We start from the raw sequence: 497,314 nt of genomic DNA, 5'->3' as shown, positions 1-497,314 counted from the left end.
TGATGTGATATAAGCATATTCAATACATAACAGACACAGGGCTGAAATTGTAGCGCTGTGGTTGGTCACTTGTTTAGCATGTGTGAGACCCAGGCTCAATTTGCACCTGATCCTACCCTTAGAACAAAATCAAATAGGTCCAAGAACTTAGATTTCTGATGATGCAAATGAGTCAGAGTTCCAATCAATGCTGCAGTGGTTTTGTCTCCCTGCTGGGTACCATAGAACACAGTCACCACTTACTGAACTTGAGTCAGAATGTCTTAAGGATGGAGACGAGTGAACACTGGGTCAAACTCTACATCTCTGGGCACCTTGTCAATGCTCCTCTAGAGCAACCTTGACTAATTTATACAAGCTCTCACTTCTAAGTTGAACTCCATCTCTACGTATTTTTTTTAAATGTGTCTTTTTCCTATTTTATTTAAGCATAAGTTTTATTGTTCTGTCAGTGGAGAAAATTCTGGGTGATATATTGAGTGCTATTTGGCACATCTTCTCAGACACTTCTATTCCAGTGTTAATTAATCTCTAGAACTTTAAGTCTTTTTTGATAGATTCTATTTTATAACCCTTTAATTTGGAGTGAGAGCAGTTAATTATAGTCTCCTCTAATCATTCCTTTTCCCCCTCTATGTTAAATTATTATTACTTTGAAACTTCCGTACTTCAGAAACTTGGGGATGAATTATTGCCTTAGTGTGATGCCTTGCTACTGGAAAGCTATTCCAGATAGTTCCTGTTACCCAGTTCACAAACCATGTAGTTTCACAGGTAGGTAATTAAATTAGCAGTGGGCAGTATGTGATGTCACATACTGTAATCTTAGCACCTGAGAAACTGAAGCAGGAGTATCACACTGTCAAAGTTAGCCTGCTTAGTGAGATTCCTTTTTAAAACCATTTCATGGAGGAGGGGGGAAGGATGAAAGGAAGAAAGAAAGAAAGAAAGAAAGAAAGGAAGACAGACAGGCAGACAGACAAAAGAAAGAAAGAAAGAAAGAAAGAAAGAAAGAAAGAAAGAAGGAAAGAAAGGAATAAAGGAGGGAGGGGGGAGAAAGTGAAGTCATGGTATGACCATACTAACCTCTGTGGAGGCATTGTCTAATCATTCTTTCCACACTTGTCAATTTTCCCTTTGTTCTTGTCTTGTTTTATCTCTCCCAGATCAATGAAGTAGTTTCCAGTCTCCAGGGCTGCCGAAGAATTTTTAGCTTGTAGCCTTTTACAATCATACTCTATGTTCTCTAAGCAATATGGAAATGTCTCTATTTAACAGGATATTACACCAATATAGAATGTATTGAGTGCATGCATAGTATTTGATTTGCAATTTTGTAAAAGAAGAAGGGGTCTCATTTTTTCTGCCTTTGTAGAAGAGAAACTGTAAGTTACACAAAGGTACAAGGTCTTGCTTTTAGGAGGAGACTGTATCTGACCCCCACCCTCTCCGCTCTGCTATGAGGTCACTCTGAAGTCTGCCCACTGTTTAGTATCTTGGGTTCTAGTGGAAACTTAAGGTTTCTTTGGAAAGTTAGTTATGTCAAATGATATTTCCTGAAGCAGAAACAGGTGAAAGGATGTTTTAATATAGCAAATAAATGAACACTTGATGAAGGAATATAAATAAGACCCCTCAGACAATGAGAGATGAGCACCGAGCATTGGTTAAGTTGGCTCTGCCTCAATATTTTTCCTAACCACTCACATGTATTGGTTTACCTTACATAGTGTTGTCGCGCTCAAACTGTAGAAGCACTGCCATTGAGAGAAACTCCCCCAAGAACTGCTTGTGAGGCTCTTGAGGCAGCTTGCTGCTTCAGGGACCTTGCCTCAGGCTGGTTGGCAAGCCTTGCAGTTTCCTCAGGATTGAACTACAGTTGCTGGTTCTTGCCTGGTGTCTGCCTGCTGAAAAGAGTAAACCACAGCTGCCAGTTATTGTGTGGTGTCTGCCTGCCTACAGCATTGGTCTGCAGCTTCTGAGTCATATTTGGTGTTTGCTACAGGACTGAAATAGTGCCAAAGAAGTTCATGCTCGCTCACAAAGAACTGTAGCTGAACAGGTCCACTTCCCTTATATCCTAATAACTTTTTCTCTTCAACTACCTTTTCTGGGTGGTAGGCTACAGAAGAGGTTGAATCCTTATTATTATTATTTTTTTTGGATGTAATAAGCAAAGGTGAGGTTTATTATGGAGATCTATTATGGAGATCTCCGGGCCGACATGTATCCCTTGCAGGAGACAGAGGTGTCGACTTGAATCCTTATTAAAAGTAGGTTGCAAGAAATGTATGCCTGAACTGGGTATTTTCACTGTTAATAGTTCTTCACTGGCAGCAACTTACATAGCTACAGTCAGGACACTTCATGAATCTGCTCAAGTTTCTGGTTTATCAGAAGAGTATACATTTTCCCTTTTTCACTACATTCATTTTCTCAGCATGCTTTCCCTAACACTTGGGGGATCCCCTAACACCTTGACCTCCACTCTTTTTCTAAAGTTCCCTATCAGGTGACTGATCTCCAAGTCAACTTAACTCAAAAGACATGTTATTTTCTTTCTCTTCTTTTACTTCCTCCTTCAGGCAGCAGCCAAGGTTTACAGCTTGCCTGCCATGGGAATTTTCTTCAAATTCTGATAAGCTTAAAAAATCTGCATCACAATCATGTTGAAAATCCTCATAATATGCTTTGTGTGAATCTTGCGTATTTCTTTGAATGTGCCTCTTTGACTTCAAATATATTGTTGAGCACTCTTTGTGATATCACAATAAGGTTTATAGAACTTACCAATACTGGATTATTTGCTTAGGATGGCTAACATGGAATTATGTGGTTACAAGCATTCATATTTCAAGTCTTTTTTTCATGTGCCACTGCACATATATCTTTGCAAATAATATCAGGAGAAAAACGTGTCTACAGAAGACACAGAAGAGATTTCTATAGTGTTAGAAGGCTGGGGTGATTTGGATACTGATGTTTTGCCTTTCTCGGTGTAGCCACTGTCCACAAAGTTTCAATTAGAAACAGCATCATACATCATTTGTCAAAGATGATGGGAGATGCTTTCTGATTGAACAGCTAATCATTGTTGATTGGCAGAATTTTTTTCTGCACATTAGGCTGTGCAAGTCTCTAATGAGTAAATCATGTTTCCTCTCTAGTTTTGGGCAAATGTTTCCTTTTCTCTCAACCAGCATTTTCCCCAATGAATTTGTGTGAGGTGACCCCTCTTCCCCACATTCTGGTAGTCATCAGTACTTTTACTATACTTCATTTTCCCTAATGGTATTTCACCAGTCGGTTCAATGCATTCCTTTCTGCCTTTGTTTACTTATTTGTTGAATTCCCCTTATTAGAATGTATGTTCCATGAAATCAAGTTTCATGTATTGTTCCTTTCCTGCTATGTCTTCAAAGCCCATTGTTCCTGGTATGTGTTAGGGCCAACTATTATTTACAATGAATAGCAGGGTAGAGGGATAACCATTACACTCTACTGTCTGTGCCCAATAAGTACTTACACCACATCTATTAATGTGCTTCAGATTTTCCAATATCTCATCAACCAAGTGGTTTTTATCAAGTGCTTACTTAAATTTAATTCTCTGTAATCCCTTCAATGCTGTAGTATAAACAATGTACTCAGGGCTATCATATTAGTGAATCAATTGGGGAGTGTTAAAGCTAATTCACTTTCATTTGATAAATAGCATCCTAACTTCACCTGCACTCAACTTACCATAAACATTAGGGGGTTCATCATTTCTCAAGTTTTTCTAGATTGTTCTGGGTGGAAGACAGAATCTGCTCATGTGCTTTCTGCTCTTGTCCTTCCCAGTCAAGGTATAATAGAGTGAATAAATAAGCCTTTATTTCACTTTTCCTCTCAGGCCTTGATGCATATTCCAGGACCCCTTTCCATACCCTTTTTTTTTCATTAGTTTTAAACATTGAGAATGGATCTGTAATCAGGAAGACAATTATCAGGTTTCTGTGTGTCCACCTTGGTGTTTCCTTGAGTCTAGACAAGCTGTCCCTTATCTGGTAAGCACTCACCATCACACACAGAAAGAACCACTCTTCCCCAGCTGCTCTTCCTAATGGCGCAGAAGCTTGCTTTCTCAGCCCATTAAGTTTAACCTCAGGCGATTGCCACATTACCAGATAACTCCTCTTCGGTGCTGCCATTTTTTTTTTTTTTTGACACATTGAAGTTGGCTCCCTCATTAGCAACAATGAGCCAGCCAGCAAGTTTTAATTTTTTAAAGTTACTTTGTGCTAGCAGGTTTTACGTTGAAAAAAGGTCCTTTTCTGAATGACAGCCAACATTTTTTCCATTATTTATATGGAAAGACCCTCAGTTACACTTGGCTTTTAAAGTCAGCTTTACAAGGAAATAATCTTAAATTTCATCCTGTATAAAAAATTTTTGGTTCAGTTTCCAGTCAGTGGTTCTTTCGTTTGCAATAAATGATTTGCGTGTACGTCAGGCATATATCAGAATTTCAAAACTGATTGCCTTGTGCGGGAAAGGTTATTGGTTCCACCTTCAACACTACAAAATTAAGTTAGAATATAGATAGATATATAAACACATTATAAATTAAAAACTAAATGGCTTCATCATCAAAAGCACAACTGATGACTTGTTAGTGTGTATTCTGGGATTTCTCACAAACTTTTAATCTTCTTTATGGTGAAGCCAGAAATTAAACGAACCTATGGATGAGACCTTGTGTCACTGGTGTACCACGATTCACTTTAAGCTAAAAACATAGGCTAGCATAAAGTGTTGGATTCACTGTGCTCATTCACACAAATGTGTGACGACACTATACTCTTACTCATTCCTCTCCCCTGCATCCCTCTGCAACTCCCAGGCCCTTCTGTAGTGGTTCCTTTCTCTTTCCCAGTCTATTGCTCACTTGTGGTTGTACGTTACACGTATTGAAACGTTTTGTTATGCCTGCTTATTTCTGAGCTTTTATAATTCAGAAGCTATGAACTTGATACAACAATTATCAGTACAGCCACTGTGTGTCACTGTGTGGATGCTTTACAGCAACCATCTATTCACCGACAATCTTTTTCACACACCCACACACATACAAATAATATACAAACACAAATACCTTGCGTGTTATCCAGCAAACATCTTTTCTCCTCCCCTTTCTCTCATATGTCTTTCTATAATCAGCTATTTCTATGTATTAGAATAAGATCCTCGTTAGGTTGAATTATGAGGTCAAAGGCTATATTTTTAAATTAATATAGTGTTGATATTGTTTCTTCTGGACTTAAATGGGTTAATACTTCCCTTGCCAATTAAAAGTGAGATTTAAATTTTTTATGTTTGTAAGATAATAGATCGCTGATGTTTGTTTTCTAATCTATTGGGTCCTCTCCTCAGCAAATCAATTGCCCTTATTGTCCCTTGTTTCCCTTTCATAACAGACATGATAAGACAGGAAGTTTCTTGTGCTTTTGCTCTTATTACTTGCATACCAATGGGCTGTCCCTCTGAGTGGTGCTGCAATAAAAATGGTTTTTGTATCAAGATATTGCCACATGTGCCTTGAATATGACTTCAAAACTGCATGTAACTGTTTCTGGCTAGTATTTCTATTTGAAAGCCACACCTAGACTGAAGCGAATTGCACCAAAGACTTCTTTAGTTTTTACTGCTGAACAAATGTTTCCACGTGATTTTGCAGTTAGCATTTCTCTCAGGATAACTGCCTGCTCCAATCTCACTCTGTCCTTTTATACATCATTATGGGGCAATTTTTAATTTTGTTTTCCTGGGATCCCTCAGCCTCTCTGAATGAACTTGGCGGAGTGTTTCCTGTTTGAGTAGCAGATGTCAACTGTGTAGAGCCTCCTTCCCCCTCCAGGATGCTTGATTGATTATCTTTTCACTGAAGCCACACCCCACGAAAGCAGCAAAGTCTCATTAGAGGAAAGGGCCAGAACTCTTAGGTGTGGAAACAGTGCAATGTGATAAATAGTGTAAAAAAGAAACCCAGGGGCAAGGAGGGGCAAGGAGCCTTTTCATGCCGGAAAAACTGTGAAATGAACAGTGACACATCAGCTGTCAGGAGGCGGGTCACTGGGGATGTGGTTGACAGGATTCTCTGTCAACTAACTGTGGTCATGAAAAACGGATGTGGGCCCTGCCTCTCCCTTGACACATGAGCTTTGTCTTTCCCAACACCCTCTGGACTTAGCAGCTGATACCCATTTTGAAACTCATTTTACTTCTCGAGGAAGTCACACCATTGCTCTCTACATGGGATGAGCTATTCTTCAGTGTATTAGTGTGCTTCACGGGTGCTGAGTGTCCCTCTCCATGCTTCTGAAGTGATTTTTTTCTGAGGGTTTTGGAATCCCTTTGATTGGCATAGTGTTTCGTTTTTGTTTTTGTTTTTCTACTGTGTTTTTCATAGAAACAAATAGCACCTGATTTAATTATCACTGATATAAAAATAAATTAGTTTAAAACCGAATAGTACAATCAGACTATTTTTTGTAGTCTGGAATAAAGGCTTTTCTTTTTGGAAATTTTCAATTGTCCCTTCATTCATTTTCCAGCATTCTGAGGTCTCTGATCCAGCCCTAGTGAACTTAGCCATGCATTTGAGTTAAACCCTAGAGGAAAGAACACTAGAACTCTCCTACAGACTTTGTTTTCAGCATCGTTTAGCAAACCAATGACACTGCCCATCTAATGGGAATATGCTTAGCTCTCCATGACTCTGCAGTATCAACCTCAGTTATGCCAGCTTCATGTGTAATTGATCTGCTTCTATTCTGTTTTGCCACATATAATGTTTATGTTACATACCTTAGTGAAAATAGAAAATAGTGTTCTCAAGAGTAGAGTATTAAAAAGTTGGAACTTTGGAGGAAATCTCTGGTCTCTGAACTCTTGCTACTCGCCTTGCACTGAGCACTGACGCCTCACAGTTTGGGATGCATTCGTCCATCTGTCTCCTGTCCCTAGGGTCCTCTTTATTTCTTGCTCTGAGGTTCACGCTCAGCCACACACTATCTGTTGGCTTAGCAGCTCACTATTCTTTTTCCTTTCATCAATCAGGTATTCATTAATTTATTATTTTCACTGTGTGTTGATCATCATTCCAAGCAAGAGTTAAAACAGATAAGTAACTGTCTTCTCCCACGTGTAGAAGTGGAGGTGGGGCACCAACAAGCAAAGTAAAAAGAAAATAAGCAAATAAAGGAACTTAGGAAACATTGATTAAAGCAAAGTAAAGAAAGTGTGAGGGTAGAGAGATTACAGTCATAGCAAACTTCTGGCAGGAAGCAAGGGGCTGATATATAAAGTGAAGATATATATATATATATATATATATATATATATATATATAAAGTGAAGTGATATATAAAGAGAGAGGTAGTAAGGGGTGTGACATCTGAGACTAGCACATCAGAGAGGCAAGGCAAGTGACCTACATAGGAAGTACGCAGCACACAGAAAATGCACCTAGCCTCTTAGGTTTGGGTTTTTATGGACAGACACAGGATTAGTCTGTGAAGCAGGAAGAGCTGTTTTTTTTTTGTGGTGTCCTAATCACCCATCCTCTGCCAGTGTCCTGTTAGCTGACCAAATACACAGGGGTCTGGGGACCATGAAAGTCACCTGGTCTCAGCTGGCTCAACAGCTGACTTTAAAGAGAAATCTGAACTTCCCAAACTTTCTGTATTAAAATTGTAAAGAGATGACAAAAATAAAATAAAGAAGGGTAGGACGTGGATACTCACCACATAAGTATTTTTATCCACACCTAAGAAGTAGACGGCACAAACAAAGTACAGAGCCACACACAATTAGAATGAAAATGACTTCTGGATTTATGTCTGTCAGCAATATAGATATTTACAAATAACCCATATGAAAATGTAGAAAAGCACATTACATCTCCACACGCCGTCCACATCAGCTGCGTCAGCTTAGTGACAGTTTTAGCCAATCTGCAGTTCCCCGTACATAGATATTTTGTGCATTACAAAAGAAGTATACATAATTTAAAATAAATTACATTACACCATTTACAAAGTAATATTAACAAAAGATTCACACGGACAGTTACCTCCTTACTCCAACAAAATAAATATTCAGGTAGATAAATTAACAAAAGAGTGCTCACTGAGAGCAATACAATTTAAAGAACAATAGATTATGAATTTGATAAAATTAAATTTTACAGTCGTAGATACTGATAGCTTCAAATTTCTGTGAATAAAAATGGGGCGGAAAAAGTACCAGAAAACAAATCTAAGTGTTTAAAGAAAAACAGCAAACAGATAGTAAAAGAAATAGCCAGTGGGCTTACTGAGGCTCACGAACAGATAAAACATAAATTGTTACCTATAGAAAGAAAAGGAACCCCAAACAACTACAAAACAGAACAATAAAACTTATAGCCATTTAGAGTGTAAGTAGAGTAGGTTTTCGCCCACTGGAAAGGTTGCTTGCTTTAGACATTTCCAGGTTTATGATCTGTCTTGACGGAGCAGAATAAAAAAATGAAAATTTAACACTATTTGTTTAACATTTGTTTTATTCATTTAATATTGTAGATACCCACTTCCCACTATCTCCGTTAAAAAGGAGCGGCTGCACACTTTCTTATCACACTGCAAAGTATCTAGTTGATAAAAAAAAAACAAGCAAACAAACAAACAAACAAACAAAAAAGACAAAGAAGTCACATGTTGTGTCCACACCTCCTGTGGACAACAGCCAGGACATCGGAGGGAAGGACCAGGGGGGATTATCACGTTAGGAGCAGGGAGATTCTGTTCTCAAGCCCAAACTAGACTCAGAGGCCCAGGGATGCTCTGCAGGATTCTTATAGACTTGTCGAGGGGCTCCTGGCCTGCCTCCTCCTCAGTCTTACAAGGGGAATTGGACAAAAGACATTTGAACTAGGAGACACTTACAGATAACAAGACTCCAGCACATTCAGCAAGCATGATTCTGCAAAACCGATTCTGACTCTAAATCTCCCTAGAAATAGGTTCTCTTTTCTGTTCACTACTGATAGATACAGGCTTTTGGGCTGATATGTAAGGTGGTACGTGAATAAAGATTTTAAATGAAAGTCGGGAAATAAGAGGATATCGGCTAATAGCAATGTAAGTACAAGAGTTGACATTTTCATACCAAGGACTTTATTTTTAGTTTTCCTTTGACATGTCATGTGTGTGACTCTTCTTTATTCCTTAGTCATTGCTTTGACAAGTGTATTCCATTCAAATAAAAATATTTATATTCTAACGGATGGTTTTATTTCAGTAGGAATAGTTATATCTTACAGTGATTGATCCTGATTTCCTCAAGTTTTTGTGAAGAAAAACAGGCAGGAAAATGTACCAGAAAGGGAATCTAAATGCTTACTTTTAAAAATAAATACAAAGAGTTTATAGAAAAATATCCAGGGAGCTTATTGAGATCAGAATTAGATAAAACATAAATTATCTTCTATAGAAAGAAAAGGAAGCCAAAATAACTATAAAATAACAATAAAACAGACAGCTAGCTAAAATAGTTAAAGTTGGTTTTTGCCACTGGCAAGGTTGCTTGCTTCACATATTTCCAGGTTTATCGTCTGGCTAGGCTATAATAATGTTGGGTTAATAATTATGCTGCACTTTTCTTTATAAATTTTTGGGCATGTTTAGTGGAGGGTGGTTTGCAGCAAGGCAGACAAGGCTATAATAAACAGAGGAGAATTGGAGAGGTGAGGTGGAGAAAAGTGTCACCCAGGACCAAGGATAGAGTAACTAGAGGAAGTGAACAAGTGTATGGGAAGAGCTTCTCTCCTCCTTTATAACCAATGGCTTCATCTTGAAATACTTAGGAGCCTAACAGTCTGATTAAGCCACAGTGAGCATTGCTACTCTTCACAGCATATCCTGACACTCTGAGTTCCTGTGGAAAAGTTCTAAGCACACGTCTAAAGAATCGATAGTGACGTGTTCCAGTGCAAGTAGCTCTCACAAAGCATGCTCTTCTTCTCTTAGATGTCTCAGTGACCTGGGTATACAAGAGCCATTATTAATTTTTTTTGCCATTATTAATTTTAAGTGCTCTGAAAAATGTCCTCCACGTATAACTTAATAAATTTTAAGTGCTCTGAAAAATGTCCTCCACGTATAACTTAATAAATATGCCTTGTGATAAGTAATCTGTGCTTGATTAGATAACTTAAAGTCATGCTTTCACATGCTCCTTTTCAATTAGCTTAAGCTACATTCAAAAGAATGTGGGCTTGGAAATAGAGCCTTTATTATAGTCAGTGTATTGGACAGGCACCAGTGGAAAGGCAAATCCGTCCCTTTCGGGGGTGGGGGGATCAGCCCTGCGACTTTTCCTAGGACAATCCACCAAATTTTTATAAACATCTGCGTTTGTTCATTCTCTTTAAAATCAAGTAGAGAATCTCCCTTCCTTTCTTCCTTCGTCCATCTCTCTCCTCCTTTCCCTCCCTTTCTGCCTCATTCTTTTCTTCCTGCCCACAGACAGCTTTGGAAAAGAAAAGGGATCATCAAACAGGTTTCCACCATTTCCCTCCTGGGAGTAAAGTTCTGGGAAAATTCCAGTATTTATTTCCCTATAAACTCAATACAGTGATCTGTACATGAATACGATAACCTCCCATTTGCCCTAATTATCCAAGTGAATAAATCCTTTTCCACCTTTCTAACAATAGGCCACACAGTATTCATTTATCCTAATGATGATATCAAATGTCTCTCCAACATGATAATAGTATTTTAATATTAGTTATTCATAAACATTTCCATCTCCACAACATTTTTCAATGTTTGATTTCTTAATTGATTTGATTACCTATGTAGGAGAGTATTGATTTGCTGTCATAATTAATCACATTTTATAAAATACTTCAAGTGTAGCATGGGTTAAAAAAGTCTTATTTTATTTCCTATCTCACGATGGCTAGGTGTTGCCCACACTTCACCAGACTGTTAAAAATTTTCAGCTAACCACAGAGATTGTGATTCAACCTCTTTGGACAGACTGCGTTTGTTTATTCAAAGAGCTCAACTCGAAGATTTGGAGACCGATATTGAGTGTGTGTGTGCAAACTATTACAGTTTCAGAATATCAATATTATTTTCCTTCCTCTTTAATGCTTTACCTCAATTAAATCCTTGGCTATCCTGTTCTCTTTGAAATGACATAATCTCTTACTGCATTACATTTGGCATAAGTAAGAATCATTGTGTTCATATTGAATTGTATATAAAGATTTTTCATTTGGGAGATTACAACATCCTCTTATTCAGAGTTCATTTTTAATCTTGGCAGGAAAAGCTGTCCTAATGGACAGCAGAGGGAGCTCAAACACAGCCTTTGAAGGCAAATACCTCACCAACAAAACCACAGCTCCAGCGATACAGACATGTTTCAGATTAAAAAATAAAATAATAAAATGAAATAAATAAAATCACGTGTTTACTGTGTTTAAAAGACTATCAGAGGCTAATTGTACTAGTTATTTCCAGAAGTATGTAAGTGCCTTTTCACAACACAGACTAGCTTTCCTTTTCAGAGAAAGAGGTGAACTATATTCCACGGTGGCATTTCCCGGGTTTCATCAGTGAACCCAGAGCTGATTTCCCAACAACTCTAAGTTAATGACTATGAATTGTCACCTGTGAAATTAAACACACTCAATAGACAGAGTAAGTGACTAGATGCTAATATAGAGCTGGCTCTAAACCACAGCTAGAGTGTAAGGCAGGTCAGCAAACTAAGACATGTAAATGTAGCTGGCTAGCTTCTTGAGGAAAGAAAATTCTCTCGGAAAACACTATTTTCCAGCTGACTTCCCTGGAAGCATTGCACAGTGGCGGCGTTCTGAATTGAACTAAAGAGCTGACTGAAAACATTTCCTGTTTGGTCTTTTGCATTAAAGGCTTATGACCGTTGCTCTAGATGTTTAAGCAAGCCCTGAACAAGATCATCCACTCTTCTTTTCTTAAATTTTATATTTTAATAAATCACACCAATTCAGAGTTCAACCATGAGAAGGACAAAAGGTCATGACTATGTAATACAGCCTGTAAGACTGAATGCCTACCTCACACTGGAAAAGCAAATCAGGAAGACAGGGAAGCTAACAAATAATTTTGATTTCCTTTTGTTAGAAAAATCATTGATACACTATTTTCTCCATCTACTCAAAATTATGAAGACAACCAGTCCATTTTTCTTTGCTTTTCTTCTTCTTTTTTTAAACAAAGATAACAAATATATAAATCTTGTCATAAACAGCTTCCCAAGAGCAACTGCAACCCAACCAAGGGGTTCTACGTTTTGGAGGTTGGGGGGTTAGGGACTTCAACACTTGAATTATTGCCGTGTTGTCAATTTCATGATGGCTGTAGCAAGAAGGAAGAGTGTAGACAGCAGGTATAATAGCAGATTTGATCCCAATACCATCAAGACTGAACTATTTCTCTTCAGAGGGCAAAAGCTTGCAAATGTCTCCACAGCACTCTTGGCACAGATGTCTTCATCCCATATGAAAAGAGGCAGTTTCTATGGCAATACTGGTTGAGTGCCTATCTTGCTGCACTAATATAGTGCAAAATGTGCCTTCCATGTAGCAAAAAAGATGTAGGCAACCAGTGTGAAATTAGGGAAAGTAGAAATGTATTAACACAGGCATATTTGTTTCCCAGACAATAACCACTATAAAATACCAAACTCCAGGACCCCTTCTTCTAAGACTAGTACCTGTCCAGCCTTCACACATTAGAGAGAGACAAGAGTAAAGTCTTATAAAAGAGTTTGTCTCTAGAATGAAGGCCAATAAAAGCTACCATCGACCACGAACTTGCTAAGTTGTTCAATGGGTTTCCCGCTTAGCATAGACCTTACATCTTCTTCACTGTTAAATGTGGCTTATTAACGAGTATATAAGATGACATCATAATGTGAGTCATTCGATCGAGTATACATGTTGTAATGGTTAAGAGTAGAACTGTAAAGCCTTCAGTATGGACTCTTCATGCTAGAAAGTTCTGTGGGTTAGTGTTGTAAGCGGTCTTGCATCTGGCTTCCCAGTTGGCCAATGTCCTCACTATATTTTAGAGATCAAAGTGGTTGTATTTGTTTGTTTGTTTTTTGTTTTTGCAATTGGGTAGATTTCAGAAAAGGTGCCACAAAACTCTCAGGACACAGCATGCAATCCACTGCATCTCTTAGAATCCTCAGGGCTGACTCTACATGCCAGTGGTACTGTCTTCAATATTCCCAGAGGGAGTAGGGTTTTCTCTTTTTTTCCTAATGATGGTGTTCTTAACAGTTACGGTTAATTATAATTCAGAATTTGAATACTGGCACTCTGGCCTCTGGATGCCTACTATAAAGGGAAAAGGCCAATTCTGGTTGTGTCCAGGAATGGTCAACGTTACATGTCCGCATCTCCATCATATGCTAAGGTTAAAGGTTTGAGGCGGTTGTTCTGCCTTCTTTGGGGTTTCTTTGGCTTTTTGCTGTAGGAAATTCAGGAAAATTTGAAAAAAAGTCAGTCTTTCATTTTAAATGTTGTTTTAAATAAAAGAGCAAAGCAAAACAAAACAGTAGATCTAAATTGCCCACCTACGTTTCCCAGTGCCTTTTAGAATACAACAATCTCTTTGAGCGTTACATTCTGAGAAGGTGTCTTCCGGTATTTAACTCTTTTATAAAAAGCCAAATTCTCCAATTTCTTAGTTGACACAATAGAAGTGATGGTATAGTATATTTTTGGTTTGTCTTAGAACTTTTATTAAAAATGCACATTTACAAATACAGTTAAATAAGATGAAGAATCATCATAACATTTTCCTCTAAGAAAGAGTTTGTATCTATATCTATATCTATATCTATATCTATCTATCTATCTATCTATCTATCTATCTATCTATCTATCTATATATCTCCATCCCCATGGCATTTCTTCATGAGAAAAATTTTGAAAGAATGACCTAGAACAGTCCCGACTCATTTCCACAATTAGATATGGTAGATAGATTTTTAGGTTTTCTAATATTAAAGTTTATTTTTTTTTAATTTGTGTTTGTGTGAATGGAGTGAATGCAGCACATGCATTTCACACACAGGTCGGTCCCTGCGTTACTAGCAACTGAGAGAATTTTCTTTGAAATAACCATCTTACATCTCCCTTAAGATTCTGAAATATTTAAACACTCACCACGCTAGGTAAATCATGGAGACAATGAAGACTAACAGCACAAATGCCCCAGCTGCGACACCATAAACCCAGGTCTTTAGTCTCCCATCTAAGAAGAAAAGATATTAGTTATTAGTTTACATTAGTCTGGATGATATATGACAGGCTCATGATACCTTGGCTCATGAGAAGTTACTCATGATCAGGTCTCTTCAATACTCAACTCATTCTTCCCCAGAACAGTTACCACTAATGTCAAGCAGCTAATGGGGGTTAGGCTGCATTCAAGGGGCATTAGCAATGGAAAGAGTTGAAAAGCAACAAGTGGTGTTTGCATTCAGATGCTGAGTTCCTGTTTGGTTTCTTTACATGACATCCCACCTCAAGCCCAGCATGTGTATTACTCTATGCTCATATGCTTTGGCTTCTCCACCTGCTGCAGGAAGGGCATAGAAAATATTTAAAAAGGTGAAAAACAATGCAGCTTTTGAAAAAGTCATAAAACTCTGACTCAATGCAGATGCATATTTGACCATTCACTTTTGTTTTAACAGTTTTGTAACATATTAACTTTTTCGGTTTGGCCATTACAATCTTTTATCTCGTCTATTCTTAGAGTGTGCTTAGGCAATCAGAGACTTTGCGGAGATAATCACATAGAAATAACAGAGCTAAGGACTTTTGAATGTTTCTTTTCTAATCCTCCTGGGATGTGCAATCACTGTGATAGGCACGATTCTAGTTGAGTTTGGGCTTCTTTGTCCCTGAAGTATTGTGCTCTAAGTAAACTTCAAACGTGTTGCTCAGGATGATGTTGCCTTCTTACTTTGATGCTAACATTAGCATACATTGTCTGGAGCTGACATGGAAGTATGCAGGCAATATGTACACATGAGTAGGTGGGCAATATTCATATCACAATATGGTAAGATGTATGAAAATTAGATGTACACAAAAATCACCCCATGGAGACTTATCCAATATTTGAAAAGCATCAAATATAATGAGTACTAGATGTTTCGTTTATCATTTGCTCATTTGCTGGAAATAAGTACGACTAATCTATGCATTAGTTTCTTTTAAACCTGTACATTTAAAAAGTGGTTTTTCCTTTTCCTTTCCTTTTCTTCCCATCTCTTTTCTTTCCTCTTTTTGTATTGAGTTTAGAATCAAAGGAGCTATTCTATTACTAGTATCTTTTCTGTGAAAATTATTTAACCAATATTCAAAATGTTTGGGGAAATTATTAAACAAAGTGGAGAGAATTATTTAACTTGAAAAGAGATGTTCTCATTTGTGGAGAGCTGGTTGGGTTTTTAGATAAGATCCAAGTTGCTAAGGGCAATTTGGTCTCCTGACTTGAAATGGAGACGTTCTTACATTTTCACAGACAAATCTGCTTTTCAAACTCAATTGTATGTTCACCTAAGAATCTAATAAAAGGAGTGATTATGGATAATGGCAATCACCCAGATATTTAAAACACCTTAAAGTTCAATTTTGGTTCTTTTAAAAGGAAAATGTTTTTACTTAATGGCCACAAATCGAGGCATGGTAACTATGCAAATTTCTTTCTTTATTTCTTGTGTTTCTGATGTAAGTATAAAGTTGGTGATGGCTGGATTTATATGAAATTCCTCCATGGTGGGAGGGAATGAGGCAGAATATGTGTTGCTCATAGAGCAATAGTAGGACATTTTCTGTACCTAGAGACAGCACGTTCTATCCGAGTTAGGAAGAGAAAGAGTGAAAAGTCGAGAGCAGCACTTCTTCAAGCTTGCAGGCTTATTCCTGCATTGGGTTCAAGTTCAATCATTGATAAACTAAGAGTATCTGTTGTAATACGACAATGGCCTAGTCAGCCTCTAAGGGTCATTCCATCAAGCAAGGAAGACTCCATCACTGCCTCTCTCTATTTGGCCCTAGTATGGACTCTAAGGGAACTGGGAACATTAACTTGGACATTGCTGTTTACTGTCCTAGCAGCTGAGCGCTCCTAGCATGGATCTGCATTTCTCATGGCTCATTCCAGCCACTCTGTGTGATTATACTGAAAACTCGAAATGCCTTTATATTCTTATTTATCTCTGTTGTAAGTGGCGACATATTTTTCTAATTATTTTCATTATGACATCATTTTATTCAGTGTGTATTTATTATATTTACAACTTTAGGACTGGGTTTGAGATAAGTAATATCAGTACTATTTTTTTGTTGTTGTTGTTGTTGTTGTAGAAAGTAGTTTCATTTCTATGAATTCAGACCTGGGTACTTGTGTTCACAATAAAAATAAAAAGACATAAAGATAGCTGCAATGTTAAAAATGAGTCCATGGATTAAGAAATAATCATTTATTTGAAACATTCTTGGTTATTTAAAAAATATACTGGGATATTGGTGGAATGTCTAAGTAAAAAATAATGTTGCGTTCAGTGTCTGGCTGCTTCACCTGGCCCAAATGGCTGTAGAAACCATGTCCTGCCCCGTCCTGCTGGGTTACTGGAGGGTTGCGTTGGGTGAACTGCCCGACTGGTTTTCACATCTCTTTTATCTTCCACAGTGGGAATCACCACCACAGGGATAAGTGTGCATTGCTCAAGGGTGCTATTAGAGGACATGACTTCAGTGTACCCTTCTTCACAGCGGCATGCCTTCATCTGCAGGAGATCAGGGAGGGTTACAGTACTCACACAAGGGATCTTGGAAAGGATAACCAAGCTTACTCAGAGAAAACAGCATTAGGAAGCATTTTTAAGAGAATTTACTGCATGTAATTTCTGCCTTAGCTACATTAACTCTGCCGCCCTATGCTAAATTTTTCTTCCTTCCTTCCTTCCTTCCTTCCTTCCTTCCTTCCTTTCTTTCTTTCTTTCTTTCTTTTTTTTTTGAGTCAAAGAACAGATAAAGGGCATCTTTAATTACCACTATTTAGGTAGGCTGCAACCCGAAGCTATTGCCTATATTTTTTGTTTTGGATCTTTTGTTTGAATTATAAAAAATAAGAATTTTAATTGAAAATAAAGTTCCATGAAGGAGATGAGTATATGAGAAAATGGCCACAACTACATCTCAAAATTTCTCCTGTCTAAAGGAAATACAGCAACAAAGAGTGGAGCAGAAACTGAAGGAAAGGTCATCTAGAGACTGCCCCACCACGGGATCCATCCCACACATAGACACCAAACCCAGACAAAGAAGTGCTTGCTGACAGGACCCTCATACATCTGTCTTCTGAGAGGCTCTTCCAGATCCTGACCAATACAGAGGAGGATGTTTGCAGCCAACCATTGTTCTGATCATAGGGGGCCCAGTGGAAAAATTAGGGGAAGGACTGAAGGAGCTGAAGGGGTTGGCAACCCTATAGGAAGAGCAACAGTATCAACCAGCCAGACCTCCCCCCGCCCCCCCAGAACTCCCAGGGACTAAACCACCAACCAAAGAGTACACATTTAGGGACCCATGGCTCCAGCCTCGTATGTAGCAGAGAGGATGGCATCAATGGGAGGGGAGGTCCTTGGGCCTGTGAAGGCTTGATGCCCTGGTGTAGAGGAATGCTAGGGAAATGAGGCAGGACTGGTTGGGTAGGTCAGGGAGTACCCTCATAGAAGGAGGGTAAGGGAGGATGGGAAAAAAATTAAACACATCAAGCATATAAATAAGTAATCATAAAATAGGAGTTGGCTAACCAAGGAAGGTCCATACTAAGTCTTTCTAAAGGTAAATAAGTCAAGTGCATTGAGAACTGCTCAACTAAATTAAAACAAAAAAGGGATGGTTTGAAATCAATGGTTTCTTCCTCCAGTCATGGCTCTTTGGAGACCGGGGGAAGGGGCTGTACCAGAGACAGTGGGATGACAGAAGTGGCTTGTCCCTTTGAATGAATGTGTACATACCTCACTACAGTATGAGTGGGGTTGACTACAGGGTGGGTTACAAGACCTGTCAGCATCAGGCTGGCTCACCACCAAGCAGCCTCCTGCAGAACAGAAAACCACATTTTAACAAACACACTTATCTTTGAAGTTTGAATCCCTTTCGAAATTCCAGGAAGTACTGTATTCGTGAAATGGTTGGCTAACAATTTTATTGGAAACGTTGGACTTTTTACCCAGATAACAGCACTATGGCTTGTACTTCACAAGTGTCCAAGACATATCGCCAAGAGGCTGATTTTGTAGCTGCTATATTTGAAACACTAGTTTCATATAACCTATTTCCAACAGTAGCTGGAATAAAATAGGGCATTTAACCTATTTCTTCAAGCCAAGACCAGCAATTATAAACAAAACAGATTGAATTTTATTCTATAGTTAAATATCTTTTTTGGCTACTCAAAATGGTAGTTTGCACAACCCTTGAAGTAAATTTACAATTTGTTTGACCATTATACAAATGGGTTTATTATAGTGCTTATTTATTTTTGAAAAAAATCACTATTCTTGTTACTTCCAGATATTTTGTGGATGCTGGGAAGTCTTCTGCTTACACTATTTTCCAACTTCTCATTGAAATTAATCCCCCCAATTTATTTCTCACGTGCAATACAAACTGTGAATTGGATGTTACCACAGTTTTGAAGATGGAGACAGTTACCCTAAAGAAGCAATACTGGTGACAAATTGGGACTATTGGTTTCAAACTATATTTACTCAATGCAGCACAACTTTAGCCAAAACAATACTTTTCTTTATTCATTGAGTTCATTGTCTTTTGGACTCAAAGGTTCCCAGAATCTAATCTTATAAATACTTTTTAAAGTGTTCATTCATTCATTCATCATTCATTCATACATTTTAAAACATGCAACAAAATAAATATAATAGTGAAACAAGTGCAGGTTAGTGACTGTGTTAACTACCATCAAATATTTGAAAAGAAAGTTGTCACATGGCTTCCTTATAATGACAATTTATAAGTAAATCTATTGATTTATATAGGTAATGGACTTTACTTTTGTTTTCCTAGAGGAAGTCATCTGAATGGTGGAGGAAGAATGCATTTAGGGTTTGTCATAGGTCATTTACATACTGGTTTCATGGCAACAGAGAAAAAAAAATAATCCTATACAGACTTTGTTGTATTAAAAAGAAATTTAAAATGTGATTTATAGGGATCAGTCAGTCTTTAAATTTTCATTTAGCTTTGCATTAAGTGAATCATCTCATTTGCAGTAGGAAAATAATTGTATTATAAGAAAAGGGCAAATACATATTATTTGCTTCTGTTTTTGAAAAAAATCTTCAATCAAATAGAACCTTTTAGGAAACTATTAAGTTCCTTCAGAATCACTTACAGACTGATGTATATTCATTTCTAGGATCTGAGTTAAGTGAATGGCATTTCTAACACCTGTCTTGTCTCTGCCCTTATTATCCACTCTGCTTAGAATGGAGTTCCGGCTGACTGTTTTTCTTCCCCAAATAATATTCTTGAGATAGCAAAGAGTTTCCTGGTAGGTGTTTTTTCTATTTCATATTATATGTCCACTGGGAGATGCTATTATCAAAGGCTTCTTGGTACAGCTTTTAGTCCCACACAACTCTGTCTTCATAAGAATATAATTTGACATTCTCTTCTGGCTTTCTTAGAGAGGAAGTAAGTAATTAGGTTTCAATAGATCTGGGTCACTTGAAACTCAATATAAAAGTTGATGTTTTCCAAGAAGTGCATTGATCCTGGCGGGTCCTATGATCTCACAATATATATGAAAGTGAAATCACAAGTGGACTTTATTCAGGGGCACCCTGATGCATATGACTTGGTTTTTCTTGTAAAAGAGTTGAAACAAGAGTCCTAAGCTGGCATATGCCCTGGGCAGCTGACAGTCAATACTCGTTCTGACTCTTAAGTGGAGATTCGGGACAACTGAATTATGTTAAAATGATAATTATGGAAACATGTTTTAAAATGCATTTATGTGTCTAAAGTAGAATTATGCTTCTGACCTTGAGTTGTTTTCATGGAATTTTCAGTGCATGCAATATATACTCAACCTGGAATTTCTTTTCTTTTTTCCTGGATTTATCGACAAACCTTAATAAATCTTAATAGTAGATTTGCTAATTTCAGTAGATTATATTTATATATGCATACTCCATTGCTCTGTATCATCCTAAAAGCACGAAAGCAGAAGTAGTGAATGGAATAATTATCATTTCAAATTATCAATTTGTTAATATGTAAATTCCCTAGTGGAAAAATTAGGAAATTACTTATATTAATTTATTAGAGTTAGGTGATATGTCAATTAAATATAATCTGAAGGTAGCATCCAAAGGGGATAGTAAAGAGAGAACTTGAGAAATTTTAATATTTTAAAATAAAATAATTTAGCACCAGTCACCAGACATGTATATACCATACATTTCTTGATTCCAACAATGTGTTAATAACTGAAGTTCCTTCAGTTTTCGACTGCATTATATATTACAGGAATATATTCAGGAAAACCAAGATGCCAGTGTTTTACCTGTTACATTTACACCATCTGACCTTTGACACCAGACTGTTCGAGAAGAGCCCTTCCAAGCACTTGCCATCCACTTGTATTCATAGCATTGTCCATCTGCAGGCATAGAGCAAGCGTTGAGGTGACATTACTCAGAACCACCATGAGAGAGAGTTACTAATGTGTGCATGAAAGCTTTAAGGTGATGCAAAGTCTCCTGCTAAGGGTCACAATGTCAATGGGTTGCTGGGAAGTTGCAAAACAAATTTGATAAAACTGCAGTTATCAACCTAAGTCCCCACCAGTGTGTCACATCTAGTCTGCCACCTGGTCGGACCCTGGATGTGTAATTTAATTCATGGTTTATAGCTAAAGTTTTACAGTTTGGGTTTTTTTAATATTATGGAATATGGAACATATAGACAAATTCAGAGAATAATTAACTGTAAAAATATATTCAACTGATATATCATATCCTTCTAACAAAATGCTACCATTTGGGCATACTTACCTTAGATTTTCATTTGCTTACTGATCAATAAATGAGTCAAGGACTTATTATTGTGTAACAGCATTTCCTGGTGCCATCTCCTAATGTCCCAGCCCATGCACATCATTCTAAAGCAGATGCATGACTTTCTATCTTGGTTTTAGTCTTTTATTATAAATACACAGATGCATATTTTATTTACTATTAATTAATAAAATTAATATTTTACTCAGAATTAGTTATTAGTATATCATATTTTATATATAATTGGGAGCTTATTGTTATAACAGATAAACTGTCTGCATGTGATTTTTTTAATGTAGATATAGTCAATTTTTTTAACTACCACAAAGAATTACATTGTATCAGATATTACAATTTATTGTGTTTTTTGGTCATGTTATTTTAAATCATTAAAATGCCTTATGGCTAACAATTGGCAAATATATTGTTGCTTTAAAATATAAATATTAAGGAGAGCAATCTCTGGTATAACTGTAGACAATGGAACTTTGCTAAATATTCTTCATCTTTTCTACTACAAGGTAAACATTTAAATGCTCAACTGTAGTAGGTTGGTTGCTCTACACAGTCAGGATGACTTAGAATAAAAACTTAATTTATTTTTAACCAGTCTTGAGTGTGTAAAAATCTGTTTTATCTTAATAAAATAAATTCTTTGATAACTAAAATTACCAAATAGTTTAAAGAATGTTTTGGATTTCCTCTGATAGGGCTGACTTGTTACTATTTCAGTCATGTTTTTTTTTTTCTTATTGACACCCATGCCTTTACTCATTGAAATGGGAAGTTGTTAATTTTAAGGAGTGATCATCAAAGAAGCCCAGGCTGTCTTAATGTCTCGCAGAGTGAATGTGCCTGTTCCCTGTTCTACCACATATTTGGCAGAAAGCCTAGATTTGCTCTAAAAATCTCTATCCTATCCTACTAGAGTGATTCTTCATTATTGGTAAGTCATTATGCCTAAATATCAGTATTTATAGTCAGTCATAATAAACATCTATGCACATCTCCTGACCTCTCCTCATCATTGTGTTTTTAAAAAAATGTCTTACCTCAGTTTGTCTTTAATATCCCCAAATTAGTCTTAGGATCTACTTCTCAGATTGTCTTAATAGCCTGTTCAAATCACATGGAATTTATAGGTAAGTATAGGTACAATTCATATTAAGGCATTGGCACCTCTCGTTCATGAAAATGGTCTATTGTACCAATATTTGTGTGCTTTATGCATTTCAGTTAGGGTTCATAACTTTTCAATAGATATCTTACGCCACTATTGATAGATTAAGTTATCGCTCAAGCATAGTTTTTTCTAGTTAAAATTTTATTATTGAATTCTGCTGGTAAAGAAAGGCTAATTTCTAACTAATATGTTAGTTTAAAAAAATCATGTTTCTAAGCTTTCACCTAACCCTCAACTAATAAAGTGAATTAATGTGAACATTTGCTCCCAGGTTTGGCTCACGGATTTTTATTTTTGTATATAGGTACCCATTCACATTTTAGACTGTATTCTATGCAACTATAAAATTCACACATTTCCACTTTCAGGGGTTATGGAATCCGTGCCATAGCTTTTCTGTTACTGTTGCTAAGTTATTACATTTTGAACAACATCATTTGCATTTTTGTGTTTGCTAATAAGACTTTTTTGTTGAATTATAATTTCAAAATCATTTTCTGTTTGTAGAGATGCAACATTCACTCTTCTTCTCCTTAACCAATTTGCTGTGAACCGTTCATTTCATTACGTTGTCATACGAACACACTATGATTTCTGCTGAGTGTCTACTTTTGCTGCCTCATTCAGTGTGGATCTATCCACACAGGCTGCATCTTACTTAATTTTTTCTGGCTTTTAAAATTTAATCAAAATACAATTACATCATTTCTGTTATCCCTCTCCGTCCATGTCCCCTTCCTCCCACTCTTTCTCAAGCTCATGGTCTCTTTTTTCTTTTATTATTATCCTTGAATGTCTGCTTCCTATTACAAAACAAATTTCGTGATTTGAAAATACAGCCTATCTTTGCTCTTTTCCACATATGTAACCATATGAGACCTTTATTTCTCCCCCAAACACTTCTTTCTCCACTCTACATAACTCCCGACAGTGGTTAACCATCTGCGTGCTTTCCAGGTTTTATTTGTGTGTGTACGAGAGGGTTTCTTCTGCAGTTGTGACACTGATTTCTAATTTTGTTTCACTGTCATTTTGTATTAACAATTCTGTTCCCTGCCCTGGGATTTATTTAATTAATTGCAAATTTCGAGCTTCAGTACTTCTTTGCCTGCTCTGTCCCAGGAATTGGAAATATTTTATGTGATTGGTAAATTGGGAAGATTATATTGATAGGGTTGAGAATTTTAATCAATTCTTAGGTTAAATCATCTGGTTCATTAGTTTTTGTTCTATATTTTCTCAGCATCCTAGGTCTCCTCTTCCAGTTTTCAATGTAAGGTGACATTTTCTATACTACTTAGTGTATGTTATGTATTACATTTCTTAACTATTACAGAACAAAGCTAAGAATTTGAGCCTTAAATTTACCACTAGATACCAAGACTTTTATTGTTATCAAGATACCACCATGCTCCAAACTGTGAAATTGTAATGCACTGAAGTTTTGGATATGGAATTTGATGCAAATATTGAGGAAATAGTTCCGTATATGTATATACATAAAAGAAACATGAACATGTATGTCTATGATGCTCTATATCTAATTATTGTGAAGTTAAAATTTCTAATTCTCACCAATGAATTAATTTATCATTTTCTAAGACCACATTAAAGAGTCTAATTTTACTGTGCTTTTGCCGTTCTATCCACTTTTGTCATTTGTTTTAAACAAATGAAAAACATTAAATTTATGTTTGTTCATTGTTGGTATAAATGCACACTCAATGCTCATAATTATCTTAGACTTCTTAGATTTTTAAAGTTAGGAGACATTTTTTAAAATAATATTCCACATTTTAAAGCATGAGTCATTATATGGAAGTCCTTGATGTACTTGGACTTGAGCTTTGTTTAAGAAGATAAGAATGGGTCAATTTTCATTCTTCTATATGCTGACCACCAGTTGAACCAGCACCATTTGTTGAAAAATGCTTTTTTCCACTAGATGGTTTTGACTCCTTTGTCAAAAATCAAGTGGCCAACAGTATGTGGGTTCATTTCTGGGTCTTCAATTCTATTCCATTGTTCTCCTTGCCTGTCTCTGTAACAATACCATGATGTATTTTTTTAATCACTATTGCTCTGTAGTATAGCTTGAGGTCAGGGATGGTGATTCCCCCAGCAGTTCTCTTATTGTTCAGAATGGTTTTTTATATCCTATTTTGTTTTTTTTTGTTTTGTTTTTTGTTTTTGTTTTTTGTTATTCCAGATAAAGTTGCTCTTTCTCTCTGTGAAGAATTGAATTGGAATTTTGATGGAGGTTGCATTTTGTAGATGGCTTTTTACTATGTTAATCCGGCCAATCCATAAGCATGGGAGATCTTTCCATCTTCCGAGGTCTTCTTCAATTTCTTTCTTTAGAGACTTGAAGTTCTTGCCATACAGATCTTTCACTTGCTTGGTTAGAGTCACGCCAAGACATTTCATATTATTTGTGACTATTGTAAGGTGTGTTGTTTCCCTGATTTTTCAAGAACTATCACATAAAACAAGATATGACAAATCTAATAGAAGAGAAAGTGGGAAAGAACCTCGAGCACATTGGCACAGGGGAATATGTCCTGAATAGCACATCAATGGCTTATGCTCTAAGATCAAGAATTGACAAATGGGACCTCATAAAATTGAAAAGCTGTGTAAGGTAGAGAACACTGTCAATAAGACAAAATGGCAATCCACAGATTGGGGAAAGATCTTTACCAATCCTACATCTGATAAAGGACTAACATTTAAAATATACAAAGAACTCAAGAAGTTAGACTCCAGAGAACCAAATAACCCTTTAAGAATGGATTACAGAGCTAAACAGAGAATTCTCAACTGAATTCATTTGAACTGGAATCTCAAATGTCTGAGAAACACTTAAAGAAATGTTCAACATCCTTAATCTGCAGGGAAATGCAGATCAAAACAGCCCTGAGATTCCACCTTACACCTGCTAAGATCAAAAACTCAGGTGAGGATGTGCAGAAAGAGGAACACTCCTCCATTGCTGGTGGGATTGCAGTACACAAGATATGTACTCACTGATAAGTGGATATTAACCAAAACAAAGCTCAGAATACCCAGGGTACAACTTACTGGTCATATGAAACCCAAGAAGAAAGAAAATCGCACCAAAGTGTGGATGCTACAGTCCTACTCCGGTGGAGTGGGGATAATCTTCAGGAGGTAGAGGGAGCGAGGGATCTGGGAGGAGAGGAAAGGGGGTTGTTGAGATATGGGAGTAGATGTGGGAGAACTACAGAAAGTCAGGAATTTGAAAGTAGATGTGTAGCAATAGAGGAAGGGGAACTAGTGGTAGCCCCTAGAAAGTCCCAGATGTTGGGGACCCAAAAGGGTCCCAGGACGTAGTAGAGAGGATATTAGCTGAAATACCCAACAAAGGGGAGAGAGAACCTGTAGAGACCATATCCACTGGATAGGCATGGCCCCTTTTTGAGGGATGGGGCCACCCACCCACCTCAAAAATATTAATCCAGAATTCCTCCAGTCAAAATGAAATGTAGGGACAAAAAGTGGAGCAGAGAAAGGCCACTGCCCCACCTAGGGATCCATCCCATCTGCTGACACCAAACCCAGACACTATTGCTGATGCCAAGAAGTGCTTTTTAACAGAGCCTGGTATAGTTGTATCCTGAGAGACTCTGCTAGTGCCTGACCAATACAGATGTGGATGTAATCAGGAAACCATTGGACTGAGCATAGAGACCCCAGTGAAGAAGTTAGGGCAAGGACTTAGGAGCTAAGAATTTTGCAATTGCATAGGAAGAACAACAATATCAACCAACCAGACCCCCCAAAGCTCCCAAGGACTAAACCACCAACCAAAAAGTACACATGGAGGAACCCATGGCTCGAACTGGATATGAAGCAGAGGATGGCCTTATCCCTTGTCCTGTGGAAGCTCGATGATCCAGGGTAGGGGAATGCACTGAGGTGAGAGCAGGTAGGTAGGGGAGCACCCTCATAGAGGCAGGGGAAGGGGGAGGGAATAGGAGGCTTTTAGAGAGGAAACTGGGAAGTGGGATAACATTTAAAATGTAAATAAATAAAATAACCCATAAAAAATGAAAAAACAAACAGAGTCTTGCACTTTCCCTCTCCCATTATGTGTGTGTGTGTGTGTGTGTTTGTGTGTATGCATGCACACACACATGTAGAGTTTAGAGGCACATACATGAAGATTTCAGGATAACATTGGTTATTGGTTATAACTTTCCACACTGTTTGGGACAAAGTCTGTTTTTGTTTGCAGCTATCTGGCTCTCAAGCTTCTGGAAACTCTTCTAACTTTGCCTACAATCTTTGAGATTCAAATTCATGTCTTCATACTTGCATGGCTAGCACTTTACTCATTAATCATATTCTTAGCCTCTCAGACTTTAACTCTCAACTATAAGTAGAAATCTAACAAATTCAGTCACTCAACACAAATTCAACAGAACTAAATGAATTTATTTCAAATTACAAAGTGGTACAACCACTTTGGAAGTCAATCTGGTGTTTCCTTAGAAAATTGGAACTTCTACCTGAAGACTAAGCCATATCACTCCTGGGTGGGCATATACCCAAAAGATACTCTACCATACCACAAGGACACATGCTCCACTATGTTCATAGCAGCCTTATTTATAGTATCCAGGAGCGAGAAACAACTCAGATGTCTATAAAGGGAAAAATGGGCACAGAAAATATACTTCATTTATACAATGGAATACAATTCAACTATTAAAAATGAGGACATCATGAATTTTCCAGGCAAATGGATGGAACTAGAAATATCATCCTAAGAGAGGTAACACAGACAAAAAAAAAGACATGCACAGTAATAATGCTGATAAGTGAATAATAGCCAAACAGTTCCAAATATCCATGACATAATTCACATATGAAGCTTAACAAGAAGGAAGGCCCAAGTGAGGATGCTTCAGTCCCACTTAGAACAGGAAACAAAATAATCACAAGAGGCAGAAGGAGGGAGGGACCTTGGTCAGAAAGGGGAGGGGTAGGAAAAGGGGGGGGTAGGATCAGGAATTGGAGAATACAGGAGACAAACCCAGAGGGTCTAGAGAATGCAGAGAAATATGCAGCAGTGTGGGGAATCACTAGAACGTTCCAAACACTATGGATGTGGGAGGCTCCCAGGACCCAATGGAAATGACCTTAGGTGAAATGCCCAAGAGCAGGGAGATAGAACCTGAAGAGACCACCTCCAGTAGATAGACATGGCCTCCAGTGGAAGGATGGGGTTACCCACCCACCTCAAAAATTTTTAACACAGAATTGTTCCTGTCTAAAGGAAATGCAGGGACAAAAAATGGAGCAGAGACTGAAGGAAAGGCCATCCAGAGAACACCCCACCTTGGGATCCATCCCAGGTACAAACAGCAAACCCCAAGACTATTGCTGATGCCAAGATGTGCTTGCAGACAGGAGTCTGGTCTGGCTGTCCCCTGAGAGGCTCTACCAGCACCTGACTGAAACAAATGAAGATACTTTCACCCAACCATTGGACTGAGTCTGGTGACCCCAGTTGAAGAGTTAGGGGAAGGGCTGAAGGAGCTGAAGGGGATTTTAATCTTCTAGGAAGAACAACAGTATCAACTAACTGGACCCCTCAGAGTTTCCAGGGACAAAGCCACTAACTAATTAGCATACATGGGCTGCTCCATGGCCCCCCACTACATTTGTAGCAGAGGACTGCCTTGTCTGGCCTAATGGGAGGGGATATACTTGCTCCTGTGGAGGTTTGATGCCCAAGAGAAGGGAGATGCTAGAAGGGTGAGGCAGGAGTGGATGGGTGGGTTGGGGAGCACTGTCTTAGAGGTAATGGGGAGGGGATGGGGGGGAAGTTTGTGGAGTGGAGACCGAGTAGGGGGATAACATTTGAAATATAAATAAATAAAATAATAAATTAAAAAAATTGAAGTACTCACCATCACATGATTTTGTTTCTAACATCTGCTCTGGGCACAGGTGTTGATTCTCCAGTTCTTGTATAATCACTGCTCTGGATCGGACCTGTATTCCACCAAAGCCAAGATCCTCACCATTCACACAGGTCAGCTGACACAGACTCCATGAAGACCAGTCATTCAAATAACAGTCACCTGTACGAAACAGGTTGGTAATTTATACCCATGAGGAACAGTGATGCAGATACCCATTTTGATATTAACCATATATGTTTGTAAGTAGGCATGATATTTGTGAGATTTTGACAAACATAATAATTATTAGTTTATATGTAGTAAATATGTTATTTGAAGTGGGTGGATGGTCTCTGAGTGGCTTACTGTTATAAAACATAAGCTATGATCTGAAGTCTGTCAGGATTATTTTCTAAGAGATAGATAGTGTTTGGTCAAAAGTTAACATGATATTTGTCATTATCACAAACAGGAGCTAGTAAAACCTAACAATACCTAGAGCTTGTCTCCAGGTATTCATGAAGTTAAATTGACTTGAAGTTAAAGGTGAGAGAACCAGTGCTTTTACGTCATTTTTTTCTTCCCAGAGGAGTCTAGCTGAGGTTGGCTAGTGAGAAGTTGACATTAAAATAGAAACTGTCTATTTCTTCTAATCTACATCTCTAATCAACCATATTTCACTGAGAAAAATAGATAGCACACACAAAATGCCAAATACTGTAAATTCATAGCAAATTTCCACACTCTGAATATATATCTGTGCAACCAACATTTAGTCAAGAACAGACCATTGCCAGAATCTCAGACCTCTCATGGAATCATAGAATATATGACATTTGTCAGTTTTTAATCACTTCATGTTTGTAATCACAGTTTTAGCATCATATTGGACAATATCACTATTACCCATGAGAACTGGCTCTATACTATTATTCTGTTAAATAGACGTAGTATTAAAATGACCCCCAACTATTGAATGCTCTCCCCATAGAGCAGTACATCTCTCAACAGAGTTGTGTCTTTTTGAATTAAATGTTTATTAATAAAGACCCATAACTAGTCAAAGTGCAGAGAACAAGAGACTTGGTAGTGCTAAGCCTTAAATAGGATGTATATATTACATCTTTCCTCTCAAAGGAATTAATAAAATATTATTTAAAAATCTAGTACACTTTAAGATGCCGAGTGGGGGTGAAGGACAACTAGGAAAAGTATTTAAGAAAGTTGTAGAAATGCTTATATCTCTGAGATGTCACATTGTGGGTTACTGGGTGTTTACCAGGAAAACCTGGTATGGGTGAAAATTTAAAAAAATACTGATGATGGGGTACATAACTTTACCTAAATGACTACAAACTGAACGGAATTTAGAACTCACTCTTTTGGGTAAGTAGGCTTAATCTCTATAGTTATCTTTATTTTATTTTATCATACATTTGCAGAGAAATCCAATAGTTAAATTTTCTGTAGTCTGTGCATTACATAACCATCATCTTGAAATATCCATGTCAAGCTTCCAAAATTTAATAACAAAATGAAAGTGAAGCACTCTGTGCTAAATACACTTTTATGTTTTGAACAAATCCACTGGAATAATAAATTTACATCATCCCTGCCAAAGATGAAAAATATATTCCTTAATTCATATTCTACTCTTTAAAACTTACTATGTCAAATTCATCTAGCTTTCAAGACACACCGTAGAGGGCTGAGTATGCAGCTCAAGGATATTAGAGATCTTATTCTGTGCAGTAACGTGGTGCTCCTCTGACCCACAGATATTGTAGTGAGTCGTTACTAGAAGCATCACTGAACAAGATGGTTGACGCCCTTCACATTGACTGTATGCATAACCTATTCTTGACTCTGGTGCTGCAAGACATTTGATCATATTGTAAACTCTGACATTGTAAGCTGTTTCTATTTGTGGTCTATGGCTCAGCCATTGACCCTAGAGCTTTCTGTTTACTATAAATAGTACTTGTAGTGTGACCAAACCCTAGCACACACCTTTAATCCAAGAATTAAATAAAGCTAACCTTAGTCCAGAGGTAGAAAAGGTAGCCAGTCTACTGGGAGTAAACATAAATAAACTCTAAAAACGATTTTTTAAGTTGAAGAGTATTTAAGACAGAATGGAGGAGAAAGGGAATATCCCTTCTGGGACACAGGTAGAGTAGGAAGGCCAGCTGGGTACTTTCTCTGCCTCTTGGAGCTAGTTGGTTTTCATTCTAGCATCTGTTTCCTGAGTCTTCACTGGTAAAATCGAATGTCTGGGATTTGTGTTTTTAAACCAACACTCTGGTCCTACGACGATATGCCTCAAATACGAATTCTGTTCATTGTTACCTGGGCAGGGCTGGGTGCAGGTTTCCTCCAGAACTATTTGTTTATTACCATCTATGATGAGCTCGACGTTAGCACAGAACTCTTCGTCCACCGCTTTGCTGAAGTCATCAGCTGAGCCATCACTCACGACACAAGAAATATTCCGTGTCCTGGTTCCTTCTCCACACTGGGCGTCCTGGAATGGAGGGAGAAATAGCTAATTAGAAAAAGAAAAATAATACATTAGAGAGCTCATGGCTTGCAGTCATCTCTGCATCACTGGTTTTGATTTATGAATAGCTAGAGAAGCATTAGAAACCCTAGGGACGATGCCTTTTAGGGCACAAGCTATAAAGCATCCGCTGAACAATTTATTTGCTTCCTAGACAAAGACAGGCAAATAAATTTTCATTAAAATGGATCCGTCTCCAAATGATTTTAAAAGTATAGGACAGGGGATGCTTGTTATCAAAACTAATTAAAGAACTGGGAAATGGCAGAGTCACTTAAATGTTTATGAGGAAACCAACCATCTCTAACTTGAAATCGTCTCTGAAGATGAAGAATGCATTCACACAGCTTCCTGAAATTTGATACCTGAACTTGGCATGGAGACCACTGGCCATATTGCCACCGGTAGCATGGCTTCACTGGGCAAGGCTTGGATTGTTCCATCAGAGAAGGGCAGGGCCTCCCATCACCTTGAAAGGGCTGGGTCACGGTTCGTCTTCGTATCATTTTTCCTTTAAAGATATAAAATGGTGCAACTTCAGCAACTTCATGCCATGGTTGAAAAAATAGATTGGGAGAGGGTATCATAGGTGTCTCTTTTGAGGAGATCCTGGTGCAGGAGAGGGTTGCATGTTTTAGGAAAGAAGACACCTTTCTGTAGCCTACCTTATATAATTTATGGCAAGAGAGATGGTTTGTTTTATGTGGCTTTCCTAGCAGTCTAAAGCTAATTGCAATACAAACTAACCTGTGAGTCCACATGTTTGCGAACATTCTGACCAAGGAGACCAGTCAGAAAGCTGACAGTTCAAAGGGCATTCCACTGTGCAGGAAGTGTTCATTTGCCAGTTCTTTTCCAGCCCAAGCTGAAAGAGGAGAAATAGATACATTTGTATGGGAAGGAGACAAGGCTTTTAGTATTGTCAGTAGGAAAAGGAACCACGGGGGAGGAGTGGGGGGGGAAGAGGAGGGAAGAAAAAAGGATAAAAGTGAACGTAGAGAGAGAGCAGTGGAAAATGTGGTGACTAGAGAGGAGACTGCGGGGAGGCCAAGGGGTGAGAAGAAAGGATAGTGGGAAAGGTGCATGGTGTATCAAAATTATTGGAAACAGAACAATTGTTACAAAAGTATATAAAATGGTTCAATTCATCAAAGTAGGAGTCAGAGGCAAAAGGTGAATTCAGGATCATACCGACTTTATCGGTTATGCATTGTGTTAACATCTTCCATAAATAGCAAAACAATTAATGAGTGGAATTTCCATATGTGAAGAAAAAACAGTATAGATGAGACTCCTTTGTAATATTTGAAAAATAGAAATACTATCAATATATAGATCTGTAATTTTATTTTCTAGATATTATTTATTTTTAGATAGACATGCTGCATTGAATCGCCAGGTGGCGTTAAAGACGAACTACCATTTCAGACAGTACATAGAATGAACTGAAAAAATATGTAAAAAACAGTTTTGGGGCTTGGTATATCTCAGTGATACAGAGCATAATTAATATTTAGAAGATTCTGAATTTAGACTCAAGCACCAAAAATGAATGTATTCATTCATGAATGAATTGACTCTTTTGTTTGTTGGTGATAGAGTTTTGTATGTAGACTAGAGTGCCCTGAAGTACACTTTGTAGCTAATGCTGAACTTGTGATCTTCCTGTTTCAGCTTGAATTACAGACATTGTACTAGCCATACATGAATGGAAATGTTAATGACTTCAAGTTCCTGTCATACAGGTCTTTTACTTGCTTTGTTAGAGCTACACCAAGAAAATTTATATAATGCGTGACTATTTTCAAGGGTGTTTTCACCCTAATTCCTTTCTTATCCTGTTTATCATTTGTGTAACAGAGGGCTACTAGTTTCTGTAATTTAATTTTGTATCCAGCCACTTTGCTGAAGGTGTTTATCAGCCATAGGAGTTTTCTGGTAGAATTTTTTGCTGTCACTTATGTCTATTATCATATCATCTATGAATAGCAATACTTTGACTTCTTTCTTTCCAAATTGCATCCCCTTGATCTTTTGTTTTCTTATTGCTCTTGCTAAAACTTCAAGTACTATATTGAAGAGATAGGGAGAGAATATGTGCTCTGTATCCCTGATTTCTCCAATACTTTTAACAGGAAAGGGTGTTGGATTTTGTCAAAGGCTTTCCCAGCATTTAATGAGTTGATCATGTGGTTATATTCTTTCAATTTTGTTTTATAGTTGTCCGCTATAAAACATTACATTGATGGATTTTCTTTTATTGAGTCACACCTGCCTTCCTGAGATGAAGCCTACTTGATCATGATGGATGATATCATTGATTTGTTCTTTGATTCAGTTTGCAAGTATTTGATTGAGTATTTTTGCATCAATGTTCATGAAGTAAATTAGTCTGAAATTCTCTTTCTTTGTTGAGTTTTTATATGGTTTATGTATCAGCATGACTATGGCTTCATAGAATAAATTTGGCAATGTTCCTTCTGTTTCTATTTTGTGGAATAGTTGGAATTGCTATTAGCTCTTCTTTGAATGTCTGGTAGCATTCGGTGCTAAAAGTATCAGGCCCTGAGCTTTTTGTCTTTGCTTTTGTTTTGTTTTGTTTTGGTTTGGTTTGGTTAAGAGACTTTTAATGACTGCTCTTATTTCTTTAGGGCTTATAGGACTGTTTAAGTAGTTTACCTGATGATTATTTAACTTTGATAATTGGTAATTGTCTAGAAAATCATCTATTTCATTAATATTTCCCAAATTTGTGGAGTATAGGCTTCTCATTGAAGACCAAATGATTCTTTGAATTTTTGCAGTGTCAATTGCTATGTCTCCACTTTCAATTCTGATTTTGTTAATTTGGGTACCATCTCTCTGCCTTGTATCTATCTTGTTGATATTTCTCAAAGAACCAGCTCTTGGTTTTGTTGATTCTTTGTATTGATTTCTTTATTTCTAATTGATTTATTTCAGCCCAGAATTTGATTATTTCCTGATAACTACTTCTCTTGGGTATATTTGCTCAATGGCTCAGGCACTAAGATCAAGAATTAATAAATGAGAACTCATGAAACTGAAAAGCTTCTATAAGGCAACAGATATACTGAATAGGAGAAAATGTCAGCCTACATTTTAGAAAGAGATCTTGACCAACCATACATCTGACAGAGAGCTAATATCCAAAATGTATAATGAACTCAGGAAGTTAGACACCACTGCATGATTTTAGCTCCTTTGTCAAAGATTAAGTGACCATAGGTATGAGGGTTCATTTCTGGGTCTTCAATTCTATTCCACTGATCTACCTGCCTGTCTCTGTACCAATACCATACAGTTTTTTCTTTAATCATTATTGCTCTGTAAACCTGTTTGAGGTCAGGGATGGTGATTCTCCCACAAGTTCTGGAATTGTTGAGAATCATTTTTGCTATCCTGGCTTTTTGTTATTCCAAATAAATTTGCAAGTTGTTCTTTCTAACTTTATGAAGAATTGAGTTGGAATTTTGATGGGGATTGCATTTAATCTGTAGATTGCTTTTGACAAGACAGGCAGTTCTACTATTTTAAGCCTGCCAAACCATGAGCATGGGAGATCTTTCCTTCTCTTAAGATTTTCTTTGATTTTTTTTTCTTCAGAGACATGGAGTTCTTGTCATATAGATCTTTCATTTGCTTGGTTAGAGTCACACCAAGTTATATTATATTATTTGTAACTATGGTGAAGGGTGTCATTTCCCTAATTTCTTTCTCAGTCTGTTTATCATATTATCAACAAATGGTGCTGGTTCAACTGGCCATCAGCATGTAAAAGAATGTAAATTGATCCATTCTTATTGCCTTATACAAAGCTCAAGTCCAAGTAGATCAAGGACCTACATATAAAACCAGATACACTGAAACTAATAGAAGAGAAAGTGTAGAAGTGCCTCGAACTCATGGGCACTGGGGAAAATTACCTGAACAGAACACTAATGGCTTATGCTCTATGATCAAGAATTGACAAATGGGATCTCATAAAATTGCAAAGCTTCTTTAAGGCAAAGAATACTGTCAATAGGACAAAGTGGCAACCAACAGACTGGGAAAAGATCTTTACCAATCCTACATCTGATAGAGGGCTAATATCCAATATATACAAAGAAATTAAGAAGTTAGACTCCAGAGAGCTAAATAATCCTGTTAAAAATGGGGTACAGAGCTAAACAAAGAATTCTCAACTGACAATTATCAAATGGCTGAGAAGCACCTAAAGAAGTGTTCCGCATCCTTAGTCATCAGGGAAATGCAAATCAAAACAACCCTGAGATCCCACCTCATACCATTCAAAATGGGTAAGATCAAAAACTCAGGTGACAGCAGATGCTGGTGAGGATGTGGAGAAAGAGGAAAACTCCTCCCTTGTTGGTGAGATTGCAAGCTTGTACGACCATTCTGGAAATCGGTCTGGCAGTTCTTCAGAAAATTAGACATAGTACTACCTGAGTACCCAGGTATACCACTCCTGGGCATATACCCAAAGGATGCTCCAACATATAACAAGGGTACATGCTCCACTATGTTCAGAGCAGCCTTATTTATAATAGTCAGAAGCTGGAAAGAACCCAGATGTCCTCAACAGAGGAATGGATACAGAAAATATAGTATATTTAAACAATTGAATACTACTCAGCTATTAAAATCAATAATTTCAATAAATTCTTGTTCAAATGAATAGAACTAGAAAATATCATCCTGAGTTAGGTAACTCAATCACAAAAGAATACACATGATATGTACTCACTGATAAGTGGATATTAGCTGAAAACCTTGGACTACCCAAGATACAATTACAGACCACATGAAGCTCAAGAAGAAGAAAGACAAAAGTGTGGATGCTTCAGTACTTCTTAGAAGGGGGAACAAAATACTCACAGGAGGAAATAAAGAGACAAAAAAAGAGAGAAAGAGACAAAATATGCAGTAGATGCTGAAGGAAAGATCAACCAGAGACTGACACACATGGGGATCTATCCCACATTCAGTCACCAAACCCAGTCATTATTTGGGATGCCAAGAGGTACATGCTGACAGGAGCCTGATATTGCTCTCTCCTGAGAGTCTCTGCCAGAGCCTGACAAATACAGAGGAGGATGCTCACAGCCAGCCATTGGACTAAGAATGGGGTCCCCAATGGAGGAGTTCAAGAAAGCACTAAAGTAGCTGAGTGGATTTGCAACCTTAAGGAAGAACAACAATATCAACCAATCAGATACCCCAGAGCTCCCAGGGACTAAACCACCAACCAAAGATTACACATGGAGTGACCCATGGCTCCAGCTGCATATATAGCAGAGAATGTGCCTTGTTGGGCATCAACGGGAGGAGAGGCCCTTGGTCCTGTGAAGGCTCAATTCCCCAGTGTAGGGGAATACCAGGGTGGGGAGGTGGAGGGAGTGGGTGGCTGGGTAGGGAGCACTCTCATGGAGGCAGGGGGATGGGATGGGATAGGGGGTTTCCAGAGGGGAAACTGGGAAAGAAAATGACATTTGAAATGTAAATAAAGAAAATATCTAATTAAAAAGAAAGTAAGAAAAAAGAAGTTAGACACCTACTACCAACCCCAAATAACACAATTTAAAAATGGGGTACAGAGGTAAACAGAATTCTCAACAGAGGGATCTGTAGTGCCTGAGAAACTGAGTTAATGGAATGTCAACATCCTTACTCATCAGGGAAATTCAAATCAAAATCATTCTGAGAGTCTACCTTATACCCATCAGAATGCCTAAGGTAAAAAATTCAAGGGACAGCACACTCTGCCAAGAATGTGGAGCTAAGGGAACAGTTTTCCATTTCCGGTGGGAGTGCAAACTTTTACAACACTCTGGAAATCAATTTGGTGATTTCTCAGAAAAAAGTTCTACCTCTGACACAGCTATAACACTCCTGGATATATACCCAAAAGATGCTCCACCATCCCACAAGGACACTTGTTCAACTCTCTTCATAGCAGCTTTATTCATAATAACTCAAAACTGGAAACAATATAGATGTCCCTCAACTGAAGAATAAATAATTTACATAATGCAATACTACTCAGCTATTAATAAAGACATCATGAATTTTGCAGGAAAATGGATAGAAGTTGAAAATATCCTGAGTGAGATGCTAAATGACATGCAAGTATGTTCTCACTTATAAGTGGATATTAATCAGAAAGTACAGGATAACCACACTACCTACCCATGGACTTAAAGAAGCCAAATAACAAGAAATGGAAATAAAATAGCTATTGGAGGTGAATAGAGGAAGGAAACTGGATGGGAGAGGGGATTGGGAGGGAACTGGGGGCAATGGCAATCAGGTATAGGGTGAGCAGGGGAGAGAATGGAAATCGGCAGTGGACAGGGCATTTTGAGGATGTGCCAGCGATTTGGAATGGGGGAAGGCTCCAGGATGTCTATGGGGCTGAATGTAGCTGAGACTCCTAGCAGTGGGGTATGCTAATCCTGAAGTAGTCACGTGTTGTAGCCAGGCAGGACTTCCAGTGGCGGGAAAAGGACAGCAACCCACCCAGAAAACCTTCTATCCAAAAATCTGTCCTGCCTATGAGATGTGCAGGGACAAAGAACAGAGACAGAGGGAATGGCCAACTAATGACAGGCCTGCATTTAGACCCATTCTATGGGCAAGAACTGATACCTGACAATATTAATGATACTTCGTTATATGCTTCCAGACAGGAAGCCTAACATAACTGTTCTCTGAAGTGGTGGAGACTTAGTTGTGTCGTGATATTTTTCTACAAACTATCTTATGAGAGGATGTATATGAGAGGATATTTTGCTGAAACAGACACGTGGGAGGATGTTTTGCTGAGAACAGTCACATGGTGTTTTTCTGGAAGCTGCCTGGAAAAAAGGTATGTGATGTTTTGCCGGAGACAAGTGATGTCTGAAAAGAGTATTCGTGTAACCCAACAGACAGTGAACTATGCTGTGGCATTGGCTTACCTGGCCTTCTTTGCTAACCATCATTTATTGTGACGTTGTGGAGAGAAATGCACCAAAGAATTTCTCATGATATTACGGCAGCATCAGGCTGATTGGCAGAGCCTCTGTGTCTCTTCTGGATCAAACTGCCATTGCTGATTTATGAATGGTGCTTGTGAATAGGCTGAGCTACCGCTGCTGATTCCTGTGAGCTGAACTGCTGACCTCCTGACAGCAAAGATTGGAGTCACCCCTGAGAACTATTTCTAAACTGGTCTATATCCCCTGTGCCTTATAAACCTTTCCTTTTACTACCTCTTGTGGGTGTTGCACTAGAAGGGAGGTGAAAGCATTTAAATCCCTTATTAAAGTAGGTTTTAAAAAAATCTAAACCTAGAGTCCACCCAGCACCTAATGGAAACAGATGCAGAGAACCACATTAGATGGAGTTTAGAGGGTCTTTAAGAAAAAGTTGGGAAAAGGATTGAGGAACCCAAAGAGAACAGAGACTCCACAGAAAGACCAACTGGATCGACTCGCTTGGATCCTTGGAGGATCTCGAGATTGAAGCACCAACCACAGAGTGAGCATGGGCTGACCCAAGGCCCCCTGCACATATATAGCCGATGTTCAGCTTGGTCTTCATGCTGGTCCCACAACAACTGAAGCATAGGCTGTACCTGAAATTCTGGCCTGTCTGTGGATCCCGTTCCCCTAACTAGATATGCCTAGTCCTGCAGTGACTTGATGTGCTCAGGGGTTGGGAGTAGAGATATAGTTGGGGGTGAAGGAATGTGTGTGTGTGTGTGTGTGTGTGTGTGTGTGTGTGTGTGAGAGAGAGAGAGAGAGAGAGAGAGAGAGAGAGAGAGAGAGACCCAGGGGATGCCCCCTGCCCCCTTCTCAGAGCATAAGGGAAGGAGAAAATGGGGAAAGAATTGCCCTATGTGGGGGTACTAGGAGGAGAGGGTGGCTGATATTGAGATGTAAAGTGAATAAATAAATTAATGAAAAATAAAAAGAAATGTCAGAGAAGTAAGTCATCTTTCTTGAAAGGAAATGTGGGTCCTCAGGAATGTTTTGTATATAAATGTTTTATATAATTTGCTTATAAAGAATTTCTATTCTCAGGTTTATCTCACCAACTCTGCTGTAACTTTTTATTTATTTATTTATTTATTATTTATTTATTTATTTATTCATTTATTTATTGATGTGTGTGGCCTCTCATAATGTCACATTTTATTTGTATTTTGATCCTGTCGTTGTGAGTTGCATGTTATCATTTCAAAGTGCAAGAAACAGTTTGAAATTCACAGGTGATATATTCCATTCCAACACTGAAAGTGAAGTCAAAGGTATGAAGTAACATTAAAATAAAAAGTATTAATATTATAGCAGAGAATAACAGTTTTTATTGGCAATTCTCAGAACTGCCAACCCTTTTTGCTTTATATGAAAAAGTAATTTCAATTTTTAAATAGGCCATCATGAGAATGGATATAGACCATGAAATTAGACAAGAGATCATGGGAAGGGAATAAGATATGTTGAGGAAGGGGAGGGAGAGCGAAGGGGTACAGGTGACATAAACAGCAAAGAAGGCCACTGTAGGTGCAAGAGTACAGGAGGCAAGAAGATCCCAGGAAGGACAAGAAGTGACATAATGAAGCCTAATGTTTGTTATGCTGATATGAAAATCTACAATGTCTTAGTAGCAAATGAGTAAAAAAAATCTGAAAAATACCAAATGGAAAACACACTACATATATGCTAGTGAATTTAATCCTAATTTTCCTCTTTGTTGGGCACTAATGACACATTTCTTTGTGGCCATTAGAGAAGCAGCAAGAGCTACCTACTGCTGCTAAACTGAATACAGGGTTTGCGCAGGGGTTCATGGGTAGGTGGTCTGAGCGTTGTTTACAAAGACAGCACCGTTGTTCCTGGAGCCAGCCGGACTCAGAGGGATGTATAAAATGGTGTGTGCGCTGTTTAATTTCCACAGAGAGCAGCTTAGTTTTCCCTGAAGACAGCATTTGCCAGGGGGCAAGGATCTGATCCTGCAGTTGTTCCTGCAGAATTCACAGGATAAATGAAGCGGTTTAAAAGTCTTGAATGCGTCGGGCTCTACTACTACAGAGGTCTCGTTTCATGTCCTTGTAGGGAGGAAATGTTCCTCGGGGTTTGCCCAAAAGACTACACTAACAGCTTGAACTGGATCACCTTCCACTCTCTGGGAAGTTTGTGTTGGTTGTTAAAATCCCCATGCAGAGAAATGTTATTTACTGTTGGTTATATTGCTTAAGTGGTATTATTTTAAAAACCTGAGTTTAACTTACTTTAATCTAGCATATAAACAGGTTAATTAGTGACACAAGATTTTACAGGGAGGCATTCATTGACTAATCAACATGTCGTTTTCAGAGCATTTGGAAGTCGACTTTTACAATCAGAGATGTGAGCAAGTTAAAGTTACATACACTTTGACAATGGCATTGAGTGGTTTCAAGTAGTTCCACTGGTGGCCTTCCCTTGAGAATTAAGACAATTCTGTTTCAGATCTACTGAAGCTCTTGCGCCTTTTGGTCCGAAAAATGACCCTGTGCATCTCAGAAGCACAGGGAGTCGAAAGACAGGAACATCTTTGCCTTTGTGGTTTGGGAATCAGACAGAAATCACTACCACGCAAGGTGTAGCTTCATGAGGAGAAAGAAAGGCCAATGCCAAGTTTCTCTGCTGCTCAGAAGGCCAGAGCTGAGAGTCACGGAGTTACTTTCCTTTGATTATTAACTATAAACTACAATCTCTGAGCCTTAAAGTTATTAGGGACAGATTTCATTGCTTTGCTGGAGCATTAAGCTCTCTTATCCAGACCTGAGACCTAAGTACTTAGATTCTCACAGCTGGGTATCAGATCTTCATATCAAAATCTGCTATGAAACTGCATGTGATCAATGTTTAGCAACAGAAAGAGTAAATGATGGATCTTGGCAGGTGTCCAAGCTCGGCACCCAATTCACATCAAATTATAAAAGATGATGAATGGTCTGATTAAGATTTATTGCTTTTATTCACCTTGATTGCTTATTGTTTCCTAAGCATTTCTTCTAGAATGGGCTAATTAGCATACCTCAGGGCTCCAAGCAGAACAGAATACAGGAAATTATCTGTGGAAATCAGTAGCGTGGATACTGTCTCTTTTCAAGAGGGCACTAGACAGCCTGTGAAAACAGCTGTTGCCCATGCACCGGGTGGAGCAAATGTCACTTGGCTCCACGTGAATTTCAATTATTAGGGAAGAATTCCTTCAAAGATTTAACACAACACTCACCCACCTCTTCACAGTACTTTAGGTCAACGGATTTTGCCATCACTTCGAACACAGTCCAACATCCTTGTTTTAATGCCGTTCCCACAGACCGCCTTCTCACTTAGCTGACATGTACTCCAGTCTGAATGAAAGGGACCCATCAGAACAGAAGGCGATGCACGTAATAGACTTCAGATGGAACTCTGATGACCTGAATCCCATACCTAATTCACGACTGCTTCCTAAGCCCCTCAATCAATCATCCCACATGCAGAGCATATGGGCCCCAGATTTGAACATATTAGGAGTCAAATGGAATTGCTGCGGTTGCACATAGTGGTGGGGATTATTTTCTGAGGCAGATGTCTACTTGACGATCTTGACAGCCAGCTCCTTAGAGATATTGTAAAAACGGCTTGGCCGTGTGGATCAATACCATTTCAAAAGTTTTTTTCTTAAGAAAAACAGAAATAAAAATGTACTATTATGTATTTTTTATTTCAAAGGAAATAAAACAAAGGAAACATTTTAACGGATGGTACTCTATGTAGTTATTTAACACTATGTAATTCATTTGCATAAGTAAGATTCTTTAAAAAATGCAAACTCATTTATTTCGTAAATAACTTCAGCATATTTATTAAATTCCCTTATTTTGTATATTTTCCGAGAAAAAATTCCTTTATCTTTCTCCAGGTACAATACAGCCTAGAGAACTTTGATTTCCTTTGTGGCATCAAAGCCAACTGCAGAGAAAATTAAGAGACAAAAGCTAGTGTGACTTCTATGTGCCTTTCTTCATTTTCTTGAGCTCATTTCAACATAAAAATTACTAGGGAAAAAAATCCAAGTTACCATCAATGTTGTATCAATCCATATGAACCAATAAAGTATTTTATGCATATGTTTTGATGATACTAAATGAAATCTAAGAAACAAATGCAATTTATCGTAAGTCTATTTTTCTGATATTTATTTTTAAGATTATGGACACTTTGCATCATGTTAATGTTGTTCACAAATGTTCCTGTGTCCCAGAAATTATTGATGTAGATGTAACAATCAAATATCTGATAAAAAGGAAAATATTTTCCATAATCCCCAAATAGGAGGGATCTTTAAAAAGGATTATCTGGAATCTTTATCACATACTTCAAGATTGAGGTTTTGCGAAAGTTTATTCTTTCTATTTTGATGTTTTCTGAAAATAAAATAAAACAGATAACTACTTCTGTCATGTAATGCTGGTTATCTAGTATAAGCTGTGTCTCTAAGTGGCACACCGGTGGAGCTGGCCTAGGCTGAGAACGTCTGGAACTGAAGCCTCAGACCATGTGAAGACCATGATGAAGTGCTTTACCTGTGACATTATAGTCATAGTGGTAGCAGTTTTTGTTCAGGTTACAGGGCTCTTTCTCCACAGCATCAGGGCACGCTCTTCCTTCATCAGCGGGCTGTCTGATGGGATCAGCTGACCTTTGCCTCGAACCACTTGGATTGCAAGGCTTACAAAGAACGATAGGGTTTTTCAGAAAGGTAAACTCAGCCATACAACAGCTAGCATGCTTCTGGAGCTGATTCAGACACTTGATTCATTGATCTAATTTAAATAAAGAGCTAACCTCATTACGATTCAGAGTTCAGAGTTCCCGTATGTAAAATGTAGGCATTGACAGAGTCTGATCCTATCCTAGCTAGATGTTTAAATCATTACCTCACGCCTATAGAAACACATTCATTTGAGCAATTTTAGTAACATAGAATGTTAACCGCTTATGCTATAATGACAAATATATATTTGAATGTATATATGTGTATGCATGCTTGTGTGTGAATATAAATTGTCTTAAACCATTTAAATAAATAATAAGGTGACTTTAATGCATATCCTCATATAAACAATTTAGCATCTCTACAGTGACTGGCTATTATCGTATTGATACATCTTTCTGAAAATCTTTGGCCTCTAAGGATAGAAAGGGACAAACAATTTTGGATTTCTTAGGCCTAAAATAGTTACTGCCTTGTCCTCTGCTCTTGATGTATGTTAGTCACACCACTGAAGGAATATTTACTGTATTGAGAGAATGCAAATTATATAAAGGTCCTGTTACTATGTCCAGAGTATATTGAACTACTCCTGTCTTCTATATCTGCAATCCTTTGAACTTAACAGTTCTTTGCATGCAATAAATGTTTCATTTTTCTAAAACTGATGTCCTGGGTGATGAATCAAGAATGAATTCATGAAGTAGAAAAGGCACACCTTATCAACTAGTTGAGTTTTAGTCTCAATCCAAAATTCCTATTGGAAAATGCTCAAGTAAACAAAATATTTTTCACAAACTCTTTTTTGTTACACATGGTAGAACTTAATATTTTTCAAAGATGGCTTTTTACGGATATCCAAAAGTGAACCCAGATGGGCACATTTCCTGTTTGGTGGTTCCTGGTATTGAAATCTGTGTTAAGGAATTTAAGAAGTAGCCAAATTCAACAGCCCCTGTTTTATAATAGCTGAATATTCTTTTAACAGAATCTCTGATGACAAGAATTCCATCATTGTAAACTGTAGAATGTAGTTCAGCTGCAGAATTAAAACAGAAAGTCATTTCAGACCTTTATGAAGGGGGTACCTTCTCCCTTCTTTTAACATCTGCTCAAGTGATATATTGGTCCTATTTTGCTTCTGGGCATTCAGTTAGTTGCCACTTAACATTTTAACAGTGTTAACACAGAGCTTAAGAAAATAAAAAGCAATTCTCCTTGGAAAACACAGACTCTAAACTTGCCTGAAGTTGTACTTTAATGTCTTAACATTAGACAAATCTTCCCAATTTTTTTTTATCACGTTGCTTTTCACCGTTTTGCAGGATTAAGCTAACTGTGCTGGACAGCTTTACTTCAACTTGACACAGGCTAGACAGTCATCTGAGAGGAGGGACCCTCCATTGAGGAAATGCCTCTGTAAGACTGGGCTGTAGGCAAGCTTGTAGAGTTTTTCTTAATTAGTGATTAATGGGAGGCGGACCCAGCCCATTTTTGTGGGTTCTTCCCTGGGCTGCTGATCTTGTGTTTGGTAAGAAAGCAGGATGAACAAGTCAGAGGGGCATGCCAGTAAGCAGCATTCCTCCATGAGTTCCTACCCTTTGTGAGTTCCTACCCTCACTGTTTTTGATGACGAACTGGTATATGGAAGTGTGAGTATTAGTGAAATAAACCATTCATTCTCAAGTTGCCTTTGGTTATGGTGTTTCAGAACAACAATAGTAACCTTAACTAAGAAACTAACTTTTCCACATACTGTTTCAAGGGATTCCCTTCCTCTAGATGGGTGCTAGGGTCCTCAGTGTTGTTGAAATCTAGAATTCTTCTTGATTTTGAACTCATCTGGACTTCTAGGAGTGAAAAAGCGCTGACTATGTGTGATTGACAGGTTGTGATGGTTATTCTTTGTTGTCCAAGTTCCTACATCTAGAATTAACTAAAATCCAAATGGCTGAACATACCTGTGATGTATTTTCTTTTCTTAATTAAATCATTTGAAGTAGGAAGACCCTGTTCTAATCTTGATCTTTGGAGTGGGAAGATACTCGTTTAATATAGATCTCTTGAGGTAAGAAGATACACCTTTAATCTGGGCTACACCTTTTGCTGGGAGAATATATAAAGAACCAAGAAGGCAACTCTCTGCCTGCTTGTTCCTTCTGTCACTAGCAATTCCACCCTTTCATTGGCATTATAGCCTACATTGGGATTCTGGCATATACTGAATGAAGACAAGTTGAAACATTCAGCCTCTTGAACTGAAGAGCTTCTGGATTTTTGGACTTTCAGTTGACAGCCATTTTTGGACGAGCTGGACCATAGCCTGTAAGCCATTCTAGTACCCCTCCCACCTCCAATCTCTATACACTGCATTCCCCTATGGTAGCTGCTCTCAACCTTCCTAATTCTGCAACCCTTTAATACAATTCTTCATGTTATGGTGACCCACAAGTATAAATTTATTTCTCTTGTATGTTGTAACTATAATTTTGTTACTGTTATGAATCATCATATAAATATCTGATTTGTGACATCCAAAGAAATTGTACTATCGGGTAGAGAACTATTGCTCTAGAGAATCCTGTCTACTACATGGATAAGCTTTTTTTTTTGTAACAGAAATGGCAATAGCCACCCTCTTCTATGAGACAGGAACTAATGAGGAGTGCTTTGGGGAGATGCTCAGGGAAGGTATAGCTTTGGAACATGATCTTTTCTTCTTATGGAAAAATGGATTCTGTAGGACGAAATGAATATTCACAGGTTCTGTTACAAAGCGATTCTATTATAAATAGACACTGCTGAAGTGAGGTTGCTTCTATACTCACCAATGGAGATACTAATAGCCAGTTCACTGAATGGAAACTATGATCATTTGGTTTCTGTTTTTAAATGTCCACACACAACCATCTTAGAAGAATACCTGAGGACCCACCATGTGTAACTGTCTTCCTCCTCAGAGTCTTACTCAAGAATGTTTTCTTCCTAGTGTCAATACTCCTGCTGCAACATTTCTTTGTGTGAAAAAGTGTTCTTACCATTTACATTAAACAGATTCTACAGCAGTCAAGGTATATCAACCTGACATCATTAAAGTACTTTCACAAGAGTTTCATTCTTTCCTTATTTTAACTAAAGAGAATCATTATGATCACTGCAGTTTTAAAGATGCTGTATGATCTCTGAGATCTGCTGAAGGAATCATATGCTGGTTTAGAAGCATGGTTGAGAAGGAGTAAACAGTTTGCAAGAACTCAAGTTGTTGTAGAAACATTGCTGAATTTACATGGCTTACCCATACAAGAAAGTGGCCAAGGAAGCACACTTTTGCTTTGTGTATATGGCTCACAAACATTAAGCAAACTCCATTTTATCCAAATAGTCTATAATCTCACCAAAGAACACTGGGTCCATGGCCCCCACTCGGATATCACACAGTCCTCAGGGCATGGTAGTTTACATTCTCTAGAGCCCAGGGGCATATCTTCTGGGTCACACAGGTAGTCTTCCACATGTTCAGAAGGGCCATCTGCTGTATTCTGCATGCACCTAAGAGAAAATACGCACATCAGCAAAGGAACTAGGCCAAGTAAAATGACAGCCAACAAACAAGATGGTGGTTCTCATTAAGCTATCATCTGATGAACAACATTCTCCCAATGGGAAGAGTTACAAGAAACTATGCCTCCCTACATATAGTTAATATTTTTCCTAAGATTAAAAGAAGAACCTATATTCACATGACTAGTCATAATATTTTAATTGGATAGCTTCAGTGCATTGGTAAATGCTATCCTGTTTCTGTGAAAGGTTAAGCAACTTTTCCACCCAATGAAAATTGGTCCAAAGAGTTTCTCAGAGGAGATGCAGTTGATGACAGATGATGGAGTCTGAGGGACGGTATGATATCAATGTAAAATGTTTCATAAGGTGATTTCCAAGATAAGGCATCTATCAGTTTGCTTTGTCTTTTAAAAAGTAATTTTAGCTGCCAGAAAGTTGACTCAGTGAGTAAAGGCATTTGCAATCAAACCTGGTGACCTGATTTCAATCCCTAAAACTCTCATGATAGAAAAGAAAGATCTAATTCCTGTACATTGTTCTCTGAACACATGGCCACTGTAATGTTTAAACACATATAGACACAGAGACACAGACACACAGACACAAAGATACCTCCCCACATGCACACACAAATAAACAGAGAGACACACACACACATACAACTTCTCTAATTGTGGCTATTTGGATCTTCTATCAGTTTTTTCCTAATTGTTAGGTTTTTTTTATATTAAGACAAATCTAAACCTTTGTTCATACTATTCCATTATGAACAGTCAAGAAATCCTCTTGAGAAGCTAATTAATGTGGCTTCACTTTGCTGTAGTTAATAATCTCTCTGTGAACTTTAGTAGTAGAAGAGAAAACCTTGATCCTTAATTTATAATGTAGGAAAGGTCATTCAAATTAATGTGTCTTTTAAGAGAGTTGCCTATGGGTAGATGAAAAGGAAGATGGGCTCTTGAACCTCTTAGGGCCATTGCAGTGTTTTAAGCAGTTGGCTGAAGCATGTCTCAGTTTTATATATATGTATACCTGTCTTTTCTCATAGATTTACAATGAGGAAGGACATTGTGTCTCTAAAACTATACTATAAAGAATCAATTTTTATAAGGATATCAAATTTAAAAATAAATATTTCTGCCAAGTGAGACACATCAAAAGGCTGGAAAGCTGTCATTAGTTGTATATTGATTGAGTATGCAGTTTAGAAAAATATATAAATACTGAATTCTGTAATGTTCTTAAAAATCATTTCATAAAAATGAATCAATAGATATTTGGTGATTTGAATGTTGAAAAATTATATTACAAATTGCTTTCAAAAAGGTTTTAATTACATAGTGAAATGTCCTATTTTCAGAAGCATTTAAATTGTTCTTCTGACAGTTGTCTGAAGAATACATGGATGGGCCAGTATTTCTCTGTTCAAAAGGTAGAATTGATCACATTCTTAGCAGATACTGATGCAATACAAGGATTAACTTATAAAATTGCCTATTGATCCAAGTTAAGAATAGATGTCCAATACCCTATTAGGTACATGTAACTAGGAGAAAAATCTTTCTTAATTCTGTACTTTATAAATAACTCAAAAATCAAAGTAAATAATAAATCTCAAATCTAGTGCTTGGGAGTAACTTCTTTTTAACAGACTTGATTTGTTCTAAAACAGATTATTATTTTAGATGTACTTTCATTTCATAAAATAGGGAGAAACTGTACCGACCAGGATGTGCATGTGTTTTGCTTGACTTTAACAATAGATTTTGCACCTAGAATTCAAAATAAATATTTGGATCAAGTTGATACCAAAAGAAATAGGTTTTGAATTTCTTTTCTTCACAGCCTTGGTCTTTCTCTGTTTCTAAAGAGCAAGAGTACTTTTTTTGTTGTTGTTGTTTTTGAGAAGACTGAAGTATACTAGAAGCACAGAGGACAGGACCACTTGGAGGTGAAGAGGTGACAGACTCAAGACAGGTACGGGAATAAAAGGTGGACTATCTGTGTGGAAACAACAGCTGCAGTAACCACAACTAAAAACGCCTCTTTTTATTTTTATTGTCATCCTATGCATAAAGTTTATACAAACAATCATGTCATCCACAGCTTGACCTTTTCTTGGCCTAGCCCCCTTGAGTCCCAAGCTTGATTCTTAGCCCTTGGGGAAGCAGAGAATATAGAAAGAAGGAAAGAAAAAAAGAAGGGAAGCAGGGAGAGAAGGAGGAGAAAGGAGAAAGATGGCAGGAGGGAAGGAAATGGGGGAGGAAGGAATTCCTATTAGGAAGAAGCACGTCTACCAGCCACTTTCCTACGTGCCATTCCATCCATTGAGGAGGACTGAAAATAGGTAAATGCAAAGCTGTTCGTTTATGGACGTATCTTTTCTGAAATGTCAGTCCACATGTGTATGGAGGCAGGGCATACTGACCCTAATTAGCAGGGGATAGAGTTTGCGACACGGACCACTCAATCAGGAACAAACAGGCACATCATTACATGATCCTAGGTCATGATCAATACTGACCCCTCTCTCTATTGCATCAGCCTCAATAAGTTACTTTGTTTCAAGTGTGTTTGGCAATGTGGAGGATAACTGCATACAAATCAAAAAGAAGCACGGACACCAATAGTTGAAGAAAAGGTACACCAATAGTTGAAGATAAGGTACACCAATAGTTGAAGAAAAGGTACAACGCACATTCCTTTATTAAAATTTTCATTAACAAAACCAGCAACCGAATGAAGCAAGTTCTTCACATAAGGAAATGAATTTTAAATTTGGAGGGGAAATTTTTAGTTTGGAGGTGTGTGTGTGAAGTGTAAAGAGGCATTATTGTTTCCCCTTTCCATTTTTCTTACACTCATTGTCTTTGTTCCCGCCTTCATCTTTACTCTACCTTCATTATGACCCATAGGAATTGCAAATGGAGACCTCAGATGGATAGTTGAGGCAAACAGAAAATGTTTTGCTTTTTAATCGGAAACAAGGTTACATGTATTTTATATGAGTTTTGTGATATTAATATTAATAAAAAATTTATACTGAGATAGATCAGGAAATACTATTACATAGTTCTAAAATTCATGATAAGCTAAGTTATAGGTGAGAGTACACTGATGGCAAGTTCTGCATTTATTATTATTGTATTTTAGCCCCCATTATGGTATTCTGTGTCTGTGCAGGCCAACAGATTAGCCACATATGGCTGTGCGCAGTTTATAATTATGAATAGTGTGAATGAAGAAATGTATTTAAAACTTTAATCACTTTAAGGTGAAATTGAAATATCCGCACATGACCATAGCTATCCTATCAGGCAGAATAACTCTATTAGAACAAGGGAGAGGCCATAGCTAGCCAGGGGTTCAGGGGAGGCTTCCTGAAGGGGATCAGAGTGTTCAAATATTATCCAGGTTGACATAAGGAAGCAATATGTCAAAGCAGGGGATTTGAAAATACCTTCAGAAATATATTTGGTTTTGTTGTAGGGAAGAAGGCTCAGTAAGTAAATGGTTTGCCTCAAAAGCACAAGAACATGGGTTCAATCCTTGGCACTTATGTGTCAAAATTAGTAGGTTGGACAGCACACATCTGTCATCTAGTACTTAGGAGGCAGGGACAGAAGGGTCCCTGGGAATATTTGGCCTGTTTCATGTTCAATGAGAGAGCCTAGCTCAAAAAGTAAGGAAAATAAAGAATGAGAAAAAATTCAATGTTGATCTCTGGCCTCCAAACACACAGGAATATACACACAAGAAACCTTATATACAGAGAAGCATATTCGGCTTTTAATCGGTCACTGAGTTTTAATAACCACACTCATAAAGCTTGATTTCAATGTGCATTTCCAATGGTTTTCCCTGATATCATACAGACCTAGCAGGTTGCATTTATATACTTAGGAATCTTTATTTCTATCTATATCTGTTTTTTTTTACACATATCCATGTCTGGATATAACAAAAGTTAATGAAAAAAGAGACTGTGGATTTAAAAAAAAAAACCAAGGAGGGGGAGGGGTATTGGGCTGAGGATCTGGAAGGAGGAAATGAGGAGGCATGTAATCATAATCATATTATAATCTCAAAAAACAGTATGATTTTAAAAATCTATTGTAAAATGAAGTTTTTTGGGTCAGGAACTAGAATACCCAAACTGCTGTTTGCAATAGAGGGTCTCAACTTCCAAGAATCCAGATTCCCTAAAACCAAAACTAATGAAAGTTGTCAGGAGAGCAGAGATGAGAGATGTCCCATGTTGTTACCTGTGGAACTGGGAGATCGATGCCAGGTTGCTCCTCCATCATTCTACTAGGTCTTACCTCACTTTTCGGGTCTGCACACCCTCTCCACAGTTGTCTCGCATGTCCACGAAGGTCACCTTGCAGACACTCCATGGCTCTGTGACCCATATGTACTGGTTGCAGTCACTGTGGCAGGGGACGACCTCATACACCTGAAACACACACCTGGTGATCTCAGGCCATGGAATGAGACTAGGGAAGGGCGGATGGAAGATTCTCTATCACCACAAACATCATTCCACTCGTCTGCTTCCATTTCTCCCCCTTATTGTTTGCACACTCAAGTAGGAAGAAAGATAGCATCTTGAGAAGTTTAGTCAAGAAGAGGAAGGTGGGCTGAGCTGCATTCTCTGTCTGCTTTTACAGTGGATCTTCTAATCCACTGGGCCAGAATCAAAACATATTTTCATAAACTGACCTTTAGCACACCAAATTATAAGCTTTTGAGCTATCTATTTGGTTCAAAGTTTTATGTATCTTGAGTTCTTAGCCCAGGGCACTCATGTGCTAGACACTTAGTCGAGATTTATCAAATGAATGAACGAGAGGAATAAATAACACTATACACATATCTGTTTTCCAGACAAATATTATTTAGACAGTTTTACATATAAATGTGTATAGTTGTAAGAATTAGCATTTTTCATGCAAGAAACTGAAATGATGAATACATGGAAATAAGCCTATCTTGAATCTAATCCTCAATCCCTTGAGGTAAGGAAACAAGGTCCTGAATTAGCTTTACATGATATATAGTCCCAGACACAGCTGTCACCATCGAGGCCTGACAGAACACAGCCAACTATCTGCGGTTACTGTACACAAAGCTTTCAGTCCCAAAGGCAGTATTGTGTGTTCGCTTCAGGAATTCTAGAACAATGAAGCCATTGTGCAGTTTTCTCAATGAGGAAAATAAGCAGAAAAAAAATTAAATAGACCACAATCTACTACCACCAAGAATATAACCATTCAAGGAAAATATTTTAAATCAATTCCAGGAATCAGATTTAAGCAGCCATTTGGAGCTATCCTTTTGCACACTTGGAGGATGAAAAACCAAAATAAGAGTAAATCATATGTGATGTCGGAATAATACTGTAGCTAATGATACGGCCAGTATATTCCCATTAGGGAGATGGGTTAAAACAGGACTATCACCAACCAAATGGCTAAACACCACCACACCAGTCCCAGGGAATAGAAGAATCAAATTGAAGGGGCCCTGCTTCTATTTCTAACCCTTTGAGAGATAGATGGTCATTGCCCATTGTTAGGGGATAAATGCAAAGTATTTCATAGACAATTCCAACATCTCCAAATATCCATTTCCAGTGCACCGTACTGCTCTCCTTCAAGCATAAATAAAGGGTACCGTTGCCTCATTAAAGTGCCGTAGGTGAAGGCTAGTCACCTCACCCTCTTTCCTCAGGCCCTATCAATTAAGGAACCATAGTAACTATACTGGGAAATAAAAAGAAAATAGGCAGAAGAAAACCTAGTGGAGAAAATAATAATTTTTTAAAAAATAGAACTCTTAAGAAGTGGAAGATAAGCACGCTCACCTGCGCCTGGAGTGGTGTTTGGCGGGAACAGAGTAAAGGACAAGAAACAGAGAAATATAAAAATATTAGTTATTTTGACAAGAACTTATAGTGTACATTTCAGTTATAAGGACTTTTATTTAAAACATTAATTTAGTAAAAGGTTAGGATGTATTTCTTAGGTTTTAGGAAGGGCAAACCAACCATTTCTCTTGACTTACACATAAGACGAGCAGAAAAACATTACACGACCACCGGAAAGATTGCATGTGCAGGATGACAAGACTTCAAACCCCGAGTGGATCTCAGAGCCCCTGGCACTGCAAACTGAACTGTGATTGCAACTATCTCATGAATCATCGGAAACATGGACTGCTGTCTATAAACTGTCCCACCTACAGTTCCGTATATCCACCATTCTGCTTTAATCCATTCATATACTTTTAGTGAGATAAGGACCTGAGGGCTTAACTTCAGCAAGGAAACGTTCTCAGAGACGATTTTCAACTCAACAAACTGCTGTATTTTTTACCAAGGTATTTTAATTAAAGTAAAAATCTGCATGGTGTACAACTTATAAACAATAACACGGCACTTTGCATATTTTAATTTCTCGAGTATTTTACTGATATTTAAATCCCTCTTCATAAGCTTTATGTAAAACATTTTGCTCAAAATTTGATGCCTAACTACCTGTTTTTTCCTTGATTTAACAGTTATTACTGTTTTGATATACCCCTAATGAATTGAAAACCAATACATTAGTGTGCTTATGAAATTCTGTCTTGAATTTTCTGGGAGATGTAACATTGAAAGGAAAGGATACAGTACAGACGACTTAGCACAGGGTCATTTGTCTTTGGAAACAAAAGTGCTCAGGCAAATGTGACATGCTTTAATTGCACAGTGACTGGTTAGACACACACACACACACACACGGCATATTGAATATATGTACACTTCCTCTTTAATAGGACCATGGGTTATAATTTATCAATATTAAATTTGTTATTGGAAATTCAAGATTTCCGGACTTGTAGACAAGCATTCTCTTCATCCTAGGTATGCTACTCCCATTATTATGCTTCATGTTCACCTGATTACAACTTTGCAAGTGAATTTCTTTTTTTTTTTTCTTTTCTTTTTTTTATTTTTTTTTTTTTTTATTAACTTGAATATTTCTTATATACATTTCGAGTGTTATTCCCTTTCCCGGTTTCCGGGCAAACATCCCCCTCCCCCCTCCCCTTCCTTATGGGTGTTCCCCTCCCAACCCTCCCCCACTTGCTGCCCTCTCCCCAACAGTCTAGTTCACTAGGGGTTCAGTCTTAGCAGGACCCAGGGCTTCCCCTTCCACTGGTGCTCTTACTAGGATATTCATTGCAACCTACGAGGTCAGAGTCCAGGGTCAGTCCATGTATAGTCTTTGGGTAGTGGCTTAGTCCCTGGAAGCTCTGGTTGGTTGGCATTGCTGTGCAAGTGAATTTCTTCTTCGGAAATGAATGCTTGCAGTTTATGAATACAAAATGCCCAACTGCCAGGAGATGGCGATAGAAGAGTATATTATTCTCTCCACACTGGCTAAATGTCTACTTTAGAAGACCAGACAGAGTATTTCCATGTAATTTAATTCTTCACTGTCCTCATATTTACTTACTTAAAAGTTTCTTTTTCATAAGGTATGATTCTGTTGTTCTCAACAATCGTAGCCTAATCAGGAGGAAACTGCTGATAACCACGTGACTAGAGGTTAAAGTGAGAGGCTATGTCCACATGAAACAGCTTTGCATATTTAAATACTCGGCTCATTGGATCATGGCTCAAATTCAAAGTCTAACATCTGCACACACTCTGGAAAATCCATTCTTTGCTAATTTACATGCCGATCAGCTGTGATAACAATTGTCTCTTCTGTTACACTTAAGTTAATCACAATTCTGTCATTAGCCGTTTTACCCTTTATCTCTAGCAGAATACAAATAACAACCACTGACAGCAGTCAGTGAAGTATGCATGTGAGCTCTAACACCTAACACAGCTCCAATGTTACAAAAGGCAATGACTGAATTGCTAGCATACATATACACATACACATACACATACACATACACATACACATACACATACACATACACACACATATATACATATATATGAACTTTGAGACACCCTTTACACTTCTTATTTTATACTAACTAGATTGAAATGAATAAAATAACACCCCCTCTTTTTTAGAGCATATTCACGTCATTTCTTTGTTTTTCCCTTGAGTACTTGGTTACTGAGATCGTTCTATGAGTCTAGGGAAACTGACTCACACAGCACTGACTTCATCACAGCAGTTAGACCCAGTTGTACAGCAGATTAATGCCTTGACATTGCACAAGACTTAGCTGTCATTTCATCTTCATGGGACATATATCTATCTAGATGCACGCAGAATCCTGAATGCCCAGAACATCCAGAGATAGCATGCATAATTTGCGATTTTGCATTTTATTGCGATTTACTCAGGTCTTAGGAGAACAGAATCCATCACATTTCTTTTTCAGGAGCTCTTCTTGAATTCTGTGCATTTTTTTTTGAGAAATAACAGAATAAAACATCCTTGGATATCAGAGCAAAATCTTCCTTAGTGCATTTGATGTTAGTAACAATACCTGGTTGACATGGTCTAGTTTGGGGCAAGGCCTTCCTCCGTTATAAGGCTTTTCCCGCAGCCACTTGGACCGGACCTTCACACCGCTGCCACAGGACTTACTGCAGCGGGACCAGTTAGACCATTCGCTGAGCTTGCAGTCAGAGGGGCAGGGGATGATGCAGGCCTCTTCTATGTAACCTGAGCAGAGGAAATGAAACAGGCAGCGAGTTTGCTACAAGTCACTCTCCGGCGCCCTCGCACCATTCCAGCTCATTTAGAAGGTCCACTTTTGACTAGACAGGAGCATGCGAACACTGAAGTCTGCGTCCTTAGGGACTCAAATTAAATTCTGCAGGAAAATGACACTTCTATACGGCGACGGTGTTAAAATAACCGCTAAGTAGCTGCCATGATCTGCTTAGGATTCATGCCCACAGTGTCTCAACGTCTCTGCTTAGCGACAGCTCTTGTTTAATTGACAGTAGCCTGTCGGGACTAACCATCTCAGTCTCAAAGTTGCCAGAATGCAGTTAAAAATCTAACACAGATTTGCGTGACACTGTATGTGTGAATGCCACACAGAGGCGGGATATGAGTCCTCGCAGCATTCTTCCTCGAGAAAAGTCAGTTCTTCTCAATAAACACTCAAACGAATCCATTTAAATTGGCACCTTTCCTCCCGCTTCCTTGAAAATCAGTTCTGAAGAGGGAAATTGAAGGGTGTTATGTAAGCAACACCTCATGTCTCCATGGTGCTGTAACTATTAAAATCACACCTCATCTTGGGTCCATTTGATCCTCTTGGAATTATAAATGTGTTATTAGGCAGAAACAAATGCAGAGAGAGAACAGACAAGTCTAAAAGCACAGGGAAAGGGATGGTGCCTTCTCATTCCATCAGCTCATGTGCTAAATGAGTAGTGAATGGTTTGATTTGGGAAGTAGGAAAATGTTGGCTTTGATTAGTTCTTCCTTATTAAATTAATATTTCATGGTATCAAATTATCCCTAGATGGAAATGCAAAACTACTCTAGTCAGAGGCTTTCCTCTTTCCGTACTACTTATGTTAGAAAGAAGTCAATAACAGTCTCATTTTTTTATATCAGTGGCACAGACTTTCATATGTAAGTGACCATCATTCTACAGTCTATGAAGGGACAGATAGATTGTAACCCTTTTGAGTTAAAAACATCATATAACATAAAATCGGCTCATGATTCGAAATTTTTGTGTATTTGCCAAGTTGTACAGTATGGTTACCGCCATCTAAATTGTAGAATTTTAAATCAATTTTTAACAAGCTCCTCTTCTGAAACTGTCCATATTATTATCAGTCAACATATATTTTCACCTCCTCTTTAGTTGCCAGCTATGAATTTACTATGGGACTCTATTGTCATTTAATTGATACTTCATATAAATGAAACCATTTAAATGTGAACCATTATGTGTTTCATTATTGTTCTCAGCTTCATTTAGCTTGATATTTCGAGCAGTACTTCATTCTTTAAGGTTGAATAGTATTCCACCACATGGATATACCACACTTGTTTAGCCATTCATCAGTTAACTAACACGTGTTTGTCTTTACACTCTATCATCAATGCCATCAACATTTGCATGCAAGTGTATGTGTACAAGAGTTTTTACCTTTATTTTCAGATATATGCCTAGGAGTAGAATAGTCCTTTCATATAGGAATTCTATGTACTGTATTTAACTTCTCAAGGAAATATCCTTCTTACCAAAAGTAACTGTGCTATTTTACATTTTGCAGCAGTATGTGAATGGTCTAACTTTTCTGAATCCTTGCCGAACTTGTCAGTGTTCACCTTTTAACTTAGTGCCTTGAAAGAAAAGAAAAGCTTTAAATGTTGATAAAGTCCACTTTTTTTTTTAATGTTGCCCCGTGTTTTGGTTTCCTGTTTAGGATGTATTGTATAATTCAAAGTCACAAAAGTTTATATTATTTTTCTCTGAGAGTGCCATAATTTTTAACTTTGGCTTTGGTTACACGTTGCTTATGATTAGAGGGCCCAAATTCATGTCTTGCATGCAGTCGCTGACATCACCCAGAATGCCATGGAGTGACATGGCGTCAGTCATTGAGCCATCCTGGTCCCATTTCTTGGAAGCTTCTGCCCCTAGGGAAGCCTCATTTCTAAATCTGCGCTTTCATTCCATTTATCTCTATCTCTCTTCTTAGCAGTCCCACTCTGACTTGACAAGTACAAGTTTAGAGAAAATTTTGAAATCAGAAAGCAGGAATATTTCAATTTTATTCTTTCTCAATATAGATTTGGTTATTTTTGAATCACTTATAATATCATATGCATTTTAATATAGGTCTTCATTTTCTACAATTAAAGGCATTTGGGATTCCAATGGGAATCACTTCAAGTGTGTTCATTTTAGCTTCTTATCCTGGTAACAGTCCAGGTAATTGGACTTTCTTTCCATTTATTTGGGTCCGTAATTTCTTTTAATGACTCTGCTTGGTGTTTGTGTAGTCTTCAGGTCTTAAATTAATTTTGTTAATTTATTTATATTTTATTTGTATACTTTAAATGGATTTTAAAGTGAGTGATAATTATTGGTTATTTTCAAACGCGAGGAAATCAAATAATCTTTAAATGAAAATGTCATGTTTAGTATGTTACCTTGTTTCCAAATTGTGTTAGGTTGAAGTAATACTAAAATGCTGCCCATATTTTGTATAATACTTTCAAACATTACCTCATAAATTGTTTAGGACTTTTCCAAAGTACAGTCTTCCACTACAGACCTTCTGAAAAGGAGTTTGGCTTTTTAAGAGTTGTGTTCATTCACCTCTCCTTCTGTTTAAACTAAAAATATTATTGAAATAACGATAGATGTATATATAACTTGAAGAAGTCAGATGCAGAATTTCCTTGCATACTTTTCGCAGTTGCTATAGTGTAATTAGAATGCGCTTCCTGATGAGATGCTGACACTGATGCATTCCCCCGAGCTTCTGAGCTTCCTCAGGATTCCTCAGGTGTGTGTGCACTCACCATGTCTAGCACTGACACAAGGTCCACTGAGGTCAGGCCCTGGTAAAGCCAATAAAGTCTGGAGGAGGGACAGTTGTAGCATGCCTTTCTGTTCGTGAGTGTTCATATGTTGTTAGGATTATCCTTGTACATACATTCTATTATCAAATACTGGCTACACAACAATATTTTATATTTGTGCAATTTCATCAAAGACATTTATGAAACTGAGAGTTAGAGTCCTCATTTGAGTGCCATTCTTAATTACAGTCTCTGTTAACTAAAATATTATTCTATTTAGCAAAAATGTTGTTTTAATTAGTAAAACTAGTATTTTATCTAAAAATATTTAGCTTCTTATTAATAAAATAGTGTGTGTTTACTATTTTGACATCTTACAATGCAGAAATCTTTTACTTTTAAGAACTATGTGACCAGAATCACACAGTATTGCAGTTTAGACATGAATTGTCCCCAGAATGTCCTCATGGGTTGGAGTACTGGTTCCAGGTAGTGGAGCCAACTATTCACAAATGATCGTAGTGAGTCGGCTCTACCGTCATCAATGAATCAGTCTAGTGAAGGATTCACAGTTTGAAGTGACGAAAAGTTGGAGCTGGGGTGTAGGTGCTGCATCGAGGGGTGTATTTGCTGTATCTGTCTCTTCGACCCTTTTGGGTTACAATCAGGCGAATACAAAGCCACTCTTCCTTTCTGCCACATTCTGTCTAAGGACAGGTCAGAAACCACAAAGATAGCTGAACAGGCACTCACTGTCAGCTCTAAAACTGAGAGCCAAATAAACCCTTCCTCCTTTGTCCTCATGGGTACCTTTTCACAGCAACCAAGGCTAACTAACTCATAGTGTTTGCTCATTTATAATTGTCTTTTTCACTCCCTATTGCATTGTGAGTCTTCTGCATATTCTATACGCTTTTGGAGATTAGTTTAAATGATGCATTGTATTGTATATAATATGGAATGTGTTATATCTCACTTATTTAGGCTATTGGTTGGTTAGCATTGAAGTAGTTTTAAATAGGAAGGCAATATCAACATATCTGCTATGAATTTTTTATAATATGTATTTTGGTCAGTTGTGTATTCACTTTGATATATGTATTCATAAAAGAGAAACAGATGTGATGGGGCATACATATTATATCACTTTATTGTAAGTGAAGTATGAAAAAAATTTAATAATACAGTCAATTCCTCAGAGAATTGGAAATAGTTCTACCTGGAGACACAGACATACCATTCTTGGGCATATACCCAAAAGATGCTCTACCATGCCACAGGGGCACGTGTTCCACTATGTTCACAGCAGCCTTATCTGTGATAGCCAGAAGCTGGAAACAACCCAGATGTCCCACAATGGAAGAATGGATACAGAAACTGTGGTTCATTTACACAATGGAATGATACTCAGCTATTAAGAATGAGGACATCCTGGGTTTTTCAGGCAAATGGATAGAACTAGAAAATATCATTCTGACTGAGGTAACTCAGACCCAAAATGACATGCATGGTTTGTATTCACTGATAAGTGAATATTAGCCCCAAACCTACAGAATACCACAGAACTGAAGAAGGTTAACAAAATGAAGGGCCCAAATGAGGATGTCTCAATCCCACTTGGAGGGGAGAAGAAAACAATAATGTGAAGGAGAGGAGAAGAAGGAAGGGACCTGGGTAGGAGAGGGGACAGGGAGGGGAAAAGGGAACATATTGGTGGGTGGAGAACTGGAGTGAAGTCCTGAGGGCCATCAGAAAGAATAGAAACAGGCAACTTCGGGAGGTAGGAGGTGGGGAGACCCTCTAACATGTACCAGAGGTCTGGGAGGTGAAAGACTAACAGGACTCAAAGGTAGGGACTTTAGATGACAGTGGGGAGAGTGAAGTCATAGTGGCCACCTCTAGTAGAAAGACAGGGTATCAAGTGGAGGGAAGAGGTTGCCATTCCACAGTCAAAATCTCTGACCCAGAGTTGTTCCTGTGTGAATGAACTGCAGGGAAAGGAAGTCCAGTGGCAGGCCCAAGTTGGGATGCAGCTTCAAGGCCACAGACAGGAGCCTAGCACGGCTACCCTCCGGGAGGCCCAACAAGCAGAGGAAAGAATCAGATGCAGATACTTACACCCGTGTAATGGACAGAAGCCCTGAACCCCTGTGGTTGGAAAGCTGGAAGAGGCTGAGGAAGAGGGAGATCCTATGCGAAAACCAGCGGTCTCAACTAACCTGGACCCCCGGGATATCTCAAACACTGAGCCACCTACTGGACAGCCTATACCAGCTGATATGAGGCCCGCAACACCTATACTGCAGCGTACTGGCTAGTCTGGTCTCGGTGAGCGAAGAAGCACCTAACCCTTGAGAAACTTGAGGCCCCAGGGAGTAGGGAGATCTGGTGGTATGGGGCTAAAGGGTGGGGACTTATTCTTGGAGAAAGGGAACGAGGTATGAGACGAGGAACAAAGAACTGAAGGGATACTTAAAAATCCTGTTTACTAAAATTTTAAGTGTAGTTATTACTTTAATGAGTTGAAGGGATTGATCTTATATTGATTTTAATTGTGGTTTGAGTGGAAAAACGAGGCATGGTCAATGTTTTGGGTAGAAATCTTTCAAAGCCTAGATCCTTTGTTCTATAAAGATTTAACATGGTTGTCTTCAGACTAATTCATTTTATGTTACAGAAGAAGGTATAAAAGTTTTATGTCTGATTTTCCAACAGTATATTCCAGAAAACATTTTTTAAAAAACCTCTATTAATCTTTTGAAGGACATAAATTATAAAATAAGATAAAGAGAACAGCAGCAGCATCTATTTCTCAATCTCTCATTTTTATTTCGCGATGTGTAGCCACATTCAATAATTGCCTGTTGTGTTTCTCTAGCACTATTAAAATCCTTAATGCTGCCAGCGAACTGCCAGATAAGCATTCCCTTGCCTCTTCTACTAAGATCATTTTTGAGGGCAATTAACATCAAACAATCACAGGAGATGGAACATTTCAAGCATTTTAAGGCTAAATAAATTGCTGGAAACTTATTGCAATTTATGGTTTCCGAGGAATGCTAAAGCAAAATAAATGACAATGTTTAGGATGTTAAAACTTTTAGCCATTCAACAGCAATTCTGATACTCAGAAAACCAAGCTGAGACTTCTGATCATATGTTTTGAAGCCTTTATATGTTGTTACTCCTTCTTCAGCTTGAAAAAAAAATCCCACAAAGTACGAGAGGCTTCAATGGGGCGGCCACCGGACAAACTGCCTTTGAGACCTATGCAATCACCTCATTCATTTGAGTTATGAACATGCAGATAAAAGAGCTGTCAACAACCTTCACAATTAGTAAATTATGTTCCTGAAAGGTGCATTGCAGATGATTAAATAATTCATTCTGAAAGCACATAGAACCTATTGGTTAGTATGATTTATAGCTCTGTGAATGAGTCACTCCAGTGCAATCTCTGAAACGTCTGGATTAGTCACACACACACACACACACACACACACACACACACACACACACACACACACATATGACTGCAACCAAATCCAGGGTAATTTAAATAGACTTTTATCAGGGAATGAAAAAACCTGAAAATATTATTTTGTAAATTACATATTTAAAACTGGTAATTTGATAAATTATAGAAAATAAAACTATTATATATATAAAATATAAATATATATATATTTCAATATTTCAATGTTCTACTCAAGCTCAATGAACATTGAGCAATTGGTTATCATAGTGACGCAAGTAGGTATATATAATGAAATGCCATTTTGATTTAATTTGTTAGCTTTAGATACATTTGCAGGTACAGCTCTTCATATTTACTGTGCCTTACACACAGTGTAGAAAATTTCAGCATCATTAGAAGAGCTGAAGGGTTTGTTATGTTACTTCTATGCCATGTCTACTCAATAAAGAAAATACCCAGATTTGTTTAGGTATATCCATGTACAAAGTAGACTTCTGTACAGACTCATATAAAGGATTCTATATGTTTCACAGTTGCTATATAACATAATAAGTACTGAACAGTTTTGTAGTTATATAGAAAAGCTCCCATGGGGCAGGGACATGGCCCAGCAGTATGCAATACTTGCCTCCAAGCTTGAAGACCTAACTTCCAACCCCAGAACCCACATGATAGAAAAGAGAACCCACTCTTATGGTTATCCTTTGACCTTCATTCATGTTTAGATGTGTCTTCCCCTCCACATACACACAGTAAACAAACAAGTAAGTAAACTCATAAGTTAACATGGATGTCATTCATATTTTCACTAGATATAGCTCATAGACAGTCCCTTTGCTCCCTTTCAATGACATTAGAAGCAACGAGAGGTCAAGGGTTAACAGAAAGAAGATTACGATTCAAAGGCAGAAAGCACCAGTAGACAGTTTCTCTAGTCTTTGTTTATTTTTCAGCAGAGTGAATTGTTCTAGGCTGTTGAATTTATTCTAAGCAGTGCAACCTGTTCATCTCAAAAGTTGAAAGCAAATTTGACCATGCAGAGGTCATTAAAGATTACACTGGACATCATAGCCTGAGGAACTCTGTGGAAGCATTTTAAGAACCTTAATTTTCACGCAGAGAGATGAGTTGAGGTGCGGGATAGGATCTGCTGGCTACTTTTATGTCAGTTAGGCACATGCTGGAGTCAGCAGAGAAAAAAGAGCCTCAAATGAGAAAATGTCTCTACTCGATCAGGCTGTAAGTCTGTAAGGCAGTGGTTTTCAACTTTCCCAATGTCGTGAGCTTTTAAGACAGTTCTTCATGTTGGGGTGACCCCACCCATAAAATTATTGTGGCTACTACATAACTGTAATGTTGCTATTATGAATCGTAACTTAAACATCTGTGTTTTCCAATGGTCTGAAGCCACACCTGTGTAAAGGTTGTTCTACCCTCAAAGCTATCAAGAAATGATGCTGTAGTTTCTTAATTAGTGCTTGATGGAGGAGGGTCCAGCCTATTGTAGGTGGTGCCATCCATGGGTTGGTGGCATTGGGTTCTATAAAAAAAATGCAGACTAGTAAACCATGAGGAACAAGCCAGTATGTAGTACTCCTCCATAGCCTCTAAGTCAGCTCCTGGCTCGGGTCCCTGGGTCCCTGACCTGCTTGAATTCCTGTCCTGATGATTTCCTTTGATGATGGACTGTGATGTGAAACATAAGCTATTAACCCTTTTCTCCCCAGGTTGATTTGGTCATGGGTTTCATTGTGGCATTAGAAACAAGTATATATACACAAAAGAGCAAGTATGGTTGCTTTCTTGTCTCTGTAGCAGTAGGGAATTTCCCAAGTGTCTTGTCCATGAGAGGGTTACAGGGAACCCTGAGTGTACAGAGCTGAGTCCACATCGAGCTTAAATTAGCATCTGTACCATTGCTATTTCTCTGTGCTGGGTGTCCCCTGGGATTCCCTGTTTCTCTGACTCTTCAATTTTGAATCGTTTTATCCCAGAAGAGAGGCAGATGTGTACTTTTGAGTGCCTGCATAAAAGCAATACTGTTTGTGTACTGTGTCAAATGAGAAATTAAAAATTCTGAAATGGGTTAAATAAGTTCCCAGAGATGAAAAGATTTTTGGAAATATTAGAACTCCAGTGCAGTTTGTTTATAAAACTCTCTTCACTGACTTTTCTGCTTGATTTACTGGAACATGCTCTTCCTGGGCGACATATATCCATCACGCCAGGACAGTTTCTTCCTCAATGTTGTTTCTAAGTAACCTTGAGTATTAAACCTATGTCCTCCTTAGAATCCCATCAGGACAGTAATAGATTTCAGTTCTATGGTGTGGAGTGTTCACACCAGGTAACCAGAGCCTGCCCTTACCTGAGAAATCTATTCTACCTACTTTTTATGTTTTGAGTTTGAGTCATTAGTAACACACAAACTCTCAGACTGGAATCTATGTAATTTGGATATTCTACCGTTTTCTTCATCTGACATGTTTTTCTCTTCTAAGTTTTGCTGATGAATCTTACTGTTCCCACATTTTTTAATAATAAGCAGCATCACACTTGAAGTACCTGCTCTTGAGATCCTGACCAAGGAGACACTGTCTGGTGTTGACAGTCCTTTTCTTCAGCCATGAAACCTGCATCGGGTTCAAAATCATTTCAGTATTAAGGCTGAAGGAAGCTGATGAAATGGGGATGTTTAGGGCCTTAGCAATAATGACAAATATGAGGTACCACAAGGGTATAACATTATATGAAATCACTTATTAACACACTAAAACTCTATCCAAATTTTGGTAAATGTGTATTGTAAAATACCTTGAATTAATATTAAATTGGTTTTGCTTATAAATTTTAAGGATTTACTTTTCTTAAATATTTATTTATTGGGCAAATTCTGTATGAGTAACTTTGTAGTGACACTTTTGGCAAAATATCAAACTTGAATGGGTATGCTGTGAATCCCATAGGTGCTTGTGAAATCAACTATTAAAGCCATTCGATGCTGCCTAGTCCCTCTGTGTTAGCATCATTTGTTAACATAGTAATCAAAGAGAGAAAGCAGGAATGATATAACACAAATTGCCCTCTTTCAAAAATTAATGATAAGATGAAATTAACATCACACTAATGAAGCTTGTAGAGGAACGATTCAAAGCCTCAGCTTTGATGTACCAGAAAGCAAGTCTAATAAACAAATAAACAAATGAAATGAAAGTATACAATGCAATCTACAAAACATGCAAGCTATCTGAATGCCTGTGTGATGTCACACAGCAATGGGAGGTTAGGGAGGCCCTGGGTCTTGACTATTGAATTGACCAACTAAAATGTGACCAGCACCTTTAAGGTAGTTTGTGCTCTGTTTACAAAAAGAACAGCATATAACTTGAAGCAAAACTCTCACTGCTCCAGCAGAGCTGAAAACGCTGTATCCTTTCAATGCCTTGATAGATATATTGTACATTTTGATGGATATATAGGCATATGTTATTTTTATGATTTTAAGAGTTTTCTTCTTTATGCATGAACAATGTCATGGTAAAATGCTAATGGTGTATTGGGACATACAATTTGGACTGGTTTTATCGATGGGAGTTCATTTAGGGGCCAGCAGATGGCTCAGTGGGTTGAAGAGCCTGCCCTTACCAGGCCCACTGTCATACCCATCGAAACTTTCCATGACTGATTATTAATGTATGCACGTGTGGAGTTATAAACTGTCTTGCCTCTGACAGAGCACCCACGTAAGGTTCTGGAGGGAGTTTCTTTCTGATAGCTCCTGATTCCTCTCTATCCTCAGCACTCTGAGACACATTTGATGCAGGGCGGTACTCCTAAGTCTATGACTTATAGCAAAGGCTACCTGTGATCTGGTTGAAATGCAGATCCTGCCTCTACACATTTGCAGGGAAGTATATTTCTATTGTTACAACAGTTTCTCCATCTTCCCTGAACCACTTTTTGTATAGCTAAGATTTAGATCAACATTCAAATAACAGGGTATCTGCTCCCCTATTTTTATAAATGAAGTATTCCTGGAACACAAATATGTCCATGGGCACATAGTTTGCTTGCAGCCCCTTTCTTTCTACAAATGTACAAGTTGTAACAATGACTATAACTCACAAACTTTAAAATATCTGTTATCTGACCCTTTAGGGAAACATTTAGTTACAAATAATTTAACATAGTACTAAGTCATTGAGTTTCCTCCTGGTCTGTCTGTGTTGCAACTCTTTGATATTTTCAATGGCTGTATTTTATGTTAAGCCACATTCTTAGCAATGAGACTCAGGGAAAAAGTAACCCAATTGTTTACTTGGCATTAACAATGATTTGTCATTATAATTGAATTCAACTTTAGGCTACTTACTGATATAGCAGTATGGCTTATACTGCCTATTCAAAATAGTAAATAAATTTTTCTTGAGAAAATTTAAAGAGAATTGTCTAGAAGGAATGATATGAATTGGAAACGCAAAGACTGTAATAGCTAGCATTTTATTTTGTGTTGGGTAATTTATTTACTTTTCAAATGTTATCCCTTTTCCCAGTTGGTTTCCCCTCCGGAAACCCCCTATCCCATCTCCCCTCCCTGTGCTCCTATGAGGGTTCCCTCTCATCCACCTACCCACTCCTGCCTCCCTGCCCTGGCATAATGCTACACTGGTGCATTGAGCCTTCATGGGACCAAGGGCCTCTCCTCCCATTGATGATAGATAAGGCCATCCTTTATTACATATGTAGCTGGAGACCTGGGTCCCTCTATGTGTATTCTTTGTTTGGTGGTTTAGTACCTGGGTGCTCTGGTGGGAGGGGGTCTGATTGGTTGATATTGTTCTTTCTATGGGATTTCAAATCCCTTCAGTTCCTTCAGTCCTTTCTCTAACTCCTTCACTGGGTTCTCCGGGCTCAGTGCAATAGTTGGCTATGAGCATCCACCTCTGTATTTGTCAGGCTCTGGCAGAGCCTCTCAGGAAACAACTATATCAGTCTCCTGTCAGTAAGCACTTCTTGGCATCCACAATAGTGCCTGGGTTTAGTGTCTGTATATGGGATGTATCCCAAGGTGGGGCAGTCGCTGGATAGCCTTTCCTTCAGTCTCTGCTCCACACTTTATCTCTGTATTTCCTTTAGACAGGAGCAATTTTTAACTGGGTTAAAAACTTGGAGATGATGGAGTGGGCCCATCTCCCAGTGGGGGCCTTGCCTAACCTCTGGATATGGTTGGTCTCTACAGGTTCTCCCTCCCCTTTGTTGGGCATTTTAGCTAATGTCATCCATGTTGGGTCCAGGGAGCCTCTTGTTTTCCTGGCATCTGAAACTTGCTGGTGGCTATTCCCAGTTCCTCATCTCCCATTGCTACATAAGTCTGTTCAAATTCCTGACCTATGTATATCACCCCGTCTCCTCCCATACTTGATCCTGCCTCCCTTTTATCTCCCTCCCCATCCTCTCTTCCTCCCAAGTCCCTCCCAACCTCTACCTCCTGTGTGTATTTTGTCCCCCCCTTCTAAGAAGGACTGAAGCATCCACACTCTGGTCTTCTTCTTGAGCTTCATATGGTCTGTGAATTGTAGCTTAATTATTCTGAGCTTTTAAGCTAATATCCACTTATCAGTGAGTGCATACCATGTGTGTTCTTTTGTGATTGTGTTTCCTCACTCAGTATATTTTCTAGTTCTATCCATTTGTCTGCAAATTTCATGAAGTTATTGTTTTTAATAGATGAGTAGTACTCTGTTGTATAAATGTAACACATTTCTGGATCCCTTTCTCTGTTGAAGGACATCAGGGTTCTTGCCAGCTTCTGGCTATTATAAATAAGGCTGTTATGAACATAGTGGAACATGTGTCCTTGTTACATGTTGGAATATCTTTTGGGTGTATGTCTAGGAGTAGTATAGCTTTTGGGTGTATGTCAGGAAGTACTATATCCAATTATCTGAGGAACTGCCAGAGTGATTTCCAGAGTGGTTGTACCAGCTTGTAATCCCACCAACAACGGAGGAGTGTTTCTTTTTCTCCACATCCTTGCTAGCATTTGCTGTCACCTGAGTTTTTTATCTTAACCATTCTGACTGGTGTGAGGTGGAATTTCAGGGTTGTTTTGATTTGCATTTCCCTGATGACTAAGGTTCTTCAACATGTCTTTAGGTGCTTTGTGACCATTCAACAATCCTCAGTTGAGAATTTTCTGTTTAGCTCTGTACCCTGTTTTTTTTTTAATAGGGTTATTTGATTCTCTGAAGTCTAACTTCTTGAGTTCTTTATATCTATTGGGTGTTAGTTCTCTATTGGATATAAGATTGGTAAAGATGTTTTTACAATCTGTTGGTTGTCCTTTTACATTACCTCTCTACTGGTAAAACACATCTTTCAGGGAAAACAATGGAATAATTACTCCTTACTTTCAAAGAGTCTAATATCTCAAATTCTCAATTAAATTTGGAAACACAATCGGAAAATTCAAGACATCGTGATTACTAATAGAAATCAAAACTTGAGCTGTTATCTAATCGGGCTATTTTGAACAGGGAATTTTAATAATGAAAGACCTTTTTATTATATGGTTATTATTGATATAACTGAACAGGACTGCCCTGTGACTATTATTTTTCCCATGTAATAGACATATTGGAACTTGGACCTTTGGTCATAATTATACTGACATTTTGCAGCATGTGTAGCTGTCATTTATTCTAAGGATCATAGCAAATTTCAAGTATCCATTTGCTTGTCTCTCAGAAATATGCTGCGTGGGTAGATGAAAAGAAAGTGCTAAAGTGCTCCTGATCAACTCTAAGAGCACAGGAATTGGCCCTTTCCACATTGAAAACTTCCTTCTAATATTTCATTCATTTATACATTATCTAAATGTCTACTGTGAATCAGCTCTTCCAGAAACTAAGAATGTATCAGTGAGTACAGGAGTCTAACATGCTCTAGCAAATCTCTATGCATGGTAGATGAAAACACATATAATGAATATACTAGGCAAACTATATGGTATATTTATAGAGTGATACATACCTTATAAATACCAACTGAAGAAAAGTATGAGGAATTTTAGAATGCTGAGTCAGTTCAGAAGTTGCCTGATAAAGTTTTATCATGTTTACTTCTCATGTTTGCTTGAGTAAAATCTTGTATGTATATCTTGCCCTAGTCACGTTACCAATATGACTCTTTAGAATATTAAGGTGAACTAACAATTGTTTTAAGTTTTATAATGGAAAGAACAGAAGTTTATGTAATCTTAAACTACACAATGAGATCTGATCTTATTAAAAGACAAAAAAAAAATCAGATCTGATGATAGGATTATAATTGTAGCTTTTCTCATTCTGGAGTCTATCATCATAAGGAAGCCTAAGCTGCAGTAATAAAACTGTGCTCCAAGTTGAAATTAAAAAGGGTTGGCCACTTGGAAAATAGTCTAAACTAACATCTAATTGAACTGGGGAAAGTCGAATTGCATAACACTGTAATTACTGATAACACAAGCCACAGAGGATGGACAGCAAGGGTTAGAGAGAACTGCCCCAAGGCAAGTAAGAATTGAATAAGAGATTAACTCATTGACTTCATACAATAGGGGTCAACATTATGCTTAAATTGAAGCAGGAAGATAGTTTTTCTCTAAGCTACATAAAACTCCTCATCAATGATCCATCTAGGAAGTGGATTTGGCTGTGAGACGGGAAAGAGCAATGCAGAGCAGGCCCAGAACTGTGTAGATGACTTTGACAATCCACAAACTATCAAACTGATGGAGTAGAACAAAGACAAATGATTGGAAAACAGAAATCTGCCCAACCGGATAAAATGTCCTTAGCCTTTCCTCAGAGCGGGTGTTCGTAAATGCTAAAAAAAACTCACCGGATGCCCTATCACAAATGACAAGAGTTTGAAGAAGATTAGGATTAAGACAGGGCACTGTCATCATTAAAGGGGACAGAGTCACAGAAGAACACAGATGAAATGGTTTTCTTGGTGAAGACTTTTCTAAGCTTTGTTTGAATTCCTCATGGCATTTGTTTGCTATTTGTAATTTTCCTGGAAATGCTGTATTCCCCAGGCTTCAACTTGATCATACTAAGGTAAGACATCTGCCTTTGGATAATTTCAGTGACATTTCTGTTTTACATCTTTTAATTATGTGGCTTAGTTACTTTTACTAGATAGCAAATCGTGATAGACAAAACTTGTTTTCTAGGCACTGGAATTGTATGCAGCTCAGTGGTAAAACACTTACCTTGTGAACACAAAGTCCTGTATATGATCTCCATCACCTCAGAAAACTCACTTTCCTTTCCAGTCCCAAAATATAATTGCTAAAGTTCTCATGCTGCTAAGTAGTCACCAGAGTAAAAGCAGAACTATATGAAAGGCATTCTGAAAGCTCAGGGTAATGTTCAAAGCAAATTATTATCTCAGTAAATCACTACACATAACAAATTAAATGTGAACAAATAATTCAGTCCAATAGAAAATCAACTTAAATGATCTTCACTTTCATATTGAATAACAATCAAAATTTTATACATTATCATTTTAAAATAGGAAAGGCTTCTCTACTTTTAATACCTTCTTATTCAATGCTGTGTATAAAATCTTGTTGCTCTTACAGATATTTTCAGAGTTTAAACTTTCTTTTCTTAACAGTGATTACTCCAAATGCAGAAATATTCCATGTAGCGATGAACTCATATTCTAATCTGAGTAATTTATCTATAGTTTCAGGCTTGAGGATTATTTGGGATTTGAAAAAACAGAACTATGAGACAATGTTAAAATAAAGAGCAAAGTTTTAAGGAGCTCCTCTGTTGGGGAAAGCTTAAGGGAAAGTAAGAAATATGTTGGCATGATGCTTTGAGAGTTTATAAATGTGAAACGGTACTATTAGCTTGCATTGTCTTCTGAACCATATACAAAAACTGGCCTCGCCTTGTCTCAATGGCAGAAGTTATTTCAGCACGGTTGGAGGGTAACTGCTGTGAGTTGCTCCTAGCAATTTATTTTTCCAAAAAAGAACTTTTGGTTATTTCTATAACAAGGTGGGATACCACTGTCTAAATTTTGCAAAGAAAAAAAATTCCATCTGGAATGCAGGCTAACACACTATAAAATTGCATTAAAAAGCAGATATATTAAAGTTTAAAAATGGTAGTGATATATTGGTACTGGTACATTCAGATCAAAACTTAAGGATTCATTGTATACACTGGCTCCCAGTAGTCACTAAATACATACTTTCGACAACTAAATTATTGTCCCTGAGGTTTAGTATACAAAAGAAAAAGGTTTCCTAGAAGTAATTTTTGCTGTCCCCCCAGTCTCTCCTGGACTATGAACAGATGTTTGAGAGTTTTGACTTTCCGTTCGTCTACTTTAATGCCATTCTGGGCATATTGCAAAGTTTGCCAGTTGGGTTGTTAACGTCTCCCTCATTTAAAACTTCAAGCTGCTGTTTGTATTCGAAACTTACATATTTTCAGTCCCTTTCTGTTCACATACTAGTTGGGGGTTCTTGGGTCTGTTGAATGAACAGAGCCTTGATATGTCCCGAGAGAATACTCTTTAACTATTCTTGCCTTCGTGTGTGAGAATGAGGGCTCTACCACATGTCTTCTGAACAATTTAGGACTTATCTGCTAACTCGGAGTCACTACACTGTCTTATGTCCTGTTATATAGAGGGTGGACTGGGGGGTGCACATTATTCTACTTAGAAGACACTTCTGCAAACTTTCCTATATTCTCTATGATACAGGCATATTTATTTTACCTCCACTAACAAAGAGCAATGCGAACACTTCAGGGATATTGGGTTACCATGGCTGTTGCATCGCGATGTTTCAACAAGTCTGCCATTTTGATCGTAGCACGCCATCGCCTGGTAACGGTATCCTTGTCCACATTCCTTGCTGTCGCCTTGTACCTTTACTCCCAACAACACCTCAGCCTTCCCTTCCGGCAAAATGCAGTCTGACCAGTTCCCCACTGGCTGTGCGTTGTATTTGTCACAGGGACAATACTGGGTCTCGATCAGAGGGTACAGATGGGAGTTTTTACATTTTTCCTTCTTTTTACTTTTTCCTGTGGGAGAAAATTATGTTGGAAAATACGTTATTAATTTCTAGCATCCTTAGATTTTTCCCATTCGTATAATCCCTTTCTCTTTCTTTGCTTTTGATTTTATTCAGTAGTCCTATAAATAAGTGATATCTTTTCATTTCTAAGTGCTTTCTAAATAAATTTTTTGCTGATATTCGGTGCTTTGTGCCTTGCACAGTGAAACTTTTCTTATTTTCTCATTTAAAAATAGTCAGCTTTGCATAAAGAATTGCAGTTGCTTTTGACACTCTTTGAAATGCTGAAATCCTCGTGTTTGCCCTGACTCAGGCAACTGCACTAACCTCTTGTTTTTAATACATGCAAAAATGCGAGATGCAGGGAGACACAAACTTCACTGGATTATATTCTGTTCTGCTGACTGCAAAGAGCTGGCAGAGTTTCACGGGATTATAATTCAGAACTGGAGATTTAGGATTAATTTCTTGGCATATTACTTTGAATCTTGCAAACTTTCTGAAGAGTAGTTATTTCGACAAACTTGATGACAAGTACGAACAAGAGAAGTAGAGTATAAAGAAGTAGTACTCAAAAGGAAGATTTGGGTATCAGAATAAAACTTGTGAAATGTTTTGAATCAAAAATTCTCCCTGAAAAGATCCTCATATATAAGTTGCATATGTACTTTAAAATTATATATTTAATTATGCTAGTAATATCATATGAAATATTCATGATATATAATTGTAATTTTGTCATATATAATATATTCCATTTATGTATAAATCATCAATATTTTGTTTGTTTTTTTTCCTTCCCCTCACAATGTGTTCAATTGCATCCTGCTACAGTGTATTCTAAACCATTAAAGCAATTGTGACTTTGTGTTTGAATGCACGTTTCATCCATAGAATTAATGCTCCATTTCTCATTGTAGTAGATGAGCTATGAGCTAAGGTTGTGATCATAAGAACAGGCTGATTTGCTAAAGGGGTAGCCTCTACTCTTTGCTTTTGACAATACAAACTTCCTGGGCCAGGCCCAAAAGGTACATGCTTAAAGAGAACAACTAAAATCTTCTATTATTTGTTCCATAGGGAATAAGTTGCTTTTTCTTTCTTCTGAAATAATATGCTTCTATCACTGCTACCTTGCACTAAAATACATACCTGAATCTACTGAAACATTCAGTGTAATTGTAGTAACAATAAGGACTTTCAAATATACTCACAGAATGCTCTCGATTTGAGTTTTATTGCATTTTTCTGTCATGATAAGAGTTACATTTAGCTTTCCAATTATTCTTACCAACAATAGCACGCTTTCTGGTCCTAACTGCACCGCAGTCTCCGTTGCATGAAGAAAACTTGGACCAGCTGGTAAATTGACAGTCATCTTGGCAGGGGATCTGGCAAGCCTGGGTCAGGGCTGGCACAGGGCCTGCATACTGGAGGCACTCCTGGATGCTAGCCTGCCCTCCATCTTGCTTTCGACAAGTAATGGCTAAAAGAAAAGCATGTGTCTAATTACCCCATAATTTAAAAATTAATAGCATTTTCACAGAGTGAGAAATTCTCTTCTAATTCCCAGTTTACTATAGAAATATGGTTAGAGTACTTCTAAGAATCACAGTAGACACAGGACTCTCTCTCTCTCTCTCTCTCTCTCTCTCTCTCTCTCTCTCTCTTTCGTGTGTGTGTGTGTGTGTGTGTGTGTGTGTGTGTGTGTGTGTGTGTGTGTGTGTACTGTGAGTGCACAATTGGAGGCCAAATTCTGACACTGAGTGCTTTCTTCTATCTTCTATCTCTTTCTGCTTATTTTTGAGACAGGGTCTCTCACAGAAGCTAAGGCTTAACCATGGTCAAAATTGGCTAGTTTATAAGCCACTAGCATCCTCTGGCTTTTCCTGCCTAGTGCTGGGATTATAGTCACCTTCTGCTGCACCCTGCTTTTTATGTGGTTATTGGGAATGAAACTTATATTTGCATGGTTATGCAGCAAGTACTTTACTCTCTGAGCCATCTCCCAAACTTGATATTTTCTTTAAATAAGACATAGCCTTCACTAGCTGGTTTGACACAGGAAAACATGCCACCACACCCACATACTGATATACACAACAGACACACAGATACACACACACACCACACCCACAGACAGACACACACACATACAGATGTACATACTCACACCATACACCCACAGACACAGACACCCACACTTACATATACACACGGACACAACACACATACACACACACACACACACACACACACACAGCAGAACAGAAGCATATACATAGATACATATACTTAGTGACATTTCACTAGATTCTATGAATTATTTAAATTTATTTCACATATGGGTTAGATTTAGAGATTAATCTTAGTAGAGGAGTTATTGTTTATGTTGAACATAGAATATTTGGCATGATGCTTGAATTAAATAAGATGTCTCCAATGTTGTTTTAGGACATAAACCAATCTACATTTTTCTGTCCATGAAGTTCTCAGTGGATGCTCTTTGGGTAATGAGTGGTGGTGGGAGAGTATGTTTATGCAACTTGTTGTACAGCCACAATGGCACAGACAGCACTATTTTCTTTCACACCGAGTGTACTGGTTTGTCTTTTGAGTGGCTGATAGGAGACAGTACCAAAGCAATCAATCACTTCTGACCTCAAGTTCTTCACATTGCAAAAATGTCGACTCTGGATTTAAAATTAAGATTGGAAAGTTTTAACAAGCTTTATTTAGCCCATCACTAATAGAATTCCCATGACTACATTTGGACTCTGCTGATGATCAAACAGCTTTGATTCACATAGTGATTCCTTGAGTTTTATCACATACAAAACACACATAGATAATGTCATCAGTTATGTAACAGATCTTAAAGATCACATGTTGCTTATAGTCTCCCTTCTCCCTCTACCATTTACTCCATTGGTTTTAAAAATAATTTCTTCATTTAACAAGGAAGCCAATGAAACATTTGACCTTTGGTCCTGAATTGAAATCTTCATTAAATTACCTTAAATAGCCCTGTTCAGACTGAGTTATATGTCCTTTTCAGGTTTATGATGGAGGCTGAAAGCGCTCCTGCTTACCAGCTTCCTCAGAATTCTATCATCATGAAATTAAGGGAAGAGGCTGCCATGTTGACGTGAATTAGAGCTGGGATACAGGAGTCCCCAGATAAGGTTAGGCCATACTCCTCTGCACCTGTGAGCTGAAATCCAACTGAACAGTGAGGCCTGTGTAATGGGCATGTAACTGGAAGTAACTGACAGCTGGAGAAAGGGAAAGTGTTTCCTATTAGGAGAGCACAATGTGGGACAAATCTGTAGATGCTCATTTTCTGCTACAAGGACAGTTCTCACGACTCCTATGCTTCCAATGGAGTCTCATTCATATGCTCTAGTTTGGTAGAGCTCAATTGTATAAAAGGAACAGAGGTTCTTAAGTTATGAAGCCATAACCATTGGAATGGGAGGGGGTTCGGAGGAGGGGAGGTGGTGCATTGTGAAAACCAAGTGACAATCAGAGGCCACTCTCAACATGTCTGGGGAGGCTGACATGGTCCTTGTTTATCACAGAAGTCTAAAGTAGTGATGTGTTGGGATGTAAAATACAAGAAGCTGGTTCGTTTTTGGAATGTAGCTTTCTTATTAAACTCTAATGCTCTTGTTTCACTGGATAAGGACTAGGTCCTATGCAGCTCTGATATCAAGCTTCTGGCTGGATGAAAGCTACTGAATTTGGAGGTAATATAATATTTCCTGCAGCAGAAGCACTTGGAATGTTACTCAGGATCTGGATTCTTGGATTCATCCAAGAGGTCTCTGTGCTAGGGTCAAGGAATAACCATTTTTCAAAGCTGCTAGATGTTCAAGGCATAAGAGTTCTGGCTGAGACTAGTGGGTACAATGGTATCCTCTCTGATACTTGGTCACCCTGTCACTACATCAAACTTTGGAAAACACTGGTATGTGGGTCTGAACTCCAAACTTGAGTTATTGTTCTCTTGAGAAAGTATTATGGGGGACTTGTATAGGGACGGATCAAAGTGAACATCCATTTGTATTGAAGGAAAGCCATCTGTAGTATCCACAGGTGAAATGTTCTGGTTTCACAATCCCCTGCACTATGTACTTTTGCACATAGGACCAACCACTTATCCACCATAAACTCAGTGAGTCCCCATATTTAAAAGGAAAACTTGAGAAATGGAATTATTAGTCATTTTACTAGCTTTGATTTTTAGGACCTCCAAGAATTATTAATTTGGGACATAAGGTGTGACCATATTAGAATTCTGAGCTCAGAAGATGGATATGCTGTTTGTAACTAAAATTAAGAACTAAAAATGTTATCTGTGGGATATTTGAAATGAAACAAACATTTGCCTGCTTATCTAACATGTCTCTTTGAAATGGAAATTCAAATATAAAACTTTTGAGAGGACTGCCTGGTCTGGCCTCAGTGGGAGAAGAGGCACCTAACCCTAGAAAGACTTGAGGCCTCAGGGAGTGAGGAGGCCTGCCAAGGGTGGCATTCTCTTGGAGATAGGGGAAAGAGGAATGGGATGAGGAACTGTCAGAGGGTAGACTATCAGAGGGTAAGATGGGACTGTAAAAATTTAAAGTAATAATAATAATAATAACAATAATAATGATGATGATAATAATAATGATAATAAAAGAGGAAGTTATTAAAGTTTCTTGAGAAAGTTAAAGAACCTTGAGTTCTCCATGAGGGCCCTAACCTCTATCTGTCTGTCTGTCTGTCTGTCTGTCTGTCTTTCTTCCTTTCTTTCTTTCTTTCTTTCTTTCTTTCTTTCTTTCTTTCTTTCTCATTGTATTTCAGAATTATTTCATGTAATTCTATCCCCCACACCCCCACCGGACCTCCCCACTCCTTAGAGCTTCAAGTCTCTCCAGGGTTAGGCGCCTTTTCTCCCACTGAGGCCAAACCAGGCAGTTCTTTCAAAAGATTTATGTTTGAGTCTCCATTTTCAGAGAGACAGGTTAGAGCAGCAGGTAAATTTTATTTCATTTCAAACATTACATTGTGATTTGAGAAAGAAAATTAAAATAACTCTGCCACCAATAAATACAATTCTGTATATTAACATGGTTGATAAATACACTACTTACAAAAATCAAAATATTCTTTCCCCATACTCAGACATGGCATAAAAATCTTGTTAGTGCTTCAGTAAGTTGAAATGAAAAACAAGTGTATAAAATTCCCTTCTCTGTTCTCAGAACCTGCTCAGCACTCCACGTTCCTTATCTGAGATTTTCAACAGTGTACTTTTGAAATGAATCACACAATGTTATCCAAACAAGAGCAAGAACACCGTTTGCAAAATATATTGAAACTTTATCATACATCATAGCTTGTTTGTATTCTCTCATAGAGGAAACACAACAATTCAAACATAGGAATGCAATCTAAAATGAACTTCCTGCTACTGGGTGAGGAAAATATAAATGTTTGGACAGGGAGCCATCTGGTCTCTCAGCTTTGTAAACTTTAAAAGTCATTTGTGAGCCACTGAAAAGAGGGTGGTTTTTAATTTTAGCATAAATGGGTCATACCAAGCATGGATTCCTGGCATGTCAGAAAGCTACACATGCTCAAGCAATAGTGACTGTATTAGCATCTATTCGCCTGTATAATGACTATGCAAGTTCTTCTTTGTGTAGCGGCCTTAATAAAAGAAGAATCAAAACAATGCTATCCTAGGGAAAGGTTCTTGGTGACATTAGCAACTGTTACAAAAGTTATTTTAAAGGAAAACCCTAGAGTTAACAGTATGGTGACAATATGTACTTATTTCATTATGAAATATAAAGATTAGATATCACAGCAAGTTTTATGTGTTATAGGATAAAACGGCTGTCGCTGGCTAAAAGCATGAGAGAGGCGAGTGTGATTAACTGTGCACCGAAGATGAATACCCTTAGGCAAGTTTAGTCCATCAAGACTCAGGAAATATAAAGGTAAGAAATCCAGCTTCTTCAGCAAATAAATGCTCTAAGGAAAACAGCTCAAAGAAGGACTAGATCAAAGTAATTTATAAATACCTACTAACTAAAGACAATTTGTAGACCTTAGGGGTAGTGATTTGATAAGATAGTATATAGACATTTTTAACTATGTATAATGATGTGAATGTGTGTGTGTATGTGTGTGTGTATGTGTGTGTCTGTGAGAATGCTTATGTTTGTGAATGCAGGCATGTATACGTGACTGTCCATGTAGAGTTCAGAAAACACCCTCAGGTTGGTCCTTATAGTCCATCTTGCTTGAAGCCCAGTTAGATTTATATTTCTTCATAGATATGTGTATGCCTAATTGGCCTATAAGCTTCCCTGGGTTTTCCTGTTTCTGCCTCCCCTCTCAATGTATAAGCATTCAGGTCCTGTGCATGTGTGGAAGTGACTTAGGTACTGAGACATCTTCCCAGCCTGTGAGTGTAAACATTTGGCTGTAATAGGAGAAAATTGGGCATGGGCTAAAGATTAGACATCATTAAATTATGATTAATTATATTTTGTATGAAAGTCTCATTTTCACGTTATAAAAGGATGGAGTGTCTGTGGGAAATAAATATCTTGTCTAGGGATTGCTCTGAAATGCTTCAGGAAAATTCTTCACACAATGAAGGGAGAGACAGATGACCAAGATGGCACTGTGCCAAAAACCTTTAATGCTGAATAAATGATAGGCACACTGTGAAGACTCACGTCAGTCTTCCCATTTTCATGGCTTTTTAAAGCATCTCCCAAATTCAAACAAACACAAAACTCCCAAACAACAATAAAACCCTAATCCAGACTATGCTTTTAACAGATGAACCCTCAGCCCCATGAGCTGTGGTTTAAATATGAAGATGTGAAAGGTTCAAGGCCTAGCATTGTTGAGTTGACAGCAGATGGAGACAGATACATGTGGATATGGGCATCAGTGTGAAGTTAATAACAGACCTTAGAGCCAGTAAATCTAACAACACAAAAAGTGACTCCTCATCTTCATTTCTGTTGAAAAGGTAGAAAATTGTCTCTTTCTCAGGTTGTAGGGAGTGGGCATTTCAAGTGAGCTGTGGATTGGTCTGCACTGTGTATGGCCATCCTGTCATTCTGTCATGCTAATCAGAGTGAAATATATTGCTAGACCTAAAATGTGCACACAGTTCATTATAGGAAGCAGAATCTCTATCTTGGTGTAGCGAAAGCTTTGAATTATGTGTAATGGAGAGTTCAGGGGGCCCTGAGACCTTATTTACTAAATCGAGCGCTATGAACATGAGGTGTCCTATCTCATCCATTGTGTCTGGTGACACTCAAGGCAGAGCATGCTCAGCTGGTAAGTTTGATTGGACGAGTCATCTTCCTGCAGTTTGATGAGCAAATGGCAATAGCGAGAATGAGATCATGTTAAAAAGGAAAAGGAAAAAGCTTAGCAGGAGTAGGGAGCCTGTTACCAGGCGACCTAATTGCACTTAGATTTAGCCTATAAATAATGCAAAAACACCCCAGTTGTTTCCTAGGTAGATATAATGATCCTGGCCTTTCTTTGTATCAAAGAACTTTTCATTGACACATTTGCTGAATTATGTGTCCTAACCACAATTTGTGGACACGAATTTGGCAGAATGAAAAGAAACACTCCTTAAGGTCTCTCTTTAATAGTTTCCAATGATCCCCACGTCATTGGTGCTCATAATACCTGTGACATATGCCCACCTCTTACTAGGAAAAAAGAGTCAGCTTCCAGAAGAGTAGCTCAGATGAAGGTCAGTTAGACTGGAATGCAGATGTTTGAAGGCTTAGCTAATTGCATGGCCACATGTGGAGCATGCAGGAGCAACTATGGACATGGGATGATGTCACTTGTGTGTTATGAGCTGCTATTAGAACAATGGTAAGTGTGGACAAGCAGTTGCTAACAAGGGAAATGGAGGAAGGTAGTCTTAAGTGGGCCCAGCCTTCAGCTACATCCAAACTTTGTATCCTGAGCCTGGTGGTGACCCTGGACCTTGGTCTGTGCTAACTCTGGCTCCAGGTATGTCATTACTCCACTGTGAGATTATCCAACCATAAAGAATATCAACCTTAAATGTTCCTCAAATTTTCCATTCTCCAGTTTATTAATTGACAAGGGCTAAGCTCTTCAATGGCTTTGTAGTAATGGCTTCAGTCTGTCTTGGGGATTCACTCTTTTCTAGTATCCAATAGGGCCTTGATAGTCTAGTTCAGAGGCAAAAACCTGTCTGTTTTTTATCACTTAAGATGTCACCTAGTCCTTCTGTAGTCCTGGCCACCACATGCTCGGGTGGCTAGAAGAGAACTTGAAGCACTAGAAGACCAAGCCTTTGGTGCCTGTGTAATTATTAACTACCCACTGGTTAAGGGATAACGCCTGGCTAATCGCAGGGAGCCCAGGAATTGGTAATTAATTGGCTGAGAGATCTGAGGAATTGTGATGCTCATGCAGTCAGGAGAAGAAGGCAGGAGATCTAGACTTGGGTTTGGGCTGCCCCAAATTATCATTGTTATGAGCCATATATTTTATTTTTAGTGGAATTCCAGTGCTAACTCTATCCACAAATGTGGTTAGTATTCACTAATATATTCACCTGGTAAAGGAATGACTTGGTCTTCTGATTTTTCTCTCAAGAACAGAAATGTAAACAGGGAGAAAAGACAGCGGAGGCCTCAGTTCTGTGATATGTGTACAGACAAGTAAATGACTTGACAAAGGTGAGGGGGAGCCTTTAAAATCACAAATTCTGCTAATGTTTTTTAAAAAATCTTTTATTTCTCTGTCTTTTTTTTCCTTAAGACATTAGATATTTCACTGTTTTCCTCTCTATTTTTTTAATTGAAAAAACCAAGTCCATTCTTTTTCTCCTGGTATTCCAGTCCCTGAGGGATATCTGCCTGCCTCAAACACATAGCCCTCAACAAAGCAGCCAATACACTGCCCTTAAGTATATAGATTTTACATCGTGCTCTTTTCCTGGGTTTAAATGAATTTCTTTTCTTACTAGGAGTATGGCATTGGTCACTTCTGACTTTTTCCCTCATTTTCCTTTGGTCATTGTATTTATACAGTAATGATACATGCATTACTGATTTGCCTTGAAACACAAATCATGCATGCATTTCTTACCATATAAAATTATGTATATATTTTTATTTTTCAATTGTGTAGCATGTATTTAACAAATAGTTTTTAATGTGGTCATTAATTATATTGAATAACATATTAGGAAATATGTGTTGGTCTTAGGGACTGGTGTTACCCTTACCCTGTTTATACAGCTTTTTGAGAAAGTTTAATATAACGGACTTATAGACCTGTGAATCAGGATAGGGAGTTTAAGACATTGATGATACAGACTGAGTTATATTTCCCTAAAATTCCTAGGCCGAGGCAATAATCCCAATAGAGGGAGTCATGAGATGGAGACTTTGGATCTGAATTAGATCTGTTGATGAGAGAGTGGTTCCTTATGAGGAGATTGATGCTCTTATAAAAGGAGATGATAGGGAGCTTTCCTTCTATGCTCACATCTATCTATCTATCTATCTATCTATCTATCTATCTATCTATCTATCTACCTATTATCATCTATCTATCTATCTATCTATCTATCTATCTATCTATCTATCTATCCATCCATCTATGTATCTATCATCTGTTTGTCTCCCACCTAAGTTAAAGGGAAAATATGCTCTGATGCCAGGGAAAAAAGCCATCACCAGAAATTGAATCGCTTAGTGCTTTGACCCTGTGGCACATTGTTATAGTAACCACAGCACACTAGTGATTGTGTATTTATTTTATAGAGGATTATGCATCTAGTTAAAGAAAGTTTCTGTCTTTATGTTGCTGTGCTGTATAGAAGAGAAATTAGTGTTATACTTTCCTAGTGATATGGAAGCTCGGGTCTTCTGAGAACTGAACCATAACATGACCTTGCAAGAGTTGTGCTGAGAGCTGCATATTCATTGTGCAAAACAAACCCTTTCATTCCTCTCTATGTAATACATCATAAATAAGCCAGGAATTAACATCTAGTTGTGATGTGATCGTTAGAGAACAGAATTGCAAAGAACAGGTTTTGCTTTTTGTCTTCCATATTGTCTCTATTTTCAGGTTTTATCTTTATTTTCTTTCTTTAAGAAATTTAGAGTTAGTTGAGTCAATATTGCATTATGATATTTCCTACATAATACTGTGATTTTATTCTTAAGGGGAGAAATTTTACTAGTATAATAGATTTTAGAGCTGACTCTCTCATAGCTTTAAATGGGTTTCTTTTTTCACTGACGGCCTGAAAGCAAGATAGGACTTCTAGATGCTATTGATTGAAGTAGTATTGATTGACTAGTAGGAGTTGTGACTATAGCAATGATTGCTTACTTCTAACATTAGATTGGGGCCAGTAACTTGTTTCTGTAAAGCTGAGATAGTAGATAATTTTGGCTTTCTGAGACATATTGTCTCTTGTAGCTACTCAACTTTGCCACATAACTTGAAAGCAGCCACAGGCGATACATTAAAAAAAACAGGTGTGGCTGTGTTCTAATACAATGTTAACTGCAAAGAAATAGGCTAAGGACTAGATTTGGTTGACAAATAAGCGTGTACAACATTCTGCTATAGGCAAATCATTTGATAAAGACTGTTCAATAAATATATCTGTTTTCAGAGTCCTAGTATAGTGTTCAAGGGCAGCAGCTATATTTTAATTCATATAATGAAATTTCTGATATAAAAAAGGAAATGTTAAAGTTAGCAAATTATAGAAATATTAATTTAAATATAAATACTTTAGATTAAAAATAACTAAAAACCTTAGAATATAAGTAGGCTAAAGAAAAAGGAAATATACTAATGAAAAAATATTACTATATTTTTATAAAAATACATAGAATATCTTGGCGATCTGAGGTTTCCTATAGTACAGCACATCACTTCATGGAATGTTGGTCAAATAACCATCTACCATTCTATGCCACCTTTATTCTTACAAATCATGTTCAACCTCAGATTAGGCTCTTTCTACCTAGCAACTATACCATGCAAATTATTCCAACCACAACTTCTCAAATTAGCTCTTCACTCAGAGTTAATTTTTTCACCAAAGGTACTATTATGAAGCTGAATTATTGGTTTCAAGAGATTGTGGTTCAACTTTAACTAATTTCTACTATCTACTCTTGTTATCTGTTACAAAATCCTACAAATATCTTCACTATTTTAAGGCCAATATCTGTTTATTTCTGCCCATTTCCTCACTGGATTTCTAATCTAAGTCTTTGATTCTTCCTCCTTTTATTGTTCCGACAGCATCTTAGCCAGAAGCTGGGCCCAAGTGTCTTATCGTTCTAATTTATTCTGCACACGCTGACAGATAAAACACTACTTTCCTTGGGCCTTGCTCTTTTCACTTATTGAACACGGTCTCAAACACTGATCCTGACATTTATACCTCTCTACAAAATCAACCTACACTCCACCTCACAACTCTGTGGCCTCAACCTACCCACTTTTCTATGAGCGGATCACTTTCATTTCTCACCTCAAATGCTTAGCTTATAGAATTGATAACATTGTGCATTCCTCTCTCCTGTCTGCTTATGCTAGTAAAAGGGGACGGGTCAAGAATAAGCCTATCCTTTAAGCCTTCCTTACTCTGTCAGCTTCCAATGATCAAATCCGCAATCAATTGCTTTCAGTCTTTAACTCCAATTTGTGGGGTAGGATTAAATGATCTCATTTCCATAAGAAATGGAAGCTCTATGGATTCAGAATTACCACCCTTTCACAACACAGGTGGCTCTCTCTGCACCGCAGCCTTCTCTATGCTGTCACAAATGAAAGGGTAGCTGGATTAGAAAGCCTGATACACTTAACAACACAGAGGTGCCCATTCTACAGACTTAGCTGACTGAATTTATGCAACACTACTTCAGCTACTAAAGGAAAGCATTTTATTTATTTATTTCAATTTTGCCTGTGTTGATACGGTGTCAGAGATGAAGACGGTGGAGACACTGACAAGCTTATCATGCACAGTTCTGGAATCAGTCCTGAATAGAATATCAATGTAAGGAAACCTTTCTTTCTAGGACCAAAAGATACTTCTCTCCATCTCATACCCCATAGGAACATAAGCTGCAAGGAAAATAAATCGCCACAGGCTGGAATGACAAAGAGATGTCTTTTTGCATTGAAGTTGTTATCCTATAGTTTTTTGTTTTTTTTTTTTGGTTCTTTTTTTTAGAGCTGGGGACCGAACCCAGGGCCCTGCGCTTCCTAGGCAAGCGCTCTACCACTGAGCTAAATCCCCAACCCGTTATCCTATAGTTAATTGCACAGAAACCAGTTGCTATAATGCAACTCTGTGTGTGTGTGTGTGTGTGTGTGTGTGTGTGTGTGTGTGTGTGTGTGTGTGTGTGTGTAGGGATAGGGGGGGGGAGGGAGAGGGAGGGGGAGGAGGGAGGTTGAGCAGTTTTAGTCTGTGCTAAGTTTAGAAAGCTTTGCTTAAAGACTGGGGAGAGAGCAGCACAAACAGGAAGCCTGCAACTGAACACTCAAAAGCCAGGAGAAAGTGGCATTGCGGAAGCCAAAGACAACTTTCTGTTTTGCAGAGGAAGTGGATAAGAGTGATAAATACTAAGAAGTAAGTACTTACTAGGACCAGAATAGAACAGTGACTGTCAAATTTGGACATGAAAAACGTCTATGGTCATTGTAAAAAAACAAAACAAAACAAAACAAACAAACAAAAAAACCCAACAAGGTTTCTGTACAGCTGGTATATCCAAACAGCAAGAGGCCCGTGTTCATGTTGTTGCTTTTGTGCCCCTGTGACATTCTGTGCACAGTCATCGGGGTCATTGACTGCCAGGAAGAAGATGGAATTACCTTTCCCTGAGGACAATGTGAGCCCAGTGCTGCAAGGCTTTTGTGTTTCCAGTCTCAAATGGAGGAAGTGAATCACTCAAGGTCACGTAGCCTTTAACAGTGGAGTTTTGAATTATGAAGGCACTTCACATGTGTGCCTCTTTGTCTCAGTTAGGGCTACTATTGCTGTGATGAAGCATCCTGAGCAAAAACAACTTGGGGAGGAAAAGCTTTATTTGGGTTATGATTTTATATCACTTCATCATCGAAGGAAGTGAGAACAGGAACTAAAGCAGGGTAGGGGCTGGAACAGAGGTTATAAAGGAATGCTGCTTACTTCTGTGATTCTCAAGGCTTACTTAGCCTTCTTTCTTATAGAACCTAGGACCAACCACCAGACCAGGAGAATTCCACACACAGTGGGGTGGACCCTCACATATCAATCAATAATTAAGAGGTCTGCCTACATGCCAATCTGTGGAGGTATTTTCTCAACCAAGGCTCCCTTCTTTCTTATGACTCTAACTTTGTCAGGCTGATATAAAACTAGGCAGCACAACCATACTCAACATTTTCTCTAGTGGTATTCGATAAAATATACCTTCATATTGATATTGAAAGAATACTACATTCGAAGCAGACTTTTTCTTTTCTACCTACAAGGTGACTAGAGGAAGAAAGCTCACCTTGCATTTGTACAAGAATTGGAACTGAAGCTTTTATATCCCGACTTCCAAACCCACCATGCCCTGTACTATTTGCAACTCCATGTAGACCCAGAAATGCACATGAATTCATACTTGGTTCAGAGGAGGAGTTGTTAGTGAATGATAAGGCTTTGCATTACTCAGTTTCTTGAAGAAAGATTGGCGATGGGCAAAGCAACACTCAGTTCTATAATAGCTTCAGCCAGAGTCATTTAGTCATTTATCTAAGGTTTATGGTGGACACGAGATAGACCGACAGTGTCAGACTAGTGACTGCGCATAGCTCCAGACCCATAAACCAAGAGAGGCTATCACTTAGATCTCTCTCTCTCTCTCTCTCTCTCTCTCTCTCTCTCTCTCTCTCTCCTCCCCACACACACACACACACACACACACACACACACACACACACACACACACACACTACACATAGCAGACACAGAGATCCATTCCTTTAGAGTAAAGCCTTGCAGCACTGGGCTCACATTGTCCTCATGGAAAGATAATTCCAAAGGACTGTCTGTCCCTTGGTAAATAAATAATCCTGATCTCTAAACCTAGAGCTTTAAATCTGCATGCTTGTCAGAACCTGTTCCCTCCCCTGTGGTGGGCATTCTTTGCTTCTACTTTAATTTTTATTAAATCAGTGTTTTCACTATGAGTATAAGACTAACATCTTGTCTAGTTCATTGCCTAAGACACAAAGGACCATTCATGATGGGACATTATAGACAACGTCCCCCATAGTAGAAGATTCCCAATAAAGTTATCTAAGTAAAATGGAATCATAAATATCACCATGCACATAATGCAAGTAATAAAATATAATTAGTATTTCAAATCAAGAATTCTTTTAAGAACAATCTAAAAATAGGTTATTTCTAAAAGGAGTTTTTCTCAAGTTTAAAAGTATTTTTTACTGTAAAAACTAGAACTCAATGTCAAGTTTACACAAACTTTTGTATCATCATTAAGAAAATTAACACAAACAAGAGAGGAAAATCACATCTTTACAGGTTAAAGAAAGGTAGAAGCATGTTCTATTACACATTAAGCTATATTTCCAGTATTCTTATTAGCTACTGACAGTGTGTATGAGCAGTAATAATAAAACATCTAAATTCCAAGTGTGTTATTTCCTACATGGGTGTGAACATGAGTCTCCAAGGCTTGAGATTTGAAATGTGATGGCTTCCCACCGCATACTTCTGCAGGAGTCCATGATTTGTACCGTGCCAACTATTTGCACTTCACATACTGCAAGCTTCGAGTAAATAAATACTCAACTTGGAATCCAGTATCAATTATGATCAGGGCCTTGGATAGCCTCTACATTATTAGAAATGTCACCATTGAGAATTTCAAGAAAGCTACACTACATTATATACTGTATGCATGCAAAAATGTGCTGCATATAAATGAGGGTTGTGAATCACACTGATTGTTGAGGTGCCCAGTCAAGTGCTATGAGTCATCATGATTTATACACACACGAAAAAGCTTAGTTATATTACTATCTATGTCATAAACAAACCATGCTTCTGATTTTCTTCCCCCTATTAATTAGGGAAGAATTCGACAGTTATGTGTTATTGCCAAAGAACAACATTTCACAAGCTAAGTTTCTGGTTTCTGGTGTTAGGTAGAAGAGGTCAAAGCTGTTTCTATCTGCTGTCCTCTGCCCAAGCCTGATAGCATGGTGGAGAGGATGGACAGAATATTGGAGAAGTGCAAAGCAAGTCAGCACTGCTGTGCCGTCTCCCACCTCTTGCCTGCCGCCCAGGCCCGCAGCCTTCCTGTGCTCCAGGGACATCCTGTTGAATGCTCCAAGGAACTAACTGGCACCGGCGCCATTTGTGTGTTTTCCACCTATGGGAGAAGGGTAAAATCTCAGTGAGAGGAAGCTGAGGTGGCAGGCAAATCATGCAGTGGTAACAAAAAGCAGGCTCTTCACCCTCCCCAGTCGGTTTTACCTGAGTTGAATTTAGCTATGCACTAAGCCCTTATAAAGGCCACATAATACAGAATTCTTTCTATGGTACTAGAGACAAGACTATATCATTGGCAAGTTCTATAGAAATAAACTCCATAGTGACAAAGGGCACTTGGACTTCTTCTTCACACTACCAAGAGATGCCCCAGCTGGCCCAAGAAGTGTTGCTTTCCACTAAGTAAACTCCAGGCCTGCCAGGAGTCCTCTGTATCGTGCCCTTTGGATGATCACCATAGGGGTAACAGTAAGTCACAATAGCCCATAACAAAAACAAATTCCAAAAATCAATATGTTGGATAAATAGTCAACAATATTCATAATATAAAAATATAGTATCAATATTGGTTGTCTCTAAATTAATGATACATGCATTAATATGGCAAGTTTACCCCTAATTTAATAAGTATGTTGTGATTACACATTTCATTAATTAATTAATAATTAATGTCGTAGTATATGGCGTTTCATTTGTTGTAAGGACTGCAATCATGCACTTCAGCAAGGTTCAGTGAGGAAATTTTTAGTCGAAATATCAAGGAGGCCATATTTCTATAATACATTTTTGAGATTATTTGTAGCTTCGGTGACTTCAACTTTCCAGGAAGTGAAAATAGACAACTAGAGCAAACATCTCATTAGCATTACAGAGGAACGATGTCACTTCCGGAGCCACAGTGCTCACACATAAGAGAAGGAGGTACTCTTGGGAGACAAGGGAGATATTCCTGATTATTCCAGTCTGACAAAGAAATTGCTTCCCAAAGAACATGTGTCTTGTCATTCTTAAGTCCTTCCTCGTTTTCCCCACCTACTAGTGCTACCTCCACAGTTGGGAAATGACAAAATATAATTGCCTCGTGAGAGGTAACTTGAGAAGTGAAGTTCTTGAAATACAGGTGCAGGATGGTGGCCCCAGCAGCGGGCATCCTACTGAGCGGGTGGAAGGAGTACGAGCCCAAAAGATGTGGTCAGGAATTAGCTGTGCTCCACTTACTTCCCTTCCTGCCCTTACCTGTAGCTGTGACATGTGGGAGGGGCCTCGCAGGCCTTTTCTTCATAGAGTGGGTCTGAGCATTCCCTGCCTCCATAGGCTGGCAGCTGAATGATGACGCGCTGTCGAGACTGCTTCCTGGCTCCGGAGTCCCCTGCGATGAAGCAACGTTCTTAACCTCTATACATTGCACTGGTAAGAGAATCTCTCAATACCAAATGGTGTTGAAGAAAATTTCCCGCCTCCACAACGTGTTTTGTGATGTAAAAGAGAGGCCTTATCCCATCTAATACTGTTTACCTCGTAGACCACTTATATTGAAATCCCAACTTATATTTTTAAATGCAAAGAATGAAGAGGAACAGTTCCATAGTCAACTGGTCCTTCCACTGTGAATTTGCAAAATAATTGTTCTTTCACATTATTCTGTCCCCTTGAGAAGTAAAAAGATCTAATTAAATCCTTCCTTTTACTGTAAGTTTATCTTCATATCATCTCATGTAGCCGTGTTTGTCACATGGGACACATACACTGGTCGTGGATCTTCCTTGGGAGAATATATTCACTGTTACAATGCTATTTCTTTGTAATTCTCTTTACTTGAAACGCACAGCTTATTCCAGCTGTTTATTATGCCTGTTAAGCAGCCTACACTCGGGCCACACTCTGAGCAGTGTGCTCTCAGTAGAGAAACAACAGGAGTTTCCAAAGAAAGACTCTTTTAGGGAAGTGTCAAAAATAGCAGTAATTACTGTAAGTAAATAACTCCCAATGATTTCTAAAACTTGGGAGAGGGGAAAGCTTTACCTTCAAGAAAGAAGTTGACAGTATGAATGCATAACTGATTGAATGATGTTCAAATTTGTTTTTTAGATTGTAAGTGCAGATAAAGGTTTATGAGCTTTGATGAACTGTATTTCAACTTTCCATATGCATATCTTTTAAGGGAGAGTAGCTTACATGGCACAATTTCTCTAAGAAAATAATTATGTGGAGAATTATGTCAGCAGATTGTATAATTCTTCCTGCATTCACATGATTTTGCAAGATTGTTAAATATTTCATCCACAGACTACAGGAACAGCGTTTTTTTTTTTTTTTTATAGAGTTTATAGTCTTTAACAACTGAACTTCAATCTGAAAAGGCACAAAACATTTCAAAAGTTATTGTGATTATAAGGTAAAATGACTTGAACATGAAAATTTTCTCATAACAGAATCATTTTTCATGAACTCAAGGTGTCTCTTAACACAAAGGTAGACGTGTGATGGTAGCCATGCTTAGAGAGGACTCCTGTGCCTGACAGAAAAGCTGATCAGGTCCCAGTGATCTCCGAATGACTGTGCTGGAGAACCCCTTTAAAAGCAGCAACAATCCAATGGAGGAGTTAGGGAAAGGACTGAAGGAGCTGCAAAGGTTTGCAACCCCATAGGAAGAACAACAATATCAACCAACCAGATCCTCCAGAGCTCTCAGGGACTGAACCACCAACCAAAGAGTATACATGAGAGGAACCCATGGCTCCACCTGCATATGTAGCAGAGGATGGCCTTATCTGGCATCAATGGGAGGGGAGGCCCTTGGTTCTGTGAATTCTTGATGCCCCAGTGTAGAGGAATGCCAGGGCAGGGAGGTGGGGAGTGGGTGGGTGGTGGGGAGCACCCTCATAGAAGCAGGGAAGGGAGGTTAGAATAGGGGAGATGTGGAGGGAAGACCAGGAAAGAGAATAACATTTGAAATGTAAATAAATAAAATATCCAAGAAAGAAAAGAAGAAAAAAGCAGCAACAACACAGTAGACAGCTGGGCATAAACCTAGAACTACTAAGTTAACATTCTTCATAGCTGGGTTTGAGAGTCTCTTTCAGGAGCTTGTGATGAACAGTTGTAGAAAGGACGTGCACAGATGGCTCTGTGTGCCCTGCTCCAATTTAAGATTCTGGATTATTGTAAATTGTGAGGATTATTCCCATTGTGTGTGGATCATGTTTATAACTACAATAATTATGTTAATGAATAATTGGAATACTGTAGTTAATGGAGTAGGGAATTGGGGACTGGGATGGCTGGCAACCAGGAAGTGAAATACTTGTAACACTGTCATGGATGTTTAATTGCGGCAATTTAAATTCAAATACCAACTCTGGATTTTTGTAAATTTGATATGATTTATCCAGAGAAGATCTAAGAAATGTCAGTCAAAAGTTCATGTTACCCATGCTTCTCTATTATATTGTTCAGAGTACATCTAGCTGCAAGCCCAGGTGATGAACGCCTCTAAGTATTCAGAGATGGGAGTATTTTCATTTCTCTCACTGCTTTTCAGAATCCATTGTGCTTCCATTTTTCATTTTGGTCACTGTAATCACAGAGCTAATTTTCATCTTTATTACAGGAGCATACATTAACTTTGATTTTCTTTTTTGCTATTTCTCTCTGTTCCTTTAGTACTCTCCCACTTTAGTACTTGATTCTGCCTTTTTATTGTTTTGAATCTTTCTTTTATTTTAGTATATGCTTAGGATCAATTATTTTTTTTAAAAGAGTATGAAAAGTAAGTAAACTTCTGATAATTTGGTTAGCATCTGAGGAAGAATTTCTTTATTTTCTTCTTTCCTTTCCTTCATCCCTCTGTCTCTCTCTTAGTTTGTCCTTTTAATTTGGAAAAATATCACTAACATATGGGTCTTGGTTTCCCTGATGATCAAAATATTTAGAGAAGGTCACTCACTCTTAATGCTTTTTTGATTTGCATAAGAAACACAGATACAGAAAGAAGGCCAATGGACTGGGCATTGGTGCACACAATGAGTTCAGCACCAATGGCAGCTTATAAACTAAAGTTCTTAAGGAATTAACTTTCCAGATGTCACCTGGTACATAGGCAAGAATGTTCCAATTCACATATTGCTTTCTTTTTAATCTGTTTCTACTGTCAACACACATATGTTATCTAACATACATGTTTGTAATAGTCTTTGGGTATCTTTTTTATTTAGACTATATATACACATGTATGCTATAAATCAAAATGTTTGGTATTTTTCTTCTTTAATTGGCTGTCCAATGATATTCTATTTATTCTTATTCAAAGTTCAAAGTCTTTTATCTTGTATAGATATGTCATGTCCCGATTAGACTGGAACACTTCAAAGCTGTAGCACTCAGAGAGGAAATTTGATGGTGTTACACAGGAAATAGTATGGCATCCATATTTCTTCTCTGATTATAGCTAAGGGCTTCCTTGTATGCTCACTTTAGGACTTAATAAGGAGATAAACCTTTAGCCGTCTAATCCAAATGGGGAAAAAAGGAAATCATTCAGTAATTTACTTCTTATAAATTAAAGTAGCAAGTTATATCCAAAAATGATTTACATTTTAAAGTGTCCATTTTTCAAAATTCATGAATAATAACAAGTACACACCCATTTGAGGACCAAACTACTCATGAATAATTTCTGATTTTTATTGACATTGTTTTTATTTTCTTCAGTGCATATCATGGGAGAGAAATGAATAAAATTTTAAATGACTTGTTTTATTCTTCCTTGAAATCTGACACATTTTGTCCCATTTTTGGCAATACTACCCTGTAATTTTACATCAGTAAACTGATTTTTAGAGGAAGGACTGACATATATAAAACATACATAGGAAAACACACATAAAATCAGGCTTTACCTGAAAATTTAAATTCAAAAGAAGTACTCCATTCCAGAATTAGGTACTTTTTGTCATTGCCTCTTACTGAACGCAAAGGAAAATTTAATCATGTGCTGAAGTCAGTCACTTGAATTAGGGTTGTTTCATAACAAAATAGTAAAAAATTAGCCTCAGACCTTTGTTTACTTTTCCTCAACGCAGCAAAGGGCTAGCCTAGTCATCTGTGATCCCAGCCTCCTACTGCTCTGTTGCAGCCATCAGCAGGGGAGCAGAAAAGCTTCTTGGGGAGCACAAAGCATCTTCTGCTATTATCTATCGCCCCACTCCTTTTATTTCTTCAATACACATTTTTCAGTTATTACTTTTAAATCTAAGAGCCTAGGTTTATGGTCTTTGAAAATATTTTCTTCTAGGAGAATTAGCACATAGCTTTCACTAAAACTGGATAGAGCTGGTTTACTGTCCAAGTGAGTGAGTCTTTGCCCAGCCAAGTGGATTCCTACCTATATCATCCATCACCAAATGGAGCTTCTTGTTTCCATGGCATTCTTACACAGAGGGGTCATTCTCACTTCAGGAGCTTCAAGAAGGAAATGTCACCTCGTGGCAACTTGAGTTTTAGCTTAGAAAAATTATATATACATATATATATATATATATATATATATATATATATATATAAGATCAAGTGATCAATGTACTTAAGCCCACCATACCTCACTTATACCCATCTCTCAAGTGTTCCTTCTTTATCATTTGGATCCACCACATGCCCACAGTCATACCCTACTACAATTTCTCATTCTCTTCTCTCTCTGATGTTTTTATCCATACATTCATTTGGAATACTGGTCTCTCATCTTCAATTTCTTCATTAAAATCAACACTTCATTTGATAGAAGCTAGTTAGCTGCATTTAGCTAGCTATTCCTCATTCTTTCTCCTTTCTTAAACCTTTACAATTCTCCAGCTAGCCTAAGCTTCTGACATTAACCTCATCTACCTTCTACTCACCTTGTAGCAGCAATGTTCAAGATTAGTCACCTTGACATAGCCTTCCTTACAATCCTTTCTCTTTCTACCTCTGCTACCATTTTTGTTTCTTTAATTATAACAAGATTATTCCATCTAGACGACACTATATTGAAAATTATTATGCCCCCACTCACTTCCTGGTCTTCACTGTATCTTACATCCGTTACTTAGTCTTCTGTTAAGGCAGTGTTATTACTATCTGTACTTCCAAATTATCATTTAAAATATTTTATATACTGAACATTTTCCCAACTTGACAGTTCACCTAATATTTATCTTAATAAAATACTTCAAGTTCGGTGGGGCTGACATGTATGTTTTATAGCACTTTGACATGATCTACTGTTGATTTTATGACCTTATTTCCATCTTAACTCAACCAATATTATCAAAGTACTCAAAGCTCTCCTATGCATTCTCTCTATTTTCTTGGGCACTGTCTTGGAACAGTCTTGACCCTGCTCAAAGCCAATTATTTTCTTTTAATTTTTTCACATTAAGGTTGCTAAATATGAATTAAGGCACACTGACAGCTGTGCCTGAGGGATCTCTTTTTAAGTGTGGCTAAATAAGAATTGGATATTGTCTAGACATCCTACCATCAATCATTAGCTTGTTTGCTTTGTCGTTTTTCAAAGTGAAGTTACTTCTCTTCTTTACTCTCTATTTTCTTCGACCGAGCCTCATGCTCAGTGGTGATTCTTTATACAAATTAAATGATTAGAAAACTAGTTATCTCACACATCTCATACCTCCAGGATGTGATCTTGTTAATTGGCAAAACCTTTTATTTGGAAACAAGCGTGGTATTTTATAGTTGCTTGGAAAACATTACAAGAGTGAAAGATGAACGATTGCTTCTAATGCAGCATTGAAGCCTTGAAAATAATCAACGGATTATGAAACTCATAATTATTAGTATTCAGTTCAAACTTTCTATGAAAGTTTTATTCTGTGGTGATTAATTGCTTTTACCAGAAGTTTCTCAGAAAGACTGCTTTGAACACACCAAACTGAAGCATTTGCCACATAGTAAGCACATGTAATGGTGCCGTACTCATGCTACAAGATCATGCAACTATTATAGGCCAAGCCGAACCTGAACCTAAACAAAACTGAACACAAGGTTTTCCATGTAATGTAGTATGGTGTAATGTAATGTAGAACTTTATCACTGAGGTAATGAATAGCACCAATGTCATTGGAGATCACAGCTTATAAAGTATATCACTTAAAAAAGATGAAACCAATAATTTCAGATTTTATGTGATGTTTAGGAAAATAAAGAAATAAGATCTTAAAATCTGATTTTAAAAAATCAGAAAATGCCATTGCTTCTTATAAAATTCATGCCAATGACATTTTTCTCTCTTTTTTGCAGTTAAATTGATATTTATTGAACCATTAACATTTTTACAAAAGCTAGTGTGAATGGAAGTTACAGCTCACATGTCAGAATGGTAAATGTGCTTGACTTTCAACCGCCCACTAACAACAAACAAACAAACAAACAAAAAACAAAAAACAAAAACAAACCAAAACAAAGCAAAACAAAACAAAAAACATGTGCTATATATCTTTCATCCCAGCCTCTGGGAAGTAAGACCAGGAACATCAAAACTCTAAGATCATCCTTACCTATTAGTATGTTCAAGGCCAACATGAACTAAGTGACTCTCTCCAAAAATAGACAAACACAACAAATTAATGTCAATCATCCTTTCTCCCCCAAAGATAATAAAGAATTAAAAATAAATGAACTTCTCTGTTAACAGTTTAATTTGATGTAATATTTTAATACTACTCTACAAAACACAGAAGAAAATTTCCTAGATGTGGTAGTATGCACCTGTAATTCCAGAAACTGACAGGAAGGAAGGAAGATTCCAAGGCCGGAAGATTCCAAGAACCATACCAGCCTGCCTTACAGACTGAGGTCCTATCACTCAAGCGCAGACAAAATTCCCTAAACTTATATTTCAGCTAGGCACAATGATATTTTGTGAAATAATCAGTTATGGCATTCAGAAAATTAAGTGGTTTAAAATAAAATTCAGCAAGTTAAAAAGGTCATTGAGCTAGAAATTAACTCTTAATTGCAAATCTCCCACGATAGTCACGAAGCAGAAATACAAGGAAAGCCTGGAGACGGCACATGTTGAGAGAGCACACGGGAAAACAGGAGACGATGTTTTCCACATGGAGAGAAATTGTGCTGTTACTGTGTAAATGGGAAAGAAGGTGTGAAATTTTTCTCAGTGGGAAAGCCAACAAAACATGTCCTGAAGGGTAATGAAAGATTTATCAGGGGATCTTCCATGATAATAAAAAGTCTTTGAACATCACAAAAGCCAAAAACCAAACCTGCCAGGGAACAAATAGTCTTGGAAATGCCTCATGGCACATTAAGTGTTGGCAGGGAGACAGCTTGGCCATTTTTCTCTTTGCTTTATTCCCATCCTTAGGCCACATAATTGAATCCTTAGCAAACTTGGTTTCAGGCTATTTCTTGCCTGTAAGTAGTTTAGAAGTCATGTGTCCTGTGGGCACTGGAAACTCTTGAAACTTCAGAAGACCAGTATATATTCTTTCAGGATTTATGAAAGATAAGGTTTATTAATAAGATCTAGAATCATTTCAATCTGAGGCATATAATGAAACTTCAAGGGAGTTTCTGGCTTGAAACTTACTGCCTGCCAGGTAGTCTAACATGGTATTATTTCTAGGGAGAAATCCAAATGTTTTGACATTCATGAAAAGCCAGGACAAGGCTCTGTAGAAGAATCACAAAAAGAAGTCAGACATCCTGCTGAATAGAGGTTCTGGGTGAAGAACTTCCAGAATCAGTACTCCATACCTTCTCTGCATGAAGAGGGACATGGTGTCCAGTCACTGTATGGGGTCATGATACAATCCTTCCTACAAGGAAGCAAGCAAGGTCTCACTGTTTCAGGCCGAAGGCTTTCAGGACACCTGGAACAAACAAAGAAATTATTCAGCCTTTAGCAAGCCACAAAACCAAGTATCTTAATTTTCTTCCAATTTTCATTGCTGTATGAAATCACAGTCAGCTCAGGAGCTTCTGTTACTCAACTTTCAAAGCTGCTTTTAAGGAGCACCACTCAGCTAAGTTAATTCTCTCCAATCATATCTGGCCTTAAACTATTCATATAAATATGTAAATTTAGCGACATTCATGCTATCGAGAAGAAACATAATTACCATATCCTTCTCTTTCGGATAATCTCTCTACTAGTAAATAATGTATGTTCTAATATACATAATAAAATTATAATAATAATTTTATTATTATTAATAATAATAATAATAATTAAAGTAGTATTATAATCCTACATATGTGTGCATGTGTGTATATAGAATGCATGTGGGCATGGACATATGACAATGGTTAGTTGGTGGTTCTGGGATTGAGCATAGCCTATTGAACTTGTGTGTGTTCTCTCTCTCTCTCTCTCTCTCATTCTCTACTTTTTTTTAATGTCACTGGATCCTACTATGTAACCCTGGCTGGCCTGAAACTCACTATGAAGACTAGGCTGGCCTCAAACTCTCAAGAGATTCACCAGCCTCTGCTTCCTGAGTACTTGGATTGCAGGTGGCTGCCATTGGATTCAGTTGCCTTAGATTTAGTTGCATTGGATTAGTTACCTTTAAAGAACCAAATTGTAAGTTAAATAGTTAACACCATTTGTCTCCAATAATTTCTTTTTAGCATTTTACTGACACTTCATTTTCAACATATTCTATAATTAGTTTCCTACATGTCCTTTCTCACACACACACACATATGATGCTCTATACTGTTGTAAAAATGTGACTCTTTAAAACAATGGGCAGGAAAAATAGTTAAGTATGAATCACAGAAATGGATTTTTTTTTTTTTTTACAATTCATAAGACTGGACTTATAATTTAATTTGAAAACATCCTATGAAAAAAACACTTCATATAATCCAAAGAATTCTTTTGGGATTATGGAGCTACTGGTCAGTAATTATTATTGAAAGCAATTCTTTTAAATGAGGCATTTTATAACTTTAGCAACGGGAGGCCATTACTCAACTGCGAGCTCTTCAAATATGTAGCCCGAAATAAATCAATGGAATTTACAATGTTGTCATTGACCCTCCACATATTCTTTTAGTTTGGAAATAGCCACAGCAAGATACTTGGCTAACTGTGGAGAGCAAAATTACCAACAACAAAGTCACTAAATGAACACACGAAGATAAATTATACAGCCTAGACTGCATCCAATAAAATGAATTCTGACTTCCTTTGGTGAGGCAATTGTTTCAGTCAACATGCGGCTGTTCCCTGGAACTGTTTGTATTTAGCATGTGTGGTTTAAATCAAAGAATTGATTCCTCCCTCCTCCCAATCTTATTCAAGGTCAAATTAAACAGATGCGATGGGAGTTGAAGTTTGTTACTTGGGAGGATAGATAAGATCAATAACATTGATTTTGCCATCTCCCAGTAATCTATTTTATTAAGAAGAGTTTAAAACAAGGTTCCTATTTGCATTTTTGTTTCAAATGGCTTGCATTGGAAAGCAGTCACTGAATTTAACCTACTATTTAAGGAGAAGGGCAATAACATTTTCTTTGGAACTTAAATGTATTTGATTTAATTTCCCACAGTTTTAAGGGCAAAGGAAACCGACATGATTTAACAAATCTATGTGTGCGCTCAGATCATTGAAAAACAGCTGTAGCCACATAGCAAGGTTTTTGCTGCATTACTCTGGTGATCTGATATGAGGCATCAGGGCACACTTCTTACTGGATGACCTTGTAAGACTGGATCCATCAGACTCTTTCACACAGAGGTCCTTGTTCGCATATACACCCTTCACCCAGGGACAGTATTTTATTTTGTAGCAGCTCTAAGTTGCAACGTTTGAAAGGCCATTATCTTGCAAACAGAGAGAGGAAGCCTTTTGCAAATCGGTATAATATTGCTCATCCTGTCTGGTCTAGTGAGCACTTCTATCTCTCTTCTAATCTCAGCAAGAACCAGCCTCCTCCAGGACGTGGAACTTTCACCCCTGCTGCGGCTAGCACCATTGCATTTTAATATATTGCAAATTAATTTCCTGAGTCAAATTAATAACAACCTGAGTGTAATTTCCATTAACATATTGGTTTGGGGCTTACCATATGAAGTGTGAAGAATGGTCTCTTTGGCATATACTTTCTAATATAGTCTCAAATATCAAATGATATAAATAACTATACCGCGGAGCTAAGTATCTCTAATATCTGGAATGCTAGCAAGATAAAAGTGCTTAATGGGTCTCTTGTTTATACCCCTGGGGTTTTCCATATGTCAGATAAATTATTTTCACCCCCTTGGAAAATTTCCTAAAACAAAACCCGAAGATCCGTCTGGAAGAGGCCAGATAGGGAGAAGGGTATGTAATGGGATTGTGGAGAGGCTAAAAGAGGATAAGAAGAAGCAAGGGTAACCTGGGGGCTTTATATGCATCCACAACATCGCCAAAGAGCTCCAGTCACTGAAGAAAATAGAAAAGGAAGCGGTTTTCATTCTTAAACAGCCTTTCCAAAGGTTTATTAAGTGACTAGATCAAAGGATTTTTCCTCATATAATCTTTTCAGCTGACTTTGAAAATCAAAGCCACCTGCCTAATAATTTGAAAAACACAAAACCACAGTCAGACTTAGGCCAAACATGCTGGTTTTACTGTCTATGTTCCACATGGCTTAGGACGTTTTAGTTATTAAGAAAGTTAACTGTTTCAAAAATTGAATAGGTCATTCCCCCTGAAAAGAATATTTTTTGAAAATTTATTAATTTTTTTCCCATGAATTGATTATTACCTTCATGCCATCACTTGTTTTTTGCTTATTGTTATCATTAGGTACTCTTAACACCTCAAGTCTGATTGGTTTTCTTGTTGTTGTTTTGTTTTCTCCTTTCCACCAGCAAAATGGTCTCTTTGTTACCATCTGCTTAACCCATAGGAAACTGATGGGTTTTCTACGTCTCCTAACAGCTATCTTGTCCCAAGGCTCTCCGTTAAAAGTAAACGGTTACAAGCTTTACCACAGACAAATATGTTCGGTCTTATACCAGTGATATAGTATTGTGTGGGCGAATGAAAGGCTGATCTTAGATGGCTTTTACTCAGTTAAACAGATTGTCAGCCTCCAAGCCTAGGGATATGGAGGGAGGTCACAGATGACCTCCACTGCTAGGACTTTGTATCCTGTCATTATTGATCAGACAAGCCTAGAGCAAGCACCTCTTTCTTTACCTCAATAGCTTAATAAAAGCAGACTTGCTACAATAGATTTGGAAGTGAGGAACAGATAGAAAGTTTTCTACAGAATTTATGGATGCCAGATACAAGGCCCAGAAGTAGTTACAGCTTTATCAGCAACGAACACTGAAAGCAAACAGATCTTTTTATGAGGAGAGGTATGACAAGCATCAGAAGACACCATTTAATGAAACAAGCAGAGCCCAAACAGCCCTCTGCATGGCTGACCACAGGATTTACCACTGCCATTCTCAAGTCCTTACTTCTTGGGTCCCACTTGGCCCACGTTGACTCGCACGCAGATGACTTTCCGGGTCTGCATGCCCACAGAACATGAGGACTCCCCATTCCATGTTGTGGTTGTATTGAAGGATGACACTGATGTGTCCTCTATACACTGACCCCAGGGACCAGTTTGCCAGTGGTACACAGTGCAAGGATGCTCATTGCAGCTGCGCACCTCTTGCAAAGCACTGCTGTTAGGGCAGCGAATTCCACCTACAAAAATGGACAATGACAACAGATTAGACAATGGAAAGGCAACAGGAACTAAACCATTCTCTTACTTGCTAAGCAGGTAGCTTGGAACCAGCACACTACAAAAAAACCAAATTATTTTTTTTCAAGATCTAGCTTAAAATACAAAGCATACAGTGTACATACTAGATATTCAAGATAATTTAGGACCTTAAGGAGAAGCCATCGTTCTTCAGAGAAACCCAGCATCAGGTGCAAGGAAGCCCACACTATTGCTAACCATCAGAGACAGACAACTTCCTGCTGTGGATACGAATCTCTGACTGTGTTTGCAAGTACCATCTTCTAAACTGAATGTCTTCATCCAGGGTTTCCAATACTGCTTACTTGAATGTATTAGAGTTTCCGTGATAGCAAGTGAGTCTGTTAAAATTGGGTAACAGCTTAGGATCTTCTGGAGTATTACTGAAAAAGCGATAGGGTTAGTAATATTTGTTCAACTTTACGATGTCATTGGGTGTGCAGTGTCCCCTTATTTTATGTGTTCCAATAAAAACCAAATGGTCTAAAATTAAATTATTAAACAATACTTTCCGTTTAGCTCTAATTTTTTATATTTATTTAAACAGCTTTCTATGTCTTAAGTCCATGTTTGTTTTTGTATTATGCTTTTGCAAACGTTACCAGAAAAATAGTTTTAAACTTCTCTATTCAAAGTTCAGATCTTTTCAGTCAGTTTGAACTCATTCACATTAAAATCTGTATTCTTTATTATATCATCATTTGTGACATCAAAGGTATTGGTGATAGGAGATATTTTTAATTAAAATTATTACATTTATTTGTGTGAGCGCATGGATAAGTGCATTGGTAGGGACATGCACATGCCATGGGATGTGGATAGGTCAAAGAAAACCTGAAAAGTCAGTTCTCTTTTTCCACCATGTGGGTCCCAGATTAAACTCAGGTCATGAGACTTGGGGGCAAGTACCTTTACCTACTTAGCCATCTTACATGTCTAACACAGTATTTTATAAAAATTTGTCCAAGGTCCTGGAGAGATATTTCAGCCATTAAGAGCATATACTGGTATTGGAGAAGATCCGAATTTGGTTCTCAGTCCCTATAATCAAGCAGCTCACACCTGAGTATAATTCAGATGCAGGGAATCCAGTGTCTTAGGATAGACATCACTTGCATGCAAACCACCTGTCCAAGCCCATACATATAACACATGCAAAAGATGTCCATTGCAATTGACAGAATTCTCCTCCAGTACAATAAACCTTCCTGTAGATTTTGATGCTGTTACATTCGTTTCCTGTTAGTCCTGGGGGAAGGGACCCATGACCTTCTCCACATGCTAGGCAAGGCTTCTATCATGGAGACACATCTCTAGTCCTGTTGGATTCTTAACGGCACCACAAGGTATATTAAAAGTCTTAATCAAATAACTAGCATTGCCTTTGTCTAGAGTGTCATTGAGCTGGTTTTGATCGTCTCCTCTTTGGCATATCTGAGACTTATGTATAGCCAGTACAGCAATGCTCACGATCACTTGCAAGTACATCATAACTTTTGCTTAGCTGCTGCGTTTCAAGAATGCAGTTAAGGTACAGAAAAATGATGCTGAGGATGTTAAAGCTAAGGTAGACAGACACATCTTTAATTAGTTGACCTTGGTGTAAAGGTTAACATTCTGGATTCATTTAGGTGCCATGCCTACTGCATGAACTCAAGAGGTGGATTCTCAATTTGAATTTACAACTGTCACGTGAATAAAAATTACTGGGTGTTTAAACCCAAGCATGTGAAATGATGTGATCATTGCATTAATAAGAAATTTAGGAAGGTAATGTATTCTTTTAACTAATTATGAAAATAGGAAGAGATGTATTGTTAAAGGCATGGATTAGAGAATGTCATGACTCCCTTTATTGATGATTTGATTCTAGCAGCAATACCAGAGATGCCCTCCAGGGATGACAGAGCTAAATTTGCAGACTTCCTTCTGATCAGCGGTTTAATCAATTGGCAGTTTGTTAATAACAATTTAGAGCCATTTATACATTGTTGAATATGGCTCCAACATCAGACTAGCCTGTCCTGAATATTTTCATTAGTGTCCCTGCTTCCTGAAGGTGAAGACATCTGTCACACTTCATACGCTGTCTGCTATCATACAGCTGGGTGACCCTAGCCCAGGAGTTGAATACACTGAATTCTAAACCATGCTAATTGGATTGGGGAGAAATAAGTCAGTATGCCTAGAGATCCTTCCTCCGGGTGCTGAATGTATTTAACATTAACAAATGCACCTAATCATACACACATTGTTATATGCTATATTATTATATATAATATACTCTATATGATTATATACAATTATTCAACAGTTCCTTTATATGTAATAGTAAAATTGCTGATCAAACATTAAATTTCTGTACCTACACTGTTTTCATTGTGAGAATAAGTACCCTGTTGAAACCGATTTTAAAGCTCTGAATTGCTTTTGACACTTGAATTGACTGGTTGACTTTGGAGGAAAAATGATAAGAGGAAAAAAAAAAACCCAACAAACTTCTACACCATCAGCATAACATGTCGAGAAACTGCAAGATAGCTGTTAAGTTTATAGACATAAAGGCTATTTATTTTCTCTCCCTAATCCACATTAAAGCCACATCAGCAGTTTGAATCTGATGTAGGATCCTCGCACAGACAGGCCCCAGTGTGGTCTTAATTATTACAATATTGCAAGTTTGAAAATATAATTTGGAGAAGCAGTCATTGTAGCATCACTGTGTTGTTTGGAGAACAATTTTATGTTAGAAAAGTTGATAAATATAATGTTGAAAATATCTATTATTTATGGGAAGATGTAATATTCCCTTTGGGAGCATTTCCATAGCTATAAAGAAATTATAAAATATGAACTATGAAAAAATTAGTTATAAGTGTGAAAATGTCCTCTTACATGTAAACTGCTTTACACTAAAACTGCTACTTAGATCTTCTGTCATTGTGTCAATGGGAAAGGCTTTACTGAACATGAAAGAAATTCCATTATATAAATAAATCTTCAGAAGCTGAGGTGGGAGGAACTGTGAGAGGCAAAGTTTGAGAAAAAAATTTATTTTTAATAAAAGGAAAGAAAGAAACTTTTGTGTTCATATAAATGTGCCAGCTATTAATAGAACTGCTATATTAAAATGAGATGCATTGGGCTAGGGAGACGACTCCACAGATGTGGATACTTTGTTAATGTGAGGCCTTGAATTCAAATTACAGAACTGATATTATATACTGTGCTTGGCTGCATGATTCAGCAACTTCAGCACTGTGAGGCAAGAAACAGAGACAAGAGGGTGGCTAGGGCTGGCTGCCTGGCCACCAGCCCAGCCCCAGCTTTATCAAGAGACCATCTCAAGAGGAGGGCAACCCTGTAGAAGGGCAAGCCTGTAGGAGGACCAGCAGTCTCGATTAACCTGGATCTCTTAGACACTGGATCACCAACCGGACAGCATACACCAGCTGAGATGAGGACCCCAACACATATACACAGAGGGCTCCAGGGTCTGGGTTCAGTCAGAGAAGATGCACCTAACCCTCAAGAGACTGGAGGCCTCAGGAAGTTTAGAGGTCTGGTGGGAGGGGCATCCTTGTGGAGACAGGGAGGGGGAAATGGAGGGAGAGTGGGGAGGAGGTATGGGATGCGGAACCCTCGGAGTGTGGACCAGGAGGGGAATAAATCTGGAGTGTAAAAATAAATAAATAAATAATAAAAAGTATTAAAAACAGTGATAATGTAGGAGACCTGACATCCTCTTTACGTCTCCATGTACATGTACAACCTCTCTCTCTCTCTCTCTCTCTCTCTCTCTCTCTCTCTCTCTCTCTCTCTCACACACACACACACACACACACACACACACACACACACACACACACACACACACGGAAAACATCAAATTATGTGCAAATATCTTTGTATACACACCACACACATATGCTGTATATGTACAGAAAAAAATCAGAATATATTAAGTAAAACATAACTGTTCCTACCCACATCACTCTTGCAAAAGCTTTCTTATAATGCATGTTGTCAGAGTCATGGGGTTGCTGTTTCTGGTACTGATGTATTTACAACTGATATGATAAATTTTAAAAGAGTCCTATTCAATATGGTAATGGGATATTTATATATGGAGTGTAATGTACAATATTTAAGTGTGGTGTTTCTTAGGACACCAGAAAGATTAGAAACAGTTCACCACAGTCAAGGATTCTGTGATGGATGAGGAAAAGAAGTAGGAGGGGTAGAGTGAGTGAGCTAAACATACACATGAGGAAAATTCTATGTGGAACATCAGAATTATGTTAAGATGTATGTGATATGATAAAGATAGAAAGAAGTAAGAATCATTGTGTTTTAGTGACTTAAAAAATCTGGAAGAAGGAGGCATTTGATGAACTAAGAAGAGCTAGAAATGTAAAAGCAAAGTTTCTGAGGTAAGAAAGAAGAGATCATTTTGTCTAAGCAAAAGTAAAAACAAATGTAAAAGAATTCACCCAGATATGACCTTGGGAAGGTGATGCTGACATGTTAGTCAGAGTGTAGTATTCATATGAGAAAGTAAATGGATTCAATGTAAGGAAAGGGATGGGGTATATGATAGAAAGAAGTGACATCTGTGCTCCTACTGTCACCTGCCTTTGCAGCCAAAGCCCTCTCTTGGCAGACCACTGCTGAGATCAAGATGTCCACAGCACACCTTAAGAGAACTGAATCCTAAAGAGCGTTAGCAGAAATATGAAGAAGTGTTCTTATTGTGCAGCTTTCTCATGCCCTCTGAAGCAAGAGGATGGGGAAGTGCTACCATCTACATAGACATCAACTAGCATTCATATCTACACATATCCCGGATCTGTGGTTTTTTAACTCTCTAAGAAACACAGCTGCTCTGTGGCTCTAATAATCAAAATCACTAAACTGTAAAGCATGAACATATTACAGTTCAGAAAATAGAACTGTTACTTCTTTCAAGTTTTTGACTATAAAATATGATTTCCGAGAGCTCCTAATTATTTGAGAAAATTGGCATAATTCTGTTTCAATCTGCATCTATTCTCTGCATATAACAGATATAAAGGCACACTGACATTCGGGTAAGGAAGTTATATCAGGTCATTTTGAACTTTGCAAACAAATATTTTCTCACTTTTCACTCATTGAGAATACATGTGCATCATTTTTAGTTTTAGAAATGAAGTGTGTTGAAGTTTTAATTAAATAGAAAAAATCTGACCCCTGAAAGGTCTCATGTCCCTTCTTATGTGTGTATACATATGTGTGTATGTATTCATATGTGTGCAGGTGCATGTATGTGTAGAAGCCAGGGGTCAACACCACGTTCTAGTCTTCCAGAGCAGTCTACCTTGTGTTTGTGACAAGCTCTTGCTGAGACTGATGCTCAATGCTTAGGCGATGCTGGCCATTTAGTAGGCCATGGATACCCATCTGTCTCTGCTGCCCTAGCTCTGGAAATACCGGCATACTCCGCAATGCCTAGATTCTGTTGCATGAGTGTTGGGAATGTCCCTCATCTTTGCACGACAAACACTTTTACTTTTCCACTGAGCTCTCCTTAGCAACCTGGCTTAAGTTAAAGAATTCTAGTAAACTTTTTCCTGTACTCATGACTAGGGGCTTCCAATTGTGATTTGGTTTCCTGATATTTCACTATGAATAATTTTAACACATTCTTGTGTAATGCTGATACTATGTCATATAATGTTATCTAATATTGTATAGTAAAATATATACACGTTATTTTCTTTTAAATTCGTTGGAATTAACTTCATAAATGTAGCACAGAATTAACAATTACTTTCCTTGGCCATTTGTAAGAAGTTGATGAATGAGGGTCAGTACTCTAAACAATTTGGTGTATATTTCCTGTAACGTACCCTCTCTCCCGCCACAATACATAAACACATCTAGTACCCTTAGCCCCATCCAAACTTCCAACTATCCCCAAGTAAGAATTTAACTCAGAATCAAGTATCACTTTTAGGTATCTTGTTAATAGTTTGTCTCCGCTAATTGGAACTATTTCTTCTCCATTTTCCTAATTTTTATAGACAATTCTGAAGATTTCGTGTTCAGTGTTTTTAATTATATAACAATTTTTGATGCTTTGTAAGATTCCATGCATGCAATTCTGACAAGGAATGCCAGAAGTGATCCCATGTGGTCATTGCAGAACATTGAGGGGATGAGATTTTGAATTGCTTCATTATTCACAATTACTTGCATAACTAGATTAAGCAAGATTTCTTTTTTAAAGGCTTATCTCTTTTTAATTTATATGTGTGTGCCTGTGTGTGTGCTTATCATAGTGTATATTGGTGCCTGTGGGTCCAGGGGGAGTTTCAGTTTCTCTCCAGCTGGAATTATGGTAGTTACTAACTGCCAAACTGTCTCTCCAGTTCCCCTTACTACAGCAGGATTCCCTCAAGATGAGACACCAGGAGATGGGACTCCCTCTCCCTAAGTGGAAGCAATTACTCCAGGGCAGAAAGTAGGCTGTCTCATAAATAAAAGCAATCATCTCTGGATGGTGATAGTGGTGGGGCTTCTCCAAATAAGGGCTTTCTCAGAATCTTACCATAGCAGACTGGGATCCTAGTAAACCAGACTAAAGTCTACTCGAGGGTTTAATTATGTGTACCTCTTGACTAGCTACAACTCTTGCCCTATGTAACCTATTTATGCTACCAACCAGAAAGAAATGGCTAACAGTTAGGTCCCTTGTCTTCTTGGCATAGCTACATTTAATAAGTATCCTATATAATCCTTCCCTTTTTCTGAATGTAATGTATTGTAGTTAGCAGGTCATGCTTGATAAGTCTCAAAATATAATTTTCTTCTGAAGGTTTCTATTTTGTTTTGTTGTTTGGATTCCTTGAAGATAAGCTCACCCTCTGGCCTAAAATTTCAGTGAGTTATGGTGATCATAAAATAGAATTAGACATCAACACCTGGGCTGGAAATAGAGCTCAAGGCTGAAGACAAAGCTGTGTCCCTATCCCCAGCATACATGCCTGACTTTTTGCTATATTATGACTGCCACACTTATGCACTCACCCTGCACATAGATGTTCTTAGAAAATTATATAATCTCATATCTAAATACTATGTATTAATTTTGTTTTTCTACAAAATTTTCCATAAAAAACCTGTAACACATTCTAATTTTGGTAGACTAATAAAATACCTATTTGTGTAAAATATCACTGATAAGAAAACATAATTTTAGACTTCTGTACATGTATTTTTCTCAGAAAGAAAATAAAAACCACTCTTAAAAATTAAGTATTGTAACAATTTCATTTCCCATGAAATAAAATGTTATTTTCACACCCAGGAAACAACAGGTACTAAAATCATTTAATTGGCAGATGAGATCTTCATTAAGTGTCTCACCGTCACACTGGTTTTTGTAAATGTCATTGAGAGAGACACAGAGTAAGATGTTCACTTACAGAAATTTCAGTCTGCGTTCTACTTGTTTAGATCCATGCACTTACAGTACACTACCCAAATATCTACAGCTAGCCAGGGTGACTGGCTTCTGATGCAGCTACTAGACTTAATTAAAAATTATGGAAGCCCCACCCTTTCATATTAAGTGGGTGATACGTATCAAATACTAACCATGAATTTCTTCCTTTCAAGACCTTTCAGTGTGAACTGGCTCATCTACAGACATAATGATCTGATGCAGTTTTGCAGACTCAGCAAAATCCTGGCTACGTGGCTCTGGGGTGAAAAGTCACTCATTACTAGTCACAGAGCACACGTCTGCAGAGTATAATGGGTTTACAGGAAGCAGGGTGACCACAGATCTAATTTTAATGGAACCCAAGATGTAATCTGAGCTGATGGAGTTTGAAGTGTGAAGGTAGGATTGTTCTGGAGAATGCAGAAAATTTTTTTCTCTAATGTGTCTATTTTTTAAAGATTTTTAAAAATTTTTTCCTTGCATTATATTTGTAGTGGGAAATACTTGAGGACATTGTAAAAATTAAGAATTTTTACCAAAAAAATTACTTATTATACATTATATGTTGCACTTGCGTATTGAAGTCAAGGTAATTACATAATATTCACAGTTATGTAAAGTAATAGCAAGTATGATTAAATAAGATTAGGAGCCACATCACCAAAACACTTGAAAACAACAACAAAAAGGGGCACAAATGACATACACTCTATCAATTAAAAACAATTAATTTCAAGGATTAATAGGTGTGTATGCTTTCTGTAAAGAGAATTTGTGATCTCTCAGTCCTCAATGTGAATAAAGGTCATTTAGTGTGGGGTGTTGCAGTGCCACAAGTACACTGCTGAAAGGAGGTGTGCCCTGGTAGGAAAGAATGTGGCTCCTGTGTTCTTCCCCTTCCTCTCTTACTTTGCAGAAAGACAAGAGTGTGACATTGTCTCACGAAGTCATGCAGAGGACGGATTAGCATTTGCATTAGTCACCTCAGAGGAGACTACTGTCTGTAGTTCTTGGAAATAAAGCTTACAGGTGAGTGTGATCTGTGACAAACATGCCTTACACCTTTAGGATGAATTCAAGCTGGAGTCGTGTGGATCTCAGAGCCTGTGCTCAAGAATACAGATGGTAGAAAACGTACACAGTGTCAGACAAGCAATAGATTGCATGCTAAAAGTTAAAATGACTTTCTTATTGCACATAAATGGTAATTTTATGAGACATTATACTGTCAAAGGAAAAAAACAACTAGTGGAATAGATAAAAAACAATGAAATGTTTGGATTTTTTTGAACCCATTTCTCAGTGTTTTGGGTTTTCTTTGTTTTTCCTTTGTACACAACTGGTAAAAGGGGGAAAAAGAAAATGCTTAAAAAAAAAAAACCTTTGTCCTCTATTAAAGATCCATTTTCAAGATTAATTTTTAATAATAGAACCAAATCACATAGAGAGGTATTAAATGTCATTCACTGCTGGATTTCTGTCAACTCATTTTCATAAAATGTTATCTTCTACAGGCTACCCATGGAAAATGGCCATATGTTTCCAGAAAACAGTCACATCTGAGGATGGAGTCCTTACCTTCTTCTCCTGCATAGGCCAGAATGGACCGAGCTCGGATTTGTTTTCCTTCTGTGGTTTTCCCAGAGCAGGTGTGTGAACAGGAGGACCACGTGGACCATGCACTGAGCACACAGTCCTTCGGGCATGGGGCATCACAGGCCACAGGGATAGGAAAGATTGCATCCCGGCATAGCTGTCTGTCCACTTCTTCTCCTGGGAAACACATGACCACCAACAGTTTATCTTTATTAAGCCTACTTACATGAATGATTGAAAAAAAGCAGGTGTCCAGTAAAATTAGACTACTTCCCATTAACTCTTAATTAAAAAATGAAATGAAAAGAAGGCATGGTTGTCATAGTGAAATGTTAAAGGTATAGAAAAGTGTAAACATAAAAACAGACACATAAATGCCCAAATAAATGATTTTTTTTAAAATTTTCAGAAGCATGGACATAGAAGTCAATATGATTATTGAAATTATAGTACCTTCCCACAAGTGAGTTTTATAATTATAATATTAATGTGCAATGAAGAACATCATGAAATTATGTTGACCTTCTGATTTCCTGCTCAGTTCTGAACTATGATTTACAAACAGTGGTAGAAGGCTACATACTATGTGTCAATGTTTTGTGATCCAACTCACAGATATGTCTACAAATGCTTTTGAGTCTGCCGGTGTTCTCTTTTTGGGAAATTACTTTTTCGATTGGAAGTGGCTAGGAAGTGTAAATGATAGAATACAATCACCATACCTTGCTTAAGATGGCCATACAGGGAGAGGGGAGAATGGAGATAAGACAGAGAATGAGCAAAAGTAAGAAGGTGCATCAAACTGCCTCAAAGTCATCGGCAGTCTCTGTGGGTGTTCAGGTAAAGAGCTACTTGCTTTACAGTACAAAAAAATTTTCTCTCTTGCAGGGAAGAGAGAGGCAAAGATTAAAACAGAGACTGAAGGAACACCCATTCAGAGCCTGCCCCACATGTGGCCCATACATACACAGCCACCCAATTAGACAAGATGGATGAAGCAAAGAAGTGCAGACCGATAGGAGCCGGATGCAGATGCTCCTGAGAGACACAGCCAGAATACAGCAAATACAGAGGCGAATGCCAGCAGCAAACCACTGAACTGAGAATAGGACCCCGTTGAAGGAATCAGAGAAAGAACTGGAAGAGCTTGAAGGGGGAGATATGTACAACAATGCCAAGCAACCAGAGCTTCCAGGGACTAAGCCACTACCTAAAGACTATACATGGACTGACCCTGGACTCTGACCTCATAGGTAGCAATGAATATCCTAGTAAGAGCACCAGTGGAAGGAGAAGCCCTGGGTCCTGCTAAGACTGAACCCCCCAGTGAACTAGACTGTTGGGGGGAGGGCGGCAATGGGGGGAGGGTGGGAAGGGGAACACCCATAAGGAAGGGGAGGGGGGAGGGGGATGTTTGCCCGGAAACTGGGAAAGGAAATAACACTCGAAATGTATATAAGAAATATTCAAGTTAATAAAAAAAAATACTCTCTCTTTTTGTCCCCCCATATTTATGTCTTATTGAAAAACTGACATCTGTCATTTGGATAGGAAATATTCCCACAGGCTTATGATTGAATGATTAATCCCCAGCAGGGGAGCTACTTTAGGAAATGGTATCTGGATCGAGGAACTGTGTGACCTGGGGAGGGGGATGTCTTATGAGCTGTAAGGTCTCTGCGGTTCTTCTCTGTTTCCTGTCCACTATGAAGTGGAAAGCCCCTTTCTCCTTGTGACATGGTATTTAGTCTCATCTTCTGCCCCGAATCAGTGGAACCAAGGAGCATAGAGTTCAATCACTAACACTGTGAACCCAAAGAATTAATTCTGCTCTTCAAGACCTTTTGTTACATGTTTTATACACATGGATGAGACAAGTTACTAACACAATGTTTATTTAACATTTGATAAATGAAATGAGATGAGAAAAGGCTGGAGAAAAGGAAAATATTACTGCTAATAAAGAACAAAGGAAGCAAGGAAACTGAAAAACAATGGGGTAAAAGGAGAAGAGGATACAAGTTTGGACTCTGACTTGATTACAAACTGTGATCCTGAGTTAGGAATGTTTCTGTCATTTGCCATAGACTCTACTGGCAATCCAAATCAATTTATAAAAATCATATCTGTTGCATTAGACCTCGAGGGAGGGAAGGTTACTGACCAGACCACTCTTGACAACTATTATGCAAACAGATCCAAGCTAATTTTCTCTAGTTGAAAATAAGGAGTGCTGTTATACTGCACACTCTTTCAGTCACATATTTGAAAAACAAGACAGAAAATCAGAAGTCAATTAAAAATGTGCTAACATTTTAATAACTACTACTTCAAATGGCATTTATGTGTTAATAGCCACTAGTATATAAGGTCTTCAATCATTGGACTTCTTCACTAGTAGGAGAGGTCCATTAAAATTACAACTGACGAAACAGGCTCATTCTGCCTTTATGACTCTGATTTCAGAAATACTGCTATTACTAGCTGTGGAGTTCGACATATATCCCACTAGACAATATGGTTAATAGATATGTTGGCAGTAAGTAGGCTCAAAAATCATTATTTTGAATAAGGCAGTTAATATTTTATAATTTATAAGGGAGCAATAATAATGGCTCCCTTTTTTTCTGTTAAACTGAGCTTTTCTTAGATTGAGGGGGCATTTTTTTTATTGTAACATCTCTCTGTTTACTTTCCCCTCTATTTTTTCTAATGTCCTATAGAATGACAGAAAACTTTGAAACAGAAGCTGATAGTGTGATAATTTTATATCTTATCTAATAGTTTCCAATCATTCTCACTCAGAAAAATATAATTTGCAGCAATTTGGTGTTTGTGTCAATAATACTATTACAATGGGTGCCCTGGCTTGAGGGACAGGTTTCTGTTTGCTAGAGTATAAACGAAAGGGGTCAACAAAATGTCCCTTCTCATGTGTCACGTTGATCTTACCTTGTATCAGCCAGTATACTCATCATGATTTTTTTAGGGAGGGTTTTTGAAAAATTTTTCTCCTCTAAATATATTATTCTACCCAAACAGCATAACTTTTTCTTTGTTGGCACGATAATAATCATTGCAATTTCTGAGACTCCCTGATGATATCCAGCACTTTCTTCTGCTTTGCCAGGTAATCAGTTATCTTACCTCTTGGGCATCGCTGTCTCACATTCATAATGAAGCTTTTGTGTGAATAGTTTGAAGATTTCATGCTTACATGTAATGTGTTTTCATAAACATCACTTATTCCCTCTTCCAAGACTCCTTTCCTATGTCAGTCACCACCACCTTTTCCTCCCAACTTCATGTGTGTCACTGTTTACAATGAGTGAGTCTAGTGATTTCAGAATGTAGGGCCAACTACTGAAGCATGAGTAGCCTATCGGGAACCAAGTCATTCGAAGAAAACTGACTCTCACCTGGCAACCAGCACTTGCAAAAAGCTTCTCAGCTATGGGTGGAACACTATGATCGGCTCTCTCATCTGTGTGGACACTCGTGCTGTATTGATTCTATGCAGGACATATGTATGCAGTCATAGCCTCTGGGGAATACTGAAGTCTTAAGCTCCATTATGGATTTGATTTAATGCCACCTGTATCAAGTTAATCTGGTCCCCAAAATTGCACGAGAATCTGTACATTCAATGTTGGAAATTGAAGGAACCCTGCCCCAGTTGGTTTTGATTGGAAAATAAAATTGCCGGGGACCAATGACTGGGCGGGAAGACAGAGGTAGGACTTTTAGAATTCCCAGGCAAGGAACAGAGGTAGCAAAAGGAGAGATAGCTGCTATGTTTGGAAAGGAAGAGAGACACCAGGCCTGAAAGCACAGAAGTCAAAGAGAGACCCATCATGTAGGTGCCAGAGACTGCAGCTGATGGGGGTTGTAGGTCTGGGTCAGAGGCAGCAAAGATGGAATATAGATTTTAGTAAGTAATAACTCGGGAATATCAGAGAAGAGTACACACTACCCACAAGGAGGTTAGGAAATGGCTCAGCCATTGGGTTATTTAAGGCATATCCAAATATAAAGCGCTCTCTCTCTCTCTCTCTCTCTCTCTCTCTCTCTCTCTCTCTCTCTCTGTGTGTGTGTGTGTGTGTGTGTGTGTGTGTGTGTGTGTGTGTGTGTGTGTGTGTGTGTGTGTGTGTGTGTGTTTATGTCTGTGTTTCAGGAATCCAGAACATTGGGGCAGGTAGCAAGAAGCACACTGCTACCAGGAAAACATTATTTGGGTTCAACTACCCTAGTCACAATAGTTATTTTCTTCTTTCTCTTTATAAACAGAGCTCACTGCAAGGACTTTGCAATTTCTTTTTACTTCTGTGATAGTGTGAATGAAAATATATCCCACTGTCTCAGACATTGGAGAATTATTACTGACGGTGCTATTCGGGAAGTTTAGGAGGTGTGGTCTTGCTACAGGAATCACATCACTTGGGACAGGCTTTGAGATTTTAAAGATTCACACCATTTGTGGTTTTCTCTCTCTGCTGCATGCTTAAGGGTTAAAAATGAGCCTTCAGGTACCTGTGTCTGCCACCATGCTCTTTTTCTATCCTCATGGACTGTAACACACCAGAACTATAAGGATAAATAAACTTTCTGTTTTTATAAATTGCCTTGGTCATGGTGTTTTTTACAGCAATAGAAGTAACTAGCACTATTTTGTATGAAAAAATTTGTTTGTTTTTGCGGAGGATAACTGCCAAACTACAGCCTTCAATTTAATTTTTTCTTAAAGCAGTTTTCATTGACCATATACATTCATAATAATTGGCATATTTTTATCATGATTTTAATCACTGCAAAAGCCTACTGCAACATAGCCCTTTTACAATTAAATAATGCCATAATCTTTATCACTTACTAACAGTCATTTTGTATTTGTGTGTGTATGTCATGGTATGGGTATGGGTGAGGAGGAAAAATATCTTGTTGGAGCAGGCTTTCCCATTCTACTATGTGGATCTTGGGGTTCTAAATTCAAGTCTTTAAGCTTAAGTCATTAAGTGATTCACTTTGAAGAATATAGTGGATTTTTAATTCAGTAACATAGCTGCTCTGACAAGGGACTACATCTAAACTCCTAGGTCTCTGTGATCCAGATGGAATAAAGACATACCCTTAGTAAATACTTTTAAGGCAAAATTAGTTTATAGAAGGAAAAAAAATACATGATTATCTCATTAGATGCTGATTAAATGTTTGACAAAATTTAACACCCCTTCATGGAAAGAGCAGGAATTCAAGGCCCATACCTAATCATAGTAAAAGCCATATACAGCAAACCAGTAGCCAACATCAAAACAAATGAAGAGAAACTTGAAGCAATTTCACTAAAATCAGGGATTAGACAAGGCTGCCCACTCTCCCTACTTATTCAATATAGTACTCAAAGTCCTAGCCAGAGCAATCAGATAACAAAAGGAGGTCAAAGGATACAAATTGGAAAGGAAGAAGTCAAAATACCACTATTTGCAGAGGATATGATAGTACACTTAAGTGATCCCAAAAATTATACCAGAGAACTCCTAAACCTGATAAACAACTTCAGCAAAGTGTCTGGATAAAAAATTAACTTAAACAAATCAATAGCCTTCCTCTACTCAAAGGATAAACAGGCTGAGAAAGAAATTAGGGAAATGACACCCTTCACAATAGTTACAAATAATATAAAATACCTTGGTATAACTCTAACCCAGCAAGTGAATGTCCTGTATAACAAGAACTTCAAGTCTCTGAAGAAAGAAATTGAAGAAGACCTCAGAAGATAGAAACACCTCCCATGCTCATGGATTTGCAGGATTAATATAATAAAAATGGCTATCTTAATGAAAGCAATCTACAGATTCACTGCAATCCCCATCAAAATTCCAATTCAATTCTTCACATAGTTAGGAAGAGCAATTTGCAAATTCATTTGGAATAACAAATATCCCAAGAGAGAGAAAAGTATCATCAACAATAAAAGAACTTCTGGGAGGAATCACCTTCCCTGATCTCAATCTATATTACAGAGCAATTGTGATAAAAATAGCATGGTATTGGTACAGAGACAGGTAGGTAGATTAATGGAATAGAATTGAAGATGCAGAAATGAACCCACACAACTAAAGTCACTTGATCTTTAGCAAAGAAGCTAAAACTATCCAATGGAAAAATGACAGCATTTTAAAAAAATGGTGTTGGTTTAACTAGACATCATCATGTAGAAGAAAGCAAATAGATCTATTCTTATCTCCTCATTACACAGTTCATGTTCAAGTGGATCAAGGACCTCCACATAAAACCAGATACACTGAAACTAATAGACGAGAATGTGGGAAAGAGCCTCAAACACATAGGAACAGGGGAAATTTTCCTGAAGAGAACACCTATGGCTTATGCTCTAAGATCAAGAATTGGCAAATGGGATCCATAAAATTGCAAGGCTTCTGTAAGGCAAAAGACACTGTCCATATTACAAAATGACAACCAACAGATTGGGAAAAGATCTTTACCAATCCTACATCTGATTAAGGGGTAATATTTAATACATATAAAAATTTATACTCTAGAGAATCAGATAATCCTATTTAAAAATGGGAACAGAGCTAAACAAAGAATTTTCAGCTGAGGAATGCTGAATAGTCAAGAAGCGCCTAAAGAAATTGTTGGTTTGATTGCAAGCTGGTACAACCACTCTGAAAATCAGTCTGGAGGTTCCTCAGAAAATTGGACATAGTACTACATCTGAGGACCCTGCTATATCACTCCTGGGCATACACTCAAAAGATGCTCCAACATATAACAAGGACACCTGCTCCACTATGCTCAAAGGAAAAAGATGGAAATAGCCATGTTTGAAAGTGATGTCTAATTGAGGGGCAGACAACTTGACAAAGCAGAGAAAGATTTGTCAGAGTTGGGATATGCCTAACAAGAGCATTGGTAAAAGAAGGCACTTAAGAACTGCAAAAGAAGAGAAAGACAGTTCAGAGCAGTTCACTTCAGTGTAGTTCAGCTGAGTTCAGCAATGCCGTGGAGTTCAGCTGTGTTTGAGTTCAGTCAGTTAAGTTGGAGTGTAGTTGAGTTTGGAGCAGTCGGTTGGGAGTCAGTCAATCAGTAGAGACAGTGCAGTGGCTCACAGCAGTTGAATTGATGGCCGTTTTTGTTAGGAAAGTTTTATAGGGACAGGTTGCAGGTAAAGACCGAATGATACAGAGATCCAGAAGGAGCCAGAAGATTAGAGCAGACTACATGAGCAAGTTTGAGGTCAAACAGAACAATTCAGTCACAAGGAGAAGTGAGTTTAAGTCAGGCAATTTGGAAAGGAATTTGAACCAGAACAGTTGATATGTAGCGGTAACAAACCTTTAAGCTATGAACTAAGTACTGTAAAATATATCCTCTCTTTCTTTTCACCAGAATGCACTTACAACAGACCCTTAGGTAATTTACATGCACACAAAATCTAAGAAATGTTGTACTAGAACTTTCTTATGTCTGATGTCTTCTGGCTTGAGCAGAGTCAGGCTTCCTCTTGAAAGGGCAATTGCATAAATTGAAATTCATACTTCTTAACCCTTGTTTCTTTAGGAGACATCCTTTATACTCCTCTTTCACATGGAAAACATACACAAGTGACAACTGTGCCTTTACAAGTCATTGTTAGATGTTTGTTTTGTGTAACGAATGCTGTATGTATTCACCTCAGCCAATTCTCAGACTAGCATTCAGACACACTAATCAATATCTTTTTAAAACTTATCTTTAAACTTAATTTTTAGTGGCAAATATGAATCCAGGACTTAATATATGCTAAAAACATGCTGTGATATGAAGCTATACTACCAGATCAAATCTTATTTTTTACTTCAAAGGAAATTGAGAATTATCAATCCTTGAGTACTTTTCTCAGCAGAAGTTTCACTAAAGAAGCAGAGATGGTAACCAATATCCCAGTCTCTTGTAATTGTAGCCGATTAAGAACTAAAACACTAAAACAGTTGATAGATGAGCTTTGCCTCTAAAGAAGTCCAGAAAATGGCACTCCTAAGTTATTTCCCAAAAAAGTGATGCCTGGTACTTGCCATACACTGCCACTGAACAAGCAATAATGAACTCGTAAGTGTTGAGAATCATTAAAGTCTTTGTCTTTGTTTTGATGAATGCTTTAACCCAATTTGGCTAATTGGAACCCACAGGAGCTGTGTTCTTTCAAAGCCAAATCCCCAACCTCTAGGGTTAAGTCATGTAGGAATCACTAGTTAAAAAAAAATAAATTAATTAAAAAGAACCAAGGCAAGTAGTAGTAAAATGTATTTGTTTGTAACCAGCAGTGTCATTCCTGAAGCACTTTGTGAGTCCTTGAACTGTCAATTTTCCTTTACCTGTGAGAAGTATGTTGGAAATAAGGTCACATATGAATAGCAAAAATAGAAAACTTCTCTTTCATCATCTTAGAACTTCTTTCTTATTTATGGTGTTTACTTGCTTGGATAAGAACTATTTTGCATGATATAGCTACAGAGATTATTTTGATATAAATATGCACATAACCAAAGATCAGCTTAGTATACACACATCTGGACAAGAAATAGAAAGTTTTGTACTGAGATCTTTGGAAATGCACATTTTTCATCCTTGGGATCCCCTAGCTAGGGCACATTTAGACATTCCCTATGGAACAGCAGTCTTGGAAGCACTGCTTGTCTGAGTTAGGATCCTTTTCATTACAGGTGCTAACGTCTGATGATGCCTCTGTGGCAGATGAAACTGGACACGTTGCCTGTATAAGTCAGTGTATTTGCTTCTCCTTGGTGGGTTTGAAGACAGATTCCTAATGAGATTCTTATAATGACATTAAAGCCAATTCCTATTCTTTGTGTAGCAAATAAACTCATGTATTGAGACAGATTTAACATATAAATACATTAAGAAAGGTGGTTTGCATTTATACAACATTTTTTAATACATCTACAAAGTTGAGAATTTTTAAAGCTTGCAAGCTCATACATTTTTTTAAGGAAATATAGAGAATGAACTAAAATTTAAATTTAGATCATTAACCTATACTTTAGTAATTTAAATGTGTCTGTGTGATCTCATGCAAGGAATTGACCCAATAAATTGAATTGATGAACTTATTAATTTTTGTAAACAAAGATTGAGATGAAAATAATAAAGTTAGTATCTACCCATTTATTTTTTTAAATCATAAGTGATGTTTAGCGTATGATTCATATTGAACAAGATAGAAACTGTAGACAAGATAAAGTGGACAGGAGGGAAGCCATATAGAACTCAGCCCTTGACAAAGACCTATAGGAGGCTGTTAAGCAATGCAGGGATTGGAGAAATAAACTTCCTCATGGATGAGCACAATTGTCCAATACTAAATTTTCAATCAATATCTATATCTATATCTATATCTATATCTATATCTTTATCTATATCTATATCTATATCTATATCTATCTATACATATGTAACATTATACAAACAGAGGAGGTATGTATAAATATATACACATACAAATGTAACAATAGTTTAAAAAACAGAGGCAATGAATTTGAAAGAGAGAAAGGTGGGCTATATGGGAGGGTTTGGAAGGATGAAAGAAAACTGAGAAATGATGTAAGTGTGTTATAATCTCAAAAATAAAAGAAAAAGAATGTTTTTATAATTGAACATTTTATCCTTTTCATAAACCAAAAAAAAAAGTGTACTTTGACATCTTTAGGTACATCTCCAAATCCTTCATGTTCAGTCTGTTTCATGAGCTTCCAAAGTATCTGTTTTATTCTACTGCACTTCTTACCATTAGTAAAATATTTCAGTGTCTGCTTGATGAAATTATGCTCAAAATTAATGATGTTTCCCATGGATATAAAACAAAGGAAGAATTGAAATCCAGCATGGAATTTCTTCCTTTGTTAAAACATGTACCGGAAACTTATTGCATTAATTTTGCAAGGTCTTAAATAAAATATAAAATATTAAAAGTGTTAAAATCAAGACTGCAAATATTAAACTCTAAGCCCAAAATTAACTATATTTAAATATAAAGTATGCACGTGCTAGCACAGCTACCTAAATACCGACTGAATTATTATGATTTGTCTTTTTATTTCTTAAAATTATTTTTTGCATGTATGGTATTTTGTTTACATGTATGCCTGTGTACCACATGCATGCCTAGTACCCATAGACACAGAGGGCTTTTGCTCCACGCACTGGAGTGACACAGTTGTGAGCCAGCATGTGGGAACTGAACCTGGGTTCTCTGACAGAGCAGTGCATGCTATCTTTATGGTCCCAATTCTAATTTATTCTTAATTATAAGTAAATATAGGTTTGGTGTAAATACTTTGGGTTACAGTAGTGTTCTATGTGAAGCATAATACTCAAAATTAAGATCTACCAATAAAAGGAAGCTGTGATGAGAACTGAAATGAGAAACAGGAAAGAGATCCTTTTAGACAGAATAAAACTAGCTACTGATATTAAGCAAAATCTGTGTTGAGTCCCTACTATAATTTTTGAGAATTAGATTTATTCTAGCAGGCCTAGACAAACTCTATGATAACCTTAAGAAAAATCATTATGTTATCTTTTATGTTGTTCAAAAATTGTTATAAAAATCAAATTGACATTGTGAGTATACGAGTTTACATATTTATTTCTTAACCAACAAAAGAAATCTTTTTCAGAAAATTCTTTCATGTAACCTTAAACTTTAAAACCCACTGTAAAATACTGGGTTCAGAATTAGGTGACTGAGGAACTTTTTAAATTGTATATTTGCTCACCTATACCTCAATTTGACTACGAGAACCTTCTATCTAGAAGTTTCTCTAATTCTGCGTCTTTAGATCTGACTGAATCTTTGGTTCAGACATTGACACGTTGGAGTTTCATGGCAAATGCGTGTGAAATGAGAAGACATAGTTCTGAAGTCCTGTCATACATATCTTTTCTAACAGACATACACACTCCCTACTGGTTTCTGTCCCTTTCCAAATTCTGGTTTCACTAGGACCTGGCAAATTAGGCCTTAACATATACTTCCTCAGATTAAACTGCTGCTTTCTTCTAGATTCTAAGTCCCTTAGGACCTTCTTTTGCCAGTTGTGAGAGGACAGAGACCCAGTTCCATACTGCCATCCTCAGTAGACTGAGGAGTTTACCTAGAGTTTAAGACCTTGACTGAAGCTAGAACAGGAGTTGTGACTTCAATATTGAAGGGACATTCAGGATAAACCATTTTCAGAAGCAGGGTTAGATTTGTCAGTGATATTTTAATATTGACCTGAACATGAGAATTAGAGGAAAAATAATGCTCAGAAGAAAAGAAGACACACACACGCACACACACAAACACACACCAAGTGTCTGCGCACTTATTTCAGATCAAATTCCCCTGATTGATTTCATAGCAGTCAAATACAGAATTTTGATAGGGTTTGGAGTTTATCTTATTTCTGGGTGGCTGTAGAGGGGCATGTCTGTAGTTGATCAAGTAAATGTATGGTCTCCATGTATAGGAAAGAAGGTGTCTTTTCTATATAAAGTTTTGTGCAAGCTGCTCTGGTGATGTCTGGGGAAGGGAAGCAGGCTGTACACACAGTCGCTGACTCAAGTTCATTGGTACTGGCTCATTAGTACTTTGATGTAGATATCTCTGTATGAAAGGAATTCTACTTCTATGGCAGCATCCTTCATAGCAAACATTAATTGTGCTGAACTCTTGCTTTTGATTAGGAAATCATACCCTAGATGAGGGATCCTTTGCTTGTCTTTCTAGCTAACCTCACTTGCTGTTTGAGCATTTATTTTAAAACACAACTATGAATTCTTTCTCTCCCTCAGTGAAATCTGTGTGATTCTCCTAGCTGTTTGCTAGTATTGAAACCTGAAATGTATCTTTCTCATAGGGCTGAGAAACATCCTCCCTAAATGTGCGCTGGTGCGCTGGTCTCCCACATCCATGAGATGGGGGTGGGGGGTGTCTAACTTCCTTGTGGGGTGGAGTGCAAATACTGATGGCCCATAGAGCAAAGAGGAACTCAGGAACAGTTCATTCTGAGAGTCAGATTCCATTATCAAAACTCTGCAGGGCTCTCTGGTACCTTCCCATTAGCCCACCCTCACACTTAAAACATTCTTAGTGTTTTGTTTCTGCCAGTTTGACTTCAGCCTCTCCCCACTGTAACTGTATAAAAGATACTTCTTTTTTCCCTTTTTATTCATCTCCCATATATTACATCCCACTGCAGTTTCCCCTCCCTCCCTCCATAAATCTCTCTCCTCCACTTCCCCTTTCATCCAGATCCACCCACTTCCACCTCCCCTCAGATAAGAACAGGCCTCCCAGGGACATCAACCAAACACAGCATAACAAGCTAGAATAAGACCAGGCACATTCTTATATCAAGGTTGGAGGCAGCCCTGTAGGAGGAAAAGGGCCCCGAAGACAAGCAAAAGAGTCAGAGACAGCCCCTGCTTCCACTCTTAGGAATCCCATAAGAACAAGACACAGGACCAAAACATATATGCATGTCAGACCACACAGGCTCTCTGATGTCAGTGACCCATTTGAATCCCAGTCAGTTGATTCTGTGGACTGTGTTTCTTGTGACGTCCTGGATCTCTCTGGAACCTCCAGTTCTTCTCTGTCTTCTGTAGGGCTCCAAAGCCCTGCCTGATATTTGGCTGTGGGACTCTGTATCTGCTCTCAATATTGATACAATTTTTACTTGACAACTTTTTCATGTAATTCATGATAACCAAAATATCTCTAGCTTCCTTTTTATCTAGTTATATACTCACCTGTTGACATTTAAATATCATTAACCAACATAGTTTTCTACAAATATTACATTAATCAATTTCTCTTCCAACTTTGCTTTCTGCCCTCAGTTTCAAACGATGATATCCTCTCTGTCACTTTTCTCAATTTTGTTATTATTTCAAATCCCTGCCAAGACCAACTGAAAAGAAGTCAAGCATTTTTGAATCTAATGGTCCCAATCCTGTGTTGTCCTCAACTTTGTAATCTAGGCTTCATTGGGATCATTCCAACCTTTATCGGCTTTCTTTTTAAGTTAGAATCTATCCTAACCAAGTATAGTAAATAACATGACTTATGAATAAATGATGAGTGCTGAGGCCTTCCTAAATGGAATTTTAACTGATTTTCCTTGTTCTTTGAATTTCAGTCCTTATGATGTCATTTGGTCCTTGAGTAAGCAAGATTTAACAATCATTGCTGACCTGGCTAAGAACTCTTGTGCAAAGAAGAAAAACAGGCATGCTTGAGATCTGTAAGTTCTGACATAATTGTCTTTTGACTTTTGCTACTGTTTAATGTCAACTGCATTGCTAGAATTTTAGTGTATGCTGAGTGTTTTCTTCATTTCATATCTATTAACAGAAGTTAGTACTTGATTTTGACTTTTCATACTGTGATTGTGTCTTTCTGAATGCCCTTTTACTTTATTTGCAGAGATTAAAATCTATACTGACTCGAGTTTATAGAAAACAACCCCACACCACTATAAAATTCAAATAGTAATTTTATTTCTGACAAGAGGTGAGATCAGTTTTATTTGTGTTTCAATGTTCAGATTTTTCTTGACATTTTTGCTTTTAAGAGTTTTTGAGAGTATAATATAATCATGTCACTCTTTCTTTCTCTTTCCCTCCAAATCCTCCCATATACTACTGTGTGTTCTCTTTCAAACATATAGATTCTTGAATTGCTTTTACACACACACACACACACACACACACACATACACACACACACACACGAAATAAATTTTTTCAATATACAAATACAACCTGCTCAGTCCATGTATTGCTACTTATATGTATATGATTTTAGGAATGGACATTTGGTATTGGATAGCCAATTGCTATATTCTCCTTTGGAAGGACTATATTGTCTAGTTGTTTTTAATTCTTTGTTTAGTGCTGAAGCTTCATGATGGTAGGTTCTCCATGTTCCATTCTTTAACTACCCATGTGTAGTTGGGTAAGTTTCCTGTACCAAGCAACATTTTCCTCCATTTTGAACATGCATAAAGGTGGTCTACTCAGTTTTTGAGTTAATTTTATATACAGGCACTTTGGTGAAGGTGTTTATGAGGTGTGGGAGTTCTCTGGTAGAATTTGGGGGGGTTGCTTACATATACTAACATATCATCCACAAACTGTGATACTGTGACTTCTTCCTTTCCGACATTGATCTTCTTTAGTTGCCTTATTTGGATATTCTCTTTGCCTTTAGATAGTTGGCTGCTGATACAGAAAGACATATATGATATGTGTTCACTTATAAGTGTACATTAGCCATAAAGTACAGGATAACCATTCTACAATTCATAGGCACAAAGAGACTAGGTATAGAGGATGTGTGACTCTTACTCAGAAGGGAAAATGAAAGAGTCATCTAAAGTGGACAGAAAGAGGAAACTGGGTAGAAGAGGTGAGGAGGGAAGCAGGGAGGATGATGAGGTGTGGGAGAAGTGGAGTGAGAGAGATCTGGGAATGAGAATGAAAATCTGGGTGGGCAGCATCTCCAGTGACTAGCTAGAGACCTGGAATGGGAGATCATACAGGGAGTCTATGGGGGTGACCGTATCTTAGATTCTGACCAGTAGGGGATATCAAGACTGAAATGGCCACTTCTTGTAGCCAGGCAGGATTTTCAGAGTAGGGAGGAGGCATCAATTCACCCACAAAACCTTCAACACAAAATTTGTCTTGCCTGCAAGGTGTTCAAGGATAAAGATGAAACAGCAACTGAGGGAACAGCCATGCAGTGACGGCCTCAATTCAAGACTCATCCATGGGAGAGAGCTAACCTCTGACACTATAAAGCATACTCTGCTGTGCTTGCACACAGGAACCTAACATACATGTTTCCAGAGAGGCTTCATCCTGCAGCATATGGAGGCAGATGCAAAGACCCACAGCCCAGGGAATCTTGTGGAGGAGTGGGGGACAGAGTGAGCAAGTTGGAAGGATCAAGGACACCACAAGAACACCCACATAGTCAAATAAGTTGCACACAGCAAACTTTCACACAGTTGGGAAACCTTGTTTGATGTAATAGTAGTGTGATTACTTTTATCGCCTGTTCAAAGAGGAGATGCTATCCCTCCTACAGTGGGGATGGAGAAAGCCCATTCTTAGTTCCACTGTGTTCTAATTAATGTAGACTAACATGCTAAACATATTTTTGTAATTCTGCTCACAAGTAGACTTGGATAAACGTACTTTACTGATAAATTCCATTGTCCTGGACTTGTAGTATAAGCTGATTTTTCATCATTAGTTTTGCAAAAAAATAAAATAGTAAGTAAATGAAGAAAATGCTAATGTCACACAGAGTCATTTTTGAGAATAACTTGGATTTGTGGTATAACTATCTTGGATTTACTTACTTACTTACTTACTTACTTCCTGTGTTGGGGACATAACAACTAAGCCTCTGAGCTCATGTTTTACCAGCCATCACTGGTTGAAAGTGATACTGTAAGTTGGGATAATTCTTTCACAGTGATCAAAAGAAGCATAAAAACACTGGCTAACTATAATGTCCCACAGTATATTATCTATGGACCAGATAATTAACTTGGAATGTTAGAAGCTGGATGAGATGACATAGCTGTGCAGAACTAAAGTCAATTATTGTGCTCTCTAGGGCATCTTCTAGATAGGAAAGTCTGTATATCTTGACTTGCTCCAATATGGCTGCACTGAACTCATCAACAAGAATTATAGCCCCAAATAAGAGAAGTAATATATTATGGACATCTTTAAGAGAAATCAATAAAATTGCTAAAAGAGGTCACATTTATTATAACCTATTGGCTTAATAAACCTATCTTTAAAACCTTGTGTTCAAAAGTAATTGCATTATAGAATTTAATTTCCTTGTGATGACACACAAATTCCTGGTTATTTTTTATTACCTCTCTTTCCATCACACTAAGACACCTTGTAGATGCTCCACCAGTTAGAACCAAAGCAGGATCCTTTGTGGATGAGGGATTATGGAGTGACTACTTTTCCCCTCTTACTAAAAATATTCTTTTTTCATAACTCTATCCTTTTTATTCCTTCCAATTCCTGCCTACCTCACCTCCAATCTAAATACAGAGTGGTTACTTTTTAAGGTTTTAGTTGCCATGCTTTTTTGCTGTTGTTGTTAAAGACTCTTACACTTTTTATGTTCCTGAAAGTGATAATCAGTTTTCCCATCACACTGCCATGTCTATATCACAGAATGACTCTCTGTTCTTCTCCTGATCAAGAATGTATTCATGCCTGCTATATTCTAAAATATTCTACAGTAACCTCCTTGGTATAATCTTTCTAGTGAGTCTATTTTCCTATCTCTATATTTCTAGAGAACAATGCTAAGTAGGTCCTACAGCTTAGAAAACAAATACCATTATAATCCTTTATGGTTAAGTTTTCAGGATCAATCACTTAAATAATCATTACCTTCTTTTTTCTATATTTCTTTTGGATACATTTTCCATGGCTACAAAAACAATATATATAAAACATATATTTAGTTATATATGTAATTATAATTAAATTAAATATATACATATTAAATTAACATAATACATATGGTGGGACCCCGGTGCTCGGCGGCTCTGGGAAAAGGCAGCACAGGCCCTCCTGGTTAGTTCCCTCACGGAGAGCTCAAAAGCAGCCACCCATGAGCAACTTGATCCACGGGACCACAGGTAAGACCAACTTTTCAGCTCCAAGCGACCTGCTTGGTGGACTCAGGATACATAGAGGCAAAAATTCCTCTGAGACCAGACACTTCTGGTTTTTAGCTGGATCCCAACCTTGCTGATCCTGGCCAACAGCTCACTTCTCCCAAACCCTTTGGGAGAGAGAACTCACCACCCGGAAAGGAGGGCACTCCTGGGACTGCAGAGCGGGAGAGACTGCCAAAACTGCCCACCCCTGCCCACATCCTTGGCCCATGAGGAAACTGTATAGGGCCTCTGGGAACCAGAAGATAGGGGAATTCAAGCAGCAGGTCCCCTGCAGTCCAGACACGGCCCTGACCTGAAGGAAACCAGTCAACAGTTCTCTGCACCCAAATCCCATGGGAGGGAGAGCTAAAACTTCAGAGGGGCAGACACGCCTGGGAAACCAGAAGAGACTACACTCTGCCCACATTTCTGACTCCAGAGGAAAACACCTAACACAATCTGGGACCCCGGTGCACGGGGGCTCCAGGAAAAGGCAGTGCAGGCCCTCCTCATTGCCACCCTCACAGAGAGCTCAAAAGCAGTCCCCCACAAGCAACTTGCACCATGGGACCACAGGTAAGACCAACTTTTCTGCTCCAAGCGACCTGCCTGATCAACTCAGGACACAGGCCCACAGGAACAGCTGAAGACCAGTAGACAGGAAAGACTACACGCCCAAAGGCAGAACACTCTGTTCCCATAACTGGCTGAAAGAAAACAGGAAAACAGGTCTACAGCATTCCTGACACACAGCCCTATAGGATGGTCTAGCCACTGTCAGAAATAGCAGAACAAAGTAACATCAGAGACAATCTGATGACGAGAGGCAAGCGCAGGAACCCAAGCAACAGAAACCAAGACTACATGGCATCATCAGAGCCCAATTCTCCCACCAAAGCAAACACTGAATATCCAAACACACCAGAAAAGCAAGATCTAGATTTAAAATCATATTTGATCTTGATGCTGGAGGACTTCAAGAAAGACATGAAGAACTCACTTAGAGAAATGCAGGAAAACATAAATAAACAAGTAGAAGCCTATAGAGAGGAATCACAAAATTCCCTGAAAGAATTCCAGGAAAACACAATTAAACAGGTGAAGGAATTAAAAATTGAAATAAAAGCAATGAAGAAAGAACACAGGGAAACAACCCTGGATATATAAAACCAAAGGAAGAGACAAGAGGCCATAGGTACAAGCATCACCAACAGAATACAAGAGATAGAAGAGAGAATCTCAGGCGCAGAAGATTCCATAGAAATCATCGACACAACTGTCAAAGATAATGTAAAACAGAAAAAACTACTGGTCCAAAACATACAGGAAATTCAGGACTCAATGAGAAGATCAAAGCTAAAGATAATATGTATAGAAGAGAGTGAAGACTCACAGCTCAAAGGACCAGTAAATATCTTCAACAAAATCCTAGAAGAAAACTTCCTTAACTTAAAGAAAGAGATGCCCATAAGCATACAAGAAGCCTACAGAACTCCAAATAGATTGGACAAGAAAAGAAACTCCTCCCGTCACATAATAGTCAAAACACCAAACGCTCAAAATAAAGAAAGAATATTAAAAGCAGTAAGGGAAAAAGGTCAAGTAACATATAAAGGCAGACCTATCAGAATCACACCAGACTTCTCGTCAGAGACTATGAAAGCCAGAAGATCCTGGACAGATGTCATACAGACCCTAAGAGAACACAAATGCCAACCCAGGTCACTGTATCCTGCAAAACTCTGAAATAACATAGATGGAGAAATCAAGATATTCCATGACAAAACCAAATTTACACAATATCTTTCTACAAATCCAGCGCTACAAAAGATAATAAATGGTAAAGCCCAACATAAGGAGACAAGCTACACCCTAGAAAAAGCAAGAAACTAATCGTCTTGGCAACAAAACAAAGAGAAGAAAAGCACACAAACATCTCACATCGAAATATGAATATAACAGGAAGCAACAATCACTATTCCTTAATATCTCTCAATGTCAATGGTCTCACCTCTCCAATAAAAAGACATAGATTAACAAAGTGGATACACAATGAGGACCCTGCATTCTGCTGCCTACAGGAAACACACCTCAGAGACGAAGACAGACACTACCTCAGAGTGAAAGGATGGAAAACAACTTTCCAAGCATATGGTCTGAAAAAGCAAGCTGGAGTAGTCATTCTAATATCGAATAAAATTGATTTTCAACTAAAAGTCATCAAGAAGATAAGGAAGGACACTTCATAATCACCAAAGGAAAAATCCACGAAGATGACCTCTCAATCCTAAATATCTATGCTCCAAATACAAGGGCACCTATATACGTAAAAGAAACCTTACTAAAGCTCAAAACACACATTGCACCTCACACAATAATAGTAGGAGATTTCAACACCCAACTCTCATCAATGGACAGATCATGGAAACAGAAATTAAACAGAGACGTAGACAGACTAAGAGAAGTCATGAGCCAAATGGACTTAACGGATATTTATAGAACGTTCTACCCTAAAGCAAAAGGATATACCTTCTTCTCAGCTCCTCATGGTACTTTCTCCAAAATTGACCATATAATTGGTCAAAAAACAGGCCTCAATAGATACAGAAAGATAGAAATAATCCCATGCATCCTCTCAGACCACCATGGGCTAAAGCTGTTCTTCAATAACAATAAGGGAAGAACGCCCACATATATATGGAGGTTGAACAATGCTCTACTCAATGATAACCTGGTCAAGGAAGAAATAAAGAAATGAAAGACTTCTTCAAATTTAATGAAAATGAAGGTACAACATACCCAAACTTATGGGACACAATGAAAGCTGTGCTAAGAGGAAAACTCATAGCTCTGAGTGCCTACAGAAAGAAACAGGAGAGAGCATATATCAGCAGCTTGACAGTACACCTAAAAGCTCTAGAATACAAAGAAGCAAATACACACCTGAGGAGTAGATTGCAGGAAATAATTAAACTCAAAGCTGAAATTAACCAAGTAGAAACTTAAAGAACTATCAAAGAATAAACAAAACCAGGAGGTGGTTCTTTGAGAAAATAAACAAAGTAGATATACCCTTAGCTAGACTAACCAGAGGGCAGTCAGTGTATCCAAATTAACAAAATCAGAAATAAAAGGGAGACATAACAACAGAATCTGAGAAAATTAAAAAAATTATCAGATCCTATTAAAAATAGCCTATACTCAACCAAAATGGAAAATGTGGAGAAAATGAATAGTTTTCAAAACAGATACCAGGTACCAAAGTTTAATCGGGATCAGATAAACCATCTAAACTATTCCAAAATGCCTAAAGGAATAGAAGTAGTCATTAAAAGTCTCCCAGTCAAAAAAAATGCCCAGCACCGGATGGCTTTAGTGCAGAATTCTATTAGACCTTCAAAGAAGACCTAATATCAATATTCTTCAAACTATTCCACAAAATAGAAACAAAAAGAATACTATCCTATTCTATGAAGCCACAGCTAAACTGATATGAAAACCTCACAAAGACCCAGCACAGAGAACTTCAAATTTCCTTCATGAATATCGATGCAAAAATACTCAATAAATTTCTCACAAACTGAATCCAAGAACACATCAAAATGATCATCCATCATGATCAAGTAGGCTTTATCCCAGGGATGCTGGGATGGTTCAATATGTGGAAATCCATCAATGTAATCCAGTATATAAACAAACTCAGAGAAAAAACCACATGATCATTTCATTGGATGCTGAGAAAGCATTTGACAAAATACAACACCCCTTCATGATAAAAGTCCTGGAAAGATTAGGAATTCAAGGCCCATACCTAAACATAGTAAAAGCAATATGCAGCAAACCAGTAGCTAACATCAAACTAAGTGGAGAGAAACTTGAAGAATCCCACAAAAGTTTGAGTTTTCTATGAATATATTCATACATCTATAAAGAAAGACTTGGTTAGCCTACACAAATTGGAGCTCAGAAGCAACTCAACACATATCAGAATAAAAGGACAGTAAAAGTAAATATTCTATGTATTGAAGAAAATTTTCTAGCTTACATATTCAAATCTGTTAAGAAATTCTTAGATATTCCTATCTTCTAGATCTAACAGAAAACTGCAGTTGAGTGGATGAAGTTTATGAGTTTTTATTTTTACAGGATTCATAAATGATTTTCACACACTGATCAATGGATTCTACTTTTGCTATTCACTACTGATTAAATTATATATATATATATATATATATATATATATATATATATATATATATACCAGTTATTATTTTAACCCAAATTATTATGATCATTTTTATAATTAGAATATTTATATATAAAAATTAATTGAAAGAAGATAATTTTAACTCAGATGTCCATTTTAACTTATTTCAGATAATGATTTTATAAATCTTTTCTGCTGCTCTTAAGTCCTGAGTTGAAGAGACACTCAACAGAGACATTAGGAAAACAGTCTGGGCTCTTATTTCATGGTCTATAAATAGAAACTATATTAAAGTTTAAAAACAATGGCATCATAGTAGGTTTATTTGGGAGAAATATCGTTTAGATTATAAAATATTTTAGTGGGTGTTGGGAAGATTTAGTCATGAATCAGTAAAGTATGTATGCTGTCCTGTGTCTACACACACACACACACACACACACACACACACACACACTCTCTCTCTCTTTTGATTTAATTTTTTTCTAAATATAGCTTCATTTCAAATCTGAGAGAAAATAAGATATGTCTTAGAGGAGGATTTTGCTCTTGTGGAAGATAGCAAATTCTAAGTTTGGATAGAGTACTTTAAAATACTAAAACGTTTTATGATATACTTATGGGAATCCTAATTTCTTCTGTGTGCTCAGTTACAGAGATAAATATGATTTTTACTTTTAAAAATAAACCAGTTGTTTATTTTTATCTGATTTGAATGGCCAATGTTCTCTCTTCAATACTATGGATAAAACTGGGTATAAATATCATTTCTAAGGTGATGGACATCATTTAAAATTAATCCTCACAAGAAAAATTATATCATTGTTTACAAGTCCAATTTTCTTAGCTAACTAATTACTCTTATAATGACCAAAAAACCTTCATCTCAATCTTCTTCAACATGAAATTCTAAGCACCATCTCAGAACAATCTGTTACCAGAGTAGTTCTTGTAGTTCTAAATCTACTGGTTATATAATGGTAGTTATTGTGGGTGAAAAACTTTTTACAGTGAAGTCTTATTTTGTTTAAACAGAAATCTGCTACAGCAAATCAGGAGAAAATTATTTGGGGGAGTCATTCTGGCTTATTTGGAAGAAAACATCCAAGACAGTATTTCTTTTCCTAAGTTACCATATATGGAGAGGCAGATGTAGGATTTCCTGCCCTCTTAATGATCTTCACAGTGTATGTTCTCTCCATTCACAACCTGATAATCTCTAGGTACAACCATTTAGTAGGTACTTGGACAAAATTGGAAAAATATAAAGATATTTAACTTAAAATTTTATACTAGATCATTTTCTAAAATATTATTTTTTCTTATCAGGTATGGCTTACTTTCGAAATGAATCAATTTAATGTGGCATAATGCAATTTGGAAATCATCAATACTATGACTTTGGGAAATGAGATCACCACACAGACAACTTTTTACAAATGGATATTTAATTTCTTTAGGAGTTTATTCTTCCGTGGAATGTAATTAATCTTGACATTTCAGTAAAGCTTTCAAGAGCAATTTGACCTTTGATACAGTTGTTTTTGCAAACCTATAGCTTGACAAATTGACAGAAATACTGCATTCATGTTAAAAGTTAAAAGCCAAACAAAAACCTGATTTAAAAACCATAGCTAAGTCAGATGACACCTCTTCCTTTAATTTAATCATTCGTTTTATTTTTAGTACCTGGCATATATGTGATAGCGTGCATCAGACTTTTCACAACCACAAGTTTAGGGCAAAGGCAATCAGAAGGTAAATAAACTCTAGCAAGGCCCTGAGCCATCTGTACATAAGATAAATGTTAATAGTCATAACTCAATATGCAATTAAAGAAAAGAGAAATAGAATTCACATGTGAATAGTCTTGCTAAAAAATAGATGGGTTGTTGAGGAATTCCTTATGACATTCACTTTCAAACTAATAGCACTTTCATCCCCAATTGTGTGGTAATTGCCAGAAAGCATCAATGAAAATAACTTCAAATCAATTTAAACATGTTCAGCTGTAAAACTATATCTTCGAGCATTGTGTGCCAGGATATTGCTCTTCAAAACCACTGGAAAAAAAAATCAAAGCCACTATGACCCAGAGAAACATTAAGAGTTGTTTGGCTTATGAGCACCTGAAATTAATGGACTAGAGGCTAGAGAGAGCTCATGTGATCACATGCAGGGAGAATATGTAGGCAGAATGAGCTCCAGAGATAATATGTTAATACTTTTGAAGTCTTTATCCTTAGGGTAGGTATAATAAGATAACTGCACTTCGATTTGGATGGACTTGAAAATAAAAAAGGGTTTGGAAAGTTAGAATTTTAGGCAAACAAGGTTATTGGGAAGTCAAAGGCAAAGATAATAGATGCCTAAATATGAGAACACTAGTATGTAGTCTTGTAATAGACTATTTAACTGTGAATTTTAGAGTTCAAAGTATGAAGAAAAACCATGTTCGTTTATCATTACTGTAAGTTTCTCCATTTCCATTCTAGAGGAGATTAATATAAAATAATACTATAGCACGAATAATTGCTGGCCTATTTTGTTTACTACTGTGTACTTGGCAGTAAGTGTTTTGTGGCTTTGACTGATATAATTTTCCAATAACCCAATGAGGCTAGATACAATGATTATTTTCACCTTTACTGACAAAGTACTGCCTTTCTTAACATAGGAAACTTGTTAGACTTGTGTGACTGTTGTGGGAATATATTACTGTAGAGAAAGAAGAAAGAAAAGATGCAAAAGATTGTTTAGCTTAAGGATTATAGAAGGCTAATATCCAATATATACAAAGAACTTAAGAAGTTAGACTCCAGAGAACCAAATAACCCTATCAAAAAACGACTACAGAGCTCAACTGGAGAATATCAAATGGCTGACAAGCAGCTAAAGAAATGTTGAACATTCTTAGTCCTCAGGGAAATGCAAATCAAAACAACCCTGTGATTCCACCTCACACCAGTCAGAATGGCTAAGATCAAAAGTACAGGTAACAACAGCTGGTAATTATGTGAAGAAAGAGGAACACTCCGCCATTGTTGGTGGGATTGCAGACTGGTATAACCACTCTGGAAAGTTGTCTGGTGGTTCCTTAGAAAATTGGACATAATATTACCTGAGGACCCAGTTATACCACTCCTGGGCATATACCCAAAAGATGCTCCAACATATAACAAGGACACATGCTCAAATATGTTCATAGCAACCTAATTTATGATAGCCAGAATCTGGAAAGAACCAAGATGTCCTTCAACAGTGGATACAGAAAACATGGTACAATTATACAATGGAGTACTACTCAGCTATTAAAAACAATGACTTCATGAAATTGTTAGGCAAATGGATGGAGCTAGAAAATTTCATCCTAAGTGAGTTAACCCAGTCACAAAAGAACACACATGGTATGCACTCATTGATAAGTGGATATTAGCCCAAAAGCTTAGAATACCCAAAATACAATTCATATATACCTTATGAATCTCAAGAAACAGAAGACCAAAATGTGTATACTTCATTCCTTCTTAGAAGGGAGAACAAAATTCTCAGGGGAGGAAATATAGGGACAAAGTATGGAGTAGGGACTGAAGAAAACGCCATCCAGAGACTGCCCCACCTGGGAATCCATCCCATACACAGACACCAAAACCAGACACTATTGCAGAAGCTAGGAAGTGATTGCTCACATGAGCCTGTTATAGCTGACTCCTGAGAGGCTCTGCCACTGTTTGACAAATACAGAGGTGGATGCTCACAGCCAATTATTGGACTAAGCATAGAGGCCCCAATGGAGGAGTTAAAGGGCTGAAGGAGCTGAAGGGGTTTGCAACTCCTTAGGAAGAACAATAATATCAACCAACCAGACAGCCCAGAGGGAGTAAACCACCAACCAAAGAGGGACCCATGGCTCCACCTGCATATGTAGCAGAGGATGGCATTGTCTGGCATAAGTAGGAGAGGCCCTTGGTCCTGTGAAGGCTTGATGCCCCAGTGTAGAGGAATGCCAGGGTGGTGAGGTGGGGTGGGTGTTCAAGAGGAACACCGTCACTGAAGCAGGGGGAGGAGGAATAGTATAGGGGTTTCTGGAAGGAAAACTTGGGAAGGGAATGACATTTGAAATGTAAATACATAAAATATCCAATAAAAAAAAGAAAGGAAGAAAAATGTTATTATTTCTATCTCAAAGGATTGGAAAACATGTAGATGGGTGGTTCTCAACTTATGGGTCACACCCCCCCACAGGGTCAGATATTTATATCACTATTTATGACAGTAGCAAAATTACACTTATGGCATAGCAAAGAATAATTCTATGGATGGAGGTCACTATAACATGAGGAACTATATTAAAGGGCTATAGCATTATGAAAGTTGAGAACTACTGCTCCAGATTGAGAAGAGGAGATAGATTTTTAAAGGGAAGGACAATGGACACTCTAATAGATATAGACAGGTTCATTTCACTCAAAAGTGTCCAAGTGGGAGATGAACAGAATATTGGAGAGGGGACGGCATTCAGAGTCCATACAGAAGTAGAGTGTCTCTTCTCAACTTCAGAGGTCTAAGAGAACCCAGGAAACTTCTAACCAATAACTCGTGGTAGAGAAAAACAAAACAGCAAATGAGCAGCAGATCTGGCTTTTGATTTTGTCATATGCTGAAGATTTATTTTTTTATTATTTTTAATATTAATGCATTAAAGCTCATTAAATAAATTAAAAAACATGTAACAACAAAAGAGAAACAGTCTATGTTACACCCAGTCAATGGCAGGGCACTCATTTAGAGAATTATGGACCCAGTAGTAGAAAATGATTGTCCTAAGGATTGCCATCATGGTAGACTGTATTATACTGTACCAGTGAGGAAACATGCCATGCACCTCAGGGATGCAGGCATATCTCAGACGCCATTGTCACATTAAGTGTGCCCGTTACAGTCTCATCCAGGTCAATGGCTGTTAAGTAGCTTTAACTGGTTTATCCTAGCTTAGGAAGAATTTATGAAGCTTAGAGGCTGACAAAAAATATACACCGAGAAGAATAATTGTTTGTTCTGAATTCAGAGGATTAAATTAGTTGATAAAACAAGATAATAATGAATATATTGTGACTCATGTTATCAATTATTCTATTTATACTCTCCAACCATTTTATGTTAAGGTTTACGAAGTCCAAGTGTCCATTTGCAACATTTTTCATGAGAATCTAATGTCCTTTCCCTTGTTTCAACTTAAAGCAGTAATATATTTAATGTACTTTGAAAATCTCAATTATAATTTATGTTTCTAAAAATTAGCATTTTATTACCAGGGCACATTTATTTTTAGTTCAAAAGAGTTGAATGGCATTCTTAAAAGATACAAATGGTTCTTATATTTGAATTAATCATAAAAGGCTTTCCAAAAAATAGAAACACTTAAAAGTGTGCATTTATATATGCATTTAAAAATAAATGATTAAATGCATTACACTATATAACATAAAGGTTACATAGGTTCAGAAGAATAATCCATTCAGGAGAGTCTGCTCAGTGAAAAGTTACAGAAAATTTCATATGCTTAAACGTGAGGTGAGGATTCCAAATAACTAGAAAATGAGTCCTGTGGGGGGAGGAAGTGAGCAGGATATAAAGTGAATAAATAACAAATACTTGTCATTTATCCCATTATTACATTGCAAGGACAAGTACTTTGGCTTGATTTATTTACCCTGGGGCTTTTTATCCATGTATTTTTCCTGCTGGTAGTGACTTGGCATGATAAGAGATTGGACTTATAAGATGGAGAACCTTCAAGCACTTCACTAAGACTCAAGAATTTTGAAGCAAACAGAAACTATACGGAAAAACATAATCTAAAAGAAGTCAAGCCAACCAGGAGCAATGATGCCCAGCAGAGACTAAGAATTGGATTGTTTCCAGTTTTGAAATTTTTCTGTTAATTAAATGCTTTCTTAAGGAGAATGTGGTCTCCTTCTAATTAAAAACTCATGTTACTACAATGTGGCTATTATTATTTGACCAAGTCTTCTACTCAGCAGCAAAACAATAATTTTAGAGATAATTTCTGTCATTTAATTCTTTACTGCAACTGTTCATCAAACCCCCTGTAATATAAAGTATTTCTCCACTGCTAAAAGGCTCTCTCTGATCTGAGTCTTAGTCACTTCTGTAGTTTTGTTCTAAGCACAAAGGCTTTTATATAGATAAACACCATGACCAAAAGCAACATAGGGAAAGAAAGATTGCTTACATGTTACATGTTCCATCATTGAAGGAAGACAAAAAGAACATTAAGGCAAAATCTTGTAGGCAGGAAATTAATCAGAGACCATGGATGAATGCTATTGACTTGATTTTGGTAGCTTGCTCAGCCTGCCTTCTAATACAACCTAGGATCATCTGTCCAAGCATGGCAGTACTCCCAGTGCCAACATCAATTAATAATCAAGAAAATGGCCCAAATTGACCATAGGCCAATCTGAAAAAAAAACTAACCAACACAACTGACTTGGTAAGATTTGTCCATTGATACAGCAGTGGCACAGATGTTATAGGGGTAAACAATCCTGTTATAAGTAGACCTAAGGCCTGTTTTGTAGGACAAAGTACATACTTCGTATTAGAAAACAGACCAAGGACCCATGAATAGCTCACAGGCCTCAGGGGTGAGACTAATCTTATTTTGATAAATGCATATAATATTAAATTGGCCTCAAAATTTATATATCTGTACCCACAGATTAGTGTAGCTTTCATACATTATGGTAATGGCTCACAACTGGTTAAAGCATAAAAAATAAATTCTGTGAAACTGTTATCAGCCACAAAGGAGGAGCTATCTACAACATACAAATACACATAGACACACAGACACACAGACACACACACACACAGACACACACACACACACACACACACACTGTGCACTATGGTTCAAGGGCTATTGTGAAAAGGGGGTAGAAGGTGATAAGGTGTGTGTCAGGTGGTGGAAAACAGTATCTCTTGGACATGAGAGAACCATTGCACTCATGACCTCATGGTAGCTGAGGTTGTCTCTACAAGATCAAGCTGGTCAATATTCAGTCATGAAGAAGGAAATGACTTACAAGTCTCCCCAACAACTGAGGAGCTAAGGATAGTTGATGAGGAGGAAGGTCAGTACTCTTTGTGGGTGTGACCACTGATAGGGAGACCATTTTGCAATGCATGGCCCTATACTCCCAGAATTATAAGAGCAGCACAAATTGAACTTGATAAGTTATTAAATATTAAAAAGTAGACATAAAGTTCAGAGGTAATAGGAAAGTGTAGAGGATCTGGATGTGTGGAGGTTAAAATGATCAAAATATATTTTATGAATTTCTCAAAAAATCAATTAAAATTTAATATCAAATATTTAAATATTATGAAAGCCCTTATTTCACATATACATTGTTATTTTAGGTCTTTGGTAATTCCCAATCACAGTAAAAGGAAGGACGTTAATTTGCCAACAAATGGAACCCAAATACACATAAGTGTAAGCATTCTAATTACTCAAAGTAGTGGTTACCTGCACTGAACTGCATAGGACTAGCCATGTCAACAGTGAGTAATGGGAGAGGGTAGGTGTGAGGTCTCATGAAGCCTTAATCTTCACTGGTGAACTGTTGGCTATTAGATTCTGAGAGAGGAGCAATCATCATCTTCAGATGTTTACCATTGTCGAGTCCACTGGGCTCCAGTGGATGGCTCCATACAGGGACATCTGTTGATTTGCTACTCATATCCTAGGGATGGCCATGAAAACAGAGTCATGACTCCAGAGTCATGGGCTCCAACTCCATATCCTATAAAGGGGGCTTCTCCTGGCCAGTGACTATGCCTGATTGCAGAAATAACTTTGCTCAGTACCAAAGACAATATATAGCTTTAGTGTGAAATCATATAAGCAATAATTTAGCTTTAAAAACTTCAAAAAGACTATTTACTGATAATTTACTAAATCTCTATAAACTTCTTTTACAGGTAAGCTTAATTTAAAGTATAATCTTGACAAAACAAAATGTAAAAAATAAATTAAAACAGGATATATTTAATAATTACTTGAGTAATTTCATGTGTGTTTAATAATCAATTTGAAATTGAAGATATAATTGTTCTGTTATATCAGTTCCACCTTTAGTATAAAAGGACAAATCCATTTTATTTTATGCCACTAGCTTTTACCAAAATTGTAGTTCTGACCATGTACATAAATTCTTCAAATGATTTAAATGAGTGAAATGTAGAACCACACAGTATAACATTTTCCCACTGAAATCATTATTCTGAGAGGCAGACTCTATGCTGTTTAATCCATCCATGAAGTCAACAGCTTAAGCAACAGAAGATAGAAATGCTTTCATTTCATTATTAAAAACAAAACAAAACAAAACAAAAAAACAAACAAACAAACAAACTTGTGGCTTCAAGTCTCTCCAGGGTTAGCTGTTTCTTCTCTACTGAGATCAGACCAGACATTCTTTACTGCATTTGTGTTGGGGACCTCATATCAGCTAGTGTATGTTGCCTGGCCAGGGAGTGGGGAGGTTTGGTAGGGTTGGGGAAAGGAGGGTGGGGACATCCTCTTGGAGACAAGGAGAGAGGAAGTATGGGATGAGGAACAGCCAGAGGGCAGACTGAGAAGGGGTTAGTGACTGAACTGTAAAAAAATGATTTAAAAAAAAACTGTAATCAATGTTTTAAAATCTCTTGTACAATAAAAGTTGAAAACATCTTTTTCATCCATTGGTGGTTTGAAGGAGAAATGTCCCCCAAGAGCTCATGTATTTGAACATGAGGTTATAGGTACAGAGAGAAAGTAACTGGGATTGGGAATTTATAGCCTTACCCCTCTTTGATTCCCTAATTCTGCCTCTCAACTTCCTGTTCTAGCTGCCTTCTTCTATGCCTTCTATGCCATTATGCTGATTTCTTGGCACCATTAGCCAAAATAAATTCTTTTTTGAACACATTGTTTTTGGTCCTGGTATTTTACCACAACTACCAATAAATAATACATCTCTCAAAATAAAAGTACACTTTTAAGAAGTAAAAGCACTGAATTTAATGACAGTTTTTAATTTAATTTAATTTAAGAAAAAAAAAAGCACAGGAAATCATATAAGAACAGCTATTAATCCTTAAATATTCTGGTCTCACCTTTTGGCAGTCACTTTATTTTAAGCCTCTCCTTAGTTGTTCTGTAGATTTGAGTTGTCGGTATGCAACTATATTAGGTTAAGCACAGCTTCATAAACATCTAACTTAATGGATTTTAAAGATGTATACACTATCTTCCAGTCTATATTCTCTCTGATAATTAGATGATCTATAAGGAACTTAGACATTTGTAATGGAGAAACTAGTACAGTTTTTAAACAATAAAATTTTATGACACAGTAAAGGACACAGAGTGCAGTGCAGTTCATGGACAGAAAAGACAGACACATTATGTCTATGAAAGTGAAAGGGAAGAAGACATCGGAGGTAGAAGTGTCTCATGGGCAACAGGGGCAGAGCTAGATGAACCACTCTGGCCATATTTTCTAAGCTCTTATTTAAAAACTGTTGATACCTACTTCTTAACTTTTTTTTATCTTGTCTGTCAAGTCAGAAAGACAGATAGTGAACAAGAAAATACAGTATGTGGAAGGTTTCATAGATGTCATGATAGAGATGCAAGAAAAATCAGTACTGGGATGCAATGGGGGAAGGCACTAGGATTTGACTGTGGAAGGATTCATGGAGCGGATGCTGTTCAGTGTGCATGAAACATGGAATTTCACAGAGATACAAGGAGGAGAACAAAAGTCGATGAAGAATCAGGTCTGCAGATTATGTGATGAGCTTTACCTATGTATTTACAGGGATGTTCGACATATATTGGGTACATCATAGGACCTGAAAGACTGGAATTCTTTCTTTAAAAGTAAAGCAGTGGGAAGTAAAGTTTAGACAGAGACTGAAGGAACGCCCATTCAGAGCCTGCCCCACATGCGGCCCATACATACACAGCCACCAAACTAGATAAATTGGATGAAGCAAAGAAGTACAGCCTGACAGGAACCGGATATAGATCTCTCCTGAGAGACAGCCAGAATACAGCAAATACATAGGTGAATGCCAGCAGCAAACCACTGAACTGAGAACGGGACCCCCATTGAAGGATTTGGACAAAGGATTGAAAGAGCTTGAAGGGGCTTGAGACCCCATGTGAACAACAATACCAACCAACCAGAGCTTCTAGGGACTAAGCCACTACCCAAAGACTATGCATGGACTGACCCTGGGCTCCAACTGCACAGGTAGCATTGAATAGCCTAGTAGGGGCACCAGTGGAAGGGGAAGCCCTTGGTCCTGCCAAGACTGAACCCCCAGTGAACATGATTGTTGTGGGGAGGGCAGTAATGAGGAGAGGGTGGGGAGGGGAAGCCCATATAGAAGGAGAGGGGGAGGAGTTAGGGGGATGTTGGCCTGGAAACCAGGAAAGGGACTAACAATTGAAATGTAAAGAAGAAATACCCAATTTAATAAAGACAGAGGAAAAAAAAAGTAAAGCAGTTACTATCCCAGTAGAATCAAGGGAGACAACCAGAAAACTATAAAAACATGTATATATCTTTCTGAAATTCAATGTTTTCTATTCGTGTGCTGTATATTCAGAACTCGAGGTCCTTTGGAAAATTAGCACTTAATTGAACATGCCAACTAGTTTCAAGAAATCTACAATCCAGAGGACAAGAAATGATGTGAAAATAGGTTATCATATTTGTACCTCTGGATATAAATAAAATAAACACTGGGAACTGGTTTAGGGAAAGATTTTAGTCACAGGCTTTTCTGACTCTTCTGCTTTCATCATTACTATACATTATTTACTATTCTATGTGATTAAAATACCATGACCAAAGACAACTTATGGGAAGAAGAGTTTATTTGGTCTATGGGTCTGGACATAGACGTCTTATGTTCCTAGTGGCAGGGGAGGCATTATAACAGATAACTGGAGTGGAAAACTGAGATGTCATCTCCACTTTACACAGAAAGTAGGGAGAGAAAATAGGAAGTCAGGGGAAGTCGTAAACTCTCAATGTTTTCTGCCAGAAACATGTTTCTTTCTGTATGTCTTCACAGTCTGAAAGTCCCAAGACTTCCTCAAACAGTGACACCAGCCAAGAACCAAGTACAGCAACAGGTTTGTATAATTTTGGGAAGTTTAAATTCACACGATTACTGTTTTTAACATGCTTTGCATGGATTTAATACAATGCAGCTTTCTTTTTTATTATGTACATAAAAGTAGGGTCCCTATGTCATTAGTCTTTAGAATGTTCATTTTGTTAGACAATAACAAACTTGCTTTTATCCAATGGATTTAAAGAGTCCACTTGCTCCAAAGGCTCACCAACTCTTGGTTTTGCTAATGATTCAATTTTAACTACCCCAGTGAATATATGTTGAAATTTTGGATTTAGTACATTCATTCATATATATATGTATATGTATATATATGTATATGTATATATATATATATACATACATGTGTGTGTACTTATTTTAAAATATCTCGTCTTAGAATTCTAAATTTTCTACTGTATTGTAGCACTATTCATATATTCTTTGTGTGCATGCATTGGCAAGAATGAACATATGTTTTGAGGCTGGAGGATAACTTCAGGTACTATAAGTACCAACTACCTTGTTACTGTTGTTTTATTTTGTTTTGTTTTGTTTTGTTTTGTTTTGTTTTGAGACAGTTTTTCACTGGCTTAGAATTTTCTGAGTCAGTAATTTAAACTCCAGGAATCCTCTTGTTATCATGGCCTTTCCAGAATGCATCCCAAATATTCATCATCTTCTTAACTCTTCAGCATGTCCACCGTTTTTATAAATATTCCCCAGGCTTTTAAATTTTTTTTCTGAGCAGTAGGATTGGTCCTACTTTTTAGTCTTCCTTTCATTATCATTATTAGGAGTCTTGTTGAGTATGACATTCTTAAGCTATTTAAGCTCTGAACTCCCCATTTATTTTTCTATAAAAACAGAATTAAATTATCACCCTTAAATTTTTCCAAGCAACGAAGGGTAGAACCAAAGTTCTTCAAGTTTTTCAACAAACTACAGTCACATGAAACTTTCAGAAGAAACTGGATCTCTAGCTATATTTTATTCTTCAGAATACAAAGGGCTTCACGTTCTTTTGTCCTTTCCAGCTATTTTGAATCTTTGGGCTTCCTTTAAGGGCCTCCTCTTACTTTTTAATGTATTATATTCTTTGCATAATTGAACCCATTGAACCAGTATGGATCATAATGTCAAATATTCCTGACCACCATAGTTGAAGGGGATCATTAACTCTGAACATGAGTTACATTTACTATGTGCTGTGTGAGAATCTGCAGAGATAAGAGTTAATGGACCTGTTTTTTTTTAATAGCTGTACAATGTATATGTTTATTAATTTTATGAATCTTGATCTTTACATAATAGAATTAACTCCTCTGGAGATCTGCTTTAAGGGTTAAAAATGATTGATATCCTAGCTGAACATAGCAAAGAAAATTTACAAACAAAAATCTTTCGCTATTGGTAGTATGACTCTTTTAAGGTAAATTATTTATTTTCAGACAACTTCATTTCATATAGTTTATATGTTTTTACTCATTGTCATGTTTGCCCATTAGTGTTTTAAGTCCTTTATTATCATAGCAATCACACAAAGATATTTGTATAGACTACAATATGCTGTAAACAATAAGTATTTGTAAATGATTTTTATTGAATCACATTAATATATGAATATGCAATATTTCCAAAGTAGACAGTAATTATTAACTTTAGTAAAAAGTGACAATTTTATTTTAAATCTGACATGATCTGCCCTCCAACTTTCATTCATAAATGTGGTTCTATGTGAGATCTGTAAAATCAGTGACTATAAGCTTATCGATCACACTTTCCCACATAAGACCTCTTCTGTACATAATACGATCAAATGTTATTTTGGCATAAAAGAAAAAATAAGACTGATGACAGGTAGAGGTCTCAGTAGGGTGGAGGATCAATTTTAGTCATGGAAACAGCAGGAATCAATATGCAGACCATCAGTCAACAAATACACTGAAAGATTTTATAGGGAGAGAGAATGCTGACTGTGCTATTAGAAAATGGTAACTGACAGATATTGCTCTTCAAATGTCATCATTTAATATCCCTGTATTTCTACTACAGAATTATCAAAACATAACCAATGAACCCGGTATGGAGAACACAAGAAGTTACTATACATTTTGATTTTCCATAATGCTGAACATATTTAACCACAAGCACATACAAAGATTACTGAAGACAAGTCCTCAGCCCAAATTTGTCTTTCTGTCTTCCTACGAGTACTCCAAGTCATCTTCAATTCTCTTAGACCCTCTAAGAGCTTACATGGCCATTATATCCACACAGCCTCATGCTCTCTAAGAATCATATGCAAACACTAAAGTTTCAAAAGCTCATATTGGCCACACGACTTCTAAGACAGATATTTCTAGAGACACTGAATCCAAAAGTTTAAGGCACATGCATAAAGGTGCTTTGTTGTTGTTGCTCTGTTTTTGAATATGTGTTTAATAGCATAACACTCTATTTATAATGTTTTCTTCAACTCATATGTTTGTGTTGATTTGTCTCAAAATGCATTTTATATACATATGGGGATTTAATGCATTCTTCAGTTCACAGGTTATCTGATTTTTCATAATTATATTTAATGTGACTTAATATGAATCTATATTTCAGAGGTAGAGACAGAGAAATTATTTGTTTAAATTGAACCTTCTTTGGTTTGCAAGTACCTCAAAAACCTTAACTCTCAGCTTTTTAGTAGTCAATACAATGGGAGATTAATTACAGAATTTATCATAGCTATTTTCAAGAAAAGTAAAACTGTTCTTGAGTATAAAACACTATCATATTTAATACCAGAAATTCTATTATAGAGATATTCTATAATGTAATGAATAAATGTTATCATAATTTTCAATGTACTTTCTGTACAAGTAGCTTTAGAACAGACACAATTAAGAAAAATACTATTCATTGCGAAGATGGTTGTTTATGGGAATTCAGAATATTCTTTCTTATGGAAATATTATGTCTAATCTTTATATTCACAAATAAAAATTCTTCCTGACATAAGGTCGAATGGCATTTCTAATATATTTTAGTATTCCTAAAAATTTTAGGACCCAAATCCAGACAAATATGTCCAAAATTAAGGGAGGTAGAATTAGCCTGAGAAGAATCTTCGTAGAAGGGCCTTCTATGATATAGAGTGAAAGCTCAATGATAAGAAAGAGCCATTCACCAGAATGAGCTCATTCACAACACCAATCCTCTAACTCTCAGACAGAATTCTCAGAGGTCCATAAATCATAGCCTGTTTCCCATTCTTTCCTTAGAAAGTGCATGTTTCCCCACAGGCTACTGGGCATGCACCCAGCAGAAGTAGGTCACTCTTGCTAATAAGTAACTATCAGAGATCAATATATCTTAAAATATTCATGAGTAAATATTCACTGCATTGATTTATATAACGTTCTATATACTCTCATGTCTGAAGATAAAATTTAATAAAAACATACTGTTTTCCAATATTTTGCTCATGCATCTATAAGCTTTTCTCTCCTCCCATGACTCTTAATTTTGTTTTCTCTTCTATTAAAATGATTGAGAGTCCAAAATTGGCTTACATTTTATTAAGGGTGTTCACATTACAAATTTTAAATAAAATGTAAAATAAGGATGTGTTCACAGTTTAAGCATTGAAGACAATAATGAAATAACATCAAAGTTGTCCAAAGAAGAAAAAAAGCATTCTTTAAAATCCTATCATCTCATTGCCTTAAGTTTTCTTGTGAGAAGCTACATAATGCTTGTCATGATTTTGATTTAGAATTTGTTTCCACCATAGTAGAAAACATTTTAAAATGAAGGTATCACTTTTTAAATAGGCAAATAATATCCTACTGTACAAACATACTAGATTTTCACTACCCATTCATCAGTTGGCAGACATCTAGTCTGTTCCCATTTCTAGTAACTGTGAATAGAATAGGATCAGCAGGAATCTCTACTATAGGACATACTGTTCTTTGGACATAGGTCCAAGAGTACTATAGCTGAAGTGTGTGTACATCTAATTTCAGCATTCTTAAGTTCTAAATTGATGTCTAAATGGCTCACCAGTGGCATACCACTAGCAGTAAATGAGCATTCCCTTTTCCCAACATTCACCCCAACATTTGTCATCATTTATCTATTTATTTACTGGTTTTACCTTAGCCATTCTAAGTTGGGTAAGATGAAATTTCACGGTAGTCTTAGTTTTCATTTCCCATAAAGCTTAGGATGTTGTCCATTTTTAAGTGTTTTTCAGTCATTTGTCTTTGTCCTCCATCTTTCAAACATTCTCTGTTGAGTTCCATGACACATTTTTAAAATTGGGTTATTTGATTTTAACTTTTATAGTCTAGATTGATCTTTTGTTTAGTGTATAAGTAGTGTGGCAGTTTTTTGAATAGGAATGAATTCAGATTTCAATGCTTATGGAGTCACATGAGGCTGTGTGGCCTTTTTGGAGTAACTGTGGCTTTGTTGGAGAAAGTATGTTATTGGGAGTGGGCTTCTGAATTTCAAGTGTTCAAGTTAGGCCCAGTCTCTCTCTCTGTCTCTCTCTGTCTCTCTGTCTCTGTCTCTCTGTCTCTCTGTCTCTCTCTCTCCCTCTCTCTTTGATAGGGAAGTACAACTCTCAGCTACCTCTTTGCAACCTTGTCTGCCGGTATGTCACCATGCTTTCTTCTGTGATGATAATGGATTATGCTTTTGAAATTTTAATTCAGCATGAATTGAATGTTTTCTGTTATTAAGTTGCTGTTGTCATGATGTTTCTTTCCAGCAATAGAGCATTGACTAAGACAGGTGGTAAGAATATTTTCCTTTTGTAGGATGCCACTTCCCTCGAGCAATTGTACCATTGCTGTGCAGGACTTCTGTAGTTTCATGAGATTCTGTTTATTATTTATTATTTATTGATCTTAACGCCCATGATATTTGGATTCTGTTCAAAAAGCTTTTTGAAGTATAAAGTTTTGCTATTTGCAAGTAAATGAATGGAGCTGAAAACAATCCTCCTGAATACAGTAAACAAGATCCAGAAAGATAAATCCTACATGTTTTCTCTCAGTTGTGCATGTGAGTTTTAAATCTTCAGATATGCGTGCTTCATTTGGGATGCCCATAGAGGTCTGGAAATTGTGAAGGGCCCATTGGAAGAGGCTTTCTAGGGAAGGGAGATAAAATGCATCGCTATAAAGAGTTAAAGAGGAATAAGGTAACAGAAAGGGATGAATTGGGGAAAGGGTGCAAGGACAGGGTGTAGGAGAAAATACAGAGAAGAATGGGCAATATTAAATATATTTTGGAAAAAGTCATATGAAAACTACCTTAGAAGCTCCCTAAAATATGCATAATCACATACATAAAAAGAGTTGAAATGGAGTTACATAACAATGAGGAACGATGCCCCTATTAGACATTGGAGCCTAAGAAATAAAAAGCCCACCGTAAGGAATGGGGTATTTCTTTTGGTGTTGATGGCCACTGACCATCTTGTAGACCCCCAAACATTACAAGATATTCATTGCTTATTCTAAAAAGTTGAGTGAAGAGGCCACATACTTGAGTCACAGAATATAGAGAAATCAAGCTGGTATAGATCTGGATGCTTCATATCTGCTGATTTAGTTGACAATGCTAGGTTCTATGAATGCTATTGAGGGAGAAAAGTCATGAACAATCTTTCTCAGCTTTTAACCATGAAGGCCACAATAATGACCAGCCTGGCAAAATGTCCATGGTTGCAATAGTAGCACAAATGCTCTGATAATAATAACCTGCTTTCTTTCTTTAATTTTATTTTTCTTGGTTATATTATGTATTTACATATCAAATATTATTATCTTCCCCCCTCTCCAATATCACCTTCCCACTCCCCCTACTTTTGTGAGGATGTTCCTATTCCTACTCACTTACTCCAATCTCAGCATTATCCTACATTGGGGAAATGATTCTTTACAGGGTCAAGGGTTTTCCCTCCTGTTGATGCTGGACAGTGCTGTCCTATGTGGCATATGTGGTTGGAGCCATGGGCCCCTTCAAATGTACTCATTGGTAGGTGGCTCCCTGGGATCTCTGTTGGGGTCTGGCTGGTTGATATTGTTGTTCTTCCTATGGTGTTGCAAAGCCCTTCAGTTCCTTCAGTCTTTTCTCTAACTCCTCCATTGCAGTACCCTTGTTCAGTCTAATAGTTAGCTGCAACCATCCTCATCTGTATCAGTAGGGCTCTGGCAGAGCCTCTCAGGAGACACCCAAATCTGGCTCTTGTCAGCAGTCACTTCTTGGCATCAGAAATAGTGGCTGGGTTTGGTGGCTGCATATGGGATAGATTCCCAGTTGTGGCAGTCTCTGGATGATCTTTCCTTCAGTCCCTGCTCCACTCTTTTTCCCTGTATTTTCTCTTGTGAATATTTTGTTCTCCCTTCTAATAAGGAATGAAGCATCCACATTTTGGTCTTCCTTCTTCTTGGAAGACCAAAATCACCACCAGACTGATTTCCAGAGTAGTTGTACCAGCTAGCAAACTCACCAACAATGGAGGAGGGTTTCTATTTTTCCACATCCTTGCCAGCATCTACTGTCACCTGAGTCTTTGATCTTAGCTGTTTATCCAGATACACCGAAACTAATAGAAGAGAAAGTGGGGAAGAGCCTCCAACACATAAGCACAGGGGAAATTTTCCTGAACTGAACACCAATGGCTTATGTTCTAAGATCAAGAATTGACGAATGGGACCTCATAAAATTGCAAAGCTTCTATAAGTCAAAGGACACTGCCAATATGACAAAATGGTAACCAACAGATTGGGAAAAGATCTTTACCAATCCTACATCTGATAGAGGGATAATATCTAATATATACAAAGAACTCAGATGTTAGACTCCAAAGAATCAAATAATCCTATTAAAAATGGGATACAGAGCTAAACAAAGAATTCTCAACTGAGGAATACTGAATGGCTGAGAAGCATCTAAAGAAATGTTCAACATCCTTAGTCATCAGTGAAATGCAAATCAAAACAACCCTAAAAATAACTTGCTTTCTGATTGCATTTAAGGTCTGCTCTATGACAAAACTCATTCCTGGCCTCATTATTAGGCAAAATATTTATAGCTAAAAGGGCACAGGCCCTGGGGGGCAGGCCTACTACTATTATTATACTTAATGGACATGGTATTAAGACATCTCCTGATGATTTAACAATATAGTCATAGATTATATATCACTTAGCTTTCATGAAAATAGAGTATATTTGCACAAAATGGTGATTAACATAGGGATCCACAACTGAAGAAAGTACACAGAATTAAAAATTATAACATGGTCAACTTTAAATGGTACATTTACACCAAATACCTTCATTACAAGGCTCAGGGGTTATCAAGGAAAAGAGGCTACATATAAAAGCCCGACACAGCAGGACAGCTGCACATGTGAACTCACAGCAGTTGTGACACATCTATAAAGACTGGAATCTCAAGCAAGACCAAATTCCAGCATGGAGAGGGTGGTAGGCATGAAATACTCCCTAACTAAGAAGCTATTATTAGCTTCTGGGAGAAAAGACAATGTAGCTTAGTTAAGTTGCCCACCACATACCAGTAGAAAGATACATATCCAAGAATATATAGTCAGCAAAAATTGGACTGGATGGGTTTTAATAAAAGGAAAGTAGATATGAGAAAAGTTGGAAAAGGGCAAGAATATAATCAAACCACATTTTATGAAATTCTTAAGAATTAATAAAAGCATATACAATAAAGATATCAATACATTGCAAATATTTAACTTAAAAGAGCAACACATATCCACTGTTTCTTTTGTCATTCTTTCATTATTCTTTTCCTGATAATCTGCATTAAATCTGCTAAGGAGATGGCCTTTTAAGGTTTCTATTGCTGTGAGAAAATGTCACAACCAAAACTAAGATAAGGACAAAGGGGTTTCTTTCACCTCACAGATTGTAGTCCATCATTGAGAAAGTCAAGAAAGCTGGGGACAGGAACTGATATAGAGGTTATGGAGGAGTGCTGTTTACTGGCTTGTTCTTCATGGCTTGTGTAGCCTGCTTTCTTATAGAGCCCTAGACCTCAAGGTCACTGGTAACCACACCAAGAATGAGCTTAGCTTTTCCACAAACCATCAGTAAAGAAAGTGCTCTAGTCTTACCTATAGGCCAATGGGGGTATGGTTCTCAACTGAGGTCCCCTCTTCTCAAACAACTATAGCTCATGCCAACTTGACATAAAAGAAAACAGTGCAGTTAGGAGTGAATGAGGTATTTTCTAAATATCTTTGGAGTTTGAACTCTAAAAAAAAATAAAAATATATCAATAGTGGCCAAACTCAGCTTGACTCTCTCAGTGCCTGAACTACAGAGAAGAGTTACAGAAAATGATGTTTTATTCATAATAATAAATATTTTAACATAAACATACTTTTAGAATATTTGACCACATATGAATATATTAACTTCAGTTCTATATAAATTCTCTACTTTGGTGGATGGAGATTCACAAAGTTCAATATGTTATTGGAAAATTATTAAGTAGCATGTTTATAGCTAAAAACTATTTGTTTCTTAACCTATGACAATAAATTTTAAGGTATAATAGTTTTAATTTTGCTTTTAGAAAAATAATTACTAAATAAAAACCTTTATATAAAGCAAGTATTGCAAAAATTATAAAATCTCATCCATTTTCTTGCAGCTTCATAAAATTTTAATAACACAATTAAGTAAAACAACAAATTAAGGAAAAAAAGATTATAAGTGATAAAAACATTATTTTTCTCTAAATTAATTTAAGATTTCCAAAACTCTGTTAAAAGAATTACAAAAACATGAATTTGCAACTTGAGACAACAAACCTAATTACTGAAATTTTGAATGTCATAAATAGGGAAAAAAGAAAAGCCTTATTAATATAGAATCTAAGGATCAAACTGTTCTCTGGTTGTACTTAAAGGATAGACAAAAAGATGGAATTTGTATAAAAGACAGACCAGGAAGCTAGAATATTCTGTGACATCTTAAATATGTAATATTTAATGTAGCTAAAGTGTTTCTAAAATCATTCAATAACCCAGAAGGATTTATTGACTATAACAACCACAGAAGTAAAATCAAAGAGAATGCAACATGACTGCTATTAAGAGACTGTATGTTTTGGTAGAGTTCATAAGACATGTAGACGAAAATTGTTCTAGAAAGAAAGAATTATTAGTGACAAGTATAATCACTGATAAAGAATATTCTTAGTAAATCCCAGAGCAAAATACCATACATTAACTGGGTGAGAGTGGTGAACTTTTGTTGTTGTTGGTCTTGTTATTTTTGTTTTATTTTTTCAAAAGGTAAGATGTGTTTAAATAATTTATGAAGGGTTCACAACAGATGAGAAAAGAAGAAAGAAAGATTTACCAAGAAAGGGACTTGATGTGAGATAGGGGATCAAGACAAAGACAGCCGTCAGGCCCAGAGTAGAATGCAGAAGTCCAGAGTAGGAGCAGCTGGGACAGAAGCAGAAGGCCCAATGGAGCCTGCTGAGCAGACTATAACTCCAGGAAGAGTTGATTTTATTCTTTTGCAACAGGGCTCTCCTACATGGAGGACAAACATGTCAGGACCCTGCTTGGGAAAGACAAGTGGACACAATATAGAGGCACAAACAACAATTCCAGGTGTTGTGATTTCAATGGCTGGACTACATAAGTGACAGTTTATTGGTAGGGTTCTGAACTGCATTTAGTGGCTGTGAGAGCAAAGCGTCAGGAGCAGATATAGGAGAGATTTTTCTGAAGGCAGGACCAAGGCCTTGACAGCAGATAGTACAGAACACAGAGGAGAGGAGGAGTCAAAGTTGGATTGAAGAGTTTAAGCCTAGATGACTTAGAGAAAGCTAGTGACTTTAGCAGAAATCAGGACAAAGAAGAACATTTAGACCAATTCTAGGTTCATAATGTGGTCTTGAGAAGAGTGCTTCTCTTAACCACTGACACATTCCTTAGCAAACATGTAACACTAAGATTATAAAGTATTTTCTCTCACAACTACTTCATGTGGCACAAAATTAAGAGATCACTGCAAGAACATTTTGTGTACCAAAAATAAAATACAAATAGATTCAATCTTTATTGTTATTTATACTGTATGCTATCACCATTTGTAATCACAAGAAAATAACCTTTGTATAGAACTAAAAGATTGTTACCTACATGAATTTATTTCTATTGTTCCTTCCCTTTTCTTGTATTTTTTTTCATCTTCTTCTGGGAACACTTTATCCTGCTGTTCCCCTAACATACACTACAGATTGTCTTTGAGAATATACAATTTGGGATTGTGATTCTTTTAGTAGACTTTGTTGAGTAGTGGCTTGTGTTTGTATGGATTGAATTTTATTTTCAGCACTAAATCAACCAAACCAATGAACCATAAAATCCTCACTTAGGGCCTTTCTTCCTTAATTTAGATTTCTAAGAATGGTATAGCTATCTCATAGATGAGATTTATCACTCTAAGGATCATGATAATTTACAGCTTCTTCTTTCCTATGCCTGTTCTCCTTGTTGAGTTGTCTGTAACACAGGCACCGGCTCTTTACTTTCTAAATATTCGTTACATTACTCTCAAATTTTCAGGAGTGCTGGTTTGGTACTCAGAATCTGGTTCTCAATGGCAAACTGCCAGTGTGTTGAAATCCATGGCATCTTGCATGTACTATGATGTATATATTCTACAGTCTTGCTGAGCAAGTCACCAAAATAAAAGCTGAACTTCAGCAGATGTTGACCGTGTTTTCTTCTATAACAACTGGGTTCTGTGTCTTCTTAACTGTTTAGGCTGGCACAACGTTAATTGTACTGTTTTAGAAAAAGTCTGGACTCTACTTACTAACAATAACACTATTTATGCATTTCAGGGAACCTTAAGTAGAAACCAATCCTCTTCAGAGGAATAATCATCTGATTTGGATGGGATGATAAATAAATAGTAAAATACTCAGGATAAATACATATTCAAAGTGTGCAATGGAATGAATTGGGTTTGGAAAGGGTTGTTATCTTATAGATGTCTAACCAGCCCATAAACAGTTCTCCAGAGGCTGCACTCTACAAGACACTTGGAACAGTTCTCAGAGCTCCGCTTATATGTGTAGGAAGTCAGAGCAATAATGGGAGTCACTCTAGGTCAAAAGAACTACTGCCATTCTCTTATGTGATAAAGGGTAGACCTGGAAAGAAATAAACACACATTCAAGGCTGCGGTTACCGCACACCTCGAATCAATAAGAAATAAAATTTAGTAAAAGAGGAGCTCAAAAAAAGAATGGTTTTTGATCTCTTTTTTGACTCTGACAAGTGATTACAGGATTATTTTTTTAACAGAGACAGCAGGGAGACTGCACTGCCTTTTGTCATCTTCACAAGGATAAACACTTCTGTTTTCTGAGGACTGACAGGCACATTGTTTATAGAGATTATCATGTTTTCACATTTAATATTAACGTTTCTATTGACAAAGCTACATTTTAAGCCATCATCAAATCCACTTTTAAAAGGCTTTTTGTTTGTTTTGTTTTGTTTTTATTAAATTAGAACCAGAGGATAATATACTGGAGATGAAGGCAAGGCGTCTTTTATGACTCACATGTGACTGTCATTTGTCATTTTCCCCTGATTGCAATAAATGGATCATATTGCATTCAGTTTACTTGAATGGCTCCACATTGTTTAATTTAAACCCATACTACTACGATATACTTTAAGTATATCAGAGTATTCAAAAACCTAAATACCATAACATTTTCAGCTCAAATTGAAAATATAAAAATATATTTTTAAAAAATAAAACTGTGTGAGCAGTCAGCAAATTATCATTGTCAATAACGAATAACTCCAAGAAGGAACTCACCACTTCTATATAATAGAACTGATATAATATATTATATAAAAGTTTTATGAAACATAAAAAATTAAAATGATATAGTTTTTGATATTACACATATGCTTGTAATGTGAAACTTTCCCAATAGATTCTTGAGTTTCAACACTCAGTCCCTGCTGGTGGAAGCATTTTTGGAGTGATACTCTTAAAAGTTAGAAATACAAAGCACAGTCTGAGAAAGAAATTAGGGAAATAGCATCCTTCACAATAGTTCCAAATAACATAAAATATTTTGGTGTGACTTTAACCAACAAGTGAAAGATTTGTATGACAAGAACTCAAAGTCTCTGAAGAAAGAATTTGAAGAAGATTTTTTTTTTTTTTGGTTCTTTTTTTCGGAGCTGGGGACCGAACCCAGGGCCTTGCGCTTCCTAGGCAAGTGCTCTATCACTGAGCTAAATCCCCAACCCCTGAAGAAGATTTAAGAAGATGGAAAGACCTTCCATGTTCATGGATTGGCAGGATTAATATAGTAAAAATGGCCATTTTCCCAAAAAGCAATCTACAGATTCAATGCAACCCATCAAAATCCCAACTCATTTCTTTATAGAATATAAAGAGCACTTTGCAAATTCATTTGTAATAATAAAAAAACTGAGGATAGCGAAAACTATACTCAACAATAAAAGAACTTCTGGAGGAATCACCATCCCTGACCTCAATCTATATTACAGAACAATAGTCATAAAACTGTGTGGTAATGGTACAGAGACAGGCAGATACATCAGTGGAATAGAATTGAAGACCCAGAAATGAACCCACACTTATGGTCACTTGATCTTTGACAAAGGAGCTAAATCCACCCAATGGAAAAAGATAGCATTTTCAACAAATGATGCTGATTTAACTGGAGGACAGCATGTAGAAGATTGCAAATCGATCCATTCATATTGCCCTGTACAAAGCTTAAGTCCAAGTCGATCAAGGACCTCCATATCAAACCACATACACCCAAACAAACAGAAAAAGTGGGAAGAGTCTTGATCACATGGGCACAGGGGAAAATTTCCTGAGCAGAACACCAATGGCTTATGGTCTAAGATCAAGAATCGACAAATGGGAACTCATTAAGCTGCAAAGCTTCTGTAAGGCAAAGGACACTGTCATTAGGACAAAATGGCAAACAACAGATTGGAAAAAGATCTTTACAAATCCTACATCTGATAGAGGGCTAATATCCAAAATATACAAAGGACTCAAGAAGTTAGACTCCAGAGAACCAAATAACCCTATTAAAAATGGGGTGCAGAGCTAAACAAAGAATTCTCAGCTGAGGAATATCGAATGGCTGAGAAGTACCTAAAGAAATGCTCAACATCCTTAGTCATCAGAGAAATGCAAATCAAAACAACCCTGAGAATCCACCTCTCACCAGTCAGAATGGCTGAGATAAAAAAAAAACTCAGGTAATAGCAGATGCTGGTGAGGATGTGGAGAAAGAGGAATACTCCTCCATTGGTGGTGGGATTACAAACTGGTACAACCATTCTGGAAATCAGTCTGTAAGTTCCTCAGAAGATTGGACATTCCACTACCTGAGGTCCCAGCTATACCTCTCTTGGGAATATACCCAAAAGACACTCCAACATACAACAAAGACACATGCTCCACTATGTTCATAGCAGTCGTATTTATAATAGCCAGAAACTGGTAAGAACCCAGAAGCCCTTCAACAGAGGAATGGATACAGAAAATGTGGTACATCTACACAATGGAATACTACTCACCTATCAAAAACAATGACTTCATAAAATTTATAGACAAATGGATTGAACTAGAAAATATCATCCTGAGTGAGGTAACCCAATCACAGAAAAACACACATGGTATGCACTTATTGATAAGTGGATATTGGCCCAAAAGCTCAAATTACCCAAGATACAATCCACAGACCACATGAAGCTCAAGAAGATTAACCAAAATGCAGATGCTTCAGTCCTTCTTAAAAGGAGGAATAAAAACATTCATAGAAGGGAATAGGGAGGTAGAGTTTGGAGCAGAGACTGAAGGAATTGGCCATTTAGAGGCTGCCCCACATGTGTCCCATATATAAACAGCCACCAAGACTAGATAAGATTGATGAAGATAAGAGGCATATGCTGACAGGAACCAGACATAGATGTCTCCTAAGAGACATAGCCAGAGCATGTCAAATACAGAGGCGAATGCTAGCAGCAAACCACTGAACTGACAACAGGACCCTCGTTGGAGGAATTAGAGAAGAGATTGAAAGAACTGAAAGGGCTTGCAACCCCATCAGAACTACAATTGACTGACCCATGGCTCCAACTGTATATGTAGCAGAGGAAGGACTTGTTGGGAAGAAGAAGCCCTTGGTTGTGCCAAGGTTGGACCCCCAGTGTAGAGGAATGTTGTGGGGGAGGGAAGGGGGAGGACAGGGAGGGCAACACCCTTATAGAAGAAGAGGAGGGGGATGGGATAGGGGGCTTATTGACGGGAAATTGGGAAAGGGATAACATTTGAAATGTAAATAAAAAAAATCCAAAAATAAAAAGTTGGAAATGGGCCATTACAGATATTTTTTTAACCTCTCATCACTTCCTGTCCAATTTCTGCTTCTTGAATAAGGACAGAGTATGGCTAGCCACATGATGGAGAAGATCCACCCTTAAACCGTGAGCCAAAATAATTTCCTGAGGTTTTTGACACAGTAATTTCACAGCATATTTAGTCTTATTATATCAGCATATACATTTTTGTTATTTTGTCTTTTTTTTTCTTTTTTGGAGCTGAGGACCAAACCCAGGGCCTTGTGCTTGCTAGGCAAGAGCTCTACCACTGAGCTAAATTCCCAACCCCAGCATATACATTCTTATGTGGCTGCCATAGATGTATAGATATAGACATTCATTAGTATTTTTACCTATGTTATTTTACAACATGGGCATTCTACTGAATAAATTAGAAGTTGGCTATGCATTGTTTGCCTTTATTTATTAGCTTCAAGTTAATTTGAGACATCCCTTCCATTGATTATAACAACTTATAAAAGATTTTTCTTATGAAGCACAGAGTCTGAAACATATGGCTGTAGATCTCTGCTTTATAAACTGAATATGTGATGTTGAAGCAAGAGAGTAGCAGCATGACTGAGGGAAAATAATCCCAATGCAATGAAAACATTGGCACTGTTCCTTGATTAATTGTTTTTATTGCTAAAGTTTTTGGTTTTTATTTTTTTTGTTTGTTTTTCTGTTTTGTTTTGTTTTCTAGAGGAGGATCAAGACCATTTATTCCAACTTCCCTTTTGCCCGTCTATGGATGGAATTCTGTTTATGCATAACTTGATATGAATAACTCCAAACACTCAAACACTTCTGATTTACATAAAATGCTGTGGAAATTCTATCTTCCTTTGTAACTCTTGCCCCCCACAGAAACTCATTCACACATCTGCATGGGGATTATGATACATCTGAATACTTGTAGCTTATTATATCTTATGGAAGATACTAAATGTTTTCATACAGATCCAATTTTAGCCTAAAATATGTTAGCCTCCTTAAGAGTTTGTGTTCTTTTGGTTAACATGAGTCATCTCGGTGTGTGTGTGTGTGTGTGTGTGTGTGTGTGTGTGTGTGTGTAGCACAGTTTCACAGTTTACATGTAAGATGTCTCTTAAAGACCCATGAGGCATGATTCTAGAGTGGTGTTGTCAGAGTCTGTTTTTTTTTTTTTTTTTTTGGCCATGCCTTAGTGGAGTATGTTAGGGCACTGAACACAGGGATGGGGATAGGGCTCTCTCTCTCTCTCTCTCTCTCTCTCTCTCTCTCTCTCTCTCTCTCTCTCTCTCTGCCTAACTGCCTACTTTTATCCTGTTATGTAGCACCTCCATCAGAGGTAATGGGTTCTGTGAATAAACATTGTGAGCCAATATAAGCTTTTCTGTTTATAAGTTGATTATTTTACATATCTTATTATAAAAGAAAGTTGACTGACAGAGCTCACAAGTGGGCCTACATTCAGTGTTATAAAAACAGGGATCTAGAAAACCGACTGTGAAAAGTTATCATCAAAGTCATCAAAGGATAAAGTTCTGTTAGCAAAAGTCTTCAAAATTCAGAAACTTAAAAAAAAACCCAAGCAAACAAAAAAACCAACTGGCATCCCATTTATTTTTTATCCTCTTGAAAAGGCAGTCTTTATTTGCTCCAGTGTACTGAGACTTGAGAGTAATGGAATTTGAAGGCATGTCCAGATGTTAATAAGGTGTGCAATCTGATGCCAAGGTTTATCTGACATCTGACAGGCAAAGCTGGAATTTGTAATGAGGGCAATACCAACAATTTATATAAAGGAAAATTGAGAGTAATTTCTTTAAATGAGTTGGTGTCTAGGGGTAAAGGAAAGAAATTAGTGATGGTCCGGAGGTTTATTGACAGCCTATTACGTGGAGATAGTCCTAAGAAATAGGCAAGCAAAGTAATAAGGTACTATCCAACAGCGACTAGCAGGGCTACCATGGAGACAGACTGCTTTCCAAATGGCACAACGTGTACAATGTTCGAGAAAAGGAGGGATGCTGTGGACAGATAGCAGGGTGAGATGACGGAGAGCATTCTGCTATTACAAAATTGCTTTGAACTTCACAAAAGAGCCATCAGGATGCCAGTAAGAGATTGTAAAACAGCCAAACTGTAATAGAGCAAGGGAAGGATTCGCCGTAAGCATCCTAATGGCAGCATAAAGAACACTTGATCCCATGACAGCAGTGTCTCCGGTAACTTCCCTGGTTCTCAATTATAATAATTCTTTCAGATCCGCATCCTGGATGGCACTATTAGAACTCCCATCCAAGACACTATCTTTTCTCATCTGGACTAAGGTTACGGCCCCTCCTTCTTTCTTTTTTTCTCATTAAAGCTCAGTCTGAACAGAGCCACATGAGTGATTGTTAGAGAAGATGTCAATGGCTACTTTGTTCAGACTCAGGAAATTCCTATCTTATGAAGAAAGCCTTGGAATGTTTCTTGCCTCTGCAATATCTCTAAATCCACCCCGCAAGCCATCTCCCACTAAATAACTTCACCAACAGCACACCGAGTACTTGGCTGTTTCTCGGATAGCCAAAGCATTTGTTATCTCAAGGTGTTGCAGTGGAGGTTTTTACTGTTCTGTGCCTCTGCTACCTCCCTCATGGAACTGGTCTCCCTAGCTACTTTATGTACCCGTCACCCATCTTCACTCTATCAACAGGATTGCCATTCTGTTAACCAGGCTGGTAAAAACAGAGAAGAAATCTGTGGTAGAATTAAGGAAAGGCTGGAAGAAGCTAAGGAGGAGAGCCACCAGTGGTCTCAACCAGCCCGGACCCTGAGATTTCTCAGACACTGGGCCACCAACCAGGTAGCATACACCAGCTAATATGAGGCTCCCGACACATATACAGTAGAGGACGGCCTGGTTTACTCTCAGTGAGAGAAGATGCACCTAACCCGTGAGAGACTTGAGGCTCCAGGGAGTGAAGAGACTTGGTGGGGTGTGGGAGGGGCAGTGTGTGTGTGGGATATCCTCTTGGAGATGAGGAGATGAGAGAGAAGGAATGAGATAGGAAACTCTTGGAAGGCAAACCAGAGGGGGCAGGGTGGATAATGACTGTTCGGAATGTAAAAAAGATCAAAGATTAGAAAGAGAAAGAAAGAAAGAAAGAAAGAAAGAAAGAAAGGAAAGGAGAAAGAAAGAAAGAAAGAAAGGAAGGAGGGGAGAGGAGGGAAGAGAGAGAGAGAGAGAGAGAGAGAGAGAGAGAGAGAGAGAGAGAGAGAGAGAGAGAGAAGAAAGACAATAAACAATGTTGGCCGACAGTGGATTTAAAATGCCAGGAGTAGTTGAGTGTGGCTCCTGGTGGAAAGAAGTTGTAGAGGCCTGTTTTGATGGGCTTTTTAAAGGTATTTAGGCAACATTTAAGGAAAGGGCAGTTTGTAGAAACAGAGCAAGCTGTCTGTGGTGACCACTAATTCAAATGAGTAACTCCCATCAAAATATGCAATGTTCACAATTCCCTTGGTCTGATTAGCCTTAAGACACTTTTGATCACATGATTAAGGGCAGGGGTATTAAATTGACCTTTGAAGAATTCCAGAGGCTAAATAGTAAGTGGCTTGTTAGCTGAGTCAGTGAAATCACAAGGGGACAGGTATGACAGAAGAAACATTATCATAATCCAAGGAGCAAAGGAGAGGGTGGGTAAATATGGACTGAGATACATGTCTCAGGTTTTTAACAAATTTTTTTTTTTTTTTTTTTTTTTCTCAGAGCTGGGGACCGAACCCAGGCTTGCGCTTCCTAGGCAAGCGCTCTACCACTGAGCTAAATCCCCAACCCCTAACTAACAAATTCTTGTCTTAACTTTTTCTAGTCTGTCTATTCTGGTGTAAGATGGCCAGATATAAAAAAAAAATGGCTGTTTTGGCTGTTACCACTGCATATGACAATGTGGGGCTCTGTCCTCTCTTGAATTTGGCATTGAGAATAATAGCTAGTAGTCAAGTGGAGATTTTATGTGACTGGGTGATAAATAATGAAATATTAAGTTTTATGGAGAGTCTTTGCCTAATTTACTCTACTTAAAAAATTCTTCATATGTTCCTCCTGTTAGCTACAACATTGTATTTCAAAGTCCATTGGCTCAGTTCTATTTTTTTTAAAAAGGAAATTAACTTTTGTTAAAAGCATATCAAAACTTTCCTGAGAGACAGAGCCAGAACATGTCAAATATAGAGGCGAATGCCAGCAGCAACCCACTGAACTGAGACAAGGACCCCCGATGGACGAATTAGAGAAAGGACTGAAAGAGCTGACGGGGCTTGCAACTCCATCAGAACAACAATGCCAACCAACCAGAGCTCTCAGGGACTAAACCACTATCCAAAGACTATACATGGACTGACCCTGGGCTCCAACTGCATAGGTTGGGGCACCAGTGGCAGGGGAAGCCCTTGGTCCTGCCAAGGTGGACCCCCAGTGTAGGTGATTGTTCGGGGGTGGTAATGGTGGGTGGATGGGGAGGAGAAACGGATATAGAAGGGGAGAGGTTAGGGGGCTGATGGACAGGAAACTGGGAAAGGGAATAACATTTGATATGTAAATAAGAAATACCCAATTTAATAAAAATGAAAGAAAAAAAGCAAATCAAAATATAACTCACATTTGTAAAACTGACACCAGATTTTAAAATATATATTTTAGAATTGTCGTTAATACACAGCAACACTGAAAAATAGCCTGTTTTCCTAAATTTTCTAAAATGATACAATGACTTTTATCTTCAGTAAATTAAAGAATTTCAGCCCAATTATAAAATAAAAAAAAAATCCAACCAACCAATAGTGTTAGCTGATCCTAATTGCAAGTAAGAGATCTCAGACTTAAACAGAGTACCCAATGTAATTATACTCAAAATAGATGAAATGACATAGCATTCTTCTGGAAGGGAACTTCTTGGTACATTTATTACTTAAATTATGGAGGTACGATTTGGTTAGAGATTGGGTACTTGCATTTACAAGATCAGCTTTTCCATATAATGGCCATATAATTTGTGATAAATTGATTTCAGTGCCAGTAAATGATGGATCATATGGAGAAATAGCATTATCAGCTTGCTGTGTAGAAAAGTACATTAGTCTCAACTCAAGAGTTCTCACCAAAGTTACATAAGTAAATGCACCTTAGATAAAGTTTAGTTAATTACTGGCCTGTCTCTCATTCTTGTATATCATGATACTCTTGCCTATCATTGGTAATGATTCTGATAAAATGTAAAGCAAAAGGATTTTCTGTGATAGAAAGAAACAAAACATTTATGAATATAACTTTTAACCTAAGACCTTAAAGTTATTCTAACATTTAAAAACAATCATCTAAATGCTTGCCTGAATCTTCAGGATTATAACCCTCCAAAAGTTCCCTTAACCTCTAAAAATAAAATAGAATTATTTAAATTCCACAGAGGAACCCAGTAACCCAGACTCTCTTGAAAGCTAAAGGGCTACTATTAATAATGACCCAAAGGAATCAGTCACCTCTTCATGCCAAATTAATAGTTGTAATTAGCTCTGGCCTGCTGAAGTTTTTTGTCTGTCTTCTTTTGAGTTTTTCCTGATGCATTTGCTTCTGGACTCATCTCTTATCATTACTTACTACTATCAAATTGCCTACATTACTCTGACAGATGTAACATGAAATTCTCCTATTTTATTTTGAAGAACAAATGAGCTTGTTTTAGTGCTGCTATTATGAAGGGACAGTCCCACACCTGTCAGCCAAAATGAACTACTGAACTGTTCTGCTAATGTGGAATCAGATACTACATCCCCATGACCAGTCCATTTAAGGCTAGAAGATATTCTCTTCATCATCTCTGTTTCATTCAGTTTAGATAATATTTCTGTGCTTTTGCTTATCACAGAATCTTCCTGAATAATGGACTGTGTCCATGGTCACAGCTGATCTTCTAGAATCTCTTTCATTGGATCTTTTTGTCTATCTCAGATTCTCCTGCTAAAGTCTCATTCTTCACTTTCTGAGGATGGCTTTTGGCATAATGAGGATAACTTGTGGGACCCATGTTCTTCCTTCCAGGTTAGGTGATTGATGCAAAAATCATCGTAGGGAAAATCATCTCTTTTCCTTCTATAATTATAGTCTTCAAAGTTTAATTTACACTGATGAGTTTCAGCAAATGGAATTCAATGCAGAGATCAGATTTCACTGTGCAGAAAAGTTTCTGCATCATTCCTATACCTCTATCCCTTAGATTCTCACATTTAGAAGGGTGAATCTTGTTCTACGTCTGGATATTTGAATTTCTGAAGAGATCTACTATTCTTTACACTATATGTGAACCTCTTGGTCTTAAAAATTGGCACAGTGTGCTCTAGATTGTACATATAATTAATTGTCTTTGGGAATTCTGGAAATTGATATGTGTTACATAGATTGTGACTACATGACTAATACCCTGAACTCCCAACTCCAGTGAGCTTCACTAAGGCAGTCATCAATGGAGAAACCAAAAGCTTTCTATGATTCTACCTGGATAGGACTTCTGGAAGTTTATGCATGGGTTCTATCTGATTTAGCCCCATGTGCACTTTTCTGTTGTTCATGGCAATTGAACACAGTTGTGGGTACAATTGTATACTTGGGCCTGAGGTTCTCAGTGGATCATTGAACCTAGAAATGGTTTGAGGAATCATAAATCTACACTATTCAGTAATAGTTAATCATTTTCAACTTTAATTGAATGTGACACACCAAAGAGGCAAACTAAACATTGTATATGTGAAGGCAGATGTTCAGAGAGGACATACTAGAGAAGAGTCATCATTGGTCTGGTAACCACTGTCTTATAGGCTGAACTCAAGATGAAATGAAAAGGAAAGCTGAAAAAAGTCAACTAGTTAAGAGTTCTCTTTCCATTTCTTGGCCAACAGGATGACAGATGCACTTCTCCACCATATCCTTCCTACCATGAGGACCTGATGCCTCTGAAACTATAAACCAAAATAAATATTTCTCTTGAGCTATTTTCTAATGTATTTTGTCATAGCAATAAGAATTGATGAATTACAACTCACAGACCATATGAAACTCAAGAAGAAAGAAGACCAAAGTGTGGATGCTTCAGTCCTACCTAGAAGGGGAAACAAAATAATCATCAGAGATAGAGGGAAGGAGGGACTTGGGAGGGAGAGAGGAGGAAGAGGGAAAAAGGGGGCTGGATCAGGTATGGGAGGAGACAGGGGAGAAATGCAGGTCAGAAAGTTGAATGGAGGTGTATAGCAGTGGGGGATGGGGAACTGGTGGTAGTCACTAGAAAATCCCAGATGTCAGGAAAGCAAGAGGCCCCCAGGAACCAATAGGTATGACATTAGATGAGATACCCAACAAAGGGGAAAAAAAACCTGTAGAGACCATATCCAGAGGTTAGGCATGCCCTCCTCATTGAGGGATGGGGCCACCCACCTAATCTCAAAAATATTAACCCAGAATTGCTCCTGTCTAAATGAAACACAGGGACGAAGAGTAGAGCAGAGACTGACGGAAAGGCCATCCAGAGACTGCCCCACCATCCCATTGGCAGACACCAAATTCAGACACTATTGTGGATATATGCCTGCTATAGTTGTCCTCTGAGAGGCTCTGCCAGAGCCTGACCAATACAGATGGAGATTTTTGCAGCCAACAATAGGACTAAACATGGTGATCTCAATGGAGGAATTAGGGGAAGGACTGAAGGAGATGAAGGGTTTTGCAACCACATTGGAAGAACAAAAATATCAATCAATTAGACCCCCAGAGCTCCCAGAGACTAAACCAACAACCAAAGAGTACACCTAGAGGCACCCACGGTTCTAGCTACATATGTAGCAGATGATGGTGTAGTGGTTTGCCCTGAAGTTAACTGTATTTTGATGCTAATTCCACTGCCCCAAGGACAGCTGCCTAGTCACTACTCAGAAGTCAGATGACTTCACCAGAACCACCTCCCCATTGAATTTGTAAAGTACAGGTGAGGGGCAGGTACAGGAGAGAAGGAGGCCTGTCATTGGAGGAGAAGGAAGGATGGGCGGAAGAGAAGTTTAAAGGAGGAGGAGGAGGCTAGGAGAGAGAGGAGGAGACAGGAGACAACGGAGAGAGGGGAGAAGCCATGGCAGGTGATGTTAAGATTCTGCTCTGTGTATTTACAGGTTGTTATCAATGTTCCTAAGGGATGGATGGTACCGGGCTTTGTATGTTTAAGATTCTGCTCTGTGTATTTACAGGTTGTTATCAATGTTCCTAAGGGATGGATGGTACCGGGCTTTGTATGTTTAAGTGGGCAATTATATCTTACCAATTGGGTCAAAGATTATTGTGTTGTGTGTTCTTTAATGTGTAGATTTAAGTAATGTAATGGAGTGTGGGGCCACTGGTCTGGGCCACCCTGAAGTTGGGATGTGTTTCTGCCAAGATATCTAGCAGATATCTTGGGTGCTGCTGTGCGAACCTAGCGGGATAAAAGACAACTACTCTTTTTTATTTTTATATTTTTACAACAACATAATGGCCTTGTCTGGCATCAATGGGGAGGCCCTTGGTCCTGTGGAGGCTCAATGTCCCAGCGAGGGAGAATGTTAGGGTGGTGAGGCAGGAGTGGGTGGGAGGGTGGGTGGTGGAGCACCCTCTTAGAGGCAGAGGGAGGACTGAGAGGGAATAGGGGGTTTTTGTAGTGGAAACAGGTAAGGGGGATAACATTTGAAGTGTAAAACTATAAAATAACCAATAAAAAGAATTGACTGTGATACCTTTTCTACTTTACTTATTTATTCTTATTCTCATACTGTTTTTTTTTTCTTGGAAGATGTTCTAAATAAACTCAAGACATCCTATTCTTTTGATCAACTCAATTCTAGAAGAACCCATGGTGCTTCTGAGTCAATTAAACTATTATTTTGGACCCTGATCTCTAGCATTTTTATTCATAGAAACCTTGGTCAATTTTTGTCCCTCCAACTAGTATGTATTCCATCCAAACAATTTTAAATAAACGTGTACACGTGAATAAATTGGTGCAATGTTAATCATTTTCAGTGTGTATATAATAGTTTTTGAATGTTTAAAATAAAATAATACATTGTCTCATCTGTTCCACCCTGGGTCCTACTGGAGGCAAAAATGTTCAGTAGTTAGATGTTCATTCTTGTGTTTACCTCAAGATAATGAAACGGTTTATGCTTGTATTCTTCTTGTTACTAACTATATAGGATTAATGAATAATGGTATGCAGTACTCAGAGAAAATATTGCATCTTCTCTTCCCTCTACTTAGATGGGAATAAGCACACGTCCAGTTACAGGGGGGAAGATTAAGCAGTTACTGGCCAGGTCACTGATAAAAATTATAAAGTGTAGGCATTTTTAGTTAATGATACTTTTAATGTTAAATCGAAATAGTTCCCCAAACAAGCAGCATTTTCACTGTTGATGTTTGCCTCACACTAACCCCAACAAACTATTACTTTCAACCCTAATAGTTACTATTTCCATTCTTAAATAAAATAAAAGGATGGTGGTGGGGTATGCAGATGAGACTCCTCACCACCTTGCACCTTGGCAGAAGAGGAAGCCAAGAAAGGCTAGATGGCAGAGCCTGGGAAGAAACCTCAAAGCTGGTCCCCACTGCTTCTCTTCCTTTAGCTTTGTTCCATCTCTAAACAGGCCACAATCTCACCAAACATATCCACCAAATAGAGATCAAGTGCTCAAGCCCATGGAACTAGGAGTTTTCCTTTTTTTTCTTTTTTCTTTTTTTTTTTTTTTTTATAAACACTCTAGATTGTATTCCTCTCCTGGTCCAAGTCTGATTTTTCCACATCCCATACCTCTCCCCAGCACCTGTCTTCACAAGAATGTCACCACCCATCCCATAAGACCTCTAAACTCCCTGGGGCCTCCAGTCTCTTGAGGGTTAGGTGCATCTTCTCTGACTGAACCCAGACCAGGCAGCGCTCTGCTGTATATGTGTTGGAGGCCTCATCTCAGCATGCTGCCTGCTTGGTGATCCAGTGTCTGAGAGATCTCAGGGGTCCAGGTTAATTGAGACTGCTGGTCATTTTTATATACACACCACAGACTTTCCTCAGCATTCTGAAAATGGAGTCAGGGGGCTATAGCACTGAGTCTTTGGGTGAAATAGTCATTCCATTCAAGGATGATAAAGCAAACTCTGTCAAGTCCTAGTAAGTGATTCTCCCTGTGCTCACAACTGCATCAGTAGTGGCTGTGAAGCGAGGAACCACACTGACAAACTTTTCTTATACAATTGTAAGACAGTATTTTTAGAGAAACAACGTATAGGGTTGGAGTGTACTTCAGCAGCCTAGACTCACAAATATACTTCTTGACTTCCTACAATTATGAATCAGTTATGAGAGTGGATTGTGTATCATTAATCAAATATAATTTACTAATAAGAGTAAATTAAGAATGACAGCAACAAATTCACCAGCATTTGAAACTGATGTGTAGAGGAATTTTAATCCAACAAGATGGCTACTCTGGGATCATATCCAGAGACTTTCTTGTTCTATATGATCTGGATGGGATAAAGATGTGCCTTGGATTACAATATGGTCTGGCTGGTATACAGACACATCCTGAGTCTTTAATCCTTTAATCCCTGACAATTCAAGGTAAGGTTATTTTATAAAAGGAATCAGCCATGATTGAAAATGATATCTATCTAATTGAGGAGCAGATAAAATAACCAGTCAGAGAAAGATTTGACAGAATGAATCAGAGATAGGATATGCCCAATTCATATAAGAATAGCATAGGAAAGACAGGCTACTTAAGGGAGCAGTACAGAGACTGGTTGTTGGGGGTGGGCTAGGGGAGGAGTCGATGCAGGTAGACAAAACAAGCCAAAGAATGAGAAGAAGCCAGATTAGAACAGATTGACAGTTAGTTTGAAGACAAACAGATCAATTCAGTCAGGGGCTGAGAGAAGCCAGTTTGAGTGTTTTAGCTTAGAGAGTTGTTTGAGCCACAACAGCTGAGTTGAACCAGCCAGGGTTCAGAAAGAACTAGAAAGGTTGAGCGTATTTATCAGTAAGCCTCTGAGAAGACAATTCCATCTGTAGAATAAAAGTTACTTCTACCCTGCTCCTTAGTTTTAACAGTTTATAAAAGATTAAGCAAGAACACTGAATTTGGGTCACTCATGTGGAATAATGTCAATGTTATGAAACAAGAGCCCCGGAAAAAAATTATTGATGCCACAATTTACTTCATTTTCCATTGGATAATAATGAAATAATATTTTGCTCATAGGTTCATGCTATAATTTCTCCAAATACAATTTCTCCAAACTCCTGCTTATTTTATTTATTTGCTATTTTGAGACAATACTTAGGCTTAGATCATGCTAAAACTTGAACTTGGAACTTGCTACATAGCTCAAACTGGTTTAAACTTTTCAGGTTCCTCTCAGCCTCTAAATATTTGAACTACAGGCATAAATAGACCACCATGTGCCTATCTGCAGTTTAGTGGCCTTTGTTCTGCCTCTAACCCACCGATTTGGAAACAACACCCTCTTAGTTAATCAAATTTATATATTTAAGTAAAATACACGTGTATCACGAACAAAGGAGGAATTTTGATATTCTCAAAGTTATCATACCCTCTAAGGTGATGCCTTTTTCTACACGTGAAGAAGGGCATCTAATTGTGCTAGAGAGCTGGCATTGAGTTCACTCAAGATTTTCAGTTTGGATCACACATCAAATCTTAATCTCTTCTCAGATTGTCCTGTGCTCTCTTCCCTGTGAAATTCATCCCTGTTTGCCAGAGAATTTACATAAAACCTTGACCCTTCTCACAACCTTTCCCCAACCCTGTTCCTTACAAGACAATTGGATTAAAAAACAGGAGCAGAATCCCTAACGGTCTCTGGAAGCCTACACAAGAATAGTTTAGAACAAAACATACCAATACCTCAGATGTTTTTGTGTCCTTAACAAAGTTGTGAAATTAGTGAGGAATGTGGGACCAGAAAATACTTTTTAAATATTTTCCAGATTCACCGTCTCTAATTCATGTCCCTAGTTGAACTTTAACTCAATTATAAAACAAAATCTATAGCTGCAGTCTCAGCCTAGAGGGAAAGTCTGAACTACTAATCAATGCTAATTCCTCGGGCCTAATTTAATTACAAAGCAACATTTGGTGCACTTACTAGGTGACCACACAATGAAATGGGAGCAGTGTTTACAGAGCTCCAGCTTGCTCATGTACAGCTATGAGTCAGTCATGTACAAAGCTTGGATTTATACAAAAGATTTTCTCAAATTTGTACACTCGTCTAGCTAAGTCAGTCAAAGTATGATGTTACACCTTTGACAAATGAGTATTGGTGATGGTGTGTACAAGGCCGATGTACTGGTAGATGATATGTCCTCATAAAGAAAAGTGTAGACAACTGGACATTATATGCTTACTTCCTAGCTGGTTTAATTCACATGCCTTACGAGATATCAATTTGTGTTAGGTCATAACAAACAGTATTTTGTAGTATAATTGGACTTGTCTAACATAGCTTTGTTTTTAACATATATTCCATAGAAAGAAAAAAAATCTGACCACTTATGATACTAAAACTTTTCAGCTGACAAAATTAAAATTAATCACAGAGGTTATTTAAATAGGTGGTCCCTCCCTTATATTTTCTGTTTTCATAATATCCATTGAGATATTTGCATGAAGCAAGAGATCTGAATATTTTGTGGATGGCTAAATGAGGACAGAAATTTGATGATAATTTACTTCTGTTTGAGATTTTTGCTTCAGTAAAATACCCACTTTGAAACACTTGGGACTAGAATACCTTCCTAGGAATTTAAACGTGTAAGAAAATGTATTTGAACCGAGAAATGAAATTAAGAAATAGTACCAAAAAGAGAGTTTAATATCACTCTATTTGACTGTCAACAACTAAGCATATAATGTACACTCAGTCTAAATTACATTTGAGGTGTGAGTTCCCAGTCATACTTCGAGAGGCAAAGGTTATTATTTTTTTTCTTTTTTTTTTTTCCTGTATGCCACTATCAGAATGCCAATCACTGCTTCCTTTCTTTTGTGCTTTAGAGCAGAACAGGGGAAAGTTAAAGGTAGGTTTCAGCAGAGCTTATTATAGCTCCATAAAAGAAAACAGAGGACATAAATTCATCTTGAAAGATCCGAAGTAGCAATCTCCTTCTCCACGGTTCAATGTCAGGGCCAGCTCAGATTCTACTCAGTGTTATCCTGAGTGGCTCCTGTAGACCCCGGACAGGATGACAACCTGTGTTTAAAAGGTGAAAGGCTAATTTCTCAGTGATAGTGATGGCTTTTTTTCCCACCTCAGAGAATTCTTCTTACTACTGAGCAGTGACTGAGCCGCAGGAGGAGACAATTCTGCTTGCTGGAAGAAAGTAGGATGGAAGGGATTATGCCGGCTGCCAGATGTTGCAGTGCCTCTAAGGAGGCACCAGGATGCTTCTGCACACGCTGCAGACAGCAGAAACTGTCAGACCATGGGACCCTAGGGTTCAATGCTCATACTTCACTGAGATGCAGAGTCACAGGATTTGAGAGTGAGCAGGACCCTGAAAGATGATCCATCAAGAGGGCTTAGACTGTGACAGCAAGAGTGTGGCTCAGGAAGTGCTGAGCATACACAGAAAGGCCTCCCAAACAGAAGTACCATTCTTAGGAAGGATGTACATTTTTTATATCAGCTATCACATCCGGACAGGATACCTTCCTAAACAAGAATGAAGTGTAAAATACACGGTTATACTGTGGTTGATGATCTCTGTAGTCAACAACCCTATACTGGTTCACCTACACCTCTGGAAGGGAGGAGACACTGACTTCAGGCCACTGTGCTGTGATAAGCCTTGTTGTGTGGGGGCTCAGAAACTAAATTAGATCACTAAGACAGATCAAGAAGGAATGAAAGAGTTCTGGAGTCATGCCATCAACCCCTTTGCTAATTAACATTTAAGAGTCAAGTGTGTGAAATAATATTACTTTACAAATTGTCCATTCTTTTTCTAAATGTGTTCTTTGAAACATTCTCATGCTGATGTTAGTATATCTGAACACACCTCATCTCTTCTACCTACTCTGGGCTCCAACCTCATAGGTAGCAAGGAATAGCCTAGTAAGAGCACCAGTGGAAGGGGAAGCCCTTGGTCCTGCCAAGACTGAACCCCCAGTGAACGGGATTGTTGGGGGGAGGGTGGTAATGGGGGGAGGATGGGGAGGGGAACACCAATATAGAAGGAGAAGGGGAGGGGTTAGGGGGATGTTGGGCTGGAAACCGGGAAAGGGAATAACAATTGAAATGTAAATAAGAAATACCCAATTTAATAAAGATGGAGAAAAAAACTGGAAAAAAAATCAGGGGTATGGAGCCTATGGAATGATACTCACAATTGTTATGGGACTTCCACAAGTCTTGGTATGTATGTTCACACATATACATATGGAACACAGAAAAGAAACTGAAAAGGAAGGAATTTTGGGTGACAACTATACATGAGAGGAAAGTAAATATGAATAGCCATTTGATAAGTGAGCATTAAAACAAGATTCACTACCGATTGCCAAAGAATAAGTATGGAAAAAGTGGACATGGATTCCATTTTGAAGATAGTACTGTAAGTGTACAGTTTGTAGGGTGCTATCAATATTGGGAAATAATTCTTCAATGTGAAAAGTTAATATGCACCTTAGTCTATGCTTAGCTTTCAGTTAATGATGAAATCCCCATAGTTAAGCTAGCCGAACATCAGGAGAAAATTAGAGTATTCACCTGAGAAATCAAGAATGTTAACTGAAAGCATCAGGGATGTTATAAGGTTAACAGATTTGAAAAAGAGGGAGTCATCACAGGCTGGTTTTAATTTCTGTTCAGAACCAAGAAAGTTATGAAATGATAAATGGAGAGACTACCAATGTCCCACATTGGTAAATACACTCCTAACAGGCTTTCCAGAATCCTCGGGACATATGCAGACCAAAGGGTGTGGTGTCCTTCAAGAGCTTCAACAGTGTGCTTCCATGAGACTATACTAAAGTAAGGGGAATTAGAACAAATGTGCTCCTTCTCATGGTGCTCATTCACCATGAGTAATAAAATCCTTTGTCTCTGAGTCAAGCACTTCCTGTCTTCTGCCAGAATTGGTGAAACTTGGGGCAGGAGAATTTGAAGGCTTTCATACAAGAGACATTTCCAAACTTTTATTAGTTCTTGACAGAGAGGTGTGCAAATCAATTGCTACATAGTTTATGACAATAAGAATAGAAGCAGGGGAAATGCCCAATGGAAGAAGGTTGTGTTTTAAAGTTGTAGAATATAGAAACAGCAATTAAGTACAGAAACTGTGGTACATTTACATAATGGAGTACTACTCAACTATTAAAAACAATGACTTCATGAAATTCTCTGACAAATGGATGGAGTTAGAAAATATCATCCTAGGGGTTGGGGATTTAGCTCAGCAGTAGAGCGTTTGCCTAGCGAGCGCAAGGCCCTGGGTTCAGTCCCCAGCTCTGAAAAAAAAAAAAAAGAAAATATCATCCTGAGTAAGGTAACCCAGTCACAAAAGAGCATACATGATATGCACTCACTGATAAGTGGATAATGGCCCAAAATCTCAGCATATCCAAGATACAATTTACAGAACACATAAAGCTCAAGAAGGAAGACCAAAGTGTAGATGCTTCTCTTAGGAGGGAGAACAAAATACTCAAGGGAGGAAATACGGAGACAAAGTGTGCCGCGGAGACTGAAGGAAAGGCCATCCAGAGACTGCCTCACCTGGGGATCTGTTCCAGATACAAACACCAAACTCAGATACTATGGCAGATGCTAAGAAGTGCTTGCTGACAGGAGCTTGATATAGCTGTCTCCTGAGAGGCTGCCAGAGCCTGACAAATACAGAAGCCAATACTCCCAGCCAACCATTGGACTAAGCACGGCATTCCCAATGGAGGAGTTAGAGAAAAGACTGGAAGAACTGAAGGTGTTTCCAACCCCATAGGAAGAACAACAATATCAAACGACCAGACCCCTGAGAGCTCCCAGAGACTAAACCACCAACCAAAGAGTACAAGTGGAGGGACTCATGGCTTCAGCTGCATATATATCAGAACATGGCCTTGACAGACATCAGTGGGAGGAGAGGCCCTTGGTCCTGTGAATGCTCAATACCCCAGTGTAGGGGAATGTCAGGATCGGGAGACAGAAGTGGATGGGTGAGTGAGGGAGCACCCTCTTAGAAGCAGGGTGAGGGAGGATGACCTAGGGGTTTCCAGTGGTGAAGCTGGGAAAGGGGATAACATTTGAAATGTAAATAAATAAAATATCCAATAAAAAAGGGGAAAAAGGAAAAAAGATGAGAATAATTAATAAATGATATTTAGTATAATGGCTGCAATTATCACAACATCCTATGATTGGTGGCAATAGTATATGATTTAGTTTAACATTTATATTAAATCAAAAAGGAATTTTAAGTTTGTTCTGTTTAAACAATTAATGCCAGCAATTGAAAGGGAGCCATGGTCTCACAGGTGGCATAAAGGAATTCCAGTTCATTGTAGGAGAAACGTGGGCTGCAGTGTAATTGCTATCCATGGACTACATGGAAAGATTACAGAGACAGAGTGAATGACAGTGGGATTTTGGTTTTATTTAGAACACTCTCATCCAAAAAACAATAAAATAGGAATTAAATACAAAAAAAAAAAAAAAAACAAAGTGAAAAGGACTCTGTTTATCCACAGTGGAATGCGCTAAGAAGATTCACGAGATGCACAATGGAATTTCTCATCCATGAAGAATACTAGAATTATACTGTTTTTATGAAAATGCAACAACTGAAAATAATTGTGTTGTGTGAATTATGTCAATCACAGGAAGACAAATATCACGTTTTATCTTATTTGTGATTTCTAACTTTTTATAGAGATCAATCAAATCTTATATGTCTATTTGAGGTGAAAACAGGAATGAGACAGCGTAGGTGAGCCAAGGAGACTGACAGCTGGAGAGAAGAGGAGAAAGGTTGCTGAGGAGTAAATGTGCCGACCATGACCTGACAAAATTTAAACAATGGATAACAAATATACAAATCTATAATTAAATATTATTAATAAAATCACAAAATAAAATCAATATTCTGGGTAATCACTGTACTCAACAACAATGCATGAGAGAGACAGAGAGACAGACAGAGAGACAGAGAGAGACAGAGAGACAGAGAGAGAGAGACAGAGACAGAGAGAGACAGAGAGAGAGACAGAGAGAGACAGAGAGACAGAGAGAGAGAGAGAGAGACAGAGAGACAGAGAGACAGAGAGACAGAGAGAGACAGACAGAGAGAGACAGAGAGACAGAGAGAGACAGAGAGACAGAGACCGAGAGATTTGCTTTTAACATAAGGTAAAATCACATCCTCCAGATTGAGTAGCGTTTCCCTGAACTGCGATGAAGCATGCGTCTTACCATCACTGTTGATGCATACAACCTCTTGAACTTGAGTGCCAGGCCCACAGGCTTTTCCATTATCTGGTTCACAGTCTCCGAGTCTCACTGATTTCCAGTCATAGCAGGATGGCTCTTCACAGGGAATGGCTTCCAATAAGTGAGGGCAGTTTCCAGTTGCCCCAGAGCCTCCAGTAGGCTCATTAGTAATGCGCCGCTTCCTTAATTTGAATCCTGAGTCATTGGGGAAGGAAAAGATGGACTGTTAATGCCATAGTTTTAATATTTCAGAATGATGATTTAAACCCCAGAGTGAAGGCTGGACAAAAGTAGAGGGTAGAAGTTATGTGCAAATTAAAAACCAGTGTATATATTCCCAAATTTAAACTTAATATGAGCCATTTATTGCAAGAAGAAAAAAAGGAAGGAAGAAAGGAAGGAAGGAAGGGAAGGAAGGAAGGAAGGGAGGGAGGCAGGGAGGGAGGGAGGAAGGAAGGAAGGAAGGACAGAAGAAAGGAAGGAAGGAAGGACAGAAGGAAGGGTCAAGAAGAGTGAAAATAGTTTATGGATCAATTATACCCCACAGAGGACTTTTAATCCAGCAACCTGGCTGTTGTGGCAAGAGATCATATCTGAAAAACTTCTAGTCCTATATGACTTGGCCAGAATACAGACACACCTTGGATTACAGAATGATCTGGTTTGTATACAAACATGCCTTTATTGTACATCTTTAATTCCTGACAATGAAGGTAAGATTAATTTCTAAAACAAAACAGCCACATTTGAAAGTGACATCTAATTGAGGGGCAGTCAAAGGGACAAATCAGAGAATGATTTGACAAAGTCACTCCCAACTCACATGAGAACAGCAAAAGAAAGGAAAGAGAGAGAGAGAGAGAGAGAGAGAGAGAGAGAGAGAGAGAGAGAGAGCATGAGGTGTGGCAGAGACAATTTTACCAGGACAGTTTGAAAAAGAAGGGTTGCAGAGAGAACAAGCTAGACACAGGTGAAGACAGAACAAGACAGAGAGTGAGAAGGAGCCAGAATATTAGGATATTTTGCCAAACTTAATATGAGTTCAAGCAGAACAATTCAATAAAAGCTGAGAAGCTGAACTAAACCGGCTTGGAAGATTAGATTGTATGGATCCTAGAAGCTTCTAGGCCTATATCTAGGAATAGTTAGAAGAAAGAAATAAACCTCATTCTCAGCCCAAGTATTGACACACCTTGGGTATGGCTCTCATCTCATCCGTTCATCTGAGGAAATACAGCAACATTTACAACACCCCTCCGTCCCTTTATATCACTGCGTTTCTCCACACCATATTCGTTGTCTCTTGCTTTTTAAAGCTCCCTTCCACTGGCCATGGTCCCTTACTAATTTCCCAATCTTTATGATAGGCAAACATACATTCCAATAGACAAACACATGATTCCAATCTAACACCCAAAAATGAGAGGAAAAAATGCCACATTTGTTTTTCTGAGTCTGCGTTACTTCACTTAGAATCAAGGATTAAATGTTGGAAGGAATGGATAGGATATGCAGAGATTAGGGGAGGAATAGATGAACTCAAAGACCTTTTGAAAAAGTCACACGGTAACCAAGTAATGTACCATTCTTTAAAAATACATATATACATTCATATATTAAAAGAGTTTACGGGCTGGAGAGATGGCTCAGCGGTTAAGAGCACTGACCGTTCTTCCAGAGGTCCTGAGTTCAATTCCCAGCAATCTCATGGTGACTCACATCCATCTGTAATGGGAACTGATGCCCTCTTCTGGTATGTCTGAAGAGAGCATGTGTATATTCACATACACAAAATAAATAAATCTTAAAAAAAGTTAAATTATGTTATCTTATATTGAAGGGTATTCCAACTAGACACCACATGCTACGTAAAGACAAAAAAAAAAAAAAAAAAAAAAAAAAAGCAAGTCCAAGTGTAGGAATACAGGAATAGGCTAAGGTAGAATGAGTCCTATAGACTTTCAAACATTACAGATTATTACCAGTGCTCTTGGGTATCATGCAGAACTTGATGGCAAAACATTTTTGGTAATGACACCACTATGTAAGTGAATCAGAGAACTGGAAAAAAATCTAAGCTCATATCAACCTGGAAGGTTTAACCCTATTTAAACTTCCTTAATGCTAGGAGGTACAATGCAAAGGACCCAAAAAGAATTAGTAACCATTTATTTTACCATACGTGAACCCTGAAAGCTAAAGTAATGACTAGCCTTACAAGACATATCTATCTACTGTCCATAGTAGCATGGATATCACGGGAGTAGCCAACTACTTTCTGACTGGATTTCAGGCTAATTCCACAAACTGGACGCCATACTTGACAAGTCACCAGGTCCAGGAATCTGAAACAATGAAGAACCTAGGCCTTATGGAAAAACCTGAAACTGCTCTTCTGCTAAGTGGACACAAAATTAAAACAACTCCTAGTGACTTATCACTACACATAATAGAATAGGGAATCTCTAAACTCTCAACAGAGAAGCTTCTGCAGAGAATAGTGATTGACAAAAACACTCATAACAGGTCAAAGTACAGAAAAAGAGAATGATAGATGCTCAGTCCTAAGCCATCTTCCCCCAGCTCACAGACCTTTGTGATACAGGAGCGAGAGGGAGTGAATGAGTGTTAAGAAAACAATATTTCCCAAACATAACATGACAATTGTTCATATAAAATTATGGTAGTTTTGATAGTATACATGAGACTTACAAAGTTGCCTCAATGGCGGGTATTCTAAGCAGGTCATGTCAACATTACATACCTTTTTTGCCTTGCTGGTCATTACAGTTTTCATAAGTACATGGTCCCCAGGCAGACCAAGGTGAAACCTCACATTCAATTGGACAAGGAACGTGGCACAACTGTGTGGTGTTAGGAACAGGGCCAGTGCATAATTTTGAGTCCACTGGTTTTGAAGCTGTTTGGAGAAAAATATAGATATTGCTTATGAACGAGGCAAAAACAGATGTTATGCTCAACAACATGACTCTTATGTGTAAACAGAGGAGAGAATGTGTGACCGAGCCATTAGCTTACTCAGCTATCAAAAACAATGACTTTATGAAATTCGTGGGCAAATGGTTGGAACTGGAAAATATCATCCTGAGTGAGCTAACCCAATCACAGAAAGACATACGTGGTATGCACTCATTGATAAGTGGCTATTAGCCCAAATGCTTGAATTACCCTAGATGCCTAGAACAAATGAAACTCAAGACGGAGGATCAAAATGTGAATGCTTCACTCCTTCTTTAAAAGGGGAACAAGAATACCCTTGGCAGGGAAGAGAGAGGCAAAGATTAAAACAGAGACTGAAGGAACACCATTCAGAGCCTGCCCCACATGTGGCCCATACATATACAGCCACCCAATTAGACAAGATGGATGAAGCAAAGAAGTGCAGACCGACAGGAGCTGGATGTAGATCGATCCTGAGAGACACAGCCAGAATACAGCAAATACAGAGGCGAATGCCAGCAGCAAACCACTGAACTGAGAATAGGACCCCGTTGAAGGAATCAGAGAAAGAACTGGAAGAGCTTGAAGGGCTGAGACCCCATATGTACAACAATGCCAAGCAACCAGAGCTTCCAGGGACTAAGCCACTACCTAAAGACTATACATGGACTGACCCTGGACTCTGACCTCATAGGTAGCAATGAATATCCTAGTAAGAGCACCAGTGGAAGGGGAAGCCCTGGGTCCTGCTAAAACTGAACCCCCAGTGAACTGGACTGTAGCGGGGAGGGCGGCAATGGGGGGAGGGTGGGGAGCGGAACACCCATAAGGAAGGGGAGGGGGGAGGGGGATGTTTCCCGGAAACCGGGAAAGGGAATAACACTCGAAATGTATATAAGAAATACTCAAGTTAATAAAAAAAATTAAAAAAAAAGAAATACTCAAGCTAATAAAAAAATTAATAAAAGAAAAAAAAAGATTTCTTTGCTACATCCCAAGAGTAAAGGCATCGTCAAACAAAACTGGACTAGATGTCTGATACATTGCTTGGGCCGTGAAGTTAGTAAACTGAATGTATCTCTCCTAATTAGCAAAATAATCCTTCAGATGAGCCCTGAACAGCTATAGTCAAATTCTAGACAGAATGCTGCCTTAGAGCACTGGCATGGCAGGAAGAAGACATACCTTTACTAAACAAACAAACAAACAAACAACAACAACAACAACAACAACAAAAACATTGAGGGACTTCTGGTAGAATAAAATCCTGTCCACTTTGCTCTACTAGTTTGATAAGTGCTATTTGGATGTATAGGGAAAGATGATCAAACTGTGTGACTCTTTATTTCCAGATTCAAGAATAATTCAATGACATGCATATATTGTGCCCATCGTATTATATGGATATCTGCTAAAGAATCCAACTTACAATTGTTTGTGCTCACTCATAAGTTGGTCAATAAAGTATGAGTTGTATGCCCTTTGGTCTGTTTATTTTTCCATGTTTTTGATGACTACTGATTATTTTTGCATACACATATATTCAATAGATAATGTGATGACATATTCAGTGTACTGACTGGTTAGGATGAATGATCCAGGAAGATAGAAAAAGCTCTATAGACAGAAGATTATCTATGTGTTTATTATCCATCATCTATTCCTCCATCACTGACTGCTTTCCATTAACAGCTATAATTACCTCTGTTTAAAAAAATATTTTGGCTGCCTCTTCCTTTTAGAAAATAACTCTGGGAATGTGGATAGCCCACACTTGTAGACTACAGAACTTAAATAAGAGGTGCTGTGTAGTTTTCATTCCTGTAGGGGAATGCTGTTGAGTTTCTATGTATGATTGCATCTAGATACTCATATGGGACTAAAATAATTGAATCTATATATCTAACTTTTAAATAAAAGCACTGAAAATGGACATGTGTTTAAAAGCTGTAAGAAAGGTTATAAGTACTGCTGTGCTGCAGAAGTTTCTGTACATAGGAAGACATCTAAAGGAAATGAATTCTCTAGGCTACATGACTCCTCTCATGACTACACCAGATGTTCAGAAAAATATGTCACATTTTATATTTGGTTTTTGTTTTGTTTTGTTTTGTTCCAGAAGTGCTACTCTTCCATCCCCTGTACACACTACAGTGGAAATGATTGACAGGCACTTTAGCTTTGGTCAATATGAAGCACAGAAAAAAATTCTTGCTCAACTCTAGGCAAGTTGTAAGTGTATTATAACAGCGGCCAAAGCCAAGGATGATAGATTTTATTGCTTTCTAACAGGGAAGGTGTTCAGCATGTCAGTGGTAGAAAACAAAGAAATAAGTGTTTCATTTCTCAGGATATAAAAATTCTAGACAGTAATGATGCATATTTTGCAGAAACTGAACCTTTTGGAGGAGATCAATATACAGAAAAGTGTGTGTTATGAAGTCCAAGTCACTGAGAATGAAAATCCTTGTTTGAAAATATTTCACACGAAAAAACTTTAGACTAGATCTTATATTTCACAGAGAACTTAACAGCTTATCCATCATCCCCCTTAAAGTTGTGGAGAAAAAAAAAAGCCTCTGAAACCTTAGGTCTATTACATAATATTGAAAATAATAGCTTCTAAAGATGAAGTGTACTAGTCATATAATTCTGAGAAAAATAAGTCTAATAAATTTATTTTATACAAAAACTTGAAAACGTTAAGGATGTTAAAATTGCATTCTTTTGATATTATAATATAATTATTTCATCTTCTTCCTTTTTCTTCTCTTTGACCTGTCCCATAAGTGTCTCCTTTCTCTCTTTCAAATTCATGGTCTCTTTTTTCAAAAAAAAATAAATAAATAAATAAAGCATACATGGGCTGTTCCAAGGCCCATAGCATATATGTAGCAGAAGACTGACTGCTTTGTCTACCTTCAGTGGGAGAGGAATCCTGTAGAGACTTAATGTTTCAAGGAATGGGGGTGCCTCTCAGTGGCAAAGGGGATAGGGATGGGGTAAAGAATTGTGGGAGAAGGAACTGGGAGCAAGGGACAACCTTTGGGATATAAATAATTAATTAATTAATTTTAAAACATACTTTTAAAAATCTACCTAAAATTAAAAAAAAATCTATGAAGTAAAGGAATGTGAAGGAAGCGTGGGATACCATGAAAAGACTTTGAGCAGGCCTTTGACTTCTAGGAATAAATGAAAGAGAAGAATCCTAGATCAATGGCACAAAGCAGATCTTGAGCAAAATTGTAGAAGACATACGTAAACTAAGAAAAGATACACTTATACAAACACAAAGAGGCACACTCTGCACCAAACGGAAAACAGCACAAAGGAAACTATCTACAGCACACCATAGTTATAACTCAAAGTATATAGAATAAAGAGTATTGAAAACTATAAAAGAAATACACATGTGTGCATGTGCATGCAAGTGTACACACACACACTCGTGCACACACACACACACACACACACACACACACACACACAGTCATATAAAGGAAAATTGCATTAAGTTAACAGTTGATTTTTCGATGAAATCCAGGATAGCCTGAAGGAATGCATTCCAAGTTCTGAACAAGCAAGATAATCTGCCATCATGGAAGAAGCTAGAAAAGCACTCCATGATATAAAGAGCCGTAAAACATTGATATCCAGCATACCCTAAAAACCATTCTAAATACAACACAGGAAGCAAGTCTCAGGGCTGTAGAGAGGAATAGATATAGCAAACAGACAGAAGAAAGAAAGTAAATAAAGCCAAAAAGCTATAATTACTGAAATGCAAAGTAGCATTGAGAACACAAACAACAATAACAAAACATAGTAACAGCGATCAGCAGCTACCTTTCAATAACAGCTTTAAATTTAATTGCCTCGATTCTCCAATCAAAGGACACAGGCTGGATAAATGGATCAAGAAACAAATTTCATGTATCTATTAGCCTTGATTTTCATTCAAGCTATCTGTGGTGGACCAAAGACTCCTCTTTGGAGAGTGTTCATGCTGCTAGGATAACCATTAGAATAGTGTTGAGATCATAAATCAGGTGTTTGTAAATGTTTCTCAGTTACTTGTTTCATTAGAGTACTTAATGCTAGGCTAATCAGTTGAGTGCTACTCTCTTAGGAATTACTGAATTTTTAAAAATCTGCCTTTTGATTGGTCTACTGTAGCGTGATCATGGATACATTTCAAAACATATACATGGTTCTTCTATAACACTACAATACAGAAGTTTTGTGTCCTGATTTAAAGAAGAATGTTCTTTTCCTGTCTTTATCAGCTACAGAATCTAGTTTTAATGTCACAATTATGGAAGAGAAGAAAATGAGAGTGCGTGACAAAGAAGCTGGCATATTCAACACCAAGAATGCTACTTTATTTTATTTATTGTTTGGGTTTTACAAGATTAAGTCACATACTATAATCACAAGCCAGCCAGGATGAACTTGAACTCTGGGAATTGTCCTGCTTTGACCTTTGGATTATCATAGGTTAACAATGGTGTCTTTAAAGGTAGAAGAGGACGTCTGAGTCTATGGAAGAGCTAGACCACACTGCTGCTGCTCGGCTACCACAAGGCAGCCCCAGAAGAATGACATCCCAAACTATCAGACGGAGAGCATCCCAGTTAGGACTCCTTGGTCCCCTTGGCTCCAGCCTTCACTGAAGAGCTGGAATGCTAGATGAAACTGGTCCTTTCCTACTTCTCACAGGCTCTTCCATCATACAGGAGTTGTCTCTTGCCTTGGTCTGTCCGATTCTTTCAACACTGTGGCATTATCCTCTGAGAAAATAAAAATGTCTTTAAGGACCTAGCCTCTGGATAACCTCTTTCTTTACTTGAAGTACCCATGGGGTGTTTTTTTTCCCATTTCCATTGGTCACTTTGGGGAAAAGTCAATAGAAAAGCCGCAGCAAGTAACTGTGGTCATGTCCTGATTCATGAGACAGAATTGTACAATATATTTAAGTACTTATAAAAACAAAAGAAGGTATTTTTTTCTCACTGACCCTGTTTCATAAAAGAACACTTACAAACATAGTTTTTCAAAACACACATTTCTACAGCACTGTCAATCATTGTTAGTATTTAAACCTCACACATTCTGTCAGCAGCTTGACTAGTGCCTCCCAATCCTACTACCCAGATGTACCATCTGTTGCTGCTCTGAAAATATAATTTTTCCTGCTTTTCCCTCTTTAAAACAGGACACAATGTAGAACAGCACACATAAAAACTCCCACTGAAATCTTCCAACACATCCTATTGACTCAAATTTCTACTTATAATGGCCCTAACTGAGAGCAAGGTGTTAATAGATACTTTAAATTAAGATAATAAGCTTGCAACATGCATGCTATCCATAAAATGACAGAGCATTAGAATTTAGAATTTTGATGAAGTACAACCTCCTTAAAGTAAGTGTTGAGAAAAAAAAATGAATACCCAGTCAAACCAGATTTACAACCAGCTTGGCACACTGGTTGATCTACCTCCAATGCAGCTACTCAAAGGACAGTGTATTTCAGTCTGCTCAGGCTACTAGAAGAAACTTCCACAAATGAGGTGACTTAAGAAACAATGTGACATGTGCCCATACTTTAAAGGATGCTCTTTTGGTTGATAGAGTATCAGTTGTGGAGGACAGAGATACACACAGGTATATTTGTTAAAAGTCTTTCCAACATGGGATAAGTGGCTTAGTCCCAAGGCTGATAGTAGCATAGAACAAAGATATAATGTAGAGGCAGGAGGATTTCCTTAGCAATTATGATAAAGAGAGGCAAGACAAGAACAGCACCAGAGATTTTCGTTCAAGTATCTCACACAGAGATGAATGACTGGCACTGGCTAATTTCTGTTTTCACTTGACTACCTGGACTGAGGTGAGTCTGCATCTCTCCTTCCAGTCAGTGGACTCTGCTCTATACCACAGTTCATACAGCAATCATACTGACTTCCTAGCTGGCTTTTGTTGTATCTTTGTTTCCACCTCTTCAGTAGCTCACAACTGAACTGGCAGTTGAATTCAAATACTACATTTCATTTTTCAACAACAGGAAATGCCATTCTCCTATGTTTCTCCTTTGCTAGGCTGCAGCATGAGAAGTGCTAATGTTTACTCCTCTCACAATTGGGTTTGTCAAATCGGCACAGGCTTCTTCAAAAAAAAATTGCAGTAAAACACTACAACCATCTCAGCTCTAAATATGCATTTCTTGAAAATAAACAACAAGTGTTGCTAAGACAATACCATCACGTGGTAGTGTAGCTTTTTGAAATGCAAGAAAATCATGAGACGCAGTCATGATTCTAATGATTCATGCTCACATTTGCAACAGTAGTCGTTCAGTTTTTATTACTCGAGGCAATTGCTGGGTAGGAGAAAAGAAAGAAGCACACTCCTAGGAATCATATTCCAAAAACACAGGTTCACTATTGTTGGATGAAAAACATCCCAGGAAAGATCTAGGGATGGGGACATTGAAAATGTTCTTCAGATGATCCCTATGCAGTAATACTCACACTGTTCTTTCCAAACAGTTTGAGAACTGCAGCTAAATTGAGTCACAGGATTCTTTAAAGCTCTTACCTATTGGAAAATACCATACACATTTCAGAGCAGCTGTATGCACACCAGTGAAAAAACGGCTTACCATTGTCTTTGGCTACAAGACTCCAAAGATAGCTCCCTAAGGGGGTCTATTGCTTCTTTCTACTGGTGAAAGATTTATAGATATTTTTTGGATTCCTAAATCCCCATATTTATTTACCGCAGTATATAAACTGAGTCCTTGGATCTATAGTGTATTCAGCCTAATACAACTGCTTAGAGGGATGAGGCTAGCAATTCTAAACCATTTAGCACTGCAGAGCTCACAGCTTGCTGGAAATCTTCCTAAAGGATGATCCCTTCCCCCTTCTTTGTTTGCTGGTACAACCTCATCTCAGACAAAAAATAAAAATAAAAATAGTCTACTGAGGAAAGGGAGAGAGAGGAAACAGAGCTCCCTAAAGCCATTGTTCTTGACTATCCCTATGGACTAGCTCTAGCATGTTGGTTTTTAGGTGTTTCCAGTCCTAAGTCTCCATGTAAAAGCTAACAATCCTTTGGGGGCCCGTAAGTCACAGAACTCAAGGAAGAAATTGCATTGTTGTGTGAGTCCCTGGATGGCACTTCCTGTGATATAGACATTCTTAGTCTTGCTGTACACTGAATCAGCTGGAGATGTTTTAAAACTACTGATGCCCAAATTCCTCTCTTAGACACACTGTTTAAGCTAATAGTTTAGAAAGAGGCCTGAACAGCAGGACTTGTAAGGGTTTTTCAAATGATTTAAATGAAAATGTAAATTACCAAGCATTGCTCTTTGTCATAACTACTGCACATAGTCTGAACCCGGCTCATTCTAGACCTGTTTTACATTTTCCGCTCCTCTCTCAAATCATTACTATTTCTGTTTTTTCAAATGTCCTTGTTTTAATCTATTTCTGATGAGATTATCTATTATAACTTATCAATAGTCTCTACAATTTATTGTGAAAAACTTTACCTTTTTACATAGCTCTGTGCCTTTCATGTTAATGTTTTAGTTGACATCAAGCCTGTCATCATTCAAAACTCACCTGTTCTTTGACCATTGCTTTTCATTTTCATTTTGTGTTATAATAGTAGAATTCACACACACACACACACACACACACACACACACACACACATGCAAGATGCACACTCACACATTTGTCTTTAGTATTGGGGATTTAACCTAGGACCTTGCATATGCCAGAAAGATAGTGTACTCTGAGCAGTAATTTTACCCTTTGTCTTAACTTGTAAAATTTGAGACAGGGTCTCACTAAATTGCCCTGGCTTGTGCTAGTCTCACTCTATAACCCTGGAAGGTTTTCAACTTCCAATTGTCCTTTTGCAGCAGGCCTGTTTTATTGTAATGATATTTAAGTATCATAATTATCTCTAAAACTTCATTTGCAGTTTAACAACTTTAGTTTTAGTCTCTATTACTATTATTATTATTATCATGATCATTATATATTTCAAGTTCAGTGTTTTCATGTATTTAAAATTGCTTCTCCTCTGATACTAACAATGAGAGTGTCTGTGTCAAGCTCCATGACACCCTCAGCTCTTAGACCTCTCACTTATTCCTAAAGCAATCCTGGGAGTTTTCAAATATCTCACAGAGAAATGGAATGGCTGGGATTTCTAGTGTCTCATGTCGCTCAAAGTTAAAATGACAGCTCCATATTTAATATTGATTATACTAGTATGTCTGCATAGTAACTCACCGGGGTTATGGGGCAGAATAGACTGCCTTATTAAGGAACTGGGTACTATATCATGTGAAAAGAAGCCCTGAGAAAATATTGAGAGATGCATCCACAACCAACAGTTTGGTATCAAAAGCATTTAGCTAATTTTTATTTTGCGACCATTTCTGAGTCCATTCTTGGAAGTCTCATAGCACTCTCTCTTGGGCATGGGTTTTCTCAGCTTGTTTCTCAGGTCAGGGAAATTATTCTACAATGGGCTCAGCTGCACTGCAGATGGGAAGCCACATTAATTTATCAGGACTTAGGACTGACCACCTGGCACCAAACAAATTTGAGGAGCTACTAATTTAAAATGGGAAGTGAGTTTCTCCTTAAGACTCTATGATTTAGTTCCGCTGAGTGAAGCTCTCTGCAACAGAGGAGGAGGGGGAAGTTAGAGATCCATAAGAAATTAGTAATATTCTGAGCAGACTAGAGAACTAGAGCCCTACCCTCTCAGTTCTGTAGGCTCAGCTCTCACAGGGAACATGCCTCTCCTCCAAGGAAGATACTTGTGAATGGTATCTGCATTCTTGTTGAAGGATAATGTATTCTCCATCACTGGCTTTGCCTGATATTTCAGATCATATTAAAGGATGATTAGGTGTGTGTCTGACATGATTCCCATTGTAGGATGTGACTCTGTCATGTAAATTTCACTGATATTTTTTCATAGAAAAATATAATAAATTACCTAAGATCACATGACTTACACATTCTATTGTCACTCACTGTGCTCCTTAGTACTTCATAATAAATGTTTTTAGCTGCCATTTCTTTCAAGAAGTCAGCTTGCCATAGTCTATAATAAAAAAATATTTTCACTGGATAGAGAATTCTGACTCTTGATTTTTTGTTTTTGTTTTGTTTTCGTTTGTTTTCAGACATCCCATTGTTTCAAGGTTCACATTTTCTCTGACAAAATTTCAACCCTCATTTGTTACCTCCATTCACATGTATGAAGTGCCCTTGATTTTTTCTTTTTTGTTACTAGACTGCTGTACCATACACCCCGTTATTGTATGCTTTGGTATGCTTCCTTCTTGAGACATGCTGAGTTTCACAGATCTGTAAGCTGATTTTTTTCCTCACAAATTTAATAAAGTTTGAATGCTATTTATTCTAACATGTTTTCTGCCAGACCAGTCTCCCTTTAAAATATCACTACCAAGTATTCCTCATCCAAATGGTCCAATAGTCAGTGACTGTCTTTTTTCTTTGTCCCCTTCACTATCTTGTCTCTTTCCTTTAGATTGGATGGTACCTATTTCTCTGTCTTCGATAATCAATAATTTTTTTGTTTATTGAAACATGGTAATTTCTAGTTTCTTTCACATCACTTAGATTTATATCTGCTTTTCAATCCCCAGTCCTTAACCCGACTCTGTGTTTGTTTGTTGGAGACTTGGAACATCGTGTCTGTTCACATTCCTAAGTGCCTCCTCATACCCCCCACATACTCATACTTCTAAATGATTTTGCCAAGACAAGCTTTCAGCAGGTGTTTCTAAAAGTTCTTGTTTACTTGTTCTAGTCCGTGTTTTGTTGCTCTTGTTGTTTTGTATTGGGGATGTTTTGTCTTTATAAGGTTTTATATTAAGCTTATTGGCACATTAAATTATGGGAAGATCCTAGTGATTGTTTCAAGGTCAAGTTCATTCATTTTAGGCCTAATCTCTTTCAAATTTGACCTTAACTGAGATAGTATGGTCCTTATTTATTTACTTACTTATTTTTACACTCCAGATTTTATTCTCTTCCTGGTCCAACTCCCACTGTTCCACATCCCATACCTCCTCCCCTCCCAAGTCCACAGAACCCAAAAATGTCAACAAGCTGAAGGGCCCAAGTGAGGATAACTCAGTCCCCCTTGGGAGGGAGAAGAAAGCAACTACAAGGGAGGAGGGAGGGAGGGAAGGAGGGACAGAAGAAGGAAAGGGGATGGGGGTGAGGGGAGAGGAGAACATGGTCTGGTATTGGGTGGGGGAAAAGACTGAAGCCCTGAGGGCCAGCAGAAAAAATGCAAACAGACAAATTCAGGAGGACCTGGGAAGTGAGAGATCCTCAGGACTCAAAGGGATGACCCTAGATGAAATTCCCTACAGTGGGGAGAGGGAACTTATTGAACCCACCTCCAGCAGAAAGAGAGGGCATCAAGTGAGGGATGGCGTTGTTATCCCACAGACAAAACTCTGACCCATAATTCTTCCTGTCTGAAAAAAAATGCAGGGATGGAGAAGAGCCTGAGGAAAAGAAGGTCCAGTAACAGGGCCAAAGTGGGATCCAGCTCTAGGGGAGGCCCCAAGGCCTGACACTATTACTGAAGCTATCGGGCATTCACGAAAAGGAACCTTCCATGATTGCTCTCTGAAGGACTCAACAAGCAGCTGAAAGAGTCAGATGCAGATTTGTGCACCCAACCAATGGACAGAAGCTGCTGACCCCTGTGGTTGAATTAGGGGAAAGCTGGAGGAAGCTGAGGAGGAGGGCAACCTTGTAGGAGGACCAGCAGTCTCAATTATTCTGGACCCCCATGATCTCTCAGACACAGGTCCTTTCTTTAATCTGAGTGACTCAGCAAGTATCCTTCACCTTTTCTTAGCCCAAACTCTGATATCTTTAGCACTGGACTGACTGTATCTTTGTTCTTAGTTTTGCAGACAAAGGTCACCACCATTGTGCCTCAAGGATTTCTTCCTATACATACACAGCTATGCTCTGACTGAGGACTTATTGAGAGTCACTTATAGACAACTGGATTCTGCTTCAGATCCTCTTGTTCTGAGTTCTGGCCTGATATTTCCCCCAGCCACTTCAGCAGCACAAAATGTAGTATTTTTTTCCTTCTTTGCCTAACTGACCCTTACACAACACTTACCTTTCATCTCTTCTCTGTGGTAGTAAAGAACCTCCAGGAAAACACCAGTGAAGTTGTGAAGCTCTGCTCACGATGTGTACAATATTTGCTGCTTATTTTTTTGGTATATAAAATAGCTATTTTTCTTATTTCATGAAATTTCAGAGTATTTATTGGATTGGTTCCAGTTACATAATTTTGGCAGGAAACAGAAGCCAAAGATGTTTGTTGTGCTGATCTTTTTGAATATTTACTGCTAGATTTCATGTAATGTTACATGTTTTAGGTCTTCTGTCTCTAGCTATCATTAAAAGGCATTCTGGTAAAGATTAGCTGGTAATCATATTTATAGATACTTTGACTTCATTTCTGTGTGTACCTTTTGCTTTAGTAGCCCTATTTTAATCCCCTGTACAATTCACATGGTTCTATGTTATTTTCTTGTTTATTCATTTAGAATCCAGTTCAATCAAGATCATGTGGTGACAGAGAATTTTGTTTGTGCTGTTAACATCTGTTTTCAATATGCAGCATCGTGCCTATAATTTACAGAGCACTCAACAGCAGATGAAGACATGAGAAGACGAACACATGAACTGAATGTAATGTTACAGGACCGTCAAAGGCATAACTTTAAGAGATCTTTGGCTTTCACACTAAATTAGGATTTTTTTTTTAATGGCACACATTCTAAAATTAGTATCTGGAGAGGAAGTGGGGTTTTTTGTTGTTGTTGTTGTTGTTATTGTTGTTGTTGTTTTTAGTTTCAAATTGGCTAGCTATTAGTGATCCCCAGTCTGAAGCACGGCAGTTAAAAAGGTAGGTTCAGACTTCCTTGATTGACACTCAGGGATATAACTTACTAACTCCTCTTATATCTCGACATTCCATAGTAATAATGGTACTTACTTCTTAGGTTTATGGTCTAATTAGCACACAGAAGAGTATTTTACATACTAAAAGCACAGAGAAGAGTATTTACATACTAAAAGCACAGAGCATCCGTCTTATCTCCTTCCTCCCTGCCAGTATTACATCAATGAAAAGTAAAAGTCCTCAAATCTATTATGATTGTTACCAGCCACAGCAAAATTATAAAGCATACCAGGGGAACCCAGAATTAACACTAATGTCATTTCTTAGAATTGACAAGTTAGCGTTCTTACATGGTCTTGGGGATAAAATGATGAACAAACATATATTTATGTAACTAAATTAGTTTGCTTTAAGTCTGACTCCCGAATCCATGCTTTTACATCATGGGTTCTAGCTCTAAGCTTATAATAGAGAATATAAAAATTATTATAATAATTGTGAAGATCACTGTGCCCATAAGATAACAAGAACTAGTATGGAGGAAAAGCACCAGTTTCTGGTTTGAGGGTCAGAGAGAAATTTGCCTGTTGTCCTTTCTGAAGAGGGCATTGCAAGCACAGTGAGTTAGTGCCTTGTGCACATCTGACTGGGCAAACTTTTTATGGGTCCCTGGACTGATGCATGTGTGGAAGAGAGATGGTATTTTATGCAAGCTCATGGCTTTGTAAAGTCTTAGAACTTTCAAGTACGAGTGCTAATCCTCTAATTCCCCTTGTGGCCCGTGCTCCACTTGTGTGCTTAGTGGAGGCCTATGTATCATCTAGGCCATATCATGTTGAACCCACTCATTTGCCCTCCTTGACTTATACTTTCTTGCTATTTTATTAGCAATGCTGTAGAAATTGTTTCGAAGAGGCCTTTCTAATAAAATTAATTGTAATATTTATTATATTAAGCCTAAATAATAAAAATGTATTATATCTTAGTATATTTGCTGTAAAATTAACAAAAATAATATTGAAAACTGCATCTTTATTTTCTATTTATTTGTGTGTGCGTGCGTGTGTGTGTGTGTGTGTGTGTGTGTGTGTGTGTGTGTGTGTGTTCCAGAATGAGGTTTTATTCTGCAATTTCATTTCATCTCTTCGAAGGCCAGAAGAAAGCATCAGTTTCCATAGGCCTGTGGTTACAGGATGCGAGCTACCTGATATAGGTACCGGAAACAGAAGCCAGATCCCTTGGAAGAACAATGAGCTGGCCTAATCACTGAGCCATCTCTCTAGCCCAAGAAACAATTTCTTATAACAGAAATGAAGAAAAAATCAGGCAAAATTTAAGGTACTTTTTTTTTTTTAATTTTCAACCCTTGTAATTTTGCCTTGCGTTTTATTTTTAAGAGTGTAATTTCATTTCATATCTTCAGTTTATTTCTTTCCATTCCCCCTCCAAACTCTCTCATATCCTATTCATAATCTCTTTTTTATTGTTTTTGCAGAGTTATATGTATTTGTATATACATATATATCCTTAAATGATCGAGTCTGTGTAACATTTCTTTGTATGTTTTCAGGGCTGAACATTTGGCACTCAAGAACAAATTGCTGTGTGCTTCCCTGGGAGGACAACAGCTTTTCTGCTCCCAGCTTTTCTCAGGAAACCACAGCCAATCAGAATGCAGAGTTGTGGAGCCAAGCCCCAGTGAATACATCTACAAAACAGCCTGCACCTAAAGCTTAAGGAAACAGACTAGTAGGCAAAAAGATTGTAAGAGCGAGAGAATCTGGAACTTGGTACCATCTGAAGCTACACCAATGAAGTCTCATTAACATGACGTTCAACTAAAGCAGAACAAGGATGGGACAAATGAACACGACAAACTGGATGGGAAAAAAGTCCAAGAGACTTCTCATCCCTGCACCAAGAACTAAAGGCAACTGAGTTAAGGCACTTTTAAAAGCCAACTCAATGAGAAAGCTCTCAAGGCCAGTCTTGAATCTCGTGGTGTTTATTTGAGCCAAGATATCAGAACTTATGAAACTGCTGTTTCTAATTTTAAGAATAATCAGTTACAGTAATTTTATATTATTAAAAGGAAAATTTGCCTTGATGCATTTTACTACATCACCTGGTGTGAACTGCTTTTCATGCTAGACTTCACACTAACAGAATCAAGCCCCCTTTTACTAGTTATGAATCGTGGTTTCCCTAAGAGCAATATGCTAAAGATAGAACAATAATAGTCTTCAGTAAGATATGTAGATTTTTTTTTATAGTAGACCCTCTTCATGAGAAAATAACTCATTGATGGCTTAAGAGTGAGTTAAACCCATCAAGCAGAATTTGTAGACAGATTAAAAAGAAATCTCCTGATGGTGGGCTTTCCAATGCCCACTGTGCTCCACTTCCTTATATGGAAATAAATACAGAAATGGGAGGTGATATGGTTTTAAGTGTTGCTGAATGAGTAGTTTTAGACAAAGGAAAATGTCAAGAGAAGATACTTAACTAGTAGGCAAATTCAAATGGGTGTCACATGATTCTGTAAATTTCTTGAATTAGATAACAATTTCTAGTTATAAACATATTAATTTTGAGAAGTTATGAACAGCTAATTAGCTTTGTACATTTACATGGAATCAGATTCACAGGCAAGAAAATATTTTTGAATAGTGGTTATATTTAGTTATAAAAAAAGCTGGCTTGGAGTCTGGGCTTTGTCATTTCTTATTTCAGAATGTCAGGGAAAAATGTTTTCTAATTAACCATCTAGTCATATAATTATGGAAACACACCCTCTACCACAGCAAATGGGTGACTTTGCCTTCTTTGTTATTATAGATTTTTAGAGGCTAGAAAGAAGTCACCATCTTCTTCATTGAAATGGAACCTTTATTTTCAAAGTACACTTGATATACATCAAGGAGTTAGCACAAAATGAATTCAAGTCATCGGCACGTAACAGACCTAGGAGAAACACGTGAATTAGTTATTTTCCAGATATTTTCCATTCTTTCAACTATAACTTTCTATTAATAAGAGTTAAGGTTTACAGTCATAATGCTTCCTGGATACAGAGATTTTAGAACCCCAAGGGTTTTGTGTGACAGAACGTGTGGGCTAAAGGTGAAGATAATCTTTCCAGAGCAACCAAATAATCCAATTACAAACATTTCTTTTATGACTGTTTGGCAATGCTGTGTTCCTTAAACTTCTCAAACAGTGACTCACAAAGGAAGGAAAACTGCAATTATTCTGTCTCCAACAACTACAAAAGTAAAATTAGCTGTATTTCCTTTTTGCTTTAGAATAATAGTGTGAAAGCTTTGGAAAAGCTTTCCTTACTTTCATAAGAAAGGAGTAATTTTATATATAATGTAATCGTATGTCAACATATTTACAACATATTATAAAGTCTCTCTGCATAATACATCTGTCACTGGGTTTCTCAAGGCCAACATACAATTACTGTTTTATTTTATGCAAAGATTTGGAGCAAAACTCTTATTTTAAAATTTTTCTCCTTTTCTCAACTAAATCAGATAAGCAAACATATGAATGAAAAACAATATCTATTTTCCATGTAATAAAATCACATCCTGACGGTAGACATTAAATATGTTATACCCATTTAGTCTTGTCAGAAGAAAGAGAAACAAATGAAGGAGTGGCCAGGGAGTCAAATAGTTTGACTCCGGATGATACTCTGCAAATTGGATGTCCAGTAAGTCCACATGCTCTAACTGAAGAAAGCTCGCCACCTTTTTCAAACCCATTTCCAAATGACAGAACAGCAAAAGCACCCAGACATTGATGGAGAAATATGGGTGACAATAGAGAAGGATAATGGAGAGAAAGCAATACGCCCTCTCTTGGAAGCTTAACATCTTAAGAGTTTGAAATGAATACCCATGAAGTAATTGCAAAAGAATGTAATTACATAGAGTGAAATGATATTTTTGCAGAACCATAAGAAGGTTATAGACTTTGAATAAAGGAAGATGATCGAAGATCATATAGTTATTAAAGTGGGAACAGACAGTTAAACAATCAGGAAAGTGGGTAAAGGCATTGTAAATGATGAAAGAATAATAGATGTAATCTGTGTTTCAGGGACCTCATCTTCAAGAGAGCTTATGTTCTTTCTTGTGGGTATAAACAGAACAGACTATTACACTGAGGCCATGCAGCTTTGCTGAGTCCAAAGATATAAGAAGATAAAGAAGTCCATCAAATGCATATCATTATAAAATATGTTAATATTCAAAAGTCATGCATTGTCTTCAATAGTTAATTTTTAATTAATAAACCAATGCCATCATACTCGTATACAATGCACTGTGTCCACACATATGTATTAAAAATGACTCTGTGTAATAGTGGCCATTTTACTGGGCTCCAGACTAATAATATAATAATATGGATCCTTGCGTTTTGAATGGGGCTTTTTTGTGTGTGTGCAATAAATGGTGAAACCTTTCCAAGATGAATCTGTTGTCATGGCTTCCTCTCCCCATTGCTATTCTCCCTAGTTTATTTCCCTTTTTATTGCCCATTGCTTTTAGAAGGAATAAATATTAATGAGTTCCACAATGTAGTTTGTACTCCTCGGTTAACACTGGAGAGAGTACCTACTCCCTATTGAGTAATCATTAGCAAGGCAGTGAACAGCTAGTGCCAGCCACAAACCATTTCTTTTACATCCTTACATCACAGGAGTGTGCCTCTGAAAGAAATGCTATTCATTCTCCAGTGCACATCCCTGAGAGCTAGTTTCAGGACTCCTTCTGGTGCTATCAGTCATCTACAACACACGCCAGAAAATAATGCTTAAGGGTTACAAAAGGAATACAAAGCAGCCCCAGTTGATCAAGTCATGGAAGGAGAAATTTGATCCCCCATCTTTCTCCTATTAATGAAAAGTCCTGTACTAACAGCTGTGGGTTCTTTCCATCTCAGGAAATAGGGCTGGTGTACAATGAAAACACATTGTCATCCCCAAATTTCCCAGCAACATATAACAGATTTTTATAGAAGAGTCAAATGATGTGAAACAGAATTCAGTGAGTACAGATTAGACAGCCTCACCTCTGAAAACAAGCAGTTGACTCTTTCTAACCCTGCTTTCTCTCTTGTAAGAAGCATAGGGTGAAGGCTTTTCTGGACATATATATTTGTTCTCTTGTTTTTCATCTTAGTGATTCTCTTGTACATGCAATTGTGATTGTCCATGTACAAAGGCCCATAGAAGTGTTAGAATTAAAGCAAGATTCATTGAGACACACATCAGAAGTTTAAGGTTAGGTCCTTCACATGCTGGGTCTCTCCACCTCTGTAAATCCTTAGTGGCTTCAATCACTGTTTTCTTAAATGACTAGAAAACCATATACATTATACTAGTTTTGGAACTCAGTCCTGGGTTCTCCTCCACATTCTCAATCCTTCCCAATTCTTAGCCATTAGTTTTCAAAAGTGAATCATTATTATGGTTACCATAATCCAACACACAAAAAAGTCAGTGAGCAACTTCGGGGATTTGCATTTTCTTTAAGTATACAGGTGATTCTTGAACTCTACCTTGAGGGTTTAAGCAGTTGAGAGCAATCATTTACCTGATAAATAAGTCCTTGCATGGGTTAACATTGATTATCAACTTGACAAGATATAGAATTAGCTCAGAGAGCTCTCTGGGTTAGTTTTTTTTTTTTTTTTGAGTGTTTATGTAGATAGTTAATATTCTCTGTGAGGATAGTTTTAGTTGAGATGTGAAGATCCACCTTAACTCTAGGAGGTACCTATTCATGGGCAAGAGTTCTGTACTGGATAAAAAATAGAAGGCTATTTCCTGACTGGAAGCAGTGTGTTCAGCAGCCTCATGCTTCAATTGCCATGCCTTCTAACCATTTTGGGCCTCACCTCAAACTATATAGTAGAGTAAATCTTTTCTCCCTTGAGTTGTTTCTGTATAGGTATTTTATCACAGCAAAGAAATTAACTAATGTGGACTCTCTTTTGGAAGGTTAGGCTGCAGTGCAGCACTCCAAGAACTTACATGCAAAGACCTAAACGGGCATGCCAATAGAGACTTCCCATGTGAAACCTGTGAAGTTCTGAACTTCAAGTAGATAAAGCTGCAAATGCAACAGTATCAAGATTTAAGATTTCTGAGGACAAGGACTAAGTCTGTTTTTGAAAAATTCTATCGTCACCATGTCAAACTTTGGCGTGACTGAAGAGCTGTATCCCTTTTGTTGTCTCATTGCCCCAGCTAAGACTTCTAGTGCTGTATTGATTAGGTAGGGAGAGAGTCGAAGGCCTTTCTAGTCCCTGATTTTAGTGGTATTGCTTCAAATTTCTATCCATTTAGCTTGATGTTGGCCACTCATTGGCTGTAGATTGCTTTGGGGCCTTGAATTCCTGAACTTTCCAAGTCTTTTAGCATGAAGAGGTGTTAAATTTTGTCAAATGCTTTCTCAGCATCTAATAAGATGAGCATGTTTTTTTTTTCCTTTGAGTTTGTTTATATACTGGATTACTTTGATGGATTTTCATATATTGAACCATCTGTGGATCCCTGGGATAAAGCCTACTTGATCATGATGGATGATCATTTTGATGTGTTCTTGGAATCAATTTACAAGAATTGTATTGAGTATATTTGTACCCATATTCACAAGGGAAATTGGTCTGAAGTTCTCTTTCTTTGTTGGATTCTGTGTAGTTTATATGTAGGCATAATTGTGGCTTCATAGGACAAATTGGGTAGTGTTTCTTCTGTTTCTGTTTTGTGGAATAGTTAGAAGAGTATTGGTATTAGGTCTTTTTTGAAGGTCTGATAGAATCTGCACTAAATCCATCTATCTGGTTCTTGGCTTTTTTAGATTGGGAGACTTTTAATGACTGCTTCTATTTCTTTATGGGATATGGCACTGTTTAGATGGTTTATCTGATCCTGATTTAACTCTGGTACCTGGTATCTGTCTAGATAATTGTCCATTTCCTCCAATTTTTCCAGTTTTGTTGAGTAAAAGCTTTCATAGAAGGATCTGATGAATTTTTCAATCTCCTCCGATTCTGTTGTTATGTCTTCATTTTCACTTCTGATTTTGTTAATTTGGATACTGTTTCTGTACCTATACACTCATTGATAAGTGGATATTAGCCCAAAAGCTCAGAATACCTAAGATACAATTCATAGATCATATGAAGCTCAAGAAGAAGGAAGACCAAAGTGTGGATCTTTCAGTCATGCTTAAAAGGGGGAACAAAATACAGGAGGAAATATGGAGACAAATTGTAGAGCAGAGACTGAAGGAAAAGCCATCCAAAGACTGTCCCATTTGGATCCATCCTATATATAGTCAGCAAACCCAGAAAATATTGCAGATGATAAGAAGTACATGCTGATAGGAGCCTCATAGACCTGTCTCCTGAGAGGCTCTGACAGAGACTGACAAATACAGAGGTGGATGCTCGTAGCTAACCATTAGACTGAGAACAGGGTCCCCAATGGAGAAGGTAGAGAAAGGACTGAAGGAGTTGAAGGGATTGAAACCTCACAGGAAGAACAATAATATAAACCAACCAGATCCTCCAGAGCTCCCAGGAACTAAACCATCAACTAAAGAGTACACATGGAGAGACAATAAATCTAGCTGCATATATAGCAGAGGATGGCCTTGTTGGGCATCAATGGGAGGAGAGGCCCTTCATCCTGTGAGGGCTTGATGCCTCAATGTAGGGGAATGCCAGAGTGGGGAGGCAGGAAGGAGTGGGTGGGTGGGTGAGTGTGCAGGAGAGCACCCTCATAGAAGCAGGGGGAGCAGGGATGGGATGGGGAGTTGTAGGATGGGAAATCAGGAAAGGGTATAAAATTTGAAATGTAAATAAAAATTTAATAATAGAAAAGAAAATTAGTATAGTGTTCAACTACAATCTATTGAACATATGAAAGAATGCCAAGAAATAAAACCTGAACTGTTGACTGCATGTAGGTGCAGAAAAGAAATACTTGAGAGAACAGACATGGAATGAGTTCAAGGTCAAGTACCCAATTCCACCTGCTTCTTCCCTGAATTAGCAAATGCTTTTTGAATCAAGAACACAATTAGCTAAGCGTCCTAATAAATATGATCAATCATCATAAATCTTATAACTATTATTTTATAGTGAGTGTTAGGGATTTAAATTTAGGCGTTTATAAATATTGCAATAAACTCACATTGCTGAAAATAATGTATTTTCCTAGCTTCTTAACAAATAAAATTATCACCTAATATGTATTATACTTATATCTTAATGTTTTCCATATATTCTGTTACAGAATCATGGGCAATATTGTTCAAGAAGCATGTGAATATAACTACTTTTTAATGTCTCTATAATTTTGTGACCAGTGGCATTTATACTTTTATTAGTAAATTGAAGCTTGAAACAGGATGAGAGAGTGGAACAGGTAGGAGATGGTTATAATATTTTGCTGTTTCATTCCTTTAATTTAAAAGAGTTACTCACTTGAAAGCACCATTAGACTATAATTCTATTGAGTCTTATATTTGCAAATATAATATTGTACTCTAGAGATACTGCTCAAAATTTTGGGAAATTATGACCATTAAAGAACATCATTTAACTGATCTAGTCATTTATTCTTCTAATTATGTTATTTCCTTAGTAGATAAAACTTTCAGTTGGACTTTCTAAACAAACATAGCATCATTAATTACATTACTAAATATAATGCATTATTTGATCTATTTTGCAGCAGTAGTAGTTATGGCATCATTAATCCAGGACCCCAACCAACAAATACTTCTCAAATTATTCTAAACAGTAGAACAAAAATGAATTATTTTCAAGCACCTTCCACGAAGCTACTATTGCTTTCAGGCCAAAGTCTCATAAAAAGCATATCAGCAACAAAGAAAAATTACAAATACTCAAGAGCTGAATATCAGCATATCACACACAGACAGACAGACAGACAGACAGACACACACACACACACACACACAGATAGAGAGAGAGAGAAAGCCACAATCAAGTTGGCTTTACTAGGAAGTTATTAGGACAGTTTGACATATACACATAATCTGATAATATTTCATATACTAAAAATGAATGTAAAGACAAAAAATCACATACATATTTTGATAGGTGTAGGAAAGGACTTTGAGAAAAATTCAACATGCTCTCATGACAAAAGTTCTGGAGAGAATGGGATTACAGGAAATATACCTCACCTTAATAAAGACTACATATGACAAACACATAAAAACCATCATCTTAAATAAAGAAAAATGTGAAAGAATACCAGGACGGGGACAGGAATGTCTACTATTCCACTCTAGATACAGTTATGGAAGCCTTAGAAAAGTATGAAAGCAAGAGAAGGAAATTAAAGAGATACAAACAGGAAAAGAATAAGTCATATTATCCCTCTTTGCAAACGTATTAAACACAGTATACAAAATCAATTCCCAGAAATTTTCGAGAAATGATTTACACTTTTAGCAGTGGCAGTATACAAAATCAAAGTATGTACCAATAATAAACGTACTGAGAAAGAGATGACAGAAACACTATTTATAGTAGCTGAAAAAAAATTCTAGGAACAACTGTGACCATGAAGTGAAAGACCTCTACATTGAAAACTTTAAATCTCTGAAGAAAGATGAGGAAAACACTAGAAGATGGAAAGGCCACCCATGTTCATGGACTTGCAGAATTACTATTGGGAAAAGGATCATCCTACCAAAGGTAATTTACATATTCAGAATAATGTGGACGTCCATGATATTCTTCACAGAATTAGAAATGTGTGGTCGTGGTTGGTGCACTTACTGTAGATGTCTTGTGCTGTCTTTAGGCATGTTCTTTAATGATTTTAACCTTTGCTTTTATCCCCCTAGGTGGTACCATTTGTTATCTTATTTCCCTGATGTTGTTTCTCCACCAAGGACTCCCAAGGTGACCATCAGTTTGGAAGTGAAACTAGCCTGAGTACAGGCTTATCACTATGCTCCTTCGGACAAGGTCATGTTCCCAACTTGAGGTTAAGGCTGACCTGCTATGCTGTTAGCTCCCTGAAAGGGAAGCTGGGATTCCAGAAGCACTCAGAGCTCTAACCTCATTAGATGACACAGCAGCTGTGCTATTTCTGGGTCATGCTGCTTCTCCATTTCACTGCCCCTAAGTCACCATTATGCATAACCCTCAAACTACCCCATTTCCCACCCTAGAACAACCACTGAAAGCATCAGCATATTTTTGCTGGTTTGTTCTGGGAATTCCTTAATCAAGGCTTTGCATTGGCCCTTAAAAGCATTTGAAATGACATTGTATCTTGGGTGCCTAAGTAGTTTTGAAAAGATGATTTCCAGATAATGTAGTCAGTCATCCTGCTGGAAATGGAATTCAAGAGCTACTTATAAGAATGTGCATTCAGGAAAATAAAGTTAAATGACACGGAGAAGAATACAAGGAAAGGTAGAGACAAAATCCCAGGTTTTGGGGTTCTAAGTTTCCTTTGAAGGTCACCTCAAAGATGAAAGTACTTAATACAGTCAAGCCAGCTACTATAACTCCGAGAGAGAGAATAAATGTGTTTTTAAATGTTCAACTACTTTTCAAACAAAGACAGAATTTTAAGTGCCCAAACTGGTCAAAACACATTAACATTGATTCATCATTTGATCGAACAACTCTATTCAAATTCAGAGATGGCATTAGTTCTCCTTGATAAGCGATGGGCAGACCGAGTGTGACTGTGATAGAGGGTTTTAAAGAGAAAACTCCATGAGCAGTCATTTTTCATACAAATTGTATCATTTTACAGCCGTGGCTGTAAATGCGCTGAGCACGTGACCTAAGCCAGAGGCATGGTGTCATTGTTTGCATGTTTAGCTGACTTCGGAACGTCTCCAACACAGGTTTCCTTGGATTGCATTTTTGTTTGACTACTTCCTGAAATCTCACACATGGGCTCTTCCTCCCATAAAAAGTCCCAAAAGTCCCCTCCAGGTAAAATACTAACCTCCTTAATTTAATTCCCACCAGGTGAGTTCTTATGTGCATTTATCCCTCCCTTTGGATGAACAGTTTCAGCATCTCAGTTCTCTTTCTGTATTCATGAGGGGAGGGCAGAGAGTGGCAATCCCGTTTCTGTTCCCTCCAGAGGACTCACTGGCAAGAATAATCTGACTTTTCAGAGTTTACTTGTGTTTACACTATCCTAGAACTACATTGCACCTTGTCCACAGTGCAACTCTGGTTCCAAAAGGTAGACAGCACGCCTTTTATTTCTATTTCAGTACACCACATTAGGCTTACTCAAGCACAAAGCAGAATGCAAAAAAAATTATGAATGTTTAATTTCTCTCAATAAAAGTGTTCGTTGTCAAACTTTATATATCAGTGATTATTCTTTCCTGTAATCTACACCTCCAATGATATTATATTAACTTCCATGACACATGAGACCATTGGAAGAATCCCTGCGTTATTGTACTTAAAATCAATTTATTCCCATGCATCCAATGATCAGTGTCCAGTGAGAAATATTTTTAACAGCTGTCTAAAATACGCTTGCCTACCTCCTTACACTTTCTAACCTGTCAGCCTCCAACTAGGGTCAATTTTGCCTTGGTACCATTAAATGCTGGCCACCATTTAAAGCTGCCTGGAATCCTTATCAGATGGGTGAACAGAAAATGTCAGGGTTTCCATATCTAATTCTCAGTGTGGAGCTTGCCAAGTTTTTCCTCTAAAGGTATACAGCAGTCTTTTTGCTGGATGTTGTAAGAGAAAGGTTTTCAAATTTTCAAGAGTTACCTACCACCAGCAGCAGCACATGGATTAAATGTAGGTACTCACAATTTTCATTTGGATACAGTTTTTCCTATGGCTCATAGATGCTACCACTAGCTTTCACAATATTCTGATGATAATTTGAGTACTACAGTGTATTATATGAAACATTTGGGTATATTAATCATTTATGTTTTAATTTTCTGGAAATTAAAGCTGGCAGAATTTTTTTCTGACAGTGTGGTTTGATTCACTTAAAAATGATACATATAACAATGGATGAAGTGATAAAGGTCCTGTTTCCATGACAATATGTTTGTTAGCATTCCATTTCATATTGAGACCTGCCAAAATAATAAAGGAAGTTTATGTGAACTTCATATCAGACTTTCTTTGTGTGTGTGTGTGTGTGTGTGTGTATGTGTATGTATGTACATAAAGATTATTTTTGACTCAAATGATTCTATTTGAACTGATCTTAAAAACAACTTGTTACTTGTGAAAACAGCTCTCCTATAAAACACAGTGTGAATCTACAAAAGAAAGTATGGAATTTGTGATTTGAAACATGTGCAATATAGATTGCTTAGGGCTTGAACTGTTCATGATAGTACAATCAAGTTTTCTTGAGATTATTGTATTCTAATGGAGCTTGGTTGTAGGGGGTAATTTAAGATCAATCTCCCCCCCCCTCTCTCTCAATGAGATCTGTCCTTTTCACATCTATTGAAGGAGAACAGGCTATGAACAATCATCCCAGAGGACAGCCTAATTGTCTGCCAGTCAACTCATTTGTAGTCCACATGCATTACCCTTGGGATGCTGCTTTACTGGATCATTTTCAAGGGAAAAGTCACATGTTCTATGTTTTGAGGAAGAAAAATAGTAACTTTTAAGAAGAACCAGCTGTTTTACAGAAAAAAAAGAAACAAAACTCAGGGAGGTTTATTAATATTCTTAGTATATAAAGAATACACATTCCTAAATAACTAACACCAGAGAGTCATAAATATTCATTTTAGCTGAAGTCATTAATTTTGTATCTATTGACCTTCCTTTGGCATTTGCTATTTTCTAACTGATACATCTTAACAATAATACTCTTTGTGTTCCTGTCGGTCTTTTGGTTTAATAATGATACTCTGTGTTCCTGTTTGTTACTCTTGTTTCTCTTCAGTACTGAAGCAGGAAGCCATGTGAGGGACTCTGAAACAAATGATTTAAAACATAACCAATTGCTATTTAGAATTCTCAAGATCTTTTGAAATTAATAACCTAAAAGACATAATGGACATACAGAAACTAAGATCTGATCTACATTGAGCAATGAAATTATACTACTCTGAAAAATTGCTGTAACAAATCTACCTAAAAGTTTTAAAAAGGCGGCCATTAAAGTGGCCAAGAAAATATTAATGTACTAACATTTGTGTTTTATGCTACCATCTTATAACCTAAAGGTACATGGGTAGTAAAATATTTCCTAGGCTATATTCACAAATGAGCTGACTTGCTGAGAAAAGTTGCTGGATGCTGAATTAAATTTTAAAAGTTGCAAAACTTCAGTGCTTATCTTTGGTCACTGACAAGGCTTCTTTTTGCCGAGGCAGGGGAGCCACTCTTGGTTTGAAAAAGCATGTATTTCTCTGTCTGTGTTTTCCTTGACGTTTTTCTTGATTATTCTCGTCCAGAATTCTTCCCTAAATATTCTAGTTTTTGTTTTTGTTTTTTCCATTTCTCAACCTACACACTTTGGAAGAAGGTCTCTTCTATTCACAGTTGTCAAATATACTGTGCTCTGTGTGTCCCTTGGTTCTGACTTTCCTTCATTGCTGTGCCTTAATACACACTCTATTCTCTTTTCCTGAAGAAACTCCTATGCTCCCCAGCCTCTCTATCTCTTCTCTAAGTAGCTTGTTAGTCATTATTCTGCTCAGGTGCCATTGTCACTAGTTTTTCCAAAACACAGTTTTCAGGTTATCGCAGTGTATTCTAACTATTGTTTTGTATACCATTCTGATGAATTTAACAATTTTATGACATGAAATCTATATTCGTATATTTATGTTCACTATCTTGTATATCTTTGGATCTTCAGTGATATCCAGTTTGTTGATATCCAATAAGAAATGTTGAATTGGTGGGCCGAAGAGATGACTCAGTGGTTAACAGCACTGACTGCTCTTTCAGAGGTCTAGAGTTCAAATCCCATCAAACCACATTGTGGCTCACAACCATCTGTAATGAGATCTGATGCCCTCTTCTGCTGTGTCTGAAGATAGCTACAGTGTACTTATATATAATAAATAAATAAATCATTTTTTAAATAAAGAAAGTTGAATTGATTAGTCCTAGAAGTTTTGTCTGTACTCAGATAATGGGCGTGGAAGAACTGTTTAAAAGTTCTCAGTATAAACTTGAGCCTAGAATGATGGGGCTTCAATGTCAGCCAGGCCATTTTGAATACACTTGCTCTTTTGCATACATATCCATCCAGCCCTTAAACTGAAATTAAAAATAATAACAATAATAAAATGAGGGCGAGCCCTATAGTTATCTGAGCATATAAATAAAAGTATTTGTAATGTAGTCAGGAATTATTCTGGTTTATTAAAGTTGTGGTTGGAGGCTCTCCTCCAAGATCAATTTCTTCACTAGCCTCAAATATTTGGCAGGATTCCAGTACAAGTCATGGGCATTCTTGTGTCTAAAGTTCAGAGATCATAGCAGAAGAGTAAGTGGGAAGTTTGTAAGAGTCAGAGGAAGAAAATTTTGCTGTGAAAAATTGTCTCCTAGAGAGGCCAGAGAAACTTCACCCAGGAAATCCCATCTATACAGCTGACTAAACAGGTCCTGAACAAGGACAGGATCAGTGGGCATGCTAACATAGAAGGGAGATATACCACTGACGATTCACCCTAGACAATGAACTCCAGGTAAGTAAAGTCAAGAGCAAGAGAAATAGTGTTCTATAGGGAAGAACCCCCAAACACTGTTCAGCTCTGAAACCATATGTATCCAAGTAACATTATATAACCTGAGCATGTTTTATTTATATAGTTGGGAGGCAGAGAGAGAGAGAGAGAGAGAGAGAGAGAGAGAGAGAGATGCTTATATGCTCAGTCTGTATAATATAATATACAAATAACAAATTGCATATACAACATGTAACAAAATAGCATCAATAAAAACTCAATATATATAATTTTTAGTATCCTCATTAGCTTATTCTTAATCATACTTTATAAAAGTGAGAATTTTTCAAAATGTTGTTTGTAAACTTCCTATCCATTATTTTTATTTTATATATTTGTGCTATATGTGTATACTTACAAAATCAATTTCATGTTAGTTTTATAACTAATTATTCCTTCTAAATGCTGATCAGGAAACTTATACTATTGTTTTAAATAGACCTGTCTATGAATTAAGCCTGGCTAAATCCAGAGCTGTATTACGTTTCTTACATACTCTGATATAGGTTACTCTTTAGCTGGCTTGGACTCCAACCACAATGTGAATATTAGGGGCTCTCCTACTCCCATGGTCTGTCTACCTTCCTCAAGGGAATATACCTGCTCACTCTTTATGAGTCAGCCATTTAAGGAGTATCACCTACCTTCTTTGTCCTTCTGTGTATTTATATGGGAGAGCAAGATGTCATTGGTTTGTATGCAGTATATTTCCCGGGTCTGGACACCACCCCCACAGAGGGCTGTCTGGTTGGCACGCCTCTTGTCCTGCTGACTAAGCAAAGGGTCCACGTGGCACTCTGTCCATTCCGTAGTTCTCCATCCATACCTAGATGAGGAGAATGCCGCGGTGGCAAAGGTGTTTATTCAGGAAAATTGTTTCTCCACTCTTTTCTGGTTTTCCTCTGAAACAAACTCACAAAACCTTTTCCTCTGGATCCAGTATAGACCCCCCAGTCTGATGAAGACTGATTCAGTTCCAGTTACTTCATTGTCCTCAGTTGGGCCCTCTTTAGAGGGGTTAAATGCAGAGCAAGCCTGTTTTAATTGCAACTACTGGAAGTTACTTATCAATATTTTATGAAATAAGAACATAACGCTGAAAACATTAAATTTTATGTGCAATTAAACTGAACTCAAGCTCGCCCTTTCTTGATGCTTATAAACAAAGGAAGGCTGTATCTGAGAACGCCAAACATTCTAAGTGATGATGAGCCCAAACACTTGTTTTGCTTTTAATAAAATGCATGAAAATTGTGTATTATATATCGGAGCAAAGTCATAATTGCATGCTAGGATTTAAAAATATAACAGCAATTCAGAACTTTCTCGTTACTGTCAGGAATCAGAGCATTTTCATGCACATGCTCTGTAGAGCCCAGAACTCCGGATGAATACCAGGGAATGATGGGAAGAGCTGACTATGCCATTAGTAGAGCAACACTGATTTTCAGAGCTCCACTCAAGATTATGATGTGAAAGGAATATTGAGCTTGTCAGCCTTACTTTCCCTAGAAGGAGACATACAGGGAAGCATTTCCTCATGTCACCAACAATAGAAAATGATGGCATTTCCCAACCTCTAGGAAAACAGATACCTTAAAAGCCCAGAGGAAATGGTTCAAGTAGCACTTTGTCAGTTTAACCCAGGCACTTCCCCATGGATCAGATTAATAGCTAACATAGATATAAATGGATGTGCTTATCTCAATTAGACAGAAAGGTTAAAGGTGCCCTCAGATGTCTGTTCCGGGTGCTTGGCTCTGTCAATGGTGAGTAATTTGCCTGTGAAGATGAGATTGCTTCCCATTTTCATTTTTATAGGTGGGGTTTTGATACTGTAGAGTTGTGGGATGGAGACATCAAGAAAGGGCACTCACTTGTTTAAGAAGAAAGGGCATTTCTAGAAACATGGATCATTGATGGTTGGTTATAGGAATAGGGGACAGACAAAGTAAAAGCAAAGAACTAGTTCCCTGTGGGAGTTAGAAGGAAATTAAAAGAAAAAAAAACCTAGAAGGTGTTCCAGTTTAAATCATTTAAGGAGTCCTGCAATACAAACAGACTTTCACTAATATAAGTAGCTGATATATTCTAAGGAAAGTGCTTCTTTAGGAAATAGAGAAGATAAAGACCACCAACAATATCTGCTTAATTTATTAGTGGTACATGAAAATTGAAAAGATTAAAAAGTGAGGCGCCACTGTTAGACAAAAACAAAAAACAAAAACAAAAACAAACAAAGAAACTGCTGGGAGAAACAACATCCTAGAACTCTGGACAGGGTCCTTCAACTCCTAAATAAGAAGAACCAACATAGTCAGTAGTACCTCCAGGATTTGTTAGTTCCTTGTTGTATGGGCAGACTGGATTATTCCAAAGTGCGGTAGAAGGCTTCATGTAAACAATGGTTATATTGGTATCATGTCTGGGTATACTAAGGGCATTGATTTGACTCTTCAGTGGTTTTTGAAATTTAAACTGTATTCATGTCTCTTGAATCTATGAACAGTTGAGATAAACACCCAGTGGAGTGTGCATGCTAAGATGTTTTAAGTTACTTTATAATATTCTATATTCAAAAAAGAAATTTTGTTAAGATAATTCATTGTAATATCTTGGAAGTAGTATGTTTAGGGAAAAATGAGATTAGAGTGGCAAATATTTCAGAACTAGTCTTATTTCATCTGAAGCCAATGAACATTTATTAAGCATTATGCACTATGATATGTGTAGGCGGTGAAACAAAAAACAAATGAAAAACAAAACATCCCCAAATTCCCACACCTGAAAGCCACTTACGTTGATATAGTTTTTTTCTTAATTAAAATTGTTACATTCAATACTGAATTTTAGCAAGTCATAGGAATCTATGATTTAAAAGCTTGGAGGTTGACAAACAGTGGACCAAAGGCAAAGTTAACGTGTCTCTTGCTTCTGTCAATAAAGTTTTATTGGGACATGTATGTACTCACATACTGCCTATATTTCTACTCATGGTACTGAATCTTTGCAACAGAGACATGTGCAGCCTGCCCAGTCTAAAATCTTCATCGTGTGTCATCAACTAAAACAATCACCAATTGACATTATAGACTACACTAAGAGAATTGCTGTTAAACCTTTAGCCTTTATGAAGATTTGGAATGCAGTTGTTAAACATGCTTTCATTCTGACACTTTGTAACAGATAAAGTATGTAGTGAAATACTCTAGTTTTCTGCTTACAACATGCAAGAAAACTCACCATTTCCATACTATTGAGTCTGAACTAATATTTAAATCAAAATAGTGATATAACAAGTATTAAATATTTATCACATCGGATAGCTGAAGGGAAATGGCATTTAAGCACACCAAATTCTTCCTTCTACTCACGTAGCACAGAGGACAGCTCCATCTCCTTGAGACAAACAGGGCTCTTTCTCCTCAAGCTCCGGACATTCCTTCTCACTTCCAATTGGAAACTGTTTGATGGTCCTTGTCCTTACTCGAGTGCCTGTAGGGGATGTGACATCGTGGCATGTTTTTGAACATGGGCTCCACTCCGACCACTCAGACACCTGGCACTCTTTGGTGATCACACAGGACTGGAAGGTCATGGGAAGTCTCTCTTGTTGGCAAAAGCTGTAACAAAGCATTGATATTTTCACCTTAGTCTCGCAGGCAGGTAGAGACTCCAGAAGAAAATCGGATTGGACGGTTTAATTCCTATGAAGACACACGATTTACTGTATCACTGCAAATATGCTAACATTTGTAAAGTATGGTGGAGAAATAAGCTGAACATTAATATTTGCCTTGCTTCCTTTGTGTGTGTGTGCGTGTGCGTGTGCGTGTGCGTGTGCGTGTGCGTGTGTGTGTGTGTGAGAGAGAGAGAGAGAGAGAGAGAGAGAGAGAGAGAGAGAGAGAGAGAGGTTGGTTGTAAAATCACTCACAAGACATCGAACAAAAGGGACACAGAGAAATCGAGCAATGCTGAGTTTACCACATTGATTACTATTCATTCTCAGTTTGATTTAGAAAAGGAGAACTGTTAATATATCTTACTTTTGATTCTACTCTAATAATTTAAATAAGCATGTCTGCTTAGATTCATATTTTTGGAGTATAAAACATAATTAAATATGTTCCTTAGCATAATTTTGTCAGTTATGACTTACAGTTATAATACCTGCTTATACGAGTAAATCAAACTCCCTGATTTCTACAGTTTTAAGTTTCACTTTTTATGGGTCTAGGTATGTGTGTATGTACGTATGGTGTGGGCAGCATCCTATAGAGGGTGTCTGGTTCTTGGTAGCTGGGGTTGAAGATAGTTGCTAGTTCCTTGATGTAGGCTCTGAGCTGTGAACATGGAAGAGCATCAAGTGTTTTTAACCAAAAAGCAATCACCAACCTCTCTAATGAATGTGAAATACTTGTGAATATCCTGATTAAATACATAATAAATAATAAAGATATTCGTTTACTTACCTACATGTTATAGAATATGCTCTGTAGGTCTCTTTAATGACTACCAATAAAATATTTGTGTTCAAATTCTTGTCTTTTTTTATTCTCCTTGAATCTGAGACATATTTGATTCAAATTGAAATAGCAAATAAGGCAAAAGATGACATTATGAATGTCAACAGCTAAGGGTCCAAATGGCTTGAGCTTTCCTGGAATTGTACTTAGCTGGACTCTTGTCCAGATTCAATACATTCACAGAGGAAACCTGGTCGTGGTGATAGTTGTCTGAACTGATGGGAAAATTCACTGATCATTCCCTCTCCTTCAGGTTCCATATTAATTTGTTTCAATTGCCCACAGAGGGAGGCAGGTCCAGTGTACTACAACAACTTACATCCTGTTGACTTAATCCTACCACCATGAATATTTTTTGAAAACTATATTCCCAGAAGCCAATTAAAGCTGAAAACATCAAAGTCCATTTGTTGAACTTGAAAAGAGTGAGCAAAAGAAAATCATCGGAGATTGGTTAAAAAGAGGTCTGTGAGTTTCTCTACAACAGAGCAATGCCCAGATGTGCTCAAATGTTGTGTACGTACAGGCATTAATGGTGTCCTTAGATATAACACTAATTACTGAATTTTCTTTGTGATGAGTAAATTTTCATCCTCACGTTGGGAGTTACTTCTGAGAGTCAAGCAAAAATAAATGACCAAATAATGTCCCCTATAACCCCATTTTTACAAAATGTATGTAATTTATTTTATTTCTTCTTAGATTGATTACCTTTCTTGATACTATTTCCTTTACATTAACATGAATTGTCTTCTGTATAATGCTTTAAAAGTTCACAGTCTATGTTCAATGGAAAAATAAATACTCTCTTTTAATCTTTTCTAGATAATTTGACCAACGGTTTACTGTCTACTTTACAATTACTTTGGTTACCTGATGCAAACTGATGTGTCAACTATGTTACTATGTCACATCGCATGTGATAAAATGAGCCTTTTAGGAAAATTCACCCAATTTTCAGAAATATGAATACAAGGTAGACAGTCACAGTTCTGGCAATTAGTGCATGTGATAGCCCTCAGAACAGACAAACCCTTATGAAATGATTGGAGACTAAGACTATGAGATTTTATCAAGGAGACACTGACTTCAGTGCTCCATGAAGTTTTTCGGTGTTCCATGAAGCTTTTGTGAAGCTTATATATATATATGTGTGTGTATGTATGTATGTATGTAAATAGGTATATTATCCATATAATATATGCCTGCATCTCAACTTTGGGTTTCATCCCACCAGATGAGGAACGTGACAACTAGGGTTGTTCCATTTCCTGTTTCCTATCTTTCTAAGTGCATTTAGAACACTGGCTGTTGGTGGTACTATCCTTCACATTGTCAGTTTGAACACTAAGTTTAAAGCTGAACTCATATACTTAATTTGATAATTTCTCTACCCCTCTTTATGTGTCATTAACTTCATCTTACACAGAAACATCCTGACAGAAGTTAGACAGCTTGCAAAGGTTCTGCTACCCCAAAATTGTGGTATGGAATTTGAACTTTTTTCTAAAATCAGAGCTCTTTCCTTAGCCATCCCATTCTCAGACACTCCTCATAGCTGTCTTTTTTTTAATTTTTAGATATATTTATTAATTATGTATAAGTACACTGTAGCTGTCTTCAGACACACCAGAAGAGGGCATCAGATCCCCTTACAGATGGTTGTGTGCCACCAGGTGGTTGCTGGGATTTGAACTCAGGACCTCTGGAAGAGCAGTCAATGCTCTTAACCACCAAGCCATCTCTCCAGCCCCCCTTTTTAAAGAGATTTATTTATTTCATGTATATGGTTACTCTGTCAGTCTCTTCAGACACACCAGAAGAGGGCATTACAGATGATTGTAAGCCACCAAGTGTTTGCTGGGAATTGAACTCAGGACCTCTGGAAGAGCAGTAAGTGCTCTTAACCTCTGAGCCATCTTCCTAGCCCCGCCCCCTTTTTAAAGATTTATTTATTTAATGTATATAAGTACACTGTAACTGTCTTCAGGCACACCAGAAGGGGTCATCAGATTCCATTACAGATGGTTGTGAGCCACCATGTGGTTGCTCAGAAACACCTCATAGCTTTAACTGGCTCTAAATCATAAGATTTTAGCAGTTACTGCTTTAGCTGAGGCAGATGCCAAAGTTAAACTGTGAACAAACTGGAATCTGGGCTTCAAAATCCCATGCTTGTGCCAACTATATGCTTTACAAGTGTTTTGTTTACTCTACAGTAACTTAGTAGTAACTACTAAAATCCCAAACAAACACAATTCCCAAACCCATGGTCACAGCAATGATAGTAGTTAAACTCAATGAATCTGGGGGGGAGGGAGGGGAGGGGGGAGGGGGGGGGAGGGGGAGGGAGGAGGAGAGGAGAGAAGGAGAAGGAGAAGGAGAAGGAGAAGAAGAAGAGAGAAGAAGAGAAGAAGAAGAAGAAGAAGAAGAAGAAAGAAGAAGAAGAAGAAGAAGAAGAAGAAGAAGAAGAAGAAGAAAAAGAAGAAGAAAAAGAAGAGAGAAGCACAAATGTTCGAGGGGTGGGAGTAGAGGTGGCATGCTAGGAATAGGAGGGAAGGTAGAGGACAGGGGTTATAGTAATCAGAATATCAGAATGCACTGTATACATCCATGGATTTGCCAAGAACCAATTTAATTAAGGAGCTATCGCAAGTTAAAAACGATTTTCTAATAAATGTTATTTTCAATGTAAGCCTCAAATGCAAGAAAATTAAACAAATACAAGATGATATTTAATAGTGAGTACTATTTCTAGGTAGGGCACATACAAAGTGTGTGTGTGTGTGTGTGTGTGTGTGTGTGTGTGTGTGTGTGTGAGACTTTCTATAATGCCTCAAATTTCTAAAAGTACAATTGAAGAAGCCGTAACACTGTGATTCAGAAACACAAAGACAGAATGATAGTAATTAAGTTAGAATCACTTAAGTCTATGAGGAGAGGCACACAAGGTTACTTGAAGTAGTAGGTGAATGCTACAGTGAATATTAATCATATATTATAGGTGTAGGGGAAGTGCAGATTCCCTAACTGGGATTGTGCCAATAAAGAAGGTGAGAGCTTATTGTTGGGCAAACTGTCAAGTAGGATTTGCAGGTCCCAAGATAGGGAGAAGGGACACAAGGAAGGAGATAGGGGCTTCTTGCCAGGCTTAGGATGGAGAGGCACGAACAACCATGTAAGGCCTCCGGGCACCTAGGGCATGCAGCCTCCACTGTGGGTGGGGACCAAGAAGGTTTGCAGGAGCTAGCTGTTAGCTGATAAGATTAGGGCAGGAGATTCTTTGCCCAGCAATTGTCTTATCTGGCTGGTTTTAAAATCACAACACTGTCTAGTGTTTTTCTTCTGAAGAGCTAAGGCGGGCAGGAGAAAGAGAGAAGATGGAGTGGTTGATGGCAGTTTGGTGAAGCTAGCCTGGAGAAAGAGGTAGCCCATGGAGCAGGGTCAGCAGCTCCCTGCCTTCTCAGGTTGGGGTTTGGTTGAGTGACATCCTGGGCTAAACCAGAGAGAGAAAATGGAACCATCAGAGCGCAGGCTGTAGCAGTGAGCAAGGAGATAGCATGCTTTTTAAAAATTACATGTAACGTATAGGTTTTCAGATTGAGGTACATTTAATTGATAGAATCTGTCATGAAATAACATATTGGACAAGAAAACAGATTGAGTTCTTGGCCATATAATAGAGAGTTAGTAATAGAGAAAGAGTCTACATTAGAGATCCCCATGGGGTCTCACCCCTTGGAGCTTGGAATTCCACAGATGATAGGGAGGAAAGATTGTAGGAATCAGACGATATGGAAGACCCCTGGTAGGACGTGGTCCACTGACTCAACTAAGCAGGACTAAGTGAGCACAAAGAGACTGACATTGACAAGCATGAGGTCTGGATGGGTCTGCACCTGGTCCTCTGTGTGTGCCTGCTATGGCAGTTAGCCCAGTGCTTCTGTGGGACTCCTAACAGTGGGAGTGGGTGTGTCTCTGGTTCTTTTGCCTGCTCTTGGGACTCTTTCCCTCTTATTGCATTGCCTTGTCTAGCCTAGATAAGAGGACTTTCTCCTTGTCTTATTGTATCTTCTTTTGCTCTAGTTGGCTATTGTTTCATTGAGGTCTGTTATTTGCTGTGAAGTAAAGAGAAAGGAGTGTATATAAAGAAAAAATAGCAGTGTGGAGGAGTGGTGGGAGGGGAAACTGGTCAGAATGCAATATATAATAGAGGAAATTATTAAAAAGAAAGCTTTGCACTCATTCACGCTTATGGCAGACGTACCTTTTGTTTTCAGAGAGCCGTCTGTACTGATTTCCATACTGACCTCCCTGACTTGTGCACTAGCTACAGTCATTGAGATACCATACCACTCCCTGTCATATACACGAAGGGCTGAAATCGTACCCTGCAGATACTTACTCAGCCATGTTTGTTTATTCTCATTCTAGCAACCATAGCCAGGGAGTGGGAGCGACCTAAATGTGCTTCAGTTGATAAATGGATAATAGAAACGTGGTAAATTACAAAACTATTTAGCTACAAATAAAACGGAAACCATGAAAATTTCCAGTAAAGGAATGGAGAACTGAACTGGAAACTGCCAGTGCGTGAGGGTAACCCAGACCCAGAATGACAAATGCCACCTATGGTCTATTGTTTTTGTTTGTTTGTTTCTCCTAGTTCAGATTCTCCTTGAATCTGTAGACTTGAGCATATATCCTAAAGTATTCCCAAACTAGGAAATTACAAAGGGACCTCTGCATGAGGAGAAGAGAAAGAGTTCCAGGGAGGGTAGGTGTCTTAGAGGTCTAGGGAGAGGACAGGTGTTATGAAGCAGATAATAGAGTTAATGAGGGAGGACTTTTAACTGGGAGAAAAGGGTAATACAGGGGGAGATGAGAGGTCTCGATAAATAATACTAAAGATCCTTGAAAACCCATAGAGAAATATTGTTTTATTCTTTTAAAAAGTGAAGTTATACCACCTAAGATGGATGTAACATTTAATAAAAATCCCCAGTACCAGTCATGGAAAATCTCATGAATGTTTGGTTGGAGAATTACAAAACCTCTCAAAACAGTATAGGCTATTGTCATTGCTCTTAGCTGCCCTCCAAAACTTGAAGGCAAGGACTTCCTGCTGCAGACACCACACTTTGGTCATGGTAAGTTAACTGATCGATGTGACAGTGACTTTAATTGCCTTTTTGAGGACTGATGCTTACAACATTGGATGGATGATGCAAGTTGCCAAGGGAAAGAAGCAATTGGCAGTCCTATTCAAACAAAAACCTGTGAAAAACATCAATAATTGTATTGGCATGATATACTCAATTGTGAAGTAATGGCACTTTTATTTTGGGGGTAACCAAGAATTATCTACTTGCAGCCAAGGCTGTTCAACAGGAAGGAGTTCATAATTTCTGTTTCCTCAATAACCCTTCATATAATCACGGGCAAGTGGATCTCTCATTCCTCACCAAGAGATGTTTATTTTTGCAATGAACAAAGACTATTACCGAGATCCACAACTCTACAAACCATACAGAACTAGTGACACTGGGGTGTCCAGCTCCAAGTAATATACCTGAGAAGTTACTCCCATACTCATGCCTCACAGAGGAGTAGAGGGAATGATTGTAAAAGCCAGAACACATAAAACAGCTGCTCAGTGATAGTGTCCCCTAGACTTGAAAGAAAATGCATACCCAGTAAATCTCCACATGCTTAAAGAAGACAGGCATAATGACAGCCAGTTGATATGTCAAGATGTATAGGAAAAATCTACATAGTCACACTCATAGATGAATCAGAGTATATAATATATAATATATATATATATGCCACACTAAATAGGCTTACATTTGTGTGTGTGTGTGTGTGTGTGTGTGTGTGTGTGTGTGTGTGTGTGTATTTAAAAATGAACACCTATGGGTGAGCATTCCATTAAAAGATTTGAAACAAAGCATTTGGGTTTTACACAATGCCAAGCAGCAAGGCGTAAGAATGAAACACAATATAAATTCAAGACAGAGACTATCCGTACTAATATTCATAATAAATGCAACAAATACTTGCTGTCTTTCACATACTACTCTAACCTTTGTGTTTGAGAACTGCATAAAAGACTAAATAATTTTATGCTCAAAAAAAACCTTATCAGAAAATAGTTGTTGGTTACAGATGAGTAAGCTGTGGACAGGGTTCATAGGAAGGTTTGTGTTTTGTTTTGTTTTGGTTGTTTTCACACACACACACACACACACACACACACACACACACATCTGAGTTCTTTCTTAGAAAGTAGACAGGTCAAAAGATGTGAAAATGAGGTTGTCTATCTCTGCGTGCCTATAGCAAATTCTGTACTGTGCTCAAGCTTCCTAGAATATGTCATATACTCCTCCTAACTGTAAGGAAGAGTTCCACACCACCATCTGCTTGTCTGCCTGTGATCTATCTCTCTATATATCAACCTACTTCTAATCTATTTTTAAGAGTTATTTTAAAGGATTTTATAAATGTATTGTTGTTTTAGAATTGTTCCTGTCTAAAAGAACTGCAGGGGCAAAATGGAGAGGAGACTTCATTTTGAGAGGGAAAGGAAGTCCAGAGAACAGACCAACTTGGAATCTATCTCAAAGGGGGCTCCAGGCCTGACACCATTACTGATGGAACGGTGCCATTACAGCCAGAACACTAGCATGGTTGTCCTCTGAGAGGCCCAACAAACAGCTGCAGATACTTACACCCAACCAATGGACTGAAGTAAGGAACCCCTGGGGTTGAATTAGGGAAAGGTTGGAAGAAGCTGAAGAGGGGGGCGACCCCATTGGAAGACCAGTAGTCTCAACTAACCCGGACCCTGAAATCTCCCAGACACTGAGTCACCAACAAGGCAGTATAGATGAGCTGGTCTGAGGCCCCGACTTATACAGCAGAAGACTGCCTGGTCTGACCTCAGTGGGAGAAGACACACTTAACCCTCAATAGGCTTGAGGCTCCAGAAAGTGGGGACACCTGGTGGTGGTTTGGGGGAACATCCTCTTGGAGACGGGAGGGAGGAGGAATGCAATAAGGAGCTGCGGGAGTTGGACCAGGAGGGGAGCAATTACTGGACTGTAAAAGAATTAAAAGTAATTGAAAAAAATACTTCAGCCAGAGCTGGGAAAATAGCTCAGTGTGTAATTTGGTTGCCTTGAATTTTATCCATATAAACTTATGTTTTTAAAGTATCAGATATGGTGGCACATGCATGGGATGGCAGAGATTAGGAGTTCTGTGGTCCTAGCTCGCCAGCCACTCTAACTTACTGGACAAATTTAAGACCACTGAGAGACCCTGTCCCAGTGAAAGGTGGATGGCACCTTCGGATGAGGAATGCCACATGAGGGTGCACTCTAAGATTCACATATGCATGCATGCATGTGCTTGTGCTCCTGCACACATTTGCAGCTGTACAGATATGAACAGGCATGCTGCATTTCAGTCATTAAGACTTTAGTTAACATAGGCATCATACAAAACACCTGCATGTCTTTTCCCCCTAGATTTATTTGGGTATAATTTATTTTATAGATCTGGTAATAGAGTCTTTATGTCTCCTCCATATCATATGGCTAGAAAGCAGTGGTGCCTATGAAGATAGATATTTCTGCTGAAAGCATTTACAGGGGTGTTAGCAACAATAGCACACACTAAAATATTATGAACTATGAAAGAAAGGGAATTAGAAACTATGACCTGGTGGACTGCAGGAGTTAAAAGGAGGGAAAGAATCAGTAAAATCCTAGAAGCATTTAGTTTTGAGTCTGGCAAATATGTCGACTCTGAAAGAAGAGCCCGTTTTCTAGCAGCTCATGAATATCTCAGCATTCATTGCCTTACTTGATGTAGATAAATCTAGAATGCTTCCAGTAGGAAGTCTTGTCCAAGGGATTCATCCAGAATTAAGGATCAGGGCTTTGCTGAAAGTCTTAAACGCCATATGAAGCTATTATGTATGTGTGTATGTATGTATGTATGTATGTATGTATGTATGTATGTATGTATGCATGTATGTAAACTGAATCACAGGAACATCCATGATAAGTAGATTATTTATCTTTCATTCTAGGGCACTCCTTGCTCTATCTTGGCCAGTGAGTGCTGAAATCTTCCAGATCAAAGGATAGATATATTTGGGTTCCTTCTGTTTCTCGAAGAGCATGTACCTGTGGGAAGTAAGATGTGGAGAAGTGATGCTTTGGGCAAGGAGGCTACAGTCACTGACACAGCTTTCTCTCATTTGTGTGGTGTTCTTAGGATAACCAGATGGCCAGGACTGATTGGAACCAAACTCTAGCTTGGAGAGAGAAGCAGATGTGACTCAGGACCCCTCTTACTGGAGAGTGAAACCAGATAAACATTGAAAACTGACAAGCAAGGAGTATTTGTATTAAAAGACTTCCTCACCAGATAAAGAGCAAAGACCCTCCTCAGTCTGACAAATGCTATCATGCCTTTACTTTCATCTTTCTTAATTCACACTATATCCACGAGATTTTGAGGCTATTTAAACCTCTGCTTCTAAAACCAACTTTGTAGCCCATTTAGTGATTGACTATTGTGCTCATAAAAACTACCTTCTTCTGAGGGCAGCACATTAAGGTTTCCGAAATGCCACTGCCACTCTTTTTATTCCTAAACAGAAACCTCCAACACTCTCATTTTCTTAACATTGAGTTCAGACATTCCCATCTGGTACCAAAGGCCCTGAGTCATCAGATGATAAAGTTAATTTTTCTCTGGTGACTCCAAGAGCCTGAGGTTCTGCTTGTTCCCTTCACTGTCCACTGAATAAAAGTAGCAGAGACTCTGGGTCTCCCTTTCCTACCTGCCACGCCCTTTGCCTCTAAGCAAAGTCTGATGATCTTAGTGTTGAAGATGAATTTTAGAAATTCACCAAGCATGTCCATATTGTCCCTCATCCAAATAGCACCTGCAGAGATTATCTTCCTCCAGGTAAGTAGACGAAACTAATAGACTGGAAACTTGGAATCATACACTACTTGTAAACAAACAAACAGACAAGCAAATAAACAAACAAAAAGCATGTGCCCTTAGAGGAAGAGGATAGCAAAGCCTGAGTACCTGAATTTAAATCCTCAAGCCTCATATAGACACAGATAGGTAGCACATGTTTATAATTCTCGTGCTTCTTCAGCAAGATGGAAGGTGAAGGCCTAGGAATCCCAGGAGCCCATGGGGTCGATAATCTGGCATGTGTAAAAGAATAATGACAAAGAGGTCCTATCTCAAATAAGAAACGTAGAGGCTGAGGATAGAGGTTGCCCTATGACCTCCAAATACATGCTATGTCTTATTGTATATATCTGCACTCACAGAAATGGACATAAATGTGCACACACATGAATATGCATGTGTGCACCCACATAAATGTATATGGTGCACAAACATATAAAAAAGCATTTTTTATGAGCAAGCAAAATACATGTCTGTATTTATGCCACCAAAACCTGTATTCGTGAATGCCTCAGCTCTGAAATTGCTTTCTACTACCACTCCTCTTTCGCTCTGTCTCTCTCCTCTCTCTGCCTCCCTCTTTCCTATTTATATCTACAGATCTGAATATATTAAAATTATTTTATATTATAGTTCCTAATATTGAAAAAATGAGAAAGATAAAGAGGCTAAGGTTAATGTTAGATGATCTCATAAGGCCAGAACTCTAGCAAAACATGGCAGTCTATAGCCCTGTAAGTGGAAGTAGGGTTTGGTTCTCCATTTGGGCTGCGGACCAACACACCATTGCCTTGAATGTGAACTTTTTATTCAGTAGAGTTCTAAGATTCCTTCAAACTGACTGAAGTAGAATCTGAATTTTAAGAAAATCCTCATGAGATGTACTGTTGTTTTAGAATCAATAGAGATGCTTTACCTATATTTACTCCAGAAGCCTAACTCAGCCAATATGTAGCCCTGGCAACAGAATCTGTGCCGAGGTAGCTCTACCCTCTTATGAATATTCAAATCTGAATAGATCTCACACTGAAGAAGTTTGTTAGCAGATGGGTAATTTAACCAAAATCATTTAAGAATCTGGAGCAGAGAGCTATGCAAGGTTTCGCAAGCATCCTTCAGCACTCAGAATTGTACTGGCATTTCTCTGGTTTATGAGGTTTTCTGTGCCTACAGGAAAGTTGTGCTGTTTTAGCACCAGCTGTTCTATGAAATGGATGTGCTGCCTCTTGCTCCTGCCCTCGGCTCCGAAGCCAAGCCCAGGACTGGCCAGTGTAGCTGTTGGAGTCCCCGTTACATTCAGCCTTCAGACACCTGGATGCAAGTACCTTGGAGAAACATCAGTTCTAGCTCTCTGACTTCACCATGCAGAAATTCCATTGGAAATGTTGATCGGCAAAATGTGTTCCACACATGAAAGCAAGAGATTTTTACAGGATTCCTGTATCAGTTGAAAATATGGTGCTAAGGCCATCCTGTAGAAATTAGTAGATGCAACTTCCTATTGCATAGTCAGTAGACTCAACTGACTAGGAAGGTCTAGTAAGCCGACCATAGTATGAACTGCTACTGGGCATACTAGACAAAGTAGAACCGTGTTATTTTATCAGTAGGAAATGAAACAAAAATAAAATCCTGAACTCTGACCTTTTGGCACAGGTAGTTTGCAAAGCTCTGAACTGGAGGAGTTGGGTTCCTGACTATCAATCTATCTGTAACACCCTCCCCAAACCAGGTAATTCCTGACTCCTTGAGAATTACTATTTGTGAGCAGTCTCTAACTGTTCATAAATATGAATCATTTGACATTTAGGGATATGTGACCTATGAACAATATAGAAATGCCAGTTTTAACCCTTTTAGATTTAGTCTGTAGCAAGCCCTTAAAATATTCCTATTCTATTAGAGATCAAGTTTTCCTTCTGAAAATTCATTGGCATCTCTTAGTTCACTGAAGGGTTTTCTATACAGGAGGAATTGTACATAGTTATCACATAATATTAGCAAATATTATTATAGGTACAATGCGAAAAATATAATTTGAAATAAATATTTTAAAAATTCATTCAATTTCTGTTATACAAAATGCCTAGGCTTGAAGTCTTTGTCATGTTAGACTGCTCATTCATGGTGTCACATAAAATGTCATGTCTATGAATGAATACTTTATTATTGCCCAGCAAAGTATAAAAAGTAGGGAAAGAAAAGAAAGTAGTATGCATTTCTAGGTAGATACACTTTTCTCTTGTACCAAGAATGGCAACTGGCTACTATCCCTGCAATCCTACCTCTTAAGTTCATAGCTATAGATTTCATCATTATACTCAGATTTTATGCTATAACACAATGCTAATAAGTCATGCATTCTTTTGTAATAGACTTTTCAATACCAATTGGCAGAAGTTTTCTCAGATTCTCCTGATTCCCAAATTGTAGTATGTCAGAAATTGATGAATGCTGTGTTCAAAGTCAAGAGACCAAAGACCACCCTAACCTGCTGGTCCTGTGCTACACAGCCCCGATTAGCTAATGAAGACCCCACCCGAACTTCCTTTTTATATGGTGAAATTATGGTACTAAAAGATCAACAGCTTCTTCTTCAGGAAAACGCCAAATGGCGGTGACACCAGTGCAGCAGGAGGGCCCGGAGGACCCAGGGGCCCAGGATTAGGAGGCCACAGCGGCTTCCGCGGAGGATTCTGCAGGGGCCGCGGCCGAGGCCGTGGCCGTGGTGGAGGCTGCGGGCTCCTGGAGGTAAAGCCGAAGACAAGGAGTAAATCCCCATCACCAAGCTGGGCCGCCTGGTTAAGGACATGAATATCAAGTCCTTGGAGGAGATCTTCCTGTTCTCCCTGCCTATTAGGGAGTCTGAGATTATTGACTTTTTCCTGGGTTCATCCCTAAAGGATGAGGTTCTGAAAATCATGCCAGTGCAGAAGCAGACTCGGGCTGGCCAGCGGACCAGGTTCAAGGCTTTTGTCCCTATTGGGGACTACAATGGCCATGTTGGTCTTGGTGTTAAGTTCTCCAAGGAGGTTGCCACTCTGCCATCCTAGGAGTCATCATCCTGGCCAAGCTTTCTCTCGTCCCAGTGCGGAGAGGTTACTGGGGGAACAAGCCACACTGTGCCATACAAGTTGACAGGCCGCTGTGGCTCTGAGCTGGTGCGCCTCATCCCTGTCCCCAGAGGCACTGGCATTTTCTCTGCTCCTGTGCCCAAGAAGCTACTGATGATGGCCGGTATAGATGACTGCTACACTTCAGCCAGGGGCTGCACTGCCACCCTGGGCAACGTTGCCAAGGCCACCTTTGACCAAAACCTACAGCTACCTGACCCCTGACCTCTGGAAAGGGACTGTGTTCACCAAGTCTCCTTATCAGGAATTATCAACAAAGTTTCTTTCTTCAATAAGCTTATGTGCCCTGAGCTTTTATAACATAGCCAGTCAATATAAATTCTGATTAGTTTATAGTTTATATGAAATGTTGCTTAGAGAATTTGTTCACTTTTAAGTATATTCAAGTTGAAATTCTGTCTTCATGGTGAAATTATGTTTGCTGCAATGTATAATTTTTGTATCAAATTGAATCAACACTTTTACAAGTTTCTTGAATTTTATTATCAAGTGTCTGTTTCTTTAACAGAATTAACAGAACAGACATAATGATTTCTGTGGTAGCAAATGCTTGCACATTAAAACTCTTTTTCTAAATAAGACAGAGGTCTTTGCCTTGCTTCCATATCTGAAAATCTTTTGTTGAGATGTTTGGGAATATTGCCAGCTGATGTCACCTGCCATCTGGAATGATCATATGTTCCCCATTAACACTGAGGGCCACACTCCTGGTCAGCAGCTGAATTCGAGGAGAGCAGCATGATGTGTGTTTAGTAATGGGATAAATTGCTACAGCAATGAGGCATTACTGAACGAGCCAATGCTCGATCTCCCATTCTTTCACACACAGGACATGCTTGCATGCAGCTGCTTCCATTGCCCCATGCTGGTACAGTCAGTACACCACAGTGGCATTTTATGGCAAACTCCCAAATCCACTACAAGTGAAAGACTGTAGCCTGTTTTCAGAAATAGGGTGAACAACTCCCTTTAAGTCAGTGTAATGATACAAAATGATACTGTTAATTTTGGCAGTTCTCATCCTTTAGCAGTTAGTAATTTTGCCTGTAAGAATTCTGTTTCTACAACGACAAGTACCAGAGCTTCCAGGGACTAAGCCACTACCCAAAGACTATGCATGGACTGACCCTGGACTCTGACCTCATAGGTAGCATTGAATATCCTAGTAAGATCACCAGTGTAAGGGGAAGCCCTGGGTCCTGCTAAGACTGAACCCCCAGTGAATGTGATTGTTAGGGGCAGGGCGGTAATGGGGGGAGGATGGGGAGGGGAACACCCATAAAGAAGGGGAAGGGGAGGGGTTAGGGGGATGTTGGCCTGGAAACTGGGAAAGGGAATAACATTCAAAATGTAAATAAGAAATACTCAAGTTAATAATAAAAAAAAAAGTTGATAAGATGAAAAAAAAGAATTCTGTTTCTAATGTTTGAACTAATCAAGAAGCATAAGAAACTATGGGGATAGTTTAAGTATTAAGTATTTAAAAGTAGGATTAGCAAATATTTATTCAAAAATTTGATGGTCACATAATTTTCATGACAAATGGCATAGAAAGGGTATCATATCTCTGAGTTAAGAAAAAGAAGTTAGAGGCAAGAAAATTTTATGACAAGGGTAATGACATCAAATTCTTCTTTGCATTGGCTGGGACGGGGTTCATTTTTTTATTGATTAGACAACTTTGGAACACAGGTGTTTATTCCATTTTTATTACTATAGAAACCCAATCATAAAATGCAATTCATCATTCATAACATTTTAAGAAATCAGATGCAATTATTGAAAAATAATCTCACATTTTCTTAATTTTAAGCACAAATAGGATAATATTTACCCTGTCTCTTCTTTATAATTAATTTTTCAGACTCAGAGAAAAACACCCATTGACAAGACCTAACCTAAAAGAACTGTAGACATGATACCTGTTTCTTTGTATGCCTCCCTGTGTCTGCATGTGCCCCCGTGTGCCTGAAGGTCAGTGTAGGGTTTCTTCTTCTACAGCTTTCTACCTTATCACTTGAGTCAGAGTTTCTCACCAAAGTGGGCCCCATGGACTGGCTCAGTCCCCTTAGCAGTAGTGGCTTACTCCAAGATCTTTCTGTTTCCACCTGCTCCAGTTCCCAACACTGCAGTTACAGACTCACGTGATCTACCTGGCTTTTTCCAAGGGTGCTGTGGTTCTGAACTAAGTACCCTATGCTTGAGTAGTAATTCCTTTACTCAGTGATCCATCATCCCAGCCCCATATGCTGGTTGGTTTTTATAAACTTGACACACATGTAAACATATATTGAAAGAGGGAATCTCAATGAGTAGTTGCCTCCATCATATTGATCTACAAGAAAGTCTGTGGGTATTTTATTGATTAATGATTGGTATAGGTGGTACTTCCTTGGGGCAGATGCGCCTGGGTTACATAACAAAGGAGAATGAGCAAGTCATGGGGACCAAGCCAGTAAGCAGTGTCTTACATAGGCTTTGCTTCAGTTCCTGCCTTGAAATTTTGTTATGGTTTTTCTCAACAATGAATTAAAACTTGTAAGGCAAATAAACTCTTTCCTTCCCTGTCTGATTTTGGTCACAGTATTTTTATCACAGCAGTATAAAACTAAAAGAATATGCTCATCATTCTTATCTCTATTACTGTAAACACATTGACTCCCAAATAGTTTCTGGCATCATTCCATAAAATCTTCCCTGTTTTGGTTTTCTCATTCCTCATGATCCTTCCTTGTTAAACTACCACTGTGCAAGTTAGTAGCAGAGCATTGCAAAACTGACAGGATGCGCTGGTTTAATGCACCTGGAAATCTCCATTTTCACGTTTAAAATCAGGAACAGATGTTCTGTCTTCTGGTGGGTTTTGAGGGCGCTACCTCATATTGCTCAGGAAAAATGGCAGTTCTGACATGTCTATACACACTCCTTCAAGTCATCCATTTGGAAACCTGTAATGGAGGCCTTAGATTGTAATGCCTCCAGTCAGAATCCTTCCACCTGACTTTCATGGATAACTCTCTCTGTCTCACAAGTACAGAATGTTGCTGGCATGAGCATTCTCCTGTTGATGACCTGCTTGTTTCTCTACAGCCCCCAATTCCCTCCTTTCCTCTTGCTACATAAATCTGTCAATCGCTTGATAATACCTATGGAGTTCTCATTAAAGCCCAATTTTAATAAGAGAACATGTAAGGTGTTGAACGTAAATTACAACCATTGGAGAATGTGTATGCTTACTGCAATTGTCCACATAGGATAGTTTAGCAAACTGACAGATACCATTTACTCTTTACACAAAGTGTGGAGTGTGCATCTGAAATTATATTTCAGAATATCATCAGTTAGTTTTCTTAGTGTTTATACCCTTGGAATTTCATTTTATTGTGTAATTTCAGCGCTGTGTAGCTTTCCAAATTAATGTCTTAATGAATGTAATGTAAAGTGGATTATTCTTTTTGCCACCAAATACTTCTATGACGATGCCCACTATTCCAGTGGCTCAAAAATTATAGTACTTAAATTATTTGATAGGTCAACATTTTGTGTAATTAATAATACATAAGATTTTTTAAAAAACACGTTACCTCTCCTAATACAGAAAAGTCCTCAGGTCATCAAATAATTCCCATTATTCTAACTCTGCATGTGAAGTAGTATTTATTCTACCATTGGCTTTTCTGCTCTTGCAAAGATTTCAATGTGGTCTTATTATTCATTAGCTTATTTTTGCTTCAATATAGGGAATAAATATACAGCGATGCTCAGTTAATAGACTGCATAAGGCAGACAAACAAGAAGGAGTCTTCATGACTGTTGTAGGTGGAGGTAATAAAATGTATTTTATTTGTAATAAAAGTGGAGACAAGGCTTGAAATTGAAGCATACCAAGAGTTCTTGAGAAACAGAGAGCACTTTCAAACAGCTTGCCCAACCCTCAATATCCCTTTAATAACTTTGTGAAATATGCAAATAGGACGGAAAACATAATATACTCAGTTCTTTCTACACTGAGAGAAATAGGAAACCTAAATCATTTGAAAGAAGATAATTCTGTTTGCCATTCTCTAATACATTCTCAAAGGATTCAGAAGGCTCAGAACTGAAATTCAGAAGTAGGATTTAAAAATCAACATCTTTAGATAAATTGTAATAAAGAGGACAAATGAAAAGCCATTTCAGCTGTATGGAAATCCCCGCTAGGACATTTGTTCCATTTGACGGAAGTTCCCTACTGTTGGTAATATATTTAGCCAATTGCTTCTTTCCCCTATGCTCCAATATGTGCACTTTGTAATCTCAAATGTATTTTTATAATGGAAAGGATCTCTTTTTTTTTCAATTACAGTTACATAGAAGAACATGCTTAAGGGAGACTAATAATGACAGCAGGCCTGATTCACTCTTTAAAGTCCTGTTTGACATATGTAAGTTTTTATTTTTAAATTGAGGAGTAATCTGGCCTTAAGTAATCATAAATGTGAACATCATGTTTCACCTTTCAGTACACATCTGTCAAAACTGGAAAGATAATTTTAATTAAAGTTTTTTCTTTATTAAATATTTTAAGTGTTATAGTGCATCTAACTAAGTTGACATTTAAGTACAAGGAAAACTAAAGCAAATTTTTACTTCAGAGAAAAAGGTAATGTGTGAATTATATGCTTTTGACATTTTAAAATATATAGATCTTCATTTCGGGGAGGGCAAATCAATTATGATATTATATTTTTATCATGCCATATAGTCTATTATAACTGAATAACAAAGCTATTCTTAAAAGTGAATTAACTCTAATATTAATGTGTATTAAAGCTAAATGTCTTTTTATTACTTGCAAAAATAATTACTATACATTAAATATTTATACAATAATAAATATTAATGATCAAATTCATTAATATTAATTATATCTATCATCATTGATTTAATGCCCTACTCAGGAGTAAACATTTGCCTACAACACTACGATGTACTTCTCATATATTTGCTTTATAAATGTATTGACTTAATAATGTTTAATATAATTTATCTGGTTTTTTACTTTAAGAACTAATGTAATATACATAAACATAGGTCAATCCAGGATATATTACTATGACTAGCTATAAGGTTTAACAAAGAAACACATATGTATGTGCATATTTTGTCCAAGTTTACCAAATTATTGCTTTGGACTGTGTAGCCATAAATTTCCCACATCTTTGTGTTCCTTGAGAAGCTTGAGGCCTTCAGGAAATACCTCAATCTCCTGCTGTTATCTCTTGAATTGCCAGAGGGAAAGGTACCAAATTATTTCCATTTAACAACTCTCTAAACAATTCCATATTGCCTTTCTTTACCACAATGTGGTCTCCATGAAGGATCCTTCACTATAGGGGATTCTGGTTGTGTAAGATGTGCACTTCAGGTTTTGAAGAGGATGACAACATTCTCCCAGCATCAAAACATTCGTAGAGCAGCTCTGATTCACCCAGATTCCTAAATCTCAGGCAGCAGACAGCCTCCAAGGAGAGGTCCCTCCCAAGGACCTCCCTTGGGGCTTGTGGTAGGAACAACAGCTTTTCTCACAAAAAGTACTTCACGAGTCAATTTCTAGTGTTTCCTTTGGCCTTCATAGTATTCCAATAAACACGGGAATCACTATCTATCAAACAAATGCCCAAATGTCTCTACTTATGCTTTACATATGTATTTCCTAGAGACATGCGCAAATCTGTCTTAAAAAAAAACTTAGATGAGATATTTATTTGAGTATATACATGTCAGTCATCATTGGGAAGAGGTGCAGAAATTACTGTAATTGGGTCATATTTTCAACTTTTCTGGTGAGGTGAGAATGGAACCTAGAAACCATGTGCAGGATACACTAAGGTTCTAATACCAGGCTATGTAGCCTGTTGAATGTTCTCAATTCCAGCACCACACATTTTAACAATAGCACCAAAGTGTCCTTCAATGAGACAATGTTAATTTATAATTCCTTTTTCAGTGTATGAGTCCCATTATTAAGTTGTAACCCATAACTTATATTATAAATCATTATGTAGCTTTAAGATACACAAACATACACATACACACACACACACACATACACACACACACACCCCTTGAGTAAACTAGAAGAGGGACAATACCTAGATCTTCATTGTTTTAATTATATTTAGCTGATTATTACCAATGGCGAAAATCTTTTAAGCCAATTGTCCTTTTGTATTTTCTCCTTGTGATCACATAGGATGGGGGGTTTTCCCATTCCTTCCTTTCAGGCACCTCTACAAACTGCCAGGCATCAGGGGTTCTATACAGATCAATATTTATCCCCCTCGATATTTTTAAAGTTGTATGTCTGGCAATGAACTCATAATTAGAGTAGCAATATAGAGAGTCTAGGGTAAACTGAGTTTTAGAAGTGAGGATCAGATCTGATATAAAAGCAAAGAGCCACACAGCAAGGGGTCTGGATGGCCCATAATTCAGACATTCAGGCATTACTCTTCAATGACAAGACCTTGTTTCGCTAGGCCCTACTAGGGAGACATGATGTTTACTGAAACTCTCTGAGTATTACAGGAAATACATGTGTATTTGCCTGGGTTTTGTTAGAGTGTGTTTGTTTGGAGACAGAATCATTTAAGAAGGTCTCTCTCTCTCTCTCTCTCTCTCTCTCTCTCTCTCTCTCTCTCTCTCTCTCTCTCTCTCTCTCTCTCTGGTTTAGTGTGGCCTCAAACTCACTATCCTTCTTAGCCTTGGAGTGACTGGATTATAAGAGAAGTGAAGTAACACCATACCAAAATTCTTTAGCTGTTTGAATAGCATCCACTAAGTAAACTGTATAAATTGGCATCACTGACTGAAAGTAAAAATAAAACAAATACAATTTTAGTTCATCCTAGTTTTCGTGTACCAGATTTCCACTTAGCTGGCACATGTCCTTAGAACAATTACAAACAAGTCCTAGGTAGGATTTTGTGCAGTTGCATCTTGGAAGCCTAGCACTCTCCTGTGATGGACATCAGTCAATCTTTATATTCTCCAATCATCTCATTGCATGCTCCTGGAAGTGGTAGCTAGGTTTGTAATTATGAGGATACAGTATGAGCTTCATTTCAATTCGATGGCTACAAACATCTTGAGTTCCACCATCAGAATAGTTGTTGTAAGTTCTGAATTATGCAAATCACCGCAGACTAAGGTTTAGTTTTACAAACAATGATGGACTAGAAATTTAATCCAGGCCCTACAAGGGGTAGCAGTTTAATCTCACTGGGATAGATAATTATTTTCTATTCTTCTACCATTTTTCTGGCAACATCATCTCTAAAAATTTAAACAAGGTCTAATCACAGACATGGTATACAGTTGCAATCTATCCTTATCCTGAATAGGAAATGTTTTTGGTTTTTTGTTTATTTTGTTGTTGTTGTTGTTTACAACAAAAGGATAAAAGCAACGGGGTAACTGTGTCAATACCAGTTGATCCTTGAAGACATACCATGACACAGACTAATTAAATTTATGGAAAGATAAAGAAATCAAGGGAAGTTTCAGTAAACTTGTTACCTAGGAAATGCTCAGTGATGTTGAGAGCAGCAAATGGTGCTAAATATCTCAGTGGAAAACAAATTCTTGGAATTGAAAGATAGGATCGAAGTGTACACTCCATGATCCACTTAGAAAATCTGGTTGCATATTTCAATGACTTCGTAAATTCTGCCGTTAAAAAATTCAAGTTTTCAACACATGGTGCTTTTGCCACAACATAGAATTTCTAGTGCCTTGGAAGCTATAAAAACCAACATGTTATTTCTGGTCCTTTGTGCTGATAAATCAACTGCAGTGAAAGAGGCCAGGGTATTTGATGTTGATTGCTTGGCACCAAGACACTTCTGGTCCTTGGACTATTGTCACCTGGATTGTAAAAGCAAGACCACAGCCTCAAGCTAATAGAACATTACATATGTCCACTACATCAAGGACACTGACAAGGTCATATTCTAGCTGCAGGCTAACAGGAAATTGAATATATACTAAGAATATAATTATATTGCCATTAGAGTCTTGCAAACAGTTAAAGAAACTGGGATGTTGCTAACTTTCTTTGTAAGTCTAATAAATTTTTGTGCATTTACTTGTTGTATTAATCCCATTAATTTTTCATTTTGATTACCCTTATTATATATCATAATTATGATATACACTGTAATGTGTATTTTAATTGATTGCGGATTACAGTTTAATTCAAGGAGAAACAAATGCCATCAAGAGATGAAAACCAGTGAAAATGAGACTTTGTGGGGAAGGCTGAATATATTTTCCTTTGTATTATAGACAGTGAATTTTAAAGAGCACATTGCTAGTCCTGATACTGAAATATCAGAGTGTCACAATAGTATAATTATTAAATATCCAAAGGAAGGCACTAATCAAGCTAAATGTCATACTCCACTCAACCTTCTTAGAGTAAGACTTTCTGTTGAAGAGAGGATAGAGACTAGAAAGATGAAGGCTTTGAAGCTCCACAAAGCGTGGTTTACAGCCTAAGTTCTTCCCACACAGAGCTTAGAGGGTCTAAGGCAGTAGAAATTGCGTGTGGCTTGGAGTGGATAGAAACATGCAGCTCAGGGATGTAGTCATCCTAAGTTTGTATCAAGAGTTTTGGGGTTTAGTTTTGTGTTCAGTTAGAGACCATTTAGAGCTTTCTAGGTATTGAGTGGTGAGTGGGGAAGCTTTGTATATTTGTGGGAACTTTCCTGTGGTAGAATAAGACAGCTGTCCAGCTTTATTTCTTTTTGGAATCCAAGCTTGTGTCTGAGGTTTGTGCAGGAGTTCTGTACTCTGTTTACCTACAAAAGCAAATCTTTCTGTTTTATATTAACTGTTGTAGGTGCATATAACTAATAATGACTCAATGGCTTTCTAATTCATTCACTACAGCTCAAAGCAGTGTTTTGGCAAACTTTGTCCTACACATTCTGATATATAATGTATTCATTTTCTATTTATAAATGAACTTCCAGTTTTTAGCTTGTTCCTGTCCTTAGCACACGCATGTATTCACTTTGTTTGTTTGCTTGCTTGCTTTTTTGTGTGTTTATTATATGTGCACACATAGCACTCATGTGGACGTCAGAAAACAAATTTGAGGGAGTTGATTCTCTCCTTTGACCACATGGAATCCTTGAATCAAACTGAGATCATTAGACTTGATGCCTGGATTGCCTGCTGTAGTGGTTTAAATGTGCTTCGCCCATGATAAATAGCACTATTCGGAGGTCTGTCCTTATTGGAGGAGGTGTAGCCTTGCTAGAGGATGTGTCACTGCAGAGGCAGGACTTTGAGTTTCATATATATGCTCAAGCCTGGCCTGTATGATTCAGAGTCACCTTTTGGCTGCCTCCATATCAAGGTGTTGAAATCTAGGTTCCTCCAGAATCAAGTCATCTTTCCCACTGCCATGCTTCTCGCCACTGTGATGATACTGGACTGACCCTCTGAAACTGTAAGCCAGCCCCAATTAAATGTTTTCCTTTGTAAAAGTTGCCTTGGTCATGGTATCTCTTTTCAGCAATTAAATCCAAACTAAGACATCTGTTAAATTTTTTGCCATCTTAAGAATATGTACTTTTGATGATCAACACTTGATAGTTCCTAATAAAAAACAACTATAGTAATACAGTCAGCCTGAAATAAGTATAGGAATGGTCATTTGAATATTGATTTCTCTGTTCTCAAGACTATAGCCACAATAATTTCTAATATTGTATACTGTGGTTCCCTCTATTATAATAGTTTATTGGAGAAAATAATTCATAAATTAAATATTATTTAAGTTTTATGTTATTTTCTAAACTATTATTAAATGAATCACTCCTGAGACTATACAGCCAGAATTAAATTGAATGCCAGCAGCAAACCACTGAACTGAGAATAGGACCTCCGTTGAAGGAATCAGAGAAAGAACTGGAAAGCTTGAAGGGGCTCAGAGATTATGTACAACAATGCCAAGCAACAGAGCTTTAAGCCACTACCTAAAGACTATTGGACTGACCCTGGACTCTGACCTCATAACAATGAATATCTAGTAAAGCACCAGTGGAAGGGGAAGCCCTGGGTCCTGCTAAGACTGAACCCCCAGTGAACTAGACTGTCGGGGGGAGGGCGGCAATGGGGGGAGGGTGGGGAGGGGAACACCCATAAGGAAGGGGGGAGGGGGATGTTGCCGGAGGCAGGAAGGAATCTACGAAATGTATATAAAAATATTCAAGTTAAAAAAAAAAAAAAAAAAAAAAAATAAAAGTACATAGATGGTATTTAATCTACAGTACTATACAGAGTAGAATTATGAAATTATATAAACCTTGGGCATACTAGTCTGAAGCAGTGTCCTGAGCAGACATTGGGCCCTGGCTCTATACCCACTCCCACAACAAATACAGGAAGTCTGAATTGCAGGTGATCTAACACACCCAGAAACGGAGGATCACAGGATCACAGAGGAAGCTCAACACCCAGGAGATTGGACACAACCAGGATCTCAGAATCACAGGATACCAGATTCACAGGATCACAGAGATAGCTGGACTCTGAGTAGTTCTGACACAACAGGATCACAGAAGGGACAGGCTGTAGTCAGAGACAGCAAGGGTAGGTAACACTGGAGATAACTAGATGGCAAGTGGCAAGCAGAACATAAACAACAGAAAACAAGGCTACTTGGCATCATCAGAACCCAGTTCTCTCACTAAACTAAGTCCCGGATACCCCCATCACACCGGAGAAACAAGATTTGGATTAAAAATCACATCTCATGATGATGATAGAAGACTTTAAGAAGGACATAAATAATTCCCTTAAAGAAATACAGGACAACAAAGATAAACAAGTAGAAGACCTTAAAGAGGAAATGCTAAAATCCCTTAAAGAAAGAAACACAATCAAACAGGTGAAGGAATTCAATAAAACCATCAAGGATCTAAAATGGAAATAGAAACAATTTTAAAAAAAGCACAAAGAGAGACAATCCTAGAGATAGAAGACCTAGGAAATAGATCAGGAATCATATACACAAGCATCACCAATAGAATATAAGAGATAGAAGAGAGAATCTCAGGGGCAGAAGATTCCATAGGAAACACTGACACAACCATCAAAGAAAATGTAAAATGCACAAAGCTCCTAACCCAAAACATCCAGGAAATCCAGGACTCAATGAGAAGATCAAACCTAAGGATAACAGGTATAGAAGAGAACAAAGATTCCCAGTTTAAAGGGCAAGTAAAGATCTTCAACAAAATTATAGAAGAAAACTTTCCTAACCTAAAAAAGATATACCTATAAACATACAAAAATCCTACAGAACTCCAAATAGATTGGCACAGGAGAGAAATTCCTCCTGTCACATGATAGTCAAAACACCAAACATACAAAAACTTTACTAAAGCTCAAAGCACACATTGCACCTCACACAATAATAGTGGGAGATTTCCACACCCCAATCTCTTCAATGTATCGATCATGGAAACAGAAACTACACAGAGACACAGTAAAACTAAGAAATTAAGAGCCAAATGGATTTAATAGATATGTACAGAACAGTTCATCCTAAAACAAAATAATATAACTTTTTCTCAGCACCTCATGGTACATTCTCCAAAACTGGCCATATAATTGGTCAAAAATAGGCCTCAACACATACAAGAACATAGAAATAATCCCTTGCATCCTATCAGATCACCATGTAAAATGGCTTGTCTTCAATAACAACAAAAACAAGAGAAAGCCCACAAACACATGAAATATGAACAATGCTTTGCTCAATGGTAACTTAGCCAAGGAGAAAATAAAGAAAAAAAATTAAAGGTGTTTTAGAATTTAATGAAAATGTATGTACACCACACCAAAACTTATGGGACACAATGAAAGCAGTGCTAAGAGAAAAACTCATGGCTCTGAGTGCCTCCAACAAAAAACTGGAGAGAGCATACATTAGCAGCTTGACAGCACACATGAAAGCTCTAGAACAAAAAGAAGCAAATACACCCAAGAGGAGTAGAAGGCAGAAAATAATTAAACCCACACTGAAATCAACCAAGTAGAATAAAAAAGAACCAAAGAATCAACAAAACCAGGAGCTCATTCATTGAGAAAATCAACAAGATAGCCAGACTAACCATAGAGGACAGAGACAGTATCCATATTAACAAAATCAGAGATGAAAAGGGAAACAACAACAGAAACTGAGAAAATTAAAAAATCATCAGATCCTACTACAAAAGTCTATACTCAACAAATCTGGAAAATCTGGAGGAAATGGACAATTTTCTAAACAAATACCAGGTACCAAAGTTAAACCAGGATCAGATAAACCATCTAAATATCCCCTTAATCCCTAAAGAAATAGGAGCAGTCATTGAAAGTCTCCCGACCAAGAAACGCTCAGGACCAGATGGGTTTAGTGCAGAATTCTATCAGACCTTCAATGAAGATTTAATACCAATACGCTCTAAACTATTCCACAAAACAGAAACAGACGGAGCACTACCAAATTCCTTCTATGAAGCCACAGTTACTCTTACACCTAAACCACAGAAAGACCCAACAAAGAAAGAGAACTTTAGACCAATTTACCTCATGACCAATTTACCTCATGAATATTGATGCAAAAGTACTCAATAAAATTCTCACAAACAGAATCTAAGAACACATCACAATGGTCATCAATTATGACAAAGTAGGCTTCATCCCAAGGATGCAGGGATGGTTCAATATATGTAAATACAACAATGTAATCCACTATATAAACAAACTAAAAGAAGAAAAAATCCCCTCATGATCATCTCATTAGATGCTGAGAAAGCCTTTGACAAAATTCAAAAGTCTTGGAAAGATCAGGAATTCAAGGCCATACCTAAACATAGTAAAAGCAATATATCGCAAACCCGTGGCAAACATCAAACTAAATGGAGAGAAGCTTGAAACAATCCCACTAAAACCAGGGACTAGACAAGGCTGCTCATTCTCTGACTACGTATTCAATATAGTACTGGAAATCCTAACCAGAGCAATTAGACAACCAAAGGACGTCAAAGAGATACAAATTGTAAAGGAAGAAGTCAAAATATCACTATTTGCAGGTGATATGATAGGATACTTCAATGACCCCAAAATTCCACCAGAGAACTCCTAAGCCTGAGAAACAACTTCAGCAAAGTGGCTGAATATAAAACTCACTCAAACAAATCAGTAGCCTGACTTTACTCAAAGGATAAGCAGGCTGAGAAAGAAATTAAGGAAATGACACCTTTCACAATAGTCACACACAATATAAAATACCTTTGTGTGACTCTAACCAAGCAACTAATAGATCTGTATGACAAAAACTCAAGTCACTGAAGAAAGAAATTGAAGAAGATCTCAGAAGATGGAAAGATCTCCCATGCTCATGAATTGGCAGGATTAATATAGTAAAGATGGCCATTTCGCTGAAAGCAATCTACAGATTCAATGCAAAATTCCTGCTCAATTCTTTATAGAGCTAAAAAGAGAAATTTGCAAATTCATTTAGAATAACAAATCTCCCAGGATCGCAAAACTATTCTCAACAACAACAAAAAAGAAAAAACAGAAAAGAAAAGAAATAGAAAAGAGAAGAGAAGAGAAGAAAAGAAAAGAAAAGAAAAAAGAACTTCTGGGGGCATTACCATCCCTGACCTCAAGCAGTATTACAGAGCAATAATGATAAAAATTATATAGTATTTGTACAGAGACAGACAGGTAGATCATTGGAATACAATTGAAGATCCGGAAATGAACTCACACACCTATGGTCACTTGATCTTTGACAAAGGAGCTAAAACCATTCAGTGGAAAAAAGATAGCATTTTCAACAAATGGTGCTGGTTCAACTGGAGGTCAGCATATAGAAGAATTCAAATTGATCCATTCTTATCACCTTGTACAAAGTTCAAGTCCAAGTGTATTAAGAAACTCCACATCAAATCAGATACAATGAAAGAACAAGTGGGGAAGTGCCTCAAATACATGGACACTGGGGAATTTTTCCTGAACAAAACACCAATGACTTATGCTCTAAGATTAAGAATCAACAAAGGGGACTTCATAAAACAGCAAAGCTTCAGTAAGGCAAAGGACACTGTCAATGGACAAAATGCTTATCAACAGATTGAGAAAAGATCTTACCAATCTTACATCTGATACGAGGGCTAATATCCAATATATACAAAGAACTCAAGAAGTTATACTCAAGAGAATCAAATAATCCTTTTAAAAAATGGGGTACAGGGCTAAACAAAGAATTCTCAACAGGAATATCAAATGGCTCAAAGCACCTAAAGAAATATTCAACATCCTTAGTCATCAGGGAAATGCAAATCAAAACAACCCTGAGATTCCACCTCACACCAGTTAGAAATGTTAAGATCAAAAATTCAGGTGATAGCAGATACTATAAAGGATGTGGTGGAAGAGAAATACTTCTCCATGTTTGAAGGGATTGTAATCTTGTAAAACCACTCTGGAAATCAGTTTGGCAGTTCCTCAGAAAATTGGACATATTACTACCTGAGAGCCCAGCTATACCTGGGCATATACCCAAATGACTCTCCAACATATAATCAGGACACGTGCTTCACTACATTCACAGCAGCCTTATTTATAATAGCCAGAAGTTAGAATGAACCCAGATGTCCTTCAACAGAGGAATGGATACAGAAAATGTGGTACAATTACACCATGGAGTGCTACTGAGCTATTAAAATTAATGACTTCATTAAATTCTTAGGCAAGTGGATGGAACTAGAAAATATTATCCTGAATGAAGTAACCCAAACTTGAAAGAACACACATGATATGTACTCAGTGATAAGTGGATATTTGCCCAAAAGCTCAGAATACCCAAGTTAAAATTACAGATCACATGAAGGTCAAAAAGAAGGGCAAAAGTGAGGATGCTTCAGTCCTTCTTAGAAGGGGGAACAAAATACTCACAGGAAGAAATAGAGAAACAAAATGTGGAACAGAGCCTGAAGTAAAGACCATCCAGAGACTGCCACATATGGGGATCCATCCCACATGCAGTCACCAAAGTCAGTCCCTACTGGGGATGCAAGAGGTGAATGCTGACAGGAGCCTAACATAGCTGTCTCCTGAAAGTCTCTGCCAGAACTTGACAAATACAGAGGAGGATGCTCACAGCCAAGCATTGGACTAAGAACAGGTTCCCCAATGGAGGAGTTAGAGAAAGGATTGAAGGAGCTGAAGGGGTTTGCAACCTCATAAGAACAACAATACCAACCAACCAGAGCTCCCAGGGTCCCAGGGACTAACAAACCTCCAAACACATGGACAGACTCTTGGCCCCCTTCTGAGTATGTAGCAGCAGATGGGTTTTGTGGGGCATCAATGAGTGGAGAGGCCCTTGGTCCTGTGAAGGCTAGTAGAGGAGAATGCCAGGCGGGCAAGGCAGGTGGGAGTGGGTGGACGCATGGGAGCATCCTCATGGAGGCAGGGGTTAAGTGGATGGGCTAGGGGGTTCTGGGGGGGAAAGGAGATAGCATTTGAAATGTAAATAAAGAAAATATCCAGTAAAAGAAAAGTAAAAAATCTTGGGTTATAGCTCAGTGGTTCATAGCACTTGCTCTTTCACAGGAATCGGGTCAGTTTCCATCACCCACATAACAGGTAATTATTCTTGGTAACTCCACATAGTATGGTAGCCTATTCATCTCTCCACAGGCACCCAAGGAATGTGGTGCATAGTGATATAGGCAGGCAAAATACCAGTTCACATACAAAAAATATTGGCACTAAATTCTTGTATGTGCTGATGTCATGTTACTATTTTTTGAGCAAATACTCTACATTTTTTAACTGCTTTGTAGTGTTTTGATATTAAACCATAATTTCAAGTAGACATTTTCTGATTCATTAAGCATACTAGTTTCTACAGGTTTTTTTTTTTTGGTTAAAGTTGTCATTTGTTTGTTGTCACTGGTTTTACTTTTCTCTGCATTTTAAGGAAATGTATAAATACAAATTGTACCTGGTATGTAGTTCAAAGTCATTGTCTGTATTTGTTCTTTTCCTTACGCTAATTTGTGCATATATGTGTGTGTATCTCAGATATATATATATATATATATATATCTCAGAATCAGGGTAAGAAGAGGCATGTTTTAGCATTATGACTGACAGGCATATGCTCTGACAGTTTTGATCTAAGAATACCTTATTTATTTATTTATTTATTTATTTATTTATTTATTTATTCATTTATTTATTTAGGTTTCACCATCCAGACAAGTAATTTATCATCGGGCTGTATCTATCTCTACAGTGATTTTTACTTTTTAGTTTGAGGATTTGAGGCAGTCTTTCTGAGTCACTCAGGCTGGCTTTGAACTAATTCTGTACCATAGGCAGGATTGAATTTGGAACCGTGGTGCCTCAGCCTCTAGTATCTATCTGGGATTGCAGGCCTGACTCCTAATTCCTCTCTGAAGTGCTTTGTTTTATCCAGTCTACAAAAATAAAGTATAGTCCAGGTAGCACTTGTATTCCTCTCTTGATTGTTTTCAAACATGGAGGAGAGTCCAAGGATTTGAGTCCAGCAGCATCTCTCATGTGGTGTACTTTCTCTCCCTCTCTTAAATTCTACAAAGTACTTACTTTTATATTTTTGACTCTGCTCTCTTAATTTCCTGTGCATAACTCCTTTCAATATTCTACTCACTGTGTCTCAGAGAAACTTAGGAAGGTATTTTATTCCTTTAACTGATTTTCTTGAAATGATTCACTATAGCACTATTTTGCACCATAAGACAACAAAAAATTAAATAATAAAAATACATGGAAACTATGAAGTCACTCATCATTTTGGCATTAGATCACTGTTTAACAAGCCTCTGTGAACTATTTATACAGATGCTCTCAGTACCTTACTAGACAGACATTTGAAGAAGAAACAAACACCTGTGCAATACACAGTCACACACAAAGATGCACCTACACACACACACACAACATACATGTCACTTTGAAAATAGATTTTTTATGTAATATATTTTGATTATGATTTTTTTCTCCCTCAAATCCTCCCAGACTTTCCCCACTTAGCTACCCAGCCAAATCCAACTCTTCCTTCCTTCCTTCCTTTCTTCCTTTCTTCCTTCCTTCCCTCCCTCCCTCCCTCCCCCCCTCCCTCCCTCCCTCCCTTCTTTCTTTCTTTCTTTCTTTCTTTCTTTCTTTCTTTCTTTCTTTCTTTCTTTTCTTTTCCTTCTCTCTCTCTAGGATAAAAATAGCCACCCAAAATTAATAATAAAAAAATAAAATTAGCACAAAGAAAAATAAACAAACCAGACAAAGGGAAAGTAAGTAACCAATAGAATTCTCAAAAACAAAAAACAAAATCAAATACACTGAAAGTCATAACATATCTGCAAAAGACCTTTAAGGGAAAGGACAAAGTCCTGACAAAGTATTATGAGACAAAGAACATCTGGAAATGTTGTTCAGTTCTTTTTTGTTGGCCATCTTCTACTGGGCATGCGGCCTGGACTTAAGAATGGATTGTATAGCTAGTGAAACTCTGTTGTAAAAAACTAAATTTTCATTTGTGAGAGGTTATCAATTAGAGATATCTTCTGGCTTAGGGATTGGGGCTTGTGTCTTTTTCCAATCTCAGCCCTAGGACCCCATCTGGCCAGATCTGTGCATGCCCAGTGCATGCTGCCATAGTCTCGATGAATTCATATGCGCACGGGTCCTGTTATATTCAGAATGCCTTGTTTCCTTCGTATCCTCAATCCTCTCTGTCTCTCACACCCTTTCTTCTTCCTTTTCAGGGCTTTCCCTGAATATTAAGGGGAATGAATTTATGGAGACATCTCAGTTAGGCCTGACTGTTCCAAGGTCCTCATTATTTGCACATTGTCCAGTTGTAAGTCTCTGTATTAGTTCCCTTCTACTGCAGGAGGAACCTTCTAGGATGAGGGTGAGTGAGACATGGTCTATGGATGTTGAAGGGTGTCATTTGGAGTCATTTAGCAGGTATGTTCTTTTAGTAGAACAGTTGTACTTAGTTTTCCTCTAGATCCCTGGCATATGTAGACAGGTCCTTGGCACCTGAGGGTGTCGGGAATGGGTTTTACCTCATGAAGTGGGTCTTAAATCCAATCAGATATTGGTTAGTTAGTAGCTCATGCTTCGTGCCACTATTGAGTGATTGTCCTGAAGGACGGTTACCATCGTAGACTGGAGAATTTTTAGCTGGGTTGGTTTTTCCCTTTCTCCTTTGATAGTGTGTAGAGTATCTTCCAGTACAATGAACCCTAGTTGGTAGGGGTGATGCCTTTAGGTAGGGACCAGCTCAACTGCTCCATGTTCAATGAACTTTTTAAGTGTTGTCTTCAGCAAGATGATGTTACCATCATTTTGACACACACACACTTTAAATTCATGTGTTTCTGTTTTTATTTTAGATGATGGGATACATGAATGAATTTTTGTTTCCAACCAATATAGGAATCCCTTTCCCAGTGATTGGAAATTTTTGTATACTTTGTTTTTCTTTCTCTCAGTATTCCCTTCGTGTGTGTAAACATGTGGTTTTCATTAAAGAATCAATTATTTTTAAATCGGAGTTGTGCTAACAACCCCATAGCATTATTGGAAACACACTAATTATAGCTATACTAAGTGAGTGCCAGCAGGTATCTGGAATTGATAATAAGTTTTGAACATACTTATGGTTGCAAAGGACACTTACACTGCACCCTAGTATTCTATTTACCAACATTCCTTCCTAAATTCCTTTCTTCTTACATTATATTTACCTTTGTTGTATGTTAGTATTTATCTAATTAGGAAGTGATCCAGGAGAGAAAAACCATGTTTTTGTTCAAATGTTTAACTTGCTGTTCTTTAAGTAATAGCCCATGTAAAGGATCAAGAGTTAAATGAAAATTGCCATTATTAAGGTTCTCTTAGCAATTAAAGGACAAGTACACATATAGTTTGTATCCTATTTGAAGACCAATAGGTCTTCTTTCTAGATCTAGGCAACTAATGGAGCACAAATTCTAAACTGTTAATACTTTATACATCCCTAAACAGGATCCAATGTGCATGGATTCTGTAACAATCAATGTTACATGGCCTCTTGCCCTTGATTATTTATAATAGACTAATATGCACTTACAGATAAAGTAAATTCAAATACTCTAAGCATTTACATACTATTTGAAATTAAAGAACTCAAATATTATACCATTTCTAAATAATTTGATTTTGATCAGCTTTCAAAACTCTTATCCTAATAGTTAAAACTAATTACTTCAGTATACTTAATACGACCTCTGCAAAACAAAATTTCTGACTATTGCTCCAGCTGAATGCTTATGCAAGTAAAATATGATGCAAACAAAGTTGCTGACACAAATATTTAAAAGGACACTGACAACTGATGGGAATTTAGTAAATAGTTTTGGAATTAAAAGAAATCTCGGCCTAGGAACACATTTAATAATTACCTTTATATCAAAATGGAAAAACGTAGAAAATTAAGTTTTAACATGAGAAAAATTAAGCATCTACTTTAAAGTTACATTATTTTACAGTACACATGACCAAGAAATAGAAATTATTAAGATTATGATGGGAATAAATAATTTTATCAAATATTACTTATACCAACTATAAATAAAAGCATGAGTTTTCTTATATTTGTAAACCCTATTGATCACTGGGCAGAAATGTGCTGAAGGCATGGTAGCAAATGCCTGAAATCTCATTGATGAGGCAGGAAGATCAGGAGATCAAGAGAAGCCTGACTATTCAGTGAGTTCAATGCGAACTTGGGCTACATAGGACAAAAGTGCAAAGGAGTATGGGGAGGGGACACTTACCATTGCCCACAGTAGAGTCATTGTAGAAAATGCACGGTAATGTGCATGGACAGAAAAATAACTCCGCCTCAGAAGGTGATATTCCAAGTAAGGAGAGTCGATCCTTTTCAAGTTCTACAGTGCTGACAAATAGACGAAGCAAAGACTAAGGAAAATGAAGCTATTCCTCACATACACAGGCGAGGTCTACTGGATTAAATGTGTAAGCTTAATAATAAACAACAAAATGCAAATCTTTCAAGAAATCCAAGAGGCTTGACTAGATGTATATCACTTGGAATGTACTGTACATCAGCTGCAGTGCAGAAGCCACGGCCGAAAGCAAACATATTTTCTGACATTTAAAATTTAAAAATTGTATGAGTCATCTCATTAATGATACAGCTGATAGTCTCAATGTTTATTATAGAGGGTTAGTTATTATGAAATAATCTGAATTACTCTAAAATGTAATGTTACAAAGAGAAACAAAGATCACAATATTTTGCTTCTTATCTACATACACACATATAAAGAACAGGACAATCCACATAGAAGTGAAAAAGAGTGAGTGACCAGGACATTGACTAAGCATAAACACATTTGTCCCGCAAGCCTGGTGAATATCATTTGGATCCCCAGCACTCAGGTAAATTCTGGATTAGTGTAGCAGCCCAGCACTGAAGACAGACACAGGGGATTCTCAGAGCAAGCTGAACAGTGTGACTCTCCAAATTAGTTTGATCTGAGTTTATCAAGATATCCTACTTCAATAAAGGTAGAGGGTGATTATGGAAGATATCAGTGTTCCACAAATGCACACACACCCATGAGAACACGAGTACCTCCAGAACATTCACACAATAATAATAAATTATTTAATGACTAAATGCTCTCACTTGCTATAAAAAAAAACAAAAATTGAAGTTAAGATGCGATGTCATTAGACATGCATCAGACAGTCAACAAAAGCTTCTGCTTAGAGAAATAAGACAAAACATATTTTTTACTTTGGTAAAGGAAATATCAGGTGTACAAACTTGGAGAAAGCATTGAGAAATGTCTGTTAAAATTTAATTTGATCCAGATGCTCCACACCTCTGAATATACTCTATATTGTTAAAATGGACCCTATTGCTAAAGACACTACATAGCCGTGTAGTCAAGCTGCTACAGACCTATAAGCTTAGACCTTACAGGGCTTCACGGTGTTGGAAATTGATATTCACACACACAGAGAAGAAAAGTGATGATCCCCTTACCCAGCTTTGAATGTAGTGATCTGTAATAATGAATGACATGGCAAGATATGCCCCCTCTTCCCCTGGTGCAAGACCCCAACCTTACATGAAGAACAAGAGCAAGTTAATGGTACCTCAGAGAGGGAGAATTTATATTCTCAAGAACCAGCTTACTGATAAGCTATTCAATCACAATGCCCCATCCTAAAGACACATGAACATGAGCAACACTGAAGGGCTTCAGCAAGTTGCCATATACAAACATATATATATATATATGTATGTATATTTTTGATATTCTTGAATATCACAAACCCCACAAACACGACCTTTGAATATACTTGCCATGATAGGATGACTTTTGCACACAAAAATAGAACAGAGATAACTCTTAAATAATATTTTGGATATTTCTAAACTTTAAAACAGCTTTTCTGTGAGTAAAATCAGAAATTCTGTGACTTGGGCAGATAAAAATAATATATGCATAGTAAATAAATAATTGATTAATAAAAAAGAACACTACTGAAGTTACTTGATAATATTGAAATTTTCTTTTAATGTTAATAAAACTTTTTGATATTCAAAAATATATAGTTATAAGTATATTTTTACTGCAAATCTCATTTTAGCATATTAAAGATATATAAGGCTAAGAAAGATTTTTAATTTAAGTATATGCACACTGGTTCTGATTCAATAGATATTACTCTGACCATTTGAAAGATTTATAAAGTCTAAGAAGCTGTTATTATGCCCTCCTCTTTCCTACTTTTTTCAACACAATCTTTGATCTTTAGCATCTAATTATTTTAAAAACTATCTTTTATTTTCATTTGTTTTGCGTAGCAATTCTCAATTTCACAGCCGTTTTGCAAGCATAGATTTTTGTATTCTAATAATAATCCTGTTACATGTGCAACATTGGGATAGCATTTCATTTTGGAGTTAAGAAATTAGTGGTAGAGCTCTTACTTGAATCTAGGCTATCTGATTCTGTCTGTTATGCAAGTAGCACGAGACCATTCCTCTAGTGTCCAATAGGTTTTAGTTTCCAAGCACTTTTGAGAAAGGACACTACACTCTTTCAGACTAAGCAGAAAAGTTTACCTTAAAAAGCACCACCAGGGAGCCACTTGCCCTAATTTCTCTTTTTAACATTCCTACATAATGTGAGGAGTCATATATTATTGTTATGACTAGATTATATAACTATTTTGTTAGTTTAAAGAGTCAATCCACTCCCATGAGCAAAATGAAAGCCCAGTACAATTTTTAATCTATAGAGACAGTCTCTAAAGTGACACAGAATATATACTACACAAAATGGGAACTATTCCCCCACGTAGAGAGAGTAAAGAAAACTGGAATCATAATATTCTACTTGTTCTTTCAACCCATAGGGATACATACGAATTTGTATGCAAGATACTGCTAGATTTAGAGTATACAAATCATTTGGGAGAAAATCATCAAAATCAATGTCATTCAAAGATTTTTTCAAAGAAAAGATTAGTACTAATGAGTGCTTATTATTTATTTATTGAATACACACATGAACATGATGAATAACCTATGAAAGAAGAAGATATGAATTCTCTCATCACAACTGTCAGGTTTTTTTTCTATTCCACTTTCAAGTAAGACTGAGGTATACACAAAACTTTAAAAAAAATTGAAGCCGGATAATAAATTTGGGTGTGAAAAACTTGAAGTGAATATTTCAGCTCTGTATTTGTGTAAGAAAATTATCCAAGTTACATTTTTACTCCATTTTATATGTATTAGAAACAAATGTCAGGACATTTTTCATTTTGACATGACTGTTTTCATACAGGGCATTTCTTGTTGAAAGAACTTGCTTTGTTTATTCCAGAACACTACACTAGGCATGCCTATGTCGGCATTCCAACCCTTTACAGTACAGAGGCTTTCTTGTACTGAGCAGAGCACAGTCATTTTGTTTATGTGAAGTCATTCTTAACCCAGCAAGTACTACTCAAAAATGCTTCCAGCATAACAGCCTTTTAGAAACCAGTGTCTGTGCACATGCAATTGTAATCAAAATGAAAGAAGGTAGCTCTCAAACATAAAATCTCTCACATAATGAAGTTATGTGAAATTAGAAAAGTAAAGAACACAGCACAGTAAAATTATGAAAAAAAAAAGCCAATGGCTGAATAACAATTTTAAAAGGCAATTAAATAAAAAAATACACATACATGAAACTGTAATGTAACTCGTTAGTAAACCCTGCAAGCTAGTGCATTCTTTATTAGATTATACAAATAGAGCTTTATAATGATTTATTTAATTCCTTCTCCTATGGGAATTATGTATTTTTTTTCTTTCCTTTTGAAATGTTTCCTCCCATTTAAAAACCCTTATTGATTTATTTGTCAGAGGAAAACTCATTACTACTGATGTGGTGCTAGCCAAATTCCAGCAAATAATTGAAAACAATGGGTGAGAACCCTTTTACTGCCAAAGAGCTACAAGGTCACTACCCCAATCACAGTCTGCTCTGCTGGAGGGAGTGCCTATTCCCATAGGAAACTTGTTCTTGCACCACCTCAAGTAAGAGACTCAAACAGAACAACCAACTGTGAGGTACCAATAAAGCCAGCAAGAAAGGTGAGGAAGGAAACTTATTTAGTTTGTGTGGGGTGGAGAGGATTATGCATGGATACTGCTGACCTGATTCATTAAGACTCCACACCCCTTCCTGTAACTTAGATCAACTACTTAAAATGCTTCCCACAGTTTTCTCTTGTTTACTTGTCCTGTCCCTGAGTCCTTCTCACACAAGAACAGTCTATGCTATATTTTTTACTTAAAATTTATAAAAGAATAGATCTTAGTCTTAACACATAAAATAATATTAGTAATGCCAGTGTTACAATAAAAAAGATCAGAAAAAAACTGCTGTGAGGTGACAAGTGTAACTTTATAGCTTTGATGGTTTCATAAATATATTCTGATCACTAAACTCAGCCAACTGTATAGAGTTGAAAATTTCTTAAGGACATGATCATCTTCTGAGAGAAGTATCATTAGTTAATTAGTTGGTCATCTGTAGCCATTAGAGAATATATTTATAAGAACCTAGATAGTATAACCTATTTATACCTGTTATTCTGTATTGTTTTGCCTTTATATGGTTGTATTGTTTTGCCCTTATATGATTGGCAGTATAGTGTGTTTACCTTAGTACCGTGATAAACACATGAGCAAAACAATGTTCTTACGTTTCTTCATCCACAACATCACTGGCTTGTAAGGAGTTTTATGTTCCATTATATTTTTAGTGTAATCAGCAAATCCCTGTTATGTAGTAAATAATTATATATTACATATGAATTGTTTTTATATGTCAATTGTACCTTACTAAAGTGAATTAAAAATACTCAGAGGAAGTGAAACACAGAAGTTTAAGGGAGGTAGAAATATTCTGGCTGTGATATAGTCTTTCTTTAGAATTGGGAAGTGACCCAATTGGGATGTTCACTTTGATAGTCTGAATGTGCTAGGAGTTACAGGTAGACACTCATAAGAGGAGAACTTAGTTTGTCTTTAATTAACTGCAAGTAAGTAGCATTTGTGAGAAGCTATCCTAATGGATTCAAGATGTGGAATCAGGGTAGGTGTGAGTGACGTTGTGAATAAAAGTACTTGCCATTAAAACTTGGGCACAAGCTGGATAATGTGAATTCACTGTGGAAGAAGAGAACTCAGTCTCAAAAGCCCTTTGACCTCCATATGCATGTATGTTCCTAACATATAAACATCATATATATGTAAATAGATAGATGAGAGATGAGAGATAGGTAGATAGATAACCAGTTTGAAATTGTAAAAACACAAGTAAAAGAAAATACAAATAAGAGTGTTTATAATATATGAAGATTAAGATAAACGAACAAATACCAAGAAAGCACCAGTGTGTATTTATGATGTTAATGATGGTACACTTCCTAGTATTAACAGGAAAATTTAATTTTAACAATGTGATGGTGATTGCTTGGTGTTCACCAGGCTCCATAATATTGAGATTTGAGATATATTCAAAATGGTGTCTCATGAAATAAACATAAGCCTATAGTCTCTTAATTGAATACAATGTACCTTTTGGCAACATTCTTTTACATGTTTTATAAGCTTAAAGAATTACCGTTTACCATAGTTCTCAGTTGATGCCTTGTAATTTACTAAGAGGTTCAAGCTTTAAAAATGGAAAGACTCCTTTAAATTTCAGGGAGTCAGTGTGTACTGGACATGAATACTCATTATTTTAGTTGAGTGGAAACTGCAGTGCGGTTAATATTGTATCTTTCTTCTTTTTTTTCTTTTCTTTTTTTTTTCGAGCTGGGGATCAAACCCAGGGCCTTGCGCTTGCTAGGCAAGTGCTCTACCACTGAGCTAAGTCCCCAACCCTGTATCTTTCTTCTAAGTAACAGTTTACCTGGGCCTATACAGATTATAACCATTAATACATATGAGTAGACTTGTTCTTAAATGTCCTTATATATAAAGTATGGGTCAGCTACTCATTTGTTTGCTAGTTATTTTTTTAATGAATGATATCAAATTAAAGAAAAGAACAGTAGAATGAGTTTGAGCAAAAAGAGGATTACATGGTTATCTATAAATTTAATCACATATTTTAAGAGAAATGCATCATAATTAACAAATGATGTTAACTGGGAACTTGCACACAGAAAAGCAGATAGCCTGCCTTATAACTTTGATCACAATAGGTATCTTGGACCCAGTACTAGTTAAGTGGAGACTATGTGCTTCTAGCATTTGTTTCCACCATTTGGGAAATCTAGTCTTTTGGACTGAATGCAAACACCATGGCAGAGGAACATGAATGGGCATGTGTTTCCTTCTAACTAATTATAGACAAGTAGGTGCTTTACTTATTTCCTTCTATTATACTCTGGGAACGGGCAAACAGAATGAGAATGTAGACCAGCACAATGACTCTGGACCAACTTTATAAAGAGGTGCAAAAAGCTAATTTACTCAGATTCAAAGTTGTTATTTCTCAGGGGAAAAGTTGTTGGGATTATTTGTAATGGTCGCAGTTCATGAATTGAAACATGTCAATAGTTATTGAGAATTATAATAAGCTTTCTTAGTAACTGCACCTCTCTCTCCCAACACCCTCTCTCAATAAATCACTAAAATGGTTTGACTTATAACTCAAGTAAGGTATTGGGGAGATAAAATTTGGTTCAATTCTTGCTGAACATCTAGTGGGGCCTTAGATTATCCTAAAACGCATCTGAAAACAGCGGGCATAGTAGTGTACATTTGTAATCATAGTGTTGGGAAGGAAAAGACAGATGGATCCTCGGGACGTATGGCTAGGCAATTTAGCTTAATTAGCAATCTCCAACCCAATGAGACATTCTGTCTCATAAATCAAGGTGACAATACCTGAGGAAGGACACCTAAGGTTGATCTTCTAGCTTGCACATGAATGCACACATGCACATGCTTACATTCACATACAAGTGCATGTGCATACACACACACACACACACACACAGTAAAAGAACCTTGTTAAATGCAAAATAAATCGGTAATGATTTCAAGTTATTTTCTAATCTCTTTACCTTAAAGCTTAATTATTCTGATTTTTTATACATACAGCATGCTTTTATAACTGCCTGTTTGTATCATATCAATAAATCACACACACACACACACACACACACACACACACACACACACACAGACACACACACACCCCTTCAGACATGCTCACGCCTCATTACTAATAAATTTTGAGATATTTACACCCAGGGGATATAAAGTCCAAACATTTAAGCTTCATTTCTCAAGCTCTATAGGTTTCAGCATGTGCTAACTCTTCTACACATTGCAACCTAGATTGACATGTGAACAGCCTGTGACATAACACTCCTACATGATGAGTTGACGTTGGCCTCCAGATGTCAGAGCTGTTGGGTTTTTTGTTGTTGTTTCCATATTCTTTCTGCATTACCCCTTCAAATCTGTACAACCCTACTCAGCATTAATAATTGATGTGTTTATAAAATGATAAAGAGAGGATATGTCCCAGGTTTTGGCACCAATTTTATATTTATAAAAAGATAAAGAAAGGGGGGATATGTTCCATGGAGGTCTGAGAAAAGGGGGTGCTTCAGCAGGCCCATGTGGAGACATCCCTTCCTCCTGAGGGAAGAGCCACAAGATTGTATAGTATAGTAGTATAGAATAGAATTTATTCAGGGCATGGGGAGGGGAGCAGGATAGTAGGGGCAGAGAGAGAGAGAGAGAGAGAGAGAGAGAGAGAGAGAGAGAGAGAGAGAGAGAGAGAGAGAGAGAGAGAAATAGGAGGAGAGAGAATAGAGGTAAGCCATGAGCACATGGAGAGAATGGGGGAGGAGAATGGGGAGAGAAGGGACAAAGGGGCAAGAGAGAGCAAGAGGAAGCAGGAGCAAAAGAGTGAGGAGGGGGCAAGCAGCACTTTTTATAGTATCAGGCATACCTGGCTGTTGCCAGGTAACTATGGGGCAGAGCAACGGTGGCCGTTGCCAAGTAACTGTAGGGGTGGAGCTCCAACAGTATGCTAACCATAATAGCATCCCTTTGGACAGGATTCTGGATCTTATTGACTTCCTTTCATGAGGAGCTCACTACTTCCTGGTTGCTCTCTGCCAGCCTGCCCTTTACTTTGGCACCTCAACGTACTGTTGGTTCTTTAGGGTCAGATTGGTTATTATGAAAAAATAGTATCCTAGAATTGGATTTTGCTTAGTTTTTCTGATGTGGGACAGTGTTCCTTTTTGTGCTTCTGACATTTTACTCTTATGTGTAGCTGTCACTTAGTAAGGCAGCAGAAAACAAGTTTCAAGCTCATACTTATTAATCTGAAAAGTTGAACAAAATTATTATTTACAAAAGAGAAATTGCCTAGTAGTGATGAAGCACGTTAGAGGTGGGCACCAGGAAAATTATGGACCTAGAGCTGAGGAGAGCTTTGCCTTTGTTAGAGAAATCTGGCCATGGCTGAATTCCAACTTTTCTTTTCTTCTTTTCTTTTATTTTCTGGAATACTATTACCTCTTCCTTTGGTAGAATCTGAGAAAGAAGAGGTCAAGGAGCCTCCGGAATATTCTGCTCACAGACCCTTACACACAGAAGCTAGTGAGAATGCCTGGGGCTGGACCTTTCATAACTCTGGCATAACTTTCCTCATAGCACTTACCTTCTGAGAGGAATATGGCTTTCTTGTTCGCTATCTACTCGCTAAGGAGAAGAAATAGCCACAGTGAGTATTTCTCGGCATAATCTGGAGGAAGCCAAGGCATGCTTAAAAGATGTGCAAAGGACTCTCTGACAGGCCTGTCAACACTGGATACTATTAGAAAATTGTAAATGTAAAAGCCTGATATGTATGCCTGAGAAGTAGTCATTTTATAAATGGATTCCAAATAACCAAAGGAGTCAATGCTGCCTTAAATAGCAGGTAATTTTCTCCCTTCTTTTTTAGTAAGGGCAGAATTAAATTTGCAATTTCATCAGTTCTCACAATCTTAGTGTGGGAAAGGGCGTCAGTAGCCAGATAGTGACAGTGGATCAAGTTAGGGAAACTGCACAGGCACAGCCAAGGCTGTTGTGCTGGGACACCATATTCACTGCTTCGAAATGTACCCTGCTTCAGGATGAACTGATCAGTAGCCCATGCTGAAAATGAACGAGCTTTCTTCTAAGAAAGATATATACAAGATTTCATGTCTAAGATATTAGACACTTTTTTGGAAGGCTCATTGGGAATTACAAAACTTGGAAGGCTTTTAGAAATTGTACTGTACTCTCCTTCCTATCCCCCATGTACAGTTTTATAGAAATATTACTCCATTCTGGAAAATGTACACGGCTTGTTTATCACTGCTTTGAATACCATTGAATTGAGGCCACAGATTTGTCTATGCTTATATAACATTTTTCTTCTTTAGGAAATTTCTTACTATTATTGTGTGTGCACACACACAGAGAAGAGTGGGTAGTGGTAAAGAGAGGATGACAGGATGTGAATGGCACTGCCTAAAGAAATCTGGGGACAACTGAGATAAATCAACTATTTTCCTTCATTTTTTTTATGTGTGTTCTAGGGACCAAACTCACCTGGACAAGCTTGTCTAGAAACACCTTTACTCACTGAATTATTTCACCAACTTTGCATTTTTTTTGTTTGTTTGGTTGCTTTTTTTTAGTTTTTAGGGTTCTTTTTGTTGTTTGTTTTTATCCAATCATCTATTACTTTAAGTCCTCTAGTTGTTTTGATGAGTTCATAGACTATGGCCAAGCCTTTAGCTTTATACTTATGTTTACTAGTTAAAATCAATTAATTAATGGGGTTTGTTTGCTTGCTTGCTTGCTTGAGACAGAGTCTCTCTATATAACCCCGCTATCTTGAATTCTCTACAGACATCAGGCCTCAAACTCACAGAGATCAGCCTATCTGCTCCCTGAGGGCTGGGATTAAAGGCATTCAGCACCATGCACATTTTACATTCACCATGCACAGTTTCATATCACAACTCTAGAAAGCGATCCTGAAAACAAGTACTGGATCTGTTAATAACTGGTATTTTAAAGTAAAAGAAGAATCAAACACAAAGACATTGATTTTGTTGAACAGCAATATAACTTTCTAATTAACAATTAAAGATAGCAGAGATTGTGTTACAAAATTTCTGAATAAAAAAAAAAGAAGAAGAAACAATAAGTAGAAAGCCATCTGGCATGTGGTGACTTATTTTCTAGATAGAAAAACAAGAATAAAATTGATTACAGAAATCAGAGACTTATAGGTCAGCATGTCAGTATTTCTATATGTTACTATATTATTCTGTTCTTTATATGTTCACCGTTTGTATTTTTACGTGTTTGCTTGTTGCAATTTTCCCAATGCTGGTTAGATCTACCTCTTTTGATTTAACCATCCTGAATCCTTTTCCAACTCAAATTCATTCTGTATTCCCTCAGGAATCTCACGGGCTGAATTTCCCACAGCTCTTGGCAATGTTTCCAATGGGCTTGTAATTACAACTAATTGCCTTTGTTAGAAAATGTGACAAAACAAAGTGAATTTAAGTGGAAGGTATTTTCAAAAGTCCCCAAGTACTTCCACTAACTGTGTCTTGTTGTACTTACAGCACACTTCCTAGGGGTTCCTGAAATGTGTGCCTTTAGTATGCAGATGAGAGTCTTTCGTTCAGCAAGCAACACTCTGGAGTGAAGTGGCTCTTGGAGAATTGTCAGATTCGGACTGAGCTCACTGAGCTGGCCACCTGCCATTATGCCTCTCCCTACCATCATTTTAATGTCCTAGGCTGCAGTCTGAACAGTGACTTCCCTTCCAGTTTTGGGCCACATTGTTCTTTAATAGTTTTGGTTTTCTACAGAAATGCTTGACATACTATCTCATCCAATTTCATCGATTCCTACCCCAAATAAGATTCTATTGAAACCAAGCTAAACGTCACTGTTGCAGAGGAAGAAATGTGTGTTCTTGCAAGCATAGCAATCCTTATCAATGGATTGTCACAACCTTAATCTTTACCACTGTATAGAATCTGATATGCTCAACCAGTTGTTTTAAATATAAATATATTTAAAATTACGAAGGTTCCCAGATATCCAGTTCCCATGATATCTCAGTAAAATGACATTTGCATATATGTTTTCCTAAGGATATAGAGACTTTATGACAAGTGAATTGATTATTAATTTCTACTTAGAATTATCATATATAATGTTTGACAGCTTGACAGCCTAAAGGTGAGTTTCCTTATTCAAGCACAACCTTTAACAATATTTAAACAAAACTCAAAATGTTTGAACAATCCTTTTTACAATGCCAGTCCTTACTATCTATATCAAGAAAATGCCATTCTGTTCAGCACAGGAGAAACTTGAAGTCATAAAATTGATGCTATAAAGGATTTGCTAGGAAACTTGCTTAGGAAACATTAAGCTATATAGAGTAGTATTTAGCTAAAGAGCACAGCCTCCAATATGAGTAAAAGATAAGTAGTGTGCTAACCAGGCTTGGGAAAAGATCTTTACCAATCCTACATCCAATAGAGGGCTAATATCCAATATATACAAAGAACTTAAGAAGTTTGACTCCAGAGAATCAAATAACCCTATTAAAGAGCTAAACAAAGAATTCTCAACTGAGGAATGTCAAATGGCTGAGAAACACATAAAGAAATGTTCAACATCTTTAGTCATCAGGGAAATGCAAATCAAAACAACACTGAGATTCCACCTCATATCAGTCAGAATGGCTAAGATCAAAAACTCAGGTGATAGCAGATGCTGGTAAGGATGTGGAAAAAGATGAACACTCCTCCATTTTTGGGTTTGCAAGTTGGTACAACCACTTTGGAAATCAGTCTCTTGGTTCCTCAGAAAATTGCACATAGTACTACCTGAGGACCAGCTATACCACTCCTGGGCATATACCCAAAAGATGCTCCAACATATAACAAAGACACGTGCTCCACTACGTTCATGGCAGCCTTATTTATAAGAGCCAGAAGCTGGAAAGAACCCAGATGCCCTTCAACAGAGGAATGGATACAGAAAATGTGGTACATTCACACAGCTATCTAAAACAATGACTTCATGAAAATCCTTAGGCAAATGAATGGAACTAGAAAATATGATCCTGAACCCATTCACAAAAGAATATACATGGTATGCACTCATTGCTAATTGGATATTAACCCAAAAGCTTGGAATACCCAAGATACAATTTACAGACCATCTGAAGTTCAAGAAGAAGGAAGACCAAATGTGGATGCACCAGTCATTCTTAGAATGGGAACAAAATACTGATGGGAAGAAATACAGGGACGATGAGTGGAGCAGAGACTGAAGGAAAGAAAGGCCACCCAGAGACTGCCCCACCTGGGGATCCATCCCATATGCAGCCAACAAACCCAGTCACTATTGCTGATGCCAAGAAGTGCTTGCTGACAGGAACCTGAAATGGATGACTCCTGAGAGGTTCTGCCAGAGCCTTACTGATTCAGATTAAGATGCTCACAGCTAACCATCAGACTCAGCATGGGGTCCCCATTGGAAGACTTAGAGAAAAATTGATGTAGCAGAGGATGGCATTGTCATGGCATTGGAGAGAGCCCTTGGTCCTATGAAGGCTCTTTTCCCCAGTGTAGAGGAATGTCAAGGTGATGAGGTAGGAGTGGGTGGGTGGAAGGGAGAGCATCCTCGTAGAAGCAGGGGAAGGGGGGATGAGAGAGGGGAAAACCCGGAAAGGAGATAACATTTGAAATGTAAAGACATAAACTAACGAATAAAAAAAGAAGAAAAAAGAAACTGAGAAAGAAATTTGTTCTCAAGAGGCACCTTCAATTATGCTCCCTTCCCATAACAAAAGGAAACAACCTTGACTTGTGACCAGCCATTAGGCCCATCCTGGTATCAAGGAAAGTGCCTCTAAGGGGAATCTCAAGTGGGCAGTTCAGGGTCACAACCACCATTAAGTTTTGGCCTGCCATTAAGTCCCTTGTACTCAGGAAAAGCATTATTCTGACAGGTTGCAAGATGACCCTACATAACAACTATTAAAAAAGAAAAAGAAAAAAACATTAGTACATATGAGAAATATTTCTGACAATTATGTTTGCTGTGTAAATTGTCCATTTTCCTACATGGAGAGATTTGCTACTATATAAATGTTCAAAGTGTAACTTCAGGATGGGACAGGAAAGATTTAAGGATGATAATGGGTGTGGAATGCTTAAGCCTAAAGTGTATGCATATAAGTCAGTAAAGCCTATTTGAAGCCGGCTCTACTTTGAGCATTAGCCAAAGACAGATCACGCAATTTTAAAAAGCTTTTCCCATTATTAATCTCTAAGTGTGCAGAGTGAACTCTGATCAGGAAACCATATTATTTCTATAACACCTTGACGCCTCGGAGAATTCAGGCATCTCTGGAGGTCTGAAGTATGCATGGAGGGGCAAGACACAATAGCTGTCCAAGTTTCTTATCTCTGTCAACTCAAAGTTGCCCTAGAGGCTCATTCAGTTGCTCAGTGGAAGCCTTGCCACTAAGATAACTACTACTCACCAGGGATAAAGGATTGGAGTCATGAGAGTTAAGAACCAAATGGGAAGCAGATTGAAATGTGTCCGTATGGAGGTTCAAATGCACACACATATCTAAAATGAACCTGGTGAATGTAGGCCAGGGAAGCAGACACAATCAGCAACGTAAACAGGATTGGGAAGAAGACGCTCTGAAGGGGCAATGTGAGTTACTGGGCAGCTGAAATGAAATGTATGAATTAAAGGCGGGGAAGAGTGGCAAGTAGGCTCAAAACAGCAAGAAGGACTGCAGGTAGATAAGTGGTAGAGTGCTTGCCCAGCAGAAGCACATCCCAAGGGTCAGAATCTGGTACTGTAAAATGATGACCTAAAATAAGAGGCAGCCAGAACAATAGTATTATGAGAGAAAGTTTTTGTCTTTGATGAACGGATCATGCTTTTTTTTATTTACTTGTTTACTTAAGCTATAAACTCTTCCAAAAAGTTTTCTCACCTATATCTGAAAATCCACAGCCAACAAGTCAATTAACAGGTGAGGGAAAGATGGAGAGCATGGGAAAAATAAACCAGTGGATTATCTGAGAAAGCAGCAGTCATGCCACATAATCTGTTAGGTTCCCAACCTCCAAAGTAAACAGGAAGTGATGATTTTTCCAAGATTTCCAAGGGCAAGAAGAAATGGTCTCCAGTTGCTCAACAACAGCATATGGGTTGAGTCATTGGGTGACATTTATCTTATGGTTTTAATCAAGAGGACAGACTGCATGATAAAGGAGATGGCACGCCCAATGTCAATGCTACAATAAACAGGATATAAAACTCTGAGTGATGATGCTATAATCGCTTAGGTTCCGTCCAAATCAAAACTTCATAAGTATGCCAGGAAAGGCAATTATGCAAATGATGCAGATAAGCCACTCCCAGAGAGTCTGGCTTCTCTCAGAGCAAAATTTAGCCAGTCCAGGGAACATCATATTCTTCCTATCAACCTCAATTAATACCATTTTCACAACAGATGAATCATACATGAGGTAGCATCTCATAATGTAGTCATTACGTACCAGAAGATAATCTGCCAAATGATTTCCATCTAGGAATTGCTGCCAATTAATTACATTTTCAAAGCTAGGCCACTCCTGGTTAAATACCTTCTACTTTCTTATTTCCTGCTGCTTTCCTATTTGCTTCTCTGGAGAGAGTTACTTTGTTTTATAAAATGCGAGAGAATATTATTCTTAGGTATGGTTCCCTAGGTAGTTGTTAAAAGCAGGTTTTGTTTATAGGGTAATTCTGAAAAGGCACTTGGAGAGATTACAAGTGTGCCTTAGTCTATTAACTCACTCAGATAAATATCTGTATTCAAAAATCCCAAAGCACCGAGCTCCAAATAATTTTACTTCCTTTTCTGATAGGGAAGGAAAAAAACCGCTAAAAGAAGCAGTGTTGCTCTTTGAGCTGCTGGGAACTGAACTTTGGGCCTCACAGATGCTGGATGAGTGGTCTACCATGGACCCATGTGTCCTTTCCCGAGAAGTTGTATTTTGTCATCGAGAATCATTCTCTATGGGCTAGGAAACCTTTAAATAGGGCGGAGTCTGCACATGGACAAAATAAAACCACCACCAAGAGATCTACCAAAGACTTGCACTAAGGAATATCTGTCACATGTATACTCCAGGAGTAAGTACAGTGAGTTTGAAGTCCCTGTTGTTCCTGTAGATAGGAGATAGGTATGTTACTGGGAATTAGACTTTACCTGAGGTCCGCAGACTTCCCAGTCCTGTTTAAGCACATCACGTCCCTGGTCTGATACCCAATCTGGATGTCCCAGTATCTGTTCTCCTGTCTGTTTTGTCTGTTTCTGTTTCTCTTCTTCTTGATGAGCTCACGGGCCTCTGGATCCTTCACAGTTTTTCCTCTCTCCTTCTCTCTCTCCTTGTTTTTGCCACGACGCCTGGCTTGCCTGGCTTGACGTGAGTGTGGTACTGAGCATGCACTCCAGGGCCCTACCTGCAAGCTATACAGGCTCTCCTCTGCCTCACAGGGGTTGGACTGGCATACCTGGAACTCAGTGAGGTTGGGACAGCCAGAGCCTCCAAACTGTGGTGGTGCAACCACGTGCCTAGTGCGGTGCTGCAGGCCGCTGCCACAGGTCCTGGAGCACTCAGACCAGGACGAGAACTCAGACACGATGCAATCTTGCTGACAAGGGATGAGGCAGGCCTGTTCCAGGAGGGGCTTGGGTTCAAAGTACTCGCAGATGATGTCCTCTGCGGGAATGTCCTTGTCCTTCTGGATGCACGTTATCTCTCTCACCTGGATGCCTTCCTCCCCCTTTACACATTCTCGTGCTTTCTCCAGGCTTTTTGAAATCACAGGCTGACACTGATTCCAGGGTCCCAGCCTCCAGTCGTACAACTCTTTGTGCCAGTCACACACTTTGAAGCAGTTTTGCTGGTTACTGGGTCTTACAGCCTGCTTGCAGTTCGTATGTAACGTTGTCCAGCCTTCCGAATGAGCGCACCACACAGCCCGAGTCTGGATGCCGCCCGGTCCACAGTCATCTCCCATGCACCGTCCCCAGGGACCTATAAAACAGCACACAAGTTAGCAGGGCTGCAGGAAGAAAGTGACATACCATTCCCATTTTAGAAAGACGTCTCTAGTCTTAGTACATTAACTTCCCGACGTCTTATAAAGTAGGTCTCTGAACGAGACGACTGGAAAAGTAACGCTTGTCCCTGAGTACTTTTACAAGAGCGAACTGTGTCAAGGAGTCTATATAAGGTAACAGCTGGGGCAATTTCACTTCAGGCCCTTTTGGGATTACTAAAAGTTTGCTTTGATTCATTTCCTTCATTTCAGGTGGATAGAGATTGCGTTGCTCATAAAGGGCATCAGAAACTAGTCACAGTGAAAACCCATTACTCTTGCCTCACACCCTGAACTCTGCTTTAGTAAGTGGTAAAGAAAATAGCCCCTCATGAAAGCCTTTTCCTCCAGGCTTTCTCTGCCTGCACAATTAACTGTTTTGCAGAAAATGCTCTCCCTCACCTTCTTTTTTATTGTCGCAGGCTACGTTAGAAGAAGTCTAATGGCTGTGTACAGTGTTGCTGATAGAATTTAAAGTGGAACGGCATGGTAACTAAAACTGAGAAATCAAAAACCTTTTTTTTAAAAGGGCACTTGATGTAAATAAAAAAGAAGCCTAAGTGAACTATAGAGATGAGTAAAGACATTTAATAAGATTAAAAAAAAAAAAAAAAAAGCTTCTCATAGTCTGACCTTTGTGTTACTTTGATTTCTTTCAATTAATTCATTAAATATGAATAAGTTGGTATTTTATGGGACACTTGAGTCAATGGTTTGAGAGTGAAAGGTGTTTGCTATTCTAGAACATTTTTAAAGTAATCAAGGTTTTTCCTCTTCTTTCCTTCTTTCTTTCTTTCTTTCTTTCTTTCTTTCTTTTTCTTTCTCTCTTCCTATTGTAAATAGATTCTTCTCTCACACAATACATCAACCACAATTTCCAGACTTTGTCCTCTTTCCATTCCTCCCAGCTTGTGCAACACATCCCTGTCCCCATATCCACTCCTTCCCCCATTTTCTTTTCAGAAAAAAGCAGACCTCCAAGAGACAACTACCAAATGTGACAAAATAGGATCCGAAAAGATGAGATGAAAACCCTCATATTGGGGTTGGACAAGGAAACCCAATAGGAGGAAAAGAATCCCGAGAGCAGGCAAAAGTACCAGAGACACCTGCTCCCACAGAAACACTGAGCTAGCGGCCATGACTTACATACAGAGGACCTGGTGCACACCCATGCAGGCATCGTCTTTGCTGCTTGTCTCCGTGAGCCTACATGGGCCCTGCTAAGTTGCTTTGGTGGGGCAAGTTCTCCTGATGTCAACTCCTCTGACTCCTTCATTCTTCCTTACCCTCCAGGTTCCTATAGGTTCAGGCTCAGAGGTCTGATGGGACCTCCAATTTAGACTCTCTGCACAATGTCTGGCTATGGCTTTCTATACCCACTGCCATCTGCTGCCCAAGGAAGCCTCTGAGCTGATGACTGGAAAAGGTACCAAGTATACGTGTCTTATCTATTTCTTTTTCTAAGACAATTCAAACTGTTTCCAAGGCGTTTACAAAATCGAGTGTATTAAATTGAAAATACACTTTAGAATTGTGAATAAACACAAAGATCACACAAACACATGATTTTCAAAATGTCGTCATGATGATGGGTACTTATTTGATGACCCTTGATTGTCAGCAACAAGTCCTGAGAAGGTAAGTTTCACATGGTCATAGGGTCCCCTGGGACAGACAGACAGACAGACAGACAGACACACACACACACACACACACACACACACACACACACACACACAGCTGCCACCCTTTTCCCTCAGTCCTACTTCCATAAGAAAAGGTCTGGCTTCACATTTATTTTTATCCACCTCTAGATTATGCATAACATTTTGTCTGCAAGATGCTGAAGAAAGAAGAAAGAGTAAAATCCATTAAGCCAGGCAAAGGACTCATTCTGTGCCTCAGGAAAACAGGATGGGAAACGGGGCTGGTTCTCCAAATTCACATCTTGAATTAACAATAAAACCAGTTGCATTTTAAACCTAGCTCTTCTGACACTTGGACTCCAATAAAGCCTAAGTCTAGAACTTTGGGTTAAGATGCTACCTTTTGTGCAAAACAGCATTAATCTACAGGAGAAAACATACAAATAATGATTTTATAGTATCTATATGTTTATATAACAAAAAAGATGTTTAGTGATGTTGTCCTTCTTACAAGTGACACAATAAAATTGTAAACAGAAGAGGGAGAATTATCTGAAATATTGGGCTAGTCATCTTTTCACTTAAAATAGTACTAGATTTGGTCTACTCAAAATATTATTTCATTAAATTCATATGTAAAATTGTGTAAGTACTTAATAAATTCCAGAAAATAGAGTTTCTTGATGTTGAGGTTAATGCTTTGTAAACAAAAAAAAGACAGTGAATTTGTTGAAAATGTCAACATAAAGTACCTAATAAATGACATTTTAATCCTATTTTTACTTTGTCTCTGTATATTTTCCTACAATACTTTTGATGATTTCTTCATGTCAACATAAAGTAGCTAATAAATGATATTTTAATCCTATTTTTACTTTGTCTCTGTATATTTTCCTACAATACTTTTGATGATTTCTTCATGTGTACATAAAGTACCTAATAAATGACATTTTAATCCTATTTTTATTTTGTCTCTGTATATTTTCCTACAATACTTTTGATGATTTCTTATAGACTTGCAAAATATTCCATCTGAGAATCTTAAAACTAAAGATGCATCTTAATAAAAAAGACTTTATAGAATGTATAACACTTTAAAATTAATTCCACATAGCTTTAATTTTAGTTTCCTCTGTCCATTGTGTGTGAACAAAACTGTTATCCTATTTCCCACAGGAAGGCACAGTTATATTAGATTCAAGGCTAAACTACATGCTGCTCAGTGGGTATTTTAAAGCTTGGGTGCCTTGTGCTAATTTAGAATCTCAATCCAAAGATAATTTATCTCTTTCTCTTCCTCTTTCCTTCCTTCCTTTCTTTTCTTTCTTTCTTTCTTTCTTTCTTTCTTTCTTTCTTTCTCCCTTCCTTTCTTTTTTCTTTCTTTTTTTTCTTGAGACAGAGTTTCTTTGTGTAGCACTGGCTGTCCTGGAACTCACTTTTTAGACCAGGCTAGCCCCAAACTCACTAGAGATTAGCCTGTCTCTGCCTCCCAAGTGCTGCGATTAAAGGCATGTGCTATAACACCTGGTTGAGAATTTCTTGATGAGCCATTCCATCCTTGACAATAATCATGAGACTAGACCAATTATGAATGTTTAGCATTTTAATCTCAGAATAAAGCCAAAAGAATTTTATAGAAAATGTTCATAGTGTTGACCTACTGTAAAGACCAGTTAATTGGTTCTACATTCCTTTTCATGAAGAGACATGAATAAAACTTGATTCCCCTCAGACAGTACATCAATGAAAGACCAGGAAAATGGTTTCGCCTAAGGCTAGTTTGAATTCACTAACAGAAGTATACGTGGATCACTCACAAAAAGCTTTATCACTGCAAACCTCCACCAAATTACATCTCTAGAATTCTTTGCCCAGCTTGCAGACTGCTCCTCAAAAAAGCAGGTTTCCTCTTGCTAGCCCTCATTTACAGCTCACATAAGATTGGTCACAGGCTATGGTCCTAGAACAGAATAATAACAGTAAGTTTTCTCCAAGGCCCATGATCGATCTAGTCTTAGGTTCTTAGGCACATTAGTAGTGTCAGATACTTGTTCTGTCTAGTGAAATTCTAATTAGAAAGTGGTTAGTTATTCCAATAACACTTGATACTATTATTCTGCCAAAGGAACATAGCAACAAAATGACTCTTAGTGACATACTGCTATACCCATAGATCAGTATATCACTCAGCTCTCGTTAGAGAAGTTTCTTCTTACAATGAATGACCCGCAGCTACACAAGGTGAAGCCACTGAGAGAGTTTGAAGCACAAAGTGCTAAATTGGATGATTGGATGTCTGCTTCAAGCTCCCCTCTCAAGGTTTAAGGTCTATGTGGAAGAGAAATCAGAGAGATTGTAGTAACCAGAAGGAATGGATGGCTCCAAGATAACAGTGACTTGCAAACACAACAGAACTGATACACGTATGAGCTCACAAAGACTGTGCCAGTACACATAAGGGGCCCTAGCACAGAGTAAGTAAACACAAGCCCCCACCTGTAAGTAGCTATCAGCAAGATACACAATGACAAAAGCAAAATCAGGTTTCTCCAATGGAGTCTCCTTGTTTTTATAAACCACACATTAGGTTAAGCCCATGCTCATGGGTAGTTGACCAGCCCAAAATGGCCTAAATGCTCTTTTGCCGTTTTTATCTTATTTTGCTCTGTTTGGACATTTCGTGTCTAATAGTTTTTTGCTTATTTATTTTGATTTTTGTTTTTGTGTTTCTGTGGGGGTGGGCTGTGTGTATGCTTCCTGGCTTTGCTGTTTCGTTTTATTTTTGTCTTGTCTGTTGAAAGAGAACTAGAGTAAGAGAAAGTGAGGGAGTGAGGGAGGGAGGGAGGGAGTAAGAGAGATGGAGAGAGAGAGATAATATAAAGTTGGATAAGTAGGTGGTGAGGATGTGGGATAGGAAAACATGATCAAAATTTATAATATGACTTATTTTTAATTAAAAAAGCTTTTTAAAATGAAAAATAGCAGTTCTGCGAGCATTATAACTTTCTGAGCTTTTAGATCATGTTTCATTACTTTCTTGAGCTGTATACTTCTCCCTCTATTGCCCAGGAGTGTTTCAACTCATAAGAGATACCTACACAATTGTCAATGAAAATAAATTATTGAACAACTGAATTTTAAAAATTTTCTAGTTGATGCTTTGGTGCACAGAAACATATGACATAATTTATTGTGAGTATAACTTACTGGAAAAGTAAGAACAGTTTTGACTGATACTCTTCTGTTAAATTTTTAATTAAATTTTTCCATTGTACATATTTATTGTATATGGTCCACTGGTACATCGGGACATTCATATAAACATACAATGTGTCTTTGATTTTATTTTTTGGATGTATTTAGTATCATACATATATATGGATCATCTTTCACATGTGTTTGATTATATTTATGAATGTAAACTTTGCACTGACACTAATTTAATTGGCAACTTATTGTATGTGATAGTTTGTATCTCTTTCTCATGATACTTCAGTCACTAGACAAAAGAACATTACGAATTCAAATATGGTTCACATCCAGGACAGGTTCTTACTAACTGACTCTTCACAGATAACACTGTTCAGTTTTACATATTCACACTGTAAGAACTAGACAATAGCATATTCCATGAAAATGCCACAGAGACCTATAATGAAACTAAGGAAAAACTGCAAAAGCAGAGGTGGCAACACAGTCATTATTAATGGAGCTCATCCACCTTGCAGGCTCTAACTGCTGTCTTATCTTTTCATTGCACCTTGGGTATTGCATTGTGTCCAATTAAGTACTCTCACGAAAGATCAGATTTTTCACCACAGTATACCCAATGACTGGCTGTCTACTTATGCCCTCCAAGCAGTCTTGAAATAATCACACACTGCCTAGGATGAAGACCACATCTAAAATTGCTCTTGACAACCAAGCATAGTTAACCCAATTAGCTGCTCTGTTCCTAAGAGCACACATGGTTTAAAATATAGCTTGAAAACACAGTATGCAAATTCTGTTAAGGGAAACACAAAGTTCACTGCCATGCATGATGTGAGACAGTGGCACACAGCATCAAACATCTCCACACAAAGGTTAAGAGTCAGCCCCACAGCTTACATTACCACGAGTGAGAAGACATGGAGAGGAGGTGCTATCTGTCTGTGTTTTCTAACAAGAACAAAGAGGATTTCCCGTGGGTTGAAATCTGCTTCATTTCTTTTTGTTCGTGATAATTTAGAGAAAGTTGGAATCTAATTGGAAAGTGAATAATAAACAGCTGTCTCCTTTAAGGCTTGGATACTATCACTTTATGAATAGAAATGTCTCCCTGTGTACAGATTTGTAGGACTGTGTTTATTCTCTATCAGGCAAAATCTGTCTAGAATGTAGGTCAATAAATATGTGTAAAACACCAAGCTTGACAGATTTTATGCAAATCTGGAGAGAAACATCAGTTGTCTTATTCTACCAAAAATAACTTTTTATTCTCAAAGCATTTATGTCATTAATACTTACAAAACAATTGGAATTCCAAGTAGAATGTATGTAAATTAAGTAACGCTGAGACAAAAATATTACGTGAATGGTACTTGGCTTGATTTCCATGCACCTAGGATATAAAATATAACTGTACACCAATTTTGAAAAAATTCAGAAAAAATAGATTATTTTACTTTACTAGAGTGAATTTTATAATGCATCTTTTTCCTTCATGTAATTCATATCTCTCTACTTCATTTGACAAAAGATGAAGTACCAAATTCAAAATTAGCAGTTGTCTTAACAATTTCAGCGCTTCCTTGTTCTAAGATTGTTGATTTATGTGTCAAGGGCATTAGAACAGTAAAAGATTGAGTCCATAAAAGGCCATGTTATTGACAGGTGGCCAGCAACTGTTTTAAAGAGTCTTATAAAAGATAAACACTATTAAAGGAGCATGAGAAAATTATGCAAACTACTTCCCATTCTTGTTTGCTATAAACCTCTTAAATGAGGCTGGTTTGTATTTGGCTAAATACATCTGCATCTTCCCAATGAGACAATGTGTCTTCCCTCCTGAAGGTGACCCTAGACTGGCACATCCTGCTTAGCACAAGATCAAAGAGCATTTCCTAAGCTTTGTTAAGCACCAATTCCCATGTCTTGTTGGCTATAAAATATTATGTTTTAAAATTTACTGATAGCAAAAGTGTATCCATTTGGTTTTTACTAAAGCAGAGCATGTAAAACAAAGTAGAAGGAATTGCTGTTAAACAGAATGTCTTTCTCAATCCTAAATAACTTCATATGTTGTCAACCTACTGGACAATCACATACATCTATATATCTATAGAGGATTGGGATACATTTGTTTTATAATCAGCATTTACATTTCATAATACTATATAAAATAATTTCATTTCATTATATACAGACAGATTTAACTACTCGCAGTCACTTAATCTCCTTCTCTAGGTTTATACCTAAGCTATGTTTATGTAATACTTTGCTCCTTCACTATCTCATGGTTCAGTTGATATTCTCCCAAGGGACAGCTATTTTCCAATCATTTTGGTATTAGAAAGAATACTAAGATAAGTGTGTGATAGGGTAGACATACCATTTGGCTCTAAGCTTTGCAATTTCCATCTCTTCTACATGATGGGCCCAAGGAATGTGCACCAATTAGCTCTGCAAATGGCAATTTATGAAGACATCCCTCTCTCTTCTCTTGATAACTGTTGCTCCAAATGTGGATTCCTGCTGGCAGAGTTCTATGTTTATTTCACCTTCTACCCACACTTGGTTTATTTTCACTCTAGTCATTTGAGTACTGCTATTTCCAAAAAAAAAAAGGCCCCAAGATGTCTTTGAGATTGCCAGGATCTTCTTCAGAGCAGAAACACAATCTTGTTTCCCCTGTGTTCAGTGAAACATGCCAAAAGGTTTGTTCTAAAGAACAGTTGTTTGTGCTACAACTGTCTGTCTTGAAATATTTTCATAGCCATAAATGCACGTGTCCTCTGTGTATATGTTATGACTGTTAGCTTGCTGTTTTGGTGGAAGTCTTAAATGAAAGAGTAAGGGGACTTCTTACTCTTTTGTCTGCTCTTGGGAGTCTTTTTCTCCTATTGGGTTGCCTTATGCAGCCTTAGAATGAGGGCTTTGGCCTTGTCTTATTGTATCTTATTTTGTGCTGTTTGGTTGTTGTCTCTATGAGAAAACAGAGGAGCAGTAGATCTGAGGGAGAGAGAAAGTGGCAGAGAGCTGGGAGGAGTGAAGGGAGAGAAAACTATGGTTAGGATGCATCGTATAAGTACATTTTCTTTAAAAAAGAGGAAAAGGAGGAAGAAGAGGAGGAGGAGGAAGAGGAGAAGGAACAGGAAGAGGAAGAGGAGGAGGGAGAAGAGGAGGAAGAGAGGAAAGAACAGGAGGAAAGCTCATTGCTTCTTTAACTTGAATTTTAATTTTATTAAATTTAATTTAAAGTATAACTCTCAAATGACAAATCAGTTTGGTGGATAAGGAGCGATTACCGTGGAAGTCAATTGTGCTTTCATCTTCAATAAGTAATTAAACTCTCATAAAAATTATAAGAGTATCAAATTAAGTGTTCAAAATTGGAACACACTTAAATCTGATGAGAAAAGGAATGAAAACCAGAAGCTAGGAAATGTTTAACAATTACTAAATACAATAACCTATTTTTAGGATCTACCATGTTTGATCCTACTTGAGAAAATTACTTAGTCTTCTGGCTCTGGGCTGTACTTTGATAAAATATACTAGAAAATGAATTATGTCATTTATTCCCACCATCTCATGAAAATGAAATATCATTACAAGGAAGTAAGTACCTTTTTCTCACGCAAAAGATTCACATTTCTATGTGACAATATTTTAAACATCCTCTTGCCTCCACTTTCCAAGTTTTTTATTACAGGAATTTGTAGTTATGCCAAAGAAATGACAGTTTTGTTAATCTACTCTCTGTTAAAGCAAATAAGAAGGTCAAAGCATTTGGCAATTAAAAAAATAAAAGTCATGTTGCAAATTGATTCTTTTCAATAAAATTTATAGAAGTTCATCCAATCACTGCATCCCAAATGCTCATTGTAGCAGTTTTTGCACTGAGTACACACACACACACACACACACACACACACACACACACACACACACACACACTGGGGTAGAGGACATGGTAGGTGAGAGGAGTGCAGGAAGAGGAAACTGTGGTCTCAATGTATTTCATGGGAGAATATTTTGTTTTTAAAAATGAAATATGCAAAATATTATGAGCATCCACAGTATAAATTCCTGATAATTTAGTGATTATTAATGAAAATTTAAAAGCATATGCTCTCTTCTATTGATTGAAAGTAGAACTTGAAGCAAAGCATAGCTTGTTTTAGCATTATTCTATGGCTGAGGAATAAGGCACAGAGTAAAACTGGAAAGGGGCATTAAGAGAAAGTCAGTACAAACATGCGCCATCAAATTTTCCACTATAGGTGATTAGTTTTGATGCCACAGATTTTCTTCAGGAATGCTTTATGAAATGCATTATAGAACTGTCTGTCAGTCCAGAAGACAGAAGAACTAAGAGTCCTACTTGGACTCTTCTATTAGTTACTGTCCTTAATACCTAACTTAAGGAAGACAGAGTTTATTTGGGTTCACAGATTGAGGATACAGTCTGTCATGGTTGGGAAGGCATAACACCTGCTGGTGCCATGACACCTCTGGTCACACAGTCAAGAAACAGAAAGTCATACATTCTGGTGCTCAGTTTGCTTCTTTTCTTTATATTTTTTATAAAAGTGTAGCCCATGGAATTGAACTGACCATACCAGTGATGAATTTTTCTATTTCATTTAACCCAGTGTAGAAAATACATATTACATATGTCTTACAGACATATATTATTGTTCCCTAGATCATTAAATATTCTATGCAGTTGACTAGCACAACTCCTATTGCTGTCTGCTCAATTTGAAGTAGCACATAGGAAATGACTGATTTTTTTTGTTCTTTCATCATTCAGGAACATTCATTATGCTTTTTAAACCAAAACCAACTGTAGGCTCACTTTCAAACTGGTAATCAGCAAGGCATACATCTTCCCACTGGAGCTGCCTTCCAATATCATAGAATTTAAGATTTGGGTAATCTCAAAGTGGCTATTGGAAAATTATGCTTGTAATGTCAATAATGTTTCACCCTCCCTCTCGTGTGTGTGTATGTGTGTGTGTGTGTGTGTGTGTGTGTGTGTGTGTTCGTATGTGGATCACATGTGTGCTCTATTTTTTATATAAGTACCTATAAATGTATGTGTATTTAGAGGCCAGAGGTAAATTCTGGCTTTTCCTTCATCTCGGTTTCCTCTGGGTATCTTTATCCATCACTTTCCACCTCAGTTTTTTTGATGGAGTCTAACACTGAACCTGAAGCTAACTAGTGTAGCTAGGATAGCTGACCAATGATTCCCATAGACTGTCCTATCTCCACTCTTGTGCCTGATATATACATGGATACTGGAGATAAACCTCAGATATTTATGCTCAAGCAGTAAGCACTTTATGGACTGAGTTATCTCCTCAGACAGACCCATAAAGTTTAATCCATGTACATCTAATTTAATAGTAGAGCGTTGGCCTTGTGCTAGGTCCCTCAATCGTCTTCTTGCCTAGTATGCTCCCCCCAGCCCTCAGAAATACTTAGGCTACCCACAGTCCTTCTCCAGATGAGACTAGTGTCCTTGGCACTGGCTCCTCATCTCACTCAGGCCTATGCCAAAGATGTAAAATTTGGTACAGATCCTCAAGCCTTAATGTTTCAAGGTGTAGTCTTTATAGTTCATGCTGTAGCTGTCTGTCTGGCATCAAAGGGAAGAACAGTGGTCATTGGATAGATTGGGAAAGTCCCAGGTATCAAATGATTGGGTCCCTGTTGCAAAGTCAATTGATTTAAAGGATAAATATAAAAATATCAAAGCTAAACTTGTTCACAATGTTGCCAATAACACAAATGAAGACACAGGGATGGCAGTACCACTGCTGATGTTCTGGCCTGTTCTACTGCCAAAGGGGGCTTTGACAAGTCCAGCAAAGGGGCTAATCCAGTACAAATCCAGAGAAAAGTGACGTTGGCTTTTGATGCTGTAATTGCTGAACTTAATCAGTCTAAACCTGTGACAACGCCCGAAGAAATTGCTCAGGTTGTAACAAGTCCTGCAAATGGAGACAAAGACATTGAAAACATCTTTTCTGATGCAATGAAAAAGGTGGGAAGAAAGGGTATTAATACAGGGAAGAATGGAATGATGAACTAGAAATTATTGAAGCATGAAGTTTGGTAGAGGATGTATTTCGCTGTATCTTATTAATACATCAAAAAGTCAAAAATGTTAATTCCAAGATGCCTATATTCTTCTCTTGAGTGGAAAGAAAATTTCTAATGCCCAGCCCATGGTACAAGCTCTTGAAATTGCCAATGCTCATCCAAATGCCTTGGTGATAATCACTGAAGATGTTGACAGAGACATTCTAAGCATGCTGGTTTTGAACAGGCTCAAAGTGCCTTCAGGTTGTAGCAGTCAAAGCTGCAGGGTTTGTGGACAATAGAAGGAACCAGCGTAAAGATATCACTATTGCTACGTGAAGAAGAAGAGTTGAATCTAAATCTTGGAGATGTTCAAGCTCATGACTTAGGAAAAGTTGAAGAGATCAGTGTTACCAAAGATGACACCATGCTTTTGAAAGGCGACGAAGCTCTAGTTGATAAAACATATTCACTCAGCAGCTAGACATCTCAACTAGGGAATATGAAAAGGAAAAGCTGAATGAGTGACTTGTTAAACTTTCAGATGGAGTACCTGTGCTGAAGCTTGGAGGGACAAGTGATGTAGAAGTGGATGAGAAGAATGGCAGAATTACAGATGTTCTCAGTTTCATAAGAGCAGCTGTTGAAGAAGGCATTGTTCTAGGAGGAGGCTGTGTCTGCTTCTATGCATCCCAGCCTTCCATTCATTAAAACCTGCTAATTAAGATCAGAAAAATGCAGGTGTTGAAGGAGATTTCATAGTTGAGAAAATTCTGCAGATTTCCTCAGAAGTTGGTTATGATGCCTTTTTTTTTTTTTTTTTTTTTTTTGAGATTTGGTGAATATGGTGGAAAACAGAATCATTGATCCAACAAAGATTGTGAGAATTGCTATACTGGATGCTGCTGGGGTGGTCTCCTTGCTAATTGCAACCAAAGCTGTAATGACAGAAATTCCTAAAGAAGAGACGGACCCTGGAATGGGTACAGTGGGTGGAATGGAATGGAATGGGGTATGGGAGGTGGCATGTTGTAATGCCTAGAATAGTGCTTTGCCCTTACCAATGAAATGTGACAGAAAGCTCAAGGCAGGTTCTTCAGTGATAACTTCAGAGAAGTCACCTGAAGCATGTGACTGAAGAAAAGGGTAGCTGATCACTGTCAACATCAGTACTGGTTTCCCTTGACAGTGCATAATGGTTTATGGCTGACATTTCTGATTGTGGATGCAAGAGTCTGCTTTACGTCACTGAGGCATCTCTACTGTTCTGTTAGCATCAGCACTGTAGCGCTGTGTCACCATATGAAGCAGCCTATCTGTGGAGGGTGGGAATGATTGCCTACAAAGTAGACAAATATTCAACTATGTCGCAATCTTTGTGTAATAAAATTTTGTTTAAAATTAAAAAATAATAGTCAAATGTCATTTTGTTCAGTGCATCCTGTATAAGTCTCTTCAATGGTACAAATTTGCTGACCTTATTTCTTTAATACATTATATTACTATTGTAATTAAGGGATCTATTTTTTTTAGATAATGAGATGGGTAGGAATTCTAGCGTTCTTTTTTCTTTTTACTCTCACACATATTCTTTTGAATTAAGTAATACTATACACACATAAGATACAAGGCCAAGTGGTCAGGTATCCTCCAAGTCCTCTAGTCACATGCTGGTAAAGACACTGCTGACACAAGAGGCAAAACAATATCCATGATAAATGTCAATTTGGATGACAACATTTTGCTGTCTCGTTGTTGGTAGAAACCATGCGATACAATCAACTGTCTGGCTACTACATAGAGATGTAATGAGAACAGTGCCCTCACAGTGTGTCCATTTATAGCAACATCACTGACATTATAATATCTATTAGAATCATGTTGCCATAAGCAAAAAAAATGCAAGCATAAAATCATCATGTTAGAATGAAGTAGATAGTGGGAAGAATCTGTAATAAAAAGAACTTTGAGAAGACATTTGGAAGATACCTAATGGTCCTATAGTTAGCTTCCAGTAAAGTCTTAAAAGAAAATGTTACTCAGAGCTTGGTAATAGTTGCTTTTAACAGGGCAAACTTTATATGAACCCATATATTCGAACTACCATAAATCAGTATAAAAGAAGGTAAAATAGATGATACTCTTGCTTAAGGGAAGAGAAATATAGAAGATTATTGAGTGATAAATGCAAGACTTCAGTTTGTCATGATGAAACCATTGTGAACATAAAAAGTGATAATGGTAAGGTAACACAATGAATCATAATACTCAAGACTTATTCATTCACACATGATAAAATGGTAAATATGTGCTATGTACATTTTATATAAACTTTTACTATGTGTGTGTATTATTGCAATAAGCACTAGATCACACTTTACATTCGTATTTACAATTCTTTGAAATCTACAGAAAGTCTCATGACATAGCAATGTATGTGTAAGTTTCTAGAGGGTGAATGCCAAGTTTGAAACCTTAGTGAATTCTAAAGTTCTTTAAACCTCAAAGCAATTATTTGAGACCCTCCAGCAAAACGGAAGGTCTAGTTACAAATTTAATAGATTTTTCTTTTTCTTCTTGAACACAGGAAGAGTCACTGTGCAACTCAGATATGCAACAACTATCATCTCACTCTGGTGCTCAGTATTTTAAGTAGGTAGTCATGAAAAATAATATACCCTAACTTCATTTTCTGATGATGTTCCAGTGCCAATTGCACGTCTGTAGAGCCATAATAGAGTTTTAACCAATAATTCAAAATTGTAGTCATGATTTCTACGGAAGAGAACATAAAACTCCAATGCTAGTGAGTGCCCTTAGACTTTTATGTTTTCATTACACACTTAGAAACATTTTTATTACTTGCTCCTTTGGGATAGTCTAACCCACACTTGAATTAGCAAATGTCTACATAGCTGTTACATTTCATGTGTTATAAAACTAATATACTGGCATATATAAAGTTTTTATATATATTTGCATTCAATAAATCACTCCTATAAAGCAGGACCAATTTTTCCTTAAAGTTATATATTAAGTAATAAGGATGAGGAGTAAAAAAAATCAGTGAATTACATTATCCCCTTATCGGTCATTAGACAAAGTCTCCTTTCACTACCAAGAACTGTTACAAAGAACAAATATAAAAGCTTCTCGAAGACTGACTATTCACACTGACATATGAATTTATGATATAGTAAATAAAACTTTTGTTATTACATTAATCAATGGCCATATCCATTGCAGTGTATTTTTATAATATCCACATAATTTCTATTACCATGTGTTAAAAGTTTTAATAATATAAGTAAATGATTAAGTATCTGGCACATGAAATTTTCAGCATATTATCTGGTAGATAAATGAGGTTTGTAGATGCAATTTTTATATTATCTGTATGTGCAATTAACTTGGCTGAGCCTAATTAATTTTCCAAATTCTACGTGACAAGGAAATTGAATGTAGTTTCAAGTAATAACTTGTATCATTAGGGACTTGAAAATATCTGCTAGAAGTTAAATTGATATTCCTATGGTGGGTAAAAGACAAGCAAAATTTCTAAGATTAATTACTAGTTCAAACTATAGGATGAAAGGAAAACTAATAAATGTTATGCTAAAGATCTGAATGCAAATACTTCAAGTTATCAAAGAATTGGTTGAGGAAGATTGCAATTTTGAATAGAATATTCTTACCTTACTTAGTATCAAAATAGACAAGCATTTTAATATTGTTCTATGAAGATACTATTCTGAGTTTATATACATATTTTGATACTTCAGTCTACAATTACTTTATCTATATTTTAATGAAGATCTTACAAAACATTTAAGATTTATTTTACTTTTATCCTATAGTTTTTTTTTTATTTTTTGTCTAAAGCAGGAGACATTGGTCAGTTAAACATCGCTTAAGACCAAAATTATATATGTATATATCCTGATTATAGTCTCTTCTTCCTCTAATCCTACCAGTTTCCACTCACCTTTCTTTCCATCTAGATCTACACTCTCTATGACTCATTAGAAAAGAAGAGGCTGAGTATACTGCATTGTGTAGATGTACCACACTTTCTGTATCCATTCTTCTGTTGAAGGACATCTGGGTTCCTTCCAATTTCTGGCTATTATAAAAAATGGTGATATAAACATAGTGGAGCATGTGTCCTTGTTATATGTTGGGGCATCTTTTGGGTATATGCCCAGGAGTGGGATAGCTGGGTCCTCAGGTAGTACTATGTCCAATTATCATAGGAACCACCAGACTGATTTCCAGAGTGGTTGTACCAGCTTGCAGTCCCACCAACAATGGAGGAGTGTTCCTCTTTCTCCACATCCTCGCCAGCATCTGTTGTCACCTGAGTTTTTCATCTTAGCCATTCTGAGTGGTGTGAAGTGTTGTTTTGATTTGCATTTCCCATGTGACTAAGGATTATGAATATTTCTTTAGGTGCTACTCAGGCATTCGGTATTCTTCGGTTGAGATTTCTTTGTTTATCTCTGTACCTCATTTTTAATAGGATTATTTGATTCTTTGGACTCTAACTTCTTGACTTCTTTGTATATATTAGATATTAGTCCTGTATCTGATATAAGATTGGTAAAGACCTTTTCCCAATCTGTTGGTTGCTGTTTTGTCCTATTAACAGGACAATGTCCTTTGCCTTACATAAGCTTTGCAATTTTATGAGGATTAATTTGTTGGTTCTTGATCTTAGAACAAAAGCAATTGGTCTCTGTCCAGGAAATTTTCCCCCTGTGCCTATGTGTTCAAGGCTTTTCCCCACTTTTTCTTCTATTATTTTTAGTGTTTCTGGTTTTATTTGGAGGTCTTTGATCCATTTGGACTTGAACTTTGTACAAGGAGATAAGAATGGGTCAATCAGCACTCTTCAACATTTTGACATTCAGTTCAACCAGCACCATTTATTGAAAATGCTGTCTTTTTTTCCATTGGATGGTTTTAACTCCTTTATCAAAGATCAAGTGACCTTAGGTGTGTTGGTTCATTTCTCAGTCTCCACATATATTCCATTGCTCTACCTGCTTGTCTCTGTACCATGCAGTTTTTATCACTATTGCTCTTATTACTGCATGAGGTCGGGGATGGTGATTCCCCCAGATGTTCTTTTATTGTTGAGAATAATTTTAGCTACTCTGGGTTTTTGGTTATTACAAATGAATCTAATTCTATGAAGAATTGAGTTGGAATTTTGATGGGGATTGCATTGAATCTGTAGGCCATTTTTACTTCCAATCCATGAACATGGGAGATTTTTTCCATCTTCTGAGATCTTCTTTGATTTCTTTCTTCAGAAACTTGAAGTTCTTGTCATAGAGATCTCTCATTTGCTTAGTTAGAATTACACCCAGGTATTTTATATTATTTTTGGCTATTGTGAAGGGTGTCACTTATTTAATTTCTTTCTCAGTCTTTTTATTCTTTGAGTAGAGGAAGGCTACTGATTTGTTTGAGTTAATTTTATATCCAGCCACTTTGCTGAAGTTGTTTATCAGCTGTAGGAGTTCTCTGGTGGAATTTTTGGGGTCATATCATCTGCGCATGATGATATATTGTCTTTGACTACATGAAATTCTTAGGCAAATGAATGGAACTAGAAAATATCATCTTGAGTGGGGCAACCCAGTCACAAAGGAACACACATGTTATCCACTCACTGATAAGTGGATATTATCCCAAAAGCTTGGAATACCTAAGAAAAAATACACAGATAATATGAAGCTCAAGAGGAAGGAAGAGCAAAATGTGGATGCTTCATCCTTTCTTAGAAGGGAGAACAAAATACTTACAGGAGGAAATACAGGGAAAAAGAGTAGAGCAGGGAGTAAAGAAAAGGTTAGACAGAGACTGCCCCTGCTGGGGATCCATTCCATAGGCAGCCACCAAACCCAGTTACTATTGTTGATGCCAAGAAGTGCTTGCTGATAGGAGGCAGATATGGGTGTTTCCTAAGAGGCTCTATCAGAGCCCTAAAGATACAGGTGAATATGGTTGCAGCTAACCATTTTACTGATCAAGGGAACCCCAATGGAGGAGTTAGAGAAAAGACTGAAGGAGCTTCAGGGGGTTTTAACCCCATAGGAAGAACAACAATATCAAACAACCAAATCCCACCAAAGCTCCCAGGAACTAAACCACCAACCAATGAGTACACATGGAGGGATCCATGGCTCCAGTCACATATGTAGCAGAGGATGTCATTGTCCAGCATAAATATCAGAAAAAGCCCTTGATCCTGTGAAGACTCATTTCCCCATTTTAGGGAAATGCCAGGGCGTTGAGGTTGGAGTGGGTGTGTGGAAGTGCAGAAGCAGGAGGAGGTGGGATGGGATATGGGGGGGGAAAGGGATAACATTTGGAATGTAAATACATAAAATATCCAAGAAAAATAAAATTAAAAAAAAAAGAAAAGAACAGGCTTCTTAGAGATAATACTAAAACATAACAATAAAATATTATAGATAAAACATAAACTGTCACATTGAATTTAATTTGACTCAGACAAAATAACAAGAGGAAAAGAGCCCAAGAGAAGGCCAAGAATCAGAGACCCACTCATTAGCTCACTTAAAAAAATCCCTTAAAAACACTAAATTGGATGCTCTAATACGTACACCCGGAGGATCTGGTACAGACCCATGAATTTCCTGAACCTTCTGTTTCAGTCTCTGTGAATTCATAAAGCTTTGTTCTGAGAGGGAGAGGAAAGAGAGAGAGAGAGAGAGAGAGAGAGAGAGAGAGAGAGAGAGAGAGAGAGATTTGAGTTCCAATCATTTGGTTGCATATTTCTCTTCATTTTCATTACTAAAATATACAAAGAACTCAAGAAGTTAGACTTCAGGGAGACAAATAACCCTATTAAAAATGGGGTTCAGAGCTAAACAAAGAATTCACAGCTAAGGAATGCCAAATGGCTGAGAAACACCTAAAGAAATGTTCAACATCTTTAGTCATAAGGGAATTGCAAATCAAAACAACCCTGAGATTTCACCTCACACCTGTGAGAATGGCTAAGATCAAAAGTTCAGGTGATAGCAAACGCTGGTGAGGATGTGGAAAAAGAGGAACACTCCTCCATTGTTGGTGGGATTGCAGACTGCTACAAGCATTCTGGAAATCAGTCTGGAGGTTCCTTAGAAAATTGGACATTGAACTACCTGAGGACCCAGCTATACCTCTCTTGGGCATATACGCAAAAGATGCCCCAACATATAAAAATGTTCATAGCAGCCTTGTTTATAATAGCCAGAAGCTGGAAAGAACCCAGATGCCCTTCAACAGAGGAATGGATACAGAAAATGTGGTACATCTACACAATGGAATATTACTCAGCTATCAAAAACAATGACTTCATGAAATTCATAGGCAAATGGAGGGAACTGGAAAATATCATGCTGAGTGAGGTAACCCAATCACACATGGTATGCACTCATTGATAAGTGGATATTAGCCCTAATGCTTGAATTACCCTAGATGCACAGAACACATGAAACTCAAGAAGGATGACCAAAATGTGAATGCTTCACTCCTTCTTTAAAGGGGGAACAAGAATACCCTTGGCAGGGAATAGGGAGGCAAAGATTAAAACAGAGGCAGAAGGAACACCCATTCAGAGCCTGCCCCACATGTGGCCCATACAAATACAGCCACCAAACTAGATAAGATGGATGAATGGAAAGAAGTGCAGGCTGACAGGAACCAGATGTAGATCTCTCCTGAGAGACACAGCCAGAATACAGCAAATTCATAGGCAAATGCCAGCATTAAACCACTGAACTGAGAACGGGACTCCCGTTGAAGGATTCAGAGAAAGACCTGGAAGGAAGAGCTTGAAGGGGCTCGAGACCCCATATGAACAACAATGCCAAGCAACCAGAGCTTCCAGGGACTAAGCCACTACCAAAAGACTATACATGGACTGACCCTGAGCTCCAACCTCATAGGTAGCAATGAATAGCCTAGTAAAAGCACCAGTGGAAGGGGAAGCCCTTGGTCCTGCTAAGACTGAACCCCCAGTGAAAGTGATTGTTTCAGGGAGGGTGGTAATGGGGGGAGGATGGGGAGGGGAACACTCATATAGAAGGGGAGGAGGAGGGGTTAAGGGGATGTTGGCCTGGAAATGAAAAAGGGAATAACAATTGACATGTAAATAAGAAATACCCAAGTTAATAAAGATGAAAAAACAAACAAACAAACAAACAAAAAACCAAAAAAAAAAAAAAAAGAAGTATTCCTCTAAAGGCTTAAAGCACAGTGTTTGGAAATTAAAAAATAAATACACTTGTTCAGTTATAACAATATCAGTTTAAAGAGAACTATCCATTCTAAATAGTTTAGAATGCAATTAATTAATTATGATCCACAACTTAATGTATGTATTTAGAATGTCAAGACACAAGTATTGCCAGTGCAAATTTAGTCAAATTGTTTGATTTACTTATCACCTTTCTGAGATGAGAAATATCTGAAATTGAAGAGGAGATAGAGTTCTTTTGCTCAGGTCATAATGTTATCCTTATTAGAAAATTTTAGTAGAAGAAATAAAGTTTATTTTATCAACATTTACAGAGTGCAACAATGAATATAACGAAAATTATGGTGGTGGCACAGTCCTATAATATGCACATATTCGAGGTGGGGGAGGTCTGAGAGAGTCTTAATTTCCAAACCAATTTATCTACATAGGAATATCATCATCTCAAACAAAACAAAATCTACATGTACCATAAAGTGGAAAGAATTAGTTGTTAGTAAGTAAATCTCAGCAAACGTGGGGGTAAATTTTGTTACTTAAGTGGTAAAAACACCATGCACTAAATTTTACATAATGTCCTGTAGTCGTTTTAGAGCAGCGATAAGAAGAAATGGACCATTGGAATACAGTCTTCTAAATGTCCTTTACCATACAGCTCGATTTAATGTAGTCTTTAAAAGCAGGAGGATGGGCTTTATGACTATATCCAGGGTGGGAAGGAACTGGAGGAAGACAAAAGCCATTTGATTTAGGCAGGTTTGTGGACACAAAGGGCTCTGATTGAAAGGTAGAAATGGCAGTCATGGACATTGAGGATTTGTTGACCTCACAATGTTGAATCACAACAGTGAGTGTAGAGTCCTAGATAGACATTGAGAACATAAACCAAATGATAGAAGGTAAGACGCTGAACTGAGAAATGGAAGAGAGAATAGGAAACCCAAATCCGTGAGCTGTAGCAAACCTGGTAAACCATGTAAATTGCAGGTTAGAATTGGGCATCTTAGGATGTCCTTAATGTCCCATAGTAGTGAGCTTGCCTATTCTCAGTGTGTGGTTTGCTTTCAGTAAGGTCTCTAATGTGACCTGTCCTAAATGCTTTCACATGCATCTCCACCGTGCCCTTCACTGTTCATTATTTCATCCCTTTCTGTAGGAAGATTTGAAGCCAGTCAAAGACCCACATGCTGTCATGTTCCTCATGCAGTTTCCACTGAAGTGTAAATGTATCGATAAAAAGGATACCAAAATGCATGTAATATGTAATTGGTCCTGTTCACTAGTAAATATTTGGTGAGCTCTAAGAGGTCGTATAAGATTCCTAACTAAAAGTAGAATTTTGACATTCCTTCTATTAGAAAGGTCCTAGTGAGTACAGGGCATGGGTGAAAAGAGCAAGGTCACTTAGCACTCCCAATGTGACAGTAATGAAAGCAACACTAGATATTGTAGTCATATTGACAGCATCAATGAAGCACAGTCAATGGGTCCAGTATGAAATATGCATTAAGTATAGGGTTAATTAGTGAGAAAAATGAATTCATAGGTCAATGAAACTTGTAAAATTAATCACAGATTCCAGGAGCTACTCAGAGACATTAGTTATTAGGTAATTAAACTGTAAATCATGGCTACTGTTTTTTACATAGGTCCACCACCTATTGTTGAGAATAGTAATTTATCAGAGATTAACATTGCTGTCCTAGTGGCTTCCTTTGCTCAGAGCTTGTCACCAGGAAGACTTGTGTCTCTCACATATATTTTATTTTAGACTTGTTTGTCACTTGCTAATATGCTTGTGACCATATGACTGTATGGAGCGATGGAATTCAAATTATCTCTCCTCTTTGCTCTGATGGTGTTAATGGCCTGCTCATTATTTCTGTGGCATTTTCTTTGGTGTCACAAGTTCTGCCTGAGAGTGTTTTACATTTTCATAATTGCTCCCCGACTGAAAACATCTTGGCTTTTCCGTGTGACAAACATCACCTCTAAGCTGTGAAATTCATTGCTCTCAAAGGAAATCTCAACTGCTTGGAGGGCTCTCCTCATTTTTCCAAAGGTTGAATGTTTTAATCCTGAGATAAACAAAGTTTCATAATTTTATATTATGAAATACTCTAATCTTATGATTTCTCATGGATTCATGACAAAAAGGATTACAGGAGCTCTATTCATAACGGAACTTATTTCCCAACCCTAACCACAGATCCCACAATAGAGAATAAGGTTTACTTATAGCAAAAAGAAAATGAGCAAGGTTTACTCATTATATTTTGGAATTCCAAACTGAATTCAAAGCATTACCTATGCTTAGAAGGACAAGTGAAATACGGGGGTGTTCAGTAGGATTAGAAAGTTTTACAATGGTGGGTAGGTAGGTAGGTAGGTAGGTAGGTAGGCAGGCAGGTAGGAAGGTGGTAGGTAGGTAGGTGAGGTAGGTGAGGTAGGTAGGTGAAGTAGGTAGGTAGGTGAGGTAGGTAGGTAGGTAGGTGAGGTAGGTAGGTAGGTAGGTAGGAAGGTGGTAGGTAGGTAGGCATTAGTGGGCTTGGACTGAATTTTTGGAAACACTCCTTAAAATGACATGGTGCTTGCTACATGTGATCGCATTAAAATATTAAAAACATATCTGTCATTGATAATTTGCTTTTCAGTTACTACCTGTATTTTGCAGGTTGTATACACATTTGAACATGAGAGATTTAACTCTATGTGGCCATCCCTTTCACTCTAGTGGGAAAGCCCAATGTTAAAACGCATCCATGGAACTTGAATCATATGCGGAATTACAAAATTCCAAGTCACTCATGAACTTTTATCCACTTGCTCTGCTCGGAGAAGTCAAAGGAATCCTACCAGCAGGCAGAGCTCTCATGTCAGTTTGCACACTGATATTTGAGAAGCATCAATAATTTATGCCAACTACTCTACTAAAGGAATTATTTTTGTCAGAATGGATGAAAGGCATATGCTTTTAGATGTAAAGGGTTAATATAGAAAGGCTTAGTATAAAATTTATCAATTTATTTTCGCTCTCAACAAGCGGAGAATGTCCAGTGACTACTGATCAGGCCCTGTGGAAACGCCAGATATTCCCTGGAGCTCAGTGGGAAAGGGTCTTATTGCTCTCATGCTATGCAGTACCTGCTTCTAAATGGATGGCCAGTGAAAGTGCAGAAAAGTAAGAGTGTGCTCATCTACAGTAACAATTAAAGCAAGAGACCACAGCGTAGTGAAGCTAATATAAATTAGATAGGAATCTACTGCATAGTTTAAAACTTCACATCTTATTAAAATCAGTGTGTAAAGTTTGCTGGGGTGAAAATAAGATTTAGTGGTTAAGAATACTGGTGACCCCATTGAAGGAATCAGAGAAAGAACTGGAAGAGCTTGAAGGGGCTCGAGACCCCATATAAACAACAATGCCAAGCAACCAGAGCTTCCAGGGACTAAGCCACTACCTAAAGACTATACATGGACTGACCCTGGACTCTGATCTCATAGGTAGCAATGAATATCCTAGTAAGAGCACCAGTGGAAGGGGAAGCTCTGGGTCCTGCTAAGACTGAACCCCCAGTGAACTAGATTGTTGGGGGGAGGACGGCAATGGGGGGAGGATGGGGAGGGGAATACCCATAAAGAAGGGGAAGGGGGAGGGGGATGTTTGCCTGGAAACCGGGAAAGGGAATAACACTCGAAATGTAAATAAGAAATACTCAAGTTAAAATAAATAAATAAATAAATAAACAAACAAACATTATAAAAAAAAGAATACTGGTGACATTTGTAGAGGATTCAGATTCAGGTCCCAGAATATACATGGTGGCTCATGGATGACTCCTGGCTTCCATAGGCACCAGGCATGTACATGCAGGCAAACACTCATGCATAGAAAATAAAAATAAATAATTATTAAAAATAAATATTGAAAATAAAGGAATAATATGCTGCATACTTTTATACATACAAATATTATGTCGTGACATGGAACAATAACTGTTACGCCTAAATAAGAACAGGTAAGGGATTGTAGACAGATATTCAAGAGCATAACCATATGCACATGTATGATATATTGACATATATGATATACATTTATCATAACTGCCGAGTAACTAAAATATAATTCAAGAAACTCTTCCATTCCTGCCCTGACAGATTCACTTCTGTCAGATCAGCTTTCCTACACAGAGACCCTAGACATAAAATGCCAGAGACATATTAATGCAGCATAGACCGGAAGAGCTGAAATCCCAGTCATGTATGAAGGCAGAGTAGTGAGTGACTCTGACACCTGTCTTAACCTGTACTCTTGAGTCATTCACCTGTTCTTAAACTGTGGCCCAAGCGTGAGCAATGTAGCTGTTGTCAGTGGTATAAGGCTTGGAAGAAATTATGTGGTCCAGTATCAACCAGAGTAAAACAACCAGGGTTAGCGCTTATGCTAACAGCTAGCTATGGGTACACGGAAATCATCATCTTTTATAAAATCTAAAAGAATAATGACTCATGGTAAATGTATATTTAAATGAATGTTGCATTGAGTTGCTTTCACTGAGTCCAAACCCTGTCTACAATCCTTTCCTTGTCCCTTTATTCATTCTACTTAGTACTTTGGTAGTCTCTGGATTCAACCCTTAGTTTAAATTATTCTTATTCATGTTTTATTGATTTCAGTACCTGACATGGGCTTACAAAAAAGATTTGACATTTTAAAAATATTAGACATATCCCAAAAGAGGAGCAAGAATTTAGGTGTTAAAATAGAATATAGACAAGAGCATCTTCAAAGGTTATACATGTATGTTGTCTCCCATAATGTCAAAACATAACCCATAATAGTCAGACCAGTGTACAGAGAGAAGCCTAGCTGCCAGAGGAATTTAGGGTAGTGTCAGGGCTCAGGTTTTACTCTGTCTTTCTCTTTGGATCAGTGGCTAAACCCTGGAAAACACACCAGCTTTCTTAGAAGAGAAGATAATGGAACAGTCATGTATGTTCCATTCCCAGGGATGTTGCTATGTTTTTAATTGATCAAATATTCAGTATTGTTTTCTTTTGAAAGAAAAAACCTAGAAATACCAACTCTTATTTGAGTTTTCGTTTCTCAGCAGCAAGCACAAAGCAGAAACCTAACTGGCAAGAGAAATTGTGTGCAGCTAACCATGGTAACTTCTCTGCAATCTGCTGTGCACACAGACATGAACAGTGAAAGAAACATGCTTCTAAAGCATGTCTTTACTCTCCCACCAAGCTCAGCAGAATAGATTTTCAAGTAAACAATTACACAGTTAAAAGATTTTTCCACAGCTCAGGGAACGGTCGCCACTACCCATCACTGAGACCAGAAGCAATCCTTTCTTTTGGACACCACCCATGGATCACCTTGGGAGTCTCTTATCTCTGTCACATTTTCACTCTTTCTCTTATCTGTTCTTTCAGGGCTCGAATGGAATCAATAAGACAGTGTCACTTTCTAATGAGAAGGATGCTAATCAAAGAAACAGGAAAAGGTGATGTAAGTATTAAATTGGTCTGCGACTTCTAGCAGAATTTCACAATGCAGGAGCCAAAGGCACCAATTTACAGGTAGAGCAGCTTCAAAGGCTTTGTGATGTCAATCAGAGTCTATGTAGCTGTTTCTTGATGGCCTACGTGTGTTGAGATCTCCAATAGAATATGAAAAGAACCCCCACTCCCCCACCCTAGTTCTTTCTGCATAAATAAGGGCACAGGGTGAAGCCTATTTCCAAGAAGGAAATGAGAATGCTAGAAGAACCAGCCTGCCCATCTTGTTATTATGCCTGGCACCAAAGGATTTTTTTTTTTAATTTCCACTGAAAATGTTCCTGCCCATTAATGTTAATTACCAATAATTTTTAGACCCTGCCAGCTGCAGAACAGCTTTGCAGGCGTACAAATTCAATAAATATGGTATGGGTAGAGCTAATAAGTGGTGGGGTTGAGACCTAAAACCTTAGAGAAAAATAAGGCTTTCATAGTGTCCTTAATTGAACCTCCACCGATAGGTGTACCACACTTACCGCACTGAAATACTATTGTCATAGCCTCTCAGGGCTCTTCTGTGTCGTGACTATTACAGGCTTCCCTGATATTTTTACATGAGTAGTCTGCAGCATTTATCTCCTTGGGTAATCTCTAATTGCACATAACACACATTTTACCAGAGAGAAAACTCTATGAACTGGAGCGTCCGTGGATGAAAGCATAGCACGAGAGTCTGAAAGTTGCAGGCTTAAGACCATATTTTGTGCCACCTAAAGCCTGTATGATTCTCTCTGGAGAGAGAAAAGGAAAAGGAAACAAAGAGAGGAAAGAGAACAGGAAAAGAGAGGGCAGCAAAAGAGGTTACGACAAATCTACCTGTGCTCTAAGGTATACAAGCTTAAACAACAACAACAACAACAACAATAGCAATGGAAAAGTATCAGCTTTAAAGGACAGCATGTGGGGACATATGATCACATGACCATGGGCCACCGTCCTTCTGACCTCTTTAGAAAGTATTTGTGCCAGAGAAGTGCTTTACTATTCTCTAGGAAACTCTTCTCTAATTTAGCAGAATCAGGGCAAACAGGTTATTTTCTGTATTGATTCCCAATTAGTTGTTTGCACTTCAAAAGATTGTAAGGAATAAATGAAAAACAAAAGATGACAATATTTTTGCAATTTGTCCTGGGAAATGCTTATAGGTCTTCAATAAATGTCAAGTATTAATTTTCCTTGGTCTTGAGCTGCATGGGGATTGGGTTTTGTTTTTTCTTCCTATTAAAGAAGCTGAGGACAGCCGAACACCTCGTAGGGTAGTATTGTTATTATGAATTCATTCTCAAAAACCACAGTGGCTGTTGAGCGGTGAATAAAAAGTGTATTCCCTTAAAATGGCTAACCAAATTTAAATGTTTCAAAAATGTATGTTAAGAATATAACAAAATATACTAAAAAGCATATAAAATAAACATTTCTTTTTTAAAAAATAACGACTAATACTTCATTTTATAGTAACAAAAAATCATTAAAGAAGTAATCAAGGTTTTGAATTTCATACTGGTGGCTGCATTTAAAATCACTTTTTGGATATTGTACAAAACAAACAAAGTGTACACTCCCACTATTGAAGTCTGGATATTTCCTTATTTAAAAATCTCAGGTCCACTAAGTGCAGATATGTGTGAACTTGCATGGATTGTTCATTAAAAATTATATAAGACATCCCAGACTTTATTGACATTTCTATGCCTTTATGGACTCAATATTTTCTTAACCTACAACTAAAACGTTTCAATGTTCTCTTTCTCATGGTTCTTACTTCTAATAGTTGTTTGAATCGCTCACACGTTGTTTTCCTTTATAACAATATTCTGAGAATGGAAGTCACAAGCATTAACTTGTATGAGGAGTGAAGCCAGGCAGAAAGGCAGCAAGCAGCTGCATGCTGTAAACTGTGGCTTCTCAGAAGATTCTCCTTAGGGGCCTAGAGCTTAGCTGACAGTCAGTGTGACAGACGAGATGCGTATTTTGTTATCAGTATTCCATCCATGTTCAAATGCAGAAAATTGAGGGTTATGCAAAATTACTGATATTTTCATAATTCAGTGTGACTTATTTTTAAAGATGGGCAGATTCACCTTAAGAGAAAAAGCAGAAAGGAATTGCTTATCTGCTTCATTGAAAGTAACTATTTGAAAAAGTGCCCGGGTTGACATTAAACACAATTATACTAATTTTCCCAAACACTGTACATGAATGATAATTGTTACAGGAATGCACTCTAATGCTTAGGAGTCAGAAGGGGTTTCGGAGAGTAACGAGCCAAATGCTTTGCTTATAAGGTAAAATGAGATAGCATTTCCAAGGCAAGGCTGAGTTCTGATAGCAAATGAGATCAAGAGCTAAATATTGTTTAGTTCAGTGAAGCACTCTTTTTGTCTTGGAGTGTGATCTGCGGTGTTCTTCCAAAAGAAATGGAACCATTGACTTTTGGTATCAATGTCCGTCTGCATAATTACAAGAGAGTGGATGAATGAGTTAAGCACACAGTGAACATGTGAAAGACACCACAGTGGTGTCTTTTACACAGTGGCCTTCCCTGGAGAAACTCACAGTCTTACAGTGTCAGTAAATGTTAAGTCCTAAAATAGATGGATAGAGAAAAGTAGGAACGTGGAAGAGTTGCATATTTCATTAAAAGCCGGTACGTGGTTTATTTAAAGCCAATGAATCTTCCCAGTGCTGGTTATTATGCACAGGGTTCATGCATGAACATCTTTCCCTGTGCCTCATCATCTACCTGACCAACCAGAGACGATCAGTTTCACAGAAGTACTGAGAAATAGGACTTTTAAATGGCCATGTCTTGGGCAACAGCTAGGGTATGGCTTTTTGCACTTTGCATAATGTCAGGGTTTGACACTGTCTCCATTTCACGTGATTTATTACTTAGTACTTCATCATTCCTAGCCCACAAACTATTAATATTTCAGGAATCGGAGATTCTCCACTACACGAATGTTTTCTCAAGCAATGTGAAACAGAGGTATGAATATAGGAATTCATTGATTTTGAACAGGTTATCCTGAAGATAAGTAATTCACACAGGTATCTAACCTCATCAGAGGGAAAGAAGATAAGACTCGCATTACTGGTCTCCACCAAAAGGAAAAATCTCTTAGTATGATTATATATAAGAACTTAAGGAAGTGAGTTATGAGTCAACATTTTGTCATTTGTTTAAGATTGCTTTTTCTTTGAGATGGCATGCCATTTGCTAGAGATACAGGGCCAAGGTGATCACCATGCCCTTGAGGAAAAGTCTACCTGGTGGACATAAAATAGTATGAGGCAAGTATGGTACGAATGCCAATAAAGTAAGGAACGGTGAGGAATTAAAGAGTGGAGGCCACTTTGCTCATTGGTGATAATTATTGAGTATATAAAGTCAAATATTTGGGTTTTTAAACTTTTATAAACTGAGGTTTGGAGACTTAAAATTGGTATTAATTATTAACAAGTTGGTTAATGTTTAATAGAAATGATCCATGCATAACAAGAAGCTAATGTTTCTGTTTGAGACACACAATATTTATGTTGATATGGTTCTACAGATAGTGAAAAAATACAAGTGGTCTTTTTATATCATAACTGTTCCTTCTGAAACTTTCTTGAGCTTCCAAGGTTTTTCACCTCTTTGGGATCCTCAGGACCATTTTATTCCATAGACACCTCTCTGAACTTCTTACTAGGTACTGTTGTATGCTGTATGCATGAATACGTATGTAAACACATGGGTGAGAAATAGAAACAATGCCATCCCCATAGCATAATACACAAGAAAGGCAAATATTGATGGGAAAGTACTTGAGGCAGAGGCAGAAAGCATAGACATCAGAAAGCAGAGACCTTTGGATTAACGTGTGGCTGAAGAGACTACAGCATGAGACATAGGGAATGGGAGATGAACTGGAAGCCTACGTCTACTGAAGGTTCTGAGACGCCCAAGAGGCTGCTCTAAGGCCTCAATCTTCAGGTTCTGTTGTCCAGACAGGTCAGGGCACTGTGCAATCTTCACTGAGCAGGCAGAGAGGAAAAGCTTACAGACATGTAATTGTGGAATAGGTGACACATCATCTAGTGAGCACACAACCTGTTTAGATCCTGAGTTCTAAAGTTCTATGGATATAAATAAGCCTAATGCTTGCATCGCTTTGATAAACAAACTAATAGACAAACAAATACAATTACACATCAATGGGTTACAATAAGCGGATGTTTGCTTGTGCCAGGTGTAAAAACACACATGTAACACTGTCCTCCTGGAGACAAACTGACTTTAACCGAAAGACGTGATAGCCCAGGTAGACATTTCCAGACCTCTGATAATTCAACAAAAGGAATCCAGCAGAGGGACTCACATCAAAGCACTGTAGACAGTCTCGATTTACTCTCTAACAGTTTATATTTCAAGTCCTTGCTTTAGTACCCTTCCCAGAAATTCAGTCACATCCTTTTGGTTTCAGATCATCATGGTCTAAAATAACCTGGTTTTAATTCTTAAACTCTCCCTACATTTTTCTAGCTCTCTCCTGCTGTGATATTAGTCTAATACCGTTTACCAAACACACCGTTTTCTAAATAGACCAGCAAGTGACACAGCACTGACCTTGACTGGTGTGACTCCCTGGCCCTGTTAAAGCAATGTATTTTCCAAAGGATTTAACAAGTTTGCTGGTGCTTCAGGTTTGATGAGAAGTGTTATGGTGTAGCTCTCGAGGCTACGGAGATAATGGTGAGCACTCCTGTCATGTCCGTGGAATTCCTGAGGGCTACAAAAGAGCATTAACAGACCTTCAAGGGCGAACAGTGGGAACGGAGCTAACAAATGTTTTTACTTGCTTTCCTGATCCTGTTAGCACTAGTGAAATCAATCTTCAAAGTGAGAGGGAAGCTTAATGGCCAGCTTCTGATTGTGCTCCCGGCTGTCAATGCGTTTGTTTTCTAAGACATTACAAACTCCTAGGAAATAAGCAATTTTGCTTCTCAGTTTTACGAGTTATTCAGAGCTATAAATAGTTCATTTAGAAATCAACACTTCTATATTCAATTGGTAAGAACAACAGAATATTTTTATAGCCATGAGCTCTTTGAAGTTTATAAGAAATCCTCTCCCTGAGAACATCCTTTAGAACTGGCCTGAGTTCATTTATTATTCACCATAATTTGCAGCTGGTGGAGTTGCTGTGCAATCCATTTGCAGTGTTTATGCTTCCTTCAAAAGAAAATCACATACAACAGTTCTTTTTGTTGATTTTTTTTTAAGGTATGGCATTATTTTTGTTTCTAGCCAGCTGAAATGATATAACATTTAAAGTATTAAAAACAGAAAGGAGGGTCAATTAAGCAGACATTTGGGGCTATTGCAAGCATTTCTAGGGCAAAAAAAAAATGTTCTGCACACATTTCTTTCTTGAGAGTTACCTGTGCAATCAAATTAGGATGATTAACTTTTTCCATAGCAGGTTCTGGTTTTTTTCATTTTGTGGTTATCTAATTACCAGTCCCAAAGGGCATTACGAACAGCTATATAGGGTGTGGGAAAATTCGGTATTTAGGATGAACATTTATTCTCACATATTCTGTTTCATTTTCATTTTTAAAGCATAAATATTGCCAATTCTAATTGATGACATCATGTAGAATGATGGATACTCTTTGATTCCTAACCTTTATATATGTACTCTTGCTTCAGTTCATTAAATATCTCAGGTCTTCTAAAACACCAGATTTCAAGTGGGCTGAAGGTTGGTTCATTTCTTCATTAAATTGCTAAGCACAGATTGTGGTGTTTCTACTTTTCTTTATATTTTTTTACACATCTAAGGGAAGTTGTGTGCTAAATTCTGGATATAATTCCTTACTTTATTTTTTGCCAAGTTTCTATTGCTTTTATTGTTTTCTATTAAAGAGCAGGTAATTACTGCTCAGTTCAAACTTGTTGAAATTGTTAGCCTGCCACTAGATGTACTGTTCCTTACACTATTAAAACCCTCTCATGGATTCACTCTGTATTCTTGTATTTTTAATATATTTGCATATTTATGTCTGCACTACATTATATGACTTGTACAAGAGAATAAATATTAAAATCCACTTTTAGTATATACTAGTTCTCCTTTTTGTAATTTTGCTTAGAATTTCCGTATGATATGAGAAGGTCACACTTATGTAATGGAGGTTATATTACTTATTGACTAAATCATCAGGCCTACAGTGCTTTCTAGTGTGAGAAGTTCCTTGGGTGGAAGCAAACTCATTAACTATTGTTCTAGAATCTACTCCTTTGTTTCTTTGTGTTTTTAATTGAGTTAGGAAACTGACATGTGAACAGTCTTTTTTGACAAGTAGTCAAATAATTTCTAGCTTCACTGAAATAAAATCATAATAAAATGATTTGTTATAAGACCCGACAGTTGTCAAATATTCGTATTTTCTATAGGACTCTGGAATAATTTAACCATAAAATAAGTAAAAGCCTCTGGCTAAATAAAGAGGCACTCTTTCCTTTTGCTATAGGCTCTGAAATAGCTTTTGATAGTGGCTATCACTTAAAATTCACAGGGTACATGGTCAGAGAAGGAGTAGAAAGATTGTGAGAACCAGACAAACAGGAAATCAGCTATGAGAGGGTGTCTCCTAGAAATGAAGGTTCACCCTAGGTATCTCATTACATGGCTGCTTAAGCAAGAATTTAACATTGAGAATACCAATAGGCATGCTACCTCGGAAAGGGGAGTCGCATCGAGCCATGCCCTCGACACACAAGTACAGGCAAATAAAGGACACTGAGAATGGGAAGCGTAATCTCCGAGGGACAAACCCTCTGATTAGTTGTCTGAAAAGAACTTTTCACCCCTTGTCTCGTGTGTGTGTGTGTGTGTGTGTGTGTGTGTGTGTGTGTGTGTGTAACCATAAAACTTAAAGAGAGGCCAACAATGTGAACTGAAGTGAAGGAGTTGGGGAAGTGAGAGAAGTTGGAGAAAGAAAAGGAAATGGAGTGGAATGACATAATATTTTACTATTGATGATAAAAAGCTATATTTTGCTCTTGATAAATTCTGCATTGAATTTTATATTTAAAATGATAAAGAAAACGTTAGTGTTTTGATTGTTGAAGGTTTTCATACCCTACTTACATTTTTACAAGGAAGTGCTTTGCCAGAGTCACTAGAGGTTTTGGTCCTATTATATACAAAATTCTCCAATTTGAAAAAAATATATAGTTTTATATATACTTATAAACTTACAATGAGTGATAGTGTGTGTGTGTATATATAACAAATAAAGGAATAGAATTAATTTTCACAATAAGTAAAGAAAGGTTTGATATAATTCATCCTAAAACTAGTCATTTTAGTTGTGTAAGCATGAATAACGGCATACTCACCATACTAACTTCTGACCTTAGTGATTTATAGGTAATATCTGATTGTAAAAAGACACATACACACACACACACCAGAGAGGGGGAAAGAGAGAGAGAGAGAGAGAGAGAGAGAGAGAGAGAGAGAGAAACACAGAGAAAGGCAGAGAAACAGGAGAAACAGAGACAGGGAGACAGGGAGACAGGGAGACATAGAAACAGACAGAGAGACAAAATGCTTATAGTCCCATTTCTAAATATGAATAATGGTAAAAGTTCTTTGTAGTAAAAGAAATCTTTTTTTTCTGTTACAGGAAAGGGAAGCTGGGATTTGACTTTGATGTTCAGAAGAGCTATTCCACTTTCAAGTGTCTTTTTCAATTCAGCCTTCACAGAGCTGTTGAGTGTATTGCTGTCCTCTTTGTGTAATATTTTGGCAAGCGAAAGAGCCTAGATGCCAGTCATTCAAACACTCCTATCCCATTGATGCTAACATCCGCTAGGCTGCTGGCTATGGAGTGGACAATGAAAATGACTGGACGCTTTCTAGGCATCAGAGCAGAGATTTGCTGGGAGTTTGTTTCATCTCAGAACTTCTGAATATCCTTGATGAGTAGACTTCAGCCAGCAGACCTCTGGAACTTTCTAGATGTTGGGACTGAAGCATCACTATTATTTCATCATTTCTCAGGAATTTCAAAGTACATTCTGGTTTGGAACTTAATGCCTCCTAATGGATTAGAAGCAGGCCTTGTCATTCCTTTAGCCCCGTGAGACGATTCCCATGGAGAGCCTTTAAGGGAGAGGATTTAACCCAGATCATGACAAATACAGATGCAGATGCTCCCAGTCAACCATTGAACTGAGAACAGGGTCCCCAGTGGAGGAGTTAGAAAAAGGATTGAAGGAGCTGAAGGGTTGCAACTCCATAAGAACAACAATACTAACCAACCAGAGCTCCCAGGGACTAAACCACCATCCAAAGAGCACACATAGACAGACCTATGGCTCCAACTAACAGAGGATGGCCTTGTTGGGTATCAATGGGAGGAGAAGCCCTTGGTCCTGCCAAGGCTGGACCCCTAAGTATAGAGAAATGTTAAGGTGGGGTAGTAGAAAAGGGGTGGGGGAAACACCCTCATAGAAGAGGGGAAGGAGAGGATGGGATAGGGAGCTTACGGATAGGACACTGGGAAAGGGGATAACATTTGGAATGTAAATAAAAAACATCCAATAAAAACTTAAATGAAGAATGACATTTCAAGTATAGAGTAAAGAATGCAAATACTTGGAATAGGAGGATGTGGGTGTATAAAAGGAAGAATGCAGGGATAGTGAAAGGAAATCAAACTGGGCAGCTAATAATCTGAAATTACAGAAGAAAATAATAGTTTTCAGTGGCTGCACTTCTACTGGACTGAGTGAACACAAGAAAATATGTGCAGAACATCTAAGATCTATACGAAATGGGATACATGTAAGAGCTTAAATTACCAAAAGATATGACAGACTGCATTGGGATTTATGTGGATGAAGTATAGGGACAGATTCAAATGATTTTTTCTCCTTTTTCTATATCTCCTCTCAAGGGAACCTTTTGCAAACTTCTGTATTGAATTAGACTATGGGTGATGGCAGGGTGAGATCTGGACTAGATTGGGGCTGCTTCAGAGAAGGTGAAGCTCCAGTGCCTGGGAGGAATCTCCTTATTTGACAAACTGTCTGTCCAGCAATTATGATCAAATTAGAGCTGCAGGAATGATAAGTATTATGTAAGGTCAAAGCACTCGCTGCTTCACTGACTGCTTTAGATATCATAGCGTGAAATAAAATGCTTTTCTCTTAAGTGACACTTCCTGTAATTGACTAAAGTAGAGGAGTGATTATCAGTAGAAAAAATTATCACTTTTAAACAGCGGATAATATGGGGAGTAGAAATGACCTTTGTGACCTTTGTCATAGTCTATGGGGCAAAGGTTTCAAAAGGTTCTTGAAAGAAAGAACAATCTCTCTCTCTCTCTCTCTCTCTCTCTCTCTCCCTCTCCCTCCCTCTCCCCTCTCTCTCCTGCTCTCCCCTTCTATTGTCTCTCCACTAAAAATAAAACCATAGCTTTAAAAAAATTATGTTGTAAATATGCAGTGACCACAGATTATCATCTTCTTTTCCTTGCTTCTTCAGTCATGTTACTTTAGCAAATGGAAATGCCTTCCCCAATTGCAATTTTCCTTCAGGCAAGAAGGTTAACCCATGGTTTTGAAAACCTGTAAGAGGCAAGACCTTTAGAAATCAATAGTAAATGGAGTGCAGATAAGCCTTCTACGACGAGGCCCATTCCAATTAAGGAAAACCTCATCCATTTGGAGGGACTAAGAAAACACTGTCAAAGCTGGACCGAAATGACTGAAATTCCCTGCCAAGTCAGGCTCTGGGGGGTTATATCTGCCCACATTTAATTCAAAGCTTTGATTGCTACTAGAATGATGCCAAGCTATAAATTTGATTCTATTTTAAAGAAAATGTTATGGCTGGATTAACTGCAGAGTATTCACATTAAATAGCAAATATAGTCTTAAATTCTTAATACGACCATATAGTTCTAGAATAAAAAATGTCATGATTTATTCAACTTCAATTCCTGAAGACTTACCAATTTTTAATCCAGTTTCCACAGCATAAATCACATGTTTGTTACACTAGATGACCAAATACCTTCCTTCCTGTCTTTTTGATTATCTTTAATAAAGTTAATCAAAACTAACCAAGTAATGAATAGATAAACAAGGAATATACTTGCATTGGTGATACAGTGAGATATTCCAATTTATTTTTTGATGTATTTGTTTTTTGTTAAATGTGCATGACTGATTGATATTTTGTGATATATATATATAATATCTATAAGATAGTTACTCAAACGATTTCTAGAAACCTAGAAACCTAGGTGTAATGTGAATTACACTCTATCCCACTGGTATTTTATTTTCTTCTTGGTCATTGGTACTCTGTAATAGAAGGGAGTTACTCTAACATTGTGGAAGGTATTAGATGGAATCTAACTTGTTTTGTAGATGCAAGCTCCTCTGAGTCCTTTGGGGTTCTATATCATAAAGGTTAATTTGTACTACACTAACAACAGCTTATGCTTTCTTATTTTTACTCCTTCGGAAAACTCACACAACTTCCTTATAAGAATATTGTCATTGTTACAGGTGAGGATACAAGGGGAAAAACAACAGTAGCAGGTAGGTGGAGAAGACTGAAAGACAAGACCAAGAAGCCTTTAAACACACACACACGCACACACACACACACACACACACACACACACACACACACACACGTATATATACTTAGGAAAGTTTAAACATATAATATTTTAGAAGTAAAAGTAAGGAAAAACCTGTATTCTTTTCTTAAATGCTTTGAAAATGAACTGGGGAAGATCTTGAGTGTCTTCAGACACTAGCTTACAATATTTCCTTCATTGATTTTTCGTTTTCTTTCAAATTCAGAGTAGAATTTAAGAAATAAAAAAAAGTTTTAAAGTACATAGTTGTCTGAAAAGAAATCAATAAGAAATAGCAAAGTCACAAAGCATAGAACTTTCAATCTATTTCTTATACATTCATCATATTTTTGGCAGAAATATACAAAGGAACAATATGTAGACTTGAAAGAAATGTCCACCTTGTGCTACTCTTTAACCTGTGTGGTCAGGATGTTTCTAAGAAGGAAGCTAATACAAGTACATTCATTTGGCACATTCCTTGAAACTGAATACAACACTAGAGTTAACACCAAGGACACAATAATGAACAAATCCCATGATTATGGGGGTCTCAAGAACCATTCAAATAGCGAGACGCTTTTATGCGATAATTCATAAAAAAGTTAACAGAAAAATGCAGCAGCAGTGACTAATGTCAATAATGTTGTGTGATGTTGTAAGAGAGAACAATGGTAAATTTAATAAGATTTCAGGGCATCAGTGGAGAGTTAACTGATGATATGCGATCAGGTTAAATAGACGATAAAAAGAAGTGCATTGGGAACAACAACCAGAAAAGGCTACCTTGGTCCATAAGGATATACTTCTTTGACATTCATACAAATTGATATTCTACGATGCTTTCTAAAACTGTAATATATAAATGTTATAACGCTCTGTAACACTTCACATGTAATTCAAAGTATATTTTTTAATGAGTAACTTGCTGACCTGATCATTACATTGAGTAATTTAGAAAATCATTGGCGGATATTACACTTCATGTATTAGTGAAAGTTTGACATGAAAATAATATTAAAATAGGAAAACTACCATTTCTTCTAAAATTAAAGGCTTATCATTAGTATCAGAACATGCGATTATTCGAGATGGCATATCCTAGAGGAGCACTCAGAAGCAGTAAGTCAAAAGTGAACTTGTTAGACCCACACATGTCACTGAAAGACAGAACTAGAAAACAAGAGGAGCAGCTAAGTTGCGGTTACAACTTAGACTAGAAAGATCATTCAATATACTGTCAGTCAAGGGCAATGAATTCCAGCTCAGGATGGGTTGTGGGAGGTCTAAAACAGAAGTCAATATCTTCTATGAATGTTGTAGAAGCTAGGAGGCGCCCAGTGTGTTCTTTCATAAATAATTCTCAGTCACTTCCCATAGCAAAATAGGACAGTCTTATTTTAGGCCACTGGTTTAAAAACAGTATTTTCTCATTTTAGCAAAATGAGCGAGAAAGATCTATACTTAAAAGGAGGTTCAAGGGGTAACGTCGCTTGCATCACAAGCCTGATGATCTCAACTCAATTGCTGGGACCTACTGGGGAAGAGAGAACCGATTACCAAATATTGTTTACTAGCATCCATACCTGCACTATGGTATGGTATGTGTGTGCTTACACACATGTACACACACACACACACACACACACACAAACACGAACACACAAACACACACACACACCACACAAAACCAATGGAATAAAAACTTAACACATATGAAATTAACCCATAACACTCGGCAAGGGTTGAATGTATACAATATATGAAAGAAAGCTTTATAGGAAGATGGCTAAGGTGTTGGGGAAAATCTCTCAGGGCCACCAGCATGCTAGTCAATAAATGTGATGATGAGTTACACTCCAGCCCCTAGCACCACTTCTTTTGAAATTGCTCTGGTCAACAGTTCAGTGAACTACACCCTTGTCATCTTTTCCTAACCTCGTCACAAAAACACCGTCAGCATTTGCTAGGACAACATGAAAGACTCATTGCTATGAGACAGTATAAAGAAAGCACGTCAATTGATATCGGCATCTTTCAGAACAGCCTTGAAAATCCTGGAACTATGTTTTCAGTATAGATTTCCTGACGTAAGAATGAGACCATGTGCATTGAAGATCCTACATGATATCTAAACTTGCAGGAAATCTTATATTTCAAGCAACAATTTAAGACCAGCAGTTGAAATACTTCAGAAGCAGATACTTTTGATCAAGTCTATGACTCCCCAGAGTGCTCTTAAGCCTTTCTGTGAGTCATCTCTTCAAGTACGCACATATCTTGAAAATAAAAGGAATCTCAACCAATAACGAATTTTCTAGGAGAACATGCCATTGAAATCTTGAATGCATTCCTCATGACTCGCCATGCTAGTGCTTATGCCTGAGTAAGAAAGAATTTTAGGTCAAGAAAGACCTCTCAATAGTTAATAGCACTTGCTGTTCTTGTAGGGGACTTGAGTTTGCTTCCCAGTACCCACACTGCAGCTCACAGCTTGCTGTAAATTCCAAAGGATCCAACACTCCTTTCTAGCCTCTGTAGGAACCAGACATGAGTATAGCATACATATGTACATTCATTTATACACACAGGCACACATATATATTTATATATATCTAGTATGTATTAACATTATATATATTTACATGTATAATAAAAATATATTAAAAGATAATGTTAAGTAAATTTTGGTTAGAATTATTTCCCTGTCTCTGTCTTTATTCTCTGTTATTTTTATTAGAAAAACACAGCTAATAACTGCAGAGTCACTTTAGCTAATTATATATACATATACATATACACATGTATATGCAAATGCATAAACTTATGCCTATACCTATGCCTATGCCTAAGCATACACACTCACACACATATATGCAAATCTTGTTTATTTCTCTAAGCCTCATTCCAAATTACTGGTGATATCATCCGTTTATTTATTTTTGTACTATCCACTCTTGGGATATTATTTTCAATAAGTTACTGTATGTCTGCATGTATTACAAGCATTGAAGAAGAAAGGTAACTGGAATCAGCTGTTCTCAGGCCACTAAAAGCCACCATTTGGCCTCTGCAACCAACTGATCGCCACTGAACACAAACAATACATGGATAAAGTTTCCTTAAGTTTCTTTCTTACATGTCAGTCAACAGAATACAAGCTTTATTATCCCCACTCTGGGGTTTCCTTGTTACATTGAATACTTCTATAGTTCAGGCCCAGCACTTATACAAGACAGCAATGAAGTGTGTTCTCACCAACTCAAATGAACCAGATAAGATTTCACAAGCCAAAAGTCATATAGCATCGACCCATTCATTGGGGTTGTCACATGCAGTTTATAGAGATCAGAAAAGATTTGGGTTCTAGACCGTATCGTGGAAAGTGACTATGAATAACATTTAAATTCAACTAATGTATTCTTCCTATCCCAGCATTTTTACCCAACGATCCTAACATGTTAGAGTCTATGTCTTATAAGTCTAAATTCACTTAGAAGTCTTTTCAAGGAATTAGGATTCTAAACACTTTCTGGGGGACTATTTGACATAATTCTTACATATTATGATGACATAATTCATCCTACAATATAAACTTAACGTTCAAAAGTTGAATATTTACTGGCTATGTGCCAGAACTCTTCACCTGTCTGATTCAATATAGAAAAGGATCTTTCATTTAAATATTATTACTCATATTTTACACATGAGAAATAAAGAGCTAGTGAGGCCACTAAAATTCTCATAATCATATGTGCAACACTCAAATGGAATATGACATTAACTCTGCTCTACTGGACTTCAAGGTTCATAGATTCACAGCATGGAGTTAAGTTTCCTGTCTTTCTCTTGCTGATCATAACACACCTTGATTAATGTGAAATAGTGACAAAGAGCTGAGATGCCAGAAATAGAGTGAATGTTTTAGAATTTATGAAAACTTATGGCAAACATGTAACAAATGCACTCCTTGTTCTTTATTCAGCTCCCCTGATGACTGGAGTAGGCTGTCCCTGAATCTGTCGCCTGACTGTGGATCCTGTCCCCTTAACTGAGCTGCCTTGTTCTGCCTCAGTGGGCGAGGATGCCCCTAGTCCTTCAGTGTCTTGATGAGTCAGAGTGGGCTGATTTCCAGGGCGTCTCCCCATTTCCTGGATGAGAAGGAGATGGAGGAATTGGGGAAGGAGTGAGGTGGAGATGGGGAGGAGAGGGTGGGCTTATATTGGGATGTAAAGTGAATAAATAAATTTATATATAAAAGAAAATGTGAACATGTTTAGTGTAGAATGAGCAATGTATTGATTTATTCAATTAACACTCATGAATACCAATAATAGGCAGTGTCTGCAGTGGATATTGGAATTCAAAATACATTGTGTCCTCCATCTCCATCGCCTGTCTGACTGTTCCTAAGATACCCTGAGTCACAGTAATAAAAGGACAGGTAGAAATGGATTCTGAAAGATAAGCTAAATAATTTGAAGTTCATCTTAAGAATGGTGGCAAACTAATGACATTTTAAACTTAGAGTGCTCTCCTGACAAAAAAAATCCATATTTTAGGGAGACCTTTCAGCCTCAGAAAAGAGATAAAGCAGGCATTGATTTATGACAAGGGGACCAGGAGGCTGCTGTGTTTATCATGCAAATGAGAATGACAGATTGAAAAGAGTTCCAATGGAGTAGGTACCAGCTGAGTGGAACAAGCATGAAGGCCTGTGAGCCCCTGAGGAAGATTTTCATCTGCCATTTGGTGAACGTGGAGGTCAGTGACCAGGCAACGAAATAGCTCAATGCGTTTTTCCAGAAGACAAAGCCTGCATTCGCGATGTAGATGCTTGACCCTTGAGCAGGTGGAGTGAATAAAAGGAGGACCTAGAAGTGGTCTCTGGGTATCTGGACCTATGCAGCTGCCCAGGCAGTGAGTACATCAGGAAAGGGGGATGGATAGCTTTGCAACAAAAATACAGGAATGCATCGGTGGCTTTTCTTTTCTTGGTGCCCAAATGTCTGGCATCAGTAACCTGAAGGAGGAAATGTTTACTTTGGTTAACGGTTCCAGTGGGTTCAGGCACTGTGGTAGGAAGGCTGTGCTGGAGTTGTCACAGTAGATCAGAAAGCAGAGGAAAGGGAGATTGCAGGCTTCACTGGCTTTCTCATTCGCCCTTTTCTTCTCTGTGCTTGGCCATGAGCAAAGGAATGGCATCATTCATATTTAGGATGGGTTTTGTCTCCCATTTCACTGTCTTTTGAAACACCCCCTGGAGAAACACTCAGAAGTAAGCATACTCATCTCCCAGCTGTTCTTAACCCAGAAAAGTTAGTAATCAACCGACCTATCACAATGGTAAATACTAACAAATTGAAAAATATTAGACAATTATGCGCATCCACTAAATGTTTAGAATGGATACCTGAAAGAAGCAAAAGTCTAGTCAAGGTAAGGGAGAACTTGTGAGGTCTGCTCAAACCAGGAAGCAAGGAGGTGTTGTCCTAGTGTAACAATTTTGCAGTACGGAAATAGAAAGAGCTATCGTCTTCTCTGTGTGTTAAACAAGATTCCATCTTAGACAGCAAGGCTTGAGAAGTTACAGCCTTACAGACGCTGGGAAACTGATCTAAGTCAGTGAAGGGAGAGAGCACATATCCTGTCTACAGTGGCATGAGTCCAGCTCCAGTTGATTTTGGTTCTCACAGAATATGCTTCCACTGTTATGGTTTGAGCCAAAAGTATAATAAACCTTCATCTAAGAATTTTGTGTGTAAAATCCAGTTTTTAAATGAAGGTGGTAGGTTTAGAACTTTGGAATTTGGCCAGGACAAGTTGTTGGCCATTCCTGTGGATTTAATAGTCATTCTGATGCTATTCCTAACTAGGAATTTTATTAAGTTTTATTCAAACTATTAGCAAAGAAATATGATAATCCTCGGTGTTAAAGACTATACTAATGTAACATTTTTTCTGTGTTTGAGTATTGCCCCTTGTTATCTTCATGCTCTTTAACTTATGCTTGCTGCTTGCTGCTGTCCTTTCAAATACAAATTTCTTAATGATAATGATGATTGATATAATTATATGTGTATGATATTCTGTGTAATTTTATAATTGGTGTAGGCTAAAATATTTCTTGAATGACTCTAAAGATAAATAACAGAATATGTAATAAGATAAACAGTTGATATTAAAAATCAAAGAAAAGGATGTGAAGAAGTTCTGTTTCTTATTTACTTATTAGATTCTATCAAAGATAGAAATCGTTATTGATGCTTTACAGTTTAATAAGTGCTCCTGTATGTCTACTCAGTAAATAGCCTAAAAATGAATCTTCAAGACGAGAAAGGCATTGTTTTCAATCTCCTACCTAGTTAATGACCTACATATACGGATGCAGGGACTGTGCATTTGGGAAGACCTTAGGAAAGGTCACCTAGTTTCTTACTTAAGTGTCGTAGTAGAAAAGGAAGTAAGAAAATTCCTCCACTCACAAGAGTACCAATTAGGTGCATTGAAGTCAGTAACGCACACTGCATTACTGTAAAGTTCTCCAGCATTGGATACTCAATTACTTACTTCCATGTTACTGTATGCATTCTCTCTCAACATATGGGAATTGTTGATTGTGCTATGATTTAATTCTATTTTTGTAAATGACTTTATAATATTAATTAATATTAACTTTCTATAGACAGAATCAGTTTTGTAAGACGGCTTGCATGCCTGTTTCCACGTGATGTCAGTTGTTTTAAAATTTCACATATAATGGCATGCAAGGATTTCTTCCGCATATTTCAGAATCAGAAAGCATAAAAAAAGTCAGTTGCAGATAACAGTGGGCTGATTTATTTTTTTTAATTTGGAAAATAGTTTGTGGTAGCTGGAAGCTTCTTGGTTTTAGAGAATGGAAGGAATGAATCTAAAAAGTGGTTTTTGCTTTTACTTTCCACCCTTTCAAGCTGCATGGGTTGGCAGATCAACGACATTGTATTTCACTTCAACTTTCACGTAATTTATTTGCGGCCGCAAATAGACAAGATCCTGCAGGGAGGTCCTGCAAGTCTGTAAGGTTACCTCTTACTGTATTTTCCATTTCACTACAGCTGACAGATGTGACAAGGTAGCAAGTCGCCAGGCAACTCCCCCACCTGGGCCTGCAGCAGCAACTCCCACAGCTGCTCTGAAGAAAGACTGCAAATTATTCCACATTCAGGTTAAATTATTTCAAGTTAATTTGCACTTGAAGTTCTCTCTCCAAAGACACCTTTATTCCTCTCTGCATCGAGAGGAGCTGTTCTGAGAGGATTCTATTTAGGTTCAAAACAACACTTAATCTTCCAACTTAGAAAGGAAGTGGAAAGATGGGGGGATTTGCTCATTTCAGAAATAGTACTATAAAGTCAGAACAATGTTAATTATAGAAACTAACAGCTCTAATGAATTCAAATAATTACCTGAAAATGGAGAATCGGGTCAGGTTTTCTTTTCGTTTTCAGCCCAAGTGTATTCTTTATGTTACGTGAAAGGCTTTGAAATGTAATCATATCTGTATATAGGTGCTTTGAAATGTTACTGAATTTGTTGATGCTTTGTGCCTTTGTGCATATAAAATTCCAGAATACCAAAACATTGCCCTGGGGGCAGATAGCTAATTAAGAGTCATAAAACTCCAATATAGAAAGTTTGGAGCAAGAAAGTAGATGGTCCCTCCTCGTATCAAGAAGATACGGTGACCTTTGAGTTGACTTCTGGGCATGGAATCACATTCTCCTCTCTCTCTCTCTCTCTCTCTCTCTCTCTCTCTCTCTCTCTCTCACACACACACACACACACACACATGAATTGGCATTCATCACTCATTTAAAAATGGTGTCTCACACAGAGACAAGAGAAAGGTAAGCATATAAATACTTTAAATTTTTCAACTCTTATCCTAAGATTATGTGTACATATAGGTATATTTGATTTCTTTCCCTGAAAAAAGCTACAAAAGAAGAATGCCGTTCTAGTAACCAAAAAGCAAAAATAAAACAAAACAAAAACTACCTCTTAAAATCTTATTTAAAAAAACAAACTTTGTGTCTTTTGGGATACGCACATTTTTAATGACATTAATGATTGTCTTGAGTTTTATGATTTTACACTGCTAATTCTGAAGTTCTTTATACTTAAAGCATAGCTGAAACATAAATCACAAGTCAACATAAATAATGCTTAGACAATTATTAAAATTTGAGTGTTTTAATTAGCTTGAAAGTAATTGTGATTAATTATTTCCACAGTTGAACAAATTTGCTTTTTGGGTATTTTTCACCGTGTGAAGTTCATCGCCTATAGAAACCCCCCTAATAAACACAGATTTCATAGTTCATCTTTTTACAGGCTTATTCTGGCTTTCTATTTTCTAATCAAGATTAGTGTCAAAATTTTGCTTTAATTGGAGCCCTCCCAACTATAACATATACTCATTTCTGTGAAGAAGCTTTTGCTATTATTCATCCATCATTTTACTAATAAATTAATGAATTATTTGATCGACATTCATGTGACTTCAAGAGCACAAATGATTGTTTTTCTATATTACATTTAGCATATAAGACAATCTATTTATACTCCCTTGGACTGGAGTGAAACCTGTCGTAAGTAAATAAACAAATAAATAATCATTAAACCTTTAAATCGTCTTCCAACTTACACTCAGTTAAAAAATCCAATAGTTTTGCTCTGTGTTAACATACTTTCTCCAGAGAGACAACTTCAGCTTCCCACCTACAATGCTGAAGTATGATAGTTACCACAGAACTGACTGCTAGTTCCCATGTCAGCAGAATATTATTAAATTAGACTATAATTTGCACTGATGGGAGTGTCAGGGTACTGCACACAAGGAATACATATAGATGGTTGCTGTGCCTGCCCTGAATAAAAAATCTACACCAAATCTCTTTTATGTAAAGATAGCATTACAACAGTGTAAAAGAGTGTGTATAATATAATAAATCAGGTTGGATCTTGTCAGTAGTGTCTTCTATCAGGTTACACACAGGTTTCTTGTTAGATCAGCTCCTGAAAAGTATCCAACATGGGTTGCAAAGAAGGAAGCTGATTTAATAGAATGCTCTCTTTTGTCCAATAATAGAACAAAAACCCGGTTAATGAAATTTAACTAATACTCAAAACATTTGGTATTGGAGTACTGGATCTGCCTTACTACTTCTGGAAAGTAGTAGCATGTTTTGAAACCCTGTTTTCCTCTAATAAACAATATCCATTCTATAAGAAGACATTCATATGTAACAAAAAGATTATTAGTTCCAGTGAACAATTAGGACATATAGCCAAACAAAAAACAAATCAAGTAACAAAGTAGCAAGGACTTCACATATAAAGTCTTAGGAAACCTCATGGTAAAAGCACATTTGGCACATTTTCATTTCTGTTTATACACAGCAATCTTTGAAAATAGATAAGGAACAAATCAGTTTCTCAATCAATTCTGAAAATTGCAATAATTTATTTTGATCTTAATAACAATCTTTTATATAGCTTGTATGCTCTGGATTTCATGACTGTTTGCTCTGGCTGTCTTATCTGTCTAACAAGTCATGCTGCATTCATGATTGCCCAAGGAAAAAATAACAGACCTCATCTACAAGTCATTTCAGTTTCCACTTGGAAAAAAATGTCAATTTTAAAGAACTCTCTCTATTTAAATTTATCTGCCTTGGTTGTTTGCAAAGCCTTCTGTAAAGAAATGTGGTATTTGAGTTTATTAATTTTATTTTACATGAAGATGAAAATATATTCCTGGTTCATGGAATTGATTTTGAAAACTTTCTTCTCATAGTTCTGATTACTTGTAAAGGTGTGTTTGCAGAACTTGATAGAGTACAATTTGCTTTCAGTTTTCTGCATGTAAAAAGACTTTATAGGGTCTTTCTTAATTGGAGTTTGCTTGATCTGCATTCAGTTAAAGATATAAGTAAACACAATACATGCAAAGCAACTAATTTGATGATGATATTTAGACCACATACCATCCAACACATATTTTATCAGATCTTCCATATACCATTCAGCTGAAGCAACATTTATATATTATTTGTGCAGTTCTTCCTTCCATGATTTGCAAATCGATTTCCTCTTACTGTACACTCCATTTGTTTCATCTTTAGAACACTGTAAGCTATTTGTATCACTGTCACACATTCAGAGGATAGATAATAGTATGAAATAAAAAGATTCCCAACCCTTGCTTTCTTTTTTCCTGAGCCTCAACTGGACAGGTGTATCCAATACTAATTCTCCCTTAGTTCAGTATATTTCCAAATAATAGTATACAACTCTGTCATGCTAGTGAAAAATTGTTAACAGGCACATCCCAGCTTATGAAGTCTAGGTTGGAAACTGACATTCAGCATCTCTAAGAACCTCCTCTGTAATAAAACTTCGCTGGTTTCCAAGCCAATAACATCCTCATGATGCTAAGTAGGCTAGAGAGAGATGTCTCGTCTCAGCCAGCCTGGGTCTTTCCTCTAAAGATTCAGGGACACCTCATATTATTTTCCCTCTTCAGGTGACCACCCATGTCAATTTACTTACCATGGTCACCTTATTTTTCCTAGGCCACATCTCTGACCCCAGTCTACAAGTGCTTTTGGGTGTGAAATCTGTCCCAGTGTTTTAGCCTGTCTTCTAATTCCATTGAGCTTTCTAGCATGTACCCTCAGTAACTTTCTGACTATATTTAACTTTTAATTGCTGTTTAACAAATCACTGTAAAGATCATACCCAGTTACCAGTACTTTTTTCTATAGTTAGAAGTTGGTACTATGCTGTTGAGTTCACTGCTCAAGGTATAAGAAGGCTGTAAATAAGACATTGACTCAATTAAGTGTGATAATGTGAGGAACCTGGGGGAAAATGCCTCATGACACATATTCGGAATGCAGACAGAGTCAAAGTCTTTGATTATATAACCATAGTTCTTCCTTTCTAGTGTGTACCAGTATTGAATGGTTTGTAGTCATCTCATCTGCTTATCTATTTCATCTAAGTGCTAATACCTCTTCAATCCTTCCTCTGGCCAATATTCTTTGTTCTCTTTCCTGCGTCCATCCTAAAAAATCACCAGTGGGAACCTCAACCCTCTCAGATGAGAATGGGAGTAATCGGGGGAAGGACAGTGTGTGTGTGTGTGTGTGTGTGTGTGTGTGTGTGTGTGTGTGTGTGTGTGTGTGTGTGTGTGTGTGTGTGTAGGGGAGACTAGGAAAAGAGAGGGACAGTGATTGGCATGTAAAATGAATAAATGAATAACTAAGTTAATGGAAAAACCCTTACATGATTCTGTCAAGCAAAACTACTAGGAAAATCTTATCTGTGTTAATTAACCTGAAATTTTAATTATATATATATAATATAATGTATATATATATATATATATATATATATATAAATTTATATCCAGCAGTCTACAGTCCAGTGTTTGATTGAATAGCCAGGAGCTCGGTTTCTCGGGGGGTCATGGTTTCTGACTATGCAAAAGGAATGTTGTTTGTACTCGTTCCACCAATAAATGGTGATAAGTAGCCAGCTCAGAAGACCTGTGTAATAGTGCAAGTTCAAAGGTAGAACCATCTAGATGTCAATATGGTTCATGCTGTGTACTCAGCATGTGTTAAGTATAATGTAATCATAATCATTGATCTTTAGCTTGCTAAAATATTTGGTTGCTCTTTTTTCTTCAAATGTCCTCCTGCCTCTGGTGCTAGGTTAAGTTAATATGATTGATCTGGATTTTTAGGGAGACACTCAAAATTTTCTTGGCTTAACTCTCTGGGAACTCTCTGAAGAAGAAATTCTATTGAATATTCCATGTGTGAACATGCAGGAAGCAAATACTCTACAGAGAGGATTGCAACACTCAGCTAGTCATTTTCTCAGGGCCAGCATAGGGTATTAAAATAACCCATGAGCCAATATCAAAATTCCCCAAGTGTGCTAGCATATGGACCATCCTTTGCCATTATCACAGCTTCTGAGTTGTGTCTGAAGCCCACTGAAACTAGAAGGCACTTACTTAAACTTTATGGTTACAGATATAGGCACACGTCTACCTTGTTGCACAAATGACTTCCAATTCACAAACTCAAACCTCTGTACATTATATAGTATCCATATGTTACATGATCTAATGACTTGGGATATTTTATTTGCATGTTTTATATTCAGTAAGTAGCAGGGGTGGTAGTAATCCTTTTGTCAGTGTAGATCGAAAGGCATAGTATTGCTTTACCCATTTATTAAAGCGAAAAGTGTAACTGTTCTTCGGGAATTAGTATTTGACAGTATTGTAAGATATTTGCATTTCATAAGTCTTTATAAAGATTCATTATTATATACTATTGTAGTATGTGGCATAATGTCTTGTATGAAATATGCATATAAAACAATTTGGTTCAGGGACTACAAAAATCAAAATATGAATTATAGTATCTGATTGTACTTGACCTTCTCTTTTCCTTTGATTTCAATACACCCATTATATATTCTTAACTCACTGATCAAATATGCTCAGTGGACAACAGAACCTATTGAAATGCAATGAGTGAATCTCTGTATGTCATATCACTTCAGAAAGATATGCAAAGCTAGAAGATCAGAGAAGCTTCTGTTAAAGGAGCTCCTCCAGTGCAGTGAGAAAGGAAACAATTTCTCACACTGAAACTGCAATTAATTGGGGTATAATTGGCAACAGACACAGATTTTGAGTTGAAAACAAAACAGGTTTCAGAATGCATTAGATTATCACTTAATTAGTGGTATCTTTGAAGCATAAACCAATCTTTATTCTAATTCTATACACAGAGCAAGTATTAAAATGAGACGAACAAAGCCCTGAAAGACTCTCCCAACAGTTATTTAATAGAAAGAAGAGAATGATGATGGGGTTTCACCTACAGATTATTTGAACTTTTAATGTAACTCTAAAACAGAGCTAGAAATAATGGCTTCTGCTACAGGCAACATTATTTCTAATATTCTGAGACTGTCTCAAATCCAAAAATATTCTAATTAAATATGCAGTTAAAAGAAGAAATGCAGTATTAGAAAAAAGATAGCAGGTCATGATATTATACATAAGTATTTTTACTATATATGAATTAAATCGTAGAAAGTAAATCATAACATCAAATAAATTAGATGTTTTTACAGAGTAGGTAATCAGGACACAAACAGAATATATGAAAACAATCACTGCTTAGTGAATTACTCAGACAAGCAATGGGGAGGAGCAGAAATCGGCTATATATAATTAAGATACCCAAGATATGTGAAGAGTATCCATGGCTGAGTAATAGCTATGTTTGGACCTCATAATGGAGACTTTTTCACTTGAGACCTTTTGGAAACATTTCTAAACAATAAATTTCAGAAGCTGAGGCTAATCGAGGTGATAAATTAAATGTGTTATGTATATCTTTTATTTCTCTTTTGTAGCTAATTCTTTCTTGGAAAAGCATTTTTAGCATGTCTGCTCATGGCCCTTGGAGGGAAGATTAAGAAACGGTCCTCCTCTGGAGCATAGTTTGCCAAGGTGTATGGTTGCTTGGGAACCACATGACATGGCCCTAAAGAGAATGAAACATGTCTGGGCTCAATGAAATCTCCAAAGTAAAGGTAGACTGTTAGCTGGTGATTGGCCTAGCCTTTATTTAATGGCCAGCTTTTATAAAGAACGAGTCATCAGTTGATACCTTAGAACCAAGAGCACTGAGAACCCCAAACTCAAGTTACAACCCGAGATGTTATAAAATATCCAGATTTTCACCCTGCCATATTTAGATGCAATACTCTAAATGTAACACAAAACTTCATCTTGATCGTGCTCAATTAGTAAGAGTCTTAGAGCCAGTTAAATAATCTAAAATTGGGTTTAATGTACACACACAGATGAGTAAGGACAAAATAAATAATTCAAAAACATTATTATGCATTATACTAATTTGACAAATACATGGTGAAAGTAACCAAGGCTCAGGGCTCCTCATACTTCTAGAAGTTGTCTCAGTCACATCTGCTGACGTTAGCAGTCACTGTCACAGTGTGTCTGCTTGTGCCTCACTGTCCTATCTGTCACCATGTCTCACTATAAGTAACATTGCTCTTCCACATGCATCATACCAAAAAGACACAGAAATCTATGCTCACATAGAAAGACTAATGCATGTGAGGAGATTGCCCACAGGGTATTTGTTTGTTAAAAATTTTGTTGTTTCATTTTGCTACAGGTTCTCTAAGCTGGTATACTTTGGAAATGATTCTTTTTTTTCCTACAAAAAGATGCTCTGGAGTGTGTTGTCCCAATAGAAATGTTTTTTACATTTGTCCATGGGACTACTAAAGATTGGACAAGTGATAATTTTAGGCTTTAAAAAATTTTAGTGAGTTTTTTTGTTTGTATAAAGTGTGTGTGTCCACATGGATGTGTGAGAGGGAATGTATGAGTGTTTGTGTGAGAGAGAATGTGTGTGAGAGAGTATGTGTGAGAGAGAGAAAAAGAGTGTGTGTGTCAGAGAGAGAGATAGAATGTGAAAGAGACAGAGAGAGATAGTGTGTGTGTGTATAAGCATGTGAGTGTGTGTGTGTATAAGCATGTGAGTGTGTGTGTAAGCATGTGTGTGCATGTGTGTATAAGCATGTGAGTGTGTGTGTAAGCATGTGTGTGTATAAGCATGTGAGTATGTGTGTATAAGCATGTGAGTGTATGTGTGTCTAAGCATGTGTATGTATGTGTGTGTATAAGCATGTGAGTGTGTGTGTATGTGTGTGTGTGTGTGTGTAGGCATGTGTGTGTGGGTAGAAGCTGACATCTGTTGTTCTTTGCTATCACTTTCAACATCATTATTTTCTGAAGTAAGCCTTTCTTCTCTCCCTCTCCCCTCCCTCTCCCTCTCCCTCTCCCTCTCCCTCTCCCCTCCCCTCTCCCTCTCTTTCTCCCTCTCTCCCTCTCCCTCTCCCTCTCCCTCTCCCTCTCATCTCATTGGTTGGCTACAGTGAAGCCTCCAAAGTTCCTGGAATGAGCCCTCTCCTGCGCCAATGTTAACATTACAGTAGCATGACTAGGCTCAGCATTTCCAGTGGACATTAGAGGTCAAACTTGGATCTACAAGCTAACGTGGCAGGCACTTTACCAACTAGAACAGCCCCTTAGCCCACCCCCAAGCAAATATTGCTGATGATTCAATTCCTCCATATCGCTCCAGGATCATAAAGAATTCCCACTACAAAGCCATCTTTCAGCTAGCCTTCGGCTCAGATAGAGTGAAGAAAATGAGCACATAATATTTGACAGCTGTCTAAATGCTTACCATTGTGAATATTGCCCTTTTGGGTACTGAGGTCTCTATGACGTGGGTTACAGTGTTAATTACATTAATTCATTTTGCGGCTATATTAATCTTGTTCTCAAATGCTATTTTAGTAACACACAAAAGGATATTTGAAGCAGGAAATATACTTTGAATTGACACATAGTAATAAAAAAACCTACTTCCATCAGAAAGTGTGTGTTTGCAATGCAAAGATACTCTCAATGCTTTAGCAGTTACATACCACTGTCATTAGCAAGCTGTATCGGTTAAGATGGGACACCATGCTTGCTTCTCTTCAGCAATCCTGATAGTTGAGATGATTTCCTTCATAAATCTTGCTATCGCTTACATTATCAAAATTACAGAACAGTTGTGCATTTAAATTATCAACTGCTTAGCAGGAACGCATTTGCTTCTTAAATCAAGTGCATCGATATCCACTTGCAATAATCCAGAGCAGATAAAACGTGCTCTAATCACTCTCAGCGATTAAGCTTGAGGTTTACAGAAAATCATTAAAATGTATCCATCAGTGTCTAAAGAAGCAATGAGTTATCCTTCACAGGCTTGCCATTACCTCAGCATTGCAGATACCACACATGCCATCACCTCAGGGTCTGCACAAGAGCACCTCATTGACATAGCATTTCCTCACTAAATAAAAAGCATAGGAAATCAAAGTGCAACCTAGAGAAAACTTCTGCAAAGAATGTTCCGCTGGCTGGAATATAAGAATTGTCCAAACAACTCGGTTGAAGAAGTAGTGTGAGCTAGGACAGTGAAACATTCCTTTCTGCCCTTGTGCGCAAAGCCTGCACATTGGAACAGACTTCTGAGTTCTCATGTACAGTCATGAGTGTGTCCGTTTGCTTTTATTGTGCTACTTTGAATTGATGCCCACATGGAGTCACACAGGGAGGGCCATCCCAGTATTTGTCTTTGCTGGTGTTTCTGCTCCCCTGCTTTCATTACTGCCTCTCAGTTATGAAACTATTAAAGTTTTACAGAGCTTCTGTTTACCCTGACACCCTGTGTTGTATGCCAAGTGTGCTGGCTGCTTGCCCCACCAGTATGTATAAGATGGTTGGATAGAGGAATGGTGGAAACCCCTGGGCATGTTATTAGAAGAGGAGCCCCCGCTGACTCCTGTTTCGCCATTTGTTAGCTCAAATCGATACATTCTATCATTATAATCTCTGCAAAACCCTCCAATGTGTGTGCCTGGCAGGCAAGCCCATCAGAGAGACTAGGATCTTCCCCAGACAAGGGAGAGCTCATATTTTTATTTTTAATTAATATAAAACACACATCCAAACCAGAGACGTTGATACCCAGAGGAGTCTCTTCTAAAGCCCTCAGCAGCATGTGGTACACTATCGCTTCCACGTCTGCATCTTTCAATACTGATTTGATATTCCTTTGAAATTCATTTGGCTTGAGCCAAAATAACCCTCGAAAATGAAAAAGCAGATGGAGTGAAAATATTTTATTCAAGAATCTCTCTGGTTGATACTGATTTATTTCTTAGCAGAATGACAAAAGTTTGAATCTGCACACTTTATTTCTTACCCACTCATTTCCAGTATACCAGTAAACTCTCTAAGAACATGAAGAAAAATTAGCTGAGGGGCACCGAGGTGTTGCTTATGTGCCTTGTAATTTCCCCTGTATATTTTTCACCCCTCTTCTGCAGTCTAAAGAGCCATCTTAGTACATTGCCCAATCTCGCTTTCTTAATCTGTGACAAGCCTGTATCAAAGCCTAAAGGTAAAGACAGTAAGCATTTTGTAGAAAGCCAAGATAATTAGGGACAATATTTACCATGTATAAGATGATGGTGAACTTTTATAACTATTCCTCTATGATACTTAACAATATTTGTTATTGATCGGTGAGATTTGAATAATTGTAGTTAGGATTACTTCATATTTTATTAATATCAGATGGACTTCTCTGAGGGTTTCCACAGCTGTGAAAACATGTCCATGTGTTTAAAACCAACACAATACTGATCAGGAGCCACAAACACATACATACTGCTTGCAGAGTCTATTATATTTCTTACGCTGTTGAAGGTTTAACAGAAAGCGTCTCTGTCTAAAGAACATTTGATGCCATCTACAACTGAGGAGAACAAAGTACACAGTAACATAAAGCCAGGAGGCATTGGAAACAAGCCACTTAGTCCCCAGGAAGACGATCCACTCGGTGACCACAGGAAGGCTTTTGAGTAAATCCCATCTCAATTGCACCCTAGCCCTGGGTTTCTCTGAACTATATTTTCTCCACTCTACCTTCAAAATACCTGCTTCCTCTGACTTAGAAAGCCTAACTCAGTGGAAAGTACTACTATGCCTTGCCACACTGTGATATTATGAAATACTAGTCATGGCATCATGTGTTATGGTCCACTAGGCTGCCGTAAGCTACCACCACAATCATTAACAAATAGTTATGGTTGACCAACTAATATAAAATCCTTACGAAATTTAAACACACCATAGTGGTTTGAATGAAAATAGTTCCCAAAAGCTCATAGGAGTGCCACTCTTAGGAAGTGTGACCTGGTATTAAGTGTGGCCTTGTTGAAGGAGGTGTGTTACTGAAGTGGGCTTTCAGGTTTCAAAAGTTCAAGCTAGTCTCGGTGTCTGTCTCTCTTCCTGATGCCAGATGTAAAACTCCAGGATCCGTTTTGAACACCACAGCGGCCTGTACACCACCATGCCTGCTGCCACAGGCAGTCATAGCCTAAACCTCTAAACTTGTAAGTCAGTCCCAATTACGAATGTTTTACTTTGTAAGAGTTGCTGTGGTCATGGTGTCTCTAAGATACACACAGAATATAACTTAACAGAATATTCAGATGTCTAAACATTTCATGTGGGCAGACATACTGATTATGAATGTAGGAAATGACCTAAATCTAAGCAATATATAATCTTATGCCACTGGAACTTTTATGAAATGTTATCAAGAAAATTGCGAAGAATTTGAATAATTTCAACTTATGTTCAATTCAGTAGACACTGCACTATACTGCATATCGAGTTCTGAAGGTAAATGAACAATGGCATCTAAGCTAAACTACAACACATGGATTTAGAATGTTCGAGATTTTTTTTCAAAATTATTTGATTACCTGATTCTCTGCCCTCTCTCATGTTACAGAGGATCAATGTGAAATTGATCTTATTCTTCCTCACGATGCTCTGAGTCGTTGAATACACAATGCACATTGCTTAAATGAATGATTCTTTTTTAACTATATGAATTTATACCCAAAGGTCATTGCTATCACTGGGTCAGCCGGAGATAGCAAAAGGTTTAGTCATGGTTTACACACTGCAGGAACTGTGGGGCCGCGAGACTTCCTGATTTATCAGTCTCAGAATTTGGCCTGGTAAAGGCCTTATGGTGAGTTGAATCACTTGTGATTCAGATTTAATCTTATAGCTATAATTCATAGCTGTGATGGAAGAAACCAGGAGGAATTTCATTTCTCTCATACTCCATTGCTGTCTCTGTTGCTCTGTTTTTCAGTCAGTACTTTCCGCATTTTAAAACATAAAAATCAGGGTTTGGGCAGACAAATATGCAATAGTTTATTCTAGCATTAACTATGGAATATTAAATAGTTAAAGGAAGTCAGGACTTAGAGTTTATAGAAAATACTTTGTTTTTTTTTTTTCAACAGAAAAGAAAATAGATGGGAGGTGAATGATGGCTGGGAATTAATTTTAGAAATAGCAACTTGTTATAAATGGAATGCACTCAGTTAAAGCTTGATCCCTTTCTAAAGGACAGTTAAGCTGAAGGTTCTCTGTGTTCTCCATGGAATCAAAACCAATATGTATGCCTAAGTGCACAAAGGTGGAGTCAAGTTTGCAGAGCATTAACTTTTAAAGGCCTGGTCAAAGACATGTGCTATGCATATATCTTCAATGCTACTGTGCTTAACTATCTTGTGACTTCGTTAGTCCTACAAGCTGACTCTGTAGAAGACACTTCTTTTTGGTCAAGATATACACATGTCAGAAAACACAGAAATTTGTTACATGGATAACACAGTGTTTTAAAACATTGCCAAACACCAAAATCTCACAGATTTTTATCAAAATATAAATTGATGGGTCCCATATGAAATACTTCTGATTGAATAAGTCTGGGATAAGGCCCAGAAATCTACCTATAGCCAGTTTTCATGCAAACCTGTGGTAGGCAAAAAAAATCCTGAGCAACCCTGCACAAAGGACAAGAAACATTTATACAGCAAGAGAGAAAGAATAGAAAAGTAGATAAGGTACTTGAGCAATGTTTCTTGGAGACCTTTAATATAGTCAAGGTAAAGTCACTGCCCAGTCACTTTTCTAAGTTTAAACACAAGCACTTCCAATTTCTCACATATAACGAAACCACACAGGGAATCTGAATAGATTCTCAGTAACTGACTTTGTTTAATCTACTCATCAAAGGTAGGTCTCAGAAGTAAAATTGAGTGAAAGGTTACATAAATCTCCCATCTACAAAAGAATGCAGCAGTATTTGTAAGTTGGGGTTCCAAAGAGGGAAAAGGCATAATTAGGGGGTAGCTGCATCTGGGATAGGTATCCCCTACTGGATTTCTTCATGATGAATTAACAAGCTCTTTCTGAGTTCTAATGGAAAGAGAAACTAAACACTGACCTACTTCTCAAGAAAGCATGACTGATCAAGTCTGGCAAAATGCTCTGAGGTGGAAAAGCACTTGATTTCACCTAAGAAGCCAAAAAGTATTTTTGAATTTACTAAATTTCTGTTACCTACACACATTTATATTCCATTGTGTGTTTTGGACTACTGGAAATTTATTCAAGACATAAGAAAAGTGGCAAGAAAGGATAAGAGATAACAGAGTTTGAGTAAATTACAGGACCATCATTTAATATTGTCTTTGAAGAGGATACGTCTGTGTATTGCTTTACATAGTCTCATAATGTGTTTGGTGTTGGCATTCCTTCTAGGCTCTGCCCAACCATTACCTGGAAACAGCTAGGTAGGCCTGGCTTGCTATAGAAAGAACTGTGTTACCAGCTAACATCTGCCCTCCCCCCTCCCCTCCCCCTCCTCCCCTCACCTCCCCCTCCCCCCTCCTCCCCTCCCCTCCCTCACTCCCCCTCACCTCCACCCTCTCTCCCCTCACCTCCTCTCCCCTCCCTCCCCTCCCCCCTTCCCCCCCCCCCTCCCTCACCTCCTCTTCTCTCCCTCCCCTCTTCTGTCCTTCTCCCCTCCCCACTCCTCCCTCCCTCCCCTCCCCTCCCTCCCTCCTTTCCCCTCCCCTCTCTGTCCTCTACTACCCCTTCTCAACTCCCTTCCCATGCCACCAGAGCTTATAGAAGATCAGAGGTGTATTCTGGTATCATCTGCGTGGGATTTAAAGACTCTATACCCTGTACCCCTGCTCACGTTTACATGACATCCTTCCTAGGTGAAGTTTCTGAAATGTTGCTTCATTCTTAAATATGACCTTTATCGGCTCATAAATCATAAAATCACTTTATATCTCAATTTTCACATCTATTTGCTTTTCTCTACTAACCCACAACTACCCATCATGTTTTAGCATCCTGCATTTCTTCTTCATGAAATTAACATTTTTATTGACCAGGAGATAAGATTGTCATTAGTTATATGAGATAATAAATGTAAAGGTACGACATTTTGCAAAATGTAGCTTCCATACACCATGTTTTTCTAATGAAATAAAAAATAAGAACTTGCTATGAAAGAGTAAGAATTAGCAGAAGACAGCTCTATAATTCTAATGACAAAAGTCGTGGCAGTTTCACCCACAGTAACCACTTAGAACAAGAGAAAGGATGTCAAATGCCAACCAGCATTCTAGTCTCCTAGGTAAGATAAAAACCTTTGCATCTCCATCAATAAAAGCTTCAAGGTCTTTGCATCTCCATCAATAAAAGCTTCAAGGCCAATTTTCCAGTGTTTGTTCCCATTATTTGGCTCCTTGGTCACTAGAAATAGTTGGCTTTCATAGTTATCTATGACAGAGTAGAACAAACAGGTTCCAGTTGAAACATTCCTCGTTCCTAAGAAGTCACCATGGGAAGGCAAATGTTCGAAAGAAGCCTCCAACAGGAGACCATGTCAATTATAAACCCAGGAAAACTGTTGAACCTGTGTCCATGCTTCATGTCTCTAGGTCATCTCTCAGCCAGATACAAAGAACATAGTTTTTCAAAGAGAACAATAGCAGTGTCATCAAAATGACAGCTTCATTCACCATACCCCTGTGACCAGATTCTATTCAGCAAATATCAAATTCCACAATGCAGTGTGATTAGCTACAGAATCCTCTATTAGTTTCTAATCCTGGGAAACCAACAGATAATCTTTCCAATATGTTGGTTGGGATTGTTGATCACCCAAGCCTTACCCAGCATTCACTCAAAACATGTGCTTCTAGAAAAGATCAATATTTTGAGATATAATCAGTAGTCTAAACATCACCTTTTAGGTATTTTCCCATAAATATCAATAGTTCATTTTCTATAATCCAAAACATTAGAAATGTTTAGCAATCCATGACCTGGATGAATTTAATGAGCCACAGACTAAGCAGAGTCTCAAATTTCTCTCTCAATCTTTGACTTTGTCTTTCTTAAGATAGCCTTATCTAATGCATTTGTTACTTACATAGCTTCTACCTGGTTCTATCCTCAAGTTTTACTTTCAGGTAAAGGTTCATACATGACCGGTGTAGGTAGAAGATTACTTTAAATATAAGTTGTCCCTGTAAATTGTCTAGAGTCCTCCAATATCTCTATATTTCCTAGCATGCAAGTCATAAGAAAGGGCATAATTCATGTAAGGCGCAGAAATACTCTATCCCCACTGAATGCACGTTTCATATGACTATTCTAAGCCTAGGATGAAATGTGACATAGACTTATGTCAGAATGTCCATAGAATTACATTTCTAATTGCTTCTAAAGATTTTTTTTATCTATTTGAGCCCAGTCAGTGATATGAAAAGTATTATTGAATTAACACGTAATTTTCTTATTTCTTCCCAACAGAATGTCTCAATCTATTTCCCCAAAGGCAGAAGTCTTTATCAACATACTTCTCGACAGCACTTTGCTGTTAAGTCAGTTAGAAGCTAGATGAAGAAGGACAAAGACCAACTCTTAGAACTTATCGACTGACATCCATTTCTTGCTTATTATTTATATAATATTTTGTTAACCAGGAGGTTAAATCTCTCCTGCATTCTGCACTTTATCTAATATGTAAGATGTATTTTCTTAACAGCAAAAACAAATATTACAGCTTGTCCAAAATTAGTCAGATTATCTATTTTAATATAGCAGTTAACTAAATTTGTCAAAAAACCATATGTATTCTTGTACACTTATTATATTTTCAGGGTACACGGTTTCCTCTCTCCCTCTCCCTTCGCTAACTCTCCTTCGCTCTCTCTGAAGAGCGTGTATTTGGTTGTTTCTGTAGTTGTTCTATGGTTGCATAGAAAGAAAACTTGCTTGAATAACTTAACTCTTTCCAATCAATATACATTGGCTCAGGAGTCCGATGCACTCATTAGTCAGGCAAAGTAAAGCAAGCATTCACAACTGTGTTTGAAAGAAATAGATCGCTGTACTGAAGCCATACAAATTAAATTCCATTTTAGGAAAATCCAATTGTTTCCTTTTAGAAGTAGAGAAAGACCTTATTATGTCAGCCAAGACTCCTGTTCTGAAGGGATGGAGAGAATCATGCTGTAACAGGTAGAAGATAATTCTACAAGGATACTCCAAAGAAATGTAAAAGTGATGTGATTTGCTAAAACAGTGTAATAAAACAATTTTACAAATAGATAAAAAGAATCTTAAGGATTGATTTAAAATGATTTTAAGTGTTCCATTTTAAGTGAATTTCAACTGCTCAAGTGGTGAAATTGGTTAGAGTGATGTATGAAAACTTTAATTTGTCTCTTGACTTCTTTATCAGAGAAAATTTAAAGCTATTATATCATTTTAAGGCTTCTGTTTAAAACTAAGAACCATTTAGGTTAAAAAAAGCAATTATTACTTCTGCTGTTTAGCTAGGATACAATAAACTTGAAACAAAGAATATAGCAATTTTCTACAGAACGTCCATTCTGCAGTACTGTCTCTAAGGTAGCAATGGTGTGTTATAGCTTATATGCCATACTCCCTGTAATGTATGCTTTTAATTTTCAGTTTTACACACATAAAATCAACCAGGAGGAAGTCTCTCTGAGGGATTTTCTAGATTCTCTTGGTCTTTGGTCTGTCTGACTATGTTGAGGTAGGAGGTTGAGGAAGACCAACTGGCTACCGGGGACACCATTACTGGGCTGTGCTGGCCACACATCCTTTACCACTCTTTATTTCTGATTGTGGGTATCACATGACCAGTTCCCATTGGCTCCTCATAGCAGGCATGACATCCCTGCTATAAAGTTCTATGTGAGTCAAATAATCCCTTTCTCCATGCTACTTTTGTTTGAGTATTTTGAATCCCTGCAACAAGAAAACAATGAACAAACAAGCAAGCAAACAACCCAAAACCTGAGATTCCAAGGTTTGTAAAAGAAAACAAACAAACAAAAATAATAATTATAGACATGCCCTAATGCCAGAACTAGTTTCGAAATATATATTGTTTGGAAGTCATATAAAATTTTTGTTTCTATAACCCTATGAAAATAAGCAACATATTCATTAAAATAAATAAAAATAAACAAATGAATAAATATAAAACCCAGGGAGGAACCTTGTACCCCTGGGTAGCAAAAGTATAATGCCTAAGACTCAAGAACCAGGAGAACTCATCGGAACTTCATAAGCTGCCAATGAGAGACCAAATGCTCTGACTGCTGGACCACTGGGTATCAAGGAAAGCCAACCTTCGTTTCACATAATTGTTTAGTTGTATCTTGTGCTTTGTAATTTCTGTTGTTAAAATTTTCATTAGCGTCGTCATTTGCATCTATGGGTTGCATATACCTGAGGGTGTAGGAACAAATCTTCTTACACTTTCTCTTCTCCTAATGCCTCTGACTGTTTCAGACTCCAGAAGCCTTCTTGTTTCACCCTCTTGGTCAAGCACAGAAAGATAGTCATGAATCGATAAACGAGAAATAATATATTGTACATATTGGGATACTACTGAAAATTGCAGTCAGTGATGGCTAAACAGAGCCACAATGGTGAATCCCACCCTGTGGTCCTGCACACAACCAAGTTCCGTGAGGCTTCATGTACTCCTTTATACTTTTTTCAGCAGTCCCTGAGTTTTGGACATTGGTAACTGAGAACTCATCAGTTGCCCTGATTAATCATAATCATCCTATTCTTCAAAACCAAATCAAACTATGTATGTAAACAATTACCTACCTACTTACCCCGCCTCTTACACACACACACACACACACACACACACACACACACACCATATAGTGTATGCCAATTCACATATAATCATAGAATTTGAGCTTTTGTTCTTCATATTAGAAATAGTATTATTCTCATAATGAAAACACAACGGTTAAATATTTGCAGACTGAATCATGGCATAATTTATAGCTTTTAAAATATTCTATGGGACTAGCAAGTAATACATCCAAGCTTGTGTTGACAAACACAAGTGTGATAAATATCTACCTTTGTTTTCTTTAGCCATTCATCTGCAGCTCGATTGCTGCAATCAATAGATCCTTATATAGTAGTAAACTACTGAATGTATTTAACCAGGATAAGGAATTGACCAAAGAATTAACTGATAAGAAATCTTCACATAGTACATCTCCCTGTAAAGAGTGATGGAGAGACTCCCTGTAAAGAGAGTCCCTTCATGGGGGTTTGAAGAGATATCTCAGCCCTTCAGAGTGCTTATTGCTCTTCTGGAGGACTTTGATTTTGTTCCCAGTACCCATGCCTGGCACCACACAGCTGCTTGTAACTCTAAATCCACAGTATCTGACACCTTCCTTTAACCTGTACACAAATGGTACACAAAACCTCAGGTAGGCACAAGTCCACATACATATCAAATGAATGAAAAGTCAGTACATAGATTTTTATGTGTGACTTATAGCGCCCTAAAGCAGCTTAAAAGTGATGTATCACCTGGACTTGACCTTAATTTTGTTCAGATAATCTAAATAAATATAGAGTTTAACAATTTATAACTTCAGATTTCAATGTAAATTCCTTTTAATGGTTAGTTTTTTTTAATGTTACTCTTTTCATTCATCAATAATTTGCACATCTTAAGTTTTTTCAATGACACTTGACCATCATCAAAGTGACTTTGATGTTCCCGTGTATCACCAGGTTTCCTAAGGCTGTTGTCACTTGTAATAGTCCTAATGGGTGTGTTTTCCACTTTTTCAAGACTATTCTTTAGATCTAGGACTATATCGTAGCCTGCATAACAAAGTATGGCTGTTCTACATTTTCATCCTATATCTTTACCTTTAAACCTCTATTCTAGAAAGTCCATACATTGATTTTAATCACACTCATTCTTCTCTATCATCATAACCTTAAAACCAAGGATAAAACCATGTCTCTTCAGTATATATCAAACACATATGTAAACATGGTAGTTGTTAGGTAGATTTTCATTGAAAGCATGAGCTCTGCTTTCTCCTTGACTGTTTTTTTAATTATCCTTTACAAACATATTTGGGTTTTTTTTCATTAATTTATTCTCTTTACAACCTGATATCACCCCCTCCTCCCAGTCCCCACTTACACAGCTCCTCTCCCCATCCTCCCTTTCTCAGAGGAGAACGGGGGAGGGGGGTCCGCCTTGGGTTTCATCCCACCTTGGCACATCAAGTCACTGCAGGGCTAGGCACATCTTCTCCCACTGAGGCCAGACAAGGCAGCCAATTAGGGGAAAGGGATTCACTGACAGGCAACAGATTCAAGGACAGGCCCTGATACAGTTATTTGGAGGGTTGGATGGGAAGGGGAACACCCTTATAGAAGAAGGGGAGGAGGATCGGCTAGAGGGCTTATGTCTGGGAAACCCAGAAAGGGAATAACATTTGAAATGTAAATAAAAAAAATCCAATTTAAAAAAAAAGGAAAGAAAAAATTGATGTGTTAATATTATAATGACAACATGTATGAATAATGTGATGTATCTTGTCTTTCAAAAATAATAAATATTGAACTATCAAAAAAAGACCAAACGATACACATATCCAGGGGTCCAATGACCAGCCAATTCTTGCTCTTTGGTTGGTGGTTCGTATCTCCGGAAGACCCCAAGGTTCTAGGCAAGTTGATTGGGTTGAACTTCCTGTTCTTAACTGTTTGATCTTCATACCCTATTGAATAAAGTTAAATCACATGTCCATAACCACAGTCACTGCCTCGTATCTGGATTAAATTCATTTGCTTGAGTATGCTTTCACCATTTCCCTCTGGCATGATTAGAGGAGATCAGCTCGGGGTTGCCTGGGAAACCCATTGAGTATTCAGACAAGCACTACTGACTCAGCACACGATGGCAAACTTTAATACATCTGTCACAACTGCCCAAGAGGTCCTACTCTGTCCTCCCACTCAGCTTGCACAACCATTCTTTGCCAAGAAAATGTCAAAAATTTCCACAAATCATTTCCCTTCTTGACCTTTATCCTTAGCATCTGCATATATCTTATAATCCATTGACTAAATAGTCATCAGATAAAATTCCTCACTTTTCAGTGTTGAGCTGAAAAATTTGCTGCAAACCTCCACACAATGACAATCTCTCTAGCTGTCAAATGTGCTTTCTCGGGAATTTGAATAAGCTGTATGCAACATTCCTCTGGTCTTCATCACTTTTTCTTACTTTCTCCATAAGTTTTAAAATGTGATCAAGGCAATTTCTCTCCCTCCTTTCTCTGTCTCCCTGTCTCTCTGTTTCAGTGATCTGTCTCTCTCTCTCTCTCTCTCTCTCTCTCTCAGTCTCTCTCTCTCTCTCAATCTCTCTCTCTCTCTCTCTCTCTCTCTCTCTCTCTCTCATTTCTCCTTCCCATTATTTTTTGCTTTTGTTTTTTAAAACGAATTCTTGCCATGTACCCTACACTAACTTGAACTCACAATGTAGGCCAGGTAGATATCATAGTAATAGTAGCCATTATTCCTGAATGCTGAGATTACTGCTATGTACTTCACAACATTTGCTTATGAAGCAAAATAACCTCTTTTCTTGATATAACCTAGTTCTTCGTTCACCAAGTTCTGACTGTTTACTGTATAACAGCTACCCTATAAACTCCATTGAAATGAAGACTAGTTTGTTATAAGGAGGATGATAATAAATTACATTAAAGTACATTAAAATATATGTTAGTATGTAATAAATACTTAGAAAAATAGACAAAGAAAATAGATAATGTCATTTTTAAATGTCTTTTGGGTGGTTGGTTAGTGTTAGTTTTATTTACAGTTATACTCAAAGTGCGTGAGGATGTTTAGTAGAAAAAGAAGCTACCTCTGTGCTATATTGAAAGGATTTCACAAGAGCACATAACAATGCCAAGAACAATATTTAATTGTTTCAGAGCAACAATATTCTGAAGAGTAAGTGGGATTTCTGTGCCTCCTTCTTAACAAGTAGATCCATGGGATTGAAAAAGAAGAACAAGATTAATACAAAGTTAGATTAGACAGAAAGTAATTGGTTCAGATCATAGACACATTGGAGATCACTGTGAAGACTTCTGGGTTTGAGTGAGAAAAGGTACTGGAGGGTTCTGCGCACTCTAGCTGATGCACTGTGAATGGGTTCTCGATTTAACAAAGTTACGATCAAGAACAATTACGAGGTGTTTGGCAAAGCATAGAGAGAAGATGGCAGCTCCAAGCAAAGATGAAAGAATACAAGTGGCGATGATCTCAATATAATCAGATATTGAACCCAAGTGACTTGTAAAGGAATTAAAATAAGATATGTGATATAGAGGGAGACTGTTTGCACAAGGGTGTGGAAGACTGAAAGTGCCATTTAAGAGGAGGTGACATAAGAAGGATGTTGAATACTACATTGAAGTCATAATACAACACTGTCTAGTACAGAGTTCAATATTTGTAGCCAAGTAGACCATAAGCTATACCAATATTAGAAAGTCTCATTTCCAATTTTTCCTCTGATCTATTTTGGGATAGACGGCAGACAGCTTTTTACTGACTAAATGCTAAGTAAAGCACATAATATATATATATATATATATATATATATATATGTATATATATATATATATATCAGTAATTATACATATAATGCATTTAATATGTTAGTTAAGCATATGGTTACTTCTGAGTAAAGGGTTTTTAACTTCCTAGAAACATTTAATAATATCGGTCTTTAAGATGGAAATTGTTTTTACATTTTAAGAAAAATAGTTGTTTTAAGAAAGCTGTCATAAATACCTGAATGCCCACACTGGTGTGCAAAACCAAGGTTAGTGTACACAAGTATATGTAAGGGTGAAAACCCAGCCTCATATGGACCTTGAGGATGGTCATCAATGGTAGCTTGAAATGTTCCTCCCAAGCTAAACCAAGGAAAGTGGCTGTTGTCTGGCCACTTTGCAACTTTTTAACCTTGAAGGGAACCTTTCTGGCAGGCCACCTGTAAAAGAAAAAATGTAGTAGGAAGACTAGACAGAAGAGGTAGGAGGTAGTGATTGTGGTCATGTTACATAAAGGTATAGCGGAAAGAGTCTGCACAAGGAGTGTGTTCTAGTGTCCATGCCAATAGGATGCCTGGCAAAGGAACTCTTCCAAATGCAGAGCAAACAACAGCATGAAAAGCAAGCTGCTTAACCTTTCAACAGTTCTTTATAAAACGTGAAATCACAGTGACGTATTATACACCGACGTTAGACCCATAGTGAGATGAATGTTTTTAAGTGCGGTTATATATCATCCCTTTTCTCTCCTGGAATAAAATGGTGGGGATTTTACAGCATTTAATCTGCCAAATACTGAAGCTTAAACAGAATAGGTAAAACTAATAATTAAAAATGAATCCCAGTCTTTAATTTCTAGATATAGCTAAGATTTTGCTTAACTGTGCGTGCAAAGAAGAAATATATTGGAAATTAACCTTAAACTCGAGGTCTATTTGCTATAACTCAGACATAAGAATAAATTTCTTCAAGCCTTGGTGGCATTTCCTGTGAGGAGACCTGCAGATATATTTTCAGAAATACTTTTTTCTGACATGTTCTTGCTATTTAAATTTTAAATGACATCATCCTTAACTTGTTTAGTTTTAGGAATCTCTTATGAAATGTTCTAGTCGTTCACTGTATTAAGAAAGTTTGCCTTAGTTTAGAATCTGGATTGGAAAGTAAAATATCAGTAGAGCTATATTAAAACAGAAATTAATTTTTAAGATTTATGATTGAAGTTTGTATGTTTTATTGGAATTAAAATTTAAACTTTATTTACTGTTACATTATTTCTCTTATTTTTGAGATTATAATATAATTATCCTAATTTCCTCTCCCCTTTCTTCCCTCCAGATCCTCCCATAAGGAAGAATCTACTATAGATTTGAGATAGTCTTACTTTTACAAATGGAACTGGTCACAAGAGTTTTCCCATTTAACAAACACAAAATCGATACATATGCACCTACTTAATACTCCTGTATCCTCCTGCCACTCTATAAATTTTGTGAGTGGAACTTGCTTTCCCTGAACTTTACAATTAGCAATAGTGGTAGAATTAGATTCATGAATTAGTGCAAGTTATAAGGTTCATACTCAAGTACGAAGGTCATTAAAATGTGTCCATTTGTGAATCTCAAGATATTATTTATAAAAGGTTGTTAATTAAGGTTATGAATTACACAGTATGTACATGTTATAGTATAGTGAACAGTGTTCAGAAAACAAATATTTATCAGTGTCCACAGAATCAAGGTTCTCTTAATTGAATTCATGTAGCTATCAACAAGGGTTTGACCACACTTTAACATCATTAAAAATAGTATTTATAGCCAGACATGGTGGCTCAAGCCTTTAATCCTGGCTCTCAGGAGGAAGACACGGGCATTTCTTTTAGAATTTTGAGGCCATTGTGGTCTACGTAGGACATTCTAGGCTAGTCAAGGGTACATAGTAAAACTCCCTCTCCAAAATAAACACAGTAATAATATGTAAAAAAAAATTTGTGAAATACTTTGTACAGACAAAACCAAGAGTTAAAAAGTTTCACAGTTACACTGTCAAATAACCTACTTTTGGCAAAGTTGTGTGTCATTGAATAATATAGTTGCTTTGGCAGCTAGAGGCAGAGTTCAAAAGGGAGCTGTGAATAAAATATCATATTTTATAATCCTAATAGAAAATGAACTTTTCTATTAATAATTTGACAATGACAATCCATCACGCCTCACCTCATCTGCAACTTCTGCCACACATCATAATTTTAGGTCTCAGAAACAGTGATGAGGTGCAGCTGTAAAACACACTGATTTAAAATGAAAGGTTCATTAGTCACATAATAGGAGCTGTGCAATGAAATCCAGGATTTCCCTTTTGTCTGCTTCTCACTACCCAATCTGTTTTGGCCTGAGGTCTGCATGCAGACAGATGCCCAGAATTGATTTTTTTTTTCTTTTTTGCACCCTAATGACTCCCTTTCCACCTTTTTGCGTTCAGTTGATGGAGGCGGATGGTGATTGTGCCGATAGCCTAAATGGGTTGTGACTCCCTCATGGTGGACCTGAATCAAGGATCTGTGCGATGTGAACGAAAGCTTTCTCCACATTGGCTCTCATCCGTGTGGACCACATGGACCCTGGTCAGTGTGCAAGTATGCTGAAGTTATAGTTTCCCTTTGCACTGTCTTCCATATCCCGAAGAAATAACACTGACTTGGGAATCGTAAAGCACATGCACTCCATGCCTGAAGGGTCTCATGTTTTCTAGATCACTGTTTCCGACATCTAAGAATAATTCCCCATGTCCATCCTAGCCTCTGCTTTGTAATGAGAAAACAGTGGTTTGGGGCATTGGCGCTGAGCACAGCCATGACACACCATGGCTGAGCAGCAAGGTTCCAAGGCTCATTTCCGAGGGTCCCAAATCATTTCTGCATCTCCTTCTGCGCTCTGAAGGCAAGTGTTATTTCACAATGTAAGTACTGCATTTCTAATGAAATGCAGCCTACCACGCCGAATCAAAAAAGAGAGTAATCTGTCACCAAGCCAGGAAGGAGATTGGAAAGGGGACAGGTTCATGAGGTTGCCACTGAGATTTTTGGCAAAATCATTAGATATCCCACTTTTACTAACTTGAATTCATTGTGTGTTCCTTTCTTAGGAACTCTTTGTTTTACTTCCTTTCTGCTACTTTCTTTCAGGCCGTTTGATTTTCATTTCTATTACTACCAGCAATGTCCTATCTTGGCCTCTTTTCCACTGTCAATAAATCTTAGATACCAATATTCATAGTAAAAGAATGAAGAGGGCAGAGTATAGTGTTGTTATATATTGACAATAAGTTAGTAAGCACAGCATCTCTAGAATCATAGTTTAAATACATACAATCACTTTGCTTTCTGGAAACTTTTGGCCTCAGAATATTAACATAATCAATATGTATAACTAATGCCAAATTAACAGGATGAGCAGGTAGGCAACATCAAATGAGACTCTGTCACTAATGTGAAAGGCTGTCAACATACCTTACTGACTTACCGAGAACTTAGTTTGGTATTTCCATTCTATGAACAGCAGAACACTTCTCAACACTTACAAGTATTCCAGTGACTACAGGGTGTGTTCATTAGTGAGGATACGATCTTAAGGGATTATATCTGTCAGTTTGAGTTTATATAGTAGTGTAGAATTAATAGTTACAGTGTATGTAGCCCTTTTAATCTCATCACTGAAGTGTCTGAGTAATTTTATGTCATTTTTAAAGATTTATTTTTACTGATTGTGTTTATGCCTTTGTGTGTGTGTGTGTGTGTGTGTGTGCGCGCGCGCACATGTACATGCGTGTGCATGTGTGTCTGTATGTGCATCTATTTCTGTATGTGCACATGTACACCCATGCTTAGGCATGAGTGCAGATGCTCTTAGAGTTGAGAAAAAAAGAATGTTGGATTACGTACAGCTAAAGTTGCAGGCCCTTATGAAACCTCTGATGTGGATGCTGAGAATGGGCTTGGGTTATTTGCAGGAAGAATATACATTTTTGCCTGTTAAGATAGCCCCTGCTTCATTTCAGGGTATTTAAATGTAATTTTTATTTGTCTCTTAGAAAACTCTTAAGTGATATAGTTCATTATTTCTGGCTGTCTTTAAATTAGGAGTGAGTTTCCTAAGGCGTGTGCCATATCTATAGATCATGTAAGGTCTGGTAACTCAGTGTTTGGATTAGAGGAGTCAAATTCCTCAGCAGCTTGGGAACTGCTGATTCTGACTGGCACCCGTGACATCAGAAACTGAGAAATAGTTTCAAGGTATTTCAGGTGAGTTGGTTTTAGATTTGGTTTTTTGAGTGAGGTCACCGTATGCTACAAAAGAGGTCCTGAAGAAGCCTACAGTCTTGATGGCCTTAGATTGCATGGCTCTCCTCCCACAGATTACCTGCTGGATGTTGAGATTGCATGTGGACATCATCACTCCTAGCTTTCTTAGACATTTTTCATCTAGAAGTAAGTACATGAAGGGTTAACAGTACCCAGTGCACTGGTTGGCACTGGACATCTCATTCAGTCCTTTGGGTACAGACACTATTTGAGGGAAGGTCAAGATTTGTTTAATGTGAAGACAGGCTCAGTCTTCTCTTGTGTTCCCCATCTTTAATGGTTTATAATTCTCTTGTGTATTTATACAGATGTGTCAAGATTAGAAAATATAAGGCATCACATAGTACTTTGAAATCCAAAGCTTGAAAAGTGTGGGGAAACAACCTTTAAAAGAGAAGGAAGAATAACAAGTTAACAAGAGGCTGGCAGAATTGATTCTCCATAATTTTGTCCAAGTCATTTTTTCAGCTATAGTATGAAGTATAAATATGAATAAATATTTTCCCTAGATGACTAGATGATGAAAACTATTTCACCAAAAAGGAATCATTGAGAATATCATTATAATTAACCTTCAGAAATACTTCAAAAAACGAAAAAGTAGACAGTGATCAATCATAAATTCCATCATTACATATTCTATAATGATGTAAATATCAATTACACGATAATATGTTTTGATGTTTTCTTCTACATTAATCACTTTAATAGAATTTAAGGGCACATTGTAAAGTTTTTTCTTATGACCAAAAATTATAAATTCTCAGACATTCCACACAATGTTACTCAGCAGAAGGCATGAAAAAAAGTAAGTATATGTATCTATCCGATGCTGTACTCTAATCAAATGAGGTCCTGAAGTGTATGTATTTTTCTGTGTGAAAACAGAATTCACTATCTTATTTTAAAGTGATTAACATAAGAATTTTAGTAATTGTAAAAGCTGAGGAAACCATATGTGAAAATGTCTTCCAATTGGTATGCCAGGAAAATGATTGACATTACTAAAGACAGATGCACGATGAAAGAACGTTATGATTTACAATATGGAGAACAGTCTTAGCACATCTTCTGCTATTGGTGAGGGAATCTGTTTTGCTGTTATGATTTTTCAGACCTGGGCAATATTCTTATATCGAGTTTACCTGTTTTGTTGTGGAATCCTTATATACTTATAATAGATTGAATCAAATTTTAAGTTTAACTGAAATTCGAAAGAGTACATTGCAATATTTTATTGTAAAATGCTTATGAAAATTTTAGTAAAAGTTAGGGCACATAATTTAGGAAACTTAATATATAATATCTAAATTCGTGCTGAAAAATTGAGTAGGCTACAGAGTTGATCCACAGCAGTCCACAGCTAGCTGCTCTTTCAGAGGTTGGAGGTTCGATTCCCAGAACACAGTTGTCTGTAACTCTAGTCTCAGGGGATTTGAAGCCCTCTTTTGACTTCCACAGGTACCAAACATGCATGTGATGGTTGCTTTCAGGCAAACATTACACTAAAACAAAATAATAAAATAAATATTTTTAAAAAGAGTAATCTATTCCTTAAGTGTCTTTAGAAATTCTCTAAAAGATCTTGTTTTATCCACAAAAGGGATTACATTATTTATTGAGCAGCAAATATACATATTTACTCCTTTGAAAACATGAACATATATTTTCATTTCAGTAGAGGACAACTCACACACATTCTTGGCAATTCCTTTAGAATGCAAGTCTTAAATTTGCCATCCGTTTCTTCAAGTGTGGAAAAAGCCTAATCTTAAAATGTAAATAGAAGAACTGCAGTCCAGAGTGTAAAACAGAATAATGAAAACCAAGTGGAGTCAGCCATGCAGCACACTTCACCGTGCACCGCAGAGTGAGTGAAACCATGTTAAACACAAAATTAATTCTTATTCATGAGTTTAACTCGAAAGGGATTATTCCTCCAACCTTGTATTTCAGTGCCCTTTCATCTTTCAAGACATTCATAGTACCTTTTAATGTAAAATACATTTCTATTTTGCCCATAGCATATCATTTTTGAATAAAACAGAAAACAAAACATGCATACTAGTAGTGTTGACCTTTCAATTACTAAAACAGCAACAAAAGTAAATGTGCTCACAAGTCACCTACAGTGTACTGTAAATTATCCTTCTCTGTGGAGTCAAGTGTACATGTAGGAGGCTATGAAAGTGATCTTATGGTAGGATAGGCAAATAGGGTTGAGGGCAAGTGGACCATGATTGAAAGTCTATGAACTATTTTCAAAGTTCACAACCTATAGTATATACACAGATTCCTTTAAAAGGGCAATTTAAAAATAAAAGCATATAGATGAAGGTGAAGACACATTTAATGTAAAAATGTAACATGCAGTGAGTATAAAAGCAGTCAACAGAACTGGTTAATGTTACTCCCCAGGATTGTGAATTAATACCTGTAGGACACTATACAGAGAGTCACTCAGGATATTCCATTGCTTAGTTACCAGTTAGCAATTCAATCTGTCACATGTCCTCAATATTGAGGCACCTGATTTCTCTGCAGGGCAACAGTTGGTGTTTCAAGTAGGATGGATAGCTATAGAAGAAATTGAGTGACCAGAGTGCGACATGTATCCACGTGTGATAGGTGAAGTCACACCACTTCCCATTCAGTCAATGTCGGTCTTACTATTATCCGCACTGATGAAATATCACTTGATAGCTTCAAAAGGGAGGATTTTTGACTTATCTACTCTGGTTAGTAAATCTTTATGATGATGGTAGGGAACATTTGAGATCAAAATTTACAATTCATGTATACATAAAATATATGCAAAATATCATGACATATGTTTCAATATAATGGAATTTTAAAAAGCACTGGTCACTTTATCTGACCCTATATTTTATTTTATATGGGTCTTGGAGGTAGAGAAAAATAGTGATGAGATTGATCATTTCAGTAATGATGCAATGAATTTCATAGTGGAAATACACCCTCCAAAGCACAAGCAGCAGCTTCACAGAAGGCAGGAAGTCAAGACTAAAGCCCCAAGTCCTTTAGTAGGTCAGTGCTGAGAGATCAACAGCCTTGAGCAACAAGGCATGTGGCCAAGAGCAGTCAAGCAGACACAGTTCTAGGTAGGGTACAAATTGAGCTTACAGATATCACAAGCAGTCTCTTTTTTTCTCATGCAAAGTATTTGTGACACGTGATATTCAAAGATGTTTTTCAGTACAAAGTAAGTCATGTGTTGTCAAAATGAAGTTTAGTGCACCATTCCTGATCCCCAGACTTACCTCATCTGTAGCCCCTATCCCTGTGCTGTTCCTGTTTCTGACTTTTATATTGGTTTTTCTTTTAGTAATTTCCTTTCAGCTTCCCAAAGGCAGATTTCTCAGAGCTCTCTGGCTTTCCCTACTGACCTCTGTCTTTATCTCTGCTTTCAAAACTCTCTCTTGCATTCTGATTTTGACCTCTTCTTGATTAGCTGTCCTATCCTCTTAGCTTCAATACTGTAAAATCTTTTTATGAACATAATATTTTTATTGATTATTGAGAGTTTGATAGAAATGTATCCCAATTACACTTGCCTCCCATTCCTCCCTGGTCCACCCACCCACTGAGAAATGTTTCAATTTATGCTATTGTGAGTAAGAAAGTCACGACATGGCCTCATTTAATAACTTTCAACTTAAAATTTTGCCCTGTCCCAAATCATTCACACTGCACAAGCAAGTTAATTATTTCAACTATGCAGCCCATTAATCACTTGAACAAATCTATCTGGCTCGCTCTCTTATAGAATAAAGAAAAAATTACAGCAGCAAAAACTAAGTGTATCTACAGTGTCATCTAAAACATCACTTTCCTGATCTTTATATACCTCACAGTCCAAGAAGTCATCCGTGGTGACATAACTGAGCCTCATGCATGTGGATCGAAGTGCCTCTCTCCTCACCCTAAAATAGCCACCTAGTTATTGTGATAATTAGCTGCTCAGTGTAATCAGGGCTGCCCTAACAACCTTTTGCTCCTGCCTAGTCCAGTGTGGCCTCTTCCTCATAATATTGAATTACGTTACTTTTGTCTCTCTCTTAGAGCACTGACAATGATCTATCTTTTGCTGCAAGTATTTGGTAAGATAGTATTTCTTTTTTAAATAATATATGTTCCCTACGAAGGAAATTGCTTCCACAGACAGGGATTGCAATCAAGTTTTCATTCTCACTCAGACAAGAACACAGTGTCTTACAACGCTTCCTGAAATATATGAGTGCAAAGATGGGGAGAAAGTACGTGAAGAATGTATGTAATAAGTTATTTTATGCTTGATTGTGGAGTAATTTTATAGAACTTTTTGTCAGTGACTATTATTGCTTAGAGGGCCAGATCCAATTAATTGTTGAAAGCTGGACATTCTCACTTTCATAAGTTCCAAAGACTTTCTGTAAAAATAGAAAGAAAGAAAGAGAGAGAGAGAGAGAGAGAAAGAGAGAGAGAGAGAGAGAGAGAGAGAGAGAGAGAAAGGAAGAAAGAGAGAAAGAAAGAAAGAATGAATGAATGAATGAATGAATGAAAGAAAGAAAAACATTCTGTTTTTAAATAATCCTTGCCCATGTTCACATAGCCTGCCCCAAATACCTTCTACCTGTTGGTTGAACCTTCTATGCTTTTGCTCACTGAAATGTTTCTGGATCATTTCTTAGAAAGGTTTTTCGTAGCTTTTACAGACAGCTATGCAATACATTTTTCAGAAAACATTTCTGGACTTCAAAGACACTGAACTTTTGCCAGTCAGGATAACAACGTGCCTCGAGATTGCTTATGATTATGTACTTAAATAAAGTAATTAATTAATAAGTTTTTAAGAAAAAGACTATGTGCTTAGCCTGCTCTACTACGACCTGCTGATTGTTTTTAAGTTTAATTAGCTTTGAAGAAAACAATGTAACCAACCTTTGGATTTCCCATGCAATTGGCTTTTATAATATAAGTGCATGAATTTAATTTTCAATTATGTGTTCTTTCATGCCTCTGAGTCAGAATAATGTAGGTGTGTATTGTGGTAAAGATTTGCCAACAGGTTGAAAGCAACCTGAAACAATAATTCCTTATAATTAATGGAAGCAATGTGGAGACATAGGTGATAATATCTGTTTACAGTTTGGAGTACTATTCTAGGTCAAAAAGGAATCAATAAAGTAACTTCCTTTCTCAGTGCTCTGTTGATTTCTGAATTAAGGTCACATTCATTTCTTTCCCATAGCTTGTTTCCCTTCATGTTCAATAAATACAGAGCAAAGGCCTGTGTTAGGAACAGGTAACATACAACAGACAGGCACCATGGAAAGGACCATTCCCCCAGCACAATGGACCACAGGAATAGATAACACAAACAAAACAGACACAATTTCAGACAGCCAAGCAACAGACAGGAAAGCAACCACACACTTTTGACAGATAGACAGATAGAAGATACAGGGAAGGAAGTGAAGAATTCAAATTCTGGCTCACTCTTGGACAAACTATTCCAAAATAGAGTTTGTTTTAATTCTTTAATGCAATATTGGTACAGAGAGAAATATGGCTTACTTCTCTTCATTCATTCATTCATTCATATATATGGATATATATATATATATATTAAATTGTCATATCATAGCAAGAGAACTTTCTATAGAAAATGACAGGTAGTGAGAATTGAACTTAGGGCCTTACACTAAGCAAGGGCTATCTAATATTCCTTTACTGGAGAATTTTCTATACATAGATTAAAGGGATAGGGACAATGTGTAAGTTGATCATCCTGCAGGCACATGGGATATAGATTAGCACCCTGAAACTACTTGTCCTTTGCTATGAACATATAAGAAACTAAAGTAAAAGTGCTCTAACATGATGCTAAAATTATTATCATTCATTATTGTGAAGATAATAGAAATGTAATTCATAGGAAGGAATTAATAAGAGAATAATTTATTATATAATCATGTTTATTGCACATCCTAATCATTTTAAGAGTTGAAAAATAAATGTCAATATTAAAATATTCTGAGTAAGAATAAAACAAATGCTAGAAAATCATATTTATTTATGACACCCAAATGCCAGGGTATTTCACATTCTTATATTTTATCAAAAGATTATAATATTTGAACTTACAAATATATTCACATAGTAAATATAGATCTAAAAGCTAACAATGTATCTTTACATGTATAACTTACGTTTTTTCATAAGTTAAATGAGCTGCGAATGCTGTACTTAGGTGCTTTTAATATGAATATGTAGAGAGTAAATAATAGTTTCATTTGGCTAAAGACATAGAAAGTTTAAGATACGTTAAATAACAGACACTAACAATACTAGGACCACATATATATTAAAGTAAACAATTTTCCCATATAATAGCTAAAATATTTGATCAAATACAGTTAAGAATACAGTGCAGAACTCTGTTAAGCTTTCATTTTGAGGGCTGGTCAGTTGTATACTGATGATTTAATGAAAGGGCGCTGGGTGCTCTTTTTATTACATTTTTACATGAGAAAGGAAGAGCTAAGGATACCAACAACCCTTCCATATGTATTTGTAAGCCCAGAAATGATAAACCGTGAAGGTACTTTGACTTTCAAACAAGGTTGAAAATGACTCCGAAAATATTGCAGCATCTACTTCATTTTGCAAGGAGACTTTTGAATTTTTTTTAATATGAGAATATCAGAGAACAGGAGAGGTCAGTTCACACAGCTAAGAGTGGCTGCTTGCAGACAGAAGCTGTCTTCAGTGCGGCAGTCATGGGGGATGGTACTGAGGACACTTCTTTTGAGATTTATGTAAATGAAGAGTTGAGCTCTTGGCAGGTGGTGACTCCTGGGGAAGGTCAGAGCACACAGGAGGGTTGGGATTCAGAATAGAGAGTCTGTGGAAGACTTTCTGTGCTCTGTCTTCAAACATGTCAGTGCTATATTTATATATATTGTGTATCTTTATATAATAGTCTGTATATATATATTAAGCCTGTGTGTGTGTGTGTGTGTGTGTGTCTGTGTATATATATACATACATACAGTTTAGTCTGTCAATGGAAAAATCTCCATAAGTTTTTTATGTGTGTGTACATATATGTATATACTATACATATATATGTAAATATATAATTTACCATTACAATAAAGTTGGAAATGATTGTATCTTTTAAGAATGTTACAGTAAGGACAGCCAACATGATTATTGAACAGTACTTTGTACTTAATAACATATAGAAAATTGAAGCTGTCTTCTATGACTCATCATGGTAAGTATAATGGCATTAGAAAAACGAATTAAGCCGTGTAAATTTCAGTTTGAGTGCCCACAGAACTTTATGTATCTACCAACATTTATATATGTTATTTGTTTATATGCATAGCTAATAGTAAATGTTCCTTAATGTTTCTGTTAAGAGTCTTAGACTCTTGAATATTGGTATCTGTGGTCACTAAATATTATACCCATAATAAAAGTTCACATAGTATTTTAGGATTCATATAACATAATATCATCTCAACAATCACTATTATTAGTATTGTCCCAAAAGAACATAGCCAAGGATATATAAGCAATGTTTTATTCTTTTTTAAAAATAAGAATATGCTTTAGTAGACAATCGTATTGGTTTTAGAGCTAAATAATTCTGCAATTACTTTTTGTACTTTGATAACTTTCTTAATTTTTCTGTGTCTTAGTCTTCACTCTAAATGTTAAGGACCTATTTGTTAAGAAGAAACATGCCCTCAAATTTAATGTACAGATGTTCTAGTCCCTGGCACCTGTGATTTTCAGGAATCCCTTCAACAAAAGAAGAAGGCAAGAGATAAGGTCACGGAGATTCGAGAATGTTTTGGTATTGCACATTTAAGTAGTGATAACAGTTGTTGGAAAGCAATATAATACTAATGCATACATTAGACAGATGCTGAGAGTGAATAAGTCAAGATAATATATTTTCTGCTAGATCCTTCTATCTCCTTGATAGTGGCATGGAAAACACCACTTCTTTCAGAAGACAAGAGTTATTCTAGTCCAAGGCAATTTATCCCAAATAGAAAGAAGGACATTCCCACCCTTTCAACATTTGTCTCCCTTCTGCTTCAGTTCACAGATGTACCTCTGATGCTTACGTCCTCTACAACTCCAAAATATGAATATAAGGACAAGCAAACATAGAGGGAGACAATCATGAGGCACAAGCAAGAATGGGACAGCTGAGATTTGTGCACATTGCTCTCCTAACCTCAGTGAGCAGAGGGAGTGAGTGATCAATGAATTCAGAGCCAGGGTCAGGGAGAAGAAATCTGACATGCGCCTGACAGCAGTATGATAGATCTTCCTTGTTCTTCTAATCACACACCCGTGATTATGCTTGGATAAAGCAGGCTAAATGCTCTTCCATGACTGAAACTCTACGGTTGCAGAGTTTGGTTCTCTTGATTAGAATAGAAAATGTATAGGGTTCAGCAATTGTTTTCTACTAATTCACAAGTACCTGTCACATGGTATACAGAAGAAAAGTACCTGCTGAATGACTAAACTGCTTTCATTTGCTATAATGGTTTTATATAAGACCATACTAGAAGAAAAGGTATTTCCATTTATTAAGTGGCAATCTCAGAAATTTTGTTCACCTCAACCTGCGATCTATGTACTGTGCTAGCTGTGTAAGCAGATCATAGCCTTCCCTCCTGATAGTATGAAATGCTTTTTTTCTCAGTTTGGTAGACTATTTTGGATTGTGGTTTTGACTAAGAAAAGATCATGTTTTTTGGGGGGAGAGAGGAATCATTTATTCTTTATATATGAATATAGGCAGCCACATTCGAGATCAATGTTTGTTTCTTCTCAGCACAGGTAGATTGTTTTAGATACTTACCCTCCCCCCCACATCCCCACCCCCCGCCAAAAATCATCTGTGGTAGTGATCTGAAGCTGCTAGTGCTAGCTACCAGGAGTCAAATTTAATCTTCATGAATTTGTCAACCACTTTTTAAGTGCATTATGTAAAAAATAAACTTGCATGAACTTACATTGTTTTTTATTAGATATATTTCTTGACTTACATATCATACATTATTCCCCTTCCCGGTTTCCTGTCCATAAGCCCCCATTCCCTCCCTCCCCCTCCCCATACAAGTATTCCTCCTACACATCCCCCTTTTTGCCCCCCCATATTCCCCTGCACTGGGGGTCCAACCTTGGCAGTACCAAGGGCTTCCCCTTCCCCTGGTGTCCCAATAAGGCTATTCTCTGCTACATATGCAGTTGGAGCCCTGGGTCAGTCCATACATAGTCTTTCGGTAGTAGTTTAGTCCCTGGAAGATCTGGTTGGTTGACATTGTTGCTTTTATGGTGTTGCAAACTCCTTCAACTCTTTCAATATTTCCTCTAATTTCCCCCAAGGGAGTTCTTTTCTCAGTTTGGTGGTTTGCTGCTAGCATTGACCTCTGTATTGGACATGCTCTGGATGTGTCTCTCAAGAGAGATCTTTATCCAGTCCCTTTCTGCATGCATTTCTTAGCTTCATCAAACTTATCTAGTTTTGTTGGCTGTATATATATATGGGCCACATGTGTGTCAGTCTCTGAATGGTCATTCTTTGAGTCGCTGCTCTAAACTTTGCTTCCATATTCCCTCCTATGAATATTTTCCCCCTTTTACGAAGGAGTGGGAGTATCTGCATTTTGGTCATCCTTCTTCTTGAACTTCCTGTGATCTACAGATTGCATCTCGAGTAATTTGAGCTTTTTGGCTAATATCCACTTATCAATGAGTGCATAACAAGTATGTTTTTCTGTGATCAAGTAACCTCACTCAGGATGATATTTTCTAGTTCATTCCATTTGCCTATGAATTTCATAAAGTCATTGTTTTTGATAGCTGAGCAGTACTCCATTGTGTAGATGTGCCACATTTTTTAATCCATTCCTCTGTTGAAGGGCATCTGGGTTCTTTCCAGCTTCTGGCTATTATAAATAAGGCTGCTATGAACATAGTAGAACATGTGTCTTTGTTGTATGTTGGAGCATCTTTTGGGTATATACCCAAGAGCAGTATAGCTGGGTCCTCAGGCAGTGTAATGGCCAATTTTCTGAGGAACCTCCAGACTGATTTCCAGAGTGGTTGTATCAGTTTGCAACCCCACCAACAATGGAGGAGTGTTCCTCTTTCTCCACATCCTAGCCAGCATCTGCTGTCACCTGAGTTTTTGATCTTAGCCATTCTCACTGGTGTGAGGTGGAATCTCAGGGTGGTTTTGATTTGCATTTCCCTGAGGACTAAGGATGTTGAACATTTCTTTAGGTGCTTTTTGGCCATATGATAATCCACAGCTGAGAATGTTTTCTTTAGCTCTGTACCCCATTTTTAATAGGGTTATTTGGCTCTCTGGAATCTAACCTCTTGAGTTCTTTGTATATTTTGGATATATCTGTTGTAGTATTGGTAAAGATCTTTTCCCAATCTGTTGGTTGCCATTTTGTCCTAATGACAGTGTCTTTTGCTTTTCAAAAGCTTTTCAGTTTTATGAGGTCCCATTTGTCGAGTCTTGATCTTAGAGCATAAGCCATTGGTGTTGTGTTCAGGAAATTTTTCCCAGTGCCCATGTGTTCCAGATGCTTCCCTAGTTTTTCTTCTATTAATTTGAGTGTATCTGGTTTGATGTGGAGGTCCTTGATCCACTTAGACTTAAGCTTTGTACATGGAGCTAAGAATGGATTGATTTGCATTCTTCTACATGCTGACCTCCAGTTAAACCAGAACAATTTGTTGAAAATGTTATCTTTCTTCATTGGATGGTTTTAGCTCCTTTGTCAAAGATCAAGTGACTATAGGTGTGTGGGTTCATTGCTAAGAAAAGCCAAGTTTTGAATGTATCTTTAGTCATCATTCTGTATTCTTTATTTTCCACCATCAATAGGTATTGAAACAAAATTCATGATTAATTTTACAAGACCACGCACATTCACATACCATACATACATGTATAGTGTGTGTGTGTGTGTGTGTGTGTGTGTGTGTAGACTGAAAAACTGAATATTGCAAGTAAGCTTATCAGTGATTTCTTTCTTTTACTTGTTAATATTTTACATAAGAGGTAAAATATTATACAGACATGTGCAGATAAATTCTGTTTCTTTAAGAATTACAAGTTATGAGCATTCCGTGGCCCAAAGAAACCTGAAAATATTTTTTTAATTATAAGGCTAAAATTTGTAGGAAGACAAACAGAGGGTAGACAATTAGGTACACGTGCCTGTACAAATCAATTTTTCAGCAACTACGTTGGTAACAGAAACAAAACTGAAAATTTGCATACAAATTCCAAATTATTTATGTCGCTATTTTTCTTATTTTCTTATTTTTTTATAAAACCACCTTAAACTTTTAAGAAGTCTACTTACTACCTCCAGTGCAATATACACAATATTCCTAGTGATTCTTACCATAAAAACAACTGTCTCGATTTTGTATTGAGTAATGCTGGTATGGTTGTTTTAAATAAATGTACAGGTGTTTAATCAAAGACTCAAATTTGAATTTCCTAAACTCATATTACTTTTTTTTCTGGAATTCTAATGGACTGAGGCTCTGCCAGAGCATGACAAATACAGAGGTGAATGCTCACAGCCAACCATTGAACTGAGAACAGGGTCCCCATTGGAGGATTTGGAGAAAGGATTGAAGGAGCTGAAGGGGTTTGCAACCCCATAAGAACAACCATAGCAACCAACTACAGATCCCAGGGTCTAAACCACCACCTAAGAGTACACATGGACAAACCCATGGCTCCAGCTGCATAGGTAGCAAAGGATGGCCTTGTTGGGCATCAGTGGGAGGAGAAGCCCTTGGTCCTGCCAAGGCTGGACCTCCCAAAGGAATGTCAGGGTGGGGAGGCAGGAAGGGGTAGTTGGGTGGGTGGGGGAACACCCTCATAGAAGCAGGGGAAGGGGGTTGGGATAAGGGGTTTATGGACAGGAAACCGGGAGAGGGGATAACATTTGAAATATAAATAAAAAACATCCAATTAAAAAACTGGAAAAAAGAAATATCAAACTCAAATTTCACTACTGTTTCATGAATCTCAGCAGTTTCAGTAGAAGCTATCACACGAAGAGGCAATATAAGAATGAATGTAATTTAAAGAAATATTTAACCACAATCAAGTGTTTGAATATAGTAATTAAAGTAAGAAATAAGATGCTAAATAAATAACCCTCATTTTTAAGTTGCCCTTTTCTTTTCACTGGTTAGTTCAGCAAAAATCATATCCTTGGGCTATTAGTTCCACATTTTCCTGTCTCTTCCAAGGGAAATAAATTGTGAGGTCATCACTGCTTTCCTTCCTAGAATATAGCTCCAGTAGTGATATAAAAACCCTCAATTCAAACCGTTAGGACAGACAACAGCTGATGTCTTATTGTCATGTTTTCTGGGAATCCTTCTTTATGTTGTCAGTTGATGAAGCAATCACCTGGGTGCCCCAGAAACTCTGTGTCATTTCCAAGAAATCCTCACAGAGCATTTGCATCCTTTCAACTGAGAAAGGATGTGCATGTTATCTGCACTCATGGCGACTGTCAAAGAAAGGGGCCTGCCATTATGGAGGATCCCTGCTGCTGCCACCCTGAGTGATTTATAACCTTCACCTCTCAAGTGGAGGAGGCCAGATCAGCCAGAGGAAACCATTCATTTAAAGGTGGCATTTCTCCTTCCACAGACAGCACTTTAAAATATAGTCATTCATACTTAATTAAAGGCTGTCTTTGTAGCATGATAGTCCTGTTCATTGAGGTTTACAATGCAACCTGGTCCTCCGTAATATAATTATTCAATGATATTACCATCAAGGTTAGAAGTATGCTGCAGCAGTAAGAGTCTACTCTGTAGAATTCTGCTCAAAGGAAAAAGGTTAATTTGATGGATAAAGATTGAAGAGCCTTATGGTTTTATTGCCTTTCTAAGGTCTAATTTATACTCAGTGACATTTGTTTACCTATTCTCTTTCATTAACATTTATGAAAGCATACACGTATTTTACAGCCCTAATGAATGAGATATTTAGCAATGCTTTGGGGGCTTCTGTTATCTTTACAAGACAGCTCAGTTGTAAATCGTCGTGGTGTTTAGAATGTAACCCCAAATCTGATCTTAGCAGTACTGTTCGCTTGTCACTGAGATGAAATGAACAGCAATTGAAAATAAATTTATCACACATGGAGTCTATTTATCTAAGTCTGAAACAAATTTGCATTATACATGTTGGTTGGGTGTCCAATCATTATTAGAAGAACTCCAATAGAGAGCAATGTTTTCTTTTCCTTGAGAACATCAAATAGTTGAAAATTCCATTCAATTTTTGGTATTCCAGTTCACTATTCATTGAGGTTTCAAATTTGTCTTTCCGATTAATGCATTGGCATGCACTTCTCTTAATATGTGGTAGGTTTTTCTGAGAACTCATTTCCTTCAGAATGTATTGTCTGGACCCTTTGTCATCATCTCATGTGGAGACAATGAGGAAAAGCACATGAAAACACTTCAAATATTGTTGGTAGAGTGAGGAATGCCCAAATGTGTGCACTGTGATGAGGAATAATTTTTTTTAAAAAAACTATCCCTTTATCAGTTTGTCATATTCCAGCTGTCTACAGAGAATTGCACAGCTTTTTAGTTTTTAAAACTTGAAATCATAGACAAAAATAAGGAATGATTGTAGAGCATCCCAACATTAAAGAAATTAACTGTTATCCTGAATTTTTGACTCAATCCACAGGGCCCTCCCCAGATGCTACCCCTTAAAATGCACTCCAGTTGCCAGACACTGAGCAGGAACGAGAAGGACAATGTCAAGATGTCAGGATCCATGGTGATTGTTGGACGACTTTCTGATAGAAATGCTAGATCCTTAAGGAACCAGGAAATAATCTATGTACCTTTCGGTTGACCATTCCATGATGGAAGTTTGTAGATAAATGTTTTATTTTTGCTTCAATATTAGATTTTTCCATATATGTGAAGTTTTCATACACAGTTCGTGTGTTTGAGTTCCTCATCTCTGAGACCTTCATCTCTCCAGCCATTTCCACCACACCCTTTTGCATACAGTGTGCCCCTGTTCTCTAACCTCTTATAGAACAGTTTTTCCATTTTCTAGTCTCGGGGGCTTCTTTGTAGGTTCTCAGGTTTGCCCATATTTTTTCATCCTGAATATAGATATGAGAGTCAATGGATAAGAGATGTGTATAAGAGCCTAGGTTACCTCACTAATGCTTTTCAGTTCCATCCATTTTCTTGCAGATTTCACTTTTCTCTATTGTCGAAGAAAATTCATACAGATCATTGTTCATAACATGTTTTCATTATGTACTCTTAAGTTTATTAACAGTAGCAGGAAGATGGAAGCAGCCTCCATGTCCACTGGCATATGTTGATAAATATTAATATGGCTGTCCTCCTAATTTAATTCTAAAAACAGAGCTCTTTTTATTCTTTATGTAACTGGTTTTTACAAATTTTAAAATAAGCATTCTTTCCCATGGAAAGTTTCAGACAGGTGTACGAACATACACAGGAATAAAATTAAAGAGAACCTTCTTGTCCTTGCATCAAAGGGTTGAATAATAGACACTCATTTATATACTCTCAATTAAAATATGTAGATGAACATATGTTTGAATCAATTTTATGATACAAGGCTTAATTGTACTTTTAATTAACTGCATGCTACACTCTCTTGGTATTTTAAATCATTACATTTATCTTAGATTTTGTATAAAATGTTTAAAATAAAGAGTTGCAAAGATTATACATAAAATCCCTTTAAAACCTTCACACAATGTCCCCTCCCTAATATTGACATATTACGTTGCCTTGTTACATCCATCAGAACAAAGCAGCTGACACTGATATATTATAATTTTCTGACTTTCTTTGCAATTCTACATTATGCAATGTTCCTCTTGCACAAACCATTCAGAATCCCCTCTGTCCATAACCATTTCAGGCTTCAGGATCTGTAGAGTTGAGCCAGTTTCTCACACATTCTTTATTTTTAAATTTTTTGTCTGTCTTGAATAGCAATAAATTCTTGCACTTTTTATAAATTATTAAATTTGATCTGTTTAGTATTTTTTTCATTGCTAGTCTGTATGGCTTTGGTTTTATGAACAAATATATCAGAATCAGAAGATTCTCATCACAGCATATGAAAAGAGTATTGATTGACATGGTAACACTAGTAGTATTCATCTAGATATGACACTACCAGGCTTGTCACAGGTCTCCACTGTATGGTTGTTGCTTCACCTTTCCACACTCCATTAATTTGATAGGAATCAGTCATAAAATGTAGACTATATTCTGGACATAACTTAAATGTTATCTTAGAGGAGGACAGGTATCTAATGGATTGTTTTGAATTTTGTGTAAAACGTGTGTCCCTTCTCCTGTTTCATTTTGAAACAATATGAAATTAGTGAGTATAATGCTGTCTTAGTCCTCATAAGCATGTCATTTATTCATAATAACTGATCCACCAACTCACAAATGCAGAAGGAAAGCTATTGTGATAGTTTGAGTTTCTTGTTATCAAGGAGATGGATATTTTAGTTTTTAGGTGGTGAGTTTTATACTTTAGGGCATAGAGATTGTGTTGAAAACTGAGAATCTAAAATCTTCTCAAGAGGACTACTATTAGTGACAGAACTCATGGATACTTGAGTTAGGTGTTTTTGTACTGCTTTGTAGCTTTTGTACTGTGTATCATCATCTTTACTAATTGCTCTTTTTTCAAAGATGCTCTGTGACATGTTAGGCATGAACATAAAAATATGTTTCTAGCTTGTTTCTCTGAGACCGAGTTTACTCTGATTGATTACAAAGTTTAATGTATCCTTTTAAAGCATGTTTCAATAAAGAAATAAATGAATAAATAAATAAATCGGAAAGTAAATAAAGTAAACAAATAGGAAAGACAAACACAGAGAAATCAAATAAAACTTTTAAACTGGCTCTAAAATGTATATTATTAAACCAATTAGGTATTGTTAGTGGATGATAGTTTATTGTTGATCAGTTTGGTATTTGTGGCACAGAGTTTTTATTATTTAAGTTCATAACTTTGATGTCTAGCACATCTCAAGGCTGTTTTGGAGTATTGCTAATGTTTGTATGAAAGACAGAAAGACAGTCTCTCCATGTAAGTGGATGGTTATCTAGCATGAGTGGATACACACACAAAGTAGGGAGCCACTTGACAATATACATGTGCGGCTGATGGGCAAAAAAGCAGGAGGAGTAATTCTCTGTGGACGTTACATAAGAAGAGTTTTCAAGAAATTTAAATTCTTCGGATCCTCCTTAAGAGGTGCAGTAACCTTGACTATGTGTCTGTGTGAGGGGGTGGGATATATAAAAATGCAAAGCCAGTAACAAAACAGAGCACCATTTGGGCAACATGTTTCCCCTACTACGAAAATATGTTTGGATTCCTCAGATAAGTAGTTGGAGAGAAACAGCAGGGGGAAGGGAAAGTATCAGTTCTGTAGGAAGAAACCTGCCCAACAACCTACAGATCCAGCGGGTGAGATTGCTGAAAATAACTAGAACTTGTATGTTTTTAAGGAATAGCTCAGTTAGTGTGGTACAAGAAAATGTGTAGCTAAGAAGAAGTAGTAGGCATGATTATAGCAATGGAAATAGAGGTGGGTGGGTTATTTACTGCGTTGCTTAGAAAACAAATTTGATATGATGAGGAGAATTGATTAAATTAGAACAATGAAGGACGAATTTCCCTTTGGGCAAGCTTGATTAGAAGAGAGTAAAAATGAAGCTTAATTTGGATAATGAAGGTGACTCAGGCTTACTCATGGAAATCGAAGATGAAGCTATTTTCACATTATGAAAGGTAATTTGTTCTTGGAAGATTCAAGGCAACTACACACATGAGGAAGTTTGAAAATATTTGTCATGGAAATTTTTAGCTCATAAATAGGTTAAATTTACAACTAGATATTTGTAATATTTCTCTAATTCTTAATTCCCCTTATTCAAAAAAAAAAAAAAACTCAAGAACGCTGTCTAAGGAAATCATCAAAAGACATGTAAATTATTTCCAGATTATTTAAGCTATAAGCTTTCAAAGTGTGCACACACTTAGAGTCAAGGATGTAAGTTATAGTTACTTATAGTCCTATATAAAATAAAAAGTATAGCTTCCTTACAGGAGCAAATATGCATTCTTTTACTATTACTAAAAGATAAAACTTTTTGAAAACATGTGTTACTTGTAGAGTGTCAAAGGGCAATACAGATGTGTGAAAACTATCAATGGCTAAGTTATATAAATGTATCTTTAAAGTCACAGATATGTATATGCAATATATAATTATTTATGTAGTCACACATATATTTTCCAGGGTTGCCATGTGAATATTAAACATCTAGATTTTAGCAAAACATTTAGAGCACATACAAAGAAACTGAAAAATTTGAAGCCACTATGCAGAAGCAACCAATAGAATCTCACTTCAAAGAACCCACACAGCGGTGTGATTAGACACACAATTTAAATCTTCTAATTATCTTCAAAGAAATCATAGGATCAAAGTGTAGAGAAACCAATATGGCACATAAGAACATCAGAATATTTATGAAGAAACCAAAATGTCCAATACAACCAAGAAGAATTCCTTAGAAGGTGTTGGGCTTTGTAGCCCATGTTGCGATACATAGGAAGAGACGTGATGCCAGCACACGTTGTAGTAATCAGTTGAATAAGGAAGGCACAATAGAGGAAACATAGCAGTGAGCTTTGAGGCGCATATCACTGGAAGAATCACTTCACTACTCTACCATTCCAGTGTCGAAGCTCTGCTTCTGGGAAGGTGGCTCTTTGGGAAAAGCTTTTCCTCATGTGCTTGCTTCTCCTTTTATGCTTCAGATCACATACTTAGTCCCATCTCGAAGTTCTTGTTTAACCAAATCCTTGTCAAGTGTCAGAAACTTGTATCAACTGCTGTGTCTTAAAAGCATTTATTATTACTTCAGACACAAAACGAGTGACGATGGGGTTAAATTGGTTTAAAACTCGACTAGGAAGTACAAAGTACAATGCCCGGCACAGCTTAAATCCAGTCATGTTGGCACGTGACTGTAATGCCAGCACTGAGGAGAGGGAGACAGGAGGATCAGCTCAGTCATTCTTGGCTGCATGATGAATTTAAGGCCAGCCTAGTCCCTGTCTCACAACATGCATCACCTCTTATTTCCTAGGACGTGATTATCTTCAGAGATGCTGTAGATGTGTCTTTGACATTTCCCCATTGTTTTAGGCAGTGCCTGTCAATCTAACTTAGAAACCGAAAACTCTGTAACCGTAGAACTAAATTCAAATAATACCTTGAGAGCACGAATTACACAATTCCCTCTGATTTTTAACAGGGGCCTCATTTGCCTTTAGGAAGCTATTTAGTAATATTTTAAGACATGTGTCACTGTCAGGAGACTGGGAGACAAATCTTATGAGTGGAAGGGCTGGGATGCCCCCAGAGCTTTAGATAAACACACATAACATACATGGCAAAAACACTCCAAAGCAAATGAATATTTAGTCAAATAAATCCAAAATTGGGAAAGGATCATTTAGGGACATAGTGTTCAAAAATTACATGTTTATCTGAATACTTATAAGTCATTTTTCAAAACAAAAAAACTACATTGAATTATACAAACACCAGCTAAAAACCTGAACATAGATCGTTAAGTGACAGAGAAAAACTAAATGTGACTTCTCATGTGGTTGGGTCATTTGAGTTCTCAAGTCTTCCATGAGTCAACTGAGATGAGAAGGAACATGGCATGCCTGACTGACTGGGAAGGGTACACTCGTGACAGGTGAAAAGGATGGGACTTGAAAGAGCTTCGTGCTCTTTAGAAAGTTAGTGGCCTTGTCTGTTGCAGGGACTGGTGGGGAAAGATTTGACTAGGTTTGCATCATAAGTCTGAAGCTATTTATGTCAGTCTAATCGAAAGGGTTTGGACCCAAAATGCCAATTAGAAGGATCACCTGTCATATACAGTTTCTTGGCTCTAATAACCTCCTGTGTAGTGTTTGCTAGGATTAGCCCATGGGAAGTGTGACCGTGAAATCAACAATGTACAAAGTCCCACATGTGTGGCCGCTGGAGGATGTCAGTGGTGCCTGCGGCCCACATCAGAAGCTCAGTAGGAAAGAATTATGCAGCAAATCTCCATGCCACGCACAATGGCTTTCAATAAGAAGTTCCTGCTGTGCTTATTGGTCTACCACTTTTTGCAATCCAATTGAAAGAACAAAATGTAATAAATAAAGGGGAAGAGAATTTTACTTTCTGGAAACCAAGTTCTAGTCCCTCATTTTCCTTATTCCTCCTCCTGAGGCTGATGACCAAGGTCCAGCTATAAAAATATTGAAGTTTAACAATCCAAAACCCCCATTTGCTAACTTAATTAAGATTCCCAATTAGAGTTAAATAACTAATCCCTTTACCTTTATAAACCACAATTGGGCTATGGGCCCCATCTACTCTATCAAAAGGCAGTCCTTTGTCCCCTCAGGGACAAATACCCCTTTCCCCTCTCCCTTATTCTCTTCCCCTTTTCTCTTGTCCTCTGACTCCTGTCTTTGGCTCTTATTCCCTGCCCTCTGTCCCTCTGGTGCAAATAAATCTCATTTGTGCTGAGAACTCGGTCTTTGTCCTGAGCTGATACTGATCCTTTTCATTATACACATATTTCCTTCCACATATATGGTTGCCAGCATAACCTTGAGGAAGCCCATCCTTTCCTTTATAGTCTCCACCACAGACTCTCATTATTCAGAAAGCTATTCATCAGTTCCATGTGGATGATTTTCAAGGTCATTTTGTGAGACCCAACTGTTCTATGTACTTCCTGAATCACCCATATTACCTGCAAAATACTCACATGGTTTTGGTATGGCAGCACAGGAATCAAGCCACAGATCTCATTCATGCTAGGCAAGCATTGCCAATGAGTTAAATAACTGCTTTTCGCTCTATTTTGATATGTATCTCGAATTTAATAAACACTTTAAAAAACAAAACAATTTCCTCAATAAACCTATTCTCCCAATCTTTCTTTTCTCGTAAAGTAGAATTCCATTTTCTGTTACTTTTATGCTTTTATTATTTTCTTCCCTTGAACAGCGAGTCTAGTGGAATGTTTTAAAGCCTCTTTAAAATAAAGTTAGTCGAAGAGATGGCTCAGTGGTTAAGAGCATGGACTGTTCTTCCTGAGGTCCTGAGTTCAGTTCCCAGCAACCACATGGTGGCTCAACCATCTGTAATGGGATCTGATGTCCTCTTCTCATGTGTTTGAAGACAGTGACCATATAGTCACATATATAAAATAAAATAAGTAGTAAAAAAGTATAATAAAATGTAGCAATTTATGCCTTCAAAGCTAGCTTTGCTATGCAGTAAGCATTATTTTAAGTGCACAATTCATCAGTGTCTAAAAGTAAAGATAGTTACTATTTTTGGGAGATTGCTATGTAAGAGTCTATATAAGTCTGTGTAAGAGTCATTATAAGATTCTGTGTAAGAATGTAAAGATTTTATGTAAGAGAAATCCAAGAAACCTGAAAATAATTTTATACACTTGCCCAGATTTTTGCCAGTACCCATCCCTGTTTTAGCATGTCAAAAAAATCCTTCACTTTGATGTTAGAATCACAATATTGTTGGGTGTCTGAGAAGCTTAGGTGTGATTTTAACATACACTGTATGTTTAGAACTTTATTTACAAGTCTAGAAAAATGAATGTGATGAAAATAGGGATGGTAGAAGGTTGACATACATAGCAATCATGAATGGGAAGTTCTAATCATGCCCATGAGCAAAAAAAATCATGAAATTAGATAAATATTAGGAGGGAAAGTGGGGAAGAGCCTTGAACACATGGGCACAGGGGAAAATTTCCTGAACAGAGCACCAATGGCTTATGCTCTGAGATCAAGAATCGACAAATGGGACCTTGTAAAATTGCAAAGCTTCTGTAAGGTAAAGGGCACTGTCAATAGGACAAGATGACAACCAACAGATTGGGAAAAAATCTTTATGAATCCTATATTGATGAAGGGATAATATCCAATATATATAATAAACTCAAGAAGTTAGACTCCATAGAACCAAATAACCCAATTTAAAAATAAGGTGCAGAGCTAAATAAAAAATTCTCAACTGAGGAATATCAAATGGCTGTGAAACACCTAAAGAAGTGTTCAACATTCTTAGTCATCAGGGAAATGCAAATCAAAACAACCCTGAGATTCCACCTCCCAACAGTCAGAATGGCTAACATCAAAAACTCAAGTGACAGCAGATGCTGGCAAGGATGTGGAGAAAGAGGAACACTCTTCCATTGTTGGTGGGATTGCAAACTGGTACAACCTCTCTGGAAATCAGCCTGGAGGTTCCTCAGAAAATTGGACATAGTACTACCTGACGACCCAGCTATACCACTCCTGGGCATATACCCAAAGGATCTTCCAACATAAAACAAGGACACATGCTCCACTACGTTCATAACAGCCTTATTTATAATAGCCAGAGCTGGAAAGAACCCATCCCTCAATAAAGGAATGGATACAGAAAATGTGGTACATTTACACAATTGAGTATTACTCAGCTGTTAACAATAATGACTACATGAAATTCTTAGGCAAATGGATGGAACTAGAAAATATCATTCAGAGTGAGGTAACTAAGTCACAAAAGAACGCACCCGGTATGTACTCACTGATAAGTTGATAAGTGGATATTAGGCTAAAAGCTCAGATTACTCACAATACAATTCACAGACCATGAAGCTCAAGAAGAAAGACCAAAGTGGGGATGCTTCAGTCTTTTATTTGAGAGGCAACAAAGTACTCACAAGAGGTAGAGTATGGCAGGGACTTGGGAGGAAGAGAAGAAGGGGAGGGGAAAAAGACCAGGATATGGGAGGAGACAAGGATTATATACAGAGGGTCAGGAGATTGAACAGAGGTGTATAGCAATGGGAGATGGGAAACTGAGGGTAGCTACTAGAAAGTCCCAGATGCCAGAAAAGCAAGCGGCTCCCAGGACCCAATGGGATGACATTAGTTGAAATACCCAACAAAAGAGAGGGAGAACCAAACCTGCAGAGACTTTATCCAGAGGCTAGGCAAGGTCCCTGATTAGGGGTTGGTGCCACACACTCATTTCCAAATTTTAATACAGAATTCCTCCTGCCTTAAAGAAATTTGGGAACAAAATGTGGAACAAAGGCCAAAGGAAATGCCATCCAGAGACTGACTCACCTAGGGATCCATCCCATATACAGACACCAAACCCAATCACTATTGCAGATGCCAAGAAGTGGCTTGCTGACAGGAGCCTGTTATAACTGTCTCCTGAGAAGCTTTGCCAGAGTTTGACAATTAACAGATGTGGATGCTCACAACCAACCACTGTACTGAACATGAGGACCCCAATGAAGGAGTTAGAGGAAAGACTGAAGGAACTGAAGGGGTTTGTAACCCCGTAGGAAGAACAATTTCAACAAACCAGATTACCCCACCTCCAGAGCTTCCAGGGACTAAACCACCAACCAAAGAGCACACATGGATGGACCTATGGCTCCAGCCGCATATGTAGCAGAGGATGGCCTTGTCTGGAAACAATGGTCCTGTGAAGGCTCCATTCCTCAGAGTAGGGGAATGCCAGGATAGTGAGGTGGGAGTGGGTGGGTTGGTGGGGGAACACCCTCATAGAAGCAGGGAGAGTGGGGAAAGATAGGGTGGTCACAGAGGGGAAACTGGGAAAGGCGATAACATTTGAAATGTAAATACATAAAATATCCAATAATTTAAAAAAAAAGAACTTAGGTAAATACTAAAGACCAGACTGAAAGGGGAAAGACCAGACTGGAGGTGGGGGATAGTAAAAGGCTGTGGAAAGAGCAGAGTGACATAGCTGAAATAATAAGTCCTATGGTATGTTGTATGGATTTGAATAGTTGAATCAATCCATCAACTACAGTTTTATGCATTGTACCACTGCTGTATGGCAAGATATCCCTGGCACTTTGAACATGGAGTGCCCAAGCACAAAGATCCTTATCTCCAATGATTTTCATTTTAATTGTGGAAAAAATGCCAGTGAAAATATACCAACATAATGTAAGGAAATAATAAAAAAGAAGAAATATAGAGTTCAGGTGTAGAAAGTGGTAGGAAAAGATATTTGAGGTGGGATGGCTGCTAATAAAGGCAGAGGGATAAACACTTGTGGGAATATACGGATGGAACTGTACCTTGCTTTTGGTAGCTATCAAGGAGATCAGATAGGGCTGGGTACAAAAACAGATGTTCCCCTGCCAGATGAGATTAGAGAGGCAGCCATGGTCAAATCCCAAAGTCTTAAAAATCAGTTCAAGAAATTTAAATTTCGTTTTCAGAAAAGTCAGAAATAGCTGAGAATCCTCAAAGATGATTGAGTTTTATTTTAGAGAACAGTGTTTGTTCCCTTTTGACAATAAACTCTGATGTAGGGACATGAGTTTAGAAGAGAGGTCAAGAAGAGACCAAGGAAGTCACACTATAATAAAGAAATGAAGGTGATATTATGTCAGCTTCAAAGAGGAACACTTAAACTGCCTCCCCAGACCATAGAAAATGTGAAAGAGATCCCCCTTGACCTGTGTCTTCAAAGGCTAACAGAAAATTTACAAATATCCCTGTAAAGACACAAAGTCCAAATGTGGATCTTTTTAGTGTGTATATTAAACTTGTAAAAGCTGTTCTGGGTAATGGCTAACATTTAGGAGTAAAAAAGATGCTAGCACACCTTATATCCTAATGCACTAAGGGCTCAGATTCAGTTGTCATCAACTGTCAATGTGAAGAAATTTTGTTTGAAAAATATTCTGAGAGATTTTATGCATAAAAACACTAATGGAATATCTTAGAATCTGGATTTTACCAAGACTAGATGCAGACAGCCAAGACAGGGATTGCCTCCCTTGCATAACCCATGTGAAACTGAGGGAATTCAAGAGAGGAACATACCAACGAACAGGGAATAATGGAAGTGCTTTGGGAAAGGAAGAGACACTTTCAGTATTCCGATCAATTAGTATGGAAAATGGGAAGTCTTCAGTGTACTTATAAAAGAGGTATAAGTAATATTAGAAATAGCAGATTCAAGAACAAAGAAAACCAATACATAGCAAATAAATCATAAAGACAATGAGATATGACTAAATATGACAAACGTGGTTTTGTTTGTTTCTCCTGGTTCTTTAAGCTCTGAAATAAACTACTAATGGCCATGTTAGGGAGAAGTGCAACCATAGCAACTGTACAGGGAGAATGCGGAACTAAAGGCGAATAGTGAAGGAGGAAGTTCAGCGATGACTGTTAGCAGTGGAAGGGAATATGAATGCTACCCTTGACATTGAGCATCAGGAGGGAGACCTCTACTCTAGTGACTAAGGTCTAAATACTTGCCTATGTTTAATGAGATTTCAGTTAATATATTACTTTCCTAACAGTGAATTACAAATAACATTATGTCTATCAGGAAATAAAACATAAATAACAGTTTGATAAAAAGTAAAACAAAGTTACTCATATTTTACTTTTAGACTTACTTGGTATTTTCAACCTATATTTATAGTTGCAAAGATTAAAGTGACATTAAACCACATATCCCTATTTATTATTTTTTCAAATATAGTTCCAAAGGAAGCATTAACATATTAAGCATATCCCAAGGTTCCAAAATACCAAATAACATTATTAGAGAGTAGAGAATGTTTTTTTAGGCCATTCTTATTTCTTCCTTTAAGATTTATTTTATTTTTCTTTTATGTGTATGACTGTTTACCTGAATGTATGTAAGTGCATCATGTGCGTGCCTGATGTTTATGGAACTCAAAGAGGACATCAAGTTGTCCTCTGCTATTTTAGCAGGCAGTTGTGAGCTACCCTGGAAGTTATAGGAACGAAATCTGGGTCCTTTAGTACAGCAGGTGCTTTCACAGCTGAGCAACACTCCAACCCAGATCACTCTCCTTTTTTTTTTTTTTTTTTTTTTTTTTTTTTTTTCGGAGCTGGGGGATCGAACCCAGGGCCTCGCGCTTCCTAGGCAAGCGCTCTACCACTGAACTAAATCCCCCAACCCAATCACTCTCACTTTTAGAGAACTGGTAAACCATTAGCAGTTAGAATGGAACGAAAAAATGACAAATCTATCATTGTTTATAACACAATCTTAGTAGCATCGTGACGTGTAATTATTAAAATAAAACAAAATTTGAAATCAAAGGAATTTTTCTTCTTTCAAATTCTTTGCTCAGACATGAAAATTATCCAATGCCAGCATGCCTTTGACACGTGGTTATATAACATGTGGCTGTGAGAAAAATGTCAGGCAATATACAGATTGTTGGACTCTAGGCATTGTCAGGACAGAAACTACAGGTGAAAAGGTTACACTAGTGATTAAATGTAACTACTCTGTAATTTCAGCTACTTTCACAGATTTTCTATGGTTTCTTATTTAATTATAATTCAACACTTTCCTTATTAACTTACTGCACCAAAACTCCTTTCATAATTTAGAATTCTGAATAGTCATTGAATTCAAATACATTTTTACTAAATAGTGCAACATTTCCAAATTCCTTTTCCAGAAAACATATTAGCAGTTCTGTAATGTAGCAAGAATAGCCATGTATCTGAACAAGCTAAAACAAACGTATCTGTGAATATTGCACAAAATATTATCAATATTAGCACACTTTGGCAAAGACTCTGATGTCCATGTATAAGAGAATAATGGTTTATTTACAAAATTCTATAAACAGGAATAAAGTACTGATATTCATAATACCTGCATGGATATATTGCATTGGATTTAGATGTAGGAGACCACAGACTATCTGAGGTTTTATTATTATTATTATTATTATTATTATTATTACATTCAAATAATGGCACACAGAAAAAAGACAAAACTGATTCAAAGCAATAGTTTCCAAACTATTGTCTAAGAGGATGGTGCAAACTCATCAAAGTTGACTTCATGGTTCAATGTCAAAGAAGGAAAACCAATGGGCCCATGAGCTTCTGATTAGAAAGAAAATCCATAGTCTTAGCCATAAATGGGGATGAATTCACTTTCTACTTTCAATGTTCAGAGAGTGTTTCAAAGAACAATTTGATAAGAGCCTCTGAATGTTATCAGACTCATATGTAATGTTGCACATTGACATGATATGTTTTTACTATGAGATTCAATACATAGACATAACTAAAGGATTAATATGGGTCGATGTCTATATTAAGGTGAGGACAGGCACAAGATGAGGCAAGGCCTGTGTCTGGGCAGTGAAAAAGAGAGGTGGGTGCAGAATTATTGAGAGAAGAGAGATAGGAGAAGAAAGAAGAGAAGATGAAGGAGGAGAAGGATGACCCACCCATGTGTGGCTTTCAATAGTCACAGGTAACTCTGAATATCTTATAAGGGGTAGATAATTATAGGACAAATTGTCTTATATAGGTGGACAGTTTATATCAATATCAATGGGCTCTGAGTTTATTGTGTGGATGTTTTATGTGGTGAAAATTTACTTATATAAATCTGATTGATAAATTATAGGCCTCTAGTATTTTGATTTTAGTGGGTTGCTGGGAATATGAACAGAGTTCACAGCAAGAGAGTCGTGAGATAGGCGGTCACTGCATGGGTCTAGCCATGGAGGTGGAGAGGCCTCTGGGACAGAGAGTAGCAGGAAGTAGCATGACATTGTACCTAAAACCATTCATAACTGTTTATTATTTACACACACACACACACACACACACACACACATACACACACACACACACACACATCTAAATACGTGTCCTATATATGTTTAAATGTTTCTATATTTGTATGATTAGGCGTTAATCTTTTCCTTTCTGTCTCCACCCCAGATTCAGTTCAGCCAGATGACAACCTGCAGGGTCCCCTATTGAATGCCCAGAAACTGTCCTTACTTCTGAGGGGCTGTAGACCATGATGTCTGAGAACAAATATAGACAAGAGAATTTCTCTTATTTGTCATCAGGGACCTTATTATGTTTCTATAAAATAGCTATAAGTAAAGGACCAAGACTCAATAAAATGAAGATTTCAAAGTTAAACAAAATAGTGTTAGTGAAATTAAATTAATCAATAAATGTTATAGACAATTTTGAAGAGAAAAATTATAATAGAGAAGGTATTCTTTCATGTGCAGATACACAATGCTTTTCTCCATAATACTTATTTTATTTATGTTTTTTTTTGCCAGAGCTGTAGAGTCTTATTATCTAAAATCTACCTTCCCTCCTGAAGATGTTATATACGATGTCTTGCCCTGCTTTCCTGTTTCTATATTTATATTTGTAATTTATCAAAGAGAAATTAAAATAGTATTTGTGTCAAACAGGAAAATATTGCCTGAAGTTATTTTAGTAGTTCTGGCAAACTTTAGTGGGAAATTTTGTGCTTTTTACTTATTGAGTATTGCCTTCCAACACCAAATGTATGAGGATTTTATTTATCTCTGGTTAGCAGAGTGTGTAAGCTTCTTAAAGCTGTAGTATGAAGTAGGTCTCACTACTAAGTAATGCTACAGTGCTTTACTCCCAATAAATGCACAAAAAACATTCAATTATATAGCTTCCAACATAATGTTACTCTAAGTATAAAGCACTATTAAGATATTGGGAAAATAATTATAAGTAAAATGGTATAGACACTCCACGAGAACTTTGGAATAAATTTATTCAAAAGTTGTTGGTATCTATCACATGTGCTTGAATGTATAAGCATAGTGATTAATCAGGTACCAAATGGAAGGGTAGATATGCCACAGACTCAGCTTCAATCTAATCGTCAAAGCTTAAGCATTGACAGATGTAGTACAACTGCTGTCATAATGGCAGTATGCCCTTCCGTAATACTGTCCCCAAAGGAAGACAGCATCACTACCATTATCTATCAATTGAAGAAATTCAGGAACTAATTGCTATGTCAAAATTACAGACCTCATCCTACAAATGTTGATATTTTAAATACAGCTCTTTTAACATTGAGCTCATTGTTTAGGTACCATGAAAATTTATTAATAAATGAAAATTAAGGGAGACAAAAACATTTTTTTGGTTTTTGTAGAAATTCAGATTTCAAATTCCTATTATGTTTATTCTAGTCCACCACATAATTTTTTCCTAAATGTGGAAATAATCAACAACTATATAGCTATATAGAATAGGAAAAACAGGTACAAATTGTACATATGTTGAGTTGTTTATACTTTAAACGTATAAGTAGCTTTGAAAACCTAATGGTGTGAGGCGGGAATTTCTGATTTCTTCTGACCCTCAGTTGTCATATGGCCTCAGTTCCCATCATCCTGCCACTGTAATATTTCATTAGACATGGACAAAACATTAACATTGCTGTGTTTGTTCACAAGGCAGGCGGAACACTATGTTGCACTACAGTCTATAGTTTGCTAAGCAGTGGCCCAGAATTCTGTTTATATGAGTGTTCATCTGCTGCTAATGATTCAGGACCTGGGAGAAGTATACAAGTCACCTCTGGAGGTGTGGTTCAAGCTCAGGTGTCAAAGAATTCCTAAGACAATTCAAGAAACGATTTCAGGAAATACGAGTTTCAAAAGAAAAGAATAATCACTACTGAAAGTTAATTTGAAAATTGTAGAGATGGGTTTGTAAGGACAAGAAATAAAGGAATTCTAAGATCCCAAGGATGTGCGAATGTTTGAAAATATATCAGTACATTTTTAAAGTATGCTGAAATAAAAGGAAATAAAATCACTACAGTGTTTAAAAATATGCCATAAGATGATCACACACAAGGAGAAAATAATGAAAAGGCATGCCATATCCTGGAGACATTCTCTGTAGACACTACATAAAAAAAAGAGCTATGAGAAGAAAACATGACTCAGGATTTTTTACCCCTCCCCCAGGAATAACAATTTTATTTTTCCTTTTTGTTTGTTTCTTTTTTGTTCTTTTATTGGATATATTTAATTTATATTTTAAATGTTATCCCCTTTTCTGGTTTTCCCTCTAGAAACCCACTGTCCCGTCTTCCCTCCCCCGACTTCTATGAGGGTGCTCCCTCATCTGCCCACCCACTCCCTCCCACCTCCCTGCCCTGGCATTCCTCTACACTGGAGCATCAAGACTTGACAGGGCCAAGGGCCTCTCCTCCCACTGAGGCCTGACAAGGCCTTCCTCTGCTACATATGCAGATATAGCCATAAGTCCATCCCAGGTCCATCTTGGGATGGTGACTTAGTCTCTGGGAGCCCGGGCGGGGGGGTGGTCTGGTTTGTAGATATTGTTATTTCTTATAGGATTGCAAACCCCTTCAGCTCCTTCAGCTCCTTCAGTCCTTTTTCTAACTCCTCCACTGGGGACCGAGTTCTCATTCAATGGTTACCTATGAGCATCTGCTTCTGTATTTGTCAGGCTCTAGCAGAGTCTCTCAGGAGACAGCTATATCAGACTCCTGTCAGCATGCACTTCTTGGCATCTACAATAGTGTCTGGGTTTGGTGTCTATATATGGAATGGACCTCCAGGTTGTTCAGTCTCTGGATAGCCTTTCCTCAGTCTTTGCTTCACACTTTGTCTCCAAATTTCCTCCTGTGAGTGTTTCTGTTCTCCCTTCTAAGAAGGTCTGAAGCATTCATACTTTGGTCTTTCTTCTTCTTGAGCTAAGTGTGGCTTGTGAATTGTATATTGAGTATTCCAAGCTTTTGGGCTAATATCCACTTTTCAGTGAGTGCAAACCATGTGTGTTCTTTCTCATTGCATTACCTCACTCAGGATGATATTTTGAGAACTTATCCACTATGTCACTTCTTAGACTCCAAAACCTAAATGAATCATCATGATAAAGTGTATAATGAAGATCTTATACAAGGTTGGAGAAGTAATAACTACCTATGGGTAAATGTCAGGTATGACTCTTTCTCTCTCTCTCTCTCTCTCTCTCTCTCTCTCTCTATATATATATATATATATATATATATGTATGTATATATATATTATATGTATATATAATATATACACACACATATATATGTATATACATATATACATATATATGATTTGATTTATTTTAGGAAGATAAAGGCTTTAGAGCTTGTTTCTATAATGTACTTAGTTATTTTTATTTTCACTTAATTTATTATTGTTGTCTATGTGAATGTGTGTGTTGTGTTACATGGGCATGTGTGTTGAGGCATGCATTTAGAGGTCAAAGAACAACCTGTGGAGTCAGATCTCTCACCTACACTTGTATCACTGGGTAGCAAGCAACTTTATCCCCTGAGTCACATCCCTGGCCCTTCTAATAAATATTTCTGAAAAAAATATCTTTATCACTAATTAATGGAATTTATAGTGGTTTATTGCCACTGGTCTAATGCTTTGCAATCAGTGAATGAACTGATATTAAAAATAAAAGTTCCAAACTAGAAAATCAAGAAATTAATTGATAAATACTTGTGAGAGTTCCATATCCACAAGTAGAATATTTTGCAGACAAATAAACAAAATGTTTGTGATAAACAAGATCCTTCCATGATATTTATTAGTTATTTTGACATTATCACAGTGACTAATTCTGTAGCAGATAAAAGAGAAGAGATCAAAAATAATTCCTCAATTATATTCAAATGGCAGATCTGCAACTGGTAATGGCTAATCATCTTTATGTGAATGTTGCTAGATCAAAGTAATAGTCAACAAATGTAAACATTGAGAAATCTTATGAATGTTGTGAAACTCTTGTTCCATGAATTTCCAAAAAAATTGTACAACATCAGTCCCTGGGAAGACAATTATACTACGACAGCCTCTAGGCTCACACAATTATGAGATTTGTAAAATTCCCCTTCATGGATGGTTTATAGTAAATCTTGTTATGACTTTCATGGAATACCTTTGGTTTCAGCACACATTGTGCTAAAAACATCATCCAGGACGCAATGTAAAACCTGACAGTTAAAATAATGACAATTAACTAGAACTAGCACACACAATTTAAATTTATCCTATGCTATGGACACATGTTGTTAATATAATACCATCTATACACTCAGCGCATATAGTGCTAACGTGTTACTTACCTGCTGGTTAATTCTCTACCAGCTTTAGTTTAGTAGATAGAAACTACTCAACTGAGTAATGATAATTTAATATAAAATTTTCCAAGTGGTTAGATTGAAAAACAATAAATATATCAACCGTAAAATGATTAAAAGATCAAATAAAAAACAAAAACTGGAAGGTAGGAATTAAGATTCAATTATTGTTTCAAAAACTTGAAAAAAACCAATGGCTTCAAACAATTTTTAAAGATATTTATTCTGAAAACAAAAACAAAAACAACCAATAAAACATTATCTTGCAATTTTCCCTAATGACCCACACTTACCAGCAGCGACACAGATGTAAAAGTCAAGTTATTTTTAAAGGAAAAGAGACCTAAAGTCTACTAATCAAAGGTATGTGATATAATGTTGTCCTAGCATTATAGATCTGATCATAGTGTAGCATCTTTGTACTCATAAAGAAATGTATTTTCCTAGAACTTAGGTCATAAAGATATTTTATCAAGGATCTTTTTCAGTAAAAAGGTATTATCTCACTGAATACAGAAAGAGCTTCCACCAGGCAGCCATATTAACATAAGAAAGGTTTGTGCAGAGCTTCCCATCACTAACATCTACAGCTGAAAGCCTTTTGAGGGTCTCAAATTGGCCATTTCTAAGAGACCTTCACTTTTGCAAAGGACACATTTTAAATGTGTTTGGGTAACAGAATTGTTTTATTAGCATCAAAACAACTAAATCCTGGAGGAAAAATAAAAACAAAAACATTTTCGTATAGCACCTAAGTTTATTGTAAATTGTTTTAACATTAAATCAATTATCCATGAAAATAAACGTTAAGATAAAATTCTTAGTGGTAAACGGGCATCAGAAGCAGACAGGTGGAGACACTGTTTTCTCAACTGGATGAATGCCTTCTTAAAGAGCTAACCTCAATTATATTAAGTTCCCTGTTTTCAACTTGTTTAATTTGTTCTCTTAAATAAAATGGAGATCTTGAGTCATCCTATGCTATGCTAGCTAAAATGAACTGAGTTAGATGCTCTCTCCTCTATGTTTACCAATAACAATATATTTAAGTGAGTCATATATATATATATATACATATATTTACATTTGAATAGATATGTATAAATAAATGTGTACATGTCCATATTTTTTACACAGAATTAAAACATAAAATACAACAACATACCTAACAATGGTCAAGCCAAAAAGATAAATTTGTGAATATGTGGATAATTAAAGAATGTTAGCAATTATAATTTAAATAATAAACATTTCAGGTCACTTTTTACCTATTTTTTTAACTTACTTTTCTTCATTGATTATTGCTGGTCATTAAACATAGATTCTACATTTCAAGGAAATTGTATTTAAATGATTGTGTTAGCTCTTATCAAAAGTCTCATAAGGTGCACATTTTGTTGGGACTTAGCTGTGACATGTTATACAAAAATGTATCAAATCCACCAATACCCTAAAATTTGCTTTGTAGATGGAGTCATCACAATAGTATCATGAGTAATATTAACTGTGGATGAGTATGTCAGAGTCTATCAAACTTTTAAAAAAATTGAAACTGATTAACCATTCATACTATTGTTAACTTTGATCCCTGTCTGTAAAAGATCTTCCTCCTAATTAAAAAGCACACCAACATAGTAGATAAATCCTATGGACAGTTTTAAAGACATAACCAATAACTTCTTGTTCTGAGAAATCTTAAGTACTACAGCAACATTATTCAGTCAGACCTTTAACTGGATATTGTATATGAAGGAGGGAAGTATGGACTTACAAGATAAGTGTTTGAAAACCTGGACATCTTTGTTATTAAACACCATTCGAAAATAAGTGTCATTTACATATACTAAATAAGATAAGTGGATACAGAAATAAATAGAAAGGGAAGGACTTATAGTTACATAATTTCTCATATAAACATGAGAGAAGAATAGGACACTTCCAGATTTGGGTTAAAATTATAATTTTCAGTGATTAAGGGCTGAACTAATGCAGTAAATTAATTAATATAGGAACTAGAAGAGACTTGAGAAAGACAGTTTTTCAGCTCCAACCTTCTGGAAAATATGGCATTTCTAATAAAGCAATTAAAGTAAAGTGAAGTAAATTTTCCTAACTCATTAAGTCAAATGGAAAAGCTATAAAAATAGAATAAGGATTTCAAGAGGGCAATTTGTCAAACCCTAATGTACCACGTAATGGCTTGAAAGTATGTAATACTACAGAAAGTCAGTAATGACCCTAAAAGGTGAGAGAGATAGGAGACATTGCTAAACACTGAGGACTATGTCAGATAAATAATGTATATCTTTCTTTAAAGAATGGAAAATAGAAAAATATCCACCAGAAATTAAACTTCATTTTTATAACATGCACATATATGGGTGGGTGGAAGAGTACCCTCATAGAAACAGGAAGAGATGTGGGATGGGGTAGGGAGTTTGTGGAGGGGAAACTGGAAAAAGGGATACATTTAAAATGTAAATAAATAAAATATCCAATAAAAAGTAAATGTAATAACAATAATACTAATAATATAACACTAAATAAAATATGTACGTAAGCTATAGGAAAATATATTTTAGCAAACAAAAGAGTTGAAGCTTTTTAACTTCAATTTTACTACAAAGGATTAACCTAAGCTTTACGTCCTTATTTTCCAGCCTTACAGAATGGACTTTTCATGTGCTTATCTAAACTTGTCTTATTTCTGAGGCTTCCCAATAAAATTATGAATTCACTTTAAAGTTACAAAGGCCCAGAAAGACTTGGTAGAATCAGTGTTTCATTCCAGTCAGTAACTGAAAGAATATCACATTCCATCATTCCTCCAACTGACCAAATGACTTTTGATAACAGCAAATGAAACAGGTTGGAAACTATTGATATGTGGTTTGTATCACCGATGTAGAGGAAGAACTCTAGCCATCAGGACTTTAATTTGATTTTGAGATTTTTGCAGGACTATATGCCTTTCATTGGCTTTTTTGCCTCTCAAGGGAAGGCTGTGTCCCTTGTACAGCCTTACAGCAGTATTTTGGCATATTCTCTCATCACATTCCCTAACTGGCTATATTTCTACACTTTTGTCCCTCCTATCTGTACATGCGAGAAACAAGTACAGCTCTATTGGAAAGTAATTCTGATTTTCCTTAGAAATATCCAGAACCGGCACAGTTTAATAAACATGGATAATTTTCCAGGTTTGTGTTCCCATCTTTAAAATATATTATTTTCATTTTATTACAATAATAGTTAATATTGTAGTGCTGGAATATATGATACTCTCATTCTTCATGCACAGTGTGTTTTTAGTGAGCTGGTGTCTGGGTAAGGAGCTAAAAGATAAAAATAATGCCACTACTTTTGTATGGAAGGACACTGAATTTTAAGGAGTTTATGAGCTTCTGCCCCTTGACTTTCTGTTATTACTATTGTGTGGTGAGCCAGTTCAAGATAAATGGTGCATATTTTTATCTATGACAGTCTATTTAACAATCACAATATTTCCGATAACTTAGATAAATTGACCAGTCACTTAACATGAAGTAAGGCCAACATCAGTTACGCCAAAGGTCACTCAATCCAGTTTTGCTCTATATTAAATTGCCATCAGATCTGAACGGTGATTTCATCAATAACACATCTACCTTGGATGTTCCAAACTTTAGAAATCAACTACTTGCCTCCAGGGACAAATGAAAGAGATAAATAAGATACAACTTTCCAAGGCAAATTTACAGGTTATTGAATCCCAGATTATAACTCCCCCAAGATCCTCATTGATCATTTAAACAAAAGATAGCTTCAGAAGGAACTGTGTTGGTTCAAACATTTGTCCTAATAGAGATCACTCGAGCAACTGCCAATGTGGACTCTCCTCACACAGATTTGACCCTCTCTGCCTATTCAAGCAATTAATATATGGAAAAAGCAAAAAGGATATACATGCATCTCTGCCACCTAGGTCTATTAGAATAAAGGGTGACCTACAGGACAAACGACCTGGATTCTCTCAGAGATTAAGTACCATGAAGAACAAAAGAAAAAAGACACATAATGGGGAGAATAAGAATTGTTTAGGGAATGCATTAACTGGGTCTTCTTTTACACAAGATTGACGATAAGTATTGCAAAAATCCTTCAGGGAAATCTAGAAATTGTTTTGAAATGGTGGCTATTGTCCTAGGTACCATGTGACAATATGGCGGTGTAAGAGATCTTTGTTTCTGGAAAGAATAAAGTGAAATATTCAGAGGCAATGATCTATGGGTAACTTGGTTATGCATGTGTGTGTGTGTGTGTGTGTGTGTGTGTGTGTGTGTGTGTGTGTGTACCTGCGGGGACAGAAAAAACAAAACAAAATAAAACTGGAGTGAAGGAGGACACACTGCATATTCTTTCAACATTTTGTAAGTTTAAGATAACTCTATTTTTATACAATTAGATCATGTTATTCCTTTGCTCAAAATCCTCAACTGGCATCACATTTGTTGGGATTCAAAGTGTCCATCTCTTCATGGCTATGTGATCAAAAACTTTGTCCCCTCCAGCTGCTCTGCTATTTCCTCACATATGCATGGTTCTTTCCTGATACTGGAGCACTATTAATCTACACTGTCAATGCTTTTATTAACTACATGTCAAAGAAATCAACTCTGAATCCTCTGCATAAAATTGTAACATAATACAGCCATTCCGTTTCCACGTGATTTTAAAACTTATATTTGGTTATATGTATTATACTTTTATCTTCAGCTTTATAATAAAGCCAGAGGGAAATCTTTATAGAATATTTGTTCACTGACAGCTCTTCATAAGATCCTTGAACAAAATACAGTCTTAATTAATTCCTGTTGAAAATTTGCTGAGTGAAGAATGCCTGCCTTATAGTTACAGAATGGAATATGTAATTTCAAATGCTTGTGAAGAAATAGAGTCAAAGAAAGAAACAACTCAACATGAGAGGAAAAAGAACAAAAAAGATTCAACAGTGAGTTAAATTGAGTGATGACTTTTAAGATATTATAGGTATGTGCTTACTTTAGAATACAATAAAATGAAAAAAACAGTTAATAAGTATTCAGAGAGGTGTGTCCATGTATGCATATGCATGTATGTATGAGAGTGTGTTATCAATGTGTATGTGTGTGTGTGTGTGTGCGTGTGTGTGTGTAAACTTTGCTAGAATTTCTGTATTATGTTTTACATTGGAACTTAATAAAGAAGATACATTCTATTTCCTTTGCTTCCATTCCTCCTCAACTATCCCACCATTATTTCCTGTAAATTCCCTATGTTCCTTTTTAAAATAATTTTTAATATAGTTTCACTGTATTCTTTCTTCTTCAACTTCTCAATGCTCCCCATCACTTTACCAACCCAACTTCATGTTCTCTTACTCTCTGTGTGACACTAAAACTCTAAGTTGAAAACATAAGTACCACACAAGAGGAGTAAGGAAAAACTCTGAACAGGACTCTACTTGGCAAGAGATAAGGTAAACAATTGACAACAGGGATCTGGAAGCCTAAAATATAAGCTTCTGAACAGCTAAGAAAATAACAGTTCAGTGAAAATGCCCATAGGATAAGACCATCTTTGCCAGCTATATAGGGGGCAGAGGAGTAAAATCCAGGATATACGAAGAACTCAAAATGTAGAGTCAAGAAAACAAATGGCCTAATTACAATATATGATAGGGATCTTAATGGAGAAGTAAGATGAACATTTTTATTTCAACAGAAGAAATAAAAATGGCCAAGAAGTACCTCAAAAAGCTTTCACCATCCTCATCAGGTTAGGAAAATGCAAACTAAGACAATTTTGAGATTTCACCTTACCCTAATTAGGATGTCCAAGATCAACAAAATAAGCGACAGAAATACTGGTGAGTTTGTGGTAAAGAGAAACCCTCATTCCTTGTTGGTGAGAATGCAAATTGGTGTACTACTCTGGAGATAAGTATGGGGAAAATCTCAAAATTCTACGGCTAAATCTACCATGCGACCCAGCGCTACAACTCCTTGGCATATATCCAAAAGACTGGACGGATGCTCACTCGGTAATAATCATTACTGCCCTATTCACAATGGTTAATAAATTGAAACTACTTAAATGTACTTCAACAGACTAATGTATAATGAAAATATGATACAGATACACAATAAAGCACTATTTGGTTGTAAAGAAAAATAAAATCATTAAGTTTTTGACAAATGGATGGACCTAGAAAAATTATATTAAATGAGGTAACTCAGACAAGAAAATTAAATGTAGAGGTGACCTGCATTTACATTGTATTAAGGTATGTCTCAGTATACTAGAGTCTGTATATTAGGTTGTTAATTACTAAACTGGCAGCTAAATGCCAACATATTCTGGTATTATCATTACTCTGACTCATTATGGAATCCTGTTTTGTAAATCCTAAAGAAAAGGTTACACTGTTCTCTATCCCAACACTGCTTAAAAGTTGTGTCAGATATATCTCCCTGGTAATTGGTTGATATAAAGAGCTCTGGGCCAATAGCTAGGGCAGGAAGTGGAAGGCAAGACTTCTGGATAGAGAAAGGGACTCTGGGAAGAGGAAAGAGGAAGGTCCTTTTGTCAGGAGACAAAAAAGAAGACATGACTATGGACCTGAAGGTATAGCTAGCCACATGGAGGAATGGAACTAGTTGAAAGTCTACCCAGTAAGGCCCTAAGCTTTGAAATATTGGAAGGTTTCGGTGTCTTTATTTTTGGTTGGCAGGTCACTAGGGCCCTATAACAGTTAAATGTTTCTCTCTCATTTGTGGTTCCTAGCTCCAAATTTTCATATGGAATTATACAACAGTAGTGACCATAAAAACCAGGAAAGTATAAAGGGACCATAGTTGGTGATGGGGAAGCATAGCAGGACACTTCATACAGGAAATTTGGAGTTTCAAATGGAAAAAGAAGAAGGGGATTTACATGGGGAGGATGGAAAGATATCAGAACAGAGGGGGGACAGGGAAAAATAGCACCAACCTTGTTTAAGGCTTTGAGTTATCACATTATTTTCTATTTAATTTTGTTATACACAGAACTAATAAGGTGTATGCATACACACTCATATATAAATATACACATGCATATTTGTGTACATATATGTATGTGCACATGTGTCTCTGTGTGTGTGCCTGTGTATGACTTATGCTGACTGTACTTCTTTTCACAAGAATCCTCGTCTAACAAGAACTCTAGTACCATACATGAAGCACCTCCTCCTTTCAAATATTTGGCCAAAGGAGTTGAGGTGGCTGCCAAAACAATATGAATTATTGATATAGACGCCGGTTACCTCCTAGGGGTGGAGAGTGGGCCCAGGTTGCTGAAGACATAACACAATTAAGACATAAGACTCAGATGACTCAATGGCTGGCTTCCACGGTTGTAGGAAACTCTATGCAAGCTACCAAAGGGGAGAAGCAATTAAGCGTTCCTATCCAGCTCCATCACAAGGTGTGCAATACAGATGTCCCAGTTAGAACCAATCACATCACAGTCCTGTATTTATGGAGTTGACCAGTATTGGGGCCTGTTTTAAGGTTCCTACTGCTAACAATAATATTTCCTGCTGAGGGTGGGAGATTAAGTAATCTGTAGGTTTACTAGCTTAATTATAAATCAGAGATACTTCTATTAGAATACCTTTTAACTTTGCCCTCATTGAGTCATTATTATCTACAATAAGTGCAATAATTACTATTTTCAAATATCATTAAACATTATAGTTAAATAATGTGAATAGTCAATGTTCTTGAAAATGATTGTTTCACTTCTCACTTAAATTGTGCTCTGCTTTTATTGTTGTATTTCATGTTAATATGAAAATTCATGACCTATGTCAAGAGACATGCTAGAACATGGCTCTGAAGGCAGTGATCTAAATAGTCACTACAGTTTTCCATGTGTTCATGGCTTTAAAAGTTGGGTTGATACTTAATTCTGTGATCTTCACACAGATCTTAAAAAGAATGGCAAACAATAATATTTTATCATGACTTACTTATACCTATGTAAAAGTTTAAATTTTTTATACTCAAAGTCTTATTTCATCGATTACAGCATGATCCTATTGATTTTAACCAATTAATAATGTTAATTAATGTTTTACTAGGAAAAAAAGAAATAAAAATTTTGTTTTCCTAATAGAGAAATCCATAATTTCTGAGAACTGCATTTTAATTATATAGTAAGCTGGAATATGTTTTAAACCTGGGTTTGCTTAAAATTGGATCTTAAAAAATTATTTTAGATACAACATTACACAATGAATTTTCTAATCTCAAGAAGATACTCTAAAGAGCAAGGTCACTTTGACAGCGTGCCACATTTACCTGGGTTCCCTAGGAAGAGGAGCAATTTTGTCAGGTGGGAGCTGACAAATGATAGCGTCCACGTGACTTGTGAACTTTATCATGACTGACATCCCAGAACTCTCGCTTCAACCCCAAGGACAAAACACAGCACAAAACTGCACAAAACTGAACATAACCAAGACTTACTGTGACCTGCATGTTATTACTTCCACTGAAAAATACCAAGCATTTATGTACACTGAAAAGAAATGCTAAAGCAAAGTCTATAATGTAGCCTAATTATTTATGTCTCCAAATAATATATCTTACATACCCAAAATTATTTATGCCATTCTTTATAATATTTTCTTCATTTTTTAAATGTCAAAGATAGTAGTTGAATGTAAAGGAATAAACCCATTACTATTGAGTCAGTTTGTCTAGTGAAATTTTAAAATGTATGCATTAAAATTAATGAAACAAGTATCTCTTAACACTTGTGTTTTTAATATCTTTTGACTAGTATTTCTTTCATATGTGAGAAATTATATAAAGTATTTAAACAAACATTGGCTATTAAAAGTTCTAGATCACACTGAATATGATAGAAAATTTTATGACAGAAAACATCTGGTAGACATATATATATAACTATTACTCCTCAATTATAAAGCACAGCATTGTAAATACTAGGCAAATTTGAATTTTATAAACAAAAAATCAACAAATATATGGTTTAATAAATTAACAATAATCAAAGCATTTCAATTTAATATTTATTAAAAATATTAAATAACGGTATTGTCATTTAGACGTTGGAGATGTTATATCTAGTAAAATATTTGGTATTTGAAAATCTTAGTGTATATTCAATATAAAAAGCCCATTTAAATATTGAAAAACATGATTGTCATCTGATCACAATTTATGAATAATGACATGTAGAAGCCTAATTATAATGGTTGCCATTATTTTCAGGTTCCTTAATGAAATGCCAATACAGATATCAGTAACTTTCCTTTGCCCAGAGAAACGAGAGAGTCTAAAGTTTATCGTGAAGGAAATTTAGAAATATCCAAGAACATTTCAAAGAATTCCAACAATAAAGCCACATCAGGTTATTTCATAAATAGTAAAGACAATAAACTGCAAAAACTAAATGATATTACTCATGAAAAACTTAAGAATGTTATTAATAAGATAGTCTAAAGAAATCCAGTGTATGCGGGAATTTGGTATCTATTTACAATAAAGACACCATTGGATATTAGTGTGAAAAGAGTGAATCTTCTTGAGATGTTAAGGATGCATCAGAGTAGCAGAACCAGCTACACTGGACATGAATCTAGCAGTTGAGTAGGAAGTCGAAACTTAAACAGTTACTGGAGAAATTGCTAATAACCGTGATAGACAGTGAGAATTTCTATACCGATTACAGAATTAATAAATCATTACCCAAAAGAGAGAAATCACATGTTTGAACACAAAGAGTTTTGGCTTTCCAAAAGAAATAATCAGAAGGAAACAGCACTAAGCAGTGATCATTAATGTCATTGACAGAGAAGTAAATATCCTGCAGGAAAAACGGAGCAGGGGGATTGGAGAGATCGTTCATTAAATGCCTCTCAGGTGCAAGTTAATGAGCGAAACTTGTTAAACTTTTACCTAACAATAATTAGCGTGTTAATAGTATTTTAACAATAAAACCACACAGATTTCAATAATAGTATTAATCAGTGTTGGAGAGTCTGATTGTGACAATTTAACACTGGAAGTAAGAATATGCGTTAGAATGGGAAGTTTGTAAAACAATTAGCAAGAAATGCTGTAGAGCTTTCAAAAGTGAAAAAAATCTATTTTGTGTAATAAGACGGATCAGCACATGAAGTGAAATAATCGTGTCAGTAACAGAGATATGGTATGATTTCACTAATCTAAAAGTAGACAAATCTTAGAAGCAAAGAACAGAATGGTTGCTGCCAGGCACTGGGAAGAAGGAGATATGTGAAGTTATTTTGTTCATCCTGGTTTGTCCTAAAAGCATCCACAGTTAATAAAAGGTCCAACATAGCATTGTGCACTTGAAGTGTACCTATAGCTAGAAGTTATGTGGAACATTGTGTGTCACACACAAACATACACACAAACTTTGGAGGTAATACATATTTATTTTATTTTAGGATTGTGGTACTAGTGGCATGGTATGTGCATAGATGTTCAAAATAGAGTATGCATTTATTATGGGGAATCTGTACTTGGAGGTATATTGTAAGAGAATATAAGTTGAAGATCATTTTTTTTTTCTATTCTTTTTTTCGGAGTTGGGGACCGAACCCAGGGCCTTGCGCTTGCTAGGCAAGCACTCTATCCACTGAGCCAAATCCCCAACCCCTGAAGATCATTTATTAAATTTTATTTATAACAAAAGTTATCAACCAATGTGATGTGGTAAATATTTTAAATATTCTGAAAAAAATATGAGGTAAAAGAAATGTGAAGTTGAAACTCTTAAAAAGTAATAAGTATAGTTAGGATGAAAAAAATAGAAGAATGGCCAGGCAAGGAACACAACTATTTTTCTAACATTAAAAATAGGATGATCATATGATTCAACAATCCTACCTCTGGGTACATACCTTTAAGAATTGAATAAGCTCAGATACTTTCAGTCCTGTGTTCCCAGCATCATTACTCCAAATAAACAAAAGGCAGAAATATGTGACTTACATACTGGTGGGTGAAAAATGGATAAATAGGAAAATACATTCCATATAGTATTATTTAGTGTAGAAAGGAGTTTGAGCACATATTGCAATGTAAATAAACCTGAAAGGCATTATACTAAGTGAAAAAAGGAAGGAAAAGGAAGGAAGGAAGGAAGGAAGGAAGGAAGGAAAAAAAGAAAAACCATCAAAAACATAAGTAAAGATGAATCTATCTTCTTGAGGTAAAGTAATCAAAAAAAAAAAAAGAAAAGAAAAGAAAAGAAAAAGATTAACTCAGAATAGTGATTGACAGGGATTGGGCTCAGAAAAGGTTGGAGATTTATTGTTTAACTCCTATAATGTTTCAATTCTATAGAACGAACATTTCTGAAGATGGCTGATGTTATTGGTTCACAGAATTGTGAGTAGGCACAATACACAGAGCCATACACAAAAGCTGCCTTGCCTGGTGCCCCATGCGCCTAATGTGTCACCGTGGCAAACAAAACTGTATAATCAGATATTTGAAGGAAGATTTAGTTATGGAAACCTTGTCTTTAAGAAAACTATAATAGCATGGGAAGATGGCTCAGTGTGTGTACCGCTTGCCACCAGGGCATGATGACCTGAGTTCAGAATCTAGAACTCACAGGTCTTAGGACTTTGTTGTTTCTTTCAGTTTTTGTAATAAAATCCTGCCACAAAAACAACTTAAGGTGAGAATTGTTTATTCTGGATCATGGTTCAAGGGTACCTTATGTAGTGGGAACGTCAATTTGCAAGATTCTAAAGCAGCTGGTCATGTCACATTGATGAATGAATGCTACTGCTCAGTTCTCTTTCTCCATTTAAATGGTCCAGAATCGAAGACAGGGAATGCCACCACCCATAGTGGGGAGGTCTTCCAAACTCAATTAACACAATTATGAAAACCCCCCACTGGCATCCTAAGAGGCCCATCTCCAAGTGATTCTAGTTTATCACTGACAATTAATACTAACCATAATGATGGTAAAGCAGACAAGCCGGTGAGCATCTGTATTCCCAGCACTCCTCTGACGAGATGGAAGAAGGTAGGAGAGTCCCTGAAAGCCTTGAGGCCAATTAACTGAGGTAACAATGGCAAAGCACAGTTCCTGTGTCAAATAAGGTGGTAGGTAAGGACTGACAGTGAGATTGTCCTATGACTTCAGTATGTGTGCTGTGGCATATGTGGGCCTGCATCCACACACACACACACACACACACACACACACACACACACACACACACACACACAGACACACACACACACACACACACACACACACACACACACACACACAGACACACACACACACACACACACACAGACACACACACACACACACACACACACACAGACACACACACACACACACACACACACAGACACACACACACATACACAGATACACATCATCTATACATATACACAAAAGGTAAAAAATGAAGAAATTAATAAAAATAAGATTATAGTAGTAATTTGTATTGCATGTACTTTGCCACAGTTCAAAACAGAGAAAGGAATCAAAATAAATGTCTCATAAAATAAAATTAAAAACAACTGTGAACATTTAAAGAAATGAAACATTTTCATATTTTCTAAATTTGTCTGCAAATGCCACCACAATATAATAATGATTCAGTGTTTTTAAGTTAAATCAACAATGTCTGCCTTCTAAAACACAAGCAGATAGCCGAGCAGGCTCCTTTGTGAATCTTGTCTGATGGGGAAGCAGATGTTTCCTGGCTGGCCCAGGGGAGCTACAATTTCAGGGAGGCAAACCACACCTGGTTCTCTGGGTAAGTGTCTACTTGGTGTTGAGGGGCTGTCTCCAGTCCATCAAAGATCTGAAACATGAAAGTTGGGACATATGTTTCATTTTCTCCTCCAGAGCAGCAGACGCATTTGTGGAAGTGGCTGCTCTCACTTACGAAATTTTGCCCTGGAGACTCAATCTGCATAGAAAAATCAGTCTCAATCATGGGACACAGCAATCTGCTGGGGTTACAGTGCCCGGAAGGAGAATGTTGAAGGCTTTATAATTTTTAAGAATTCCCAAAGAGAGAGAGAGAAAAAAACAATAAATGAGCCCTTGCTTTATAATCTGGTCAATTTTCTCAGTCTTATTTGTTAATAGAGATGGTGCTCCCTTACAATCAATCTCATTTCCTGTCCCATGACTTTGTACACGATCCACTTTAAATTCATGATGCACCGGATGGAACACCTCAGCTGCTTTGTGTCTTACCTTTTCCCATTTGGCAGCCAGATATATTCATAAAATGAGATTTTTATCATACAGCTTCTCAAGAACAATTTGCAATTTTTTTAAAAGAAAAAAAAAACCTTTTGAAGACACTGAATCTACTGGATGATTTGAAAAAGCACAAAAGTGTCTGAAGAGAGCTAAGCATGAATTCTGACCGCCAGTGGAACTGTCTATCAAAAAAAAAATCTTAACAACTGAAGAGTTTGAAGTGGTCTGTGGAAATTTGAAGTTTTGAAGTGGGATGGCTAGTCATCTCTCATTATGCCTCAAATAAATATGAAGCACTTCAATCCTGGCCAGCTTTGCGCACAAGACGATAGACTTTGTTCTTGATTTAACCCTAAGACGTAACTGCTGCACATTAGTCCCTGTAGGCATTCCTTTTGGTGGATACCCTCAATGTTACAAGAAGCGTTACCAGATATGTTTTACCATTCTCAGCACTGAATGGGATGCAGTGTTTATTTATGATGACAGAAAGTCATCAGCAAAACGTAAGGTTAGAAATGCAAAGTGAAATCTGAAGTGCCCAGGTCAATTTCTTAAAAGAAAAAAATTTCTTTTACAATATGTGGTGTCATAGTTACATTGACCAGCAGTGGGGACATTTGGAGCCATGCGAGGACAGTTTGGAGGGATTCACTGTAGTATTCTATATGAGAAGACCAAAATGGGATAAGGATCGTGTACCCATCCCCACAGAAAGAACACAAGACCCGAAGAGAGAGGAAAAACTGTCAGAAAAAAATAAAGGAAAAAGGTTTGATTTTACTGGAATGTTATACAAAAGCTGTGCTTTATATGTAGATTAAATTATACCCCCCCACACACACATGAACATGTATCCATGGAGCAGTTTCAGCCAGAATCCATGAGTAAGTACATTTTGCTATGATTCAGTCTTTCCCTCTTTTATTAGATTCTTCCCCTTTAATGAGGATTCATAAAAGGACAAAAGATCTTATTTTTGTGTGTGTATGTGGGTGTGTGTGTGTGAGTGAGTGATTAATATTTATATAAAACAGTAGTCCAGTTGTCAAATTTTCCACCATTTATAGATCATGGATATAAGCAAGACTCTAGTGATGTTAATTTTTACAAACCCAGTTCAACTAACATGGATTGCAAGCTGACATAACCATCCTGGAAATCAGACTAATGGTTCCTCAGAAAATTGGACGTAGTGCTTGCTACCTGAGGACCCAGCTATACCACTCCTGAGCATGTACCCAAAAGGTTCTCCAACATATAAGAAGGACACATGCTCCACTATGCTCATAGCAGCCTTATTTATAATAGCCAGAAGCTGGAAAGAACCCAGATGCCCTTCGACAGAGAAATGGATACAGAAAATGTGGTACATTTACACAATGGAATACTACTCAGCTATTAAAACAATGACGTCATGAATTCTTAGGCAAATGGATGGAACTAGAAATATCATCCCGAGTGAAGTAACTCGGTTACAAAAGAACACACTTGGTATGCACCACTGGTAAGTGGATATTAGCCCAAAAGCTCGGAATACCCTAGATACAATTTATAGACCACATGAAATTCAAGACCAAAGTGCAAATGCTTCAGTCCTTCTTAGAAGGGGGAACAAAATACACATAGGAGGAAATATAGGGAACAAAGAGAGGAGCAGAGACTGAAGGAAAGGCCATCCAGAGACTGCCCCACCTGGGGATCCATCCCATATGCAGTCACGAAACCCAGTCACTATTGGGGATGCCAAGAAGGGCTTGCTGACAGGCTTGATAAGGATGCCCCTGAGAGGCTCTGCCAGAGCCTTACTGATACAGATTAAGATGCTTGCAGCTAACCATCAGACTAAGCAGGGGACCCCAGTGAAGGAGTTAGGGGACTGAAGGAACTGAAGGGGTTTGCAACTCCACAGGAATAACAATATCAACCAACCAGACCCCCACCCCAGGAGCTCCCAGGGACTAAACCACCAACCAAAGAGTACACATGGAGGGGGGGGGGACCCATGGCTTCAGCTGCCTATGTAGCAGAGGATGGCATTGTCTGGCATCAATGGGAGGAGAAGCCCTTGGTCCTGTGAAGGCTCATTTCCCCAGTGTAGGAGAATGCTAGGGTGTTGAAATGGGGGTGGGCCGGTGGCCGGGGGAATGGGCTAAGGGGGAACCAGGAAAGGGAATAACATTTGAAATGTAAATACATAAAATATCAAATAAGAAAAGATGGAGGAATTGTGCTTTTGATAACTTTGAACCCAGTATATTTTTTCTATTATAATTCATATCTCACTGCAATATGTTTCTTTTTAAAATGTACACAATACTACATTTATACCAATGTGTTAGATATAACAGTTTAGGGGCATAGTTTTAACAGGCTTTGAAAAAGCATTTGGAAATCAGAATTCACCAAATGGATTCTTATTATTATTTTATTTTAGTGTGTATTTTAATAAGCCATGTGCATGCCCAATGGCTTCAGAGTCCAGAAGGGGGTCAGATCCCCTGAAACGAAAGTTAAAGTCAGGTTTTAACTAAACCCCTGAGCAATCTGTATCACCAACACTAAATATCTGATTTAGGTATACCTGGAGTGAGAATAAAAATTCTCACTACAAAATGTTTCTTTAAAAACATAGAAATGGTATAGGAATATGTTTTTGTTTTAATACCTGGTGTGAGACATGGGGTTGTTTTAGATTGTCCACAGCAGCTGACTGTGCTTTACAGTGTGCTCTGGCAGAGGTGTGATCTTTTTGCCAGCTGCACATAGCTCCTGCAAGTGTATGACATTTGCAATTCCGGAGACTATGTGGAGGGTATAAAAATGCTTGAGCCCTGAGCAGGATGATGGCTCCTGCTTTGCCTGCTGTTGCTGCTGCTCCTGCCCCTCCTGCTGCTACTGCTATTGTTGGTTACTGGTGGCTGGTGGCTCGTGGCTGGTGGCTGGTGGCTGGTGGCTGGTGGCTGGTGGCTGGTGGCTGGTGGCTGGTTGTTGCTTGGAGATATCCTGACAACGAAGATCAATCTTGTCCCAACGAACTAAACTGCTGGTTTATATAAACGCCCCTAATCAGCAGGAAGTAGTGTAATGAGATTGACGGCCCCCTTTCCCCTCTAGCCTTCTTTTTCTTTTACCTAGTGTTGAGGTTTAGGAAGGGAGAAGGGTGGAGAAAGGGTGGCAGAGAAGGGAACCCATAAAGTATCCGAAGTCCAGATAAATGTAAGCACTCATGGGAAGAGACATAAGAAATCCAATTGAGATAGCAACCGCATATTCTAAGAAAATTTGTCATAGGTTCAGTTTCCTTTCTATTTTCAAAATATATTAATATGGGATGTGACTCACAAGAAGGCTTAAGAGCCCCCTGAGGAGACATAGACTTGATCAAAAGTATCTTTTCTTCTGAAGTACTTCAGCTACTGCTCTTAAATTATGGTTTAAAGTGTAACATTCCCCACAAGTTTTGATAGCACATAGGATTCTTTATGCACACAGTTTAATACTTATATCCGGAAATCTCTACTGAAAATGCAGTTCCTTTCCCAAAGAAGCCTTTATCAATTTAAGCATGCTTTCTCTCAACATGTTCTCAGCATGTTCTCACAACAAATACTGAAGTTTCTCAATGGAGGGGTTAGGAAAGACGATACTAGTGTGGCTCACTGAACTGTAGGCTAGAACACTTTCAAACAAGAGTAGCACTAGGGGCTAGAATGTAACTCATCAGCACTTTGATTGGCTAGCATTCAGGTGACCCTAAAATACTTTCCCCAACACTTGGGCCACCTTCCCTAAGTAGCTTTTTCTTATACGTTTAATTACATATACCTTTTAAATTGTATTGTATTTAGTAATCTCCCTCTCTCTCTCTCTCTCTCTCTCGTGTGTGTGTGTGTGTGTGTGCATGTGTGTGTGCGTGCGCACATGTGCACATGTACATGCATGTGTGCTCACACAGGGAAATGCACTTGCCTAATGCACATGTAGAGGCAAGAGGATAACTTGTGGTAAGTGGTCTTCTCAGAATCACAAACTTTTTTTTTTTGTTCTTTTTTTTTTTTCGGAGCTGGGGACCGAACCCAGGGCCTTGCGCTTCCTAGGTAAGCGCTCTACCACTGAGCTAAATCCCCAGCCCCCACAAACTTTTTGATATGGAAGTACTGTAAAATATATTTTAGGTTAAATCTATAAACAGTGTGAAGAGAACAGTGAAAGTAAAGGATTTCCTGAAGATGAACCCAATGGTCAAGATCAAAGAAAAGTATTTTCCTCACTGAACCTGTTTATTTCAATTAGGAATTTCGAGTTAGGAAATTCTTTCTCCCCCCCCCTTTTTTTTGTTTTGCTTTGTTTTAAAGATTTATTTTTATTTTTTATTTATTTTTTAATTTGATATTTTTAAATTTACATTTTAAGTGTTATCCTCTTTCCTGGTTTCCTATCCATAAAACCCTTTATCCCATCCCTCCTCTCCCTTCATCTATAAGGGTATTCCTCCACCCATCCACACACCCCTTCCCACCTCCCCACCCTGACATTTCCCAAAACTGGTGGGGTCCAGCCTTGACAGCACCAAGGGCTTCTCCTCCCATTGGTGCCCAACAAGGCCATCCTCTGCTTTTCTATAACTTACTACTAAGATGTAGCCCATTCACCTCTCAGAAATGCCCACTTCCATTCAGGGGCATCTCTCTCTGTCTCTGCCTGTCTCTGTCTCTGTCTCTCTGTCTCTCTGTCTCTGTCTCTGTCTCTCTGTCTCTGTCTCTCTGTCTCTCTCTCTGTCTCTGTCTCTCTCTCTGTCTGTCTGTCTGTCTCTCTCTCTCTCCCTCCTTCTCCCTCTTTCTTTATCCCTCTCTCCCTCTATGTCTCCTCCCCCAAGTCTTTCATTTTCCACTTTTCCCTCCCTCTCTTTCATCCCTCTTCCTTATCTCCCTCCCTCACTTCTCCACTCACTTTAATAGTCTCCAACATTAATTAATTTGAAATTATGCTTTCTAGCTCTGTTTTTCCTCCATGTTGCTCACTCCTCTCTGGGTACTTCTCTGAACTTACTTGTCTGATCATACATCATAGTGGTATGAATGAAAACTAGACTCGGTATTGACACTGCTTGTCTTTATGTGTTTCACTATTTTTAAAGGACACTTTCTTTCTATAAGCAGACACAGAAGAGTTGTTTGTATCCGTAGCTCATCTATTCACTTTTCCTGGCACCTGGTGCCATCGTCCACCTCTCACCACAGAAAGGTCTATTTCTGTTCCATATGAATGGTCTTCATCCTCTTTTGAATATTATTTAAATTTTAACTTAATATTTATATTTCAATTATATTACTAGAGAACATTTATAACTTTATGTTTATAATTTGAATATTAACTTTCATAATGATTTCCCTTTTAGTCTCTTTCCTTTCCAAGACATCAAATATTGAGCTACAAAATTATTATAAGACACAACTAAATAATTTATGAACATAATCTACATATAAAAAATTGAAAGCAAAACCTTTGGCTAGCATAACATTTTATCATATCTATCACAGTCTAAGTATTTGTACCGAAACAGCAGGTAACTCATCATTGCCTTTGTTTATACTTCTACAACAAATTATCATAGGTTGATTTCACAATAAACATGCACTTTGTATAGTTCAGAAATCTGAGAAATAAACTTTCAAGGCTTCTGTGAATATGGCTTCCAGATTTAACTCTACTTTTCTCAGATCCTGGTTTTCAGTGTGAGTGTCTTAGTTGGTGTTCAATTGCTGTAAAGAGACACCATGACCAAGGCAAATTGTATAAAAGAAAATATTTAACAAAGTTTAACATCTAACTAAGCATTTACAATTTCAGAAGTTAACTCATTACCATCCTCAAAGTCCACCTCCAGTTATAAATTTTCCCTGAAAAGACTACATCTCCTAATCCTCATAATCTTGTCAAAGAGTTCTACTCCCTGGTACTAGGCATGCAAATATATCAGCAAAGGGGGCCCTTTCTCATTCAAATCACCATATTTCTCCCTGGCTCCTAAAGGCTTGTACCCATACCATAGTGAAAAAAAAAAATGCATTTAGTCAAACTTTAAATGTCACCCACAGTCTTTCACAGTTTCAGTATTGCTAAGTCTCTTCCTAGATCAAGGCAATCTTTTTTAACTGAAACCCCCGTTAGAAACAAAGAGGAGATCGTGTCCTGGCAACATACAATGGCATAGAGTATGCATTATCATTCCAAAAGTGGGGAAAGGGAGCATAATGAGGAAATACTGAGTCAAAACCAGTCCAAAAGCCAGCAGGGTAAACTCCAAATTTTGCATCTCCGTGTCTGATGTCAAAGTACTTCTCAGATCTCCAACTCCTTTTAGTTTTGTTGACGACAACATACATTTTCTCTTGGGCAGGTGCCACACCCAGCTTTCCTTGGCAGGTATCCCATGGTTCTGCCACGCCCAACATCTTAGGATCTCCAACCCAACCCACTTCCTCTCCCCAGCTTCCCACAAGTGCTTATGATTCTTCATGAAGAAATGGTTTTCTGGCCTCAAGGGCTTTTTTAGCCATGAAGGAGATTCTAACACCTTTTTTGTATTCTTGACTCTAAAGCCAGAACCACATGGCCAAAGCTGTCTTCAAAGTTCTTCCGCTTAGTATGGCTGAAACTTGCCCCTCTCATTCAAATACATGTGCATCAACTTTCTGGTTTTGATGGTTTCCTCCAGAGCTTAAGATTTTCTTTAATTCCTTTTCAAAAGTTGAAGCTGGGTGCAATGTTGCCCTGAGGACACCACTCCCTTAGCATCAAACATTTTTTATTAAACTTTATGTCCTTGAGCACTGGATTTGACTTCAACATTGTATTTCCTGGTGTTCCTTTTATCCTCAAACTGTACGTTTTGTGTTTTTACTTGCTCAGCTTCCTCCTCTTTTCATTGTAGATCTGGATGAGAGTGACCACTAGTAACCACATGACACAGTCAATATTGTTCTGCCAATGCCATTAATCCAAATGCCAATGGATAGACCATTTTGAAACCACTACGTTGAAAATAAAAGTCCAATGAAATAAAAATTGGGTTTCATAATGTTGTAATGATTCATGTGTTTTCTATGATTATGATCGATATTAGCAAAACCCAGGTGTATCCTTAATTAAAAGGACCTGTCCTGTCATGTATTTTTCTTGTTTGTAGCATCACTGAATATCCGCTTTTCAATGTGCAAAACTAAACAACAAAATGAAATTTAGAATTTGACTCCTTATTGATTAAAAAACAACCCAACTCCTCCTTTTGAGAAATTGCTTCTAATGAGTTCCAACTGGAAAACCTTCCTTCAAAATTAAAATACTAGCATGTGTTTTAAAAATATAAAACACCAGAACATTTTAATTTCTAGTCTATGCAGTTTGAGTCTGACAATCCTTACTTCAGGATTCTTTTCTGTGTGCTGTAGGATGCCCAGCAATATCCCAGGCATCCGCCCGCTGAGTGCCTGTAGTGCTACTCCTAAAAAGGCGAGGGTAAAAGTGACTTATTGAAATTAACAAGGAAGCCAGGGCAGGAGGCAAAATCACACGTGATGATAAAACAGCCGCAGGTATAAATACACAAGCTAAACCATTTTACCCAAAATAATGTTTTTTTGACAAGTACCAATGTTCCCATCTGCTCTGAACCATTTCAATTCTAAGAAAGAAAAGAAAATCCAGAACCTTCTGTTTAAATTTTTCTGATTAAAAAATTTTTGATGCTAATCTGTATGGTTCTGAAAATCTGACAGATTGCCACAAATTGTTAGTCCATGTTGCAAATCATTAGGAAAAACTGATTTTTAGATACAAGTCTGTGATATAATTCTTATTGCAGAACATACAAAGAAAGGCTTATCTCTTACAAACATACACACACTCATACACAAGTACATAGTTGCTCATGTACATATGTGTATATATATATATGTATATATATATATATATATATATAACATATAAACATACATATCCTCATTCATACACACAGGAAGCAGGAGAGGAACAGCAAAAGCATCCATTCATTCCTAACATCTTTTAGAGTTGGTGTCTGCATGAATTGTAGCTTCATTTAGGAAAGAAGAAAATCAATGACTCATAAGTTATAGGAATGACTGGACAGTGCAGCGTTCAAGGCTCCCTATTAAATTTCCAAAAGTGAGTGAACTGTGATCATCTATTTAATTAACCAAATCTCGTTTATGTTGAAGAAACTTTGTGAGTCTTCTGTTTAGCGGCATTAAAGATACCTCAGCTGTGATATTTCTCTCTCTCTCTCTCTCTCTCTCTCTCTCTCTCTCTCTCTCTCTCTCTCTCATATGTGTGTGTGTGTGTGTGTGTGTGTGTGTGTGTGTGTGATGCTCTTGTTTACAGAAATCAAATGGGATGGACTTTTCTACTATTAAGGATTTCTCTCACACGATAAGGCATTATGGCATTCTTTGCTACAATGAATGCTGAAATGTTTTTTTTTTCCACTTTAGTCACCTCATTGATAACTATTTTACTGGAATATTGATAGTGAAAAGAAAAGCGTCCTGTGCTATTTTGTTTTGTTGGGCCTGTTTAGAAGCATTAGTTCTTACAATGATGTGTGCATATTTATTTTCTGATGAGGAAGCAGGGTACAGGGGTAAGAAACCGATGTACTGCAGGGGGCAGTCAATAATGCCTTCATAATGTACCCATGACTGGAAACAATTAAAGTCTAATCCCACTAGGGAAATGTCTAAAGCCGGTGCAAATACACAATCCAGTCATCCTGAGAACAAGCCTGTGCAAGTTAGATAAGAGGTTAACCAAGAAAACCTCATCTGTACATAGGTAGCTCTTTTGTCAAAACCCTTTGTTAAACATGTGTAAAACTACAACCTGATTCTTTGCATTATATCAGAAACTAATATTCCTGGACGTTTCCCAACTGTTCCATCACACATGAGCTCTAGAGAGAGGGCCTTCATCTTCAAAACACCCTGGCTTCATTGTTGTATATGTTGTATTGTGGTTTTGAAACCTCTTTGGGAGCCAGGTCTGTTGGTTTATACCTGTAATCCCATCAGTTTAGAAGCTGAGGAAGTGGGGATTATTGTGAACCCTGGACAAGCCTAGAATATGGAGTGATATTGTATCTCAAACAAACAAATACAAAACAAGAACTATGAGAAGGCACACTCTATAAGGAAACTCCAGCCCTATCATGATTTGGAATATGCCATCTATTTATAAATATTAACTATTTATAATTATAATTTATAACATATAAAATTTATATATAATAAATATTATATATTATATAATTTACATAATTTATAAATATTAGAATTTCTATAAAAGGATAGGAGACCAAAATAGGAGACTTAGGTGGACAGGAAGCAAAGGACAAAGTGGGAGAAGTAAAGAGAATGGAGAAAAGTCTCAAATTATATATTAATTTTTTAAGAAAAATTTGTTTTTCTTTAAGTATCTGCAACTCAAAACAATAAATTGCCACCCTCTTCAGGTCAGCCTGCTCCAATCTCCTCTCTCTCTCTCTCTCTCTCTCTCTCTCTCTCTCTCTCTCTCTCCTTACATTATCCTTTGCTTTGCCAAATAAACTTCTGTTTGAATTTTGTGTGTCCTTCATCTGAATTCTTTCCTTTGAGAAGACAAGAATGAAAAGGAAAGCTCTGGTGACAATGGCTACCGTTTAAGGTCTCTCCAAGTGGCATTAATCTCCTGACATTTGTAATTTAGGGTGTACTCAGGTTAAGCGGCTTATAATCCAATAGGCATTTTCAGGGAGAGTAAATACATGCAGAGATTGACAGCTTTAGATTAATAATCTAGTAAGCTAAATGGGAAGTCTGATGGGGCATGGACATCACCTGCTTCATTACACTTCCTATTAAGCAACAAAACCAAAAGTATAAAGGTAGTCCTGCCTTTCATGTTGTCACCGTTTGAATGTAAAATGTCTTTCGTAGACTTGTGCGTCACACACTTGGTCCTCTAGTAGTGCTGTTTTGGAAGACTAAGAAACTTGTAGACAGGGTCCTAGCTGGTGGGAAGGGGAGGTATTGGTTATATCTCAGCCTGTGTTTGAGAGCTAAGAGCTCTGCTTCCTGTTTGTGGACATGTGAACAAGTAGCCTCCAACATCTCCTGCCATGAACAAGAGCTACTGTACTAGGATGAATGCCTCAAGATGAAACTGAGCTGAACTAAACCTCCCCTGATGACATATATAAGCTGCTCTGCTACAGTTTGCATTAAAGGAGCTATTGCTGAACCCTATTAATCCTACTCAAATAGATCTGCCCCATGTGGGGTGGGAGTGTCCCTCTTCCTCTCCTCCTCAGTCCCTCACTTGGGAATCCTAAAAGTCCCGCCTCTGTCTTCCCTCCCCAGCCATTGACTGTTGCCATCTTTATTTACCAATCAGAACCAATTTGGGGCAGGGTCCCTCAGTCTTAAATGAAGAACACTGCAATTAGCCTGAGAATCCAAGCAGCAACAAGGAGCTAGTTGAAATTTATTTCTAGGGGAAAATCTTTGCTCTCCCTACAAAAACATACTTTTCTCTTAAGAGAATATGAATGAAATTAGAAATAAAAAATACATTCCTGCTTGGTTCAAACATTTACTAATTACCAATACATGGGTCATATAATTTATTCCAATTAGCTAAGTGTTGATGATGACTACATTTCATTTAAAATTTCTTTTGAAACAGTCTTTAAATGTCAATTTTATTTCCTCAGATGTAGTGATAAGATGAGAGCTACACCCAAGCTGTGAGGATACATGGCTTGAGCTGAGCACCGAGTATTTCCTTCTCTATTCTAACTATTCCTAGGCCAAGACTGAAAAGTTCTATCCTCCATACAATCTAATCTTCTGACTGATTCAATCTGGCTTCACTTGGTTTCTCACTGAATTGCTCTGCCTGGCCTCATACTAACTTTAGCAATATGTTGTAATCTTCTGGCCCTTCTCATTCTCTAGCTCCAGTCTTCAGCTGTGTCTAGTTTTTCTCTCTGCAACCTGTCCCAGTAAAACTGCCATATACATGCACACACACACACACACACACACACACAAACACACAAACACACACACACACACACACGCCACCTATTACTACACGCCCATTTTTAAACTCTTGCTGCTCTTAAGTAGCCTCTGTTCCTCTGCTGTTTTGTGAGTTGGGTGTATCCTATATATGACTTATTCTGTCAAACATGTCTTTGATTCATCACCTTGTCTGCCCCTCAACTAGATATAATTTTCAGACATGACAATTTCTTTCTACAAACTAACCTTACCTTCATTTTTAGGTATTAAAGGTGTATATTACGTTTATATTCCAGCCCCATCATACTATAATCCAGGGCATGTCTGCATTCCAGATGAATGTGACCCCTTTCCAGAAAAGCCATGTTGGTAGACTAAAATTCCTCTACACACTTCTTTTATATCTGCTTTCCCCCTATCTTTCGCCCAGGTTTAACCTTCACTATTAATTGTTCTTCCACCACACTCATTCTTTTACTGATTTATGTAAGCCATCACACTTTCATTCCTCTACATTCAAGACATATATAACCAGCCATGAAAACCATACCATTGCACACTTATACAGATTATCATTGTGCCATGTCTACTTTCACAGTCGCGAAGACTAAGTGTATCCTGAACTCCTCCTCTGCTGTCAGTATCGGCCTACCAAGTAACAATAGAGAAAATAATAGACTAATTGTTCATTCTACAAAATAATGCTCTAAAACTCAGATGTGCTCCTTGGCTAATTTATAATCTTTAATTCATCTTCCACTAAATCTTCAAGACATTTTTCTACTCCCACTTGAATTTCATTTCCCATTTCAATTTAAAGTAATTTCTTTTAAACTGGTTTGGCATGATGGAATAACTCTGCATAAATATTCCAACCTTCTTTTTCTTTTCTTCCCAGAGAATAATTTGTTTTGCTAATTGTTATCCTTTTTGAGTTTCTCATTGTTCCTTCTATAATAGATTCTTCATTTTGTGCTCAAATACCTTACTTCTTTACAATCATTCTTTTTCTAGCCCTAGACAGTGGCAGACAATAGCCTAACCAGGCAAAACCCACCTGAAGACTCTTTCTCTCTTTTCTCTCTCTTTTACCAAAGCAACAAAATGGATAACTCAATTCTGCATCCTACCTGCAGTCAGGAACAGCTGTGATACATAACTTTGCCCAATAAAGCATGGCAAACAAACAAACAAACACTGAGAAGATATTCTCTCATAAAATAAAGGAGGAGCTTAGTTAGGAGACGTAACTTTTGTTGTCCCCCCCCCAACCCCCTCACCTTCTGCCCCTTTACTTCTTCTGCCTAGAACATGGTTATTAAGTCTGTCAAGGCAGCAACTCTCTTAGGATAGTTTTGGGTTAAAATGAGAATCTAAAGCTTCCAATGAAGTTAAGGCTAAGCTACCTTAGTAGGAGATTTTGCAGCATCAGAACTCACCCAGACATCTTTCTAATAAAACAACAACCATCTTTTAAAAAGCAGTGTATAAGCAGAGCTTAGTGTAACCTGGCTGTGGTATCTTGAAGATGAGTAGATATTAATAGAACCCTTCTTTGATCTCCTTCTAACTAAAACATTCTATAATCCAATGCATGCATGTTATCTCCATTTTCCTCAGTCATTCACAGTCATTAAGTAGTGGTCATGAGATAGTGTTCTTCAGGCAAATTAGTAACAAAAGATACAGGGCTTGGCTCTACAGCTTCTACAAAGTTTGTTTTAGTTACTAACACTTGATCCTAGTTACTTTTTCATTGATGTTCAAAAGAACATAATCAAGCCAACTTATTAAATAAAGCATTTATTTGGGATCATGGTTTGGGAGGGCATCAGGTTAGGAAGCATGCGTGCCAGTAGATAGGTAGGTAGGCATGATTTGAAGCATTAGTAAGGGCTTACAGCTGATCCACAGTCATCAGGCAGGAAGAGAGAGGCTCACTAGAAATGATATGACTGTTTTAAACCTCAAAGTGCACTCCTAGTGACATCCTCTTCCAACAAGGCCAGGCCTATTAGTCCTTCCCCAATCATTCCTCCAACAGTAGGTAAGAGGTAGGGGTGGGGCAATCATTCAAATATAAAAGTCTATGGCGGCCATCCTCATACAAATCACTGCATACTTCAAATTTAGAAAATTAAAGCTTTTTAATTTCAGAAATAATTTAAGAAATGGATAAGAGAATATTGATCTGACCTATGGTCCCAAAATATAATAATGCCAACCTCATATTGGAATTGTATATTATCTGTGTTTAATATAAAACAAGAAATTCAAGAAAGAAAAAAACAGCTTCTTGGGTAAATGCTTTTGAGAAAAGTGGATATCTACATTCAAAAAGAGAAATAAAAATGAACATTCCAAGTAAGGTAAAAATGTAAAATATAAAGCATTAAGATGCCTACATAATAAGAGAAGAAAATCTTAATAATATTTCATTAAAATCACTTTTGAGATACAACATTAAAGATAAAACCTGTGGAAAAATAACTGGCAATCCTGACTTCACTACAATAAGTTTCTCTCCTTTTGCTGTTAATAAACTCTGGAAGGTAGTGTGGCAGTCTCTTATACAACTAATCAGACTCAGTCATTAAGCCCTGCAATCTTGGGCTTCATGTTTCTAGTGCCTCCTGGAATTGCAACTAAATATCCTAAATTTCTGAAAAATTATAATATCCAAAGCTAAAATCACCACCAACCTACATAGTTTGCTTACAAAGTTGGTTTCCTTTGTTTTCCATTTTCCTCTGATGTGTACTTATATCTTATAATATGGATTCTCAGGATAATCTTTGCGTTGAATAATCTACATATTCCTATGAATCCACCTTCTCTGTGAGAGGGATGTCTTTCCTTTTCTATGTGAGTGATACAGCTAGTTTTACTTCTACATTTCTGCCCTATGATATTCATATATTCATTCCTCTCTCCACACAGTTTGTGTGTGTGTGTGTGTGTGTGTGTGTGTGTGTGTGTGTGTGTGTGTGTGTGTTTATCCTCCATGTGGAGGAAGAAAATCTTGGGCATGGTATTCTTTCAAGCACTATACAACTTTTTCCGGGAAAAAAATGCTTTCTCAAGGACCAAGAACTCTCTAAATAGGCTAGCCTGCCTGTCCAGGAATTCTCAAAGATCCACTGTTATTTACAGCCCTAGAACTATGATGCTTAGGTTTTTGATTGTTCGTTTGGGAGTGGTGTTGGTATGGGGGATAAAATTTGATTCCTAGGACTTGTAATATAAGCACTTTACGGACCATAATATCTCCTCAGTCCTCTGTCACATTGTTTTCTTTTTTTCTTTTCCAAAAGTATAGAATAGAGTGTGATTAGGGCATGTGAAGGAGAGTTGGGAAGGGAGTAGAGACAGAGAAAGACAGAGAGAAGCAGAGACAGAGGGAGAGAGAGTAGAAGAGGAGAGGAGAGCTCGGCCATGAACCTGTGGAGAGAGAAGGAAGAGGGGACAAGGAGAGAAAGGCAGAGAGGGAAGAGAGTAACAGACATTGTTTTCTTTAAAGCATAATTTTTATACTTTTACTTCTCAATTCAAATATGTTGACTACATTCTCACGACCTAATCTTCTCTGAAATAACCATCTTTATAATCTGACTTATTCAGATTTATACTTATGAACTATTCAATATTTTCTGCTCATGCCCCATTTTCTCCCTGAGAGCCATTTGGTTTTATTTACTGCCAGCAAAATCCCTTCCCTTCAGCTGCTACCCAAGCTGTTTATACCCGTGCCTGTTATTAAGATCCTAGAATAGTTTTTTTTTAATATAAAAAATTACCAGAATGCACACAGTGAGGCAAGATCTTTCTTATACGTTTCCAAATGAGTCATTCAATAGAGTTAAAGGATAATGCCCAACTATAAGTTCTGAAGTTTCAGGGTCAGGCTGCTCAACCTACTACTTATGTGGAGACATTTTAAAATCTTTTGTTGATCACATTATACACTCACCACACACACACACACACACACACAGACACACGCACAGGGAGAGAGAGAGAGAGAGAGAGAGAGAGAGAGAGAGAGAGAGAGAGAGAGATAGAGAGAGAGATACACACACATATAGATATATATATGACAGTAACATAAGTAGACATTTGATGCTCTTCCAGATTAATTAAATCAATTCATATACTCTTGTAGTGATTCACTGTGTAAATACAAAATAAGCACCAGAGGATAAGTGGGCAATAACTGTTAGCTGTTATTTTTATTGTATTCTAGGGAGGAAAAATCTGTCAAGAAAAGCATAGTAACATAAACAAATAGCTCTCAAATAGCAGTAAGTACCATAAGGAATGCTATGCCAAGGGAGATAATAGGAAATAATTCTAGGCGAGGAGGCTATTAAGTAGAAGGTCTCTCTGAACAGGTAACATTGCAGCTGACTCCTGCATTACCAACTAGCCTCAATCCCCCAGAGAGACGAAGGAATACACTCTCCAGCACAGGGAAGTACGTGCAGGAGCCTTAAGTGGTGTCACTGAACCACATATAGGCCATCATGCTGAGTACAGAGAGGACACTGGAGAAATTAGATAAGATGAGTAATTGACCCTTCGGGTAGGATATAGCTTTTACTCCCAGGGAGCAGGGAAGCCATTGGAGAACTTTAAGTGGGGCACACCATGATGACTGACTGTTATGTAGGGAACAGAGTAGAAAGGGAAAGACGATAGAACAGGCTACTGACGTTAGTCAGATTCATGATCGACTGCTCTCTTTTGTTTTGTTTTAAGAAAATACATTTATCTAATATAAATGATACTGGAAATGTATGTGCACATTTAATAGGTTTTCTTTTTCCTTTTTATTGTGGAACAAATGACCTACTCTCCTAACAAAGTTTAAAATGTGATGCAGCACATGTCAGGAAATCTATTCATCTTGTTTAGTTGACACTTCACATTGGCTGAATATCAACGTCACCATGTTTTGCAACCAAACCAAAAGGTATCTTCCCTTTGGAGACTCGTCTTATTCCTCTCTACTGGACACCCCTGGGGCAAAGCGAGGCTCAATGGTTTGTATCACTTCTTCCAATGTGTGCCTTGTAAGCTTTCCTTGCTGTCAGGACATGTGTGCTTTGAACTACAACATCTACAATTTGTGTTATAATAATTTGCTGGAAAAAAGCTGTTGGTGATCATTTATTGTAAACAAATATCAGATGCTACAAATAATTAAAAAAACACTTAGGTATTTAACATTGCATGTCTGTCAAGATCTATTTGAAAGTTAATCTTATGAGGATAAAGGGAGAAGAGGATAAAGGGAGACACAAATATGTACTAAAATAACTTTTTGGGGTTAAAAGGATAAATTATCATTTTATTGACATAAATCAGAGGCAAAATAAAAGCACATACTATTTAAGCTTAAAGTACTGAATGTTTTAGAAAGAAGATAACTGAATTGTGGTTAACAATCAGACTGAACAACACCTCCACTGATGTATTATATGGAAAATTTAAGAAAATGAAAAGGACATGATTTTGATTTTCGTTGCGTGTTTAGTCACCAGTCTCTTAGGGTTATTTTGCTCTGATGATACAGTATGAAACAAAATCAATGTCGAGAGGAAAGGGTTTACTCATCTTACATATCCTGAGTCACAGTCCAGGATGGAAACCAACACAGGAACTCAACCTGCTGCTGGGAGCCTGGAAGCAAGAGCTGAAGCAGAGGCCGTGGAGGAGTGCTGCTCACTGGCTTGCTCTCGGAGCTTGTTCAGCCTGGTTTCTTACAGAAACTAGGACCAGCAGTCCTAGGTTAACACAACCTATAATGGGCTGGGCCCTCCCTCAACAATAACTAATTTAGAAAATGCCTTACATTTGCATCTTATGGAGGCATTTTCTCAGTTGAGGCTCTCTCATTTCCAATGGCTCTACCCTGCTTCAAGGTGACATACAACTATCCGGAACAACCAGCAAGATTGAAAAATAAAACAAATAAAGCATTGTTCAAGGGAATTGAGTCGTAAGCGGATACACCCTGAGTTGCAAAATTTAGGCAGGAGGAACAATGGGCACATTGTGTGGAATGCTGGTGGAGTTTTGGAGCAGACATCCTGTTCTTTACCTTGCATAGAATGATTTCATGCTGAAACTTTAAAGATTCGTATGTTATATCATTAAAAGCCTTAGTACAAGACGCAACTACAGTTTGTATAAAATAGGATCTTAATACAGAAGTAATATTTCTGTAAGAAAAAATTTAAAACTACATTAAAGTGACATATATTACTTAAAAGCTATTGCTGGGGACTATTAGCTTGATATATATGCACATCATTATATTGTATACATCACATATATTATATATAATATATAATATATCTATATATGTGTATATCATTAAACTGGATAAACGTTTCCTAATAGTTTTAAAACTTTATTTTTATTTTGTGTATGACATGTGAGCATTTGTGTGTGTGTGCGTGTGCGTGTGCGTGTGCGTGTGTGTGTGTGTGTGTGTGTGTGTGTGTGTGTGGTGAGAGAGAGACAGACAAACACAGAGACACAGAGAGACAGACACAGACACAGACAAAGACACAGACACAGACACAGACACAGACACAGATAATTCATTGGGGTAATTTTTCTACCATGTGCGTCACAGGAATTGAACTCAGGTCCCTACTTCTGAATTTAGCTGGCCAGCTAGAATAGTCAACACATAATTGAAGATCACCTAAAGTCTTGAAGCTTACATGGCTTTCAGGAACCCACTCCGCAAGGTCATTTCTGATTTTCACCAGGAGCTACCATCCAGTTGCCTTAGCAACTGGCATTTGTTAACTCTAGATAGTTTTGAAATGTTGAAATGGTTTTCTGGCATTCTGACAAGCATCTTATTGTCCCCATCTCATTATCTTTCCCCTCATTGTCTTTGAGGAGTTTATGGAGTCCAGGTATCAGTGTGCCCCAGTGCACAGAGAGGATTAGTGAGAAGTTACAGCTTCCAATGGTGCATTAACTGTCTTTTCAGTTTTTCTGTAAGGTGCCTTATACAGTGAGTTCTCTAAATAAGGTTTCATGGGAAATTAACAGTTAAGGTATTCCTTGTAGTCTTCCATTCAAGAATCTTACTTTAGGAAAAATAAAGTATTACTAACAGTCTAGTTTTTATTTAATTTTATATTTTGATGCACATGGTCTGTGGTGCCTCATGAGGTCAGGTTGATGTCAGTGGGCCATGGTCCTGCTGGGTGGTGGGGTGGGCATACAGAAGTGGGTGAAGGGTTGGGGATTTAGCTCAGTGGTAGAGCGCTTGCCTAGGAAGCATAAGGCCTAGGTTCGGTCCCCAGCTCCAAAAAAAAAAAGAACAAAAAAAAAAAAAAAAAAAAGAAGAAGTGGGTGAAATGTGCTGACACCTGAGACTACACTGATATCCATAGTCCATGATGCTGCTGGTACCCATGTCTCGGTCTATGGTCCTGCTGCAGCTGGGGTGTGGGGGGCATTTGATGTCTGTGGCCTGTCTTATAACCCTACAGAGAGAACTCTGCTGGGAACATACAGAGTTCCGTGGCACGTTCTGAAGCTGGGGGTTATTCGGGTGTTCATGGTCCACGCTGTCTCCAGACACCATAAGGAAGCCCATGAGTCTTTCTGTGGAAGACAGGGAGTCTTCTTTGGCAACGATGTTGATGACCGCAGACTGATAACCCCCATTTCCATACCCGTAAAGGGGATTAGCAACCTAGATGGAAAGCCATTGAAGAGAACTCTAAAAAAAATGTGATAGGAATACTGAGGTATAGCAAACCACAACTGCAGTGGGGCTACTGGTTAGGGTGGGGCTCAGGAACCTCACTTGTCCTTAGGGGACTGACCACTGGGAATTTGACCATGTTCCAGTGACTTCGTAGATAGTACAGATTAGACTTTTAAAAAGTCTTTTGGGGTAGGGGGCAAAGGATTGGGTGGACCTAGGAAGTAGAGGCGATAGTGATACACTGTATGAGGTCCTCAAATAACCAGTAAAAGTATTATGTTGAAAGAAACCATAAAATGGGAATTTAATGGTTGAGTCATTAAATTAGATAACAGTACCTTCAAAAGTCAAGTGCAAATGCTACTACACTGAACTTTGCAGGTAAAAAATATGTCATATACAAACATATGCATATTGTCTTTGAACTATTAAACTAGCCTTAAGAGCATGGCCTCCAATGTTTAATACTTCTGTCTGCATCCGTTTCATCATATATTTAAAATTTTTTTTTCAAAAACAGGAAAACAAACAACAGAAATAAAATCAAGAACATGTGCATGTTTTTTCTCCATCAGGCCATTAAGTTACCCATCAAAACCTAACCTAAATTCCAAGATATCATGGCAACAAGGGAAAAAAACACATTTTCCATCAACAATAGATGTCAAATAATAAGATAAATGAAGAAAATTGAACAAAAAGAAGTTTCTAAGTGAATGGAATTTTATTTTCATGAATTTCACTGTATTTAGATGCATTTCATTGTATTAAATTAGTTGACACAAAGGTCAGAAGATAAAAAAAAGTTAAGATACATGGACAAAAGTGCCTACCTCATTTTTGACCATATAAATATAATGATGATCAACAGAGGTAGATAAGAACTGTGACTTCTCATAGAAGCTGAACACTGAGTAGCATTTCACAGCTTACACAGCTAATTGGTAGGTTGGTACAATTTAATTGGGAATTTTTTTTATTAAGTCAAATTGAACAACAATCCCTTGGCCTAAATTCAAATCCATATCAAGTCTTAACTCAGGAACCATGCTCATTAGCATTGTCTTTTTAAACAGATAGAGAGGAAAGTACACTCCTTTATATACATCTGCTCCGCCTACTGCTCAACTACTATTTTTATCAGGCAACATGATACAGGATTTAATTCAGGTCAATCACTCACTAATCCACAGCACGATGGAAAAAGCAGCATTGCCGAGGGGTCTGCATCAGTAGTTAAGCTTGCTTAATTTTCTAGTGTGCTGTAATACTTAAGAATCAACAATGAGAGGCTGATCCCCACAAAACCACTCAAAGCCTGTTTCTTTTGGCTAGAAAGATACTTTTCAATGGCAATCCCAGCTCTCTTCCACAGTACCACTTCACATGCCATTTTGGCTTCTTCCAAAGTCGATCAAATTCTATTTATCAGAGCACTGTGAACCTAGAGTTCTCTTCCTTTTCAATTAATATATATGTAGAAACAGACAAATGGGATAGAAACACAATTTCATTCTTATAAGCATTAATAACAATTGAATTAATTATATATCTCATAAACACTGTCATTGGCTTTTAGAGCCTTTAGGCCTTTAAACAAATAGTAATTTATATGACATTCATTGAATACTTGTAGAACAAGAAGTTAGAAGATTTGTGGTAAGCTCTTCTTCACATGGATTATAATTTGATAGCATGCTATTGGACTTTTGGTTTATAAATGCTGCTTTTGTAAAATGCTATAGGCTTTTTAGAACATTAGGGATCTGCTCTCTCATTTCAAATAATTACAGTACTCTGGAGAAAATTAATTATATTTTCAAATTTTAAAATAATACATTGTCCTAGTTTGCTTGGGAAACTTGGGAAAGAAAGGATTTAATTTTTTACAGGTTAAAGTCTGTCACTGAGGGTAGCCAGGAAAGGAGTTCAAGGCAGGAAGCTGGATTCTGGAACTGATACAGAGACCATGGAGGAATGCTGCCTACTGACTTGCTCTCACAGGCTTGCTCCACTACTGTTCTTGTAGAATTCAGGACCACATGTCCAGAGCTGACATGGCCCACAGTATGCTTGGTCTTCTAAGCATTGGTCAAGAAACCCAGACATGTCCAAAGGCCAATACGATGGAGGTTATTTGTCAGTTACCGATCCCTCCTTCTAGGTAACTAGTTTGTGTCAAGGTGGCAAAAACAAACAAGCAAGTGCATACATACAAACAAGTATATACATGTACCACACATATACATATTTGTAATTTTATGGAGAAAATAAAAATATATTAAATCACAGGAAGATTTTAATAACCTTGAGCTCTTTTCCCACCAGCGATAGTGAGCCACTTACAGCTCTTCCAAAAAATTTAAAAGGATGATGCTATCCTATACATAGGAAATCACACAGTTAAGTTGGCAGCATATAAATAACAGATGGTTTTAGATGATTTTTCTGTAGTTGGGCAGATGAAAACAAAATTTAACAGCTATCATCATCTGTAAACTCCACTCGTTATAACTTACGGCTTATGCTTTACAAGTTAGTCCTGAAAATAAGGATCTGTTTATACTTCAAACAGAGTATGTTATTCCATGAAATGAGCAAACATTTACAAATAAATACCCTAGTGGTTTCCCCTTACTTGTTACATTTCCAGTCTGCTTCCTAACAGGGATGAAGACCAAAAGTCATTGAAACTGCCACAAAGGTACAATGAACTGCTGGAACAAGTGTTCCAGATGCTGGGGCTACAGTTCCACAGTAAAATGTCTGCCTAGTCTGAATGTTTGAATTTGATCCCCAGCACTGCCAAATAAAACCCAGCAGAGACAGGTCCTGGGCAATACAACATTTTGGAAGACAAGAGTACAACTAAAGGGTTAAAAAAATATCTAACTGAAGAGATGGCAAATAACTGAGTAAATCTGACCAACCTCAAATTTTATGTATGTCCAATAATTTGAAAGTAAAATTAAATCATTATAAAATGTACTACTCTTTATTATGTTCAGATACCATAAAAATCTGCCAAAGCAACTTTCTTATTCCCTTAAACTGTATTGAAAATGTATCTATACTAAGGATTTGTAAAATAGCATCAGTACCTACAAAGGTTTGATAATGTCCTCACATTGGCAAACAGGGACAAGCTCCTCCATTTATCTCGGTATTTAGAGCATGGAGTCCATAAATGCATTGTTTTGGCATATCTTTGAATGTAATTCTGGATTACACCTTTTCTTCATATACTTTCATGTTTTCATTGTTACTGTAGCAGGGCCTTAGTAGATCTTACTAGGCCCTGCGACCTTAGCACAACTGGGGAAAATACTATTCAGGCAGTAAAACTCAGCATACAGACAGCACAATCTGTCAAAACTAAATAACCTAATAACTAAAATCTAAAAACTAGAACGCTACTGTATTGAGTTCTTGTTAACTGAACATGCTCTGCTTTGTTTCGTTTGTTTTTCTATGCTTTAAAGCCAGAACAAGTTTGTTTGTTGGTTTGGTGTAGCTGCTTGTATTCTTATGCTAATTACATCCCCCAACCTCCATCAAAAAAATCTTGTTTATAGTGTCACACACACACACACACACACACACACACACACACACACACACACACACTGAAGGACCCCTCCACAGTTGGTTTTGATGGGTAAATAAAGATGTCAACATCCAATGGTTGGCCAGGGCAGATGGAGGCAGAACTTTTAGGATTCACGGGCTGGGAACACAGGAGGAAAAAGGAGAAGTGGGGGAAAGAGGCCATGTCTGAGTGGTGCAGGACAGAGAACATAGCCACCATGTAGGAGTCAGCGGATTGCGGTCCAAGAGGGCTGCCTGCCTGGGTCTAGGGCAACAAAGATGAAATATAGATTTTACTAAGTAATAACTTGGAGAAATTGGAGGATGGATTAGCTATGTAGAGGTTACAAAGTGGCCCAACCATTGAGGTGTTTAAGACATATCAAAATATAAAGGCTGAATGTTTGTGTATTTCATTCGAGGACCCAGAACATTGGAATGGGTATGGAGGAGCACCACCACAGCCAGAGAGTTCATTTGAGTAGCATTAATTACAGTTTGGGGTGTGTGTGTGTGTGTGTGTGTGTGTGTGTGTGTGTGCGTGCGTGCACGCACGTTCACTTAAAAGCTCACTCTGAGAAAGGATAGGGGCTGAACTGGTATCTGGAACACTCAGTTTAGTCTCCAGCGGATGATGATTTTCTACTGGCTTAAACCCTTGTCTGAACAATCTTCTCTGGTGAATACACCACAATACCTAAGCCAAAAGGTATCATTTTATATAAGATATATTCATTAAATGTTCAATATATAGTAAAATAAAATATTTTTCAAATTTTCTTCTTAAAGAGTACACTGCATGTGTCTTTCACTAACTCAAAAAATTCAAATTAACTTTGTAGAATTCATGCAAAAATCCACAGTAATTTGGATTATATGCACCATACTTTCATATGAATTTGGAGGGGAAGTTTTGTTTCTGTGGCACATCCCACCCTGGATCCACTGTATTTTACTGCTGTATTAAGTTCTATTATTATTATTATTATTATTATTATTATTATTATTATTATTATTAAGGATTTTCAACAAAATTGAATAGATTTTATCATTAAATTCCTGCTTTGCTCTGAATTATTCCCATACATAATATTTATGGCTATTTATTTTATCTTATAGCTTTTGAACAAAGAGTTTATTTTCCATTTTTATTTACATAATTATTGTAAAAATAACAAAGGCAATGTTGTCTCCAAATAACAATGATAATAACAACAATAATAACTAAAGTTGAATAACCATTTTAATGTGTAGCATATAACATTTTTGATGGTTAATTTGTAATTTATTTAATTAATTTATATGTTGGTTTTAAAAGAAACAAATTATGTCCACAAAATATGTACAAAATACATGTTATTGATAGATACCCATAAACTGATATAGATTTATATGTATTTATTTTCAACCAAGCTACTTATTAAAATCTTATTAATATTTACATTTTTACTGGCTATTTTAAGAACTAGAGAGATACCAGGTGGTAGTGGCCTTTAATACCAGCACTCAGGATGGATCTCTGGAGTTCAAAGCCAACCTGTTCCATGGAGTGAGTTCCAGAAGAGTTATGGCTACACAAAGAAACCCTGTCTCAGAAACAAAACAAAGAGCTGTTGGGGTTTGCAATCCCATAAGAACAACAGTATCAATCAAACAGAGCTCCCAGGGACTAAACCACTACCCAGAGAATACACATGGACATACCCATGTCTCCAGCTGCATATGTAGCAGAGGATGACCTTGTTGGGCACCAATGGGAGGAGAAGCTCTTAGTCCTGCCAAAGCTAAATGCCCCAGTGTAAGGGAATGTCAGAGCTAGGAGGTGGGAAGGGGTGGGTGGATGTGTGGGGGAGCACCCTCATAGAAGCAGTGGGAGGGGGAATGGAATGGGGGTTTATGGACAGGAAACCAGGAAAGGGGATAACATTTGAAATGTAAATAAAAATTATCTACTAAAAAAAAAAAACAAAATAAAAATACATAAAAGAATTACAGAGATGCATTCATGGAATTTGTGATATGCATTAGAAAATAAGATGATACTGTTGAATGAGGGGTATGTTACTAACAATATTGTTGAACGAGGAGGTATGGGAATAACAAATATGAATGCTGGTGCGATGAAGCCTCCAGTGTCTGGAGGGGAGGGGCAACAGAAAGGAAATGTTAGCCTAGGATACCTAGAAAGCACTATCTCAAAATAACAATAACAATAGCATCACGAGTAAAATCAATAACAGCTAACTGTGAATAACAATTCCAACATATGCCAGAGAATTCTAAATCCCAAAATAAAAATCCCTTTCAAATGAATAAATTTTCAGTCAATAACATTTAGGTCAAAATGTAGACTTCCTACAAAACACAAGAACACTCTCAATTACAAACTAAAAGCCATTAAAAAACAACTCATTGATAGTTAGACACATACGTATGTGTGTCTATAAGTGTGCAGGTCATATAATTTAGTAGGAATGCAGAACTTTGTTAACAAATTTAATAAATTTGTACTTTATAATACTGAGGTTAATTTGGATAATACTTTAAAAATAATATGCAATTTTCTGCTCATTTAATTTCCACATCATAGTGCTTTCTTAATGTTATTCTCTAATAGTAGCTGCTTATAGATTTCACACTATTTAAAATGCTGGATTATTTTATACATATTGATTATGCATCCTATATTTTACATAGATACAGACTATACTTTCCAAAGTCTTGTCAACCTCAAAATTTATTAGTTTACTATGACTAACCTAAAAAATCAACAGTTATCTAGTACTACTCCCTCATTAAGAGTCCAATACTTTTAATAAGTTAGCACAGAAAGCTGAACTCAGCCCTCTACACTTCCAACCTAACTGAATGAAACAAAAACAAGACCCACGATTAATGCCTAGGCAAAGGATACCAGGCAGAGTCAGAGACACTTGACAGAAATAGCACACATTAAGATGAGAAGTCTGTGCAACACTGGACAATATTTTTTCTACAAAGATGGCCAGAAAAAAAACTATGATTGCCAGCCATCTTTTACTATAATCACAAATTTGCCTTTTTAGTATTCATTGGTTTTTGTAGCACCAAAACATGCACAGAAATGTATATGCATTTCATGTGTTTTGATGGATATTCTTGCTTCTAGAACCCATTGCCAGCAATATTGAGGTGATCTGAGCAATGGCTTTATGCATTTTTGAAATGTAGAGGATGGAGATGAGAATTTTGAGTACAAAATTCTGTCTTCCTGTGAAGTTGGCACGAAAGCTGGTAAATCAGATGAGCAGCTTTAAATCTTTGCATTAGCTTTGTCAAATCAAAATTAATAAAATGTCTATGTGATAAGAAAACAGCTCTGTAAAACAGCGCTGTACGAATTGTGACTGAAAAGAAGCAAAAAAGGTTGGGTCTTTTCTTTCTCATTCATTTCTCTATTTACTTAATGTACATATTTTAACTTAAACTTGATTCTAACCAACTATTATGTAAAATTCAGAAATTTTTTTAAGAATTTATTTAAAGAATAAATAAGATATATTGTTTTTATTTAGATTGGTTTTAAGCTATGTCATGCGCCAAAACGACTGAGTTCATAAATGCATCAGGACGCTAATGTCCACTTAGTGAAGCTGTTACAGCTTGCATAGTAAAATAATCTCAAGTGAATTTAGTAAGAAAATGAGGATGATTTATTCCAAAAGTTTTGATCTTCTTAAATCATTATCATCTTAAATCAGATTTCTGGTTCTTATTCTAAAATATTCAACTGCATTGTTTAATGGCAACAAAGAAGCACACATGAATTTTGGTTCTGTCTTTTCTACTAAAAGCACATGGACACACAATTTTATGTTTTAACTTAATTTTGTAATTTAACTACAATTTACTTGTGTAAAGTGTAGAAATATTATTTTTAGAAGTGGATATTATTAAAGGCAAAACTCCAGTCAGTTCATTACAAATCTTAAAGCTAAGATTGCATAGAATTGTAAATTTTTGTTGTAACTCTGTCTAAAGGAACCACTTGGCCCAGAGGAACATGCAGAGTAACTGCATGTACAGTGGGATATTATTCATCCTTGAACATGAAAGATTTCATCTTATACACACTCAAAAACATATACATGGTTATGCTAATTGCCTTAAGGATGCCAATCTTTGAGTCAACTAACATATGGCATAGAAAAGAGTCACAATCTAAGGCAGAAAGTAAAGTCCTTGTTGATAAAGATAGAATGAAAGGGAAGTGGTGAATGGAGTTTCAATGGCTAGAAACTTACTGTAATTCAAGGTAACTATGTCTAGACTTCAGCCCTATAACATCAAGTGGAGGGTTCATGTAATAACATAAAGAGCTTTGCTACTATATTACCAGGATCACCTTTCCTCAGGTGAGGAAGGAGCTCCAGGTTTGCAGTATTCTTTCTCTTGGTAACAAGGAATTTGAGACCCACACTCACTATCTCTGTGTTCAGGGCTTTCAGACTGTGAACCTGAGCGTTGGCCTGTATGTCCTCTAATGAGAGAAAAGGCAAGTGAGGACTCAGCAGGAAAGGGTTCAGGGTATGTGGGAGAATTAGTCGTAAATATAAATTAAATAGATAGAAGACAAGGGGAGAGGAAGAAAGACTGGGTTAAAAAGAATTGAGTGATAATTTGTAAAAATAAATTAAATATATATTATATATTTATATATAATGTGACATATATAACATATAACACACACACACACACACACACACACACATAGTTCTTTGGCAATCTGCTGTTGCGAGTAAATCCTCCAGTGATTAAAGCTCAGTGATGAGACTTGGGGCTGCAGCTCAGGGATTAATTTCTTGGCTAACAGGCAGGAAGTCCTGTGTTCCATTTTCCCACATGCAAAGAGCAAAGAAAGAAAATACAGACCAACCATGAGAAGAGAGTCTTGTGAAAAATACAGATGCTACTGAAAACAATCATGCAGATATTAAAGTACATCTGTGACAAAGAGAAAAGTAGAAGAAATGAAGAGAATACTAAGATAGTAAGATGGGGAGAGGACAGTAAGCATTTTCTTGAGATGATGTGAAGGAAGCATTGTTCAGATCGTTGAGACAGAACATGGTTGCTAGCCTGAGGGTGTCTTTAAATGCCTCTTTCCTCATACCGGCTGGCTGGGAGTTGTGACTCTAAAAGGCATTAAGCTTTAGGCTTGAAATCTCCATCAATATTTTATGGTAAGGAAAGTAATGCTTAGAAAAATTAAATACATAAGCAGAATTCCAAGCAAGTGCTACACTTAAGAGTAGAACTTCCTCCAACCAGGTTCAATCTCGTGTTTTCTTCTCTATTTAGTCAAAAATGTGTTTCAGGCTATAAATTAACCTAACATTCTCTTCAGAATTGACAAGGCAGAAGCAGAAGAGAAGGGGGTAGGCTTGTAACACTGGAAAGGAGGAAAACAGATAAAGGGATAGGGACTGGAGTGTGTCTCCTTAAGCGATGTTAGACTTTGAGCTTAAGTGCGTTTCTGGTAGCAGTTATGTCAGAGCTGTGAAGACTCTTCCTTCCCTGCATGGCCAACTGTAGGCTGGGAAGATGCTAGCTGGAACTTTTAATCCACTGTAGCCTTTCCCTCTCTCTCCCTCTCCTCCTTCCTCTCCTTACTCATCTTTTATTCTTTTTGTCCCTTCTCCTTCTTTTTTTCTTTTTTCCCACTTCTTCCTATTTTATTTTATTCACATCTTTCTGGTATTTTTGCCTTTTGAACATGGAGTATATGTAGCCTAGCCAGCTCTAAAACTTGGGATTCTCCTGCCTCCTGTACACTGGAATTAACCCAACCCTGCTCAGTGTAGAGATTTGCTCAACTACTGTTACACATTATAATCATCTGAAGTGTGTGTGTGTGTGTGTGTAGATAGATAGATAGATAGATAGATAGATAGATCGATAGATAGATAGATAGATACATATCACCAGGTCTGTTTCTCTGTTTCTTTAGAGGTGCACAGGGTCCAGATATCCGTACTCTTTACAGTGTCCTCAATATCTTTAAAGCATGCAGGACTAAAAGCCAATATTCTATGATACACCCCAAAATATAGATTAAGATGTCTTAATACATCCAGTTGTGGACTAGAAAGATGAGAATTCCTCTTTGTAGACTCTGTACTCATAACAGTTTGTAGGATGGTTAAATTATCTAGTCCATGAGACAACTAGAGATTTTTGATGTTATTAAGATTATTGGTTTACATTTTATTCTTCGAAAGTAGAAATGAATAGACTAAATGATTCTGTTTTGTCACTAAAGATTGTTTTATTATTAAGTAGAATGGTATTTCTTAGGTTCGATATTTGCAAAATGGGGACTTTGAATATACATTTTCTTCCAGTCAAAATATATAGACTTTTCTTTGTGAAGATTTATGGGCTTAAATAAATATTCAAGATGAAAGAGTATCTATCTTATTTTTAAATGGTCCAGACTCAGGTGTACTTACGATGAACTTCAAAACCATCAGTTGCCCACCAACCAATAAAACAAAGGTCTTAATCTGAATGAACATTCCAAAAACAAGGTAAATGTAAATGTCAAACCCAAAATGAGTGAAATACAGGTTTTTAAATGTCTTCTCTGACAGCTGTTAAATTTGATTCGTGGAAAGTGACATAGTATTTAATCTCTGTCCATTAAATTTACCAAAACAGCAACTATTCCTGATAAATTATATTTTTATGATACCTTGTAACATTTCGGTAGTTCCTAAGGCATCACATTTTCCTTTTCTACAAATGAAAAGGTTATTCGGTTTATGGAATTTTTAGTGCTTTACATAAGTGACTCTTAAAGCCTTCTATTATCTGTTTAGTGGGTACTTGATGCTCTTTGGTATCCATCCACGAGGCCTCTCCGTGCTCCTCTACAGGCTGGTTACACAGCTCCCCAGCCTTTTGGATATTGAAAGCTGAAGTGTTCCATGACTCTCTAATAAGCAAGCCTTAGCCCTACAGTTGCAGGCACTATGTCTAGTTCACCATTCTTCAACTCTCAATATTTTCACCTACTTCTGAAAAGTAGGTAAATGCCAGTGAATGGTTAGAATTTAAGTATATTTATTACTATTTCAGAAATTAATTGTAAAAATAGAAGTTATCAATGCCGTATATATTAGTACCTGATCCCAGTTACCAAAATTCTAGTTTAAACATTGTTCTTTATTTACTGTTTTGAGTACAGATAGAAGTAGCATGAGAGTAGGAGGGGCTGAAGTGGTGCTGCTGCCTTGGAGGGGATGGATGTAGGAAATGGAGAAAGGAACGTGATGTAATTCTATCTCACTTGAAAACAGCAAAACGGGTAATACATTTTCACATATATTTTGTTTTTAAATGGGAATTGGGGCAATTAGAACTGCTCTTTTTAAGGAAGACTGAACGTTGCTATATGAGAAATGATTATGAAATAAATTGGTTCTTGAAAAAATATATCAAGTCCCTCAGTATTTCTATTCAGAAATGGCTGGTTGTAATCTGCTCATAGTCAACATTATTTATGTATCACTGTTTCTAAAATATGGCTCAGCTATAGCCTGCATAGATCTCAATATTTCATGTGTTTTGACTGCAGCTAATAAATTATTTTGTAGAAGAATATTATGAATTATAATTGTCCTGTGGGATGATTGCAGATTTTGCAAGGGCAAAACATCAACTATTCAGTGATTGATCCTTTTTATTTTAACCTTCAAGAATTAAATGCAGCTTTGTCTTCTTTTTTGACCTCTAACACTTAAATTTTGCACTTTCTCTGCGAGAAGTGGAACATATTTGATATTTGTCAGCAAATCAGGATGTACCCTGTGATCAGCTGAATAATTCATGCATGCTTTCTCCACAGTGCTAAACAATATCCTGCAGGTCTCCCTCTATTTGTGATACCGCATTTTTACAAATATTTATTTTTAATTGTGCATAAATCTCAACTTATACAACAAAATTTTCTTTATTTCTATGAAGAATAAAGTTTGTAGGTAAAAATAGTTTTAAGAACTAATTTTACATGATATGTTCACATTTAATATTTATTTTAAAACAGCCAGAAATTAAAACAGTCCATGGAAAATATATATAGTTTATTGAAATGGATCACCCAACATCCCACAATCTGAAGAAGTCAAAACTATTGCGATCCATGAACAACATTATTCTACAAAATTTTAAAATAGCTGTTTGTAGAGGAATTTTAATCCAGAAATGTGGCTGCTATGTCAAGGGATTAAGCCAAAGACCTTGAACTGGTCTGAATGCACACACACCTTGGATTACCATCTGATTTGTTTGGAATTCAGGCAAGCCCTTAGTAACATCTTTAATCCCAAATAATAACAGAAAAGTTGGTTTATAGACGTGGCCATGTGTGAAAGTGATATCTAAATGAGGGACAAAGTGAAGAATCAGAGAAAGAATTTGACAGAATGAGTCAGAAATACAATGTGCCCAATTCTCAGAAGAACAGACAGAAAAAAAAGAGGCTATTTTATATCAGGGCAGAGTGAGTAAGGGGGAGGGCAGTTCAATGGAGTTCAAGCAATGCAGTGGAGTAGAATATAGTTCAGTATAGTTCAGTTCAATGCAGTTGAGTTCAGGTAAGTTTGTGCAGTTCTAGTCCACTTCTGCAGTCAGTGCTGTAAGTGAAGTGAAGTTCATGGAGTTCAGAGACAGATTTTACAAGCAGAGCAATTCAGTGAGAAATCAAGAGAAACCAGTTTGAATCAGTCAGCTTAAAAAAGAGTTTCCAGCCAAAACAGTCGAACAAACCATCCAGAATTCAGAAAAAAACTAGAAAGGGTTAGCTTATTCAGCAGTAAGCCTCTGTGATAATTGGATCTGGCAAATAAAAATTGCTTTCACAGCTATTGGTGTAAATTTTTGAGTACAGCATTAGGAGAATGAGATCATTTTTATTTCCTGAGCTATGTGTGCATTTTTTATGTTTGGTATTTTATGATTACTAATGACAAGGACCCTTGCAGCCATTGCAAGTTCTTGTTTACCCCAAAATGACCAGACAAAAGCAATGCTCTTGAGCTGTAGTTTGGACATTTTTGCACGTAAAGTTGTACAAGATTAATCCTGCAGCACATAATCCTGCAGCACAGTGGCCACATAAATATCATCTCCTAGGACCTGTAAAGGAGTGGGGTTAGAAAACAATTAGAGGAAAATTTATTTGCACTGATGCTTACAATTGCCAATTAACTCCTCATCAAGATAGTGTCCTGTAATAGGGCAGAGAGATAAAAAGGAGTGAGAAACACACACCCACACCCACACACACACACACATACACACACACACACACACAAGATGTACCACTTACTTTAAGTATCAGAAGAGATTTATTATAGTACTTATCAAGGAAAGCTCCTCTTTCTTACATGTGTAAATGATATGGAAAGAGAACTAAAAGAAAAACAAATAGGGCATGAGAGGGAAAACAAATTCCTGGCCTTCTCATTTAAAAATGTAGTCAACCGTGAACTAAATGAGAGTAATAATAAGTACTCTACTTTTAGCTTCATGCAAACTGAAACTTAAGTAAAGCATTTAAATATGACAAGAATGATATAAGCATTAACTTATGTATGAAATTAATGGAGTATGTGTTTTATTTTTCTGGAAAATAGTTTTTAAAACTTGGCCTTATACAGTCACTCTAGAATATAGTCTGGTATAAGTTTTGTATCAGTGAATACATTGTTAAAATGTACAAATCTGAATACATATATATAAATATGTGTATTTATATATGATTTGTTAAAGTAAATATATATAATATAGATATGCTTTCATATATGTATTTCATATATTTACTTTAAAGCATTTTATGATACCTTAAAGCATTGTATATAAAGCATATAAATATGTGTATAAAGAATGTGTGTGTGTGTGTGTGTGTGTGTGTGTGTGTGTGTGTGCGCACGCGTATACTTTAAAGAATCTTCTTTTTATAAGCCTACTTTCCTGGATCTCACCTAGTTCCAGTAATTTCAAACTTCACATCAAAACACATAATAGTAAAAAAACATTGTTAGAGCAATAGTGACACTCTTTCCACACACCTTACACGAGTACCATTAACAAAGAACCTGCCTTAGGGCTCTGCAGAACCTCTTTCTGCTTTCTGAGCTACTATGATTATATTCAGGTTTTATCTTCTTTAGGGAATTTAGAAAGAGATGTGAAATGAAGTGTCTTGAATTTTCTAGCATGAGAAGACATGCTAGAAAAAGGATTTAAGCTTTTGTGTCCAGTTCTAGTTTTATAAATAGATATCTTCATTCCTTATTAATGTAATTATATATTCAATAATAATGTAATAATCTGTACTAAATGTTGAACAAGTTCATTCATCACTTTATTGCATCCTATGAAAAACCTCAGACATGCACAAGGAGAAAGAACTACAGAAGTTTAAGCCACAGAAACTTGTCTATAAGAGGGAAATAAGATGCAAAGTCGGTATTAAACAATGGCAAGTACACAATCCATATGTTAATAAGACTTTTGCTTTTTCTAAAATGGACTGCTTAAAAGAATTGGGGAAGTTGTGCCCTTGGCTCATTCTAAGGTCTAAAGCAGATGCTTACAGTGCAGTTCTCATGTGTTATACTAATTTGTTTTCTCACTAGATCTTCCAAAGAGTATCTGTATGAAGGAGTAAAATGGATGTGGTAACAGCTGAAAGGTACAGCTATTAAGAAACTTTAGCTATTGGATGCATCCAGGATCATGCAGAAGAAAATGTTTCTGGAACAGTGGATATCGTGGAGAAGTTAAACAGCAAGGAACCGAGGACATTAGACAAACAGTGGACCAGGAAAGAAATAAGTATCTGAAGCTTGACTATCTCCATGGAAACACTAAAATGCTGAGCAGGAAGTAGAAAATGGCACAGACTATAGCTGCTAAGATAAACATATCAGCTTTAGGAATTTAAACGAGATGTGAAGCAGAAGAATTCTGGAGGCCTGGTGAGAAGCCCAGGAGAGACATGTTTCGCACACAGGCAGGAAAAGGGACATTCGGAGTGGAGAAAACATTTTGGCACTTTGTGTTCCTTTACACAACAGCTCTTCCTCTTTCAAATCTAAGATTTTTGCTGTCATTTAGAGCCCAGGACAAATTGTAAATGTCTCTGTTAGGACTGTCTTGGTCCCCAGCCCAAAGTAATACATCACTCCCTTCAGTATCCTGAGAGCACTTCAAACATGCCTTCCTGATAGCCCCAATTATCCTGATTTATGGTTGTTATGCCTCTGCATCTCTTTCAAAGACATGAGCTCATCAGTGAAAGGGAGTGAGACCAAATCCTGTGTCCATATGTCCCCATAACCAGTAGTATGCAGCCCAGAGTTCAGTCAGAGTTATGTGCCATAAATACATGGGTGTAGAAAACACCACACTAATGCTAGTACCAACATCATATTTCCAGCATTAAAATAGCATCGAGGTGCTAGGGTAAAAGACAAAACAGCACTTTGTCTTCAGGTTTTGTAATCTTTCTAACGTAGATGAATTAAAATGACATAACAATGGGAAATATGCAAGTGCACGCACTGGCAAAACCATGGAAGACATGAGGCTCCAACAAATGCTTTTAGTCTCAGCCCCCAAAATCTGGCTATGAGTGAAGCTTTGATTGGAAGGAACCATTCATAAAAATATTGATGTTGCTTTTCTCATCTGAATTCATGACCTGAGCAGACCTTGGGTGGTAGTTCCACACCTTTTCCCACAACACGCAAAGGAAGCCCAACACCCAGGTGCTCAAACACACCTAGGATCAGAATTGAGAACGATACAACATCGGTCCCAACACTGGGAATGATTGAGTCCCCGGGGATTCAGGGACGCAGGAATCCCTGCCCAGCCAGAAGCGTGAGTCCCTTCCAGTCTGAACTTGTGCCCTGAGCAGACCCTTTGCAGAGTTCCTGCAACTATTCCCACAACATCCAGAGGAAGCCTGTCACCCAGGTGCTCTAACACACCCAGGAACACAGGATCACAGGTACATGGGATCACAGGATCACAGGTGGTCATCAGGACTAGGAGCACAGGATAACGAGAAAGCTTGACTCCCAGGAGATCAGACACACCCAAGAGCACTGGAGCTCTGACACACTCAAGGTCACAGTTGAGACCACAACTTCTTCCCCAACAACCAGCATAATTGGGACCTATATAGGAACCAGGGAAATACAAACCCCCACCCACCTCAAGGCCTGGGTTCCTTTCAGCTTTTATCTGTGCTCAGAGCAAACTCAGGGCTCTGCCCTCTCTCCACTCATTCTTGCAACACGCAGAGAAAGTTTGACTCACAGGAGCTCTAACACACTCAGGATCCCAAGATCCCAGGACCCCAGGATCCCAGAATCATAAAGACACTTGGAGTCTTAGGAGTTCTGACACAATCAGGATCACAAGAAGGGCAGGCTCCAGTCAAGACAACTAGGTCAGGCACTAGAGATAACCAGGTGGCTAGGAAAGCACAGAAAAAAAAAAAAAAAAAAAAAAAAAACAGAAACCAAGGCTACTTGGCATCATCAGTACACAGTGCTCCCACTACAGCAAATCCTGGATACCCCATCACACATGAAAAGCAAGATTCAGGGATAAAATCACATCTCATGATGGTGATAGGGGACTTTAAGAAGGACATGGAAAACTCCCTTAAAGAAATACAGGAGAACACAACCAAACAGGTAAAGGAATTGAATAAAACCATTCAGGATCTAATAATGGAAATAGAAGCAATAAAGAAATCACAAAAGGAGACAACCCTGGAGATAGAAAACCTAGGAAAGAGATCAGGAACCACAGATGCAAGCATCACCAACAGAATACAAGAGCTAAAAGAGAGAATCTCAGGTACAGAAGATACCATTGGAAACAGTGATACAACAGTCAAAGAAAATGTAAAACACAAAAAACTCCTAGCCCAAAATATCCAGGAAATCCAGGAAACAATGTGATTACCAAACGTAAGAATAATAGGCATAGAAGAGAGTGAAGATTCTCGACTTAAAGGGCCAGTAAATATCTTCAATAAAATTATAGAAGAAAACTTCCCTAACCTAAAGAAAGAGATACCCATGAACATACAAGAAGTCTACAGAACTCCAAATAGACTGGACCAGAAAAGAAATTCATCCCATCACATAATAGTAAAACCACCCAAAGCACAAAACAAAGAAAGAATACTAAAAGCAGTAAGGGAAAAAAGTCAAGTAACATATAAAGGCAGACCTATAATAATTACACCAGACTTTTCAATACAGACCATGAAAGCTAGAAGATCTTGGACAGATGTCATTCAGAAACCTAAGAGAACACAAATGCCAGCCCAGGCTACTGTACTCTCAATTACAAAGCTCTCAATTACCATAGATGGAGAAACCAAAATATTCCATGACAAAGACAAATTTACACAATATCTTTCCACAAATCCAGCACTACAAATAATGATAAGTGAAATTTTCCAACACAAGGAGGGAAACTACACCCTTAGAAAAGCAAGAAAGTAATCTTCTTGCAACAAACCCAAAAGAAGATAGCCACAGAAACATAATTCTTTCTCTAACAACAAAAATTACAGGAAACAACAATTACTACTTCTTAATATCTCTTAACATCAGAGGACTCAATTCCCCAATAAAAGGACATAGACTAACAGACAGGATACATAAAAAGGACCCAGCATTTTGCCGCTTAAAGAAATGCACCTCAGAGACAAAGACAGACACTACCTCAGAGTAAAAGTCTGGAAAGAAATTTTCCAAGTAAATGTTTCCAAGAAACAAGCTGGAGTAGCCAATCTACTATCGAGTAAAATTAACTTTCAATCAAATGTTATCAAGAAGGATAAGGAAGGGCGCTTCATACTCATCAAAGGAAAAATCCACAAAGATGAACTGTCAATTCTGAATATCTATGCTCCAAATGCAGGGGAACCTACATTCATAAATGAAACTTTACTAAAGCTCAAAGCATACATTGCACCACACGCAATAAGAGTTGGAGACTTCAATACCCCACTCTCATCAAAGGACAGATCATGGAAACAGAAACTAGACAGAGACACAGGAAAACTAACAGAAGTTATGAACCAAATGGATTTGACAGATAACTATAGGACATTTCATCCTAAAACAAAAGAATATACCTGGTTCTCAGCACCTCATGGTACCTTCTCCAAAATTGACCATATAATCGGCCAAAAAAACAGGCCTCAACAGATATAAGACAATTGAAATAAACCCATGCATCCTGTCACAACTCCGTGGATTAAGGCTGGTCTTCAATAATAACAAGAACATCAGAAAGCCCACATACACACGGAAGCTGAGCAATGCTCTACTCAATGATAACTTGATCAAGGAAGAAATAATGAAAATGAATGCACAACATACCCAAACTTATTAGACACAATGTAAGCAGTTCTAAGAGAAAAATTCATAGCTCTGAGTGCCTCCAAAAAGTAACTGGAGAGAGCATACATCAGCAGCTTGACAGCACACCTGAAAGCTCCAGAACAAAAGGAAACAAATACACTCAAGAGGAGTAGAAGGCAGGAAATAATCAAACTCAGGACTGAAATCAACCAAGTAGAAACAAAAAGGACAAATAAATCAATAAAACCAGGATTTGGTTCTTTGAAAAACAATCAATAAAATAGATAAACCCATAACCTGACTAAACAGAGGACAAAGCAAGACTATCCACATTAACAAAATCAGGAATGAAAAGGGAGATATAACAACAGAAACTGGGACATTCAAAAAATCATCAGATCCTACTATAAAAGCCTATACTTAACAAAGGTGGAAAATCTGGAGGAAATGGACACATTTCTGGACAGATACCAGGTACCAAAGTTAAATCAGTATCAGATAAAACATCTCAACAGTCCCATAACCCCTAAAGAAATAAAAGCAGTTATTAAAAGTCTACCAACTAGCAAAAGCCCAGGAACAGATGAGTATAGTGGAAAATTCTATCAGACCTTCAAAGAAGACCTAATAACAATACACTTCAAAATATTCCACAAAATAAAGACAGAAGGAATACTACTCAATTTGTTCTATGAAGCCACAATTACACTTATACCTAAACCACACAAAAACCCAACAAAGAACGAGAACTTCAGACCAATATCCCTTATGAACATTGATGCAAAAATACTCAATAAAATTCTTGCAAACCGAACCCAAGAACACATCAAAATGACCATTCATCATGATCAAGTAGGCTTTATCCAAAGGATGCAGGGATGGTTTAAAATATGGAAATCCATCAACATAATCCACTATAAAACCAAATCAAAGAAAAAATAAATAAAACCACATGATCATCTCACTAAATGCTGAGAAAGCATTTGACAAAATTAAACACCCCTTCATGTTAAAAGTCTTGGAAAGATCAGGAATTCAAGGCCCATACCTAAGCATAGTAAAAGCCATATACAACAAACCAGTAGCCAACATCAAATTTAATGGAGAGAAACTTGAAGCAATCCCACTAAAATCAGGGACTAGACAAGGCTGTCCACTCTCTCCCTACCTATTCAGTATAGTACTTGAATGCCTAGCTTGTGCAATTACAAAACAAAAAGACCTCAAAGGGACACATATTGGAAACGAAGAAATCAAAATATCACTATTTGCAAATGATATGATAGTATATTTAAGTGACCCCAAAAATTCCACCAGAGAACTCCTACAGCTGAAAAACTTCAGCAATTGACTGGATATAAAATTAACTCTATTCAAATGATAAACAGGCTGAAAAGGAAATTAAGGAAACAACACCCTTCACAATAGTCACAAATAACATAAAATACCTTGGTGTGACTCTAACCAAGCAAGTAAAAGATTTGTATGACAAGAACTTCAAGTCTCTGAAGAAAGAAATCGAAGATCTCAGAGATTGAAAGATCTCCGATGTTCATAGATTGGCAGGATTAATATAGTAAAAATGGCCATTTTGTCAAAAGCAATCTACAGATTCAATGCAACCACCATCAAAATTCTCACTCAATTCTTCATAGAGTTGGAAAGAGCAATTTGCAAATTCAGTTGGAATAACAAAAAACTATTCTCAACAATAAAAGAACTTCTGGGGGAATCACCATCCCTGATCTCAAGCTGTATTACAGATCAATAGTGATAAAAAAAAAACAAAACAAAACTATATGGTATTGGTACAGAAACAGACAAGTAGATCAATGGAATAGAATTGAATCCGGAGAAATGAACCCACACACCTATGATCACTTGGTCTTTGACAAAGGAGCTAAAACAATCCAGTGGAAAAAAGACAGCATATTCAACAAATGGTGCTGATTCAACTGGAGCTCAGCATGTAGAAGAATGCAAATCTTCTACAGGACCTCCACATAAAACCAGATACACTGAAGTTAATAGAAGAGAAAGTGGGGAGGAGCCTTGAACACATGGACACAGGGGAACATTTCCTGAACAGAACACCAGTGGCATATGCTCTGACATCAAGAATTGACAAATGTGCCCTCATAAAATTGCAAAACTTCTGTAAGGCAAAGGACATTGTCAATAGGACAAAAAAGAAACCAACAGATTAGGAAAAGTTCTTTACCAATCCTACATCTGACTGAGGACTAATATCTAATATATACAGGGAACTCAAGAAGTTAGACTCCAGAGAATCAAATATCCCTCTTAAAAAGTGGAGACAGAGTTAAACAAATAATTTTCAACTAAAGAATTTTGAATGGTCGAGAAGCACTTAAAGAAATGTTCAACATCCTTAGGGAAATGCAAATCAAAACAACCCTGAGATTCTACCTCACACCAATTAGAATGGCTAAGATAAAAAAACTCAGGCGATAACAGATGCTGGTGAGGATGTGGAGAAAGAGGAACACTCCTCCATTGTTGGTGGGATTGTAAGCTGATACAACCACTCTGGAAATCAATATGGAGCTTCCTCAGAAAATTGCACATGGCACTACCTGAGCACCCAGCTGTATCAATCACTCCTGTGCATAAACCCAAAAGATGCTCCAACATATAGCAAGGACACATGCTCCACTATGTTCATAGCAGCCTTATTTATAATAGCCAGAAGCTGCAAATAACCCAGATGTCCCTCAAGAGAGAAATGGATACAGAAAATGTGGTACATTTACACAATGGAATACTATTCAGCTATTAAAAACAATGACTTCATGAAATTCTTAGGCAAATGTATTAAACTAGAAAATATAATCCTGAGTTAGGTAACCCAGTCACAAAAGAACACACATGGTATGCACTCACTGATAAGTGGATATTAGCCCGAAAGCTTGGAATAACCAAGATACAATCCACAGACCACATGAAGCTCAAGAAGTTAGAAGACCAAAGAGGGCATGTTTTGGTTCTTCTTAGAAGGGAGAACAAAATGTTCACAGGAGGAAATACAGAGACAAAGTGTAGAGCAGAGAATGATGGGGAAGGTCATCCAGAGATGGCCCCAACTGGGGATCCATCCCATATACTGTCACCAAACACAGACAATATGGTGGTTGCCAAGAAGTGCTTCCTGACAGCCTGATATAGTTGTCTCCTGTGAGGCTTTGACAAATACAGAAGCAGTGGCTTTCAGCCAACAACTGAACTGAGAACAGGAGCCCAGTTAGAGAACAGACTGAAGGAACTGAAAGGGTTTTCAACCCCATGTGAAGAACAACAATATCAACTAACCAGACCCCCCCCAGAGCTCCCAGAGACTAAACCACCAACCAAAGAGTACACATGGAAGGACCCATGACTCCAGCCACGTGGCATCAATGAGAGGAGAATACCTTGGCCCTATGAAGGCTCAATGTCCCCTTGTAAGGGAAAGCCAGAGTGGGGAGATGGGAGAGAGTGGCTGGGTTGGGGAACACTCTCCTAGAGGCAAGGGGAGGGAAGAAGGGATGGAGGTACTCCAGAAGGGAAATCAAGAAAGGGGATAGCATTTGAAATGTAAATAAAGAAAATATCCAACAAAAAATAAGTTTGTTTATTTGAAATATATTAATGAGAAAAGGAAAAAAGGAATGTTGATGTTTTAAAATAGGCCTTAAATTTTAATTAACCTAGGAAAACAAAGATTCATCAAATCTTGCTCATTTCCGCATTTTGTTAACTACAAATTGCTCTCAGAACTTCGTCCCAATTTCATGAGAGCAATACATGCTTGTTCATTAGCGAGGAGTCTGGTGCACTTCAAACTTCAGAAGACTTTCAGATTGCATGATGGGACATATAATGTTAGTGTTAAGTGCATTGTATTGGTTTTTTATTTAAAACTTGGTGTTTTTTGTGTAATGTTTCTTCTGTCTTTTAACGAATCTTTGATTTAAAAGTTATGATTCCTGTACACATTAATCAACAGGTTCTCCCTGCTTCCTCCATCATATATGTATATATATATATATATAAATATATATGTGTGTGTGTGTGTGTATGTGTGTGTGTGTATACACAAATCTTACAACACACATGTGTGTTGCACAAAAATAATAATAAACACTCCACATTTGTTCTAAGTTAAAAATTGTTGTCTTGATATTTAGGCAATAAAATGGTGCATTTAGAAGTCATTTCTATGGTACATCATCAAGAAATATTTAATATTAGTCCAGTGTTTAAAATGAACCAAGCACAGATCTGATTTCAAATTTAAAACTGTATTTCCCTGGTTAGAAAAAAAACTACAGAATTCTGAATGCTGAAGGACTCACGTACATCTCTTTCATTACATGTCCTGAGATTTAGAGTATATCTAGAACTTTTTAAACTATGAGAGACAGAACGAGACTGTTTCCAAAGCCTATATACAGTAATGCTTGCAAAGGATTTCATTTGAATAAATTTACACTCGCTCTTTTACCTGCAATAATAAAATTTAGCTCATTTCACAGCTGCATTCCATATAGCAGTCCACAATGAATATATCAGCTTAGATGTCTTCAGACTTCTATAATGATGCTGTAAAGTTTTCATTTTGTCTCGTTCTGGGAAGAAAGGAGAAAGAAAACTGCAGCTGGAATGCAAGTCTCTCAGTGTAGGATGCTGCGGATGTGGATGTCAGCAGTTCTATTGTTGATGAGTGCTGTTCAATAAATTATATCAGTTTACACACTTAGAAGATTCCCTGAAAGTAAAGGCACGGTACGATATTGTGTGGAACAGAGGCAGATGGCCAGATGAGAGAAGCTGGAGACGGAGGGAAAGAAGATCATAGCAAGGAGAAAAGTTCGAGGAAAAAGTGAAGGAAGCATAGAAAAGGAAGAGATGGCATGAGGGAAAGGGGCTAGGAGGAAGAAGAGGGAGGAGGGGCTATATGGCACGTCTGGGGAGACAAACAGCTGAGAAAAGACTTAAGATGCTCAGCGTTTATTGCTGTGTTGCACGTTCAAGAATGGCCACAATATAAACAGTAGCAAGATCGTGATGATGAATATCAAATTATGACTTGAAATGAGATGTAGATTCATTGTTTCTTGAAAGAGTATGATGATATGTTTGTATTTGGTAAGTGGGCAATTGATTGTTTAGATTGGATGTGTTATTACTCTGCCATTACCAAAAGATATAAGCACAAATGATATTCATTTCTCAGCATACTGGATAGTTGAAGTAATTATAAAACCACAGTTTGCGATGATTTAGCAAGGGTTTCTATGCTTATCTAGAGTTTTACCACCATATTTCTTTTATAACATTATCTACACTATAAAATGCTAATTTAATTTGATAAACTTACTTCTCATATAACTGGAGAATACTTTTCGCTTGAATTCTACAGGTAAAATTGCTTTACAGATAGTTTTTATTTTTTCAAAATCAAAGTATAATGACATTTATTTTCTCCTTCCCATTCTTCCCTTCAACTCCTTCCATTAGTTCTCTGTTTCTCTCAAATTCATGACTTTTTTTCTTTTTTTGGGATATTTTTTTATTTACATTTCTAATGTTATCCCCTTTCTTTGTTTCCCATCCATGACCCCTCTATCCCATGTCCCCTACCCCTCTTCTATGAGGGTGTTCCCTCTTCCCGACCACCCACCACTAAATTCATGGTTCTTATTCTTTGCTCTGTGCATGTGTGTCTGTGTGTGTGAATATGTATTACTAAGTATATAATGATAACCTGCTGCGTCCACGTAATGTCATTTGTATGTGCATCATTTCAGGGCTGACCAATTTTGTGTGAGTCATAAAATATAGCAAGGGATATTAGTAAAAAGGTGGCTTAGGCCAATTCTCAAGCTCTGTTAAATATGCTTACTCTTTCCTTAAAGGAGAGAAATATTAAATATGGGTTTGTTTTAAAGAAAATGTATATCATATTCATTAATATAAAAATTCAAAAGAACAGGTAGATTGAAATATCTCTTCTGGAATGGGGATCCTTAAGGCTAAGAAAGCACATAAATCTTTCCTCCGAGGTTATAGTACTAATAATAACAACCAATAGGGAGAGACTCCGTCCTGTCCAGCTGCCTGAAGAACAAAACCATATGTAGACAAACAAACAAACAAACCAAAATATCACTGGTAATGTTCACAAGAGACCCAAAGTAGAAGTGTCCATCAATAAATTGATAAATAAAATATGGTTGGTTTATAAAATGAATAGTAGAGAGCAATATAAAGAACTGATATGTTGATATATATAACAACATAAATGAACTCTGACCCCAGAGAACATGATTCTGTTTATGCAAAATGTCAACAATTAACAAATCTATAGAAAAACAACAACAGCAACGTTGTATTTGCCTGGGCCATGAGTTAATGACTAGACAATACAAAATTTATTTAGGATATTAATGAGAGTGATTCAGAATTATGATAGCTATGCATGTACCATCCTGTGAATATACTAAAAGGCATTAAATTGTCTTTTTTCTTAAATGAATGATTGCATGGTAAAAACTTATGGCCAACATGGCTATTGAAAATGTCACTGTAGTAAAGATTCCGACTAGATATCATATGGTCACAAAGGAAATCCATCTTGTATCAAATAACAAGGCACATGGGTTCATTTCCCATTATATTGTCACATTTTTTGTAAAAGATTTTCCATTAACTTAGCTTTTAGATGATGCTATCAAAATAGAAAATTACCGCAAGTGGAAGGATTTTGAAAACTTTTGTTATAGCCAGGAATCACAGCTCTACCGTGTTTGATCTGCCAAGGTAGAGACGCCACCTTGTCTGATGTGATATTAATTCTGTTTGTGGAACTTTCATGGCTGAAGTGCTTCAAAGTCAGCTCTCTTGCAACACAAGCCAAGGGAGCTGAAGAAGCTCTATTAAATTTTGCCTTAAGAGACAAGCAAAGTGATGTATCTTAGCTGCCGTCAAGGCTTTCTTGATGAATTATTCGATTCCATAAATTCAAATCTGTTTTGATGACTCTTCCCTTAGAGATATTCAGTTACTACTGCAAACTGTCGGAAGCTGTTTTATAGAGCAGTTGAGCCCAGAGGTCTGGCTACATTTCTGTAATAATCTATGCCAGCTTAGAAGCCAGGGATGAAAGGAAGGAAGGAGGGAAAGAAGGAAGGAAGGAAGGAAGGAAGGAAGGAAATTACAAAGTAATATCCTTGGTGAACATAGATTCCTCAGTGAAATATTTGCAAATTGAATACAGACATACTTCAATGACCAATTATCCATCACGACCAATCCGCTTTGACGCAAAGATGTTTCAAAATACACAAGTTGATAAATGTAATAAACCATGTAAATTAACTCAAAGACTAGCTACACAAAAGACCTTTGAAAAATCTAACATACGTTCATGATAAAGGTCCTAGAAAGTCACTAGAATTGTAAAAATGAAAAACTCAATACAATATAAGCTATGTACAAGAAACGTACCCAAACATCCTCCTAAATTTAGAAAAACTTGAAGCAATTTCACTAAAATCAGTAATCAAACAGAACTGTCCACTATCCCCTCTCTTTTCCAATACACTGCTTCAAGATTGAGCTGGGATAGTAAGGCAAAAAAAAAGACTATTAAAGGGATACAAACAGGAAAAGGAAATGTCCTAGTTTCAGGTGATATGCTATTAAACATAAGGTATCTCAAACTTTTTACCTAGAAAACCCCAAGAAATGACTGACAATTTTAGTAATATGGCAAGATACAGAATTAACTTGTAAAAATCATAAGATTTTAATATATCAACAGAATTCAAAAGTAAAAAAACCATAGATATAATCCCACGTGTAGTGGCCTCAAAATTTTATTAAAAATAACCTAACCTGGGGGAGGATGGGAGGGAACACCCATAAAGAAGGGGGGAGGGTTAGGGGATGTTGGCCTGGAACCGGGAAAGGGAATAACACCGAAATGTAAATAGAAATACTCAAGTTAATAAAAAAAAAACTGATCCATATACCAAAAAAAAAATAACCTAACCAAGAAAGATCTATATGATTAAAATAAATCACTGAAGAAAGATATAGAGAAATATACTAGAAAATGGATCCATATATCCGATATATCGGTCTGGCACAAAAACTAACTCTAAAACAAAAGGTCTAAATGTGAAAAAAGAAAGAAAGAAAGAAAGAAAGAAAGAAAGAAAGAGAGAAAGAAAGAAAGAAAGAAAGAAAGAAAGAAAGAAAGAAAGAAAGGAAGGAAGGAAGGAAGGAAGAAAGGAAGGAAGGAAGAGAGAAGATGACGATGATGACGATGGAGGAGGAGGAGGGGGAGGAGGAGGAGGACGAGGAGGAGGAGGCGGAGGAGGAGGAGAAGGAGGAGGAGGAGGAGGAGGAGAAGAAGGAGGAGAAGGAGAAGGAAAAGGAGAAGGCGGCTGCAATATCCTACAGGATATCAGTATAGCAAAGTATTTCCTGATAGGACTCCATTTGCACAGGAATTTAGACCAAAATTAAGAAGTGGGACTTCACAAAACTAAAACACTCTGCACAGATATAGAAGCAATCAATTGGGTAAAGAGGAAACCCACATGATATGAGAGAATCTTTGCTATCTATATGTCTGATAGGGGATTACTATGTAGAATATATGAAGAACTCAAGAAAAGAAAGTCAAACAACCCATGATATTTTTTTTAAAATTAGGCTTCAGATCTAAACAAAGAATTCTCAAAAGAAGAAATAATTGTGGAAGAGTGGGAAGGAAAATCACAAGACTCAGAGCCACAGGAACTCTGCTGTGATATTGTACCTGCTAGAAATGTCAGAGAATACACACTCACAAAGTCTTGTCAGCATGACACAAGCAACAACTACAGCCATAGATGCACTACAGTGGAGGACTAAAATCTTTTGGTACCCCAACCCTAGGCAAGAATTTCAGGCAGCTAAGCTGAAAGCAGGAGAAACAATTTTCCCCAAGCAAGAACCCACCTACCTCCCTCCCCAGAGTTAGTTATTCAATGCTAAGGATCAGCTCTGAAACCACATACATACAAGTAACATGTGGATTGTGCAGGCCATATTTAGATATGTGTATGAAACAACAAATAAACAGAGAATGATTTAAGAAGGTTATATGGAAAAATTGGCTGGAGGAAAGGAATTGAAGAAAATTATGTGATTATACTTTGGCTTCAAATATTAAAAGGTTAATATTTAAAAGTATGTGTAATGTGGCTTTACTAACGGCAGTGTTTATTTGTCTTGCAAAGATTCCAAGAGAAATGATAGAAGTTCATTTAGAATAACAATCATAAGGGGTTGGGGATTTAGCTCACTGGTAGAGCACTTGCCTAGCAAGTGCAAGGCCCTGGGTTCGGTCCCTAGCTCCGAAAAAAAGAAAAGAAAAAAGAAAAAAAATCAAATTTAGAATAACAATCATTAAATGTATAAGTACTCTTGGCTTAAAATTTACAAGTATATACCCTCACTCCTGGCAATGTTGTATTACATGCATACATACTTGTTCCCATAAACCAAAGAACAGAAAGCCAAGCCCCAAATCCTTAGAATCAGATCTAACTTCGTACAATCGGCCTATGCTTCACCCACCAAACACTTACCAACACATCTCCCTACAACCAATACACTCCTTTCTATATATCAGTTTATTTGCATATTTTGTGTGTAAAAGAGAGTATTGTGTCACCATTCGTGTGTGGCAGAGAAATGATGCTTACTCCTTTTACTTTACACATGCCAAGATTCAAACCTATGACTGCAGAATCCTTTATTTGCTGAGCCATCTTTCTGGCTTTCATTTGCTCCTTTGTATAAGTTTTTAAGGTAGAGTCTCTTTCTCTGTGCTGGCTTTGAACTTGCAACCCTCCTGATACAGGTTCCTTATTATCTGCCTTGCAGACAGGCATGATGTCTCCTAGCTTCCATCCCTTTTGCTTTCTCAGTGTCCTTCTCCGCATGTAATTCTATCTCTTCTAGCTTATATCTACTTGTACACTATTCATCTTTCAAGCTTGTGCCTCTTGTACTGTGTGCCTCCGTCTGTGCTCTATAGCTATTCAAACTTAATGGAGCACTCCAGAGACAGATTCACATGCTTCTCAAGTCTGCTCTACAGTGCCTGGTACTGAGCATGCCACAAAGTACACACTGAGCACCTACCAGCTTTACCTAGATGAACCTCGTCAGTACAAACTGAAGAGGAAAGAAACCCAGCTAGTTCTATAATTGGAGTGTCTGCACCATAACTATCTCCTCTAGAGAGCAAGACTGCATAATCTACCTTATTCTGCCTTGGTTTCTTACCGATGTCTTCACGATGTTGTAATCAATGTTAACTATTTGTGACATAAACACATTGTTGATATGACTCTAGACAGATACTACTAAATGAAAAGTCTTCCTTAAAAATATGTGCAGACACTGCAGTTAATAGTCATTGATCAGACACTGGGATAGCAAACACAGGAAGATGGTTAGACATAAGTATCTTAAATTAGAACTCTTATGTTGGTGGGAGGTGGTTTCAGGACTCGAATAGTAAGTGCTTTCATAGAGTTTGTGCTTGAGTAGAAAAACAAGCAGAAAGCACACTAAAATAAAATCAAAACAAAATTGCATATAATTAATATTTTAGCAAAAAGTATGAATAATTAAATAACATTTTTAAGCCAGTACTATCAATAGCACATATAAAACCGCATTTCAGGAGATATAATTTTCTAACGGCAGATAAATAATTAATTTCTGTGTGGTGATTTAGCCATAAGTGTTGGCATTTGTGCAGACATGTCTGTATCTATACATATAGGCACACACACACACACACACACACACACACACACACATATATATATATATATATCAACATTTTTGCAATGGTATTATTATTGTAATTCTACCATGAATTTAAAATGCTTTACATAGTTTGGAAAATGTATAGGTAAATATCTTTTAATGAGCAAGAAACAAACAGTTGCATAGCTAGCTCCCCTCCCAGCAGTGAAGAAATAGCTTTACTTGGAAGTTGACAAACCATCCAGACTAAGGTATAAAAGTAGTCTAATTCTAAATGTGACCTAAATATATAGACACATATACACATTGCACGTTGAGAAATGAAGCCTTCTCTTCTTCTTCGCACATCCCAGAGTTAAAACATCTTGCCCAGAATATTCTCAGGTGTTTCTACACTAGATCATTTTGAAACTGCACAGTCACACTTAAAAATCACACCTCCAGCATTTCCAGCATGGCGAGGATGTGTGCAACATCAAGGAACAGCATCAAGGCACAATATCTCTATCCATTGCATAATCTTGCTAAAAGCTGTTGTACTTTTTGCCCAGCATCAGTCAGGAAAAAAATGATCAGATCTAGGAAGGCTCAGGAGATACACGTAGATCCATACAGGAAGAACCAAAATGAAGAAGGAAAGATGCTGGCTGTTGACTCTTTCCCAGTCAGGAGGTACTATCAGCTCACGCTGGGACTACTGCCAGGCAGCAGATAAGTATTTTATGAGTAATTACCAAGCACTGTTTAAGTCCTGTACAAGTTTATCTTATTATCTTTAAAGTGTGTGGAGAAGTAGAGATTGATTCATAACTACTTTGTAGCTAGAGAACAAGATGTAAAGAGAGATTAGAAGTCACAGCTCTAAAATTTTGAGCAACTCAAAAATACCTGGTCTGAAATTCTCTTCTCAAACGTCTCACTTTATTAACTATGGGCAGATGTAAGTAGATAATTACATGAGGAATTAGTGCTGCCTTCATTCTAACTGTGGATTGAGTTGCTCAGCACTCATGTCTTTTACTTTCAGGGACAGAATCTGGGACAGTGGGTAGGTGACATTTACTATTACATTCTCCATCTGCTCTCAGAAGCTTAGCAAGGGCTGGCCTGCTTGGTGTTTGGATGGTAAATTGTTTGGGAATACTGGGTACTATAGAGTTACCAGGTGCTGTGGTGGACACCATTAATCCAAGAACTCTGGAGCCAGCAATCAATCGGGAGACAAAAGCAGGCAGATCACTGTGAGTTCAAGGCCAGCTAGGCCTACATAGACACTAAATCTCCAAAAAAAATTAAAAGCAACCCTAATAGTCACTATTATTGTTCTGATGTAACCACATTCATTTACAAGACCCAAATATTCTGTTATTGCTAATGATAGCATGATCCAAGGAAGAACATGTATAGCATAAGGACTGCATAAATTAAGTTATTATGTCTGTATAATCAATATATGTCTCTGATGTGAAAGGACTTGGTTTTCCATCCAGGTTGTGACAACTTTAAATGCTCTACTTTGATAGTAGGCTATGTTTTTCCATTTATGTACACAAAATATGCGCTGAACAGCCATTGTTCAAATGACTTCTTGTGGGTACTCACTCCAACGTGCCAATGGATAAATCTACTCATCTCTCTGCCTTAACTTCTATGTTCCCTAGTCACCTGACTATGGCATCAACATGCTATGCTACTACACCCAGGAGTTCAAAAGGATATTTTACCTCCATGCTTTCCTATCTCATAACTTCTAGAAGAGAAGGGAAAGTAGATATACAACTTTGTTAGAAACTGTTCTACTGCTGTGAAAAGACACCGTGACCAAGGCAACTCATAAAAGGAAGCATTTCTCTAGGAGAGTGTGGATTCAAGAATAGTAAAGTCTGTAATCACTATGATAGTATATTATTATCATCACAGGGAGTACGTCAGCAAAGCACGGTACTGGAAAATATGTGAGAGTTTTATATCTTGATTGGTAGGTAGCAGACACACACACACACACACGCACAGAGAGAGAGAGAGAGAGAGAGAGAGAGAGAGAGAGAGAGAGAGAGAGAGAGAGAGAGAGAGAGAAGGAGGGGGAGACTTGGTCTGTGGAAGGCTATTGAAACCGCAAAACTCACTCCCAGACACACCTTCCTCCACAGGTTCATAGCTCCTAATCCTTCCAAACATTTTTTGAATTGGAGACTAAGCATGCAAATATGTGAGCCCATTCTTTTTTCTAACCACCACAACTATGTGACCTTTTAACCAGACCAGAGCCACTTAAATACAAGCTGCATAGGGACCTAGAGGTAGAGAAACAACATAATTGAACCATATATGGAGGATAGTTTTATAATTTCTTATAAAAATAAATATATTGATACATATGACGAACAACATGGTCCTTAGTAACCAAAGTATGTTGAGACAGAGACGCACAGGAACATATTTAGAGTCATACTTAGCAGCACTTGTGAGCAAACACAGAATCCTCCAGTAGGTAAACTGGTAACATATATAAACAGTACTAAAATGCGCTATCAGGCCATGAAAAGACTTGGGGGAATCAGAAATGGATATTAAAAGGCAAAGAAGCCAGTATACATACACATAGCATGATTTCAGCTATTTAACACTGAAAAACTCCAAGTATGAAAACAGTGATATCAGTGATGCCCAGAGACTCAGGGGCAGCATATGAGGAATATATAAACTAAACAGAGAAATTCATGTCAGTGAAATTTTCGTATAAAAGACCTTAGTGGTATATCATAAATCTTTATGCATATGTCTAAAAACATGTAATGTACAACACAAAGAGTGAGTGTTAATCGAAACCATGGACATTAGTTAAGAATAATGTGTCAGTAATAAATTGTAACTAATACAGAACACTGAATCAGGGTTTTAATAATAGGGGAAATATGGAGAGATGGTGCGTTAATGGAAATAATAAATTCTACATATTTTTCCTTTTTTCAAAGGAAGGACATGGTACACTGGAAACTGCAGGGGTTTGAAATGTTTATTCAAATGATTGCCTACAAAGTTATGCAAATGAACCCATAAAGCTGGAGCAATACTACACTACACAGAAAGCATTTTAAGAATGTGGGTCTGACACTCCTTGGTGAGGAGCTTGAGGACTGCTGGGAGAGGCAGAATCATTCTTTCACAGGGCAGCCATTTGGTTGTCCATGCTCCAGAGCATGACCTCACAGCCATGCACTTACGGGCAGCACTAGTTGAACTTACTGAATAGCAATGAGAATAAACAAGAATGGGAAGAAGAGAAGGAGGAGAAAAGGTGGAAGAGGAAATAGGCAGACGACGTCTTTGGGAATCAAAAGAGAGTTGAAGGGGAAACACAGGTTAGACAATATCATTTTTGACTGTTGACGTGCAGGAAACTCAGAAAGAAGGCTTTTTTAAGAAGGAGAGTGCCAGTCTCTTGATCAGTTCCTGAGGATCATGACGAAATGAAGTACAAAAGGTTGTATCATACAACTTTGGGCTTGTATTGAGAATATTCATATGATCTCCAATAAGTATCAATTTAATAAACTACTTAGACCTCTATCCAAGTAGCTTCTTTTTCTAGATTTATTTTTATTTTTCCTTTAATATCAGCAGATAAATGGATGAGACCAGTAGAATCCTTGTACATTACCTCTGCCATTTTAGGGGAACTAAGGATAAAGAATAAGGAGCACCTTAATTAGTGGACCCAGTTGGACACTTTTGGTTTAGCATCTGTTAAAAGTTCACAGGTACCTTCCCACTTCAGAACATCTGTTATCACTCGAATACAAAAGGTTATAACATTCAAATAACCAAAATAATCAGGTAGAGTCTCCGTTAAAACACTACTATATGACCTCAGTCCATGTGCATGTCATTCTACAAGGATACGTTCCTTGTAATTCATGGTATTTTTAATTTCATCAGGATAAGATAAATAGTGTACTTACAGGAAAAATGGGTGATTTAGAGAGAACTCACATACATTGCCAGACTTGAATAGGGTTACAAAATTGTGTTGTTTGTTATGCAGAATAGCAGCAATAAAAACTATCACTACTGAACTTCTGAAAGAAATCAAGTACTTTACTGGTACTTAATAAATGCTACAATACTTAACCTTAGAAAATATATGCTATGAAACCATTGTGGAGATAAAAATTAAAACTTCAGAAACATAAAATAATTTTCATAAGTAGCAGAAATAGAAATAGAATATTTTCAACCCATTCTGACCAGGACTGAGTATCACTGGTGTCTCCAGTTTATGAGAAAACTGAATCATGGTCCAAACAAAGGCAACTTTCCAGCATAACTGAACTTAGACTGATACAAAGAAGAGATAATTTTCTACAGACATTAACAAGAGATTTTATTTTCAATTATGTATAACTATCAGTAAAAGGAAAATAATGATTGTTTTAAAAATTGAATAAAGGTACAATTTTCATACAATTAATTGGGTAAGGATGCTGTGACTATTAGTAACAGCATAGTTATGTAGCATGAAGCTAATGTGAGAAACAATATTCTTTAGAGGCAATCATACTTGAAAACAACCCAGTTCCGAATAATGGGTAGTATTTTTCATGTTCCTCAGATCTTAATATGATCCCCTTATAATAAAAGTATATTTAATGAGTTTATAATGACTTTATTGAGAGTAAACCTCCATGATTAATTTGGTGATAGCCTGATGATCTTAAAGAGTCAAGCACATTTTGGTCAGTTTGGTAGCTCTTCTATCTTGGAATTGTCAGGTGGTTTTGATTAATCAAAATTATTGTGGGAACAGTTTTACAAGTTAAAAGAGTACAAGTAACACACAACCATTGAATAGTTCTTCACCTAGCTTGATATTACCTGTAATAGTTTATATTCAAATTTTTGAAATGTCTCGTACTTTTTCACTATTATTTAATAATACATATCTACCAAATGAGTGCCTGTGGGACCGTGAAAGGCAGACTGGTTCCTTGTTTAGCTAAGGCTGGAAACTCTGGTGACACTGACGAGATGGTAGGTGCCTCACCTGATCCCTGGGCACCAGGCCTCGTCACTAGCTGCAATTTGCCATATATTTGTGGCCTTCATTCAGGTTGTAGCCTTCAGTCAGGTAAGGGCAACGCCCCAAACCCCTCCACAGGTAGAGGATGTGACCTGTGGTCATGCAGGCTCAAGATAGATCTCCATTTTAACGAGGTAGCTAAAGGCCTGGAGGACTTAGCCAAAAAACTCTCCAGATATACCTCTCTGCAAAAAATATGTAACCTCAGGCTCACCCTGAGAAGTGGGGTATGGTTTTACTCATCCACTTTCTGCCATGACATTAAATACCTTAAAGCCATGGACTGCCTCTTTTCATTGGGATCCGCCGTGGTGAACCATGGAGAAGGCCTTTGCCGACAGAGCTGCTGCCTAATCTTCAATAGATGACCGCTATGCTCTAAGTTTAGGATATCGTAGCCACAGCCACCATCAAGCCAAGCTCAAGTCTTTCGCAGTAAACAAAGAACTCCCATAGAGGGACCAGCAGAGCTACCCTCTTCTTTTCCCCCTAGCCCTGGGCTAGATCCAGGCCACAGGCCCCTACTCCGTTCTCAGCTCTCCCAAGGCTCCCAGGGCCTGAATGCCCAAGAGACTGAGAGCCAGAAGACCTGACCTCCTTGCAGGCACAGAACCCCTGAGCCTGCTTACCCTCCCCTCCCCCAGAGCATTAGACCATGGCTTCTGTACAGCCCGACACACCCACTCGTATTTGCCCGGTGATAGGCTGGCCTCCCAATGGCCCAGCAGATGCGGCACCCATAACCTTACAAGTGCCTATAGATAATTTTCTTATAACTTTTCTGACAATACTTTCTCAATTTTTGTTTTTACTACTTTCTGACATTACCCCTTAAAATGTAACATTCTTTGTGACGCATCATTTTTTTTTAACCTTTCAACATTTGTCTTCATGATAACCACTTATGAAGCAAAAATCGTAATTGAGTCCGAGTTTTACAATTCACTCTATCTCGGTCTTCTAATTACCTATTAGGTTTTGTTGTTGTTTTGTTTTGTTTTTTGCATTAGCTCTATTCATTGGATCATTGTACCTCAAGCTCAATGTGTCTGAATTAAACTGATGTTCTTCCCTACACTCAGGAATCTGGTGTTTCTTCCTTGTCTGCTTCTATCTTGGTTCTTGAGTGCTAAAATGATGGATACCTAGAAAACTTTACAAATGACGTCAAATCTGGGCCAACATGTATGGCTTGCAAAACAAAGCACTTCTCCATGCTTTCCTGTAACTTCTATAGTGCTTGCATTGTTTTCTTTTACTTATTGGACCAACACCCGTTAGATGCGCCTATCTCCTTCCTCAACAAAAAATACATCATCTTCTTAGAGATTCCAATGATTCCTACCTGCTTGTATGTTAAGCTCTAAAAGATTTCCCACAGCTCTAGAGTTTTCTTAGAATCCCAGCTGACTTGATTGATATTAAATATTTTTCCATTGAGTGTTTGGCCTTGAGCTTCACTCTCACTGGTACTTTCAAGATTTAGGAATATTGCTGTATGTCTTCATGTTTTATATTCTTTCTTTCTTCGATGCTTCACTATGCTCTTGGCAAAGAGCCAAGATCAAAAGCAAGTAGTAACTCTTTGTCGAGCACACCCTCAACTGTTTTATCAGCTATGGGAATCTCTGCTATCATTGTATAATATTCATGAGTATGGTATTCCATGAATTATTGTGTCCTGTTTAGTTTTGAGTTGGTCAAGCGTGAGTTGGACAAGCCCAAAGATGGCAACATCACATTCAGCCTCTACTTAAAGTCAGAGCTGACTGTAAATCTTTAACAGCTTTGCTTTGTGAAGTGACCTAAAACTATAACATCATATATCAATCATATACCATCCATTATGTGTCCTAAATCTGATGTCTGTATATGAAAATCGCAAGTGTTTGAATTTGTGAATATATTTGTATTTAATTATGTGTGTGCTTGAATATGTATGTATGTAAATAAAACTTAGTAGCTGGGTAGATCTTTAGATATTATTTTCTCTAATCAATGAACTAGGCATCTTGTGACGTCCCCAGAGTGGACAGCATGTTATTGACAGTAAAAGCTACTGTCCCATATCTTTGTCCGGTGAAACTTCCATTTTAATGATGTCATCATTCATGATATTTTCTGTAAACAGTAGAAAAGCAAGAGCCCCTCACTGGAGCAGATGTCCTCAGCTTCTCCATTCTCCTCTTCCCAATCTCTTCCTTCCCCTTGTCTCCCTCTGCATCTCCTTTCCCTCTGCCTCTCCCTCTCTCTTTGCTCTTGCTCTTAAATTAAATTTGCTTCCCATCAAATGATACATACTTACAATTCTATCACAGTTACTGTTCCTTCATAAATATCCCAGTTCCTTTGAGAACTGTTCTCAACTCCTTTTATTCATACTGTACTCAACTCATAGTAACATCTCCCTTCCTTTCAGTGGATAAACGCATGAAGAAATTATTATTTTGCTCAGCAGGTTAAATGGTCTACTATTTCCCACCAAACAAGGAATCATTGTAAAATACATAGTACCACCACCCTCACCACACCAGCTTCTTTGATTTCACCATACCATGTCCAGATCATGTCAACAGCAAGTACAATCACACTGTAGGCAGCAAAGGATGGAGGGGTCAGAACTCCGGTGAATTATCCTTAGAGCAGGCTAAAGCTGAACCTGGTGCTTTAATCAAGGTCTAATTGGCTTGTGTTCCCGCTATGACATTAATATTGACATGTATTGGCACCTGGGAGGCAGCACAGTGAATGCTCTCTATGTTCTTTTCCTTCAGAATTACAACTTGGCTCATGTTCCTTTGATAGCACAAATTTCCACTAGCCCAGCTCTGTTTTCCCGAGGATTTATCTGAGAAGCTTTCTAAACTCCCAACTATTACCCCATTGCTGTACATTTGGGGGAAAAAAAATCCGAAACTTTCAATTCTTTGTTTAAAATCAAACAAATTAATTTGATTTTTGTCTGCAGTCACCCAACCAGCTGATCTTCAAAGTCTTACCAAGTTAGCGAAAATGACTTTGCTTTGACTAATCCGTGCCTGTCTTTGTACATGTACGAGCGTGCACGTGCATGTCGTGCGATTTTTCCAAGGTGAAGTGTGTTTTGTCTTTAAGTGATTGTATGTTTAATGCTTCACTAAAATGCTGCCTGGACGTATGAATCCTCTTTAAACCTTCAGTCATCAGTGTGATTCTGGTGTAAATGGATCTGCCTCCCCAGCAGGGAGGTGGGAGGACTGAAGCCAGGAGACCCACTCTGCCTGAATTGCGATCTGGACACTTTTCCTTTCTACCTCGTTCCTATCTTAATATTTAGGCATCGCCCGGGAACTCTCAAGTCATCCTCTGTTATAAGCAGCGAGAATACCTCCTTCACTTTTCTCCTGTGAGTGTATGAAGTTTCCGGCTGGCTCTGGAATTCCATCTCCCATAGAGGGCAGAGAGAGCATCCACACAGCCGTTGGGTAGAGAGCGGAGCCTCGAGCCCTAGGGTTTTGTTGTTTTCCTGCCTGTTCTGCCTCTACAGCGCTTTGCATGGAGACTCTGAGGAGCAGTGAGTTGCTACCTTTCTTGTTTAGTCCGAAAACAATGCGAAAAGACTTCTTTCCCGGAAGGAAAAGTTTCTAAACCCACATGTTAATCACTCCACAGAGTAAAAAAAAAAATCACTTTGAATCGCTCGTTACAAATTGCACTGCCCAGTTTCCCCTAAGGGTTCCTGAGAGCCCCTTTGCTTTTTACTATTAGTTCTGTCCTCACAGGTCTTGTCCGCAGTGTCCCACACACCACAAAGCTACACTTAACACACTTACATATATATATATATACTGTTTACCTGTTCATTGTTAGAATGTCATTTTAGAAAGTCTAAGGACTGGAAACCCAGATATTAAAAATACTTCACTTTGTAATGAAAGTACAGCGCTGCCCTCATTCACTACCGAGTGTCAAGAGAAACAATCACTCCAGTGACTCACTGTTGCCTCTTAGTTATGTTGTTCTTTCCTAATGGCATAGGACGTGACCTAATTCGCTTGCAGGGATCATACTTTTGACCTGAGGATCCCGGCATAATCAGGATCAGCTGGAAACACAGAGGCTCCTTCAGGAACCCCTAGCTCCCTCTGGATCTTAGCCCCAGATTTAGAGACAGAGAAAAGGACAACTCTGTCCCACTTACCCGTCTTCCACAGATAGAGGGTGGGCACCTCGGTGTCTCCCTGCGCCGCAGCCCCGCGGGCTCCAGAGCTCAGCAGGAGTAGCAGGAGCAGGGGCAGCCGCAGCAGTTGCAGGACGCCCCGGCTCGGGGACGCCAGGCGCTCGGCTCGCAGCCCCATGCTGTCCGCAGCCGCTCCAGCCTCCGGAGCCACAGCACTCTCGCGGGGGACGGTCCTTCCTTCTCCACCAGCAGAGAACGTAAAGCTCTCGCTGCTCCTATTGTTCGCTCCAGATGAAAAGCAGCCAAAGAGCAACTAACACTAGGGAACAATAGCATCAGCCGCGACCGTGGACGCCACCGCCGCCGCCGCTGGCTGGCGGGGATGCTGGCGGGGATGCTGCCGCCGCTGCCATGGCGCGCAGACTGGCAGGTCCTAGCGGCGAGGGACACAGCCGGCCGCAGGGGGCCCCAGCTGACAGAGCCGGCCCAGAGCTCTAAGAGGAGCAGCCCCCGCCGCCAGCTGTAGGGAGGGGAGGGGAGAGAGAGCTGAGAGGAGCCAAAGGGACCCGAGGGGACCACAGGCGGGTGTGGGGGGTACCGAGGGCACAGGGCCAGCACCCAGACCCCACGCGCCCGCCCCGAGAACTCCCCGGCACATGGTGCGCTGAAATATGTTCGCAAGGATACACCAATAAAAGGCATCATCACAGGGCAGGCTTCAGGATGACAAATAACTGACATTGAAATTCATCGTCACCCAAGGAGTCAAATGCTGATCTAGTGGCGTGTTATTCTCCCTGCATATTTACACAAAGCATCAGCGTTGGTCATTTATTTTGAAGCTGTGCTTTCTGAATTACTTTATGAGAGGAGCGGTATTTATGAACCTGTGAGGGAACAGATCAGGGATCACTATCAAAAGGCACTTGAGCACTTTCTTCCGTGTTTTTCTTTTTCTTTTAAACTTCAGCCCAGCCTCAGTAACAATGTGACGGTGGTTAATGTGTGTTAAATCAACACATTGCCTTGTTACTGCCTTTGAAAGAGATTCCGTACTTTAAAAAGTGTCCCGGTTGCTGTCTAATTGCATGGGTAAGAATGTACACACACAGCTAGTAGGATTCTATTTCAATGGTGAAGTACATAAAAGTTCCATTCCTTTCTCTTCCCATCTCTATTGAAAACACACTAAGAAATATCAGAGGTGGGGAGAAAAATTAAAGCACAAATGAGTCAGTAACAGTAGTTGGCTATCACCCAGCTAATAACTATTTTTACTTAAATTTCATTCCTGAGACTGATAGCTTCTAATTCTTTCTTTTAAAATGCTTTTTAGCACAACCAAAATAAGGAACCACATGGCTTGTTCCTTTTGTTCTCTATTTTATTAGATCAGTACTAACACAAGAATGTGCAGTCAGATAAGCTTTGTTCCTTCCCCCTCACAATAACAGTCGTTTTTATTAATCCATTTCCTTGTAACGCTTAAATAGTATCAAGGCAGTTAGCCAATTAAAACAAAGCAAAAACAACAACACAAAAATCCCCCCAGCAACCAAAAGCTAAGGATAACTCTTGTCATTTGGTTGCCAGTCTTACACCAAATACAATACAATTTAAAAAGCAGAAAAAAACTTCTCTTGGTGACTTCACCCCCAAGGACCCAGTAACCCACGAGTCTGAAATGAGAAAGCTACAGTTTCTTAGGGAGGAAACCTTCCATAAGGCTCCCTGGGGATGCTTGTCATTTTGCTGAGCTTTCCAGACACAGTCCTTCTGCATGCATTAGATTAAAAGCAGGTTTGATCAAATAATTCCCAGGTCCTGCCTGTTTAAGTATTCTGACATCAGAGGAAATTAGCTGCATTCATGGTTGCAAATTTGGTCTTTGTTTACTTTTCACTCTGTTAGGCCTCTAAGAGGGAATTAAAAGCTCAGAGAGCCCTGGCCCCGTGCTTGTGATTAGAGGCAATAAGCCAGTGTGGCTTACTGTTTCTACACTGGTGAAAAATAGGCAATGATCAAAAGATTATAGGTTGATAGTGATACAAAGGAAGGCTGATCCTAACTAATATATGCCTCCCTGAAGGAGCAAGTCCTTCAGTGTTCTCACTGCCAAAGAAGAAATAGACCTGCCATTGCCTCCTGGGTTCTGTCCTCTCAGAAATGGCTTCTTGCTGCAATGCCACTCTGCATGGAAGCCTTTTCCTTCCCCTTCTGTTTGTATTTCTCAGTTGTTGTTAATGCCTCAACCCTGAAGTTCTTTAACTTCACATTGTACATTCTGTGTTATTAATGCCCACTCATAGCATTCTTCATAGGCCCCAAGTCAATTCACCAGGTGGAGGCTCATTATATTACAGAATTCAGAGGGTAGAGGGAGGCAAATCGGAATCCTTAACGTGCAAGTTGTCCACCTACCTCCCAAAAGCAATCATATGTCACACTCTATAACTTAATGTCAAAAGAAAAATGAGATTTCATTGTCTTATTTATCCAGTATTGCATAATAATTACTTATCCATTCCAGAGATTAAACATGACAGCTCTAATATCAAGGCTAACTTCTAAATCTGCATCTGTTGTCATTTTAAAACATACAAGAAGGATAGAACATGTTGTGCAAAAGTGTTGAAATTTGTCCTCAGTTGTCTCTTTTAATGGCTACTTAAACCAAGCTTAGGACACACACACACACACACACACACACACACACACACACACACACCCTTCATATACACATAGTCATGTTCCCAAGTAGTAAAGCCATCTCTAAACAGTATTACAGAAACTACGTCATAGGAACATTTGTCTCCACCAGTGCCACATTTCTGTTCATAACAGTATCTCTACTGCACTTGAAGACAAACTTGTTTGGGTCTCTGAAAAGTCAAAATTAAGTGTACTTTCAGATACACATCCTGGCAACAAAAAAAGGACTACTCACTTGGATAAACTATCAGTGAACCTGACAAATGTCAAGAGATAGTAAGAAATACCAACCTTTGTTTTATAGAATGATATAAATAATACACAAATGTTTAATGATATGATGTCAAAATACAATCTAGAGAAGTCTCAAGCATGCAGATTAAATTGACCACCTTGTATAGCTTCCCATGAAGTAAATCATTCATCATTTTTCATGAACTATTCAAATATTAATGACCCAGGGCTATAAAAGTCTTTGAAACCAACAGAGGATAAATGTAAGATACTTAGAAATGGCACAATTCTGACCCTGTCACTTTCTATGTAAGGCAAACTTAATTGCCCATTGCTCTGTGCTATCATTTCAAAACTCTACTATATGATGCTATGAACATTCATATATACACACATTCATACATATATATATATACATATTTATTGGGAGATAATCATTTAAAATACTTTGAAGCGGCAATGAATTTCAGTATCTGTATGTAAAAGCAATTATCAAAATTGTTCATTTGATGGAAAAAGATTTCATTTTGACATAATTTTATTAATGTAATTAAGTGATACAGTAAGAAAATTATTTATTGATAAAACACTACATAGAGAAATATATAAAATGCTGATTCTGAAATAAATATCTTAAATATATTTCTCCACATAATCGCAACTTAATTCTAACAACCAAAACTCAAAGGAATTCTATTTATGCATCCTCTAGGTGTCATACTTAACCAAGATTTGTGTTCAACAAAATTTATTTTAGGCTTCTTTCCTTCAATCCTCCTCTGCTATACCCTTCAAATTACAACGTACAAAACATTTCACATTTGATCTCTGTGCTAAGTAGCCATGTATCTTACCTCTTAAATTTCGACTCATATCCAACCTCAATTTTCCTCCTGATTCCTTTATACTTATAAACAGTGTACTATATTGGCTTAAAATTGGTTGGTTGATTAACTGGTTTTCTGATTTAGAGTTTAATATTGCGATAACAGAAAATAATTTAAAAGTTTGACAAAAATATTGTTGTATATTCTCCATGTTATTAATAACTGCGATGGTTTGAATATGCTTGGCCTAGGGAGTGACACTAATTGGAGGTGTGCCTTGTTGGACGAAGAGTGTCACTGTAGTGGGTGGCACCCTCTTCCTAACTATTTAGAAGCCAATCTACTCCTAAAGACCCCCACGTGAAGAGGTAGAATTCTCAGTTCCTCCTGCACCATGCCTGCCTGGACAATGCTATGCTCCCATCTTGATGATAATGGACTGAACCTCTGAACCTGTAAGCCAGTCCCAATTAAATATTACCCTTAAAAGAGTTGCCTTGGTCATGGCAACTGTTCACAGCAGTAAGACCCCAACTAAGACAATAACTGAGTCTTTTAGAAACAAAGGAGATCTTATTTTGTGTATCTAGTCAAAGTACCATGATTTCATTTTGGACCCTTCAAACTTTAGAAATGGATTATTCATAATAGGTCTTAGACTCGGGGAGTATTCCACATGAGGCAGATTATAGCAGCCCATACATTTAAGTAATCTACCAATGATGACTAGAGAGAATGTTCTTAGAGAGCTGAGCATGCTGGCAAAATGCAATGATTTTGATATTTGAGAAATATAGAACAACCTATAAAGACAACAACATTGACCAGGTACCACTACTGTATTGATATCATCATAGTATCATCCAGAAGGATAATGAAAAAGCCTTTGCCTTTAATGAACATCAAAAAAGAGAGTGAAACTTGTAGAACAGAAGCTAAAATATAAGCATTTCTCTTCTTCAGAGATATAATAGAAAAATCGCAAAGACAAAACTGAAAAAAATAAAAATTATGGAAAATCAAAAATAATGGAAAGATTTTCTGAGTCAAGTCTGCTGTAGCAAGGCTAGAGTCCTACTCAGGAAAACCCGTGACCTGTTTCTGTTTCCCAGTGGCCAGAAAGTGAACACCTTACTCTGACATGCGTTTGCACCATAGCTCATCACAGGCTCAAAAGCAATTTGGGAAATCCGACCAAAACTATGGAGAAAAATAGGCCTTTCTCCCTTTCAGTTGGCTACCGTAAGTATGTAATAACAGCAATGGTAGGCTGACATATCCAATTCTCTCAAAACAATTTGCCTATAAGATTATCACTTTTCTCACTATGTCATCATTGTCAAATGTAAGGTGGCCACAAATGGTATGATCTAATTCTATTCTCTGATAAAAATATAAACCTTAGGCCCATACCATATTCTCTGAAACAAATTATAAAATACATTAAATTATTTCAGGGGGATTTTTCAACTTCTACAAATTGCTGACAAGGATTTAAAAAAGGATGGCAGCAAATGTATAGTAAGTATGAAGAGTAGTAATGAGAAACAGGATTTGTAAGCATAGGATGGTCCCCTAACTTAATTAGTCTGCATAAGTTATTTTCATGTGTGTTTTGGGCTTTTTAGTACAAGAAGATTGTATAAGCTTTGTGAAATTTTTCCCTAAGCATTTATTTATTTTAGATTAAAAAATACTTTTTTGACTTTGATTTCATTTATTTTATTACTGGAATGTAAGAACAGAATTAATTTTTACATACTGGTGATGTGTGCTGCTATTTATTTTTATTTAATAATTTTATTTCTCCTTGGAGAATTTCATACATATTAAATCGCTATCCCTGAACTCAAGCAGTATTACAGAGCAATAGTGATAAAAACTGCATGGTATTGGTACAGAGACAGACAGATAGACCAGTGGAATAGAATTGAAGACCCAGAAATGAACCTACACACCTATGGGCACTTGATTTTTGACAAAGGAGCCAAAACCATCCAAGGGAAAAAAGATAGCATTTTTGGCAAATGGTGCTGGTTCAACTTGAGGTCAGCATGTAGAAGAATGCAGATCCATCCACTCTTATCACCCTGTATAAAGCTTAAGTCCAAGTGGATCAAGGACCTCTACATCAAACCAGATACACTCAAAATAATAGAAGAAAAAGTAGGGAAGCATCTCGAACACATGGGCACTGGAGAAAATTTCCTGAACAAAACACCAATGTCTTATGCTCTAAGATCAAGAATCGACAAATGGGAAAAAGAATCTCATAAAACTGCAAAGCTTCTGTAAGGCTAAGGACACTGTTGTTAGGACAAAGTGAAAACCAACAGATTGGGAAAAGATCTTTATCAATCCTACAACTGATAGAGGGCTTATATCCAAAATATACAAAGAATTCAAGAAGTTAGACTGCAGGGAGACAAATAACCCTACTAAAAAATAGGGTTCAGAACTACACAAAGAATTCACAGCTGAGGAATGCCAAATGGCTGAGAAACACCTAAAGAAATGTTCAAAATCTTTAGTCATAAGGGAAATGCAAATCAAAACAACCCTGAGATTTCACCTCACACCAGTGAGAATGGCTAAGATCAAAAACTCAGGTGACAGCAAATGCTGGCGAGGATGTGGAGAAAGAGGAACACTCCTCCATTGTTGGTGGGATTGCATACTGGTACAACCATTCTGGAAATTATTCTGGAGATCTCTCAGAAAATTGGACATTGAACTACCTGAGGACCCAGCTATACCTCTATTGGGCATATACCCAAAAGATGTCCCAACATATAACAAAGACACATGCTCCACTATGTTCATAGCAGCCTTATTTATTATACCCAGAAGGTAGAAAGAACCCAGATGCCCTTCAAGAGAGGAATGGATACAGAAAATGTGGTACATCTACACAATGGAATACTGCTCTGCTATCAAAAACAACGACTTTATGAAATTCATAGGCAAATGGATGGAACTGGAAAATATCATCCTGAGTGAGGTAACCCAATCACAGAAAAACACACATGGTATGCACTCATTGATAAGTGGCTATTAGCCCAAATGCTTGAATTACCCTAGATGCATAGAACACATGTAACTCAAGAAGGATGACCAAAATGCGAATGCTTCACTCCTTCTTTAAAAGAGGAACAAGAATACCCTTGGGAGGGAATAGCGAGGCATAGTTTAGAACAAAGGCAGAAGGAACACCCATTCAGAGCCTGCCCCACATGTGGCCCATACATATACAGCCACCCAATTAGATAAGATGGATGAAGCAAAGAAGTGCAGGCTGACAGGAACCGATGTAGATCTCTCCTGAGAGACACAGCCAGAATCCAGCAAATATATTGGCGAATGCCAGGAGCAAACAACTGAACTGAGAATGGGACCCCGTTGAAGGAATCTTAGGAAAGGACTGAAAGAAGCTTGAAGGGGCTTGAGACCCCATATGCAACAATGCCAACCAACCAGAGCTTCAGGGACAAGCCACTACCCAAAGACTATGCATGGACGACTCTGGGCTCCAACCTCATAGGTAGCAATGAATAGCTTAGTAGGAGCACCAGTGGAAGGGGAAGCCCTTGGTCCTGCCAAGACTGAACCCCCAGTGAACGTGATTGTTGGGGGGAGGGTGGTAATGGGGGGAGGATGGGGAGGGGAACACCCATAAAGAAGGGGAGGTGGATAAGTTAGGGGGATGTTGGCCCAGAAACCGGAAAGGGGAAGAACAATCAAAATGTAAATAAGAAATACTCAAGTTAATAAAGATGGGAAAAAACAAAACCAAAAAAAAAAAAAAAAAAAAACTATTTTGACGATTTCCACACCTAACTTCTCTGACTTCCCCTAAAACGGTCTTTCTTCAGGGTTTTCCACCATTGTTTTTACCTGTTTTGGTGTATAAATAGATCAACCTTCGGTTAAATTCATTCCTAAAATTTTATTTCTTTTTATGTTATAATAAGGTTGTTTTGTTCATTCTTGCCTAACATTGTTGATTGAAGATGCTGTCCTGATGTTTTTATCCTTCAGTTTCCCTGAATTTACTGGTTTTAATGTTCTTTGATAGAATCCTTATGGTTTTTTATGTATAGAATCCCATTGTTTGAACAGATAATTTGACTCTACCTTTCTAGTCTAGGCCTTTTTGTTTTTATTTTGAATGCAATTACTTTAGTTGGAACTTTCACTGAAGTATTGAGTAAAGGTGAAGAGAGCTGGCATCTTTACTTAATCCTGATACTTAGTGCAAAAGCTTTTAGTTTTCCCACATTGATTAATTATACTGCCTCTCTCTCTCTCCTCTCTCTCTCTCTCTCCTCCTCCTCCTCCCTCCCTCCTCCCTCCTCTCTCTCCTCTCTCTCCTCTCTCTCTCTCTCTCTCTCTCTCTCTGTGTGTGTGTGTGTGTGTGTGTGTGTGTGTTGATCAATTGCCTTTAGTGTGTTGAAGTAATCTGTTTTATCCAGAATTCTTGCCATGAATGAATGTTGGACATTGTCTAATATTTCTTTCATATCTACTAAAGTGATCTGTGGTTTTTATATTTGGCTGTTATTAGTCTCTGATGTTGCATTATATGAGTTGGAATACACTGAGTTAAGCTTTAACTTTAAACATGTTCATATACTCTGGTTTCTCTTAAGTATAAATGTTAAAGACATGTTCATGGTGTCTAATCTTTTTGATATGATGATTTGATTTGATACTGAATTTCTGAGGATTTTACATATGTGTTCACCAATGATTTGACCTTGCATTTTTTATGATATTGTCATCTCAGTGTCTGGTTCCATAAAATAAGTTTGGGTGTGTTTTCAGTTTTAAATGTCAGAAGTCAGTATTTTCTTTTGTTGCTGCTAAACATTTTTTTTCCACTTATTACTTGGTCTTGTCTCTGTTTTCTGACTATTATAAATGATGTTACTTTTTAATATAAGTCGCACCTCAAAGAGTTTTGATGTTTCTATTCCCCCCCTTTTGTTTTGGTTTTTTTTTTTTTTTTTTTTTGGTTCTTTTTTCGGAGCTGGGGATGAACCCAGGGCCTTGCGCCTTCCTAAAAAGCGCTCTACCACTGAACTAAATCCCCAACCCCATTCCCCCCCTTTTAAACCATCTTTTATACCTTCTTTTATAATTATAGAATGCCACCTTAATTTTTGGGCCTTTTAAGGTAACTTTTGTGTAAGTCTCTTTCTTGGAAGCTGACCTAGGGACCACAGTGTATATCTTACCTTTTCCCAATCTACTTTAGAATAATGGTTACAAAACTGGCACAAAACACACTTTTCCCTACAGCTTTTTTCTTCTCCTTTCTGTGTAGTCTACGTGTTGTTAACCCAGCAAAGTAACGACATAAATATTCTTATCCAAACTCCTATATCTCTTAGAGAAGTTAAAAATAAACATACATAAATTTAGACAGTTGTTTCTATTTTCTCGAAATATTTGTCACTTTCAGCAGCCATCATTTCTTCCTGCTGATTGCAGTTACTGTCTGGTTTCTCTCCAGCTTACAGACTTTCTTGATAGTTATGTAGGTAAGATCTGTGAGGCACAGAGCCACTCAGACTTTATCTAGTGAGCTCTTTGTGTCACCTAATCCTCTAAGAATGGACCTCCTTAATAATAATAATAATAATAATAATAATAATAATAATAATAGTAACAACAGTAATAGTAATAATAGTAATAACACTGGGTTAAAACTTTTCTTTCAAAACTTTTAATATCCCACTGTCTTCTAAGAATCATTGTTCCTAGTTGGAAATTATCTGTTGGCATTAATGTAGTTTCTTCGAAGTTGATGATTCATTTTTCTTGTATTTTTCATGCTCTTCTTTACTTGTCTTTTTATAGTTTTATGACTTATTCATCTGAATATGGGATAGTGTTTATCACATCTGTGGAACTCTGTTCATTTTCTCTATGTCATTTTGATTGCATTACACCTACTAATTTATGTTCAGGTATGATGATCAACTTTTCTTCACTCAAGGGACTATATCAACTGTTGGGTTGCTATCCCAACTTGTGGTCCCTGTGGCTATTGCTGAAGGGAAGAGGGGGGCAAAATAATTCTATTAAATATTTCTACTCTCTTTCTCTGTATACCTTTTGCGAACTTGATATGGTCACCATTTATCACATGGCAAACTGAAAAATTTGTCTCTGTGCAGAACCATTTCAAAAATACATTTCAACAATACATAGCATTAATACTGTCCCATATTAAGATAAGTATTGTGTCTCTAAAAGGCTTGTATTTTTTGTTTACTTACCCAAAACATCATAACTATCATTTTCTAAGGTCAAATTATTAAGTCTACAGATAATTTGAATTTGTAGAGGAATTATAATTCAGCAATATGGTTGCTCTGACAGAGGATCACATCCAAAAATATAATCAGATGAGAATGCCCTGGATTAAAGGATAATTTGGCTGGAATACTGACATGCCCTTAGTGTATACCTTTAATCCCTAACAATAAAAGTAAAATTATTTTGTAGAAGGAAGCAGCTATGTTTGAAAATTACATCTAATTGATAGACAGACAAAATGATGAATCAGAGAAAGATTTGACAGAATGAGTCTGAAATATGATATGCTAAACTCACATGAGAATAGCAAAGAAAGAGAGACTGCTTAGGAGAAGTGAGAGAGAAAAGGGGTTGGGGGTGCATGGTGGGTGGTATGTGTATATGGAAGTTTTACTGTGACAGTTTTACAGAGACAGGATACAGAGAGAAGAAGCAAGACACAGGCGATGACAGAATTAGTCAAATAATAAGAAGGAGCCAGAAGATTAGAACACACTGCCAAAGTTATTATGAAGCTAGGCAGAACAATTTAGTCAGAAGCCAAGAAAAGCCAGATTGAGTCAGTCAGCTTGAAAGATTAGATTGTATGGAGTCTAGAAGCTTCCAGATCTAAACTTAAGAATAGCTAGAACATAGAAGGTTGCTCTGGGCTCAACCTAATCTGTATATTCACAAAGCTAGGTTATGGCTATTGTGAAGAAGAAATAAATGAGACATTTACAAGAATTAAAAAATCACTGAAGTAGAAAAGTTAAAAGACAAAGATCAAATTGGCAACTCTGACCAATTAGAAAGCAAATTCACGAATGAAAATGATCCAAGTAATCACAGTGTAGGACGGGAAAGACCATGTATAGTCAAGGTGCATTGATGCACTTTATGCTACATATCTCTTTTAAAATGCTATTTTCAGAGCCAGGTTTTCATTTTTAAAAAGTCATCAAATATCACATAATAATTCCTCAGAAAGCATTCTTATGATAGAGAGTGTGAATTGCTTCCACTGGCTATTTGACACAAAAGCACTGTCTTTAGAGTTTAAGATGCCTCTGCTTTCTGACCTTCCTTCATATATATTTTTGCTTTGACTCTGACATTTGTAAAGTGTCAGAGTCTCAACACTGTTGAGATATTTAAAACAGATAATCCTGATCGAAATTTGTATTATTTTAATTCCTTTTAACATTATATTTTGTTCTCATTTTCTTTCTTCTTCAAAGAAAAAAGTCATAGTGTTTGGAGTTCATGGCTTTCACATAATAATTAATTGTGAGTTGATATTTTATTCCTACTTTAATTTGTCTTCGACTTGTACAATCAACTGCAAGTAGAAGCCATAATAACTGGAGTTCATTGATTCCACATGTGCAGTGACAGCTAAAGCTATCACTATCTGAAGGATTAGGTGATAAAAACAAAACTTTATGAGGACACAAAATATGTGTGACACAGAACTTTAATAATTTTCCAAAATGATCAGTGATCTGGAACATTGAAATAATTCAAAGACAGGACTTTTCCATAAAAATAACAAATCTAGCCTTGCACAATTATCTGCCCAAATTAATTAAGAAGTGTCCCTTCCCTTGAAAAAAATATTAAAAAGCTATTATGTGAAAGATACTGGAAATTTTATAAAATAATTTTGATGTTTTGCTAATATGTACTTCCCTTTACTTCCAACAGAAAGACTGTCCATTGTAGTCTGGCATAGTAGGTGTTGAAGTGAGCTCATCTGTTCGATACAGCTTGTCATTCACGAGTGTAAGCTACATTTGTTCCTGTAGACAATAACATGCTTACATCTCACAAATGCCATTGTGTACTGTAATTTAATTTTGAAAACTGTATTTATGCTAAATTCACAATTTGGCAATGAAAACCTAAAGATCTGACATTTTGAGGAGGAAAGAAAACCAGAAATGTCAGTAAATTAGCTCAATTCATTGTACCACCCTGTGGTGACAGCAGCCGTCACTTGCAGTTTTCTCGAACTGCTAGTACTTGTCGGTTACTGAAAACAATATGAAAAGCTTTCTCATTAATTGCTGCTGACAGTTCTGTTACTTTCAAAAGTTTTTCCCTCGAGATGCAAATGCCAACCTGTCTTCATATATGACAATGGCATCGTTTGGCTCTTTAAAAACAAAATAATTTTTTCTCATGTCTCCATTCATAACATAGGTTCGTTTGTTTTTTTTTTGCAGTATTTCCAAGAAGATCAGAAGAATGTGTAGAAAGATTGTTCACCTGTCTCTTGCTTGAGTGAAAGCTTCTATGATGGCTGAATAACAGGCCCGCATTCTATTCCGTGGGATTCAAGTTGAAAGGATATGATGAGCATGGCAGCTACTATGAGATGGTAAGAGAATCAGCCTCTCAAATCTTCACTAAAAGGAAGGCTAATAAGTGCATCACACATTCACTTGCTAAACTGTTGTGAGCACTCAATAGAAGGAGCTGCGAGCTGAGACAAAACACCTTTCTCAGCATGTATCCTTAGAGAAACAGTGGTAGAAACCATTTTGCAGCTGTTTGCCTCTTCTGAAATTATTAAAAATTTAGCAAAGGTTAAACTAATAATTTAACATTCACTAGATCATCATGTATACCCCCAATCTAGTGCTATGTTCTTTCCAATGATGGTTGAGTCATGACATGACTGTGGACCACTTGATAATACCTGCGCACTTATTTCGTTCTCATCATGTCTTCCGAATCAGACTGGAAATGAAAGTGAGTTCATTCATTCAACAATAATAAAATATTTACTAAGAGCTTCTGTGGCAGCCAGGGTGCCAGGCTGTAGAGGTGGTGATGTCAACACCACGTTCCGCTCACTGCTTTTGACAATGCCGAGCTTTGAAGCTCTAATGTAAAAACGTCCATGCTCGCTACACTGCAGGAGCCTTGATGGGCAAAGCTATGTAAACAGCGATCAAATGTAATGGGATCGGTGAAAATACAGCCACGGCTAAGAAAAACGTTCCCTTATATGTTCTACTTTGGCATGTACAAAATTAATAGTCGCCATTATCTTCAATCAATAGCTTCTGGAGTAAATAAACTGCTCTAGGTAGGCAGCCCCCATAGAGTGTCATGAGCGGAAACTTAGGGTCCTTGATGCTACCACCACTGATGTCTGAATCCTGCTAGCTCCACTCCCGGCAGCGGAAGATGATAGACAGAAAAAGTTGCTCTGTCTCCTGCATAATAAGCAAGGGAGAAAACCCTATAGTCCATCTTAATTTGGGCAGATTTCTTTGAAAGGAGGTGTTGGCGCAGACAACAGAAAGCATCCTTAACAGTGGCTGATGTGGAAGAAAACAAAAAAATGAAACCAAAATATGAAAAAGGATAAGATGGCTATTCTTTGATTTTTTTTTCCGATTTATTTTTCTTCCCCTTTAGGGATTTGAAGTTCTTGTTGTACAGATCGTTCACTTGCTTGGTAAGAGTTAAACCAAGATATTTCTTCACAATATGGCTATTGTGACTTGTTGTTTCCCTAATTTTTTTCTCACTTGCTTGCCATTTGTATAAAGGAAGGCTACTGATTTGTTTGAGTTAATTTCATATCCAGCCACTTTGCTGAAGTTGTTTATCAGTTGTTTGAGTTCTCTGGTTGGTCCTGTGGAAACCTGTTGCCCCAGTGAAGGGGATGCTAGGGGGTGAGGCAGGAGTGGGTGGCTGGCTGGGGGAGTACCCTTGTAGAGGGAAAGGGGATGTGAGGGAGGTTGTGGAGGGGAGACCAGGAAGGGGGACAACATTTGAAATATAAATAAATAAATATAATCAATAAAAATGGTTATTTTTAGTTGTTGACTTGAATACATCTAGAATTAACTAAAACCCAAATGACCAGACACATCTGTGAGGGATTATTTTCATTATTTGATGTGACGTCACATGATAAAGAACTCAAGGAAAGAAATCATAAATATCTATACAAACACATTCTTAAGAAGACACAACAGAAACCCTCTTGATAATCTAATCCTCATATTTTCAACTGGTCTTGTGGTCTCAGCTGTATTTATAACCATCTTCTTCTACTATACATTGTGTGTTTCCTTTGTCAATTTATTCATAGATGCTAGGAGCAAAAGACCAACATCACCATTTTATTTATGTCTTCAGAAGTTGTCAAAGGTTTTATGTGCAAAGTCAGCAAATCTGTTCCTTCTCACAATTAGTGAATCAGGATAACCAAATGCATTTCTCTCCTTAGGTTTGTAAAATAGTTTCTGTCATCAGCTTTCACTACTTTCTGAACTTTCGGGAGAAGTTTCACAAACTTGAGAGGCTTTGGTAGCGGTAGGTGTTGAAAAGCTAAAAATTTATTCCAGATACTTAAAATATTCATCCTTATGCTTACATTTCCCCAGGTCTGGATACTAAAGGAATATCCTCTGATGAACCATGCCATGTATTCTAAATTTATAATGGTTTGCAGTTGGCAAGTGATATCTCTATCATGTGAGGCATAACTATGACACAGTTGTTGTTTTCATTTGGAAATTAAACATGCTATAAGGAGATATGATTGTGTGTCACATTGACAAGGGGTGGACTTACGATTTCTATTCTTTGTTGTCAACTTAACTATATCTGGGATTAATTGAAACCCAAATGGCTAGAGATAACTGTGAAGCACTTTTTTTTCTTTTCATTAAATCATTTGAAGTGGGAAGAACCACTTCTGATCTAGATTATTGAGATAAAAGAATAAACCTTTAATCCAGTTTTTTTGAGGGAAGATCTGCCTTCAATGGATTGTTGCTGGTAGCCTATAGAAACGACATGGACTCTCTCTCTCTCTCTCTCTCTCTCTCTCTCTCTCTCTCTCTCTCTCTCTCTCTCTCTCTCTTCTCTCTGTCTCTCTCTCTGTCTCTCTGTCTCTCTCTCTCTCTGTCTCTCTCTCTGTCTCTCTCTCTGTCTCTCTCTCTCTCTCTCTCTCTCTCTCTCTCTCTCTCTCTCTCTCTTTCATTTGCCCCTTACTTTCACACTTACTATGAGTCTGTTCCTTCACTTGCATTTCAATCTACTTATTCAGGATGACATCTTGTACTGAAGATTAGCTAAAAGAGAAATCCAGCCTCATGGACTGAACTGGATTCCTGGATTTCCATTCATATCAGTGTTGTTTTAGCTTGACCACAGCCCTGCAAGTCATTCTAATAAATCCTCTTTCTATATATAGAAGAATTTATTCTATAAATTCTGCAGAGAAGCCTGACTAATATAGGGCATGACTCAGTTTAAATGACGAGATATTTCACTTCAGTAGCTTTCAACACACGCATGCTAAAACATATTTCACATACAATTATGGTGGCTCTCTCTGAATTGTGGATCCATTTTAAGATTTTGAGGAATAAACACAGACTGTTAAATGGGTAAGACATTGTGGTAAACATTAGCAAAAATGAATCTTTTTAATGAAAGGAGAGTTGATATGTTTCATCTTCTTAGATCTGTAAGTGTAGAATACCATCCGTTTTAAAAACCACTTTTTTATTTTCTCATAAAATCTTCATAATCAAATGTTCAATATGGTGACACTGTGAAGTACTTTGTTTTTTCATGTCACAATAGAAAAGTGAACTTTGCGCATGCCACACTGGACTGTTAAGATGCTGTTCAGTCACTTGAAGGAAGACTCTACCACATGATAAACCTTATGCTCGTCTGTAAGCAGAAAGTACTTAAAATATAGAGTAAACATTTGCATGTTGCCTCTGTGAATTATGGTTTCTGCAACATTTCTTTGAGCATTTTTCACTGTTGTCACATTGCAAAAGTGAGATCATATTCTTTGTGTGCACTTCATTATCCCATTTGATTGGGTTTTAATTCCAGCAACATACAGCGAAGGCTGATGTGCCTTTTGCAATTTGAAACAGTGATTGCATGCTGCGAATAATTAGCTTCACTAAGGCAGAACAAATGATTTCTTTGCAAAACATCAAGTCTGTGTTTCAACAGAGATAATCACAGAGCATCCCAGTTATCTTGGGTCTTCTCTTATGGTGTTTACTTTGCATTTAATTAAATTTTTTGTAATTTTAGTTCACTAAATTATAGAAGATTAGAGATCTAAAATGTTACTTTTTGAAATCTATATGCGTAGAAACACAATCTTTTGAAAGGATTCGTTTGATTTGTCCATTTCAATTAAAATGTCTAGTTTACATAGTTCCCCTACCAAACATATATTTCCAAGCATAATTCAGTTGTTGGCTGCAGATAACAGAGTGGTAGTAGGTTTTCCTTGCTCAATTTGCCCTAGAAATTTGAATATCTAATTTGGCTAATCTCAACCTGTATAAAAAAGACAAGTAAGTAGATCTGCCTACGCATGTTTTAATAAGATACCATGACTACAGTTATTAAATTAAGTAATTCCTTTTTATCAGAGAAAAATCTACTGAGTAATAGAAATCACAGAGATGGATATAATTTCTTAGAGTGAAAAAAAACGCACTTCTCTAAAACCAGTAAAACTAAGAAGTTAATTCAATTACCTATAATTTAGATGATATCCTTGGTTAGTTAATGGTTATTGTAGCACCTGAAGTGGAAGCATTAATCAGAGCTCAATGGGCAACATGAAGGTCAATAGTGCACACCACTCTGAAATTAAGCCCATACCCCCTATTCCAATGTGGCTGCAGGAATCTTGTGCTGTCATTGTTATTGCATCGCACAGACCCATTCCAAGCCCAACAATGCTACACAGCAGTGGTTTCACAAAGGCAGTGCTGTGTAAAAGGCCTTTGACATCTCTGCCTTTGATGTACATGTAAATTAATCCTTGTAAATATCGCTAACGTGATTAAATAAGCATAAGATGCTAAAGATTTAAGTGTGCGGCATTGCTATTATGCCTGCAGCTTCACTTACAGACAGACAGGAAACCATTTTCAAGTTCAGTTTTATCTGTTAGCTGCAGCTGTGGTCCCAAATGCTAGCAAATATCTTTCGTCTGATTGTGAGGAATGTTTCTGGGTTCTAGGTCATTGTCCTCGTTCCCTCAATTTTAGATGAATAAGATCATCATCACTAGGAAGTCTGAGACATTTTTGGAAACTGAAAATTGTGACTTCAGAATCATCTTAGCCCAGTTTAGAAATGCAAAGTAGCCTTATTATACGAAAGCTCTTAAGTCCACAGGAACATTAGTAAATACAAATCAACAATGGGCATAACCTGGAACCTAAGGCACAATGGTAAAAGTCTGAATGTACAGATGCAAACTTTTTTTCACTTTCCTCTCTTAGTATTGGGACTATTGGGTACTGTATTCTTTATATACTCAAACCCTCAAAGTTTTCCAAATTAATTTTCTCCAGAAATGCTGTCAGTTGGGCTCATAGTATTCCACCCAGAGATATTTAACGCACTAACTCATATGTTACTGTGATTTAGATGCAGAAATGCAGAACTCATTTTTCCCTCGTGAAAGATTGCTAGTGAAGTATTTCCCCCGTGCCTGAAAGGCATTTAACTATAACATATTTTATTTCATTATTAAATTCCACAAATGCTTCTGTTGGTTAGATAGGATTCGAATATACACATATATTCTTTAATGAATGAATTCAAGAGGGGTTCTTTGAAGTGCATTCCTAATGTAGGAAGTACTAGTTTTTGTTGCAAATCAGGTTTGGTTGCCTTAGCAACACATTTGTTTTCAAACTTCAAAGAGAATCAGACCCTCTGAAGGAAATATAATTGGACAACTATGAAAATTTACTCAGAAGATCATGATACTAAAATAGCTCTATCAGTAGTTGCCAAGCAGTGATACTGGTAACAAGTTATTGAGATTTTATAATAAAGGGTGACAGATACTGTGTAGACATGCTTAAATGTCAACAAAATAAATTGCTTTCTTCATGTGCAGTGATATAATATGGATTTGATTATGCCTCAATGAAGAGACTAAGTATAAGATACAATCATGATTTTATACTCAATAAAATAATATATGTCACCAACTCTTTGTAGGCAGGGAGAGAAAGAGAGAACCTTAGTCTGAAATGTACTCCGAACCCACCAGTGTATAACTTTATGAATTACACTATACCACACATTCCACTTTCCCCATGGTTAAAAACTTATTTTAAATAAAGCAATTAAAAAAATCATACTGACCAAGAAAAACAGCCTAATATAATCCTGAAGAAAAGACATGGCGCGCTAGGAAGGAGCTAGCCTGGTGTTATCAGTGCCTTCTTTCCTTAAGCCTAGTGAGTCTTGTATCAAACAGGTCCTCAGAAAAGATGGCCTTCTATTATCTCATGTTTTCTCCCATGAAGCCATTAGTTCTAATGAGTGAGATCTAATTGGCTTATTGGAGCTTTGTTATTATTTAAGAATAGAGGCAACACCTTGAGATAATTCATATTATACTTTTATCTCTGCGAATCTATTTTAAATTGATTATAATTAAAGTGGATCTATTAGTATATAATGTAGAGTTGCTGAATTTTTCGTGTACATCGGTGCAATACTAAAACAATATAATAATAATGAATACTATGATCAGAAATTAAAAGTACAAGAACTTTCCCAGCTAGATAGTTAGATAGAGTTTAAAATACAGTGTTGGCACACTAAGTTATTTGACAGAGCTACAGAATGACATAATATTATGATTTAGAAGTCACGCACAAAAATGGAAAAGGAGCTGAATGTTCTGATTTATATTTTAATTTATTTAGTACAAGTATATATGTGCATGCATATACACATGTCTGTGCAGGTGTTTGTCCTTATTCTTAAACATACGGCAGCTAGAGATCAATGTTTTCATCTTTTATTGCAAATTCTCCCACTGAACCCATTATTATGTTTTGGCTTGACTTGCTAGAGGGCCCCATGCACCATGTGTCTGCCTCCGCTGTGCTGTTGTTATAGGTATACGCCACCATACCTAGCTTTCTATGTGGGTGCTGGGGATACAAACTCAGATACTCATGACTGCTTCGTCAATACAATACTCATGAAACCATCTCCCCTACCCCAGGACAGACCCTAGCTGTTCCATAGAAATAACTGGTTACAAACAGTCAATATAATATTGAAAAAAAGCTTGTCTTTTATATGTAAAAGAAACATTTTTGAATGAATGTGGCAAGGTCACCAGGAGAATGGGTGAAAGGGGGAGCTTGCAGACTCCCTTTCAACAAGAGTCTTAAAGCAAACTAAAATTCAGGCAATGACTTCCAGCAGGATGAAAGGGTATTTTAATTAGTGAGTCAAAGGGAAGAAAAAATGCTTAAAAATAGAAAGAACCATAAGAAAAGGGAAGACATTAACTTTTTCAATGATACTTTATTAAATACTCTTTGCAGTTCAAAACATTATGAATAGTTTTACCAAATACATACAACCTGAAAAAAAAAAACTCAAAAATTTAAGGAAATAAAAAAAAAAACAATATTTGTGAAGAAAAGGTAGATTGGAAACATAGAATGAAGATATAGTAAGGGATCGTTTTTTAGATTACACACACACACACACACACACACACACACACACACACACACACACAAGTACCCCAACGTATTGAATTTAAATTTCCCAGATATAGCATTACCGGTGGCTGTGGACTGCCCAGTCTACATACTGGGAAGCAAATCAGGGTCCGGTACAAGAGCAATGTGTGCTTTCACAAGCTAGGTAATCTCTCACAGCATAACAGCTACACCAAGCTGTTTTAATTTCTTGACTGGCTGGTTTTGAAGCATTTAGGAGAAATGACACTGAGATATTAGGATTGAGACCATTAATATGAAGAGAACAGTCAGGAACTTTTAGCAGCAATAAGAAAAGTATTAAATGGTATGCTCACCTCAGACCATGGCAGTTCAATTTCCCTGGCTAAGCAGCCTGTGTAAACATCCTAGAAGACCTGGACCATGGCCTTCTTCTTGGAACTCTGATAGGCAATGTGTGAAAAGACTTTAAGTTTCCACTCTGTCAAGTCACAAAGTTTACAAACTATAGCTTACAACACAGCCACCAAGAATCTTGTCCTTTAGTAAATGAAAGTCTTTCAATCAGTGCTTTCAGTCTATGGAGATTTTAATGTTTCTATGAACATTTGCTCTACCAAATAATATTCTATCACAAAATTATTGAGAGTTTGTATAATATTCTTGGGCTGCTTTGATTTTAGTGCTGATAGGATGGACACTCAGTTTTATTTTGTAGTGAATAATGATTCTTGAGTGATTTAAATGATCCACAGCCAATATTGGACTAAATATCACAGTTGGGTTCAGCTTGTCTCTCAACATCACCAGTAAATTCTTTTTTTTTTTCTTTATTGGATATTTTCTTTACTTACATTTCAAATGTTATTCCCTTTCCCGATTTCTCCTCTGGAGTCCCTGTATCCATTCCCCCTCCCCCTGCCTCTATGAGAGTGTTCCCACCCACCCACCCACTCTCTCCCATCTCCCTGCCTTGGCTTTCTCCTACACAGAGCAGGAGGGGCTCGAGCCTTCACAGGGCCAAGAGCCTGTCCTCCCACTGATGCCCAATAAGGCCATCCTCTGCTACATATGTGGATGGAGCCATGGGTTGGTGGCTTAGTCTCTGGAAGCTCTGGTGTGTTCTTCCTATGGGGTTGAAAAACCCCTTCAGCTCCTTTAAAAAATGAAAAGAAACTAGAATAAAAATAAATTTGGTTGCAAATACATTTAAATGTATCCATGTAAGTATGACTCTGCACATGGATTCACAAATTTAGTGAAGACAAGTATGGACCTTACAAAGCTCGTTTGCAGGAGATTGCCTACAGGCCTTTTCAGGTTTATTGCTGCTCAAGGGGAAAAGGTCCAGGAAACCCATCTGGTTGCATCCAATATAGATATGCGAATTTTATCTCATGCGTTTGCAAGAAAACTTGTGGCACAATATAATCTGCATTTCAGTTGTAAGATACATTTGTGATGTAATAAAATATCCTCCATTTTACCTCACATTATTTTATAAAATTTACTGTTGCCTTTAATTTATAAACTATATTGTTTTATATTAAACTATCTAATAGGTTTCTTAGTCAAAGACACATATATCATAGAATCCATCATCTCTAACACAGAAGGTAAAATCTTAAATAGTGATTATTTGGGAACATATATTTTTCAGAGAATCACACAAAAAGTATTTTCAACAGCAAAAATTTAATTATTCACAGTTGTACTTGTTGATTAATGTGATAGACAGTCAAGCTTCAAAATAAATGTTGAAATTTTTAATTGATGATACTTCTTCACTGAGGGACATTATATTCAACTAAGAATTTTTATCAATTTATTCAATGACCTCTAAAAAGGAACTATTAAGGTCGATTTTCTGTCATATATCAGACAAATATCTCATTGACAAGTTGGCAATTGCCTACATTCATGATTATTTATAACACATATATTTGGATATGAAGAATAAAGTAGAAACAATAGATTCTGTTTTTGATTTCATGTCAATGTTTATATTTCCATTCTAATACTTTGACAATATTGTGTTTACATGGAAGGTCAAGGTTTTAGGTACACAAGCTACTACCTAACGTCGACTCTAAATATGGTGTTACTTTTCCTGTTGAAATTGTGTCACATTCATGCACTTCTTTCTTATCCAACACAAGCATAGGAGTTCCATTGTGGTCAGGTGTAACAGGAAGAGATGCAGAACAACACTAGGACATAAATGTCCGGCCCTCAGACTAGATGATGAATCTGAAAACTGTTAAATTGTGAAAGTCGCACATGGAAAAAGCTTGTAAACATTTTTACAGTATGTAGTAGAGAATTCACTTAAGATCAAAATTAGTCCAGTTTGAAAAAAAAATCAAAATGTTACGCGCTTGGAGGTTGTCATATGATAAGATCTGGATCTGGGTTTGAATTCTCAGCACCCATGTACAAAGCTGTTGTACATGCATGTACCCAACCACTGAGGGGTAGAGACAGGAGTTCCTGACAACATGCCGGCCGGTCAGCCTTAGTGAAACAGTTCAGTGAGAGCACTTGTGTCAAGGCAGTAAGGTAAAAATGAGCAGAGAAACACACTCAGTGTTCTTCTCTGACCTCCTCATGTGCATACATGGATACGTGCACACACACACATACTCACAACATATAAAAACAAACAAACAAATTATCAAAATATGGGCTTCTGCACAATCATGTTATCCTTTCCTCCATGCTATATTCTGTTAGCTTGACCCTAGAATCAACTAACCTCAGCATATTTTCCTTTTATTATTAAACCTCGAATACCCACCTATGACATATTGTCTATGCCTCTATCAAATTATAATTTTTACAGAAATATATCTGTTTTCCTCCTATTAACTCATGTTTCTTACTTCCCCTTTGTCTTCAGAGAAATATCTCAACATCATTCCCATTTTCGTCATTGTTCCATTGCGTTCAGTGTCCTGTCATCTGCTTTGGGAGTACACGCCACTTTTATCTCCCTTTTTCACAGACTGAGCTCCCACTTTGGCACTGTGGCTCTGAAAGTGTATTGTTCAATGTCAAGCCCCATTTGCTTGGCTAATGACACTCATGCAGAATCCCCTGTCTGTAAAACCTACAAGTTGACCATGAAGACAAATGCTGACGTTAATAAGAATGTTAAGGTTAAAAGAATGAGGCTGGGACCACTTCAACTCATAAATAAATGAGCTTGTAGTTGGGCATAACACAACCAAGGGCACCGGGTAAGAGGAAGAACTGAGTTCTGAGCCAGTATGAACACATATACAAGGCACTGTTGCCACTTCTTTCTTCTAATACAGATAATGATAACAGAGTAGATGATGGATGAGATTGTTTCTGATAAGAAGTTTCTGCCTCTTTCAGAGAGGAGGCTACAGGTTCCTTAGAAAATTGGACATAATACTACCTGCAGACCTAGCTATACCACTCCTGGGCATATACCCAAAAGATACTCTAACATATAACAAGGACATATGCTCCACTATGTTTATAGTAGCCTTATTTATAATAACTAGAAGCTTTAAAGAACCCAGATGTCCTTCCACAGAGGAATGGATATAGAAAATGTGGTATGTCTACACAATGGAGTACTACTCAGCTATTAAAAACAATGACTCCATGAAATTCACAGGCAAATGGATGGAACTAGAAAATAGCAACCTGAGTGAGGTAACCCAGTCATAAATACACACACACACACACACACACACACACACACACACACACACACACACACACACCCTCACATGGTATATACTCACTGGTAAGTAGATATTAGCTCAAAAGCTCAAATTACCCAAGATATAGTCCACAGACCACATAAAGCTCCAGAAGAAGGACGATCAAAGTGTAGATGCTTCAGTCCTTCTTAGTAGAGGGAACAAAAATATTCATAAGAGGAGATATGGAGACAAGGTTTGAAGCACAGACTGAAGGAATGGCCATTCAGAGCCTGCCCCAACTGGGGATCCAGCCCATATACATTCAGCCACCAAACCCAGACAATATTGATGAAGCCAAGAAGTGCATGCTGACAGGAGCCTGATAGAGCTGTCTCCTGAGAGGTTCTGCCAGAGCGTTCTGCCAGACAAATACAAGGGCGAATGCTTGCTGCCATCCATTGAACTGAGAGTGGGGTCCCCATTGGAGGAGTTAGAGAACAGATTGAAGGAGCTGAAGGGGTTTGCAACCCCTTAGGAACAACACTACCAACCAATCAGAGCTCCCAGGGACTAAACCATCATCCAAAGAGTACCCATGGACATACCCATGGCTCTAGCTGCATATGAAGCAGAGGATGGCCTTGTTGGCTACCAAGGGTGTAGAAGCCTCCTGCCAAGGCTGGAACCCCCAGTGTAGGGGAATGTGGGGGGGTAGTGGGAAGAGGTAGGGGTGTAGGAGGAGGAAAGGGGATAACATTTGAAATGCAAATAAAAATATCCAATAAAAAAGCAAATATATTAAAAGTATTAAATGTAAATTGCAACATCATGTATGCAAAATATAAACAAATTGTGTTATTTATATATAAAGAAGGAGAAACCATTAACTCTGAAATGCATAAAGATGGTGCTTCGGTCACACCTAACTGGGTTAATAGTGTACCTTCTATTGACTCAGTTTATTAATGCTAACCTGGAGAACTAACCATTCTTAATAGATGTTACCTCTTTGTCTAGCCTCTGCCATAGTCCTATGGAAACCCTTAGACAGAGCAGTTCATTGCTGTTTTTCTCTAATGCTAATGCCTCCTGCTCTCGAGAGTTTCTCTAATTTTTTCTAAATCTCACCTCTCTACTATTTTCCTTAACAGAGCTTGCTTAGTATTGTTTGTTTGTTTGTTTGTTTTTGTTTTGTTTTCTCTTTTCTTGTAACCCATGAATTTACAGGTCTTTCATTTTTCATGAGCTGAACAAGAAATTAAAAGCCACTGTCTCAGGCTGGCTTTTGGTCATGAGCAGGTTTCTCATACCTTAAGTTCCCAAGTCCAGTACTCTTGGGCAGAGATGTTTCATATCAGTCTCAAAAAGTTCATATATATTGCCATTTATTTTTATAGCATAACTTACCCTTATTGCCTTCTTTATCTGAAATTTCTCCCTTGTACTATACAACTCATTTCAAGAAATTATTTTCTTCTTAATCTTTAGATAGTGTAGTTCTGCTGTATCGCCCATATAAGATCATGTTCTGTTCAGCTTCTATGTACGCTTATTGTACTTAATGTTTGGTAATAGTGAGACTGACCTCTTGCAGTTGGAGTCTCTTTTTTTCCATTTTGCACCTCTCTCAGGAGATTATTTGCACATATTAACCATGCTGAATATTTGCTACAATGAGTTGGATTCGCTTTGAGTGTGGCTGATTAATCAGGTCAGGCCAGAAGTTCTGGAGTTCCCAAAATAATCCAGTTTGTTTTTGCATTTCTAACTTTTTCCATTTGCTTTTTCTCTGTTTAATTGATACTTCTGTTATACCCTTGCAGTCTGAGATTCACAGAGTAGCAATGCTCTGACTTCACTGTTTTCAAAATGAATTTACTAAACTATTTCTTCTGTGGGCAGAGGATCAGATCAAAAATCATTGGACTGTATTATAGCTTTTTAAATTAAATAACATTATACTTTTTGTTTATCTCTAGGAGTGGATGTAATAGCATATATTTAAATTGTTAATAAACTAATTAAACTATGTTTATAAGCATGGATGAGTTTCAAATCCATAATGTTGGGTGAAGACAGAAAGAGATTCAGGTAGGATCATTTGATAAAAAAATCTTATGAAACATGAAATGACATACGATATTTAAAGTACATGTAATTCAGTACTACATACTTAGTAAAATTATTAAAATATAAATGGAAATTATACAAAGAGATTTTGAGGTGTTGGTTATATCTATCAAAGCAGACATTTGTATAGGAAACACTTTATCATAGCTATAAGACTTTTTCTATTTTAAAAGTTTTGAGAAGATAAGTTGCATTAGATATGTAGATATGTAGTGACTGCCAATTTTTCTTTAAATTTATTTTCAAAAGTTTTTATACTTAAAGAAATGGACCTATTTTTATGTAGCGAAATTAAGGTTTTCTGGAACTTTAATTGACAACGCAGAGGAAAGCTTGTCTGGCTCTTTAACGATGAATCAATTTACAAATAAAGCAATCAATATACACTTTACAACATCTCAAATAGTAAGCGTATCATCAAAGGTGTGGTTTTTATTGATGTGATGAAACACCCCACACAAAAGCAACTTGTTGAAAACATTTCACCTTCAAGAAGTCTACCCTGGAAGATGTCCACAATGGCTGGACTTCAGAACTGTCCCCTGTAGGCAGGAGCAGAAGCAATGGAGGAGTTTGCCTCCTGTGGCTAGGCTACCTCAGTCCTTTTGTTTATACACCTCAGAACCATCTGCCCAGATGTGGCGCCTTCGTGGAATACTTTTTTCCCATCCTCATTCATTTGTCTAAATGCTTATTTATATCAGTAGGTCTTAGGATTTTTATTATTATTATTATTATTATTATTAATGCAATAAGATACTATGATCAAGTCAACTTATAAAAGAAAGAGTTAATTTGGGCTCACAGTTTCAGAGAGTGAGGCCATGACCATCAGGATAGGAAGGATGGTAGGCACAGCGCTGGAACAGTGGCGGAAAGCTTACATCTTTATTCACAAGTCTGAGAAAAGGAGAATGACACGGAGAATGGCAAGGGTTTTTTGAAACCTTCAAGTCTACCTTTAGGACACACTTCTTCCAACAGTGCCCTAATTCTTCCTAAACAGTTCCACCAACAGGGGACTGAGTATTCAAACATAGGAGCCTATAGGGGACATTCTCATTCAAAGCACCACAGTATGAGTAGGAGTAATGTCATGGTGTTTATTTCACACTTTGAATTATAGTTCAAATCAATCTGTTCGACCACTCAAAAGTTCTGGTGTGGCCATTGAGACCTGTTGGTTAACTCACGTGCTCTTTTATAAATGTTATATACTATTGGATATTTTGTTTTATTAAACTTTAAGTATTTAGGAAAATGATATTATAATTAATATAATTCATAATATATAAATAATATAATTCACTAAATAAGTTTATCAGTTAGATGCAGTCTAATAATTTTTGAAATTTTTGTTTTTAATTAAAATACTACATCAGTTCTTCCTTCCCATGACTCTTGACTCAATCTCACACTCATGGTCTATTTTAATTTAATTATTATTATTTTCTGTAGACACATATAGGTATATAAGCAAATAAATTTATAAATGTAACCTGATGAGTCCACTTAATGTTACGTGTATGCATATGTTATTAGGGATGAGAACTTGGTACTGGATAACTAATTAGGGGACTCAGCCCTGGGGAAGACTAATTTTCTCTCTCTCTGCAGTTCTTAACTGTTTGCAGATCTCTATCTAAAGAAAAGAGATTTCCTGTGAGATTTTCCCTAGCCATGATGAGATACTGATTGGTGTTTTCATTGTTCAGGTTTTGCTTAGGGAGCCATATTGTTAGGATTTCCTGAGTGTAGCTTCTCTGACTACATAGAAGTCAAAATCTCACAAGAGGCTTCCTGTAACTCTGGCTTTTACAATCCTTCCATTTCTTCCAGTAAGTTCTCTAAGTCTTCGGTGAAAGAGTAATGTTGTAGATGTCAGTTGTTCTCTGCAATGTGAAACATGTTCAGTTCCTGTAATGGTGTCCACTGAAAACAGTTTCTTAAGATGAAGGGTGGGAACTGACTTACCTGTGTGTGTAAAAAAAATTATCTTAAAGGCCCTAGGAATTATACTGGCAGGCAAGTGACTCTAATAGGTTCTTCTCTAAGTTCTATGGTTTCACTAGCCGTAGGTCATCAGCAGATGTTATGTAAAAGTCCATAGCTGTTGGTTGAATCTGAAAGACAAGTGTCACTATTGAACTCTTAAAGGTATCATATCTAGCTAGTCATTGTTATGATTAATAGGTGTCACAGCGGAATATGACTATTAATTGCTTCCTTCCCTTGGCAGCCTTCACAGCACCATCTCATGCTATGAAAGTTAGTCTTCAAATAGCTGGTGTCCCAGTTAGCGCCCGATTGATCCTGAGTCCTCTGTGCAAAGAGCTTGGTGTCTTTAACAATACCGTAAGGACTTACCCTCACCTTCAATTTCTGGGAGGTACCAAGAGCAATAGCAATAGCCTGTATTGTTTTGAGAGTTGCCTGAACCTCTCTGACCTAGAACTCCAAACATTTTCTCATGATTAGCACTGGAATTTTGCTTGACATTCTATTTCTATGGCTCCTGGGATGACAATTATTATCCTAAGTGGCATAGCTTTGTGAGTGTGTGTGTGAGTGTGTGTGTGTGTGTGTGTGTGTGTGTGTGTGTTTGTATGAGAGAGAGAGAGAGGTGTATATCTCTGTGTGTGTGTGATAGTAGATTCCCCATGTCTTTTTCAAACATTCTTAGTGTTATTTATCCCTCCTCTCTCCCTCCCCCCTTTCCTCTCCTTCTTTTCCCAATTTAAAGCCCTTTCAGGTTTCCCATGTCCTCATTCACTTCACATGCATCTCCCTTCCCTCTATCCAGTCTCCCTCCCCTTTTCCTTCTATTAATTTTTGACATGTAAATATATTCATGTAAGTATATTTTCCTTGTTAAACTACTTCATAACCTGGATGCACATGAACACCTTAGCATTTAACTCCGAAAATTAAGAAATTGACTTATCTGTGCCTTTTCACATTAATATATTTAGAGGGATTCCACAATACTATATGATTACAAAATTATGAAGTTGTATTCAAATTTATCATTTGTGCAAAAATGAAAAAAGACAGTATTGTGAGTTTTTCATTATTTTCTTTCTGTCTAGACCCAAGTGAAATTCCTCCTCAGTCTTTAAAACAGTCTCTTATCTACTCCTACAATTTTGGGCTTCATTCTTATCCTCATATTTGCCTGTTTGTGTGTGAAAAAAGAATTCAAGCTTCTACGGTCTAGATCAGTCTGGGAAGGACAGCTAAAGTCTTTTGTTTAATTTCACATTGGTTAATGTTGCTCCTTAGTGACTTCCTTACCCATTCTAAAGAGCTTGCAAAGGTTACAGATGTGACTCTGTTGTTAAGTGTTTGTCTAGCATGCACCAAACCCTGGCACCCCACAGACATGGGCTAGGATGGACCACTCCTGAAATCAAAGTAGTAAGTCAGAGGAAGGGTTAAAATTTCAAGCTTATCTTTGGCCACATAGAGCGTTTGAGGCTAGTCTGCTGCATGAGAATCTTGACACTCCCTGAACCCTCACCCTCAACAAAAACAGGAAATGTTCACAGGAATTGCAAACCAGTGGTTTACCTGCTCAATTTTCATCTGCATGTTGCAATCACAACTATAAATCTTTGTATTGCCTTATGGCCTTGAAGGAGTTGATTTTTTTTTTTTAATTTTCTTTGAGACTGCGGGTACAAACAATATAATTCAATGCCTGTGCTTGGGCTTTTGATTTTGTTTTCAAGATGCTTTTAGTTTCATCCCTCAACATTTTCCTAAAACAGTATTTGATTCAAGGGCAATCAATAGACTGCAGGGAGATGCAATACTTCACGCGCTTAAATAGAGGAGTAAAAGATACAGCATGTTTCTTCACTCTTGTTCGAATGTCATTTGTCTCAATTATTTCCATCTTGTAGGGTGGGGAAAGGACCTTTAACATTGTCAGCAAGGGCTGCTAAATAGAGAGTAGTCACGACTTCTCAAATTCGCATCGTAATTTTTAACCTATTATGCTAAGCAAAAATAAATTGCATTGGCATTAAAACTCTGGGATTAAAGCAAATAAATGAGGGAAAACAAGTCACCTTTCAGTGATCTATACTGACGTGTATTCCCAGTCAAACACTTAGAACACATGACCTCAGTATCGATGTAAACACACAGAACTGATAGAAAACATGCACCCACAATTCTCTAAAGTAACTACAGCTTAGTGTTACCATGTTGGGATAGGGGCTCCTTTCAAGATTATAGACATAGATATAAACCATATAAACACTGCCTACATCACTGAAAATATCCATGTTTCCCAAATTTTTTATCTGTATACTTTTAAAGGATTTCTCAGTTTTCCATGAATCAATATTTAAAGTAAAGCTTAGAAAGTCCATCTTGGATTTGGATCCTAATTCCCAATCCTTGTATACCTTAAAGAGGAGTGTGCACATCTGGAAGCGAGGTGGGACCAATGGGTTCTCGGGTGATAACGTTCAGCCAGGCTTAAGATGTACAAGAATACTAAAGCAGCCAACACCTCCCACGTGTTTTCACATCCTTTAAATGTCCCAAGGGACTTCATTTTGCAGGCAGCACCAGTGATCCCAGGGGTTGACTATACCGCATGCTGGTGCCTTAGGAAGTGACATAAAAGTCTTGCTGTTTCCGTGATTATCTCATCCCTCACAGCCCTAACGGTGTCCCTGGGCCATAATTACACAGTCTCTTTTTTCTTAGCATGTGAAACACCTTTGTAAAATAGCTATTATGCTTCTCTTCCTCTGCAGTTTACTTTAAATAAATGGCTAGAATGTAAGAGGAGATTATTAGTGCAAATTAACCTGACTCTCTCTTATCAGTTTGACACACTATGGCTGTATGTATTACCGTGTTGTGGTAATTGCTTATTATAGTTTATTCAATATACATCCATTACATGGACCTTGAACTTTGTATCTTCATCCCTCTAGATTTCTAGAATGACAAACACGGAGTACTTAACCTGCTCTTCTAAGGCTAACAACAGTTAAAAAAGCTTCTTAAATTTTATTCTTCTTAATGTATGAACCACACTGACATTGTCTAGTCTATAATTTAGTGCTCATCATGAAAACCATACACTTTTTTAATCTTCTGGAGTATGAAGTTTTTTTCCCTTTTACAGAAGATATTAGAGTATATTTCAGCAACTGACTCTCACTACTGGTTTTAACTTAATGAGAGATTTTGCTGTTGTTTTTTTTTCTTTTTTGTTCGTTTGTTTTAATGAAACTATTCCCTCTTGATAACTAGTTTTAATCTGCAGCTGAAGCCTCAGAAAACATTGTTTCCACAGGACTTTGGGGGAGCACCTCTTGTTTCTCTGTCAAAGGCTGCTTTACATGATTCGTTTCCACTGTTTAAAGATGTGGGTTTCAGAGTTATCAGCTGCAGAAAGCAGCAGACTCATGAAAATGCTACACAAACCAGGGCACACCAAGCTCTGAAATTGTATCTCCCCTCAAAGGATCTTACCAGAAATTAAAGTATATTAAATAAAGCAATGAACATTTGAGAAAAAAGGGCATATCTGTGGGACAGGTTTCCAAATGTTAATTATGGCATAAAGTTGCGTACATTTGAAATGAAGATTTAGATCATCTCCCAGTAAAACATCATCACAGAAACTGTGACAAATTCTTACCTGATGACTGGTTATCACATTGTTCTGCTTTTCTGTTCTTTGAACAGAAGCGACAATTTCCTGCTTTCCCTTGGGAAATTTTTTGATGGATATTTATGTAGAGACAATATTTTTCTTTATATCTAAGCAAGCAATTATGCATGGCTAATGGATAATGTTAGGTCTGTTTTTAGAGTTTTACATGTTACATCATAAATGAAAACCTTTCAATTTAATGGCCAGCAATCAAAAAGCAAATAGTTCATTGGGTGTTTTTTTTTTATTATTTAAATTCAAAATTACAAAACTCTCTGAGATAAATTGCCTTGTAAAACCTTGATTAAATTATGTAGGCACAGCTGTATATAGATGCTCAAGTCCAGTAAATATTTGCAATCCATTATACTCTCTGCTTTGGTGATTAACAGTCCATAAAGCGATTTTAAGCAAAGCTTTCGGTTTAATCTTTGCGGGTTCTGCAGCCTAGGAGGCTACACTGGAGCAGTCTGTTATGGATGGAAGGCAATGGAGCAATCACAGTTTCTGAACTACGACAGTGAATTTTTAAAAACCCTGAGGAATTGCAGGCTAATTTACTCCATCTGTGGTACACAGTGAGAGAAACAGGAGCCAGGGTGTACAGGACTTGAGTCATTGCATGTAATGACTCTGCCGGGCTTGGAGGGCCAGGACACAACAACATTAGCAGAATATGCCTTAGGGCTTTAGTATCTTACACAGAGTCAGGCTATTCACAAACTGACCAACTGATCTCTCTAGAGGACCAATCTGTTCTTATTTTCAACTGTCCGTTATGTATTTTATACCCCTTTACCAAAACATGTTAAAACGTATTTTGTTTTTAACATCGCTTTATTTAGTTGTTTTAGCTAGGAGACTTGATGAGGGGTTCTCTGAAGGTATCATGTGAAGGGGTTCTGACCTTCTCACATGACACGGTTCAGGTTGATTTCATCCGACTGGATCAAAACTTCTCTAGAAATTGATATCAGGTAGCCCAGTATAATTTAGAATAAAAATTTCCTGTTGTAATCCAATCCTGGATGTACAAAAGTGTAATTACATTGAAACTCAGCTCAGGGTACATATATGTCATTTCTTTTAAGAAGGCAGGCTGTAGAGACAGGCTATCTGTATAACTTCACTTGATCTTAGCCAAAGGGCCAAGAAGCGATGCTATCTGTGTAACTTAAGATCCTAGGGAAAACTCTGGACAGGGGACAGTCATACAGATTGGGCAGAGGTCATCTGGGCATCAGCTATCTCTGGTCCTGGTTGTGGGAGCTTCAGGAGCCCCTGGCTACAAGGATCACTTAGATTACTAGCCACCTCTGGCCCTGGTTGCAGGAGCTTTATATGGCCTGGCCCAACAGCTATGGCTGCTCACCACGCTATTGAGCACTTCCAATTGCCAGCCTTGTGGAAGAACAGGTTTGGTATTTTCCAATTTGGAAGACATTCCTGGGTGTTTAACATTCTGGTTTCTCTGGGGATCTGCTATGCTCCACTATTTTCCAATGTAATTTTACAAGACAAAAAGCCTTATGCAGAATAAAGTGACATTGCATAGGTGTAGTAAGAGGAATCTGTAGAGCTGTGTAATGGTAATGGCCAACATTTACAACCAGAAAACAACTGAGAGAAGAACAATGGACAGCCATAGTAGCAGTGAAATGTTTCCTGGTTATTTCCAGTCTTTTGACAATCTGAAGAGGGAAATGTTTTTGGAGCCACATATGGTGAGGTGAGAGGGGTTCCTTAGTGGGCCCATGCTGAGACATCCCTTCCCCCTGAGGTACCAGCCATATGATGACAATAGTACGGAATGAAATTTATCTAGGGCATGGGAAGGGGAGTTGAGAAGGAGAGAGAGAGAGAGACAGAGACAGAGACAGAGACAAAGAGAGAGAGAGAGACAGAGAGAGTCAGAGACAGAGACAGAAGACAGAGAGACAGAGACATACACACAGAGAAAGAGAGAGAGAGAGAGAGAGAGAGAGAGAGAGAGAAGCTGGCAAGAAACACCTGGAGGGGGGGAAGGGGGAAATGGATAAGGGTGGGGGCAGAGAGATAAGGGGCAGAGAGAGTAAGAGAGTGGAGAGGCCAAACAGCCCCTTTTATAGGAAGCTTACCTGCCAGGTAACTGTTGGGTGGAGCCTTGAAGGATTGCTAATAATTCGTGTAGCTCAGTGGTTATATGATAGTCACCCAACTGAAGCCCATATCTAGGGTCCAGATGGCTCCTGGGTTTGGCTCACTCATCCTTAGCAAGGCATTTGACATCATAACCAAATCAGAGTTCCTTTACTAACATGGGCAGGTTAGTGCTGCCCTCATTAAAGCTGAACTAGAAGAATTTTGAGTGTTTTTAGATTCGAGGCTCATTTAGTGCTTTATTCACAATTAAATCTGCTTAACTATTCAGTCAATTGAAAGAAGCCTTTAAAAAAAGGAAAGACAATAGATAAATGACCAAAGAAATTTCCAGTTCAAAATTGTTGTATTGACATGCCATTTTACAGCCTGTTCTTTTTCTATTCATTGATCCTATCTGTGCTCTCAACCTGTGTGAACATGTATCCCACACTGACATTTGCTATAACTATTTAAAGTTTAGTCCTACAAATAGTCCCAGAAGCTAATCCAAATATTTCCTTTTATTTATTGATTTATCTATTAAATCCTTCATAGTCCATGAATCTGAGAAGATATGGGTGGTGTGTTAAATAAGTATAAGAGATTATTTTTCATTAATTGAAGAAATTAAGTCAAATGACAATCAGGATAGGAAACCTGATAGATTTTAGCATCATTTTCTTTTCGTTTGTGACAGAAAGACATGAAAAGTGTTTGCAAGTATTTGGAGATCTAAGACTGTTTCTGTTAATATTTACAAAATCAGTTTTCTTGTTGTTATAAAATATAATACAGATTGCAGGGGAGGGGGCAGTACATGGTGGGCCCAGGCCAAGATAACTCCCTGAGAAATCACACCATGTAACAAATTTGATATAAGGAAGGTTTATTTGTGGGAAGGGATGAGAGTGAGTGAAGGCCTGAGGAAGGGATAGGGGCAGACAGATAGGAACAAAGCCATGAGGGCAGAGAAGGGCACACAGAGGACAGGAAAAAAGGAGAAAATGGAGAGATAGAGACAATGGAGACAATGGGAACAGAGAAAGAGAGAAAAAAGAGAAAGAGGGAGAGACAGAGAGGTAGAGAGACAGAGAGAACTGGAGTGTCAAGCAATTCTTTTATATGCTTTTATATGTGGCAGATGATGCCATAAGGCATTGCTGGGTCCCTGGGCGGAGACTGATGGAATAGCCTGTAAGTCAATACTTGTTACTGTATTATAATGGAGAGTTCATTGGTCAAATTTAAAAATATGCTATCAAGTAACCAAAATAAGTATAAGAGATACCACATAAAACTATTCTTTGAAATTTCTTTTATTATAATCTGAGACCATAGAGTCACAACATGATGCCAGTTATATCAAAGCCAATAACTTCTACTACTCCAGTTATTGATGGAGAAAGAATGACATCAAAATGAATGTCTTTTTCTAATTGTACTCCCAATCATATCAAATAATTAAACTTTAAGAGGAACCATAAATATACTGGAACAAAACACCACTTTTTGTGAAACAAATTTTCTACACATAATACAAAAGAAATTAACTGAGAAAAATTCATAAATATAATTGTGATTTCAAACATATACCAAGAAAATCATGATAAACAAAATTGCAAGATATATGGCAAAATAAGTGAATTTAGGGCCAACATACATTATAGGGCAGTGCTTAACATTTTGAAAATTTAAAGAGGTTTACAAATAACTCTTTACTAGTAGTAAGTGGACAAAGAAGTTGGGGGAAAATGTTTGCATTTATTAACTACCAGAAGTGTTGGAAATCATACAAAATTAGTGGATGAATATGGCACCATGGCATGTGACACCTGTAAATCATGATTTCTTTCGTGAAGCTAGAATACAACATGAGTGAGGAGTGGAAAAGTCAGATAAACAATGTAATAAATGTAAATAATGTCTAGCTTAATGAGTGCAGAAATGGGGAAGGAGAGGGGTCCTTGGTGAGATCAGGCTTTCTGTGCCACCACTTTATAATCATGGGTCCTCCCTGTCACTTGAACAATACACCAGTTCTCAGAAAGTGTCATAATGTTGCCAATCTTCCTGCAAGAGTGCAGAGCCTGAAACCAGAGCAAATACTTTGTCCACTGGAGAAGAGGCCATGTGCATGGTGGGAAATGTAGCGATATAGGCCAGCTCCAGCCCTGTGGTAACTCAGGACTAGACTTTTCTGGAAAACTAAGTTTGTAGGAAATATGCTTTTTTAGGTAAGCTTGACAGCATGAACATGCTTTGAAAGTTCCCTCTTGACCTTAAATAATACACTGGCTAATTATACCTTTATTATAAATAGCTAGGTTCATGTAGAAATATTGTAAAACCCCCAGTGTGGGAAGGCTCTCACTCAAGTCTCCGGATGGCGCGACCCATCAAGAACTCACAAGAGACTGTCTTTGCTGTAATCACACAAGGTTTATTGATAGGAACAAGTGCACTAGGGTCGAGACTCACATCCCACGCAGGGGTAGAGGAGTTCGAACCCAAGTAGCTGGGAGAAGGGGTATTTAAAGGAAGAAACTACAACCCAAGGGGGTAGGGAGGGCATTGTTGGAAAATGTCGAGGATATCAGTGAAAAATCACAAGGGGAAACTCCCTGTTTTTCAAGATCGTTCTCAAGATTTTAATCTAACTTTTATGGTCAGTCACTTCCTGGAGCAGAGTTGCTGAATCGGCTGGTGTAATCATCAGTTCTATGGTCAGGCAAGTTCCTGGAACAGAGTCACTGAACTGGCTAACCTACAGTTTTGACTCTCCTCTGTTTGTTAGGGGGTCTGAATTTTTCCTGGTCCTTTAATATAGCCTATTAGAGCAGATTTCAATACACAACACTTAGGTCATTTGCAGTAATTTATATTTAAACAAGCATTAAGTTTCAAAATAAAATGTGTGATAGGCATTTAAGAATATAGAGAAAAAATTAAATCTGATTTCTTACAGTATATATATAATGATATATATATAATGATATATATATCATTTTTGTGGGTGTTCTACAATTTATATATTCTACTGTTGAAAAATTAAGGTTAGAAGGTCAAAATAATTAAAAATAAAGTGAAGATATGAATAAATTAATCCAGAGATCATTAAAATATGAAGAGCTCAACATGCTGTGTGAGAAGAACTGTGTGAGAAAAGTTAGAATCAAGAGTTGAATTTGTCCTTTAATTATGTTGCAGCAAAAGCAGGGAAACTAATGTATTATATATTCCATTTATTTTATGAAATGAACAAAGAGTCAAATAAAATTTAATGATTATATATATATATGTGTGTGTGTCTCATATATATGGGTATGTATGATTTGAAAGTTACTTAAAAGTTGCTGAAAAGAATCAATTAAAACAGCTGATTTTGTGTGGAAACGTATCTATTAAGAGAGGCTTATGAAAATATGAGAGAACTCTCAGGTCTACAATAGTGACAATAGTCGCATAAAATCTCAGAATATCATACATCTTTTTACTCATGCTAGCATAATTTTTATGCTACCAACATTGAATTAGTATTAGTCAAGTCAAATGTACAAGTGTGATGCTCTGCATGCCAAGGGCTCCCCACGGAGATCTCTGGTCTGACTAGGTGCATGAGTTCAGGTGGGGAACAACTTTCTGCTGTTTCTCTTTCTCCTTTCTACCACTGATGCTTCAGTTGCTCTGGCCACGCTGAGCCAGCAGGAGACTGACTAGCCAGTGAAGGTGGAGGGGAGCTTCTGGCAGCGATATCAGGAAAGCAGATCTCTTCCCCAAGCGGCGGTGTTACAGCTTTTATGACAAAAACTCTCAGACGATGGAGTAATTCCTGTACACCTTTAATCCTTCTGAACACGATTCTTAAATACAGTTTTTGGATGGGTCAGTGTCTGACAGCAGGTGTTTCCTATTGGTTTACCCTGAGAGCTTGGGAATACCTCATCTACATATTTGGAGGTGTGATCCTACTTCTATGATCTGTCTTGAGTCTACGTGACCTATGGTCACATCCTTGGGTTTGGGGTGTTGCTCTACGTGACTAATCTGTCTCAAACCTTTCTTGGGTGTGTGTGGGGGGGGCTGCAGGTATGGGAGAAGACCCTGATCTCCTGTGAAACTGGGAATGCACCTGTCATCCCTTTTAGGGTTCCCCGAGGATTTGACCTATCTCAACCAGGAATCAAGGTACCTTTCACAGCCCTACATACAAGCATTAGAAGAAACAAGTCAAGGTTCTCATTCACGTCAAAGGAAAAAATTCTAGGAATCAGAAGCTCTCCAGGTGTGAAGCAAATCCCGTGTTCTCAACGGTATGCCTCTGAGAAGGTGACCTGATAGTTTCAGAGCCAGCCATGCTCACCAGCAGGCAGAATTACTTAAAATTATCTATTTTTAAACATTTTAGTTTGAGAGGAATTATTTAAACACTTCATATTTTCTTCACACTAATTAGTAGGATTTTTACTTTTTATTATTAATTAATTGTTTTATTTATTTACATACCAAGTGGTGCCTCATTCCAGGTCATCTCCCCTCATACAGTTATTCTCCAAGTGAGGTTTCTTTTTTTTTAACCTCTTGTATCCACTTTCAGGAGGTTTTGAGGCTAAAACCATTAAAGTGTTTGCAATAAAATAATTAGAATGGATGATCACAGCTAATGATAGGAGCCAATTTTGCCAGGAAAGAGAATTAGTTTGAAATGTTATAATTCAAATATTAAAACCTAGCAAGAAATTGGTTTACAGAGAGTATAATTGTCCCTATAAAGTTGCAATAGCCTGTTTTAATTAACTGCATAGTAACTGAGTGTCTTGGTGATCCTGAACTAAATATTGCATTGCCTTTCACTTGTGGATGTGACCAGCACAACTGAGGTTTCCACACTTTCATGGGCCATTCCATGAACCCAGGGATGAACAAGTATCTATTATTGTAGTCTTTGCAGGAATGAATTACTGTTCTTTAAGAAGTAATAAAACACTGGAATTACTAGAGCTGGAAAAGACAAACTTATTTCTCTCATTCCTTTCATTTCCATGTGTCCTATGGATGGAAAGATTAAAATAAGCTTGGAGATTTAGGGAACAACTCAAGAATGAATAACAACTACGAAATGAATGTGCTGAATAACATGTGGCAACTGTGTGAGAATATCTGGATGATTTCCAAAGAAGAATAAATTAATTTGCCTGTTGTTAGTAATCCTATCTGTGGATGGTAACACCAAAATTCAAACAAGAGGAAGCTCTTCAAAACTGATACTAAACTTTTTGAAATGCAATCGTAATTATTCAAAGAAAGTGAAGAAATGATAAAAAGGGTTAGCTATTTATAAATAAATTAATAAATCATAATTTCATATAAATTAATTTACTTATGACTAATTGTAGTGGAAAACTCAATAATTGAATATGATTCTATCACCACATCCCTTTATAATAATGAAAGTTTTGAAAGATTATTAACATTTTGTATGGAAGTTGTAGCTAATGATACGTAAACGGTAAATATCTTATGGACGAAATGTTTTTTAATGGAATTTTTGCAGTTAAGGGCCACTACTAACAACCAATGAGCCTCTCGTTTATACCAGTAATCATTCATATTTTCAGAAAATTAAAGCTTCAAAAAGAATGAACATTCATTTACACATTGGTAATCAACATCCTCTTAAAGCAGGATTTCAGTCCAGAACAGACTTAGTCATTCGTGACGAGACACTGTGAGCAAGGAAACATAAAGAAGGAGGAATTTATTTGGAACTTACAGTTTCAGAGAGTTAAAGTCCATGAGGATCATGGCATAGCAGGAAGCAGACAACCAGGTGCTAGCCAGAGCTAAATGGCAATGGTATAGGCTTTTGAAACCTGGAACCCAACCCCTCACGAGTGTGCCTCCTTCAAGGTTGCACTTCCCAAACAGTTGATCTCAAAGAGCTCCAGCAACTGTGGACCAAGTAGTCAAATATATGTGTCTATGGGAGCTGCTCTCAGCACAGGTGCTGAGAACATTACCAATGAGCATTACCTACCAAGTACCAGGCTTTGCTCTCAAGCACTAAACAGAAATGACTCATTTCCGTGCTCTCTAGAAATCAAAACAGACAGATGCTTATTACTGTAATGTTATAGATAACCACGGAGAGGCTGAAGAATGTTCAGTAACTTCCAGAAGGATCCATATGTAAGAAGGAGAGCTTGGGTTTCTGGGAGTCAAATAAGCAGCTATACTGAATTTGCCCTTGATAAGGGAACTAGAGCCAAATTTATTTTGAACTACTGTTAAAATTGAATCATTACTGAACATTAGTTTCAGAATTTCCATTGTGAACAGTAGAATTTGTTGGCTTTGCCCTGTAACTTCCTGAAATTCATCCCTAGTCAATGAGAGGCATATATAGTATCCCAAGCATTGGTCCATTCGAACTTCAAAAATGATAACAAGACACATCCAAGATGTGGCACAAAACTGAAATTTCCTATTTGTAATGAAACTAAGTAGATGTAGAAATTGGCATGAATATACCCATGACAAATAATAATTGAAATAAGGAGATACCTCATTTTTTGTTCAGTTTTTCAGTCAATTCCAGGACACTTACACTTCTGCAAAATGTGGGCAATATACTCTGAATGACGACTTACCTCCCACTCTGAGAGATTGGGTGTACTGAAATTTATTGCTGAGTGAAATAAATCCATTCCTTATTTGGCTTATCAAGACATTTGGCTATATCAAGTTTGAAAACAATACTACTTAGCTATTTCTTTGTTACCTTGTACATTTATAGGTGTTCAGTCCTTACTTATATCTTCTAAATTTTATTATTGTGAATAAGAGTGAAGATACTGGCTTGAAGAAAAATAATGTAGTGCTCTATTCAAAGGAGGGATTTAAGATAATTTGACAGTGAGGGACTAGACAGGACACGCAAAGCACTTAGTTTTTCTGAGGCTAACTGCCCAGTTCTAATTAGGCCATGGACACATGGGTCTCCACTTATTTTCATGCCTCCTTTGAAGCCCAGGAGATAAGAGAAGAGGGATCATGGAATCCAAGCAAACCATCTGGGAAGCAGGAGACCACAGCGTAATTAGCACTTAAAATTTATGCCAGGAGTTACAGCTTCTATTTTTATATTACCTCTTCTTAGAATCTCAAAGGTTTAGTAAAAATGTATTTTTATATTTATCCTCCATTTAAATATTATATTACAACATTATATTTACCAAAAAGGTATTTGAAGAAAAATTATCTACAGTTTTTATGAAAACATTACCTTACAAAAATCATTTTGTCAGAAATATGCCTTAAATTTTGGCTATTGAAAGTAAGTTTTATTTTGAACAAATCATGAAAATTGTATTTATATAAGGTAGCCATATTAAAATTTAAACATGCCGTCTTGACTGATTTTGGTAGCTTAAGTATAGTATTGATCATATTTTAGAATAATTTAACATATCTGATTGTATAGCTTAAATATATTCTTGATAAGAGATTGGTGATCAGGTATGGAAAGGGAAGTAAAATTGTTATCGTTTTGATCAAAGTAAGAATTCTTTTCTAAACTAAGAGGCAGATAAAAATTCTAAGAAGCTAGATTCGATTATTTTGTTACCATTAAAATCTAAATGTTTTTAAGACAACAATGAAAAATGTTGCCACCAAATGCAAGAAATTGCTCAAAAGCTGCATTAGTTAAGTCGATAACTTTCAGGTCAGTATTACCTCTGAAAAGAGTTTAGGGAAGGAATTAGGTGTCTGGTCAGAATGCATTGTGTGAAATGATCAAAGAACTGATAAAATCGTTTTAAAGGCTATAGTAGTAAAAAATATCTCCTTGTTTTTATACCTGCAAATAACAACTGAACTTTGAAAGGATCACTGAAAATATGTATTTTCTTTAACTTATTCAGGATACTTGAATGAGAAAGAATACAGCCACCCATGGAGATCAGGTAAGTGCAATCATTAAACAATATTTCAGAATATTTAACCTTCAACAAATAAGAATTAAAATAACACCTTCTATCTTTGATCTTTTTCTGTAAAATTCTTTGTTGTGCCATCTGCCCCCAGCCAGCTAACAAATGTTGCTGTCTCAACAGAGATGACCAATTACCTAGAAGGAAATCCCAAAACATGAATTAGTCTAGTCTGCCATTGTTATCTTCCACATTTAATGAATCAACTATGTCATTACTCATCTTGACTGACTTAAGCTTTTTAAAAATACTTTATACATGTACTTTTACATAAAAGGGTGTGTTTTATTTGTTTGTTTGTTTCTGGATTACAGGAAGTCAAAGGGTGATATATTTAAATGTATGCACAGAAGTCTGAGAGAAATAAAAACAAAAAAACTATATCATGAAATAGCTAATATAGGAAATAATTATACATTTGTAGCATTGGAAAAAGGATTTTAGCTTTATACATTTGCTAATAAAAATAAGATATTGATACAAACTGAGTTGATTCAACATAGTCAATTTGTTTTTATTGTTTATACTTAAAATTTCCTCTATGAGGTCGTACGAATATCTCATGAGCAGATAGCAGCATAATGGAATATTAAGATAGGATTTTTTTTAAATTTTAGCATTTTGAAATAACATTAAATGGGACTGAAAAGAAACTATTACAATGTCTAAAGGACAAAGTCCCTTTGTTTTTAAATGTAGAGCTCTGGAACTTGAGTATGTGAAAACTCTGGACCTTTCCAATTTGAATAAATAACAAAAAGGAAGAAACTTATTTAAAGAAGTTGTGATTTCTTCTGATCAGGTACAACTTGAGATTACATGTTGACCTACCCTTTTTATTTTTATGTGAGTCCTTTGTAATTTTTCAGACTGAATAAAATAATTAAAGGGCATAAAAGAAAGGATATGACTGCTCCTAGATATGGTGGAGGTTTATTGCAGATATGTGAGAGAGCACAGCCAGAGGCAGACACATCTGGGAGAGTTCAGAGTGCTCCTGGCCCTGAACCATGTGAGGAGAGGGAAGGAAGGGAAGGGAGAGAGGGGAACCAAGTACAGCAGCCAGGAGACCAGAGGTACAAAAAAAGCAAAGGGGAGGCAGAAAAGAGGAACAGAGAGAGGCAAAGAGAGTAGGTAATCAAATGTATGGATTATGTAGGAAGAGCCTCTAGATCGGGACAGCCCAGCCCATGGGCTGGCATGTTCAGGGTATTTAGCAATAGGGTATTCCAGCCATACCCAGTGACAGGTAAGGATTGTGGGGTGGTAGGAGAACCTGGAGGCCATGTCTGCTTTAATATGGTAAACTGGCACTATAGCCACATCTTTTGAGTTTGAAACTTAATAATACTGTAACTAAAATATCTCTCCCTTTCTCTTTCTCCCTCCTTAATTTTACTTTCGTATTTTCATTCTTTAATACACATATCCTGGAGTAAACGAACCCACAATGATATCCCTTGCTCCAGGAAATGGACCCTGGTGGAAACTGGGATCCTGTTTCCATTCTGCAATGTTTCCTCACAGTTGATAAAAATTACAGGAAAACAGAGGACACATAGAGCCTCAAACAGTTCCCTCAACTAGATTAAAGTCTTGTGAACATATAAAGAAAACAGAGCTACAGTTGTTTGCACCAAGTTAGCCCTGGTGAGATATGTTGCCTGCGGGTGTCAGCGCTGGTAGTGTTCATGACTAAGAGCTTTGAAATTATACCCATGACCTCTTTTTTTTTTTTTTTTTCATTAAAAAAGAAAGGTCGTGGAATGAGGAAAGCTGAGTTGGAAACATAAAATTAATAGATTTTTCAGTTTATACATAACATAAACTTGTAAAAGTCAATGCCAAGATTCCTAGTATATTTTGGCTCTTAAGTATAGTATATCTTGGTTCATGGTAAGCTATTTAAAATCCAGGAAATAAGAAAACGGCAGGCATACTCAGTGAAGCAACAAAACAATTTTCAGAAGAGTAGAAAATTTCAGCAGGCACAAGAAGAGAATTATTTTGAACATTAAAATATTTGTATCTTCATGTTTTGTCCTTTTTGGCAAAGAAAACTTGAGGTAGATTGTTTAACACACATAAAAAATAAGCAAACTGCCTTTGATGAATATTGCAGAACTTATTTAGATTCATCTTCTTTTCCTGATGGACATTATATTTTCTGCATAAAAAGAAAGATAGACACCTTTGGGATCACCTGCCACACTTTGCATCTCTGCGTGGAAGAACATGCTATTTTAAGGTATGCTACTATCCTCTGCAAACTCATAGGACATCATAGCCCTGTCACTCAGACACAGACCTGTGGATCACTCTGGTAAGTAAATTATTGATTTTATGAAATTTTTCTGTAATCTGAATACAGCAGATCAATTACAATCAGAAACTATCATTTTCTCTCTTATGAACATATATGTTAATAACATAGGGAGAGTATATATTTACCTATTACATATTATGTTGCATATTGTATACATTATTTTATATACATATACATTGGGCTAAAATTATTCTGAAGTTACAATTCTCGGTTTTATATAATGGGGGGAATGAGAGAAGAAAAAAGGGAGGAAGAGAGGGAGGGAGAGAGAAAATTTAAAGACAATATACCTAGTAAATATAAACATGAGCCATCCTGATACAACTTCTAATGCAAAATCCCAAAAATGTATTGTTGTATTTCTGCAATCCTAGAACTCAGGAGGCTGGGGTAGGAAGTGGGGTTGAAATACAAGCCAGGCACAGATAGATACCTTATGAAACATTGTCCAAAAAACTAAGCAGATACCATGTATTCTAAATTGTGGTTCCTTTGTCTACTTAAGTGAAAGGTTCTGCTTGGCTCTAATCTCTTATATGGGAAAAGAAATCCTAACATTCAAAAAAGAAAAGAAAAATGTTTCACTTCTTTTAGCAAATCCTCTTCCTAAAGGATTTGAACTGATTGCTTGTTAGGGATCTACAAGATCTAACTGAAAATTGAGAAGTTTGCTCACAGTGTGTTTCCTGCTCTCTCTCTTTGTCTGATATATTAGATTTTGGGCTCCAAGTTGAGAAAAACTCACCAAGTTTTCTATTTCCTGAAAGCCATCTGCATTTAGGATTGGTTTAAATTCATTATCTAAAGTCCCCATTAGTATCATGCTGTTCCATTATGTGTGGTTGCACGTTTTGTAAGTTGAATAGATTTAAGGGTTTTATTCCTATTATCCAACCTTTTTTACATGTAGACACTTCATACATCTACCTACACTTACTTATACTTTATGCATGTCCTTTAATACTATATTTTCTGTTGTTGTATTTGTATTGTTGAATATAATATTTTAAAAATTCTGCCAATTGTCATATAGCTTATTTTCTCCTTCAGATTATATTGCTGCTATCTTTATACGTTTCTGAAAATGATTGGTGCCTTTAAATAATTACAAATTTTCAGAGTCAAGGGCTCAGTGTTATCTTTTGCTTGAGAGTTCAGGGATGATTCTCTATATACCCATTTACAATATTAAGATTTCCAATGCTAAATTATTAATAAACTTATACATTGTATCTATCAAATTACTTTTTTTTCACAAAACAGTTTTTGATAGCTCCAGAAATTGTTTATCTTTTGAAATTGATCTAGCCTTAATTTTTTGTTTTTGAAACAGGTCTTAAATTTCGCAAGTATCTCTGTGGCCTTTTTTCTTCATTTTAAAAGCATATACAACTTTTAATTTAAAAACCACATTCATTACTCCATCATTCCTAAGTATATACTATTGTAGGAGAAGTCAGATGCCAGTCTTATTTATGTATATTTTTAAGTAATTTCAGTCATTTCTCTAAATAATGTAGGCAATTTCTCAATCACTGTAGTTTAGAACTATAGTAATTTAGCACATCCAAATTCAAAGTATTTTCATTATTGACTTCCTTAATTTTATTTCCCATTGCTGTTATTAAAGAATAAATACCCTACCAAAGGGAACTTAAAGGAGAAAAAGTTTATTTGTTTCCCAGTTCCTGGTTACAGTCCATCATTGAGAGAAGCCAATGCATCAGAAACATGAAGCAACTAATCACAGTACATAGTCAAGAACAGAGAACTGTGCATTAGTGCATGCATATTATAGTAGCTTGCTTTCTTCACTTTTGTGCAGTGCTGGATTCCATGGAGGTATATATCACCCACAATGGGAAGGTCATCTTACCTGATAGAGACAACCAAGCGAATTACCCGTAGACATGGCCAGAGGCTGGTCTCCCATCCCACTGTCAGATGATTCTAAAGTGTTATGAGTTATATATTGCCTCAGTAATGCTGCATATGCACAAAATTAACTTTAATTCTGTCTTTCATGTCAATCAATCAGATGTTTCTTTTTCCATGGCTGGCTTAGTCACTGTTCTATTGCTGTAAAGACACACCATGACCATGGTGACCCTTTTAAAAGAAAACATTTCATTGGAGCTTGGTTAAAGTTTCAGAAGTTTATTAGCATGGCACCATGCAGGCAGAAATGGTGTCACAGAAAGAGCTGAGAGTTCTACATCTCAATGCATAGGCAGCTGGAAAAGACAGGCTCAGGGACTAGCTTGAGCTTTTGAAATCCCAAAGCTCATCCTCAGAGACATATTTCCTCAATAAGGCCACACCTAGTCCAAAAAAATCACACCTCCTAATCCCTCTAAAGAAGTGCCACTCTCTAATGACCAATAATTCAAAGATGTAAGGCCATGGGGGGCTGTTCTCATTAAAATTAACACAATTTTTTAAAGCATTTTGAGAAAACATCTTCAATTTTCATTTTCCTAATTTATAATAATAATTTTATTTTTAAAATGACTCAGTGTGACATCCTTCTGGTGTTTTATTTCTGTCCTCCTGACTGTCCCTCCTTGACTCTTTCTGTTGTCTTTCCATGCACATTTTATTTATTTTAAAGCTTTATTCACTTATCATATACATAGATTCTGTCTGCATATATGCTTGTATGCCAACTGAGAGTGCCAGGTCTTACTATAGATGATTATTTGCCACCATGTGGTTGCTGGGAATTGAACTCAGCACCTCTGGAAGAGCAGTCAGTGCTCACTATCTCTGAGTCATCTTTCCAGCCACTTGACACTTTATTTTAAATAGTATCTATTATACAGTTTCGAGAACTCTTTTCTCGTGTGTAGGTGCATCCACTTCTTCATTTTTATTTTTTTGTGGCTATGTATCATTTTACATTGTGATTCATAAAGATGTTTTTCAAGGACATTATGTATTTTCATATCATATGTATTACCCTATATTATCTTGTTTCTTCCCTCTTCTCTCTCTCCTACTAGTCTCCCCCATCCCCCCAAAACAATTTTGTCTTCTTGCTCTCATGTCATATATGGATCTCTATAAACTCTGGTATCAAAGAGAGATGAAAGTATGTATGTATTTCTTTTGAGCATGTCAGATACAATGTCATCTTCTCCATTATGGTTTCTTTGCAATAATTTCCAAGTAATATTCAGATGTTTTCTTCTCTTTACTACTCTGAGGATGGATAGAAGAGAAAGTCGTTCATCCTTTACACTGGGATCGTTCTTCTGAATCAAAATCCAAAGTTTTAACATTTCTTACTCTTTCAGATTTCCATTTCAACATCTTTATCCTCTTGAGGTGTAAAATTTCATATCACATAAAATCTAATAGCTTTCTCCCTTAAAAACAATTGTGTGTGTTGGTGGGGGGGGGAGTAGGGTGTATACATGTTTGTGGGGGGGTATATGCATGTGTTGGGGCTGTGCTTGTTAATGTTTACATGTGCATATGCCAAAGGTCAGTGTCATCAGATGTTTCCTTCTATGACTCTCCACATTATTTTCTTGAGAGAGAATCTCTCATAGAATTTGTACTTCACCAGCTTGGTAAATTAGACTGGAATTTTCTAGTCCACTATTACTCCTGATAGCACTGGACTAACAGATCTAGATTTTTATGTGACTCGGATCTGAACACAGATTCTCATCGTTTCATAGCAAGAACTTTGCCCACAGGAGTATATTCCAAATTCCACCCTATCCCCTTTAATAGTACTGAATTTGCTATAAAGTATTGATACTGTTTATAGACCAGTTGCCCTCTCCACTTATCTCCTTTTAAGTCATTTTCTTAGAGTGGCAATATATTCATTCAAATATAGAGAGATGACAGCTAGATAAATGGGTAGAAAACACTGAGACTTCTAATTAACTCATAAATTAATTGTAGAAGTGATAGGGAATAAATACCAAATTTTCTGCTTTGTTCATGTTCTAAGCTTCTTAATTCAATGCATTCTGTCTCTTTTCTCTGTCTCTCTCTGTCTCTCTGTCTCTCTGTCTCTCTCTCTCTGTCTCTCTGTCTCTCTGTCTCTCTCTGTCTCTCTCTGTCTCTCTCTCTCTCTGTCTCTCTCTCTCTCTCTCTCTCTCTCTCTCTCTCTCTTTTCTCTTAAAACCCAGAAACGACAACAACAAAATCAAAACAGGCAATCTGAAAAAAGTAAAACAAACACTAAAAAAGGTAAGGCAAGAAATATCAAACCAAAATAAAAAGTATACACACACACACACACACACACAAACACACACACACACACACACGCACACACGCACACACACAGATTCTATTTTGTGTTGACCAACTACTTCTTGGTGTGGTGCTTGTCCTGGAGAATGTTTTATAAACCCATCGACAGACACTCTATTGGGGAAATTAATTACTCCTTTCTTAGAAGGTATGAATTGCAAATAGTCTTGCCTAGGTGTGGGACTTTGTGTTTATTTCTCCTTCTTAGCACCGGAATTTTTAAAAAATAAATAAATAAACAAACTTTTAAAATAAGGCGTCACTTCACTCTTTTTTATGTATTTCATTACTCTGATTTTCTATATTAGTTCAAGAGAAAGCAAATACAAGCAAAGTGATTGGAGAACAGCTTAATTTGTAAAGAAATACATATTATTTTTAGTTCAGTACTTTCGTTCAAAATACTTTGAACAAAATCTCTTTGAAAAGAAAAGAGAAGTAGTGTAGAAATCTCTCTTCATAGCTATAAGTGTCGAGAACATGGTAAAGAAGCAGCAGTGAGCACTGTGGGACACCGCCTTACACTCTCCTCAGATCTCATTCTCCAACTACAGAAATGACCTTATTCAGAGAAGAACATCTTCACAAAAGGCTGTACCCTTTTCTAAAAAGAACACACATAAGAACCTCTGCTGTAACGATGCTTCCTTGCAATCTGCAGCAACTTCAACTCAGTACAACCCCAATATCTCCTCCCCAGAGGTGTGCTGACTGAGAGCAGTGTTTGAATACACTCTAGGCATAGAAACTCCAGCTCAAAACCTGTTTCTGGAAACAGGAAATACCAGATGAAAATACCAGAACAAAAAGGAGTACTCATGGCAAGTGTCTGAACGTACAAAATACTTTTCTATGTTACCAAATGTGGTAGTTTCAATATGCTTAGCCAAAGAAGAGGTGCTATTGGAAGGTATGACTGTGTTGGAGTAGTTGGGGCCTTGGTGGGGAAAGTCTGTCACAGTGGGGGGTGGGCTTTGAGATCCTCCTCCTAGCAATGTGGATGCCAATCTTCTCCTAAAGACCTTTAGATGAAGAAGTGAAATTCTCAGATCCTCCTGCACCATACCTGCATGGACGCTGTCATGATCTCACCTTGATGATAATAGACTAAACCTCTGAACCTGTAAACCAGCCCCAATTAAATATTGTCCTTATAAGAGGTGCCTTGGTCATGGTGTCTGTTCACAGCAGTAAAACTCTAGCTAAGACATTAACTAAGAACAAATGTTTGCTATTCCTGTACTACTTTCCAAAGAAAATGTTGCCTAAGTCAGACCAGAGACTTTCAAATTTCTTTGTTTAACATTAAAATTTCTTACCTCAATTTTAGCCTGAAAAATTTTAAATGTCACAAGCAAATATGAGCAGATATGAACAAAACAAAAATACATTATTTCTCCCAGTACTTATCAAAAAGCATTGTCATTGGCTTTTGGAAAATACATTACAAAATAAAGTAAGAGTAGTCACTGCTTGCTCACACTGAGGGAATGGGGAATAAATATTACCAAATCATTTGTAAGAGTATGGTTCAGTGATAGGGCACTTCACATGTGAAGATCTTGGGTTTAGGTCCTTACACTATAGAAGAAAAAGAAAGAATCCAGTGCTGTTGCAATTGCTTGCCATTGAGATCCCATAGCCCCACCATAGGCTACCACCATTGTTCTTGGCTTATTTATGGAACTTGATGCTAACTAAGGACCTCTACCTTAAAATACAGAATTTAAGTCATAAAATATAGAGAAGTCAACTACAAACTTCATTCCTAATGCCAAGCTTTCATCATGCCCAAAGATTTCATGAATATTATTAGCAATCATCTGTCTTTAATCAACATTACACAGCTGTAAGGCCTGCAAGCTACAACAATGACTTCGTGGTAAGACGTGCCACCGGTGCAGTATTGGCACACTTATCATGAGAGTAACCAATTACTTTATGGTTAGATTTAAGTCCCACTCCACAAGATGAAAGCCATTATCAGGCCAAGAACCTTTAGCTAGGCTGTAAAACCTAAGGGTGACCTGGTACTATTCATCTTCTAAATGAATAGCTTCCCATGGACACTTAATGTCTTATCATGACACCTTGGCTTAATCCATCTCTCAACCTTCATTAGAGAGGCTTCTATTTCTAGTAGATGAGGATTAATGTAGAGGTCTACAAGTGACTTTGCTCAGAAAAATGACATATCTATCCCCTACCTCTTCACCAAAGACTCAGTGATTATTTTCAAAGAGGGGTAAGAAGGGTGTAAGGGCCGGTGGCACTAACAGACTACAAGGAAGCATGTTTTTTATGCAGGATCATGGTATATGCGAAGTCACAGAGATTGTAACCGTGTACATCAGATCTATATAACTTAGCCACACCAAGTCCCAGAATGGAGGAGGAAAGTTAGCATGAAGTGCTATCTCTAAATAGAGTAATTGATACTGGCTGAGAAAAAGAGAAACCAAAAATCAAAAACCAAAACCAACAAACAAACAAAAAAAGCCTTTTTTTTTTCTAAAAATGTAGCTGCTGAGAAGATGAGAAGCCCAGAGGAAAGCTACGTTTCAGGAACTATACCAGCTGAGTAAATTGGAGGTGATGGATTTAAAAGGCAAAAGCAACAAAGTCGGATTGGGAGGAAAAGCAAGGAGCATCTTGGAGGAGATGAAGGGGGGAGCAGCCATATGATGAAATCAAATTGTAGTTCTCAAAGGATATAAAACACTCTTTTTATAATACATCATAAAATATATTACATTGCAAAAATATATACAAATTACAATATATATTTTTATTGTATTTTATTTATTTTGGGTTGTTTTTTACCTGCCACATATTAAAATGAAACTTTAAAGATTAATGTATAATGAATTGTAAGTAAATCAATGAAAAACTGAGGAAGAATAAAAGTACATGAAATTGAGAATAGGGAGGTAGGCACAGATCTAGAAGGAGTGGGGGTGAGTAGAAACTGGGGTAAACATACATGAAAATCTTAAAGTATCAATAAAAACACTAAACAAGAAGCAAAAGTACCCCAAGATAAATGAAGAGACAGAAACCAGCTGTACTAATTTTGTGAAAGTTGATAATACAGTGGCAGGAATACAAAAGATTTTCAACACATTTACTAAGTACATAAATAATAGCAAGGAAATATATCAGAGAGACATTTTAATAAATATCACTAAGAATACTGTAGAATTATAGTCTAGTTCCAGAAAGAATTCTAGCTTAAAACTTTAAATTCATGCCGACTTAATGTTCCACATATTCAAACAATTAAAATACTCATGGAGTCAAAAATATTGAAATGAGGAGTATATAATAAAAAGTTTATTAATATAATAATCTATAATAAATAGAATCTATATTGCTAATACTAATGAAAATAAATAACTTAGTAGTAACTAGAAACAGACTTTGTAAATCATAAAATGATTCATAATAGAAAACTATATTATAACGTATAATTGGTTGATAATTAAAATGAGTTTTTATACAAAGCCTACAAAGTTCTACACATGAAAGCAATAATGGTCTTATACAATATTTGTGTTCTTTTTCCTTAGTCCTTTGAATAGAAAATTACAATAATATATAAAAAACCAAAAATTTAATTCAAACTGTGGCGAACAGTCAACCATGAGAATATATACAATAGCATTTTTTGTGGATGCTTAGATACACTTACTTTTTCAGGAAAATGATGTATTTTATTTATTTATTTTACTATAGGGAGATACAAGCATGCTATGTCATCTTGAAAGTCAGTTGAAGTCTGTAGGAGGTGGTTCCCTCCTATACCACATAGAACTCAGAGATCAAAGAGTATTAGGCACCGCAGCAGGTACCTTAACCCACAGAGCAATTTCACCAGTCTGAATACACTGACGTTTTATTAACATACATAGAAAATAACATATAAGATGAGTAATCGTCAATGAAGTACAAAATACCACAGCACTCAAGATGTTCATAGAACTTAATATTTTTAGTTTGTGCAAATAATTCACATAGCTAAGATGTTCTTGAGTCAGATCATGGTTAAGTATGTAACATAGCCATTGAAGAGATGTATCTTTATTCCTAGTTCTTAAATTATTGATATAATAATCACTTCACACTTAGGAATTCACAACCCTTTAAGTCTTTTTATGTGACTATGGATGACAAAGGCCTTTCTTGAAACTAGGTGTTTAAAATCTGCAAACAAGTGTTAAATTGAGGGATCCATGAAATATTAGAAGAAAGTTAAGCAAAAATCAACATAAAGTATCCAAGGTTTATGTTTCAAATGTAGACTGCCATTTAAGTGAACTATAGTTTATTGGACCAGTACTTTGGAAAATGTGTGGTGAAAAACTAATCGTATAAGGTTTTTCTTTCTTTTTTTAATTATTATTCTATTGTATGCATATGAGTGTTGCTTGCATATATGTTTACCACACATATGTACTGTTCTCATGGAAGCCAGAACTGGAGCTTTACATGGTTGTTAGACACCACAAGGATGCTGGGAATTGATGCAAGGTCCTCTGAAAGAGCAGCCAGTGCTCTTAACCACTGAGATATCTCACCAGCTCCAACCTTATGATTTTTTAAAATCAATTTCAGACCAACACACACACACACACACACACACACACACACACACACAGCGGGGGGAGAGGAGGGAGGGAGGGAAGGAGGGAGGGAGGGAGGGAGGGAGAGAGAGAGAGAGAGAGAGAGAGAGAGAGAGAGAGAGATTTGACTACTAAAGAAAATTAAAATGGAATGGTAAAATAAATACTTGTATGTAACCAAAATTAATTGCTAGAAACACCACTAGAAGCAAGAGGATTATAGGAAGCGGAGTGATAAAGCAACAATACGGTTACTTTTAAGCCACACTTAGACCAAGAGTGACATAGGAAAAGACAGAGATCCGACCGAAGAATATAATACAGGTTTGACATCCGGCCCAGGTAGCTCACATCCAAGCTTCTGGTCAACTTGCGAATTGATTATACAACTTTTAGACCACTTAACCATTAAGTAGACGTGTGGTTTCTGTCTTTTCCCACAAAGCACTCCAGGCAACCACTTTCAATTGATCGGTATTGACATAAACAGTGCTTTCCAGGAAAAGAAGTAAAACTGTAAAGAAAAAGTACCTAGAAGATTCCAGTTTTGTTTTTGTCTTTTCTTATTCTTGCCAAAGTCATTTTAAATTTTACTAATTTTATTGTGCTTTACAACATATTAGTCAGACAGTCAATAATGGAAATAAATACGAAGCTAAGAAAGTGCAAAAAGATGACATTTTAAAGCATTGAAATAGATATTAAAAATGAAGAAATAGTCGTGTATTTTTGGGGGGAAGGTCTGACCATTTGGAATTGGATGGCTGACCTATCTGCTCTTTCCTGGAGGAGGTTATTTGTCTCACTCTCAGCACTCCTTTGCTGTCTGTAGTTCTTTGTGGAGGGTTAATACCCGGTACCCTTATTAATAATGAAAAATAAAAATAGAAACACAAACTGGGAACATTTTTAAGGTTCTCTAACTTCAAAAAAATAGAGTAAAATCATATAAGTGAAGAAATTTGGTATAAAGGGTGATGGTCACATGACATAGATTATTTTCAACATTTTCAGTTGTTCAAGACTTTGTAACAGTTCAATAGTATTGTAACTTTCTACTTTGTAACTGTTAAAATATTTTTAACAGTCAATGGCAAGAATGCTACTTTATATAATTACGATATAAAATTGCTGAGCTATGAATGGATTAATCTCTTGGTAGAGTCATAATAGGGTAGCATTACTGAGACGTAAGAAGGGAGCTGACCTGCATAAACAGGTCATTGGGAGTCATGCTTCGAGGGACATAATTTGCCTGGTCTATTTCTGTTTATGCCTTGCTCCATTTCTGCTGTCATATGAGCTATTGTTTCACAAAGCCCTCTTTATATTATTGAGTTTCATTAAAAATATAAATGAACTTTGGCATGGAGTTAAATAAGATTTCCAAATATTGCAAAAATAGTCTCAACCATACTTATATACTTATATTGTGAATTGATGTGATACGGAACTCTCAGCATTGATGACTATACCAAATATTGACCAATATTTGAAAAAATGTTTAAGATGATCTGTGTCATACAGTGTCAAATATTTAAACCAGGTCAAATTCTTTGTGTAAAATTAATGAGTGCCACTTTTATATTACTTCACAATTTGTTTTTTAACTTATTAAAGACAAGATGGAAAAGTACATGTATGTCAACATTTCTTAAATTATCTTAAATGTCAATATATTCTTACATTATATAGGACTATACCTAGAGTTGCATAAATATTTGCTCTGGTGGCAAAAGGTTGAGCTAGGCTGTAGCTAAAACTCGGAATTACAATCCACAAAGTGACAGCAAAAACCCATTCCTGAAGACAAAACACACAAACACACACACACACACACACACACACACACACACACACACACACTGCATTAAATAGGGAAAAGTTAAACTAGTGCCCATATAAAGCCTTATGCCTATGTCCTAATATCTTTGGTACTGTAAACTACTCTGCATTCTACCAAAAGAAAAACAAAAACACCAATTCAGCCACAAAACCTCTGATCCACAATGATGTTCTGCCTGCAGTATATGCTAAGGCAAAAGTAACAAAAAGCTTGTGGAAATGACCACCAATATTTGATTTGACTTAAGGCCTACACCTGGAGATGGAACCCATTCCTGACATTGTATGGGTGATGAAGAGCCTGAGATTAGATAATCTAGGGACCCAGAATAAAGCCAAACACCACCTAAAACAAAATCTATAACGAGAAAATGACTCCTACAGACATTCTGCTTATACTTGTAGGTCAGTACCTTGACCAATTATCATCAGAGATGTTTCCTTCTGTACCAGATAGGAACAAATATGAAGACCCACAGCCAGACACTATGCAGAGACCAAGAGACCTTGGAACACTTAGCCCTGAGTGGATGTCTCCATCAAATTCCTCCCTTCATGGTTCAGTGAACCCTAGGAAGATGAAGTAGAGAGAGAGGGAGAGAGAGAAAGAGGGAGAGAGAGAAAGGGAGAGAAAGAGGGAGAGAGAGAGAGAGAGAGAGAGAGAGAGAGAGAGAGAGAGAGAGAAGAAATAAAGATACCATTAAAACAAGCCCCTTTGAACAACATGATAAAAGTTCATATAAACTCAGAGACTGAGGCAGGATGCACAGGTCTTGCAAAGGTCTGCACCAGTTCCTTTGCATATACACTATGGCCTCCAGTTTAGTAATTTGATAAGATTTCTTTTTGTTCAAACAACTGTTTCTCCATTTCTTGTGCTCTCTTCCTAGTGTTTGTTTGTTTTGTCAAATTCTAATATGTTAGTTTCTGTGTTATCTTGTTATATAATTTTTTAAATAACGAAAAGAAAAAAGGGTTGTACATAGAAAAAGGGTTGCAAGTAGAAAAAGTGTGGCAAGGACCATCAACATCAGTCATCCCCTTCAAATATGGAATCTTGAGATCTTGCTATAAAAAGGATGCCAAGATTTGTTCAATGCCTTCTCCTGCTGAGCCTGGTGTGTACAGTGTTCTGTTTAATTGTCACACTAATTTTAAACAGAGATACTGTTATTTTTATTTCTATACAGTGAAACTAAAAGCTTAGATTTTAATAATTATTTTTTTGCTATCTTAGCATGAAATATTCAGCTCAGTTTCCATGCAGGTTGCCTTTCCCCAAAGCTAGAAATTTTCAATCACATGTCTTTGAAAGAAGATTCCTGATGGTGCAAAAAGAAAATGCAAAAAGTGACATGTATAAATTTGGTAAAAATATAAGCACACGGGAATAGAAAATCCACTGCACCGAATGCCTAAAAGCACATTGTGCTCTATAAATAACACAGTGGAAAATACATCATGTTTATTTGAGGTGCCATAACAATAGAAATGAAAGAAAAATAGAATGGAGTGCAGTAGTCCACCCTGGCTCATGAATTCATCATGTTCATGATAATGGTTCTCCTGGATGGCATGAAAATGACGTGCAGTGTTTAAATGCAGCCTTTATGCCAAGACAGCAGAGCATTGCAGGCCAGCAGCAGCAGCAGCAGCAGCAGCAGCAGGGGCCTCCAGGCAAATGTATTCTCCCTGGCTAGAAATGCATCCGAGCTCCATGGAAGATGGTATGCTTTAGTGATAGTAGAAAGTCAGCCCAAAGAACCACACACAGTCCAGGCCATAGCAACTAGTGCTGTGAATGCAGACATTCGGGATGGACCATACATTGTATGTTTTGGGATTGTTCATTTTAACAAACAGTTAAGAAATTGCGTGACAATTATTTTATTAGTACTTATTTCCTCAGTCAATTAAGACTTAATCTAGTTGAGCCTTAAGTACATCAACTAGATGGTTTGAAAATCAAGTAAAAGATGAGTATATCATGAAAAGATAGTAATTAAAATGATAAGAGATAATTTTCCTAATTTTAATTGCTTGTTTATTAGAAATTTGAGGTTCTTGGTACATGAAAAGTTAACATTTGCTTGCATATTTTCTTACTTACATCTAGATTAATAAAACATAAATACTGTATCAAAGAAGACTAAAAGTAATATGTGTACAAGCAAAATTGTAAAAAGTAACTTAGTTTTTAAAGTCACATGACTGATACAAGCCTAATCACTCGTAATATTGCCATCTCATATGAGCACTCCTCATTGAATAACATTCTATTTTTTACTGCACATTAGTGAAAACACAGAGCATTAGAAGAACCACAAAGTATTGTAATTTATCTAAATATTTCTGAGCAAATAAGATGTTAGTCCTTAGAGTAGAAACTAGGAGGACTCTGTGGATCTGTAAAGACAGAAAGTTCTGTCAGACAAAGGCGGGGGTGGGGGTGGGGGGGAACAGGGGGAGTATACCTTTCAGCATTTTTAATATTCTTCTTTTTTAAATTTCTAATTTTACATAAGTATTCCTCTAATAGAATACATCAGTTATAATATTCTGTTGGGATTAGTAGTATCCAAATCAAACTATAATTGAGTTCGATGTCTAAAATAGATGTTTTATTGCCCTAATAAATTTTACCCAAACATTTCATGATAAATGGTACTATTCCCACTTTTAAATATAAATCCTTAAGAAAAAAATCAAGACTTTATTTTCAAAGATTACTAACTTTGAAAGTACTTAATACAAGCCAGAAGAATCATTCCAAGCACCCCAAAAGCACCAGTGCTGATACATTCAAAGCCTACTGCCATGTCAATTTCTACCTTAAATCTCAGGTAATTATTTTTCTGCTCACACATGTTCAGAAGAGTTTAATTTGAAACTGACTGACTATTATGGGTTGCATAAATTAAACATTAGTCATCTGTTAAAATCATATTTCTACTTTTCAATGAAAATATTTTATTAGCTGGTAAAAATTTTCTACTTCCCTGAAATAAAGGACAGAAGAAATTCCCATTGTTCAAGTGGACAGGGGTGTCAGCTAGAAACCTCATCTGTCACTGGATTGCCCTTGAGCCACGCAGTTTTATGATATTTCTAAAGAGTCTGTTTGCACCTGAAAATGTTCTTCCATTTAATAAATGCACTTTTGAAGTAGACACACTTTTGGCCTTTTCCATTCTTAGACAAAGAAAAAAGAGAGAGAAAGAAAAGATATATATTTTTTACTGCCTTTCTTTGTTTTCCACAAGCACATTCAATAAACTGTCCTGTCAAGCGTAAGAGCAAAGGGCTCAATTCAATAAAAAATTGCAGTGATTATGCTATGCAATTTTGCTCTCACTACTTTATCACAATTTGCCATTCAAGTAGACAATGCTGTGCTTCCAGCTCTAAAAGGGGAAAGGCCCCCTCTACTGCCACAAGGTCGTTGTCTATTCAAAGACACCAGACTTCTTTGAGAGCTTGTCTTATGCCAGTTATCCAGCAGTCTTTGTGTCATAAACCAAGTCATGATTTCTTATTACCCAAAGTAGCCCAGTGAATCATTATCAAATAAGAATTATTTACCTAGATGATATCAGGATCAGAGACTCTAATTGCCTGTTATATAACAAGATACAGTATTTCAGGTCTCAGAGGTATGTTTAACTGGTCGCTTCTACATTGAGTGCTGCTACACTGAAGGTCACTCAGTAGGATGTAAGATAGCAGGAAAGGGTTCACTGTAGAGGATAATCCAGTTAGCTTGTCCTGTGCACGTAATTGAAAGAAAGGACAAGTCAGAAGTCAAGTTACTAACCCCCAAGATAAGCTAGGTTTCAACTTAGTTAGACAATTTTTCTGAAAACTATGTATATCTAAAACCGCTCAATATATACATTAGCAGATTTATAGATTTCTGCAAATAGGCACTTGCATTACGTGTTACAATATAGATTAGCTTGTGGAGCTTCTGTATGTTAGTATAAATGATTATTAAGAAATTTAATGCTATGTTTATTTGACCTGACCTAGAAATCTTCTAGGTTTTTTACACTCATGACTTATCTCCATCCTGGCTAGTCATACCGAAGCGCTCAATAGTGCTTCTTCACTGGACAGGGCCTCTCTATTCTCTGGGGAACCCCCTCTCGCCAGGTCTCTAGACACTTTTGGAACTGTAGGAATGTAAGGAGCACATCCTCCGGAGGATCAAACAAGGTTTATGACTGTTTGCTCTGCTCTGATAAGACTCTGGCAAAGCACATGAGGAAGTAAAAGATTTATTATAGGCTTAAGACGCATAAATAAAACTTGAAGGTAAAAGGAGAATGTACAACAAGAAGGACAATATATTATACTGTGACTAGCAGTGACTTTAAGAGGACTCAGGCATAAGAAGACTCAGTTATTATGAAGGCCAGTAGGGATGAACCCAGCAAGGTAAAGTGAGTACCAATGTTCTTCAACTCAAAGTACATTTGTATCCTGATAAGCCTATTCAATACTGAAGTGATCATAAGTTGAATACACATTTACATCATCTACCCTGCTGGACATCATAGCTCAGCAACACAATGCACAATGGAGTATCATTTTATAACATCGTCAAAGTAGAAATGACTGAGAGCTGTAGGTGGCCAATGAGGCTGTTTTTCTGCCCTATTGTGCACAAGAGAATCATTCCTGACCAGGAATGTTCCAAAATCAAAAATATGATTTTGAATGAATGCATGCCACTTTTCACACCATGGCCAGGTGATAAATCTAGTAAGTCAAGCCACTGTAAGCCTAGAAACTTGTATACTGGAAAAATAAAAGTGCATTTGATATATTTATTTAAAACAATCAGAAGGGCTTTGAAGTTCATCTGAAGTTTTTGTATCAAAGAAATTATGACATTATTATCAGTGAAAGCAGATCAATGGACCTTAGAAATGGCAATTAAGAAAAGTCATTTAAGTCAGTAAGGATAAGAAAGCCAGAACAGGGTTGGAGAGATGGCTCAGTGGTTAAGAACACTGATTGTTCTACTAAAGGTCCCGAGTTCAATTCCCAGCAACCACAAGGTGGCTCACAACCAGGTGTAATGGGATCCGATGCTTTCTTCTTGTGTGTCTAAAGACACATACAGTGTATTCATATACGTTAAATAAATAAATAAATAATTCTTTAAGCAACAGCACAATGAAAGGAACCAGAACTAAAGAGACTTTTAGTCAAGAATGTTTGTTACATAACCATGAGGACCAGGAATTTCATCCCAACATCCATGTAATAAGTGGTTCAGTGCATGTTTATAATCCAGCACTGAGTGAGGTAGAGATGGAAGCCTCACTGGGGACTGCTGCTTAAGAAACAACAAATAGTTCAGGCACATATGAAATAAGGTAGAAAGTAAAATGGAGGACAGACTACTCATTCCTTTGGCCTTCATGCATGCATACATGTGCACATAAACTTTATGTGCATATACATACATACATATGGAACAAAAGAGAAGAGAACCAAATTGAGTATCTTGTAGGGATTTCTTTTGTGCTTCCTATTACTGAAACTAGAAATGCAAAACAAATAACTAAAGGCTGATCTAAGAAATTCTAAAAATGGTAGAACTGAAGCTATGAAAGATATTGTGACTAACATAGAGGATTATAAGTTATCAAAAAGAACTGAGCTTTCATACTATGCAAGTTGATATGACCTACAAATGAAAAAATACACTCAAAAAGAGAAGCAATGCAGCCTTACATAATTCTATATCCAAAAAAAAAAAAAAAATTGAAGAAAAATTAAAAAAGTTAGGAAATAAAAAGAGCACAAATTACCAAATGTTATTTACCCGAATAAGTCATGAAGTCTAAGAGTAGTGGCACCTACCTAATGGAGGAGTAAGTAGCTGTTCACTCCACTATTCTATCCCTGCACTACAAAAGTATCCAATGAAGCTTAAAAAGAAAGACTGGAAAGTATATATGTATATTTTCCATATTGTTACACTTTGAGTCAGACATTGTGGTTACAAAATCCCAAGAAGAAGCTGAACCAGATGAATGAATAATTCCTGTAGAATTGAACTAGAGTTATTCTGCATGCATTTCCCTGGCAACCTTTAAAAAAGGATCACACTAGGACTGGGAATGCAAGGTAAGAAACACACAGGTTTAGCTGGAGAGGTGAGTATCTCTCTTGTAAAGGAGGAAAAGGTTACTTAAGCTCAGAGTCTGACTGTGAGCTGTGAAAATTAAGCTGATCTCTGCCCTGCTGAGATTGAGCGTCACAAAAGGAGGCTGTCACTGGAGAGGGAGGGTGCTGATGGGTGTGCTTCCTGAGAAACACTGAATCTGCACAGTTCCTACGTCACAGACAATGAGCAAGGCATCGCAATGAAATAACAGGAAAGTACTGTACTGCAGAGCGAAGGCAGCAAGGACATGATCTGGAAGATTCAGCCTACAGACACTTTTGAAGCTGAAGTTTTAGAATAAATATAAGAAATGTTACAAAACAAGGAAATTAAGAAAGTGGTATAAGTATGCTGGTCCATTTAAATAAATTAATTGTACTGTGTGAATGAATGGCAGTTAATTAGAAAGAACATTGGTTTCAAGAAGAAAGAACGAGGAAGAGAGGGGATGGGGCGGGGGGGGGGGGGGGGATGTAAAGTGCTACACCAAGACCTTGGAGAAGTTGGTTGCTATCTATGTATTGTAATGCTAAATACTGGCTCCCAAGGTCTGGTTGCCCCAGGGGCAAAGGAATCTGCAAGCTCTGTTCCTTAATTTTAAATTATTGGTTGGATCAAGGCGCCTACAGCTTGTAGCTGGACAGAAGAGAGGTAGGCAAGTGTTTAGGTTCCAGGCCTTGGGGTCCAAGACAGGACCACAAGGAAAAGAAAGAAGGTGGAGAGAGAGGAAGATGCCATGGGATTAAGGAATTGTGAATGCTGGCCTTGAGGGCTGGCCAGTCAGAATAAGAACAGACCATGCACAATGTGGCAAGTCATATTTAGGGTATTATTGACAAGGAAGTAGATACTAATAGCTTAGAGGGTAGATACCACCCAGCTCTAATACTGATTAAGACTTATTATAAGTATAAAAGTTGTTTTGCCTTTTATCTGGGAACTGAATGATCAAAGGTAAGGTAGAAACCCCTGACTGAGATTCAATAAGTAACAGAACAAGTCTAGATATTTGTCTTGTTTGGGAAAACATTTAAAATTTTAAATGCATTTATCTTAAGGTTTTACTGGCGTGACAGACACCATAACCAAGGCAATGCTTATAAGAACAGCATTTAATTGGGGCTGGCTACAGGTTCAGACGTTTATTCCATTATCTTCAAGGTGGGAGCATGGTAGCATCAAGGCAGACATGGTCAGGCAGAGCTGAGAGTTCTACATCTTCATCTAAAGGCTGCTAGCACAATATTGACTTCTAGGTAGCTAGGATGAGTGATGGTCTTAAAGCCCACACCCACAATGACACACTTCCTCCAACAAGGCCACACCACCTAATAGTGCCACTTCCTGGGTCTAGCATATTCAAAGCACTACATTTTACTCCATGGCCACATAGGCCTGTTAAAATACATGAGTCTATGGAGGCCATATTATGTCATAGCATAATGCAAAATACATTTAATCCAACTTCAAAAGCCCTCATAGTCTATAGCAGTCTCATAATGTTACAATTCCAAAGTTCAAAGTCTCTTTTAAGATTCATCCAATCACTTAACTGTAATTTCATATGCAAGACAGGAAACCAGCTGGACAAACTTCAAGCTCCTTTTTCATCTTTGTTGACTACAACAAACTTTTTTCTCTTGGGATGGCTCCACTTCCTGTTAGCAGCTTTTCGTTTAGAAGGTATCCTATGACTCTATAATCTTTAATAACTTAGGGTCTCCAAGTAACTTCAGTGTCATGGCTTCTTGTTCCCATGATTATCTGGGCTCCTCCAAAGGAACTTGCATCACTTCTCTAGCTCTGCCTTCTATAGCACTCTAGGCTCTGATTAACTCCACTTCACTCTTGCCACTGTTTTTGGTGGTCATGGTATTGGCATCTCCAATACGCTGGGTTCTTCTGTTGCAACTAGGTTTCACCAGTAGCTTCTCACAGGCTCTCTTCATGGTGCCAACCCTGAAATCCTTTGCATGACCACCTCAGTCCTCAGCCACCAATTGGAACTGAGGCTGTACCTTCACCATTGGCCTTCCATTGCTTCTCACAGTGCCAACCCTCAGCTGATATTCATGATCCCTTCATGCCTTCAAAACCACATAGGTGATGCTTACACATTACCAAGTCCAGCTGCAGCATAAGGCACAACCTTGGCTCCCTCTGGAACACAGCTTCTTTATGCTCTCAGAAAATACTTCCCAGGAAATTTAGCTTCAGTGATGCTGGTCTTTTTCTAACCGTGGCTAATTTCTTAGCTCCAGCTAAACAGCAGCAATTGTCCCAGTAGTTTCCTTCCTCTCTTGAAGATAAAGCCAGAGCCAAATGGCCAAAGCTGCCGAGTTTTGCTGCTTTCTGGGGCTGGAACATGACTCCCTTGTTATATTACATTATCATCAGCTTTCTGCTTTCCAGTGGTTTCCTTCACTGCCTAAGCTTGGCTGTCCTGAAACTTGCTCTGTAGACTGGCTTTGAATTTAGAGATCCTCTATCTCCTGGGATTAAAGGCTTGTACAACCATGCCTGGTCCTGAATTTATCTGGGTAGAATTTTGCCCCCAAGTCACCACTCCCTTAATTTGTTTAGCTCTGAAGACAGAATTTAGCTCCATTGAAATTCCTGGTGCCCCTTTACACTTTGAACCATACATTTTGTGATTTTTCCCTTCTAAACTTCCTACACTTGTTCCAAATGCCCTTCATAGGTCTAAATGAGAGGACAAAGTCTGCTGGGCTTTTTGAGACCTCCTTTGTCAAAGCAATTAATATAAATATCTTTGCCTTAGCCTCAGGAAGACCCTTCAGACAGGGCAAAAACAGCCACATTCTTCACCAAAATACCAATATAGTCTCTAGGCCACACATGAAATCCTTCTCCATTGATACCATTTGGGCCAGCACAGTTCAATCACTCAGCAACAAAGTCTTCCATATTCCTACTAGGATAGCCCATTAAGTCTCACTTAATGCATTCTACTTCTTTCTAAATCCAAAGTCCCAATTCCACATTTTTCCAAACAAAAGCATGGTCAGGCCTATCACAGCAATACCCCAATCCCTGGTACCAACTTCTCTCTTAGTTAGGTTTTTATTGCTGTGAACAGACACCATGACCAAGGCAACAGTTGTAAAGACAACATTTAATTGGGGCTGGCTTACAGGTTCCGAGGTCCATTATCATTGAAGTAGAAATATGCAGGCCTCGTATGGGAGAAACTGAGAGTTCTCCCTCTTCATTTGAAGGCCACTAGGAGAAGGCTGGTTTCCAAGAAACTAGGACAAAGTCTGAAAGCCCAAGTCCACAATAAATACTTCCTCCAACAAGGCCTCACCTACTACAATAAGGAAACACCACCTAATAGTGCCACTTCCTGGGCCAATCCTAGTCAAACCACCACCGCTTTTGCTTTTTTTTTTTTTTTTTTAACACTAATACAAAAATAAAATAGGAATTTAAGAAATAAAGGTTTAAAACTTGAGTAAAAGTCAATGTAAAACTAAAGCTATTAATTATATTTTTAAAATATTTGAGGCAATTAGAAAATTGCAACCTAACTAGTGTGGTAACTTCATTGATACATTTTCTTTTCTATATAACTAGGCATTAGGAACAATTTTGACTTTCATTTAGATTGGTTAATCTATGCCAGCTATTTTTAAACATTGTAGAGGAATTTTAATCTAGTAACATGGCTGTTCTTATTACTTCCAAAGACCCTAGACCATAAAAGCCCCAAAGGGCCTACACAGGTGACCTACAGACTCTAAGAGACCAGAGATATCAGCACAGACTGCCGCTCCCCTCAAAACTGTAAGTCACCATAAATGGAGAAAATAAGACATTCCATGATAAAGACAAATTTGAATAGTATCTATCTATAAATCCAGCTGTACAGAAGATATTAGAAAGAAAACTCTAATGCAAGGAGATTAACTATACCCAAGAAAACACAGGACATACATCATTTTACACAAGTAAAACAAAAGGATGGGACATGCACACACATACCACTACTACCACAACAATCGTCAACATGACAACTATAACTACCACTACCAAAAAATAATTTCAAAATACCCCCAACCTCCCCACAAAACAAAAATCAGAGATTTACAACCATTGATCATTGAAATTTCTCAATATCAATAAATTCAATTCCCCAAATAAACAGACACAGACTAACAGGTTGGGTGTTAAATCAGGATCAACCCTTCATATAAGAAAGGTGCTGTGAGGATTGGTAGCCTGTCCAAGTATTCAGTTTTAAAGCTGACATGTTTTCTGATTTTTATGACAGCAGAGGTGGTCTGTAATTCAATTGTTTCATTTGTAGCATAATGAGATGTTACAGAAAGATGACCTTTTCATTAAAGTATTTTTAGAAATGTGAAAAAAAAGAAAGAAAGAAATACACCTCAACATCAAAGATAGACAAAACCTCAGAGTAAATGGTTGGAAAATATTTTCCAAGCAAAATGAACCTAACAAACAAGCTAGCTGACCATTTAAAAATATAATTCAAACTAAAACTAATGACAAGACCTAGGGAAGGACACTACATTCTCATCAAAACAAACAAACACATAAACAAAAATAAAAAACAAAACAAAAAAACAAACAAAAATCCAAAATCTACCAAGATGACCTTCAATTTTTAATGTCTATCCCCAACTACAAAAAAGCCCATGTTTTTAAAAGAAACACTGCTAAAGTTCAAAATACACATTGATAGTGGGAGACTTCAATACCCCACTTTCACCAACAGACAGGTCATTCAGACAAAACCTAGCCAGAGAAATATAGGAACTAACAGATATAAAAGAAATGGACTTAATATATCTATAGAACATTTTCCACAAACACCAAAATTTTTTTTCTCTTTTCTCATCACCTCATGAAACTTTCTCAGAAATTGACCATTCAATACAAAACAATTCTCAATAAATAAATAAATAAATTGAAGAAACCCCCTTCATCCAATTAGACAAATGTGAATTAAAGTGAGATTTCAACAGAACTGAAACAACATAAAACCTACAAACTTGTGGAAATGGAACAACAGCCTACTGAGTAAAAAAATGGATCAAGACAGAGATAAAGAAATAGTTTTAAACATTTTTGAGAATTCAACTAGAACAAATACAACAATATACCCAACTTATGGGATACAATGAAAGCAGTTCTAAAAGGAAAGTTTGTATCACTAAGTGTGCCTTAAAACAAAAACAAAAACAAAAACAAAAACCCAGAGAAATTTCATACTGACAGCATACCTAAAACCCCTAGAACAAAAATAAACACACACTCAAGAAGAGTAGATGTGTTAATGTCAAGAAATAATAAAACGGGGTGCTGAACTCAATAATATAGAAACACAGAAAAATACAAAGAGTCAAAGAAAAAAAGAGTTGGTTGTTTTAGAAAATCAACAAGGTATATAAAGTCTTATCCAAACAAACTAAAACAAAAAGATAATATCCATAGTAACAAAATCAGGAATGAAAAGGAGGGTACAACAACACTGAAGAAATCCAAAATATCATAAGGTGATACCTTAAAAACTTGTATCTACAAATATGGAAAATCTAAAAGAAATGGACGATTTTCTCAACAGATGCTAATTGAGATGAGATAAACAACTTAAATAGACATATCCCCTGAAAAATAGAAACACTCATTAAAAGTCTCCTGATTTTAAAAGATGGAACAAAAACAAAAATGACAACAAACAAACAAACAAACAAAAACCTATCAAAATTTCAAAGAACAGTTAACATCAATACTCCTCAAACTATTCCATAAAATAGAGCCAGGCAGAACATTGCTAACTTCTTTGTATGTGGCCACAGTCACTGTAATACAAAAACCACAAAAATATAACAAAGAGAGAAATGTAAAGACCAATTTCCCTTATAAACAGAGATGCAAAAATACTCAAAGAAATATTCACAAGACAAATCCGAGAACACATTTTAAAAAAAAGTACCAGAAATTCTGGGATGGTTCAACATATTAAATCAATCAATGTAACTCACCAAATAAAAATTAGAAGAAAAAACAGAATCATCATAATAGATGCTGTCTTAGTTACAGCTGGCTACATTTTCATAGGTTTGGTCCATTATCATCTTGGTGGGAAACATGGCAGCGAGCAGGTAGACATGGTGCTAGAAGAGCTGAGAGTTCTACATCTTGATCTACTGGCAGCAAAGGCATCTGTATGCCACAGTGGTCATATCTTCAACATAGGTGATCTCAAAGCCTACCCCCACAGGGACACATTTTCTCCAACAAGACCATACCTACTCAAACAAGATCATACCCCCTAATAGTGCCACACCCTATGAACCAAGCATTCAAGCACATGAGTCTATGAGGCTCTTACCTATTTAAATATCACAGATGTTGAAAAAGTCTGACAAAAATCCAACACTCCTTCATAATGAACGTCTTGGAGATGTTAGGGATACAAGGGACATATCTAAACATAATAAAGGTAATTGACAACAAGCCTATAGCCAAAAGCAAATTAATGGGGAGAAACACAAATCATTTCCACTAAAATCAGAAACAAGGCAAGTCTGAAGGAAATAAAGGGAATACAAACTGAAAGGACAAGATCAAAATATTGTTATTTGCAAATGGTATGCTACTTTACATAAGGGTCCCCAAAAATTCTACCAGGGAACTCCTAGAGCTGATAAACACTGTCAACATGGCTAGATAAAAGATTAACAACAACAACAACAACAAAATCAATAGGCCTCATATACACAAATGATAAAGGAGTTGAGAAAGAAATTAGGAAAACAACACCCTTCACTATAGCCACAATAATATAAATTGTCTTGGGGTAACTCTAACCAAGCAACTGAGAGACCTGTAGGATAAAAACTTTGTGTCCTTGTTGTGGGTTTAGTCTAATGTTGCTTATCTTGTGTTAATCTGGTCCCCCAAATTGCACAAGAATCCACACATCCAGAGGTAAGATACTGAGGGAACCCTGCCCCCAGTTGCTTTTGATTGGTAAATTAAGTTTCTGGCAGCCAATGGTTGGACAGGGAGAAAGAGGCATGACTTTTAGGATTCCCTAGAAGGAGGAAGTAAGAGGGAGATTTGGTATGCCAGGAGGAGAACCAAGATGCCATGCCTGAGAGGTGCAAGATAGAGAGGATAGTTGTCATGTAGGAGCCAGGAAAATGCCGTTTGAGGGGACTACATGACTGGGACTACAGCAGCAAAGATGGAATATAGATTTTAGTAAGTAACAACTCTGGAATATTATATGGGGTAGATTAGCCATGTGGAGGTTAGGAAGTGAAGTGGCCAAACCATTGAGCTGTTTCAGGCACATTAAAATATAAAGGCAATGTGTGTGTGCGTCATTTGGGAACATAAGCATTGGAGCATGCAGCAGGAACATGCCAGGACTAATTGAGTAGCATTAATTGGGTGATGCTACATGCCTTTGAAGAAAAAAATGAAAAAAGAAATCAGAAGATGGAATGGTGTCTCATGCTCATAGACTGGTAGAATCAACATAGTAAAATCAGCCACCCTACCAAAAGCAAACTATAGATTTAATGCAATTCCCATAAAAATTCTAACATAATTCTTTCAAGACCTTGAAAGGACAGTACTCTACTTCATATGAAAAAACAACAAAAGCAAAAACAACAGCAACAAAACAAAACTCAGAATAGCTAAAACAACCTTCATAATGAAAGAACTTCCAGAATTAGCGCCATGTCCATTTTCAAGCTGTACTACAGAGCAATAGTTATAAAAACCACATGGTATTGGCAGAAAAACAGACACATGTTGATCAATGGTATTAAACAGAAGACCTAGATACAAATACACAGATATAGAGGCTACTGATTTTGATAAGGATATCAGAAGGATATTATGCAAAGCAAAAGGCACCTTCAACAAATGTTGGTGGTCTAACTAGATGCCTGCATCTAGAAGACTACAAACAAATCAACAATTATTCTCCTGTATAAAACACAAGTCAAAGTTGATCAAAGAGCTCAACATAAAACTAGATATACTGAACCAGATAGAAGAGAAAATTGAATACATCAGGACAGGAGACAACTTTCTGAACAGAACGCCAAAGCACAGGAACATTGAAATTAAAAATCATCAAAGAGACTCCATGAAACTGAAATGCTTCTGTAAGGCAAAAGCTTCTGACAGTTGATAGGACAAAATGGTAGCCTATGAACTGGCAAAATGATTTTATGCAGTTTTACATCTGACAGAGAGACAGTATACAAAATACATAAAGAAATTAGCTATCAGCAAACTAAATAAGCAAATTAAAAAGTGGAGTACTGATCTAAGTAGAGATTCTTTATAGTACAATCTCAAATGGCTAAGAAACACTTAAGGAAATGTTCAACAGCCTTAGCCACCAGGGAAATGAAAATCAAAACTACTTTGAGATTCTATCTTATACCTGTTGGATGACTAAGATCAATAATGCAAGTGACATGTTATACAGGAAAGGATTATGAGCAAGGGAAACACTCCTCTATTGCTAGGGAGAGTGTAAACTTGTCCAATCACTATGGAAATCAACATGGTGGTTTCTCAGAAAATTGATCTACCTCAAAACCCTGCTATACCACTCTTGGGTATAGACCCAAAGGACACTTTAACCTAACACAAAGACACTTGTTCAACCAAGTTCACTTCAGATTTATTCATGATAGCCAGAAACTAGAAACAACCTAGATGTCTCAATTAATGAGTGAGGTTTTTTTTTTTAATGGTATTTTACACAATGGAATATTACTCAGACGTTTTAAAAAAAAAGACATTACAAAACTTTCAGGAAAATGGATGAAAATAGAAAAAAATCATCCTGAGTGAGGTAACTAAGTCCCAGAAAGATAAAAATGATATGTACTCATTTATAAGTGTATATTACCTGTTAAGTACAGGATAATCATGCTAAAATCCACAGACCCAGAAAGACTAAGTACCAGACAGTACTTTCAGGGGATGCATGAATCTCCCAGGAAGGGGAAATAGAAGAAATTTTGCAAGTAGTATTGGGTGGGTAGAGATGGGAATAAAAGAAATTGGGGGAGAGGGTGAAATGCAGGAAGAGAATACAGGGAAAAATGACTAGAATTCGAAGGCACATGGGGGGAGGGGTAATATGGAAAACAAATGCAGTAGAAACTTCCAGGTTTCTATGAGGGTGACCCTAACAAAGAGTACTAATAATAGAAGATATAGAACCTGAACTGGCTATCTTCTGTAACCAGGCAACCTCCAGTGTGTGGGATTGGAATACCAACCCAGCCATAAAACCATCAAGCTACAGTCTGTCCTGTCTGCAAGACACGTGGAAGCACAGCAATTATGTGTAGAAGTTAGGACTGGTTCTTCCTCCCAGCTATATGTTTCTAAAATAAGACTCAGGCTCAAAAGATATTTACAAATACCGTAGCGATTCTGCCATGGGACTGGTTACCTGTTGTCAGGCATCCATCTTGTCACACTTTCCCCTGGGCAAATCTCACTTGCCTGGCACTATAACACAGCATACATTCTGCCTCCCAAATGTTCCACCTCCTATTTCCTGCCTAAGCAATATAGGTTACCAGATTTTTATTGACAGGCTCCGTATCAATACAAACACGAGATATTCTCTTTACACTTGTGGGAGTAGCCAGCCAATGACAGATCTAATTTGAGGTACATAGAGGGAGCGAGAGCAAGAACAAGAGCAAGAGCATGGTGAGCCCATTTCTGACACTATCTGGATGACCAGGAACCGGAAGCTGTCTAGGATAGGAAAAAATATTAAGAGTTATTCCTAATAGCTTCATATTCATCCTCTCAATCACTCTCTCTTTTACACAGACATATGCAAAACAAACAAAAATAAAACAACCACAAAAATATTTTAAAGCAGGAAACTATAAGAATAAAACAGACTTAAAGATCAATGAAACAGATATTTACAATTCAAAAGTTATTCACCATGCTATGCTCAATTGATAAAATGCATGCATAAGAAAATAGTTTCTTCAAAAGAGTCTCAGAAAAAGCAGATATATTCATAAATTTAAATGTATACATACATTAAAAAGAATTGTATAACACTTATTCATAATTAAACAAATCAATAGTAAAGGAACAATTTGAGTATAAGCTGACAGAATGAAAGTCACACAAATGGTTAACAAACACGAATTGGTGCTCAACATTACTAGTCACCAGAAAAATACCTGGAACATTTTAGGCATAGAAAGAAAATACTCCATTATCTCACTTCCATTTGCGAAAATAAAAATCTCAAACTCAGAGACACAAAGACTGGTTACTAGTGTTTCGGAGTGGGGTCTAGAGAAACAGAAAGACACACTCACAAGGTATAAAGTTATTGTCAGTAAGAGGAATATGCTGTGACTCTATTGTATAGCAAGTTGATCAAATAATAGTGTACAAAATACCTGAAATTTGCTGGAGTATGGATCTAAAAGACTTTACTTCTACCATAAATCCTAAGTATCTAGTGATGGGTATCTGAATTAACTAGACTTAGTCATTTCATATTGTATACATTTATAAACACAGCACAGCACCATACATGGTAATCCCAACACTTAGTGCTGAAACACAGGTTTTATTTTAGTCCAAGTGCAGTTTGAACTATATATTATTTTAGACTAACCTACAATGCATGGTGAGAGTCTGACCCCAAGTGAACAACCTAAATGGCGTTGAATGTCGTGCTGGAACCATAAACATTTCAATTCATCCAACTTGTATAAGGCTAAAATGTTTCTTCTCTGGATAAGTGCTCTAATTTCTAATTACCTCTAATGATTATTCATTGCATTTACTCTGGGATTAAAATAATTAACGATCATATATTTTTAGTAATATGTCATTCTCCAAGTGGTGCTAATGTGGATTAAATACCATTATTTGAGTATAATCAGAAACCAATTGCCTAAAAACCATGATGATCATTGTGATAAATACCAGCAACATGCTCAAATCACCTCTGCTACAGCCTGTTTCAGGAGGCAAGCGTTAGCTACTAATGACAGAAATCACTGTGTCTAAGATAAGCAAACACCGACAAGTCAATGGAAAAGGCATGTGTGGTACCTTTGTGTGGTATTCGTCACACATACATACAGATTTGGTATTTAAAAGTTGATCTTTGCCCCCAACTCCATGAACATTATAAAATATGACCAAGGTTGATAGTGCACGTATTGCTCATTACTTACCACTTTGCTCTGTTCCCCATTGCCAGCATTAAGGAAGTATTATGACTCCTTTAAAAAGAAAAATGGTATATTCAGTTTCAAGATAGTTTAGGATTTATAACATCAATAGTTTTTAAATAATTCACTCCTGTGAAAATGTTTGGGGACCTAATTAGAAAATATCAAATTTTCAAAACGTAAGGGATTGGTAACCACTTGGTTATACATACCCTAGTGTATCACGACTTTACCAGTTAAACTATTAGTAAACACTTGCCATGAAAATAGTCCATTTATGTTTTTCTTTATGATAGATACTTTAATGAGAGTAATAAGAAACACAGCACAATGCTGTCCCTCTAACCAACTTATACACGACAATGGGATGGATTGCTTTGTGCCAGTTTTTACTGTAATTATTTTAATTACTCAGGTCCTGTTCACAGGACATGTAGGAAATCAATGACCAAAAAAGGAAAATACAAAAGAAAGCATCCTTTATTGGTGCTTTAGAGAGAGAATTTTTAAAGACTTTCAAATCAGCCAGCTGTTCCAATA

The 497,314-nt window shown here is 37.3% G+C and overlaps 1 protein-coding gene and 1 pseudogene across 1 annotated transcript; one reads left to right on the top strand and one right to left on the bottom strand.

Annotated features, from left to right (window-relative positions):
- Nucleotides 1–10,386: 10,386 nt before the first annotated feature.
- On the bottom strand, nt 10,387–425,438 carry Thsd7a (thrombospondin type 1 domain containing 7A). Its single transcript, XM_032906937.1, is given in 29 exon segments — nt 10,387–13,556; nt 14,258–14,345; nt 16,686–16,893; nt 18,130–18,212; nt 20,706–20,801; nt 28,321–28,494; nt 30,664–30,838; nt 31,240–31,385; nt 31,622–31,739; nt 41,169–41,198; nt 41,200–41,285; nt 42,504–42,648; nt 46,087–46,240; nt 50,578–50,711; nt 52,122–52,127; nt 54,761–54,939; nt 71,092–71,355; nt 72,640–72,834; nt 86,736–86,839; nt 87,976–88,108; nt 95,512–95,627; nt 99,223–99,457; nt 108,586–108,780; nt 172,797–173,009; nt 175,579–175,734; nt 203,215–203,396; nt 205,945–206,193; nt 254,261–255,092; nt 425,081–425,438. Coding segments are annotated over 29 exon segments (4,938 nt in total). The 5' UTR covers nt 425,238–425,438; the 3' UTR covers nt 10,387–13,471.
- On the top strand, nt 256,522–267,137 carry LOC116903638 (annotated as a pseudogene).
- Nucleotides 425,439–497,314: the final 71,876 nt, after the last annotated feature.

This window comes from Rattus rattus, chromosome 6 (assembly GCF_011064425.1).
Source record: "Rattus rattus isolate New Zealand chromosome 6, Rrattus_CSIRO_v1, whole genome shotgun sequence".
NCBI classification, from domain to species: Eukaryota; Metazoa; Chordata; class Mammalia; order Rodentia; family Muridae; genus Rattus; species Rattus rattus.
Note: the sequence above shows the minus strand (reverse complement) of the source record. Positions and strands in the feature narration are given on the sequence as shown.